Below are 566048 nucleotides of genomic sequence, written 5' to 3'. Positions count from 1 at the left end.
TACCTCTGCAAATGCTGGCTGAGAACTGACCGGTGGACCTCAGGCTGCAGAATTTGATGGTGAGCCAGTGTGACCTCACGCGGAATAGAACTCCAGCGTGATGATTCCACTCATTCTCATTCTACTGTTTGTGTTTGAACAAACACACTCAGTGCACTTATATTCTACACACTTTATTAACATGAGTGTAACAGGGCCATATTACCAAAGCATCCATTAATCAAAACATTTACAGACAGATGATACATTTAATGTTCAAACCTTCACAAGCACAACTCTGTGACCTTTGACCCCCATCAGTCAGCAGAGGAAGAAGCAGTCAGATCACTGGCTTTAATAAAAGTACTAAAACCACACCATGAAAATATGATAGAAATCCTCCAGTGCAAGTCAAAACCACCAGTTAAAAACCTTGTTAATAAAAAGTGCTCAGTGTGACTGTGCTGATATTGTTCAGTTTTATGGCCCCGAATGTGAAAACACAAAAACATGTCACACAAATATATTCTTTTATCTTCACGTGTTACAAAACAAAACAACATAACAGTAAACAGGAAGAAATAAAAAACAAAACAGTAAGTGTCTTTGTGTTTTGACCTTCAGGGCCACCGTAGAAATGCCCCCTGTCAGTGTTTTACATTATATATGCTGCTTTTGGACGAGTGTTACAGCTGCATTGATGTTTGTTGAATTTTACTGCTGTAATGTTTCAGTAGTTTCTGGCAGTGTTGTGACCAAGTCATCTTTGCTCAAGTTTAAAGCAAGTCTCATTTTTTCTTGGGCAAGTCGGGTCAAATCGAGTCCTTAGTTAAGGCAAGCCAAGTCACTTTTTTCCACCCAAGATCCGGCACTCTTACCTGTAGTATCCGGTCTTTATAAAGAGAAAACACAAGGTGTTAGCAGCTCGTCTCATAATAATATTATCGGCCAATTTATATAACCTGATCAAAAAGTCTGACAGTGAATTGTATCTGTGTTATCTTGGCACAGACGCAGCCATGATGACGGTCTGCTCTGAGACCGTGTTGAGGAGTAACGAGTACGACTGATGAGGCTTCTCTTTGGGGAAAAACATTAGGTAGCGGGGTCTTTGATGCTGCGTGTTGCCATAGCGAGGAGTTTGACTGACAGCCAATCATGACAATCACATACCTGGGAGCTTTTTGACTCGTCCAACCATGATTCCCAGTTTGCGCAGCGTACATACTTGATAGTTAGACAGAAACTTTGAATTATATAATTTTATATTATAATATTTTATAACCGCTAACATTTAAACTTATGAACACACGCAAGTCATCCGAGTCATCAGGCCTCAAGTCAAGTCACAAGTCATCAAAACAGTGTCTCGAGTCAACTCGAATCCAAGTTACCAAGTCTGAAGTCCACCTCTCTGGTTTCTGGATGGTGTTCTGTCGTTATTGAATATATTAAACAATATATATTTAAGTGTATGTTATATATATCCAGTATATAATAAGGAGAGAAGAGATGTGAGTCGAGTTTATGAATGAAAGCAGCAGAGAAGAAATGAAGCACAAATCCTCTGTAACTGTATGAAGTCGATTTTTCAGGTATCCCGACAGAACTTGAGTTTTTGTTTTTCTTTGCTTTGACCTCATTTTAACACAAATATCTGAACTTTGACCTCCTTACATTTCAAAACATGCTCATGACTTCAGCTTTAACGTATTTAAGGGGAATCAGTGATTCTTTTTATTTTGCAGCATTACACATCGCCTCTTTTTTCTTTGTCTTCTTCTTTCTCATCTTCTATTTCTTTCTCCTTTTTCTCGTCTTCTTCTTCTCTTTGTCTTATTTAAGCCTTTTTTTCTTTTCTACTTTTTCTTTCCCACTTCCTGTGTTCTTTGTCTTTGACTTCTTTTTCATCGTTTTTTTATGTTGTTTTCTTCTCCTGTTTTTTGTCCTCACCTTCTTGGTCTGCTCCGTCGTCTCTTTCTTAATCTTCCTCCTCTTTGTATTCTTCTTCTTTTTTGACTTCTTCCTGGATTTTGTCTTCCTCTACCTTTTTTTTAGAAAGTCACTTTTTCCTGATTATTCGCTCAAACTTTTACTGATGAAACATTTTGAAAGCAGGAGCTTCAGTTGTTAAAAACTCTTTTATTTCTTCTGTTAACGTTTCTAGAGGACTGCAGGACAGTTCATAATAGCCTTGTTTGATTGTGATTTAGCATCTGTACAGAAGGAACCATATAATAAAACATAAAACCTGAGGAACAAAGACACCCTGCAGTCACCTCCTGGTTCTGTCTGAAATCACAAACGTTTCGCTTTCAGGCTTCATGTGGTTTTCAGTGATCAGAGCTTCAGGTTGTAAATCAGTGAACAAACATGTCTGTGTGTCTCCATCCTTTGGATTTCCGTTTTAAATTTCAGCTTTCTGTGGCGCAAAAGGTTCTGATGAAAGACTGCAGCACCACCTGGTGGACGCCTGGTGCACTACACCAACCAAACACCTACATGAGAGGCAGCAAACGTAAACACATCATTTTAAATGTTTCAGTTATCTATTTAACAACAAAGGAAAAATCACATAAGAACATATTCAGGATCTAAGTTCACAGTTAATACTTGTAAGATTATGTTTAATATTTTATTTTGATTGAGTTAAACATGAGACTGAGCCCCTCCACAGAACAAGTATTACGGCCCATAAAAACCTTGAAACACTCTTAATGTCTGTGATAACATTCATATTCATTAATATCTTATCAAACTCATTTTTCATTATTGAACTGTAAAGATCCTGCGATTTTAAGTTTTTAAGACTTTATTTCACTTCTTTTGCACAAACAAAAATAATGAAACAAAAGTCCAAATGTCCTGAAACAAGAACGTCCTTATTAGCCGACAGTTAGCTTGTTGCTAAAACATGTCAAATTTGTGTAAAAACTACAAACGAGACAAAACCTGAATAAAAATGTTCCAGCCATAAAATGATGACGTTTGATCAGCTGAAGAGTTCACTCTTATATTCTTAACAAGTTTATTTTTTCGGGACTTTTAAACGCTTGCAATCTACGTGTAACCACTGCTCCGACATTAAACAACAGGAAGAATCTGTTGACCTTAAGACGGGGATCGTACATAAAAATAAACAATTCATAAATTTGTAGTTTACCGCCTCACCTGCCCATGTGAATGCTTTGGAGGCTCCCCACCCCCGGTCTATAATGGGTAGAGAGCTATGGCTCTCCAGGTGAAATGCACAAAGTGCAAGAGCGACGGTCCACTAGGTTGAAATCTCACAATTATGGACCTCGGTGGTGCTGTTGCGTCCTTCGGCTTCGGAGCGAGCGCCCTGTGGGCTCGTTCCAGCCTAATCTCTACATCTTCTTGCAACTCGAGCTTAGTTTTCAGAAAGTCAGACACAAATGACATCATGTCTTTCTTTTCGGCACCTTCTGGTATACCGTACAGCCTAATATTGTTGCGGCGTCTGTTTTCTATATCATCACATTTAGCAGTCAGAGTAGCCTCTCGTCTTAGCAGGTAGCCCATAGCTTTCTCCTGTCGTATGCCTCTATCCTCTGTGTCGCTTACCCTTTTCTCTGCTTCGGTTAGTCTTTTCTCCAGCCCTTCCATTTGTTGTTTCATGTCACCCATCGACGATTCCAGTCTGTTCAGGGAAAGTTTCGTGTCCCGGAAAGAGTCATTATTCTCTTGTCGAAGTTTCCTCAACTCTGTTAGCATCTCCGATTCGCCGCTAGCATCGTCATTAGGTTTCAGTGGAGTAGCTTCTGCTGATGTTAGCTGCTTCGAACCCGTTTTCATATCGTCGTTCTTTCCAGATTTTGTGTCTCTTTTTGTAGTTTTCTGACTTGAACTCATCTTTTTAGACGGTGCACCATGTAGTCGAGTGTTAATTTGTTAATTTTCATTGATTTAAAGGCTATTTTAGACATGGGTCTGGCAGAGCAGAGAAATCAAGCGTCTGCTTAGCTCATGACGTAGGCGGAAGTCGAAAAATGTCATTTTAATCCTTTTAGATCACATCCTCGGTAGTATTGTGCATCTATTTGACAATATAGGCCAAAAAAAATACAGAAAATCAATTTCTTCGTATTCTTATATCAAAATCTGATCATTTTTTCTTCCGGTAAAACTAAATTTCACGCGTGCTCACGTAAGTTAGCACCAAACTATTTCAACCAATCAATCTGCAACATTTACGCTCGGTCAGTTAGCTAGCTACTGCGCTGTGGAGAACGTCTGTCTACGCCCACTTCTCAATGATCAAATCAAATCCCTCTACTGATATGTCCCGCCTCCACGTCCCCATTCACTCGGAAATTCGTCACGATACAGAAGCTAGATACTCTTGAAATGCCGTTTCAGCTCGACTTTAACCGTTTAAATTAACCGGTTAAAATTCTTAGCGGTCGGTTAAGGGTTAACTGGTTGCAGTGCAGATCTCTAAACTTATGAATACAAAAGTGACACTTTCATTTATGTAGTCCTGCTCCCGCCGTGGTTTGTATATTCCAGCTGTGTTTCACGCCTCTTTTTATGTCACAAGTGCTGAAAAGACTTTTGCAAAGGATACACCGGTGTATCCTCTCTTCTCTCTCCTCGAGATGCATTTTATGAATTGAGACATCCTTCAAGATGGCGTGCTGAGATCGATTTCCGGGTCACAGGCAGGAGGACCGAGGAGATGACCGAGGAGGCACAAAATAGAGAAATGAGAAAGGCCTTGTGTCTGTCTCACATGCAGGTATCCTCCCTTCTTCCTTATCAGTGTCTCAGCTAATTAGCAAGAGTGGATCATTTATAGATGCTCACGTCATTAGAAAGCTCCCAGACTTTTAACATGAGGGTAATCAGCGCATTTTATACATTTTAATGTCAGCTAGGAAGTGGTTGAAATCTTATGTTAGCTTTTGTGGTTTCCAGGGAAAACAACACATTTTATAATCCTATAGGTTCTGTTAGACAACAGCTATTGTTTGCATTCAACCACTACCTAGCTTACATAACCGTTAGCTAGAAATGTGTGCCTTTTCTAACTGTTTTACCTAATCTTGATGTTAGCTAGGAAGTGGTTGTATCTCCACGTTGTCCCAATCAATCAAGTAGCAGTGAAATGATAACAATTCTTCAAATTTCCTAGAATTATGTGCATGACAATCTTAGCAACTATTAGCATGCTAACACTAGCATTGATATGAAATCATTGTATAGCTTCCCAGAGCCGCTTGAGTGTAGGCTCTGTCTTGCTATGTTTTAATCCAGGGGTCTCCAACCTTTTTTCATCTGAGAGCTACTTTGAAAAAATCACGAGCTACCTGTTGGAGACCCCTGTTTTAATCCAAGCGTAAGATTTAACTGTCCTAACAGATCCTCCAATCATTTGTGCTCGTTTGTTTGCCTTACCTCGCCCCGTAGCTCGTTCAGTGTTTGTGATACATCGATGTATTTGTGGGGGCCCATTCATGGTCGTCAGGATTGTTGTTGTCTTTTCACCTCAGAGAAAACATGCCGACTGTTGTGATAAAAGGACCTGTTGTTTAAGTTATAAGCTACACTCTTGTCTTTAGTGAGTTATTTAAATCAGGAAAAATACAACAATGAAAAATCAATAATGATGAACACTGAAGCAACATTTAATCACAAGTTATTAAAACGTAATCAACATTAAACACATAAGGCTAATTTAGGTTCTGTAAAAGATATTGATCTTGAATATTTTTGTTAACATGAAGGTTTCATCTATTATAAATCGTGTGCAGACAGGGAGATATGTCCTGATAGGAGTATTTCTTGTACACGTTTACTTTAAAGAAAAGTCATCTCATAGTTAAAATGTTGATTTTTAGCATCTGAAAAATGACATTGAGTTTTCTCTGTGTGGTCTGATCGAGATTTCTATGGTAGAATTAAAAACGCAAAGGGCTTTGATAGCTTGACTTTACTGCAGAATGCAGTAGAACCCTTTCATTTCGTTCGCTAAATTAGCCTCCACTCTCTGCAGTATGTCCTCCTGCTCTTCCAGCCTGTTCCCGTGCTCAGCTAGCTTCCTCTCCTGCTCGGCTAGCTTCTCTTCCTGCTCATACAGCTTCTGCCTCTGGTAAATATGCAGGGCTGCAGAAAGCGTCACAAAGGAATCGCTGAGACTCTTGTTCAGGTTATCGAACTCTTCTCTGTAGTCGGTGGATTTAAACATTTGATTCAATGCATGTGCGTCATTGAATCTCTTGATCAGCCCCTCAGCTGTTGTCAGAACCACGTTGAGTTTCTCCAAAGCTTCTTTCACGTCAGGAGGGAGCAGGTGTGTCTCCTCCTGTTCGATGAAAAGTGCCAGTTTCTCCAGGGCCTGGAGTCTCTGGTAAACGTGGGGGCACAGCTCTTTGTTTTTCTTCACCCTTTCGATTAGGCGGTAGATGTTCAAGACAGGTTTGTAGATCTCCATGATCAGCTGGAGGGACAAAATGCACCAGCAGTAATCAGACATAATTAAAAACAATTATTATTGTTGAGGCAATAATATAACTGAGCTGTGCCGAAAATAGTCGAAGCGGAGATGAGACAACCTGGACTTAAGACTGAACCAAAACTGTCTTTTGTACCAGGCTAAGCATGTTAAAGTTGGGCGTTTTAACATGGGTCTCTGTGAGGACTGACTCACTCTTGGAGCCAGCTTCAAGTGGACACTCAGGGAACTGCAGTTTTTGGTACTACTCAGCTCCAGAAGATGCCGTCTGTTCTCAATTAATCAGCTCCTGAGAAGACCAAGGATAGTGAAAATCTAGAGGGACATTTGGTCATATTTTAAGTCAAACGGCACCATTTGTTTTTGCTACCATACACAACTGGAAAAGTGTAAATTCCAAGCTAATGGTAATGTTAGCTAACAAATCCTAGCTAACAGTAGGCTAATGTTAGCTAGGATTTGGTTGAATGCTAAGGTCACCTGCTGTGACTGAGCACAATTAGTACATTTTCTCTTTAGATATTTATCTAATTATAACTATCTATATACACTGCTCATCGTCACCTCAAAACACCAAGTCAGTTAAACTTCAGGGATATCAATCTGTCCATTTGGGAAGCACAAGTGATTGTGAATCAATTTCACCTGCTGTGGTGCAAATTAAAGAGACAACAGGTGCAATGGAGAGGCAAAAGCAAGACAACCCCCAAAAAGGGAATGGTTTAACATGTGGTGGCCACAGACAGCTGCTCTCTGATACTTCCTGACTGATTCTTCTTTAGTTTTGTGTTCTGCTAGTGTCCTTGTCACTACTGGTAGCATGAGGCGGTACCTGCAGCCCAATCAGGTTGCACAGGTATTCCAGCTCCTCCAGGATAGCACATCCATACGTGCGGTCGCAAGACAATTTGCTGTGTCTCCCAGCACAGTCTCAAGAGCATGGAGGAGGTACCAGGAGACTGGTTGTTACACGAGGAGAGCTGGACAGGGCCGTAGCAGGGCATCAACCCAGCAGCAGGACCGATATTTGCTACTTTGTGTGAGGAGGAACAGGAGGAGCACTGCCAGGGCCCCCAAAATGACCTCCAGCAGGCGACTGGCTGGCATGTTTCTGACCAAACTGTCAGAAACAGACTCCATGAGGGCGGCATGAGGGCCCGACGTCCTCTAATGGGACCTGTGCTCACAGCCCAGCACCGTGCAGCTCTATTAGCCTTCGCCAGAGAACACCAGAATTGGCAGGTCTGCCATTGGCGCACCGTTCTCTTCCCAGATGAGAGGAGGTTCACACTGAACACATGTGACAGACGTGGAAGAGTCTGGAGATGCCGTGGTGAACGTTATGCTGCCTGTAACATCATCCAGCATGACCGGTTTGGCGGTGGGTCAGTGATGGTCTGGGGAGGCATTTCCTTGGAGGGCCGCACAGACCTCCATGTCATAGCCAATGGTACCCTGACTGCTGTTAGGTACCGGGATGAAATCCTCCAAGCACTTGTTAGACCTCATGGTGGTGCAGTGGGCCCTGGGTTCCTCCTGGTGCAGGACAATGCCCGGCCTCATGTGGCCAGAGTGTGTAGGCAGTTCCTGGATGAGGAAGGCATTGATGCCATTGACTGGCCCTCTCGTTCCCCTGACCTAAATCCAAATGAGCACCTATGGGACATCATGTATCTGTGCATCAGACGCCGCCAAGTACCGCCACAGACTGTCCAGGAGCTCACTGATGCCCTGATCCAGGTCTGGGAGGAGATCCCCCAGAACACCATCCGCCGACTCATCAGGAGCATGCCCAGACGTTGTTGGGAGTGCATGCGAGCTCGCGGGGGCCATACACACTACTGCATCACATCATGAGTTGCTATGGTGACATTACTAACGCACCATTATACTGCACCTTTTATTGTACCATATCTTAACCCTTAGACCTCACACCATACTGTATTATCTCACCTGCATACCATGTAACTTTATCCCATAACTTACTTTGTCACTTACTCCTACTTGTATGATAGTTATACCTCGTATTTTTATTTTAATTGATCTATTCTTATTTTTAAACTGTGTTTACTGACTTGCTATTTTGTCTTTGTACTGGTGCAACAACCCTCCCGAGGATCAATAAAGGATTATCTTATCTTATTCCTGGCATACATTAATCTAGGACTGTACACTTTTCCGATCATAACTTGTAAAACTGTCAAACAGTATTGTTCACAACTTGCTGACAAGTGGTAGCTGATGGGTTTTAAAATATGTTGTTTATAAATGTAAAATATGTCCAGATGTCGCTCAGGATTTTCATACCCATTGTCCTTACAGTTGCTGATGAATTTGCAAGCGAGGGGATTGATAACAAGTGACAACAAATAAACAGGCTGTAGCAACCAGAATCCCCCCTTTAAGAACAACCTTTGTTTAAGATTATTTTTCTTCTTCATGAGAAGCCTCTAACAACTGAAATGTAATCAGTGCATAAATGTCCTTGTTGAATAAAAAAATGAATGAAATCAACTCGGCTGCTTTGAACAGAAAGACTCTCAGTTAGCTCATATGTTGAAAAGAAATAATCACTTACTGTAAAGTGGATGCAGATGCAGGCTGCCTGTCTCACTGCAGATGTGTGTGTGTGTGTGTGTGTGTGTGTGTGTGTCTGTCTGTGTTTTTACTCGACTGAACGTCTGCTGATAAGTTATCCTCCTCCCCTCCTCTGGGCGTCATTTGCGTTCTGTGGTCGAACACGTCACACATTCAAACCTCTTTCAGTTCAGACCCTCCTGACACAAACAGGGTCAGGCGTGTCTCCACAGCTTCACAGGCTTCTGCTGCTGATTAGTAAAAGACCTACATGACCCCTCAGGTCTCTGCAGGTCTCTGTTGGTGACCTGTTGATGACCTTCAATTATGATCAGTTTACTGCCCAATAAAACTTTAAATATCAAAGTCAAGAGTACATCCACGCAGCACAGCTCAGACTTTGTTCACACTCCGTCTCACTGCCAAAAAGCAAAAATAGACTAATATGAAAGTCACAGTTAAGTTGTAGGTACAGTAATGTGTTTTATTCACCACTCCGTTTCACACATAGACTCCATGACAACACAAATCTGTGCCTCCCATCACATTGTGGATATTTGGATAAAGACAGAGACACGCTCTGTGTGTTGTGCACAAGAAACAAAATGACACATTTCACATATTGTTTGTTTCATTTGAGGCCTGAATGCAAGAAACAAAGAAAAAACTGAAAAACTTTTGTCAATTTGAACGACTTTTTCACTGACACAAAACAGTATTTTAACTTTTTGGGTGTTTGAAAAATAACAAATTATTACCACTTATTTAATAGTTTATTAAGTAAAATTGTCTTTTATCATTATGTTTGTTAAAAGAGTTCAGTTACTGAGCTTCTGAAGTGCCTCGACCTGGACTGACCTGGACTGACCTGGCTGGCGCGCCCTGCCCTGCGCCCATCCAAATGACGTAAGCTATCGCCTGGTGCATCAAACAAAACCACACAACTTACAGTGACTGAACGTCTGCCCTTCTGGGATCACCTGACCTACACAGGGGACTTACTACCTTTAAACCAGAGCTGCAGCACAAAAGCACCATCCCGATTCAAACTAAGAATCACACTGAAATGTTCTTCTGGCTCCTAAAACATTTATCTTAAAAATGATCTTTTTATTACAACTTTGCATGTGTCAAATAAATGAGCGTATATCTATTTAATATTTTGGTATTGCATTGTAAAATGAGGGCTGCACGGTGGTGCGGTGGTTAGCGCTGTCCCCTCAAAGCTAGAAAGCTCCCGGTTCTGATGTAGTGGGCCTTTCTGTGTGAGTCTGCATGTTCTCCCCGTGCATGCGTGGGTTCCCTCCGGGTACTCCGGCTTCCTCCCACAGTCCAAAGACATGCTCGTTAGGTGACTCTAAATTGCCTGTAGGTGTGAATGGGAGCGTGAAAGGTTGTCTGTCTCTGTGTGTCAGCCCTGTGCAGTTGTAACCCCGCCTCTTGCCCAATGACAGCTGGGATAGGCTCCAGCACCACCACCACTTACCCCCACCCCACCCTGCGCGACCCTGAACAGAATAAGCACTATATCCATATATGGATGGACTGTAAACTGAGCATCTTGTGAGTTAAACAAATCTTTACAGAAAATTGTAAAAGCAATCTGGAACAAACAGAACTTTAACTTCACCAACGATCCATGTGGACATTACAAACAAGCATATTCACATTTTAAAGAGATCCCAGAAGAGAACTGGTTTATGCTCTCTGTGTGCAAACCAAAAACAGAATGAGTGAGAGCTTCTAAGATCAAGGGTTGTGTCTGTGCAATAAAATTGTTGTTTAACATGACATCAGCCAGCTGGCAGATCATCAGTTCAACAGTTTATCAGGAATCCTCCACACCTCCTCCGCTGCACCTCCGAGGTGAGTTCTGCTTCATGGTTGAATAAATAAATCTCGGGTGTGTCATGGCAGAGGAGCTCTCGGAGCAGGGGGAAGGACTGCAACTGTGAAAGAGGAACAGGAAGTATCGAGCAGCCGAGGGAGGAGCGGACGGCTAACAGGAGTTTCATTTTCACACAGCTTTCACACACAACATTCACCTGAGCGGAGAGAGAGAGCTTTCATCCAGATACACTCATCCACTGACAGGTAAATAATCTTCATGTTTCTGATCATGTGTACACTGAAATCAGCTCTGCATGTGTCCTGCTGCTGCTGTTGACTGTGTTCAGGTTAGCCTGCTTGTAGATCAGGAGCACAGAATGAGTTTCTCTTCTCCTTTTAACAAGCTTTATTGTACAGTTGGTTTGTTCTCAAGAGCACGCTTTCACGCAGAGACCTGCCACCCTGAAGGTTGATCCGTCCCTGTGTGAACCCGGTGAATACTGACAAACACACACAGACAGGTTATTCCCTCCGGGGCATCAGAGAGCGAGAAATGCCTTCTCATCTTCCAACAGGAATATCTGAGCGGGGGCTCGTTCATCTGTGGGATCAAGGAGAAAAACTGGATTGATTAACTTAAGACAAGTTTTTACCTGCCAACAAGAACAAATCCTTGGTATATGAGTCCAAGAAGCTCAGGATTTTAAAGCCAGACGCAAAAATATGCACATTTGTTATGACCCAGCTAGTAGGGGAAAGGCAGGCAACATAAAGCCACGTGTTTAAACAAAGTTATCAACAGACTTAAATGTGGTTCTTTTAACAAAACAAGAAATAAATAGAACCAAAAGAGGACTCTTAAACTAGAGCTGCATTTAATCTTAATTACCTTCTTCAAGGAAATAAGCCCGACCTTCACTAACCAGACAAGGAGCAACTAAAACAGCACACATACATCTAGTCTAACTACTCAACTTTACCCAGGACAGGTCCCAGGCCGATAACTCTCACGTCAGCTTGTTTCACAAAATGTTACAACGGATACTTTCTCAACAATGTTTAAACCCAGCAAAGACCTCAACAACACAAAGAGGGAAACAAACTTCTTCAGCTTCCTCTCCTCTACAAAACTTTGTTTTCTGCCAAGTTTCTGCTGGAATTGGTTCAAAATCTGTTTCCCAATTATCCTTTAGGAGATTGAAGGGCTTCAAATCGTGTCCTATTCTGGTACTGATGATTTCTTTGTGTAAATATCTGCTGAAGATGTTCTTATAATGCTTTCTGAGCATTGGTCGCCTGTCTTATTGTTTTAGATGTAAGTAAATGCAGTCATTTTCTTAAGTAAGTGTTTTTCCTTTTGAACCTCATGGTGGTAGCCATGTTGTTCTGAGTGGGAGTGGCACCCGCTAATTAGGCTTCTTCTGTGGCGGCTGCTTAGTCTTCGAATGCTCTTGCAGCAGGCTGTTGGCCCTTCTACACAGTTTTGATTCTGCTTGTTACACTTTTGACCCAAGTACACCTTTTTGTCAGCAGCAGCCTCATTCTGTTTGAAATAACTGCACATTGTTATGTTGTTATGTTAGAGCTAGTCTTGTGTGTAACTATAAGCAACATGTTACGGTCCAGACTTGTGTGCAATTTAGATCAGTCCGCATAATTGGTGAGTGAGGAGTCATAGCAGTGATTCTTGTGGACTTGGTGGTTCTGTGGTTTTAGCACGCAGCCTTGTTAAGTAACACCTGTGTCATTTTCAATGCAGTAAAGTTATAGCACATTGCACTTTATTTCAATGAGTAAATAATATATTATCGTTTTAACGTAAACTTTGATGTGACATATTGTCATTAGTTCTTTTGTCTGATGGTATTACTAATTATTTATTCATTGTTTGAAGGGTGGGGGTGTTACAGCTGTATGTGCTCCCTGTTCTGTTTGTCCCTTCTCCCCTTCTGTTCTCAACTCTGCAGGTGAACCCTAATTGCAAATGAGGTGCACCTGGCCTTGGATCAGTAGCCTATTTAAGACACCAGTGCTGACATCACGAGAGGCTTCTGGAGTGGGGCTGCGGTGGTTCTGCCTCTCAGACTGGGATGTTGTGTTGTTGTGTTCTAGTTGCTTTTGTTAGCCTTCAGTTAATAATTTGGTTGTTTGATTGTCATTTAATAGATCTCCTGTATTTTAGTGTCCTAAGGTGTTCACATGGTTAAATTTGGGTCAACTGTGGATAGCTGTTAGCCCCATAGGGCCGCCTTAGGGTGGGGCGTAACAAGCAGTCCAAAAATCAGACATGTTTGCACGAGTGAACCTGGAGGCCATTTGTTACATCTTTGTTGGAAGTATAAAAGCACAGCACTGGAAGCCTTTCTATATCATTTTTCCGCTACATACCCTGGTAAATATCCACTTGAACTTGCAGTTGTGACATGAGAACATATGGGAACTTATGCAAAGCACCGTACCTCTTTGAATTTTCAGTCTTTAGGAGGTAAGAAAAGTCTGAGCAAATCCAGTTAGTCTGCTGATGTTACTCAAGTCTGAGAGCATAATTAGTGTGAACCTGTGTGTGTTATTACCTGTAAATTACCAACAGACACCCTAAAACACTTCTTCAGTCTGAATAAACACCCACAAAGTTTCACTTCCTGTTGTAGAGTGAGTTCTCTTTGGCGTTTGGCTCAAACAGCAGGTCTTGTTCTGATCTTAGTGATGGACTGTGACAGCGATATGCTACACCGTCTTCATGTCAACATGAATTGTTAATGGAGCGTCTCATCGCTCACCTGAAAGCTCGGCTCAGCATTACACGGCTCACTGATGGGATTCGTAGAGACAGTCCCGTGGGAAATCTTCTCTGCACTTAACAGCAGCTCAGTTCAGTCAGTTTATCAAAGTCATGTCAGTCGGGTTCGATACAGAGCCAGTACAGTGAACCTGTTCTTGTGCCTGTTGTGAGGTCACTGAGACGCTCCTTCTGAATCATATTGTCTGTGGTGCACTACGGTGGCTGACGGGGCCAAACCGGCTTCAATGACCTGAAAGATTTTCATTCAGGCATCTTAGCTGCAAAATTAGAAAGGCAGCCGAATCCAAATCATCTAAATGAACAGAAACATGGACCTCCCACACCAGGCAGAGTTAGCTTAACGTACCCCATTTGGTGCGGCTTCAGTGTTTCTCAGGAAGCTTTGTTTTGAAAGTCTGTCTGGACATTGTACATTTTGTGTTACTGATTTGACGGCCGAGCCAGACAGATACCCAGATTTTCATATTTCACACAACACTCCCCTGCACTTGGAGCTCCCAAACCAGGCAGGTAGCTTCACCTACCACTTGCTGCACAGCTAACTGAGCAGTTAGCTTAACAGATTATACATTAAATATGATCCAGTTGTGCCAGAACTAGAGAAGAAGTTGTTTTTGGTTTTTTTGTACATGTTAAGTTGGGTTGCTACTCCTTCACATCGAAAGGAGCCAGTTGAGGTGGTTCGGGCATCTGATTAGGATGCCTCCTGGGCGCCTCCAACTGGGAGGAGACCCCCGGGTAGACCCAGAGTTTGATGGAGGGATTATATATCCCACCTGGCCTGGGAACGCCTCAGAATCCCCCAGGAGGAGCTGGAAAATGTTGCTAGAGAAAGGGATATCTGGGCTAACTTGCTAAGCCTGTAGCCACCACAACCAGTTCAGTTTGGTTCAGGCGAGTTCCATCAACTGCAGCTCACTTACATTTGCATTTAGCTCTCATTTGTTCCCTTTAAATTCTTATATCAGGCAACTTCCTCTTTGTCTCTCCAGCTCGTCATGGACTCTGTAGAAACCATCCTGTCCCTGGCCTCGAAGATCTACGACCTGGTGCAAAATGTGCAGGCCAACAAGAAGCGCTGCGGCCGTGTCTATGAGCGAGTCAGAGCCCTGGGTGATCTGGTGAGTTCCATCAAACAGAGGAGCAAGGGACAAACCTCTGTCAACGTAGAGAAAGCTCTCCAGGAACTCTCCATCACTCTGAAATCAGCTCAGGAGCTCATTAGGAAATTTACAGTTTCCAGCTGGATGAAACGCATCCTGAACTCCGGCAGCCACGAAGATGAGTTCAACAACGTGAATGAACGGCTCAATGATGCCTTCCAGGCGCTTTCTGGAGCTCTGCAGGTGGAGCAGGGGAACAAGCTGTACCAGGTGTTTGAACTGGCCTCCAGAGAGAAAGAAGACGAGTTGGATGGGAAGGAGGACGACACAGAGCTGAAGAAATGTAAGAGAAACTGCTTTTGACTTTGACTATAAGAGTTTAAATTGTAGTTTAAATGCAATACCAAATATGGCCACTTCTCTTGCCAAAACACCAAGATGGTTACAGTGAAAACAATCTAAAATTATCTTGAAACAGATGCTAAACGGTACCTAGTAACAGACACTTAAGAGTGCCTTGAAACAGATACTTAAGGTACCTGGAAACTGAAGCTAAAGGGTACTTTAAAACAGACCCTAAAGTATGCTTGACGCATATGGGTACCTTGAAAAAGATGCTAACGGGTCCCTTGAAACATGCTCTAAAGGGTACTTGAAACAGTAGCTCAAGGAGCCTTATTACAGACACTAGGGTATCTTAAAACAGACTCTAAACCATACCTTGAAGCAGAGGCTAAAGGGTTCCTAGGAACCGACCCAAAAGGGTACTTAAAACAAGCACTAAAAAGTACTTAAAAGAGTGCTTTGGAACAGACACTAAGGGTGCTCAAAAAATACTAAAGGTGCTACAGGGTTCTTATAAAAGATGCTATAAACAGACGCTAAATGGTACCAAGGAACAGACTGTAAAGGGTAAAGAGCCTTATTACATACACTAGGGTATCTTATAACCATACCTTGAAACGGATGCCAAAGTGTCTCTTAAAACTAAACTATGCCTTAAAATAGAGGCTTAGTGGTACTTGAAACAGAAGCTAAAGGATACTTGAAACAGATGCTCTGGGAGCCTTAAAACAGAGACTATAGGGTTCCTTAAAACAGACTCTTAACCATACCTCAAAACAGATCCTACAGGGATCCTAGGAGCAGACACTAAAGGGTACTTGAAGCCAACAAACACAACAAAGATTGCTGTTCTTTAACATTTTACTTGGACAAAATCACTCTGTAACCTAACCACGTCTGGTTGGCGTTGTTTCCTCAGTACTCGACGACTACATGAAGGACCAGCAGAAGAAAATGGAACAGATGCTGAAAGACTTTGAGGAAGTCAAAATCAATGTGGAAAAGGTGGTGGAGATGTGTGAGTACCCATCAGTATGAGTTTGTAAAGTATACTTGACAAAAAACATCAGCTAGCTGCGTCAGCATTATCAGCTGCAGGTTGTAGCAGGAGCAGTTGCTGATATATTGATTGTCTGAAAGTAGTGGGTGTAGCAAGACTGTACCAATCATAATGGTATTTTTATCCAGTTATAAAGCATGTAAACATGATGTTTCATAAATGACTTTCCTCCCTGGAGCTGTCCCAGCTGTTGATCACGGACACAGTCAGTTGATTTGTTTGACGTGTCACTTTTTTCTGTTTCATCAAACTGTCTGCACAACTTCTGTCTTAGAAACAGAGTCAGAAGCCCACATAAGATTAAACTTATAAGAGCAATTGTGAACTGGGTGCTACGTTTCCATATCTTTGGGTCTAAATGACTCAAAAAGTTTTTAATTGCTCCAGCAGATTGCATGAGGCAGCAGCAGTGAAACAGGCTGTAATGGCTGCAACATAATCCTTGATGGATCAAAGGATTGTTATTCTAAGTGTGTGACAACATTACAGAAAGGATCCCTACAGAGATAGACCTTTTTGTTACAGAGGAAGATGATTGACCTCTGTTGTCACAGCTTTGATATATTAGGGTTTTTATTTGTGTGTGTGATTGTGCCTTATACAAGTATTCTGAACTAACCATTTAAAACACCAGAGTCACAAACACAAACAAACTAACCACATCAGGAAGCAGTAGACCAGAAACTCCTGTGTTCGTAGTGATAACACTACTGTTGTTCTAAATGGAGCCTTGTGGCTTTAGGAGAGAGCGATTTAATGTCTGTTTAAAGGGGAAAAAAGGATTTTAACTTGACAAAAAAAGTCTGTATCTGCTGTAATGCATCTTGTAATGTTGTCAGACGCTTAGAATAACAATCTGAGCCTGTCAGTGGAAAAAACAAAAACTTTTAGTGGACGCACTTTGATCAGGAGCGGTTGCTTCCAAGGATCACGTTGCAGCCATTGCAGCCTTGATGATGCTGCTGTCTGAAGCAATCTCCTGGAGAAAATCCCAAACTATATGTACCTATTGGTCTAAAACGCTGGTGTCGTGTGTATACTGGGTGTAAATGTAACAAAAAAATATGCGTTATTGTTAAACAAAGTTGACAAATTAGCAGCTAAAGAGCCATATAATACCGGCAGGAGGTGGTGGAGACCAAACACAGGGCTAAAAGGGAGTAAAAGCTCTGTAACTGTTGGATGTTTAAATCTGCAACTGTTTGCTGACATCAAAGAGAGGATATAACCCTGTTGTATGGAGCCGGACAGTGGTTCAGTGGTTATCACTGTCGCCTTACAGGTAGGAGGTTCCTGGTTTGAATCTCGGTTCAGATATAGCGGGCCTTTCTGTGTGGAGTCTGCACGTTCTCACCGTGCATGCGTGGGTTCCCTCCGGGTACTCCGGCTTCCTCCCACAGTCCACAGACATGCTCGTTAGGTTCACTGGTGACTCTAAATTGCCCGTAGGTGTGAATGTGAGCGTAAAAGGTTGTCTGTCTCTCTGTGTCAGCCCTGTTATTGACATGTGACCTGTCCAGGTGTAGCCCACCTCTCGCCCAATGACAGCTGGGGTAGGCTCCAGCCCCCCGCAGCCCTGAACAGGTGGTTAATAATGTGGTCATAATGGTTTATCAAACACTCGTTCGTGTCGTAGGCTCTCCCTCCTGAACCAAACCAAGGAATAACTTGTGTTTGTGTGTGTTTTTTACAGTGAACAAACCCAGCATCACTGACGAAGTCATCCGAATGATCAAACCAGAAGAGATAAAGTACGAATATCCCAAAAAGCCGTTCATGACGACGCAAACCTCCGAGGTCTACAGGGGAGAGTACCACGGCTTCGAGGTGGCCATCAAGAGATACACTGACCCCGTGAACACCAGCCCCAGGTCTGTGACACATTTCAGAACAAATCTGAATTTAAATGCAGCACATTAGTCCTGTTTGATTCTTTTCTTACCGTTATTTCTGCATGTGAAGGTTTAGAGTCCAGATTTGTTACTAACAGAAGCCCTTGTCTGGGAGAGGGATCCTTTTTCTGTTGCTCCTCTGAGCTTTCTCCTTTTTCTCCAGTTACAGTTTTGTTTCTTTGGGAGAGTTTGTGGTCTGAAGGTAGAGGGTGTTGCATGCTGTAAAGATTGGTAAACTCTACGAGGAACATTTGTGGTTTCGGGTTCATTAATAAAAGTGACTTGACCTGAACGTATCTGCTGAACTAAATAACAAACTGATTCAGCATCTGAACAGTTATTATCAACCATGTGCTGTATGCTGAAGGTGCCTCTGTGCTTCATCAGAACTGCTTGTCGGATGGTTAAATACCTTCAGATACCACTCCTCCAACACCAGACAGGTTGTTAAAGCAATACCACATCAATCTAATCTCTGTTTTAATGTGCCGTAGAAGTCAGGCGGCGTGGTGTTCAAGCACGTGAGTCCACAGCGGCTGGCAGTCGGAAGAGATGGAAGACTTTCAACAGGGAAACCTGTTTTGGTGCCTAAACCGTAAAAGCTATCATTGTTTCCAAAACATGTAATTGTTTATTTTTAATTGTAGGTAGCATATCCTCTTTTATTCCTAAACATAACATCGTCACTTTACTGCCTAAACAGAACCAAAATGCAACTTCTCACCACATTAAACAGATTAATGTTGTTGCACATCCAAAACTCATAAAATGTTTCTCAGCAAGCTTTATTTTGAAAGTCTCTCTGCACGTTGCATATTTATTTTTGCTAGAGCTAGACAGGTACCTGCACCTTCATATTTCAGAGATTAGGAGCGCTGAGCAAGCTGCCAGTTAGGAGTGAGTACCATTTCAAAAAATCTCGTTTAAGTCTGTGAATCCATCCTACTGCCGCGCCTGCTTTTTAGCCAGTTGGTATGAACAGGAAAACACACGCACAGCTGAGAGGGAAGTTAAAACCTTGCGTTTCTGACCTTTGACTCTGTAAAGTCCCCCCTTCCCAACCGGCGCTGGAAAGGTAAACGGGTATCGAACCATCCAAGAAGCAGTTCTGACGGAGAATACGAGCAGCTTTTGTCCATCAATGTTTGCAACTTTCCAGAAACGACCACCCAGACACCTGCAGGGATTTGTCCACTGAGGTGAGGTGAGAAAGTCAACAGAGTAAAGTCATCATCTTTACAGCTGCAACATCAAACTTATGAACACATTAATACATCACTAATTATGATCCTATACAATATATCTTTCTGAAAGAAAGTATTTCTACACGGCGTTATCGCTATTTTTGCATCAATAAAACAAACCAGCACTTCTTCAACCACAGCTGAGTGCTGACAGGACTGTGACCACACTAAGCTGTGTCAACTCTCTAAGGGACGACACTCCGCAACTTCCTGTTGTGACCGTCTTAATATTTGCATGTAACATTTGTGTGTAACGATAAATATGTGACGCATCAAATCTGTCCAATTATCATTGTCAACATAAACATGTCCTCCTCGTGCAGGGAGATTCGGTCTGTTTTCAACAAAGAAGTTGAAACCATGAGGCGGTTTGAGTCGCCCAACATCCTGCGAATGTTTGGCATCTGTGTCCAGAACGAGGAGGGTGAGTGAGCTGTGCCTGTGAATCACAAAACAGGATGCGCAGGGCATCATTTTTAATGATATTAATGTGGGATGCTGCGTCTGTATGACAGGACCAGACCCTCAGTTCCTCATCATCATGGAGTACTGTGAGAAGGGGAGTCTCCGGCAGGTTCTAGACTCTGATAAGTGGAAACTGTCCTGGAACAGGAAAGCTCGTATGTGTCTGGATGCAGCAAAAGGACTCTACAGGTCAGTTTATACAGATTGTTAAAACCAGTGACTGTTTATAAAGATGGACAACACGTCTATACGACGTCCTGTTGGACAAAAGTGAAGCCAGAATATGTCATCTGTATCCAGAGTGTGTGCAGTAGAGATCGGCTGTTGGAGCCGCAGTATTGATGTCCCGCCCCTTCCTCTACCCGACACACACCTTTACCTTGTGTCCTTGGTGTGTCGGAGCCCTCAGGTGTCCTTGGCGTGTTGGAGCCCTCAGGTGTCCCTGGCTTGTTGGAGCCCTCAGGTGTCCTTGGTGTGTTGGAGCCCTCAGGTGTCCTTGGCGTGTTGGAGCCCTCAGGTGTCCTTGGTGTGTTGGAGCCCTCAGGTGTCCTTGGCGTGTTGGAGCCCTCAGGTGTCCTTGGTGTGTTGGAGCCCTCAGGTGTCCTTGGCGTGTTGGAGCCCTCAGGTGTCCTTGGCGTGTTGGAGCCCTCAGGTGTCCTTGGCGTGTTGGAGTCCTCAGGTGTCCCTAGCGTGTTGGAGCCCTCAGGTGTCCTTGGCGTGTTGGAGTCCTCAGGTGTCCCTGGCGTGTTGGAGCCCTCAGGTGTCCTTGGCGTGTTGGAGCCCTCAGGTGGGCTCAGTCTGCAGCAGAACAGCTTCTTGTGTCGGTCTGAAGCAGATATTCACGCTGATGGAAAGTTCAATGACTGTAGTGTTAGTGTTAGTTACGTCTCCTCTCACTGTTCCTCCTCTACTCTGCTGCTCGGGAGCAGAACGCTGCAGGAGCCCCATTTGTCCACAGAGCTGTCAATCATGAGGCCACACCCCCTTTTTACAGCATCAAATAACTAATTAAAAGTAAACTTGTCAGAAAAATGAACACTTGGACATAAATCAGCAGGATAAGAACTAACTATAATGACATAAACCATGTTTGAGAAAAATGTATTTGACGTGTATTTTGATTTTATAGTTCATGTAGACTCATGTCCCATCTGTTAACATGGAGGAGGCGGGCTTTATGAGCTATACTGCAGCCAGTCAGCAGGGGGCGACAGAGAGGGTTTGGCTCCACTTTTAGGGAGCTGTCATGTCTTCCATCTTTATATACAGTCTGTGGTTTGGACCAACAAGTTCTCCAACACAGGGGACCACAAAGGTCATCAGAGCTGGTAGCTGACAACATGTCCTCACAGCTACACATCCATGCCACACAAACACATGAAACACATGGTTATTGTTTGGGTTTCTTCTTAGAATATCTTAAAAAGCGACCACGATGTAAAGTTTGATTCATGTCTATCATGATGATCACCCCTGTTGTTTTTTCAGACTGCACCAGACAGAAAAGAAATCAAAGGTTCATGGAAGCATCAGCAGCAGCAAGTTCCTCGTGGGTGAAGGCTTCACAGTCAAGGTACTGAGAGCAGTGCATGCTGGGATTACTGACAGCCCTTTGACAGCTGGGATTTAAGGGTTTGGGAAAAGAGAATGAAGTCTTTACGTTGTTGTCGACGTCTTATTTCCAGCTGGGAGGTTTCGAGCTCGCAAAAACGGAGACATCGCTGAAAAAGTCCACAAAGGACAAAGAGATCCGGTCTGTGTGCTACTCCTCTCCTGAGACGCTCAACAACATCAACCACGTCTACAGCAAACAGTGTGAGATGTACAGGTCAGACAGCCGCCACCATTGCATCACTTTAAATGTCCAATTATATTGGATCAATAACGAGTACAAGTATGGGTTTGGAAATTTGTAAAAACAAAACATTTTGCTCGTGTTTGTTAGATCTGTTTAGTAATAACACAGTTGTTGGCCATCAGGTTTTAAAACATCACATCAGGTGTTTTCGAGGTCTAAATGACTAAAAGGTAAAAAAAAACGTTTTGAAATTGCTCCACTGGATTGATTTAGCCTGCAGCAGTGAAACAGGCTGTAATGGCTGCAACATAATCCTTGATGGGTCAAAGGTCGTCCACTAAAAGTTCTTGTTGTTTCCACTGACAGGCTCAGATTGTTCTTCTGAGTGTGTGACAACATGACAGAAAGGATCCCTGCAGAGATAGACCTTTTTGTTACAGAGGAAGATGATTGTTTTAACCACACACAGACGTTACATCGCTCTCTGCAAACACACCAGACTCCATTGACAAAAACAGTGATTTTACCTTGCATAGCACGGGAGTTTCTGGTCTACCTCTGCTTCAATCAGTTACTTAGTCTGGGTTATTGTGTGTTACACAAATATTGTGTTGAATCTGAACTAATCATTTTAAACACCAAAATCACAAAATGACACAAACAAACTTACAGGTCAAAGCTGCAAAATATCAGCACCTCTTGTGCTCTCCAACCTAAAATCACTGTTTTTATCAATGGAGTCTGGTGTGTGTGCAGAGAGCGATGTAACGTCTGTGTGTGGTTAAAACAATCATCTTCCTCTGTAACAAAAAGGTCTATCTCTGTAGGGATCCTTTCTGTCATGTTGTCACACGCTTAGAATAACAATCTGAGCCTGTCAGTGGAAACAACAAGAACTTTTAGTGGACAGATTTTGATCACGCACAGGAATAAACACAAAACTGGGAAACCAAAAGTTCCCCTTATTGATGATTGATATAAAGAATAAAAAAGTCCTCACCATCTTGCAATTGCTGTCTTTCAGCTTTGGAATCGTCTTGTGGGAGGTGGCAACCCGTCAGAAACCTTTTCAAGGTGAGTGTCTGCAGATCACCACGATCAACATACAACCCATAACTGTTTTTAGCATCAAATACTCATCTTCTCTCGGTGGGAAAGGCAGGTGATAAAAGTTAACAGAGAACAGTTGGCTGTTTTAATTGGCTCCAAATTACATAATTTTCCATCTTTTAGTTTTATTATCCAATCTTTTAAAGAAATAAGGCGATTTTGGTATTCAGATTCAGATTCAGATTCAGATTCAGATTGAGACAATTTTATTTATCCCAAAGGGGCAATTCAGTTTTTACTGTCCACCCAGAACATACATTCATTCACAACAGCAGCATCAGGAGTATGTCAGAGACAATAAGTAGGTTAAATTCATGAATTCAGTACATAGTCAGAGGTGCAAGCTGGCACCCTCGTGTGGCCCCGTGCCTGCTGACTCACACAGTAAGTATACAGTAAACAGATAAGACGTTCTTGGATGCATTGCACATGAATGTCTAAGCTTACAGCCCTGGAGACCAGGCAAGTTAAAGCCTTATCGTGGGCTTGACACATGTACAGACCAACAAGGGTTGAGAGGCGCTATAAAGCGCCAGCCTGAGGGCATGACCCTGAATCCAGTGAACAGGATGTGGTCATGTTGGATAACAGTTCCTTTAGCTTTATCAACCACACTCTCCTCCCAGACTGAGCACAAGTCTCTCTGCTGGACTCCGATTATTTTGAAGCTGACCTTAACAACACTGTTTAGGCTGTTCCTGTCCTTCACAGACAGACCGTTAAACCAACAGGTCAAAGAAAAAGTCAAAAGACTTTCAATGAATGACATGTAAAAAGTACAAAGGATGGTGTTACAGACAGCTTCCTCATTCAATGAATTCTTTGTTGAGCACGCTTAACAATCGATTCTGTGTTGAGATCGAACTTTAAATGGGAGTCGAATACAGTTCCCAGATATTTGTAATTGTCAACAATCTGAACATCAGCAAAACATTTAAAGGCCTTTTTATAAACTACACAGTACACACTGGTTTGTTATGTGTTCTCGCTCTTTTTTCAGATTGTTCAAGTAAGGACATTTATCAGAAAGTGTGCAAGGATAAGTTTCAGGAGCCGCTGCCCGACGACTGTCCTCCAGAACTGGGAAGTCTGATCAACGCCTGTCGGGCTTTTGATAGCTTCCAGAGACCGTCTGCTGGAGGTAGAATACAAACACTTAGACATTATATCTGCTGGACTGAGAACAATGTGACTTTACAGTAAGATAGAAGAAAACAACTTTATTTAAAAATGTTTAGGCTGTTAGCACAGATCTAAAGTCTAATGCATGGACTGAATATAAGAAGTGAACGAAGCCTCTGGGTCTGAAAAGTGATGCCAATGTAAAAGATCCTTTAATCTGCATTCTTTCAAATGTCCAGCAGAGGGCGGGACCACAAGTTGAAAAAGGTTTCTAAAAGTATAGAGGTCTATGAGAAAATGGTCCTCCTCCTCTCCTGATTTATTCCCTCAGTAAACATGTTCCTAATGAGTTTATGGTCTCAGTCTCTAGTTTCAAGTCTTCTTCAACACAGCATGATGTTCATTTAGTCACTGATGCTCCATTTAGAGTCACACAGACCAGGAAGCAGGGGCGGGGCTACCTGTGATTGACGCGTCGCTACCAGGGTGAACTGAGAAGTGTTTTGTTTAAAACCAGATTTTTGCTAGCCAAAATTAGCATCCCATTTATTGTCACAGTTACCCTCAATTATGGACGCACATTGCTAACCAAGCTAGCTCTAGAGTTAGCTGTGAAACTTAAGCTCTGCCCTCACGTCCAAATATGGTCAATTCTGGCTCTGATTTTGTTTAGATACATTTATAGTTGCACCACACACAAGTGGCACAGAAACAAACAGCAATAATTCATAAGTCAAAAGAAACAATTACATTCTTTCAGTGATGTGGAAAATGTTACTAATATATTTACTATAAACATTATAATATACTAATACTTTGGTTATCTCTGTGTTCTGCAGTGATGGTGGACAAACTGTGCAGCGTGGTGGCACAGTTGGAGGAGCAGTAAAACTCAGTGACAGTGATACTCAGGGTTTGTGATCATCCTCAGGAGAAGAAGAACAACTTTCAGCTCATCAAACTGGTCTGTTAAATGCAGAAAACCTCAATATAATACACAAACAAAGTTTGCAAGGCACTGAGTTCAAGTTTACTGCAAGTCTTCAAAGCAGGGATCGGTCTCCAGAAAATGATTTGCAACTGTTTATTATTGTGGTGGGTTGTGGAACAGACTTTTTACTCTAAGCTGAATTTAATAATCTTAAACCTAGGCCATATTTTTTGGGACGTTTTTGGGACTAAGTGACTAATAGGTACAAAAAGTTTTGAAAGGCTCCAGTAGGTTGAATCCTTGAGGAGAAATGCACCGATCAAAGTGCATCCACTAAAAGTTCTTGTTGTTTCCACTGACAGGCTCAGATTGTTCTTCTAAGTGTGTGACAACATGACAGAAAGGATCCCTACAGAGATAGACCTTTTTGGCACAGAGGAAGATGATCGTTTTAACCACACACAGACGTTACATCGCTCTCTGCAGACACACCAGACTCCATTCAGAAAAACAGTGATTTAACCTTGCAGAACTAAGGAGTTGCTGGTCTACTGCTGCCGCAATCTGTGAGTTTGTTTGTGTTATTTTTTGTTTCAGAAATATTGTTTTGGATCCAAACTTTCCATTAAAAGTCTTAAATGAACATGAACAGAGTGACCGATGGATGCAGCAGTAGGGCAGCAACTCCTGTGCTCTGCGAGGTAAAATTACTGAGTTTTTCAATGGAGTCTGGTGGCTTGGAAGAGAGCGATGTAACAGCTGTTTCTTGTTAACAAAATGGTCACATTACAGCCTGTTTCACTGCTGCTTACGAAGAATCTACTGTCACAATCCCAAAACCTTTAGTCTCTATAAGACATTTAGACCCCAAGATGTAAATAACAGGACCCAGGTTTAGAAATAGAGCACCAGTGTGTAAGATTTAGGGGATCTATTGGCAGTAATGTAATATAGGGAGCCAAAGCACCTGCCATGGAGAGGGTTACTTGGGTTGTTAAAGGCTGGTAGTTCTTCATCCATAGTAGAATATGACTTTCACTCCACTTGTTACAAACACTAGCAGCAGACAGATTTACCTCCATGTCATCATAAAGAAAATGCCTCCACCTAGTGGTAAAGCTCAGTGCCTCAACAAATTCCCAGGACATTTCTCTTGCACTATACCAACTACACCTCTAGTGACAAAGCGAGTTAACTGTATCTTGTAGCTTTTTTGTGACCACATATTCTGACTGTGTACTGTGATGTTAACCTGCTTTAATATGCAGAACAAAAAAGATTAACAAACCAAGACATGTGTGTCTTTTTCACTGCAATTGATAAAAGGGAGAATTTCATGTTCAATAAAATCTGCAATAAAATGTTTCTTTTCAGCCAAAGACGCCCCGCCTGGTCTTATTCATGTTCTTTGTTAAAGTTATTTTTTCAAAGTTCTCAGTTTCGTTCGATTTGGCGGCACCTTACGGCAATAAAAGGCAGTTGCAGGCGCATTCGTCCCAGATAACCAGACGTCCACGGTCGGCTCCGGTTGTAACTCTTGATTTTCCTGGCTGACGGTCGCTTTCCTTTTCAGACTGTTTGCTTCATCTGAGCGTCGAGTTTATTTCTTCTTCTTTGGATTTTCACTTATTTTTGAAGTTGAATCTGTAGTCATCCATCTTTTCTTTGTTTGTTTGGCCATAGTAGATTACTGTTACTACTCGCAACACTCGCAGAGACTGGAAAAGCAGCCGCTTAGCTCCGCCTACCCTCTCTGGCAGACCAACCACTGCTGGCTGATGGAAAACGCATCACTAACTGTGCTCAATGCAAAGGCTTTCATCAGTGGGCCATAGGCTCAGAGATAGATAGAGACTTAACAGACATTTATTTACATGAAAATTATCTTTATTATTACTTTAATCTCCAAGTAACTTTGTGTGCAAAAGATACTTTAACCTTATCCAGACATGTAGGAATAATAAAAAAGAACCACACACACAAAAAACATGTAATATTGAACTCAATTTTATGCAGCACCCTCTGTCTACTGACTGACTACTAATATCAAAAATTCAAACCCGTCATACATGCAACATTAACAAACTGTTTACTGTACTGTTTGTTTTTAAATATTTATTTAGTACAGGCAAAAACACACGTAACAGGAACAACAGTAAGATGACGTCACAATTTAACCTCACACGAATGAGGAAGAAAACAATTTAATTAAATATTTAATAATTATATATCTATAGATATATAAAAGCAAGAAGAAAAAGAAAATTCAAACAATCTCTTCAGTAATTCAATCATTAAGAACATGTATGGCTTTCTCGGATAGTAATACTTTTGTACTTTTGACTCAAGTCACTTTTGAATGCAGGACTTTTAATTTCTATACTGTGTTGACACTATTGACACTTTTATTTACCTGAAAGGTTTTGGTTCCTTTTCCATAACTGATCATAATGAACCACAGCTCAGTTATAATAATAATATATCCGTTTACAATTTACATGGATATTGTCACTGTTCGCTTTTTATTCATAAAGCCTTATCTACTTTTTTAGCATCTCATTTATAAAGTTAATTTTACTACAAATGTGAACTTATAAATCCGGAGATATCCTGAACGAGCTTCGAGCTTCGGAAGTTAAAGGTCAGGACATGAGGCTGTACAATTAAATTTTTCGAAATGTGAGTTCCGGTTGAGACACTTGCGATTCATCTTTATTTCTTGTACGAGGGGTTCATCTTCGCAAGAAACGATCTTTGGCTCTTACGTCACGGCAGGATGGGGCGGGCAGAGTGAACTGGCGCCGGGAGATTCGAGCCCTGACCGCGGTCCTGACTGCTTTAACACTCCGGTGTGAACTGGAAGTAACCCGAACGTCAACCACAACCAGAGCTGTTTGATGTGTGTCTTTGTGAACATGTTGTTACCTGGTTTGATTTTCCTGAGCGGGATCAGCAGCTGTTAAACCTTCACGTCCACAAAGGTAGGATGTCATCGCGCTGCTGCTGCTGCTATACCCCGGGCATAGCCGAGCCAAGTGGGTTACCTAACAGGCTAACTCTGCTAACTAGCTAACCAAGCTGGCTACTCATTAACAACGCTAATTTACAGCAACAACAGCTTAGTTTAAAAAAGCGTTAGCTCATTTTGTATTAGCGTTTGTAAAAGCTTGATTCAAGTTCTTAAACGCATTTTGGCAGCCACACAACCTTGCTACTGTGGGCTCCTGTTAGCTCAACAGTCAGTGGTTACCAGGAGATCAGAACAGAGAAATCATCATGATTTACCTTTTTCTTCTGCGGAATTCTATAACGTTACTTACACTGTAAGTAGCTAAATAATGGCCACTGTAGTTTAAATTGATTTCAAGGAGCTGAGTTACTCCTAGCTGTAATTTAGCTTGAAGGCCTCGGCAACCTCCTCGGTCTCTATTTCTGTGCTTAGCCGAAGAACGCGCCGCCTGGTTCCTGGAAAGTGATATTTGCCATTACAGTTAACAGGTGGATTAATAATTAATACATCAGTTGGACTGTTTAATATCTGCAGTAATTGAGGTTAGATGGGCAAAGAATATAATAAATATAATTAGGGATGCCTGATATAGGATTTATTTTGCCGATATGCCCATATTTGCCAACCCTCTTTACCGATTGCCGATTTCGATACCGATATGTTAGGCACATGTTTTTTCCCCATCTAATTGCAGAGAACATCAAGTCTCATGGTTGTGGAACTGATGTCCCTTCTGATTGTAGTGGCCCACTGGCAGATTCAGAAATAACATAATACAGTGCTTTTTGCACTGTATGACAATGCACATATTTGATATTTTATTACAATGCACATTTTTTGTCACTTGTATTTTATGCCATACATTCTCCATGCTTCTCTGTGTCAGAGCAACCCAAATTTCCCCCCGGGGATTAATAAAGTATTTCTGATTCTGATTTTTAAAATGTTCACTGGGCAGTGTAAGAAAACTACTTAAACATAGATTATGTAAATGCCGTAATTATTGGTGTGTAACATTTTCTTTCAAATAAAACTGTAACATTCATACAACCTAGACATAGGCTTGGATGATGAGATTCCTCACGTAACCGATGCTGAGCAACCATAGCAAATAGCAACCTTGCTGTCTGTTTCAGAAACGTTGTAAAACTGCCATACCGCAGACATCTTGCACCCTTCTTCACGCTTGGCGAAAGAGGCATGGTGCATGCAGTGCGCGTGCACACTCGTGCCGTGTTAATGTCGTAGCATTACGTCAAGCTTTTTAGGGAATCATCGAGCTTTGAGGCAAAATTAAAGCATTGTTTTATCGGCGGAAAATATCGGCAGAAAAATAACTGCCAATGCTAATGTCATTTTCAAGTCATAATCTGCAGATACCGATAACATTATGCAACCCTAACTAAGACTATAATAAGTATTATATTAAACATGTTTAATCCCCCTTTCTGAACGACACACATGTTGGAGATCACATTATAACACATAAATCCTGATAAAATCACTAACTGTAATAATTGTTGCAGGGCTGGTAACGCTTTGGATCCACTTTTGTTGCAGAAATTGAAAATGTGTCTTAACTTTGATGTTTTTTTTTTTATAAGAGACATATATGTTGTGCTCTTATCAATATCATTCTACAGCAGAGACTGATTGAAGCACTAATGCTTTGCACTTACCACTTTTAATCTCTCTTTTTATATTCTTTTATACGCTCCATAAGTCTGTTTTACACCGCCAGGGCTGCAGCTGAAAGAATGAGTCTAATACTGTCATTCATAAGACTTAATATAAGGGAAAACACAGAGGATATTTCAGTCAGATCTTCTTTTGTGCTAATGACGCAGCACTGATATTATAAGCCTTTACTTACACATTCACACAGTTGGGATTTTTTTGCCATCTGTCCTTCCTGTTTGGCAGTTGCAGCTGTTTTGCTTTTAGCCTGGATTATTATGTTATTTTTCTGTCTTACAATTTGCTCTATGTTTGTACAATCTGCTGCTCTGCTCCCAGTAGTATTTGCAACTGGTCATGTGCAGCAAACTCCGCCCCTTTTTATGAGTAGATAGCCTTATTACAGTCTTAAAGATCAAACAGTGTAACACATGTTCTTTCTCACTGTGCAGATGGAAGCCATGGAGGTAGACTCCCCTGTGGAGCCACAGGGAGGAGGCAGCAGGCAGCCAGTTGTTGCTGCAGCCGAAGATGCCAACGCGCCGCATGTCATCTCAGACTCCGGCAGCAGCACGGAAGTGGACGAGGATGATGATGATGACAGTGAAGGGGGACGGACAGCAGCTCGTGCCCCACCCCGGCTTCCTGCCACCTGGGCGTTCAGTCAGAGGGCGGTGGGCGGGGCTTCCGCTACATCTTCAGCTGCTCACGGGGCGCCCATACGGAGGAGGCTCAGGTACCAAAAACTAATACACAAACAAGTTTTTTAAAAGCATATTTCATGCATTCTGTTTGGGAAAGTTAAACACCATCTTAAACAGCTTAATATAATTGCGCCGCTCTAAATTAAGCTCTGTTTGGCTGCATATTGTCAGAAAGTTCAGTTTCTTCTGTTAATCCTGTGTGTGCTCCTTCAGACAGGGCCTCAGGGTTCACTACCCCAGCCAGACTGCAGCGCCCTCCAGAGGCTTTCCAGACTTCCTGCTCCGAGCGCCGGCAGCCACTGTGGCTGAACCGGAGTCTGGCAGCACCACAGAGGTCAGTGATTCTGACGAAGAAGAGGAGGCAGAGGGGCGGGAAGAAGGCACAGCTGCTGCAGTCGACCCGGTGCCGCCTTCCAGTCCTCGCCTCAGTGCCTCCACCCAACACGCACCACAAGAAGCCGCTCCAACCAGTGAGTCTGACCAGCATTTACTTTGTGTTGTCCACTGGTTTACACAGACCAGTGCAGTCTGTGTTGCGTTCAAAGACTGTATAAAAAATGTACTGAAAAAAAGGACCACCTTTGTCTCCTCTCTTCAGACTCCAGCCCAGCTGCAGATAGTTTAAGAACAGAAGCTCCCAATCAGAACGTCCAGGTACGGTTCATCACATCCTCTCTATTACCTGTTGCTGTATAATAATCATTTTTCTTACCTGCACCTGAAGCAACACACCCTCCCTGTACTTTGAAATTTATGTTTTATGTAGTGTGATACTCTCTCATCGTGTCCACCTCTAGCCGGTCCCTGTGGCCTCAGCGTCTGTCCAGTCATCGCACACCGAGGAGACGGGCGAGGGCGACACCTGCTCCATCTGCTTTGAGCCATGGACGACAGCGGGCGACCACAGACTGTCCGCTCTGCGCTGCGGACACGTCTTCGGCTTCACCTGCATCCAGCGCTGGCTGAAAGCTCAGGGCCCGGCAGCTAAATGTCCTCAGGTCAGTGAGGAATCACAAAGCTTTAGGAGTCCCCGTTACTGCTGTCATTTCCTTATTTTACATCTGGTTTACTGCTGTTTTTCTTTAGTGCAACAAGAAAGCGAAGCGTTCCGACATCTTTCTGCTGTACACGCCGAAGCTGAGAGCGCTCGATAACTCTGAGCAAGAGAGCTTAAAGAAGTGAGTGTTTCCTCTGCTTCGCTGCCAACACAACACAACAAGTACTTTATGTTCAGCCTGATGAAACTAAAGTGAAAGAAAGTTTTTAAAGAATACTGTAGGGCAGCCCACTAAAGGTTCACGACTCAAACCTTTAGTCCAGAAGACCCTGACCAGCATTTTCTCAGTCAAATCTCTGCGCTTCTTTTTTATCTGTGTTGGTTCACAGAGCAATGAAGGAGCAACAGCACGGCTGTCTTACAGTTTATTGTTAGTGAGGTTTTTATCAGGAGCTGCAGACATCGCCTCCTCTTCAAAACAAACAGAGCTGATGGACACAGAATAAAGATGAGATATGTTTCTTTTGCAGCAGCGACAGGTTCCATTCACACTTGTTTCAGCTGATTTTTGCAGCATGTACTGAACAGCACTGAACCCCCCCCCTGCTGCAGATGTAGAGGACAGGATATGACGAGATCATGAACAGATTGTTGAGTAAACACTGCCTTCAGCTTATTAGAAAATGTATTGAACATAAGTTGCTTAAATTGTTCTTATTGTTCCAACAGTTACCACAGCATCTGTCCTATTTCCTCTAAACTACTAATTCCACCAAAGTGTTTGCTCTCTTATTAATGATGTGGTGTGTGTGTGTGTGTGTGTGTGTAGGTCTCTGGAGCAGGAGCAGTCTCTGAGGAGGAAAGCTGAACTGGAATCAGCTCAGTACAAACTGAAACTGCAGGTCGTCACAAACAAATATGGACAAGCACAACAAGAGCTGCAGGTACCAGAGAGACGACGGTTTCTTCTTTCTGTTCGTTCTGAGAAAGTTTGAAACTTCACGGCTTCAAACTTGGCAAACAGCGACCTCTTGTGGTTCACTGGAAGTTTCACAAACAGGATTAAACTCATCCAGAGTCCTTACATTTCATGATGTCCGGTGAATCCGAACATTGATTGATCCACAAGCTTTCAAATTTACTGTCAGGAGATGAGTCTCTTGTTGTCCTGGTTAAAATTGTCCCTCCTCTCTCCCCGTCTGTGCAGGAGCTGAGGGCCTTGATGGCTCAGGCTGGTCGAAGCTCACTTCCCTCCTCCTCCTCTTCCTCCTCCTCGGCGTCCTCCTCGCTCCTCGGTCTGTCTCAGCGGGCCGACGGCTCCAGGAAGGCTCATTACAGCTTCTCGAAGGCGGTGCTGGTGTCTCAGGCCGGAGGCTCCAGAGTTTTATCCTACTGTGAACCTCTGAGCTGCCTGCTGGCCTCGCAGGTCTCCCCGCACGCCACGCTGGTGCCCGGTGAGAGGACGACCCGATCTGACACGATTTCACTCTTAACTCTGATTGGATAAGGAATTATATTTGTTACCCGTAAAAGTCAGACCGCCCCCTGCTTACCTGTCTGTCTCACTCTCTTCCTGGTCGTCCGACTGTCTGTCTGTCTCGCTCTCTCCTTGGTCGTCCGTCTCTCTCGCTCTCTCCTTGGTCGTCCGTCAGTCTTGCTCTCTCCCTGTTCGTCTGTCTGTCTCGCTCTCTCCTTGGTCGTCCGTCTGTCTCGCTCTCTCCTTGGTCGTCCGTCTGTCTCGCTCTTTCCTTGGTCGTCCGTCTGTCTCGCTCTCTCCTTGGTCGTCCGTCTGTCTCGCTCTCTCCTTGGTCGTCTGTCTGTCTCGCTCTCTCCTTGGTCGTCCGTCTGTTTCACTCTCTACCTGGTCGTCCGACTGTCTGTCTGTCTCGCTCTCTCCTTGGTCGTCCGTCTCTCTCGCTCTCTCCTTGGTCGTCTGTCTGTCTCGCTCTCTCCCTGTTCGTCTGTCTGTCTCGCTCTCTCCCTGTTCGTCTGTCTGTCTCGCTCTCTCCTTGGTCGTCCGTCTGTCTCGCTCTCTCCTTGGTCGTCCGTCTGTCTCGCTCTCTCCTTGATCATCCGTCTGTTTCACTCTCTCCCTTGGTCGTCCGTCTGTCTCGCTCTCTCCTTGGTCGTCCGTCTGTCTCGCTCTCTCCTTGGTCGTCCGTCTGTCTCGCTCTCTCCTTGGTCGTCCGTCTGTCTCGCTCTCTCAGTGTTTGTCCGTCTGTCTCGCTCTCTCCTTGATCATCCGTCTGTTTCACTCTCTCCCTTGGTCGTCCGTCTGTCTCACTCTCTCCCTGTTCGTCCGTCTGTCTCGCTCTCTCCCTGTTCGTCCGTCTGTCTCGCTCTCTCCCTGTTCGTCCGTCTGTCTCGCTCTCTCCCTGTTCGTCCGTCTGTCTCCCTCTCTCCTTGATCATCCGTCTGTCTCGCTCTCTCCCTGTTCGTCCGTCTGTCTCGCTCTCTCCCTGTTCGTCCGTCTGTCTCCCTCTCTCCTTGATCATCCGTCTGTCTCACTCTCTCCCTGATCATCCGTCTGTCTGTCTGCCTCACTCTCTCCCTGTTCGTCCACCTCTCTCGCACTCTCCTAGCTCACCCATGTGTCTCACTCTCTCTTAGCTCAGCCGTTTGTCTCCCTGCTTACCTGTCTGTCTCCCTGCTCACCTGTGTGTCTCCTCCTGCAGGTTACGGGGTAAAGAAGGTGAGCGTGGTCAACATGAAGGCGAGTCAGTATGTTCCCATCCACAGCAAACAGATCAGAGGTCTGTCCTTCAACAGGCAGAACGACAGCCTGCTGCTGTCTGCTGCTCTGGACAACACCATCAAGCTGACCAGGTGAACACACACACACACACACACACACACACACACACACACACACAGTAGAAAGCATCAAACTGCTGTAAAAATCAAAGCTTCAGAGATTATGAATATTAGTTTTCATGTGATAAGAGGTGTGTGTGTGTGTGTGTGTGTGTGTGTGTGTGTGTGTGTGTGTGTGTGTGTGTGTGTGTGTGTGTGTGTGTGTGTGTGTGTGTGTGTGTGTGTGTGTGGTGCAGCCTGCTGACCAACACGGTGGTTCAGACCTACAACGCTGGCAAACCGGTGTGGAGCTGCTGCTGGTGTTTGGACAACAGTAACTACGTGTACGCAGGTCTGAACAACGGCTCCGTGCTCGTCTACGACACCAGAGACACCAGCACACACGTGCAGGAGCTGCAGCCGCTACGCTCCAGGTACATACGCACATGCGCACGCACACTCATTTGTCCCAATATCATGAGGCCAGCATTGAAGATATGTTCACTTTTATGAGTGTTTTTAGAAGGTCTTTTCAGCCTGTCCGTGGCAAACACAAGCACTTTTAATGGACGTACGGTGTTTGTGCGCGCTCGCCTGCAGGCACGTTGCTGGCTGTCACCTAAAAAGCTCTACTTTTACACTTTTACTTCGAGTACAACTTTAATAAACACCTTGTTCCTCCTTGAATGTCTAACTTGTTGAACTCCTGATGTTTCCAGGTGTCCGGTAGCATCTTTGTGCTACGTCCCGCGTGCAGCCTCCAGCTCGTTCCCCTGTGGCGGGCTGATCGCAGGCTCTCTGGAGGGCGGGTGTTTCTGGGAGCAGGTCAACGAGACCACATACAGGCCGCATGTCCTGCCGCTGGAGACCGCCGGCTGCACTGACATCCAGGTGGAGACAGAGAGCAGACACTGTCTGGTCACTTACAGGCCAGGTGAGACCCTTTCATCCTACTAAACCAATCGCTCGATGAATACCAATTTGAGAGTATTTTAGACGTTCTGAATATGCAGGACAGGAAGAGTCTGCCTTGCAGATGATCTCTTATGTTTTTATGTTGTCTGATGGCTTTTACAGTCTATTCTGTGGAACGCTAACTTGTCTCACTCAGTTTGTCACTTCATCAGTAAGAACCTTTTTTAGAAACAGCCGTTGCATTGCTGTCTGAAACAGCACCAGACCCCATTTACAAAAGCAGTCATTTTACCTCGCAGCGCACAGGAGTTGCTGATCTACGGCTTCTGTCATCAGTTGTTGTTTTTCCCAGTTAATTTATGTCACACAAATATTTTGTGGTATCTGAACTTAATATTTAAACACCAAAGTCACACAATATCACTAAAAAACTGTTGGATCAATGCAACCCAAGACCAGAATCACTGATGTTCTGTGAGGTAAAATTATTGCTTTTGTCAATGGAGTCTGGTGTGTTTGCAGAGAGCGATGTTTTGTCTGTTTGTGATTGAAGACTACATCTTCCTCTTTAACAAAAAGGTCTGTCTTTGTAGGGATCCTTTCTGTATGTTGTCAGACACTTCAAATAACAAAAGAACATGCCAAGTGAAGTACTACAAGAATTAGAGGTTACAGCCTGTTTCATGTCTGCTGGCTGAAGCAATCTACTGGAGCATTTCAAAACTTTTTGAACCTTTAACTCACTCACTTGTCTCTCCTGCAGGACGCTCCAACCCGTCTCTGCGCTGCGTCCTGATGGCTCTGAACCGGACGCCTCAGCAGGACTCGAGCCAGCTGCCCAGCTGCTCCTGCTCTCCGGTGCAGACGTTCAGCGCCGGGCCGTCCTGCAAACTGCTCACCAAGAACGCCGTTTTCAAGAGTCCAGACGGAGGCGGGACGCTGGTCTGCGCCGGGGACGAGGCCTCAAACTCCACCATAGTAAGTCCTGATCTTTTTGTGAAGTAACAAGGAGCCTAATAAAACAATTCCATTTTAAAATAATTATTTCATTTTGTAATTTTGATTAGCATATATACTCTAGGAGTTGTAAGTAATTTGATTTTAACCTTTATTATTAAATACATTTCTTTATTATTTTTATTGTAATTATTTAAATACTTTAGTTTCTTTTCCTTTTCAAAATGTGTTATAAAATAAAAAAGACAAAAGTTACTAAATAAACTTTAGTTTAAGGTTTTTCAATGTTTTGTTGTTTGAGGTTTATTCTTTTTCTGCTTTTGTGCCACTTTTTTGTCATTTTTAAGAGTCTGAAGCTGCCGAAAACTTGTTTAGATGAAATTAAGTTAAGCTAGTTTATTAAAGGAGCCCAAAGCTGCACATCAAGTTTCCTAAAAGTTTTTCATTTGAAATAGTCTCAAGTTGTCTAATCAGTTGCATCTTCCCATCCTTTCAATCTTGCTTTCCTCTTTCTTCCTCATTTCATCTTCCTCTCCCTCTGAATGTTTTTGTCTCCTTCCTCCTGCTCCTCCTCCTCAGGTGTGGGACGCAGGCAGCGGCTCCTTGCTGCAGAAGCTCCCGGCCGACCTGCCGGTGTTGGACATCAGTCCGTTCACGGTGAACGGCGAGCACTTCCTGGCCTCCCTTACTGAGAAGATGCTGAAGCTCTACAGGTGGGAGTGAATGAGAAGGACCAGAAACTTAGAGACTCACCCACAGGAGAGGAACACGTCCGTGTGGATCTGTGGGAAATAAAATGCTGCTCAACTTTTTAACTGTTCAGACACGCAAAAAACTGATGACGAGGAGTGGATCGACTTGAAGCAACATTCAACTTCAGAGTCATCATTTTCAGTTTCTTAAACCAAACAACTGTGTTACTGCATCTGGTGATTGGTGACCGGGTTCTCCTGCACATTGGTGCCATGCAAAGTCATGAGAGTGTGTTAAAATGAGTCTTACAACATGACAGAAAGGATCCAGACAGAGGCACAACCAGAAACAGCCGTTACATCTCTCTGTTCAAAGCCACCAGACTCCATTGAACAAAACAGTATTTTTACCTTGCAGAACACGCGAGTCGCTTGTTACCAGCTGCCTTGATCAGTAGTAACTTTGTTTTATTGTGTGTGACACATGTTGTATTGGATCCGAACTAAGCATTTAAAACACCCAAACTAACCGATCGAGGGTAAAATTACTGTTTTTGTGAATGGAGTTTGGTTGCTTCAAAGAGATCGATATTACAGCTGTTTCTGATAAAAAAGCCACGTTGTAAGCCTTCGCGCTCTGATTTTATTCGTCACTTCTTATATAATTTATATCATTTTCTTTGTTTTGTTTCTTTTAACTTCTCTTCCCTCTGAACCCGAAACATTAAGTGCCAAAAGACTCTGCTGTTGTAAATGCTTTCCTTGTTCTCCTTGTTCCTTGTTCTCTTTCCAAAGGAAGTTGTATATATGTATATTTGCTACCAACTGTTTGTGTACGACTTCAAAGTTAATAAAAATGATGAGTTATTTTTACCTAAATTTGCCCGAGTGGATTGTTTGATGTTGTAATTCACTGTGAAATAATCCCTTCATGTTTGTGTGTCTCTGAAAGTTGTCTTGCTCTAATACAGAGAGATCTTCAAGTCATTTAAAAACTCTGCTCCACTTTGTTCCTTGTGAAACGTCACTTTGAGGTCCAGGAAATTGTTTTGGAAAAGAAGAACAAAATGTGCAATTTCTGCTGCTTTGGTCATGTTAAGAATTTAGAATAACACCAGACCTGCTTAACAGAGCTCAGTTATTTTATGGTAGGATTAATGCGCCATTCAGACATGAATATGAATGATATGAGGGTCAGGCATTGGAAAATAAAGTACAGCAACAGCCTGGTTTTGACTCCAGTCGGAATCCTTTGCACCAAAAATACCTTTAAAAGAATATGAAGAGATTTTTGTGGGGTTTTTTGGGATTTAGAGAAAAAAAGGAAAATCACAGGAGGAAGATTTTTGAAATGTTGAAATGTTGAGAAAGTCAAACTTTCAGTATGAGTGCCAGGCGTTGGAATATAAAGAAAATGAAATGAAAGGTTTTTGTTTTGGTCTTTTTGCATGTAGACAATAAGGTTGAGTTGAAGCAGCACAATCACAGGCTGCAAACAAACCCAGCTGTCCCATCATCATGGACAGGCAGTCCAACGCCTAAGTGGGGACACTTTTGAGGAGCACAGCCTCCATTGAACCACATCTTTCAGCTTCTTTTTTAAAAATGTTTTTATTGTGCAATAACAAACCGTATACAACAACAGACAAGTGTGACATTAACACCAACTACAAGACAGGACGCTGATACAGTTAGACAAGGACATAAAGACGATACATTGCTGTGTCATTATAAAACATCGAGAATCAAAGCCAGGCGGAAAAGGGTAAACATAAGAAAATGGAATAAGAATAATAACAACAATAATAATAGTATTATAATGATATTGATAGTATTAATAATGATGGTTGTAAGGATAATAATAATAATAATGGTGGTCATAATATAACAATTGTAATAATATAACAATAGTGATAGTAATAATGATTATCATAATAATATTTGATAGCATAATAATATTTTTTTTAAGAAACATACAAATGCAGTGGGCAAAGAAAAGAAATAAAGAAGATTACCAAGTAATCAAAATAAACAGCTTGCGAGAGAAAAAATAAATAAATAAATAAAATGCTATAAAAATAAATTAATAACCGCGTTCAGCTTCTGCCTTCAGGTAGAAGGTAGAGTCTTGTGTGCGTAGATAAATATTATAAAAATCATTTGTCACAGTTTCTTTAGAATATCTTCATCAGTAAGGACACTGTAAAGTCAGCCTGCTACTTACTGCACATAGCACCTTATATTTTTATTGATCACCCCTTTAATAATCACCATTAAGAACATAGTTTCCCGCCTTTAGTGCTGCTCTATTGTATCTGATTTTTATTATGTGTTCTCGATGGTTTTAAACGCGCCACCTTGTGTAAATGTGTTTTATATGGCATGTATTTACATACGCAATAAAGTATTTTCTATTCTATTATTGTGAATACATTTGAGAGCTTGAGAATTAAGTGCAAATTTGAAGGATAAAGTCAAAATGTGAAGGATAAAGATAGATGGATGGAGTGTCAAGAACAAAGCTGGAATGTCTAAAATAAGTTTTAAAAGTCAAAATATCGAGAATAAATCCAGTATGTCAGGAACACTATAAAGTCCAGGCATTCGAAAAAAGATAGTATTGGCCTTTCTTTTTCTTTTGTTCCTTTTTAATTTTTGGTCCAAAAAAAACCTTTTTTCTGTTGACAAGCTCTAATTCTCCTCTGTCAATACTGTTAAATATTGCAGTGCTTTGGTTTCTGTTGTTAAATGAAATAAAGTTTTTTTTCTACGGAAAAGCACATTTATACACATGGGAGGTATCTGAAAATATATGACGGAGGATTAGGGCCAAATTAAAGCAAAAATAAATCTGAGATATCGAGAGTAAAGTCATAATATCACAAGAATAAAATCGGGATATAACGACAATAACGTTAAAATATTGCGACTTTAATCTCTTACAACTTTATTCTCGTGATATTATCTATGACTTTATTTTTGTAATCTAACTTTTTCCTTTAATGTGCCTCAAATACCTCCGAAGTCACAGTCACACCTTTATCAATTGATGTCAGTGTGTGCGAACTTGCATCATTCTCCTTTTCCTCAACATTACTGTTATTTATTTGCACAAACAGTTAAATAACAAGAAATACCGGGAAAATACGTTCCCATGGAGATTGTGTGATTAGATGACTCAGAGCATGAACCCACATGCGCTCATTAATTATTCATGAGAGAAAAAAATCCGTCTGCAACTTTACTCCTAGTTCCCATATTTCCGACAGCTCCTGAATGCAGCAGCAGGCTGACTGGCTCCGTGAAGATGGCGGACTGTATACGTGTTCCTCTGGTCCTGCTTTTGATGTGCATCTTGGCGTTTTTGCATCCAATTCGAGGAGAAATCAACGTTGTCGCTAAACTCGCTCCTAAAGCTGATAACCTACAGAATCCAGCCGGAGGTCCGGGGCCGGCTGAGGGGAAACCGGGAGCCGCTGAGAGGAACCCGGGAGCTGGGGCCTCGCTGTCTCGGAGGCGCTCTGCCGGCTGGAAGTTGGCTGAGGAGGCGGTGTGCAGGGAGGACCTGAGCCGGCTTTGCCCAAAACATTCCTGGAACAACAACCTGGCGGTGCTGGAGTGTCTTCAGGACAAGAAGGAGGTAAATTAGCGGGGCATACTCTTGAGGTTGCAAGGAAAAGAAGCAGGGTGTGCCTGATGAACGGACTAGCTAACGGTAGCTACAACAGTTAGCCAGCCGCTAGCCCTAGTATTGAGAAATCGTCACGCCAAATAGCAGTATGAAATCGTGCAATTTATCAGCTATAATATAATCTTCAATATGACATGCATTATAAAACAACGTGAAACACATGTACCGAGTCATAAGGGTCTGCGCTTCAATCCGGCTGGATGCATTATCACGAATGGTGCATATCTTCTTTACGACTTGCAAGTTTTTGAATCGTGTCGCTTCATATTTCTTGTCGTGAACGTTTCACCTGAATATACATTGATTAACAGAAAAACAACTGGATGACACTGAACAAATGTTAAACTGTGGATTAATTGTGAGCCGAATTTAACAGAGGACATTTTTATACAGATTAAATCCAAATGTTACTCAGATGGTTGTCAGGGATTTATAAGTGAGCTATAACAATCTAAACTGACGGATAATTATCGCAGTTCGGATTTCAGACGTCTTGCATCTAGACTAGCTAGCGGCTAAACGTGAAATTGGGCACACATCTGCCAACCTGCAGACATAACAGTCCAGTGCCACAATTCAACACAACATGTTTGTAACAGTTCATTAACTTGGTAACTTCTAAAACCCCATTAACTAACATTTAGTCAGCTATTTATATCAATGACTGTGATTTGCTAATCGTACTCTGTTAGCAAGTGTAGCATCAACAAGATGCTAGCCCAGATAACTGTTCACGCCTTTCACTGGTTGCTTTTTGCTTGTGTGTCACCGGTAATTAAAGTGTTTTGTTAAATTTTAGACCATGAAGTTACATGGTAACTAGCTTTAATTACTAATCACTGAACAGGTTATTGACTGTGTGTGGGTTCAGCTTAGTCTGTAGCTAACAGTTAGCTCACGTTAATGAGAGGCAGACAGAGCAGTTAAAATGCATTTTGTCTCCTTTCCCCTGGGAAAGGTTGTCGGTGGCCTCCCACACGGCCTGAGGCAGCACCAGGATGAGCAGTCACCGAGGTTTTAGGGCTGTAAATGTTGCCCTGACATGTAGGCAACACATTACCAGAAAATAATAGATCTGAATAGAACGGTTCTTCCCCCTTTTTAATTCCACTGCCAGTTAAATGCTTATTATATTGTAATTGAATGACTATTATTGGCATAAGCATTATTTTAAGCATTTATTACTTATTTCAAGTACACAAATGGTTGTGCAAGTATTTACTTTATGTCTTAGTGTGTACTTCTTTCCACTCCTTTTCAGATGTGTATACCGAGTCATCAAGTGTTTCACAATCTGCATTATGCTTTCTATTTGTTGATTGATCTGCTAATCGTTGTTTATAATACATAATAACATTATCGCATAAAGGTTTAAAAGTGGATGCTCTCAAAGGTCCAAAAGCCTGAAACACAAAGATATCTAAACTATATTCATATTCAATTGAAACCTTTATTTATCCCTGAGTTTCCCCTCGTTTTCAATGACCTCTATAAAAAGATTTACACATGGAGGTGAAGTGGTGTGAGACAATTGCCTTAAAGTGTTTCCAAGAAATGAGACTGTTGATCTTAAGAATGTGTTGTAAATAAGATAAGATCATCTTTTATTGATCCCAAGGAGGGGAATTCACAACTCTCCAAGTTAAAGGTAAACCCACAGGACTTGAAGCGTTAGTAGAACGTTATTAAACCGAGAAAAGCACCATGAATGTCTATGATACGTTCTGTCAGTCCACATCAATTCCACTCAAGTTGATAGGGCTGGAGGATATGGCAAAAAATATAACATGATCATTAAACAATATTGATATTCATACAATATAAAATCTAAAATGCTGCTGGTATCCAGATAATAAAGGAAACCTGAAGAAACCATCAGACTTCAAACATCAGATTATCGTTTCATGTTTTTAAGGCTGTACTTTTATCTGTTTATAACCGCAAGTAATTAAAAGGGGCTGAGTTATCCACAAAGGTCTCGTCCTCTCAAAAACAAACAAACCTGGTCATTAAACCAGTAAATAAATCGGTTTCAGGTTGAAAGTCAGTGTCTCTTTATCACTCATAAGTGAACACAGGCTGTCGCGCAGCTCGGAGCTGAGCCGCTGCTAACGTTAGCTCAGCTCGTCTCTATGATTTCAGCTTGGTTCAGGTTTGGTTCCCCTCACTGTTCATCGTTTACCGGGTTTCTTCTGGGAGCAAAATGGTCCGCAGAGGTCTCCTCTTCTACAAAACACGCAAACCTGATTATTAAGTGTCAGGTTAAAAAAATGAGTGTCTCTTTAATGCTCTTTGGCAGACACAGGATGTCTGGTTAAGGGGCTTTTGGCGAGCTGCCGCAAACCTTTTTTTTTTTTGTCTACAATAGTCTTAAGTTTTGGAGGAAAAAGCATCTTCTCTATCTTACCCATACTTTAGTCTTTTACATTGCCGTATATAACTTGCATGTCAACTTATATGCAGAGTTATGCTGTTTGATCTATCCAAACTGAATGAAAGCGCCCCACGCTGATCATCGCTCTGGACGTAAATGTTATAGAAATTGTTTAATCCCTCAGTCTCATCAATACAGTGCTTCTCTGCTCATTTATACTGTAGACCAAATTTAAGCAGTTGAAGAACATGGGCAGTTTGTTAGCTTGAGGAGAAGCTGTTTACATCTGCACATAAATTCACACACTTCCTGATGTGTATAGATCAGTTCTGCAGCAGCGGGTGGATGTGTGTTTGGACTAAATCAACAGAAAGGTGTTTATTAAAAGTGGAGGTCACGTACACACCCTCACAGAGAGAAACCGTTCCCAGGCTGGCTGCTCGTTGAACTTGTGATTTTTAGGTCACCAGGTCTCTACGCTGACTTTTAGGCTCATTCAGGTGCCGGAGGGATCAGCCCGGCAGGACTATGGCTGGGTGGCGGCTGACTGCTCACTCACTTCTTTAAGCTCATTAGCTGCCTGGCAAAAGCAGAACTGCAGCAGACTGAGAGATCTCTATACGCTACAACAGGAGCTTACAGCAGCTGAGACAATCCTCGGTTTGTGCCCATTATCAGCTTACTGAAAATCACAAGACTGCCTCCTCTCCAGTGGTAGAAACAGCTGCTGGGAAAGGCTGAGAGATAGATGTTATAGGAAGAAACACTGATGGAGGTGTGAGAGCCAGTAAAAGGTTTAATTGTGAACAATTAGTTTTAGAAATCGACCGCTGAAGATATGAAGCTTAAAAAAACGTTACACAAAGGATCTGCTTTAATATTCAACAGGATCTTCTTTGATCGGCGTCCTCCCACCAAGTTCCGGGATAACCGGGCGAGCGGTTTTTCCACAATCCTGCTGACAAACAGAGAAATAATCAACAGTTTAATCAGTAATGAAAATCATAGTTAGTTTCAGATAGACACAACATTAAATGTCACTTTTGAATGCAAATCAACCGTCAGCAGTTGTGTCCTGTGATTGTTATTTCCTCAACTTATTTTTTTGCCTTTTAAAATGCCAGCCTTTGCATAAGTCAAAAGGTGAATGAACCACATTGTTCCTTGTTTTAATGTCCTCATTGCTCAAATATCATTGGAGCAGGTTTGTGTGTGCAAACTGCTATCTGATGTGTGCCTGCTGCAGGTTTCTGGCTGATGTTTATCGAGACCTTTTCAGAGCCTCCACGAGTGACGTTTAAGATCCCCACTGATATGAGCGGAAAATGGAAACACTTTCTCATCAGATATTTTTTAGGTTTTCTTTTTGCAGAGGGCTTGGTTAAAGATGGCAGTGACGTTAATTTAAGTGTTTTGCTCTCTTTTTTTTGCCACTATAACAAGGAAGTCTTAATGTTTCTTGTGTTGGAATCATTTACCCAAAATTAACCTCCTACTTCTTGTTTTTATGGCGATGCAGACTTCTCACAGGGCAGTTCAACAAGAATACAAATTTGTTTTAATCACCTTTTTTGTTGGTAAATTTAGAAAACTATATTCCAGACTAGGGCTGCACAATTAATCAAATATTACTCCTGATCACGATTTAGTCGTCGGTGATATTGGCGTAACAAATCAAGCGCTCCCTAAACTAACAGCCGCTCCCCCATGGAGCGATGGAGAGGTTTGGGCTTCACCTTTGGGGGAGCTGGCATGTCATGTGATGAGCGCCTACCTCGCAGCGGCAGGTGAGAGTGGAAGAGTAAACAACAGAGACGGTCAGAGAAACTAAAGTCAAATGTGTGGAACAGAAGACGAAGAGCTGGTCCCCTGAAACGGCTCGTCAGCGCTTGTTTGGAGGGTTTTCAGGTTTAGGGCGAGTGAAAGACGCACTGAAATTACCCATGATGCACCAAATTCAGGTAAAGAACCTGATGTCCCTAAAAATGTCCCTAAAATGAATGAATAATCGTGATCTCAATGTTGATAAAAAATATCGTTATATTCCAGACATCGTAAAAAGCAGAATTATTTGGGGTTAAACACATTTGCTGCTTCTTCTCCTGAACCCTGAAAATCAACTGGCAGTTGTGTTTGAACATGTGTTACACAAGACAAGGAAGTGACCTTTTGTTTAAAACACATGACACATGAATTACAGTCAGTTACATGCTGTCATGTTTACTGTGCATGATGGCACAATGTCTAAGATTTCTTTCAATGTTTCACTTCTGCAAACTTAGTATTTTATATATAGATTAACAAAAGGATGAAACAATCCTGTAAAGAAGATAGAAAGTACTTCAGCTATAGTTAAAGTGATTTCTCAAACTGATACACGTATTTTAAAACAATATATCTCTTGTATATGAAGAGGTGTTTATCTTGTGCACTTTGATGTAAAAAGGGAAACCTTCGCCCGTTTCGCGCTTGTTTCCTGTGTTGTAACGGTTTGAAAAAACTGCAGCTTCAGGCCCGTGAACGCAGATTTTAGGGTGTGATGTTTCCTGTCTCCGAGCAGCTGCCCTGAAGCTCCTCCACCTTCTGCGTGGAGGCCCCCGAGCTGCCCTGCTGGCACTCTGCTGCTGCTGTTTTCTGGTTCGTGGGTGAGATTGAGAGCTACTTTTAGACTCTGAGCATTTTTGTGTGTCTCCGGCCTGCCCGCTGTCAGTCCTGCTGCTGGCTGTGGTTTTGTGTACGTGGAGTCCAGAGGGTGGAGGCTCCTAGATTGAAGGTTTCGCTTTGGTGTCGGCTTCGTGAAGCCTCCTCGTGTCTGCTTCTGTCTCACAGTCCCACTAAGTTTGATTAATGTCCATTATCCAACTGGGTAATTGTTCATTTCTGCACCTGCTGAGCAACGCACGTCACAAAGAACCATCCCCCAACCCAGGCAGTGTCCGTGCATTTATCAATACAACCATGCTTATTAAAGCTTGATGATGCGTTCAGACCGAAGTCTACTTAACTTTTCTTCAGCGTGTTTAATTCCAAGTGACTTCAAAGTCACGAGTGCATACATTAATTTTTGTCTGTCTTGCAGACAGACCTGACAAAGCATGACTTCAGCCTTTTAACAAACCTGCCTCCTGATGTAGTTCTCTCAGCATCCTGATGTAGTTCTCTCAGCATCCTCTCAGCCTGTTTATTGTCATTACATCTCAGTAACATCTGTTTGTTTTGGCTTCATAGCGCTGTAGTGAGACAGATCTCAGCCTACGTGTGACTGGTTTGACTGCATTTTTTAAATGCATGTACTCGATAAAGTCTTTCCCATGGGTGTGGTAGGGGCCACCTTTGCTGAAGTATAGGATTTTCTTACTTGTACAGCTGCAGTGAAGGCCGTCAGTCTGCGCTGTGTCCTGATGATAAGCAACAACAAAACATTTCAGCATCTCTCCAAACTCAGACCTCATAATTGAGCTTCTGCCTCTACAAGCTTATCTTTAACTCTCTTAAACAAAGAGAGGAGCTTTAGTTTGTTCAGATGAATTCACTGTGGTTCTCTGCCAAAATGAAGAATAATGTTCCTGGATGCTTAGCAACATCCCTTTGTGTCCTCCCAGCATCCAGTGCTTGTGTGACGGACCATTCAGGCTCATTGTTGACATTTATCTGAAAGAGTTCAGGTGTTTGTGGGGCTGCAGATCTTCTTCTGCTGTGTGTGTGTGTCTGGCTAACAGTGATGATCCATGTAAATAAACAACCCACTCAGACTCCTCAGTTTGGTTTAGGTAGTGTTGGCTGGGTCGCTGTGTGAATGTTCCAGATTATAACGCAGACTTTTTACTCGAGGGCTGCAGGAAAGTCCGCTCATGTCTGTATCTGCAGAGGATCGGCTCTTCGTCTGTGTTTCTTTTTATTATTCTGCTCTATTTGGGACATTTCTGGACGTCCATCGCTGAGCAGTGGTCTGGAGCTCAGCCAAAAGTCCGCAGGTCGGGACTCAATGAAAACATGGCTGTCTCTCTGCTCTGCTGTCTGTCTGCTCTCAGCAGACACTATCGGAACTTGTGCATCTGTCTGAGACGTAGAAAGGGACTTCACAAAACGTCTTCATGTGTCGTTCTGTGAGTGAGAACAGTGTTGTTGCTGTATGAGAGCTCCAGGTGTGACGGAGGGTGGAGCAGACACACACACAGTCGACTTCGGCCTATAGAAACTACACCCTGCACCGTCCTGCGGGGTTGTACAGAGGTGTAGGCGTGTTAGTAGTTTTCAGTAACCACTGTGAAACAATCGGAACATCTTCATCAGCGTCTTATTTCTCTGTTTCACTGCTTTATTTACATTAACGGCGCTCGCTCTCTTCACTTCCTGTCTTTGTCGCTCGACCACAGCTGCTCTCTCTCTTTTGCTCCCGGCAACTTTAGGTTGAGAATCTGACTGTAGATTTTCAACCCAACCCAAACTTTTGACAACCCTACATCGCTGAGAAAGCTTTTACCCGGAGCTGAATTACCAGCAGAGGTCTCCTCTCCAAAACACACAGACCTGATCCGGTTAAAATACCTGCTTCATGTGATAAGTACTTTTACAGGATGTCTCTGTGTTCCTTCAATACAGCTAACTTAAGATTAACAGTTGAAGCTCCATATCGATCGGACAAATCCAATCAGACTGACGAAACACTGACTCGGGTTCAGCCCGAGAGTATGTTTAAAAATCATACAAATGATCTTTCAGCTGATATTGATCTGACCTGTGCAGCATCCTTGACAGGAACTACTTTAATAGTCTGGTGAAAGCATGATACCAAAGGTAAATTTAATTAGTTTGAAGGATGATAAAATTGCTGCCAGAGCAAACATGAACCTGAAATTAAATACACCAATAAAGTCGTGTGTCAACAGGTGCATGTCAGGTGGATAGATAAACACTGGGATTCTTATTAAGAAGCTTTGTTTGCTGTCTGTGTGTGTCTGGACTTCACAGTTTGACGTGATGTCAACGTCAGAAGCTGTTTGCAGTGTTTTCTGTGTGTCGTCTGCTGGTGGGAACATCTGGCACACACCTGACCTGAGATCTGACCTGCCAGCTGTTTGCTAAGACAGACAGGCACACATTTTCTCTGGTTGGAGTTTAAATTAAACAGTTTGCAGAGAAACTAAACACTGACCTGAGTCAAGACAAAGTGGTTAAACAGAGGATCTTTAATGACGTGACATTTACCTGTTTACAGACTTTGTACACTCAAAGGACTAGTGCAGGATCAAACTTCTAAAACTGGATACGATTATTGTACTTTTTATTGCAAATTTAACAAAACTGATACTGATGTGTGCATTAGAGATCGGCTGGTGGAGCCGCTGTACTGATGTCCCACCCCTTCCTCTACCCGACACACACCTTGTGTCCTTGGCGTGTTGGAGCCCTCAGGTGTCCTTGGCGTGTTGGAGCCCTCAGGTGGGCTCAGTCTGCAGCAGAACAGCTTCTTGTGTCAGTCTGAAGCATATTTCACGCTGATGGAAAGTTCAATGACTGTAGTGTTAGTGTTAGTTACGTCTCCTCTCGCCGTTCCTCCTCTGCTCTGCTGCTCGGGAACAGAACGCTGCAGGAGCACGATTTTTTAATTGACTGAAAAAGCACTTTGAAGACATTATCTTAGTTTAAAACACTGCACACACGGCATTTTTCTGACATTTTATTACCTAAAGATCCAATATCAGTTATTAATGCAATAATTACTGGCTGCTGAAGGTTATCAGTAGATTAGGATTCAGCTGTTTAGGTCTTGGACGGTGATGATAAACCCAAACATGCAGCTGCTGTGCTCTCTGCTTCATGACTCAGAAGGTGTTGTTGAACAGCCGTCTTCCCTCTGGGTTCTCTCCTCTTTCTATCACTTCATGTGTCATTTTCGCTCCATCTCTCACCCTCTTCCAATTATAGCTCCCCCTCACGCCGGTTTCCCCAAGACACAGCGAGGAGAGCTGATTAGGTTTAATTTAGCTGCAGCTATTAACCGAGACAGACGTTTTCACTGTAAGCGAGTGGAGCAGAAACAACGGAAAAGAAAAGAGTCTGAATGTTTCAGTCTGACCGAAGTATGTGGATGGGTGTGTCCGGTGTGTTGGTTTTATTCCCTGCTGTTGTGTTAGATTACGGCTCTGTTGGCTGGTCACAGTGAGTCTGACACGCGTGCAAACACTTTCACCCGATTCACCTGAACAGTTGATATTCATTGCTTATTATAAGGTTTTGTTAAAGAGGAGTTCCAGTACTTTAGAAATGACTGTTAGGTAAAAGGTTTTGGAATTTCTCCAGTCGCCATGAAACCGGCTGTAACAAAAAAATATGTTCACTACAAGTTCTTGTTTTTCCCTGGACAGAATTACAATCTGAGCCTAAGTGTGTGGCAGCATTACAGAAAGGATCCCTACAGAGATGGACCTTTTTGTTACAGAGGAAGATGATTGTTTATTTCAGCCGGAAACGGCTTTTACATGGCTCTCTTATATGCCACCAGACTCCATTTATAAAAACGGTAATTTAACCTTGCAGAACGCAGGTCCACCACTGGACCACTGCTGCCTCCATCGGTTTGTTGTTTGGTGCTTTTGTGTGTTTCACAAAGGTTTTGGATCCAGACTAACACCAAAGTCAGACAATAACAAAAAAAGTCATTGATCCGTGCAGCTATAGACCCGACACATCATCTGATCTCTCATGTACAATTACTGTTTTTGTCAATGGAGTCTGGTGCCTTTTAAAGAGAGCGATGTAACGTCTGTGTGTGGTTAAAACAATCATCTTCCTCTGTAACAAAAAGGTCTATCTCTGTAGGGATCCTTTCTGTCATGTTGTCACACACTTAGAATAACAATCTGAGCCTGTCAGTGGAAACAACAAGAACTTTTAGTGGACGACCTTTGAACTGGAGCATTTGCAGCCATCATGTTGCCTGTTTCGCTGCTGCTGGCTGAAACAATCTAATTGATCTATTAGTCATTTAGACCCTGAAATATTCAAAAATCGGGACCCAAATTTACGACATTCCCCTTTAAGCCGATGCTGCAAAGAGTTGAAAAGAAAAGAGGTCTTTTGGACTTGCAGATCCCCTGACAGAATGGATGGACGCCCACATGAGTCACATTTTGCTCTGCAGTTCTGTGATGTGATGTTTGGCAGTTCAGTCCAGGAGTGGACTGAGTGTGTTTCAGGACAAAGCCCCACCTCTGCAAACAGAGAACAAAGCACATGTCCTGGTTTGCAGGGCTCCAGAAGATATTAAAGCATACAGTGATTCCCAAGCACAAGATGAGATGCACAAATGTCTTAGTATGTCCTCAATCCAAAGATGTTTGGTTTCCCGTCATAGAGGAGGACATAAATCAGAATATAGTCTCAGTTAGTCTTTCTTAAAGACTTATACAGGTAACAAAAAGCAGAGCAACACTGTGAAGAAGCAGTTTCCTCCTGAAATATTCAAAGAAGTACCAACTTAAAGAAAAAAACAACATGGTGTTGACGGGTAAATCTGGGTCACAAATCCACAACTGTTTATTTTCTTCACCCCCACCGGACCACTGAGTCAGCACAGAGCTGTTTATAACATCTGTCAGTCCTCCACCCGCTGTGCCGTCCTCCTCTTCAGTACGACCACTGAACCCCCCCATCCCCGTATCACACTGCATTTTACGCCTGTGTAAAGAGCATTGTGACACTGGTGTGTAAAGCACACTGTAAATAGAACACACACACACACACACACGCACACGCACACGCACACGCACACGACATATGAATATTCAAACACACACAGATGGTCTATTCCTGGCCCATGCTGCGGCTGCCATGTGGTTAACAGTCAGAAACTCTTCGGCCATCTGCAGAGCTGTGATTTCAAAGACACACACACACACACACACACACACACACACACACACACACACACACACACACACACACACACACACACACACACACACACACACACACACACACACACACACACAGAGTCATTCCTCCATTGGGAATGCAGCAATGATTCGGTTTCTCTGGTTAGAGGAAAGGGGTGGCTGTTGGTGTGCAGGCGTTTGGCTGCAGGTTCCAGGCAGGAAGTCAGGCGGTTCACTTCAGGTCAACGCAGCAGGAAAATAACCCACGTTGGCCCCAGAATCTGTGTCCCGAGTCAGGGGCCGCCTCACTGGAAGGAGGCCACCTACAAAGGTGTGTCCTCCTGAGAGCTAGTGGGCCAGAACTGCATCCCCTCCTTAAATATGTCTGCAGAGGTTTAAAGGGGAATTCTGCTGTTTTTTAAACCTGAGCCTCAGGTCGATTTCTCAAGCTGCCATCAGCTACATCGGTTGAAAAGTAATTATTGTTTCCACTGACAGGCTCAGATTGTTATTCTAAGTGTCTGACAACATTACAGAAAGGATCCCTGCAGAGATTTGATAAGGAAGGATCACTTTTTCTAACCAGAAGCAGCTGTTACATCGCTCTCTTCAAAGCCACCAGACTCTATTGATAAAAACAGTAATTTTACTCCACAGGCCATGTCACTTGCTGGTCTATTGCTGCTTGGATTGGTTAGTTAGTCCGTCTGGAGTCTGGTGCCTTTTTGAATAAAGTAAGATAACGTGTGTGTGGTTAAAACAATCATCTTCCTCTGTAACAAAAAGGTCTATCTCTGTAGGGATCCTTTCTGTCATGTTGTCACACACTTAGAATAACAATCTGAGCCTGTCAGTGGAAACAACAAGAACTTTTAGTGGACGACCTTTGACCCATCAAGGATTATGTTGCAGCCATTACAGCCTGTTTCACACCTGTGCGTACCTCTGAATTGACCTCATAAATACCTTTTAAAGTTTTACACTCTAACCTCTCCTTTCTCTCCTCCACTTTCAGGAAAATGAAATTGCCACCGAATGCAACCATGTAAGTCTTTGCCCTGTTCCCAGCATGCACCATGTTATCTTATAATTCTAACTGTTGTATTTTACGCATAGTTTAAACCTGTGTAGACTTGTGTTGGCATTTATATTCAGTCAATGTTTGCTGAGAAAGAAAGAAAACAAATTGGATGGTCTTCCTTATAGTGATTGTCATTTAATGGAAAACCATCCGATTTGTCTTGTTTATTTCTTTATTATGTTGCTGCCCCGTGTTTATTCTTTTCCTCATAGAGCCACAGTAGATGTTATTTGTGTTTTTATACCTACAGAAGAAACATATAAGCCACAAAATTGATCGTTTAAATACATTTGAAGGTCTTGAAAGAGAGAGGGACTTAGTTCGACTCTGCATGTACCAGAAGAATCGTTGTGTGACTCTTTGTAATCCAGAGGTTTTTCTGTATCTTCTCTCCTCCAGCTGCTCTGGAACTACAAGCTGAACCTGACCACCGACCCCAAGTTTGAGTCTGTAGCCGTGGAAGTGTGCAAGAACACCATCTCTGAGGTCAGTGGCTGACAGGGTTTCACTTTAATTTGAACATTTTTTAACTCTTGGAGAATATGCAGGATAGGCTGTTAGTGCCTCGTCACTCTGCTGGCATTTGTAGCGAGCATTAAAAGACACTCAGCTTTACTGCCAGACTTTTATTTTAGCTCCAGACAACTTTAAAGGAAGCCAGCAGGATTTCAGACGCGTGTGTGTTGGAGGGCATTGCTTGGAGTTGAAAAGGAATCCTCTTTAATCTCTTCAGTGTTTTCTCGCCTTGCTCCTCCAGCAGCCTCCTTGTTTGTTGTCAGTGCACACACAGCTGCTTACAAAAACTATCCTGCTTCTCTTCCACGGACGCTCCCAGAAACATATTGGGATTCTTCTCAGTACAAAACAACAGACTAAAGGAAAACAGTATCGACACTGTTCACTGTTTCATTTCTGCATGTTTGACTCCGATGGCGTGCTTATATGTCAAAGCATACAAGTCCCTAAATTTGGCCTAAATGTGAACTTACAAATACACAACATTAGCGCTGCACGATATTGGAAAAAACTGACATTGCAATAACTTTTTGTTCTGTGGTATTTGTTGTGATTTTAAAACATAATTGTTTATATGTAAATTAAAACTAACAATCACACTGTCGTTATTTGGGACTGAAGTCTATTTTCTTCTAACAAAACAGACCGTCTCTTACTGTTATCACATTTGGTGTCAGCGACTCTGACAGCCGCATGAAAAAGTAGAGACGGTTCAGGTGGAGCGTTTCCTTGTACAATAAAGACAAACAGACGTGTGGGCTGCAGTCGTGTTACTTATACGGTATGTCATCAACCACTTTTAACAGTGTTCAAGTGTATTTTTAATCAGCGTGATCAGCACCGTGAGCTCACCGTATCCCTCTTCCTGTGTGCGCTGCAGGTGTAGCTGCTAAAACTAAACACTCCGCAGCACGTCCGCTCTATGAACGGTCTGTTTATGTAGCCACAGCATTAACCAGCACCGAGACCAAATGACGGAATACACTGCAAAGCCACCTGGCGTACCTAAAAGCCTGCCTTGATCATCCCGCCCACATTAACTGTGACGGCAGCAACGTCGCGTGCTTGTTTACATTTTACAGGCAGGTGACACAGACTCTGCAGCTCAGCGTCTTTTCACTCTGTGCTCCAATGAAGAGCTGCACACATGTGATAGCAGACGGACTTTTCCTGTTGATTAGTGATGGGAAAGGAGAAACTGCAGAGTTTTACTTCATTAGCTTCACTATCGCACGTCCTGCAATGTGACTGTTGCACATGCGCACATCGCTTGTTCGATTGTTGAACGATACTGTACAGTATATCATTCAGCCCTAAACAACATAAAACAACATAAAACATGCTGTTTAAAGCAGCTGAACTCAGTCCTTAACTGTGACACTTCAATAAACAAAGAGACAGAATGTTGTTGAATAATGACTCATTTTCAGCTGAAAACTGAAACTTTGTTCTGCAGAGTTCTACTAAATAGCAACAGAGTAAGAAGACGCAGAGTCATGCTAATGCTACGGCTAAATAATCAGGAAGGTTTGCAGCATGGGGATACATGTAATATTTGTCATTACAGACTAACTTTTTGACAGCTTTTAAATGGCTGATTTTGTCACATCTGTGGGAAGTTAAAATATGTGTTTCTAGTGCAAACAAGATTCTAAAACACAGGAAGAATTCATGTTAACATCCGGCTGCAGAGTTTTTATCAGCCATCAAACCAGCGGTGGTTTACTTTGAGCAGAGAACATCCTCAGGAAGCTTTGTAGGTTACTCAACAACATCAGCCCAACAAGTTTTATTCATGTCAGTTAGTCAGTCCTTCGTTAACATATGAGTTTTTATAGATAATAACCTTTATCTGCTTTTAAGTAATAATCAGGCAATACGTTTCAGAAATGACTGTTACACATATTAAACCCTCTTCTCAGCTTCAAAGCAGCTTTTTCTGATCATTTAATTTCCGTTAGAGATCGTGTGATAGCGGCTGTTTCTGCTGTTTTTAAAAGAACACATTTGTGGGTTTTTTGTGCTGCCTAAGAGGTAAATGCACCTTAACAAAAACACATTTTACACTGCATTTTAAGTTCAAGTAAGTCCCCTAAGAGTGCTCTTTTTAAAGCCACCAGACTCCATTGACAAAAACAGCAATTTTTACGAAGCAGAAAAGACGAGTTGCTTCTCTTCTGCTGCCTCTATCGGTGCGTTTTATGTTATTGTGAGTTTAGTGTTTCAAATGGTTCCAGTATTTGTGAAACGCACAATAACAAACAAATTTACTGTAACAGATGCTTCTGTTTTAAAAAGAAAGAATTCACCTTAACACACATGTCTATCTCTGATCCTTTCTGTAACGTTGTCACACACTTAGAATAACAATCTGAGCCTGTCAGTGGAAACAACAAGAACTTTTAGTGGACGCACTTTGATCGGGAGCAATTGCCTCAGAGGATTAGGGTGCAGCCTTTACAACCCGTTTTACTGCTGCAGGCTGAATAAATCTACTGGAGCTTCCAACTTGTATGTACCTATTAGTCATTTGGACCCTTAAATATGTAAAAATAGGCCATGGGATCAAAATAACAGAATGAAATGTTACAGAAATGCTTACACATTTCAGCAACAAATCAACCCATGCTTATAGCTGTCGTACAAAGACATAACTCTGTCTGTGCTCTTCTTCTTTCAGATTAAAGAATGTGCAGCAGAGGAGCTGGGGAAGGGCTTCCTGGTGTCCTGCCTGGTGGATCATCGCAGCAACATCAGCGACTACCAGTGCAACCAGTACATTACCAAGATGACCACCATCATCTTCAGCGACTTCCGGCTGATCTGCGGCTTCATGGACAAGTGTCGTGAAGACATCAACACCCTGCGCTGCGGCAGCATCAGCACCGGAGAGAAGGTGAGGCTCAGACTGTTCAATTAATTTCCTGTCACACTTTAATCGGGGTTAGCAGCTGTTCAGGTCTGACTTTACGCGGTTATGCTTACAATGCACTAGAAGACTCTAAAGAGGCTAAGGTCTGACAGCCTTTTAGATCTAAAGGCATATTAGCCACAGACTGTTAGGTTTTTGTAAAGACTGGGTGTCGTGCAGGGTATCTGTTTACAACCTTCAACTGAATTCCTGCTCAGATTATTTCCCATCATGCTCTTGGGGGAAGTCTACAAGAAGAAGACAAACAGAATAGAAACTGAAGCAGCTTTTGGACACAGCTGCTCTTGTGTGTGCAGTGGGTTGTGTTGTCTGCGGTGATATGAGGTGTAACTTCAGCTGAGTTAGCATGACAAGGTAGCAGAATGCTAGCAAGACATTTTCTTCCCCCATACTCTATAATGCTCCATTTTAAGCACTTTAGTCACACAGTATCACAAAACAGCTAACCGATAGAGGCAGCAGTACGCCAGCAACTCTCAAGGTAGAATTACCGTTTTTGTCAATGGAGTCTGGTGGCTTTGACCTTTTTACCTTGCATGAAACAGGAGTTGCTGGTCTACCTCTGCTTCGATCAGTTACTTAGTTTGTGTTATTGTGTATTACACAAATATTGTGTTAAATCTGAACTGACCATTTAAATCACAAAAGTCCAGAATAACAAACAGAAACTTACAGGTTGAGGCTGCAAAAGATCAGAACCTCTCATATTCTCTAGGGTAAAATAGCTGTTTTTATGAATGGAGTCTGGTGTGTTTGCAGAGAGCGATGTAACCGTCATCTTCCTCTGTAACAAAAAGGTCTATCTCTGTAGGGATCCTTTCTGTCATGTTGTCACACACTTAGAATAACAATCTGAGCCTGTCAGTGGAAACAACAAGAACTTTTAGTGAACGCACTTTGATCGGCTTCAGGATTCTCTTGACTTCCCTATGTTGGCTATTTGTAGTGATTGCATACTTGCCAAACAGCGAAGTTTCCCTGTTTTTTGTGGCTCATATGAACTTCATCACTGCTTACATTTAATCTAATAAAAACCCAGAAACTGTGTTAGAAGTCTGACTCAGCTGGAATGAGAAAAGAGAAGTTTGACAGGCGTTTGTCAGCCAGCAGAGCGAATCGATCTGCTGTGAACGTGTTTTCCTGCTGCTGAGCCAAGCCCAAACCTCATAAACCTGTTAGACATGCGGTTATTATGGGATGTCACGTCGCCACAATTAGAACTGGGAGCAAATTATTTATTTGTCAGAGGGAACGAAGTCTGTGTCATTATCAGGAATTTGTCATGGCAGCTCATTTCAGTGTTGGAGCTGCTCGGAGTGGAGATTAGACTGACCATGTTTACTCAGGCAGAACTCGTCTCATCACACTGAAAACACGCAAGACACACTCTGACAAAATGATTTCTGCAGTGAAAGGAAACCTCGTTCTGTGGGGGATTAGTGGTGCTATAAATCTACATAGTCATTACTCTAAAATTGGGAACATTTGCATTCAAAATATTAAAAAAATTATTCCCCAAAAGACGTGTTTTCATAAGCCTTCACTTCCACCTGTATCAGGACGGGTGACTCACTTTTAAGTGTTTGTTCTCTGTGAAAGCTTTTAAGCATTAGGCAGCAGTTTCTATTGTACTAGAGAATAGTGAGAAACATTTTGACTGATAAATAATGTGTTCTTGCAAATGCCAGGTTGGCTGGCACATCTCATCTTTCCAAAGGCCACCACCAGTAATGTGTGGGAAACTGATGGTGGAGCAGCCGTCTGATTAGGAGTTACACTTCTCCAAATTAACGGGATACATTACATTCAGTCATCGATGAAAGCAGAATAAGTTGGTGTTTTAAATGGTTAGTTTTATAGATTAATCTGTAGTCAATTTTATGCTTTATGCTTAGTATTTTGCAAATTTGTCCCTCAAGTTTAAAATATGGAAGCCACCAGACTCCATTGACAAAAACAGCATTTTTAGGTTGTAGAAGAAGTGAGTTGCTGTTGTCCTGTTGCCTTAAATGGTAACGGTGTGTTTGCATTATTGTGTGACTTAAATGTTTTAAATTGTAAGTTCGGATCCAACACATTATTTGTCTAACACAAAATAACACTAAAACAAGGCAGCACGAGACCAGCAACTCCTGTGTTCGGCAACGAAAAATGACTGTTCTCGTCGGTGGAGTCTGGTGGATTTGAAGAGAACGAAACAACTGCTTTTTCGTGTTACAAAAAAGCATCTTACTCCTTGACAACATTATAGAAAGGATCCCGACAGAGAGAGACCTTTTTGTCAGACAATAACAACCTGAGCCTGTCAGTGGAATAAAGAAAGAACTTTTAGTGGAAGCACTTTGATCGGAAACATTTGCTCCAGAGGATCACAACCTCGCCCTTACAGCCCGTTTCACAGCTCTGCATGTTAAAGAGACATTTTTAACCTGATCCACATTTTTCAGATTTTAAGGTCTTAATAACAAAAAGGTACAATTATGCTACCCTTATTTTAAAGTCATGGACTCTGAGATGTGATGTTTCCTGCTCTAACTGTGTGACCTTTGCCCTCTCTGTGCAGGACGTCCACTCTCAGGGCGAGGTGATCGCCTGTCTGGAGAAGGGTTTGGTGCGGGAGGCCGAGGAGCAGCCGGGGGCGCACCCCATCAAGGACGAGTGTAAAAAGTCTATCATGAGAGTCGCCGAGCTCTCGTCGGACGATTTCCACCTGGACCGCTACCTGTACTTCGCCTGCCGCGAGGACCGAGAGCGCTTCTGTGAAAACGTGAGGATCCAATGCACACAACCATGATAAGACTTTATTTTAGGGGTCCAGAGTTATGGCTTTGTAAACATCTGACTATCACAAGTGATATTTTATAGAGCTTTTGTTCTTTTAGGTCAATGTCTGAGATTTCTTGGATTAACCTGAGAAAGTTACTGAGTGACGCATCGTCTCATTTCATATCTTTGAACCCTGTGAAACGAACCTCCTTCAGTTGGTTTAAACTGATCTTAAGTTAAAAGTAAAATAGCTAAAGCATTCATTCTTTGTGCAGTTAAAAGCTAAGGCCTCTGCGTGTATGTAGTCATGTTGTACATCACTTGATGATGTCATTATATTCAATTAGATGTGGTATAAAACGTGGCGACCATGCTGACGGGGCCAGGATGTGGCAGCAGGTGATCGTTGTTTGCATAACAATGGTTAAACGGATCTAAAAGAGAAAGCATACTTGCTTAAGTTAATAATACTTAATAATGGCATAATTATAATTGACATAACCTTTAGTTTTTATTTGATTATATTAGAGATATGAGGCATTTGAAGATACTCCAAGAAATGACATCACAATAAGCAGAAGTAAGAATGTAGGCTGTGCACATCTGTTGGAGATGAAACAATCGCTCTTCTTTTACAGAGCTGTATTTTATGGGTTTATTTTGCAAATGTGATGATAAAACATGTTAGATTTAATTTATGACACATTTACATCAATTCATTGATTATATGGAATATATATAGTATGGTTTATTGGCTTGCGTAATCTTTTAGTTTAGGTTGTGCAGATTTCTTCTGTAAAATTGTAATAAGCAAAAATCCTACTGTGAGCACTCGTGCACCTTTTCTACTGCAGACACCTCTGTTAGGGCCTGTGTCCACTAACGGCATTTTTTGCAGTAGCAGCACCTATTTTCTTTACAAAATCAATACAGTTACACACGAACCAATCAAAATCAACAAGGGGCGGGACTTCAGATATCAACTTTGTCAAAAACTATGGTGGAGGAGAAACTCGTCCTTTTGGTTTTTTCAAGGTACAATTTCCAGGTGTGGAGCTGCTGCTGACGCCCGGACGCGATTCCTTTCATTGTTTTCTTTGTGAAACTTTCATGAATAAAAGCAAATATTCAGCAAACAGAGCGATTTAAAACGGACTGAACGGTCACTACGGAGGGAAGGGGTAGGGCTTCATAGTAACTTTTGTAACCTAGCAACCTCATGGGCGCCGCCAGCACCGCCGTTAGTGGACACAGGGCCTTGAGCTTTTTCTGTTTCTGTTCATTTGCATACTGTTGTAAGGCTCACCAGGTGTCTGAAGTAAGAGACGTGGTTTTATCAGCTTTGTTACTCTAGTTTGGGTTTTATATTCATTTAAAACCCAAACTAATTAATTCATTCATATGTGGAAGATTCACACGAACACAGAATGGAAACGGAGACGTCTAGCAAACATCTGAAGTTACTGATGCAGGCACGCTTCAGCTCATCATTGATCAGTTCATGTTGTTTCAAAGTTAGGAAGGTTTGCTTTCTGTTTTAGAGCCTCCTGAAGACGAATCATGTCAAAGAGAAAGTCAGTGTCGGCAACATTTGAAGCAAAGTTTCAAACATAAATAACTTTTATTACAATCTATGGAAACACCTTTTATTTAGATACTGTCTGAAATCACAGGAGAGGACTCTGATCAGTCAGCGGTCGTCTGAATGAATACACTTCACATGATTAATCATCCTTGTGATTTTTGTTTGATGAAATTCTGGAAGGACAAAAAGGAGCTGTTCCAGGAAAATCATATTTTTGTGCTTCTGATGGATTTTTGTTGTGATTTTGTTTTCAGACTCTGGCCGGAGAAGGACGAGTTTACAAATGTCTCTTTAACCACAAGTTTGAGGAGGCGATGTCAGAGCGGGTGAGTGCTGTTCACTCTGTTTTACATCGTCTGTATTTATAAATCCTTCATTCTCTTAGTCTGACCACTGTTGTTTTCTTTCTGCTTGGGAAAAATGGTTTTGCAAGCGTTAGCTTTCTTAGTTCCTTCACTGTCTTTTTATCTGTGAAACAACAACGTTGTTTGAGAGCATTTATCTTTAACTTTGTTGTTGTTATACTCATTTTGCCCACACGAGGAAGTTTACCACAAGTTCAGAATTGGACAGTCGTGTTTACTTCTACGGTAGTTTAAATTTCTCCCTGCGCTCTGAACGCGATACCTCAGGTACAGTCTGCAAATTTTGTGTCTTCAAGTTATGTTACATTCCTATCACATCTTTTTTTTTTAGCTCGATCTAGATCTTGTGATTAAAAATGATCACATGATAGAAAACAGGAAGTTGTTTCTTTCACCTGCATAACCGTTTGTTTGTTTGTTTGTTTGTTTGTTTGTTTGTTTATTTTTGGCTGTTTTCATGAATTTAAAACAAACTAACTTAGAAACATAATCAAGTCGAAACCTGATTTCACAGATGAAAAAAAAGAACTTAAATAAATTAGCCTGTAAATTCTTCTTGAGTGATAAACACAGAAAGAAAACTGCTTAGATCAGACTTAAAAAAAGGATCAACGCATTTAATTTTCTCAGTTGCTTTAAGATGGTTTGCAGTTTTACTCTTGTAGTTAAACTCAAACGATCAAACCCTGAGTAAATCTTTTTCCTCATCGTGTTGTTCTCTGCCCCTCTGGAGTTGAACAAGGCGTCACACTTCCTAACCCGTAAGTCTTGAAACCGTGTTGTGATGCTGTTTGTCTCTGTGCGTCCTCAGTGCCGCGAGGCGTTGACCACCAGGCAGAAGCTGATTGCTCAGGACTACAAAGTGAGCTACTCGCTGGCCAAAGCCTGCAAGTCCGACCTGAAGAAATACCGCTGCAGCGCCGACGCCAACATGCCCAGAGCGAGAGAGGCTCGCCTGTCCTACCTGCTGCTGTGTCTGGAGTCTGCCGTCCACAGAGGTGAGACGCTCCGCCTCACAGTCCTCGAGTGACGGAGGCAGAGCAGCTGTTAGCTCAATTATCTGTCGCTGACTCAGCTCTTACTGATGTATTGATGTTTTAACTAGTGAATGAACTCCCACCTGTCAGTCAGCCTGGCTTTGATCTAGAGTGAAAGTTGTAACACCCTCTGACAGGACAGAGAGAGATTCCTGCTCAGACTGGGGAAAGTAGTGAAACAGTGAGGCGATGAGGCTGCGTTTAAGAGAACTGGGAAAGCGTTTGATCTTTATTTGCATATCTCAGTTTAATTTGACATAAATAGAAGAGCGAAACTTTAATTCTTTGTACAACAAAAAGCTAAGACTTCTGATTTTAGCGTCTTCACTGTGTTCATAAATTGATGACATTAATACACTATGTTATATGGGTTCCATTACACTTCCTTTACACTTTACATATTTTGTATCATATTCTTTCATATAGGTTGTTTTTAATAAAGGGTTATTTGAGAGAGAGAGGACAAGGAGCTCGGACATCCGGAGGGAGCTCGGAGTAGAGCCGTTACTCCTTTGCATCTGAAGGAGCCAGTTGAGGTGGTTCAGACATCTGGTCAGGATGCCTCCTGAGCGCCTCCCTTTGGAGGTTTTCCAGGCACGTCCAACTGGGAGAAGACCCCGGGGCAGACCCAGAGCTCGCTGGAGGGATTATATATCCGTCTGGCCTGGGAACGCCTCGGGATCCCCCAGGAGGAACTGGAAAGCGTTGCTAGGGAGAGGGTCGTCTGGAAGGAAAATAGATGGATGGATTGTTTTTTATATTTTTATTCCTTATTCTTTATTTTTATCTTGTTCTATTTAAGTTCCCTGACCGTTTGAGTTCGGCTGTTTACCAGCTCTTTACTTGTTTTTATTCGACTTGTGTTCATTGTTTTTGCACCAAAACACCAAGACAGATTCCTCGTGTGTGTAAACCAACTTGGCTATAAACCCCTCCTTCTGATTCTAGTTATGGCTGATTGACTTACATAACCCTCTAGCGTATACTTCTTTCCCACCAAATTTAATGCGTTGACGCAGGTTTTTCAGAGCTGGGAAGACCTGCTTATAGATGCCAATTGTCTCTTTTCCCATTGTCAGTGAAGTATCCTCCTGTCGGTCTCTTTTTTATGCTGCGCCACCGTCTGACGTCACAAACATGCCGGAGACAGGGTCAGTAACCAGTGAAGATGTTACGGTGGTTAGGTCTTTATTGTGTCTATCACTCATTCAGTCTGTTTATCAAACTCGGCGCTGACACATTTAGAACGATGTTCGAGCGCTGCTCCGACGGAGTCGCAGAAGTTACCGACGGAGCATAGCATCGTGCTGGAGAGGGGGCGGAGATTAGCGTGTCGACACGGGTTTTGTGTCCCATCAATGGCAATCGGAGCCAAGGCGATAGTTACCCGGGTCTACTGCAGAGTCATGTGACCCGGGTCTGAATGCCGATTGTAAACTTTCCCACTAAGCAAAAAAGCCGGATGTTAGCGTGAATTGTCAGGGTTAAAAGTTATAAAGTAAATATTTAAATTAAACTCTTTCATTAAAGTCATGTTGCATAAAAATGTGTACAAATGAAGGACTTTATGTCGTGCGTCTGTGTTTTTCAGGTCGTGTGGTGAATGGCGAGTGTCAGGGGGAGATGATGGACTACAGGCGGATGCTGATGGAGGATTTCTCTCTGAGTCCGGAGATCGTGCTGCACTGCCGCAGCGAGATCGAGGGTCACTGCTCGGGTCTGCACCGCAAAGGACGGACGCTGCACTGCCTGATGAGGGTCGGCCGAGGGGACATGGGAGCCATCGACCCCAACTGTCAGAAGGCGGTGAGTCGGCGTCAAAACAAACATCAGGAAACGTCGTTAAAGTCCGTTTAAATTGAAAATGCAAATGAGCAGCGGAGAGAGAAGCAGGGAAATCACTAAGAATATCTACAAACAACTCTTTTCATTGTTGAGCTAAATACTGGTCTAAACGAGAGAGTAAATGCAGGACTTATGTGATTATACACAAAATAACTTCTATTTACTCTAATGGGGACTGTACTTGGAGCCCGGTCTTGAGTCCCTGCAGAGGCGAGCTTCAGCTTGTGCAGCCTGTGTGTGTTTCTGTTTTGTTGATGTTGTTTGGTTTCCCGTCTTCAGCTCCAGACTCTGATCCAGGAAGCCGATCCGGGAGCCGACTACCGCATCGACCGAGCGCTCAACGAGGCCTGTGAGTCTGTCATCCAGACCGCCTGCAAACACATCCGCAACGGTGACCCCATGTAAGTCCTCCCACCTGTCTCTGACTCTGACACACTACGATTGTTTATGCTGTTGTTCTTTCTGTCCGGCTACAGGTTTGTTTCCTCTTTCTGCTCTACAGCAGAGATGAATATCTTCCTGCCATATTTCATTGATAAATCTTTCAAGTTGTAGACAAAATAAAATAGTATATATAAAAGTCAAAAAAATATATAACTGTGAATTCATTTTTCAGAAGTGTCTTTGAAGGATGATGAACACTGTATCAACTGTCTAATGCTGCTTCGTACACACGTTCTAACTGAAATCTGTTCCTCCTTCACTCCTGCTTCGTGTAAGAATATCTGTTGTAATTTCTCGTTGTACTTTACACACTGCCTGGCCCAGAAAACAAGTCACACACTCTAATATTTCATAAGACCGCCTTCAGCTTTGACTGCCGCACGCATCCGCTGTGGCATCGTTTTAAAAGCTCATGCAACGTGACAACATTTATTTCCGTCCAGAGTTGCATTCATTTTTCTCTTGTATTGATGATGGGAGAGTCGGCTGCTGCGTAAAGTCTTCTCCAGCCCATCCCGAAGATGCTCAATGGGGTGAAGGACTCTTTGGTGGCCAGTCCATGTGTGATGATGATGATGAACCGCTCTTTCACAATCTGAGCCCGATGAATCATGGCATTGTCATCCTCGAATATGCTCGTACCATCAGGGAAGAAAAAATCCATAGATGGAAAAACCTGGTCTTTCAGGTGGTCAGCTGAGCTCATGTTTTGGGCACATGACGTTGCTGAACCTCGACCTGACCAACTGAAGCAACCCCAGATCATAACACTGCCCCCACAGGCGTGTACGGCAGGCACTAGACATGGTGGGTTCATCCGCCTCTCTTCTTACCCTGATGCACCCATCACTCTGGAACAGGGTCGGTCTGGACTCATCAGACCACATGACCTTTTGTGTCCCATCTTTATGTTCCTGAGCAAACTGAAGCCTTTTCTTCCGCTTCGCCTCACTGATGAGCGGTTTTCTTAAGGCCTCACGGCTGTTTAGTCCCAGTCCCTTGAGTTCTCTTTCACTGTTAAACACCGCCGTGAGTTCGACTTTTGACTTTTTATGATTTGATTTCATCAAATGTTAAAGTGTTCTCCGATCACGATCATTCAAGATTTTTTTCCGACCACATTTCTTCCTTGAGGATGATGGTTCATCTCTATCCTTCCAGGTTTTAATAATGCGTTGGACACTTCTTAACCCAGTTTTAGTCTCAGCATCTCCTTAGTTGTTTTCCTTGCTTGATGCAGGACAATGATTTCAGCCTTCTGAAACAGAGTTGCACCTTTTCCACGACCACAAGATACGTCTTCTGACATGGTTGTTTAAGAAATGAGAAGCTCCTCACTGCATCAGTTAGGGTTAATTAACCAGCTGAAACATATTAATCACTGCAGTAGTTTTCCGATGGAAGGCTCTCACCTATTTGCTTAGTTAAATCCAGGCAGTGTATATTTTGTATACACGTGTTTATACAGCAAATGTTTGATGGCTGCTGGTTTCACTTTTCTAAGATCGTGACGGAGAACACGTTTAGGTAAAAGATGTGCTGCTCTGTATGTCGTGTATGTCTGTAACTGTCTAAATAAAGACTGAACTTTAAATCTCTGACCCCTGTATTTGTGTTCCCTGCAGGATCCTGTCGTGTCTGATGGAGCATCTGTACACTGAGAAGATGGTGGAGGACTGTGAGCACAGACTGCTGGAGCTGCAGTACTTTATCGCCAGAGACTGGAAGTAAGTGCTGCTAATCCTCCTCCCTCACAAGATAAAAAATATGCGGCTTTATTTGAATTCATTTTTACTTTGACTTCTGAAAGCTAAACATAAAACTGTGAAACTGTTTTCTGACGGAGCAGAACGTCAGTGTCAGGTCAGAAAACAGGCAGATCCAGCTGTCAATCATTCCTCCCTGTGCTGTTTCCCAGGTTGGATCCCATCATGTACAAAAAGTGTCAGGGCGACGCCGCCCGGCTCTGCCACACTCACGGCTGGAACGAGACCAGCGAGATGATGCCGCCCGGCGCCATTTTCTCTTGCCTGTACCGCCACGCCTACCGCTCTGTGGAGCAGGGGCGGAGGGTGAGTGTCTGCACCTATTAAAACGGCACACCTCCGTCCGTTCAAACACGGAGAAGTTTGATCTGATCTCTGAACTTTAAAGTAACAGTTCACTCACAGGATAAACATCATTCTTGAGAGCAGCAGCTAAATCCTCAAACTGAGAATATCATTAATAATGTACTTCAGGAGATAGTGAGTATGCAGGGATGATAAAAACTGCAGCGATGTGCAGGAAGCTTGTTATCGTGCTCACTGACCAGAGAATATCCTCGTAGCTCCCAGGTGGAGCGTCTGAAGCAGGAAACCAGGGTGTGACTGTGAGTACGTCCTGCTGCTGAGCTGATGCTGATCACCATAATCACGGGGGAACTGGGCATGCCTGCCACCGAGGCAGACTGTGATTGTGCTCTGTAATTCTCATCCTGTACCTGTGCATGTGGGAGATGATTGAAAGAGTAATTACTGCAGTGAAGTGAAGAATCCATGTGACTCTCCAATGATGACAAACTTGGTTATGCTGATGAATCAACTGAAGAAAATGTTCTTAATACAATCAGATGTTTTACATGTTTGCTGTCCTTAAAGTGATACTCCACCCGAATATGTTGTTTTAGTGATCTATGAGTTAGCACGAGAGCTAGCTCGGTTTGCAAGGTTCATCCATAATTCACAGTAACAGTGATATTAATGGGAGGCTAAATTTGGCTAGAGAAAAACAGTCATCAAACAAAAAGTATCTGCAAAAAATTAAGAGAAGATGTTTTTTGGGGTTCTGTGGTAGCAACTTGTCAATCACAGGTAGCCCCGCCCTAAACCCTCCCTTGCTTTCTGGTCTCTGTGACTCTAAATGGAGCATCAGTGACTAAATGAACATCATGCTGTGTTGAAGAAGACTTGAAACTACAGATTAAGACCACAAACTCATTAGGAACACGTTAAATAAGCTCGCCTCATTTTCTCCCAGACTTCTACACAAGCAGACGCCCCCTGCTGGCAATATGAAAGAGGGCAGGTTTAAGGCACTTTGGACCTGGAGGCTACAGTCTGTGCCCAGTAAGGAAAGGCTAGCATGTTAGCCCTTAGCTCATCAGCTGCAGGTGTATCACAACTAGCTCTGCACGTAGCTGTAGTTGCTAGTTTGTTAAACAGCATGATACTACAATTTTTGCGTCTCTCTGCAAACCTCTTTAAAAGCCGACTTTTAAAAGAAATCTGGAGTGGAGAATCAGATTTAAGGAGTGTTCTTCAACAATTAAAGTAAACGAGACTAACCCCACCTGGTCCTCCTCCTGCAGCTCTCCAGAGACTGTAAGGTGGAGGTGCAGAGGATTCTCCACCAGAGGGCGCTGGATGTGAAGCTGGACCCTGAGCTCCAGAGACGCTGTATGACCGACCTGGGGAAGTGGTGCAGCGAGAAGACGGAGGCGGGCCAGGAGCTGGAGTGTCTGCAGGACCACCTGGAGGATCTGATGTCTGACTGCAGAGACGTGGTGGGAAACCTGACGGAGCTGGAGTCAGAGGTGACCACCACACCTGCTGTGCCTGCTGCTGCTGCGGCTGCTGCTTCTACCAATAATGCAACACTCTAAGTAGTTTAGATAAAAGAGACTTCTTGTGTTCCTGTTCGGTGTAACTGAACACTTTGTGTTGTTTGTTCTGTCCTCAGGATATTCAGATCGAGGCGCTGCTGATGCGAGCCTGTGAACCCGTCATCCAGGCCCACTGCCATGTGAGTGTGCACCGAGGAATTCACTGTGTCATAGTTTTAAATCCAGTTAGAAATTATTAAGTGGAAGAATTCTTTTTAAACATTTCTTGGCTCAACTGCATCAAAACATCTGATTTAAGAAGGTCAAAAGTTTAAAAACTGGCATCCAAGAAAGATGTTTCAGAAGAAAGCAGAGAGATTTGAATGAACTGATGAAGAGTTAATACAATATTAACATAATTAAGACAGTAAGAAGCACAGAGACAGAGAGTTTAAAGAGCTGTCACTTATCTTCCTGTCTGATTTGAACTCTAATAATATTAAGAAATGTTAGAAATTAAAATAATCTATGAGGGTTTATTTTACTCAAAGAACAAAGAGCACTCTTTTATCCATAAACTGTTTCTTAATTATTGTGCATCATCAAGATATAGCTCAGAGTTACACTACATATCAGGGTTGAGGAGTTTATCCACATCGTCCACTTCTTAGTTATTTGGTCTAACATTAATTAAAAGATAAACCACCTAAACTGACCTTTTCTCTTTCTCCTGGTCCGTCCGTCAGGAGGTGGCTGATAATCAGATCGACACGGGCGACCTGATGGAGTGTTTGGTTCAGAACAAACATCAGAAGGAGATGAACGAGAAGTGTTCGGTGGGAGTGACGCACTTCCAGCTGGTGAGCAGACGGAGGATGAATGTTTTTTCATGATATTTCAGGTCAACAGGAACAAAATCAGGGCTGCAACAAACAAGCCATTTTCAGAGATTTCACTTCTTCTTCTTCACTTCAAAATAGTAATCACAAGCCTGCAGTAATAAATGCTGGTGCCATTCCTAACAGGTTTCTCTCTGTTTCTGTCCACAGATTCAGATCAAAGATTTCCGTTTCTCCTACAAGTTCAAGACGGCCTGCAAAGAGGACGTCCTCAAACTGTGTCCCAACATCAAGAAGAAGTAAGCAGGCACAGAAACGCACACAAACAACAGTGTTTATCTGCAGCTGATAATAACAACAATACCTTTCATTTTATAGAACGTTTTATAAACTAGGTTCTTTGACAGCAAAAGCAGGATACTCAGAAGACAGTATAACAACAGAAACAGCAACAATGAGGCCAAACTAAAGCAAAAGAATATCAAGTTCAGGTGATAAAGTTAAAGCTAAAAGAGAGAAATGAAAGAACAGCAGAGAGAAGATGATAATGATAAGGATAATGAATGATGAGAATGGTAAACGTATAAAAGTCAACATCACATGGAGTCACTGTTTCTGAGAGCCTCATTAGTCAGGCAGATTGCTCCAACGCTGACGGAGACGTTTAGATTTAAGGCTGGACTGGAGCAGTGAACGGATCTGAGGCCACACCCACAGCCATGTTTATGCTTCTGATCCACTTCACTACACAGTTTTAGGGTCCTTTAAACGGAGACTTTAGTAAACGCTGCTGACCCTGTGTCACTTTGAATTAGGGCTGCACGATAAATCGTTGAACAATCGCTGTTGCAGTGTGCAGATATGCATCGCAGGAGGTGCGATTGTGAAGCTGCTACTTTATTGTTGCTCAGTGCAAAATGAAAACTCCATTTTCTTGTTTTTCACAACTTATCAACAACAAAGACCCAGCTGATGTCACATCGGTGCAGCTCTTCACCAGAGCACAGAGTGAACTGACGCTGAGCTGCAGAGTCTGTGAGTCACCTGCCTGTAATCTGTAAAGTTGTACGCGTCGCTGCTGCCATCACAGACCATGTCAAGCATGATCGAGGCTTTCAGTTACACGTGGCAGCTTATAAGTGAGCCACGGTGCTCGTTAACGCTGTGCCCACATAAACGGGCTGGTAACAGAGCAGACGTGCTGCACAGTGTTTGCTTCTAGCAGCTACACCTGCAGCGCCCAAACGGTGGGTGACAGGAAGTAGGAGACGTGAGTTTTCATTTCCAAAAGCAAATGTCACGTGGCTGATCGCGCTGACAAAACACATCGTTAGAAATGGAGGATGACTTGCTGTATAAGAAACACAACTGCAGCCCACACGTCTGTTTGTATTTATTGTACAAGGGAACGCTCCACCTGAACTCTCTCTACTTCTTCATGCGGCTGTCAGAGTCGCTGACTCCAGGTGTGATAAAAGTAGGAGAGACGGTTTGTTTTGTTAGAAGATTTAAAAGTCCCAAATAATAAAAGTGTGATTGTTAATTGTATGTAAATGAAAACGCACTCATTTTATCTGGTATAATTTCCTGTATTTTTATTTATATCTCGATAAATATCACAGAATAAAAAGTTGTCACAATGTCAGTTGTGTCGTGCATCGTGCAGCCGTAGACTCGCTGTATGAGATGGAGGTCAGACCGGGTCTCTAACCTGTCGTCTTCCTGTCGCTCAGGGTCGACGTCGTGATCTGCCTCAGCACCACGGTGAGGAACGACACCCTGCAGGACGCCAAGGAGCAGCGAGTGTCCGTCAAGTGTCGCAAACAGCTGCGGGTGGAGGAGGTGGAGATGGTACGTTCACTGACACGCGGTCTTACAATTTGTGTTCCTGTTCATCTCAAAGGTGTTGGACAGGGTTGAGTGCTCGGAGCTCTACAGAAGAGCGCTTCCACACTGAACTCTAAAAAACATTTCACTCTGACAGGCTTGTTGCTAAAAACCTAAAAGAACACGTAGTTTTAATAATGATTGAATGCAGGAGCCTTTTAGATTTTCCTTGTAATCAATGCATGACGTACTCAGACACAGACTTTGAAAAGATGTAAGACTTGCAACCTCTCACATTTAAAGACACTTTAGTCGCAGCTTTAAGGTGTGTTCAGACCAGAAGCAGAAAAAAATATTTGAGCAAGTTTGAGGGTGGGATCATTTGGCTGTTCAGATCAAAAGCGAAGCAGAAATTGTCTGCAAAATAAACGCTGTCATCTCTTGGTTCATTCCATCCCCCGGAGGAGCGCCCGTTCATCTGTCTGTGCCCTCGCCCTTTTTTACTCTGCAGGTCCGCGTCAGCGGCGTAACGAAGCTCTGCCGTCATGCTGCCTTTGTCAATTTACATTGGACCAAGCAACGCCGACGTTAAGCCGCCCCACTGTGTGTTTTTACAGCGTTCCGGCGTTGTGGAATAAAAGTATACACGAGGTGTAAACAAACATCGCATGCTTCAAATACACACACGGCGCTGTTCGGCCCAGCCGGCTCTGCAGTTTACACAGACGCCATTTCGCCTCTGTTACACCCCCGATGGCGGCCCAGAGGCGGAACGACTTCGCCCCAGCGTTCAGCCTCTGTGCGTTTTACATAGAAGACAAAACGTACCAGAGGCGTAATAATCCCATCTTGAACTGGCAGTGTAAAAGGGGCTTCAGTCTCACTGTAAACAGTAAGTTACACAGAGGCTGCACTCTGGGCTTCATCCCGCTGCAGTAAGCCAAACAGAAACAGATTTTCTTGTGATCGACTTTAATTAACGGCTCTTCAGTTTGCTGAAAGAACAACATCATGATGCAGATTAGGAACAACATGAAGCTTTGTCAGGTCTGTCCTCAAGAGGAGAAGAACACTACTGTAACATGAGATCCATCGTTTTTGATGCATTCGAGGAAATCAGGAAATCTAAACGCTGGCCTTTGCGACACATATGAAGCAAATATGTTACATCATTCACACCAAAATTTGCGTCGGCTGCCACTGGTTTGGGTCTTACCCTTTACGTGTCACTTCATCATGCAAGAAATTCTGTTTGCTTTTGGTCTGAACACACCGTACGACCGCTCCGACTTCAGCTTTATGACGCGACACAATTCCAGGAAAAATGTATGATTTATTCCGACATGTGAAAATAGGTTCAACAGTAAATTTGCTTTGAAAGTTGTTCGGTTTAATGCCGCCATAAAGAGACATGTCTTAGCTACAACTGAGAAAGCTGAGACACATTCGCTTCATGCTTCAGCTGCTTTTTAACAACATCTCTGACAAACCTGACAGTTTCTCCGTTTCATAAACCAGAGGGAGTTCATAGAGGATCATCTTTAAGATCCTTTAAAGGTTCTTTGCATTTCTAAAACAAAGTCGTATTGAGAGAAAACAGAAACCGATAAACCTGTATATTTCTAGCTGTGTGTTTACATGTCATGATTACAAGAACAAGAGTGACAAAGAAGCAGAAGCTCAGACTGACTTCAGCTCATTTTTCAAACACTTGATCTGACGGCTTCTGCTCCTCTTAGCCGAGCTCTGATGTTTGTGTCTCTCTTAAGCTGCTCTGAGTTTCTTCTTCCTTCTCTGCACGGATTTAAAAGTTTCTGTAAATCCACCAAATCCTCCCTGAATCTCTGTAGTCGGAGGACATCCGCCTGGAGCCGGAGCTGTACGACTCCTGTAAGCAGGACATCAACAGGCTGTGTCAGAACGTGGCCTTTGGGAACGCACAGGTGAGCAGCTGCATGCACAAACACACGCTTTAGTTTGTTTACTTCAAAAAACCTAATTGTTTCAAAATGTTTGGCAACTCAGACTTCATGCAAGAATACATAAGGAAACATGTAAAAGTTTTAGAGTCAGTCGTAGTTTCTCTTTCTGTAAATATTTTCTGCATCACATCGCGCTTATCCTCCAATTTGTCTCTCCCTCTCTCTCTGTAGGTTACCGAGTGTCTGAAGGAGAACAAGCATCAGCTGACTCAGCGCTGCCACCAGAGGATCTTCAAGCTGCAGGAGGTGGAGATGGTGGATCCTGAACTGGACTACCAGCTGATGAGAGTCTGCAAGCACATGATCAGGGTAGGCCACAGAAACCAGAGTCACATGATCAGAATCATATCAATATTATAATCAGGATTCAAACATACTTTACATATTGCACTGTGACACCAGGGGAGCCGCAGGTCCTTCAAATGTCCCGCAATTCTTTCTTTGGGCGTTTTAATTGTTTAAATGAACGTAAAGTTCAGCTCCTGGCGCAGGTCGACTCTCCGGGTCAGCATCAGAGTTTTGTGTTTGCTCCTGGTTGTAACGTCAGTTTGGTGGGAACGTGTGTTTCAGCGTTTCTGCACCGAGTCGGAGGGAAAGAACGTTCTCCAGTGTCTGAAACAGAACAAGAACAGCGAGCTGATGGATCCCAAGTGCAAACAGATGATCACCAAGAGACAGATCACCCAGAACACAGGTACACACACACACACACACACACACACACACGCACACGCACACGCACACGCACACGCACACACACACACACTTAGAGGTCTCACACTCACTCTGTATTTTAATGTAGGAAAAAGTCAGAATGTTACAGCAGGACGACAAGTACAGCTGCTGAAAGTGTGTGTGTGTGTGTGTGTGTGCGCGTGTGTGTGTGTGTGTCCAGACTACAGGCTGAACCCGGTCCTGAGGAAAGCCTGTAAAGCCGACATCCCAAAGTTCTGTCAGCCCATCCTCAACAAGGCGACGGCCGACAGCGAGCTGGAGGGTCAGGTCATCTCCTGCCTCAAACTCAAATACGCCGACCAGGTCAGACACACTGAACTTATACACTGTAAATTACACATCCAGGAACAATGTCTGTATAAAAAAGATGGCCGATGCGTCTCCACCTCCTCTCGTTGTGCAGAACGCTGCAGGAGCCCCATTTGTCAACAGAGCTGTCAATCATGAGGCCACACCCCCTTTTCATAGCATCAAATAACTAATTAAAGTAAACTTGTTAGAAAAATGAACACTGTGACATAAATCAGCATGATAAGAACTAACTATAATGACAGAAACCATGTTTGAGAAAAATTTATCGGGCCTGTATTTTGATTTTATAGTTTGACTCATGTCCCATCTGTTAACATGGAGGAGGCGGGCTTTATGAGCTATACTGCAGCCAGACAGCAGGGGGCGATAGAGAGGGTTTGGCTGTCATGTCGGCCATCTTTTTATACAGTCTGTGTCCAGGACAAACATGGTGTTTGTTTAAAGGCTTCAACATCACATCATTTCTGTGTTGGTGTGTTGTGGCAGCGTTTGTCTCCAGACTGTGAGGATCAGATCCGGGTCATCCTGCAGGAGTCGGCGCTGGACTACAGACTGGACCCTCAGCTGCAGCTCCACTGCACTCAAGAGGTTCACACATTTCTGATTTCTTACTGAGCTACAGCTACTGTTATACTGTAAATAATGAAGTGTAAGAGTCTGTGATGTAAGAAGAAGAATCACCGTAACAACGAGTCTTTAATAATCTGGTTGTGCCAAAAGGGGGAAGGGGGGTTATTTTAGTCTGTATCTCAGTTCCTGCCTGTTGAGCGTGTAGAAAATCACTTTTGTAACATTTTTAAAAATAATATCCATCAAATCATACAAAAGTTTTGAGCATATATCAGGATGAGTCTGAAAGTGTTTCCTGTTAAAACAGCTCTTTTAGATGGCTGTTAGATAGCAGGGTAGCTGCACACTGTGGACAAAAAACCGCAGTCACTTGGAATCCTTTCACTTTAGTTGCAGTGTGGCCTTCTGGCCAGCAGAGGGCGACGATCGACTGGTTAATTAGCTGAGAAGTGGAAACAAATGCACTTTTTTTGTGGTATTTTAGGTTAAAAAAGAAATTAAAAACTTCTCTATGCACACAAATCTCCATTTGTGTCTGAAACTCAATGTGTCAGATATCAAGACATGATGAATTAACACAGACTGATCCGGATGAAGCATGAGATTCATACAGTTAATGGCAGCACATAATAATGTGTGTGTGTGTGTGTGTGTGTGTGTGTGTGTGTGTGTGTGTGTGTGTGTGTGTGTGTGTGTGTGTGTGTGTGTGTGTGTGTGTGTGTGTGTGTGTGTGTGTGTGTGTGTGTGTGTGTGTGTGTGTGTGTGTGTGTGTGTGTGTGTGTGTGTGTGTTTTCAGATTTCCTCGCTGTGTCCGGAGGAGGCAGCGGCTCAGGAGCAGACGGGGCAGGTGGAGGAGTGTCTGAAGGTGAACCTGCTGAAGATCAAACAAGAAGGATGCAAGAAGGTAAACTAACTCACTGCTGCCTTCACTGACCACTGACGGGGAGAGTAAATCCCTGCGTCGTGATGTAAAATCTGTACATCCTTTAACACGACAGCAGCTTCCTCCACTCCTTTGTTTTCCTGCTCGTATTTCAACCTTTTTAATATTTCTTCCTTTCCTCCTGCTTCTCCTCCTCCTGCAGGAGGTGTTGAACATGCTGAAGGAGAGTAAGGCGGACATCTTCGTCGACCCCGTCCTTCACACAGCCTGCGCTCTGGATATCAAACACCAGTGTGCAGCCATCCCACCTGGCAAGGGGCGCCGTGAGTCCACAAACGCACACACAAACGACATTATAAAAAGAGCTGAAACAAGTTTTATCAGGTTTTTTTTATCAGTTCATCCCCAGAGTTAAAACTATGTTATTTAAAAAATCAGACTTCATCCCTCGTCTCTAAATCATCTGTCCTCTGTGCAGCTACAAACAAACATTTAAAAACGTGTGTTTTCTGTCCTGTTTCCTCAGAGATGTCGTGCCTGATGGAGGCTCTGCAGGACAAGCGTGTTCGTCTGCAGCCGGAGTGCAAGAAGAGGCTTCAAGATCGCATCGACATGTGGAGCTACGCTGCCAAGGTACATGAACCGCAGCGTCCTCGGCCTGTCAGTGAAACCCTCTGAACACTGTGAAAACACAGCTGGAGGGGATGTGACATGCTGACACACATACGCTCTGCAGATCAGCTCCAGTCTCTGTAGGAGGTTGAGGAGTTAAGTAGGGCCCGCAATGTTTTCTAACTATATTATTTTTTACCCAAAAACCTTCACTTAACTTTAAAGTGTTTTTATGAAAACCTTTGCATTTTTTCATTTTTATTCCATGAAATAAGCTCCGTAAAATCCTGTTTAAGAAAGCTTTTACTTTGAAAGGCATGTAATTTACGGTGTTATTTAATTAATTTAGTGAATCTATTAAAAGGATGCATAAAATCATGTTTAAAGGTTTGAAGAATTGAGCAACAAAACGTTTAATTTAATTGAGCTGAGGTGGAGCTTTATTTTGAAATGTATTGATTGAGTTGCACAAAATCAATTTTAAGTTACTTTTAATTTGAAATTGTGTAAACAAGCTGTTCAAATGTTGTTTTAAGGAGCTTCTTTTTTTTACTTTCTGGAACTATGTTTTTTAAATCCATACAATTGATTTTAAACAGACCTTTAATTTGAAATCGAGTTCTAAGCTGTTTTTTTTTTTTAAACTTTATTTTTTCCAATCAATACAAAAACACAAAAATACAAGGGGGGTAAACACTACTTTGCCACATAGAGATGCCATTTTGACCATCTTACAGCATATAGCTCTGCTTTGATTCGTAAGCTGTAGGTCATTTGTTCCATTGATCGAATTTCTTCCACAATGTCCAGCCAGTGGCTCAGTCCAGGTGGGTCAGCTCTCAGCCAACTTCTTGTAATGGCTTTCTTAGCCGCCAGAGATAGGATCTTAAACAGGTATATGTCTTCTTTACCTAATACATCATCTGGTGTCAGTCCTAGATATACATACCGGGGGTCATCAGGAATATTATATCCAAAAATTTTGCCCATGGCTCTCAGAATCCCCTCCCAAAATGACCGTATTTTCATACATGACCAAAATATATGAGAGTGGTTGGCATTCAGTTGCCCACATTGTCTCCAACAGTATTGTTGTCGTCCTAATTGTTTATTTTTAATTTTTGGTGTAATAAAAAAACGTGTTAAATTTTTCCAACCAAACTCCCTCCATCTTTTAGAGCTCGTTGATGTATGTTGGGTCTTAAACATGGACTGCCAATCACTCCCAGACAACTCAATATTCAATTCTTTTTCCCATTTCACTTTTATATACACTGTATTTCTTCCCTGTTGCTTCAATTAACCCTTGTACAGTACAGAGACAATTCTTGAAGGAGTTTGCTTGTAAGCACCTGTCAACACCTCAACCACCTCATTCCCTTCCAGTGAGATTTCCTTCTTAATTTCTGTCTCATAAAAGTGTCTTAATTGAAGATATCTGTATAAATCTCCATTTTCCAGTCCAAACTCATTTTTAAGTTGTCTAAATGATTTGAAATGTTGCTTATCATGTACATCATGTACATGTAGCTGTTATTCCTTTGTCTCTCCACTTTTCAAAGGTCTTGTCTAACGTTCCTGGTCTGAACCTAGAGGTGTGAGAAGGCCAAATCAACAGCTTACAGTCCCCTGTTAACTTATATTTTTTAACCACATCATACCATATTTCAAATGTTTCTCTCATAATCGAGTTTTCACCCTTAAGATCCATATGTTCTTTTCCACTTAACCTTGACTGTGGAGGAGCCCGGCCCAGGCTCATCTCAATGTCCTTCCATCTGGCTTGATAACTCGGAGAGCACCAATATACTATGTATCTTAACTGTGCAGCATAGTAGTATTCTCTCAAATTTGGCAAAGCCAATCCTCCATTTTCTTTGTCTAGCTGAAGAGTCTTGAATCTTATCCTAGGCCTGGCTCCCCCCAGATGAACCTGGATATTAGCCTGTCCCATGCTGAGAATTGTGAATAAGGTACTCTAACTGGGAGTGATAGAAAAAGATATAACAACCTAGGCAAGAGGTTCATCTTGACCACCTCGATTCTTGAGCTGAAATCCGTTACTAATGTTGACCACTTTGCCACATCTCTTTGAATTTGATCGTTTATTAGTTTGTAGTTTGTCTCATAAATTCTGTTGAATTCTTGAGTTATTATCACTCCTAGATATTTTAATGACTTAGTATTCCAATTTAAATTATATCTCTTCCTGATTTCTTTATTTGGCTTGTAATTAAAAGTTAAAACCTGAGTTTTTGACATATCCAACTTGTAGCCCGACATCAATCCAAATTCTTCCATTATCTTTACTAATTTAATAAACGTTGTATCTGGGTCCTGAAGAAAGGTAATTATATCGTCAGCAAATAGACCTATCTTGTGTTCATCTCTTGCTCTCGTGATTCCTGTCAACTCGACTTCTTGTCTAATTAGTTGAGCAAGTGGCTCGATAAAAATCGCGAAGAGGGCGGGGCTGGCACAACAACCCTGTCGTGTCCCTCTGTACAGTTTAAAAGTGTCTGTCAGGTGCCCATTAATTTTAACTCTGGCTGATGGGTCAGTATACAATGCCTTTATGCATTTAATGAATTTATCACTGAATCCCATCCTCTCTAGTACTTTATACAAAAAATCCCAGCTGACCCTATCAAACGCTTTTTCAGCGTCTACGCTGATCAGGGCAGCGCTTGTATGGTGTTTATTGACATGGTCTGTAATATGAAGAGTGCGCCTGATGTTATCCTGTGTTTGACGTCCTTTTACAAAGCCTGTCTGGTCTTCGTGTATCAGGTCAGGCAGAAAACACTCCAGTCTTTTAGTGATAATGGATGTGAACAATTTATAATCTACATTCAGAATCGATATTGGGCGATATGACTCGCAGTATTCTTTATTTTTCCCCTCTTTGGGAATGACAGATATGACAGCGTCCCTCCAGGATGGTGGGGCTATAGCCTTCTCAAGCGTCCAATTAAAAGATTCCAATAGTACCGGGGCAAGCACTTCTTTAAATTTCTTGTACCATTCATTTGGATAGCCGTCGCTCCCAGGACTCTTATTAGTCGCCAGTCTGCCTATGGCTTTATCTAATTCGTCTTTTGTAATAGAAGCGGTCAAATGTCTATTTTGCTCTGAGCCTATTGAGGGGAGGTCCAGTGAAATCAGGAATTGTTTTATTTTATCTTCGTCAACCTTCTCAGGCTGTGAATATAAGGTCTCATAGTAGTTTTTAAAGATTCTATGAATTTCTTCCGGATCATATTTTAATGTGTTTGATAAAGGGTCCCTGATTTTGTGGATTGAATTTGTTATTTGTTGCGTCCGAAGACGCCTCGCTAATATTCGTGTCGCCCTTGGGCCTGATTCATAAAAGGTTTGCTTTATGAATCTCAATTTATTTTCTGTTTCATCGTTAGTTAAGTTTTCTATTTGTTTCCTTATATCTTTAATCTGATTCCCTATTGTATCTTTATTGTCATTTTTGGGTCGTTGTTTCTCTAATTTTTCCAATTCCTTCTCTAAATGATCATATTTTGATCTACGGATTTTCCTGAGATAAGCTGTTTGTGATATTAGCTTCCCTCGCATAACTGCTTTGACCGTGTCCCAAATAATAGTTGGGTCGACCTGGTCATCCTTATTATCATTTATACATACAGTAATTTCTTTTTTAATTTCTTCCACTGCTGATTTATTGTTTAAAAGTCCAATATTCAGCCTCCATAGGGTATTCCTTGGCTTGCTGTTTAAATGGATATTTAGATAAACAATGCTGTGGTCAGATATGTCTGCTGTTCCGATTGTGCACTCATGCACCCTGTGTCTATCTATAGTATTCATCAGGAAAAAATCCAACCTAGAGTGGACTTTGTATGTGGCTGAGTAATGGGTGAATTCCCTATCCCTTGTATGGACACTTCTCCACACATCAAATAAGCCTGCCTCTCTTATCAGAATGTTTAGGTCTTTTGATTTTGTGGATCCATGCCTGCTCGTGCTTGTTGTGTCTAGTTGGTGGTTCAAAATTGTATTCCAATCTCCTGAACAGATAAGGATTCCCTCACTCTCAGATGTAATCAGGTCGAATAATCTTTTGAAAAAAGATCTGTCCCTCTCGGGAGGAGCATAGACGTTTACAAAAGTGACCAGGACATTGTCCATCCTGCCCTTGATTATTATATATCTACTGTCATCATCTCTTTTTTCTTTAATCAGGTCAAAGTTCAATGAATTAGATATCATTATCACAACCCCTCTCTTTCTACTATTTTTACATGAACTGTAATAAGTGTTGGAGTACCCAAACTTTTTTAGTTTCTCGTGTTCCGGTTTTGACATGTGTGTCTCTTGTAGAAATATTACTTGGGATTTATCTTTCCTCATTTTCGCTAGCACCCTACTCCTCTTGACCGGGTTACTTAAGCCGTTGACATTCAGAGAAGCTATTTTCAAATTATGTGACATTATCACTCAAATATAAAAAAAAATGTGAATGGCTTTGTAATAGTGTTGTCCCCCAAATAACACAGTAGAACAAAAACAAGTCAACTGAACATAGTAAAGAACAGACCTCCAAACTGGGAGGAAGTAACTCCTCACCAAGACCCCGTTGGTGGGTCGAGGGTAGATCCTATGACTGAGATAGGGCCCTATGCATAGGATGGCTAGGCCATATGAAAACGCTAACCCTACCATCCTAAAGTCCAACGTAAGTCATTTGAACATTAAGTCGTCACTCCCAGACATTTATTAACAATAAAGCCCGTATAAAGCCTGATATTGGTCCAGCTCAATTCTTGTATTCCAGTCTCGTAGTGGCAGTAATCTTACCAGCCTGTGATGATTTTACCTCCCTTGCGCTGGGGATCATCTCTGAGCTGTACCGTGATCACTCTGGAAACTCTGAAGTTTGTTCCGCGCTCTCCGGGTGACGTCGTCCTCTGCCTCGCGATGTCCCGTTACCTTCGTCCACGACCCCAGCAGCTCTCCCAGACGTGCTCCCCAGTCTGTCTCTCCCTCGGCCGGCGTCGGCTCCTCCACTGTGATTCCGCGTCTCCTCAGCTCCACTCTCGCCTCCTTCGCGCTGTTGTAAAGTCGGGCTCCCGTCTCCCAGTGGATGCGCATGTTTACATATGGTGTTTGGAATCGAACTCCTTTCACTTTCAGAGCCTTTTTGATCCCGTTGTATTCTTTGCGTTTCTTGACCACCTCAGCAGTGTAGTCATGATCAAAATAAAGGGTCTTGTTATTCAGCTGGATCCTTTCCTTCTTGGTTTTTTCCCACGCCTCCTTTAAAACCCGTTCTTTGGTTGCGAATTCCTGGAAATTGATTATGAATGCTCTCGGGGGTTTATTGTGGTGTATCTGATCGAGCGTTCGATGCTCGACTATATTAGCCTGCGGCACTCCAGGTGCTGTGATTGATTGCTCATGCTTGTTTGGTTGTTGTTGAGCTGCCACTAAAGAAAGCACGTGAAGTTACCTCGCCTCCGTGTGTATTATTTATTAATATAGTTATAGAGACCCACGGCCCGGTCTGAGTCTGACATACAATCAGACAATATAAAGAACCACAACATTTATCCGGAGCGGGTCTCCGAGCGCCGGATCTATGTGCGCGTTGTATGTTTAACTCCATGCCGTCCGGGACCGGCAGCTTGCTCCGGATGAGCGCCTCGACAAACTCTGGCACCGAGTCTTCTCTCTCTTCGCCTTCTGCCACTCCAAAGATGCGGATGTTATTGCGTCTGGAGCGCGACTCTAGATCGTTTAGTTTGAGTTGCAGGGCTTTTTGCTGTTTCAGACAGGAGCTCAGGACCTCGGTCGTTTCGGTCGCCCAACTCTCGACTCTCTCCACCCTGGACTCTGCTTCTTCCACTCGGTCCGATAGATTGCGTACTTCTGCCCCGAGCATATCTAGTTTACCGTTGATTTCTTGTCCAAGATGAGCGATTTCTTGTCGCAGAGTATTGTTATCGCCTTTTAGATCAGTTTTAAGATCGTTAATCGCCTTAATTATGTCTACAGGCGCCATGCCGACCTGATCCGCTTTGCCGCTGCTGTCTCTGGCTGTCGTCGTGTTTTTCTGTGTCTGGGAGAGCGATCTCACCGTGCGTCTGACTACTCCATGTGCTAAACCGGAAGCCCAGTTCTAAACTGTTTTAAATCAGTTCAGAGGGACCTTTTATTTTGAAAATAATTGATTGAACTCTGTTACATCCTCTTTAAATGGGCTTTACTTCACATTTAATCAGTTTTAATTTGACTTTTAATTTGAAATGGAGTTAACAGACTGTACACAATCTATTTTAAAAGACCTTTTATTTTGGTAGTTGTTGAATGTTCTGCATAAAGTCAGTTTTTAAAAGACTGAATGAATATCTGTTAAAAGTTGTATAAAATCTGCTTTAAAAGAGTTTTTATTTTGGTAATTTTTAGATGAGCTGCATGTAGAAGAATAATGGTAACAGGAACTGAACACTTTCCCATCCTCACTTCCTGTCAGGTGGCTCCTGCTGAGGGCTTCTCAGACCTGGCCATGCAGGTGATGACATCACCGTCCAAGAACTACATCCTGACTGTGATTGGTGCAGGCGTGGCGCTGCTCTTCCTCATGGGGCTGCTCTGCGGCAGGTTCACCAAACGCGTCACTCAGGAGCTGAAGGACAGGTAGACCCCGCCCACTCCGGGGTCAGGACACACCCACAGGAGAAACGACCACGGCCGAAAAAATAACCCTCCCTCTCGCCTCCCCCCCAATTTTCCTCCCCCCTCCTCATTTACTCTCCTGGCTTATTTTCTGCCATCGCTGGAATGACATTACCCACAATCCTGCAGGAGGAAGTGGGCTTGATCAGTGACTCATCTGCTCTTCCTGTACATGAGCCCCGCCCACTCTTCTTCTTCTTCATCTTTTTTTTCTTCTTCTCTTCCTGAGCAGTCCTCCTGCAGATTTACCCCGCCACCTCGACAGATGCAGATGCAGTATCACTCCAGCTTTGGGGCAAGGGGTGAGGAGAGGAAGGGGGAAGGCTTGTAGGGTTACAGGGGTCAAAGTTCAAATAAAGGGGGAGGAGAGGGAGGTGAATTGAAACATATTAAGTGTAAATGTGTAGAAATTGGGATGGGAAATGCTCATGTATAGAGCTGTTTATTGACTCCAGTATTTTAATGACTACAGTGTGTGTGTGTGTATGTGTGTCTGTGTGTGCGAGAGAGAGAGAGAGAGTGTGTGTGCGAGTGTGTGTGTGCTCTAAATTGTCTTTCTACCACCATATTGATCTTGTTTGTCCTCCTGCTAAAGGGGTTTTTCGGGGGTTCGTTTGACTCTGGATAAGTTTGTTTTTTTTTGCTGATGTGTGTGTGTTAGATTTTATCGCCATGGGACTGCCAGGCAGGCGGTGCCAACCAGCCAACCCTCCGCATCACAAACACTCCCTAAGCTCCTCCCACAACAGGAAGTGTTTTATTATTTTCTGGAACTCTCCTCTCATGCAGTTTAAAAACAGTTTTCTCTTTTCCCAGCCCAACCTGTGCCATAAATGCACCACATTGTCTGGCATCACACTCACCATGTTGCCGTGCTCCCAGTCTGCTCCAGGACTGGGTGGAGCAGGACAGACTGGGCGAACTGGATGTTTTCGTTCACTGAGGGGCTGTTCTTATTGGCTGGTTGGTACTTAAAGCTCAGAGCAATGCAGGAGAAAAAAAACAGATTAAAGAAATGAAAAGATTCTAGATTATTATAGAGATGTGAACATTTTGTGTAAAGATGATACTGGAATCATTGCACATTTTTCGTTCTTTTTTTATATCTATAAATATATATATATTGTTTTGTCATAGCCTTATTTATTTGTTTACTAATGGTCAAAGTTTTTTTTTTTTCTATGATTTGAATGTTTCTCTCGTTGCCTTTTTCTTCATAAAGCGAGCATCCCTCCTTCCTGCAGGGGGGGAGGAGGGAGAGGGAGGGATATGGGGGAGGTTGTAGGCGGCGAAGGTCTGGCCTCCTCCGACATCAACCTGCCTCATTAGCGGGCTGATTGTATTCCATATGGCTGTGAACGCCTCTTTGGTAGGCAGATTCATAGCGAACATTTTGTGCAGCGCAGTTACAAACAAAATAAGAAACAAAGACGCCGATTATTGCAAATGAAACACATTTGCAAACAGCAAATTTTTCCAACTCCAACAAGAATTTTCTTTAAGTTTAAGTAAAAACCGTCGGCTTTGAGATTCTCCTGACATCCTGAAATCGCATCAGAAATAGTGAACCGAACTCCATTGCATCCTGATGTAGTTCTCTCAGCATCCTGATGTAGTTCTCTCAGCATCCTGATGTAGTTCTCTCAGCATCCTGATGTAGTTCTCTCAGCATCCTCTCAGCCTGTTTATTGTCATTAAATCTCAGTAACATCTGTTTGTTGTGGCTTCATAGCGCTGTAGTGAGACAGATCTCGGCCCACGTGTGACTTGCTAGATACAGTGAACCTGCCACTCAGCGGAGACAGACGGACAGGTGCTCCACAGCTGAAACAGAACGCCGGTAGTTGGTGTCCATCCAGAAATCCTGGTACTGATCCGAGCTAACAGCTCATCACACTGGGCACTGGTCAGCCTGAAGGAGCTGGAAGCAGCAGGAGAGTTCATCAGACACAGCTCAGGAGGAGGAGGGAGGTTAAGCGAGCTGAGTGTGTCTCCAGGGGTTGTTTTTAACCCCAATATGATGGCTTTTTGTTGAGTGAAATATCTGGAAGGGAGAAAATGTGCTTCTCCTTTTGTGTGATCACACCTGTAGACTGCATCGTGCAGTGTAACGGTTGTTAAACTAAAGGAGCCTGTTTTGCAATTACTGCAAAAGACGAGTGCTCCTTCTTCTTCTTCTACGTCGTCTTTTTTCTTCTTCTTCACAATGAATAAGAATCCGAAAAGGAAAGGTCGGAGTGAAAATGGGCACAAAATTTCCCCCCGATTCTTCTTGACTTGAATTTGGTTTTATAATCAAATAATAAATAAACGCGCTGTGACTTTTACTTCCTCATATGAATCCCCTGTTTCACATGATTCAGCCATCTGTGCCGTCAGTGTGCTCGCCACTTCCGCTACATAGGTAACATGGCGGCCATTAAGGGTGACAAATGTAACCGGGTGCTTATGTTGCTCTATAATATTGTCGGTGTGAATGCACTCTAAATAGCAAATATGGCAGATCTCTTAATGCAGGCACGCAGACCGTCTTCAGTGACTCGAGCTGGCTCAGGTGTTGGATTTGTGTAATCACTTTGTTGTCTCTGTCTCTGGTTGGGTGTGGTTTTGTTCGGCCTACAGGTGAATGTCGGAGGAACAAGGCGGTCGAGGTTTTCGGTTTAATCGTTCGTCGGAGAATCACGAGCTTTTTGGTCTCGGCGTGAAGCCAGAAGATGATCTCGTTTGCCCTGAAACACTTACGGAGAATCAGTCCCCTCCCCCGGCTCGATCATGTGTACTATACTGAGTGACGACATACTGTAAACTACGTACCTGTTTATTTGTTTTCTATCTGTGGAAGCTTGCTGTGGTGAGCGCTGCCCTCCTGCTTGTAAATGAGACGTCCTGATTCGTTGAAATGCCTTTTTTTTTTTTTTCATCTGACGTCATCAAAGCGTGCCTACTCGCCGTCCCACCGAGGGATCCCGCTGTACAGAACGACCGGCAGAGGAGCACGTGGGCCTCTGAGAGTGTGCGTGATTGATGATGTGTGTGTGTGTGTGCGTGTGTGTTGCCCACAGATGCTGTGCGATCTCCGCTCGGTTCCTCGCCGTTCTCGTCGTCACGCGCGATGGCGACTGGAACATTTAGGTTTTTCAGTTTGTGATGATAAAAGATCTTTTTGTAAACGATGTTTTGTGTCTGAATCATGGAGCTCCGGATCATCTGATTTTGTTTTTCACCTGTCCACTTTTCTGTTCTCTTTTTGTTGTTCTGTACAGATGAAAATTGGACAGTTTGTTAATAATAATAAAGTCTGCAAGGTTTCTATCCTGTCGTCCGGTCTGTTTTTAAAGAACATATTTCTCTTATTTTTAACGAGTCCATGAAAATAAATCCTCTTTGTGCCACAGAGCTCTATTAAATGTATTTGGACTCAATCTCGCACTGTTCTGCTGCCTCACATACTCACTAAATCACCAAATGTAGATTCATCCGCTGCTGAAAATAGTCCCCAACAGATCTACTATTTCCTTCTCCCTTGTCCTTCATAAAAACTGCAGGAAATTACACAAACAGGAAGTAAGAGAAAGTATAGAGAGGCCGACAAAAGCTACCAAAGGTGCCTGTTGGTGTCTGAAACTGGAGTCTAAAGTCCCATGACGATGAGGTACATTAGTCTGGTGAATGCTCCGAGCACTCAGCCAATCAGAAATGTTCCCTGCCTGTATTCTCAGGAAGTACTTTCGTGGAGGTGAATCAAGTCAACGGGGTACTTTTTCGACCCTGCTATCTGTTCCTCTACATTCCCTCGTCCCTGTGGAAAGTTCCTGCGGTGGAAACGCTGCTTAACGCGTCCTGTGCTTTCGGCCCAAGCCTTTTCCCCGCTCTCACACCTGCAGTGTTTGAGACATGATCCTGTGGAGTGCATGATCAGGGCCGTAATATCAAGTGCAAAGTCGTGTGGACTTTGTAACGCTAACATATATTGCCTCTTTCTTTAAGTGCACATATCTGCAGACTTTCCTGTAGGACTTGCTGATAGTTCATGGTGAGATTTGGACACGTTAAACATGGTTGTCCTGCCTCAACAACTTTTTACACAAAGCAAGAACAATGACGGACGGTGACGGGAAGAAAACAGCGAAATCTGTAAGTGCAAACATCTCTGTTCGCTACTCGTTTATTTGTTGCAGGATGGTGGAGATGTTTGTTTTTACAATCAAATGTTTGCACGTGATTTTCATATCCTTGTGGTTTTTCTGACTTTTGAATGTCTGATAAAATGTATAAACGTACACTCTTTAAGGGTTTACTTCCTCCAGGTGGATTTATTATCTTCACCTGTCTCCTCACTTCTCTCACTCTCGTCTCCTCCTCGCAAGGATGTGAGAAAGAGACACGAGGATGGACAAGCCGCAAAGGGACAAATCTGTGGTTCTGTAGCTTCAGCGACTTTAAATTGTGTGCAACGTGTGGAGCTGCAGCATTTATATATACAGACTTCAGCGTAGGATCCACCTGTGTAACGTGCTCTAACATCCCCAGGAAGCCTCCTTGTCTCCTCAGGGTGCATGTAAGGGACCAGGCGCCCCTCCATGATCTACACATGAGATGTTTATCAGACTCCACACAGCTCTCTCTGAATGCACGAAAGCCGTTTCCACACAGCTGAGCTCTAAAACTCGTCGACACATGATGTGCTGATGTGTAAAACTTTGCAGTTCCCCTTTAAGATAATGCTGTTTTTATGGAAGTGTGTTTTTGTGCAGGTGTTCCTCTTCAAAAACCCCTCTGATGATGTCACTGTGTACTGAGGTAAACTGGGGAAGCACCTGCGTCGGTTTGTTGGATTGTCCTGCTCCTTCATAAGACGACGCAGGTTGGTTCCAAATTGAAACTGTCCTGATTAAATTTCAAACCTTTCTACAAATCTTTCTCTGGTTATCTCTCTGTGTACCTGAATAACACCTGTGTGAGCATCTATAAACAAACATGTATAAATCCTCACACAGGTGTGAATATAAAGAGTGAACGGAGTCGTCGTCACAGTCTGATCACACACTGCTGTATGACTCTGTGTGTGCTCTACATGTAGACGTACACCTGTGTGTTTTCTGTCTTGTACTTGTGTGTGAGACCCGCAGTGTAAACATACATGACTGCATGCCTGCGTGTGTGTCGTCTGTGCGTGTGTGTGTTCTGTCTGCAGCGTGGAGGCTTCAGGCCGTCTGACAGAGCCGTGTTAAATTCTTCAGTCCAAACGACCGAAACAGGTCGACCTCTCAGCTTCGACAGAGCGTCTCCTGACGTGCCTCCTGGACGATTTAGAGCCTCGAACAGAACACACATTAACCTGCACATGACTCTGTGTCGGAGTAAACATGTTTATTATGTGTTGGAGAAAGTTCAGAAGCAGATAAAAAAAAAAGAACACACAGATCCTGACACATGAATAACCCTGGTCTGCGCCTCGAATGCTTCTGTTCCTTGTTTTGAAAAGACAATTAACCAAAGTCTGTGACTCGACTGTCATAGTGATGCATCAGAGGAATAATTAAATAATAAAACTTTTCCATATATCCATAAAGATTTGAGGAAGTCTGGACAACAAAAAAAAACAATGAAATGTGATTTTTGTGAACTGAGCCCGAGCCGTATGTGGAAGTGAGATTAAAATCTGTTTGTACACATGCTTCTCAGGGCGGACACGCTGGTCGCTCAAATCAGATTTGAAAAAGCAACATGTAAAATGTTCGTGAACACACCGACTTTGTCTGGTGTGACGGGCGAGTTCTGCACCCCTCCTGAATGTTTGAGCTGGTGGATCCCCCTCACTCATGTTCCTGTAAAGCAGCGTCTACAGCGTGCTACTTTCATGCCACAGAAACGTGCTCCAACAGGTCGGTGATGTATGGAAACACTAATCTGCTCTGATCACCTACAAATACCGGTGCAGTCTTAAAGATCTGTTTTAACAAACCTAAAGAAACGAAGCCTGGATAGCTCTGAGCTACTTGAAATGAGCTACATTAAATACATACAGTCAGTGAGTCACCTACTAAAAGGCTAAAGACACTCAGTGGTTTGACATCCCTCCCTCCTCTCTGTAACCCCAGGAAGACTTGCTCAGACTCGATACAACTTTATTACCGTCACCTTCTTGTTTCTCTTTCATAAGTCTGACCTGACCTTTCTTTCCTGACACCTTCTCTTAACAACAATGTTCAAATGCTTTTTCTTAAAAGAAAAGTCTGAAATTGTTGATTACAAAAGTAAGAATTTGTCTTTGAAGTTCATCTGAAAACTATTTGCATCATTTTTTATTTTTCTCAGACTAAATGCAGAACGCTGCAGTTCCTCTGGTGTCCACTTGAGGCTGTCTCCAGCAGTGAGTCAGTCCCCATAGAGCCCCATGTTAAACTTTACAGCAGAAATAAACATGTTTACAGCCTGGTACAAAAAACAGTTTGGGTCTCTATAGCTCATTTCTCTCTTCATGACAACTGTACGGGGAGAATCTTTATACAACTCACCTGTTTACATTATATTAAGGCTTACAGTGATGCATCGTTAGGGGCGTGGCCTCTCTGAGTGACAGGTGGGAGCTGCTAGGTGTCACCTCACGGCTAATTCAGTCACTGAACGGAACCTCTGGGCCGTGTTTGTGCTATTATTTGGTTAGCTTAAATTAGAAGGTATCCATCTGCTCACATTCCTGGACTGTTAGCTTGGATTGTTAGCAACCCCACTCTCCTCTCTAGCTCCACCCTCATGTCCAAATATGGTCACTTCTGGCTCCAAAAAAACAAGATGGTGACGGCTTAAAAACAGCCCCTGAGGCCCCTGTTCTTGGCACAAACAGCACAAACTGGTTTACTCTCATCACACAAGTACATGAGCCTGCCCACCCAGAGGCTCCGACACTAAAGGAGCATTTCTGAAGTTTTTACAAAGATCTTTTTTTCCTTACAATACAAAAACATATTAACAATACATTTAAAAAACACTTAAAAACTTAGTTCTTCTTAACAGGACCATTCTTATGATTTCAGTTGGCCTGTAAAAGTTTGTGAGGCTCTTTCCTTCAGTGACCCCGATGAGCCTTGAACCCGCCCCCTTCAGTCCGCTCTCTAAAACTCGTACGGAGAAACGAACAGGGTGACCTTGGTGAGGTAGCGGCCCAGCAAGTTGTTTCGCTCCAGCTCGCTCATCTCCACCTCGGCCTCCAGCGCGGCTGGACCCTTGATGGGCGTCACCAGGAGGAGGGTGCCCGTCTGCCGGCCGGAGCGCTGCACGCTGAAGTGGCCCCGCCCACGTCCTCCAGCCAGGCCGAACCGCAGCGTGTCGCCCAGCACACGAGCAGCCGACACCCTGAAGAGGACGCGGGGGGCGGACATATTGGACACCACGGACAGGAAGTGGAAGGAGATGGAGCTGGGAGCCTGAGTGCAGCCTTTGTCTCCCAGCATGCACGGGTTCCTCTCACAGCGCCTGGGGGACAAAAAGTGGGTTCATCTTTCATATGTTTCTTATACAGGCTAAGTCACTTCCTGTTTGGCCTCTTGAATCAGAGATTCGTCCATATTTTTAAAGACAATTTGGATCCAATCAGCTTTCATCTCACCAAGATGCAGCCTTTGAGAGCAACGGGCATCCGTTGTAGCAAGCGTTTATTTCGATAAAGGAAATCTGGGCGAAGACTTCTCAGCTTCGGTCTTTATTTTCAGGGCAACTAAAACACTAAATCTTGGTCTCTGTTCCGCCTCTCCTGCTCTCCTCTCTGAAGTTTTCTCCTGCATGCAACCAAAGATTTTGATTCTGATTGTTTTTTACTACTCGGACTGCAAACAGAAACCAGAAAACTGACACCAATGTCTTGTCCCTCCCCTACAGGTTCGTCCGTTCTACATTCCTACAACACCCAGCGTGCATTGTGCCCCTCCCTCTGAAAGGAACGGCCCAGCGAGAGACGCTGGAGTGAAACACTACTGTTTCGCTGCAGGCAACGGCTCAGAGCGGGACAGAATCTAAAATACAACGAGACTATACCTCTGGATCGTCTAAAACATCTTCAGGTCGAGACATGACATCGGAGGCGGCGTCCTAGATTGAGGAAGTGTAGGTTAGCGAGCTCCCACATGCATTTATCTGCTGATTTAATGTGAGTTTCCGCAACCTGCAACTGACTCCTGTCATTTAAAGCTGCACTTGCTGGTTAGCTTTGTGGCTGTGGTGTAAGTTTATGATATTTCTTAATGTATCCTCCTCCTCCTCCTCCTCCTCCTCCTCCTCCTCCTCCTCCTCGAGAATAATAGAAGCGGTTGCCTGTTGTTCTCCAGAGACTCCATGCTTGTTTTAGTCGTGAGCATAACAGAGCGATCAAGTCAAACCAAATCCCTGAGCGAATACGAACAAATCATCGTCTGTTTTAATTAAACACGACTCGAACATTTAGATTTAAAGCTCCAGAATGAGTCTGTGGGCGGATGTGTTCAGAAAGTTTGTTGGCTGCATTTAGAGCATCAGCCCGGCCTCTGTGCACACGGGCAAATGTAGAAACTATTTAATTAAAGTAAAGACTGCATTTTAATGAACCCAAAAAGGAGGCTGCTTTGACCCCATTGATCCAAACTAAAACCCTTAAACAGCTTTTAAGTGTCCCAACAGAGACCTCCTGACTGAATCTTTTTGACCCTTGTTGCACTCAGAGATGCTCTCCCCTCTCTTGCTGAAGCTAACCCTGCATGTGCTAAAGCTTCCCCCTCCTGCTGAGTCTGAACACCACAACACTGTCCTCCCTGCTCCGATGAAACATACAATTATAACTCAGCCGCAGCAATAAATCAAAACTCTAAAAACATTCATAAACAAGCCTCACGCCTCCGAGACGCCGTCAGCTGACTGGAGCCTGAAAACCTCCGCGGGGCGTCTGAAGCCAAACCTCAGTCTGACCCTCAGCCCGGCGTCTGTCAGAGGAGGGACGCTAACTGTCGGGTGGAGAGAGGAAGTGGGTGATGTGGAGGTCAAAGTCATTGTTCTCTGTCCTCTGTCACCATCACTGTCCCTGTCATTAACATCTGAGTCTCTGGAGGTGTGAAGCTCTGCGGTTCTCTTTGTCTTCCCTCTCTGCGCGCTGTGTTTGCACTTTTATTGTTATCTCGCTCTTATTATAAAGCAGCCAGTCTGTTAGCTGCTAGCGTGTTAGCTTGGCTACTGAATGAAACAAACCTTTTACATGAGTTCTGCTGACTTTCTATGGAAGACACTTTTCTCATTATGTTTCAAGTTATTTCTCTCCATGTAGAGCACGGCATCGTCTTCAAACAGTTCATAAACCCAAGACCTCGCTCATCCCAGGTTGTCAAATACGGACGCCTTGTCCTGGCCCACCTTGGATGTCTGTAGCGCCGGTCTTTAAGCTACCCTAGCAAAGATTTAAGGAGTTTTCTTCCTGTCTGAGACGTGCTAATATCTGCTGTAAGGTACATTTTGGCACCTGTTTCCTTCCTTTCTAAAATGGCTAACTTGTAACTGCCTGTTCGGTTAGCTCAGGGTCAGTGTTGCCAGATCAGATTGACAGTTTCCAGCCCAATTCAATAAAAACCAGCCATAGGATTGAACACAACTCATGTCGAACAAACGGGTAAACGATGAATGAGTGGAAACCACCCGAAGAAGCAGCCCAAAATTCATCTACCACCCCAACGCTATTGTTCCCGCCCTGAGGTCATCAAAAGAGGCGGAAACTCGCCCAATCTGGAAACACCGCTCAGGGCGAGAAAATAAAAACGCTGACTTTTTGTTTCTCACAGGACTCAAACTCCGGTCTCCTGGGAGAAGGCTCCACCTGCATGAGCCATCAACTGCTCCAGACCACAGACTGCATATAAAGATGGACGACATGACAGCTCCCTGAAAGTGAAGCCAAACCCTCTCTATCGCCCCCTGCTGACTGGCTGCAGTATAGCTCATAAAGCCCGCCTCCTCCATGTTAACAGATGGGACATGAGTCAAAAGATTGACAGCTCTGTTGACAAATCAGGCTCCTGCAGCCGATCTGTTCCAGATTAGCAGAGTGGAGGACGATCGTCGAGAGGAGACGTAACTAAAAACAATCACTACAGTCATTGAAGTTTCCATACCTGTGAACTTTAACCTCAGACCAACACAAGAAGCTGTTCTGCTGTTAAACACGCCGGCGTGCGGGATCCTTGCTGTTTTTTCGGTAAGTTAAGTGTGTGTTGGGTTAGCGGAAGTGGCAACGGCGGGGCCACCCGCCGATCTCTACTGCGCAGACTCTGGCTCTAAATGACGTCACCATCGCAAGATGGCAGCGCCTATCACAGGGGTATTTTGGCATCACTTTCGTACAATGGGAGTCATTGCTCCAGACCAACAGCTCAAGTGGAATATTTCGGTCTTTCTACTATGTCACCTCCAAACACCTCAGGTAAGACCTTCAAATTGGCTCCAATGGTGATGCACAAAATATAACACACTTCCTTTTTGTAAGTAAAAGTACAAATGATGAACTCTTGCAGAGTGACCTCGATTCATCCTGAGCATCCTGAAACCACTTTACAACCTGAAGCCTGTGATTCGCTGCAGTCAGAAGATCAAATCTGAGGTGTTGAAATGAGACCATCGGAGAAGCAGGTGAACGCAGAGTCTGAGGGGAGTCGGACTGGAAGCAATGCATAAGAGCAAGCAAACATCAGACAGTTTGCTAACCTGCTTGGTGAGTCAGCAACCAGGCAACACCAAAAACACAACCTCACCTCCCGTGCAGCACTTTGCCTTCAGTGTCTCAGGACGTTTTTTCATACATCTATATTTATCTGGTTCCCTGTTTGTGAGGAAGCGCTGTGACCTCACTGAGGTGACGACAAAGAAAGCTTTAGCAGCAGGATGGATGAGACTGAGGATATGTTGTGCTCTTACATCGGTGACGTCTTGATGTACGTTGCGTTTTTCACGTGAGGACACTCCACGGACACGCACTGGAATCCTCCGTATGTGTTCACACACACCTGCTCCGCTGTGCAGTTGTGCATCCTGCTTTCACACTCATCGACGTCTGAACACAAAGACGGACAGACGAGAGTGAGAGTTACAAACACGTCTGCAAACATTCCCCCTCAAGGTAAAGATGACCTTTGACCTCTGACCTGTGCAGCTGCGGCCGTCCATGGCCAGGCTGTATCCAGCGGGACAGAAGCAGTGGAAGCTTCCGGGTGTGTTGACGCACTGATGGACGCAGAGCCGACCGGGCTGACCCAGAGGAAACAGACGACACTCATCGATGTCTGAGACACACAGGAGCGTTAGCAGGAGTTATCGTTATTAACGATCACTTATTGATTAGACGTGTTGATCACCTGTGCAGATGTTGTTGTCGCGGCCGGATATGGTGAAGCCCACGTCACAGGTGCAGCGCGTGGAGCCCAGGAAGTGAGTGCAGTGAGACGGGCGGACGGAGGAGGAGGGGGAGGAAGACGTGGGTGATAAAGAAGAAATAGGAGGTGGTGAGGATGACGAGGAGGAGGCTGACAGAGCAGCAGAGCCGGGGAAGGAGGAGGAAGGAGCAGCAGGAGAGAAGGAGGCCAGAGAGTTCTCGCTGCTGTTGAGGCCTGAAAAGATAAAAACAGGAAGTGAGGAATCAGCGGGGACTGATCCAGGACCAGGTCTGGGTCAGTGTCAGGACTCACGTCGGCACATCGGCTGCTGGCCGCTCCACCTCAGAGAATCCAGACACACGCGGGTCCGTGGACCAATCAGCTCGTAGCCCGGCTTGCACAGGAAGTGGACCTCATGTCCGACGCCGAACACCCTGCCCAGTCTGCGGCCGTTAGGGGGGGGCTCAGGTTTGGGACAGGAAGCTGGAATCAGACACATTCATCTATTGAACTCTGAACTTAAAGGTCTTTACTGCTCTGAATGATTTCTTTTTTTGTGTTTTGATTTATATTTTCAGTGAAAACATTTCCTGAATTTCAGTCAGTGGCAAAAACAAGAACTTTTAGAACATTGTTATTGTGCGTTTCTCTCCACTATCTACCGCCCTGAAATAAAAGATAAAAGCTTCGTCCAGATAAGCTGCTGGTTCGAGCTATAACTCCACTCTTTGCAATGAAATTGCAGAAGAAGAGAGAGCAGAAAGCGGACACACATGAAGGAGCTTTTATTTCATTACACAAGTGGAGAGAAACACACATTCATTCCTGCTGTCTTACAGCCTGTGTTGCTTCTTCACACCGGTCTGACAGGGACTATTTTCTCTCCTTTCTTCAGTCATCGTCCCAGGTGAAGATATAAACTTCCAACATGCTACACCAGATTAACAGATCTTTCTCACCCCCGGCCTTAAAGATGGCCATAGTGCTGTTGTGCAGAGCACTCATCTTCTTCCTCAGCGAGCGCAGGCCCTGCTCGTATGACGCCTCGTGCACCGCCAGCATCTTCTCCACCTGCCGCAGCGAGTTCAGCAGGTCGTGGGTGGAGGGACACTCCTGTGGCTGGACGAGGAGGATGACAGGTGAGTGGACAGAGGAGAGGACTGCTGTGTATATATATTTAGAATAAACATAGATTTTTAGATTAAACCGGGATTTGAAGTTGGAACCTTCTCGCTGTGAGGCGACAGGTAGATAATCCGTAAGGTTAATAGACTTAGACTTAGACTTAGACTCAACTTTATTGATCCCTTTGGGATGACTCCCTCTGGGAAATTCAGTCTCCAGCAGCTTATACAGTACAATACAATAGGAAAGAATCAGCACACAGAGGGTAAAAAATAAAGATCAAAATATATATATCTATCGATATATATATATATATAAAAAAGTACAAAATTAGATAACAAAATATATAAAATATACACTCTTAGAAAATGTACAAGTAAACAGTGGGTAATAGTTCAATTAAACTAAATTAGGTTATTGCACTGTGGTGAGAGATTATTGCACATTGACAGATTTTTATTGCACATATGACCCTTTGAGAAATAAATAAATATTACTATTGAATAAAAGAAGTTAACTACTATTAACTTTGTGAGGTGAATTAGTGGCTACCGCTTGTGAGAGAGTCTGTCCCTGTTACCTCCTCCCCCTAAGTGAGGAGTTGTACAGCCTGATGGCGTGAGGGACAAAGGAGTTCTTTGTTCTAATGTCCTTCATGGCTTCGGTTCTGTCTGAAGCCTCCGTCTACATTCGTCCAGTTATCGAGGCGTAGAAGAAGAAGTTTACTAAGAGTCTATGTACAGTCCGTCTGCAGTCTGTAGTCTGTCTGCAGTCTGTCTGCAGTCTGTAGTCTGTCTGCAGTCTGTCTGCAGTCTGTCTGCAGTCTGTAGTCTGTCTGCAGTCTGTCTGCAGTCTGTAGTCTGTCTGCAGTCTGTCTGCAGTCTGTCTGCAGTCTGTAGTCTGTCTGCAGTCTGTCTGCAGTCTGTCTGCAGTCTGTAGTCTGTCTGCAGTCTGTCTGCAGTCTGTAGTCCGTCTGCAGTCTGTCTGCAGTCTGTAGTCCGTCTGCAGTCTGTCTGCAGTCTCTAGTCTGTCTTCACTCTGTCTGCAGTCTCTAGTCTGTCTTCACTCTGTCTGCAGTCTGTAGTCTGTCTGCAGTCTGTCTGCAGTCTGTCTGCAGTCTCTAGTCTGTCTTCACTCTGTCTGCAGTCTGTAGTCTGTCTGCAGTCTGTCTGCAGTCTGTCTGCAGTCTGTCTGCAGTCTGTAGTCTGTCTGCAGTCTGTCTGCAGTCTGTCTGCAGTCTGTAGTCTGTCTGCAGTCTGTCTGCAGTCTGTAGTCTGTCTGCAGTCTGTCTGCAGTCTGTCTGCAGTCTGTAGTCCGTCTGCAGTCTGTCTGCAGTCTGTAGTCTGTCTGCAGTCTGTCTGCAGTCTGTAGTCCGTCTGCAGTCTGTCTGCAGTCTGTAGTCCGTCTGCAGTCTGTCTGCAGTCTCTAGTCTGTCTTCACTCTGTCTGCAGTCTCTAGTCTGTCTTCACTCTGTCTGCAGTCTGTAGTCTGTCTGCAGTCTGTCTGCAGTCTGTCTGCAGTCTCTAGTCTGTCTTCACTCTGTCTGCAGTCTGTAGTCTGTCTGCAGTCTGTCTGCAGTCTGTCTGCAGTCTGTAGTCCGTCTGCAGTCTGTCTGCAGTCTGTAGTCCGTCTGCAGATTGTAGTCTGTCTGCAGTCTGCAGTCTGTAGTCCGTCTGCAGTCTGTCTGCAGTCCGTCTGCAGTCTGTCTGCAGTCTGTAGTCCGTCTGCAGTCTGCAGTCTGTCTTCACTCTGTCTGCAGTCTGCAGTCTGTCTTCACTCTGTCTGCAGTCTGTAGTCCGTCTGCAGATTGTAGGTTGTCTGCAGTCTGTCTGCAGTCTGTAGTCCGTCTGCAGTCTGCAGTCTGTCTGCAGTCTGTCTGCAGTCTGTAGTCCGTCTGCAGATTGTAGTCTGTCTGCAGTCTGTCTGCAGTCTGTAGTCCGTCTGCAGATTGTAGTCTGTCTGCAGTCTGTCTGCAGTCTGTAGTCCGTCTGCAGTCTGCAGTCTGTCTGCAGTCTGTAGTCCGTCTGCAGATTGTAGTCTGTCTGCAGTCTGTCTGCAGTCTGTAGTCCGTCTGCAGTCTGTCTGCAGTCTGTCTGCAGTCTGTAGTCCGTCTGCAGTCTGCAGTCTGTCTTCACTCTGTCTGCAGTCTGTAGTCCGTCTGCAGTCTGTCTACAGTCTTCAGTGTGCCTCAGGTGTGAGGTCTATACATAGAGGTGAGGTTTTCAGAGCCGCAGCCCCCTGCAGTCACACCTGGGTGAAAATGGAACGTGAGCCGACCGCTGACCTCTGACCTCACACTGACGGCTAAAACACGAAGCAGAGAGTAACACAACACAGCGCTGTGCCTCATAATGAACCTGTGTGTGTGTTTGGAGGCGTCAGTGTGGTTTGTTACAGACGGTGACCCGGTGAGGAGAAGAGGGAGAACCACAGCTCAACATGTTGGAGCACAAAAACATGACAAACATCCGGTAACAGAAATGTTTCTAAATGAACCTCACAGGGAAATTAAAGTTAGTTATAGATTTACTATTTATTCTTTTTTTTTGTTTTTCAACTCAAAGTTTAGTTTTTATTTTTGCTGCATTTTTCTCGAGTCGCCCTCTTCTAACTCCGGACCTCAGTGCATCACTTTGATCCCGTTCACACTGACATGTTCATGACAATAAAACCTCCTTGATCGGAGGCCAAGAAATAAAAAAAATCCTCTTTATTAAAAGCTTTTTTTTATTTGTGCAAATTAAATTAAATCAATGAAAATGCTCTTTAATTAAATCAAGTGATTTGCCAAAGTTAAAATGAGCACAGAACATATAGAGCAGTAAAATGCACACACAGCTGTGATATTAACACACACATCATTTAAGACTTAAATCTACATTTGCTTTTATACTTCCACGATGCAGGACTACTAGCTTATATATTTCTTATACTATAGTTGTAGTGGAGTATTTCCACCGTCTGGTTTCACTTATTTTCCTATAAAACGATCTGAATGTTTCTCTCAACGCTGCTCCTGTGACACAAAGTCTGTTTAAATGAAGTATATTTATTTACTCTTATCTTGTTAATCATGTTGGGAAACTTCAAACTGATCGTTTCAGCACAGCTCGGACGTGCTGCTCTCAAATGTGCATTAATCAGAAATTATTACAGGAAAAACAGCTGTTAATAAAGTTTTAGACTCTAACAAGAGTCATCTATTCTCACCTGAGCAGAAGAAAAGGACACGTGATGAAAAAACAGCATCGACATCACGACCCCGACCGTCTTCATCCTGAACAAAACCTCCATCTTCATCCTCAGACACTCTCTGCTCCGTCTCCTCACACGGCTCCTCCAAAACTAAACCACCTCCGCTGCTTCGCTTTCTTTTTCGAGGGCACTTGTCAAATTTCTCCTCCACTCACTCACTCACTCACTCACTCACTCACTCACTCACTCACTCCTCCTCTCCACATCTGGAACACACTTTCACTTTTTGATCCATCAGCATCCTCCAGAAATAGAGCCTGAAATTAGAAGTCAGCTGGCTGCTGCGTCTTTTAATCTTCCTCTGAGGACAACAAAGCAGCAATGTTTCAGTGACTATTTCAAATCAGCTGGAATGTGACTTCTGTTGCACACACAGATTATAAAGTCCCACTGGTGTTTGTTAAGTTTGAAACCTGCAGTCTCTGGGGATAATGTGGGGTGGCTGCTAAATGACAGGGGAGCCGGATCTGCTGATAGCCTCGCCTGATTATCCCCGAGCAGAGAGAGAGCTGCACGGAAAGACCCTGAAGTCTGACTCTTATAAACGCATATAGAAAGTATGTTAATGGCAGAGTAGAAACAGACTCTCTAATCTGCTATAAGACGTCTGTTTGAAGCGAGAGAAACAAATAAAAAGACACCAGTGGTGGTTTTAAATGTACAGAACAGGATCCTTTAACACTGAGGCCTCGTCAGTGAAGTCTCCTGAGTGCAGCGAGTCTGCATATATTCATGCTGTGTCCTGCGACCCGGCGTCCTCATATGGGGACGTTTAATTTAGACCTGTTGTGCTCATCTGAGGACACTTGTACTGTGTAGTACCAAAGACTGTATATACAGATGGCCGACATGACAGCTCCCTGAAAGTGAAGCCAAACCCTCTCTGTCGCCCCCTGCTGACTGGCTGCAGTATAGCTCATAAAGCCCGCCTCCTCCATGTTAACAGGTGGGACATGAGTCAAACTATAAAATCAAAATACACGTCAAATACATTTTTCTCAAACATGTTTCTGTCATTATAGTTAGTTCTTATCATGCTGATTTATGTCCAAGTGTTCATTTTTCTGACACGTTTACTTTTAATTAGTTATTTGATGCTGTAAAAATGATGATTGACAGCTATGTTGACCAATACGGCTCCGGCAGCCGATCTGTGAACGTTACCCTCAGACCAACACATGTAGCTGTTCTGCTGTTAAACACGCCGCCGTTCAGTGAGTTAAGTGTGTGTTTGGGTTAGCGGAAGTGGCTACGGTGGCGCCACCCGCCGATGTCTACTGCTCAGACTCTGGCTCCAAATGACGTCACAAACACAAGAAGGCAGCGCCTATCACAGGGACTATTTTGGCATCACTTTCATACAATGGGAGCAGATGGAGACGCGTCGTCCATCTATATACACAGTCATTGAGTTGTACAAAAAGAGGACAAATCAGTGTAAAAACAACATGGCTGCCATCTCTGCAGAGTGATTCTTCAGCTGATCTCAAAGTTCCTGTGAGGAGTTTTTAACTGCTGATGAAACAGACGAACTTTATCCTGACGCCTCTGTACGAGCTACAAACGGACCGTCAGGAAGAATACACCGGGTTGGTGTGAGGCAGGCAGATTAACTGCACGCAGAAACATAAAGATTCACAGTGGATGAAACGCCTTTGTCCACAGGGGGCGCTATGACACACACAACGTGTGTGCTTCTAACAGGAGCTTTAAGTCAAGCTCATACACTTTTTTCATAAACCTTGTCAACATTTATTGTTGAAACGTATTTATTCAAGCTTAATATCGTTTGATACTTCAGACATATTTGACATATGTTAGCATTAGCAGCAAGCTACAACACTGCTAAAAACTAAGTTCTTTTTTGAAGACATTTCAACTTTTATTTTTGTTCATGCAAAAACTCAAAGCAAAACAAAGTCTTAAAGAAACATACAACTTTAAAATAAACTGTCGAAGGAGGGAAGCCACTGAGCTTTCTTCAGGCGCACTCGCACCGAGACCAGGACGTAGTTTCAAATGCCTTTATTAAATCATAAACATCAATATTACAGGAGTAAACGCCCACCGGTTTGGACCCTCGTCGGGTCTTCCTCAGGGCGTGGCTAGGAAGAGTCATGAAACAGAATGTTCGGTGAGGTTGTTAAATGTTAAATACATGTACCACAATGGATATATAACTGGTATATAACTCAAAAATCTATGATATAGTAAACAAACAGTTTTAAATAAATGCATAAGGGCGAGTTGTGTGGACCCGGACATTTCATAGAAAAGGCCTGAAGTCGATCTCCTCATTAAGGCCTGGGTAATCATAGCATCAGATTTAAGTCTCGCGCTGAAGTAATTTATTAAGACAGTCACCACCTCTGATGGATTGTTCCACCTGCTCGATCCCTTCCACTTACAGTCGGCTGTCGTTGCTGTGGTGGCAGTACTGAAAATGGCGTGCCATGGGGTCGTCCTCATTGTGAGTTCTTGTGGCGTATTCATGTTCAGCCACTCTGTCTTTAAGGCGCCTCTTGGTGCGTCCTATGTAAAAACATTCACATGGGCAGGTGAGGCGGTAAACTACAAATTTATGAATTGTTTATTTTTATGTACGATCCCCGTCTTAAGGTCAACAGATTCTTCCTGTTGTTTAATGTCGGAGCAGTGGTTACACGTAGATTGCAAGCGTTTAAAAGTCCCGAAAAAATAAACTTGTTAAGAATATAAGAGTGAACTCTTCAGCTGATCAAACGTCATCATTTTATGGCTGGAACATTTTTATTCAGGTTTTGTCTCGTTTGTAGTTTTTACACAAATTTGACATGTTTTAGCAACAAGCTAACTGTCGGCTAATAAGGACGTTCTTGTTTCAGGACATTTGGACTTTTGTTTCATTATTTTTGTTTGTGCAAAAGAAGTGAAATAAAGTCTTAAATACTTAAAATCGCAGGATCTTTACAGTTCAATAATGAAAAATGAGTTTGATAAGATATTAATGAATATGAATGTTATCACAGACATTAAGAGTGTTTCAAGGTTTTTATGGGCCGTAATACTTGTTCTGTGGAGGGGCTCAGTCTCATGTTTAACTCAATCAAAATAAAATATTAAACATAATCTTACAAGTATTAACTGTGAACTTAGATCCTGAATATGTTCTTATGTGATTTTTCCTTTGTTGTTAAATAGATAACTGAAACATTTAAAATGATGTGTTTACGTTTGCTGCCTCTCATGTAGGTGTTTGGTTGGTGTAGTGCACCAGGCGTCCACCAGGTGGTGCTGCAGTCTTTCATCAGAACCTTTTGCGCCACAGAAAGCTGAAATTTAAAACGGAAATCCAAAGGATGGAGACACACAGACATGTTTGTTCACTGATTTACAACCTGAAGCTCTGATCACTGAAAACCACATGAAGCCTGAAAGCGAAACGTTTGTGATTTCAGACAGAACCAGGAGGTGACTGCAGGGTGTCTTTGTTCCTCAGGTTTTATGTTTTATTATATGGTTCCTTCTGTACAGATGCTAAATCACAATCAAACAAGGCTATTATGAACTGTCCTGCAGTCCTCTAGAAACGTTAACAGAAGAAATAAAAGAGTTTTTAACAACTGAAGCTCCTGCTTTCAAAATGTTTCATCAGTAAAAGTTTGAGCGAATAATCAGGAAAAAGTGACTTTCTAAAAAAAAGGTAGAGGAAGACAAAATCCAGGAAGAAGTCAAAAAAGAAGAAGAATACAAAGAGGAGGAAGATTAAGAAAGAGACGACGGAGCAGACCAAGAAGGTGAGGACAAAAAACAGGAGAAGAAAACAACATAAAAAAACGATGAAAAAGAAGTCAAAGACAAAGAACACAGGAAGTGGGAAAGAAAAAGTAGAAAAGAAAAAAAGGCTTAAATAAGACAAAGAGAAGAAGAAGACGAGAAAAAGGAGAAAGAAATAGAAGATGAGAAAGAAGAAGACAAAGAAAAAAGAGGCGATGTGTAATGCTGCAAAATAAAAAGAATCACTGATTCCCCTTAAATACGTTAAAGCTGAAGTCATGAGCATGTTTTGAAATGTAAGGAGGTCAAAGTTCAGATATTTGTGTTAAAATGAGGTCAAAGCAAAGAAAAACAAAAACTCAAGTTCTGTCGGGATACCTGAAAAATCGACTTCATACAGTTACAGAGGATTTGTGCTTCATTTCTTCTCTGCTGCTTTCATTCATAAACTCGACTCACATCTCTTCTCTCCTTATTATATACTGGATATATATAACATACACTTAAATATATATTGTTTAATATATTCAATAACGACAGAACACCATCCAGAAACCAGAGAGGTGGACTTCAGACTTGGTAACTTGGATTCGAGTCGACTCGAGACACTGTTTTGATGACTTGTGACTTGACTTGAGGCCTGATGACTCGGATGACTTGCGTGTGTTCATAAGTTTAAATGTTAGCGGTTATAAAATATTATAATATAAAATTATATAATTCAAAGTTTCTGTCTAACTATCAAGTATGTACGCTGCGCAAACTGGGAATCATGGTTGGACGAGTCAAAAAGCTCCCCGGTATGTGATTGTCATGATTGGCTGTCAGTCAAACTCCTCGCTATGGCAACACGCAGCATCAAAGACCCCGCTACCTAATGTTTTTCCCCAAAGAGAAGCCTCATCAGTCGTACTCGTTACTCCTCAACACGGTCTCAGAGCAGACCGTCATCATGGCTGCGTCTGTGCCAAGATAACACAGATACAATTCACTGTCAGACTTTTTGATCAGGTTATATAAATTGGCCGATAATATTATTATGAGACGAGCTGCTAACACCTTGTGTTTTCTCTTTATAAAGACCGGATACTACAGGTCAGAGTGCCGGATCTTGGGTGGAAAAAAGTGACTTGGCTTGCCTTAACTAAGGACTCGATTTGACCCGACTTGCCCAAGAAAAAATGAGACTTGCTTTAAACTTGAGCAAAGATGACTTGGTCACAACACTGCCAGAAACTACTGAAACATTACAGCAGTAAAATTCAACAAACATCAATGCAGCTGTAACACTCGTCCAAAAGCAGCATATATAATGTAAAACACTGACAGGGGGCATTTCTACGGTGGCCCTGAAGGTCAAAACACAAAGACACTTACTGTTTTGTTTTTTATTTCTTCCTGTTTACTGTTATGTTGTTTTGTTTTGTAACACGTGAAGATAAAAGAATATATTTGTGTGACATGTTTTTGTGTTTTCACATTCGGGGCCATAAAACTGAACAATATCAGCACAGTCACACTGAGCACTTTTTATTAACAAGGTTTTTAACTGGTGGTTTTGACTTGCACTGGAGGATTTCTATCATATTTTCATGGTGTGGTTTTAGTACTTTTATTAAAGCCAGTGATCTGACTGCTTCTTCCTCTGCTGACTGATGGGGGTCAAAGGTCACAGAGTTGTGCTTGTGAAGGTTTGAACATTAAATGTATCATCTGTCTGTAAATGTTTTGATTAATGGATGCTTTGGTAATATGGCCCTGTTACACTCATGTTAATAAAGTGTGTAGAATATAAGTGCACTGAGTGTGTTTGTTCAAACACAAACAGTAGAATGAGAATGAGTGGAATCATCACGCTGGAGTTCTATTCCGCGTGAGGTCACACTGGCTCACCATCAAATTCTGCAGCCTGAGGTCCACCGGTCAGTTCTCAGCCAGCATTTGCAGAGGTAAGACCACTTTTCACCTGCTCACAAGAAACTTTTATTTCACCTTTTCTGCTCAGTAGAACTGTGTTCTGCTGGAGGAGGAGGAGCTTTAAACTCTCTTTACGTTGTTACGTCTGATTAAGGACTTTTTTCTGAGCTTATTTTACAAATATATCAAAACTGTAAGATTTTCATCTGTTGCTTTCATCTGGAGATAAAGTCACTTTTAGTCTGGTGAAACAGTTTTAATCTGTTGTCTAAACTTCCTGTTTGCACAGCGGACTGTTTCTGTAGTTTTCTTTTGTATGAGAGGAAATTTCACATCGACTGAAATGTTTGAACTGCAGATTGTTTCAGAGTATTTGTCTTAACAAGACTCCTTTATCTTGTCGTGTTACAGAAACAAACTGAAAAATATATTTTCACTGTTTCACAGAGATTCATGTCCTGTTATTATCTGCGACAAAACTATGATCTGAAAAACATTATAATGTGTCACCTGCAGGGCCACATCTTGTGATTTTAATCAGAAACTTCATCACAGTCTTTAGTCTTTCAGTGTTTAAAAGTTTAAAAGTTCACTTATATTTCTGATGCACAGTGTTACAGAGAGATGAGAGATGCTGCTCAGATAGTTTTACTTCAGTAAAGTTTAGTTCAGTTAGAAAGTCAGTAAAGTCAGAGTAAATTTGCTGCTTGAAAAATGATTCTCAGAGATGTGACGCCTGTGTGTTTGTGTCTGCAGTTCTTTAACGTCGCAAAACCTTTGAGAAAATGTTTAAAAGCCTTTTTGGAATGAGAAGATCTGTCCAAACCCTGTCTCCCGGAGATCTGGACTCTTCCAGGCGCTGGAAGATGTTCAGAGGAAGCGGTGTGAGCCCTTCTGCTCCAGGAGACCCTCCCACCATCACGAAAGGGCCCAGACGAAGGGGTGAGAGCCCTCCGTTCTCCAATATCAACGTCCCTTTCATGATAGGTGTGAACCCAAAACGAAGGGGTGAGAGCCCTTCTGCTCCAGGAGACCCTCCCACCATCATGAAAGGGCCCAGACGAAGGGGTGAGAGCCCTTCGTTCTGCAATATCAACGTCCCTTTCATGATAGGTGAGGACCCAAAACGAAGGGGTGAGAGCCCTTCTGCTCCAGGAGACCCTCCCACCATCATGAAAGGGCCCAGACGAAGGGGTGAGAGCCCTTCTGCTCCAGGAGACCCTCCCACCATCATGAAAGGGCCCATACGAAGGGGTGAGAGCCCTTCTGCTCCAGGAGACCCTCCCACCATCATTGAAGGGCCCAGACGAAGGGGTGAGAGCCCTTCTGCTCCAGGAGACCCTCCCACCATCATTGAAGGGCCCAGACGAAGGGGTGAGAGCCCTTCTGCTCCAGGAGACCCTCCCACCATCATTGAAGGGCCCAGACGAAGGGGTGAGAGCCCTTCTGCTCCAGGAGACCCTCCCACCATCATTGAAGGGCCCAGACGAAGGGGTGAGAGCCGTTCGTTCTGTGAAATCATCCGAGGTATTATGATATGTGGGGAGTCCAAGCGGAGGGGTGTGAGCCCTCTGTTTCGTAGAACAAACAACCCTTCAACCACCAAGAAGGAGTGCGGACAGAGGGGTGAGAGCCTTTTGTCCACCAGACACATCGTCAATTCCAACAGCTCGGACGACCAGGCACGAGGGGGTGTGAGTCCCTCCTGTCTTGGAGACACCATCCCTTCCTGCAGCTGGAAGGACCAGGCACGAGGGGGTGTGAGTCCCTCCTGTCTTGGAGACACCATCCCTTCCTGCAGCTGGAAGGACCAGGCACGAGGGGGTGTGAGTCCCTCCTGTCTTGGAGACACCATCCCTTCCTGCAGCTGGAAGGACCAGGCACGAGGGGGTGTGAGTCCCTCCTGTCTTGGAGACACCATCCCTTCCTGCAGCTGGAAGGACCAGGCACGAGGGGGTGTGAGTCCCTCCTGTCTTGGAGACACCATCCCTTCCTGCAGCTGGAAGGACCAGGCACGAGGGGGTGTGAGTCCCTCCTGTCTTGGAGACACCATCCCTTCCTGCAGCTGGAAGGACCAGGCACGAGGGGGTGTGAGTCCCTCCTGTCTTGGAGACACCATCCCTTCCTGCAGCTGGAAGGACCAGGCACGAGGGGGTGTGAGTCCCTCCTGTCTTGGAGACACCATCCCTTCCTGCAGCTGGAAGGACCAGGCACGAGGGGGTGTGAGTCCCTCCTGTCTTGGAGACACCATCTCTTCCTGCAGCTGGAAGGACCAGGCACGAGGGGGTGTGAGTCCCTCCTGTCTTGGAGACACCATCCCTTCCTGCAGCTGGAAGGACCAGGCACGAGGGGGTGTGAGTCCCTCCTGTCTTGGAGACACCATCCCTTCCTGCAGCTGGAAGGACCAGGCACGAGGGGGTGTGAGTCCCTCCTGTCTTGGAGACACCATCCCTTCCTGCAGCTGGAAGGACCAGGCACGAGGGGGTGTGAGTCCCTCCTGTCTTGGAGACACCATCCCTTCCTGCAGCTGGAAGGACCAGGCACGAGGGGGTGTGAGTCCCTCCTGTCTTGGAGACACCATCCCTTCCTGCAGCTGGAAGGACCAGGCACGAGGGGGTGTGAGTCCCTCCTGTCTTGGAGACACCATCTCTTCCTGCAGCTGGAAGGACCAGGCACGAGGGGGTGTGAGTCCCTCCTGTCTTGGAGATACAATTTCTTCCAGAAGACAATCAGCTCCTTCTCCTTCTGTTCACAAGGAGGAGCATGAGAGAGATGAAGAGAGGAGAAATATCCAACTTATTGTTAACAAGTGGGGAAAAGAGGAGAAGGAGGAGAGAAAAAGACAACAAAAGGAGGCACAGGAGAAGTATAAGAGGGCAATAGAGGAGATAAAACGACAGGAGAAAGAGGCAACGGAAAACTGCAAGAGGGCAAAAGAGGAGAAAGAAAGGCAGGAGAAGGAGGAGAAAAAAAGAGTGAAAAGGGAGAACCAGGAGAGAGAGAGAGAGGAGAAGGAGGAAAAGGAAAGAGCGAAAAGGAAGAGAGAAGAAATGAAGAAGAGGGAGAAGAAGGAGAAAGAAAGGCAGGAGAAGGAGGAGAAAAAAAGAGTGAAATGGGAAAACCAGGAGAGAGAGAGAAAAGAGAAGGAGGAAAAGGAAAGATTGAAACAAGAGAAGAAGGAGAGAGAAAGAGAAGAGATAGAGAATCAAAAGAAGGAGAAGGAGGAGCGACAAAGAGAAGAAAAGGAGGCAAAGGAGAACTACAAGAGGGCAATAGAGGAGATAAAACGACAGGAGAAAGAGGCAACGGAAAACTACAAGAGGGCAACAAAGGAGATGAAATGACAGGAGAAGGAGGCAACGGAAAACTACAAGAGGGCAATAAAGGAGATAAAATGACAGGAGAAAGAGGCAACGGAAAACTACAAGAGGGCAACAAAGGAGATAAAATGACAGGAGAAGGAGGCAACGGAAAACTACAAGAGGGCAATAAAGGAGATAAAACGACAGGAGAAAGAGGCAACGGAAAACTACAAGAGGGCAATAAAGGAGATGAAATGACAGGAGAAGGAGGCAACGGAAAACTACAAGAGGGCAATAAAGGAGATGAAATGACAGGAGAAGGAGGCAACGGAAAACTACAAGAGGGCAATAAAGGAGATAAAACGACAGGAGAAAGAGGCAATGGAAAACTACAAGAGGGCAATAAAGGAGATGAAATGACAGGAGAAGGAGGCAACGGAAAACTACAAGAGGGCAATAAAGGAGATGAAATGACAGGAGAAGGAGGCAACGGAAAACTACAAGAGGGCAATAAAGGAGATGAAATGACAGGAGAAGGAGGCAAAAAAGACTTATGAGAGGGAGATGAAAGAAAGAAAAACACAGGAGAAGGAGGCAAGGAAGAATTTTGAGGAGACGAAAGAGAGAGAAAGAGAGGAGAAGGAGGAGAGAGAAAGAGTGGAGCAGGTGCGGGAGGAGAGATTGTACTACAGAGTGTGGCTCCGTTGTCTGAACATCTGTAGAAGAACTGTGGTCTTTCACATAAACAGAACCTACGAGAGGGAGAGGGCCATCAACAGCCGCAGTAAGTCTCCACTTTACACACACACACACACACACACATTTATAGATACATATTGATCGCCTCCTATAGATACACCTGTTGTTTAAACAATGTCTGATATATTTGTTCTCGTTGCAGACAATCATAAACATCCAGAAACTTCATATATTACTACATATAGCTTTAGTTACTTTGCAGGTTCAGATTATTAATACAAACATTATAATGTTCAATATTTTGAAACATAAAGCTACAAAATATTCTTTAAAATAGTTCAAACACTCCCAAACTACCTGCTGCAACATTAACGTGACGACTAAACATGAATGTTTCTGTCATTTTGGTCCAATTATGATGATGATGATGAAACGGGTCATTCCGCAGTATGAGTCCTTTTTTTGCTTCTAGTATGTTTAAATATGAATTATTAGGGACGGGGAGGGCAGCTGTTCAACGGGACTCCAGACTGAACTTTTCATTTACTCTTATTTTCAGGTCACACGGTGGAAACGGGCCCTCAACTTGAAGAGCTGAGGAGCTGGAGGAGCATTTGGTGGGATCATCTCAGCAGACTGCAACAGGAAAGAAAGGAGATCCTGGAGATGGGAGCCAAGGTAGGAGCATGGGGTACGTCTGGAGAAGGGAGAGACTGAGGAGAATAGGCGGCTACAACAACATAAAGAATACTTTGTTATAAACTTTAAAAAACAACATAAAAACCATAAGAAATTACATATAAAAAAACATAAAAAAACACAAAGAGACAAAAAAGAACAAAAGAGATTCTCAAAGCTGCAGCTTTGCCCCCATCCTGACGGAGCTGAAGTCTGTCAAATGATGAGGAGCTGGGTGGGGAGGGAGACATCTCACCAGTTTACTGTTAGTACCAGGGGTTACATCAGTCCGGGGCTGTCCAAGGCCTAACCCCAACATGTAGGCTACTGGCACACTTTCACCACAAGACGGCCTGGACCATTACGCATGACGCGGAAGAGTCTCTGTATGAGGAGCTGTTCTTGCTAACACTCCAAGGAGGAAGCTCCGTCATAAACTAGGGGTGTCAAAGATACAGCTGAGGAGTTTGTGATGCTCCAATGTTATGCTCTTAAATCCGAACACAATATTACGCACGGGCTGCCCTCACACTGAGTCTGCTGGTGGAGCCGAGAAGGGTGCTCAAACGCTTCTTTCAATTATGCACAGAGTGTGTCCAATTCACGGCACAGGAAGGAAAGCCAGAGGGAGAGTTGAAGGAGCCAGACAGGGTTACAGGTTGTAGGAGACAGGGTATGAATGAACACATTTGTGCTTGTTATTTTGTAGTGATTGGGCCACATGCTGTCGGCGGTGATAGCATCCTGGTTATCAGTGGTTCACCGGTTGGATTTTGTATGTGTGTTTTGTACTGTGTTGTGGCTTGTTTGAAACACAGTTTGAGTTGTACTGTGTTGTGGCTTGTTTGAAACACAGTTTGAGTTGTACTGTGTTGTGGCTTGTTTGAAACACAGTTTGAGTTGTACTGTGTTGTGGCTTGTTTGAAACACAGTTTGAGTTGTACTGTGTTGTGGCTTGTTTGAAACACAGTTTGAGTTGTACTGTGTTGTGGCTTGTTTGAAACACAGTTTGAGTTGTACTGTGTTGTGGCTTGTTTGAAACACAGTTTTGAGTTGTACTGTGTTGTGGCTTGTTTGAAACACAGTTTGAGTTGTACTGTGTTGTGGCTTGTTTGAAACACAGTTTGAGTTGTACTGTGTTGTGGCTTGTTTGAAACACAGTTTTGAGTTGGTTTCTGCTGCTGGCCGAGCTTGGCGTTGTTTCGGCGTGTTGATTGCTGCTGTTCAGGTTTATGTGTGCTGTGTTTGGAGCCCGGGTTGCTGCTGGCCCACGTGTGGTACGTCTCCTCGCGTTGTATGTTAACTTCATGTGCTTCATCGACCGCTGTGGCTGTGGATGTCGTTGGCTTTGCAATGGATTCTTGCTGTGATACTCGTTTATTTGTGTGTTGGAAATGAGTGTATCAAATGCTGGATCAATCGTTGGGAAATTTGAAATGGAGAAAAGGACTGTCACTCTTACTGAAAAGGCTCTGGTAAACAAAATTGAGACAATTCAGAAGAACCGTAAATAGGATGTGAACAGAATGAAGAGCCAGACATTGTCTCTCTAAGAGCTCATGAGAGAGCCCAACAAGCTGAGAGACAAGTGGCGAACAATGGCATGTGACATTCAGGGAAGACATCGGAGAAGAGCTATGTTCGTTGATACTGTGGTTTTCATTGAACATCAAGTGAAAGGAGAGAGCAAAGGCGGTTAAAGACTTGGACTTGGATAATGGCACGCAACCTGTGGAGAGAGCATTGGGGGTACGGTGGTGTGTGCAGTCTGACACCTTTAAGTTTAGCATAGCCATTCAGGAGAGACCACTGACCTGCAGAGGGATCCTTTCAAGCTATTCGAGCTATTCCTCAGGAACGAAACATGGATATCTGGTCCCCCATTCCCCATACGACCAGAGGAAGATTAGCCTGTTAACCTGGACGACTTACAAGAACTTCCACCTGGAGACCCTGAGGTCAAGTTATCTGCTGCCATTGAGGCTTCTTCGGCGCAAGATGTGGATGACGCCGTGACATCTTTGATTAAGCGCACCTCATCTTGGACACATCTCACAAGAGCAATGGGCTGGATCTTAAGGTTCAAATCCTTGCTGTTAAATCTAAAGAAAAGGACAAAGAACACTGAGCCAATCCTGCTCACTCCAAGTCGGATGAAGCTCTCACCAAGAAAACTCATGAGTTGAAGAACAAGCAAGTTGAAGCTGAAATGCAACTAATCAGGTTCTGCCAGAAGAAAAGGTTCCCAGAAGAGTTTGATTGCCTCCAAAGGGGAGACTGTGTGAAAAGAAACAGCCACATGTATATGATCAATCCCAGGCTGGAAGATGGTGTATTGAGAGTTGGAGGACGACTTAGTAAGGCTGCCATGCCCACAGAGTCCAAATATCCTGCCATACTAGCTAAGAATCTTCATATGTCTGACCAGCATGTTCATCAAGAGGTTGGTCATGGTGGTAGAAACCACAAGTTGTCAAAACTATGCCAGCGATGCTGGATCCCTGGTGTTAGTGGCTCCATTAGGAACATCTTGGCTAAGTGTGTTGTCTTTCGACTTCTGAGGAACCTCCCTTTAGTTACGTTGGAGAGGACTATTTTGGCCCGTTTGAAGTCAGGTGTGGGAGGAGCCTTGAGAAGAGATATGAAGTCATCTTCACGTGTTTGGTCCGTTTGAAGTCAGGCGTGGGAGGAGCCTTGTGAAGAGATGTGGAGTCATCTTCACGTGTTTGGTCCGTTTGAAGTCAGGCGTGGGAGGAGCCTTGTGAAGAGATATGGAGTCATCTTCACGTGTTTGGTCCGTTTGAAGTCAGGCGTGGGAGGAGCCTTGTGAAGAGATATGGAGTCATCTTCACGTGTTTGGTCCGTTTGAAGTCAGGCGTGGGAGGAGCCTTGTGAAGAGATGTGGAGTCATCTTCACGTGTTTGGTCCGTTTGAAGTCAGGCGTGGGAGGAGCCTTGAGAAGAGATGTGGAGTCATCTTCACGTGTTTGGTCCGTTTGAAGTCAGGCGTGGGAGGAGCCTTGTGAAGAGATATGGGGTCATCTTCAAGTGTTTGGCTATAAGACATGTACATCTTCAAGTTGTCTATTCGCTTGACACAGATTCATCATTAATGCCTTGAGACACTTCATCGCAAGATGCGGACAGGTCCAATGGCATCAACTTTGTCGGCGCAGAGCGAGAGTTGAAATGAGCCATTGAAGGGTGGAACCTGGAACAGATCATGATGCACTCTCATTGAAGGGAATAAAGTGGATCTTTAACCCTCCCGCTGGATCACATCATGGAGGAGCATGGGAGAGGTTAATTCGGTCGGACAGAAGATCCTCAACTCCACTTTAAGGATACCAAGTCTGGATGAGGAGGCACTCCAAACAGTGTTCTCTGAAGTGGAATCCATTCTCAACAGTAGACCCATCACCAAAGAATCAACTGATCCCAACGACTTGGAGGCATTACCTCCCAACCACCTTCTGCTTCTCAAATCAAAACCATTTTTACCACCTGGCCTGTATCAGAAGGAGGACATCTACTCACGTTGAAGGTGGAAGCAAGTACAATACATGTCTGACTTGTTCTGGAAAAGGTGGACTAAGGAGTACCTGCCACAACTACAGGAAAGACAGAAGTGGACAAATGTCAGACGCAATTTAATTCCCAGGGGCATTATGCTCATAGTGGATGATTCTGCACATCATAATTCCTGGATCATCGGAATAATCATCAGAAGAATCATCGGAAGAATCATCGGAAGAATCATCGAAGCGGTTCCAGACAGGAGAGGATTTGTACGACAAGTCTGGATCAAGACACCGACCAACCGTGTCTGCAGGCCCGTAGCAAAGATCTGCCTTCTTCAGGAGTGCATAATAAAAATCGCCAGTCTGGACTTGTAAAGGTTTCACTTACGTAATTACCTGCTTGCATAAGTTTCATCTGGAGCTTCGTAATCCACAGATGAAGTGGACACATTGTTGTGCTGGGACAGCTGGTCTCCCACAGAACCAAGAAAGAGCAAGCAAGACCTGTAACCCTGTCTGGCTCATCCAACTCTCCCTCTGGCTTTCCTTCCTGTGCCATGAATTGGACACACTCTGTGCGTAATTGAAAGAAGCGTTTGAGTACCATTTCTCGGCTCCACCAGCGGACCCCAGTGTGATGGCAGCCCGTGCGTAATATTGTGTTCGGATTTAAGAGCATCACATTGGAGTATCACAAACTCCTCAGCTGTATCTTTAACACCCCTAGTTTATGACGGAGCTTCCTCCTTGGAGTGTTAGCAAGAACAGCTCGTCATACAAACACTCTTCTGCATCATGCGTTATGGTCCAGGCCATCTTGTGGTGAAAGTGTGCCAGTAGCCTACATGTCGGGGTTAAGCCTTGGACAGCCCCGTACTGATGTAACCCCTGGTAGTGTCTTAATGACCTCACAATGAACTGGTGAGACCCCTCCCCATCCAGCTCATCATCTGTTGCCTATGTGACAGAACTGAGCTCCGTGAGGACAAGAGCGAAGCTGCAACCAATAACGTGCCGATAATATGGTGCATCCCTAAAAAAAAATGACAGAAAACAAAACAATATAAAAAAGAAAAAAAAGTAGAAAAACATAAAAAACTAAAGTTATTAAAAAAAAAAGAAAAACAGCAAAAAGGAACTAAGCTCAACTAACCGAGCCTACCCTGACCTCCAACCAGGGTTAACCCTAGCCTTATCTAAGCTAAAATAAGCCTACCCTGACCTCCAACCAGGGTTAACCCTAGCCTTATCTGATCTAAAATAACCGAGCCTACCCTGACCTCCAACCAGGGTTAACCCTAGCCTTATCTGATCTAAAATAACTGAGCCTACCCTGACCTCTAACCATGGTTAACCCAGCCTTATCTAAGCTAAAATAAGCCTACCCTGACCTCCAACCAGGGTTAACCCAGCCTTTTCTAAGCTAAAATAACCGAGCCTACCCTGACCTCCAACCAGGGTTAACCCATCCTTATCTAAGCTAAAATAACCAAGCCTACCCTGACCTCTAACCAGGGTTAACCCATCCTTTTCTAAGCTAAAATAACCGAGCCTACCCTGACCTCCAACCAGGGTTAACCCAGCCTTTTCTAAGCTAAAATAACCGAGCCTACCCTGACCTCTAACCAGGGTTAACCCATCCTTATCTAAGCTAAAATAACCAAGCCTACCCTGACCTCTAACCAGGGTTAACCCAGCCTTTTCTAAGCTAAAATAACCGAGCCTACCCTGACCTCTAACCAGGGTTAACCTATCCTTATCTAAGCTAAAATAACCAAGCCTACCCTGACCTCTAACCAGGGTTAACCCAGCCTTTTCTAAGCTAAAATAACCGAGCCTACCCTGACCTCTAACCAGGGTTAACCCATCCTTTTCTAAGCTAAAATAACCGAGCCTACCCTGACCTCTAACCAGGGTTAACCCATCCTTATCTAAGCTAAAATAACCAAGCCTACCCTGACCTCTAACCAGGGTTAACCCATCCTTTTCTAAGCTAAAATAACCAAGCCTACCCTGACCTCTAACCAGGGTTAACCCAGCCTTATCTAAGCTAAAATAACCAAGCCTACCCTGACCTCTAACCAGGGTTAACCCATCCTTATCTAAGCTAAAATAACCAAGCCTACCCTGACCTCTAACCAGGGTTAACCCAGCCTTTTCTAAGCTAAAATAACCAAGCCTACCCTGACCTCTAACAAACCTAAACTGACCTCAAAGTGAAGCCGAGCTGAGGAGAGGGAAACTAAAGCGTGAGCTGTGTTGGAGGAATAAAAGCTTCGTCCAGAACACAGTTATTATTTATCTTTTTATTCTGAAGTCAATGATGTAATAAGACCCTGAAACGAGCTGCAGACAGGACAGGGTGTGTTGGCTTTAAACTGTCAGACAGGAAGCTGTAACATTCATACAGTACTAGTAGTCGTAGTTGAAAGCTGTAGTATTTACTAAGATAATAAACTGAACCCGACTGACACACGTGCACAGAGCAGGTCGTAGCTCTGCGGGGGAATCTGCATGTGAGTCTCATGTTTCAGCTCTTCATCCTCTTCATCAGTCCAGGTCTGAAGCCTACACACAGAGGGACACACACTGATACAGTCCTCTGAGACAATAAGAGGACTGATGTGTGTCACAGCATGACATGCTTAGAAACTGGACTTTAACCAGTTCAGGAGCCTGAAGAGAGTAAAGGAGGCACTGGGGAGAATCCAGAGTCCCAGAAGGATTGATTCTGCACCGATCAGGGCCAGCTTGCTCAGACTTTCCTTAAAGCTGCTGTCGATATTTCCAGTTGTGAATATCACACATTAAAGAGGCGAGTAGGGAAGGCTAGGTCGCCTAGGACGGGTAAGATCCCCCTGACCCTCGGGACGACCTAAGACAGGCACAGTCACGAATACTCGACCTGAAGGCCACTGTGAGCAGGCACAGTGAGCAGCAGCACGTCACACGTTCTGAAACATGAACACCCGACGTGGAAATACTGCCGAGAAACTCCCACAGGGGAGAAAGATGTAGAAATACTGCCGAGAAACTCCCACAGGGGAGAAAGATGTAGAAATACTGCCGAGAAAGTCCCACAGGGGAGAAAGATGTAGAAATACTGCCGAGAAACTCCCACAGGGGAGAAAGATGTAGAAATACTGCAGAGAAACTCCCACAGGGGAGAAAGATGTAGAAATACTGCCGAGAAAGTCCCACAGGGGAGAAAGATGTAGAAATACTGCCGAGAAACTCCCACAGGGGAGAAAGATGTAGAAATACTGCCGAGAAACTCCCACAGGGGAGAAAGATGCAGTGTGAGGAGGATGCAGTTTGTGCTCCGGCCTCGAGAGGTGCAGGTTTATTGATACCTGGGACAGGGAGAGAAACCCCATCACTGCTCTCTGATACGCTCTCTTCATGCTCTGACCCCCTAATATTTAAAACACTGATAATAAATAAGAGGACCTGAGACTTTATTTGAGAATTATCGTCACAGCTCGAACACTTACATGATATTTAAAGGATGAAAAAGTGCTCTAATGTGAACACATGCAGATTCAGCCTGACAGGGTTATCCTACCATCTCAGTCTGTAACTTTATAATCACAGCTTACACTATCACTACTATTATTAACACTACTGCTGGTACACATGCATAAATAAAGACAGCTCTGGAAAATACACTATGAGCCCAAAGTAACACTCAGGGCCTCAATAGAAAGAGACAGACGACACATGTAATAAAATGTGGAGTCAGAAGGTAAAAACAGATTCAGCCTCCTTCAGCCGACACACACGAGCTCAAAGCAGTCATCTGTCACGTGTGAGGCAAACGCACACACAGCTACACACTGCAGCAGCAGAACATAAGGACTGACTGCATGAAATAAAGGCTTCCCTCATCCCTCACTTGTACGGTTAAGTTTAGGTCAGAGGTCAGAGGTCAGGATGAGATGATCGAAAAATAAAGGCAGGTCATGCTGAGGTTAAATAAAGGCCATGCCAAGGTTAAATAAAGGTCACGCTGAGGTTAAATAAAGGTCACGCTTAGGTTAAATAAAGGTCATGCTGAGGTTAAACAAAGGTCAGGCTGAGGTTAAATAAAGGTCATGTTGAGGTTAAATAAAGGTCATGTTGAGGTTAAAAGACGTGCTGTCTGGAGATGAAATGTAACTTGCAGCCTAGCCGCTGTGCACCTCCTCTAAAGTCTCTCCCTCCTCGTCCTCCTACTCCTCTCCATCGTTCAACTTTCCCTCCTTCACTGCCCACCTGTGTCTGCGGTCTGCACAAAAACCTGCCTCACATTGGTCGCTCAACTCTCACTTGAGCGACCACAGAGGTTCAGCTCCTTCTAGCCCGCTAATAAAAGTGCTGGTGATTCTCCTCTGCTGTTAAAAACCTGGACAAAGACCTCCCTCTGCTCCCTCAGTCATCTTAAAGTTTACAGAAAACCTGTTGAAGACGTCCTCAATCTCCTCCTGCACCGAACCGTCCGCCTCTGCAGCCACAGAAGTTGCTGTTCTTCAACTCAACAGTCGTCTCTGCTAAGCTAGCTGTTAAATGTCGCCAACCTCCTCCTGCATGGTGACTAAAACGTCTCCGCTGCACCCGAAAGAAACAAATCAAAGCCTCGTTGTCAACTTCTCTGTCCCTCCTGTTTGTCTCCGTCCACCTGGCAACCACAGGCGTTCCTGTCCTTCTCACTTGCTGATAAAAAAAAACAGGACAAAGCCCTCCCTCTGCTCGCTCAGTCATCTGTTTGCAAAAAAACCTCCTCGAACTCCTCCTGCACAAACCTCCTGCCCTGAACCTCTCCTTCGTCTGCTGACTCCTGATCCAATCGTCCTCTCAGCTGAGCGAGCCTTGAGACTGGCTCACTGCGACTAAATGTCCTCGACCTCCTCCAGCATTTATCTTAATCTGTCTCCCTGCTGTAAACACTGCTGATAACTTTCTATCATGCACAACATCAGTGACCTCTGACACAAAGATGGCCACAGCTTCCAATGAGTCCTCCAGCTCCATATCGCCCCCCTGATTGTATCTTCAGTCGGCTCAGCAGCTTAAAACCTGAAAAACCTCAGCTCGAGACGTCCTCAGCTCCTCCCACACCGTCCTTCTGATCCCAGCTGCCGTCCTTCTGCTCTCAAACTGCTCTCAACATTCTCCTCTGCTGAAACAGTCTGCCTGCATGAGCAACCACAAAGCATCATCACAAAGCGTCATGTCTCTGCTGCTCCTGAGACTCGACTGGTCCAAGAGATGGTCTAAAAACAGACCAGGGCCGAACCTGACAGTTGAGCTGTTCTTCTTCTCTGCTGCTGAGAACCGCCTTGAAACAGTCCTGCCTCCTGCTTCAGTCGACTAAATGTCTGTTGCCTCCTAAACATGAACCCGACCACAGCATAAGTTGAGGTCTTTCCTGGCTGCTGACATCAACCACAAAGCATCATCACAAAGCGTCATGTCTCTGCTGCTCCTGAGACTCGACTGGTCCAAGAGATGGTCTAAAAACAGACCAGGGCCGAACCTGACAGTTGATCCTGTTCTTCTTCTCTGCTGCTGAGTCTGGAAACAGTCCTGCCTCCTGCTCCTCGGGTCACTTCCTGACAGTGACGCCCTGAAAGCCTCCTGATCCCAGCAAAGTACGTGTTTCCTCTGCTACACTACAGAGTCTCATAAAACATTTCATGTTGTCCTGTCTGTGTGTCGAACTCTCCTCTGATCAGTATGTTGCTCTGCCCTCAGTGACCTCAGTGACCTCTGCCTGCTCCATCTTCAGCCCCGCTGCTCCTCCTCATGAGTGTGAGACGCTAAAAAGTCTTCATCGGGTTTGCTGACGTCACCGTGTTGATTGTCTTCATCAGCAGAGACGAGCAGACGTCCTGCAGGAGGAGATCCAGCAGCTGCACACGGGATGAACCAGAGAGCTGCAGACATGCATCCTGCACCTCCTCCTGCAGCTGAGAGAGCGTCCGGCCTCATGATGACAGTGACGACTGCAATGATTTAAAAAGATGTTTAAAACAATAAACATCAAATAAACATCAACACAAAGTGAATCCCTGTTTTATGCCCTGATCAGTATTTGAGCTGCTGTTGTTGTTGTTGTTGTTGTTGTTGTTGTTGTTGTTGTTGTTGTTGTTGTTGTTGTTGTTTCTGCACGTGTTCAACGTGTCAAACTGAGGCTATTATTGAGGCTCAAAGTGTCTGAACTGCTTCAGTTTGTTCGACTTCATCTTTATGTGTCATGTATGAAGAAAAATGAAGTTAAAAGAAAAAAGGACAGAACAAATATAAACGAGAAAACAGATCAAAGATCAGCAGCTGCAGGCGAGAAGAGACATGGAGGAGAACCTGAGAGAGCTGAGGACACACGCCCAGCACCTCCTCCTGCAGCACCTCCTCCTGCAGCTCCTCTTCTCTTCTTGATGCTGTTGGTGCAAAAACTTAAAGCTCAAAAAGTTCATATTTTTAAAAGGTAATAAATGTGTGTGCGCACTTTAACTCAGGAAACAAGGAGTGTAGAAAAGAAGAGAAGATAAACTTCCTGCGTTGAGGGAAATTCATCTGTTTCAACATGTCAGACAGTCAGAGACGGGACAAAAGGTTCATCAGTGATCAACAGAAGATGCTAACAACATCGTGCATTATCTATCCATCCATCCATTTACAGGACCTAATGTAGCTCTGTTCACCACACACAGACACAGGTCGGCTCTTTAAAAGCGGGCGTTTATTTCTTGGGCATGTTTCTTTGATGAATCCACCTTTGTAATATCATCACGCCTTCATCACGCCGTGAGAACTATAACTGAATAAACATAATACAGACGCACCACCAACTTATACAGCACATGACCTAGCATGAAACAAATCCTGGACAAAATGACATTTATAAAGATAAAACAGAGACAGAAATAGTGAAACAAAAACACCTCGTTGGCCGCTTGTCGTGGAAAGAGGTTGCAGAATCCTGAATAATCCTTAATAAGGTCCTTTTGACCGTCCGCTTTGAGTTCAGACGTAGATAAATGTGACCTCGATTTCAGTGTAGCAGAGCCTCATGTACGACACCTGCTCACGTTTTCAATGTCCGGTGCATCTACTGATTAGGTCGTAGAGGTAACAGAGAAAACTTGAGTTCCTATACAGAAACATATCAACAACGGACCAATGCACTCACTATGTTCCTGTACTGTGTGATACAAACAAATATAACCACATCAGATTCAGATTTTAACTTCACATCAAATGAATTAACTAGTCATCTATTTATTTATTTATTTAAATTGTGGTCAAATCAATTGTGAATCAATTATGAATTAATTATCATGAACATAGCTTATTATGCAACGGCATTTACACTTAATGTCCAAACTGTGAGACAGCAGAGATTCATCAAACACAAACTCACAGAAACAAACTCAGATGAGCTTTTTCTTCTCATTTCTGCAGAAACAGCTCAAACATACAGATAAAGTGTTCGTGACTCAGCTCTGATTGGAAGAACGTCTCTGTAAATGGAGCTTAGCTTTGTTACAAGAGAATGACTTGTTAGAGTCACTGATACAAAGAGAAGCTGTGGAGGTGAGTTGTGTGCGTAGCTTCTAACAAACCTGCAGACAAAAAAAGGAACAAAAATATAGAAATAAAAGCTTTAAAAGAAAGCTAACGGCTGTGACGTTAACCATCAGTGCTTCATCCCCAGGTGTGAGCAACCAGGGGTCCGTTTCAGAAAGGAGGTTCAACAAAGCCTCAGTCTAACCCCGGACTGTGGCTGGACTTACTCTGAGTTCAAATTCGCTGTTTTTTTGGTTTCAGAACAGCTGATCAGAGTTAGTTCAATCAACTCTGAGTAGGTTCAGCCGAGGTGAAGTGCGAGCACGCTGACTATAAAAAGCCAGCATTAATGGAGCCCCGATACCACGAGTCACCATGGCAACGGTACACAAAAAGAGGTCCTCCTACGTCACACCAGTGGAGCTCGAAATCATCACGCGGGCGTTCAGCGAATACGAGCACGTTTTTAGAAACATAAAGTAACACGGCTGCTGCTGCAAAAGAGAGAGAAGCGGCGTGGGAAGAAACTGCTGCTCGAGTAAATGCGCAAGTTTGAACTGGTCTATTTATTTAATACTTAATCACGACCGGAAGCTAAAATTTATATTAATTTAGGAGCAATCCAGCGGGAGAGAAAAACATACATGGAAGCAGTTAAAAATAAAATACCAGAACATCATTCAAAGGTGCTGCTCAGGCAGAACAGGCTCATGGCTGAACCTCACTTCAGTCAGATTTTAAATATCAAACAGATTAAATATTATTCAGTGGCTGTTTTAATGTGCATCAGCTTTATCCCTCACATGATGCTGACTTCACATACATTATAATTCATGTTGATTAAACTGAATGTGTTAGTTCAAAAAAAAAAATCCAATAACTTACGGCGTCTTATCTGAGCGCTCTCGGCAGTGGTGGTGGAAAATCTAGAAATGATGACTTTGACACAGATTTGTCTTTTGATTTTTTTATCATAATTATAAAAGAGTTTTGCAAAGCGGTCAGAGCAGCACAGAGACGCAACGTTTCTTCTTTTAGTTCGGTAACCGCTCAAACACGCGGGAGAGACGGACTGACTGAATGAGGAAGTCGAATGAGGGTTTTATATTCTACAGGGAGGAGACGGAGTCAAACCATCACCTCAAAACCAGTTATCCTGTGTTCAAAAGCAAACGATGTGCTCAGATCATACACACTGCAAGTAAAAATATATTCACCACAGAGCATTCGTTAAACACCACATAACATAATTTAGGACACAGCATCCAGGGCATGTAGTTAACAGAAAATGTTTATTGTAAATGCATTTAGCAAAAACATCATAGTCAAAGTGATATCTACATTTCAGCATAAAAGTATAGATCCTCCTGGTCAAATAAGACTCCAATACAAGTGAAAGTTGCGCAGACATGACTCAAGTTCAAGTACTGGAGTACTTGCTATAAAATATATTTCAGTATTCAAAGTACATATAGAAAAATCTCAAAACGTTGTTCTATTTTCACAATGCACGAGTGCAGTCAAGAATTAGCGAAGCAACAACAACGAGCAACAATCTGAAGAATCACTGGAGAGTTCACAAAAGATGCTGAGCCCGTTACCCCTCTGAGAGCTGGCATACTCTGGCAGCCTGCAGGTTCCAGCGTGTGACTGAGGAGCAGCCACTGATGGCTCCAAACGAGCTGCAGCAGAGAGAGAGAGAAACCACACCACAGCCCCGACACTAAAAATAACAGAAAAAAGAACTTCAATCCCAAAACTCACTAAAACAAAAGACAAGAAACAAAACACAAAATGTCCAACCATGACAGAAAATATTGATACCGCTCTTGTCTTTCTTTTGGTAGATTTGCTTTAGCTTAGCATAAACACTGGAAACAGAAAGGAACCATTGGTGGAAACTGATTAAGAGCATTTACTGAATTCAAAGTAGCCTACCGATAAAAATGTAAAAATTGAGTAAATAAAGTAAAAGATATTTAAAATTCTACTTTAAGTAAAAACACACAACTAATTACATCCTGTTTCTGTGCGAAAGCAACCAAAAAATTGCTTCTAGGAGAGACTGCTCAAAACTACGTGCCATTATCCCCGTTTATACATTTCATTCAAGTTTTTCATGTCTTTGTTAACCCATTAGGGTTAGCATTCGACTACTTAAGCTAACATCACAATAATAATCAGGTTTCACTATCAAACAGCGATGCTAGCTAGGAAGTGGCAGAATGTGAGAAGGAAATGTTAACCTGATGGTAGATGCATTGTAGGAGCCATATTTAAGGGTTAAGTGTTCCAGCAGGTGTCACCCTTGGGTTAAGGTAAACCACTTTATAGTTAGGAACTTTCTCTCAGGTGTTGCTAGACGGAGGAGTACACACAGTTTTTCGACCGCTACACACCAAAGGTAACGCATCTTTAAAGTGAATGTGTATGGAAACGTTTATGGAGTGTTGGAATCTTGCTTGTGACAAAAGACAAGACCATTCACGGAGAAATAAATGTTCCCTGAACAAAAGAAGATGCTGGACCTACTTCAACACACGCACAGGAGAGTTATAACGGTGAGCGTGTCAATTACTCACTGAGCCTGTCTACGTAGCCCCTCAGTGGCTTTAGGCTTAGGCTTAGCCACCATATGCATTTTTACCTTGTTAACCCTATGCAGTCAATAATCATTATATAATCAGCTACGGTTACATTGATGACACATGCATATGATTATTAGCGTTAAACAAAAAGAAGCAGAAGGTCCAAGATTACTCTGAAGTTAGCTTGGTTGAATGCTAACATTAGCCGTACAAATGAATGTATGACCAAGCCATAAGGGTTATCAACATGTTTTTCCTTCAAATATGGTAGTAGTTGAAGACACCAGTTTCAGCGATATTTTCTTATAGGGTTATTGTGGAAATGGCGGATAAAGTTGGGGTCAGTGTAGGAGAAAGGAGTGCGCGAGAAGGTGCCATATGGGTCTTGCTGCATGAATGGGTGAAACAGAGGGCCTCTACTCAGGAGACCAGGGATCAGGTCCATAAGGAAACTGATAGGAGATGGTAGGTGGGTCGCAGTTGGATCGGGGCGATTGAAGAAGGGGAAAGGGATATTGGGTCTACTTTGAGGTGGTTCCCTTCCACGAACAACGTCCAACACTATTCAGCATGTCACTCTGGTCGATCAGGAGAGCTGTAGACAGAGCAGTGTAACTTTCATCGAGCTTTTTTTCCAAATTGTAAAACTTTGTCTCGTGCCTCTCGTGGTTCAGGAATTTCACCACACGTTTGGTTTGGCAGTATTTCATCATAATGTCATTGGCAGCCTCCAGATTCCTGTAGATGTCGATCAGAGTTGTCTGCACAGCAGCTAAGATTTGACCTCTTATCAGGATGATGCAAACCAGTTGTTCCAGACCTTTGACTCTTCGGCCGAGTTCTTGGCAGCGCTTCTTGTTGGCCTTCACATTATAAGCCACATTGTAGGTGGACTGACAAAGGGAGATAATGTCACAGACCTGCGGCAAGAGACAGAGAGAGAGAGAGAGAGAGAGAGAGAGAGAGAGTTTACAAGGACACTGAAGGGCGCCACAGTTTTCAGGCCAATTTAAACATGTCCAAACCAAAATAGGTATCACCCGGGGGAAACTTGCATTGGGTAAACCATAAGGTCAAGTAAAGTCAAGTTCAACCCCAACCAAATAACACAAACCACACGTTTGCTTCAAAAGGCGATCAATACTATCGAGCAAAGAACACCCTCTGCCTTAAAACGTTTGATGTGAATCAGGAAATCCTTCCTGAAAAGAAAAAATGGAAGAGCGACAGAAGGCATCGGCCGTTACCTCCGGATTCATTTTGTCCTGATAATCTGTGACGCTGTCTCAGTGATGAGTCTTTAGAGGACGAGGACCTGCGGGTAACCGGAGAAGGCGAGGAGGAGGCTGATGTACTGCGAAGATAAGTCAGCATAAGATAAGAGAGTACTTTATTGATCCCCAGAGGGGATTATCAATGCAGTCATATAAAACAGAACATGCTCATTTCACAACATTTATTACTACCTTAGCTGTTAGACACTAGGACGTCTACAGGAAGTGATAATACTGGGATTGATTTAACATTTAGTGTTCTACTATTATTATTATTACAGCTTTGACCACCACTATATTCATGTTTATATACTTTTTTCTATCAATGATTTTTTTAACACTCTAATATTGAGTTTGAAAAGAATCTTTTCACGACAAATGGATGAATGCTTAAACCAATGTTCATATTTGCATTATATTTGTTTAAAACACAGTTATAAAACAAAATATATATTAAAAATGTTTATAGAATGTATTACTTCTTTAGCAACACAAAGCATTTAAATAAACACCTGGATTCAAAAAAGCAGGGAAACCTTGAAATGTGCATTTTTTTAACCCAAGAAAATTTGACACAGAAAGAGAGAGAGACAGACAGACAGCTGGAGAGAGATACATGCAGTCAGCAGTCAAACAGCCTAGCCAGCTAAAACAATACATTTAAGTGAGCAAAAGCTGACTTTTGAGATGTTTCTTAATTGATAAAAACAGGCTTGAACAACATTTTTGGTATGTTGCTCAAATGATAAGTGGCTATCAAATGTTATCCCAAGATTCTTTGCCACAGACGTAACATTGACAGCCAGTGACCCAGGGGAAGATTGTGTCTGATGTTTGTGATGCTCTGGACCAAAGATCAACACCTCTGTGTTATTGCTGTTGAATTGCAGGAAGTTGGCTGCCATCCAGTCCTTGACGTTTGATAAACAGGAATGCAGTGTGGTTAAATTGTTCAGGTCATGTGGTTTAAATGAGAGGTATAACTGTGTGTCATCAGCGTAGCAGTGGACCAGCATCAACCAAAATGTCTGACTTGTCTACCCTTTCATTGGCTGGATCATACCATTCACCTAATTACCGACCTAAATCACAATACCTCTAAAATATACCCCATATTTACACACACATTAGTCCACAATTAATACAATCCTAATAAATGTTTACACCCCTCATTACCTTAAATAAATACCCATAAATACCCTACTACTATATAAATATATACACACACGCACACAACGTAAAATCAAATCTGAACTTCACTCTCTGGGGTACGGCCACCACCCAGGAGTCAATCTGACACAGGCGCAGTCAATGTTTTCACCTCTCCCTTACTGTTCTCTGGGTGTGGGCGCGGATGTCTTTTGTCTAATTCCCTGAAAAAAAACGACTCTACAATCGAGGGAAGTTGCAAGCTCTTTAATAATACTACTACTGTTCAGATGTCCAACAAACTGGACTGATCAGACAACTTGAACGCACTCTACAGGAAGGGGCAAACTAGACGATGGCCAAGCTGTCGTCTCTGATGGACAACACGTCCCACCCCTTGCAGGAGACACTAACACCACTGGGTAGATCGTTCAGTGACGGGCTCGTTCACCCGCGCTGTCTCACAGAGAGATACCGCAGGTCTGTTCTTCCTGCTGTGGTCAGACGCTGTAATCAACAGTAAACACTCACACCGGCACGGACACAAGAGTGCTGCAACTCTCCATAATCTACATGTGCTGTACTTTTGCTCTTTAATTATTGTGTAATATCAATATCTCCCTTCTCAACACGTGCAATACTTGTCTTATATGATTACATCAGGTGGTACATTTGTTCATTCATTCATGCTGTACACTTGCTGACTTCCTTTGTCATTTGGTCTGTTGTGTTTTATCTTATTAGCTCTGGACATTTTTCTTTCTTTCTTAGGATTCACTGTTTTTAAGGATGCACTAATTTACTTTTTTTATGCCCTTTATTGCACTATACACTTTGCTGCTGTAACGCGGTATATTCCTGTTGTGGGGGGAATAAAGGATGATCCTATCTTACTACTGATATTTGCACCTTTCATGAATGAAACAGCTCAAAGTGCATCAGTGGAAGGAAAATACTGCATATGCTCATGACAGTGGACAGAATAAACCTCAAGACAAGGATAGAGCGGCATAAAAATACACAGAAAATAAAACCCAGTTGATAATGATAATAAAAATAACAAATAAACAAGATTAAAACAGAATTTATTACATAAGATGTCAAATTCAAACCCATTTGATTAAAACAAGAACACATGTATTGCATAATATGAGGTAAATAAGTTCAAATAAAATCAAGTAAAATACATGTTTAAAAAAGTGCAGAAGTGTAGTGCATAGAAAGGTTTTAAAAAGGTTATAGCAGTCAAAGCTAGCTTAAAGCTAAAGTTAAGAGACACGTTTTTATCTTCTTTTTAAAGTATTCAGCTGGTTTACAATCTGGGATCCCATCGGCTGCAGTCTGAGACGAAACAGCCTCTGGGGACACCGGGGAACGTGCCGGGTGGTGAGCGATAAACCACTTCCCGTCAAGACTTCCTTTCCCGCGTGCTGCATCGTTACAGAAAGAGAAACCGTTCTCTTGTTGACTTGTTATTAACGGGTCTAACCTTTGCCCACATTTCAACATCACGATGCAGATTTGTAAGAAGTAAAAATTGAAGCTTTGTCAGGTCTGTCCTCAAGAGGAGAAGAAAACTTTTAAAATGCTCGTTTGTTGAACGGAGGTCGGCTCGACCTGATGCATTCGAGGAAGTCGGGAACGCTGAACGGCTTTCGTGACACAGCGTCAAGGTAATTCATCTCAAGTTACATTCTTGATCTTGAGAATTAATAAGAAGCTGAATCATCATCAGAACACGGCGATGCGAGCCGGGTTGGCATTACGGCAGATTACGTTCCGCCTGCTCTTACTCTCTACACGGGCTGTTTTTCCTGCATACGCCGCAGTCTGCTGATACGTGATTGGTCAATATTACTGGAAACCAGAACACTTGCCTTTGTGGAAGTCCACGTCCCTGCGTCCAGATTCTACAATGTAAAACCGGTAAATAGAGATTAGCTGGTTTATAAAAAAGTGTGTAACATAGTTTTGGGGTGTAATTTAAAAAGAGTCCATATTACTGTGGACCTCCAATAAACCAGCAGCTGATGTATGCAGTGTTGTTTAAGGCCTTAAAACAATTTTAAAAGTAACAATAAGCCGATGCAAAGCAGCCGATACTCACCACTTTTTATCTAAGACACAATGAATAGTGCTCCAAATTTGTGTTTGCTTATTCTGGGGATGAGAGAAGAGAATTAGCTGATAATATTGCTGCCTCTCTTGAATTTCTTTTGGTCGATTTGATTTAGCGTGAGCATAAACCCTGGAAACAGAAGAGAACCAGCGGTGGAAAACATATAAAGAGCATTTGAGGAAGTAAAAATCCTTTTTAACAAGTTAACAAAGATATTTAAAATCCTACTTAAGGAAACATACACAACTAATTGCATCTTGTTTTTGTGCGAAAGCAACAAAATAAATATATTCTAGGATAGATTGCATATTGCACATATGTGTCATTATCCCCATTTATACATTTCAAGTTTTGTCTTGTCTTTTAGAACCATTGTGGCTAACCCATTAGCTACAGCTAACATTAGCATTCAACTACTTAAAGATGTAATCTGAAACTTTTTCATTTAAATAAATGTCTTAAATCACCGAATAAGTTAACACGTCATAACATTAGTCTAACAGTCGACTAACAAAGGCGAGAAAAAATAAAATCAAGAGATAGAACCGTGAAGAGGGAGTCAGCCGTAGACGTCTGGTTAAATTGGTCAGTGTGCAACACTGCGATTGTTTCCAGCGAGTGGCGATCAAGAGCACAAAGATGGAAATAACTTTAACTTTAACTCTTAGCTAACATCATAATTAGCTTGGAATATACGGCTTTCCTCTTGTATCAGATTACACTATTGAATGGTGATGCTAGCAAGGAAGTGGCAGAACGCTTTGATAGCATTGCATTAGCATTAGCTGTACATATGAATGTCTAACCGAGCCACATGTAATTTTTCCTTCAAATATGGCTGACCACCCTCCAGATTTCAACTATCCAGTGTCTTTTCAGTTGCTGATCAACCAAGAACGAGTGATATAATCAGATAGCCTACGTTAGCAATGCTGGCCATGAAACAGCCGTGCACATTTGCTAGATGGAGGAAGCCTGTCTGCTGGTCGCACGTCAGAACGATGTTCTTTTTAAAATGTGTTCCCCATGTTTGTCCAGACAAAAGACCTGTTAACCACAACAGTTGTTATAGCAGGGGTATTTTTTGGATAGGTCATCAGGGAAAAAGGTCTGAAGACACTTACTGGGGCCATGGTGGAGACATTTACAATTTGGGGCACTGTAGGCGGCCTGTACAAAATATTGTTGGAGAAACCGATGCCGGGCAAGGTTCCAGATAGGTTTGGCGGCATGACTTGGTTAAACACAGGATTTTTACTCAGGAGACCAGGGTTCAGGTCCAGTGAGAAACCGATCGGTCCAGGTGGGGGCATTGGGGTTATGATTGGGCTTGGAGGCCTCTTAGTTTGGGGGGTAGGAGTTGGATCGGGGGAGTTGATGATGGGAAAAGGGATTTTGGGTCTACTTTGATCTACTTCCCTTATTCGAACAGAATCCCACACCTTTTTCAGCATGTCACCCTGCTCGATCAGCAGAGCCCCAGACAGGAGGTTGAAGTTTTCAGTGAGCTTTTTGTCCAACTTGTAGAACTTTTGCTCATGGCTGCTGGACTTCAGGAAGCTCATCATACGTTTACTTTGGGAGTATTTCATCATCCAGTCCTTGGCAGCCTCCAGATTCCTGCACAGATACATCAGAGTTTCCTCCACAGTGATAGAGATTTGGCCTGGACCCCTTTGCTGGATGGTGCAAACCTGTTTCTCCAGTGATCTGACTTTTTGGGCGAGTTCTTTGCAGCGCTCCTTGTTGGCCTTCACATTCTCAGCCATCCTGTAGATGGTCTTGAAAAGGCTGAAGATGTAGTCTAAGATCTGGGGGAGCAGTGGAGACAAAGCTTAGAATGAAACTGAACTTGACTCAACTCAACCAGGCTGAAGAAACTGAGACAAACAGCTTTGAGTTGCATTAACGTTACTGACTTGAGCTGAATCGAATCAGTGACTTTAAAGTGGACTAAATCTGGTGAAGTGGAACTGAAGTGTGAGGTTTCTTGGTGTCCCGCTCATTGACTAGTTGTTTTAATATAAACCACAATTTTTATTAACCTAACCAAGTTCACTGGCCCCACCGACTGTATATAAGATGTGGACGTAGCCTTTGGTTTCAAAAGCGAAGCCAATACCTAATGCCTTGAACCTGCCATCTATCTAAGGGCCAGCAGGGGGCGACCCTACAGGTAAAAAACATATGGTCCTCCTTCTCTCCTGATTTATTCCCTCAGTAAACATGTTCCTAATGACTTTATGGTCTCAGTCTCTAGTTTCAAGTCTTCTTCAACACAGCATGATGTTCATTTAGTCACTGATGCTCCCATTTCGAGTCACATAGACCATGAAGCAGAGGAGGATTAAGGGCGGGGCTACCTGTGATTGACAAGTCACTAACACTGTTAGCTAAGATAGAGATGTAGTTACGTGTATCCATCCACGTCTGGCTCCAGAAATAAACAAAAGGCAGCAACTGCCATGCAAAACTTGAGGCTCCAAACAATGGGTACCATTACTGCGTCTACATTCACTTTGTGGACACAGTCTATGGATGGTGCCAAAACCTAGCCATACCTTTCACAACTTTAACCCCATACTGTACAATAACAGCAAAGTGAGGCAGACTGCATTATTAAGGCTGGCTCCACATTTGGTGGACTCTGACACTGGGGATGACAAAGAACTGGCCTCCCTTAGTCTCAGGGCCGTGTGTCCCAGCAGAGCTCTACCTCCCTCTGTAGGTACAAAAACTCACGACCACGTTCACCTTCGTCAATTATGTTTTCTATAAAATCTGTCTCCAAAATCTGTTTCAAAGTAGCGCCCCCTACTTTTGAATGTTCTTTTTTAATTTGCATCTGTTGTTTTCTTCTGGAACTCTTTTGCAGCATAGCTGCCCTTGTTGGCCACCGTAGTTGTGCCTCCACAACAGCACATATACGTTCTACATTGAACCGACACTGACTCACTAAAGATACTAAGAAAACATTTCTTATGTTGCTTTTTCAAGAGACTTTCAAGAGATTTCACAGTCATGTTGACCTCCCCTCATCTCGCTCATTTGGGTAACGGAAAGATCTGCTGACGTTTTGTCATCATTATGAAAATCAGTTTTTAAGCTTTTATTTTGATCAGGAAAACCTGCCTTGGAGAAACCTTGTGAAGAGCAACAAGAGATATCGACCTTACCTGCTCATTCATCTTGTTTTTTGTGAGGAAGCCACTTCTCTTTCCACTCTGCTTAACTTGACTCTTTAGAGGCTGCAGGTACCCGGGGGTGATGCGGAGGAGGCTGAGGGCCACCAGCTGATGTACTGCAAGTTGGACTGAAGCACAAAGTAGTCAACATCCTCATTCATGCAGCCATAGTTATATAACTACGGTGGCCCTGAGAGCTCAACGCACAGCAACTTGTGCGACACGTTTGTTGCTGTTGCCATAGTTTGTGACTCATTTTGGCTATTCGTCAGTGGTGTTGGAAAATGTGCTAAAATGTCAGTTTATGTTGGTTTATTTTAACATTGTGATCGCATGATTCAGACATTATTGCTAGATATCTGCTGTTAAGCTAGCGTTAGCATTTTGCTTATTATTAGCCTGCCAAGTCAAGTAATGTTATGGAATAACATTAACGTTACACCCAATTCATTGTGAAACAGGTTGGTATGTTAGCTGGCTATTGTTGCATTTTTCTATTTGTGCTCGTTTTCTAAATGCTGCGCATGTGTTGCCAAATTGATGAAGATGTTTTCTTAATTGCTTGTGTTTTGTGTATTTGCATGTGTTTTCTTAGGTTAGTGTGCGTTGAGCTCTCAGGGCCACCGTATATAACAGAACACGCTTGTTACACAACCTGTTACATCTGTTACTAGCAATGCAACATACGAGTACGCCTACAGTTAGTAATAATACTGGGACTGATTCAACATTTAGCATTTCTACTACAATAACTTTGATTGTAACTTCTACCACTATATTCATGTTTATTTACTTTTTATATACTTTCATTCACAGCTAATAAACAAATATTAACATTAATACTAGCTAAACTATTACTAACATGTACGACTGCCTTTAATGTGTTTAGAATAGTAACAACAATAATTATAAAAACTACAACAACAATGATTATTAATTCCTTTACTATCAGTTGAGTCTCAAATAAGCAAACATTAATTCAGTTCTTTACAGTCATTAGTAGCTGTTTAAAAACTCTCCCTGAAGGAAAATTAACACCTTTGTTTACCATTGTTTCTTGTCCTTTATAGATTAGTACAAATTATTGTCACCTGTCCATCATCTGCCTGTAACACCTGTTGAAACTGTTCCGACACTCATTTTGTTTTAAACACTTTAACATTGAGTTTGAAAGGCATCTCGCCCAGGTGAAACCTACGTATGGGAAACTGGTTTTTCTGCTCTGTGTGATTTCCAAGAAGTGTCAGTGTGTCAGCCCGCAGTCATAAATACTTCATGATAATCCTCATGCTTACATTTTATAAGAAGATGGGCGGAGTTTCAAGTAAACAAAACAAAAGGAATGTTTTCATGACAGATGGAGGAATGATTAAACCAGCTCCAATGTTTATATTTCCATATAAGTCTTATAAAGCTGTAAATCTATATTTAAATATGTTTATAGGAGATAAACTTCCTTAGCAACATAAACCATTTAAAACAAACATCTGGATTATTTGTAAAAATCGCTAAAAGCTGGAAACTTTGGAGAATGTGGAACAAAAACAATAAAGATCTCAAACGTGATGTTAAATGTAAAACCGGTCACAAAATCTCTCTCAAATGTTTCTTGATCGTTTGATGAAATAAAGAGCAAAATAAAAAAATAACTAAACAATCTGAGAAATGAAGTTATTGTCATCAAAACAAAAACAACAACAACAACAACAACAAAAAGTTGACGCATGATCAGAGGACATCAACATCAAATTTAGGATCTTATAAAGTCGCAGAATTTAAAAAGGAATTTAAAAGAGTTTAGTTAGAAATTTAAAAAGGTTGTTTACCTGTTGATAGGTGTCCTCTCTGAACCTCAGTGAGAGAAAGTGAAAATAACTCGGAGTATTATAATCACAATAACTTCCTCGTTCCTCTCAACAAAAACAGCTTCCGAAAAACAATCCGTTTTATCTCTGTTCGGCTTGTTTCTCCTGTTTTAGAGTGAATGAGTCACAGGATCGTTTGAGAGAGTCTGGATTTCATGTGCTGTTTGGTGAACTGAGGATTTGTTATTCAAGAAAAACAAGGGAACAACATTCAAAATAAAAGACACAAGAGTTTGATTAGTTACCAGGAAATTAATTAAGAGAGACAGAGAGAGAGAGAAGACAGACAGACGGGCAGACAGACTGACAGATAGACAGATAAAAGACAGACATACAGACTGACAGATAGACAGACAGACATACATACAGATAGACAGATAGACAGACAGACAGACATACAGACTGACAGATAGACAGACAGACATACATACAGATAGACAGATAGACAGACAGACAGACATACAGACTGACAGATAGACAGACAGACATACATACATACAGATAGACAGATAGACAGACAGACAGACATACAGACTGACAGATAGACAGACAGACATACATACAGATAGACAGATAGACAGACAGACAGACATACAGATAGACAGATAGACAGACAGACATACATACAGATAGACAGATAGACAGACAGACAGACATACAGACTGACAGATAGACAGACAGACAGACATACAGACTGACAGATAGACAGACAGACATACATACAGACTGACAGATAGACAGACAGACAGACATACAGACTGACAGATAGACAGACAGACAGACATACAGATAGACAGATAGACAGACAGACAGACATACAGACTGACAGATAGACAGACAGACAGACATACAGACTGACAGATAGACAGACAGACAGACATACAGACTGACAGATAGACAGACAGACAGACAGACAGACATACAGACTGACAGACAGACATACAGACTGACAGATAGACAGACAGACAGACATACAGACTGACAGATAGACAGTTAGATAGATTCTTTTAGAGCAGTGGTTCTCAGCTGGTCTGACCTCAGGACCCACCAGCACCTCCTTAATGACCTTAATTGTGACCCTGAAAATTTTCAACCAGTGAAAAATGGTGCAGTTTGGACCTGAGACGGACGAAACATCACAGTATGTCAACATCACAAAACAGCACAGTATAACAGTCGAGCAGAGCGACCAGCAGCGCATCAGAGGAAAATATTCCCTCTACAAAGCATTCGTTCATTAGCAGCCTTATTTTCAACAGAATAAACTCTAAGTGCAAAATCAATGCAACTACTGTCGGCTCAGGAAGTTTCCATAATGTAAATGTAGCTGTAGCTGGGATTACCCAATCAGTGGATACATGGAGTGTGGATAAACTGCACTACTGCTGCACACACGTCACAGGGTTAGGTCCATGTCCTTCAAAATAAAAGCGCAGCATAGACTTTTTGCCACAACTTGATTTTTTCCAGAACACATCCGCGACCCACTGAAAACAGCTCCACGACCCACTTATGGGTCCCGACCCACCAGTTGAGAACCACGGTTTCAGAGGAAAGCATCAGAAACCAGCCACATGATCATTTAACATTAAGTTTATTTAAACTGTGTAAAGAGACACGAGTACACAAATACACTACCAGAGAAAAAGCTCTGCCTCTTAGAGTTCTACTTCAGTATTGAGTTCCCTCATGCAGACAGATTCACGTCTTCTCACACAGATCTGTTGTTCTTTAACCTTCCTGACGGACTCTGAGTCCGTCAGCAGCGGGTCTTCTCCTCCTCCGTGCCCGTCTTGGTGATGAAGAGTCTTTTGAGGAAGAGGAGCTGCAGGTACCCGGAGGTGACGATGAGGAGGCTGAGGGCCGTCGACCACCAGCTGATGTACTGCGAGTTGGACTGAAGCAGGAAGAAGTCGGCGCTCTTCCTCATCCGGCCGAAGCTGTAGAAGCGGAAAATGTGGAAGACGTAGTTCTCCACTTTGTGACTCGAAGCCTGCAACAGCAGAACACACACAAATACAAGGTTTGTCCTCGGACTCGGCCATGTTGCACCACCTTGTTTCTACAGTAGCCCAGAGGGGACAAACCAAACCAAATAGTACCATCATTACTTTCACTGGTGTCCTGCTGTTGATTGGTGCACTGAGAGATATCAACAATAACACAGAATATAAATATGTTTGCACAGTAAATATGTGATGTAGAGTTTAGGTTTGTTAAAGATGAAAGGTGAAGTTAAAGTCTGTGCGTGTGTACCTCTATGACGCTCAGTGTGTTGTTCAGGTCTTTGCTGACTTCCTCTTTCTTCTTCTTCTCTTCCTCCTGGCGGTTGGCCGGGTCCTGGAAGCCGTCGTAGTAAACGCCGAAGCTGAGGAAGACCTGCATGACGCCAAAGCGGTTGTGGAAGTTGCTCAAACACATCTGATAGAAGCCTGCAAAGACACAGGACGAGAGAGAGAAACACTGAACACGGTGATACTCAACGGTCTCTGTGGAGGCAACAACTCTTTCCTGAAGGTCCAACTGGCGAGCTGAAGGAAGTTAACATCCATTTGTTTCTGTTTGGACACTCTCGAAGGTTTTTCATAATTTGAGGTAGTTTTATCACCTGAGTCATGTTTCGTTTCTCCTCCTTCGTCTCCTTCAGCACATCTCAGACGGAAATATTTTACTTTTAACTTGACTGTATTTGTCTGAGCTTTGTTTACTCGTCACTAGGTCGTCATAATCGCAGCGCTGTTATCTCGAGATAACGAGATGAAGAAGTCGAGATCTCGAGAGAATAACTAGAAATGACTGGTTATCACAGGGAAACGAGTAAATCAAAGTATGGATGATTGTCCGCTTAGGGCTTCCGTAGAGGAGCATTAACGGGGGACATTTTTCAACTTTGAATATTCAAACTGGATTTTTCGATCACAAACTTTAACTGAAGTAACGTTTTTAAATCAGAACTTTGTGACTCTTTGTGGTAACTATCGTTAGTGTGCAGCAGATGTCAAAAGTTTTTGCTGATTTTTTTAAATTCTGAATTCAAATCAAGATTTAAGTTAAGGAGACAGTTCAGCTTTACTCACATGAACTGAAGAGAACATTAAAAAGCAGATTTTGACTGACAGACAGACAGACAGACAGATGGACATGCAGACAGACAGGCAGACAGACAGACAGACAGACAGACAGGCAGGCAGGCAGACAGACAGATACCTGTTTCCTTGGCCTCAAAGTTGATCTGACCCGTTGCCTCATCAACAGTCGAGACCAACAGGCCGCTGGGAGCGTTGACGGTGAGAGACAGGTGTCTGTCATGGCCGACTCCCGTCACCCACTGGACCTACAGACAGACAGACAGACAGACAGACAGACAGACAGACAGACAGAGCCTTTAAATACAACACAATGTCAGATAAATTTGCATGTATGATAAACTGCAGTTTTAACATGACAAAATTCATCTGTTCTAACGTGCATTATAAGTTACTGTAAACTGTGTGAGTATAATCATCATAAATACAACTACACTGAATATAAAAATGACTTCATATTTGGGCATATATCTGAAATACTTTATATTAAATAACACAATTTAAATGTTAAATACTTAATATTAGAAGATACGCAAAATACTACAAAAACGTTCCTACTTTATATAAAGAACAAATAACATTTATATATTTTATATGAAATACAAACATACCGCTGTACTCTACATATAGAAACAACTGATTATATATCAGATCAAATGTTTACATTGTATTTTTTATATAAAAATTACACGTACATACGTCGTTCTATATAAAGTACACTTTTAGAAAAGTTTCATAGTGCTGAATACATGAAAATAACTTGTGTAATATCTTAAAGATAAAAATAACTTAGTATATCTTTTTATGTATTAAATACAACATGAAAACAATCAGATACAGTATAAAAATAAACTAATGTCAATTTATAGAAAATATTTAGCGTAGAAATAACAATAAATAGTGAAATAAAAACTAACTTATATGTGCAATTTTTTTTAATCAATATTAAATATACAAATACTATATTATATAAAAATAACTCGTGTATTTTAACCTCAATCTGCTTGCCGTAGTTTTGGTTCTTTGTAAACATTTTCAGCCAAACTTTAAAGAGTTTATTTCCCGTTAAAGATCTTAACATGTTTTTTATTTGCCTGTGAACTCCTGACAGACCAAAATAGAGATGATATGTGATGTTTGAGAGAAACTCCTGAGGATGCAAAGAACATGTTTTCATTGCTTCAAAAATAAAGGTTAAATTAATAAATGTTGTAACGTTTAGTGAAACGTGTCGAGGCCCGCGTGTTTCTCCTCACCATGAAGTTCAGGTAGAACGTCTCTCCACGGTGAGCAAAGTGCCAGAAACACTCCAGCCCGGCCGCAGGAAGCACCACGGCGAAGTCGTACTGGTCGGCTCCCCAGAACAGGTCCTGGTCTGTGATGTTGGGGTGAGGGTCCGTCAGGGGCCCGCTGTGAACCAGACCCCCAAACATAAGAACTAGAAATAAGCAGGAAATCCTCCACATGTCTGAACAGATGGAGACCTCTTTTTGAAATGAAAGGTGTAGCTACTGTAGAGTCTGAGCAGAGATCAGAAATGATTAACCGGCTCCAAAACGACGCCTGAGTCGGTGGGAAAACTGGTCTCCCTGCACAGGTGGAGTCACTGTGATAAAGAGAGGTCAGTGTTAGCCCTGCAGAGGGCCTCGATGAAGGACTGAAAGGACAGTCTGATCACACAGAGTCCAAGTTCTCAGTCTGATGACGAAGATCAGAAATACTAAAAACTAAAAGGATGAAACGAAGTTATTATAATTAATCCTGAGGGAAAGATAAATGTGTTTATTAATTTCTAGACAATCATTCAAGTATTTTACAGATTTCACACAAACGTGAACCTGACGGTGCAGAAAGAGGACAAGTAAGAGGATCCAGCTCAGTGGTATTAAACCTCCGGGGAGCGTGACTTTCTGTACCGAACTTCACAGCCATAACACTATGACCACTGACAGGTCGAGTAAATAGGAGGGTGGGATATGTGAGGCAGCAGCTGAACAGTTTGTCCTTGAAGTTGACGTGTTGGAAGCAGGAAAAATGGGTGAGCGTGAGGATGTGAGCGACTCTGACAAGGGCCAACTTGTGGTAGCTAGACGACTGGGTCATCTCCAAAACTGCAGCTCTTGTGTGGTGTACCCGGTCTGCAGCGGTCTGCAGCGGTCTGCAGCGGTCAAAAGTAGAAATAAAATGGTCGAAGGAAGGAAAACCAGTGAACCAGCGACAGGGTCATGGGCGGCCAAGGCTCACTGATGCTCATGGGGAGCGAAGGCCCCTGTGGTCCGATCCAACAGAAGAGCTACTGAAGCTTTTACATCATGTGGATGGACGGATGTGTGTGTGCGTCTCTTACCTGAAAGACATGGCACCAGGATCCACCATGGGAAGAGGGCGAGTTTATTTAGACATGAATAAAAACCAGCTGAGATTTTTTGAAGAGGTAGAGAGAACCTTGGTTTATTCTAAATGTCTGTAAAATGGAAACAGATAAACTTTGTTTGTTTGCAAGAAAACTCCACGAGGAACCTTTAAATAGATCAAAGAAAACAAGAACAATAACGAATAATATTTCACTTCATTTTGACTTTACAGCTTCATGTGGATGCACACAGTGCAGACCAACTTCGTCATACATAAAAAACATAAGTAACAGCAGCAGTTTCCAAAACTGAGAGAAACACATTTTATAATTATTTGTCAAATAATAATTTCTGTACTCTGCTTTAAGAAAATCCAGCATCTTGATGAGTAAATGTAAAAACATTCAGAGTCAGAGTCGACATCTGTTTTCAGACTGATGGATGTGAAAGATTCTCCACACGTTCAGCAGCATCAGACTCCAGATAGAACGACCGGGATGCACCAGTGCAGACGATGCTCCCCCGCCTCACAGGAAGGTTAGACGACAGACATGAGCGAGTATTCAGACCAAAAGCAAAGCCACTTTTTCACCTGATGTTACCTGCACAAGTTTCACCGCAAATTTGGTAAAACACATCCCAGAGAAATGTTTAGGATTTGTCAGAAAACCAAACACTGTCGAGTCTGGGTTCATTACATCACCTGTGTCTCATTCAGCTGGTTAACCTCCCTCCTCCTCCTGAGCTGTGTCTGATGAACTCTCCTGCTGCTTCCAGCTCCTTCAGGCTGACCAGTGCCCAGTGTGATGAGCTGTTAGCTCGGATCAGTACCAGGATTTCTCTGATGGACACCAACTACCGGCGTTCTGTTTCAGCTGTGGAGCGCCTGTCCATCTGTCTCCGCTGAGTGGCAGTTTCACTGTATCTAGCAAGTCACACGTGGGCTGAGATCTGTGTCACTACAGCGCTATGAAGCCACAACAAACAGATGTTACTGAGACTTAATGACAATAAACAGGCTGAGAGGATGCTGAGAGAACTACATCAGGATGCTGAGAGAACTACAGCAGGATGCTGAGAGAACTACATCAGGATGCTGAGAGAACTACATCAGGATGCAGGGTTGTGAAAAGGCTGAACTCATGCTCTGTCAGGTCTGTCTGCAAGACGACGAGGAAACGACTTTAAAATGTTTTTTTGAATGGGGTTTGGTGTGACTATTTCTGATCCAACCTCAGGTTATAGAATATCTCAAACCTATTCAGTCCCTTTTTTTTTTGGAACTGCCACATTCCAAACTTAAGAGAGGTGTGATGTGGCCCACCTGTGTCACACCTGTAAAGCTCAGAATTAAAATGTGTAAACAGGGCACCTTTTTATCTTTAAAGAGAAGATGTTTGTTTGAATGAACTCAATGTTGCATTTAACATTTTCTTTGCGGACTTTCGTAAATTCCCTTTGCTTCAGAAACAGACAGAACTGATATTTGTAATGATCAAAAGAGCCGAATTGATTGGGTCTTCCCTTCTGGTCTGAACACACCTTCAGAGATGGACAACGAGCATCTTGCTTCAGGGCGCTGCAGCAGAGTCTGGACCTGGTTTCTCAGACTCAGGTGAAAAAAAAACCTCTGAGCAGATGATCGCTCTGCAGCTGGACTTAAGAAAACACCTCTGTGGGTGGTTTAGACTGACAGCTCGTCACACGGAGAACTCTGCACCGCCCCTCCAGGTGCGTTTGGGGAGGAGGGTTGGCAGTTTGAGTCCAGCGAAGGGGCTGATCCACAGCAGAGACGGCTGACCCCCGAACACCAACCTCAGCCCGGCCCAGCGAGTCCGACGCTCCCACGTCGGCTTCTCGTTCTTCAGACGCTCAATCTCCTGACGCACAAAGAGACCCACAACCTCAGTACACACACAGACACACACAACCTCAGTACACTCACAGACACACACAACCTCAGTACACTCACAGACACACACAACCTCAGTACACACACAGAGATACACAACCTCATTTCACACACAGAGATACACAACCTCAGTACACTCACAGACACACACAACCTCAGTACACTCACAGACACACACAACCTCAGTACACACACAGAGATACACAACCTCATTTCACACACAGAGATACACAACCCTTATTTCACACAGAGATACACAACCTCATTACACACAGACACAAACAACCTCATTACACACGCAGAGATACACAACCCCATTACACACAAAGACACACACAAACTCGTTACACACACAGACACACACATCCTCATTACAGACAAAGACACACACACCCTCATTACACACACAGAGATAAACAACCTCATTACACACATAGACACACACAACCTCATTACACACACACAGACACACACACAGACACACACAACCTCATTACACACACACAGACATACACAACATAATTTCACACAGAGATACACAACCTCATTACACACAGCCTCATCACACACACACGAGATACACAACCTCATTACACATACAGACACACACATCCTCATTACACACACAGACACACACAACCTCATTACACACACACAGACACACACAACCTCATTACACACACACAGACATACACAACATAATTTCACACAGAGATACACAACCTCATTACACACAGCCTCATCACACACACACGAGATACACAACCTCATTACACATCCTCATTACACACACAGACACACACAACCTCATTACACACACAGACACACACAACCTCATTACACACACAGACACACACAACCTCATTACACACACAGACACACACAACCTCATTACACACACAGACACACACAACCTCGTTACACTAAGAGATACACACAGATATAGACAGCACATTAATGTGGTCCTCACCGTCTCGTCGTTGCAGATGGAGTGGAGCTGAGTGCTGAACATGACAGCGGTGAAGGTGAGGAAGAGGAGGGCCTCCATGCAGAGGAAGATCATCAGCATCATCGTCACCGGAGGAGAAAAATCACTGCACTCTGGACACAAACAACAACACAGTGAAGTTAACAAACAGCTAACACAGAAAGCTAACGTCTGTGCGTCACCGAACAAGAAGTGAGATAAAGACTTTATTTGAGCTTTGATGTCCTTCCTGAAAAGGCACAGGAGGAAGAAGAAATGATGGTTAAAGGTAAATGAGCTCACCTCTCCACTGGACTCTGATGCAGGTGATGAACTGATATCCACAGAGAGCCAGAGTGTGACTGGAGATCAGAGCGATGTACATCTGTGGACAGAAGCCAAATGTATCAGCCTGTCTGCATCTTATTTTGGTTTAACCTCTATCAATCTATCATGATTTGGAAAAACATGTTTAAATCAGTTTCAGCCTCATGATGCCAAAGGGTAAAATTGAATGGAAGTAAAGACTACAAGTTTAGCAGATAAAAAAGAAGGAGAGCCTTTGAAGGCCAGAAAGTGGGACTTGTTATAATGAAATAATGTACGTAAAAAAGGCACGTAAGGGTGATTTCAAGCACTTTCAAACCTAGGACCTGTTTTTTTTGTACATATTTTAAGCACTAAACACTTCTAACTATTATTAAAAATTCTACAACAGCACTATACACGGTCTACTCTATTAACACACAGATCTGTCACCATTGTTGCTTCTTCAGTCAGCAGATGTAGACTGAAAGGTTTCCAAGAGTCGGGATAGAACATCAAAAAAAGACAAGTATGACAGTCATTTAACAGAAAATAACCAGACAATTTAAATTCAAGTAACAAACAGCCTGTCTCTCAAATTAACATCCTCTTCTAATTGTTTTCCTTTCTCAAATCGTCTCTAAAAAACCTTAATTTCTCTAGCTTTCCAAACTATGTATACATATTCCTCTGGTCGTCCTGAGTGAAAGTCACTCTGAAGAGGAAAAAAAGACACGACAGTAAAACTTACAGTGAAGAGGACGAAGAAGCGCTGGTTTTTCTCCCCGACACAGTTATTGACCCAGGGACAGTGGTGGTCCATCTTACGGATGCAGCGCTTACAGATACTGAAGAAGAAGAAGAAGAAGAAGAAGAAGAAGAAGTGAATAATAACAGAAGAATAATAATGGGAAGAAAAACAAGTGAAAGATAGATTTTTTCTTTTAACACTTTCAATCAATCATCTTCGTTGTTTTGTTGATATCTTTAGCAGAGGAGGAAATAAAAGAAGATAAGAGCCATCAATTCGACAAAGTCTGATTTTTTGCTTATACATTGAACAACTTCGTACGATAATAAAATGTCACTTGTTTTGCTTCAGTGTGGCCAGAACTCATCTTATAAAGCTTTAAAGACTGCAGAGTTGATGATGAAACTCCCTGCAGGTTGTATAAACTCTCTGACCTGCAGTGATGAGCGCGCTCAGGTTTGATGCTGCAGCATTTGGGACATTTGTAGAGGACCTCGCCCGGCTTCAGATGCAGACTCTCCATGTACTTTTTAGTGGCATTTCCTTTAGGGACAGCTCCCTGAGGACAGGATAAAAACACGCCATAAAGAAGAGAGTTCTTATGGTTTTTAAATGCTCCTATTTTTTCTAATAAAACTAAAATGAGCCAAACTGGTCCCCCCATGTACAACCCTCGGCCTCCTCACCGGGTCAGTTAGCATGGTTCGAAGATGTGAGGAGAGTGCCAGCACAGCCAGGCTGTTGAAAACCACCCCGTTGACCACGGCATACCAGAAGCTCCTTGAGGGCAGCAGCATGACGAAGGTGACCACAAAGTCAGCGAAGAAGACCAGGGACCAGGTGATGAAGGCGCACACCATGCCGCAGCAGTCCTGGATGAACCAGAGTCGCTTTGTAGCCTCGCTGCGCAAACTGTTCGGAACCACCACATCCTCTCCGTCCAGCAGGGGGCGCTGCTGCTCCACGTCTCTCAGCCTGTGGCCTGAGGACATTCTGCACCGATGGAGGGGAAGGAGGAAATAGATAAAGTTAAAGTAACCAAAGTTTAGTAGGAAAATGTTTAGTTAGTTATTTATCAACTTGTCACTAGTTTCTAGTTAAATTAAAGTCTATCCCCTACAGTTCAACTGGCACTCTAAACACTCTTAAACACGTGTACAAGTTTTTTTTATATGAAAGGATTATTTTAAGTTTGTTGTTTCTAATAAAAGTATTTGATTGTAATTTCCTGTATTTACTGTGGGTGTCTGTGTCAGTACAGCTCAGGGATAAAGGTAGAAAGTTCATGTCTACGTCGGGTGTTTTTTGTTTTTCACCACTGTGGGGGAAGTTTGCTGTCCCTGATTAATAATCAATTCAGCCTGCAGATTGATAATGAACACAAACACAGCGAGTGGTGCAAGTCAGATCACTACTTGACGAAGCATCTCAGAAGCCTCAGTGTGAGACTGAGCTCTTTAATAGGGCTGGTAATATGGCTGTGATGCATGTCTGCAATAAAATGCCCATTTTCTGTGAGTTAAGTCGGGAATGAATACACGGTGAAGTACAGCTAATCAATGTGTTGTCAATATCTATATTATCAATTCATATTTAACCTGATAATACATATAGGTAACGATCAGAAGAAACTGTGGCACTGTATCCTGACATCCCAGTGAAGAAGCATGTAAGAGAGTCAGGATGATCAATACGTACTTGAAGTTGTCTGTAATGTTACTTCACAGCATCACCTCCTCTCCTCCAGCTGCTCCATGCTGCCACTGGGTGCTGTGCCTCCAGGTTGCATCACTGTGGACGACAGAGATATAAGTTAAAAACCCCGATCAGTTCATGCTAATAAAAACAGATAACCCTCTGTTGTACTGTTGTAAAAACACGACTTTGTTAGAGAACGCATTAGCACTCAGTATCTGCTGGAATGACTTTGATAGCTCACATTAACATTAGATCTGTGTGGTGGTGCTTTTAAATAAATCATAACACAATAACCCCACCTTAAACGTTAGCATAACAAACGTAGCAGCCACTATGCTAATCTACCTTAGATTTAGCTGAATATGTTAGCCATATTTACTCCAGTAAATTCTCCAACTTAATAAAGTATGGCTTCAAATGTAAAGATGTTGTAACACCAAAAGTACAACAGTATGACATTATTCATTTGCGTTAGCTAGCTACATGTAAGTTAGCTCACTTAGCTGGCTCATTCAGGTCAGCGTTAGCTGTCATACCTTTAGCCAACGTTACGAATTATTATGTTTAGATTATCAGTATCTGGCAGGTAAACCGACACTATAGTCTTAATAGAAGCTACAAGACGATACACGTTGTGGGTGACTACTGTTAAGAATACGGATTAAAAACAGAAATATTTGGGTTGGGTAAAAGCAACATGTTCATGTGACAAAACAGAGATATAGCTTATTGATCTCAATCTCTGGGAGATTTTTTAGCGGCACATTTTTTGTTATTTTAACCCCCACAACTCACCTTTTGAAAAGAAACTACAAATTAATTTCCCGTCAGATGTTTTTTCGTGCAAATTCATGGGATGTACTGGTCCTGTGTTTTGGGGGCTGTCTCATCCACTCAGGTCACGTGGTAGACAATTCAGGAAGTTAAAAGGAAGCATCTGAGCGTTAGTCATTAACGTAAGTTAAACAGACTAAAATGTATCAAACCAACCAGTAAGTGTATATCATTGATCTAAGTTCTCTTTAAAAGCCGAAAACTTGAAAAATGAATCACACGCGATACAGCACCAATCTCACCGTTTCGTCGCTTATTGAAGTTTTATTTAATGTTTCGAACAGACTCGTTGTTGCCCCCCTGTGGTCGTTGGGGGAATAACAGCCACTACAACTGAAATCCGCAGCCAGAAACGGCAATTATCCCTAAAAAGTAATCTAACATGTCTTAGAGAAAGCTCATTTTAAATTTGAATTGTTGGTCAAATAAAAGCAAAAAGCATGTGTGTAAAATACTATAAATAATACACACACTGTAAAATCAAATCTGTTCATGTTTAATGATATTTAAAGTGAAATAAACACAATTGATAGAGTTAGTCTCAATGACAGGTTTATTATTGGTTATTTGGGCGTGAATTAAATAAGGCACAGTCACATCATCTTTAAACATTCAACCCTGAAAATAAAAACAGTGGTACAAAAGTAATTAAGACTTCTGATTGGGTTTGACATCTTTTCGGCTTAAATTAGACACTGAAACACGGGTACGCTGCCTTCCTGAAGACTGAGTGTCCCTGTGTCATGAAGTGAATCGAAGGAGAACTGAAACACACGGTTAACAGAAAAAAAAAACTCAATGAAACACAAAGAACAGAAGGTCAAAGAGTCATCAAGGTCAGTTTAAACTGAAGCTTCATCCTCACTGAAGCTGTCAAACACACAGTAAGTGAAGTGGACATTAGAGTGAACACTGATGGTGACAGTTATACAGTACTGTAGCTGTTTCATTATGTTTTAATGTATCTGTACTACATAAGATTTAGTATCTTATCATTTTAAAAAGACCAAGCTTGTGATTTTGTACCGTTAATTTCCTCCATAAACTCCTCTTTGTTTGACATCTCTGCTGCTTTCCAAATCAATACATATTTTTAGATTAATGAACAAAAATCAAAAACACAAAAATCTAACTTGCAGTGACATGACACTTTGGATATTTTTTATCAGGGTAAATATGTTCAAACAGCTTTTTATGTCATCGCATGGTTTGTCCAGCAGAGGGCGCTCTGACTCCACAGTTAACAGTCCTCTCAGCACTGTCTGCAGCACATGTAGCAGAGTGGTCTGCACCAGAACCGTTTGACAATATCTAATAACTTTAAATATTCTATAATAAAGTTATTTGTGTATAAAGCAGCATTTGGAGCACCTTTGCTGAGTCATATGGATAAAATATAGACGCACAATCCACGCAAAGAGGGTCTACTTTTATCCCAGCTCAAACAACTCTGCTGCCACATCAGTAATCGTTGATTTTTTCCCCTTTAAAACTAAATCTACATCAGTTTTAAAACTCTTACATCCAACAGGATCTCAGTAAAACCATCAATAGTTTATTATATAAACAATTTTGAAAAACTAATTTGAAATACTAAAAAACTAAAATTTACAAAAAATATCTCCTGATGCATTCAAGGATGCTCGGAAAAATCAGCGATAGTGGGCTGTAGAAAAGCAACAAATTTGAAATGCAAAAAACGGCACAGTTTCAGACTGTTGGCAGTCAAAGATAATTATGTTGTCAGAGTGTTCTTGAACGCAGCATGATGGGCAGATTTGAGGATAGTAGAGCTGTAGCGATTTATTGTTGGCTGTTATTTAATCATATATATTTTCATTTTGTGTTTATCTGACCCTTGAGTCTTTATATTTTGTAACCTAAATGTTTTGTGTGCTGCTGCAGACTCAGGGTAAAACAGAATTTTGATATTTCCTGGTTTAATAACTAAATATATACATTTCAATATACGACTTCAATGCGGTAACAATCGACCTCTCCTGAAAAACAATAGATACTGCCTGCGATGGATTATGGTTCTGCAGCATTTCAAGTCTCTGCAAGTTGATTTTCACTGATAAAAAAACTAAAATCAACAGATGAAAGGAAGAGAAACCGTCTGAAATCTGTTGGTGAGATTTTCAAAATAAGTTGCAGTGATGTGAAATTAAAATATGTAAAAGCAGCCGTCTTTAACTCGATCTATGTCCGGAGAAAACACACTTTCTACCATTAAGCTGCCCCTCCCTACATACACAACACACTAACATCAACAAGGTTCACGAATAGAATAAAATATTCTAACTAAATATAAATGGATGTTAAACAAACTGTGAATCATTTTTTATCACAAAAACTAACTTTAGTATTCAAGTAAAACAAACAAAAACACCCCGATTTTCAAATGAAGTCTGGTGCTAAAATCAGAGCTACAGTCTGGTGATGTAAAACTAAACTAAAGCTACGACATTGATACAGCAGTGAACTAAAACAACATCAGTTTGCATCCCTTTTTACTTCTGTGAAAGAGTGAAAGTGCTTCAAACTCAGGTGAGAGGAGAAAGAGGAGGAGGAGGAGGAGGAGGAGGAGGAGGAGGAGGAGGAGGAGGAGGAGGAGGAGACTGACTGCTGGCTTGAATCTGTTTCGTTTTGTGTCACGTCAGATTCAGGCTGAATATGGAGGTCAAAAATGTGAGGATATGAGGGCTCCACTTCAGCACCATTGACCTTTAAAATCTGCAGCTTGGGCCATTGGATGGTGGATTTTTCCGTGTTGTGATCTTGATAATATTTCGGTGTATTGTGCAGCCCGAGTGCAATGTCTACAAATAAAACGAAGGTTTAAGAACATTTGTGCAGAATTGTGCTCAATTTCCTCAGCTGCAATGGATTTGATTTTAGCTTTGACTATTCGTTCTTTTATTTCAGATAGCACCACACCAACTCCTCCGTCGGCCTTCACCAGCCTCGTGTTTTACCGGCAAGAAGCACGTTGATCAGAGTTTTCCAAAAGCTTCCCCGTCAGTCGGACATTCCCAACATTTCCAGGAAATGACTTTTGTCCTTTAACTTTATCATTTAACCGAATTAAAATTTTAGTAAGCTAGTGAGCTAAAGTTAAAGACAGCTCAGCTCGTAGTCCTCAGAGCCCCACTTCAAGCCTGGTGTGACCCAGATTTTTAACTTTTTTTTTTTTTTTTAATTAAGTGTTTTTATGGTTTAATAGCCTTTTTTGGGATCATTTGACTGGTAATAAACACTGTGCACGCTGAAGGACACCGTAGCTAGCAGCCGCTCAGCCTGCAGCCTCTCCTGACGTCCTTTTTCCACCAGAGAGCATCAAAGAGATCCAGCTTACAACTTGACACTGTGTTTTTAACCGTTTGAATCACTGGTTCTGTTTGTTCTGCAGAGGAGGAGGCCTCGCGGATCATTCGGCCGCTTGTAAAAAGCTTGTGAACAATGAAAGCTCCTGCATCACTCTGTGAACTGACAGAGCTAAAAAACACAAGCGCAGAGATTTGACTGAAAAAAACTCCAGGTTTTGTTAATGGATTATTTCAGTCGTCTACTTTAAAGGTCAAGCTGAGTTGAAAATGACATTTTGAAATGTGACTTTTTCAGTGTGTGATCGTTACAAACTTTAATTCACCTGCTGTGAAATGCAGCGTTCACAGAAATCTGACTCTCCTTCATACAACAGCAGACTCCAGTCTGCAGGTCGAACACTGAATCACATCAGGAAGTGTCCTTTCCTCTCTCCTTCTGTCCACACGCCTTCGTCTCTTCGTCTCTTATCAGGAAGTTGATTTAATGACGGTAACAGCAGCGTGCCAAAGCCGAGGTCAATGAGCCCTGTCTGCATGTGACCAGAGATAATGTTTCGCCTTCATGTTTTAACTAAAAACTGTTGAAACGGTAGAAATCTCTCTGTGAGCGAGAGAACTGTGACGTCACTGTGTGTTTCTCCTTTAGGCAAACAGAGAGTTTTAGGGCCATGTAGAAGTGAAGGGGAAGATCTTCTGTCTACTTTGCAGTTCAGGAAAAAAGTGAAAATGTTGAGAATGAAGTAAAAATGTCAAAACTAAAGATCAAATGTCGAGAGAAGATCAACATCCTGTAAATAAGGTTGAAGTGTTAAGAGTCAAACCTTCAGTCAATATGTTCCAAATATTAAGTTAAAATGTCGACAACACATTTGAAAAGTTTAAATTGTAGAAAATAGAGTTAAATTTCAACATTAAAGAAATATTTAAAAAGAAATTATGTGTTGAAGATAAAACACAGAAATGTTGAGAATAGAGTCAAACCTTCAGTCAAAATGTTATTTCAACACAAAAGTCCAAAAGATGAAATTTAGAGAACAAATTTCAAACAAAAGGTTGAAACGAAAGTTTAAATGTCAGAAATAAAGACATCAGAGTCGAAATCCTTCAATTAAAGTGGAAATGTCTAAAAAAAACTGAAAAGTCATAAAAAAAAGAAATAAAAAAATTGATGATGTTGAAATATTGAAATTAAAAGTTTTGTATGAAGTCTAAATATTGAAAATAAAGTTGACATATTAAGAACAAATCGTAAATGTCTGGTGTCAAGTCAAAATGTAGAGAACAAATTCAAATGTTAAAATGTCGAGTTTAGTCGAGTTTAAATTTTGGGATCTTTTTGGAAACAAAGTCGAAAATTGTTGAAAAAAAAAGTTCAAAAATGTTGCTCTCGATTTATTTCCTCACAGCTGGCACCAACACTGACAGGCTGACTTTATCATTGATGCTAAATGTAAAAAAGTATTTCTCCTCTGTTTTCATTTTCTTGTGCCTGGAACCAAAACTCTCCGGTGTTTGGTGTTGATGTGGTGTCTGACGCTGAGGGAAGGAGACGCCTCGGTCTGTTTCAGTTCAGAGTCCTTGATAATCTCTGCACGGCTCCTCACAACATCTCCATCTCCGTGGAGCCTCCGTAGTTTGTCTCCCCCGCTTGGTCGGCGTCTCTCTGGTGACCTTCGTCAGTCTGGATTGTGGAGCTGGAGTCTCCCTCCTCGCTCTCGGACTGAAAAGCCTCGTTTTCTGTGCCAGTCTGGTCTTCGGGTGATTCTAACTTCCCGTTCAGAGGGCGGAGGCTCGGGCTGTAGGCTTCAGGCGGCTCGGAGTCGTCGTGTGAAGCGGAGTGATCAGTGGACGTGTGTGCGGGGAAGGATTCAGGTGAGTGTGAGGGTGCGTTAGAGGACGACGAAGGTGAGGTCTCGCTGCAGTTAGAGTCAGAGGAGTGGGTTTCACTGCTGTCAGGCTGTGCTTTACATCTGTGCGTCTGAACACTGCTTGTTTTGGAAGTGTGTGTGGGCCCAGGCTCCTCCGGTGTGTGTTCACCTGAGTCCAGGGTGTGCCAGCGAACCAGGTGGTGTTCCCTCAGTCGGGGTCCCGCTACCTGGCTCGCAGAGGGGCTGCTGACCTCCACTGTGTCCCCTCGCCTCAGCCTCCTCCTGTCCGGATTCACCTGGGGAAGAAAAAAAAGATCAAGTTAAAGTGATGCAGCATTAGGGGCGTGGCCTCTTTGAGTGACAGCTGGGAGCTGCTAGCTGTCTGCTAGGTGTCCCCTCAGCTAACTCAGTCACTGAACGTAACCTCTGGGCCGTGTTTGTGCTGTTGGAGCCTTTTGGAGATTTGTTCATGTAAATATCAGACAGATAATCTGTGTGTGTGCTTTATTGGACGAACAGACCGTCCAACACGTCTCACACACTGTTCTTACACTCACTAACTCACATTTCTATTTTAGGACATCGAGAGAGAAGCTGCCAAAAGCGTACCTGGTTCATGTTTGCTGAACACCTGGGGGGAGGACCAGAAGAACCTTTCTTCATCTGCTGCACCCTGAATCAAAGGAAACACAGTTAAGACCTCACTCTAACAGGATCTCATTTGTTTTATCTTCAGTTCTCTGACTGTCAGAGCTTGCTGAGAGTTTACCTGCTGATGGACTGAGCTAGCTTCTGTCTCCTGCCGTTAGCGTGATCCTGTAGCCTCAGGCGCTGGACGAACGAGTGGGCTGCAGAGACGACAGCAGAAATGATTGAAGCAACATGATTATGGACCTATTTGTTCGACAGCGCCAAATGTTTTTCTCACGATTAATGAACTGATTATGATGCAAGTTACCCAGAGCTCCTTTGGGCACAGAGAGGAGTTTGATCGGTTCAGCATCAGGAGAAAGTCCGGACGCTTTCTGCAGAGCTCTCAGGATCTCTGTGTTCTGCAGGATGACAGCAGTTCAAAAAGCTGATCAAAAGGGAACAACATGTCTGAACAACATAACCTTACCCTTCAGAGCGTTGTATTCCTGTAACCAAACCTGACAGGAAATTTACTCAGATTTGAGTTAACTGCACAAACATTCAGCCTTTTGTTTCAGCGTAATGAAAGCCACTTCTATATGCTAAGGTGTGAATTCCTGAGATTTGATCTTTAATATAAACAACAAAAGTTCTTGTTGTTTCCACTGACAGGCTCAGATTGTTATTAAAGTGTGTGACAACATTACAGAAAGGATCCTACAGAGATAGACCTTTTTGTTACAGAGGACGATGTTCTTTTGAAACCAGAAACAGCTGTTACATCGCTCTCTTCAAAGCCCCCAGACTCCATTGATGAAAACAGTGATTTTACTTCTGCAGAACACAGGAGCTGCTGGTCTGCTGTTGCCATGATTGGTTACTTTATTTGTGTTGTTGTGTGACTTGGGTGTTTCAAAAGGTTAGTTTGGAAAAACACAACATGATACCACCAGAAAAAACTAACCAATCAAGGCAGAGGTAGATCAGCAACTCTCCTGTTCTGTGATGTAAAATTACTGTTTTTGTCAGTGGAGTCTGGTGGCTTTGAAGAGAGCGCTGTAACAGCAGTTTCTGGTTCCCCTGTAACAAAAAGGTCCTAGACTTTGACTTTAGGGAAACTGATGAGCAAAATTAACTTTGTGATATAAACAATAAATCTTGAAAATAATCAGCCGCTTTTTCGAAAATTAAAAATCTGTTATCTGTTTGTTTGAGTTCCTGCATGACGCCCAGTGTGCCTCCATAATCTGCCCCCTGACCGACCCTCATTTTCAGCCTCTTTAATGCCACAAACCCTTCGAAAAGTCGTGTCCATTATGGAATACAAGTTGTGCTCAATACACAGAAAAGGTATTGACAGGTTGTTAAAGGTTCTTAGTAGTCTTCAGTGACCCTGCTGTGTGTTCACTCCCACCTTGCCGCCCAGTTCGTAGGCGCAGTCCAGCGGCGTCCTCTGCCTCTTGTTCCTGATGCCGGGCGAGGCTCCGCCCCTCAGCAGCAGCTCCACCAGCGCCTGGTGTCCGCCCCGCACCGCCTCATGGAGGGCCGTGTTCCCCTGAAGGTTCACCACGTTCACCAGAGCATTACTCTGCACAGACAGGACAAACACGAGGTATATTTAATTTACTTACATCTTACAAATATCTTGATTTTGAATGTTTGTGACGATTAAAAATGCTGCAATCAGACGAGCGTCATGTGGAGTGTTTACCTGCAGCAGCGTGGTGGCTGTCTCCACGTTCCCACAGAGACAGGCGTGTATCAGAGGCGTGTTTCCGTAGTGGTCCTTCTTGTTCAGTTTGGCGTTGCACTCAAGCAGAATCCTCACCACCTAAACACGCACACACACACACACACACACGCACGCACGCACGCACGCACACGCACACACACACACACACACACACACACACACACACACACACACACAAATAAATGACTGATGAGGAGTGATTTCTCGACTGAGATCAAGCTGAGGTCAGTTTAAAGTTTCCACTAGAAACTGTTCAGTCAGATTTTTGTTCTGACTCTTGATAGTCAATGAAATTAATTTATTTATTATCAAAAATTGTTTAAATCAATCCCTCAAAACTTCCTGACTTCCTTCTCTGAGACTTCAAGCTCATTGGTTCCTGATGCAGAAGAAAAACTCTAATAGCAGCTCACAGATTTATAGTTTAATTGTTAAAACGTGGTGAGTATTTCAGAGGAGATAATGCATTTGTTTAGGACTACTTTCCGCGGCGGATGAATCCACTTGTGAAGCTCTAGAGAGTGTTTGTGGCAGCAGGTCGGTGCCTGTTAGATTGCGACTTCATTCAATCTAATTCATTCAGACTTACTACCCTAAACTTTTTTTTGCACTGCTGCCTTTTGGCCACCAGATGGCGCCAGTTAGCCGTGCAACAGCATCAACACAAACTTCTTAATTCAGAGAGCAATCAGGGTTTTAGTTGACCAACTTCTACATAATGGGCAGCTGTAAATGTTTTTATTTTCTAATCACGAGCGTGACACGAAAATGTGTTTGGTCAGAGTACAGTCAGAAAGCTCCGAGGCTGCTTCTGCACACATTCATCGAACTCTTTTCATGAGGATTTAAAGGCTTAATTAAATCAATTAAAAACAGTTAGTTTAGTATAGCTAGGATTATTTAAATCATTATTATGTAGATAAGGTAACAAGTAATTAGACTGTAATAGTGGTTCAGAGACAGGCAGATGCTGTCAAGTGCACTTTTTAATTCATTACATTTTATTTCAAAGTTTAGTTTAAATGACTTTAAACATTTTTAAAACTTTAAATAAAAGTAGGGTGATGATCTACTTGACAGCATCTTATTTCCTTATTTGTACCCTCCTCTCTCCGCTCCCCTCCTACCTGGATGTGGCTGTTCTGCGTGGCCAGGTGCAGCGGGGTGGCGCTCTGGTTGGTGCGGGCGTTGACGTTGGCTCCGTGTCGTATCAGCAGGCCGGTCAGCCCAGCGTGGCCGTGCAGGGCGGCGACGTGGAGCGGCGTGAAACCGTCAACGTTACAGCTGTTAACGCTGAGACCTCCGGCCTGCAGGACACACAGCTGCAACACATGCACGCACACAAACGGACACACACACACACAAACACACACAGACACACACAGAGTCAGATCGTATTGTTTTTAAGGTGCGTCTGTGAAACATTTCTGCCTGGGCAGCTGTCAGACCTGTTGAGTGGGAGCGCAGTTCGGACACTGACACAGCGGGTGGCAGAGCAGAACCTCAGACCGAAGCTCTCCTTCATCCTCCTCCTCCTCATCCATCCACTCCAACAGGTAACGCACCTGAACACACACACAGAGCACAGCAATGATGAAGAGAGGGTGGATCTGAAGAGGAGCGAGAGGACGCATATGCTAAGTTATGAGCTAATGCTAGCACAAGCTTCCATAATAAGCAATTTGGATGCTAAATTTGGCTAGCAATAACTAGGCTCGAAACATAATGTACTTCCTGAAACCGAGCGCTCAGAGTGTCTTTAAGCACAACATGAAACTTTTTGGATTGCAATCCCAGGTAGCTCCGCCCTAAATCCTCCCCTGCTTTAAGGTTTGTGTGACTCTAGGCACTTCTGCATTACCACTCCTCACAGTCTTTAGCTCAGATGGAGAGAAAACGTGACGTTGTTCTTACCATCTCTACGTCACCATCTGCCACGGCACGCAGCAGCTTCTCCACCTGTCAATCACAAACACACACACACACACACACACACACACACACACACACACACACAAAGTGTCAGATTACTAAAGTGCGTCTGCTTCAGTATCAGAACTACAGGACTACTTTGAAAGGGGCTCCTTTATGAGCCGCACTTTCTTGAAGTTGTGTTAGTAAATTAGGAGGCGTGGAGCTCAGTGTGTCCTGTAGGGTGAGGTTGTTGTGTCACCTCTCTGTGTCGGACCCGCTCTGTCTCTGGTTTGACCTCGGAGCTCAGAGAGGAGGTGCTGGAGATGGAGGAGCGGCGGCTGCTGCAGTCGGAGGCCTGAGGGGAGCGAGAGGGAGACTGCGAGGAGGAGGAGAGAGAGGAAAGGAAAAATGCATCTGTACAGGGCTTTTGTTGAGACTCCAAACACAACATGTACAAGTGCAGAAATGTCTTTCTATAGGTATGTGAAGTATTTTTAATTCTGAGGAACAGAGACGTGAATTCATCTGAACTTTGCCTGTACATGCACTCACTCGTGGTTTCATAGGCCAATATTACTTTGAAAGATCCTATGCAGTGTTTGACAAGTGAGTGCCCCTGATCCTTCACAAAAAAAGCACAATGAACCTTTTGGTAATGAGCCTGCTGTCTGGTTGAAGTTGTTAAATAAACCATGTGTAGGACAAGAGAGCAGATCAGACTCACATCGAGCCCGCTGCCGCTGCGCTGGTGGCCGTTCTGAGTCGACTGCAGCAACATGAGGATCTACAAAAGGTAAAGCACAGAAAATACATCAGCACACAGAGCACGCGGCTGCTGGAGGTGTTTCAGCTGATTCTCTGCAGCCTGAATGCTGCCCAAGACAATCAGCCTGTTGTGTTCCCACGACCTGAACACCAAGCCCCCCTCAGCTCCTGAAACAGCAGCTGATCAGATTAGAGAAAAAATTATTTATTTGAAACATTCCTTTGATTTCGTCATCGGTGATCAGCAGCTTGAAGTAACTCGCTCTGTCAGATGGTATAACAGTTAAATATTCATGCTTAAATAAGCAGCAGGGGATGAAGTACTTAGATGTTTTAATCTAATGGATGCAACATAATCTTTGGTGGCAGCTGCTCCAGATCAAAGTCTGTGCATTTAAAGTTCTTGTTGTTTCCACTGACAGGCTCAGATTGTTCTTCTAAGTGTGTGACAACATGACAGAAAGGATCCCTACAGAGATAGACCTTTTTGTTACAGAGGAAGATGATTGTTTTAACCACACACAGACGTTACATCGCTCTCTGCAAACACACCAGACTCCATTCATAAAAACAGCCATTTTATCTGGAGGAACACAGTAGCTGCCTGTCGACTGCTGCCTTCGTAAGATGTTTTTGTGTTGGATCAGAAAAAAACACTTAAACCCAAAACACCACAAAAAAACCCAACCGATTCAGGCAGCAGTAGTTCAGAAACTCACGTGTTCTGCAAAGTAATTTTAGTTTGGTGGCTTTAAAGAGCGCAATGTAACGTCACTTTCCAGCTGCAAAAAAGCATCTTCCTCTTGAACACAAAGGTCCAGCATCTGCACAAAGAACCAGTTTGATTTTTCCTTGAACTCAAAATCAGCATCCGACTTCCTTCTGAGGCTCAAGAACCATCTGAGAAGTGAAATGAATTCACGTACAACCATGTTACAGAGCATCCTCTGACCTTGGAGTTGAGCGCACACTGCAGCGGCGAGTCTTTGTTCTTGTTGAGGATGTCCGTGCTCGCTCCGTTCTCCAGCAGCACCTGGATGATTCCCTCGTAGCCCCAGCGAGCCGCCATGTGCAGCGCCGTGTCGCCTTTATCGTTCTGCAGGTCCAGCCGGCACGTTTGGAGGTCGTAGTACACCAAGGCCTTCACACACTGACACACAACACGGACGCCATCAGAGCCGAGCAGCATCTCAAAATCGTTTTTAAAGTGTGAGTATTCCCTGAATACTAACTTTTAATTAAAGTAAAGAGAAATAACATGAATAGTTACGAACGTGTGGGAATGTTCCCCTGCTTATTGTGATCATTAAGGACGTGTGCTGAGAAGTGGGTATAATGAAGACAGAGTGAGAGTTTGACGTACGTCCTCGTGTCCGTACATGCAGGCGAGGTTCAGCGGTGTGTTGCCGTTGTTGTCCTGAGCCTCTGTGTTGGCCTTGTAGTGCAGCAGTAGCAGCTGGAGGACAGAAAGCTGATCAGTGATTAAAGTATGATATTTATATTGTATAAACTTTTAATGTTTCATCGTCTGTAAATATCTTCATTCAAATGCTGAGAATCTGCTCTGTTTTATAAAACGTAGTCACTGATTTTTGGCCACTTGGAGGCAGCAGAACTTTGACGTTATCATCATCTTCTAAGTTTTTATGTTAAACTTGAAGGCAAAAACATTTAGTTATTGCCAGGGGACCCCCTAAAAACACAGTGTTTTAGCCTCACATCCTGCGTTGTGCGCCTGAAGCTCGTTCTGGACGGCTCACATCGCTTCATCTCGTCAGTTTTGGGATAATTAAGAAAAACTGCAACCTAAAAAGTAGTTAATGAACTGATCTTTTTGCCAGAGCTCACGCCTGATTGTGACTGGACGATTTTATGTTCATTTGTCATCATGAAGATCCTCTTAGACTTTTGCTCCTTGTAACTTTTCTGCTGGAACGGCTGCAGCCGTGACGAGACTTCCTGCAAATGACATTTACCTGACTGTAGATGCATCTTCAAATTTACCAGCTAGTCTCTAACTGTTTCAGGCTGCTGTATGCCGCTGAGCAGGTAGTGTTGAGTGAGTTATTAAAGTGGCACAATAAGAGCTGTGAGACTGAGACAGAACAGTAAAATGATGAAAGCTAACCAATGAAAGTTCAACGCTACAAACTCACCCTTTCATTCTTTCTTTTCAGAAATTATTTAAACCAAAGCTGCTTCAAAACATGTTTCTGTAAATTTAAAGTGTGTGTTCTCACGGTGACTCCCTGGTATCCCCGCTGGCAGGCCAGATGCAGCGGTGTGAGGGCGTGGTAGTCTGTGGCGTTCACTGGAGCTCCTTTACACACCAGCAGGTCGATCAGCTGGGACTGACCTGAAACACACACACACACACACACACACACACACACTTTACCATGTAAGTCAGGGTTTAAATCCTCCGAGAATATTTCAATTCTTTTATGTGTGTGTGTGTGTGTGTGTGTGTGTGTGTGTGTGTGTGTGGGACCAGCTACTCACCACAGGTGGCAGCGACGTGCAGCGGCGTGTAACCGCGGTCGTCTCTGGAGAACGGAGTGACGATGGACGGGTCGTTCAGCCGCCTGCAGCAGGAAACAAACAAGCGCAGCAGCAGTGAGACACAGAGCCGACGTGTGTTGTCAGACACACGTCGGCTCTGTGTCTCATCATGAATCGTCTTTAATGATCCATCTCTGTAAAACTTCGGAGCAACTGAGAATAACTGAGCTCTGTGTCAAATGTTGTTCATGCTCTTTAAAGGTGTAAAATCACACCCAGCTCACAGTTCTCTCAGAGTGGTGTCAAGTATTCACATGCAAAATAGACTTATGTCCCCTGTGGGCCACCGTAGATTATTCATAATAGTTAACAGACATAAAAAGGAAGTACAAGCTGCTTAAATTTCACAAATTGAAATGTTAATGAAACTTAGAAAACGAACAATGTTTCAAAATTCAACAGCAGTCACAGTTCACCCATTGTACAGTATGCGTGTGTCTGTGTTTAAGTGGGAAGTGAAAGAGCAAACTTCTCCTTGTTCTTAATTAAAAGCTCTGATGTAACAAAGAAAAGAGAAAAAAGGGAAATGAGTTTGAGTTAAAAATGAAAACAGAAGTGAGAGTTTCAGTAACACACCTGGACAGTGTCTGCATGACGAGTAAAGCAGTGTTGTACAACCAGAGAAAGTCCCTCTCTGTGTTTCTCTGCAGAGCCAGCAGACTCTTACACCTCAGCAGAACAACCACCACTTCATCATTTCAGTGATGAGCTCCTGTCGCTGCTTGAAAGGAGCTCGTTTGACATTTTATCAGTTGGTCCTGTTTTCTGGATCTCATTTGTTGTAGCCATGTTTTTATCCAGAGCAAGTCTTTCACAATCAAACCAATTCATAGTTTTTTTTATGGCATTGTCAGACTGATCGGTCCTACCTGTACTGCTTACCTCGGCATGCCTTCAGCCTGCTAACCTCAGCTAAGCTGTGTGTTACTGCAGGATACCTCTAGAGGGCGCACCATAGAGCTCAGGCTGTATGCAACTACTGTATGTGCAGGATGTAAACAACAGACATGGAGACACTCGAGGAGGTGACTGTTATGATCATTCTGAGATCACAGCAGAAACAGTGACAGCTTTTGGCTCCGCCTCTCCAACATGTTCCTCCGTGCACGGACGAAACGCTCCCATTTAGTTTTGCAGGTTTCCACGTTGACGTCTTATCTGTAAAGGTCTGTGTCGACCCTGTCACATCCCCTCTGCCTCTACCCTGCCCCTACTGCTCATGTGCAGACTGCAGCTCGCGTACGCGTAGCGTTAATCTTTGAGGACGTGCACAGACGACGGTCCTAACAGATGAAGGGAACGCATAGCAGCCATCATGCGTATATGTAAAAGCAAGTATTTCTCTGGCTCAAGTAGAAGGATCAAGAAACACCTATTTGTGTTGAGCTGGGAATCAAGCTACACCAGTCGCCAAGAGCTGGATCACAGCAGCCAGGCCAGTTTGGGTCCGTTGCTGGCAGTCTTCCTGGTTTCCTACTATGGATGCTACTATGTAAACAACGGAGTCATTCTGCACAAATCAACACAGATGTTTTTTTCTGATTTCTGCATTACCTCTGCATCATCTCACTAGTCTGAGGACATTCAGTTGTCAGACTGACGGACAGACAACCTGAAGACATAATGTCTCAGGCCACGGCTGTCGACAGTCTGAAGCCCTCTACTGAAACCGCTCTTTTTTCTGCGGAGGCTAAAGTCTTCTGATGTTTTAGAAGTTGGTAAGTTTAATGCTGCGGTCTGCTGGGGAGGCAGCCTGACAGACGAGGACACCAGGCAGCTGGAGACAAAGGCTGGCTCAGCGCTTTATAGGAGGCTGGACTCAGTGGGGACTGTGGTGCAGAGACGCACACAGAGAAAGCTCTATGTGATGCTCTTTACTGGCTCTTATTCAAGTCTTTGCTTGTAAATGACATGTCTGAGTGAACATCCGTTACTGGATACCTGAACAATCTGTGGGCCATCAGAACGATTCATAAAGCTTTTATTATAAGCTAAAATAGTAGAATAATGTTGATTAAAGCAGCTTCATCTATACATTTTATTTCCTGTGTATATATATGTGTGTGTGTGTGTGTGTGTGTGTGTGTGTGTGTGTATTTGAACACTGACCCAGACAGCTGGAGGTCACAGAGGTCACAGGAGCAGAGGGGATGACACATCCTGGCGTCCTCGTTGCTTTCTCCTTCACTCAGCAGACGCTCAACCTCTGCTTCGTTTCCATTCGCTATGTGCTACACACACACACACACACACACACACACACACACACATATTAATGAACATTGATTACACTTGATTGCAAGTTTAGACCCCTAAAATGAGTGCTGAGTCACTCGTAGGACCCCAGATCAGGTTCTGACACATATCAGGAAACATCAACACCCTTCTGAAAACGTCTACAATAAACTCAGTGGGACTAAATTATTATAAATTAACTTCATCATTCGGTGCTATTGATTACTGTTAAGTACCTTTTGACTCCTGCTTTTTATCTCTGAATGCATAACCTGACGTCTGAAGGGAAATTTAGTTTCCTGATCTCACCTCAAACAGACAGTGGATGGGCGTGGCGGAGCTCTGAGACAGCAGACTCATCCTCTCCTTGAACATGGCCTTGTCATTCAGCTCACCTGAACCCTGAGGGACACAAACAGGAAGCAATGGACTAAACACCATGAAACACTGGAGCGACAGGGTACAAGTCTTCTTCCTGAATGTGTGTGACTCACATGGTGCGTGTCCTGCAGCTTCCCCAGGTTGATGTACTCCACTGCAGCCTCGAAGGTGCTCAGGCAGTAGCTGAGTTCATCTTTGCTGGAGTGGCTGAAGCAGAAGTTCCTGATGTAGCTCAGGTTGGCCATCCTGAGGACAAATAAGTCACACACAAAAAACAACGTTATCCCCGTTGATTAAACTCATGTCTACCAAACAACAAGTGGTAACAGGGAAATGATGTTATTTTTAAACCTGGGCACTTTTTAAAAACATGTTTCGGTGTCTTAATGACTAATAGGTAAAAAAAAGTTTAGGAATTGCTCCGTTAGATTTCTTCAGCCTGCAGCAGTGAAACAGGCTGTAATAGCTGCGATGTAATCCTTGAGGACTAACGCACCAGATCAAAGGTTCTTATTTTAAGTGTCTGACAACATTACAGAAAAGATCCCTACAGAGATAGACCTTTTTGTTAAACCAGAAATAGCTGTTACTGCACTTCCTTCAAAGCCACCAGACTCCATTGACAAAAGCTGTAATTTTACCTCACACATCAGGAGAGTTCTTGGTCTACTGCTGCCTCGTTCAGTTGGATTTTTGTGCCAGTGTGTGTAATGCAAAAATTGTGCTGACAATTTAAAACACCAAAGTCACCTAATAACACAAACAAATGAACCGATCAAGGCAGCGGCAGACCAGAAAGTCCTGTGTTCAGTTAGTTTTTAAACCCACAGAAAACCAGAGGTGTTGGTCTCTCCCTAACTTGATCATTATGCTTGTTTGTGTTCTTGTGTATGTTGGATCTGAACAAAGTATTTAAAAAACACGATAATTAAAACAAAGAAGCTGATCAAGGCTGCGGTTACTAATGGATGGATTTCTGTAAAATTCGATCCATTCATTCATTCATTCACTTCAATTCATTTTCCCCCCATGATGTTCTGCAATAACTGCTGACTTCACTAGCGCCATCATCGGGTCAAAACCAAACAGTAACCTTTGAAAAATGAAGCCAACATGGAAGTGTAAAAGCTGCAGTTCCTCTGGTGTCCACTTGAGGCTGTCTCCAGCAGTGAGTCAGTCCCCATAGAGCCCCATGTTAAACTTTACAGCAGAAATAAACATGTTTACAGCCTGGTACAAAAAACAGTTTGGGTCTCTATAGCTCATTTCTCTCTTCATGACAACTGTACGGGGAGAATCTTTATACAGCTCACCTGTTTACATTATATCAAGGCTTAAAGTGATGCAGCATTAGGGGCGTGGCCTCTCTGAGTGACAGGTGGGAGCTGCTCGCTGTCAATTTCAGTCACTAAATTTGACCTCTGTCCCTCTCTTCTGACACTTCTGACACTACTGTATGTTTACATACTCCAAAAATGACAGATCAGCTTCTTTGTTTCCTCCACACAAGCCACAGGGTCAAAGGTCACAGTAAGTCCCCTTCCCCGCTTACCAGTTTGGGATTTCCGTCTTCACCAGCAGATAGAGGATGACAGACAGCAGGTCGTCCGCACACACGGCCTCTATACTGACTGTGGAAGGAGACACACAGTTAGGAGAAACACTGAAGACACAAGAAACACACTCTGCCTGTCCAAACCAAATGACCAAATTATTCTCTTGACAAACACTAATTAGGAGTGGATCGTACCACTCTGCAGACTGACAGCGGGGATGTTGTTGTGTGTGTGTATGTTTAGATTTCCAAAGCAAACTGGACACACACATTAGAGGCGGACAGTGCGGGTATTGTCCTGAGTGCTGATCTGATTACAGACAGCGAGAGGAGGCTCAGAGATCGCGTGGAGTTCAGTTTGCCGGTTCACAGAGGTGACTCACACCGAATAAGTCACACTTCCTCTCTGATGAGGTCAATCTAAGGAAGAGCCCTTAATGGGAATTTTAACCTGGGCTCTTTTTACACATAATTCACCATCTAAATGACTAATAGCTTCAGAAATGTTTGGAATTGCTTCATTAGATTGCTTTAACGGCTGCGACATCGAAGTCTGTCCGCTAAAGGTTCTTGTTGTTTCCACTGACAGGCTCAGATTGATATTCTAAGTGTCTGACAACATCACAGAAAGGATCCCTAATTTAATAAGATCCCTTTATTTTTAACCAGAAACAGCTGTTACATCACTCTCTTCAAAGACACCAGACTCCATTAAAAAAAACAGTAATATTACCTCACAGATCTGGGGAGTTATCGGTCTACTGCTGCCTCGATCTGTTAGTTTTTTTGTGTCAGGATTGCTATGCACATATTGTGCTGCATCTAAACTAACAATTTAAAACCCCAGAGTCACCCAATAACACAAACAGACTTACCAATCGAGGCAGCAGTAGACCAGTAACTCCCGAGGTAAAATCACTGTTTTTGTCAATGGAGTCTGGTGTGTGTGCAGAGAGCGATGTAACGTCTGTGTGTGGTTAAAACAATCATCTTCCTCTGTAACAAAAAGGTCTATCTCTGCAGGGATCCTTTCTGTCATGTCGTCACACACTTAGAATAACAATCTTGAAAACAAGAACTTTTAGTGGATGGGCAAATTTCCTTGAAGGATTATGTTGCAGCCATTACAGTCTGTTTTACTGCTGCAGTCTGAAGCCATCTACTGCAGCGACTCCAAAACTTTTTTCACCGACAAGTCATTTAAACCTCCAAAATATGTAAAAATATTGCCCAAATAAAAACACCAGAATGATAAAAAAGGAAATATAAAGTTCAGATTGTTTTTAGGAAACTAACGCTCCTCTGAATAAACAACGGCTAAAACCCTGAACTCAGAGCTGTCCAAAGACCTATATCTTGACTGACGTCTTTTATTCTGAGCCTTATAATGAGGTTTAACAGACATTAATTCACACGTACCTGTGCGTCTGGGGGTCTGTGTGGCGGTCAGGGCGACTCTGCGCAGGCAGAGCAGTTTGAGGAGGGGGGAGGTCTGCTGGTTGAGCTGACTGAGCTCTCTCTTTGCTCGAGACAAGTTTATACTGCAGAAACACAAAAACAGCAGTGGACAACTATAAATCAGGCTTTAATCTGGGGATGAGAGAGAAAGAGAGGAGTAAAAATATGTCACAGTGGATCATGAATGATAACGTAATTACAGAGTTCGATGAAAACAACTTATCACAAGGTCTGATTTCATGCTTCAACTCGCGATAACAATTAAACCATCAGAAAAACGCTGGAAAACATGTTGCTAATGTTTTGTTCAATGTTTACTCAGAGAGATCCAGACATCTACACATAATATCTGACATTTAAACACCTGAAGGATAATATCAGCTGTTCATGTTTAGACATTTAATTACAAATGACTTTTGTTTTACGTCATAGTCGACCTTTCTTTAAAGAATTTAACACTTTTTGAACACCAGTTTTTCTCCAGGCAAACATCTGTTGAGCTCCTTCGAGGACATTTGACCTTTTATTTTAATTTCAACTTTCCTTTTAGGTTTATTTGATTTCTTTTCAAATGTTATTCATTTTCTATTTTTGCCTACAATGTGTTTTTATCTATCTGCTAAAACCTGACGATTTGTCTGCCGTTTTTTTCTGCATTGGATGTCTTCATCTGTTTTAATGTGACGTTATCACATAGTTAAGTGGTGTTGTGTTCACTGTCACTCTTAAATCCGACGTTTGAGAGACAGAACTACAAACTGCTTTTTTGCAGATGCATAAGCCCTTCTTCAACGTGCGAGTACAGCTGAATGCAGCACTGACGTAAAACACAAGCTAACAGGTTATAGCCCGAGTTATAAAGCCTGCAGCATTTGTAGTATTCTGTGGTATTAAGAACTTGTTGTCGAGTTTAAATACTGGAAAAAATCCCTGGTGGGATTAATCCTCCAGCAGCGGTCAGTCGGAGAATGAAGGCAAAGCGGTGTTGAAGGAATTTTGACAAAAACATATTAGTGTGAAGTAAATCACGTAACCCGAGTGAAGATTATATATTCTGTGTGAAAAGCATGTATTCTGTTAACAGGGTGTTTAAAAGCATAATGAATGGTCTGAGTCAGGCTCCTGTTTAGTCAGCCACAGTCAGATAGGTGCGTCTCTATTAGAGTACAAAAGAAGGAAGAAATCATCCCACTCACACTCAGAGATGAGCAGAGCACATGCCGATTACAACACGAGGTGTAACAGAGTGTAAGAAGCTCCACAGAACGCGGGGCCACCACAGAGAATATAAGGCCAGAGCTCTGCACAGTGCGCGCAGTTACACCTTGGTGGAGCTCTGAGCTTGTTGCTGTATTTGACCATCTGTACACAATAAACTTGTGTTGCATCAGATCCTGCTCTTTCTCAGAGCCTGTTTTATAGAGCTTTCTCTGTTCTCTGCTTAGCTGTGAGTGAACGGTGACTTTGACAGAACAAAGGAAGAAAAGATGAATAAATACAGACGCTGGAATGGAAAAAAAACTAATTCCATGTTCAGAGGAAAACCAGTGAAAACCTTCAATGAGAACGATGTTTGAGGTCCAAAAAAACACCTGTCCTTTGTAGCAGCCAATCAGCTGAACTGACCTGAACTCAGGTTTGACTCCCAGGTCCTTCTGCTGCAGCTCCTGCAGACTCCGGCTGGTTTTGTTGAAGGCAGCATCCTGTTGATGAGCAGACATGAGATCAGCTGTTCGACGCTGTTATCACATCACTGCAAACACTCTACATACACACACGATACATTAAGATTTGTTTGTTCTAGAAAGTAGTGGGACGTTGTGGAAATGGTTTTATATTGTAACATAACAAAGCTGTAAGACACTGACGTAACGGCCTGTGTCCACTAACGGTGTTTTTATCGCGGCAGTGCCCACGACTTTCAGTACGCTTCTTATCAGCGCTTACTGTTGCTAGGTTACGTTGTCTTCTGCTTCCCTCAGTAGTGACGGTTAAGTCTGTTTTAAATCGCTCTGCATGCTTCACATTTGTTTTTCTATTTCACAAAGAAACGTAAAAACAATGAAGGGAGAATCGTGTCCTGACGTTAGCAGCTCTACGTCCGGAGATTGTACCCTTGAAAAAACGAAAGGACTAGCTTCTCCCCCGCCATTGTTGTTGACAAAGTTAATTTCCTAAGTCCCGCCCCTTCTTGATTTCTGATCGGTCAGTGAGGGAGAAGTGAGAAGTGGTTTGTTCCAAACTGCCACAAAAGCAAGCTGAAGCCAAGGACGTTTTTGCGCCGAGGATCCTGAGCGCTGAAAACGCTGAACTGCATTGATTTATATAGAAACCAGTGGACACAGGCACTAAAACAACATTCACTTCCATTGTATTCTGGTGGAGACAGTAATCTGAAAAGCTGACAAGTAAAAGCAAAACTGTGATAAAAGGAAAGAGAGATGAGGAGACGTAAGTAATGAGAACATGTTTAGCAGAGCAGCAGAGCAGAGAGAGCTCAGACGCACCTGGCTGGCTTCAAGAGTTCCCACAAAGTTAAAAATTAAATCATGGATACCATGATGAACATACATCTGTGAAGAGACGAAAAACACACAAGACATTTTAGTTTGCAGCAGCTGTGAGAAAATCAAGTCAAAAAACTGGATTCATGTTCGTAGCAGAACAATTCTTTCATTTGACAACAACAAATAAAATACATACAGAACTCAATACATCGATTATTGTGGGCGTAAAACCTTTAACTGCGTATAAGTGCCCCAAAAAACTTGAATCACAATAAAAAGGTCCAAACTGAAAAGAATGAGTAATTTTAGAAGAATAATTTAAACTTCTTTACAAACAGATCCAAAGAAAACCCGCAGCATGCAGACGGTTTCACCTCTTTACCTTCTGGCAGCATTGTTTTTGAGCGTGCCATCGGTCCTGACATATGTGCACGCTGATTAACATGTGGATTGTTTGAAACGTAGTTTTAAAAGCATTGATTTAAATTAACAGTTTTAAATGCTGGAATTGTTTTAAACACAAGAAAACTGCGACTACAGCGCTGAGCGGAGGAGAGGTATGCATGTTCAGGGAGCCGTTCAAACACGTGTCAGAGAGATATCGCTGAGAGTCCATGATGAAGACACTTCTGTGCATGTCACACAGCAGTTACAACTTAATGCATCGGTGCAACCAGACCTCATGGAATCAAAGTGTGCATGTTACTGCAGCTCGTGAGAGACGTTACCTCCACCGCCTGTTTGAGAAGAGTCATCTGAAGCTCCTGCTTCGCCAGAAGTTTCTGCAGCACAAAAAAACAAACAAATCCAAGTTAATTTCCAGGTTAATCAGAGCAGTGCATGCAGAGGAATGCATGTGTCACTGTACAGGAAGTGATGTGACTGCTCCTGTTACTGTGACGAGGCCGAACGAGGAGACGAGGGAGAGCCTGTGTGATTAGATTAGATGTGATGACATTAGACTCCAGAGACATAACAAGACATTCTCATGTGGTGACGTTACTGATCCTCATGTTGTTTGTGCTTCAGGCCAGGGGTCAGAGGTCAGATCATTTAGAGGAGAAGCAGAAGTTCATGAAGGCCTGTCATTTAGAATATCCAACTTCAAACGGCTTCTGACGTGAGATCAGACGTCCTGATTCCTGCCGCTCTCAGCGCTCATAAAGCAGCGCCGGGTTTAACAGCAGCATGTGATGGACAACGACGCCAACTGTGTGACGAATCCACATCACTTCTGTTTGTAACGTCCTGTGATGAAAACTTGATCTAATTAAAGGGTAATTTCACAGTTTTCTGTCTTCTGGTCCATAATGGCTTAAAGGCGACGACAGAGTTCAGTTTATGTGACACGATGGAGAACTCCAGAGCAGCGTCCAACTCTAAGGCGCGGGATCGTATTTGTCACCTGCTGGTCAAGAATGAACCTTCAATCTTAAGATCCTCTAGATGACACAAATGTAAAATAACCTTTAGACTGCTGATCATCAGATACGAAGGGGTGCAGACTGAAACACAGCCACTCCCTACAAAAGAAAAGCTGCACGTGGGGCACATGTTGGGGACTACGTTTGTCATAATGACTGCATAAAGTCAGGTCACCAGGGATCCTGCACCCAGGAGGAGGAGTCATCTAGTTAGGACCTGGTTGGTGCAGATATTTGGGTTAGGGCTTTTTATAAGAGCCAAGTGTCATATTACTTTCACCATCTTGTGCATTATAACTTCATATAAGTGTCATGTACAGTTTGTTTCTATATGCACTGTGTTTACAGTCATCGTGTGCAATACGAGTTTCTTTATTACTTCCTGTTATCTCTGCAAATACGCCCACTTTATACTTGTCAACATCTTATTGTAATATTTCTGTTATAATAGGCACTGTGTGTTTGCATATAACCCTCACACACCTGACTTGTTACAGTACATCATGCACATTATTTGGACTGTAACACTGAAGCAATCTGGCACTAGATTTTCCTTCAGGATTATTAAAGGTGTATGTGTTAATATATTGATGAACATTATCTGGTGATGAGAGGAGTTTAGAGATCCCAACTTAAACCTGTTTGATATTCAGGATGTGAAATCTGGATGATTATATCTGAACTTTCCGGGATGGACCTCAATAACCTTTGAGAGACAGAAGAAGAGGAGCTCCAACAATGAGCCTTCTGCTTTTGTTTTTTTTCTCACTGCAGAGCATCACGACAGTCTGTGATGCAACTATAAAACAGGTAAGGACTTCAGGTGAGGTCAGGTTCTACTTACCAGGCGAGAGTCTCTCAGCAGACACTGAAGACACTTAGTATACAGACCGTTCACCGAGTCCTGAGAGGAGAGAGGAGGAGGAGAGGCCTGTGAGTCTCTCTGCTGACTCATTTAAAATTCAACATAATACTTCTGATTGTAGTAGGAACAGATTTCCTTCAGACGTAATTACTTTGTGTGCAGGAGCAAAAACGGTTCAATGATAAGTGTAAGTTTACTTTAAGCGTAAATGACGACAAAAGCAAAAGAAAAGAAGGTGAAGAGGAGGAAGGAACATGACTCAGGAACGAGCTGGAAGACGAGTGAAGATAAAAAAGAGCGAAGAGAAGAAGAGAGTTTGTCCTACGATGTGGTGTCGGAGCCCCTTCCTCTCCTGCTCTTTGAAGGCCAGACAGAAGCCGATGATGAACTTGTCCAGTTTCTGGGCGTGGCGGCCCAGGAACTCCCGGACGTCCTCCAGGCTCTTCAGGCAGTAGGGGGGCGGCGGGCTGAGCTCGGCCGGGCTGGGGTTCACCTCCACGGGCCTGGAGATGCACAGGATGCTGTAGCTCTGCTCCTGGTCGTTGTAGAAGGTTTCCTCAAACAGGATGGGGACGGACACCGGAGCGGGGAAGCCGGATCCCAGCAGGACCTGCCTGTCCTGGATCCTGACCTCCTGAAACACACAAGAAGATCAACAATAAGGTTTCTGCTTTCCCTTAAATCAGCTTAGAAAGTCGGAGAAAAAATTTAAGATGAGATAAGATCATCCTTTATTGATCCCCAGGGGGACATTCAGGAATCAATCAAATGTGTGTTTTCAGTTCGACCTCAGGGGCTGCAAGGTGAGCTGATGCTAACTTTAGCTGATGCTAACATGAGCTCATTAGCGCACTGACATCTTTCATCTCGTTAAAAAATACATCAATACCCCTCCCACCTAAATTTAGCGCGTTGACGCAGGTTGTATAGATGCCGATTGTCTCTTTTCCCATTGCCAGTGAAGTATCGTCCTGTCGTTCTCTGTCTGACGTCACAAACCCGCCGGAGACAGGGTTAGTAACCAGTGAAGATGTTACGCTGGTTAGGTCTTTATTGTATCTGTTACTCATCTCGTCTGTTTATCAAACTCGGTGCCGACACATTTGGAACGATGTTCGAGCGCTGCTCGGACGCAGACGGGCGGAGTTTGTAGCTGCGATGACGAGGAGTCGCAGAAGTTACCGAAGGAGCATAGCATCGCGCCGGAAAGGGGGCGGAGATTAGCATGTCGACACGGGTTTTGTGTTCCCATCATTGGTGATCGGGGCCGAGGTGATAATTACCCGGGTCTACTGCAGAGTCATGTGACCCGGGTCTGAATGCTGATTGTGACCTTTCACACTAAACAAAAAAGCCGCGTGTTAGCGGGTTTTTTGACCAGTAGGAAAGACGCTTATTAAGAACATTCGTGTGGCTAGAAAAACTCAGAGTCAGCTGGAAATCTTTTTAAAACCGAGAACAACTTCTGAGCAAATAAAAAGATGCTCTTGTTTTGCATCTAGACTCTGAGACAGCCAATAGGATGAAAAACCTTTTGTTTACAAGACAAACTCTGGAACAAGATGAACCCGTTTCCACATTTAACGTTTCATCTCAGGACAAAGTCAACATGTTTGTCTGCTCTGTTGTCTCGTGTTCTGTCAGAGGGCTAATTTTTCCAAATATTTCTTGGACTCTTGTTTCAGTGACGGAGCGGATGTTGATGAAGAGAAGCTTTGTGTGAGACGAGACAAACCTTTCCATCTGCAGTCTGGTATCCGTCCTCCGCAGGCTGCAGCACATAGCTGTCAAAGTGAGAGTCAGTGTAGCTGCTGGCGTTCAAACTTCCACAACACGGCACCAGAACCTGCAGGGGGGCAGAAACATGGGGCAAAACAAGTTTGCATTAGATTTATTAAGCACTCAGCTCGCATTCAAACAGACCTTTCAGACTAAATCTAATCTCAGCAGATCAGGGTGAACTCAGAGTCATGACCCATGAAAGAGCAACAAACTGTCTCTGCGGTTCCAGCTTTGACTGAGAACCACGGGAGGATCAGACACTGAAGCTGTCCGCTTTGACTGACGGTCCCGGTGTCAGCAGGCAGAGAGGAGGAGACGCACACAGGTAAGCTACAGGTAACTAAAGTTAAAGTTATTTTAGGTTGCGTAACATACACACCAATACTGATAGAATCATGCTCGGCCCTGGAGCTGCACAATTAACTGAATATTAATCCTGATCATGATTTTAAATCAACATGATTGACGGTGACACCCGTAGAAAACTCTGCTGCACATCAAATCAAGCGCTCCTTAAATTAACAGCCCCTCCCCCAGGGGGCGATGGAGAGGTTTGGGCTTCTCTTTTGGGGGAGCTGGCAGGTCACATGATGAGCGCCGACCTCGCAGCGGCAGTTAAGAGAGGAAGAGGAAACAACAGAGACGGTCGGGGAAACTAAAGTCAAACGTCTGAACAGAAGACGAAGAGCTGGTCCCCTGAAGCGGCTCGTCAGCGCTTGTTTGGAGGTGTTTCAGGTTTAAGTGATGTGAAGAAGAAACAATAATCAGCAGAGAGGTCATGACCCCTGCGTCTGCGCCGCAAAGCAACACGACTAACTTGTTGAAGCAGCTGAAAGAACAAAGTGCAGCATGATGAGTGTGTGAAGGCTGAGAGGAAGAACGAGCTGCTCCCCGTCCTCCAGCGTCACGTCAGACATCAGGAACAGAGACGCTGCACAGAGACACCCTATCACCCAACTCCCACAGACACACTGAAATTACCCATGATGCACCACATTCAGGTAAAGAACCTGATTTTAAGTCTTTAAGTTTGATGCTAAATTGTACCTGAGCCTGAATGCAGCACAAAATGAATGTAACTTAGAGTGTTGCTCTGTTTATTTAAATGTGAACGTACACAGAAAATGACCCTGTTGTTGGATCAAAACGTTTATGTTAACTTATCGGCAGATAATATCGGCTGACAGAGTCATCGATTAGGCTCCAATGTAACTTCTAATCTCTTACGTACCCTACGAGCCTGATCATACGCGACCAGGTAACAAGTGTGCTGGTGAAGGACACTCGCTTCATGTAATAAAAAAAGATGCTTTATGGTCATGTCAAAACATCTGAGAGGAAAGTGCCTCTAAAGATCGTCAGAGAAATATATATCGGTCGGGCTCCACATAAAACCTCCTCGACATTAGCATGTAACATTGTCCTTGTTAGCATGTTAGCAGGGCCTTAATTCAGCCTCACAACATGGCTCAAAGGTTAAACACTCATTTTATCTGCAGGAGGATTTAAGGATCTAAGAATGAGGTCAGAAGCCAGAAAGGACGTTCACGTTGTGAAAGGAGGAAGTGCATAACAATCTGTAGGACTGTAAAACTTCTTTTATGTTGCGTCTCGTAACTGACCTTCCAGCTCAGCCGTCTGCTGTGCGACGCCTGTTAGAAGCCCTAATCCAGTTAGATGCATTTTGACAGCGTCAGATCTGCTGCTCGTCTCTGTTCAAACATCTGACTCTCGTCTGCTGAGGGCTCGGGTGTCTTGAAAAGCGAGCGGGCGATTGTGCAGACGTGTGGGTTATTTGATATTTGTGGGTTCTCTCAGCAGATGCATTTTTGCAGGATGGGCTTTAAAAGTTTGACATCACTGAGCTTACTGAGCAAAGTCATCATCAAAGCATGCTATTAACACCTGATTTCACTTAACTTAACACCTTGTGTGGGCTGTCAGTGCTGAAACCACCAGAAACAGTTTGTTTGAGTTGCAGCTGATCTGAAATCAAAACAGGAAGTGGTCTGAAATGAAGCTTTACTTTGGAAATAAGTCCGTAGGAACTTCAGGAGAGTCAGACAGGCTCTGGTGTACATAATAAGAGTGAAGAACTTTCAGTGGACGCACTTTGGACGCGTTTATTTGCACTGATTAATTACGTTGCAGTCATTAAAGCCTGTTTCACAGCTGCCAGCTTTAACAATCTACTATCGACAGTTAGCGTAAACAACTTTTCTCCTGGTCAAATCAAATCTTCTCTTTCAGGTCTTTTATTTGCAGAAAATATCGACTGGTTAAGAAAAGCAAAGGATGTTTTTCAGAGCTGGAATAAAGCAAAGAAAACAACTTCCTGTTTAAACAGAACACTGATGTTTTAACTCAGGAAGAGTTCACAGATCAACACACAGCGGTCGTGCATCTCGGCACGCTCTCCACCAGTCTGTCACAGTGCTGCTCGGCAGGACAGACGTGGGGGAGCGATGAGGACACGAGAACACGGAGCGCTTTGAAGTGTTCAGGAGATGGAGCTGACCGATCTGTGGAACAGAGCCGGTTAAAAGTATTAAAAACTCAGACACCAAAAGATTAAAGTCTGATCGTGTTGAGTGCGATCGATCAGTGTGCTCTCTCGCTTTGTTTATTTCAGGGAGTTTTCCCACGTGGAAATTCTGACCAATCAGAGAGCAGCTTCCCAGCACATCAAAACTGTGGGCCGCTGGTGAAAGCTGCCGTGTGAACACAAACCGAACTCGAGGCTAAACTTTGTAACAATTTGATCTTTGATTCAAACAAACAGACTTCAGGTGTGAACGCAGCCTGAGACGAAAATGTTTTAGTCACATTATTGTCATTTTTACACTTTCGAGTTTTGGTTGACGACGAGTCAAAACATTTTAGTCAATATTTTCTCTCTTGAGAAAACCGTGGCTGAAAGAATCAGTCAAAAAGCGGTCATACAGGTCCTAAGAGCAGCACACACATCGACTGGTGTCCTCATCATAAAGCATTGTCCTGCCTTTGGCAGCTGTGTTGCTTTCAGCCTTGATTATGTCTTTAACTTCTCCCTACTTTCCGACTATTACAGTATTTTCTCTGGTGAAGAATTCAATGTTTGGGATTGGTCCTATGCTCCAAACTCCGCCCCTTTTATGTGAGCATGTGCGAGGCGAGATTGAGGAACCATGGGACGACTACGGTGCACAAAGGCAGCCATTTGTTGCCTGTTGCAGACAGATAATCTTTATCAACATTCAGACGTGTTTGTATTGTAACACGTGATAACACGGCAAAGAGAAGAAACACATTGTGAAGCTCTTACAACAAAAGTTTCAAAGACAGCAGAGATACATGTTATGTGCTTTAAATGACTACGTTCATTAATGCCTCGTTTCTTCAGCCACGGAATCTCAAGTATCTCACATCGTCCTTCAGGCACATGTTTTCTTCATACAGGTTTTTAACAACATAAAGGAGACGCCAGGTGTGACTCACGATGCCGTGGAGCTCGGCCACTCGGCTGCAGAGGTCGGGTCTCTGCTTCTCTAAGGCCACGTAGAAAGGATTCTTCAGGATGTTCTCATCATACACAGCCATAAGGAGCTGCAGGTCTGGATCCTGAGGAGGGGAAGGGAGGAAGGGAGTGATTAAACAAACCATGCATTGTTTACAGTCCAGTCAGCAGCTCGAGCAGCGACCGTGTGTTCAGATCAAAGGTACATTCTCCCTCCAGATGTGTCTGCTAAATAAAGCTGTCATCTCTCAGTTCGTCCCATCCCCCGGAGGAGCGCCCGTTCATCTGTCTGTGCTGAGTCTCAGTCTCACTGTAAACAGGAAGTTACACAGAGGCTGCATGAATTTACGTCCCAAACACGAAGATCCATCAGTAAGTTGTTGAGACGATCAAAACCACAGACACCGACCTGCAGGTGGCGCAGTAGGAAAAGTCAGAGCCTCATCATCACTGAATCATCCTGATGAAGGATGAACGTCTGAACTCGTTGAGTAAAAGTTTCAACCTTTTGCTACGACCCGGCCTAGACATGAAATGTGAGACTCCCCTCTTCCAGCTCCCAACAACCACCAGCAGCAGAGACAGTGCAGCCCTGAACAAGGTGTGTTTACAGTTATAACTTCAGCGTGGCTAACAGCAAAATATGACACAAAAGGAAACGAAGGTGAACCTCAGCTTACCTGATCCAATGAGTCAAACACAATGCACTAACCTAACTTACCGAAGAAGAGTTCAACATAAATGCTTCCCCTGCACAGTCAGGCCTCCAGCATGGCTAACATGGCAACACAACAAACATCAGCTATTAACTATAATGAGATTAAAAAATTAATAAATACAGAGACTAACGCTCATCAGATCAAAAGCATGCGCCGTTATTTGATATTTGACAAGAGCTGAGTTACAGCGCGTTATTCATGTTTGAGAAGACATGCTCTCAAATGAATCCATTACATAAATATAATAATAAATAATAATATCAGTTGTTATTGTATGAACCAGTTTATTAGAATCATCCGCTGAGTTGGATGCTTGCAGACAGACAGGCTCTTTCAGAGTTGTGACGAGAGGATCTTCGTCCATGTTTTTCTGCCCAATCTTTGACTCGCTGCGGTCCATCACCTGCAGTGCCTCAAGCAACCAGCAGGGGTCACTCGTGTGGTAAAAATGGATCTCGTTAACAAACATCTGTTGTTAAACCGAGCATACGAACATTTATGAGTAAATCCAGACTTCATCAACATGTTTTCTCTCCTGAAGAAAGAATACATTATGTTCCGACTTTAGACATCTTTTTTCTAAATGCATGGATTATTAAAACCACTTAGCAAAACAACAAGATAAAACACAAGGGACCTTTTTTTGTGCTTTTATTAAAACATTTTATTCTTTGAAATGTCTGAAATCGCCTCTAAAATCAAATCATGAGTTGTTTCTGTAAGCTGCAGTTAAACATATAAAACGCGTTCCTCTTGTTCGCAGAGACCTGAATTAATCTAATTAAAATTGTATCATCAGAATGTTTATAGCAGCAAACATCATATTGTGGCCCAAACAATCCATATAATATCATGTGATGAAACTACTCCCCTATGATAACCTCTAATCAAACATAACGGGGGCTTGTCAGTCTGCTGCCTGACTCCCTCACATGCACATGGCGGTAAGAGCAAAATTGGCTCATCTGCTCAACTGACATTAAACCAAACATATTTTGTTTGTGCACAGAGAACAACACGTCTATGCACACGTTCGGGATGAGAAGTTCTGCCATCACAGACTTATCTTGCAGCTTCTTCTTTAGGAAAGTAGAGAAGATGCACACATCCTCAGGGTGTAAATCCTGGTGTGAAAATCAGCCCCGTAGTTTTTCTGTAATCCTGTTCCACAAAGAAAGCACCCACAACATGACCTAGTTAGCAGAAGTTCAACCGCTCAGACCGCCTTAGAGCATCAATCAAAACAGATCTGATCTCAGCCTCAAACTGCTTCACAGCTCTCCTTTGGCTGCTCCTGTGTCAGTCCATGATCCTCCACCAGAGTCCACTTCCTCTACAGGTTTAAAACTCACCTCATCCCTCTGCTCTGAGACCAGCGTCATCCTCGCTCTGCTCCAGTGGAGACAGGGAACCAGCAGACACACACTCCCTACACCAGATGCCTCCTGATGGCTGCTCAGCTGAGATGAAACTGAGGACTGAGTCACGTGACCCCGTGTGACCTTACAAGCTTAAAGCTAACAGGGTATTCAGCGTAGCAGAGGAATGTCTGCCTCCTCCGGCACACCACGCCGTTATATTACTCATGTCACTCAGGCTGAGGCGTAGACAGTGTGAGGGCAGGAAATACTTCAGCAGCAGGAGCTGAACAGCCCAAAGAGACAAGATTAAAGTTTGATTTTTAAATAACCAGACGTACTAATCAATAGCACACTTCCTGGTGATAGATGCAGACAATGTCATCACAAGGTACAAATCCAGGTTGTGATCTTTGCTGGAATCCACAAAAATGCGCAGAAGAAGCTGGAAGCTCCCTAACTTGAGATCTTGTGTTTGCCAAACAGCGTCTGAGAAATGCAGATTTTTTGCATTCCACTGCGTGAATCAATGTTTTAAATGGTTCTAATCACCGGCTCTGTTTGTTTAGAAGAGGTGGACACATCTGCGGATACTTCAACTCACATTAAACACCTTGTGAGATTTAACAAAATGCAGAAGATATTTATTCACAAAGAAAAGCAACTCATGCACACAGGAGTAGTGTAACCTAAGCATGTGGCCTGTCTGTAATTCCTTAAGTCAGAATTACAGCTCAGTTATCTATGGCTGTGTAGTGGTAAAAATCAGGAGGTTTCTTAAATTAAAATGGAGACGGACTTACAGAAAGAAAGAAAAGGAAGACAATTATATCATTATAATAAAATGACTGTTTTTCTCAATGGAGTCTGGTGGCTTTGAAGAAAGGGATGCAACAGCTGTTTCACGTCATTGTTGTGTTTGATTTTTGAAACGTTTTTTCAGTGTAGCGATTCCTCCACAGATCATCAAGTCAAGAAAGACAGAAAAAATAAGCAGGGAGGTAAAGAAAGAAAACAGGAGCCGAATGAGCTAAAACCAGCACAAAGAGGTTTTACAGCCTGAACGTGACCATCACATCGTTCTCAGGGCTGCACACATGATGCAGCCGGAACACACACACACACACACACACACACACACACACACACACACACACACACACACACACACAGTACCTCCAGACCTCTCCTCAGGACTGATTACTAAAAGAAAACTAGAAGCATAACTAAACAACAAAAATTGACCTATAAAGGTCATTAAAAAATAATTCATACAATCACAAGACCTCAATCTGAAAGCAAAAGTAAACTGACAGCGCTAACAAGGGCATTTCCATGTGCATTTTAAAATACAATCTATTCTACTAGTGCTAAAACTCATGTTTATTATATGTATTATGATACAGACTACCTAAAGTGCTACACATAAACGGAAATTGTTCTTCTAACTGAATTTAGAATAAATAAAATCTCAATGGCCTTCGCTTAATACATCACTCGGTCTCCCCATCCTTTAGGTACTAAAATATAAGTGAAGGTGAACCAGTTCTTTGTGTTAGCCATTTGTTTACATTGAAATGTCTGGTAGTATATTTGTAAAGTCGTTTATCACGTCCTGAAAGTACACATCTCGTTGAGATACAACGTTAAATCACAGTTTTCGAATGGAGTTTGGCTTGACGTGTTAACTCAGAGCTTGGTCTTTGTGATTAGCTGTGTAGTTGATGGTATGGCTGTAGCAGGTTCCATATCACACATCACATGCTACAGGAAAGATTTAGGGCTATTTTGCTAAATTAACTGCTAACTAACCTTATTGTTTTAGAATTTTATATTTAGACTTCTGACATGATTCAGCCTCTCAGATACAAGAACCGGATGTTTTACAATTAGCCTTAAAGCTACAAACAACAGCCTCCTTTGAACCAGCCAACAACGTAAACCGTAGAAGAAGAGCTACCTAGCATTAGCTCTGCTAAACATAGCGGTCCGCTCTAGGATATCTAATGTTAGCGTTAGCTTTTAACGAGTCAACGAGTAATCCAACCAGGACTATCAGCAAACAGAAGCGATAGATGGTAGAATTTGTGTTTTACCTGTTATCAATGATCCCTCAGGTCATCCAGGCTTGAGCATGGCAGTCACAAACACCCACAGTAGCCTGTCAGAAGCTGTTTACTGTGATCAGCTGGTTAGCCAGCAGCAGGACCTTAGCCTTTGGGTGCGGGTTGCCAGACATCAGAGAGAAAACACGTAAAATAAGCCTTCAAAGGAGCCGCCTTTCAGTCGAGTCTTTAAGGTTTTGCTGAAGAAATCCTGTATGTTCACATTTATAACTCTTATAAAACGGGTAAAGTAGTCACTACAGGGAGTATAACAATAATTAAGGCTTTGTTTTAACTCTAGTAAGTGTTTAACTTTAACTGACCTACAGGTTCTTCTAAAACACTTACAGTCCACACTGCCCCCTACTGTCCAGTCTGCTGTATTTCAATAGAAAGACACTGGTGGTAAATCAATTATTTTAATAAAAAGGGAACTCCACTAGTTTTACACGTAAGGTGACTTTATTTTAAGAAGCACTCAGTCTGTAAAAATATGATACTCAAAAAATTAAGATGCATTTTTTTTTTTTAATTGCACACCTGCTGTGGAATAACAGTCAGATTATGTGAAGTTGGACGATGTTTTCTGTATGAACTGTGATTGGTTGATATATCCTGTCTGACACTGACCAATTTTGGTAATAAAAGCATATGCTTTTGTTTTTAGTTCATGTCCTCTGTGACTTTGCTTTATGGGAAATGTAAGATAACTGCTGCTTTCATTTGAACTAATTTTACTTCTTAACTATTTTAACTTATTTAATTTTACTTGAATACAATTCTGAGGTGCTTAAATTTAATTTTCTCATCTTTATGTAACTTTATGCCTCTACTTGACTTACCACATGCATGCATTCTAAATGTCACTTTAGTAAAAGCACAAAAGGACACACAGTCGACACATTGTGATTAACTGAACAAAAAATGTATTTTATTGGATTCAACATTTCAAAATATAATTTCAAAAGAACACGCAGCGAGCAAAGAACTGTTAAATTAGGCACATTAAAAACAACTCTGGTGGATGCTCTGAACATTTTTGCAAATTACTTTTGCTGAAAATACAAAATTGACTTGCAGTTCTTTGAAGTTTCCAAGGACAAAGACAACACTGTCATACTCCTCAGAAAGTAAAAAACTAGTTTCATTGACAGACATCTTGTGCTTTCACAAATCTTCACAGGAAGTGCTTTTTTTTTTTACATCAAAATAAACTCTTCTCAGCACCTAACAGTGTCTGGATTTACACTGAACACAAATACAACAGATAGAATGAAAACTGTACGACTGGATATCCATTCAAAACTCTACCCCACTTTAGAAATAAAACTATAAATAAAACATTAAAACTTCCAAATGAAAAGTTAAAGTTTTGAGCATCTTAAAGCACAGCGGATTACCTGACCAGAAGAAAACTAGAAAAAGGAAGACTCGTTAAGTTAAAGAGGAAACTAATTATTAGTATTTACATCCCCATTTCTTCTGCCAGGTATTAAAAGTAAGGCACCTGTAACAACAGGTTTATAACTCAGACTCATTTAAAAAGGAAATAATAGCAATAATAACTAGGGAGCGCTGTGGAGCCATTTTCATGAACTAATGCCCGGGACCTGTAAAATATCAAATTTTTCACCAGACCTGATGCGTGTGCAAAAATCGGTGAGTTTTCGTGCATGGTGAAGCCTCCTGCAATTCTTTGGATCCCGAAACAAGAATAATAATAATAATTCCTTCAATTTCAATTGGTGCTCATGCCCCATTTAAGGCTGCAGTTATGTTCATTGCCTGTAGGTGGCGATCAACATGTTTTCATCTGCAGGTCAACTCTGGCTATGCTTTCCGACAGTGAGGGGAGGAAATGAGCTGCTCTTCTGCAACGAATAAGTAGTTTTACAAACTCGGATCCCATTAGCTAAAGTCTGATGACATATAGCATCTGGGGACAACGGTGAACGTGCCGGGCGTGTAGCCAGCGGTTAGCAGACTTACTTTTCTGTGTGCTGTATTGGATACAGATGTCTGTTTATAGAGATTAATAAGAAGCTAAATCATCGTCAGATGAAGCTGATAGGAGCCGGGATGTCATTACAGATGACATTCCTGCATACGCCGCAGCATGCTGATACGCGATTGGTCAATACTACTCGACCTACAAGCGTCCTACAGACAGAAACCAGAACACTTGCTGTCACTAAAATCCACGACCTGTCTGCAGAGTCTCGTTTGCATGTAGAATCTGTAAATAGAGATTAGTACTTTTATAACTAGACAACCTGTGTAGTAATGACGGACGTCTGGTCTTGTTGCTAACTTTCATTGTTCGTGGTGGAGGGGCAGCTGGGTCAGTCATTTTTTTAAACGTAGGTTTCAACAAAAAAGGGCCTCTGTCTGTTGGGGCCTTATTATAGAATACTTTTTCTGTAGGTCTCGCCCACAGACTGTATAAAAAGATGGACGACATGACAGCTCCCTAAAAGTGAAGCCAAACCCTCTCTATCGCCCCCTGCTGACTGGCTGCAGTATAGCTCATAAAGCCCGCCTCCTCCATGTTAACAGATGGGACATGAGTCAAACTATAAAATCAAAATACACGCCCGATACATTTTTCTCAAACATGGTTTCTGTCATCATAGTTAGTTCTTATCCTGCTGATTTATGTCCAAGTGTTCATTTTTCTGACAAGTTTACTTTTAATTAGTTATTTGATGCTGTCAAAATGATGATTGACAGCTCTGTTGACAAATTTGGCTCCTGCAGCCAATCAGTTCCGGGTGAGCAGAGCGGAGGACGATCCACGAGTAGAAACGTAACTAAAACAGTCACAGTCATTGAAGTTTCCATACCTGTGAACTTTAACCTCAGACCAACACAAGAAGCTGTTCTGCTGTTAAACACGCCGGCGTGCGGGATCCTTGCTGTTTGTTCAGTAAGTTAAGTGTGTGTTTGGGTTAGCGGAAGTGGCTACGGCCGCTTCACTCGCCGATCTCCACTGTGCAGACTCTGGCTCCGTATGACGTCACCATCGCACGATGGCAGCGCCTATCGCAGGGGCTATTTTGGCATCAATTACGTACAATGGGAGCAGATGGAGACACGTTGTCTATCTATATATACAGTCATTGGTCTCGCCCCTGACAAGTATCCCATATTACAAAAAACTAAACTAATAAAACCTAAATTAAACCAGCATTAAAATCGAATTAAAACTGAACTGAAACCGCACTGCAATGGACTTAGAGTTGAGATACGACGTCTAAGAGCGAAATGTTAGCTGCACCTACATGCAGAAAATACATAAACCGCTGTTGAGCGCCGTTAGGAGCCGGGAAGGTGTTACGGTGGATTGTGTTCTGCCTGCTTTTGCTCTCCACACGGACTGGTTTTCCTGCAATACCACTCGGACTACTGCTAAACAACAGAGCACAACACTTCCCGTATCAAAATACCATCTTTTATCTGCAGAATCTGTTAATAGAGATGTTCCAGTACGCTCGGAGACATTGTGATGTGCGTGTGTTTTATAAATGAATATGAGCAGGAGGCATTCTTTCTGTCTGTTCTGCATCTTTAATAGAAGAACACCCGGTTTCCCCACAGTCAAAGACAGAAAGACATTACAGACTAAATAGGACCTGAACCCTCATTGACCTGGATGCTCGTTTGAATTTAAACTTGAACTACACCGATCGGCCAGAACATTATGACCTCTGACAGGTGAAGTGAATAACATTATCACGTTAGAACGGCCCCTGTCAGTGGGTGGGACATGTTAGGCAGCACGTGAACATTTTGTCCTTGAAGTTTGTGTGTTGGAAGCAGGAAAGTGGCCAAGTGTAAGGATGTGAGTGACTTTGACGAGGGCCAGATTGGATGCATGTCCACTTAGGGCTTCCTTAGCCATGTGCATAAGGCTCTCATGAATAATGTCTGCCATATGTTGCCAGAGCAGAATTTAAGTCCAAGTTGATCTAGTTTATTATGCTGACTTTTTGTTTGAGTGGAGCCGAGTCACGCACAGGTTTTGCTCTTTTCAGGGTCCCTTCTACGTCTTTGCAGGCCCCCAGGTTTGTTTCATTCATCAACCTAAAAATTAATAATAAATAAAAATGACTCTTTCAAAATAAAAGTTTTGTTAAAGCTGCAGTAGGCCAAATTATTTTTTTTTATATATTTATAGTTTGAAAAAAGGATTTTGGACAAACGCTAACACTAACACAAACTAATTAAAGGGTTCTTAGTAATGTGGCTGCTCGGACTCAATAACCAATCGGGGTTAGCTAGCACCTAACCAGCCAATCACAGTGTAACACCAGCACTTACCGTAAAATTGGACTTTACTGTGATTGGACAGTTACAGGCTAGTGAACTCTGATTGGTTGTTGTTGTTTTCTTAGCCATGCATTAAGAATAAATGCAGCTGTGGCCTGGTCTGGTAAAGATTTATTGATATACTTTGTGCTGCATAAGAAGGCCTACTTTAACCAGGAGAGGCGGCACCACAATCATTTACAGACGTCTCCGTTTCCTCTCAGAGCATAGAAGCACTGAATAATAATAATTTGACAAAGTTTTGACTTGAAAATGATTCAATTGATTTGAAACCTCCTTAAGCCTGTGTGCTGAGCGGTTATAACACATGAAACTGAATATGTCCACTGATGATGACGTAAGACAAGCGGAGCGGGGCCGCAGGAATCAACACAACACCGGATTGAGGGTTTCTGTCTCGTCACGTTTCCATTCACCGTCTTTAAACGCCGTCGTATCGCACACCGTGTTCATTTTCCAAATCCATTGATCTCTCTGTCGAAGCCTTCGGCGTTTTGTGTCCGACAACCTTGAACCAAAGCACCAAACTTGGAATGCTGCAATTGACCAATCAGAAGTGAGTATTCATCACAGCTGTGTAATATTTCTGTATAGCAGACCGCTGCTATGAAGAACTGACCGATACTAGGGCTGCAAACCTGATCAGAGACAGAGGAGGACTCACTCATACCAATCTGCAGAAAGTGGCGACGATTAAAGATGGTGAATGGAAAAGAAAATGTCAACAGACTCCGACACTTGACAGAGAGAGAGAGAGAGAGAGAGAGAGAGCGAGAGAGAGAGAGCGAGAGAGACAGAGAGCGAGAGAGAGAGAGAGAGAGAGACAGAGAGCGAGAGAGCGAGAGAGAGAGAGACAGAGAGAGAGAGACAGAGAGAGAGAGAGACAGAGAGAGAGAGAGAGCGAGAGAGAGAGAGCGAGAGAGACAGAGAGCGAGAGAGAGAGAGAGAGAGAGACAGAGAGCGAGAGAGCGAGAGACAGAGAGAGAGAGAGAGAGACAGAGAGAGAGAGACAGAGAGAGAGAGAGACAGAGAGAGAGAGAGAGCGAGAGAGACAGAGAGCGAGAGAGACAGAGAGAGAGAGAGAGCGAGAGAGACAGAGAGCGAGAGAGAGAGAGAGAGAGACAGAGAGCGAGAGAGACAGAGAGAGAGAGAGAGACAGAGAGCGAGAGAGAGAGAGAGAGACAGAGAGAGAGAGAGACAGAGAGAGAGAGAGAGCGAGAGAGACAGAGAGCGAGAGAGAGAGAGAGAGAGACAGAGAGCGAGAGAGACAGAGAGAGAGAGAGAGACAGAGAGCGAGAGAGAGAGAGCGAGAGTGAGAGAGCGAGAGAGCGAGAGAGAGAGAGACAGAGAGCGAGAGAGACAGAGAGCGAGAGAGAGAGAGGGAGAGAGAGAGGGCCTCTAGCCCACCCCTCCTGTATATGCATTGATTGAGGTGCGACATCTCCTGTTTAATGTAAACCTTCCTTCATTCCACGCTGGTTTCGATCGTTTCCGTACCCTACGTCTTTAACAACGAGCCTCCTCCTCACTCTGAAAACTGAATCACAGGTGAAAGATTTCAAGTTGAGTTTTTGGGGCGATGCTGCTGATGAAGACATTCAGCAAAGCAGAGAGAGGAGGCACAGCTGTATATGGCCAGTTTAAAGCGGGACAGTTATGCCTCCGTTACGCCTCGTCTTTAATTTAAAACACACGTAGGGAAATGGTGAGGCGAAGTCGAGTGTGAAGCACGCGCTGGTTGTTTACACGTCGCTCACCTTTTGCTTCCGGTGCGAACACACACACTGAGGCGGCTCGACTCCGGCTTGGTTCAATGTGAGATGGTAAAGGTGGCGTAACGCTGTGTTAAAAGGACTTATGTGTGAGTTTGGGGAGAACGGGGAATTAAAGGGAAGCGAGATGAGCAGGTTAGAGACGTCTGTGAAATAACACATAGAGACAGTTAGGTTCACTAGAGTCACCGATGAACCTAACGAGCATGTCTTTGGACTGTGGGAGGAAGCCGGAGTACCCGGAGGGAACCCACGCATGCACGGGGAGAACATGCAGACTGCACACAGAAAGGCCCACTACATGCAGCAAGGAACCCTGCCAGTAAGTGTTGTCAATGATATTCAATGTTTAAAGTGAGTTATTTCAAGCAAAATTAAACTGAAGTCATTTTTCTACTGCAGCTTTAAGTGTTTCAAGATGAGTAAAGAAAGACGGTGTTTGAGGGAGTTTCAGACACTCTCCTCTGGCTGACGACTGATCCCTTTAAACGTACGTCTGACTGACGGCCATCAGTTGGTGCAAATCTTAACATGCAACAGTAAAAAGGTGAGAACAATACCTTCTGTTTTCTTCTGTCTGTAAATAAATCCCTGTAGCCAGTTTCAAAGCATGTCTCTGATCCCTACACTTCAATCTTTAATATTATAGAGGTCAAAGGTCAGAGCACCAGTGCAACAGGCGTATCGTATTCTTGTGCCCCTCAGAGGTGTTTCTGGTTTCTTATCCTTTATCTTCCGTCGCTGTCACTGTCGCTCTCTGGGTTCACGTACCAGTTATCCTCTCCTGTGTTCTCCACAAACCACACACCTGAAGACCAACACACAGACAACCCGACAGACATGAGTTCAAAGTGTCTTTACAGCAGGTACTAAACATTTGACTTCACATTATGTAACAGTATCACTAATCACAGAAGAATGTCGGCTCTGTCAGGTGATCAGTGCCCATGGTTCTCACCGTTTGGGGTTCTGTCTTCATCGTCTTCAAAGTGCTCCATGTCGTAACTCACAAAAATATTCTGTAAAGAAAACCTTGTTAATGTTTATCTTCTCTTGCAAAGCAGCAACAACAAGAACAAAGAACTGCTCCTGACCTTGTCCCTGAGGAGGTGTTCCCAGTGTCCCTGCTGTTGTTTGACCAGTTTGAGGACCGGCTCGTTGGACTTCATTTCCCAGCAGCAGCGGTCTGCAGCGATGTTGCCATGAAGTTGCAGGTCGGCTCTGTAGGTCCGAGCGTTCACTCTGCCACTGAACACAATCAACACAGAGGTAGAGTCAACCTGAGGAAACATCACGATTGTTTTCTTCACTTCACAGAGATCTGGTTTACTGTCACAACACCGAAGTCCCTTTCAAATGAACCAGGCTGCATCAGGCTGCAGGCACACCTCAGTCTGTCTTCAGCCGGGTCCATGACAGAGTGATGGGGCATTCTTAAATTGTTATTGCTCAATTGGACAAACAAGCCAGTACTGGGCATCGGGTCCAGGAAGGCTGAGAATTTTTAACCTCTGTAGTTTGTTCATAAGCTGAAAAACGTTCAAAACAATACTAAATGTGTTTGTGCAGGAAAACTTGCTGAATTGAGACAATAGGAACCTAGAGCTAGCGCCTCTGCCAACCAAACAAGTTGCAATTTACATCCATCAGTGTTTCCCAGAGAGTGAGGAAGAGGGAAGCGGTATCCCAGAGAACGTCTCTCTCTGTGTTCCTCTGCAGAGCATGTGATAGTTAGAAGATCCTTCTCACCACAGCAGAACAAACCCGTATCCAAGGAGGAGAAAGAGGTCCACTAATCAATCATGGATGGTATCATTCTCGGGCAAATACAAAATAATATCAACCCCCCAGGCATTGCTGAACTTTGACTTTCAGGAGAGTAAGCAGGACGTGAGGGACGTCGGTTCCTAACGTCTCCTGTCCTATCTAGCAAGTCACACGTGGGCTGAGATCTGTCTCACTACAGCGCTATGAAGCCAACATGAACAGATGTTACTGAGATTTAATGACAATAAACAGGCTGACAGGATGCTGTAATCGGGGGAAAAACTGATTTTAAAACATTTCTTTGCAGACTGAAGAAGCTTTTGCCCGAACAAAGCTGAAGAGTGACGACAGAGAGGTCTGCAGGTACTAACTGTAAAGTGTCACTGCAGCAGAGCAGCAGCAGGAACTACCAGCCATGTCGTTCTGGATGAACTCAAAGTATTCTCTAACTTAGTCTCTTTCTGTGCGCACATTCTGTCCCACAGTCATTTGATAGAACTTGAAGCAGTTAAACAGCTCCAGTGTTCAAACAGCGGATTACAGAGAAACGTTGAAAATGAAGGAACTGAATGGACTTTGTGACTGAGGTTACCTGGATATATTCACACCTTTGTATTTGATGTTTGACCAGAAGGCCGGGACGCTTGTGTGCGTTTAATTCACACAAAGGCTAGCCATGCTAAACATGTACCCACTTCCACCGGTGTAAAGTGCTCCACTAAATGTTGGACCTGTAGACGACTCTGTCGGGGTGGAAATCACAGCGCTGACTCTCCGGGTTCATCAGCTTCACCGTTACAGTCACAAAGTGGGACGTCTGGTACCAGCGGACCTGAGGGTGGAAACTGAAACACAACCACAATCTTTACTTCAGATTCAAGTGTTGCTTTTGTTCCAGAGGCACTTCATATTTGTAGTTCCTGTTGTACGGTCTGGATCATCTGCCAGCGCCTTTAAAAGGGAAGATTTCTGTTTCCTTTAAACGTCCGCTCTCACATCACTAAATGACTAATAAGCACATAAAGGTTTGTAATGCTTCAGCCAAGGCCTTTATGGCTGCAATGTAATTCTTACAGTACATCCACTAAAGGTTTGTTTTAGCCACTGACAGACTCATGTTATTAGGAACATGAAGATAAAGCATCTGGTACCTTTTCGTGGAGTCATCACAGTGTCTCTCATTTGTAGTGACGACGTGCTGGCTGTTGTTTTGATTGTCACCGGCAGGCCCACCTGCACACACACAGTTATTGACATCACAACATGACATGTCGATGCTTCCTCGTGTCTGTTAGCATGTTTACTGAAGTTTAGACTTCGTAAAGATGGAATCTTTAATTTTTTACCGGGGTTAAGATGAGAAGCCGGGCTGGTCATGGGGCAAAGATGTCGCCCATATCCGATCCTGTGGATCAAAATCATAAAACTTCATGACTTTAAGTTCCCCGTGTCTTTTGTTATCGAGTACGACAGCCGGTCAGGACTGAAAAAGAACATTAATGAATAAATCATGGAATAAAAAACTTTCCTTTGGACATCTCTCTCTTGTCTACTGAAGTTCATCGGAAAGTCAGATTTTACATGTAAAGCTGCTTTTTTCAGTGATAATAACAGAGTGTTTGTTTAGGAGAGAAGGAGACATCTGTGGATATTTCAGCCAGTGGTAAAAACCTCTTTAACGAACATCAAAGGAGCCCTGATCTAAAAACAAGCGTAGCACTGAGAAACGAGCTAAAAAGCTAGCCACAGCTCAGCTCACAGCGCCTCCAGACGTGCTGTCTGCACGGGGGAAGAAACAGACTCCTAACCTGAAACAGCTTTATTCAGTGTATCTCTGATGTTACACTCTCCTCTGACACGTGTTACTTTTTAAAGTCATTAAGTAAATCTGAAATCATCCCTTCTTTGCTGCTCTAAAGCAGTTGCCGGTTGCAGCCATATTACATCCATGGCAGCTGAATTGTGCAACACGAGGTGTCGGCTGAAGGTCGACTTTTTGGGGCTACTTAAACATTGTATTGTATCAGTGCATAGACGGGTTATTGGATATATTTTAAGCTGTATCAGACTCTTTTCCAATATTTGTCAAAGTTTCAGAACAACTTGACAAACAGGTTAAATAGTTGTTTCAACATGTTTGTGACTCAGAATAAAGAGGACCTGATTGTTCCTCAGAAAAGACACAGACCTCATCATCTGCTCAGCTGACTTCAGATCAGCAGCGTGGGTGTTTCTCTCTCCAGCAGCTGCCGGGCGAGTCAGCAGGGATGTCTGATCACACACTGGAATCAGGTTCTGTTCAGCTGCTGGTGGTGCTTGTGGTACTTGCGGTGCGGGGACCAGGGACTGGATCATTGGAGACACCGGACTCAGTGTCTCGCATGGTTCGAGCTGAGGTGGGTCAGTGAGCCGACTGACTTTGGCTGCTCTGAAGGCTTCAGCCAGAACTTCCTCCTCAGCTTTGTTCCTGACCTCCAGAGATGCGAGACCATCCCCCGACCTGCAAACAAAACTCTGCTTTATTTATGGTAGTGACATCGGCTGATATATTCAAACAAGGACCCACCACTTAGTCCACGACCACGACTAGTGCCTCCTTACCCAGACATGAAGCCCGCGTCCTTGCCGCTGTGGGTCTTGCTCTCCTTGCAGAGCGCCTTCAGGAGGTCCAGATGCTCCGGGTTGCTAGCTCCCATCCCAGTGTTCAGGATCTCTGACTGCACGTTGTATTCATTGATCACAGTTTTCATACCTGGCACCTGAATCACACGGACCTACAAAAACAACAAACAGAACACAAGAAGTTCACTGGTGCTGACGGCTGGTTTACAAATACCAGAATTGCCCTTTAAACTATAAAAAAAAAACCTACCATGCGATCAACAAAAACCGTGTTTCCCAGACTGAAAACTGCTCTGGCTCGGTGCTGCAGGCCTCGGATCTTCTGGCTGATCGCTCTGGTGACCTGTGAGCCATAAAACAATCACATGACCACCAAACGACTGCTTGTTTACCACAGGAAGGACTGATTCTGCTCAAGAGCACTAATCTGATCCCTAATACCTACAGGTTTCAAACTGTCTGTAAGTTTAATCAATGACTCAGATGAACGACACAGCCACAACACAGGTGGCACACACACTAGTGGTCATGTTTTTGTGTGTTTAAGTATAGAGTGAGAAAGTTAGCAGGAAACCTTGGGGTGCCAGTCGGTCTCTTCGTCGACGGGTTTGACTCTGCAGACGATGATCTCCACGGCCTGACCTGGCAGAGACTGAAACTGCTCCGGGAGCTGGAGGAGCTGATACCATTTGACCTCCTCCTCCTTTCCCACGTCAATAAAGCGAACAAGGAGGCTGAAAAAGAGCCGGTCGCCTCTGTTGGGGACAGACAGGATCTTCACCCTGCCACAAGGAGCACAGATGCACTATAAACATGCAGCTGGGTGCCTTGATCGAGATTGTGCTGATGTCACAGGTAAAATAGGCTTCAATTCAATTTATTCATCCAAAGAAAACCAGCTGGTAGCCTTCTAGCTGCCTACTACAGGCTTACTACCAGAGCTTATCAAGAGCTTATCAAACTTTTGTGCTTTGAGTGTTTACAACATAATCGATGTTTGAATCTGCAAAGATGTTCTTTAGTTTTCATGTCTGACCTGTGGAAAAGCTCGTCCTCCTGCACGGCGTACAAGCTTCCCTCCAGCAGCTCCTTGGCTCCAGGTTTCTTGTCGGCATAGTAAGAAGTCATGTCAGACAGCAGGCTCTGGAAGCCTCCCTCCTCCTCCCTGACAATATAGCCACAGAAGACTGATGCTGTCTTGATGTAGAGAGGCACAACCTGCGAGACATGACACAGGGCAGAATTTACACCAATGGTCCTTGTGAACAAACGCTGTAGTTCTGCTTCACATCGAGGAAACTAAAATGAAAGGACATCATGAGGCCGAGTTCTGATGGTTAAAGATGTAAGCATCCTCACTTCTATCACTCCAGAGGCAGGAAGCGCTGACCGATCCAGCTGAGTCATAAACCTGTGTCGGTCAGGACACGCACTGCTGTGTCTGCAAAACACAATCACACAGAGTCAGATTCTTTTTTCTGATCTGTAATGAACAAGAGAGCGACATGTTACCAAACTGAATCTACAGTTTACAGCAACGCGTGCCATGAAAACAATCCTCTGTTAGTGTTAACAAGGTGAACCAATGAGTCCGAAATGGCATAAACCAGCTGGGTCCTGCCATGCACAGATTACACTAAGCAGCTAAATACATACAGTCAACTTGTTGTACTTGCTGTCCATGTTAAAGATAAAAGATAACAAAGAAGGGAGCAATCAAAAGAGAAGTTTATCATTAGTTGAAGACACGGGACAGCTGACCTGCAGACGCCAAAGCTCTTTATGTGGCTGCACAGAGGCCTGTTTATCTTCTGGTCCTCTCGAGCCACTTGGACCCCCTGTGCGAAGGACCGAAGCTCAGGGGGCAGCAGGGCGCTGGTTCGCATAAGGTAGCGCAGAACCCCGACTATATGACGGGTGTTGCTCTCAGAGATCAGTAGAACCGACCTGGTGAGAGGACGGCTGCTCTCTGACTGATTGAGGGAGGAAACCTTGGAAGGAAATCACAGAAAAAAAGAGTTTCAGAATCAATGTTTGCAGCTAAAAGTTCCCGCAATTATTTTGAGGTTTAATTTCTGAGTATATTTGAATGGAACGATTCTTTAGAACAGCAGTGTGTTTGTTCTCACTCGTTCGGAAAGGTTCCTGAAGTTCTCCGCCATACAGAAGAGTCGGCTGCCGAACACTTTGGGAGAAGTGGGGAAGCCGTAGTGGACGACACAAGTGGCATCTCTGATTTCCAGACACTTCAGACACTCTGTGGTGGTCACTGCAGGTTAAAGGTCACACACAGCAGAAATGAATAAAGACAGCAGCATGTTAATGTTCAGAGCGGAAACTCAGTGAATGTCTATACAGTTTAGAAACGTCTTCAGGTTGTTTTTAAAAGGTCTCCAGAACCTGTTTACCCAGAATAATATGAGTGCCGGAGCCGATGTCTTTCCTCCACTGCTGGACGACAAAGTCAAACTGGTGAGTTAACCCCTCGTGGGTCCTGAGGCAGAACGCTGACCTGGTGGTTAAAGCCTAAATTTGAAAGAGACACTGGTTACTTTCAGGAAAAACGCCCCTTTGGTCTGTTTTTCTACTGTCAGATAAAAGGTGGAAAATAATCTTCTATTTGAACATCATGCTCGTGGAGGGAGAGGGGAGGTGACAACAAGTGTTTCCAACATGCCAATTACAGACTGTAACCTAACACAGGACTTGCCCCTTCTTGTTGCTACATCTCATTCTGGTATTTTGAGGTTACAATGAGGCAGATTGGTACCTCACATTAGAACAGGTTCAAATGTCAGTCTCCAGGATTTCACAGCTTCTTTCTGCAAGCCAGAAATTCCTGATTTCGCAGCAGCTTTTTAAAATAGTTCCAATGCAACGTGCACCGTTTTTTTTTTATATCACCCACCCTGTCATGCCTGCCCGTTAGGTGAAGTTTTCTTTTATTTTTGTCTCATGTGTCTTGTCTGGTACTTCCTGTTTTATTTTGAAATCACTCACCCCTGTCTCTGTTTCAGGTCTGTGTCCTGCCCCTCCCCCGGTGTGTGCTCACCTGCTCCTGATTGTGCTCTCCCCGGCTGTGTCTCATCACCCTCATTACCTCAGGTATTTTACCCCCTGTCTTCCCATGTCTCGTTGCCAGTTCGTTTGTATCCTTGTGTCGCGTTCCAGCATCTTGTTCCTAGCTCTCGTGTATGACCTCTGACTCTGACCCTGTTTGCCTTTTGACCTTGCCTTTTGCCTCACGTCTGTTGGATACCTTAGCCTGATTGTTGACTGCCTTTTTGTGTACCGAACCTTGCCCGGCATTAAAACTCTGAAAATCTGTCCCCTGGTCTGAGTTTGCATTTGAGTCTTTCATTCTTGGTCCCGGGTTCATGACACGTCCTCTGTGAGCGACTGGGACAAACGCTCCAAAAGAGCCACCTATTGGCTGAGCGAGCCGTTTGTCACCTGACATCACTTCAGGTCGATTTCTGCGTCTGGACTCCAAATAAAATGTGTATAAACTGAATAATGCTAAAGTCAATAGGCATGAAATGCACTGCACATGCATATTGTAATGCTATCCATTAGTGCAAAGGAAAATCTACACATCAATTAACATTACTGCTGTTCTACCCTTTGTTTTTGGCTGCTGCGGTTTAAAAGCATTGATGAGAGCTTTGTTTGTCTGTCGCAGGCGGAGCATCACGAGTCGCTGGAGTTGGGAGTGCATCGAGGGGGGTAGACTCTGCTGGATTCGTCCTCAACATCCTCAAGTTTCAAAAGGACAAGTTTTCCAACAGTTGATGGCAACACACCGACAGCAGCAGGACGCTTCGTCCTCAGTCTCCAATTTGTGATTAGTGATTTTGTATAGACTGTTAGCACTAGTTTTTATTACACCTGTAGTTTTTGTTTTTGAATAATTCATCGATTTAAGAGTTGAGCAGTCGAGGCAGGAAGTTAGCAAGTTTTAAAAAGGAGATAGACTTTTTTGTTTGTAGTTTTGGCCTTAGGCTCACACTGAGCGAAGTTATTGTTATTATTGCCTTTTGGTTGATTGTAAATTGTTTCCGTCAATTGGAAATTAACTTTCCGCCTTTTGATTTGGGAACCGTACATTTTGTGCACTTTTATGTTGCTCATCTACAATGTTTGAAATCAGCGCTGACACAGTAAAAGGTGCCCTCTGATGTTTATTCATTACAGACCTCAGGGAATCAATATTCTGAAGATCACAGAAGTGAGTTTGGTGACGTAAATTAATTCACGTGGAGGGAAACAGGATGATTGGTCAAATTTGCAGAAAAGTTGCAACAATTGGTCGAGTTTGCTTGAATCCACAGAAGCGCAACTTTGCAACTTCCTGGAGGGACTGAAATTAGTTTTAAAAATCGGCCCTACATTTTCAAGATTTCAAAGACTCAAATCGCAGGAATTTAAAGAACAACCGTATCCGTCGTTTCACCTTGAACACGTCTTCAACCTCCTGAGCAGAGTTTGCAACGATCAGAGTCTTCTGGCCGACATCGGGGTTGAAATCCAACGCACTCAGCAGGACTGAGACCTTATTGCTCTCTAGAGTCATGAGGATGATCTGAAGGAAGAGAATTATTTACTGAAAATGTGATCAGACACGAGAACGTTACCTTGAAAAAAGGAAAAGTTCTTATTTTGTTGACCAAATATTTCACGGTTTAATAAATAATTGAAGGGAAAAATGATTCAATTGAACCTTCACAAACTTGTTTCCTAAAACTAAGACTGACCTGCTGAACGTTACCATACAGGGCCACCTCCTCAGGGACGGTCATGACAATGTTGGGGTATGGCATGTGATTGGCTAAGAACCCCTCCATGTGACTGGTCCATCTTTTGGCTACAGCAACAAGCTGCTGGGGACAGGAAGCGTTCTGCTCGCTGCAGGTCACCTTCTGGAAATGCTGCAAGATGGTCGCCATCTAGCAGGAGAAAACTCATGTTCAGATTAGAGTCGCCGCCATGCGCTTGTCTGCCTCCACCAACTAGTCAGGTTGAAGTTACATTTCTGTCTGTGTAGACTCGAGATGTTGGAGTTATCAAACAAACGGTATTAAGTGAATGTTTTGGTGACATGAAGTTAATACTATGGTGGCATGTTTGATTCCAGTGAATAGTTTCCAGTGAGAAATCTGCTGCCCTCACTTAGAGACTATTTTTCCAGAGACGGACAGAGTATTGATAAAGAGCTTCAACACATGATGGAATTATCATCACCTGAAGTTCAACATTAGCAGATCAAAGAGCTCGTTGTGGATTAGCAGAGGAACAGGAGGCCTCCTGTCCTGGTGTCACCCAGTGAGAGGAGGTGAAGAGGGTGGATTCATACACGTACCTTTGGGTCTAAATCAGTAAGAACTGGATTGGAGTGACAATATGAAGCATTATGCTGTCACAGTGAAGTTGACCTTTCACCTTTTGGGTATTAAATGTCATCACATCATTTTAAACCTATTAGAAATGTGTGTGAAATTTTGTCATAATTAGCGCATGAATTGTGTGTTTTGTGAGGTCACAGTAACCTTGACCTTTGACCACCAAAATCGAATTAGTTCATCCTTGAGCCGAAGTGGAGAATTGTGCTAAATTTGAAGAAATTCCCTCAAGGCGTGTTTGAGATATTGCGTTCACAAGAATGGGACGGACAGACGGACGGACGGACGGACAGCCCAAAAACATGACACCACCGGACACAGCTGTCGCCGGCACGGAGACATAAACACTGAAACAACTTCCTGGAGATACCCCGGAAACAATCTCGGAACACATCTGATGACAGTTTGACCTCTTGGGGCGACAACCAACGTTTTGGTGCTTTGGTGTAGGATATCTGTTTAAGTGACATCAGATGATTCTTCTTTATGGTCTGAAAAGCAACTTGAGACATGAGAATGGAGTTGAAGTTGATGGACAACTTCTATGACTGGATATTTACCTGCACTCATATGCAGATATCAGTTTATAGAGACTAATAAAAAGTAAACTAGGCGTCACAAGAAAGCCAAAGGGTTCAAAGGTTACATTTCTGCCAATGTGTTCCACCTCTTTTGCTCTTCACACAATTTGTTTTCCTGTATAGAACCGAAGCTCACTCAAAAGTGATGAGTGTGTGAAATACATAAACCAGAACGAGGACTGTCTAATTGTGGAAAGTATAGTGCCGACCACATCACGTTATCTCCAGGTAGCCTGTTAGAAGCCACTGCTCAGTGTGTATGATGAGCGGACTGTCACCTGGTCAGGAGCGAGAGTGAAGAGCTGGTCGGCCTCGTCCAGCACCAGGTGATACAGACGCATGAACAGGAAGCAGTGGCAGGACAGCAGACGGACCAGACTGAAGGGCGTGGTCACTAACAGAAGGCCTGGTGGGAGAAGAATGTGTAATATAACACATGATTAGTTTGAAATAATCCCACAATAAACCACAATTTCCTATAAACACTTCACAACTTAAAGGTCAAAAACTGACTGAGATTGTGCTCACATTTTTTGGGGATCTTGACGTCCTTGGCCTCGTCCTTGCCGACGCCGAGCAGCACGACGGCAGGGTGGAGGGTTTGTGTGACCTTCATCTCCTCCAGCAGGTCATGCACGGCCTGGACCTTCTCCCAGCCTGGACACAGCAGCACCGCTATGGGCTGGACACAAACACACCAGCACACAAAGGGGAGATCTGAAGGTTAGAACAGCCTCCTCTGAAAGGAACCCTTACAAAACTAAACAGTGAAATGATGGCACTGTAAAAGAGGAGATGGAAAAGAAAGAAAAACATGTGCTCTACTTTTACATATTTCAAGATCTAAATGAATAAGTAAAAAAGTTTTGGAATCACAACAGTGCATTGTTTAACCCTGCTGTCTTGAAATCGTTACTTGCTGCAAAGAAATCCTAACAGGAAAATGTGCCCGTGGACAAAAACAGGACTTTTGCTTAACAAGGGAACTGCTGGTCTGCCGCTGCCTCGATCAGCAACGTCAAGTGTTGCAACAATTAGGTTGTTGATGTAATTGTTTGACTTTGGTGTTTGACATTGTTAGTTGTGATCCATCCATCATCTACACCGCTTATCCTGTTCAGGGTCGCGGGGGCGCTGGAGCCTATTCCAACTGTCATTGGGTGAGAGGCGGGGTTACACCTGGACAGGTCAACAGTCAATCACCGGGCTGACACAAAGAGACAGACAACCTGTCACACTCACACGTGAAGTGAGAGATTTGGACTGTTTCTGGTTTCTGTTTCCTCTGTAATAAAAAGGTCTGTCTCTGTAGGGATCCTTTCTGTCATGTTGTCAAGACATTAAGAATAAAATCTGAGCCTGTTAGAATAGAAACAGGAGGACGTATTTTGAAACATTTGCCCCAAAGGATTACATTACAGCTCTTTCAGTCTGCTGGAGCAATTCCAAAACTTTTTGTACCCATTATTTACTAGGATCCCAAACTACGTAAAAATAGGCCCCAGGTGAAAAAAGCCCTTTTGTACATGTAATAAATGCCTGATGTTGATGACTCACGCCTGAGCTGGAGGTCAGGGAGGTGAAGATGGAGTTGAGCAGGATGTGGGTGAGGAGCGGGGCGAGGTAGCCGAGCGGCTGGTCAGCGTTGGGGGAGACGATGAAAGTGTGGCATCCTCGAGCCACAGCTGGCCAGCTGTAGCGGTCAGCCGGAGACAGACTGTACAGCTTCCTCTGGTACACCTGCAGGCAGACGGGTGGCTATGTGAGTCCCCTGATGAAGAATGTCACAGACTATTCCACCCTACTTTCTAAAGGTCTGACTTTATTATCAGACTTAAATCTATCAGTAATCAGCCAGGACTGTCACTGACACTGCCACCCAATCAAGATCTTCCTGATACCTGGAGAGTGGCTAGCACCTGAAACTGTTTCAGCTGTAGTTGGAGGAAAATCCACCGAGCTGTGGACAGGCTGTGGTGGCTGCATTATTTACCATCATCATGTTTTTCAGCTTCCACATGAGTCAAACATACGTGGGTAGTATCTATGCCTTTCTTGCTGAACAGTTTTGAATGTTCCAAGTCAGGTGGTGATAAAAAAAAATACTTGTAATTCCAACAAATCCTTATTTTAATGGCTCAAGTAAGTAAATAACATGTACTCATGAGCAGAAAGTAGAACCGTCTAACTTTAGCACCCTGACAGGACAGTGCAAACAGCTAAACATTACACTCTGTGTTGTTCTGTTTGCAAGATGCTTTTCTATAACATAAACTCTGTGACATTCCTCAATATTCAACCATGCAGTCTGATTCAGTATAACACTAGTGTAAACTTTCCTTTGACTTCAAAAGTGCCATAAAAATAAAGTTTGCATACTTCACAAAAACCTTGTTAGTAACTCACACCACATATGACATCAGTCACAAACTTAAACTTACAAACACAAACTTATTTACATTTTTTAACACCAATGTTGGAACATTTTTATGAATACAATTTTAGTAACAACTTTCAAAAATAATATGTACTGTGACGCATTACTGAAGTCTCCTATAATCTCGTTCTTATTTCAGCTTTTTGTAATTTTATGACTGTGTCCCAGTCCAGCGGCTGCAGCCTTCGAAGGACGTATTTGAAGGCCGATGGCGTCACAGCGTCGGTCAAAGGCTGTCCCAATTCGGAGGCTCCTTCAGATGCAGCCGACAAACTTTTCCCGGGCCATGAAGGATCCATCCAGTGCATCCTTCAGCCCAACGTGTCCCAAGATTCATAGTGCGCCAACTCAAACGAGATGGAGGACTCTTAGACGGCCAAGGAATACACTTTAAAATATAAAAGTTGTTGGTTTCAACTCAATCGAACAGCTAGAGATACAAATGTTAACAAAAACAAAACAAATTATCTTTAAAATAATAGGTTGAGCCTAGGAAATCCTCCTTGGATTAGACCGTCTCAGTTCAGTTTCGGCTTGAGCGTCTACACGGGCTACAGATGACGGTGCCTTCGTAGACCGCCTCCTTCGGAGGCTGCAGCTCCTGAATTGGGACACAGCTTAATAGCTTCAAACTCAGAGCATGTTCTTGTTTACCCGGCGGAGAGTGTCGGTGACGGGGGCATCATCCAGGCTGGAGCAGGGCTCTACTGGATCGGTGGAATGAACCAGAATCCCACTCCTCCTGGGATCACTGGGAACAAACTGAGGACCAGCAGGCAGCAGGAGAAACAAACAGGAACGAGTCAGCAAATATGGTGAGAATCATCCTAACATCTACATCCGCTGCAGTGCATTCAGGCATCACGAGACACATTTAACAAAGCAAAAGCCACACTTTTCTTTCTCCTTAAATGTTGCCTTGCATGACCGACACATCACCAAAGATAGGATCAATGCACCTCAATGGGAAAAGAAATCATGAAACTTCAGGGAACAGAAGAAGAAAAGGTGCTTTTTGTCCCGGTATCAATAAATGCTTTTTAGACCATCATCTACGAACTAAACTGACGTGTATTTACAGAGAGCCAACATGACGGAGAATAAACAGTCCTGGGTTGCCTTAACCACAGCCACCAACAACTTTTACACCACAACTCTGAGCAGATGCTTCTGCAAGTTGAGAAGGAACATGGAGAACACACCTGATTGTCTGCAGCGTCTGGATCGCAGCTCAGACGCTCTGGGTTCAACCACTCCAAAAGTCTGCAGGGGACGAAACCGTTTTAAGACCCAGTTTAAAGTGCCGACATTTTTTCTTTCACAATGAAGTCTTAGGCTGAGATTTGTGTAAACCTGACAAACCACCAGATGTTTAAGTTAGTGTACTTGTTAGGAGACAAACACTCCTGTCCTCTTTCATCTTTCCTGAATCTGATGCATTGACAACATATCACTCTGTTTGTTTGTGATTGTTTGGTCTCACCGTGAACAGGCCCAGTCCTCTTCACTCCTCCACGTCTTCTCTGCTCCTCCGGACTCTACTGATTTACTCAAACTGAGCAGACCGGGTGGAGACATCGACTCAGACACATAAATGAAATGTCCACATTATCAGAGTGCGTCTGTTTTGCACACTTCATCATATCTACTTGGATTCATGTTGAACCTGATATTTAATGGGATATTTATAGTACCTTGTTTCTTCATCTGCAAGATATTCAGCGTACACTTCCTGTCCTGTGCAGGTGCTGGAGGCTGCAGTCGTCTCTTCAGGTCCACAGTCCGTTAGCTCCTCGTGCTGACTGACCTGTGAAACAAAACAAAACAGCTTTTGGTTTTGGATTTGTTCCTCAGGACAGACTGACTGAACTGTGCAGGTACGCACAACAATAAAGTGGGCAGAAAAGAAACACAACAGACTGTGGGTGTGACCAAAGAGAGGGTCAAAAAATGATGTTAGAAAATGTTGAAATATTATGATAGCTTCAATACTCAAAATGTTTCCCTTTAGCTTGACAAACACTTCCTGTGCTGTCTGGTACTCACAGCTGGAGCCTGCTGGTGGCTGCTGCCAGGATTCAGGAACTTCTGGAACCTGTAGAGTACAGGAAGTGTGCCGTCAGTATCAACTGGTGATATTAAAAACACGTTATGTGTATTGTTGGTTTCAGCTGTTCACATCGGAGGTACTGTACGTGATAAAGGTCAACGCTACCTGAACAGGCGGAGTTCTTGAATCAGAGCTGCAGCCAGAGACGAGTCTGTCTCCTCTGACGAGTCACTGAGCACGAGAGAAGCTCAGTTAACTTTACAATTAAAGAACTACATATATTATAAGCAACAGATGCTGCAGCTGTTCTGAATGAGACGAAGCTCACCTCTCTGCAGCAGCGGCGTCTGAGCCGCTGTTTGATTGGCTGACAGGAGACAGTTGTTCTTCTGTGACCTTTGACCTGCTGCCGTCCTCACAGGTCTTCAGCTCATGATGTCTCTGAAGGAGTTCAGACATCTGAGGTGAGAGCGTGTGAGAGTTTACTGCAGTACCGACAGTAAAACAGTGAGCAGAGCTGCTGACCTGAAGTGGAAAGGGAGCTGTCAGCCAATCACCTGCTCCGCCTGCAGCCAGACCTTGTGACATCACTGAGGGAAAAACCATGTAAGAATGGCGCAGATGTTTATCAGAACACAGTTTCACTTCTGACTGACAGATAACTGTTAGAGTCCAAACTGCTGCGTCTCAAACAGTTCACGATGTTTGATAGAAAAGAGTTACTTGACTTAAAATGGAGGACGGAGAATAACAACGTTAACACAAATCAATTATTCCATACAGTCAAAGGCTTTTGTACATGTTACATGTTAGGTGCTCAAAAATATGGAAATGTAAGCATCTGCTAGTACATGACAGTAAAGGATAACTCCACAGGAAACACCATCAAAGGGACCAAGTCAGAATCATTACAATCCTGATGAGCCGGTGGTTTATGTCATCAAGGTGTGCCTGTAGCCTAAAATCAGGTACACACTTTCTATTGTTACTTTTCCAGACTTCTTTGTCGACTTTTAAGCATATTTCAGAGTACACATAGCAAAGTGTTTATTATGTAAATACAAGGTCCTAAAATCCAACTCTGATGTTTGACATGTCGAATGATGTTACACAAAGTTTGAGCCTAGCTTACTTTTCCTGCCTGGCATCCTGGCAAAAAGTATATCTATTATATCTATAATCATCCAGTCCTGGATATTTCTGAAAATCTGATTTCATACTTTTCCTTACTGACTCTGGACCCTGTAAAATGGATAAATATACAGAAGGTTCAGATGCAGACCTTTTTCCTTTAATGTTTACATATGCAGACACCCAGCGTAAACTAGCAGTGACTGCTGCGCTGTCCTTGTATGTGCTGAGACATGTGACTGCCTGTGTGTTTACCAGGAGGCGGTTGTGCCTGTGCTGTGGGCTTGATTGCAGCTGTAAAGAGGGTCCATGGAGGGTTGCGCTGGGTTAAGATGTCAGGGTGCAGCATGATAGGGCATGGATCCACCTCGTCCACTTGGCTGCCATCTGCTGACTCTCTGATGAAAAACGCAAACTTCTTGACCACCAGGTCGTGGTTCACACAGACCTGAAAAGACATAAAAACCCTGGTGATTCGTTTCTAGTCATTTAAAGATAAAAGCTCTGATAGACTGCACACGGAAATGAAAGTTAAGACGAAACACAACTTACATTAAATGTCTTAATAGGAGACTGAATTATGAAAAAAGGAGCAGATCTTTTGCAAGTATTTATGCATGTATTTTAACTCTTTTTCTGAACCAATGTGATTGGAGTCAAAGTTCACCTTGATGGGTCCTACAGTGAGGTAGAGCTCGACGGAGGTAGAGTCTGACTCCAATCCAAGCACCACAGCCTCTGTCTGAGTAGAAACTGGTGGAAGAGAGGAAAGTTTGAAAATGACTCCTCGAGACTGAAATTAAGGTTTCACTGCACCTGCTGTGTATCTGACTGTGCTACAGCGGTTCAGTATAAAAAGCCGCTGTTGTTGTTGTTGGGATCTCTGTATATAAATGTATACTGAAGTGAGAGCCCCCTCAGCAGGCTGAGCTAATGGTTCTATTTCCTAATAACTACAGCATCTGTTTCTGCACTATGCTGTATAAACAGAGCTGTCACAATGGCAATAATGCAAAACTATTGACGAGCCATCACCAGGGGATGTCAAGCCAACTCCAAAACTGCAGTTTTCATGCTTTTTTATGGGGCTCTGCCTTTCTAATTTTACATTTCAATATACATTAAATGATTAAAAAAATTCAGAATAAAAACAATTATTAAGAGTGTAATTTCCTGCACCGCCTCACAAGCACAGATTACACTGCACACCACATTGCTGTAGCACCATAAATCACAGCAGGGGAAAATCCTTCACCGCGACAGCCCCATCATACAGGTCAATATCAACATGTAAACCGATACTCGTATATACAATCAAACTGTCACAGGATACTATCGGCTTCCCGAGTTTAAGGCAAATCAAATCTACAGGAAAAAAAAGAAAACTGCCATGTTGGTCACCTCGCAGCAGGCTGTGCAGGTAGAGTGTAGCAGAGCTGTCCCACCGAGTGGATGAACTGCAGAGGAAAAAAATTAAACATCAAGTTTAAATATCACAGCACAAAGATCTGTTACCTTCACAACACACAAACAAGGTGTTGTGAGGAGATAAAGATTTGTAAACCACTTCGTAAAGATTTTTGTCTTTTACATTTTTAAGGCCTAAATAAACACTTCACAAATCCTTAAACATTTCTGTGGTAAAGAGTGAGCTTGTCCTACACGAGCGCTGCCTTCCCCTCGACGATGGGCACTCGCAGTGTCGCTGGTCTGATTCCCGCCAGGTGGAACCTCCTCACCCAGAAAGGAAGCTGGAGGAAGTTCTGCTCAGCGACTCGGATCCTGATAAACGATCACAGACAAACATCATCTATCAGGTGAAAGTTCTTTGATGTGATCTTGGTTTATTGCTCTCAGAGTAAATTTCATGCCCCCACAAAAATGTACATCGACAAAAACTGCCTACCAATAAAAGAAAAGTCTCCCTATCAAATTCAAGTCAAATGAGAGTAGTTCAGTGTTGCGGAGGACGACAGGTTCTGGGCTTACTGGTGTGAGGGGACGACGAGTCGTTCTCCGTGGTCTACCAGGAGGCAGCGGACATGACTGGACACCGAGTCCATAATGATGGACTCTACCACAGCCCGACACCACCACTTCATGACCGGCCAGTACACCACACACACCTGAGAGGATAAAGGGCAGCCCATAAGGCAGGGTGATAAACAAGGGGGATTTTGACAGGGGATAAAATGTATGTCAAACTTTGGGCAGGTAGTCAGCCTGCAGTGCTAAGCTTGCATGTCAAATGTTCTCTGCAAATGCTAGACATTGAACATTTTTAACACGACTGATTTTGCACTTTGTCAGCCACATTGAATAATTGCGCTCCCGCTGCAAACTTTGTAAACAATGAACAGAAAAAGAAACATCTCAAAAATGCAGTGTTCCCAAAACAAGCTGAGTGAAGGGGGGCAAAAAAGAACACAGACTTTAAAATGTGATGTTGACAACTTTGGAGTTTGATAAAAAAAAATTTAAAAAAATTAATTAAACCAATGAGCCGTCTGGTTTCTTCTAGCCTCCTTCATTGGTCCTTCTCCGAGCTCCACTGCCAGGATCAGGTGTGTAAAAACCTTGGTGAAGGAAGAATGCAGGTGTTGCTTTACCTGTCCCTCCTCTATTGACCTGGGCTTCAGCTTGCGCAGGTCTTGAGTAACGTCGTGGTAGAAAAGGTTCATCTGAGCGAGCAGAAGGTCGTACTTCTCTGCCATCTCTGAATAACCACCAGGACCATGGACAACACGGCCCCAGAGGCATGATGGGTTATCAACCTGCAAAGGCCAGAAGACATGTTTTACAGAGGCACCACCAGAACGGGGTCAAATGCAGATTCACTCTCTGGTCATATAATTTTCAGTCCTATAATATTTGTTTTGTTCCATTCTAACCTTTTACAGCAATATGGGGGAAATGGAACGCCTCCCCAAAAGATGAGAGGCTGTTAGAGAAGTATATTAATGCCGTTAACAGCTGTTTGGCTACATCACTCTCTTTAAAGTCCCTTTGACAAAAACATCATTTTACCTACTAGAAAAATGAGTTGTTGGTCCATCAAAGCCTCTATCAGTGAGTCTTTTGTGTTTACACAAACATTTTGTTGAAGCAGAGACAAACCAAACAGTAAAGTCACACAATAACTAACACAAACCAACGAGGCAGCTCCACGCAACGGTTTTTTTTTTTTGGCACTGACTGGTAACATTCGCTTTAATTAACGTATCAACCGTTAACGTTCGCTAATGTTCGTGAGGAGTTATGGAAAAGCTCACTTACCTTCAGAACTGATATTGTCAGAACCATTGTTCGTCGATCCATTCTACAACATACATGTTAGAAAAAAGAAATTAACTGACTCTATTGCAGCTCCGATTAACAGCTAAAAGACACATAAGGAGCCACAGTGAGAGTGAAGCAGACATTTGCACTTGTGACCGCCGCATGTCAGCTAGCTAGCTACCGCTAACGTTCGCTAACCGGCGATATGATACACAATACTCGCTTTAGTTAATGAAAAACTGACATTTAAAAGTACCTAGATGAAACGGAATTTTAATTTCTCTTAACAATTTGTGTGAGTTACCTTTGCTTCATTTACATACAATTCTATCTGTAAAGTAGCTGTTGCAAGCTTCTGGATCGGAGCGGTTGGTAAATCAGAAATGCTGGTGCACTTCACGTTCTGACCGATAGAGGTCACTATGGAGACACCGGGTACTCCCGAGGTCAGGGGCAGGCTCTGCTGCTACCCCCCAACCCCCCCTCCCTTTTTTTTTTTTTTTTTTTTTTTTTTTTTAAATCTAATTTATAATATTTTATATAATAGTTATAGTAATCTTAAAGAGATTATAGAGACTGCCATGATATTCTTAAAGGCCCAAGTTACAGAAAGACTATGCCTAATTTGGCCTTCATTTAATGCTGTTACACTGAAATCATAGCTAAGCATTCGTTTTTCGTGGTAGAAACAGCGTGTCATACAGCGGGAAGTGCTGTTTTCATTTTATTACTTTAGAGTAGAACAGGAGAGAGGCTTTCATATAATGGCATGAGGCTGTTCTCTATTTTCCCTTTCTCACAAAAGTATTAAGATATATCAGGCAGGTAAAAAGTGTTTTCATATTAACTACATCACTGGTGGTCAATGAATACATAAACGTTACGTGTTTACGGGGTAAATAATTTTGCCAAAGTGACTTAATACCCATCTTTACCCATCATGTGGAGGATGTGCTTTACCTCCGACCCAACAGGGGGCGACAAAATGGCCTCTTCTCCTTCACAGCAACAAAAAACAAAAAGCGTATAAGAGATTTAGCCGTTTTGGAGGCAGCAAAACTAAGCATTTGTCGGTGTTATGAACTCTGCTGCATGGCAGCAGTTACCAGTCTATATAAACTATCCCAAGAGTTTAAAATATTTGTTTTAAAACACATTAGGACGGTGGGGCACTTTTCTTTTTGACTTCATGGAGACCAAACCGCCCGTTCTGCTGAACGCTATTCCTCCTTACGGACATTTATTCGCCAGCGAGAAATGGAGAAACTCTTCCCTCATTCAAAGCTTAAAGGGTAATTCAATTGTTGTTACATCTGAGTAGCCCAATACCAAGCTTTTTAGTCAGTAGTTATCGCTAGCTAACAACTGTACCTTTATTTTCATACAAACAAATTAATTGTTCCAAAGGCCACTTGGACACAGAGCTTATTTCTCTCAAGAGCTAACAAATAGATCCTTTATAATACAAATGTGCACGTTTTCCATCCAAAAACTTGCAATCTTTAATTCGGCTCAGTTGTCATTCTAAAAATTTTCTATTTAGTGTAATTAAACACTTTTTTCATTCACGATACGCAGATCAGCGATGCTGTCAGCAGGGCTTGACACTTTTACAGATATCAGCTCTTTTCCGTGGATTTTGTCATTGTGCAAGTCCGATTTGGTGGCTAAAGCTTCAAAAGAATGCCCTTAATCATATTTTTTGCACAGTATCATTGTCATATGACCGTTTCATTTGTGTTTGTTTATATTTCTGAGTGGGGTTCTGTGTGGATAAAGCCGCCCAGCTCAGGATTCATAATCTGCTTGATGATACAAAAATGCAGTTTCTACTACCCTTTATGTAAACCCCGAGGTTAAATAAAGTATATATATATATATATATATATATATATAGTTGTAATGAATTTTACGTCTGGCATTACTACATGCACATTTGTTGAAATTATAAATCACTAATCAACAAGTTATTAATCAAAATAATAGTGAACTGCCGCTCTCTCTCATTGTACGTTACATTATTTAATATTTGTTTTATGTGGCCTCAAGTGTTTGATTTCTTTATCTTGCGTTGTTCATAAAAAACACAATTTCTAATAGTACTACTAGTAATAGCCAAACATAGGAAATCCAAGTGCTTAGCAATAAGGAAATTAGTAACAGTAAAATAGAATAAGATGGAAATAAAGCACATTTGATGAAGATAGGTTTTTTAAAATAAAAATGGAATTAATAGATTAATTACATAAGATGCTACAGGAAATCAACCACAGAAGAAAACCGCTATAGGTAAAAAAGATAATACGTATAATGCATAAATTAAAACATATTTAAGACATGTAATAGACATCAATATGGTCTGTCTGCTGCAGAATGCACCAGTTTTATAGTCCATTTATAAATTAAATGTTCTCATATACAAGCTGTACCTCTGCTGCAGGTGCAGGTGTGAAAATCCTCTTTGAGAATGAGCTCGGTGTTGCAGATTTCCACCTGCCAAACAAAAGCTGCGTCCTGTATGTGTCGGAGTGTGACATCATAGCAGGAAACAGCTACAAGAGGAAACTTGTCCGCTACAGAAACGTGAGTTTGATGCACTGATGAAGCCGTTTTGCAAAAAGCTTCTCAGCGTTGACTTGAACTGTGTCTGTCCCATTGCACAGAGCAGCAGCAGCTTCCAGGAGCTGGTGCTGGTGGAGAACACCAGACTCAGTGAGCAGTACTTCCCTGCTGTGCAGAAGTTTGTAGTGTTTGACCTCGGCCTGACTCTCCTGCCGGTCAGCGGGCAGACTGAGGCCTCGCAGCTCATCGCTCAGATGGTAAGTAGTGAAGACAAACCGTAGACCTGCAACAGATCTGGTAGTTTCTTAGGAAATGTCCTGTTATCAGTGTTCAATCTTATTTTTTTGGAAAGCTGTGGAAGACTGCACACGGCCGGGTTCCTGCTGCTGAGGGGAAATATAAAGAGTGTATGTGTCAGAGCCTGCAGCTTTGGAGTTGATGATAATAACTCGGTCATGTCATCAAGCTCTCTTGCTCTGAACCTCTCCAGGTTCACGGGGAGGGCAGGGAGAACCCCTTCAGGAGGAGGAGTTCATCTCGCCTGTTGGACCCGCTTGTCCTGGCTCTGGTGCAGCAGGTCCCCGGGGTCGGCAGGGTCAAAGCTCTGGCCCTGCTGCAGCACTTCTCCAGCATCCGCCAGCTCTGCAATGCCGCCCCCGCCGAGCTGGAGCCCATCGTGGGTCACGCTGCAGCTCAGCAGATCCACAGCTTCTTCCACAAACCCTCTAGTGCCGGAAGCTGAAGGCTCTACCCTGGGTCTGCATTTGACCAGGAAGGTTTGGGTTCAGTGATGATACAGGCACACCCGGGCTCACATGATTCTTTGTTTGAAAGATTGCATCGTTGAATAATCTACCTTGGCAGTGTCTCTACAAGCGTACAAACTGGACTGTGTGGGCAGCCATGGTTTAAGGAAATCTGAGTCGGGACCAAACTGGAGGACCAACACACCGACAGAGAGCAACGCTGCTAACATGGCTGATAGAAGAGAATAACTAACTATAATAAATAAGTACTGAATAACTGATGTAGGTCAGTGGATTTAGCTTCTTGTTTTTCTGTTCTGCACTTTTGCTACTACAATAAATAAAAATCATTATTCGTTCATCATCACTTTTTACATCGTTTGTGTTCCTGGTGCTCCCGTTTTAAAGAGACCGCAGCCCTGTTCATATCAGCTTCTCAAACACATCTCGGAACTGAAAGAACATCACATTATTTTAACTACCCACTATCACTATGTTTCATAGCTCGTCAGTTCGAGTCACGTCTGAGAACAGCTGATGGTGCCGAGTTGTCAGTTGTCTCTTCTCATGTGCTTAATGTCAGCCTCTGTTGCCCCCAGCTTTCCCTCGTGTTCTTCTTCCAGAGGAACAACATCATGTGACTTGTGGTCTGAAACACTTCTGGTCTGTCTTACTGTACGCGCTACAGTTGTAGTAGTACGAAGCAATGTGACACGTCAAGCTTTTACTGAATAAGGACAGTCAGGATAAGAAAAAAACAACAATGTACACACATTTTTACACACAATTTACACAATATCACAAATGATATCAGGGCTGCACAGTGGTGCAGTGGTTAGCTCTGTCACGTCACAGCTAGAAGGTTCCTGGTTTGAATCCCGGTTCAGACGTAGTGGGCCTTTCTGTGTGGAGTCTGCATGTTCTCCCCGTGCATGCATGGGTTCCCTCCGGGTACTCCGGCTTCCTCCCACAGTCCAAAGACATGCTCGTTAGGTTCATTGGTGACTCTAAATTGCCCGCAGATGTGAGTGTGAGTGTGAAAGGTTGTCTGTCTCTGTGCGTCAGCCCTGTGGTTTACAGGTGATCTGTCCAGGTGTAGCCCCGCCTCTTGCCCAATGACAGCTGGGATAGGTTCCAGCCCCCCCTGCGACCTTGAACAGGATAACAGTATAGATAATAAATGGATGGATAGAAATGATATCAATTATAAAATCAACTGGTTGATTGAGTCAGTGTGATTGACAGGAGAGATGATCAGAGGAGCAGAGTTTTTACCATCCTCATTAGTGTCTGGAGACAAGATTGGGTAGAGTTTCTCGGTAAAGGACCAGCCAGTGAAGGAGTGCATAAGAGTTGCAGCATCAACGTCATAAAATGAGACCAGACCCTCCTCATAATCCACAAACACCCCCACCTTCTCAGGCTGAGACTTCAGAGAGAGACCCACCAGAGGGAAATCTAGAGCGCAGCATGCCCCATTAGATATGAAGCCAATGATGCAGGCTTTAGTCTGAGGACCCAGTTCTTGTTCTTCCTTCCTGTTGATCGACTCTCGGACGATTCCTAAAGCCCACAGATTCTTTCCTTTGACCTGAACCTCAAAGTAAAATCTACCTGAAGAGAAACTCTGCTTTGCTAAAACAGCAGGACCAAAACGAAACCTCTCTGGATTATCTGGGAGATTCTTCTTTACATCACCACGTTTAACTTGTTTGCCATCATCAGACAGGATGAGCCAGGGACTCGCTGTATCAGGATCGAGTGTTAAATCCACAGCATACTGCTTGGCGATTCTCAGCCCGGCCTTCTGCATCTGTTTACTGAATGTGTCCTCGAGCCCATTCAAAGCTTTCCTCACATTACCTTCATATAGAGGCGGGCAGACGCTGACTTCTGTCCAGTCCTTGGTGGGTGGAGCAGCGTTAAGGGACGTGAAGCTTTGCAGGAGGTGGAGGTGGTCTTCAGAGCGTGAGAGCTGCTCCACCTCAGAGCTTCTCTTCTCCAGCTCAGAGATTTCCTGTTCCAGCTCTTTGATGAAGCCTTCAGCCTGTTTCTCTGTCTTTCTCAGCTCCTCTTTGATCGTGTCGACGAGCTCGGCCTGACTTCTCTCTACAGATTCCATCAGAGCGGTGAAGACCTGAACACCTTCTGCTATCTCTCTGTCTGCATTCTGATTACTGAGCTCCACTGAGCGTTTGATCTCTTGAATCTTCAGTCGTCTCTTCTGGATCATTTCTTGAGTTTCAGCCTCTGTCTTCCCCAGCTCGGCCTTCTTTCCTTCATATTCTTCTTTCAGAGGAACAGCATCATGTGTCTTGTGGTCTAAAACTGAGCACAGCACGCAGACACACATCTGGTCGGTCTTACAGAACAGCTCCAGCTGTTTATCGTGCTTCTCACACATCCTGCCTTCCAGGTTCTCCACAGGGTCGATCAGCTGATGTCTTTTCAGGCCTGACATTGTCAGATGAGGCTCCAGGTGAGTCTCACAGTAGGAGGCCAGACACACCAGGCAGGACTTCAGGGCCTTCAGTTTGGTTCCTGTGCAGACGTCACAGGGAACTTCTCCTGGTTTGGACACTTGTTGCTCTGAGCTGCTGCTGCTGGCTTTCTGTTGAGCTGACTGTCTGAACTGAGCAGCCACCTCAGAGATGAAAGTGTTGACCTGCAGCTCAGGTCTGGTGTTGAAAACCTTTTGACAGTTGGGACACTGACAGGAGACATTAACATCCCAGTGTTGAGTGATGCAGGTTTTACAGAAGTTGTGTCCACATGAGGTGGTGACTGGATCAGTGAACACATCCAGACAGATGGAGCACAGGAACTGATCTTCATTCAACTGAAAGTTGGCAGCAGACATGTCGAATCTGTGAGGACAAAGAAAGTGGAAAAAAACAGAACAAATTACGTATCTTTTTATGAAGTTATTATAAAGTTATACATTTCCCTCGGGATCCCTAAAGTATCTGTCTGTCTAACGATTTTATGAAACACTAAAAACAGGATGAGTCGAATATAAGTAAGTAAGAACAAAGCTGTATGCATCCACTCTCTGCTTCTGTTACAGTATTCAGATATTGTGATCATTATTAACAGGCTAATTGTCTTTATATTCTTGTTAATTGGTTTTATATTATTTTACTTATTGACTTTATTGACTTCGGCTCTGGCTACATGTAATTCAGTTAAACCTGCTGATGTTAGTATCCCTCACACTGAAACACTGGGGGCTGACTTTGGGATTCTCCATTAATAACTTCTTAAATGACCCAACGCTGACCTTTGTCTCCTTCATGCTAACTTGACATTTCTTCATTCTGCCTGATTTTCTCTGTTTCTGACTCTCCTGCTTTTGCAGCCACTCACACTCTGAGCTTTTGAGGCTGACTATCTAAGTGTGTAAAGTAAGATAAGTTGTAAAACATCAATTTTATGCCTTTATGTGTTGAAACAAGATACTCTACTCTGTACTTTGGACGATTCAAAGGGCATCTGAACTAGGCTAGTTAGCCTTTAGCAAAACTAATGTGTTTTTAATATTGTTGTGTTGAGCCGCTGCCTTCTATGTGATTGTGGTATAAAATACTCAAGAAGTAGCCGAAGATGAAACTGAAATACATTTTTCTATTAGAGGAAACAGGTTGAAACATTGAGTAAATTAGTAAATTAGCTTAAGCTAAGGCTAGCTGTGACTGCATTCAGCCTTAAATATACTAGCCAAAGTGTAGCCGCTGTGGTTGACTTTTTTCCTCTTTTGTGTCGTTCCTGCAAAATGTTTTTGTTTTAATCAAGAAAGACACGTTTCTATGGTATAATGGTTCTTATAAAGTAAAACTACGGTGACCAACAATCAGTGCAACGGCCCAAACACTACAAGAAACAGGCTGAATCGCTGTTGTGCGATTGCCCTTGTTAGCCGATTTATTAAACAGATGTTACAGAAGTCAATATTATATTAAAGATTGACCAAATAGTTCACACATTTTTGTTTACTCACCAGTGATTGGCAGAAAAACCTGATGGATTCAGTTGAACTTGTCTTCAGAGAGAAACAGAGACTCGTCTCGGCTGCGGCTCAGACAAACTTTCACTTTTCTTGCAGGTAGCGTGATGCTGCAGCTTCAGCGTTGCTCCTCCTCTCACTGTAGCTCTCCACGGGACGTTTTATTGCTCTCTTAGGGAAAACTGGAACGAGATGAGCCTCCACTTCTGATTCTTTTTTCTGTTATTGAATTATACATCACAGAAGATCACACAGTTACACATAGAAAGCATGAGAAGAGGTCAGTGACAGATATTCCAGAACATACTGTGTCTTTGCACCAACAGGCTCCAACCCTCCTTTTATAGCCTCCTTACAATCGCACTCCAAGGTTCAGCTCACCGTTTATAACCTGTTATTTATCTTTTCTGCTGCTCCCAGTCTGTTAGCCATCTTTCCTTTGTGTGACAGATTTCTGACTGATGACATTACAGCAGAACAAAAAACAAGCTCATTTTACAGGTTTCTACGGAAGCCCTAAGCGGACATGCATCCATACATTTACTCCGTTTCCCCGTGATAACGAGTCATTATTGATCGACTTATTTATCTCGAGGTAACAGCGCTGCTCCACTGTAACGACAGAAAATGATCCCGATATCTCGAGATAAATAAGTCTCCCATCCTCCTTCTTTCTCTAAAACTTTCTTTGTTCCACATTGGTTAACTCGAGCTCAGCCTCGCGCCCCCCTTCCAGCCTTGGTGCACATTGCCTACAATCTCTGATTTGAGACCAAATTACTAACATTACCATGTCTTTGCTTCCTGATTGCAACATCTCTGTCCTGACCTTTGCACACTTAAACTCCTCTGTTAAGCTAGTTGTTGGTAGCTGGAGTATGCCTTTCCCATACTTCCCCACACTACGAAGACAACAAGGAACTCCAAGCCATTTCCTTATATACAAATTTACCAACCTCCCTAGCCTTTCTACCTTTGATATTGGTATTTCATAAACTGACAGGGGCCACATCAGCTGAGGGAATAGTCCAAACTGCAAACACCATAACTTCATCCCTGACTTCTCTATCCTTCCTATCCCCTCCGAAACATCTTTGCTGTTGCTCTATCTGTTCACTGTCGTCATCTTCCTCATTTACATAAAACTTCCTCTCTATTACCTTCCCTCTGGACACTGAGATACATGAAAAGTGATAAATGAAAGTGAATCTTCCTGTATGAAATCAAATGTTTGCTCTCTGAAAGTGATTGACGGGAGAGAAGATATGAGGGGCAGAGTTTTAACCCTTTTAGATCACGTCCTCGGTAACATTGCGCATCTATTTGACAATATAGGCCAAAAAAAATACAGAAAATCCATTTCTTCGTATTCTTATATCAAAATCAGATTATTTTTTCTTCCTGTAAAAAAAAATATCCTGTGTGCTTACGTAAGTTAGCACCAACCAATTTCAACCAATCAATCTGCAACATTTAGCCGCAGAGCACCAAGAACGCTCGGTCAGTTAGCTAGCTACTGCGCTGTGGAGAACGTCTGTCGAAGCCCACTTCACCTCCGTCCCGCCTGCACGTCCTGTTTCACTCAGAAATACGTCACGATACGGAAGCTAGATACTCTCTAAATACTGTTTCAGCTCGATTTTAAGATCAGGACTAAAGAATGGGTAGGTGTCAGCTGAAGCGATTAACTGCACGCTGCCTTTGTTTACATTATCCAGGACAAACATTTAAAGTGAGTGATACATGTCACCGTTGAAGAAAGCAGGATGAGATTTTATGTGACAAAGCACCACTTAAGCATGAACAGGACAAAATGAGCAAAGAGATAAGAGGTACAGCTTTGTCCACAGGGGGCGCCAACATCAACACAAACTGAAAGTTCCTCACAGCAGCTTTAAGGAAAAACCAAAAATACACAGAACAATAACACAGACAAGGACACAGTTGATCACAACATCCTCCTTCACCGTCTGAAATACACCATTGGACTCTCTGACAATGTACAAAACTGGTTCACTTCATATCTGACCGACAGAACCGAATACGTCGCCCTGGGCAAAGCAAGGTCACACACCCAAAATGTCACCTGCGGTGTCCCTCAGGGCTCGGTGCTGGGCCCCACCCTCTTCACCCTCTATCTGCTCCCCCTGGGCAATCTCATCAGCAGGCATGGGGTTTCTTACCATTGCTATGCTGATGATACACAGCTCTACCTAAGGACAACCCCCACTTCCCCTTCTCCCCTGTCAACATCCACACTCACCACCTGCCTGGAGGAGATAGAGGCGTGGATGAAGCTCAACTTTCTTCAGCTGAACAGGTCCAAAACAGAGGCCGTCCTACTTGGCACACCACATCAGCTCCGCTCTTCCACCATCACCAGTATCACCTTCTCCGGCCAAAGCATCCCCCTTTCCACATCTGTCACCAACCTGGGTGTTAAAATGGACCCCCAACTCACTTTTGACATCCACATCAAACACCTCTGTAAAACATCATTCTACCACCTCCGGAACATCGCCAAACTCCGTCCAATACTCACCCTGGCAGATGCAGAGAAGCTTGTTCACGCCTTTGTCTCCTCCAGGCTCGACTACTGTAATGCACTCCTAACCGGCATCTCTGGAAAGAGCATCCAGAGGCTGCAATACATACAGAACAGCGCTGCAAGGATCTTGTTGAGGGTCCGCAAATATGACCACATCACCCCCTTTCTAAAATCCCTTCACTGGCTCCCTGTCCCACTCAGAATTGAGTACAAGGTCTCCCTCCTCACTCATCAGTGCATTCACGGACATGCCCCCCAATACCTGAAGGAACTCCTCACCCTCCAGACCTCCTCATGCACCCGCTGTTCTGCATCCAGGAACACCCTCCAAGTCCCCAGAACCAAGCTCCGCACTATGGGTGATCGGGCCTTTTCCTCTGCAGCTCCGAGGCTGTGGAACACCCTCCCCGACCACCTGAGGGTCCCACAGACTGCAGATGTTTTTAAACGGGACCTAAAAACTTCTTTTTAAGAAAGCTTTTTGCTAGGTGCCTTTTATAGGCTCTCATTTTAACACATTAAAATTGTCTTGTTTTATTTTTCTTCTCTGTAGCACTTTGAGATTGCTTAAATATAAAGTGCAATACAAATAAAATTTATTAATTTATTATTAATAAATAAACATCCTGCATTTGAATCCTACTGTGGTAAAAGTGCAAAAGTGTTGGAATGAAAATATACTTTAAAGTGTTTGTCATGCACAATCGTCCATTTCAGAAGTATACATATTTTATTATCAGGTTATGATTAATTATACATTTCTCTGTTTGTGGCAAAGGACGACCTCTGCAGGCAATGCTGAACTAGCTGACTGAGCAGCAGCCAATCAAAATGCACGCAGCTCCACTCGCGGATGAAGACGCCTGATGCTGAGTCTGTGATCTTGAGTGTGTTTGCTGTGCTCCGTTCCAAGTTCCTTATTAGACTGTGCGTTCATAAACCCAACCACACACACACACACACACACACACACACGCTCAACTGCTGTATTTAATAAATACATTAAAGGAACATCTTGTCTGGAGTGCATTCTAACCGATGCCCCTGGCAGCCACACGCGTTAACAACCAGCTAGTCCTTTACCATCATTAAAACACTGTTTGTCCCTTTAATGTTGCAGCTCGTTAAGCTGGAGCTCATCTTTTCCTTTATAAGCTGCTCTGATAAGTAACGTCCTCAGCTATAATAATGCATCATCAATATTTCCCTCTGAAATATTGTGGAATACATTTTATAAATACTCAAATAAGTAATAAAATAAGTACCTCATTAAATGTACCTGGTTTCTGTACACAACTGTGACAATCAGCATAACACACATACGATAACTTAACTAAACTTAAAACATCGATTTTGTTTTGAGAGCGTAAAGTCTGATCCATTCAAACCTTAAGAACCTGAGATTTCATATTTATGTTTTATCTGCTCTTCATCAAAGTAGAACAACAACTCTGAAATGTCTTCTTATATTTGATTCGTTTTTTATAGACGATGATTCTGTCATGTTATTCATTTCATATTTTAAAACGGTTGTATTTCGCTGACATAACTTAAGTATTGTATTTTTATTCATCTGATTATGCTGCATTTGAAATCAGAGCAGGTTTGTTCCTCCCGGCGTCCCTGAACGCATCATGGTGAGTCCAGGGTATTTAACATTCTACCCTGGACAGCGGCAGGTTGTTGCGCAAGCGCAGCCCATTCAGTGTGCATGAATACGGAGCGAGGAGAGGACAGGAGCACTGGGAGCTCTGGGACTGGGAGGACACAGCGGACTGGACGGACCGGACCGGACCCGGGCAGGCGGACATGGAGGGACAGAACGGCAGCAGCAGCATCCGCTCCCGGCCGCAGGGCAGCGCGACGGACGGCAAGAAGAAGAAGAAGAAAATCCCCGACAGAGTGACTCTGAAGAAGGAGATCGGGCTGCTGAGCGCGTGCACCATCATCATAGGTGAGGCAGGAAAACAAGTGAGCTGATGCTTGGAGCAGTTGTGCCTTATTTCTGCAGAACTTTTAAAAACAAGTTCGAGTCGTTTTCCCTCCTGAAAGAGTCCTGCAGGGCTGATAAAACTACAAAGAGGTGTTTAAATGAAGCTTCACTTCCCTCTGGGCTGCTAATTAAGTGTCTGATTAGGATGATGATAGTTCAGTGGCTTTACGAAATGAGGGACTCCATGTTTGTTTGCATGTGTGCTCACTTCAAACTGACTTGTAGTGCTTACGTGGCTGAAATATCTGAAGTCCAGGAGCAGGCTGGTGGTCGAGCAGAAGAACATTGTCCGCTGAAGCAGAACGAACAGCAGGGACCTTTAAACACACCTAAGCACAGTAAATATGAGCAGCAGCGTGCATGCAGGCTGGAGGGATGGATGGTGAGGAGGGGGGAGCAGGCCTGCAGGGGGGTCAGGCTGCATGCAGAGGGCCCACTGCACCACTCTGCTCCTGGAAATCACTTTTAGTTTTAATATTGTCAGTTTGCAGTGCAGGAGGGTTATCATTTTAAAAAGACACATTTAAACTGGTTCTGATTCCTGAAACTCTCTGACACAGAACCTCTGGGGCACAAAGTGGTGGAAAGTTACTAAAACATACTCAAGGAATGTGAAAAGTCAGAATACTTGAGGATTTGTGATACTTTACACTTCTACTCCACTGAAATTCAGAGGAAGATGTACTTTTTACTGCACTCCTTCTTTCTGAGATGTTGCATTACAAAACATGAGGAGCTTAAAAATATGACACATTTTAAACATTGAGTCAGTTGATTTCTACTGTTTCGTTTCTCTTTATTGCTCTTTTTTTTATCTTTGTGACCTCTCCTGTCACCTCTCTGAGTGGTCAGCAGTTCGTCAGAGACATTTCACCTCTAAACGTCTCACCTGGTTTCATATAATCTGATACTTTTAGTCCAAGCAGATAAAAATGTCCAAAGTATTACACAAAAACAAAGAATAGTCAGAATTTAGTTTTGTCTTCTTTCCTCCATCTTTAATTAAGTGCTGACCCTTTGGAGGGGCACGACCCGTATACGTTTGGATAAACCAGCTCCACCTGCAGCAGCTCCAACAGTGAAATGCTGCTTTAGCGTTGATGCTTCAGAATGAACAATTAATGATGTGATAATGTCGAGTCGAATCTAAAGAAGAGGATTAGAGCCACATGTGAAAATAATTATCTGAGTTCTAACTTTAAAGGCAGAAAATGTCCTTTTTTAATAATTCTGTCTTCATTCTCAGGTGTCTTCCTCTTTCCCTCAGACGTCAGACTTTAAGATCAGAAAGCTGACTTTATGTCCAAGTGTCTTTAAACTCTGATTTTAAAAGTGGGACTATAAACTCATAATTCTGTCTGTTTGTTCTCACATTTCTGACTTTGAAGTCAATATTCTAATTTTTTCCTAAGAATTTCAATTTTAAACTCTAAAGTCGGACTTTAAATCATTGGCTGCACATAAAGATGGACGACGCGTCTCCATCTCCTCACATTGTACAATAATGAAGCCTAACTCCCCCGGAGCGGGCACTGCCATCTTGCTCATCTGTATCCAGAGCGTGTGCAGGAGAGATCGGCTGGTTGAGCCGCAGTATTGACGTTCCCTCCCTTCCTCTCTCAAACACACACCTTTACCTTGTGTCCTTGTCGTGTTGGAGCCCTCATGTGTCCTTGGCGTGTCGGAGCCCTCAGGTGTCCCTGGCGTGTTGGAGCCCTCAGGTGTCCTTGGCGTGTTGGAGCCCTCAGGTGTCCTTGCCGTGTTGGAGCCCTCAGGTGTCCCTGGCGTGTTGGAGCCCTCAGGTGTCCTTGTCGTGTTGGAGCCCTCAGGTGTCCTTGGCGTGTTGGAGCCCTCAGGTGTCCTTGGCGTGTTGGAGCCCTCAGGTGTCCTTGTCGTGTTGGAGCCCTCAGGTGTCCTTGGCATGTTGGAGCCCTCAGGTGTCCTTGGCGTGTCGGAGCCCTCAGGTGTCCTTGCCGTGTTGGAGCCCTCAGGTGTCCTTGGCGTGTTGGAGCCCTCAGGTGTCCTTGCCGTGTTGGAGCCCTCAGGTGTCCTTGGCGTGTTGGAGCCCTCAGGTGTCCCTGGCGTGTTGGAGCCCTCAGGTGTCCTTGGCGTGTCGGAGCCCTCAGGTGTCCTTGGCGTGTTGGAGCCCTCAGGTGTCCTTGGCGTGTTGGAGCCCTCAGGTGTCCTTGGCGTGTTGGAGCCCTCAGGTGTCCTTGGCGTGTTGGAGCCCTCAGGTGGGCTCAGTCTGCAGCAGAACAGCTTCTTGTGTCGGTCTGAAGCAGATATTCACGCTGATGGAAAGTTCAATGACTGTAGTGTTAGTGTTAGTTACGTCTCCTCTCGCCGTTCCTCCTCTACTCTGCTGCTCGGGAACAGAACGCTGCAGGAGCCCCATTTGTCCACAGAGCTGTCAATCATGAGGCCACGCCCCCTTTTTACAGCATCAAATAACTAATTAAAAGTAAACTTGTCAGAAAAATGAACACTTGGACATAAATCAGCATGATAAGAACTAACTATAATGACAGAAACCATGTTTGAGAAAAATGTATTTGACGTGTGTTTTGATTTTATAGTTTGACTCATGTCCCATCTGTTAACATGGAGGAGGCGGGCTGTATGAGCTATACTGCAGCCAGTCAGCAGGGGGCGATAGAGAGGGTTTATATTACAAATACTGTATGAAGAGGATGATGAGGATAATACATGAGCTAAAATAAATCACAGCCATATCTCCCACAGGGGAATCGTACATATAAGGAGAGGGGAGGGGGCATGAAGTTTATAGAAATAAACACATATATTGATGGTCACATATAATCTATTACTAGGTGTTTATGTGTAATTATAACAACATGACAGTAGGAGATACAGGTTCATATTAGACCCTGTTGCATTAACAGACTTTTAGTGTGGTCGACGTTCACCTCATCAGCACTGAATGCATCAGGAGAGGAGATCAGGATACAGCTTAAGGGTTTTTAGCAGTTGCATGTTACAGAGGATTGACCTTGGTTATTGGTGCAGGCTTTGGCGAGCTGGACTTCGGCTAAGCAGCTCAAGGTGGACTCTTTTTGTAAAAGTCCTGCTGTAGAACAAGAGAAAGGTCCAGCTTGCAGAAAGCTGAAGCACCTTTGCATTCAGAGTGAGCGCAGAGAGGCCGAGCTGGCTGCTACAGATCAAACTGAGCTGAACTGAACACGACTACACTCTGTCTTTCTCTCCTGTGTGTCACTTTCAGGAAGCTGCAGAAGGTGAGTCGGTCACTTCCCACCTCTGCAGCCGGAGTGGATAATTTATGTCGGCTTATGTAACGGCTGTCTGTGCCACTTGGCTGCCTTCTGCTGTGCTACTGGTAGCGCTGTAGTCTGAATGTGTGCGATCTGCTGGTACTCTACACTGCATACTGAGGCTGTGGGCAGGAGGGACTGTCCCGGCCTGAGTGATGGCGTTTACCTCCTCCTCTAACTCACTCGGTTATAGAGCTCTTTGTCTTTTAATGCCCTCTGTATAAACTCAGAGGGGGGACAGTGAACATGTGGAAGAATCTCACACAGTCTCTGGGGTTTTTAAGGTGCAGGAGAAGAATTGTGTTGTCTGCAGTGTGTGTGTACCCTGTGCAAACCCTTGGAACAAGTCACATGTGAGAAGCACAGGTGACATTGTTTTTGCTCTATTGATAATAAACCTGCCAGTATCTTATGTCCTGTTCCTCTGTCCTCAGGGAACATCATCGGCTCTGGGATCTTCATCTCTCCAAAGGGGGTCCTGGAGCACTCGGGCTCAGTGGGTCTGGCGTTGGTGGTCTGGGTACTGGGAGGCTGCATCGCTGCGTTGGGCTCCCTGTGCTACGCTGAGCTGGGCGTCACCATCCCAAAATCTGGAGGAGATTACTCCTACGTCACAGAGATCTTTGGAGGTCTGATGGGGTGAGGAAACAAAGAACCTCTTATCAACATTTTCGTAGTCAAATGCAACAAAATCAGCAATTTTTTACATGCAAATCAGAAGCACATTATACAATTCTTAAACTATGATGTGCATAATCTGCAGTTGCAGGTGTTACATTTTGACGGTGGCTGTCTTGTTTCGGCTGCTGATTTTCACATCCAGCGGTGTCGATAAAAACATGATCTGAAACTCTTACAAAGGCTGGAGAAATAATCTTTACAGCATCACCTCCTTTTTGGGATTTGATAGTTTAAAGGTTTGTTTTTAGTCAGATTTTTTGTGGAGGCTTAATGAGACTCAACGTTGATTTAGTTTAGTTGTGTTGTGCACAGAGGCCGTGCACAACACAACTGTTGGACCAGAGTTAGCTATAGAGCTAATTAACATCTGTGATCCCTGTGCAGGAAGATCTAAAAAACACACAGTTAAAATATACAAATGAACAAACAACATACATTTCCTTCTCTCCATATTGGAGGATGGTTCCATGCAAAGGTTCAAATCAGTGATCACATGACTGGTTTGCCTTCAGCCATGTTTTAAGTTTTGTTTCAAACATACTGAAGCTTGTGCGGTCTCTGATTCTCTTACTGAAAATTACCAAAAGCATCTTTCTTACATGAACAGTCCCTCCTCCTCCTATTGTTCGTGCAGAGCGACACACATTGTTTAAGTGGTGGGGGTGAAGTCATAAATGCATTTGTAAGACAAATTTCCAGATGCTTCAAGACAAAAATCTTTGCATATTAGCATGCTGTCAAGCTTTGTTTACTTTACTTCAAGTTAAATGAGGTGCAATCTCTGAACCCATCCGCTGTAGTCTGAAGATGATATATCCTCTCAGAGCAGCAGCAACACGTCTATCAAGCGTTCAGTGACAAACGACTTCCAGCCCAGACGTCCTCCTCCGTGTGCTGCTTTGTTTACAGTCCAGTTAGCAGCTTGAGAGCTACCGTGTGTTCAGATCAAAGGTAAATTCTCCCTCCAGATGTGTCTGCTAAATAAACGCTGTCATCTCTTGGTTCGTCCCATCCCCCGGAGGAGCGCCCGTTCATCTGTCTGTGCTGAGTCTCAGTCTCACTGTAAACAGGAAGTTACACAGAGGCTGCACTCTGGCTTACTGCAGCGGGATGAAGCCCAAACAGAAACAGATTTTCTTGTGATCGACTTTAATTAACGGCTCTTCAGTTTGCTGAAAGAACAACATCATGATGCAGATTAGGAACAACATGAAGCTTTGTCAGGTCTGTCCTCAAGAGGAGAAGGACACTACTGTAACATGAGACGGAGGGCGGAGCCATCATTTATGATGCATTCAAGGAAGTCGGGAAATCTAAACGCTGAAAGGCTTTCGTGGCACAGCGTCTGGGAATTTGTCTCAAGTTGAATGTTTGATCTAGAACAGAACAGTTAGCTGTTAGCTGTTAGCATGCAGATGTCTGTTTATAGAGATTAATAAGAAGCCAAATCATCGTCAGATGACGCCGATGCTCTCCTCACAGACTGTTTTTCCTGCATGCACCAAAGCCTGCTGATACGTGATTGGCCAATATTAGACTACATAGACTACAAACAGAACCAGAAACACTTCCTGTACTTAAATCTGGTCTCACGCCTACAGATACAGATAACATGAGGTGTGACACAATTAGGTCTCCTTTGGACGTTTTGAGCTCCCTGGGATCAAGGTGGAAGCCCCGAAGAAATATTTCAAATACAATAAAAATGATTTCCATCTGTTTTCTCTTCAGTGAAGTTCATGTAATCTGTCTCACAGCACTGAACGTGTCTCTCTTCTCCAGGTTCCTCCTGTTATGGAGCGCCGTCCTCATCATGTACCCGACCACGCTGGCCGTCATCGCCCTCACCTTCTCCAGCTACGTCCTGCAGCCCGTCTTCCCCAACTGTGTCCCTCCGTACATGGCCACACGGATGCTGTCCGCCACCTGTCTCTGTAAGTCGTTCATTTCAGACCGTATTATACACACAGAAGAGATACATACATTAAAAGTAAGATGCATCTTTTACCTCGCCTTTTTACATCACTCAGGGAACCTTCTCACTACTTGGTTTAAGTTGTACAACTCCTCTGTGCTACTTTAGTTCTGAAATGATTAATTTATCTCCTAATGCTGATTATAATCCAGCTCATCAATAAACTACAGCTCCGCTCCTTCGGCACGAGCGCCAGAGAGGAAGTGGTCACGTGTAAAATCTCTCTTATGTAACTTCTGCCTGAAGGCTTTTAAAAAGCTCTTTTATGGCTGTAGTAAATAATGCACAGCATCGCTTTAACAGGGAGGAGAGGAGGGAGGAGAGGAGGAGAGGAGAGGAGAGGAGGAGAGGAGAGGGGAGGGAAGAGAGAAGGGAGGAGAGCAGGGAGGAGTGGAGGGAGGAGAGGGAAGAGAGCAGGGAGGAGAGGAGGGAGGAGAGGAGGGAGGAGAGGAGAGGAGAGGAGGGAGAGGAGAGGAGAGGAGAGGAGAGGAGAGGAGAGGAGAGGAGAGGAGAGGAGAGAAGGGAGGAGTGGAGGGAGGAGAGGGAAGAGAGCAGGGAGGAGAGCAGGGAGGAGTGGAGGGAGGAGAGGGAAGAGAGCAGGGAGGAGAGGAGGGAGGAGAGGAGGGAGGAGAGGAGAGGAGAGGAGGGAGAGGAGAGGAGGGAGGAGAGAGGGGAAGAGGAGAGGGAAGAGAGCAGGGAGGAGAGGAGGGAGGAGAGAGGGGAGGAGAGGAGGGAGGAGAGCAGGGAGGAGAGAAGGAAAGAGGAGAGGGAAGAGAGCAGGGAGGAGAGGAGGGAGGAGAGAGGGGAGGAGAGGAGGGAGGAGAGCAGCTAAAGTCTGGATGAACCTCGAGGAGATGGAGATGCTGAATCTTTTCTGCAAACTCCCAAAGGAGAAAGAAAAGGATGCTTCTTGTTTCAGGGCTTCTCAGTTTTAATCAGCATATTTGAAGTGTTTCATACCTTTTCTAACTGTCGTTTAATCATGGATGATCATGTAGCACTCCTGGTATAGCGGGCGGCCCGTCCGTCCTGCAGCTCTGGGTTTGATTAAAATGAGGGCCCTTTGCTGCCTCCACCTTTCCCCACCTGACCTGCTTCTCAGTTCCTTAAATAAAGAATAATTAAATTAAATAAAGAGAAAAACTCTTTGACAGAAGGAGTCCTCATGAGGTCTGTAACTCCTGGATCTATAGATCTGCAGTTATTTTGCAGCCAGGTTCCGACCTTCCATCCATCCATCATCTTTACCACTTATCCTGTTCAGGGTCGCTGGGGGGGGCTGGAGCCTATCCCAGCTGTCATTGGGCGCGAGGCGGGGTTACACCTGGACAGGCCACCTGTCAATCACAGGGCTGACACAAATTCTCCTTTCCCACCTACATTTTGCGTGTTGATGCTGTTGTTGATGTTTTTCAGACCTGGGAAGACCTGCTAATAAATGCAGATTGTCTCTTTTCCCATTGCCAGTGAAGTATCCTCCTGTCGGTCTCTTTTCTGCTGCGTCACCGTCTGACGTCACAAACGCGCCGGAGACAGGGTTAGTAACCAGTGAAGATGTGACGCTGGTTAGCTCTTTATTGTATCTATAACTCATTCAGTCTGTTTATCAAACTCGGCGCCGACACATTTGCTACAAATTCTGCCCGTCTCTGTTCGAGCGCCAGAATTTGTAGCTTAGATGACGGGGAGTCGCAGAAGTTACAGACGGAGCATAGCATCGTGCCGAGAAGGGGGCGGAGATTAGCGTGTTGACACGGGTTTTGTGTTCCCATCAATGCCGATCGGAGCCGAGGTGATAATTAGGGATGATGTTATCAGAACGTTATCGGTATCTGCAGATTAAGGCTTGAAAATGACATATCGGTATCAGCAGATATGTTATTTTTCTGCCGATATTTTCCGCCAATAAACAAGGCTTTAATTCTGCCTAAATGCTCGAAGATTCCCTAAAAAAGCTTGACGTAATGCTTCAACATCAACTCAGCGCGAGTGCACTGCGTCCACCACGCCTCTTCCGTCAAGGGTGAAGAAGGATGTGAGATGTCTGCGCTATGGCCGCTTTTTAAAGTTCCTGAGACGGACAGTGAGGTTGTGCTCAGCATCAGTCATGTGAGGAGGTGGAAAAAAACATGTGCCTAATATATCTGTATCGAAATCGGCAATCGGCAAAAAGGGTTGGAAAATATCGGCACATCGGATATCAGCAAAAAAGCCAATATTGTGCATCCCTAATAATTGCTCGGGTCTACTGCAGAGTCCTCTGAGGTCTGAATGCAGATCGTTCTCACTTAGCAAAAAAGACGGGTGTTAGCGGGTTTGGACCAGTGGGAAAGGGGCTACAGACACAGACAACCTGTCACGCTCACATTTACACCTACGGGCAGTGTAGAGTCACCACTGAACCTAACGAGCATGTCTTTGGACTGTGGGAGAACATACAAACTCCACACAGTTGTTACACAATGAGTCCAGCTTTTAACTGCCTACGGATCAAAGTGGAAGCATTTATTTGCATCTTCATCTTTATCTGCGTAAAAATGTAGAACCTGAAAACCTGCTGAAAATATGAAAACATCTCAAAACATCACAAAAATGAGGAGAGGATGGGAAAGTTGGTTAGTCAGTAAAAGTCTGTGACCGACAAAAACAACACTTTAACATTGCTTAATCTTCCACATAAGGAAACATGCATGTCATCTTCAGTTGTGTTTTCTGACTGAGTTTGATTGATTGACTCCTTAATGATGTCATCTTGTTGCACGGCACCCTGCTGTTCATCTTCCTCCTGATACTCACGTTGCTAATGGAAGACTTTTTGGGACAGTCTCTTCTCTTGGTGCTGCTTTTAGTGGCTCACAGAAAAAGGAAGGACCTGTGCCAAGTTCTAAAAAGGTTCAGCTTTAGAGAGAAGCGCATACTCTGCCTACTTTCACACCTTCACACACCTGACCAGACGAAACCAGACGACGTCATTAAACCTGAAGTTTCTGCAGATGTTAGAAGGCATTCTGTTGGGTTTTTGGAGGAGCAGCAGAGAGCTTCCGTCCTCCTCAAACATTTAAATGTTCCCATCAAATATTGATCATATGAAAGAGGAATGCTGTGTGAGGAGCACTAACAGAGTCTGTGACAGGACGAGCCGAGTGTTTTACAGCCCCGAGCTGATGAACAGGAGTCAGTGTGGACCTGTCAGGCTGCCTAATTGCTTGGAGTTTTGCCTGAGAGTACCTGCACTGATGTCCATTAATCCACAGAGCCGCTTTGTCTTATCAAAGAGTAAATAACGTCTGGCCTGAAATCCCGTCTGCGAGGTGAAACAGCGGGACTTGAGCGTGTGATTCCTCGCCTCTGACGCAATCATTCACTCGTGTTTTTGGAGGAGGATTGATGCTAAAACGTGAGCTCTGCACGGCCTCCTCAGGGAGGTTGGTGTGTGTGTGTGTGTGTGTGTGTGTGTGTGTGTGCTGGGGGGTCCTTGCCACGTTTTGTTTGCTCTTTGCAGCGGAAGTGGTTTGTTTTGTGGCGCTGACAGCTCGTCTTTGTGCCGGAGAGTGAGGCCACCATGAGAGAGAGCGGGCCGAGCCGGTGACAGTGATGGACGAGGTGAAACAATCGTGCCCTCCCTCACTCGCCTCTTTCCCACATTCCTGCCTCCCATGGCAACTGGCTGCTGCCGCCCACCACTGGCAGGAACCCCAGCACCGGTACCCCCATGCAGGAACTTTATATGGATACTGGTTCTGTTAAAGGAGCAGTCCACCAGTTGGACAAGTCAGAGTCAGTACCGCTCAGCCTGTGAAGGTAGCTGCATAAAGTCACCTGAGGCTTTTAGCGTCAAATGGAACATTATGATGTCATACTTTAGTGATGTCATCAGAGTAATGTCAGTGAGAAACCTGCTTCACAAACTAAAGATGTGGCCTTATGTATGAAATATCAGTTCATCCCTTGGCGGTCAGAGAGGGATCATCAGACATCATGTGCACATTGATTTTTACCTCATTTCTGATTGGTGCAATTTGACTTTTCACAATTGCCCCTGGTCTCCCCTATTCTCAGAAGCCTGTCTTCACCTCTGTGTATTCCCCCCCTCAGTGCTGCTGACCTGGGTGAACTGCTCCAGCGTTCGTATGGCCACCAGGATCCAGGACGTCTTCACGGTGGGGAAGCTGATGGCTCTGGGCCTCATCATTGTGGTCGGCCTGGTGCAGATCTGCAACGGTAACCTCCTCAGTCTTTAAAGCTTCACTGCTCCCTTAAATAAAAAGCAAACTCAGATGTCAGATTTACCTTGCAGGGAACTACGAGGCTCTGACCCCTCAGGTGGCCTTTTCCCTGGAGAGGACGCCGTCAGTCGGGCAGATCGCTCTGGCCTTCCTGCAGGCCTCCTTCGCCTTCAGCGGCTGGAACTTCCTCAACTACGTCACGGAGGAGGTGGTTGAACCCAGACGGTAAATAATAAAGCCTCTCATCGCCTTCTCAACATCTTCCAGTGCTGTAACACTGCAAAACTTCAGCTTCCGTCTCAGCTGGATTCTCTGTGTTGCTTGTTCAGCAGCAAGCAGTTTTTGTCTCAGTCTTAAAGGAACGGTTTGACCTTTGACATTGTGTTTGTTGTTGTCTAAAGCACCAAGGCTGCTTAGCTTATTGGGTTCCAGCAGAGCGTCGCGATATTTTCTGCAGTACTGATCTTTAATCCTGTGAGCTATCAGGGTAATATTACTGCTCTAAGTTAAACATTTTGGTACTAGAATGATAAAACTCTCTGCCTGTTGAGGTCAGCAGAGGTCAGAGGTCACAGTCAGAAAGATTCGAAGGATGTTGGTTGAAAGAAGGATGGATATTTAATTATTTAAAAGTAAATTACTTTTAGTTGCTGAAGGCTGCCCAGCTTATTTATGAAAGTTGTATCAGTACAAACCCTGCAGAGGTTCAGTCCACACGCATGAGCAGAGTTCAGAGTTCAGTTTGTCAGTTGCATGCAACACAAGTTTTTCTTTAAGGACATCATTTGCAGTTATTATCGAGTGGTTTTCCACGTTATACAGGCGGATCATGCTTCGTTTTTAAGTTTCTTTAATTGGTTACCATGACCAGATTTAAAATGGAACTGTAGTATTTCGATAGAGATAAAGTTTTGACCTTTCAAAACTCCCCGTAGTTTAAAATCTGACATTAGAAAACTTTTTTTACTGTCAGAATAGAACAACACGTCCTGTCAAACATACTGTCCGCGTCTTGTTGCTGCAGAAAATGAAAATCCATCTGAAATAAGGCTGTTAAAAAAAGTAAAGAAATATTGAGTGTTACATGTCAGTTATTGGAGAGGTGAGTTTTGTGAACTCGCCTGCTTTTGGGTCTGAAGAAGCTCCACATAAATATCTGACATTTCATTTTTTTGTTTCTCTTGCCTTCGATCAGTTTTCATGCACGTTGACTTGACTTTTCTTTTGACTGTATCATGTGTGCATGCCATTGGCTCGGTCAGGAATCTACCTCGTGCCATCTACATCTCCATACCATTGGTGACCTTTGTGTACACGCTCACCAACATCGCCTACTTCTCCTCCATGTCACCCGAGGAGCTGCTGTCATCCAATGCCGTGGCTGTAGTGAGTAAAGTGGATCCATGAGGATCAGTGGAAACAGTCTGTGTCACAGTTATTATAATCTATCAGGAAACGTAATCAGCGGTGGATAAGGATTTCTAGATCACGAAAAACAAGCTACGATGAAAGATACTGATGATAGACTGTGTATAAAAAGTGTCTCAGTTCAGGGGCTGCATCCTTCGAAGGACGCAGGCTACAGAGGATGAGTCATTCGTAGCCTGCATACTCGATTGAGTTTAAACCAGAAACTTTTACATTTAAAGTGTATTCCTCGGCCGCTTGAGAGTCCGCCTTGTTTGAATTACCGCACAATGAATCTCAGGACACGTTGGGCCGCAAAGGATGCACCCGATGGATGCTTCGTGGCCCGGGAAAAGGAGGAAGCATTTGTCTGCTGCAGCTGAAGGAGCCTTTGAAACGGGACAGCCTTCGACACGCCGCTCTGACGCAATCCGCCTTGCAATATGTCCTTCAAAGGATGCAGTCCCTGAATTGGGACAGAGTTTATGTTACTGGCCTAGTAATAAGGAGAAGGGCAGATTTTTCATACCTTACTGCAGGTGTGTCTAAAAGCGTGCCTCATTAAGACGAGCTTTAAACAGACTATCGTCTCGTTTCTGATGAGGCATGTTCAGATGAAACCACCCAACATGTTTACGTCTGTGGGTCTGAACACATGAGTGAGTCTGTCTGTTGTTCTGCTGTTCAGACGTTTGGAGAGAAGCTGCTGGGAATGTTCTCCGTCATCATGCCGATCTCCGTGGCTCTGTCCACCTTCGGAGGGATCAACGGATACCTGTTTACCTCCTCCAGGTGAGACCCGCAGCTCTGACTGCTCCTTCATACTCTTTACTCCACTTTAGTGTGGCTGCTGACGTGCTGTGTGATGTGTCTGCCTGCAGGTTGTGTTTCTCTGGAGCCAGAGAGGGTCACCTGCCCAGCCTGCTGGCCATGATCCATTATAAGAACTGCACGCCCATCCCCGCCCTGCTGGTCTGCGTACGTATGACCTCACTCTGATATGACACTGATCTCTGTTAGATGATGCATACTGTAGATATATCCCGACTGTGCCAGTTGTCTGTGTTGTAAATGTGTTTATGCTTTTTTTAACCACAAACAGCGATTACGTCGCTTTCTTTAAAGCCACCAGACTTCATTGACAAAAACATTTTACCTCACAGAATGCAAACACAGCTGATCAGCCGCTGCATTGCTTTATTAGGCTTTGCTGTGTTATTGTGTGTTACACAAATATTGTGTTGGATCTGAATTAAACACGTGAGAGTCACAAAATAACACAAACAAACCAACCAACCAAGGCAGGAGTAGAGCAGCAGCTCCTGTGTTCTGTGAGGTAAAATTACTGTTTTATTCAATGGAGTCTGGTGGCTTTGATGTAACGTCTGTGTGTGGTTAAAACAATCATCTTCCTCTGTAACAAAAAGGTCTATCTCTGTAGGGATCCTTTCTGTCATGTTGTCACACACTTAGAAGAACAATCTGAGCCTGTCAGTGGAAACAACAAGAACTGTTAGTGGACATTAGAAAAATTCATCACTGATTTCCCTCCCTGCTGCGTTTTTCAGTGTGCTGCCACCATTGTTATTCTCTGCATCGGAGAGACACACAACCTGATCAACTACGTGTCCTTCATCAACTACCTGTCGTACGGCGTCACCATCGCAGGCCTGCTGTACTACCGCTGGAAGAAACCCAACCTGTACCGACCCATCAAGGTAGCAACTAAGAACATTAAGTACTGTGATTATCTAGCTTTACCTTTGAGTTATTGAAATCATTTGCAGGTATTTGTTATTATTTAGAGGTTTGGACTGTTTGTCAATGACATAAAAAGCATGTGAAGGTGTCACTTTGGGCACTATTTTTTATTTATTTAATCATTGATAAAAGTAATAGTTCTTTTTCAATATTTTGGGGTCTACATGACTAATAGGTACAAAAAGGTTTGGAGTTGCTCCAGTAGATGTGTTCATCTAGTGCGTCCACTAAAAGTTCTTGTTGTTTCCACTGACAGGCTCAGATTGTTATTCTAAGTGTGTGACAACATGACAGAAAGGATCCCTACAGAGATAGACCTTTTTGTTACAGAGGAAGATGATTGTTTTAACCACACACAGACGTTACATCGCTCTCTGCACACACACCAGACTCCATTGACATAAACAGGAATTCTACCTCATAGAACATGGACATAGCTGGTCATCCACTGCACTAATTGGTTCAGGTTTTTTGTGTTACTGTGTGTAAGATAAATATTGTGTTGGATCCAAACATAACATTAAAAACACCAAGACACACAGTAACACAAAACAAACTAACCATCAAGGCAGCAGTAGAACAGCAACTGACATGTTCTACACGATAAAATGACTGTTTTTATCAATGGAGTCTGGTGTGTTTGCAGAGAGCGATGTAACGTCTGTTTCTGGTTAAAAAAAGGTCTATCTCTGTAGGGATCCTTTCTGTCATGTTGTCACACACTTAGAATAACAATCTGAGCCTGTCAGTGGAAACAACAAGAACTTTTAGTGGATGACCTTTGACCCATCAAGGATTATGTTGCAGCCGTTATAGCCCCATTCACGACTGCTGGCTGAAGCAATTCCCAAACTTTTTGTACCATTTGTAATTTAGACCTCAAAATATCCAAAAATAGCACCCAGGTTTAAAAGCACTGGAAAAAACCTTCTAAAGAGACAATGTGAAAACTTTTTGTTCATTTCTGACCACACCTTTTCTTCAGGTGAACCTGTTGGTGCCTGTGTGCTACCTGATGTTCTGGGCGGTGCTGCTGGGTTTCAGTCTCTACTCAGAGCCGGTGGTCTGTGGCGTCGGTTTGGTCATCATGCTCACCGGCGTACCCGTCTACTTCCTGGGCGTCCATTGGAAGGAAAAACCAAAGTGCATCTACAACTTCATCGGTAAGATTCTGACCTGAGGTCTGATTAAAGGCTTGCAGTCAGTGTGCTGTTGCTGACATAAAGTCTTGTGTTCTTCTGCAGAGAGGGCGACGTACGTGGGCCAGAGGTTGTGTTATGTGGTCTTTCCTCAGTTTGACCCCATCGAGATCGCCAGTCCCTCAGAATGGACTGACCGCTCATCAGGCAGGAGCAGTTTGTCTGCCAATTCTTAAAACTTTCTGAATATAGGAAGCTCTTTTTTGTTTTTTCTTCTTGTTTTTATTCCGTCACTGTGTAAGTCCAGACACTTCTTCCTGGAACGGGAGCTTCCTGTCTGACCTTTGACCCTCTCAGACTCTGGATTCTTTCAGTCGAGTGGAAACGCCTTTTCTCCTGCGCGGGCTGCTCGCACTTTTTATTTCCTCCTCTTTTCTACTAAGTCGTCAAGTACAACAAGCTAATGCCAACAGTGTCACACTGTGAAAGAGACTTTTATTCCCATTTTGGACCCTTTTGCTCCTTTTTCTGTAACCGGACAGAACTCCGACCATGACGGTTATTTCTCCTGAATGTTGTTGGTCTTTTATCGTGCCTTCAGGCCTTTCTTACACCAAGTCCCACACATGACATGCACGGAAAGAAATCTCTGAAAATTCCTGCAACTGTTTTGTTTTTCGGTCTGTTTTTTGTGTCATGTAAACCCTTCCTCCCCCGATATACAAATTTATGAGGTTGCCAGACACTTTCATCCTGTTCTGTTGGAAAATCAGGGACGTTTTTCTGTGACCGATCACCAACATATCCGTCAAAATCTAACGTGAATTTAGGACGACCCTAAAACCATGCCACCATACTGGTTTTTACCAGAGTTAAATGAGGAAGGATGCAAAGTAAAGCCAAACTATGTATCAGGATGTGTTAAAAAGAGATGATGCTTGATGTAAAATAAGCACCTGTCTCATCTAAACTGCCTCCCAAAGGCTAACCACAATAACTTTGATATCTTTATTTTGTTCCATTTTGTTTCATTTTAGAGAAAGAAATCAGAAAAATAATTTCCACATCTGACCATAAACCACACTAGTAGATTGTAGTATGTGTAGTTAATGTGGTCTACTTTGGGTTATATGTTTTGTCCTTCACATCACAAAGGGTTGGAAAAAAATATTAAACTCCAAATACAAGTTATCCTCAGAAAATCCTGCCGCCATGAGACGTCCAAAATGACACTTCCAGGCTTCAAACAGTAGTCCACAGAGCGATGGGTGGCATCACAGTGGCTACGTTCACTTCCTGTAAACAGTCTGTGATGTAAAAAAAGTTGAATGTCGTTTCAAATGTCTTTTTCAGCTGCCCTCACAAACACCAATGTTTTTTAACATACATACTTCTGTGTGTTTTTGAGACTTGGTGTGAAAAAGACTTTCCTTGGGAAAATGTATATTCAGATATTGTTTATTATTAACTGATTCACTATATTAGATTTTAATATATTTTTTGCCAGTGCCTTCACTTTGTGTATTGCATTTCATTATTTGAGAAGCACTTTGGTCTTCCATTCATCGTCTGTTGTTGACAAAGTAGTCGTGTTCACTTTACCTGCTGCTGCTCTCACATCGATCCGCATCACGCCAGTTTGTCTGACTTAAACTGTGATTGTAATCAGATGTGGAAAAGCTATAACAGCCCAACGTATGACTGAGACAAAACTGGTCCTTTTTTACAAACATTGTGCCACGTCTTCTTGGTAAGGAATTAATCATTTTCTTAAGTTGTTTTCAATAACTTCTGACCCTGTGTGGTCACTTATTTAATGATTTAATATGGCACGTAATACTTTGGAAGTGTTCTCACTGAGATATCTTCTGTTTTTGTTTTATGTTTTATTTTGTATTGTCTTACAGTAAACTGTTATGTTTAAACCTGGGTCCTATTTTTTTCACACATTTTTGGGTTTAAATTGCATAAAAACAGTTTTGGAAATGATCCTGTAGATCCCATCATCCTGCAGCAGTGAAACAGGCTGTAACGGCTGCAACATGATCCTTGATGGGTCAAAGGTCGTCCACTAAAAGTTCTTGTTGTTTCCACTGACAGGCTCAGATTGTTATTCTAAGTGTGTGACAACATTACAGAAAGGATCCTACAGAGATAGACCTTTTTGTTACAGAGGAAGATGATTGTTTTAACCACACACAGATCTTTCGCTTCAAAGACACCAGACTCCATTGACAAAGACAGTAATTTTACCCACTGTAACATGGGAGTTTTGACTCTACCGCTGCCTCGACTGGTTAGTTTGTTTGTGTTATTTTGTGACTTTGGTATTTTAAATGATTAGCTCAGCTCCAACACAATATTTATGTAACACAACAAAACTTAACAAATCAAGGCGATGTTAGACCGGCTATGTTTGTGTTCTGTGAGGTAAAACCACTGTTTTATGAATGGAGTCTGGTGTGTGTGCAGAGAGCGATGTAACGTCTGTTTGTGGTTAAAACAATCATCTTCCTCTGTAACAAAAAGGTCTATCTCTGTAGGGATCCTTTCTGTCATGTTATCACACACTTAGAATAACAATCTGAGCCTGTCAGTGGAAACAACAAGAACTTTTAGTGGACGACCTTTGACCCATCAAGGATTATGTTGCAGCCATTACAGCCTGTTTCACTGCTGCCACCTGAAGCAATTTTAAAATGTTCTGGCATAAGTCATTTAGACTCCAAAATGTGTATAACATGTCCCAGGTTTAAAACTGCTGGTATGCTACTCAATAGCAGAGTTTATGTTTTTTCAACAAAAGAAGCATGCAGTTTGTACAGTCGCACAAAGGTTTCCAAGCAACATTGCTGCATGTTAGCTTAAGATGACGTAGAAGTATATTGCCAATACTTAAAAAAGTGCTAATCCTGCTGTTACCTAGTAAATGTGCAAAATTCCTTAAATATCCCTTTTTACAATCTATATCTCTTAGTTTATGACTTAAATAGTTGTTTGTAGTGGTTTTGAATGCAGGCTAGCTGTTTAGCCTCAAGCTGTGCCCCACTGCCAAACAGCTGCCATGTAGCTGAAGAGGAATACCAGTTAACCGTATACATGTTTTAAAAGCATTGGGTTTAAACTGCATTTAAGGTTGTTTGTTTACAATCACTTGGGTTTAATTTAAAAACTAACAGAACATAAATGCAACTGTATTTTGTCTCAGAATTTCCAGCCATGTTATTCTGAATATATCAATGTGATTTTAAAAAATGTACAAAATGTACAGTTTCCAATAACAAGACGTACTCATTCTAGTATTGGTTTTCTAGGATGTTGGCCTCCTCTGATTGTGGAAACCGTATTTTTACATAGTCTCATCAGTATTTTTATTCCTTTCTAGACTAGAAGAGGATCCATTCTGTTAATAGATAATGTGTAAAAACATGAAATCCAGGACAGCACAGGATCTCTAGCAGCTGGTGTCTTCACCTGTCTCGTGTTCTCTTCACATACAGACACTTTTACCCTGTAAATTATTTGTAAAGCATCCACTGTTTACAACGGGATCATTACATGGAATGTTAACTTGGATGTATTTTAGTGCACTTTTTGTAAAAATGAGTAAATAACTATAGTAGCACAATAAATCGAGAATGAATTGGACTGAGTTTATTTTTCTGAGCCCTGCTGGTTTCATGAAGCACTTAGAATATCAAAGAAACTGATCAATGACTTTATTGCTATATATATATCCGGCTCTACGTCAGACTAGAAGACTAAAAGAGTATATACATATATATATTGCTAGGCACAAACACGTACACAACATGAAGAGCTGATAATACATAGTATATAAAAATGAAAAATAATTGTTGTAATAATTTGAAAATAAATACGTAAATTAATAAAAAATAATAATAATAGATGAATCTAATCTTCTTAATAAGATATAAAAATTACAGAATAGTACGGAGATTTGTTTCTATTTGTCATCGTGCTGATCTACATTTTTAGGATCTGCAGCGTATTGATGACGTAGACGTCTAAACAGGAAGTTTAAACAGCACGCTTTATTTTTTCCCCACATGACCGCACGTTACAGCTGCTGTCGTCAACGTTAGACGACATAAATGCCGGTGAGTAATTAAATTCAACCTATCATATATAAGCAGTTATTTAACTAAAAGCGTCGGTCCCGTATTAATGTCTATTTTCACAAACGTTATGTTAAAACATAGAGTGTTGACGGAGCAGCTACAATGTTAGCATGACATAGCTCTAATCGATCGGTTCCGCCGCCAAACTACATTCAGAAAAGTCACAATATAATGTTTGCTGCCTTGTTTGTATGAGGGCACACCTGACACAGCAGACTTTTCATCTATTTACGTATCATTATCAATCTGTAGATATTTCGGCATAGTTTTGATTCGTAAATTGCACTTAAACCTAAATAAAATGTCTTAAATTTAAGTTCTTACTACTTGATATCTACCTGCCGACCTGTGGGAGTAGCTTGATGAAAGTAGTGGTTAAAGTTGATATTGTTTGTTTTAAGTGTTGTCTATTTTGCCAACTGTTTACTCGGTCGAAGAATAAATAGTACATATTCAGATCTTGATTTTAAGTACTTGAAGTTGTGTGCACTTTGGTTTGAACCAACACCGCTTTAAATCAACTGATTTTTGACAGGAGTTCGGCGTGATGGTGTCGTGACTGACAACGATGCTTTTCACGCGCGAAATGAGCCAATACACACCTAGCCTTCATAGAGAGATGAGTTAATAAATTAATGTTACCACCTCTGTGTTGTTTGCAGGAAGACTGAGCCGCCATAATGGCATCAGGCAGGCTGAGCTTCAGCAACATCATCGCCCTAGCTCCGATGGTCCGGGTGGGGACTCTGCCCATGAGGCTGCTGGCTCTGGACTACGGAGCTGACGTGGTTTACTGTGAGGTAAGGATGGAGGCTTTGACAGGGTAATAGATGTAAAATAAAATGAGTCTTGGTAACTCTTTCCTATCTCTTTTAGGAGTTGATTGACATTAAAATGGCCCTGTGTAAGAGGGTGGTGAACGGTAAGAATCTGTCAGTGTACGTTCTCCATCACATCTCAGGCTGGAAGAGAATGATTTACACACTTAAGTATGTTTTTCTGTTTGTCAGAGGTGCTTCAGACGGTGGATTTCGTCGCCCCCGATGACCGAGTGATGTTCAGGACCTGTGAACGGGAGAAGGACAGAGTCGTCTTCCAGATGGTGCGACAGGAAACATTTGGAGCAGATGACATGTATATAGTCCTAAATATTTTTCTGTTGATTCACAGTTTTCTCTTCCTTGGATTTTTAGGGAACTGCTGACCCCGACAGAGCGCTGACCGTGGCCCGGCTTGTGTAAGTTTACAGCACAAACGAACCCCTGAAGTTTTAGCTAAACTCTAAGAACCCACTTCAAAAAAGGATGGGAAATATAAAAAATACTCAATATTAAATACATAGACTTTTAGTGAATGAGGCATTTGGTTTCCCATGATGCATTGCTGAACCTGACTCTTGTCATGCAGGGAGAAGGATGTGGCTGCAATCGATGTGAATATGGGCTGTCCAAAAGAATACTCCACCAAGGTGAGTTTCCTCTCAGTGAACAACCTGCTGTTACCTCTGCTCTGATCTCTGACCTCTGGCTGATCTTTGACCTCTTGCAGGGCGGGATGGGAGCTGCTCTTCTGTCAGATCCTGACAAGATTGAAGCAGTGAGTAATTCAGCATCAGGATGTGTCTCCAGTGGTAGAAAACGTTTTCAGATATTTGGTGTAAAAATACTAATAATGTATTCAAGTTTCAGAAATGTAAAAATAAAAGCAAAGTCAGAGTACCTCAAAAATACTTAAATAAATGTACCTGGGTACTTTGAACCTGAAATCTGGAACTGTTCTCCTGGGAAAATGTTTTATACACTTAACTGAAATTTTGTCTAAACACAATGTTTTATTATATATTAATCCTATTGATTTATTATATATTAATCCTATTGATTTATTATATATTAATCCCATTGACCTGTAAGAACTGGTATAAATTCCCTTGTAGATCTTGAAGAAGCTTGTCACCGGAGTTTCCATCCCTGTCACGTGTAAGATCAGGATCCTGCCTACGGTGAGATGTGAAAATTCATCATTTTCAGTGTATGACTGGTCACATATATGATATTATATTTTAATTTTGCGCATTAATTTCAGAGGTCATTTGAGGTCTTTTATTGTACGACATCTGATGTGAGTAATAAAAGGCATTTCCTCTCGCCCATTAGTCTTCCACTGCTGCTTCAGGCTCTGAAGTTATTTCACATTTGTCGGTGTAGAAGCTTTCAACATCATAATGTTCAACACAGTTTTGAAATTACAGATATCACTTTTATGGCCAGTTCAGACCAAAGATTTGCGATGAAGTTTGAGGAAGTTACAGAGAGAAGTTGCAGCAGTGTGAACGTGTCTCATCTCAGCTGATGCCGGCCGACGGCGTAGGATGAGGCTCAGCTTTTCAAGGCTCCAGTGATCGGTTTCATGACATTGGGCAGTCGCCTTTTTAACAGCCAATCGGCTTCTGTCAAAGTGAACTGATAAAATCTGTCAGCTGGTTTAAAGAGTTTCGGTCAGAAGAAAAAGAGATCTCCGTATCAATTTGTGTAAGGACCATCCTCGTCTGTCTGACACAAGCTTTAGTTAATACTTGAATAAGATAAATGAACAAACAGGTAAACCTCATTTATGCAGCCCTGTGTCGTAGCAGATATGGTACAACAGTGGTTTATGTTTTTATCATAGTTTCTTGGTGAAATGCTTTGTCATAAAACTAGTGTTTCCTCTGCGTGGACCAGCAACTCCTGTGGTCACCAGACTCCATTGACAAAAACAGCAATTTTACCTCGTAGATCACAGGAGTTGCTGGTCTATTGCTGCCTCGAATTGTAAGTTTGTTTGCATTGTTATGCCACTAATACTGGTGTATTTAATGGTTTGGAGCCAACACAATATTTGTGTAAAACTAAAAGCATTAACTGATCAAGGGAGCAGCAGGCCAGCAGCACCTCTCTACTGCCAGCTAAAATTAATGTTTTACCAATGGAGTCTGGTGGCTTTAAAGAGAGCGACGTAACGACTGTTTCTGCTTTAAAAAGTTTCTAATTACAAAACCTTTTGTAGCTTTTAGTCATTCACACCCCAAATATGTAAGAATATGGCCCAGTGTCCCCGCTAACATCTCCTGGAACTGGTCCATGTTCCTTTCTGGTTTCAGGTGGATGACACGGTCCGACTGGTCCAGAGGATCGAGAAGACGGGCGTCGCTGCTGTCGCTGTTCACGGCAGGTAACTTCATCTATTTTAACAAGAGCTCAGACACATCAGCACAATGCAATGTTAGTGTGACTTTAATATATATATCTGTGTCTGTTTTTTTCTTTATATGACCTGAATAATGAATTAATACATATAGTGTTGAACTTATTACTTTTTTGTTCCACATAATTAAGAGCTCATTTCGTGCACCCTCATATGTTATAGTTCATGTTTTCTTGTTGGGTTTATCTGCAACATTTCCGTGTTGCTCTGCTGGTTGTTGTGTTGCTCAGGTTTAAGGATGAGCGTCCCAGACACCCCGTCCACTGTGATTACATCCAGGCGGTCGCTCGGGCTGCTTCCATCCCCGTCATCGCCAAGTAAGCCTCCTGAAACATTTCCTCCAACAAAAAACAAAAAACTTTGAACATGTTTCAGTTTATTTAAGTGCAATGAAATAAACATATAAATTGTAAGGAGCAGCATTAAACTCAGCCTGTGTCCGTCTCTTCTGCAGCGGAGGTTCTCTGGATCTGGTGAAGACGAACGCAGACATCGAGGAGTTCAGGAAGGTGACGGGCGCCTCGTCGGTCATGTTGGCCCGCTCCGCCATGTGGAACGCATCTGTGTTCACCAAGGAGGGACCACTTCCTGTGGAGAGGGTCATGGAGGAGTACCTCAAATATGTGAGTGTCTGCACAAGCACAGAACCATGCTTTATACGTTTTAAGTTGTCTTCAGTTCAATTATTAGAGGTTTTTCCACCATGTGAATGAAAGATGGCGGTCTTGTGTTTCCCAGGCGATCCGGTACAACAACAATGCCTTCAACACAAAGTACTGTCTGTGTCAGATGCTCAGAGACAAGGTGGAGTCTCCTCTGGGGAAGCAGGTGCAGGCGGCTCAGACCAGCGCTGAGCTCAGGTACTGGATTTTTTTTACTCCACGTCGGTCTGTTGGGGTATGTGTCAGGCGTCCACTGATGGGTGATGTCTTGTTATGTTGTTGTGTTATAGCGAGGCGTATGGGCTGCAGGAGTTTTACCAGCAGATCCAGGAGCAGCTGCAGACCAGGAGGGACGCCCTGCAGAGCAGCACACAGCCGGACCGACCCGTGATGGACGGAGACGTCACCACCATGGCTGTGAAGTTTGAGCGGTCAGTTTTCAGGCTCCACAGTCTCATTCAGAATTTACAAACACATAAAATAATTAGAATAACATCTTTTATTGGTATTTTTCCAGAAGAAATGTTTATGATCTTGACTTGGACGTTTTGCTTTCAGGAGGGAGTATCCTCCTCACATCACTCCAAAGATGTTCCTGCTGGAGTGGAGCCGCAAGGAGAAACTGGAGCAGCCTCTTTATGAGATGGTGAGAGACAGGGAAACTAAAGTCTGCCCTGTGGGCTTCTACAGATGTGAACCTGACTCTGGATCATGTGCTCCAAATCCTGAGTCTCACTGAGTATCCTAATAACTGCTTGGGTTGTTTATGGGAAGACCAAAACCTGAGCAGGTAATAAGCTACTTAAAAACTTTATCCCTCAGAGTTTAGCCAGATTCTGCACACGACTACACGAGCAACGTCAGGATGACGGAGAGGCATGTTTGAAAGTTTCTACCTGCACTTCTTCATCTTCCCCATTATTTGTCTTCTTTGAGTTCTTCTTGTTCTGCTGGGACCTCTTCGTTGTTTTCTTCTTCTTTCTCTTCTTCTGTATTTTTCTGTCTTTTTTTTCTTCCTATTCATTCTCTTCTTCTTCTGCTTGGGCATCTTCAATGTTTTCTTCTTCTGCTTGTTCTTGTTTCTTCTTGTTTATCCTTCTTCTTCTTCTTCATCCTCTGTGTTCTTCTCCCTCCTCTTCTTCTTTCTTCATCTTCTCATTATTATCATTATTACTGTTAAAATACTTATTAAGACAGTATGACTAAGAGCTCTTGATTGTTGGAAGATCAGCTGCTTGAGCCTGAACCAGAGGTCAGTCAGCAGAGGGTTGTTTTTGTTCAACCAGATAAACAGCAGATAAATTGATCAGCTTCATCGGTAAGTTGTGTAACCGATCAGCAGAAATAACTCCTCTGTGTAACAAAGGTGTCAGTTAAAAGTGACACACCAAAGTTTATCCTGCATCTGACTGATCTGACTGCAGAGTTTGAACCACATCTCAAGGCTGTGTTTGAACACGAGTGTCTGCTTTGTTTTCAGGTGCAGCGCTCTCAGGATCGATCCTTCCAGGCCACCGTCACTGTAGCAGACAAAAAGTACAGATCGTCCCTGTGGTCAGTACACACAAAAACACTCTCACACACTTACAGAGACAACTTTCCATGTTATAAATACGAGGCACAGAGGGCTCTCATGGTAAATTGTCTTATCTTTTTTAGGGAGAAGTCCAAAAAATTTGCCGAACAAGCTGCCGCCATCGTCTGCCTGCGAATTCTGGGAATACCCGAGGGTCGTATCGGCGAGGAAGACTCCGGCCTGGTCTGCAAGAGGAAGAGGGAGGGGAAACTGAACGGCACCACAGAGGAAGAGGGGGGCAAAAAACGACTTGTAGTCGATATCAAAAAGAACATGGACGACTCAAAGACCAACGGGGACCATCACAAACCCGACACGCCTCCAGAACAACCGTAGAGTTTCTAAAGAGTTTGTCAGAACAGTGAAAAAATCTTCAAACGGGAGGACGAGAAGCTTCTTGAACTAAAGACGGACGTTTGTGGGAAGCAGAAGAACAAATCAAAGAGTTTACAGAGGCAGCTTTTATTGCTGATTTTGGTTTCCCTGCTCTCCACAGCTCATCCTTTTTCCCTCTTTAAACGTTTTTGATCTTCCTTAAAATAAGATTTACGTTACGGTTATTTGTTCTCAAACAGCAGCTGCTCAAATCTGCCTTTATATTCTTGACCTTTTATTTTTTACTGATAATGTTCCTGTCAACACTGATTTTACACTTTTAAACTGGGATCTGCCCAGTGAATGTACAGTCTTCCTCTGGGTCTTCATAGTTCCCTCCACCTGATTTTCCATTAACTAAGAATTATACTTTTTTTTTTTTTAGTATAACTTATGTTTTTCAACCTGCAGTTCCAGATGTGGATTTGCAGCCAGTAGGGGGCAGGCTTCATCACTTCAGATATTTAAGAACATTTTAACCTCTGTGCCTTACATAGGAACTTTCGTTTTGTCCTGATTTAGCATGGGCCTTAAACTCATCATTTGTTGTCTGTTTACATCCTTTAGTTTCTGTTTCAGGCCACTGATGTTGGATTAAATGAGTCTAACTGAACTGTTATCGTCATCCGAATGCAATCGATTGGATAGAAGGTGCCATATGTTTCTGTTTGTACTTGTGTCCACCTCTGGTTCTTATTTATTTTAAGTTTTTAGGCATGTGTTGTTAATACTTGTTATTTTCTACAAATTCAGTGAACAGGCCAAAGCTAGTTTTAACGTTTTTCTACTTTAAAAAAAATGATAAATTAGCTTAAAAAAAATAAAGAGGAGGAAGATTTTGTTCTTTATTTTGATATTCGAGAAATCTGTCAGTGTTGAGAATACAAGGAAGTCATTTCTAAATTCATATGTTCATATTTAAGTCAAAATAACTTCAGTCAAAATACAAGACATAAGTCCACCTGTTAGACCTGTTTTTTGTTGTTGAGTATATGAGGTTGTAATGTAATGAATACTAGGTTGAAATTACTCGGCCATTTGTTCAGACAAATTGTCAAGAACAAAGTTTAAGTTTTAAGTTTTTTGCCAGAAAAACTAAATAGGAGGAGTAGAATTTTTATTCAGAACAAATTTAAAAATAATAGTCTAAATATTCAATAATCTTCCTCTTGTTTATTTTTTCTTACACCGGGCACCTCGTTGTCAGAATAAAAGAAGTCAAACCCCATGAAACAGTCAAACTGTGGCGTTTAGGTGATGAAAAGATAAAACAACACCGAGCTTATCATTCAATTTACACGCAGCTTTCGGGCCTCTGATTAAAAGTCCTGATTTGAACCTGAGAGATGTTGACACCCAGCCACTGACGTCATCACCGGGCTTGCTAATGGTACCTTCAGGGGAACTGGGAGATATGATAATTACAATCCATTGGATCCCTCAGGAACTGACACAACTGTATTGCAGCACTGTACTTAAAATGCCACCATCTACATCTCAGAATTATACAAAGTCAGTTAGAATTTAATGAAATAGACAAGAAATTAAAATCCTTATTAAATCCTATATAGTGTTAGTGACCAGTTTTTAAGTTAGTTTACAACTTTTGTGTTGCAATCTTTACAATCTACAATTACAAATTGATTGAAATAAAATACTGTTAATGTGCAAACATTATATATTATATATTCCACTGGCACACGCCTGGTTCTGTATGACAAGAAGCACCTATAACAGAAGTACAATGTACAGAATAAAAATACATACAATTGTGTATAAAAATGTAATTATCGCGACTATGGAAGGGAAAAAAGTTTTTGAAGTAATAAATCTGCGTAACAAACAGTTAACACTTATAGAAACAGGGACACTTACACTTTACAACTAAAAATTACATGTTCTGGAGAATAATCTTGTAAATTAAGACAATTTTATTAAGCTTAACCTTAAAGTAATAAAAGATTTAAGTTCGACAGTGTGCGTAAAAAGGTCCAAATACACACTCTTCTATTTTTAAAATTGCAATACGAAATACCTACAGCAGTTACAACACTAACAGTTTTTGTTACTGTTTTTGTCGTTTCCTGCATCGTTGTATTAAGTAACGTAGAGTTTACGTGAAGACCGTGAAGGCAGCATAAGGATCAACCTGGAGGAGAGTTAAAACTCGTTGCAACCGAACAGAAACACCCAACACAACAAGTTCTCACAATAATGGGACTTTTACGCTATTATTACAGAGTACGGAGGCGCGCTTATTGATCGTGTCGACGCCGGTTAACAACTTTTATTCGGGGAATTGTTCGACGTGTTGCTGGCGCTCCAGTTGAAACAAGAGTTCTGCTTTCAGTCGGATGGAAGTGAGTGAGACAGGTCAGTTTTAGAGACAGACAGGTCGGTTTAACGGCTGCCTTAGAGGACATTCAACGTGTCTCCAGTTCAATGTCCACGTTAAACTGCGCGGAGGAGCTGGACTTCAGACTCATCTTTGAGGAAGACAGCAGACAGACAGCAGGTACGTGTCATTTTGGCGACGTTAGTTAGCTATTTGTCAACTTAAGTAAGCTAGCAAGAACAAGCCGGAGTGTCACCGGATGTTGGCACTAGCCTACAAAATAAAATCAGAATCCGGGTTTATTGCCAAGTAGGTTTACCGAAGAAGGAATTTGTTTTGGTGATTTTGGTGCAGAAAAATTAACACAGAACTAGAATAAAAATAAGGAAAATACTGAAATAGAATAAGAGTAAAAAAAGGCAATGAAAATATGAAAGCAATACGTATAATACAAAGTATGTGCAACAGGTGTAATTAAAAACTGTACAGATGTGCAGGATATTAGTGAGTGCAAATCAATGACTGATTACAACGGTCAAAAGAAAGTCCAGATCAGTTAAATTGCCAGGTAAGTTTTTCAAAAATGATTATACAGAAAAACTACACTGTCCTTGATCTATATGGAGTCATAGGAGTGCCATAATGACGAAATCTCTAAGAAATAAAATAAAAAGATTAATGTAGATATTTAAAAAGAAATATGTAAAGACTAATTTCGAGAAGTATGTGTTAATATAGAGACAAATAAATAGATAAAATCTCTCTCTCTCTCTCTCTCTCTCTCTCTCTCTCTCTGTCTCTCATATTAAACATATTCTTGTCATTTCACTATGATTTATTTACAGATTTTGATTGGGCGCAATCACATATCTCGGCTGTCAGCTAAAGCAGTCTGCAGCCATTCCAAACTATTTATCCTATTTGTCATTAGGCCCTGAGAAAAAAAAAAAAAAAGAATAAAGAAATAGGGACTAAGGTTGAAAACACTGGAATTCCTGTTTAATAGTTAATTCAAATATCACCGGTTGGTTTGTGATTATACCTTTTTTTCTATCCATAATATTAACAATCAACTTATTGTGGTCAATTATTTTTGTAAAATAGATCACTTTAACATTGGTCCCTACAGGTTTGCGTTGTTTGGCGTAGGGGATTTTACTTTGAAATTTGTAACCGGACGTTTTGTTGTCTGATTTCCGTAAATGTGACACTTCCAGCTGTCTGTTGATATATTTAGGTGAATTTGAAAATGTGGATCAGGAGGTGACGAAGTGACTTAATTAGGCTCATTATAAAACCATTGAAGTCTACAGAGAGTGTTTACTTTATTGATTGATATTATTGATTAGTTTTAACGTACTAATCAGCTGTTGTAGAAGTTGCTGTAATAATTTAGTATCGGCTAATGTTGTTCATGTTTTGAACTGATGCAACTCATGAAGCAGGTTTCAGATTAGTTTTAGAGACGACACCTAAACTAACTAAACTAAACCTAAACACCTAAACTGACGGCACAAGATGTTGCTTACAAACATTATTATAGTGATACAATAATTAGCATAGCTAGTTAAGCCTGTTATATAGTACTTGCTATGCTTAGCCTAATTGTTTAGCCTTTTAATGGCAATATTCTACAAAGTAATATTAATCTGATGGCAGCTCTTTGAGATTGCCTCCTGCAGGAATAGGAACATTTTTGACAACAGTCCAAAACTCCAAAGATATGTATTTTGATTTCATAGAGAACTCAGAAAACTGGAGGATAATCAAAATGTTGACGTTTGAAACAACAGTTTGTTGGTTATTTAGGTCATTAATTTTCTAAGTAATTTATCAAACCAAACAAGCTTATAATCATTGAAAATCTTTTTGGTTTTAGTCGGCTGCTCTGGAAAAATTAGAAGACGCCATTATTTTCTGATATTTTAAAAAACTCTGCAAATAAATGAATAATGATAATAATAATAATAATAATAATAATAATAATGTGGTCTTAATTGAAATCAGGGAATATTCAGCTTCTCTGCTTAAAAAATAAGTCAGGATTAAAAAGTGTATAGTGGTGGCAGTATTTTCTGCATAGTGAAGAATCAGTTAATTGATTAATCCTTTTAGCTCTACGCTGATTCAGTTACAGTAATTTGTGCCTCAGAGGATTGTGTAGTTTTGGTTAATTGGATTAATGAGTCTGTCTTTGAAAATAACTTCTTACACATGCAGTAAACGAACTGGAGTCTTTAAATGTTTGGTACGTGTGAGCTGTCTGCAGAAATGTTGCCCTCTGAAGGTCAAGGAGCTGAATATGAAGACGTGAAATCAGTGATGGATGGGGCGGTGGTCTAAATTAAATGAACTGATCTGAAAAGTCAGTTTGCAGCAGCACAGAATTGAAAATACAAGCGTCATTGTGATTATGTTTCTGGTGACTGATTGCTTCATTATAGTTTTTAATATGGGTCCTTTTTTTCTTCATATGTTGGGGTCCAAATTAATCATAGTAATAATAATTTCTTCACATAGATTGTTTCAGCTGGCTGCAGAGAAACGTGCTGTAACGGCTCCAACGGGACAACGAGCCCAATCAAAACACGTCCACTAAAAGTTCTTGTTGTTTCCACTGACAGGCTCAGATTGTTCTTCTAAGTGTGTGACAACATGACAGAAAGGATCCCTACAGAGATAGACCTTTTTGTTACAGAGGAAGATGATTGTTTTAACCACACACAGACGTTACATCGCTCTCTGCACACACACCAGACTCCATTCAGAAAAACACATTTGACCACGTAGATTAGAACACTGAAGTTGCTGGTCTACCTCTGTCTCGATCTGTTTGTTTGCACTGTTGTTTGACTTTGTTGTGTTAAATGGTTATGATACAACACAATATTTCAGTAACACACATTAACCCCAAAAAATGATGAAGGGGGCAATAACCCAGCAACACCAATGTTCTGCAGTAAAATTACTGTTTTTGTGAATGGAGTCTGGTGGCTTTTAAGAGAGCGATGTAACGTCTGTTTGTAGTTAAATAAAACATCTTCCTCTGTAACAAAAAGGTCTATCTCTGTAGGGATCCTTTCTGTCATGTTGTCACACACGTAGAAGAACAATCTGAGTCTTGATATGTGTCTGTTTGAAAAAGATCAATTCCCTGCTAAACTACACGACATCGACCAGCGAATGAAAAAGATGAGCTGAAGAAGTACTGAAGCGTGAAGGTGATGAAGTCTTAAAGAAAAACACAACCAGCTTATTCTCTTTCGACATTAAACAGCTGAGACAGATCATAGATACATAGATGGATCTGTAGCTAGATAGATTGACACATGAGGCTGCGTGTGTTTCTGACAGCATGACACACAGCCTGTCTGCCTGCAGGTTTTACTTCCTGGTTTTCTCACCGCTCTGTGGCACCCAGCTGGTGGCAGGCAGCCTCCTCCCCCTCTTTCTGGCCCAGAGGGTGGGAGGGCAACTGTGGCATCAGGTCTCATTTATCTCTCTCCAGCACACTGAGGCTTATTATTTGCACAGAAGCAGCAAGTGGAGCTGTTGAAGCAGATCACAGTTGCTGCTTTGACGCCTTTTTTTGCATACAGCATGCAAGGTGTGTGAGAGAGCGAGAAGGGGTGTATTATTAGTCGTGTTGCGGCGAGGAGTGTGTGTGCAGCTGTGTGAATGAACTCACTGAACTGTTGCAGATAATCTGTCACTACAATTAGTTCAGTATGAACTGTTAACTGCTGCTCTTACAGTTGCTGTCCTGCTGCTCCTGCCAGTTTAACATCCGAGCAGACACATTACTGTACATTACTGTGAGTGTCTAATAGAATACGTAATACAAACACTGTGGGGAACTCTGTGATGTTTTTCTTGTCATCATTTTATGAGAAGTCTGCTGGTGATATGAATATTAACTGTCAGGTGCAGAGCTCAGACTGCTGCGACAGGCAGTGAAAGAAAAGAGCGTTTGCAATGCAAATGATCCCTCACCTGATTTACATGTTTGTTAATCTCTTTCACCTCACAGGTCCAGATCTAAATGTGAGGACATCTTCCACCTCCACTCAGGCTCTGGCCGAGCAGCCTGTAATCCAGGAGCTGCAAAGTCACCCTCCATGTTTCCCCTCCGCAGGCCACTACCCGCATGTCGGCTACCTTTCCCAGGGTCCCCAATACGGAGCCCAGGGGAACCCCAGAGCCTTTGACTGCCCGAGTATCCAGATCACCTCCATAGCTACTAACAACCATGTGGAGTTGGCCAGTAGCCAGGAAGGTTTGGTGGGGGTTGGGGCAGAGGGGTGTTACTCTGAGGCGTCCTGGTCCAGAGGTCAGCTCTACCTGCCCCTGGACCCCTGCTACCGAGACCAGGCGCTCTGCCCGAGCCCCTGCAGCAGCCTGTCCTCCAGGAGCTGGATGTCCGACCTCTCCTCCTGCGAGTCCTTCTCCCATGTCTACGACGATGTTGAGGGGGAGCTGCGTGACGCCGCCCGCCTCGCCCTGGGATCCCCCGCTGGGTCGCCTATGGGGTCCCCGGGCTGCGGGGGCGGGGCCTTCGGGGTGGAACTGTGGCAGCAGAAGTACCAGCATCCTCTGGCCTTCAGTCCGGTGCTGTCGCCTCATCAGTCACCCCGTCAGTCGCCTTGCCACTCTCCACGCACCAGTGTCACCGAGGAGAGCTGGCTGAACCGCCGGCCCACCTCCAGGTACATGTCAACATGCTTTTTGAATAATGCTTGGGCCCCAAATGCTGAATATGCGTCTTGAATTGATTTAACAATTAAACCTTTAAAATCCTGCTAATCCTGAGCCGACTTCTCTCTTAGGCCGTCATCAAGACCGACCTCCCCCTGCGGGAAGAGACGCCACTCCAGCGCTGACCCCCACGCCCGCTCGCCCTCCCCTCACCACTCCCCCAGCCCTACGCCGGGCGCCTCTCCGCGAGGCAGTATAACTGATGACACCTGGGTGGGAAGCCCGGCCGGTACCCTTGGACCCCTCCTGATGTCCAGCTACCAGGAGCTGGACGTACCCTCAAAGACAAGGAGGACATCGGGGAGCCAGCTGGGCCTCCTCCCCGGTCAGGGTGACTCGGGGCTGGAGTCCTTCCAGGATTCCCCCGGGGAGGAGGGACGTGAACAGGACGGGCTGGCTGAGCTCTTCCTTCAGGTGCCCTCCCACTTCAGCTGGAACAAACCCAAACCTGGAAACCCTCCTCTGTTCAGGTTGGCTCCATTTTACTGACGTTATCATCACTTCTGAATTTGCGTTGTTTTGAAAATGTATCCTCTTGCTTTATTAAAAAGGTCTATCTCTGTAGGGATCCTCTCTGTAATGTTATCACACACGTAGAATAACAATCTGAGCCTGTCAGTGGAAACAACAAGAACGTTTAGTGGACATTCTTAGATCGGCCGCATGTCTCTGCAGATATAAGCTGGAGTTCCTCTTCAAAGGAAAAGTTAAGGATACGTTTTTACACTTTCATACCTGCCCGTCAAATAAACAGCAGTCCTGCAGCCGTTTAGCTTAGCTTAGCATCAAGTCTAAAAAAGGGGAGATCTCTAGCGTGACTCTGTCCTAAAGGAAAAAGATTCTCTTACCGTTACCTCCAAAGCTTGCTTATTAACATATGATTTATTTGTTTAGTTCATACTAAGACTACAGTGTAAAGACAACGATTTGCAGTTTTACATTGGGCTTTAAAGAAGACTTCTGTTTTGCTTATATGCCTGTTGTTTCTGCCTCTAGGGCCTCATCGCCTCCACCTCTGGACTGGCCTCTGCCCAACCAGTTTGACCAGTGTGAGCTAAAGCTGGAGGTCCAGCCCAGATCCTACCACAGGGCGCATTACGAGACGGAGGGCAGCAGAGGCTCCATTAAGGCAGCTACTGCAGGACATCCTGTCATCAAGGTGAGTCCTCACCTCTGAGTTTGACACTCGGTTTCACTTCACTCTGAATTTTACATTCTTTTTTCCTCTGCAAATTCCAATAACAATCTGAATCTGATCCTTCTGGGAAAATAATTGTGTACTAACAGGCCGTAAGTTTGGGAAACAAATGAGTAACGAACACAGGTATTAAAGCGACCTGTGCTCTGCTACAGTTTCCTTCTAAAACAGATTTTAGATCAGAAATAATCCTCATCCAAAGAAGCACTTCAGATCGAATCTCTGTCCAGACTAACGTGCCTGAAAATGCAAATCAGAAGACCATTCACCTGTGCGGGGCACGTTTTGTGCCTGTGTGAACATGCATATACAAAACAGGAACTGCTGCTCGTGCTCCATGTGGAAATCATGTTATTAGTTCATGTAGTAAGAACCGCCGGGGTCAGCACTACGCATGGGTCTGTGTGAGTGAGCGAGTGAGTGAGTGAGTGAGTGAGTGAGTGAGTGCCAGCGTGCGTGCGTGCGTGCCAGCGTGCGTGTGTGCGTGCGTGCGTGAGTGCGTGCGTGCGTGCGTGCGTGCGTGAGCGAGTGACGGTGCTTTCAGAGCCAAATAAAGTAGATAAAAACATTGACCTGATGCAGTCAGCCACATGCTATGGTTTGACCTGGTCTTGTACAAAATAAAACATCCTTTAATAAAGCTTTATTATATATTGTTTAATTTGAACCAATAAGATGAAATAGAACTTTATTGATCCCAAAGGAAAAATGTGTTCATGTGTTTGGTATTATCAGAGAGAACTGAAATGATCAAAAGAAAACTAATCGGTAACATTTCTGATAATGGATTATATAAGTTATATGTGTCGAACATTTTCTAAATATCTTCGTCTCCATCTGTTGAATGTAAAGATTTAAAACTGTAACAATTATGGATTTGGACAAATAGATACATTTTAAAGATGGCGTCCAATTTTCTGGGAAATTATGAACAAAATTGTTGTTTATTTTATTATAAATGACTAAAATGAGTTCCTTAAACTCCATAGAGACTCTTAACGGTACGCCGTGATGATCCCGCAGGGATGGGTTTAAGAGCGAGGTTGTGGTGTGTTGTTGTGAACAGCCTCGTGGATCCTCTGGATCAGAGAGCCGAGGCAGGCCGAGGCAAGTAAAGCTCCATCAAGGCCTCGTATGTAACGGATACCGGCAGGGCTATTCTGGGTGTCACATTCTCAGGCCGCTGCTAAAGCCAGATGAGCTTCCTGCTGCAAGATGTGTAAAAAGTCACAGTGCTGCTGGGTTACACAGGAAACACACAGTCATGCTGAGGACTGCAGGGTGAAGAGGGTTTTTTTGAGTGTGAAATCCTCAAAGGACAGCAGAACAGAGGATCAGACCTGATGTCAGAACAGAAAAGTGAAATCCAAAGATCAGCCATCAAAGACTGTTCAGCTCAAATACAACATCTCCTGGAGCAAAACGTTTTGTGACTTTTCTTGTCATATAGACCCAAAAAAAATGCTTTAAAATGTTAGAATCACCCTGAAATGTTCACACAGGCTGATCCAGATCTGAACATACTGACGGGAGATGTTCTTACGTTGACCAGTCAGGCCGCTCAGCGTTTGGAAAGACCAGAACATGCTGTGAACCATGAACTCGCCTCACAGATTCTCTCAGATTTCACACTTCAGTTTCACATTCAACCTTTTAATTGTCTCACCCTGCAGACAGTTTTTCACACGTGGAGACGTATGAAGAGGCATCATCTGTTCCAGTTTCAACAAGTCCGAGTGACATGACGGCTGAGATGTTAGCTGTTCGTCACATGTTATTGATTTTGTGTCTTTAGTTGACGGGATACAGCGAGCAGCCGGTCAGCCTGGTGTTGTTCATCGGCACCGCGGACGACCGCTTCCTCCGGCCCCATTCCTTCTACCAGGTCCACCGAGTGACGGGGAAGATGGTCACCACCAACTGCCAGGAGAAGATTATGGGTGGCACCAAAGTCCTGGAGATCCCTCTGCTTCCAGAAAACAGCATGACGGCCAGGTAACAGGGAACAACATAAGACCTCGATTTAATACAAGAACTGATTTTTTATTCTGATACCGGGATCCACATTGTCCTTTCTGTGATCCTACCCAAAGATCATTTACAGCCTTTCTGTTCTAAGCAGCTTTAAGCACATTTCTTAATCACTTTTTATTTTCAAACTCTTGGAAATGACTTCTTATCGGTTGATTTAAAGGTTATTTTAGTTGTGGCGTACCTCAGGGCGTGATTCTTGGCCCCTTTTGGTATAAATTCGACCAGATAGTCATAATATGTTTTTTCCATTCCATGCTGATTGTCTGCTGCTTTATGTATCATGAACTCTCGATGATACCAGGCTGACCATGAAACCAAAACCATTTTCAGATTTAAGACAACATTACAGATATGTTTCATAGGCGAAAGTAAAAAGTTTGGCTCACATTCAAAAGCGACTAAAGCTCCACAGGAAACTTTTAATGTTAGACATTTTAATACACAGAAAGTCTTTTGGTTTTCTCCACAGCATCGACTGTGCCGGCATCTTGAAGCTGCGCAACGCCGACATCGAGCTGAAGAAAGGAGAGACGGACATCGGACGGAAGAACACGAGGGTGCGAGTTGTGTTCAGGGTCGCCATCCCTCAGCCGGACGGCCGGATGCTGTGGCTGCAGACGACATCTGTTCCTGTGGAGTGCTGTGAGTCACCTGTGATATTGATACATTCATTTTGGCAGCATGCAAAAAAGAAAACGTCCAGGTGGCTGCCAGTTGAGCTGCTGCCAGCGTAGCTCTGCTTCTTTAGGAGCTCATCTTGTTTCAGGATTCCTTCAATTTTCATTGTTTACAAGGATTTTATCAGGAGATGAATTTCACACGAGGTCTCCTCCTCTCCAGAGCTTACAGACCGAAGCAGTTTAACGTAAAGAGAAAATCCCTGTTTCTCAAACAGGATGTCAGGAGAGGCTGCGAGCCGAGCTGCTGCTAACATTAGCTCAGCTTGTTTCTCTTATAACTTAACATCCAGACGTCTGATGACTGAAATCCTCCACCCGGTGAAAAATAAAGTTACAAATGTCCAAAGTTTTCATCCTCGTATTTAAAACAAACAGGGGAGGAATTAAAGGGATGTGAGGTTCGGCTTATATAGATATAGATCATAAACAAAACACCAACTGTGTAATTTCAGCCCAGCGCTCGGGTCAGGAGCTTCCTCAGGTGGACAGCTTCAGTCCGGCCAGCTGCTCTGTGGACGGAGGGGAGGAGCTGCTCATCACCGGGTCCAACATCTCCACACAGTCCAGGGTTATTTTCACCGAGAAGGGGCCTGGTGAGATCAGTTCACATGAACACAAGTTCAGTCCAAGTTTACATCAGATTATGATCATGTTTAACATCCTGTTAAACACAACACTTTGTTTTTGTCCGCTCAGATGGAAGATCTCTGTGGGAGATGGACGCCAGAGTTCTGACAGAAAAAAGCAGAGGAGTAAGTAAAAACATTATTTAAAAAACTTCTGTGACAGCAGGAATAACAGACACAGCAAAGGACGTACGGCAGGGCTGGAAAAGATATATAACTTTAATATATAAAAGATATCTTCAACAAATCAGAAACGAATTGTCCCTGTCAGACCCACAACAACATGATACTGATTTGAACGTAAGCAGGTCATCAGTTTATCATTACCCTCTCAGTTTGCTGCCTCAGCCCGTTAGCTTGACCAGCTAGCTAGCTGACTTTAATCTTTAGAGGATTGCTGCAAGAGGAAGTACAAAGAGGAAGTCAAAGAGAACACACAAAGAGTCTGAGGGAGGAGAGGGAGACGGAGCTGAAGTCACTAAAACATCACTGAATATACAGTTGGACATTTGTAGTAGACTTTCTTGGATTGAAGTTTGATTACTTGTTCCGTTTAAGAGTCAGCGCAATGAAAAGTGTATTTTGTCTTCTTTTGTAATTTGGTGAACTTTGCAGCACCTGCTTTGTCTGTAGGTGTGAAGTTTGGTATCCGTTTAAGAGAAGCTTATCTGAAAGTGCTGCAGTTTGAGCTGAGCAACACAGACCGAAAACTAAATGCTTGTTTTTTCACACCACATCAGATTGTTATCTGTATAATTCAGCTGATGTTTGCAGCTTTTAAGCAGATGTTTTTGAGCTGCAGCTGTGAGTCGTTCACTTACTGCACGCTTCTGTTTGACATGCTGGAATAAAGTGCTCCTGCTTTTAGTTTCCACTTTAGACAATCTCTGAAGAGGTTAGTGGTTTGCTCAAAGTCAGAAGCTGCAAAACTGAACAAGTCTGTGTTTCTGTCTTTCAGTGCAGCGTCGTGGTGGAGGTCCCTCCCTACAATAAGAAGACAAAGGATCCGGTCCAGGTCCAGTTCTACGTCTCAAACGGGAAGAGAAGAAGAAGTGTAACACAGAGCTTCACCTTCCTGCCCGCAGTCGGGCGTCACCTCCTCCCCGCTGCTGCTGCTGCAGTCAAACAGGAGAGCTGGGAGACGGACTGCATCTCCCACAATCCACCTGGCTTCCACCCCACCTCCTGCCAGGTGCCCGCCCGTGGCCGAAGCCCAGATTTGGTTTATTATGATTCCTGCGACATCCCCGTGCATTGTGGTCCTCCTTCCCAGAATGCACCTAGTTTTAATCATCCCACTCCCTCCGTTATGTTTCCTCACAGCTCCTCCATCCCTCTTCACACCTCCTCCTCCTCCTCCATCTCAGTCCCCCATCAGAGCTTTATTCCTCCTCAGACCTTCAGCCTCCCCCCTCAGACCTCCTCCCTCCCTCTTAAAACCTCCTCAATCCCTCCTCAAATCCCAGCGATGCCTCCTCAGACCTTCACCGTCCCACCTCACACCTCCTCAGTCCCTCCTCGAGTATCCTCGATGCCTCCTCAGGCCTCCTCTGTGCCCTTTCAGACCTTCACTGCCCCCCCTCTCGGGTCCTCGGGTGGACCTCAGAGGCAGCACTCTCCCTCTCTGAGTTCCAGAAGAGCCTTTGTGACTCCTGCAGACCCCCAGAAGCACGCTGTGCTCCCCAGCCCAGGAGAGGTGCTCGGAATAAAGCAGGAACCAGAAGAACAGTCCAACCTGGGGTCCTTGGGCCTCCAGGAGATCACACTGGATGATGGTAGGACACTTGATGTGTATATATAAATTACTAATCCTACTGGAGGCTTAAAAAGTGGCTCCGAATAATTTGTAGCTCACTTCTAATGAAGGGCCGTGGCTTCGATTCAGAGCAGTTACAGATTTAAAGATTCTCAACAAAAGAGAAAAAACAATTCAAGAAACGTCCATAAAAACTGCAGCTGGCCTCCCGAGGTGTGTGCGTGCGTGCGTGCGTGCGTGTGTCTACATTTGCCCTGTGATGTCGGTTATTTATATATCGGGGTCCTCTGTGTGTGTGTGAATACTGTGTTTCCCTCTGATCTGTGTTAATAATAGCTGCCTCTGTGTGTTGCTGCTCTGAATGATGCAGATGGGGGTTAAATCTGTTGCTTTGCCTCTGCTGGCGGGCAGCAGCTGTCGTCAGGCTCTCCTCTCCTTTCAGCCCGACTTTGACCTCAGAAATGTCAGCCTCTTCACACACACAGTTACAGGATTAAAACACCTGCAGGAGCACTGTGCCTGCAGCAGGTTTAATGATTATTACTGATTACCAGTGATTGATTTGTAGACTTGAAGGTCAAAGGATGTCTAGGCTTTTAGGTCAGGTTCTAAAGCCTTTGAGTTTCTGACCCCTCGCAGAAGGTTGTGTCCAGTCCAACCAATAATTGTTTTATTTGATTTATTTATCTGAGTCCTGAAGAGATAAAACTATCCAAAAAGTCACAAGCAAAAAGAAGATATATAAAAAAGTCTGCAATAGAGCTCCTGGGATATTTGAGTTACAGATATGAGCAGAAATGTTCTCAGAAGGCTGCTTCATTAAGCAAACGACTTAAAGAAGTGATATTATTATAGACTGTCGACCAACTCTCGTTTGGATGCACCTCTGTTCAGCTGTGATGCTCTGCTACATGAGCTGCAGACAGTGCTGAGAGGACTGTAGGATCCATCAGAGCGCCCTCTGCTGGACGATCTACATGATGACACCACTTGTAAATCACCCCGAGCATTGTTTTCTGCATCAGAGTATATTAACCTGTCAGTCTTTGAGGCTCAGGTGTTTGGTCCTAGAAAGGGAAGAAGAATCAGTGTTTCTGTCTGGATCCATACATGCAGATGAAGTCTACCAGGCAGCGTGTTGGCGCTGAGTGTTGTTGCTTCATGAGGTTCAGGTTTCTGAGCAGAGCTATGTTTAGACTGAATGGAGCGCAGATGAAGCCGCCTGCTGCCGTGCAAATAAAACTCAGCAGAGCAGCTTTACTGCTGCTGCTGCTGCTGCTGATAACAACAAACAACAACAACAACAACAAACACAATTATTTCTCATCTGCACTGAGAAGCCCATAAACTAAAGTAGTAGTTTATGATGTTGAATCAGGTCATAGTTGTTAATTGATGAAGAATGACACTCAGTTGATCTCCTTCACCACGATACAAACCTGTGGAGGTGATTGAGTCGGGGATGTGCATCATCCCACGTTGTTCGCAGTGAATAAAAGTTTTAATAACATGTTTGCGTTCAGCTGCTTCCTCCTGTGGCCACACAGCAAACTAAAATACACAATCTGCATCTGCACCAACACCAAAGTCACTGTCACTGGCAAACACAAGAACTTTTGGTGGACGACCTTTGATCGGGCTGATTTGCCCCAAAGGATTACTTGCAGCCACTCACAGCCTTCAGTGACAAACTTTGGTGCCCAGGTATCGACCATTACAAAGGGTCTCTGAACATCACTCCACTGGTTTAATGAAATGAAATAATTCCTCTTGTCCTGCTTCTGTTTTTGTTGCAGTGAACGAGATCATCGACAGAGACATCAGCAGTCTGAGCAGCAGAGCACAGCCTGACCAGTTTGACCAGTACCACCAGTACGACTGGGAGCACAAGTCCAGCGACGCGGCCTTACCATTCTGTGGAGGCCCTCAGTAGTCGCACAGGAAGTGACCGTAACTCTTCTTCTGCTGTTTGCTTTCTGGATAAAACCAAACGGACGGTCACGTTTGCACAAAGTGCATCAGACTGAACCTTAAGTGCCTGAGAACCAATCAGCCGCCTCCGACGGGTCCGACGGCTCGTCTCATCAGGGTATCACATTACTGTTTCCTCGTCTGTCTCAGGAATGTTTTTAAAAGACAAACCAAATCATTTTCAGCTTTCATGACTGAATTTGAAGGAACTGTAGAACACAACCAAAGGGCTTTAAAGTCACAACCACGACAACCACTCACGTCATTTCAGAGGAGCTAAAGTCGCACAATAATGAAACGATCCTTTCATTATTTATCGGCCAATTAATTAAGAAATGTATTTTTGATACTCTACAGTCCTTCTGCTCATTTACACTTTTATAGCTTGGTTTTACTCTGTCTGGTTTACATTTCCCTCTGAATGATATTAACGCCGTTCAACCTGAACTGTTTTGGTGTGACGCTTCAGACACTGAATTCTAGAAATGTATCAAAGGTTGAAGTAAAAAGGAACGAAAACATTTAATGTTTTGTGTTTTGATAAAAATTTAATGAACGATGACTCTGAGTTGTAAAATACTTTATTACTTTATGTAAACTGTCTCCATAAAGGATTTTACAACCATCGTGTGGAGTCAAACACATTTCAAACAGTCCTCATGTCATGCAGCAAGACATCTAAGGCACGTTGACCTTTGACCTCCCGGAGAGAAGTGTTACAGCTCGGAGAACTACGAGCTGTGTGAATGAGGATTAGAGCCACATGTGAAAAGTTTCATAATTCTGATGTTTCTTCTCTGACTTTAATCTCACAACTCAAATACATTTTGCATGTGGCCCTCCTCCTCTTCCATAGAGGAGCTATATTAACTACCCACAGCAATGTTATTAAAGGGTTAATCCACACTAAATCACACAAGGAGGGAGCTGCTGCTGCTGCACTCCTCTACCCTGGCACAAGTTATTCGTTTTTAAAGATTTTTTTCTTTGATGAGAGTGGAAAGCTGGAGAGAGACAGGACATGTGGGCAGAGAGAGTCAGGATGACATGCAGCAAAGGGCCAACGGGGGGGGGTAACAGATTTAAGTTAAGGTGACAACATGCATCATGTTTTCTACATAACTGCTCTTCCTGCAGAGAACTTCACCTGCAAACTGTTGCATGAACATGCCTCTGTTGTTTATCAGGCCTCATTTGAATTAAACACAAGACACTGCCCTAGAGTCTATTTTGGATACCTATTCTATAACGAGAACAATAACCAGAAGATGTACCTGTGAAGAGTCTTTCTGCAGCTGGCTGTTAGAGGATCGAATCATGTCACAACCTGTTTTACCCGAATAGTTCATTCTCTCATGCAACTCATCTCAACTTCCTCATTTCTAAGGTGTCACATTTAGGCGTTTTCAGCCCTTTCCTCCCTAGTAAAAAGTTTCAGGCCTTGATCACCTGTGATCTCAGTAATGCCACAGTGTTCTGGAGTACACCTGTACATCACCTCAAGGTGAGGTAATAAGTCACGGACTCAAAGGTTTCTATGGTCTCTTCAGAACACAGGAATAACTGGTCATCACCAGCGTTCTGGTAAGCATCGTAAACCCGTTTTCCTTTTTTAATAATGTTTTGCTTCGATGGTCGGATCACAATGAGGATCCTTAAACCTGTGGAGTCATTTAAAGAGCTGCTGGTCTGGGTCTGCCTGAACAAAGCAGAACTCCTCCACAGCTGATCCCGATCCAGCCGCCCAGCAGCTGTTTGTGCAGGTGTAAACCAGCGCTGTCCCAAACTCCAGCTCTGCCTCCGCACCGCCGTCCCTCTGCAGCAGACTGACCAGAGCCGGCATCAGCTGCAGCTCAAACGTCCTGGATCCTCCACATGTGGCACACACAGACACCAGCTGAGCCATGTTGGACGGCGGCTCTGAAATGAAGAGCGGTTTCCCTCCTCGACAGTACCTCAGGATCTGCTGAGGACACAGCGAGATCTTCTTCATGAACCTGGAGAAGACAGCGTCTCCGTGTCGAGCTCTTGTCTTCTCGTACCTCTCCTCCCCTCTACCGCCGCAGGCCTCATCGCCATCCAGCTCTCCCACCGCCACCCCTTCTCTCCTCTCGTACTCCTTCAGCAGCTGCTGAGCGTGCTGCAGGTCATCTTTCTCTCCACCCAGATCTGACTCCTCCACCACGCTGATGAAGAATGGGCGGAGGATAGGAGCATCATCTTGAGGTTCTCCCAAACTTAGATCCTGAAGACAGGTACTGACATCAATCTCAGAGGCTGCTGGGAAGAAAAAAATATCAAAATAACCACAAGAAGCTTCTCAGACAGATAAACATTTCAGTTTCTATTAGATAAGAAAAAAATATGTTCAGCTGGTGTCCATGTCAGTAAACTTGTTTCATAATTAATGTATTAAATTAATGTCTGAAAAGTTCCAGTTATAACATACATTGTACTGTACTTTTATACAGGAATTTCTAAGTCATATACAGTGCTTATAAGTGGAGTCAGAAATGTTCAGTTCATTTTAACTTAATATTAAAAATGATTATATATAGCTCTGTAGATATTTTTAAGGATACACTTGTTTACTTACTCTTTCTTATATGCCCTTTATCGTAATGTTGCACTTTCCACTTTGCTGCTGTAACACTGTACATTTCCCCGATTATCTTATCTTAAAAAATCCCACTTTTCTCAATACAAACTTTGTAATTAGGTATCTTTAACATATTTACCCTGTGCTTTAGGAGTTTCTGTCTCCTTTTGAACCTTGCTCTCCTCCTTCACACCTCCTCCCCAACCATCCTCCTCCTCCATCCCCCAGTCATCAGCGGTGTCACACCAGTCAGTGGCCGCCAAAGGAGCATCCTGGGCCGGGACAGGCCGGCTGGGTGTCTGCGCTGCCTCCACCTCTAAACACTGAGAGCGGAGCACCCTCCAACTTTCTGACCTGCCGCTGCACTCGGCACCTGGACACGCGAACAGGTGGAGGGTTCTGTGGTAGGGGGAGGCCTCCAGGGGGCAGTACACCTGCACCACATGGGCTAACGGGGCTCCGCAGCTACCACAGCGGGGAGACAACCGGGAGATGGCCGGCATCCAGTCCGGCTGACCCCCGACTTTGTTTGTCAGGTATGAGGACTGGTACCGTTTAGGGTCCAGCCCTCCGTCACACAGACCGATCAGAGTTAACTCCTGAGCGGGTGAAGCCATCGCTCACATGTTGAAAATACCGACCGGAAGTGAACATTGACGTCAGGGGTTCGCCATCAAAATATTACCGCCAGCTGGTTTGAATTTTAAGTTATCAAAATAGACTTACACTATTGTTAATATGGTTTATAATAGCAGCAAAATATATTGAATATATTAATAGAATTTACTATAAACATGACACGTTGGTAGATAATATAAAGCTTGTACTTTAATTGTGTAGCTACATTGAGAAAAGTTCCTACCGGTACTCAACATTAAGCTAGATACAGTAACGGAAGAAAAATCTAATTTTTTTAATGTGATTTTGTGATTAAAATAAAAAATAATCATGCTATGTTGTGTTTAAATAACGGCCATCTTACAATGAATTTAGACAAACATATATAGTATATATATTTTTTAATTAAACTTTCACTAGCATTCGGATCTGCCCTTTAAAAGTACAGTGTGAATTTGGATACTCTACCCATTTATTATGGTTTGAGAATTTGATGTTCGGTTTTGTAAAAGGATAGTCATTTATGTTTTTTAAAAGCCTTGTTCTTGTTTACACATCTCCTCAGTTAATGGACGTTTTATTCTGAAAAAGAAAATTTCTAAACCAAGCAACCGGAAGTGCTACGTGGGTTGCTTCCGGTACTTGATGTCTGGCTGTGTCAAACGGAGCCAAGCTATCAGTACCTGTTCTGTTAAGCGACACTTAATAAGCTTAGTGCTTATAAATAATTACAGGAATGACAGATACGTTTATGAAAAATAGTTAAGTCTTGTCTTTACTGTGACTAAAATGAGCTAACGTTACTACTCCTTACAGTAACGTTAGCGTTGAATGTCCACAGCTAACTGAACGGATATGTTAGAGAAGGAGAAAAAAGGAAGACACTTTCACACCTAATTATCAGTTATAATTTATTCAACTAGCTACCACTTTTAGCTGCACAGGAGTTCTACAGCACCAGAATGTGACGGTTCATTACTGGACACAAAGCGTTGTTGATGTTATGTAACAGTATTAACCTCCGTGATCAGTGTTAACCCGGACTGCACTTGACCACCATCATGCCTTTCGTGTTCCTGGAGCGATTACCCTGGCCCAGTTTACAGGCGTACACTGCACTCAGCGCTGCCTTGCTGGTCGGGACCGTCCTGACCGTCTGCTCCTCAGACTCCCGCCCACAGTCCAGCCCGGAGGAGACCCTCAGCGACCCGGTCCACAGCTCCAGGATCAGCCGCTACTTCAGGGATGGTGATCAGTTTGTGAGTGCTGGTTATGCAGATGTGGCCGCAGATGTCCTGCTGTACCTGCTGACTGACAGTGTCTTTGTGTGGGTAAGTGCAGACACTAATATTTGTGTGTTCAAACCAAAGACTGTTACCTGTCGGCTGTGGTTTGAGATTTGCTGCTTTTCTGTGTTTGATGTCATTTAATCTTCATTACTTTAGCTTTTTGACTGTTGGTCAGACAAAATAAGCAAATGGAAGATGCAACTCTTTTGGCAATGTGGCAACTTGTAATTAGAGCCTGACAGATAGATCTTTTGACTGATAATATTGGGCCTATCACAGCTGGATTAATAGTGTTTTCTATAATGCAGAGAAAGAAAATAGGTGATTGATGGAGGTGCCATCACATAGGTTGTCTTGTACAAAACGGTAATTTTATTTTGCAGAACACAGGAGTTGCTTGTCTACCGCCCTCTCAATCACATGGGCGTTTTAAAGGGCATCTCTGATCCAACACAAACACACTAACCGATGGAGGCAGCTGTCGATAAGCAACTCCTGTGTTCTAAAAGGTCTAAATTATTGTTTTTGTCAACGCCTGGTGCCTGGTGCCTTTGAAGAGACTGATGTAACAGCTGTTTCCATTGAAATACACTTTTGATTACGCTGCTTCCTTAATGTCCCATTTTGTGGCTGGTGGATGAAGCAGTCTCCTGGGGAAATTTCAAAACGTTTGGTTAAGTTGGACCCACTTTTTAAAATACCAAAATGTCCCTTCATGAGGCCCAAGTAACTCGATCTCTCACTCTGAGCGATAGCTGACAAAGCAGCAGCTCTTCCCATACATGAGGCTCTAAACCAGAGACTGTTGGGTTATCTGGTCCTCTGATTTATTTGATTGGTGCTGACACAACTTTATTGATTATGAAAAGGACCTGATTTTTAAACCTGAGGGAAAAATAGAAACACAACCATCGTTGAAATCATCTTTCGGCTTCAAGAATAATCCAGCAATCCGTTTAGATATTCCATTACATTATATATTTTTATCCTGTCCATCCTTCTTGCTTATTCTAATTTTAATGATCATGGCACATTAAACTTGTTTTGGAAAGCTGGTATATTAATGTCTCTCTCTGAGTGCAGGTGATGGTGAACACAGCCTGCTGTGTCTTGCTGCTGATCGCCAAACTCATCCAGTGTGTCGTGTTCGGGCCGCTCCGTGTCAGCGAGAAACAGGTCAGTGTTTCTGTTACTGCTGCTCCCGTCACTTTCATATGACGTCACATTCAGATCCAGATTCATCTATTCTATTGGCCTTTTAAGAGGGAAATACTTTTATGTCCACCCAGATAGAAACACTTGTCAATAAGTAGAATTACTAAAACAGAAACAAATACAAACTCAAACACAGCGGTAATTAAATCTGTGTAATATAAAACCAAGTATCCACATACCATAAACCAAACAAAGGGCTCTGTACAAAAGAGAAACTTTTCCTTTGTCACAAACCGGCTCTTTGTTTTCCTCTGCAGCACTTAAAGGACAAGTTCTGGAACTTCATCTTCTACAAGTTCATCTTTGTGTTTGGCGTCCTGAATGTTCAGACGGTGGACGAGGTGGTGATGTGGTGGCTCTGGTTCTCTGTCCTGGTCTTCCTCCATCTCCTGGTTCAGCTCTGCAAGGACCGCTTTGAATATGTAACGTTTGCTAAATCATACACAAGTAGCTCAACATGATTGTGTTTATAATTATGGATGTTCATGTAGAGCTAAGTCCAAAAAAACACAATGTTCTTAAAACATGCTCTGAGTATTTATTGGAGAGTAAGAGTCTGAAAAGTTAATTGCAATGTTGAATCGTTCAAGTGTTTGACAGCCTGACAGGAAGGATCCCTCAGAGAACCTTGTGTGTGTGTTCCTGCAGCTGTCCTTCTCTCCGACCACTCCTCTGTCCAGCCATGCGCGGGTGCTGCTGCTGCTGGTGGTGCTTCTGTTGTGCTGCGGTGGTCTGGCGACTCTCTGCAGCCGGCTGGCTCGCAGTCAAGGCCGTCACACCGCCGCTTTCATGGCAACAGAGGTGAGAAACTAAACAACTAAGTTCAGTGTTTCAATGTATGTGGAAGGGCGATTGTTGTTCTCATCACCTGTATAAAAAAATCTTTGCGTATGAAGACTCGGCTGTCTAACCCCCACAGACATGTGAACGTCTCCCCGTTCTGACCTGATCTGCCTGGTCTTTGTTTCAGTGTATGTTGGTGACTATCAGGACCACACACGTCATGTTTCGGTACGTGGCATAAAGATTTCCTCACTTCCTGTTTGTAGATCAGACAGAAGCCTTGATGTTGTTTCCTGTTTCCTGCAGGTACTCCATCCACCTGTGGGACGTGAACCAGGAGGGCAGCTGGGACAATAAATCCTCCTACGTTTACTACACCGACCTGCTGATGGAGCTGCTGTTACTGGGCCTCGACCTGCTGCATCACTTCCACATGCTGGTCAGTTCAATGTGAATCTATTTTAATTCTGCTTCTCTCATGAGTTTTATTCCACAGAATGAGATTTGTCCAAGACATCCGGGCGCCGGTTCTCCCAGAGGATGATTTTTAAATGTCAGTCGTTTTGAAGTTGTGATGTGTAATTCTCCTCTTCTCGTCTCTCTCAGCTCTTCAGTAACATCTGGCTGTCCATGGCGAGTCTGGTGATCATCATGCAGCTTCGTTTCCTTGTTCAGGAGGTTCAGAAGAGAATCTGCCGACACCACAACTACCTGCGAGTCCTCCGCAACATGGAGACCAGGTCAGCGTCTGAGCAGAGTCTCAGTAACTTTCTTTTCCCCTAATTTAGACATATTTTTGTCATGTTGTGTCATTAGAAAGAAGCCTGCCTTAAACCCTCCCCTGCTTTATGGTCTGTGTGACTCTCAATGGGAGCATCAGTGACTAAATGAACATCATGCTGTGTTGAAGAAGACTTGAAACTAGAGACTGAGACCATAAACTCATTAGGAACATGTTTACTAAGGGAATAAATCAAAAACTTCTATACAAACTGACTTTGCAACCAGTGGAGTCGCCCCCTGCTGGCCATCAGACAGAATGCAGGTTTAAGGCACTTTTTCATCGACACCCGTTGTCTTTCCAGGTTTTCTGTGGCGACTGCAGATGAACTGGCGGCCAATAACGACGACTGTGCGATCTGCTGGGATGTGATGAGTTCAGCTCGGAAGCTGCCCTGCGGTCACCTCTTCCACAGGTCGGTGTAAGAGATTGGGTTTAAACAACTGCGGGCTCAGATTGTTCTACTAAGTGTGTGACAACATGACAGAAAGGATCCCTACAGAGATAGACCTTTTTGTTACAGAGGAAGATGATTGTTTTAACCACACACAGACGTTACATCGCTCTCTGCACACACACCAGACTCCATTCAGAAAAACACTGATTTAACCTTGCAGAACACAGGAGCTGTTGGTCTAATGCTGCCTTTATTTGTGTTAGTTGTGTGACTGTTTTTTATTGCTTTGGATGCAAACTTAGCATATGAAACACCAAAGTCACACAATAACACAAAGAAACTCACCATCAAGGCAGCAGTGAAACAAAAACTCCTGAAGTAAAATGACGTTTTTGTCAATGGAGTCTGGTGTGTTTGCAGAGAGCGACTTCACAGCTATTTCTGGTCTATCTCTGTAGGGATCCTTTCTGTAACGTTGTCACACACTTAGAATAACAATCTGAGCCTGTCAGTGGAAACAACAAGAACTTTTAGTGGACGACCTTTAATGGAGGTCATTTGTTTACATTGTTGTCAGTACAGCCTGTTTCCCGGCTGCAGGCTGAAGCAATCTTTTGGAGCAACTCTTAATTTATCCACCAAAATAATTATAAATAGGGCCCAGGTTTAAAAATACCAAGTTGACCCTTTAACAAAGAGCTAAATGCTTTTTGGAACCATTAGTTTTATGGGACTGGCTAATGAGTAAATAAAACAGGGGACGACTGCAGTGACTGATTGGAAACACAATAACGAGATATAACGAAGGGAAATGAGCTTTGTGGTCCATGCATGAGTCACTGAGTGTTTGTGTGTCCTCAGCTCGTGTCTGCGCTCCTGGCTGGAACAGGACACGTCATGTCCAACATGCCGCATGTCCCTGAACATCGGTGAAGGAGGAGAAGGACACACGGAGAGGGAGAACAGGGACGCTGCTGCTGAAAACATGGCCGCCGGCCCCGGAGCCGACGCTCGGCCGCATCTCAGCCAGCTCAACCACTTCTTCCACTTTGATGGTGAGAGAGGGAGTCAGTGGGTCACTCAGTACATTTAAACATTTAACATTTTAAATTTAAGGGAACTTTAGTCTTTGCTTTCTATGCTCTTGAACTTGTACTCCACTGCATTCATCTGACTGCTTCAGGTACTTTACAGTTTTAGATTTTTGTGCCAAAAACATACAAATATTTTATAAAATATGATGTTTTGTGACAAGTTAAAATACTCAACAGTTCATACGAGAAACAACAAGTCGATTTATGAATTAATTGGTGACTTTTGATGTTCCAGCCTCTCAAATGTGAAGATGTTCTGCTTCCCCTCTGAATAATCTGAATGTGTGAGTAACAGTTTAGAAGTTTGGACTGATGGTCGGAGAAAACAAGCGACTTGATCATCTAGAAAAGTCACTGAACTTTGTTGTTGCTCAATCAAGTGAAAAGTTTGACGACACTGCCGTCACCTGTGTTAGTGTGGAGGAGCAGTGGTGCAGGGATCAGGGAACAGGCTGTGTACAGACGTAACCACATGAGTGTTTAAAATATATCAGAATATCTTAGGACACATAAATATATGTTATATATATATATATATATATATTTTGCCTGTTTAAACAGGTGGAGTTTTGACGGAAGGAAGACATTTAACCGATACTTCAATTATTTTGAAGCAGCTTTACAGAGAAACAAGCCCAATGTTGATTTCTGAGAAGTGAACTTGGTTGTCCTCCCTAGCTTCTGTTTTTACAGTTAAACAGGTAAACGTGCTGCCTGTTTGAGGTGTCCAGAGTTTAACTCTAAAAATAAGTCTCTTGTTTCTGTTCGCGTGTTTGATAAGAGTCTCAGTGTCCTGTCTTCCGTTACTTTCTTCCCAGGAATATTTTTTTTGACCTCTTGACCTTTCATGCCTTTAATGACAGTGGATAGTGTTGGAAACAGGGCAACAGAGTGTTGGGATGACACGCAGCAGAGGGCCGAGGTTGGGAGGAAATGGGACACAGGCTTTAACCACTGAGCTAAACCGGCCCCTCTTAATCATGTTTAATACTCCTTACATCCTCTTTATTCACCTGTGCTCTGAGGCTCTGACCTTTGACCTCATTGTGTTCCCAGGTTCTCGTATTGCCAGCTGGTTGCCCAGTTTCTCAGTGGAAGTTATGGCCACCACCAACTTTTTGGGCGTCACACCACCCAACCCGTCTCAGATCAACCCCATGGTGAGTGACCAGAGCGCAGCGTGGCGTCCTGAAGCGACAGCAGCCGACATGTTGTTACAGAGAAGCTTCTGTTTCTGTCACAGGCTCAGCAGGTCCACGAGATGTTCCCTCAGGTTCCCCTCCAGCTGATCCAGCAGGACCTGGAGATCACTCGGTCCCTCGAGGTCACCACAGACAACATCCTGGAGGGACGGATCCAGACCGCCGCCCCGACACTGGTCAGTCTCACAGAATGGATCACCGAATTCTTTTATCATCATCATCCTGTACATCACGGATGCAGTTAGAATTTGTTCATTTATTTATTCATTAAAATGTAGCTTTATTCATGTGACATTCCCTCTCGTCAGGTGTTCGAACACCCCCTCATACAGGTGACTCCTCCACCCGAGGACGAGGGCGGAGCCAGCAGTGGGTCAGAACAGGAAGAGGATGAGGAAACGGAGGACGAGGAGGAAGACGAGGAGGAAGAAGAGGCAGAGGAAGAGGATAAAGTGGAGGAGGAGGAGGAGGAGGAGGAGAAGGTGGACGTTCAGTTTTGTACGTCAGCAGAGCGGCGCCAGAAGCTGCTGCTGCAGAGGAAGGAGGAGCTGCTGCAGCGAGCGCGCAGGTACTATAAAATATCACTGCTTAACCTCAGATATTTCAACAAACTGCAGCTTTTATTCTTTTATTATAATTATATTTTATTTATTAAACAAAATTCCACAACAAGGACTTAAACGCCAAGGTGATTGAGCTGTAAAAGAGCTCCGTCTGCTGTCTCTGCATAAGTTAAGTTAAAATAAGTCTCCTCCTACGTCGACCTCTTTCCCTCTGGGCTGCGTTAAAAAGTCTTCCTTTGGTTTCTCACTTGTAACTTCCTCTCTGCTGCCGAGTTCACAGCTGCAGCCGCTCATTAACTCAAACACTGATGAGCCTCTGAGCTGCGGCTCCATTAGTTAAACCACAGCGGCGTTTTTAAGTGACACACCAGAGATTTTGCACATTTAAGCCCAATTTACTTCACATCACCTGCGCTTTACATCGCCGCTGAGTGTCTTTCAATCATGGCAGCAGTTTGTAGATTCAGCTCGTGTTTCTCAGGCAGCTGGTGGGTTCAGTTCACATCAGATCCTCTCACAGAGACACGAGAGTCTGCAGATAGATGATACATCACCGTGAACATGCTGCTCTGTCACAGTTACCTCACTTTAATGCTTCTTTTATGTCTGCCAGCAGTTTCAGACCTCTCCTCAGAATCCATTTTTATAGACCATCTTTCCCAAACATACATTCACTTTTTATTTCTTTTATTGTATTCACACCTTAATGTCCTCTCACTGCTTTATGTCTTCATATTTGTCACAATATTGCAGTTTTATTGTTTTATATTGTTGTTTTTATGGGTTCCTGTAAAGAGCATCCCTCACTCGTTGTTTATAAAGTAGTCTAGAAATTAACTTGATCTATTTTTATCATCACTGTTACACTGTAATAGTAAAACAGAGCATTTAAAGGTTTACAGCTTCAACAATCAAGACTTTGTTTCAGCTGCCGAACATCCCTACTTACAGGCCTCATGCTGTCAGAGGACGAACAGGGATGTTAGCGCTCTGTCTGGAGTCAAACTCTGAAGACATGGATGTCAAAGTTTGCCACTAAAACATTGTTTCATTGTGAAATATTTTCAAAGAATGATGGAAACAAATCTCTGACAGAAATATCACTTTTTTCCCTCAGGCAGGGTTTTTTTTTTTTAATGAGAAACAGCTGTTACATCGCTCTCTTCAAAGCCACCAAACTCCATTGACAAAAACTGTAATTTTACTTTGCAGAAAACAGGAGTTGCTGGTCTATCGCTGCATCGTTCAGTTAGTTTGTTTGTGTTATTGTGGGACTTTAGTGTTTTAAACGGTTAGTTTGCATCCAACACATTATTTGTCCAACACAGTAACACAACTCAGCTAACAGATTAATGAATACAACCTCTGTGTTCTGCAACTTAAAATCAGTGTTTTTATGAATGGAGTCTGGTGTGTCTGCAGAGAGCGATGTAACGTCTGTGTGTGGTTAAAACAATCATCTTCCTCTGTAACAAAAAGGTCTATCTCTGTAGGGATCCTTTCTGTCATGTTGTCACACACTTAGAAGAACAATCTGAGCCTGTCAGTGGAAACAACAAGAACTTTTAGAACCTATTTTCCGGCTGCACCAATCTCCTTGAGCAATTCCAAAACCTTTGTACCTTTTATATTCATCATTTAGATCCTGAAAATATTTAATTTAAAATGACAGGAATCCCACCTCTGTCAGGGACCCAAATGGAATAACCGCTAATGTTTGTAGGCTTTTATTTTGAAATGTCTGCAGGAAGATCTGAGCTTTCTTGACAGTGGCATAACGATGATTTGGTTTTCAATTGAAACACGGGAAATTCAAAGATGTTCTCTCCTCTGCAGGGACTATCTAACCAGGAGCACCAGGTCCAACACAGGAAACGTGGACTCCTTGGACAGCGACGCTTTGACCTTTGACACTGTGACCCTGCGACGAGAGACATTAGCGGCAGCAGCCGAACGGCGTCTACATAGACAGCCTGACTCCGCCCTCTGAGCAGAGACAGGAAGCTGGTGTAGTTTTACTGGTGAGGAGTTTTTTCACTGTCTGTGGCTGCCTCATAAAGAGTACTGGTCCCTTCCGTCTCCGTTTGGTCCCCTGGCTGAGAAATGAAAACACTTTTGTTAAATGACAGCTTTAAAACCGCCACGAAGAAGAGCCAAACTGCATATTTAAAAAGCTTCAGACCATCATCCAGATACTAAATTGATCACTGAAGACGAAACGCTGTCGATCAGCTAAAAGCAGCTCGCCCGTATGTCGGTAGAAACAGAAGAAAAAGTATTCTATTGGGGCATTGATGGAGATTTCAGCTGGTATGTGGGAGGAATTAACCTATTTTATTCTCATACGGTAGCTTCATGTAGCATCGCTTCCTCAACATAATATTCAGCTTTATTTACTTCTAGTTCAGCCGTGTATATTTAGAAACTTTGGCGTGTGTTGCTAAATGAACACCGAGTCATGAAACGTTTGCTTCCAGCAGATTTCTGTCTTGTCCTGACTGCAGTATGTTTTTAGTGTTGGTACAGAGACCCTGTTAGGTGTCACCCGCCCTCCTGCTCTGCAGCTGCACCAGGTTCTGGTCTGGTCTCTCTCATCCGTCCAAGTGTTACACATCAGGACAGATGATCAGTGTGTTATTGATCAGCTGATGTTTAATGTTCACCTGTATTCAAAGCTTCCCTGCAGGTGCTTTTGTTCATGTGGATGTTGATGTTATTTATTTTGTGTTCTGAAAGGTGACAGTATTTAAAAGAGAGTCTGTTGTTTGTGTGTTAAAGCTTCTGATCTGTTTAAAACTTAATATTCTATTATTCAGGTTCCCAGAAGAGTCATTTTTTAAACTCAGAGAAACAGTATTTAAGAGACACGTCAGTTATTGGAGATGTTTCTGATTTCGAGCAGTATTGGTTTAGAAGAAGAGAAGACGTGAGAACTTTTAACTTTTCAGTTTTTCTGAAATTTATTTTTTCTCAGAACTTTGATTTTATTCTCAAAAGTTTGTTTTTCATTAAACTACAAGTCCTGACTTTAGTCCCAGGACTTTATTCTCGGACTTCTGACTTTTTAAACTTTTTTTACCTTCTGTTTTTTCTTTCTTTAATTTGGGAATAATGTCCTGATTCTCACTTTAACCCAGAATTCTGACTATATTTGCCAAACGGCAGAGATCTGACTTTAAAACTATTTTTTACTTAGATTTTTAATTGAGTTTAAAATCTGAATTCTGACTTTATTCTCGACTCTTGTGTCTGACCGCATCAGGTCAATGTGCGCTATTGTGGGCGCGAGGACTGTCACGTCAGTGGAGGTCCAATATGCTCCATGATCCACCATTGCGATGTTGCCACTCTGTCTCTCTACGGCTGTGAAAGTACCGTCACTCAGTCAGTCAGTCACATACAGCCCCGTGTGTTGGGCTGACCCCGGCGAATCACATTTTAAGCACACAGTGCAGACTGTTGTACGACGGCATATTCGGGCCATCCGGAGCCGGAGGAGAAGAGTGATATCTCAAGAAACAACTACAAAATTCCAACATTAAAGTCTTTTTCTCGCTTTTTCTACCAGAAAGAAATGCAAATTTAGAGAATAAACTAGCAAAATTTTTTGAGAGGAAATACTTTGATTTATATCACAAGTATTTCCTTATTGTTAAATCCAACTGAATAATTAGTAAAGTATAATTTGATGAGGTTGTGCACAGTTGGCATCATGCACGGCGAGCAGCGGCGTCTGATGTGCGATCGTGAGAATAAATGTGGTTCCCTGACAAAACTTCCAGATTTTTTTCTCAAAAATGTTCGACTTTAAAATCTCAAACATTTCCGGGGGTTTTTTTCGTGTCAAATTTAATCTCAGAACTTTGTCAGAATATTTCTCGTCACCTCCGGCCTCGTTTAGGTTTTTCACTATGGCCCTAAGAAGCCGTCGTACTTTTTCGTAGTCAGAACTCAAACACATTTTTCACATGCAGCTTAAATCTTCTTCCCCTTTGATCCTTGATGCTTTGTTTTCCTAAAATCTGCCCTCATTCTTTGTGTCCTGTGGAGTTCATTCTAGCAGGTTGATCAGTAACAGATCAGTAGCAGTCATGGGAATCAGATTAAACATTTTGTTATGTCTGGTTTTATAGACGCTTCTTATTATTCAGAATGATCCATAAAGTGTAGATTAAACTGTTTCCTGATGTGTTGTTGGAATATGTCTGCATGAAGAGTCGGCCTCTCTTCAGACCTCCGTCCGTCCTCCGTCCGTCCTCGGTTTACTGTTTCTGGTTTTGCACGTCGGCACCTTCAGACGGACGTTCAGCTCTTTCCGTGTGTTCGTTCTTCCTCATCTGAACTCTGCTCCGGTTTACAGATTGTATAAATACTTTTACATTTTAGAAAAAATATTACAGTCTCAAATTTTGTAAAGAGATTTAAAAAAAGAAACGTTTTTGTAAATAAAAGATGATGCTGTCATACAGTCTGAAACAATAAAATGATTACCATGACGTTTTATTTTTATCCGTGTGTTTCTTCTTCCTGGTGAATTTTGTGATGCTAATGTGACAAATACATGTTGATCAAAGATTCATTAATTAATAAAACACACACAGAGATGTACGTAAGAGAGTGGCTGTTGTTGTACCTCTTGTTTAAACTCGCTGGTGAGAGATACAGAACCTAAACAGCAGAGAAAGACATCAGACTCTTCAAAGACACCAGACTCCATTGAAAAATACAGCAATTTAACCTTGCAGAACACGAGAGTTGCTGGTCTACTGCTGCCTACACCAGTTATCTGTGATATTTTGTGCTACACAATTATTGTGTTGGATCCAAGCTAACTGTTTAAATCAACATAATAACACAAACAAACCAACCGATTGAAGCAGCAGTAGACCAGCAACTATTATGTTCTATGAGGTCAAATTTCTGTTTTTGTCAATGGAGTCTGGTGTCTCTGAAGTGAGCGTGTGACAACGTCACAAAAAGGATCCCTACAGAGATAGACCTTTTAGTTAAAGAGGAAGATGTTAGACGTTACATCGCTCTCTGCAAACACACCAGACTCCATTGAAATAACAAAAGTTGCTGGTCTTCTGCCGTCTCAGATAGTTTGTGTTATTGTGTGTTACATTTTGTGTTGGATCTAAATTAATAATAATAATAATAATCACTGAATCAAAGTGTTTACTTACGGAGTTGGTGGAAGCTTAACGCCTTCCTCGAGGACGTCGTCAGCACTGCAGAGGGAAGTTAAATCCATCGCTGCTAATAAATTATAAACACATCTATTATGTTAATCTTGATTTTTTTTTGCTGTTTGTGATTTATTTTCTCCTTCTGTCTTCTCTCAAGTTGAAGTTGTTCTGAAGTTGAACATACAGTTTGTCCTCCAGCCAGCAGGGGGCAGTCACACCTCACTGTTTCACTGCAGCTCCTCGTGTTCCCTGTTAAAACAAGCTGCTGAAATGTTAATATTTGTGTGATGGCAGAGACGAGTGATGTTTTTGTTCAGCGTCTGTCAGTCGTCTCGGCTCCCAGAAGAATCTCTCAGATTAAAGTCGCTGCAGGGACTCCACATTCAAACTTCTAATTACTATAATTATTATTACAGACGCTTCAGGGGGAGAAATCTTTATCTTGTTCATGTGTGGCTGTCACATTCTGCACAGAGACAATCAGACTAACAGCACAATTAAAGAAACGGGGAATGAAGCCTTCAGGGGGAAACTCTGGTACAATATGTCACTTGTATCTGATTTAGCACATTTTACAGGCTGTGCGACATTACAACAAAACTACTCAACGCACGCAGGCATCAGACAGACATGAGCAATGTCTGATTGGAAGAGATAACTTACATGTTACAGGTTAAACAGCTACAGAATGTATGGAGGCCCTGCATTAGGATTTAGATTAAACAGATGATCAAGAAAAGCAACTAATTAAAAGAAAATTGTGTTTAAAGCTGGTAGATTTCTCCTCTAAATACTTTGATTTTGTAGCAATGCAATTTTAATATGTTCCATTTTGTATGGATTATTTTCTGTTGGAACAGGAGGAGCATTTTTTTTCTTTGTTTTGGGCCAATACAGCAAGTTTATTCCTGTGTTATGTATTGTTTCAATGTAAAGTGGCTGTTTTTTATGGGTTTAAAAATTGTAATTAAAGGTTGTCTGGGAACAAATGTAAATGATGCACTGTATAAGAATATTTAAGGAGTGAAAAGTGACCAGAAGAAATTAAATGCGATGTTTATTTAAGGTTTAGTTTAACATTACAATAAGGTTCGTCCAGCCTAAAAACAAGCAGCAACCTCTGAGGAAGAAACCAACACCCACACTGAAGTGACAAAAGCTGCAGTTCCTCTGGTGTCCACTTGAGGCTGTCTCCAGCAGTGAGTCAGTCCTCATAGAGCCCCATGTTAAACTTTACAGCAGAAATAAACATGTTTACAGCCTGGTACAAAAAACAGTTTGGGTCTCTATAGCTCATTTCTCTCCATGACAACTGTACGGGGAGAATCTTTATACAGCTCACCTGTTTACATTATATTAAGGCTTACAGTGATGCAGCATTAGGGGCGTGGCCTCTTTGAGTGACAGCTGGGAGCTGCTAGCTGTCTGCTAGGTGTCCCCTCAGCTAACTCAGTCACTGAACGTAACCTCTGGGCCGTGTTTGTGCTGTTGGAGCCTTTTGGAGATTTGTTCATGTAAATATCAGACAGATAATCTGTGTGTGCGCTTTGTTGGACGAACAGACCGTCCAACACGTCTCACACACTGTTTCTACACTCAGTATTTTATTTATATTTTAGCACTGATTAGCAGCTATCTGTGTCTGTACTCACCATACCTGCTTGTTAGCTCGTTCACTGTTTGTCATCCAATGATTTAATGTGGCGGCAGCTAGCACCACAAGTAGAATGACAAGTAGACTTGTTGTTAATTAGCTAAGTAGCCAGCTAATGAGTTAGCATTTGGCATCAAACCGAATAAAGTTATCCAGCTACTCTCCAACTCTGACCTCTCTTAGAAGTTTAGTCTCTTTTTCTGTGTGAAACAGATACTTTGATACCAAACTGTAAGAAGAACATGTTGACCTTCCTTTATAGTGACATTTCTGGTCATATTTTCTTATATATTAGTTTTATATTTGCAATATTACCCAAAATAATGGCGTGTTAAACACCTCAACTCAGCCTGTTTCCTGCCATCATACAAGGATGCTAATGTTTCAGGTGGTGGGACACGACAGGTGTGAACTTTCCCATGCCCGTCTGCTTATTATGTTTGCGGGAACATCACTGACCAGCGAGTCCAGATCTGTGCAGGGTTTATCAGACTACAGGTAGCAGACTTCAGAGGTAAAAAGACCAGCTGAAGGTGGAGAATCATGGACTCGCTGATCTGAGCGACTCAGGGAGATTAGAGGCGAGCCGGAGGGTTCGTGTGTTGTCTTTGCCCTCGACTCGTTGGTTTCAGCGCTCCATAAAACGCACTTTGTTCTGCCTCTTCTGACTCTGAGATTCATGAGTCATGCAGCGGTGTTTTAGGATTCGGCCTGATGGTGGGCAGCGAGGTTCAAAGTAAAGAGCTGTGGGTGTTTGAGCTGAATTGAATAAAGCATTCTCTGAAGCTGAACATACATTCATGGAAGGATTCATTTGGACTGAATTAATGTTTTCTTACAGCTCTGGGCTCATTGTGTGTCTGAGAGAGGTTCAGTTTCACAAAGTAAACCTTTACTGTCACCTCAGAGTAAAGGCCCCCAAAGGCTGCACATACATGAGAATGTACAGAGAAACGTTGTGTATTTAACCCTAACCACCACCGTTTTTCCAAACTTAACCAAGTTTAATTTCTGTCTGGTTGGAAAGATAACTTCAGTCTGTAACTAACAGAAGAATTTGTTTTTTATCTAAACCTGACCAAACAGTTTGTGATGCACGCAACGTAATGTTCGTATTTCAGTTATTTTAACCCTAACCACCATCTTTTCATCCAAACTCAAACTCACTGAGCCGATGGAACCGCTGATGAAAGCCTTTGCATCTGCAGTATATAGTATTATTATGGGCTGGGCGTCTGTGGCGGCGCCCAGTTAGTGTTTTCCATCAGCCAGCAGTGGTTGGTCTGCCAGAGAGGGTAGGCGGAGCTAAGCGGCTGCTTCTCCGCTCTCTGCAAGTGTTGCGAGTAAACAGTAATCTACTATGGCTGAACAAACAAAGAAAAGATGGATGACTACAGATACAACTTCAACAAGAAGTGAAAATCCAAAGAAGAAGAAACAAACTCGACGCTCAGATGAAGCAAACAGTCTGAAAAGGAAAGCGACCGTCAGCCAGGAAAATCAAGAGTTACAGCCGGAGCCGACCGTGGACGTCTGGTTAAACTGGGACGTACGCGCCCACGATACCTTTTTATCGCCAGATAGAATGAAACTGAGAACTTGGAGATTTTATCTTGAACCTTTCAAAAGAGTTTGTTGTGATTCACGTTTTTCAAAACTTCACCAATTTTACTTTTAGTCAGGTCGGTAACATCACTTGCACATAAAACTTTACTGACTTGTTTTGACCCAAACCATGATATTGTTTTTCTTACTAACCAAGTCGTTTTTTAGAAGCTCTGAATGTAATATACGTATTTCCCTTTCCTGATGTAAGACGTATTTTAATCCTAACTGTGCTCCTTCCTTCCAAACTTAAGTTCATTATTGTCAGGTAGATACCAACAGTACTTGTTTTGACCCAAACCTAAAACCGAAAGCTTTCTGACTAGTTTTTGTGCCTAAACCTTTCCTGCCTAAACAAATACTTCAACATCAAACGCGTTGCAAATACAGGAACGATGCAAAGTCAAAAACGCACATCGTTTCTGACTTTGCAGCTCGTTTCTTCTAACTGACATCGTTTGAGCTGCGTTTGGCCTTGTTGGCCACCGTACACGTCCCTCAGCTTTCTGTTAAACCTCTAAATCAGCTCACAATCACAGGAGTTAAAAACAAATGACAGCCACTGGTTTTTGAATACAAACAGTGAATGTGAATCCAGCCAGAGCAAGAGAAGAGATGAAAACAGCAGATGCAAAGTGAATGTTTGAGTGATTGCACTCTGAAGCTGTCTTTGTTTCCACCTGCAGCTCGTCTCTGCGTGCGAGCAGACGCCCTGAGGGAAACACAAACATGATATGAGACGTGTCAGCCAGCAGCACACGCCACATTTCTTAATTACCCTATATAACCTTCCACAAATTGCCTGTTGTTGCTTCTGGTGCTGCAGATAGCCCAGGTCGGAGCGGTGGTCCCTCAGCAGGGGGAGGGGGCGTCTGTTAGAGGGGGAGTTGTTGTAATACAGAGCATCTGAACGTTTAACAGCTTATCAGCTCTGCCATGCCATCGCTCTCTCAGCAGGACTTTGAGCGGCTGAATTGAGTTTTTTAATTGGTTGTGCAGCGTACAGGAGGCTCTGCAGGAGAGTCATGTCGGCTTCATTTAGAGAAGCAGCCTGTCGGGGGGCTCGGCGGGCTGACACTGTGACACCCAGCGGAGAGGTTCGATAGCTGGGTGCTTTTAGCTGCCACAGGCTTGGTTTGGGGGGCAGACTCATAAAGAAGTCATGCAGCTACAGGCGGGAAGGAATTTATTATTAACTGGGGATTAAGATTAATACTTCGTCTATAATATTTCTTTCACTGTTATGGAGAGAAAGATGCAGGTTGGGGCAAGTGTGGATTTTTCACCTGTGATTTCAAGGCTCTTTAAATCCAGACAGAATAAATACGAATCTCTGCACACCAAAAACACGACCATACATTTTGTCTGTGTACCACCAATATAAAAGTCAGAGTTCTGGGAGGAAAATCTACGGAAGCCCTAAGCGGACATGCATCCATACATTTTCTTTACTCATTTTTCCTGTGATAACGAGTCATTTCCGGTGGTTTTCTCCAGAACTCAGCTTATCTATCTCGTTATCTCGTTATCTCGATGTACGGATGTCCGCTCAGGGCTTCTGTAAAAATCAGAGTTGTGAGATTAATTAAAGATAATAATTATTCTCAGGAAAAACTAAAAATTAAAATTCTTCATGTGATTTACATGATGTGTATTTTATGTAAAGTACATTAGGTGTATCTTGTGCTGATACCAAGTAATCAGCGGATTTCTTCCCCCTATAAAATCAATATTGGTGTTGTCTCTAAAATCCATCATGGCTCTGGCAGTAGTACTTTTACTTCAGTGAAACCTTTAATGTAGAACTTTATCAGGTATTTGTGGTATTGCCTCTTTGTTTTTTCATCATTGAGTATATCAGAGCTAATCCTGTTTCTAACTCCTGAACAGCCGATAAACACCAACAGCAAACTCATAAAATAGATTAAAACTAATGAATCCAGAGAGCAGAAGGAAGCACACCAAGATGCATCTGTAGTAAGAACAGTAAAATACATCGAGTCCTGTAACAGTTAGTCAATAGAAATGAGTCTTCAGATGAGGAGGATCTGCGCGCCTCGGCTCCTCATGCAGGTCGCGTCTTTGTGGACATAAAAGTCTTTTTTCAGCTTCTAACAAATCTTTCATCTGAGCCGCCTCTGTGACCTCCTCGCTCCACCTCCTCGCTCCTCTCCATCCTCTGAAGGGCTCAGCTGAGAGGCCCAAGGCTAAACACACACCCAACACTTCCTCTTTATGTGTGTGTGTGTGTGTGTGTGTGTGTGTGTGTGTGCCTCACTTGTCAGATGATAGGAGTTATCAGAATCTATAATGAAGACATAAGATGCCTCCCCGGGGAGGAGTCGGTTCAGGAGCTGCTGACCTGCATCTCTAAGCAGCAGCTCGGTCGCCATCTTGCCCCGACGCTTCATGAGTCAGTTATCTCTGAGGGCCGGACAGGGCCCCCCGGAGGCTCTGGGGCCTGGGAACAAACAACACAGACTCTCCTCCTGACACAGAAAATGTTAACCATCACATGTGTGATTGTTTCTGCTGAACAGTCAAAGTTAGCTCCTGTCCATCACCTCAGTGTTCTAGTTTTAACTTATTTTTCACATTTTGTTCCCAAAACTTAATCCAGTGCATCATATTAACTAACTGAAAATCACAGTGAGGAATTAAAGAGGTGGTTGTGTTCTGAAATAGCAAGCTAAGTGGTTAGCTAGGAGCTACTTTGGCTAGCTTGTTAACTAGTTTCCACTGCTAGCAAGTTAGCTCGTATTCTAGCATTCCCTTTCTAATGTGCCACCGCCCACCAAGAGTGCCCTTCTCCTTACTGATGGAATTTAATGGGTAAGAATTAATACACCATGTATGCTAATGACATCATGTTAGGGTTCACTTGAATTATAATTTAATCAGCATTAAAATGTAAACGAGGATTTAACAAAACAGGTAACAAGCTAGCTCTGCGCAGCGTTAACTGTTAACTAGCTTATGAGCTCTTATTATGTTAGCTTTGGATTTCAGGTTTGGAAGGCGGGGTACTTCTTCTTTTATATGCCCTTAATTAATCATCAACACACTGTGGAGGTCAGACACAGTTTCCCAGCTGCTGACTGATGAAAAGGTCAAAGTGACATCTCATTTAAGATTAGCACCCTGGAGCGCTTGTTTTTGAACTTCCCCGCTGTGAGGGGAGATAAATGAGAGTAACTCCACCTGGAAGAGACTTTGTACTCGCAGACGGTTTGCTGAAGGACACCAGCAGCTAACAGACGCCTCGGATGCTATCGGGACTGTTTGATGGTGAGAAGGAAGCAGAAGGGAGAGAACTGTCACCTGTAGTAAGGTGTAACATCCAGGGCACGTCACAGAGACGCACACGTTTATGAGCCAGCTATATATATTTAATCATCAAGGTGAGATATGCGTTTCATTATCTCCCTGTGATATTATATTTTGGCTTACAACTTATGGAGGCTGTGTAAGAAGACTTTATGTAATTAGAGACGATTTATTCAAGGCGGACGTTGTGCAGATATGGATCTCTGAACCTTAATTCAACATGGCTGCTAATACTGCCACTTTAATGTTATTACTGAAGGCTTTAAAGTCCAATATGGGGCAATTTCTTTCTCTTTCATTTGCTTTATCTCACCAGACGGTGACATCGGGAGATAATGAACTTTAATTTGTGTCACAGCCCGGGAATAAAAAAAACGTTATCAGGGAACTTTTAAAAAATATTTTGAAACGATTCAAGAAAAGCTCATCAGCTGTTATCTCTCTGAACCAATATTTTTTCATTGACAAAGCATAATGTGCCAAAAAGGATTGGCCATGGTTCTGTCTGAGGAGCTGACGGGGATGAGACGTATCACAGCCGCACGTAGAGAAGCTTAGAAACTGCTGGGAGCGCATGGAGAGACAATGCAGCACTTTTATCTCACTTTGTTACATCACGTTAAACTGCTACTGCTGAACCTCCTCCTTAACTCATGACCTCTGACCCCAGCCTCAAGAACCATCCAGAGCAATGCTGAAATCATTTTCTTTCCTCTCCAACCAAGAAAAAAGGTGGAAAATGACCAACTACAACTACGAGTCATTTTTCTTAATTCTTTGATGCCTGAAGGATTTCATCTGCACATTTCTGCACACGGACTCACATGCACGTCCTCTCAATGTGTAGGATTCTGGGCTAACCCGTGTTGGGCCTCTGTGGAATACAGGGACACATTTTGCTGGTTAGGAATCCCATCTGGGTCCAGCTTGGACGTGTTGGAGGAGGCTGTAGCAGCCGGCTACAAACTGATTACAACTTGTCAGCAACTTGACAATAAAGGCCCAAAGATGGTTTTAGAAAGATCACTCCTTCAAACATGTGGGGAGGCCCATTGAATTAAAATTGAGATACAGATTTTTATGACTCTGGCTGGTTAAAAAAACATGGCCGCCATCAATCAAATCATCGCTACAAAGGGTGGGGCTTGGACAGAATTGGCCGTAACTTATTGATGCTCGTCCAGTCATAAAACTCCGCCCCAGGTGGCCATCCCATTCTGAGTCCATCCCATAGGTGTAACCAAGGCTACCAAACACATGCACGTCATTAACCCGCTGGTAATCCAACAAACTGGGTGCAGATGCTGCGGGGGCAGTTTCATATTGATTGGTGCATAATCAGTGCAAAGCTAACAAGCGGACCAATCACAAGGTGTGTCGTTACATTTCAGGGTGGTGCACGTCAGGCAACAGTGAAGCTACAGCATTGATTCAGCGCAGAATTATTAACCCCGCTTTACTGCACCACACATAGAAAACCTACTTGATCATTCTTGACAGAAATGTAAACTTATACTTTCCTATTTCTTGGAACGCATCAGCTCACGTCTGACAACGACATTTCCTCTCCAACTTCTCGGGGTTCCGGTGCAGCCAGCGTTTAGCGTTCAAGGACTTCCAGCCGAGACTCCCTTTTCCATGTGCTTCTTCTTTACAGTCCGACTGGCAACTTGAGAATGGAGGATGGAGATGTCTACCTGCAGATGTCTGTTTAATGAGGTTAATGACAGCTATGTCGCGGCGGATGACCGCCGATTACAGCCAGGATTGCATTACAGCCAATGCATTCCGCCTCCTTTTTGTGCCTAAATGATCCGTTTATAGAGATTATACGTAATCTAATCTAATCTGTATTCAAACTGTATTTTTAATAATTGTTCAAGAGGCTGTATGGACGAACACTTAGTGCACACATGTAGGTCTGCTTAACTTCCTCACTGCCCATAATTAATGAATAATTCACCTGTCAAAGAATTTGTGACACAGGCACGTCTTGCTTTGCAGGAATACACACATTTGTTTCTCCCGCTGTTTCAGCAGTTATCTGTTCTGGTTGGGACGAGACAGAGCATGAGGGACGTTTGTAAGAACATGCTAACACATCAGTGGTAAACATCATGTTACGGTGCCTCTGTCTAAGAATCATAGAGTCTTTATAAAGCCGCCATTTTACCCAGAAATCATGCAGTAACATATTTAGTGATGAGACACAGAGAGCAGTTACAGCCACAGATGAAGCACAGAGACCAGAATGACACGAGGGTCGGTCATGTTGGAGCAGCTCTCACATTTTCTACTCAAGTCAATGTTTCTGTTTGTCTCAGTCTCACGAGCTCACAGTCGAATCCAGATATTGACTCTGCTGCTGCGGGTGTTTGAAGCACTCTTTAAGTGAAGGAGAAACAGAAGAGGCAGTCTGAGGGAAGAATTCAACTTTAGTTTTTAAATAACTTCCAGTCTTCTAAATGTCCCGAGGACATGCAATTAAAAACTTCAGAACCAAACAACTAAACTTTGTGCAGCTGCACACAACTTGTGATAAGTTATTGTTCTAATCTCACTGTGGATGTTTTGGTCATTTAGGAGTCCTCTTAAATCTGCTGAGTCGGCCTAATAATGGGCTGTAATTAGTAAATCTTCTCTTGATTGTGGCTGATGGTTTGTTAAGTTGCTTTTGTGTTAAAGCTTTTCTTAAGTGCTAAGCAATTATTGTTATCATTAAGAGGGTAATGACACAGCACCACGAGAAGAAAACCTCCTGTTACAAAAGGAGAAGGTCGTCATCAGCTCTGAGTCAGTCTAATCCAGACTTTAACACATGCAGAGTGTTTGGCCTCAGCCCGACACTGAAGTAATGAGTCACCGGAAAACTCTCGTCCTCCGATGCCTGACTCAGAGGTGTGAACAGGGAAGGCCTCTTCTGCTCGAGTGCCTGCTGACAGCAATGAATAAGTAATTATAGATTTATTTATTCATTAGAAATGGAGGAAACACTTAAAAATAAAATAAAAGCAGGAGACATTTACCATCAGCTCCACTTGCATAGATTAACTAAAACTACGGTGGCAGACTAGGACAAATGAAATTCAGAAACGATGCAAATTCAGAAACACAAATACAGAAACGTTGCTGCCAATGAAGAAAAAGTGCCTAAAAGAGCATCAAATACATAAACATCTAACCAGTGCAAAGTCAAAAACCCACGGAACAAGTGCCGAAGAAAAACATTGCAGATGCAGTCATCACAGTGAAAGAGCTCCAGGCCTGTAGGTGGCGCTGAACTGTTTTCTACTGACTCAACATGTCGAGCATTGTGCATGCATTCATGGCTTTTTGATGGTCTTGAGTGCCTCACCACTCTTTAGCTTGTAGCTGAGAAATGGAGTCGCTAACATCAACAATGGCCGACATCCACAACAACACGGAGTCCACGTTCAGACAAAACTTAACACCAGCAGGATGTTTGGTTAAGAGACTGACCTTTGTTTGTTTTATTGTTCCAGCGTAAGATGCTAACTCGGACACATTTCTGGCAAGCTAACGTAGAATAATAATGTTTAAAGCTAAGTGCATGATGCAGCTAATTCATCCAGCATCCAGGGCTGAAATGGCTGCTGAAATGGCTAGTCAGTTGCTCCTGCTAGCATAATGTGCATGTTAGATGTTTAGCTTTCCACATGACTTCACTGGCTGATGATGGTACTTATGACCAGCACTGTTAAACATGATGTTATGGTACAAAGCTAGCTTGTTGATGGTCAGGTAATTTTAAATACCTCCAAACTGTAGGCTATCCTCTCAGCTCACCCGGGCTGAGGGTGAACTTGTGATGGCTTTTTACTTATTACAACATTTTACTGTGGCTCTTTGTATCAATAACACAATGACATATTAGAAATATGGGGTTGTGTGTTAGCTTATGTTTGCAGCATGAAGCTTTGTGCTCAGGTCAGGCATCTTTCATCATCTCTCTTTCTGTTTCTTTCAGTGCTAATCGTCTGCATGTATGCGTCAGCTGCAAGGTGCAGTTGATTTGACGCGACTGTAAAACCTCTGTAGGGGCCGGCAGAGAGCTTCTTCTTTATATAAATGTAGTGATTATTTTTTGCCTTTAAACTTGAGCCGCTGCCTCTGGACCGATTATTTAGTCTTCAGAGTGAGGTCTTTGACATCAGCAGGTTGATTCAGTCGGAGGAGCATCGAGTTGCTGCTGTTTCTCCCCCGGGCTCAGCAGGCGAAGGTTAATTTCCGTGGCTCTCTAACACGTATCAGCCAAGCCCTGTTTAATACCCATCACAGGGCAGGATGAAACGCCTTCATACACAGAGCTCGAGGGCTCAGCCACTCGCAGGCTAAGTGAAGGCCCAAGTGCAGCGCTGACCCTGCACGCTGCTCCGATTAGCATAATTGCATTTCAAACTGGTCAAGATCGCCGCGAGAGAGGAGCAATCAAACAGTCAAATGAGCCGTGAGGGTTTATAGACGGCTCCCAGATTACATCCAGAGAAACCTGGTGCAGGGCAGCAACGGGGCACGCTGCTGTAATATGCATGAGCACATGACATTGATACGGGGATACATTTTACATCCAGATGATTGGTTTGATTCTTCTCCCAGTGACGCTCGAGCAGGGATCATCTCGTGATGGTATCTTCAGAATAATGTGCGGTCATGAAGGCTGTCAGTTTAACACCGACTGAAGGAGACGAATCAGCAGTAAAATGTAGATTTCAGCTGTAAAGTCTGATTGAGGTGGATTGTCCCTGAGAATGAAACTCATGTTAACATGTGGTTTAATGAATGTTCACATTAAATCTGGATTTACCGCTCTGACAGAATTCATTGATTTAAATATCGGGTCAGCTTCAAACTTCAGGCTCACTGACAGAGTTCAAATGTGAGAGAGCCGCACATGAGGACAGGTGACGACAGTCTAGTTCCTGTAGTGTGGAGAGCAACGCTATGACCCAAACAGCACCACACACTAACACATTCATTCACCAACAACCAGAGTCCGACTCTCGCAGCTGGAAATCTCACTAAATCTCTGGCGCTCAAACGAGACTTTTCTACTGAAAATTCAGGAAGAAAAAAGAACAAACTGTGGATGAAGTGGTGGAGACGGCGTGAACACGTGCTGTACTTTAAACTGCACATTTGCTTTGGTTGCCATGGCTGCGGTTGTTGTGCTTCCTGCTTCAGTCAGCTCGTTTCCTGATTGGCTGTTGTTTAGTTCCACGTGACGATCCACAGGGAGCGTGCTCGGCTGTCCTCGGGGTTCCCCCCCACACGACAGGATATCAGATTGTAAATATTGAACATGCTTAATATTTTAAATCGATGCGAACACGACGTTCTTCTGAGCAGATCGGGGGAAGTAAAATCACTCTAACATCCTCACAGCAGGAACACCTGAGAGATCATCTTAAGAACCATCAGGACATCAGGACTCTGTTACTTTAGTCTGAAGGAGGGAATCAGACCCGAAATCAGCTCCATTTTCTTGTAGTGTGTACCCCCGGATTACACCACACAATCAAGATGAGGGGAGTGCAACAACTCTGCAGCAGTAGAATGAATATATTCCAACACTTAAAATTGTCGGCCACAAAACAAAACCAAGGAAGCAGCCTCGTGTCAGCGCGGCACACACTTCCCTTCCTGTCGACGCGATCCTGCACGTCTGAACAAGGCCGCATCTCGCTGCAGTGACACCGGTGTCCTGCCAGCAGCTGCAGCGGGCAGAACAGAAGCTCAGAGAGAGAGTGATGAGCCCTCTCAGCTCTCTGTAAATAAAGTTAATGCAGGATGTAAAGAACTATAAGATGTGCAAACACAAGCTCAGTCAGAGCTGAGGAGTTTAATTCCCAATGCACAGACAGACACAGCTTAATAACCTCAAACATAAACCTTAAATGTCAGAGTCAGTCGGCACAGAAACGCACATCACGCTTCAGTGACTCATTATGCAGATGTGAGTGTGCTGATTCCTCAGTGGGAGGGTTGAGTACACCTGCATTTAGCCCCACTTGTGCCTTGCAGGGTCCCACTACGCCGTGACACAGCTGTTAGCATCGCAGAATCAACAGCTACACTAAAGTGCTCCCTCAGTCTGATTTATGCAAATGAGCGACGCGCCTCTTAAAGACGGAGCTGCTCAGCTGTTTGAGAGGCAGGAGGAGTCAGCTGTTCTGTCTTTGTGCTTTCTGTCTCAATAAGACTTCAGATGACCCGGCGGATGTGGGAGGAGAAAACGATCATGGGATCTGTGTGAACGACCAGCAGCCCTCTGCTCAGAGCTGACAGCAGCAGACGCACAAACAAAAGCACAGTGAGAATAGATTGGACGTGTTTTATTCCATCACAAAGGAAAATAATTGGATTCATGAGTGCACTCGAGAGGTCACAACTCGGAGGTCGTGCTGAGAGAGCAGACGTGAACGAGGCTTTACTAAAAAACAAAGATAAAGAGGAAGACGGCTCAGGTCTTTGATACATTTGTGTGACTTTTACAGGTGATACAATCAGAAGAGCTCCGTGTGAGTCCAACTCTGGATGCTGCTTTGTTTAGGCGACTCTGAGCACGTGTTAACGGCTCAGATAGATTTTTATTTTTGGTTAATTACTAAAAAAGGCAAAAGTTTAATTTCTCTTTTAATCAATAAGTTTCCAGAAGCTGTATTGGTGGATTTGTTACCTTTGGACAGATGTTTCCTCCCGTTTCCAGTCTGTTTGAGAAGCTAACTTTAGCTAGCTTGAAGAGCACATAGCTGCACAATTCTCTAGTGAAGTTTTCTCAGATTTTGTGCAAACTGAAGACTTTTGGCAGTGAGTGGAAGTTTTAGGAGAGAAACGTCATTTTAGGCTAAAATTGAAGCCAGTTTTCAACACACGAGTGTGACATCGTTCTTCACACTGAAGTGCTAACAAAAGGTTTCCTATAGAAACGTGTGACGTGTAAATCAAAGTTTTAACAAATAATCGACTTCTGTTCTCTGTCCATGGTGCTGAAACATGAGGCATTATGAGTCTGCAGAGGGATCTACACAGATCTTTAGTTCGTCAGCCATTACTTTCAGTATGATAAAGAAAACTGTCCACACAGGGATGGCACATGTTCAAAAAGCAGAGTAATATTGTTTATTTATTCATTCTGGTTTTAGAGACCTTTAATACCATTTCCCACAAGCCCACCTGGATTAAAGGAAAGCCGCTCAGTCGTCTGAACGAGAGGAAACGAGAGAGATTACAGATAATAAGTTGGAAAGATGACATTTGGATGAGGAACAAACAGATTCACAGAACGTGCTGGAAAAACTTCATGGATGCTTTTTCTTTAATGCTGTCCAAATACTCAGAACGTCACTTCATCAAGGTCTGAAGTAGATCTGTAGTTATTGGAATATATAGAGGAACACTTCTCCAGCACAAAAGTAATCCTCAATAAAAACAACACAAGACTTTCAGTTTGCAAAGAAACAAAACCCAAGACAGCAGAAAGTCATCACATGACGGAAGGCGAACCAGAGAAGATCTGGTGTTTGTGCTTCAGAAATGATCTGAACTGTTGATAGCTGTCAAAATGTGCCATTAGTTTTAGATCTAGGGCGGAACATAAACTCTGTGTGTGGCTTAAAAACCTGCAAAACTCGTATGTTGTCTCTTTTGTTCACGTCACGGTGACGATGATCAAAGCACAAAAACAGAAATAGAACAAGAATCAGAGAACTTCTGCTTCCTGCATGTTGAACACTGAGGTGAGGTTTGAATGTATTCACACAGCTGCGTTCAAGGCTCTCCTCCCATTGGACACCTTGTTTCAGTCTTATAAAAAACAGTGTGTGTATCTGCGACTCATCCCTCCTCTTCCTCCGTGTCCAGCGGTCCTCGGTTCGGGGGGAGAGACGCTTTGATTTGCTGCCAGCGGTTTGGGGGCCAGATGATGTGAGAGGCCCGACCGTGAAGCAGCCCCACAGACACCTGGGAAGAAAAACACCACGAATGACACACGAGGAAGAACAACAAGGTGTCGGTCAGCTCAGTAACCCAACCACTTATGTTCATTTGGCTCCAAGAAATGAAGCGATGTTGGGATCTCACCATGTGGTTAAACAAAGCCTGAACAAAGGAAACCACCAGAACCCATCGAGCTCTGCAGCTCTCACCTAAGCTTGAACTCAGACTCTCTCCATGTGTTGGAGGAGACCTGCAGGAACCCCGGGGAGCCTCCCGTACAAAGCCACGACGTCACTTGGGATATAAAAGTCAGCACACGTCAGCCCTCCTCGCCTCTCTCTGTAGTGCTGCTTTTGTTTGCAGTCCCAAAGTCGCTACCCGAGCACAGACTGTTTCTTTGTTTTCCTACTTTTTTTCAAGTCCCTGAACGTGTCCAGAAAAGGCCGCTGCATAAACAAGTCTCACTTTTCCTGCAGAAGCAGAAAGATAACTTCTACAGCCAGTCGACTGCTCGACCCCTGACACAATCGACGAGTGTTTCAAGCCCTTTTTTTCTTCTTTAACTTGAGCAGAAACGTTGTTCTTCCCAGACAAACTGTGAGACCAGTGATTAGCACTTCTGAATTATTAGTATTTGGTCCATCTGCATTTATTGGAGCTTCAAAGTGAGGATTAGATATGCTGAAGAGCCTCACGATGAGCAGAGAAATGCTTATTCGGGAGGATTTTAACACGTCTGCTTTACAGTCACACTCGGGTCCGGAGAATTACAGACATCAACAGCAGAGATAATTAAAACTGGCAGGCTGACAGCTGAAGATCTGCTCGCTCACTGTTGTCCTACATCGTCCTCGCTGCATCAATTAGAGCTGCTTTGCATCAGGTTACACACACACACACACACACACACACACACACACAGCAGCAAATGTCAAACGCTTTTAATGACGCCTGTTATCGCTGATCGGCTGGCGTCTAGATTAAAAAGCCTCAGCGCCGCCTTCGTCTCCGTCTTCAGAGTAACCTTTAGACTGCCCGTGTGCTGCGGCTCGCCGGGCGGTGCGAGGCCGTACGAGGCTGCAGTCAGACGTGGAAGTGTTCGTTTGACTTCTACGGTGTCCTGGTGGCTCAGGCGGGGCTGAAGTCTGAGCAACAGCTGCAGGTCGAGATTTAGCAACAGGAAGTGATGAAGCAGCAGATTAATATTCATCCACAGAAGTTAAAAGGCAGCTCGGCGGGATGTTACAGAGGCGAGACGGCAACACATGAAAAATATTGAATCTAGTTCTGCTGGTCTAGAGGTCGCTCGTCTGTTTTGATTCACAGCTGACGTGTTTCTCACGTCATCTTTACTTTCCCTGTTAACTTCATGTAGCTTCATCGGTTGCTTCCTTCCTGTGTTAACGTCCACATCAGGATTACATATGGAGCTCTGAGGAGCAGAAGCCTCAGCAGCCGGCTGACTCGCTGGTATTGATCAACAGTCCCCATCAGCCCCTCTGCAGACGTATGTGCTCGTTATGAGCTGCGGCTCAGTAAAAACTTTATCATTGCACATTTAAAGCCTTTAATAGGCCGCACGTCCCACAGATCCACTCGCCACAGTTTTTCTTTATTTTATAATTTTCAAAGATTTGAAAGATTTTCTCCAACAAAGAAGAACTTTAAAAGAAGTTAGAAAAGTAAGACTCAGTCTGCATGTTGAGCCTACACTGTACGCTGCATCTGGAGATTGTGGGAGGTTTATTTGTTTGTTTTGGACTTTTTCTGATCGACCCATAGGCTGAGGCATTTGTGGGAGCGGATGTTTTCCTGAGTGAAAGCAGTGTGCGGTGGGAGGCAGAATGACTGCTGGCTGGATCTGAAAAGAATCCGGACTTCCTCTTGGATGAGAAATATCCTGAACATACTGATTTAGCTGTTTTTAGTCATGTTCTTCCTGTATGAATATTAGTTGGTGACATTAAACTGTCGATGTGTTCACGTGTTCTGTGTTTGATATCTGAGGGGATTTCTTATAACGCCTCCTCTCAGCCCGAGATCCTGGCCGTCTGTTTGGCCTGTAATGTGCTGTCCATAGCAAACAGCACCTTCTCTGCTGCAAGTTTCATACAGCTGCATCCGAGAGGAGCAAACTACAAACAGCACGCAGAGAGGAGGAGTCAATATGAGGATGTTAATAATGTTTGTGTGCCGGAGAGACGAGGCCGAGACGCAGCGTTGATGAAATCTTAATGTTTGGAGGAGAAGCAGAAGCAGCTTCAGTCAGGACGCACAAACAAAGAGAAACATCGAACACACTCATGCTCTACACAGACCTCAGCCAACACACTGAAACACGCACACGCACACACACACGCACGCACGCACGCACGCACGCACGCACGCACGCACGCACGCACGCACGCACGCACGCACACACACACACACACACACACACACACACACACACACACACACACACACACGCACGCACACACACACACACACACACGCACACACACACACACACACGCATCATCTATCTCTTCAGCTTCACTCAGATTACTGTAAAGCTGGCTCCAGCAGAAGCGGACGCAGGTAAACCGGGTCTCAGCATCAGATCGGACAGGTAATACCCTGACCTGCGACATGAAGCACACAAACACTCACGTTTATATATCTGGGATTTTCTCTAAGCCTCTTGTTCTTTTCAGGCCGTCTCCACGGTTCAAACATTGTTTTCCATCAGAGCTAAAAGAGGCAGCTTTGGCGTTTAAAGGGTAATCCCGGTATTTTAAACTGGACCATATTTTTAGACTCATATAACTGTCTACATGTGGGATAGGTCCACTAAAAGTTGTTGTTTCCACTGACAGGCTCAGATTGTTCTTCTAAGTGTGTGACAACATGACAGAAAGGATCCCTACAGAGATAGACCTTTTTGTTACAGAGGAAGATGATTGTTTTAACCACACACAGACGTTACATCGCTCTCTGCACACACACCAGACTCCATTCCAGACTCCTGTGAAAGCTGGCGTTCACAGCAGCCTGCAGACTGAGCTGAGGAGCCTGGGGAAACAGCACAATACCCCCTCTTTGAAAAACGACACAAAACTTTACAGGAAGAAATTAAATATATTTTGATGTCATGTTTTTGAGACCACGAAGTCTCTCGTCTCTTTGGGCAGAAGCATGTTTCTTCCATTCCTTTACATTTTATAAACACTATGTACATATTTATAGTTATTTATCTTTGATTCACACTACAGGGAGGATAATGTGCTTGAATAGTCAGGTATAATAATAAGAACTTGTATTGGATGTAACGTGGATAGTTTTATGGACTGTGCTGGTTTTGTGTATCAGCAGTGGGTTCGGGTCTCACCGGTCCGAAGCTGTTGCTGTCCAGACTGTGTCCGTGATGATCGCCCTCGATCCAGAAGTGACCGTCAGGGACTCGAACGTATCTGTTCTTGTAGCCCAGAGTCCTGCAGACAGAAGAGATTCAGATTTAATCCATCTTTTGTGAGCGAATCCTCCAGGCAGTGAAATCTATTGATGGTAAAACATCTGAGGGATTTTGTTCAAAGATTTCCTTTTAGTGCCGTCGGCGTACCGGGATGACAAAACGTCCTCTCATCTCACCGAGCGTGGAGTTTCACAATATCAATAATGAACTGAAAGATGATTTTAAATTCTCCCTGGAAAGCCTTCAGAACTGTTTGCTTTAAAACCTGTGTAAAGCAGGAAGGTGTGTTTGGGTCTGTGAGGAGGGACTAAATGCTAACACCAGTGTGTGCACTCAAATACTGTAAATGCAGTTTTTACTTCAACTTTCATCCGTTAACTGTTTCTCTATATTATAATGGAAGCAAACATTGAACTACGTCTGAACAGGGATTCGAACCAGGACCCTATTAGCTCTGAGGCGACATCGCTAACCACTGCACCACTGTACCGCCCTAACTTAAAAATGTGCATAAATAACCGAGGCACCGGTCAGGCACTCAGACTAGCTCAGGCGTTAATGAGACGGACAGAAGAAGGCACAAAGCTGTCCATCCATCAATCAATAGCTACATAAAAGTTTTATAACCAAAACAACTGTTTGTAGAAATGCATCCAAAAACATATCTGAAGTAGAATATTTCACCAAGATATGCAGACAAATATAAATAAACAAGGCGGATGCATGTAATTGTTCGATTAGTGTATTTGCACCTTTTAGGCCAAATTCAGGCCCTGACGAAGAGGGTCTGCACACAGCCTCACTTTAGCACATTAGCATGCTAACATTTTCTAACTCACTGCCCCGCTGAACTGAAGCAAGAAAAAGGTTTAAACTTTCCAGACAGGTGGATTAATAATTGCTTCAGTTCCTCTGATAAAGAACGAAACGATCGAGATCGAGGGGAAAACTGCCTTTGAGGTGCTGTTGGAGGATTAAATCTCCGGCACAATTATCAGTTTCATTTCATTATCGTTAATCATCAGGCTCTAAATCATCCCCGCGGCGTCGCTTCCTGTTGCCGCCTTATCGCTCCAACAAAGATCTGATCCGAGGACACTTTGGGACTAATAAACGTGGAGGGGGAGGGGGTGTTTGTCGTCCTGTGGCTGCTTCTCTCAGGTCATCATGTTTATGAGGAGAAGGTCCGACGCCCTTCATCATCCTGCGGACTGTTATAGGCCTGTTCCAGCCCTGATTTATCTCTTAGCAGGGGAACATTGTGAGTTATAGTCTCAGCCACTTTTTAAATGGAAATTTGTCTGCAATTCTTAATGCGTGTGTGTGCGCCGGTGCGGGAGGCCGGCTGACCGAAGAGGCCTTGGATACATAAATATTGATTCAGCCGCAGCAGCTGAATTTACTGACTCGCAAAGAAGAAACAAGCTGGGACCTTTTTGCAGGAATAAAAAAGGTTACAGGCTGTATGACACCGACTCTGTGATATGTTTGAACAGTGAAGTCTTTACAGGCTGAAGGACGATCGACTGGATTTCAGCTTTTATTTAAGCAGGTTTTGTCAGCTGAAATGAAAAATCAGAGCTGACTGTTACTCATCAATCTGTGGGTTTTAAATTCAGCCCAGAAGTTACCGTCAGATAAAGTGCAACGCTTTAATGAACCTTTTCTCCATTAGCCTGCCGCGCTAACTTCTACCTTAGTGAGTGATTCTATACGTGTGTCAGAGTAAAGGTGTGTGACCTTGATGTTAGTTACCACGGAGGAGTTAGAGGAAGGATCAACACGCGCTCACTTCCTTCTTCTGTCTCGTGTAGAAGAAGTGGAGGTAGCTACCCGTCTGATTGTTGACGACCATTTAGAAACTTTAAGTTTGGCATTTTTCCATCGCCATCACCAGAAGAGAGGATGGTTCACACGTGTCAGGGCGGGGTCACTTGATTGACAGGTGGATCCTGCTGGCTGTCTGCTGGACGTCAACACAGACCCGCAGTCACTGAGCTGAACGTCACCTGTTTGTGTTGGTGGAGCCTTTAGAGGACAAATCATCTGTCTCTCTCTCTCTGTGGGTTCTAAGTTCTAGTGTTATTGTTGGCCTGTTGATCGCACTGAGCAGGTATACTCTGCTCGTCCTCGTACCTGGCTTGTTAGTCTGTTTATTCGACGGCCTGTAAATAGGAGGAGACAGAAGTTGTTGGCTTTCCCTGAAGAGATCACGGCGGATCGTAGTGATGAGTTTTACGTGTCCTCCAGCGTCACACACAGAATCTCCTCTGTGGGAAACACAAAGGTAAACCAGCTCATTCAGCAGCTGGTGGATCAGCCACAGCCTGTTTCGCTTTGATAGCTTGATGTTTGCTAACCCCTCACTCCTCTGCAGCACCACCCTCTCATCCAATGACTCCAGGAAACCAAGATGGCGGCGGCCGTATCCGGAATTCAAGGCTTCATTTACGCAGTCAAGAAACCAACGGGTGACGTCACAGTGGCTACTTCCATTATTTATACAGTCTGTGCATTTTGTATTTATTCATTTGACAGGGAGAGAGCATATTAATAACATTTCTGAAAATATGCCCGAGTTAGCCCGAAGGCTAATTTCCCCCAGGCAGGCAACAGTTAAACAGCACAAACATTTAGAGCATGGAGATATGCAGATACGAACAGAGCCTGCACTACAGAGGATCAAGGAGGAGCTGTTAGGACACACAACTAAGCAAAACAATGACAAACAAGACATGAAACATCTCCAACACCTCACTGTTCTCGTGGTCGCACGTCTGATTACTTATAAAGCAAGCTTTAGTGCCGTGGAGGAGGAATGGTAGTTCACACAGTTTCTTATGTGTTGTTCCCATCCTGACAGGAAGAGCCGATTGGCCAAAACTACTTTGCCTTCTCGGAGTAAGACTCTAGTTGTTGCTCTCGTAGTTCGGCTGGTTTTGCATGCGATGTAAGTACCGAGTGCAGCCGAATCCTCACCGAACTTCTGCACAACCCTGCAGAAAGAAGCAGGACGTTTAGTCAAACCACGCTTCATCCTGCCGGCTGTTTGTGGCCTCGTGGCCTCCCCGAGACAGAGACAGCGATGTCAGCTGGTCGCTACTTTTTTGTTACGTTGTTAAATCCTGATCTGACATAGATCGTGGCACCGAACGCTGCAGGTCGATGTCCGCACACAGCAGAATTATAAATCCAGGCAGAGGGACTCTCTGCAGATACAGACACAGCAAACTCACTGAAGGGAGAGGGATTATTTTAGGATGAGTCACTGTTTTTAAGACGACTCATTATGCTTTTATAGAACGCAGCAGTATGAGAAAAACTGTGAACAAAGAAAGGCAGGTAATCCATTCATGTGGTCTGCTTTGAATAAAATGTGGATGCATCTATTACTTTAGTAAAAGAGGGAATAAAAAGAGTGGATCAAAACACCTCGAAGTCTAAAAAGCACAGACGTATTTGCAGCTCCATGTGACTCCTATATGTTCTTTTCTTTTACATTCACGTTAGAAAGTCGTCAGTGAGTCTCACTCACTCAGACTGACCTGAGTCAGACTCGTGTTACTGCAGCAGACACACTACAGACCACACTGAGACGCTTCGATGAGCGTCCAGATGCTACAGACCGCCTCGTCATCGCCGCCTGACGACCACAGCGTGTTGTCACTGAATCTGAGCAGCGGATGAGAGCAGAGTTCTTCTCCGAGATGATGGAGAGGATGTCTCACTAAGACGAGTTAAACACACACACACACACACACACACACACACACACACACACACACACACACACACACACACACCTCCTTACACACACCGGATTAAGACTGTGGTGTTTGACTGACGCGTTCCTGAAGGCTGAAGCTCATTATGATGTTTTATCGAAGCTGTCAATCACACTCACTCTTTAATATTTCTGGATTTTGTCTCTTTTCATGCGAAGAAATTCAAAATCCTTCAGTTTTCAGCTCGATTTCAGTTTCAACAGGATGAAGGTGTGTCTCACCTGGCACACACGGCTCAGTGTAACAGGATGAAAATATGTCAATATCGAGGTTAAAGCTGACTGGAGTTTAACATGCAAGGATTTCAGCACAGCCCAGTGCAGATTAAAAAGCCCGGGTCAAAGTGTCAGAGGTTCTGTTCAGTCTTAGAGATATATAAGAAAACTAATCACATGTGCTCTCTCACAAAGTAGTAAACATTTTCTCTGACTTTTTACCGTCTGCTCAGAAACCTGTAAAAAACACTCGTACTAATAAACGTACTCATACTTGTAAGAACTTAAATATCTGAAAAACAGTTTAGAGCCAGTTTAGACTCAGATATAACATGTTTATTTGTTTTTAAACCAGAAACAGCTCTTACGCTCCTCTCTCTTCAAACACACCAGACTACATTAACAAAACCAGTCATTTTACCTCACAGAACACAGGAGCAGCTGGTCGACTGCTGCCTTGATCGGTTAGTTTGTCTGTGTTATTGTGCGACTTTGGTACTTTATGAATGATTAGTTTGAATCCAACAAAGTGTTTGAGTCACACACAATAACACAAAACACTTGTCGATGGAGGCAGCTGTAGACCAGCAGCTCCTGTGTTCTATGAGGGAAATGTGTGTTTTTCTGAATGGAGTCTGGTGTGTGTGCAGAGAGCGATGTAACGTCTGTGTGTGGTTAAAACAATCATCTTCCTCTGTAACAAAAAGGTCTATCTCTGTAGGGATCCTTTCTGTCATGTTGTCACACACTTAGAAGAACAATCTGAGCCTGTCAGTGGAAACAACAAGAACTTTTAGTGGACGACCTTTGACCCATCAAGGATTATGTTGCAGCCATTACAGCCTGTTTCACTGCTGCAGGATGAACACATCTACAGGAGCAAATCTATAACTTTGTGTATCGATCATTTGGACCCTAAAACATGTTTAAAATAAGACCCCTGTTTAAAAACACCAGAATCAACCTTTAAAATTTATCTCCAAACCCCGATGAAGTCGTTTCTTTGCTGTTCTTTGTGTTCAGCTCCTTTAGAGAGAATATTTATGTGTTTTGTTTGCATCACTGTGTTTGAGTAGGAGTGACTTTTGGTGTCAGTGGTGTCTGCCTCCTGCTGGACGGGGACCTGTTTAATGGTTTAACAGACAAATAAACTTTATTTATGTGTTACCATTAGTTCATTGCGGGCTGCATCCCCCACTCGGCTCCCTCCGGCCTGACACTGACGATGGGAGATTTACGTGCGGAGTAGGCCTCTCTGTTTGGAGATGAATCTGTAAAACAATCCTCTCTCTGCGCCGGCTGACGGTTATGTGGCAGGCAGACGCTCTGGCCTGTGCAGCTGAATTAAAACAGTAGCTGTGATTTATGCCGACCTGGCCCGTGTAAGACAACGCGGGCTGACAGCCGGCGTCGTCAGCGCCGCCTCCGCCAGAGAACCATCACAGACCTGTTAATTATTCATCCCCTCCCCAGACGGTGACCTGTAATCTGCTCGGTGGCACTGACACAAACAGCTGCGGGGATGAATCACATGACGATGGTGTGTTGTGATACTGTGCACACGCCTCTGTGGGTCTGACTCTGACACGTCCTCGCAGCCTCCCCACACGCTGCTGCAGATCTGAGCCCTGATGTGTTCACTGGGAGGCTCCTGCTGGGAATGTGCTCTCTCTGGGAGCCACCTATGGGAATGCTCTGTTTTGATGCATCATGTTTTGCTGCACCCATGATGTTCATAGCTGCATCACGTGCTGCAGAGCTTACATGCTCTATTTAATCCAAGGAAATCCAACATCTCCCTGTTTTTAGAGAAAGATTTGAATGAGTACGCCTACACGTTTGTACAAGCAGCTTTTAGTTTGTATCTGTGTCTGTATAATCTCTCTACACCGTTCTCTTTGTTATATTATCGACAGAGACCCAACATGAATCCACCATGAGCAAGAAAAACGTCCTCTAACAGAGCAGAACCAGACTCACGGTGAACACACATCTGCTGAGACTTGACTGTTCAGAGGAAGAAGCAGCAGAGTGCATTGGACAAATATGATGCTGACAGAGCTGTAGTTTTGTTTAATCATCAGTCAGAAGTTTCAGTCTGTGCAGAAGTTCAGTGTTCTGATTAAAAGGTAGAAATCAGAGAGAGCTGCTTTGCTAATGGGCAGAGAGTCGGACCGGGGACGCCATGCTCTCCAACCATCCGACAATCAGACGGTGAGTTTTTAGAGGAGCTGCTGTTTCAGAGCAGCGCGGCCCGATCTGCTCTCCTGCTGCGCCTCATTATCTGAACTGTGGAGCTCATTTCCTCACGAGAACGGCGTGTAACCGAGCTGGGAACAGCTCCCACCTCCTCCTGAAGGAAACCCAGGGAAGAGACGCACACACGCACACACGCACACACGCACACACGCACACACTGAGATTAAAAATAGCTCTCTGCAGCCTAACCTTAATGTGTTCTTAATGCCGGTTCAAAAGCAATTCAAGACCAATTTCAAGCCGACATTAAGCTTAAAGAGTGAAAATACTCGAGTGAAGTCGGCTTCAGTAACACACGTCTCACAGGGAAACTACAAGAAGCTTCACTTTCAGACTTTGGAAACACTTTCTGCTCTCAAACGCAGCTTTAACGCGGTGCAAGAAAGTTTATGTCAACTTTTTATTATTCAGCCCTGAACAGGCGACTGTACAAGGTGACGCAGGTCTCGTCTCAGCCTGAGGGGATTCATTCGGTCTTTACGGCCCTGCTCGCTGTACATGATCCTGCTTATCGTACGGCTTCTAAAGAACCAAAATATTGATTCGGCCATTATTTTATGGATTTATATATATTTATATATAGCTAGTGTTCAGTATACATGTAGCTTGCTGTTTTCAGCCCGACGTCCTCCTCCGTGTGCTGCTTTGTTTACAGTCCAGTCAGCAGCTCGAGCAGCGACCGAGTGTTCAGATCAAAGGTAAATTCTCCGTCCAGATGTGTCTGCTAAATAAACGCTGTCATCTCTCGGTTCGTCCCATCCCCCGGAGGAGCGCCCGTTCATCTGTCTGTGCTGAGTCTCAGTCTCACTGTAAACAGGAAGTTACACAGAGGCTGCACTCTGGCTGACTGCAGCGGGATGAAGCCCAAACAGAAACAGATTCTCTTGTGATCGACTTTAATTAACGGATACAAATCCTGATTCTGGGTTCACGATACAATTTTCTCATAGTTATAGAGAAATATGAATTTAAATAATCATTTTAATTTTGAGGTTTAATAGTGTATTTATTGTAATGTGAAAAAAAAACAGGAAATTATAGCCTACATGATAAATGCAGTGTGCCATAATGCCCATATATACAATCAACAAGAAAAAATACGTCCTATTCAGCACTCACGGTGTGTGTGCCGTGGACGGTCCGTTTATGTGACCACAGCGTTAACCAACACGACGGCGACGTATCGCTGATAACGGGAATACACTCACTGAAAAGCTGCAGATGCAAAAGACGTGGTGACCTCGAACGAGAGAAGCCAGATGCAGACAGCGCCCTCTGCTGTTTAAAAAAATAGTATTGCGATTAATGTCTTCATGTTATCGATTTGACTCGCCACTTATATGTATCGATTCGTAATGCGAGGTATCGTTATATCCCTGGCATACAACAAAGCCAGATGATACGTGATTGGTCGATACTACTCGGACTGCAAACCTACTCCAAACAGAAACCAGAACACTCTGCCCTGAAACACAGTCCGGCCTACACACTGTGTTGTTTTGTTACAGAACCTGTAAACAGTGATTGATCGTAAACAGACGTTACAAAACGAGGATGAAGACTTCCATATTTACATTTACATTAAACATTGGTACAAAACAAGCAGACTGTATGTTCTGATTTGTAAAGAGAAAAGGCAAAATACTGGTAATATGCAAACTGAGTCACACTGAGTGTTCACTGTGTTACATAACATATTTGGTGCTTCGGCTGCTTCACAGTGCTCCCATGTTCAGCTCGAGCCTTTGAGGCCACCAGCTGTGTTTTATTTGTGGCGACTGGCTTCACCTCTGATTAGTTCCTATACGATTCCTTTGTTGTAATTCTGTCTCAGTTTTAGCTTCAGGCTGCACCACAACTTGTTTCGAGTTCGGAGCGTGAAAAAAGAAAAGGGAAAGAATAAAGTCAGCGTTCTTAGAAACGTGGTCTCATGCTGTGCTGCCCCAAAATCCTTTCTGTAATTTGTTCAAACACAACACACACTGTGCACGCTGTGATTGGTCAATTATCCAGTCCAGAGGAATCCAGTCTGATCAGCCATGCAGAGAAGCCACAGTAACAGGACAGAGTCAACCATCCTGCACACGACGACCTGACAAAGTTTTCTTTCTTTAAACACAAAGTCTTTATCTAAAAGAGGTGTCAGACCGATGACGGACACTGCTGATGAACTTGTGATATCAACTTCTTACTCCACAGACTCTTCTCCCTCAAAATCCATTGACCTACATTTCCCACAATGCATTTGGCCGAGTAATGGCAAACTAATTTCTTTTAAACTCCACACCAAGACAGTTGTTTCATTTTCAAACTTGTAATCATCAACTTCCACCTAGCAGCAACCTCCAGAGCTGAAGGCAACACAGAAGCGCCAGAAACTGCAGTTCCTCTGGTGTCCACTTGAGGCTGTCTCCAGCAGTGAGTCAGTCCCCATAGAGCCCCATGTTAAACTTTACAGCAGAAATAAACATGTTTACAGCCTGGTTACAAAAAACAGTTTGGGTCTCTATAGCTCATTTCTCTCTTCATGACAACTGTACGGGGAGAATCTTTATACAGCTCACCTGTTTACATTATATTAAGGCTTAAAGTGATGCAGCATTAAGGGCGTGGCCTCTTTGAGTGACAGCTGGGAGCTGCTAGCTGTCACTTAACTTGACCCTCGTCATTTCAGGCTCCAAAAAACAAGATGGGGACCATCAAAGAGCCGAAATGTAGTCCAGAAACCAATGTGTGATGTCACGGTGGCGACGTTCCCTTCACATACAGACACCGACTCAAGTGACATCACTTAAGGTCATTTATCAAGAGGAAGTGAAAGGCTTTATGCCTCTTTAATAGATCTCCCCAACACCTGGAGACACATACATCTATGCAGTTCCTCTTTAATCTCAATCTGACGGATGATTCTGATTTAAGGATGTAACTGATGGACTCCTGTCAATCAAACACGAGCCACTCTGATTGGCTGGACAGAATCTGTTGTCACTCAGTCTCCTTCAGTGTCTCATCACAGTGACTTTAACGCCCCTGAAGCTGACAGAGAACCAACAACCAGGAGGAAATAACCGTCACTTACATCTTGGAAGCGATGATGACTCTGACAGAGAGAGCCACGAGTGATGGAGGAGGCTGTAAATTTATATGAGCGACGCTGATGAGGCGGAACACTTTGATTGGTTCATCAATAAATCCTTTTTACTGGTTGCTTGTTAAGGATGGGTCACAGTATGGAGGACAACTGGTACCAAAATAAGACTTTTTATTTCCTAATACTAAAATTATAAGTTGCTACACAAACAAATAACTGAGTTTCCAATAAAGTGTAAATTGATACGTTTTGGATTTTAATGATAATTTTTCCATTACTTTAAAAAGGACAGATACAATCTTGTTTTGCTCCTTTCAGATGTAATTATGGGACTTTTTTGGGGTGTTTTTTCAGCTGTGGAGCGCCTGTCCATCTGTCTGCGCTGAGTGGCAGTTTCACTGTATCTAGCAAGTCTCACGTGTGCTGAAAACTGTCTCACTACAGCGCTATGAAGCCACAACAAACAGATGTTACTGAGATTTAATGACAATAAACAGGCTGAGAGGATGCTGAGAGAACTACATCAGGATGCTGAGAGAACTACATCAGGATGCTGAGAGAACTACATCAGGATGCAGGTTTGGAAAGAGGCTGAGCTCAGGCTTTGTCAGGTCTGTCTGAGAGACGACAAGAACACTACTTTAAAATGGCTGTTTTTTTGAATGGAGTTTGGTTAACTTCTTGTGATGCAACATCACTTTTAGGCTCTAATGACACAAGGTCGAGCTTATTTCTCACTCAAGTTGAAGACATTAAATTGTCCGGAGTGACACGAGTTCTCTTGATCCATGTTGCATGATGCTGTTCTCCTCTGAACACACCTTTAAAGTGACGTGCAAAAACACCACCAGGAATTACCGCTTATTGTCAAAGGTGCTGCAAAAGAATGAAACAGAGGCTGCGTTCAGAAGCACACACTATACAAGCAGTACGTACGGATTTGGCTAAAAGGTAGTAAACAAAGAAAAGCAACATGTGCAGTATACCAAAAATACCCGGATCGTCGTCCTGATTCTGAAAGAACCTCCAGTATGCATCGGACCAGTCTACCTCGCCTACTGTATCCCAGAATGCAAAGCGCTGAAACGTCACAACGGCAGTTGAAATGGCAAACAGCAGCAGAAGAGCAGAAGGGGGCGCTATAGCTAAAGAAGCAGCTTTTTGCTCGTGGCAGGCTGTTGTTTACTTCCGCTTTCCCAAACCGGAGACTGGCACCTGGCGTAGCATACGGCAAAATACATCTGAGCAGCTCCGTACTGCAGGCTACCGCCGCACGCAGTATGAAGTATGTAGTACTGCGTATATGGTATGTAATATATAGTGTCCGATTTTGAACACAGCATGAGCTTTAAGTGTGCAAAATGTTGAAATAATTGCAAAACAGCTACAATTTTAAAGGATAGAACTCTTTCACCTTTGTTTACTGTACTTCTGCTACACTTCAAATATAACAGGTAGGACACCTCCTTGTGTTACCAAACATATAAAGTGCTAAATCCTCCATGTTTGTCCCCTCAGTGAGTTTTCAGCGTCGGCTCAGCAGCCGAGCAGTGATTTATTTTTGCCACCAGGTGATGCCAGTTAATCTGATTAGACATCAGCGTGATGGAGTGAACCTCTTGACTGCAGACTGATACGATTAGACGTGAGACGGCTCTGACTAACAGGCTGCTGTTTCACTGCTACCTCAGGATACCTCAGGTTTATTACAATAAAGCTGAGATATAAAACATATGAGCTCCTTTATCAGTGTTAGTGCGAGAGGCTCAGGGGGAGGAGGAGGAGGGGGGGCTGCTTCCTACCTGATGAAGTCTCCCTCCAGGCCAATGACCCGCTTGATGATCTTCTGCTGGGGGTTCCTGGGGGACCTGAGGGGACAATAAACATATAAAAGGCAATGAGCATAAAACGCAAACAGGAAAACACAGCCGAATAAAAATCATACAAGCGTGATGTCGTTATCTGTGGGAGCAGCTCTGTTCAGGGAGACGCCGTCTGTGCACCCAGGTCTGCTTCAGTCTGAGGCCTGAATGCATGTATCGTTTGAGAGATTAGATTCTCGTAGAAAGTCTTGTTTCGGGTCTCAAAACGACCTCGTTGATTAAAGCCTCCGACTCCTGTTGCATAAACGACATGTGCAACATGACCTGCACAACGTAAACACCCACGTGGACTCTTATTTTGAAGCTTTAAATTGCCATTTCTGCCGTCACCATCTTCGTTTTTTGGGGAGTAAAAATGTCCCATATTTAGACGAGACACAGGTAGCCCCGCCCCAAATCCACCCCTGCTTGAAACTAGAGATTGAGAACATAAACTGTTTACTGAGGGAGTAAAGCAAGAGAGAAGTAGGACCATTTTCTCATAGACTTCTATATAACCGGACCAGTGGAGTCGCCCCCTGCTGGACATGAGAAAGAATGCAGGTTTAAAGCCCTTCTGTACTGGCTTTACTGTTGAAGCCAAAGCTGTGTCCAAATTCAGGGGCTGCATCCTTTGAAGGATGTATTTAAAGGCCGATTGCGTCACAGCGGCGCCTCAAAGGCTGTCCCATTTCGAAGGCTCCTCCTTTTCCCAGGTCACGAAGGATCCATCAGGTGGGTCATGGGTCAAACTATAACATCAAAATACACCCCCGATAAATTGTTCTCAAACATGGACGTAAATCAGCATGAGAAGAACTAACTATAATGACAGAAACCAAGTGTTCATTTTTCTGACAAGTTGTTAATTAGTTATTTGATGCTGTCAAAATGATGATTGACAGCTCTGTTGACAATAAGTTTCAGGTGAGCAGAGCTGAGGACGAACGGCGAGAGGAGACGTAACTAAAACTATCAAGTTTTCCATACCCGTGAACTTTAACCTCAGACCAACACAAGAAGCTGTTCTGCTGTTAAACACGCCGGCGTGCGGGATCCTTGCTGTTTTTGTCGGCAAGTTAAGTGTGTGTTTGGATTAGTGGAAGTGGCTACGGCGGCGCCACCCGCCGATCTCTACTGCGTTGACTCTGGCTCCAAATGACGTCATCATCGCAAGATGGCAGCGCCTATCACAGGGGTATTTTGGCATCACTTTCGTGCAGTGGGAGCAGATGGAGACGCGTCGTCCATCTTTATATACAGTCATTGGGGCTGACTCACTGCTGGAGACAGCCTCTAGTGGACAGGAGAGGAACTGCAGGTGTTGGCAGCGTCCGTGTTTTTTCTTCATCGCAACTCAGAGTTAGTGAACACAACAACGTAGAAGACCAACTTTTCCTCAATGATTCACAAGTATTCATCTTCATCTTGAACCACTTCCTCCTCCTCCTCCTCCTCCTCCTCCTACTAATTCTGCCTCCCCCCTGACACACCACCCCCTCCTCGGTTGCTGTGGGGATACAGGGGAATCATGTCTGAGTGACAACTCGCTCAGCCAATAGGATTCACACACAGCCGCAGAGCTGAGCACTCATTGGCCGCTCTCTGGGGAACTGGAACGCAGGAACGTATCAATGTGTGTATTACTGTGTGTGTGTGTGTGTGTGTGTGTGTGTGTGTAGTGTATTTGTACCGTGTGATGTGTGTGTGTGTGTGTGTGTGTGTGTGTGTGTGTGTGTGTGTGTGTGTGTGTGTGTGTGTAATGGTGTGATGGATGATCTCTCCAACAGCAGAGGAGAGAGAGGAGGGATGGAGGAACGACAAACACAACCTATCACTCACTCTCAGTGTCTCTCTCCCCTCTCTCCTTTTAATTCCACATCTCTCTCTCTCTCTCTCTCTCTCTCTCTCTCGCTCCCCCTCCTCTCTCTCCCTCTCTCTCTCCTCACATCTCTCTGTAGCTGCTGAGAGGAAAAGAGAGAGGACGTTGGTTCTTGGAGATACTCGAGGAAAAACAGGACAAATAGCTGCTGCTGCTGCTTCTGCTGGATGTTAACATGCATCGCTGCGTGCTTTAAATAAAACACACACACACACCAACACACTCACAGACACACAAACACAAAGAAACACACACACACGCGCTCTGTGCTGCTGCAGCCATGCCCGGAATACCTGCTGAATATCTGCTGCTGCATGGGACGTGATGGATGCAGCCTCTACTGGTGAGTGTTTCATCGCTGTGTGACTTATGTGCGTGTGTAGGAGTGTGTGTGGGAGTGTGTGTGTGTGTTGGGAGGACTGCGGTAGTCCTTGAGTGTCTGTGGCGGCTCAGCCTGCGGTTCTGACAGCTGAGGGGAATAGGAAAACAGGGCTGGGGGATTTTTTTGTCGCAGGTTTTAACGCTGCAGCTCCTCGCTGACAATCGTCGAGTCGTTCTGCAGCTCGAGTCTCTTCGTAGCTTTGTCACTTCAGCTGCTGCTGAGAGAGGAAATGGTGCTGGAGTCAGTGTCACTCCACAGGTTCATCCCCTGAAGTCAGAGAGAGGCAGAATGTGCAACAAGACCGGATGCAGCAGGAAGAGGGAGGGAAAAGGGGGGATTTTAAGGCATTTTATTGTGAAGAAATGAAGGAGAGAGTCAATGATGATGAAGGGGAAAAGTGTAGGGCGGCTTTAAATCGAGGAGGGGGGTCAAATTAGCAGGCGACATGTCCCTGAGGACACAGAGCCACCGCCATGGCTGCTTCCGGAGCGCTAACGAGGTGAAAGTGTCCGAGCTTCGTCAGCTCTGGTTGGAGCAGGTGTGAACAGACGGCGTATGCTGCTGGTGTGTGATGTGGCATCATGAGTCAGAGAGAGAGCAGCGATGTTTATATCCAGGCGGGTGCAGCCAGAGTTTAGCAGGATTTGGCTGCAGGGCGATCTGCTCTAACAGGAGGACAGACGTTCCCACCACTGCCTGCCTAATTTACCAGAACCCCCGTCTCCCTCCTCCCTCGCTCCTGCTGTGATTCATTCTCGCTCATAATTAACAGCCGTGCACTAGAAGGAATCTGTAAGTGTCTACGTTTAAATTCATCACATTTGCAGACCCGGCTAAACGGGGGTCAAGTAAAAACGGGTCAAAGCCTCCAAACAAACGCTCGGATTTCCTCACGTCAACATGCAGCAGCGCCAGAGACTTTAGAGACGCAGCTCCACAAGTCATACGTCAATGTTCATCCTCGCACAAGTGATGTCAAGAGGATAAAGAAATGTGTTCTGTTACAAGAAAGGAGCACAAATGAGACCCAAGAGAATTTCAGCTTCAGTCAAGATAAAAACCTCGACTGTATGAGGCCTGCAGGCTGTTTTTGCCACAAACTACTTCCTGTTTTTAACCATGTCTATTTGCTACTCATGCTCAGATCAGATCTCTCTTTTTTTCTGCACAGAGAATTAATTTGCATTGTAAAACGTACACTGAATTTTTAGCAGAGCTTTGAGCTGCAGAAAATCATTTTTAACACGAGTTGAAAAGTTCAACCAGCAGTGACAGAAAACACACGCACCGAAGCACTCTACTGGATTACAACTGATGTATTTATATTTAATGCTACTTCACACTTCTGTTCTGCAACATAAATAAATTCCTGCAGAATTAAAGTGCATCAACTTAAAGGGGAATTCCATCATTCTCAAGTCTGAGCCCTGTTGTGAATAAATGACTAACATGTCAAAAGTTTTGGAATCGATCCTGTAGATCCCGTCAGCCTGCAGCAGTGAAACAGGCTGTGATGGCTGCAACATAATCCTTGATGGGTCAAAGGTCATCCACTAAAAGTTCTTGTTGTTTCCACTGACAGGCTCAGATTGTTATTCTAAGTGTGTGACAACATGACAGAAAGGATCCCTACAGAGATAGACCTTTTTGTTACAGAGGAAGATGATTGTTTTAACCACACACAGACGTTACATCGCTCTCTGCACACACACCAGACTCCATTCATAAAAACACTGATTTTACCTCACAGGACACAGGAGTTGTTGAACTACCACCGTTTAGATTGGTCAGTTTTTTATGTTAATGTTTTTGTGCTACACAATTATTGTGTTGGATCCGAACTAATAATTAAAAACACCAAATTCACACAATAACACAATCAAACTAAATGAGGCAGCCATAGACCAACAACTCCTGTGTTATGCAAAATTACTGATTTTGTCAATGGAGTCTGGTGGAGAAGAGGAGAGCAATCGAACGTCTGTTTCGGTTTGAAACAAAGGGACCTCACTGCTTTCATCTTTAACGAAAAAGTTTTGTCATTGCACTTACCCTTTTTTGTCACGTCATCTGCTGCTTTTGATTCCAAGCATCAATACAAAATATTGATTAAGTTAGATTTTGATGATTAAGTAAACATTTGTATGCATAGCTCTTGTAATGGTCTTTACTTGTGTATCTAATTATACTGCCAAAAAGGTCTTTTACTACTTAAAAATATGTAAATTCACCTGTCTCATATTATTTACATATTCATTACCATTGAAAACAGTTTTATGTTCTATGTAGGATTTTTTGTTTTATTACATGATGTTCCTCTGCTCTGCCACGGTCGGCCTAAAACTGTCACATTTAAGGGACATTAAGTCAATAAAACACAACTAACACCAACCCTTTGAAAAAGCTCAAATGTAAAAAGTAGCATGCAGATTACGTCTCCAGAGTGTCCTGGGAGAGTACAGACAGCGTGACCTTTGTGTCCTACAAACACAAAGCGTCCTGATCGTGTCTCCGGTCTGCAGTCAGCACTAAACAAGCTCTGCTGGATGTCTGTGGAGTCGACTGTATGAGATTCATGACTTATTTTATTAAACTGTTATATTTCCTTTTCTCCGCTGGAAGCTTGAGGGAGAATTTCTTGGAAACAAATTCAGTCTGTAATAAATAGTGATAGAAACTAATTTCTCACATAAATTATGATGCATGCTCGGCTCCATCTCGCAAACAGATTCAGACCTCCTAAAAGATCCATCCCGATGTATTTCTGCAGCCACCTCCAGAAAGAACAAGTGCATAAAATATCATCATACTTAGCTAAACACCAACAGCAGCTTGCAGCAAACTCAACACATTTGAGAGCTCTTGTTAGATATTGTTTGTTCTTCATTTAGAAATCAGGAGGATTTTGCGTTTCCTGGACTGAAACAGAGTTAAAGTGCTGCTGCAAGTGAAAAGTGGTGGAGTTGTTTCTGACAGATAAAATGAGTCTTTAATAATCAGAGGTCAGTAATAAAGTTTGTGCTCGCCTTTGTTTCCCTTCTGGTTCAGGTTCACCTTGAGAACCTAAATTGGATTTGATTGCAACCGTTCAGAACCTCCTGTTCGCCTGCAGCTCTTACCCCAAACACCACAGTAGTAAAACCTCGCCTGCAGAACAGCTGTGTCCGATATTTGTAGGTGTTGGGAAGCTGAGAAGAAAAATCCTGGAGTTCTGTTTGCGGCTGCAGCACATTATTTAGCATGTTTTATCTCTAATGCAGGCGGTGACCTTTTAGACAGCGGTCCAGTGGGTCAAATGTACCTCATGATCTACGTCCATTAGCAGGATGTAGTGTGCCTTTTAATCAGGGTGGTGTAAAGTAAGAGCTCCAGTTTGTGGATTGGTGTGTAGCCAATAAACTATGTTTATATATTATGTTTATTATGTTATAATAATGTTTTTTTAGACCATAAACTACAGGTGAAGAAATATCTGTCGCTTCCTTAATTTTTTTGTTTTTGTGTTTTTACGGAAGCCCTAAGCGGACATGCATCCATACATTTTATTTCCTCTGTTTTCCTGTGATGACGAGTAATTTCCGGTTGTTTTCTCAAGATCTCGACTTATTTATGTCATTATCTCGAATATTCTCAAAGCACTACATACCCCTACAGCGATAGACCTTTTTGTTAAAGAGGAAGAAGATTATCGAACCAGAAACAGACGTTACATTGCTCTCTTCAAAGACACCAGACTCCATTGAAAGAAACAGTAATTTTACCTAGCACTAGTTTCTTGTCTCCCGCTGTTTTTTTGTGTTATTGTGTCACACAAATATTGTGTTTGATCCAAGCTAACCAATTTAAAATACAAGAGTCACAAAATAACACAAACAAACTAGACGATTAAGGCAGAGGTAGAGCAGCAACTCTCATGTTTTGCGATGTAAAATGACTGTTTTTATGAGTGGAGTCTGGTGTGTTTGCAGAGAGCGATGTAACGTCTGTTTGTGGTTAAAACAATCATCTTCCTCTGTAACAAAAAGGTCTATTTCTGTAGGGATCCTTTCTGTCATGTTGTCACACACTTAGAATAACAATCTGAGCCTGTCAGTGGAAACAACAAGAACTTTTGATCGGGAACATTTGCCCCAAAAGATTGCGTTGCAGCCATTACAGCTTGCTGCTAAGTTGAGTTATGTTTTGTTCTCTTGTGTCCGTTTTAAGTATTTGTCGAAGCTGTCCCTGTCAGCGGTAGCTTCTAGTTCTGCCCACACATTCTGCAGATGTAACGCAGCACCAGTTCGACCTGTCAGTGCGGATATAAAACCCCATCTGCTGCTGCCTCCTCCACACCGAACACACAGGTGACTGCAGCTCTACACATGTACCACCGTGAACCAACAAACAGAGGTCAAACTGTGTGTGTGTGTATGTGTATGTGCTGGAAGAGTGTGTGTCTGTGAGGCTAATTAACAGTAGACATGCGGCTGATTAAAGAGAGGAGTGCAACTCATGGGAGAGGAGGCTAAGTGTGAGTTTCTGATGCTGGCGATGCTAACGAGGAGCGCGTGTTGTGGGAGGAGGAGGGAACAAACTGGTGGACGGGGCTCACGAGGGTATGGTTTAATGGGAAATCAATGGTGGATGGAAGGAGGAGACGAGGAGGGAGGGAAGGAGAGACTTAGTGTAGAAATGTTGATCTTATCAGCATGCCGTCAGTTTTATGCCAATAAAAACTGGTGAAATCAATTAAAGAAGGAAGAGAGGGAGGAAACGGGCAGCAGAGAGACGGAGCGGGTACAAGTTCTGTTTATGTGTCGGAGGAAACAGGAGCTGATTATTCAAACCTGGACCCTATGTTTATGTGTTTTTAGGGTCTACATGACTAATAGGTACAAAAGCTTTGAAATGGCTCCAGTAGATTGTATTACTCGGATGTGGTGAAACAGGCTGTAATGGCTGCAGTGAAATCTGTCGAATGCATCTGATTTAATTCCATCCACTAAAAGTTCTTGTTGTTTCCACTGACAGGCTCAGATTGTTATTCTAAGTGTGTGACAACATGACAGAAAGGATCCCTACAGAGATAGACCTTTTTGTTACAGAGGAAGATGATTGTTTTAACCACAAACTGACGATACATCGCTCTCTGCACACACACCAGACTCCATTCATAAAAACACTGATTTTAGCTCACAGAACTCAGGAGCTGCTGCTCTGCTGCTGCCTCAATCAGCCCTTTTCTTGTGTTTCTGTAGAGTTGAAATGGTTAACCTGAATCCGACACCATATCTTTGTGACACAGAGTTACACACAATCAAACACTCATCGAGGCAGTGGACCAGCGACTCTTAAAATGACTGTTTTCGTCTGTGGAATTTGGTGTCTTTAAAGAGAACAATATAACGGCTTTATCTCATCATCTCACAAACTTTAGAACAAGAGGCGCTTCATTTTTTATTAAAGTAAACATCCATAGCAAAGTTTTCTTTCATGCATTTTCTGACAGTTGAGCCGTTTGTTCTCACAGAGCACGCTGTCAGATTCAATCTACAAAAGCAGCCATAGTAAAAATAGCTCCACCTTTACCTGCTGCAGCAGAAGAGTTATGTTATTTTGCTCACTAATGCATGCCGTCTCCTACCAACTGTAAACACTAGTCTCAATTTAACACAATTAAAGTGCTGTCTAAACTTAACCTGACCTTAACAACAGAGGTGGCAGATCAGTGTTTCTATGATTAAACCCACAGACTTATTTTGTAGCGACACTTTGTGGCGATTAATTTCTAATAAAAGAAGCCAGCTAACAATTATTTTCATTATGTATAATTATGTACAATATCATATCATATCGTTTTGTATTCACCGTATTGTATCGTATCGTTTTGTATCGCACCGCATCATATTGATCGTATCATATCATTTTGTATTGTTTCGTATTCACCGTATTGATAGTATCATATTGTTTCGTATTGATAGTATCGTATCGTATCGTATCGTTTTGTCTCGTATTGATAGTATCGTATCGTATCGTATCGTTTTGTCTCGTATTGATAGTATCGTATCGTATCGTATCGCTTTGTCTCGTATTGTATCATATCATTTTGTATTGTTTCGTATTCACCGTATTAATAGTATCATATTGTTTCGTATTGATAGTATCGTATTGTTTCGTATTGATAGTATCGTATCGTATCGTATCGTTTTGTCTCGTATTGATAGTATCGTATCGTATCGTATCGTTTTGTCTCGTATTGATAGTATCGTATCGTATCGTATCGCTTTGTCTCGTATTGTATCGTATTGTTTTGTACCTTACCTTTTCGCATTTTATCATATCGTATCGTTTCGTATCGTCTCATATCGTTTTGTCTCGTATCGTATCGTATCTTTTTGTACCGTACCTTTTCGTGTTTTATCATATTGTACCGTGCCTTATCGTATCGTATTGTTTCGTATCGTATCAAACCATACCACATTGTACCGTACCGTACGTTGCAGCCAGAGAAGCTTGTTTGTGGCTCCCCACTGAAGCAATCTACTGAAGCAAAACTTTCAGCTCCCGTTATTCAAGGCTCCAGAACACGTAGAAAAAGGGCCCAGGTTTAAAAATACCTGAATCGCACTACAAGATCTTTTATCGACCACGTCACTGCTGACTACTTAATTAAAAAGCGTGAACTCGCTCTTGCTTCTGATATAAAGGAACAGAAAACATCTCTGCCGTCCTCCTGCCTCCCTCTCATGTGTAATTATACAGTTCTGTGTGTTCAGAGATGAAAACCATCTGTGTGTTGATGACTGAGCTTTGACGTCATCCAGCTCCACATCCACTCTCAGACTGAGACTCTGAAGTGAAGATGTTCTGAGCTCTCAGCAGAGCAGGTGGAGAAGATAATCCTCCTCCTCTGCTCGTGAGCTTGTTCCTGTTTTCTTTCTTTGTTTGAATTTGCACGTCCTCTCTCAGGAGCAGGACAGGAAGCTCTGCTCGTTTGCAGCCCCGGGAGGTAATTAAAGGAACTCTTCAGCATATGGAGGGCCAAAGCTGACTGACGTTCAAAAATATATCAGAGAGAGTTACAAGAAACCGAACACATAAAATCTGTATCTATAAATGTTTATTGATCAATTCTATATCTGTATCTGTTGCAGCGCGACCGTCCGTCAATATGAATGTTTGCTTATATTTCCTCTGAACTACCATTTATCTATCAGGAAGTTAAAAGCTTAGTGTGTTTGGGGGATTACAGAGACTCGATTTGATGGTGTCACTTCCTGTCGAGGCTCTCGCTGCTTTCGTGTGCTGTTAGAATAATCGTAAAAAATAAAATTTGGACGGGGAAAAATGCATCAAACAAACCAAGAAACTGCTAAGAAACGTTTTTTTAAGATACGTAATGCATTCATATTTTGCTTTGTAACTTTAATGATGTTAAGTTGTAACGGTTTGTTTCCGTCCATGTAGATTGACCTAGATTATTTCTGAGCAATAAGATACAACACACCTTCACTGCAGCGGCCATGTTGTTTCCACATTATAACCTAAAGCTCCTGAACACTACTGTAAATAAAAGTGTAGTCCGCCTGTTCTGGTTACGGTTCAGGATTAAACAGAGAGAATACCTGGCTAAGATGAAGGTGAAGCAAAGACTGCGGTCACAGAAAAAAAGAGAAAGAAATCCCTCCAGAGTTCACACCGACAGCAGAAACTAATTTGGACAAATGGAGAACACTGACTTTGTGCAGACGCTCTCTGCAGATAAAAAGGATGAATTTTTACTTCAGAATCTGGTTGGAGCGGCTCCGAGAGCGCTTTAGGAATAAATTGGATTGAAGTTGAGATCTGCTGCATGAGATGTCCTTGAGCACTAAAAGCACATGAGCTTATTTCATGATTTTTCTCTGCACTGCGGAGGAGACATTCAGTTTCTTCTTGCCTGCGGGGAGGTCAGAGGTCCGAGATGAAGGTCAGAAGAGCAAACACAGAGCCGGGGGTCGTCCAGTATGTGGCTCAGAGGCGGTTCTTTATTAGGTCGAGGAGTTAAAGGTCTGCAGCTCGCTGCTCGGGGTCAAACTGAGATTTCCAACTGACTCGACGGAAGAAAACTCAGCAGCTGATAAGAATATCTGTTGGTTATTTCATCGTCCGACTGCAGCTTCCACATCAGACTCGTCACAAACAGCAGCTCGGTCTGTGATGCTTCGAGATGTGATGCTGTAGGTTCCCCTCTACGGTCATTTCTGAATGTGTCCTTCGGCCTATTGCCTTGATGGAGCTATGAAGTCAGGTGATGTTGTTTAGTGATAGCAAAAGGGTGGCGATCAGGGGTGATGGAGGGATCAAACAAACGTGGGACATTCAGCCAGGACAGAGTTACATTATGTAAGATTAAAATGAAGGTCAGCATCAACCTCTGTGAAGTACGAGATATGTACTTATGGTACTAACTTCACTGATGTAGGTTCTTTAACTAATGATCCTTGTCCTAAACGTAGCCAGGTAGTAAATATTGTTGCACAACTGAAAACCTTATTTTGAATGTCTTATTGATGGTTTCTTAATTACTTGATGTCTTTGTTTTAAAGTCTAACCAGATTTTGCACATTTATTGACGCTTGCTGGAGTCTTCCACGGGATCGAATACATTACGTACCTTACATGTCTAAAATATAAACGTAAACTTGAAGAAGTCAACATGTCTCTTGGTGGGAAAGGAACCCCGGTCTCCATGATGAAACTTCCTTGTTTGTTTGACCCATCTAACCAGGTCACCTGACCTTAACAGCACATCAGAACAACAGGCCAGAGGACTGCGTACATAAATGACCCTCGAGGGGAACCGTAGTTGTCTTATTTTGAAGGGCAGGGCTGCTGAATTAGCCGAGCTGAGACTGAAAAGGAGCTGATGGTTTTCAGAGGGAGCGTTCAGGCGCATCAGATCCATGAACACAAACTTTAAGGCCTGTTACACATCACATTAAGGAGGTATGGGATCTGTAACTTTGTGCTCTATTGCTGCTTAAAGGTGGAAAAACTTTAGCTCAGAAAATGCCATCTCCTCTGGAACTATTTGATGAAAAATTTATGGCGACATTTTCGTTTTTTAAAGAGATTTAGCGTCTCCAGAGGCCGGGAAGTTTTCTGTTAAAATAAAAGCCTGACAATGATCTAAAGATCTCAGCCTGGTGGTGTCAGCTGAAGACAGTTGTGTAGAGTGTGAGCGTCCGGGTGTGTGCGGCGCTGTGTATCACTGAGCACTGAATAAAACATGGCGGAGTGGGACCACTTTATGAGACGTCTGCCACATTAGGACGGCAGCGCCCTGAGAGCTCGGCCCTCGTCCCCTCTCTCTCTCTGCTGTATAAGAAATACATAAATATTTTACATTTGTGCTGCTTTAATCCTCTCGCAGAATGTCAATACTCAGCACTTAAAAAAGCGCTCAGGCTGGCAGGCCTGCCGGGTTAAACAGGGCTGCTGCTCTCTGGTCTGTATGCGGGACGTATTATGCATTACTAAATACTTCTATCAACAACAGGACATTCATTCGTCTCTCGGTGTTGGAGTGTTTCTGAGTGCCGCATCGGCAGAGTGAAAAGCTTAACCCACGGCCCGATCGAGTGGACTGTCCCCTCAGCAGAAACCTCTTCTTCTTCTGGCACTGAAATAAATGCAGAGCCTTAAACCTGTGACCTCTGATGTCAGGAGAGCTTTGTGTGGTGCTGCGTGGGTCAGGATGTCAAGTGGGCGGGATGGCGAGTAGAGCGTGGATAAAATCCTGCTGAAATGGTCTTTCTTAAAGGGATTGGGCCATATCTTTACATATTTATACTCCAAATCGTTTCTTTGAATTGCTCCTGTTGAATTTCTTCAGCCGGAAACTATGAAAGGCTGTAATGGCTGCAACATAATCCTTGATGGGTCAAAGGTCGTCCACTAAAAGTTCTTGTTGTTTCCACTGACAGGCTCAGATTGTTCTTCTAAGTGTGTGACAACATGACAGAAAGGATCCCTACAGAGATAGACCTTTTTGTTACAGAGGAAGATGATTGTTTTAACCACAAACTGACGTTACATCGCTCTCTGCACACACACCAGACTCTATTCATAAAAACACTGATTTTACCTGACAGAACTCAGGAGCTGCTGGTCTGCTGCTGCCTCAATCAGTTAGTTTCTCTGTTATTTTTGTGTTACACAAATATTGTGCTGGATCAGAAACGAACACCAAAGTTACAAATAACAAAAACAGGCTAACAGGTCGAGGCAGCGGCAGAGCGGTAACATCCATGTTCTAAGAGGTAAAATTACTGTTTTTTTAAATGGAGTCTGGTGTCTTTGAAGAGAGCAATGTAACAGCTGTTTTTGGTCTTTATCAATTAAGTATTTCAACATAGCATTAAAAAGAAGTAAAAATATTAGCATTAATAGAAGAGCAAATGAATAGCAGAGAAACTACAGACGTCTTCCAGGACTTATTGCTCCTGTCGCTGTTCTGCTTATGAATCCGTGCTGCCAATGATGCTACATTTGTCACTGTCTAAAGGAATATTCAGTTATCATTAAATTTAGATACAAATCTGAATCTCATTTACATAAAATACACTTCTGAGTAAAAGGAAAAACATTTCAATCTTGGAGAAGCCGACAGAGAATCACCACATTTGCCATTTTTCCTCATCCAACGTACACCCATAACAGTAACTTCATATTCATAGGCACCACTCTGATCCGTGTGTGTGTGTGTGTGCGTGTGTGTGTGCATGATGGAGGGAATAAGGGAAGTCACTGCAGGCTCTTATTGTTAAGTAATAAGAGGGAAATGAGTGTGCGAGCATCGCGGAAGTAAACAGGAGAAATTAAATTAGCGTACGGCGCCGTCTCCCGAGAGCACACTCTCCAACCCAAAGAGGAAACATCCACTATTAAACACCCCATTTAACATTCAAAGCATGCGCGCTTCATTAGCATAGAAGTTGTTTTTGTTGTTACCTAAATACTGTACATAAATGTGCTCCCATCTCTGTGGAGAGCATTTACATAATACTGTAACGTTAGATACCGTACAGCAGCCTCCTCTCTATCTGCCTGATGGAGATAGATGCCTGCAGGCCTTTTTATGGGTTGCATAAGAACAAAACAAAGACGACCAAGGAACGGCTGCAAATTGGAGCGAGCCATGTAAGGATAATGAGACGCAAATGTGAAGAAAAAACACACACACAAACTATCCAATATCGCCTAATTATATATTGACTGAATGAAGAGTTCTGTGTTGTTAAGAAAGATTGATTTGTTCTAACGTCGTTGTCACCGAGCAGCTTGGATGTGAGTGTGTGTGGTGTTCACACAGATGGCTGAGGAGAGAGAGCGGGGCGTTGGAAGTGTTTAAAATCTCAGCAGAAGAAAACAAGTTGTAATTCCCAAATGAAAAATGTTCAATTATAAGTCTTGCATTTTAAATTATATGTAATTAAAAGTAATAAACAGGAATAAGGGTTTGGGGTAATGGGTAATTTTTGTTAGACAACTGTCTGCTAACAAGTCCTCATAACCTCCATCATGACAAAACATCTTGTTTGTCACCGCCTTCCAATAGCTACCTGTAGAACAACTATACCGATTAGAAATGAAGAACCATAAAACATGAACGTAGGTTTAAAAATACCAAAACTCTAAAATCCATCCTCCCAAAGAGGTTCTGATGAACTTTACAATGTCAGGCTTCCTCTGCTGTACCTTTTCTCCATAAGCCAGCTGTAAGAGCTTCATTATCACAAGATATGAAGACAAGTAAATGAATGAATATTAAACATACAAAAAATAATTGTCAATCCCATCTTGCATTTAAAATGATAGTTAATGAGGTCCGTCGTATTTGTCCAAGTGAGTATTAACATCTGACGTTGATTTGAGGACACCAGGTCACATGACATGGAAGCTATTGAAAACAAACATATTTTTATCTACAAATATTAAATGGAAAATGTTCTCCCCTGTAAGAGCCCGATCACACAGAGCGCGTTTTCAGGCTGTAAAAGGCGAGGCGCACCAAACTGCCTTTTTTGCTGAAGCCTACGGTTAAAAAAAAGAGCATCTTTTTTTCTACTGTTGTTAGGGCAACCACCGAATCATAGCTGTCATTAACCTAACCGTTATATTGTCTACGGACAGAAGCCCCGCCTCTCCTTTCATCCGATTGGACAATGAGAAAAACCGCCAATGACGTCGGGCGCTTTTCTGCTTTGAGTTTAATTTTTTCAACTCGAGGCGCTCCGAGCGGGAAAACACGAGGCGCTCTGCAACGCAAAAGCAGCGCGCAAAAAGCTTCTCATTGAAAACAATGACAAAAAGCCCCCAGCTGCTAAAACATTCTGTCTGATCGGACCCTGAGGGGTCCCTGGCCCCAAAACGTTTGAGAACCCCTGACTGAAATGATCGTCTGGTTATATATTTTAATATTGTTAATAATGTGCATAATGACTTTCACACCAACAACAAATGTATCCTCTGAGGAGGATCAAAGCCTGACACATCTCCTCCCTCTGTGCAAAAACTATTAATACCACATCAGTGATCACACTGTTGCACTGGAACACACAAACAATGGCGACTGTAATTTATTTTTAGTCGATCCCTGATACATCGTCCTGCTGTCAGGAACACAAACGTGCCAAATGTGGATTCAGTCTGAGCTGAAAATAGTCCACATGTCCTCCTGTCTGAGGAATGTTTGATGAAAGCTACAGTGTCGAGTGTTTAGGAAACTGATCAGTTTTTCTTAAAGATGAAGAAATATATGTTTCAGAGATTTACCCTAAAAAGAACTAATGGAAATAGAAGAAAGAAAGAGAGACAGAGTGGGGACTAAAGTGAGAGAGGAACTCTTTCAGGTTTGCAAACCTGTACACACAGTCTGCCATAAACAAGCTAATATATGCATGAAGTGTCAAGGCTCGTCCTCATCAGCAGCCGGCGGCTCCAGACTTTACCGACAGCTTCATCTACTGTCGTACACTCGGCTGTGGCTTCTGCACTCAAGGTCACAAATTAATCAAAACATCAATATGTGCAGTCGACATAGGCAAAGCCCACCGTAGACCTGTCACCTGTACCAACAACATTGATTCAGTGCCTCATGAATTATGCAAAAAAGCAGCCGAGGCGTCGCAGCGAACGGCCTGCGGCAAGCTCGTTCGACAGACATTTTTTGGGTGGATGTACAACTCCTCCAGGTTGTGTGTTTCAGCCGTGTCTGCGTGTTGTGTTGTGTGGCTGATTTGACGAGAGCGTGCAGGTGCATTGTTCACAACAGAAGAGAGGTTCAGGCGGGGGTGAAGCTTTGTTAATTACAACGCTGGGGAAAACACGGGGACTTGAAATGTTCTGCCTCTTGAATCAACATACTTTTTCTGAGCATCCTCTCAGAGCGACAACTTTTCTGCGTCACTTTTATTTCACTGCTTCGACTGAAAATCATCTGACAGAGTCCTCTTGCCCTTCAGCGATATATAAAAATGCTCAAAAACTACCTTCTTTGAGTTTCACACCTGTCAAATCGTATACATAAGGTCAAGTTAATCATGACTTACAATTCTGATGGTGCGAGGAAAGCAATAAAATCAAATGAGGCTGAAAAGACGTAATAACTCTCAATATTCCTAAAAGTCAGTATGCCTTCATTTCTCAACAGCACCGAGTTATATTGGCCCCTTTTTCTCTCCTTTCTCCCCAGATGGAAACTGACACCGGTGACAGCGACGGAGGATAATAATGATGGAAGGTGGAGTGATTCGTCCCCAGCCGGAGCCACAGCATTCCTCAACCGCCCCTGTGCAGCGCAGCGCTGCTCCCTGAAGGATACATCGACCTTGACATATCGCAGCGTGCGTGACAACCTGGCACACACCGAACTGAAAGGTTGCCTGTCTGTGCCAAGAGCTGGAAGACAACGCGGCCAAAGCTTCGGGGACCAGGAGTCAGCAGAAATTCACTCTGTCTTACCGCAGTAACAAATGAGCTTTTATTTGTGAAGTTAACAGTGCTAACAGCTGACTCCGTAAGGGCCAATTACCAGCTGAAGGGAATACAGGGCCAAGATGAAGGAGACAGCAGTTGTGGCTTGTTTGCTGGCTGAGCTGTCTCTAGCTGCTTTTGTTCTGGCCTCTGAGGGGGCCGCTCATTGCCCTGCATTGTGTCGATGTGAGATACGACCCTGGTTCTCACCCAGCTCTATTTACAGCGAGGCGGCCACTGTGGACTGTAATGACTTGGGCCTCTCAGCGCTACCGGAGAGACTCCCCTCAGAAACACAGGTACTGCTGCTACAGACAAACAACATCGTTAATGTGGAGAAAACTTTGGATTACTTGGCCAACATCACAGAGATCGACTTGTCTCAGAATAACATTTCCTCTGTGAGCGATGTTTGTCTGGGGTCGCTCCCCCAGCTGCTGTCACTCCACATCGAGGAGAACTGGATTCAGGAGTTATCCGACAGCTGCCTCTCCTCCCTGCCCAACCTCCAGGAGTTCTACATCAACCACAACCAAATTTTCTCCATCAGCCCCAAAGCCTTCCAGGGTCTGAGCAGGTTATTAAGGCTTCATCTCAATTCCAATCGACTCGCAGGCGTCAACAGCCAGTGGTTCCAGCATCTTCCTAGCCTGGAAATATTAATGCTGGGAGAAAACCCCATACTCGAGCTGTCGGACATGAACTTTAAACCACTCGCTAACCTCCAAAGCCTCGTGCTCGCCAAGATGAACTTGACAGAAATTCCAGATAATGCTCTGGTTGGCCTTGAGAATTTGGAGAGCATCTCATTTTTTGATAACTTGCTCAATCGCGTCCCCCGGGCTGCATTAACAAGAGCACAGAACCTGAAGTTTCTGGATTTGAATAAGAACCCGATTGAGAGAATCCAGAGAGGCGACTTCATGGACATGATGCATCTCAAGGAGCTCGGCATCAACAGCATGCCTGAGCTCATCTCCATCGACAGTTTTGCCCTGAACGACTTGCCGGAGTTGACAAAAATCGAGGCCACCAACAATCCCAGGCTGTCTTACATCCACCCCAGAGCTTTTCACAAGCTGCCCAGGCTGGAGACTCTGATGCTGAACAGCAACGCTCTGAGCGCGCTCCATCGCAGCACTGTGGAGTCCCTGCCCAACTTGCGAGAGGTCAGTCTGCACAGCAACCCCATCCGCTGCGACTGCGTCATTCGCTGGGTCAACATGAACAGGACGGCTGTTCGCTTCATGGAGCCTGACTCGTTGTTCTGTGTGGAGCCTCCAGAGTATCAAGGCCAGCACGTCCGACAGGTACATTTCAGGGAGATGACAGAGATCTGCCTTCCTCTGATCTCACCTGGGAGCCTACCTGATCGGGTCGGAGTTGTTAAAGGGAGCTCTGTGTCGATGCACTGTCGGGCGTTTGGAGAACCGGAACCTGAGATCTACTGGGTAACGCCATCGGGCGACAGGGTCCTACCTGGGAGTGTTTCTGATAAGTACTACATGCACCCTGAGGGAACATTCGACATCTACGACGCCACCGAGGAGGAAGCTGGATCATATACCTGCATCGCCCACAATCTTGTCGGGGCAGACCTGAAGTCTGTGATGGTTACGGTGGACGGATACGTTTCACAGCCTTCAAACCAACCTTTACATGTATATATCACATCTGTCCAAGCTCATTCTGTCATGGTGTCCTGGGAGAGCACAGGTGGTTTGGTGTCACAACTAAAGTGGTCCATTTTGGCTGACGGCAGCCGCCTTTTGATGCCATTCAAAGCCAGGCTTCCTGCTGATGTCAAAGAGTACCGCATCAAACAGCTCAAGCCTTCCACGAGCTACCAGGTTTGTGTTGAGGTCACTGCAGCACAGCCCAGATCCAGCAGGGACTGTGTCAACGTGACCACAAAGGATGCAACTATCCTGAGGGAGAAAACTGAGAACTGGGACAGTTTGGTGATGGCTTCCTGTGCCGTGTTTTTTATCGTGGTTGCCGTGGCTTGCTCTGTCATCTATACGTCTCTGTATAGCCAAGTGTTTTACAGGAAACTGATAGCAGACCCGGCTGAAGCGCTGCTGCTTCCCAGCACTCGATCGGCCTCTTCTTCTTCTTTCCTGGAATTTGGTGCGTCTGGGGTCAAGGTGAGGGCGACTGTAATAGACTTACAGGGAGACTCCATGTAAGGAACGTCCTCGTCTGTGAAGGCACTTTGGGATTAAGCGAATAAGAAGAGTGACGGACACTGGACAATGTAATTTACGTGCCCTCTTTTCACGACTTTTGATGGGACATTTTGCACTGGAACTCAGCTGGGCGGCGTCAGAGGAAATCTCATATAGATTTACATAACCAGCTAAAAGCAGAGACTGTTTTGTATTCCAAACTTGTGTCATTATAACAAGCTTAACCAGGCAGATATCTGGACTATAATCTACGTGGCTACTGGTCATTCATGCAGTGCAACCAGAGCAAAGCACAGCACAGGAACTGTTCTGTCTTAAATTCCTTGTTGAGACGGCTTTAATGTCTGCAAAAAGCGTTTTCTTTGCTGTGTTACATTAAACGGTGCAGGGCAGACATAGTTTATAACGGCAGAAGATAACTTGTTAGTCTAGTGTACAATAAAACCGACTATAATGTAAACAATTTTATGAACAAATACATTTTTCATTAAACCTGTGTGGTGTCTTATAACTCGATCTTTTCTTCTTAAATTCTGACATTTTTTTACAACAAAAAAAGTCCATTTCCACAAAAACAGAGTATGCATTTGTAAATATTAAGTGGTATGGATGAGGCTCATAAATCTCGTTGTGTCTGTGCGCTTCATGAAGCAGCAGAAGTGTGAGATCTGCTGTAGACAAACACAATTACAGCAGCTGCCCTTCAAAGCAGACGCTCTAACACTGTTAGGGAAGTGCAATCCAATCTCAAACAGCACGGCCAGCATGTGCGATGTTTGTGTGTGTGTGTGTGTATGTACATAATGGGTTTGTGCGTGTGTGTGTGTGGAAAGTACGAAGACATTGGCAAACCCATTGACTTTGAATTGCATTATATTCTCTTTCATTAAAAATCCAATATGGATTCCCAACACAAACCTGAGCGAGGTGATGAATCGGCGTCACGCTCAAACTGATGGGAGGCATTTATCAGCGGGACTCAGTCATAGATCAACCCAGTTTCAGCACCTTGGACAGGGCTTTTAGAGCGCGGCCATTTGTCACCGCCACAGGAGCTAAAATATGACCCATTAGAGGCAGGTAGTGAATAGGTCAGCAAGAACGTGGCGCACCAAGCCATCCTCTTCCTCGTGTGACCCTGGAGAGACACCGCCACCATCGCAGGAACAGCTCAGCAACTACTGGGCTCGTTTGTTAAACGCTGAGAGCAAGGAGGGAAGACAAATGGACCACGAAACCAGGACAAAGTAGTTTCAGGCCCAAGCAGGACAGAGGACGACAGCGCCTGACGCCTCACAGAGCTGACGTTACTGATGTGCTGTGCTCTCCTGTACAAGATAACCAGGCTGGGTTCATTACAGAGTCTGCTGTACTGCATGGTGAAAAGCATTCTGGGTATGAAGGGGAGCAGCTGCAGAGGGAAGGATTATATAAAGATGACAAGTCGCTTCAGAGGCTTTTCCTTTTTCCTTTGCTTCCTCACCTGGAGTTCAACTGTGGTTCATCCCCGCTGAGAGGAGCGAGGGATATGTCAAAGTGTAATCCTCGCAGCAACACAAAACAAGAACAGAAGTATCTCATTCATTTTTTAAACATGTCAAAACAGACAAAATAAAAGAACACAATCACAAGAAGTAAGGGCTCCTCCACGTGAGTAATTGCTCAGATTCAGGGGGTGATGTCTAAAAGAGGAAGATTTTTCAAAGCAGCGCCCACACAAACTGTTAGTTTCTATTAAATTCATACAGGTAGATCGAAACCAGGAGTCACACCTGCCTCGTCGATTTCCATGTCGAGTTTACAATCCTGCTAGCTACCGCTGCGTTAGCCGAGCTCAGCCTACGGTAACGTTAGTTGTTGCGAGGGTGGCGGCTGCACTGGCGATCATGACAGCGCGTGTCTGTGATGAAGCTTAAGTTTATAGCGCCATCGTCTGGGTAAAATACCGACACACAATAAAATACCTCTCTGGTATAAAAGTTTGTCTTATACAGCGAATGTTACGGTAAATCAATAAATGTGGAAACTATGAGACGAAATAAAAGAATACATTTATCTGGAAATAAAGAGACAACTTGCATATTAAAGTAAAATGATAAAGTACAGTATGTCTCAGAGTGATGAAGGAACGCCCTTCATGACTCCTCAAGACTTAAATACAGTTAAATAATAAACAACTCATGTTATTACTTTTTACATTTATTGGTTAATTTTTGTGAATATATTTATTAAAATATTTCAAAAATATATTTTTACTTCATGCATTGAAACAAATATATTTAAAATATATATTTTTATCTTGTTAAATATTTCTTTCATTATTTATTTTTAATATCTCCATTAAAATAATTTAAATTATTCTTCTTTATGTTTTAACATTTTTATAATTAACTTTATATTTTATATTATATATATATTTTTTAATTTCTCCTAAAAAAATGTTTTTCTAATGATTTAAAAATGCATATATATGTTTTTGACCCTCCTAAGACTCCGTACAGATCTCTTGTATCTGTAAATCCAATAAACTCCAAAATTACAAAGTCTGTAATTTCGCCGATCTCAGATTGTGACACAGGAAGCGGTTAATATCCCGACCACACACCTCCATTCATCACGGAGCCACACGCAGTAAATGAGATGCTGCTCCACAGAACGGATGATGTTAATAAAGATTGTGGGTGTTTGTGTTGGATCCCGGCGTCCTTCAGCGACAGCCAATCAGAGGAGGGCGTTTCTCTGCTGCAGACATGATTAACTCACTGATGGTTTTCATCACAGAAACACGCCTGCTCGTTAATCCAGAGCATGACGAGCCAACAGATATCATCTACTGTGAAACTGTATGATGATGCATGTGAGCAGATCATACTGAATAATCAGTCACCTATTATTACCAAATATGTATTATTCAAAAGACGGGACATGAGGCTTCAAACCTTTGACACTTTATTTGGGCCCAGACTTCAGACCTTGATCTGTGTCTGCTGCAGTTTCAGTAAACACTGAGGGTAACAAAGGAAAGGACTTAAAACAAGTTTAAAATCTACAGTGAAAAAGGTGAACAGGCTGCTTTCAGTTTCACTTTTGCGTGGCGTCTCTGCAAGTGTCAACATTAGTTAACTACCCACAATGCACTGTGTTTGCTTCCTGCATTAGGCCCCATCTTTTCTGGCGGACCATGGTTCGGTGGTTTGGTCCGCACCAGAGTTCAAATGCGTGTTCTCACCTGTCCAAACGAGCGACCCAAGCTGTCAGGTGTGAAAGCACCCTTCATTACAGCTGCTGGAGGGATCTGTCTCTTATGTATGAAATCATTTCAATTCTTTTTACTTTTCTGACAAACTTTCCTTCTCTGGTGCTTTATTTTATCTTATTCTTATTTTTAGTGCTTTTGTGTGTTCAACACATTTCTCGTGGTATTCAAACTAACCACCAAAAAAAATAGAGATCAAAGTCACACAAAGAAACCTACTAATCCAAGCAGCAGCAGAGCAGCAGCTCCCTACAAGGTACAATGATGTTTCTGTCTGGTGGCTTTGAAGCGAGCGGTGTGACAGCTGTGCTCACAAAATGCATCTCGCTTTAAACAAACAGAAGAAACTCTGAATGGATCTTTTCCATCAACTTGTCTGGAACAATTCTTAAACTTTTCGTACCAATGAGTCATTTAGATCCTTTAATAACGTAACCTTTGTTAAAAATACTGGAACTGTAATAAAACTGGTGTAAAGAACGGATTCAAACACGCTCTCTACTTTCAGTCGTTGCCTTTAAGGTTGTGAGTTAACGAGCCGGCTCGATGTGCTTTCTGTAGCAGCAGGATTCAGGCCCTGAGCTTCTGCATCAGCGTGACCCCTCGCTCTTTCAACAGCTACTCGATGGTGCACATTTAAAGGTCCGCAGCTACCGCAGAATCACTGCTCTCAGATAATCTGCAGTTTGTTTGAGGAACACAACAGAAGGTAGAGTTTGTGAGGCAGGGACGGACGTCTTTGTGATTTGGTCGATGTTGTAAAAGAGGAAGATCAAAAACTCATCAGAGGCTGAGGAACAAACAGGAGTTCTGCAGGAGGCTCGACGCTCGGCATGCTGCAAATACAATCGCTAAAATGAAGCCCAGCAGCCGAGCTTAACGAGCTCTGACTGCCCGTTTAGTCCCTGCAGAATCTGTACTGTTATATACACTTACATTAGCAGAGTTTACTCGCCGCGCTCCCTCCATAATCCATGAAAACAGCCAGAGGATGGCGTTTGTAGTGCGCTACAAGCTCTCATTACATCGCCCTGTTTCTCTCCTATGTTTTAAAAACAGTTAAAGAAACTCGATGAGCGAGCAGAACTACTTCCTCGTGAGTTATTACCCCATTACAAACATTTGGTATTTCAGCCGGCCTGCAGCCTGATGCTCGGGGTGAGTAAAACTAGAGACCGCCTCACATCCATCCAGCTCTCCTCATGCAGAACCTCCCGGGCTTTAGGTAATTATTCTGGAGCTCAGCGGCCCATTAGGCTAAAACAACACGGCTGACTTTGGCTGATCTTGGAGCTGTTTGAGCTTTTATTATTGTTTGATGATGGAGAGACACACACTTAACCTCTGCTGATAAACTGACAGTCGCTGAGAAGACAAGGTTGTTTCAGAAGCGCTCAGAAAGATTAATGACGTCCTCCTACTTATTTTTCTATCCTCCTTAGCTCGGCTTTTTTCATCTTTTCCAGGAAGCACTGAGTCAGGACATCGTGTTTCACACTCGCACGGACACACACAGAGGAGACGGTCAGTCCTCTGATGGTCGCTGAGCAGCTGGAACAAACTCCTCAGGGGTTCAGTGCTTTGCTCAAGAGAGCTCAACCACTTCAGCTTTCCTGTTTCTTTAACTGACCTGGATCTTTATGTGTAATTCAACTGGTGGTTTCAGAGCTGTCTCCTCCTACAGGAGAGCATTAGGACCCGGTGTGAGAGATAAACTGAAGGTGGAAGATAATTCTTACTCTGCACTTCAGAAATAAAAGTCAAGATGTCATGAGACAGTTGGACTTTAGTTATTAGTGCCAGACGATGAAAACAAATCAGGAGGAAGTCCGACATGTTGAGACTAAAGGTTACCTTGCAGCCATCACAGCAGGTTTGCAGCTGCAGGCTGAAGGAATCCAAAACCTTCTAGAGCCCAAAATATGTAAAACAGGACAAAGGTTAAAAAATATCGGACATTCCTTTTGATAATGATTTGTAGTAAAACTAAAACTTCAATCAAGTTAAACATGTCCCAATGTCCGAACCCATGGCTACCGCCTGAGACCAGCAGCCTCTGGGAGCGACGGTGAACATGTCGTGACCGGTTCAGCCAGCGTTTAACGATAAACGACTTCCAGCTCAGACGTCCTCCTCCGTGCGCTGCATCGTTTACAGTCCAGTCAGCAGCTCGAGCAGCGACCGTGTGTTCAGATCAAAGGTAAATTCTCCCTCCAGATGTGTCTGCTAAATAAACGCTGTCATCTCTCGGTTCGTCCCATCCCCCGGAGGAGCGCCCGTTCATCTGTCTGTGCTGAGTCTCAGTCTCACTGTAAACAGGAAGTTACACAGAGGCTGCACTCTGGCTGACTGCAGCGGGATGAAGCCCAAACAGAAACAGATTTTCTTGTGATCGACTTTAATTAACGGCTCTTCAGTTTGCTGAAAGAACAACATCATGATGCAGATTAGGAACAACATGAAGCTTTGTCAGGTCTGTCCTCAAGAGGAGAAGAACACTACTTTAACATGAGACGGAGGGCGGAGCCATCATTTATGATGCATTCAGGGAAGTCAGGAAATCTAAACGCTGAACGGCTTTTGAGAGACAGCGACAAGCAGCTTCTGTTCTTATTCAGTTCAGCAAAGCTTCCAAAGTCACTGCCCCGACTCGACTCTCTGTAGAAAACAACGCTGCGCTCCAAAACACACGAGAACCACAACAAGGAGGGGCCGACACTCGCGCTTTACTTTGTTAAAGAAAGTGATCGCTGCTCTGGTCGTGTATGGCTTTCACTTCGTTTGGACTCGGGGGGGAATCAGAGAGTCTTCTGGGCCACACCTGAGCCCGACAGCAGCTTTCACTCCTCACTCAGCTCACAGCGGAAACAGAAACTGAAAAACATTCTGCATAGAGAAGTCTCCCTGACCCCCTGTGCACACGGGGCGACCGCCTGCGGGGATGTGACTTCAGAAACGGAGCTAACGACTCCCCACAGAGCGCCGCTGGGATCAGTCGAGCCTCAGAGGATGAAAACAGCACGCAGAAACCCGAACGTGTGAGTTATTCTTCACATCATTAACAGAGAGAGTCCTGATGTGAGGAGGAAGAGTTCACAGCTCCAGCTAACGAGCTGCTGTCAGGCCCGCGCTTTATCACCTGTGGATTCACCGCTGCTCCCTCACCTCTCTGCGGCTCCTTTCATCTCTCTGCTTCCTCCCGGCCGCCGTCGATGGCGGAGGGAGGGGTGTGGTCTCGCTCCGGGAGAGCGGGCCCTGAATTCCCTCATCTCCAGCAAAGGCTGCTCTATGATTACACGTTCTGTAATGAATAATTTACCTTTCCCTAATCACCCAGTAAGCGGCTTCATTTAAGTGCTGGCTTCCTCCTCGTGCAGTGATTAGAGCGGGGAGCCAAGGTGAGGGAGGGAGATTAGAGGAAAATTAAGACCGGGCTGTTGTGAGCGGCGCCGTCCTGCAGGATGGCGCTGCTCCGTTAGCTCTGCTCATTACTGCGCGGCCAAAATGTCACCGCCACGCCTGACAGACGTGTGCTGAAAAAACGGGAGCCCTAATGGAGACAAAAAAGTCCACTTTCAAGCTTCAAAGTCAGCTCAACTTTAAGATCTGTGAACACTGAAGTGTAAGAGAAATTCTGCAGCTCTCAGTGAGTCACAGTGATGCTCAGGCACAGTTTGCTGCAGGGCCTCTCCTGTGAGAATAATCGCTTCCTTTATGGATGTTTTGAGGTCTGAAGCAGAGCTTTTAAGAGTCAGCGATGCAGGAATGTAAACATGCATCTGGACATGAAAGCTTTTTAAAAGCACAGATCTGACTCAGACAGACCTCAGCAGCACTTTCCTCCAGCGCAGCCTTCACTCTGAGGACGCTCAGCCTCACAGGAGAGTGCTTCAGTCTGAATTATTCCTCAGTGGAGCTGCTGGGTGGACGGTAAATACTGAGAAACTCTGACCACTGACTGAACACTGCTTATAACTGAGAGATTGGCAGGTGGAGACGGCTGCAGCAGCTGGATGAGTGTGAAGAAGTGCAGGCTGAGAGAGTTCTCAGGATGACTAACTGTTCACAAAGAGTCTGAGATGACGGCTTGTGGTGCAAGTTAGGAGATTAAATATAAACCAGGAAGTTAAGATGATAAAACTCAGCAGCCTCTGATGTCATGAAACTGGATCACTTTGACAGTTATTTAATCCTCCGTCTGAAAGAGTAACTTTAGTGTGTTTAAACCGTTTCAGCCCGGAGACCTGGGCGTGACCGCAGGCTTCACTGATGTCTTCTGTATGTCTCTAAACAGATGAACCGACTGTGAGCATGCAGCGCGCAGAACAGGAAGTCCTTTACCACTAACGGCTGGCTACACCGGAGGCCCTGAATAAATGTCACTTATCATGTTATCGCTGAACGTCCAGAAGTCACAAAATGTTATTTTATTTTCTCAGCGAGTTTTATTTTGAAAGAATAACTATAGTCCATATTTATTATTGCTAACTTGACCATGAAGCCCTGTAAGACGCTCGAGGGGAACGTACATCAGGGCCTCTGACCGAGCTGCTGTATTTAACCAGCTGGGACATTTTGTCTTCAGCCTAACACACACACACACACACACACACACACACACACACACACACACACACACAGACAATGTTGGAAATCTGCAACATTGACCTTTAACCTGTTTGGTTTGGTTTGGGCTGGAGAAGTTGAGTTGAGCCAAGTTGAACTTTTACTGCTGGACGACCGTCAGCGCCTCAGAGAGCGGCAGTGAGCTCCATCGTACATAAAGCAGTGCTGGTGTTCCGTCTCGTTCTTCCTAAAGTTCAGGATTTCATATTTTATAGACTTTCACAAAAAAAAACAGAGATCATAAATAATGGATCGGCTCTGTTGGTCCTTTATGCTCCTGTGGATCACACATTTCAGGTTCCTGCTGCTAAAGACGAAGTTCAGCAGAGGACACTCGACTTTAAGAAGTTACGGATGGAACCGCTTCGCTAAGTGGATGGATACGTCAACACACATGTGCTGAAGAAGCTGGTGCAGCTGAAAAAGCAGGTAAGAGGAGCGTGAAATGTCTCGTCAAATCATTTAGATGATCTACAGAGTGTACGTACTGGAGGTTTAAAGATGCTGCATGCACTGATACAAGAGTCACATATTCTGCCTCACTCGTAGAATCAAAGAGCTGAACTCTGGATCCATGTCTAGAATAAATTCAAACATGGCCACTCGTCCTGACTCTGAGAGACGAGCACGTGCAGCTCGGCCTGACGTCTTCACACTGCAGCAGCTGGACAAACAACAAGGTGGTTCCTGCTCTCTGATACGACCTGCGGCAGCGCTTCCTAAAGTAGTCTTTAACTAAGTAAATTTACTTCATAACAACATATAATAACCACCTTAAAGCAAGGCCTAAAAACACATCCTGCATTCATCAGAGCAAACTTACAGCTCAAAGAATAACCAGCACACATGCTGCTGTGAATCTGAAACAGCCCAAAACTGAGCAAATCATACAAACAAAACTGCCCCATAAAAATAATCAGTGAGCGGAAGCTGAAGCTCAGAGATAAGCATCCGAAAGGTGACTTCACTGTCACAGTCTGAGAGATCAAACATCCCAATTATATCCACTTAAATCCCCAAACTATTAGGTAAGAGTGTGACTAAAAATAGAAACAAGTGAAAGCGAGCCGTCTCTTTGTGAGCACGCAGCAGCATTACTGAGTCTGACATTCAGACAGGAGCAGCAGCTCTGCAAAAACAGCCAGGACAACAAGCGGCCGTTATATTTGTATCAAAGCTCAGAAAACTTTAGCAGCAAACAAAGACCAGAGATCTGCTCTCCGTTTCTCTGCTGCTTGGCTGCAGCTGTTGGTCCACCTGGAGACGCAGGCTGATGCATCGACACGCCGGAGGCTGCTCTGAGCGCCACAACAGAGTCAGGCCGAACATGCAGCCAGCTGGGAAGGAAACTCTGAGTCGTGTGCTCAGAAACTTCCAGCAAAGCCAGAGAGTGGACGCGGTGATGATGATGAACACGGTTTGGTGAGAGGGATGAGAGGTGTAAGATGGGCTGAGAGGGGGGCGCTCAAAGTAACGATTAGTCCAGACTGTCGGTGAAATTGAAGCCAAAATGAGTTGCCAATGAATTTAAAGCTCCTGTGAGGAGTTTTTCTCTGGTTATGAAACAGCTGAAATTAATTCGGATGACTCTATGTGAGCTACAAAAGCAGACAGACCATCAGAGACGAGACGGATTATTTCATACAGTTACTTTCAACAGCTGGCGGGGGGGGGTAGGTGTGGCACGATGCGATTACCTGCACGCTGCCTTTGTTTACATGTTACAGGGCAAACATTTAAAGTGAGTGATACATGAGACTGTTAAAGAAAGCAGGAGGAGATGTTTAATAAAAACCACCACTTCAGCAAGAACAGGACAAAATCAGCAAAGAGACAAGAGGCACGGCTTCGTCCACAGGGGGCGCCAACATCAACACAGTCGTAACCGTCATCATGCTTGGTTTTCATGCTGTGCGTGGACATGACATCGTCTCCCGGAGCCAAGGTGCTGAGGGGTGAGCATCCTTTGTCTCTGCTGAGAGTTGCTCATGCTAAACAGTGACCAGGAAGCGACAGCTAAACTAAAATGTCAGCGGCCGGTGAAACACCATCACATCCTAAAACTTGTAAAGTCTGGGAGCATTTCAGCGTCGACGCTGCAGAGAGAAGGATCGCCTGCACGATCTGTGCAGCGGACCTTGTTTATCAGCGGAGCGAGCATCTGACGAGAAGGCACGATAGACTCGCACAGATCATTAGCTTCTCAGCTAGCTAACATTAGCTAACATTAGAAGGAGTTGTGTTGGCGTTTAGCATTAATAAAACGTTGGTGTGTTATAGAAAGAAGCTGACACAGCTCTCGTTTAATCAGCTGTGACATTAGTTACATCCACGCTGTGTGATTCTCATCCTTGCTCTCCTTCTCATCGCTTGTTCTTCCTCCTTTTATTTCTCGTCTGTATCAGTCGGAGCCGAATCAGCAGCAGGTTATTGTCTTTATTGTCGGTGAGCACACGCTTAAAAGAACCTCCAACTACATTCAAAGCTGAGCTTTTGTGCAATTCATTATCTGATTAATCGTTTCAGTACTCGATGACGAGTCGGCTATCAACATGGTCGTTCGCTGCAGCCCTCCCTCGGGCCTCTCAAACACTACGGCCTGCCCTGCTGAATGCATGTGTGTTTTATCTCTGCTCACTGTTGGTGGTTTGGTTCAGACCAGTTGTTGGGTACTCTGACATTCATGATCCGAGATGTGATTCTTCCTGTGAGTAGCTAAAAGCACTTCTTAGACATCCAGCCGAAAGTGTCCCTGGAGCCCCGGACACACTGCTGAGGATGTGTGTGCACTGTTCCAGACTGCAGGACGCCTCGGCCGCAGCTTGAACAATTCATCACCTTACATAACCGCAGGTCGGTGTGATCAATGTGAGAGTCTGGACTGTAGTGAATTCTGCCCAGTGGCTAAATGCTTCAGGGATCGATGACATAATGACCGGCCTGAGTTCATCTGCTCCGAGGTGTACGTCTGTAGGCCGAATAGTCATTTCCTTCCCTGCCATCGAGTGGAGCGTACTGTAGCTGGAGCAGCTCTCACCCCGACAGATAGTCTTTACACCTCGCGGACTGGTGATGCAAAAAGAAAATAGATCCATCAATCTCCTCTTAATGCTGAAAACCTGATGAGAAAACATCGGTCGGACATCGAGCGGGAGGGTAACAGCTGCCGACCTGAGGAGGAAATGACCTGAATTCATCACCGGACGGATCTACTCGCAGAGGAACTCTGCAGATCTCGGCCCGGGCTGCCGTTGTCAATAAGTGTTTAAGGCTACGCTGCGAGGTGTTAGAAAAAGCTAATTTAAACCTAAAGAAAGTCCACAAGAGGGTGATTCATCTCAGCATTGAGCTGGTGGAGCGTTCAGAGAGGGAGCAGCATCCAGAGAGTACATGAAGCTATAAAGCTGAGCTGTTGGGCAGCATCTCCTCGGCCTCCTCAACACAGGAATAAAAACACTCCTGTGTTACCTTCCTCAACTCGAACGGCCGTTTTTTTAGTAATGAGATTAAAGATTAATTTTATGGATTTAAAACTGACTCAGCAGCTTCTGAGCACCTCTGAGGAGCATTTAGAGCTGATTTAGGACGACTGGAAACTCACCGTGGCTGTTCAATGCTTTCCTCCTGTATTTTTTATGGTTCATTTTAGAGTCATAGCAGCAGCAGCAGCAGCGGCGGCCGCAGCAGCAGCAGAGCCTTTATTGGAGATGAACTGTGTGATATAAAAGTCCTGTCAGCTGAAGTGTGAAGGGGGAATTCTGGGTCCTACTTTTACATATTTTGGTCTTTAATTGACTAAAAGGTTCAAATTGTTTTTGGAATGTCTCCAGTAGATGTGCTCATCCTGCAGCAGTGAAACAGGCTGTAATGGCTGCAACATAATCCTTGATGGGTCAAAGGTCGTCCACTAAAAGTTCTTGTTGTTTCCACTGACAGGCTCAGATTGTTCTTCTAAGTGTGTGACAACATGACAGAAAGGATCCCTACAGAGATAGACCTTTTTGTTACAGAGGAAGATGATTGTTTTAACCACACACTGACGTTACGTCGCTCTCTGCACACACACCAGACTCCATTCATAAAAACACTGATTTTACCTCACAGCACACAGGAGTATTTTGCTCGACTGCTGCCTCGATCGGTTATGTTTGTGTGACTTTAGTATTTTTAATCGTTTGTTCCGCTCCAGCACAAAACATCTGTAACACTCAAAAACATAAACTAACCAATCGAGGCAGCGACAGCAAATCCCCGCTCTTCTGCAAGGATGTTCCTTAAAATGACTGTTTTTACAATGGAGTCTGGTGGCTATGATAACACAATGAAAAGCTGTCTCTGGTAGAGAAACAAACAAAACAAAATCTGCCTAATGTGGATTTATCTGCCCCTAAAAACAGCCCAGAACTGATGCAGTGAATTAAAGAACTTATCTGATCTTTTTCTCAAACATTAAACTGTTTATTTTTTTAGGGGTTTCAAAGATTGATGTCTTCAGTATAAATCAATAAGCTTGGAGCTGAGAGCTACAGACAGGAAGTCAGAAAGTAATGTAAATCGATAAGTGATTTTATCCAGAGAATTTCTGATCGAGCCATTAAATAAATCAATGAGCAGCTTCGATAAGGATTCTGTGTGGTTCGGTCAGACGGTAGCTTTCACATGTAAAAACATTTTAACAGGAAAGTTAAAGAGAAAAATATAAAGTTGATCAGGTTCTAAAGTCGACCCGCTGAGTCGAGTCTGACCCCCCACCAGCTGCTGTCAGGCCTCAGTCTGTCTGAGTGGCAGCAGCTCCACACAGGACGAGCTCCACGGCACACGGCCTGATGAAACCAACATGTTTAAAACATGCTGTCTGAGGAGACGGGACACTGACTGTCACCGTAAAGCCACCTGTGGTTCAGGCTCGTATTTGACTGACATATTAAGGAATTAGAAGTCTTTTTAGTCTGCTCGTACATTTGTAAGGTTTAACTTCGGCTATAATTAAAGTCCACGTGTGATTTAAAGGGATTAAAGCAGCCGTCAAGATGTTACAGCATTTATATTTTTATTCATGTAATGAAATGAATGAAACAGATATTATAGAGGGTCACATGATCATGTGATGATGCTCTGACTGGTTTGTAGCAAAAGAAGGAGGAAGAGGAAGAGGAGGAGAAGAAGAAGGAGAAGGAGAAAGAGAAGAAGAATAAGATGATGAAGGAGGAGGAGGAGGAGGAGGAGCAGGAGAAGAAGAAGAAGAAGAAGAAGCGGGAGAAGGAGGAGAAGAAGAATAAGATGATGATGAAGGAGGAAGAGGAGAAGGAGGAGCAGAAGTAGAAGAAGGAGGAGGATGAGGAGGAGAAGGAGAAAAAGGAGCAGAAGAAGAAGAAGAAGGAGGAGGAGGAGGAGGAGAAGTAGAAAAATAAGTCGATGAAGAAAGAGGAGAAGACTTAGGAGAGGTAAAGGGAGGTGTTGAGGGAGAAGAAAGAGAAGAAGACGGAAAATAAGACGGGGGAGGAGAGGAGGGGGAGATGATTCAGAGAAGAGATGAAGAACAAGAAGAAGTAGAAGGAAAATGAGACAAAGAATTAGAAGGACATAGGTGAGAGGAAGGGGAGATGAAGAAGGAGAAGGAGGAAAAGAAGAAGAAGAGGAACAGAAGGCGTTACATGAGACTTCATTTAACTGAAATGTTGACGTCTGAAGTAAACCTGTTCTGTGATGATCACGTTGTTTTATATTCCAGTGATCTGCTTGTTGCTGCAGTGAAGCTCAGCCGCCCTGCAGGATGCTGAGAGAGGGAATGAAATATTAAGTGGGCCATATTGGAAGATGGAGCTGCCTCTGAAGGAGCAGGAGGGAGGAGAGGCAGCAATAAAAGGGAGTTAACAGTGAGATGGGGGGTCAGAGGGCAGCGCGACCTCACAGGAGAATAAAAACGAGGTGGAGATAAATCACCGCTGGCTGCGGGTCTGACGCCCGCCGTCCCCTCCAGATGGCCACTACACATCCAACACACTCCTCATCTTCAGAGTAACAGACACACACAACGTTCCTGACACAACCTTGGAGCTGAAAACTTCTGGCATGTTTCAAGCGAAGAGGGATTTGAAACTGCACAACTACCAGAGAGGAGCCCCGGGCTGAGCAGTAAGTAGGCTGACGGGAGCGCAGCCAACACTGCCAACAGCACACATACGTTCTGACATGCTAATGAAAGATTAATCCACATGACTTTACCATGTGTGCGCTGAATTATGCACGAAAAAATGCAACTACTTTATTATTAACGTGCTGTGCTTCCATTTTCAGTTGAGAGATGCTTCAAAGGTTAAAGAAGGAGAATCAGACTTCTACTGATTAAAGATGTTTAAAGGTTCATCAGTGCTTTGATTTATATCACACATACATGATGCAGTAGATTGTTATTCTAAGTGTGTGACAACATGATCCCTACAGAGATAGACCTTTTTGTTACAGAGGAAGATGATTGTTTTAACCACAAACAGACGTTACATCGCTCTCTGCAGACACACCAGACTCCATTCATAAAACAGTGATTTTACCTCACAGAACACAGGCAATGCTGCTCTTCTGCTCCTTTGGTCAGTTAGTTTTATGTGTTATTGTGTGTTAAACTTATATTGTGTTGACTACAAACTCACCATTTAAAACACCAAAGTCACACAATAACACAAACTAGCAGATCAAGCCAGAGGTGAACCTGTGAGCTAAAATCCCTGTTTTTCTGAATGGAGTCTGGTGTGTCTGCAGAGAGCGATGTAACGTCTGTGTGTGGTTAAAACAATCATCTTCCTCTGTAACAAAAAGGTCTATCTCTGTAGGGATCCTTTCTGTCATGTTGTCACACACTTAGAATAACAATCTGAGCCTGTCAGTGGAAACAACAAGAACTCTTAGTGGACGACCTTTGACCCATCAAGGATTATGTTGCAGCCATTACAGCCTGTTTCACTGCTGCAGGATGAACACATCTACTGGAGACATTTAAAACGTTTTGTACCTTTTAGTCATTTAGATAACAGAATATGTAAAAATAGGGCCCAGATTTAAATAACATAATTCCTCTATCCAACATTTGTTGAGATATTTCCGCCTGGACCAAACAGCAAGGACGGCAAACTATTGGACTCTGCCCGGAGTCTGTGTGAGTGTTTGCTAGTTTCCATTTCTGCTGAGAAGCATCATGATTAATATTCTGATCGTCTCCATCACCTCTATCTGCGTACAGTCGACTGTGGCAGGAAATGAAGAAAAGAGTGATCAATTATCTCTCAGCGAGTGATTGACAGGTCGCAGAGACATGAAATCGATGTTATTAATACTATCAGACAGAGAATAATGAACCCAGCACCTCCTCCTCCTCCTCCTCCACCCTCGGTAAGTGCCTCTTTGATGTGTAGTCAGAGCGCTGCTGGTGGTGTGGCTGACATTTCCTGGTCAACATGCTGTTCTCAACCTTCTCAGTAAAGTACATACAGTATATATATAAATGTGTGTGTGGGCGGAGAGACGAGAGCGTTGATTTTGATCACAGCCATTATCTCCAGTTGCACTAAAGTGCCCTTCAGGAACATCAGATAACCATAACAATTAACTCTACAGATCAATAGTTCCCCTGCGTCTGTGCCGAGCGGCCGGCTGGCCTTCATGCTGCAGGTTACTGAGGTGAAAACACCACAACACCAGACAGATATCTGCTAAAAGTCAGGTTTACAGTCGACAGAAAGCTCCCGCCAATATTTACCTTTCATCCCAACCGCAGGCTGGCTGCCTCATGATGTCTCTTTTTCGTGCAACCAAGCGTTTCAGATTTAGAAGGAAAAAAACTGGAAAATATTTGTGTTGTCTTCAGTAAACATCTAAACTTTCATTGATTTGAAGACTTTTTAAGAAACTGGCAAACAAAACAGCTTCAAAGGTTCCAGCGGTTTGTAAATCTAAATTAATTTATAGGGACGCCCATTACAACCACAGACTGTATATAAAGATGGCCGACATGACAGCTCCCTAAAGTGAAGCCAAACCCTCTCTGTCGCCCCCTGCTGACTGGCTGCTGTATAGCTCATAAAGCCCGCCTCCTCCATGTTAACAGATGGGACATGAGTCAAACTATAAAATCAAAACACACATCAAATACATTTTTCTCAAACATGGTTTCTGTCATTATAGTTAGTTCTTATCCTGCTGATTTATGTGTAAGTGTTCATTTTTCTGACAAGTTTACTTTTAATTAGTTATTTGATGCTGTAAAAAGGGGGTGTGGCCTCATGATTGACAGCTCTGTGGACAAATGGGGCTCCTGCAGCGTTCTGTTCCCGTAGCAGAGTAGAGGAGGAACGGCGAGAGGAGACGTAACTAACACTAACACTACAGTCATTGAACTTTCCATCAGCGTGAATATCTGCTTCAGACCGACACAAGAAGCTGTTCTGCTGCAGACTGAGCCCACCTGAGGGCTCCAACACGTCAAGGACACCTGAGGGCTCCAACACGCCAAGGACACCTGAGGGCTCCAACACGCCAAGGACACCTGAGGGCTCCAACACGCCAAGGACACATGAGGGCTCCGACACGCCAAGGACACCTGAGGGCTCCGACACGCCAAGGACACAAGGTAAAGGTGTGTGTCGGGTAGAGGAAGAGGCGGGGCGTCGATACTGCGGCTCCACCAGCCGATCTCTACTGCACACACTCTGGACACATCCAGGGGGGATGTAAACTTCACTTTGGTACAACGAGAGGAGGTGAAGACGCGTCGTCCATCTTTATATACAGTCGATGGTTACGAATCATATTGAAGTCTGTGGTTAGGCAGCGACCTCTAGTGGCGTAATTAAAACATAAGAAGTAACCAGGATATCTTATTGCAACTTAACCAAGACGTTTTGGTGCCAAACTGGTGCTTTAGTAATGTTTATTACTGTTTATTAATGTTTATTAATGCTCCAGATCTTGTATTTAAAACCTTTAACATTCACCTGTAAGGGCTGGAAACAACTGGGACTCAAGTGTGACCTTAACTTGTCTTGTTTTACAGACGTTAAAATGAGATCGGCTTAAACGGCCTCAGACGAACTTTGGGTTCAGCCACAGAGACGACACAAACAGGCTGGAGACGCGTGGAGGTGTCGGGCACATCATGAAAACTAGTTGCACACGTGTCCTCATTTTCCTCTCGGGGTTAAAGACTTAAGAGAAAAATCTCTACACTCTATCCCTCTGTTAAACCAGGTGATGATGATTCCCTCCAGAGAAGAGCTTAGTGCCTCTTTAAAGGTGTGACTGTGGAAACCGTCCTCACACCATCTGTCAGCCTCCAACGATCGCTCTGAAGGTCCCATCAAACTCAGCTACCCTCCCAGACCAGTTCAGCTGTTGGAGGCGACTTCTGAGGACCAACTTTCTCTCTCTGGCTGCTTTAAGCAGTTTGTTTATAACTGTCGAATGTCGATCAGAAACTGATCTGAATATTGTCACGTTTTCTGTCAGATCCTCAGAATCAAAGAGCACGAGCTTCGGTCTGGAGCCGCAGTTTTGTGCCGACATTCAGCCCAACAGGGAGGAATCCATCTCCCACAGGACCAGAATGCATTGCAGCTACAAGGCAGGTTGTGGTTTGAGTCTCACTAGGAGTATCTCAGAGCCGAGGTTATGCCTTGTGCATAAAGTCAGAGCAAAAAGGAACACACCCCCTGCCCTTGGAGCACAAAAAAGGTGTGAAACAAAGATGAATCGAGCTTTGGGATTAAACCTGATGTGGTCCATCATGGGAGGACATCACAGGTTGATTATTTTACCCATGCCGCCTTTTTTCCTCAAAAGAGTTCCCGAACATGGAGCATGTTTCCTTTCATGTCCTGTCACAAGTTAGAAAACATCAGACCCGCTCCTCGTCCTCCCAGGGGTGACGGCTTATTTATTCAGAGAGGCTCTTTACAGGCCTCTGCACGCTGCTCGACATGGCAGAGCTGTGAATTCATAAATGGGAAATAGCTTCTAACTGTCAACCCTGCTGCCCGGAGGGGAGTCAGGCAGCTGCCCCGCTGCTCAGTCGGTCCACACTTTATTCAGGAAACAGGAGCAGAGCGTGTAGACGGTAAAGATGGAGTCAGTTTGCTCTGAATCGGAGGAGAGTCTCCTGGGAGCTTCATTAGGAGATCTGCAGCCTGGTTTAAGACCGTGTTTAAAGCAGTCATAACAGCAAAGATTCACGGGCACATTCAGCCGCTGCTTTAGCTCCAACAGGCCGCTGCAGTCTCCAGGAGGACGTCTGATTCATCTTCAGTCCGACCAAAGAGATGTGACGTCATGGTTCAACAAAGATCATGAAGAAACACGGAGCAGACGAGTTGTAAACGTTAAACTCTCAATAAGAGCAGCAGGTCAGGTGTATATTTCCTTAGTGAAATAGAGAACTGTTGACTGTTGAAATTGACTGTAAATAAAGATGGCCGACGTGTCTCCACCTCTTCTTGGTGTTCAAAACTAAACCCAACTAACCCCCCCGGAGCGGACGCTGCCATCTTTTGTATCCAGAGCGTGTGCAGCAGAGATCAGCTGGTGGAGCCGCAGTATCGACGCCCCGCCCCTTCCTCTACCCGACACACACCTTTACCTTGTGTCCTTGGCGTGTTGGAGCCCTCAGGTGGGCTCAGTCTGCAGCAGAACAGCTTCTTGTGTCGGTCTGAAGCAGATATTCACGCTGATGGAAAGTTCAATGACTGTAGTGTTAGTGTTAGTTACGTCTCCTCTCGCCGTTCCTCCTCTACTCTGCTGCTCGGGAACAGAATGCTGCAGGAGCCCCATTTGTCAACAGAGCTGTCAATCATGAGGTCACGCCCCCTTTTTACAGCATCAAATAACTAATTAAAAGTAAACTTGTCAGAAAAATGAACACGTGGACATAAATCAGCATGATAAGAACTAACTATAATGACAGAAACCAAGTTTGAGAAAAATGTATTTGACGTGTATTTTGATTTTATAGTTTGACTCATGTCCCATCTGTTAACATGGAGGAGGCGGGCTTTATGAGCTATACTGCAGCCAGTCAGCAGGGGGCGACAGAGAGGGTTTGAGCTGTCATGTCGACCATCTTTTCATACAGTCTATGTTTATCAGAAACAAATACGCTGACACGTTCTGTCATTAAAAGTTCGATGTTAGTTGCATAATTCCTGCAGACATCAGTCGAGCGTTTTCACCTCTTTTTGACTGCATTTTGTGACTTTGTGTCTCCTCTTTGAATGACTGTGTCTGCAGTCATGCGTAAAAAAGGGCACAAAAAGTTTGTTTTAAATGAGTTTTATAGAATGAATAAACAAAGTGAGACGTGGCGTTCTGTGTAGCACTGAAAACAAAGCAGATCATCTGACGTCTGTAACCAGGATTAGTTCGGCTAAACTGGCGACGCTTCGGCGATCAGACTTATAATCTGCTTTGTCTCAGAACATCTGGTATCGGACCTTCTGACAGAAAACCAAACATCTCTGAGGAATGTCTCTTTTCTCTGCAGACAGACGCCCTTCAGTGGGAATCGCTCAGCAGAGAGCTGACGGCGTCTGATGTCCCGATCAAAGAGTCTGGTGCTGACTCTGACCTCGTGAGGCATGAAAGCCTGTCAGAGTGTGTCGCTGCAGAGCCCACGCCTCCTGTTTGAACATCACAGTCACCTCCTCTGATCAACACTCAGGGAACTTGTTTCCCATTTTAATGAAATTATCCTCCGTTTAAAAAATGCATTTGAATGTTTTTCCGTGGCTGAGCTGCAGCTGGTGACGGTTTGGTGTGAAACTGCCAGCTGGGCTGAAAATCACAGATTAACAAATTCAGAATCAGACTCAGAGTCCAGGTGCAGTGACCATGATTCAAGTTCAGAGGCTGAGTGGCTCCATGACCCCCGTCGACCTGCACCACAGAGGTCACATGACCTGCAGCTGCCTGAATTGATATCGGTGTTCAGTCAGTTAACACTCATTGATCTGTACCTGACTGACTGAGGCAACGGAACAGACAGAGGGATGCTACCTGAGCTGCTACTGGGACTAAATACGACTGCTGTAACTACCACATGTAACTACCGCATATAACTACTATAACTACCACATATAACTACTATAACAACCACATATAACTACCACATATAACTACTATAACTACCACATATAACTACTATAACAACCACATATAACTACTACATATAACTACTATAACAACCACATATAACTACCACATATAACTACTATAACAACCACATATAACTACTATAACTACTACATATAACTACTATAACAACCACATATAACTACCACATATAACTACTATAACTACTACATATAACTACTATAACAACCACATATAACTACCACATATAACTACTATAACAACCACATATAACTACCACATATAACTACTATAACTATTACATATAACTACTATAACAACCACATATAACTACCACATATAACTACTATAACTACTACATATAACTACTATAACAACCACATATAACTACCACATATAACTACTATAACTACCACATATAACTACCACATATAACTACTATAACTACTACATATAACTACTATAACAACCACATATAACTACCACATCTAACTACTATAACAACCACATATAACTACCACATATAACTACTATAACTACTACATATAACTACTATAACAACCACATATAACTACCACATATAACTACTATAACAACCACATATAACTACCACATATAACTACTATAACTACTACATATAACTACTATAACTACTACATATAACTACCACATATAACTACTATAACTACCACATATAACTACTATAACTACTACATATAACTACTATAACAAGAAAATTGAAGGAGAAGAAGAAGGAGAAGAGCGAGCTGATAAAGATTTAGACTTTTCCTTTGATCAGCATTAAAGCTCGTCTCACTGTCATGTCATCAAACATGGCAGCTGGGTTTGTGGCCCTCTGCTTCAAAATATGAAGCTGTATGCGGTTGTTTTGCTTCCCTCTTCAGTCAGCTCGCTTCCTGATTGGCTATCGTTTGGTTCTGACAATCCACAGAGAGCGTGCTCGGCTGTCCTCTGGGTTCCGCCCCACACAACAGGAGATCAGATTGTAGATACTGTAAATTGAGACCGTCCCCAACTTCCTCCATCGGCCCTAACAAGCTGTGGGCTGACCAACACAAAGTACACACAAGAATAAAAAACAACAATAAGTTCTATCTAGTGAAGCCCGTCTGATCAAACAGGAAGTGACCGACGTCAGGGGGAAAACTAGAGTCAACATCGGCAGGGCATGGGAATCATGGAGACCTTCGATTGGTTTTGGGGATCAAAACAGACCCACAACTTATTGTTGTCATAGAAACCAAACCCGCGTGCAGCGTTCTCTCACCACGTGCAGCGTTTTTTCTCTCACAGCACAAGAGCTTCATCCCAGCTCTCTGCAGCCGCCCTGCCCCGCCTGGCTGATGTTCGCTGATGCTTGTGATGATTTGCTGGTTCACCGGCGTGACTTGCTGTTTGGTTATAAAACACAATGACAGAGTCATGCAGTGTATTTATGTTAGAGCTAGTTGCTTACCTTAGCATGCTCGCTAACGTTATGACAACCAAAATACTACCTGAGTGTGTGTCAGTGTTGTCAGTCTAGCCTGACAAATAACTTCTCCAGCTAACATGATGCTAACTGAGGTATGACGACAAACAGTGTTGATTTTGGACAACATGATGCCGCTCAATGAACACGACTCGTCCGTGAAAAGTAAACAGAGCCGGTGAGTTCAGAGACTGAGCATGCTCAGTTTCGTGTGTCTTCAGAAAAAACCCCAGATGCTCGTTCGTGCGGGCGAGTGTCCGTGCGAGCGCGTACAAGAAGGTCGACTGCAGTTCTCTCAACGGCCGACCGTGTCGCTGGGAATGAGGACGTTGTGAAAGTTACATATAGCACCTTTAAATGCCGTCCACAGAAGTAAAACTGTCATTACAAATGAAAAGTCCTGTTTGAAAAGAAGCAGAAATGGGAAGTAACCAGAACACATAAAAGACGTGAGTTCCTAAAAAGAGGACACAGGACTTCAGAGCAGATCTGTACTGCTGCAGCAAAGTGATGTTTAATTCAATTTGAGCCTTCAGCGAGGAAATCTGAACGCCATTTAGTACTTTAGATCTGATACTTGATTTCAGTAAAAGGAAAAGAAAAGGAGGATAAAAACAGAGAGACAATAAGAAGAAGAAATAAGACTGTTGCAGAGGATGACGAAGAGGAGGAGGAGGAGGAGGAGGAGGAGGAGGCCCTGGCACCATCAGAACCACTCTGCTTCTTCTTCACTGATGATTTCTCTCTGGGTTTAATTACTGCCCAGCGCACACACACATACACGTACACACACACGCACACACATAGGCCTACAGAGTCTTCAGCCTTGTTTCCAGTCTTTCACCCGCACACAGAGCCGTCTGTGAAAGTCTATCTGGCAGGAAATGAGAGAGTTTGTTTGAGAACACGACGGAGAGGAAGTTAAAACACATCCAGAACTTTTGTAATCATTTGGTGCTACGTAAAAATTAATTTGACGTATATTTGGATTTTATAGTTTGACTCATGTCCCATCTGTTAAGAAGAAGGAGGCGGGCTTTATGAGCTATACTGCAGCCGGTCAGCAGGGGGCGACAGAGAGGGTTTGGCAGTAAAAAGCTTTTTCCTACATCCACAATATTTCATTTAACTTTAATTCAATTTAAAATAAAAAGAGCTGGACAGAGTAATTGATGGTGACGCAGACAGAGGGATTTCACTGAGACAACAACAGAAAATCCACAGAATGGAAGCAGAGATCCATCAGCGTTCAGACAGCAGATGAAACTTTATTGATCTCTGAGAGGAAATTGAGCCTCAGCTGCAGCAAACAGAAACAAGGAAAAGTGATAAGAAAAATAAAGAAGAACAGAGAGTCAAACTCTCACACACCTGACGATGACAACAGGTCGACAGGGAGCGGACTCACAGAGAGGGGGCAGAGCTGGAACATGGAACAGAGAGGCTTCTCATTGCTCTGTAATTAGCTCAGATTTAAAGCGCCACTTATTTGCAGAATAAACACACAAAACAAACTGATACAGAATAATTATCTCTGTCCGTATCTATCTTATTCTTTTCATCTGCAACAGACAAACAGCCTCTACATGGGTATTTTGACTTACATACATTTGATCTTACATGCTTCATATTAGGGATGCACGATATTATCGGCATCGGCAGATATGTCAGATGTTATTTTTCTGCCAATATTTCCCGCCTATGAAACAACGCTTTAATTCTGCCTAAATGTTTGATGAGTCCCTAAAACAGCTTGACGTAATGCTACGTCATTAGTGTGTGCGCACTGCCTGCACAAAGTTATCAACAATATACAAATAAAGACTAAACAGTCACAGAAACTCGAGACGATGAACAGAAGTTAAACACCTTTCACAGCTCTTAACTAGCTCACAGTCAGCTCACATTCTCCCCATTTTACCGACTTAACATCAAACACGCCGAACATACACGCGCGGCCAAAGCCGACGCGAACAGAGAGTAACATAAACATCAGAGCAAAACTGACTCACATATTCACGGACGCACACACGATAAAAAGAGCCCATCTGCGATCACTGATGTCTCCGTAGTAGCTGCAGTAAACAAGTCCGGGCATGTCTCCCTCACTGCTGTGTTTTGGGGGGATGCTGCATTCAGGTGCGCTCAGAAACGTGAGTGATCAGACACGTGACCTTTTATACAAAGCCTCTTCCGTCAAGCGTGAAGTAGGGTGCACGATGTCTGCAGTTATGGCAGTTTTTGGATAACAATAAGAGCAGGCATGATATCAACTCCACTACAGAGGAGACTTGATGTTCTCTGCAGTTAGCTGGAAAAAAACATGTGCCTGATATATCGGTATCTTCCATCGGTATGCATCCATAGGAGGAGGTGACGTAATCAGTCAATTAAGTCAGGTCAAGACACTTTACATAAAGAGCTGGTCTAGCCCGTACTCTTTGTAATATTATAAAAGTAATGACATCATCATTTACTGACAACATGACGACGTGAAAGAAGGAAGACTCTGGCCGGATGATGGTGCGTGTGCACGATGGCTGCACGATGAAGACGGTGTGTTCTGTCCACCATGAGCTCAGGATGAACATCACAGTAACCTCCTCGAGTGTCTCCATGTCTGTTGTTGACATCCCGCACATACAGTAGCTGCATACAGCCTGAGCTCTCTGGTGCGCCCTCTAGAGGTATCCTCCAGTAACACACGTAGTGCAGAGACGAGTATGTGAACAATTACATTCATGACGCAGACGGTCGTGTAGATGAACGCAAAGTTAAAAAGCAAGAATATCTCTGGCCTAAGTGTTTTTGTTACAAGAAGCATGAAGACTCTACATGTCATAGTTTTTATTTGAGATCATTTCAAACTGGATAATGAAGTTATCTCATACTTAAAGTTAAGTGATGATATCGAAGACACGACACACAGCCACAGATGGAAGTCTGTAGCTTCTGGCTGCAGAGAGAATAAAGTATATGAAAGTGTTGATCTTGGCTCAATTTAAACTGCATGATGTAAAAAGATGTATTTTTCAGCCGACTGCACTTTGTTTTGCTCTTTTTTACTGCACATAATGTAAAAACGTCTTCATCGATGGAAACAAGACAAGTCTCAGCTTCTGGCTGCAAAAAGAATAAAGTGCAGCTGTTAAAGTTTGTAGATCAATGTACTCAGGTTGGTTCAGATGAGAGCGCTGCAGCGCTGCTCCGTTCTCACAGGATGCAAGAAATGTAACATAAAACACGTGATGTATGTGTGCGAGCTCACAACGAGCTGCACGAGGACAATGTAAAAACAGCCTGTGATAACGACACACACACACACACACACACACACACACACACAGAGTGTAGGGACGTGGGCAGCACAATGGAAACAGCCTTGGACACCGCCGTTGCCGTGGCAACTGCTCGCAACCAGAGACCACACACCAAAACATGAACACATTTCAAAACAACCTCACACACATACACACACACGCACACACAGAGTGCACTTACTGACTCACATCACACTCACACAGGTTGACCCATAATGCTTTGCAAAAAATCCCCACCTGAGGGAATCGAACGCTCGGCTGTCCGTGTGTTTTCCTGCCACACTGTACGCTCAGCGTCTCTGCGTGTCTGAGTCACTTTGAACAGACAAACATGGACACGTGTGTGTGTGTGTGTGTGTGTGAGAGAAGCAGCATCGACTCTGGTGGCCCAGACGTTCCTCCACCGTGCCTCCTGAACAGATGAGACCGCCTCACTTTGAATTCTGTACGTTTCTGAAAGACCACATGAATTATCGGAGCACATTTAACGTCCTGCAGTTTTTCCTGTAACATGAAAAGCTCCTTCAAATTGTAACTCTCAGTCTGGGATTGAACCACAAACTTTTCAATTGAAAGACAGCCAACTCCACCACTGAGCCACAGCCGCCCCGTAGGTGATGCTGCTGCATCCAGACGAGCTGCAGGTTAATGAGAGCGAGCTGTGCCTGTAGAGACGACAGTAACACTGCGGAGGATCTCTGTCCAATTAGATCTGACTAATTACCTGCACACACACGCAGCATCACTAACTGTTTCAAACACTAATAAGAACCTCTGTGACAGGGACATTACTTTATATCCCACTATGACAGAATGTGTGCTATGTGGGCTGACAGGAAATAAAACCAGGAAGCTGAAGGCCGTTAAACAGGCGGGAGTCTTAATGAGCGATGTTATTATAGCTGAGAAAACAGGCCTCAGTCAAAGGGACACGCTCTGTAATCCTGCACTGTAATGCAGACAGGAATGTGAGATATCTGTAGACTGTCAGGTGTCTGGTGAGGTATTCATGAGTCAGTGTGTGGTCAGTGAACATCAGGAGGGATCATGTCGGGTCATCGATCACCTTCAGGAGAAAGGTTTAACTGCTCGTGTCTCAGCTGCCGTATGGACTCACAGTTTGAGTCCACAGGAAGTGATTGTTCAGATTTACCTTTTAGACTTCTGGTGTCCATGAAGGAAAAGATGGCGATCAATAAGATGTCGAGGCGATTTAGAATATCAGTAATCATCATTTATCAGCATTTACGAGCTGAATGTGGAGGCTCAGACATTTTGACCATCGTCAAACACATCGTCTCGATCGCTTGGTGTCAGTCTGAGCCGTCTTCAGTTAAACATGTTTCATATCATAATAGTTTTAGACCAATAGGAGCGCTCCCTCCAGCACCTAACAGGAAGCAGCACACCAGGTAGAAAGTAAACATGGCGGGGACATGAAAGGGGTGCTGTCACCGTGTCCTTACCGAAGGTCACGCTATATTTGGACGCTTGCTCGCTGTTAGCACACGAGGTTAGGGAGGAAGGAAATACCTCGCTAGCTACATGTTAGCTCGTAATGCTAACCAAGCTAATGTCACAGCTTCAATCATCACAGATTGCTGCACATAAAGAGCGGCTGTGGCCTAAAAGCTATCGTTTTTGTATGTTGTATGTTTTTCTTCTTCCAGGTGCATGATGGGAAATAATCTCAGCAGGAATCTAGTGGTAGTTTTGCAAATAGTGACCCTGCAAGATATCCAGTCTAAAATGCTTCATGCTTTGGTTTGTAGGACTCGTAGTGTTTGGTGGCCATGAAACGCTCGATGAGAAAGCTGCAAAGGAGAAGCAGAATCCATTTTCTATTTCAAATGAAGAAAAAATGAACTGATGTTGGTTTCAAATCAAGTATCTTTGCTAGCTTCAACGCTAAATTCTTCCAATAAGCTACCACTTGGTACTGACCCAACTGAACGCTGATACTTAAGTCTTCACTCTGTAAAATTAAAGCAATTCTGTGAGTAAAATCACAATAAGAGGAAGACAAGAGGAAGGTTTTTGGACATCCATCAGAAACTCTGCATGAACCTACGCAGTTATAAATACATCTGAAGAGCGATTAAAGCTTTTAAACTTCACACCGAGCCGGACCAGCGAGAGTTTGAACACGAGCACAGACGCCAGGTCCTGCAGAGAAGTGGCCTGATTCATGCGGAGCGTCCGCAGCTCAGAGAGCTTCAAACTTCAAGCTTCATGTGTGCTCAAGCTGTTTCCGCACGTCTATTCTTAGCTGACGCTCACAGAGACACTTCGACTGCGACTTCAGAGCGTCCAGGACAGATTCACAAAAACAGCTCCGGTCTGACAGCCAGCTGATCTGCAGGGTATTTATAGAAGACCTCTGCCTTCAGCACCGAACACGACACATCCGGCAGCTTCATGATGTGTGTGACATCTCTGCACACATCATGAAGTCCTGGACGCCTGGCATGTTTGAGCCCATCCTCAGGTCTGCACATTGAGTCTCTTTCATCCGACTTCTGAGGCAAACACGGCGCTCATTAACACACACGTGACAGCATGTTAATTCATGGAGAGAGGCGTCTATAGAAGTCCTCTCCCGATCACTGATCATCCTCAGGGGAGGAGCGGCTCGGCAGCGACACCAAAGTCACATCTGATGTTTAATGCAAAGGGACGATGATTCCACATCGGACACTTTCATTCTCTGCCCATCTGCAGCCTCAGACTCCAGCAGGCCGGCCCGCTTCAAGCACACCGACAGTTTGACTATCACACACGTCTGATCCCAGACCTCGTTAGCATAGACACAACTCACGCCCCATCTACAGAGAGAGAAGGACAGGGGTTAAGGTAAGTTTAGCGTCCATTGTGCCCCAATCTAGGGACCCATCGGCTATCGACCACAACGATATATCCTCTGGGAGCAACAACGAACATTTGGGCTCTCCCGTTTAGCCAGCATTTAGCGATTAACGGCTTCCAGCCCAGACTTCCTTCTCCGTGCGCTGCATTGTTTACGGTGATCAAGAAGATATCCTAAGCTATAAAAAGTCGTCATTCTAACCCGACGCCTGACCTGTCTGTTTTCTGTATTTACCAAACTAAACCCTCTCCATGTTTATCAGCAGGCACAGACGAATGATGCCGACGTGTCGGATCAGCAGCACGTGTCCTCCCTGAGGCGTCTGACGAACTAGATTTGTTCTGTCAGATGAATAGATTCATGTACACTGCGATAACTCCTTCTGACCTTCTGTCTGCAGCTTAAAGCACACCTGTTGCCACAGCCGTTCAGACACATCACACTTACTGTTCCCCCGCCATCACCTCAGGACCAACTACAACTTGCTCAGTAATTATTTCTTTCTGAGGATCAAAGCCCTGCATGAATGTGTGTTTCAGTCCGCAGCTGCTATCATGTTCTTGCACCGCAGACGAGAGGGATTGGTGCTCTGGTTAAACGTCCCGTGGTGGGGCTTTAGAGTTGTTGCCCCATGGAAGTGAGGGAGAGAGGAGGCAAATACTTAATCTGCTCCTGCAGGGAACAACTCGGTCCAGATGCCTGAACAGCAGGACCGACTTCACCAGCACCAGCACCATCCTCTACACAAGACTGTGTGTGTGTGTCGGCGAGAACATCAGGTCCTACTGGAGGAGCTGCTGCTGACTCATAACACTCAGAAAAGCATATAAAGAGAAACATACACACACATGCAAAGAGACGTTATGTTTCCATGTTGATGTTGCACAGATTTAAAGCTTATTTAAGAGTGTGTGTCTGTCCCTCAGACGGAGCGGTGTGAAGATCCTCCAGAGGACACGAAGGGATTACATAATGAAGAGAGCGACAGCACGTCTGCTCCGTCCATCAGGACGTTTCATTACTGCTTCACACCTCAGATGGCGTTTATGGACTTTCAATGAATGGATTGTTCTGCTCACTCGGAACAACAACACTGAGTGTGTGCATGTGTGTGTGTGTGTGTGTGTGTGTGTGTTTTTGTCTGCTGCTCCTGTATATTGTTTTCTTAAGTGAAAGGAAGAGAAGAGTAAGATGCTGAGCTGTGTCTGAAGCTCATTTTAGCCATGCCTTGTTTACTAACGTTGATTAAATAAAACTTAAATATTCACCTTCCAGAGACGCCTAAACACACCAAACATGGTCGTCTCTGTGTTCCTAACGTCTCCTGTCCTCTCTCACACCTGGTTAACCTCCCTCCTCCTCCTGAACTGTGTCTGATGAACTCTCCTGCTGCTTCCAGCTCCTTCAGGCTGACCAGTGCCCAGTGTGATGAGCTGTTAGCTCGGATCAGTACCAGGATTTCTCTGATGGACACCAACTACCGGCATTCTGTTTCAGCTGTGGAGCGCCTGTCCGTCTGTCTCTGCTGAGTGGCAGTTTCACTGTATCTAGCAAGTCACACGTGGGCTGAGATCTGTCTCACTACAGCGCTATGAAGCCACAACAAACAGATGTTACTGAGATTTAATGACAGGCTGAGAGGATGCTGAGAGAACTACATCAGGATGCTGAGAGAACTACATCGGGATGCTGAGAGAACTACATCAGGATGCTGAGAGAACTACATCAGGATGCTGAGAGAACTACATCAGGATGCAGGTTTGTAAAGAGGCTGAGTTCATGCTCTGTCAGGTCTGTCTGTGAGACGAGAAGCAGACAAGTCTTAAAATGATTGTTTTTTGAATGGAGTTTGGTTTGACTTTTTCTGTTACGAGGCAGGACGTCAGGAGCATCTGCGTTTCCTTCTGCGTTTGTTGAACGATTTCAACAAACAAACAAAGATCAAACAAACACCTCTCAGGTACCTGTCTCCACCTGCCCATGTTTATCGTCACCTGGTGCCCACACTGTCACATAACTTTAACAAAATAACAAATAAATCAATGACTAAATGTTAAACACACATCTTTTCACTGAATCTGCTGTTATCTCACTCAGCTGTTTGATCTCTTCTGTTCCAGTATTTTTACACCTTTAAACACCTCTTCAGCTTTAATCACCACATCACGCTCTCTGAAGAAGAGGATAATTACCTCGACACGCTGCATGCTGGCCTGGCCGCAGCAGTAACAGTTCCTTAGTGCGTCTAATGTCAGAGTTCTCAGGTGAGAAGATTTTGGTCAAAGTTCATTTTATTATCTGTTACCTGTTGTAAGTGGATGATGGAGGCAGCGGTAGAAGAAGTATTAAGATCTTTACACAAGTAAAACTACTGATAAGAGAATAAAGGATCATTTTATACCAGTAAAAGTTTTAAAGTTTGTACTTCAGTAAAGGTTCAGACTCATTATTAGCAAAGACTGGTCTGTTTTAGTTTCATACATGTTTCACACAGATCCTTAAAAAGTCTTTTTACTTCTAGATCTCAGTTTCGTTCTCTTTGGCGGCACCTGTGGCGATAATCAGTAACTGCAGGAGCACACTTCAGATATCCACACAGTGCTGCATGTGTGACGTCCACGGTCGGCTCCGGCTGTAACTCTTGATTTTCCTGGCTGACGGTCGCTTTCCTTTTCAGACTGTTTGCTTCATCTGAGCGTCGAGTTTGTTTCTTCTTCTTTGGATTTTCACTTCTTGTTGAAGTTGTATCTGTAGTCATCCATCTTTTCTTTCTTTGTTCAGCCATAGTAGATTACTGTTTACTCGCAACACTTGCAGAGAGCGGAAAAGCAGCCGCTTAGCTCCGCCTACCCTCTCTGGCAGACCAACCACTGCTGGCTGATGGAAAACGCGTCACTAACTGGGCGCCGCCACAGACACCCAGCCCATAATAATACTATATACTGCAGATGCAAAGGCTTTCATCAGTGGGCCATAGGCTCAGTCAGCATGTGTTACCTCATTCAGAGAGAGAGAGAGACTTACAGACATTTATTTACATGAACATCTTCATGATTATCACTTGTATTACTCGTCATGTACTTTGACTGAGACATGTCTGAACACTTCAAATCTATTTAATATGATTTTAGATTTTTATCTGTTGTGGATTTGCTTGTTCACGGGAGAGGTCACAGCATTGACAGCAGCAGGTCGGCAGCTTGAAGAGTCTTCCATGTCTGCTGTAACTCTAAGCTGAACCCAAAAGGCAGCTGGACTTGGTTGAAGTTCTTGAAGACGTTTCACGTCTCATTCGAAAGGCGTCTTCAGTGGTATATGTTGGAGCCCAGCTGCTGCTGCAGGGATGAAACTGTTAATCTGATGAGAATAAATGAAGCGTTCAGTTTCACTCGTCTCCGCTGCTCTTCAGAATGTTCCTGATAAAGATAAAGATCCCGTCAGTCATCAGGAGAGAAGAAAAATGTACCTCTGCTGTCTTTGACTTTCTGTTGACATTCAGATTCTTTATTTGGACTAAATTTAGTCCCAACGTCCTCGTTTGAATAAAGAAATGTGTCGACATTCACGACAGGTGAAGGTTGGAATACGGTCATTGTTTCTGAGGGAGTTTATTGAGGTGGCTTTCTCTGATGGAAATCTTCTCCATGGTTGTATTTACAATTCCAATCACTGATCAATCAAACTGATTACTTTTCTAAATAACACTTTCATCTCCTCAGGAGACATTTTAATGTCTAATTTGTCTTCTTTCCTCCAACATGGCTGCATACTTCATGAAACCTTCTTCTGCATTTTCACCACAGAAGAAGAAGGATCCTGCGCCGCCCCCTTCGTCGCCTTCCTCCTGTGTTAATATCCCAACATGGCTGACGGGATGTTTTATCAGCACTCGGCTCTGATTCATGCTTTTAATGAGGAAGGATCCTGGCAGTAAACGGAGGGATAATTATGTAATGGGACGTGATTAGCGAGTGATGCAGTGTGGCTGTCATCCTGCTGCCCTCCGCTCACAGCTGGGACGTCAGGACGCAGATTAAGAAGGCTCTCTGCAGGCTTACAGTAAGCAGATTTAAAGAGGCCGGGGGCGCTGACACGGGGGCAAATACAGTCACTCAGGAGGGCATTTATTTCTTATCAACACAAACATGACAAATTAGAAGATTTAAGCCTTCATATTACTCTGACAAGCTTCTGCAGGCGTTTAGCTGCACGGGACAACATCCACTGCGATACAAGCGTGATGTGCTCCTCATGTTCCTCCTGCAGAAACCGCTAACCAGTGCTAACCTGTCAGGTAAGCAGGAGGAGGACCCTTCAGTGTCTGTTTTTACTCAACTTAAGTTGGGTTTAAGTCAAGTCTTTTCAAAGTACCATATCGTGGCTGTTCAGTCACTTTTAATGCACCCTCTAACCTTTAACCTCTTTAAAGCTACTGTTTTATGGCACCGTCAGAATCCTTCTTTAAAAGAGGATAACTTAAAGTTTACAGATGAATGTTGGATACGTTTTCAGCACATGAAGGAGTTTAAAAAAGGAGACACGTCTTGGTGTGCCTTAAAGCCACTGACTGTAAATAAAGATGGCCTGTTAGTTACGTCTCCTCTCGCCGTTCCTCCTCTACTCTGCAACTCGGGAACAGAACGCTGCAGGAGCCCCATTTGTCAACAGAGCTGTCAATCATGAGGCCACACCCCCTTTTTACAGCATCAAATAACTAATTAAAAGTGTCAGACAAATGAACACTTGGACATAAATCAGCAGGATAAGAACTAACTATAATGACAGAAACCATGTTGGAGAAAAATGTATTTGACGTGTGATTTGATTTTATAGTTTGACTCATGTCCCATCTGTTAACATGGAGGAGGTGGGCTTTATGAGCTATACTGCAGCCAGTCAGCAGGGGGCGACAGAGAGGGTTTGGCTGTCATGTCGGCCATCTAGGCCACCTGACTTTCTACATGCTTGACAGCAGGAGCAGGTGCTCAGAGCTCATTTGTTGAAGTTAATTTGAGAATCTTTTTATCAGTCTCTTATCAGATCGTTTGAACCGCCTCATCATTGGATGATTGTGGCCTTCACCTGTGGAGCATGTTGGGGTGTGAACCCAGGTGTTTTACCTGTTTGAACTCTACTGAAGTTCCCTGACAGACAGAAATCAGGGTAACATTCATCATTTCAGTTTTGTGGACTTAATTTGTTCCCATCATGCTCTCTGTCCTCGCACATCCAAACTGTGTTTATCAGCCTCATCTGCTGCAAATAATGACTTTAAATTGCAGGTGCCGCGCATCGACTGTGCTGCATGTCTAACATAGCTGCCTGTAATACTCCTCGATCTCCTCGTTAGCCTGCCAATTACACCAGGAGGCCTAATTTCAATTAATGATGTTTCCCCATTAAAACAGACGCAGCTGAAAGCCTCACCGAGCCCTTAACGTGGAGGCATTTCAGGAAGAAGGTTACGTGGAATCCACACGGCATTAAATCTGAAACGTTACATCCGCTGCATCAGGCTGAACGCAGGAAATACAAGAAGCTGCTTGTTTCCTCCCGTCCTGGCCGCTGAGACGAAGCACAGGCCGATCAAACACGCGGATTTAAACACGCTCGATGGCTGAACTCGTGTACGTGACTAAACAGAGAGGCTTTGAAACGCTTTCACAGACTCCTAATAACAATCTGTGCAGCTGCTTCAGTCGATACATACAGAGGAGAGAGCTGAGACACACGCAGGCTGACAACAAGAGCTCAGTACAGTCAGAACATCCACACCTGTCACTCCACATTTCATTCAGCAAACACACTTCAGAGTCACTGATGGGACAGGAAACCGACCGAGCAGAGGCAGGAACACAGCAGATCACTTCCTGCTTCTCTCCCAGCTTAAAGAACACTCATCATTCACACGTCGACCACTAGAGGGCGCTGGCATTAACACGTACACAGATGTTATTTAAGGGTGTAATCAGAGTCTCCACAGAGCCACCAAATATCCACAAGCTGGAAGTTCTTCCAACATAAACGTGTTCGTGAGCTTTAAGTCGTGATGTGAAACAACACAGAGCAGTGTTAAGTAACACGTTACAAAGTAATCCATTAGAGTACTCTGATTACTTCTTAGTTGGAACGAGTAACGTAACGCGTTAGTTCTGCAAATCAAGTAATCTGTTATTTAGTTACTTCTTCATAAGCAGTAATCTGTTACTGGAAAATAAATCACCGTATTTCTCTTCACTTTTTGTCGCCATAGAAACAGAAACTCCCTGAAGGTCTGTTTCTGCTCCTCTCCTGCTTCTTGGCAGGTCGCTGCGTACCTGCAGAAGGTAAACACAGCGCTGTCAGTGCGCATGTGTAGCTAGCTAACTCAGCTTTGGGCGAAAGGGACGAGAACAACATGACGGTGAAATGTAAGCTGTGTCTGGAGGAGAAGTGCTCGTCAGCTGTGAAGAGCTCGACTTCAAACGTGAAGAAGCATCTGCAGCTAAACACAGCTCCACAACACTGGTGGGACTAAGAGCCTGTGTTGTGTTGTTGTCATGGAAACAGCTGTGCCTAATACTGTGTAGCTGTGTCCCAGCCCGGGGGCTGCAGCCTTCGAAGGCCGTATTTGAAGGCCGATTGCGTCACAGAATCGCGTCGAAGCGCTGTCCCAATTCGAAGGCTCCTTCAGATCCGGCCCACATATGTGTCCTCCGCTTCCTCAGATGCATTACACGGCAGTTCAAACGAGATGGCAGACTTTTACGCGGCCGTGGAAAACACTTTAAAATGTAAAAGTTTTTGGTTCAACTCAATCGAATAGCTGCAATACACATGTTTCATCTGTGTGTGAGAGTGACAACTCCTCAATCTCTTTCTCACATTGATCTTTCATAATAATATATTTTTTCACAATTCAAGACACAAGATTAAAAAGCAACACAGTTATAAGTATGTGGTGATATTAGATGTCGTAGTTTTTCTGTAGTTCTGAGAAAGCAGACGTGTTATCGTAGTAAACGTGTTTGTAGCTTCACACGGTGTGTCGGATTGTTGAGGAAGACTCCTGTTATCAATGTTTTCAGTGTGTTTTCCTGTTACAGGAACACAAACAGGATCTAATGAGCTCCTCCAGAGACACACACACACACACACACACACACACACCTCCCACACAGAGCCAGTACAAGGCCACAACATAAAACCACAGATATATAGTCCTATTCACTGGAGAGATGAGAGATGGAAAGCGTGTGTGTGTGTGTGTGTGTGTGTGTGTGTACATGTGTGTGTGCGTGTGTGTTTATGGGGATGAATTAAAGCCTTTGGCGGCTCTGTTTGTCCTCTACGTGGCCCCATCCTTCATCAGCAGAGCCGGACACCGCCGAGCGCACAGATTTTCGAGGATGAATCTCTGTGATGCAGAACACTGACCCTCCTCCGTGTGCAGACTCTGACAGTGACAGCAGGTCCGACACCAACATCGACCTGCAGCACACGCGCTCACGTGTTATCACTGCAGTGCTGACGGATCAGTCTGCTGATATCATGTATGTGTCTCATGGTCAACAAACACCAGCGCTGAGCGTGTCCATGATCACAGCTCGATGTATCTGTTAGGTACCATGCTCCTTCATCACCAAGAACACACTGTAGGTTATTTAACACAATAACACACACACACACACACACACACACACACACACACACACACACACACACACACATACACACACACACACACACACACACACACACACACACACACACACACACACACACACACCGTCCTGCTGCCACTAACACTCATTACAGCACCAAATGTGGATTCATCCGCCGCTGAAAATAGGCCCCAAAAAACACAATGTCTTCCTGTTTTAGAGGTGCACTGTATGGGCTTCAATTATTATGATTTTTTTTTATTAGATCAAATTCACATTTTACATTTTATGTATTTATATTTCGTCTTCTCAGCAGCCGCCGGTTTACAGGTCTACAGCATGAGTCGTGTTGATAATCTGAAGCGTGTTGTTACCTCCGTGTTGAGGACGTCATATCTCCTGTTTTAATGAGTTTCTTTTTAAGGTATTTAATTAAAGATTGTGTGTTATTCCAGAGAGCAGGCAGCCTTCTTTGTACGAGTGCTTTTAAATGATGTATTGCCTCTGTGTTGCCTCTGAATCAGACGGGAGATCGAATGAAAAACTTATAACAAACACAAAAAAACAACAGAGAAGAAGAGCGATGCATTCTGAGGGAAGCAGTGGACTTAGGGACGAGAGCTGCAAACACAGAGTCAGGAAAACAGACTCGCGTTGTTTGTTTTGGTGTTTTTTATCGGGTTTGTTGACTATAAGAAAAACATAGAATCTCCAGCTTTGTTCCAGCAGAGCTCCACGCCGCGTGCTTCCTGCTGGCTCAGCACGCAGCACAGGGACTAATAACAGCTGGTTCCTGCTCCACTACGCTCAGCCAGGCCTCTTCTATCCACAACACCATCAACACCTCCTCCTCCTCCTCCTCTTCCTCTCTGCTGGTTATTATCAAAAACCTACAAACCATCTCTCTCCTTCATCGCCGGCTGCTCCTCTCCTCTGCTCTTTGTCTTGTTTAATTAAAAGTGTGACAGGACACAGTGACAAAAAAGTGGAGCTGTAATTTATAACGGTGACATATCTTCCTGACGGAGCCCTTGTTTTCAGCAGACCGAGCACTCAACATAATCAAAACTCTCTATGGGAGGGCGGCGGCCGTCTCAAAGATGGATGAGCCGACGTGACTGCAGCCATCAGCCGGCTGTCAGAGGGAAGCGCCTCCACCTGCCTCCATCCAGCTGTTTCCTCTGAGGCTGTGGAGACTGTACGGGTGACAGTCGGTGATGGGGAGTTACAGTTCCTACTTTCAGAGGACAAAAACCCGAGACAGCCGGATTGTCAAGGCAGGAAAGGTTCACATGGTTCTGAATTCTTCCCTGGAAAGACTCTGACATGATTCACTGGGACAAACCGAGCCCTGTCAGTGTGAACTTCAGCTCCTCATGGAAACAACAAGAGACCTTTCTCAGTGATCATAGAGAACCTTGTGGTTCATAGTAACAGCAGAGGAGCATCACGAGTCAGACTTCAAAACAAATAAGACACATGAGGTACACAAAGTTTGCTTCATCCTGCAGCAGTGAAACAGGCTGTAATGGCTGCAACATAATCTTTGATGGGTCAAAGGTCGTCCACTAAAAGTTTGTCTGTGCTGTCATTTGTTACACAAATATTGTGTTTGATCCAAACTGACCTAAAACCCCGACAATAACACAAACAAACTAAAGGATGGAGGCAGTGGTCCTCCTCCACCTCTACAAGGTAAAATAGCTGTTTTTGTCAATGGGGTCTGGTGTCTCTGAAGAGAGCGATGCAACGTCCGTTTGTGGTTAAAAAAAGGATCTTCCTCTCCAACAGAAAGGTTGATCTCCTTTTTGTGACGTTGTCAGACGCTCAGATTAGTATTTGTTTTTGTTTATGACACAAATCCAATACTTTCATCAATAATTACGGAGCTACGCTTCAGCTGTGATTCCTGACATATGAAACATGTTAAGATACTCCAAGAAGTTGTCTGTGAAGGTTCTCAGTCATCCAGGTCAAAGGTGATTCAAAGGTTTAATCTAAAAGGAAACTGGACAACATGCAACTAATGTAGGCACCATTTGTGTTGCAGAGCTGTAAGGGTTAACAGATTCACCTTTAACCTCACACACTGATGCTCATACAATCATTTTGGGGATTTTTGGGAAGGTTTGATATTTACCATTTTTGTCTACCCACAATGCCTCTCTCTCTGCAGTTAGCTTCCACTCCAGTTGGTGATTTCTTACATTTCCTAGAATACATTTGAACAAACCCTCAGGGGAAACATGAAGATGTGAGTGTCCTGCAGCAGCTCGAGTCTGGTCTTCTGCTGATCACGTTTGGATGTGGAAGCTGGGCTCTCTAGTTCTTCCTTTCTACAGATTTTCCCCCTGAATAACTGCTTTTACAAGATTTCCTGTTAAAGGGAAAAATGCTGTTTGATGGAGGCTCAGAGTCGTGGACGGAGGCAGACATCTGACAGAGACAGATGGCCTTCAGAGGAGAGCTCCTTCATCCAGACGTTTAAAGAGACATTACAGCACCTCCACCCGGCTCTCAGGAGAGACCTCCCCTCCCTGCTTATCCTGTTGTGACCGTTACACCGGCTGTGATGGATGATCCTGTGCCAAGCTGTTGGCGTTTCATCTCCACCAGTACAGCAGAGAGCTCACCAGTAAAGCTTCCAGTAAAACACAGACAGACAGTCAAACTCCCAGCAGAGCGCGAGGAGCTGCCGGGGAGAAGATCAGTCCTGACAGGATATAAACAAAGAGTCCTGTCTGGGTGGAAAGGAGCCGAACTAAAGAACGGTGTCAGACATATTTCTTTCTTATACGTAATATTAGATTCATCTGTACGTTTACAGCAGCTTCATACACGGGCAGCAGCTTAAAGTGCTTTAAAATCAAACACAAACTGCTTCATATTTGACGTTTCAGATGCATCTGCTGGCTCGACAGAGTTCATTTGAAAGTGTTCATTTACTTCTTTCTTATTTTGATCAATGTCTGAGTGGGACTCTTCCAACAAGTCCTCCAACTGATACACCCACAAAGATGGGTTGTTCCTACGCTCTCATACGACCCTCTGAAGTGTTTCCTAACGTACGATGATAAAGTACAAACACACAAGTGGTTAACGTTATTGAACCGTTGCAGTCTGGTTAGTTTTAGTCATCAAAACTACTCGATTAATCCATCCATCCATTAACCAACTGGGGACCACAATTACCTATGAGGCCCTCTCAGGCAGGTGATAGGTCGTGGCTTTGAATCGAGCTCTGAATGAAATGATATGTTTAAAATGTTTGTGGCTCTCCTCCCGCTGGTTTACAGAACCCAAACAGGCAAAGCTCACAAGGTTTGAAAAAGTACCAAACAGTTGGAGTCCACCTTGTTGCCAACATGCCAGCGTGTTCTCCTCCCAGGCTGTCAAATAACGACACTTTCCTGTCACATACAGACGCACATCCTAGCGTCTGTTCGCTGCCCGTGTTCTTATCTAACAAAAGTTTAAAGTGAATTGATCAGTTTGGTTTTGGAAACTCATCATGTTGCGGGTTAAATCAATCCTTCATTGTTGGCTCTTCGGTTCACACGGGACTCGAACCCCAGACTCCTGAGAGAAGTTCAACTTCTACCACAAAACACTACGACTTCTTTGTCACCGGACTTCCCACATGCTGGATGGCCGGAGCATCTCCTCGGAGCGAACAACCTGGATAACAACAATTGTTTAAAACTGCAGGATCCCTTTCTCCTGCGGCTCCACACCTGGTGTTTGGACTCCCTAAATCGACACTACGCTCATACGTTTGTTTTGTTCTGGAGCTGGAAAAACACTGAATTTCTAACAACCCCAGCCGAGGGGCCGAGGAGGCTGTGGGAGGAACAGAATCAGTCCTGATCTGAAACCACACAGGACACGGAGCATAAACAGAGCTTCCTGCTCCAGTTTTAACTGCTGAGCTGAATCTCTGTGGGCGCCACTTGGTTTCTGAGAGCTGGTCAGAAAGTGAAAAAAAGCAAAGGGAAGAAGAAGAAATGCCAAATCAAAAGGCTGTTCACTAAAAAGAGTGTTGTTCAGTCGGTCAGGGAGTGGGGGGCAAGCAGTTAAATTATAGAGTCGAATTCCATCGAAAGAAGCCAAAAAAACACAGTCAGGCGTTCGGTGTCCTGCAGAGAAGCCTCCACAGCAATCTGCTGCCACAGTCTCCACCATCAAGATTCAGAGACGCCCTGCTGTCCGGCTCAGATGAGCTCCCCGTCGGAGCAGAAATAAGAACAGCATAAATCAGTCGCCTGGGAACCTCGACATGCTTAAACATGAGCCCCGGCCGAACGTGAGGCTCAGGAGGAGCTGGGACAGCCGCTCAGACGCGACTCTATGAATAGAAATCCATCGACCATCTATCGTAACACACATGAGGATCCAGACATGCAGCGTCTTTAATGGCTTCATGCCTCTGCAGTGGTTCCTGCTGAGTACTAAGGAGTCACACAGATCTGTGTTAGCGGTGGATGCTAAACTGTTACATGTCAATTAGACTTTATGCTGATGATACTCAGCTGTACATCTCTGTCACACCACATGACCACAGTGCGCTCTCACTGCGTGTCTCACTGCCATTAATGTACTAATAGTTAAAACTTTTATAAAACTAAATGAGAAAAGAAACGGACCCAAAGCAGCCGGAGGAGTTTAAACACGGAGATTAAAACATCAGAAGCTAATTTTACTACATTTACTTTAAACTGTTCCTGGATGTCGTTAGAATAAGTTAGCATCACAAAATAATGAGAACAGTTTTGATGTTGTGATTCTAACTTATTTTGAGAACGCTTCACATTACTTTAAAGTTCTTACAAAGGGAACTTTTTTTCGTTACTTTGAGATACTACCTCAATGTTTTGAGACACGCGGGGCTTCTGTCCAGCGTTTTTTTGTGCTCGCAGCACCCAAAAGTTGTCTGGCGGCACGTCCGCTTCCCTAGATAGTGACCATTGAGTCTGTTTTAAATCCCTCTGTATTCTTTATATTTATTTTTATTGAATGAAATTTAACAAAGAAACATAAAACAATGAAATGAAGCGTGTCCTGACGTAGCAGCAGCTCTACACCAGGAAACTATACACTCGAAAAAACTACAGGATTGGCTTCTTCTCTAATATTGTTGTTGACAAAGTTTAAAGTTGAAGTCCCGCCCCTTCTTGATTTTGATTGGCCAGAGAGGGAGAAGTGACTTCAGCCCTTTTTGAACTGCAGTTCTGCTTGTAAACAAACAGCTAGTGCTTCTAATACTCACACACACTGCACTGTTCCACCCTGCCGACTCTGCAGTTACTACCTCTGTTACTACCTCTGTGATGCCTCTGTTACTACCTCTGTGATGCCTCTGTGATGCCTCTGTTACTACCTCTGTTATGCCTCTGTTATGCCTCTGTTACGCCTCTGTTACTGCCTCTGTTACTACCTCTGTTATGCCTCTGTTATGCCTCTGTTACGCCTCTGTTACTACCTCTGTTACTACCTCTGTTATGCCTCTGTTATGCCTCTGTTATGCCTCTGTTACGCCTCTGTTACTACCTCTGTTACGCCTCTGTTATGCCTCTGTTATGCCTCTGTTACGCCTCTGTTACGCCTCTGTTACTACCTCTGTTACTACCTCTGTTATGCCTCTGTTACTACCTCTGTTACTACCTCTGTTATGCCTCTGTTACTACCTCTGTGATGCCTCTGTTACGCCTCTGTTACTGCCTCTATTACTACCTCTGTTATGCCTCTGTTATGCCTCTGTTACTACCTCTGTGATGCCTCTGTTACTACCTCTGTGATGCCTCTGTTACGCCTCTGTTACTGCCTCTATTACTACCTCTGTTACTACCTCTGTTATGCCTCTGTTATGCCTCTGTTACTACCTCTGTGATGCCTCTGTTACTACCTCTGTGATGCCTCTGTTACGCCTCTGTTACTGCCTCTATTACTACCTCTGTTACTACCTCTGTTATGCCTCTGTTATGCCTCTGTTACTACCTCTGTGATGCCTCTGTTACGCCTCTGTTACTACCTCTGATGCCGGCTCAGGCGTAATAGTCCCGCGGTGGTGTTCCAAAAGTTGAACTACTGACGCTGAGGCTTTTGTAGCAGACAGGCGCTGCCAGCACAAAAAACGCTGTTAGTGGACACAGACTCTTATTTTGTTTTTTTAATGATAAGCCATCATTTTTACTTTCTAAATATTTTGAGATACTAAATCATTATTTGGAGATAGACACTCACAGGAACCTTCTTTCATTAGATTTGGGAAAACTGGCAAAGATATCGTCCAGAATCTTGGAAAACTAAAATGGATCACAAAACCCCCGTACTCAAGACACTGCACTGACTTCCTGTTTGGTTTGGACTGATTTTAAAATCCCTTCTTCTGTTTTTATGCCCTTAAACTTCAAAACATGTGGCAACATCTCTGTGTTTTTCAAAGCAACAGAAGACCTTATTTATTCATTTAGTCATATTTTACTTATTTTTATTGATGATTTCTTACATTACATTGTTTCATTGTTGTAAATCTATTATTGTTGATTTTTGTTCTTATTTTCCGTCTGTGTTTTCATTTCGCTGTGAAGCACTTTCGGCTGCACGTCTGTATGAAAGGAGCTGTATAAGTAAAGTTGAGCTTAACAGTCAGGCGGCGCCGAGCGCCTGCTCAGCCCACCTCCGCACACGCTGACAGCTGTGACACTGATACAAACCCACGCAGCTCTCCAGCTAATGAGGCCAGCATGGACACGGAGGCTCAGGTGAGTCTGCAGCCGGGGCCTGTCACTGCGAGCTCTCAGACCAGAGGCAGGAATACACACAGCGCTGTCCTGACACCAGCTACTGTACGCTGCAGGAAGCCACATAATGACCTGTCAGCAGGGAGCCCAAACAGGAAGCAGAATAAAGATAAACAATAAAACAACACAGGGAAATTCAAATGACCCGTTCACAGAGCGACAGATTGGAGCGTTTCCTCCAGCAGCGTCCTTTCTGCTTAACGCCTGTTTAGAGATGATGACCCCAAATTGTTTCCTTTTTTTCATTTTTAGGGCAATTTTCTCTTGTGCAGGAAGAGGACGTGACAGCGGGAAAGAAAGTTCTCCAGACTTTCTGCACCAACTTCACCCCGAGTCATCGGCTGTGACAGCAGGTAGCGGCTAAGCTCCTCCTTTAGCGGCTAATTGCCGTCATTACCTCCTGCAAGCTAACGTCAGACTCAGCAAACGAGTTCACTGTTGCAAAACATTTTCCGATGTTGGAATATTAAACTCAGTCTGAGGTAGGTTTGGGCTGATTGCTAATGCCATCATCCATCACCACTGGCAGACAGTCATCGACTATGGAGCCCTCATCCATGTCCTGGTAACCACCGCCTGGTTCAGTAGCGTTTAAGCTAACTCCACTGAGACTTTGTTTTGAGATCAGGCCTTGATGTTGCCCTTCAGCGCTCTGTTTCCAATGATGCAGCTTAAATAACAAAACTGTCCCAGCCCAAAAAAATACAAATAAATTGTTGGTCACAACGTTTCACTTTGGACATCACCCAACCCAAGTCCAAGCTGTCTGAAGCCTTTCCTTTTCGCGTTGTGACCTTCAATTAAAATCCATCCCTTTTAATCTGTTCGATACATTAAATGTTGTTAAACTTCACTAACCAATAGGAGCGCTCTCTGCAGCAGCAAACAGGAAGCAGCAAACCGGGAAGGAAGTCATCCTGGAGGGGATTTTGGGGAGGGCTGCTGTCATCGTGATGCTCTCTTTTTGATAGCACACAGTGTTAGCGCGGTGTTAGCTCCTCTAAACTGCTGCCATTTTAAAGTATGCACAGCTAGCTAGCGGCATGCTAGCTTGTAATGCTAACCCAGCTAATGAGACCGGCTCAATCAGTGAAGGGAACACAAACATTTGCACACTTACGAGCAGCTGTGGATAAAAGCTGCTTCTGTTTCTGCTCTAGTGCTCGTTCTTCTTTTTAACTTCCTCCAGGTGCATGATGGGAAATAATCTCAACAGGTAGTTGTAGTCTTGTAAAAGGTGGCCCTGCGAGACACCCAGACTGTGACAAAAATGTCTGTAGATGTGAGAGGGTGTCAGAGTAATGCTCTTTCTAGTGTGTGTTAGGCATGAAAGTCTCCTTCAGCGGCGAATTGCTAATGATGGCAATTAGCTGCCCCAGGAGGGTGGGGGTGGCGGTGAGGGTGGTGTTTCTTTGCTGATAAAACAACAGGCGTAATTAGCAGCGTAATGACAGCAGCTCAAATGCTTCTTAAATGCTTGAAAAGGCCAAGGTCACCCGGCTCAGCCGCTCTGATGCCACCAATCACCGCCTCCCCGCTCGCCATCGATCCTCGCCCGCTCTGCCCGGCCTTCACACAGACGCCTCCAGCTCAGAGCCGGTGTTTTATGCTGCTACTTCCCATTGATTTGGGGAAAGTATCCAAAGATTTAATTACACGAGTAACACATAAACTGTCCTGTGCCGATAGTGGTTACAGGCGGGGAGAAATACAGCCGCGCACTGTTAAAGTAATGGCCGGGGCTGGATTTGTGGGACAGTTGTGGAGTTTATGGGAGGAAAGATTTTTGTACTGGTGCATTAGCTCCATTAGCTCCATTAGCTCCATTAGCATCGTCCACACAGCTCACTATGGAGGGAATCAAAATGGGGCTGCCCATCAGTCTGGTTTTAAGTCTGTTGAAGGTGCATCTTTGAAACAAGATGTTTTACAGTTTGTTTTTAATTCAACTCTCCGTCCTCGATTCGGTTCCAGTCGGTCGCCGGGTTCCACGACTCACATGTGACATGATGTTACCAGTTCAAGCTTTACGACAGCTGCAGGGAGACTTGACCTTGTGAAGAAGAAAACCTCACTCTAATAAACGTGAGTATGTTCATTATTAACCATGAGAAGTCAAACGAGCTGTTCTGTTCTCAGGATGAAACAAAGGCTGCTCCTCCAGGGCGGTCACGACCACAGCCGACCACAGAGACGTTTATCTGGCACAAAGTTAGAACAACTTTTAATCAGTTGGAGCAGCTCCTGAATTTGACAAGATCATCACACAGGAGGGTGATATGAAGAAAACAGAGCTCCGTCAGAATCAGAGAGTTCTGGGAAACTGAGCGATCTCCGAGCAGACGATCCATCAGCTGACTCATTAAATAAATGGAGTGTAAAGAAAAGAGTTCATCCATCCCTCCTCCATCCTGATTTAAATGATGGCCTTCAAGGTGCATTCTCCTAATTGTATTACTCAACCCTCGTAAATCCTGCAGCCTCTCTTCTCATCTCGCGTAACGTCGGCTTGTTGACTCGACTCTGCAGCGAAGACTCAGCGAACAGGAAGCACAGGTGGAGAGTTTCCCAACAAAAACATCCTGACCTCCAACTTCAGGACTGGAAATTCACACCCACACCTACAGGTGAGCGGGGAAGCAGACTGCCAGTCAACCCCACCCAGGAGAAATCACACCAATTGCCATTTGGAGAATTAATTCAGTGACCTATGGTAATTTTAAGATTCATTTGCTCAGTGTTGGCTGTGCTCGAACTACGAATGAGACCTGCTCTCGTCTCCCCTCACTCATGCAAAATTCATTTTGGATAATTATCTCCCCAAAAAAGACAAAAAAAGGAAGCATCTAATGATCACATCTCCCCGTTTGGAACGTGATAATTAAGATCAAACATTTGATCAGGAGGTAAATTGAGTTTCTGTGGCGGAGCGATGCAGAGATAAATCTATCTACAGTATCTGCAGCGGAGAGCGAGCGAGCTGTGGCCTTTTTCAGACACGCCCGGAGCGATCCTCTAATCTGGCTGGCTGACTTCTCTGTTCAAGGTCGACGCCGCTCGCTACGGACCGAAGTCATCAAAGTGTCAGCCGAAGAAGCACTTCCTGTTTCTCTCTGAGAGGCAGAAGTTGGAGGGTGACGGCAGGGATCGGCTTGTCTGGTCGGCAGATGTTATGTTACATGTCTCCTCAGATTCTCATGTTACAGTTACACTAATTGTCCTGATGGGGGCGCTACAATCAAAGGTCAACCCTTCTGGACATTGAAAGGCCGTGACTGCTCTGAGACTGGATCATCAGAACGTTCTGGAGGCCTCTGGGTGCTTTGTTCTGCTATTTAAACAGATTACACAGGACCGACCTCAGACTGATTGAGGGCGTGATGATTAGTGATGACATTTGTAAAGGATGAGTCAGAGACATTCCTGATGAGGAGATGAATAAAAGCTTTTTTATGCCTTTATTATGATAGGAGGACAGCGGTGGTGGAAACAGGGGGAGAGAGAGTGGGGGACGCCACGCAGCAAAGGGCCGAGGGTTGAACACGGGGCCGCCGCATGGTCTGTAGCCTCTTAACCGCTGAGCTAAACCGGTGCCCAGGAAGAAGTGTAAAGCCTGTAACTGTAGACGGGCATTTCTGAACCCATCTGCGTCCTCTGGAAGCGACGGGCAAGTTTTTGGGGTAGGCAGCGGTTAGCAATCAGGACTTCCAGCCGAGACTTCCTTTTCCGAGCGCTGCATTATTTACAGTCAGACAGAAACTCCAGAAGGGAAGTTGGAGTTGAGAGACGACGTCTCAGAACAGATTGTTCGCTGAACTTGCAATCAGATGTTTACAGAGATAAATCTTTGGATGGCCGCTGCTGGGGGACAGGATGCGACTGTGGTGACTGCATTCTGCCTCTTTTGCTCTCGACAGAGTATTTTCCTGCACACAATCAAAGCCTGCTGAAACGCTAATGAAGGATGTGACTCAGACTGAAAACCGCTGATGCCCTGTCGCTTGCCTAGTTGCTGCATCTTTATGCAGCCTGTGAACGAAGAAAACCTCTGAATAAAATCATCTTTATAATCTGTTTTGTTTGTTTTAAGACACAAATGGAGTTAAAGAACATTTGTGTTAAAGAGTTAAACAGTTTGACAGACCAGTGACACATCGTCTGAGGGAACTTTGACACACAGATCTCAGAACTGACAGCAAACTGTCCTGACCACGATGATCGCTGCGCTCGTAGAGAGCCACAGAGTGACACATCGAGGAAGTGATCACGTCATGTCGTTTTATTTAATCCTTCTGGACCGAACTAAAGACTGCTGCACAAAGTTTACACACAGCTATCTGCTCCACAAAGACAGGCAGGTGACTTACACCGTGCATTTTCATGTCTCAACTCAAATGTTACATTTCAATCACTGCTGACCTGACTTTGACAGAACCTGCAGACAGGAAGTGCTCTCTGTTTTGACAGGTGGGTCAGGAGCTCAGTGACCTCTGCTTGGCTCCTGGCTGCTCTCTGTCTCTCAGTGATTCACCTCCCGATCAGCTCGGAGTCTGACATGAACAACACGTCACACGTTTTATTCTTCTTTAAAAACGTACACAAGAGACAGAAAGCAAAAGCTTCAGTTGGATGTTTCCGAATCATGTTCTGCTGGCATGTAGCCGTGAGGCAAACATAACTGATGATGAAGCTGCTGGAGGTCGAGGTCGGACTGACCCAGCGGGGTCTCTGAGAGGATCTGCAGCTGCTCATGTTTTCTCTTCTTACACTGTTTCATGAGAATTTTACTAAATGTACGTAACTTAAGCTTTGGTACCTAAATCTTTACAAAATGTCACCTGTTAGAAAGGTCTGATGTTCTCCCACGTGCTTCAGTAAAAGTCCCAGGAACATTTCATCAAGATCAATATTGAGATCACGATTATTAAAGATGTTATCTCGCAGATTTCAGTTTCGTTCTCTTTGGCGGCACCTGTGGCGATAATCAGTAACTGCAGGAGCACACTTCAGATATCCAGACAGTGCTGCATGTGTGACGTCCACGGTCGGCTCCGGTTGTAACTCTTGATTTTCCTGGCTGACGGTCGCTTTCCTTTTAAGACTGTTTGCTTCATCTGAGCGTCGAGTTTGTTTCTTCTTCTTTGGATTTTCACTTCTTGTTGAAGTTGTATCTGTAGTCATCCATCTTTTCTTTCTTTGTTCAGCCATAGTAGATTACTGTTTACTCGCAACACTTGCAGAGAGCGGAAAAGCAGCCGCTTAGCTCCGCCTACCCTCTCTGGCAGACCAACCACTGCTGGCTGATGGAAAACGCGTCACTAACTGGGCGCCGCCACAGACGCCCAGCCCATAATAATACTATATACTGCAGATGCAAAGGCTTTCATCAGTGGGCCATAGGCTCAGTCAGCATGTGTTACCTCATTCAGAGAGAGAGAGAGACTTACAGACATTTATTTACATGAACATCTTCATGATTATCACTTTAATTATGATTATTTATCAATTTTAGGGACTTTTTTTATCGTACCTTCACATTTAATTAAACAGAGCGACGATTTCAGTAACAGCTTTCAGGCTCATGTACAAATTTAAAATCAGCTTCTTTACCTGAGTGTGGTGCATCATGGGTGATGTCAGTGTGTCTGTGGGAGCTGGGTGGATCGGGTGTCTCTGTGCAGCGTCTCTGTTCTGGATGTCTGGCGTGACGCTGGAGGACGGGGAGCAGCTCGTTCTTCCTCTCGGCCTTCACACACTCATCATGCTGCACTTTGTTCTTTCAGCTGCTTCAACAAGTTAGTCGTGTTGCTTTGCGGCGCAGACGCAGGGGTCATGACCTCTCTGCTGATTATTGTTTCTTCTTCACATCACTTAAACCTGAAACACCTCCAAACAAGTGCTGACGAGCCGCTTCAGGGGACCAGCTCTTCGTCTTCTGTTCAGACGTTTGACTTTAGTTTCTCCGACCGTCTCTGTTGTTTCCTCTTCCTCTCTTAACTGCCGCTGCGAGGCAGGGTTAGGTAAAAGTGAAGCCCAAACCTCTCCATCGCCCCCTGGTGGAGGGGCTGTTGGATAGATTTGATATGCAGCAGAGTTTTCTACGGGCGGAGCATTTTAAACGTCACTCATGTTTATTTAATCGTGAGAAGACAAACTCACGATCAGGGTTTATGTTGGATTAACTGTGCCGCCCTTTCCGTCCTTTCCGTCTCATATGAAAACCATCTCTCATGAAACAGATGAAATCAGCCCTGTCAGATAAAAGGGCAGGACTCATGATTATTTCTAACACACCAGCAGCATGAAAGCCTCCGTCCTGCCAGATATCATAAAATCCACTTTCCAATATGTTCCACAACAGTTCAGAGTCGCAGAGAGATGTGAGGCAGGTAAACAGCCGGCGCACTGACAGCAGCGGCGTGACGAGGACGCACACAGGAGGGATTTATCAGGAGGAAGCATCTCTGAGAGGAAAAATAAAAGCTCAACAGTCTCTGTGAGAGCCGGGCGTCCTGTCAAAACAAGAGCTCACACTTTTTATTACTGTCAGCTTTACTCTGAAACATAAAGAGAAAATTCTCTGGTTTTTTCTTCTTTTTGGTTTGCAGGAAAACATCCCACGGCTAATGATGGCGGCTCAGCGTTTGATATCATCTGGGAGGCTGAGGGGGAAACTGACGGGCTTCTGTGGCGGTGGACGGTTGTTCATTACCTCTGAGACTCACACACACAAATACAGACACACACAAACGCTGCAGAGATAAAAACAACAACACGAAGGCACGAAACGACCACACACCCACACACACAAACAAACAAACTCACACAAGCAGCCTCACATGTGAACGCTCACAGACGCAGGACGAGGTCTGAGCCACGACGGAGCTCCTCTCAGGAGAGATTCACGCTGCCGGACAATGAAGGCTTTCACTCTGCTGCAGTTTGTTTGCTAAAAATAGTCAAAAACAAACGTCAAAGCTGCAGATTGTTAGAGGAAAATGTGGTGGAAACTTAGCAACATGCACCAAGTCGGCTCTCTTACGCCGGGAACACACCGGACGCCGAAGCGCCGCGAATAGCCGCGGAGCGGAGCCCGTTTCCTTTCGGCGCCCATGTTAACCGATTGTGTCGTTCACACCAGACGCGCTGCGGCGCGCACCTCCGCGGCCGGCTCGCGCCCTGCAGCGATCGTTTCGGTGTCTGGTCTTTTTTTGGCGCGAGCCGCGAGCGATCGCGTCAATCCTGGCAGGAAGTCAAACATGAAACAACGAGAGAATCCGGTCAATTTTCAAAATTAAAACAATTTTCGAAATTAAAACACCGCGATTGACAAATGCGATGTTATATTTGTGCTTTTATATATTTGTCAGTATCTAAACAGAGCGCGAGAGAGATGAAGATACACACACACACACACACACACACACACACACACACACACACACACACACACACACACACATACACACACACACACACACAAGAAAGAGAGAGACACAAAGTGGACTGGCTATAGGGGGTGCGGGCGGGGTGTCAAAACACACACGCAAACAGAGAGAAAGAGCATGATTAAAAAACAGCTCCAAATGTGAGTAAACGACAGCTGAGGAGCAGAAAAATGCGCGTCTGGTGTGAACGGAAGTGCTCCGGCTCACGCGCGATTTTCGTTGCGCGGCGCTTCGCAGCGCTTCGGCATCCAGTGTGTTCCCGGCGTTATATCCAGGGCCAAAGCAGCTCAGGTACATATAGTCCATGCAAAAACTTAACAGGACCTGTGGACACCTGTAGTCGCCACAGTGAGCCACAGGCCACAGCAGTGATTTGAAGCGGTGTGCTCAAAGACGCTGCTGCACAAACAGGCGAGCCATCAGAGTTCAGTTGATGTGATAAAAACGGGGATCAGTGCCGTGCAGGAAATCACAACTTCACTGTAGCTGCAGCAGAGAGTCTGATTTATCACACTGAAGAACAACATGCTCTCTCACTCTTCCATTGCACCTGTTGGCGGGAGCCCTGGGGTTAATGGCCGTGCCTTCACACCATGTGGATGCGATGAAGCTAAAGCTAGCTATCGTCTCCCCTCGGCTGAACTGGTGTCACTTCAGTGGTGATTAAAAAAAGCTTTTTGTTTTGTTGTTGGATTCAGGAGGAACGTGTTACACACACGGTTCCTGTGTAAAACATGCAGAACAGCAGACAGACATAGAACAGTCCCTCCAGGATATCGCTGCTGTTCTGTGAGGAACGTCTCATTTACAGCAGCTCCTTTAAACCATTTGAGGCTTTAAGGGGGCTTTCACATCAGGGACCCGGCCCGGAACCCCAAAGTCCAGTTCGTTTGATTCGTGTGAACACTGTGTACCGTACGTGGGCACAGTTCGTTGATCCATACCCGGGTCCACTTGAAAAGGTGGTCTCGAGTACGCTACATGTGTAGCCTACTTGGGTTCGGTACGCATCAGGTGTGAAAGCTACAAAATCCACGTATGCACGCAGCACCGCCGATCTCATCCTCTGAGCTGCAGGGGGCTGTTACCGCGGGAATGTAGGTGAGAGGGTCGTTCTGGAGATTTTCTCTGAACATGAAGAACAGCGGGCCGACCCTGCTGGAAACGTTTTGTTCTAAGAACGTTCTGAGAATGTTGCGTGCGACGTTCTGGTGATGTTTCGAGCGGGAAGCTTTTATTTGGTTCCCAGAACGTTTCTTTTAATAACAGGAGAACGTTCTCTGAACTCCGACTTATTGTCATGGAATCAACATCTCCTTAAACACTCTGTAGTCGGAGGCCGGATTGGGAAGCTCATGACAGTGAGCCTGTTAGCACAGATCAGCTGTCTGCTTCACAGCAAAACAAAGAACATCTCCAGCAGACAGCGTTTCAAACCTGTTGAAGAAACAGTGCAAGACGCCCTCTGATATCTGTGCAACACTGCAGACCTCAGGGACCATTACTTTGACGCGCTCGGGAAACAAGAGCTTTGGTCTAACTTGCTGAAAAGTTGCAGATATTTGCGTGAACACAACATCGCAACTTCCTGGAGGGACTGACAGAAGCTAAGAGCTAACACGCACTCTTTAATATGTGTCCATTTATCGCACTTCATATCGTTATCACAATACAGAACCACACATGGCGGAGCTCTCTCACACTGGGCAGGGCTAACAGGGATGCTGCTGCTGTGGCAGAGACAGAACAACAGGCGTGGAGGAGACCTAACAGCAGTGAGGGAAGAGAGACCGTCTCTGTGACTCTGTTGGTTAAAACTTCATCAAACTTCCTCACAGCTCTGTGAAACTCATCTACATAATAACACTTCTTTACTGAACAGCAAGAGTTTAATTTCACACCTTTGTACCTCAGCGTATTCCTCCACGTCTCCGCTGCTTACAGCAGAACGTTTGGAATCATCTCGTCTCTGTGATGTTTTACTCCGACGAGCTTCTCTGCACTTTCATTCTCGTCTGGCCGTTGGTTGAGTTGGCGTTTGTTCTGACACTTTTCAAAGCTTTTGTTTTTCTGCCAGATGATTTATAACTTCAGCCAAGAACACTGCGTCTGTGATCCTGTTTGTTTGCTCAGCAGGATTTCTGCTAAACTTGTTAACAGAATTAAATGTCGTGAGAGCGAGGGCCAGAGATCACGTGCACGCGCTTTGGTGCAGATCCCAGATCTGAACAACTGAATACATAAATGTATGAATTAAAACTAAATGTGAATTAGTTTATTATTAAACTTTGAAACCATCAGTCTGAATTTATATGATTATAAGTCCTCTCTTTGAAACATGTGGAGCCTTTAATCATTTCAAGTATTGCATTAACAGCTTACAGTGTCCACAAAGACAGAAGTAAAAGTTTGTATTATTTTAGATGCAAAATGTCATAAAATGTATTTTTAAACCTGGGCCAAGTCTTGAGATATTTCAGGGTCTAAATAAGTGACGGGTACGAAACAGGCTGTAATGGCTGCAACATAATCCTTGATGGGTCAAAGGTCGTCCACTAAAAGTTCTTGTTGTTTCACTGACAGGCTCAGATTGTTATTCTAAGTGTGTGACAACAATCACTTCTCTCTCTGCAGGGATCCTTTCTGTGATGACGCTGAGATGAACAATCTGAGTGTCAGTGGACTCAAATATTTGATTTGATTTGGCCGAGGTTTAAATCTTCCTGAAAGACTGCTGACATTGGACGCCAATCTTTTAAGGTCCAAACTTTTTGCTTTAAACTTTTCTTGGACCACGTGACTGAACGTTGTAACTTTATTTTGAACGATGCCACATGGATAAAGTTATTGCCTTTTACTTTACGTCAAAGTGTCACACAGTTGAACAGCCTCTGCATCCATCTGTATTTGTCCTAAACTCACAAGCGCGCAGAATCCCCCCTAAGAAGCGCCCCGCTGCTGCTCCTGCAGCCGCTCGCTGTCAATAAAGATAAATGTTTGTGAGACCTCTCAGCTTCTGCCTGTGACACGACAAACCCTAACCTCCCCGCCTCGCCGCCGGGGTGTGTGTTCCGGGGTTTGTGTGTGCCGGGGTGTGGTCCTCACTCCTCAGAAAGCTGGACTCAGTCATGTGATGAGGCGGCCTCAGAGCACTGTGCGTGAAGCCTCCTGCTGTTATCTCTCCTCCGAGCCGGACAGCGGGGAGTTTGGAGGCGATGCACCTCTTAAACTATGAAATATGACCAGGACTCTGTGGCTGGTCGACCCCCTCCCAACAACAAACTCTGCCTCCCTCGACAGCCCCGCTTTAAACATGACAAATGACAAAGGCACAGTGAGGGCAGCCCGAGCATCAGCCGAGGAATTATCCCGCTAATCTCTGAGAGGAGGCTTCACGCAGGCCTCCGCTGTCTGTGTTTAAATTCCACCTACGCTGTGAAACTTTAATGCAGCATCTGACTGGGATCACCCGCAGTTTGAGAACTCCTAGCATCAAATATTCTCCTCAGTGAGCTCACAGCGCGGGCGTGTAAACAGGAATAATCCATATGAAGCAGATCAGGGCTTGTCATGTCCAATCTCACAGCCGCCGTCTCTGAGCTGCTTTCTTCTCGCTGCTCTCTTGGCGCAAACTGCCACTTCCACTCTCTCTCTGCGCTCTGCACCAGTTCTGTCAATCATGACACCCTTGCCGCATCCAGACAACCTGCCTTCCTCTCCTCCTCCTCCTCCTCCTCCTCCTCCTCCTCCTCCTCCTCCTCCTCCTCCTCTCTGTGTGTAGCTTCACTAAGCTGCCGAGGCAACAGGCGGATGCTGCTCTATCACTCATCTCTGCCTCCTCTGCTGGTGGCTTTGAGCCGCTTCCTGCCGCTGAAGGACAGGCCGCACTGAACACAACTTGTAATTTAAGATGATTCAGAAGCTGACATTTCAATGAGAGAGCAGATGGATGAGAGGAGGAAGAGCGTTAGCCTTAAAACACATTGTTGAGCAGCACAGAGCATCAGTGTCACAGCTCTTCCTGTGAGGATGACGAGGCGTTTATCTGATTACAGAACATTCATTCACCTCCGGGATCTTTAAACTGTCTGAACGATCTCAGGTCACTCTGTGTGGTTTTTAACCCCTTGAACACGGACCTAACTTGTTCTATGTTCATGTTTATGTTTCATGCATGTTTAAAAATAGAAACTATACGAGCGCAGGCCGGTCAGACTGGTCTCTCCTGCAGCGCTCAAAGGGTTAAACAGACTTCCTGTGTGTGTGTTCTGTTTGGAGCTGGATCCTCCTCAGCTGCTCTGACAGTGGTGTTTGTTTCCCCTCGAGAAGCCTGCGTCCTTGTTCCTCATCCATCAGCTGCTGCAGGTGTGACTGGCATTACTACCTGCTCTCATTTGAAAGCCAATGATTTCCTGTTCCTCGCTCATTGATTTTCATTTGCATTGTTGATGGATGTGAAGCTGCTCGCTGTGCACGGAGACGCCACAGTTTAAAACCATCAACACTTTCTCAGCTGTGATTTTGCATTTTACCCTCATCATCAGTTTCACGTCTCTGTTCTGAAGCGTTTGTGTTTCATGTGTCACCGATGTTTACTGTGAATAGTTGTTGTGTTGATAATTATCAAACTCAAACCGTGAAGTGTTTGCTCTAAACCTCGACAAACACCTAAAGCTTCACTAAGTTCACCTCCTGATAATATCGCTGCGCTCCAAAACACGTGACATGTTTCTCCAGAAGCTTTATTTTGAAAGTCTAACAAGCTTATTGATTATTGGTGACTACACTGCTGTATGTGTAGAGTCTTGTTTTATTTTTCTTCTCTGTAGCACTTTGAGATTACTTAAATATGAAGTGCAATACAAATAAAATGTATTATTATTTTATTATTATTATACGTTGCTGATGTATTATTCCTACGCTGACCATTTTATTTTGAAAGTGTTGTTGTTGCATATTTGTTATTGGCTTAATTTTTTAATGCTAATTTAATTTTTCATATTTTATATCACTAACTTGCCTGTTTTATTTTGAAAGTCTAACCTTATGTTGCATATTTTATATCGCTAACTGGCCTGTTTTATTTTGAAAGTCTAACCTTATGTTGCATATTTTATATCACTAACTTGCCTGCTTTATTTTGAAAGTCTAACCTTATGTTGCATATTTTATATCGCTAACTTGCCTGTTTTATTTTGAAAGTCTAACCTTATGTTGCATATTTTATATCGCTAACTGGCCTGTTTTATTTTGAAAGTCTAACCTTATGTTGCATATTTTATATCGCTAACTGGCCTGTTTTATTTTGAAAGTCTAACCTTATGCTGTGTATATATTATTGCTAACCGGCTGCAGAGCGCTGCAGGTAATGAAGGGCCGTGTCCCCCAGTTAAACTGTGGCTCAGTGATGTGTTGTTGTTTATTGTGGACACAAATGGAGCTCAGAGGACGACTATAAGAGGATACAGATGTTTGTGAAAACACTCAGTGTTTGTTTATGTTTTCTAAAGGGAATTAAATAAGTTAGACTATCAGAAGCCTTATAATTTAAAATGACAGGATGGAAGGAGGTGAGATAGAGGACGTGTTCGGTCCTGGACCAAACCACCAAAATATAAACATCTGAGACAGACAGAGAAACACACAGACAGACAGTGAGCCTATTTTCAGACCGCCGTCATGCAGCTGACGTCCTGAAGGATTAATCATCCATCTCAGACCGTGTTTTTCTTTTACCATAAAACTTCTGTCTGCATGAGCAACCAAATATACAAAACCCTGCTGTACGCTGCAGGTCCATCGATCACAGTCAACATGGAGGCCAAACTCAGAGTCAGACCTGGACACTCACAGGGAGCAGGGTGCAGTACAAAACCAGAGAAGGTGTAGTTCTTTAGGACTCCACCTGTCGAAAGCACCACCTGCCGTTAGTCTGTAGTCTGTTCATCTGACGAGTCAAGGTCAAATAACATGACAGGAATGCTTTTTGTTTCTGCAGCGTGCTGTTAATCTGACGCTTACACACATTAAACATAAATATAAAGTAATAATCAGTCTTCTTCCTGATGCTCTGTTTGCTTTTGTGGATCATAACCAGATAGAAAGTCCTCACGGGCGCTTTAACCTCTGAGCAAACAACATACAGTCGGCAAAAAGTGCCTGGAAATGTTCATCTGTGTTTTAACCTACTTAAGCATTTATGGGGGAAGTTGCGAACATCAGGCTGTAAGCTGATTACTAAAAGTAATCAGAGCTGTGGTGAGCGTGGAACCTCCTCCAGCAGCCGCAGAGGAAGAGCTCAGAGCTGACAGGGAAATATTCAGTGAGCAGTCCTTTAGGTCCATGTCATCTTAATCTGTCATCATTACCTTGAAAATGAACCAGTAAGTGGAGATTTAGGGGGCCGGTGTTATGCAGTGTATTGTATTGCAGTAAATTTGCAGCCTCTATAAAACCATGTATTGATTTAGCTGTAAAATTTCTCTGAAAATCCCAGTTCTTGTTTTTATGACTCACAGATAAAGAAAGAAACTCCGCAGCTAATTCTTCATGACGGATCGGAGGGCAAAAAGAGCGATCAGTCTGAGGGACGTTTAACAGCAGGGATTCTCAACAGGTCTGCAGTGTGTCGCCTCTTCCTGCTTAATTCTTCACTCTGGTTTTAATGCCGAGCCACCGCAGGACCGATTAACATAACCGTGTTAAAACATCGGTGACACAAAGCCTGCTGGGAGCTCGCGGTCCGGAGGAAAGCCTCCCAGCAGCAGCAGAATTAGCCCGGATCAAAGCTCATTTCCAGCGCCGGGTTGGAGGACGAGGAGCAGCTGGGACTTCCAGCTCAGCTCCACACATAGAAATGAAACCTGTTTACACATTCAGATCCACTGATGCCGTCTGGTTTCATGTGTCTGTTCACACAGGGAGAGCACAGGGAGGGCTGCAGGGCGAGGCTGCGGGGCGAGGCTGCGGGGCGAGGCTGTGGGGCGAGGCTGCGGGGCGATGCTGCGGGGCGAGGCTGTGGGGCGAGGCTGTGGGGCGAGGCTGCAGGGCGATGCTGCGGGGCGAGGCTGTGGGGCGAGGCTGTGGGGCGAGGCTGCAGGGCGATGCTGCGGGGCGAGGCTGCGGGGCGAGGCTGCGGGGCGAGGCTGCAGGGCGAGGCTGAAGGGGGAGGCTGCAGGGCGAGGCTGAAGGGCGAGGCGGCGGGGTGAGGCGGCAGGGCGAGGCTGAAGGGCGAGGCTGCGGGGTGAGGCGGCAGGGCGAGGCTGCGGGGCGAGGCTGCGGGGCGAGGCTGCGGGGCGAGGCTGCAGGGCGAGGCTGAAGGGGGAGGCTGCAGGGCGAGGCTGAAGGGCGAGGCGGCGGGGTGAGGCGGCAGGGCGAGGCTGAAGGGCGAGGCTGCGGGGTGAGGCGGCAGGGCAAGGCTGCAGGGCGAGGCTGCGGGGCGAGGCTGCGGGGTGATGCTGCAGGGGGAGGCGGCAGGGCGAGGCTGCAGGGCGAGGCTGCGGGGTGATGCTGCAGGGGGAGGCGGCAGGGCGAGGCTGCAGGGCGATGCTGCAGGGCGATGCTGCAGGGGGAGGCTGCGGGGTGAGGCTGCAGGGCGAGGCTGCAAAGTGCTTCACTCACCATGACTCTAGAGTGTAAACTGTGTACGGCTCTTTCACTAATGTGAACTTTCACACGTGACCCGTTCGTGCCCCTGCCTGGTCGACTCCTCTCCGGCTCACTTCCTGCCGTTCTCCATGATTAAATCAGAAAAAGCTCTCATGCAAACCTCCCAATGACTCTGCCTGAGCAACGAATCCTCAACCAATAGTTCGTATGATATTCTACAATATGTTAAGCACAATTTTAGTGCGTATTTTTTCTATTAGTGACAAACTGTCGAGGCCCATACAGACGCACACAGTAGCAGCTGTTTGACGTCTGTTCTAAGGTCTGTGTTCTTACCTTACTTGTGAAATGATGCGTCCTCAGTGTCTGACCTTATATTTCTGACATCGCAACTTCTGTTTATTGTTCACAGTCTGACTTGCGACTCGAGACAAGACTGGAGGTATTTATATCAGAGAAGATTATATAATTATATTATTATTATATTATTATGAATCGACTAATTGATAATGACTTTCACAGTGACTGAATGTCTCTTATTTAGCTCTCAGCTTTAAATGTAGCTTTGAGGTTCTTTTAATCATGTGCTCACTCACAATCAAGACAAGAAATATTTAAAGAGTTCTTCAATAAAAATATGTCTTTAATAAACGTTGCTGCTGATTTGGTTCCTACTGATACAGAAGAGGAATAACAAATCCAACATCACGTTTTTGTCTGTTTAAAACCAACGACAGACGAAGAGCTGATCGAACAAATACATCAGCTGCTCCTGTAAAGTGAGCTTTACTATCCTGCAGGCGATCCTTCTCTAGACAAGTTTCAGGACGCGATGGTGTCGCATCAGCCGCCGACATTTTGCTATGTTTTGTTCACCTGTCGCTTCCCGGTCGTTTGGCGTGAGCAGCTCTCACACATCTGTTTCCAGAGATGATTAGAGCAGCACAGTTTTGTCCGTTAGTAGTCGGTGGTTTCTGGGCTTGCATGCTGGCTGATGTGTTCCACCACCTTAGCTTCTGACATGGAGCGTTTTCCTGCCTACAACCAACGCAGCTCAATGCAGCCGTCATCAAAACTACTTCAACTATGAACGGAAACCAGAACCGTCCCTCTCGTCCCTCACTTACAGACAGACTGCTGATAGACTGTGCAGCCACTTTTCACAGAGGTTTTGAGCAGTGCTAACATGCACGCTGTAATGCAGCTGTCAATGATTAAGCTAACTAGCTAATAGAATAATGTTACATTACACAGCACTTCATCACAAACGTGGCGGATGGTCGAGTCTTTCTCCACGTCTCCGTTTTGTAATCAGGCTGTTGTCGTACTCGATGTCTAATACGTCAAATCTAAATCATGTTAAGATGACCTGATGAATGATCCTTCATCAGTGACTGCAGGCTGCTGTCTAACATCTGCACTGTGCTGCTGTCAGCGGGCAGCAGGCAGCAGCAGACACGGAGCGGCTGCCGCAGTTGTGGCCATAAGATGGCGCTACACACAAATTGGTCGGCGGATTAATCTATACAGATTGCAATAGTGTTTGACTACATTACAGGAACTACTTCTATATAACGCAGCAGCAGCAGCAACGATTAAAAGCTCTACACTTATGTTAAAGTTATAACAACATCTCTTTAGCAGAGTTTCTGCAGAACCATCATTACTCTCAAGTAGGCTGCATCTATAGTAACAATGACTGTAGCTGTGCTCTTTGTATTGTGATCATCAAGTTTTCTCTGAATAATCAGAAATTCATTGAACAACAAACAAAAAGCATGCAAACGAAAGCTGTGTGCACGCTGGAACATGAAACTGCTCTCTGTTCCCTCTTCTCTCCACCTGCTGCCTTTCAGCGTGTCACTCCCTCCAGCTTAACGTACAGCTTTCACTGCGCCCTCAATATGTCATCCGACTAACGGCGTTGGGAGGAAGGGATCTGCCGCCGCTAAACGGACAGACGAGGAAATATTACGCCTGGAGGTAAGTCCCTGCTCGCTCGGGGAGGAGATGTGTGTGAGAGGCAGACTGTCTGCTTTGATGTTGGAATGAGGGAGAAGAAGGCGGCACATCCCCGGAAGGGAACAACATCCACCGTGCTCGAACATCACCAACACACTTCCTGTCCCCCAGCATGCATCACAGCAGAGAGGAGGAAATGACTTCAGCTCCTTTATCAAACATGTGTTTTATCTTTGTGTTCACTTTGATGTAAGAGTGCATAATGTTAGCATGTTATAAAAATGCTATATGACTAAGCATATATTTGAATGGGAAGTCTTGCAGGGAAATTTGCTTCAGATGCTCAAATATAATTGTAATGTTTTTCGCCTTAAGTTACGCTTTGTGCCTTGTGCTAATTACCTGATGTTAGCATGCAAACACACTGAAATAAGATGGTAAGATGACACAGTAAACATTACAGCTGCCAAACACAGGCAAGTTAGCTTGCTGATGTTAGCATGTAACCGCTCGGCCTTAAGACAGCCTCACAGAGCAACTTGACTCGTGTAGAAACAACTGTGTGAAAGCTGGCGTTCACAGCAGCCTGCAGACCGAGCGGAGAAGCCTGGGATTACTCCAACATACTTTACCCACGTATACTTCACCCAACATGCTTCCCCCACGTTACGTCTGAAAATCAAACACTGTCACATTATATATATATGTCTAGAAACAGCACAATACTCCCTCTTTAAAATAGACACTAAAGGGTACCTCAAAACAGACTAGTTAGGGGTGCCTTTGGAGATTTAATCATGAAGATGTTCATGTAAATAAATGTCTGTAAGTCTCTCTCTATCTCTGAATGAGGTAACACATGGTGACTGAGCCTATGGCCCACTGATGAAAGCCTTTGCATTTGCAGTATATAGTATTATTATGGGCTGGGTGTCTGTGGCGGCGCCCAGTTAGTGACGCGTTTTCCATCAGCCAGCAGTGGTTGGTCTGCCAGAGAGGGTAGGCGGAGCTAAGCGGCTGCTTTTCCGCTCTCTGCAAGTGTTGCGAGTAAACAGTAATCTACTATGGCTGAACAAAGAAAGAAAAGATGGATGACTACAGATACAACTTCAACAAGAAGTGAAAATCCAAAGAAGAAGAAACAAACTCGACGCTCAGATGAAGCAAACAGTCTGAAAAGGAAAGCGACCGTCAGCCAGGAAAATCATCTGCATCATCTAACAAGGCGTCTTTGTGGAATAACCGCATGATTATTGGTCCTTAGGAGAAGGAACGATTACACGACAAGCTTTCACGGCTCTCACAAAAGGCTAATATCACTGAATAAGTCAAAGTATTAAGTGGACATATACATTTAAAACAATTTATTTAAAAGTAGGATAATTGACTGAAATCAAATATATACTCCGGTGTGGTGCTCCCAGTTTAACCAGAGAACAGCCCAGTGTATCTCCCTCACAGAGATACCTGTGCTGGGCGAGCTGCTGGAGGTGGACTGTGTTTTTCCTTCGTTAAGACCGAGGCCTCTGTGGGACTCTTTAATTAGCGAGGCTTTAATACCAACTTAATGGAAATTAGCTTCAGATCCCCGCATGAATTCCACGTTATTCTTATAGATTAGAGACTCCAGCTATTCTCCTCCATCTGGGCTATAATTACAGTTTGTATTAAGAGATATAATGGACTCTGATTTGTTAATATACGGCTTCAAGTGGAGTGTAAACAAATGTTTCTGTTTTCTGTGTTCAGCTGTAGATTTCCTGATGATTGTGTTTTCAGATCATTACATTTAATAACCGTCCAAATAAACCCATCTGCTGTGAGAATGCACTTCCTCATCGGCGCCTGATCCAAACTCTCTTTCCCATAATTCCATTTTAAACAATGTGATTAACATATTGACATTTTCAGCTCTTGCATTTCTATCTATTCTTTTAAAAGCGCCCTGCTGCTGATTTCAAACGGGACTGCAGCAGTTCTTTCAAAGTGTACATTAGTTTAGGAAGTTAAGTTAGTTAGCTGTGTAGTGTAAACGCTGAAAGCAGTGCAGTTAGTTTTAGTGTAAGTGCTGATATTAGTGCCAAAGACCATAAAGAACTTTTTTTTTTTTTTTTTTTACACAAGACAAAGTTAAGCTAGTCTTTAATGACCACTGACCGACATGTCCTCCTAAAGCAGAACGGTCCTCCTTTGATGGCTCAGATGGAATTGGGTCCCAATAAAGATAGCAAAACGTGTACACACACACACACACACACACACACACACACACACACACACACCGACTCTTAAAACAGTCACTTGTAGAGAAGAATCCATTAATTCTGACTGTCGAGCTGGTAAACAACCGTGATAAGGTCCCTCTCCTCTCTCTGCTCTACTGTAGTACACCCGATTATTTACTAGCTAATTAGCATTAGCGCTGAGGCTGTAAATCTTCACTGTAAGAAGACGTGAATACTTCATTTCCTGCTCTGCTGAACAGGAATCTGACCAGATGTAAATATAGAACAGGAGCAGCTGAGCAGCGAGACGCCTCAGCTCGTTATGTTGAGGGAGGCGGCCGCCGTCTGACGCACGACAGCAGATTAAACCCGGTGAGATTCTGCTGTCGCTCACTTCCTTTGTGTTTTTTGAATTTGTGTTGCAGCTTTTGCACTTGTGTTTCTTAAAGTTCCTTTGAAACCTCTCGGCCACCGTACTTAAGGCAGCTGACCAAAGTGCCATATTTGATGGCACATAGGAAGAGGATATATCAGGTAGTGACTCACAAATAAAACACTTATTTGTGGATACATTCACCGCTTGCTTTCGTCCTCTGATGGGAATTGAATGAGGAAAATGAAAAATATCAGAAGCCTTATTTTTCTAAATGTTAGCAGAATAACAGGATGGACGGCAGGAGGGGAGATTGAGGACATTTTCTTTCCTAAATTGGACCGAATCACCAAAATAAAAATGTCCCAGACAGACAGAAAACACAGAGACAGTCAGGCAGCTGCATAATGGCCGTCTAAAAAAAGTCCTGAAGGATTAATCATCCGCCTCCTGACGTGTTTGGACTAAAAACCTCTTGACAAGGGACAAACAATTTGTAAGAGTTCACCTTCTTCTTTAATGCAACAAATATGTCCGTCATTTTTTCAGCTCATAGACGTAAAGACAAAGAAGACATCATAACTTCATTACCAAACATGCACCTTCTTTCCTGATGCCTGAAACACGCAGCTCATTTATTCGCCTGCCTTCCTCTCCTTGTTATTTCTGCATTGTTGTTTTTTCCTCTTGTTGGTCTCGTTTGTCGTCTCGTTCAGGATGAGATGTTTTTAGAAACCCCACAGGCTTTTAATATTTCCTCACCTGAACAGTTTGTACTTTATTTCCTCTCTGTTTATCCCCAGTGTCTTTTAGCATTTTTGAAAAAACGGCTGGAAAAAATTAAGTGTGAGTTTTTGGCGTCTGTCTTGATCTCTGGAGACTTTGGAGGAGAAGACGAACAGAGGAAAGAATAACAGGAAGGGAGTCTCTGAAATGACACCTTATTAAAGTTAAGTGTCACAGGGATGTTAGCATGCTAACAGGGATGTTAGCATGCTAACAGGGATGCTAAATGAATTCAGAACCATAAAACTGTTTGTTCTTATCTGTTGAAGATTATACAGATGCGACTGAAGCCTCAAACAGTCAAGCATACATTTTCTCCTCTTACATCCATTGATCCTCTTTATATGTGACATTTATTTTTATAGATTTATTTATGATTTCATATCGTTCAGGAAGCCAAAGCATTTTGACATCTATCATTTTGTAAACGAAAGCTCACCGTCTCCTACTTCCTGCACACACAACCTCACATAGCGTGCGCTGCAGGTGAAGCCACTAACAGTAAACACTCCGCGGCACGCCCGCTCCGTGAACGACCCGTTTATGTGGCCACAGCGTAAACCGGCCGAGGACGAGGTGCCGCTGATAACAGGAATACACGCACTTCATCTACAGCGTCGCATGCTCGGCTGCAGGTGACACAGACTCTGCAGCTCAGCAGTCACTCTGTGCTCTTGTGAAGAGCTGCACCAAAGTGATATCAGAGAAACTGGTGAGCTTTCGTTTTGCACCAAGCAGCGAAAAAGTAGCAGCATGATGTATTTACTTCATTAGCTTCACTATCGCACATCCTGAGATGTGACTTTTGCACGTGTGCACATCACAGTGACGATGGTTAAACGAGTCATCACTCAGCCCTGACACATGATGGGGTGCATTTGGCTGGTAGGATGATGTTGCAGCCATTACAGCCTGTTTCACTGCTCCAGGCCACGAGAGACATCTGCTAGAGACATTCACACACTTTTTGCATCAGGTCATTTAGACTCTAAAATATGTGAAAAAAAGAGGCCAGGTTTAAAAATACTTTCTGACTGTTGGAACTACAGTTCAATGTTAAGTTACTGAATGCATTTGTCACATAAAGGCCTGACACAGACCAGGTAGTAGTTTTCCTCAGTGTCCGCTCTCCCACATTTTCCCAGTCCTACAGTCTTCGCAGTGTTCGTGCCTTCCTCCGCTCACTGAGCAGAGCGTCGGCATCTGTCCAAGAACGAGCCAACAGCAGCTCGGAGCTTCAGACGCTCGTCGGCTGTCACTGAGATCCTCGACTCAAAGCAAACATGCGACAGGCCGTCGACGCAGAGGGATGAAGCTCGCCGCTTTTGAAGGTTTCCATGCCGGCTGAGTTTCTGATGAATATTCATAGACTGTGAAACTTCAACACAACTCCCCTGCTGATCCAAGATGGCTGTCATCAAACCCTTCAACGTAAACAAGAAGAGAGCGAGCCAGGAGCCGGGGCTCGATTCATCTCTCGTGATGCCGATTCATAACCGGCGGGACACATTTCCTCCCCGTCCTGGAGAAAATGATGTTTTGTAGAAACCAGTTGTGAGGCCGCTCAAAGGCAAATGTTTCTGTTCACAGCCGAACATAAAATCAATCAGGTTTGTAATGGTCTGCACGGAGAGCATGACAAACAGCCATGGCAGCGCTCAGAAACACATCAACACAATCATTTCCCTCTGGAAACGAGGCATCCTGTAAATAAGATATTACTCTATAGGCTTCAACTCCTTCCTTTTAAAATGAGGGTCAATTAGAAGCAGCGTCTGCCTGCCCCGCAGTGTAGCTGTCGCACATTTGAAATTTAAATATTCTTGGCGGATGATGGCTGTGGCTTTATGAGGGATTGTGAGTTAATCCCCAGCGATGAGGCGAGCCGATGCCGATCTGTTTCACGTGTGGAAGAGGGAACTATCTTTGAGGATCCTTTGAGCTGCCAGGTAAACAGGTGGTGTTAAGATGTGAAGACAAACAGGAACAGAGGGGAGGCAGGGTGAGGAGCACGGGGCTGATAAAGCCACCAGGGCACAGAGTCTAAATGTCACTGTTTCTGCATCTGAACTTTACAGAAACCCTTTTTTAGCTCTATATGCTAAGTGTCTGTCCATCTGCTCGGTGTTTACCTCCACAAAGACGAAGGAGAAGTCGTCTTCGAATGTGAGCAGCTCTCAGCGTCAGATCAGGTCAAAGAAGTGTCCAGAGCTGCTCTCCTGCTCACTGCCAGGAATAGACTCTCAGAAATACACAACAAAAAACACAAAGTCCCCGAGAGAGAGGGGCTGAAAGCTACGGAGGCAGAGGAGGGACATAAATGTCATCTGTAAAAAAATTAAATAAATAACCCTGGTGGGATAAATAAGAAGAATAAATCTGAGAGTTAGTAAGTTCATAGAAACGTAGAGACAGAGTTGATTACTCAGCCTGGGCAGGAAGACCCGCCCACAGCTTGTTGATTGACAGCTTTGCCCTTCAAGTAGTTACAAAAGCAATAAGGAAATGAATAATAAAAATTGTAGGTAAAAAAAATAAATAATTACATACAACTAGAAGTAAATTTATAAATGATAAAAGACAAAAATACTGATTTAAAAAAATATATCTGCAAATTTAAAAATTAATACTTTTACATTTTATAAAAGTATTTCATAAATATTTTAATATTTTGTTTCAATTTACCAATTCATTTAAAAAAAAATATTTCTCAATATATTTCAACAGTTTTAAATTCACTTATTTATTATTTTTTATAATTTTTTAAATGTACTTATTTTTTATTTATTTCACTTTATATTTCAAAAGTTTTACATTTAACTTGTCATTATATCTTTCTCTTTATATTTGAATTTTTTAATGACATTTGCAATTACATTTTTATTTCTATTTTTCAGTTCCATTTATTTAATTTACTTATTTATAACTTTTTTCTCTTTGTATTTTTTACATTTTTTATTCTTCATTCATCTTTCATTTTTTTTCTCTTAATATATCTTTTTTTTTTAAATTTATTTATCCCCCATATATTTTCACATAGTTTTTCTTTTGTATCTATTCCTTCAATTTATTTCAGTTGTCAGATTTATTGTTGTTTTGGCCCTCCTAAGCCTCCGTAGCCACTGAGATGTAATAATAGAAGCCGGTTTGTCCTCTTGACAGTTCTCTTTAAGCTGCACAGCAAACACCTCAGATGAAAACCTGACAGCATTGTCCTCACGTATCAAACAGCAGTCGAATCGGTTTCCTCGTGTGAAATCTCACTTCTGCAGCCTGCAGGGACGTCTGAGAGGCTTCAGCGCCGCGTTCAGGCGGAAAAACATGCAGAAAATCTCGGGCGAGGTTTGCCTAATGAGCGGTGACGGCTGCACAGAGTCCACGATGTTGGTGTGTTTGACAGGACGACGTTGTACCTGCTTGTATCCCTCTCTTTTATGTTTGATGCACAGCTGGTGTCGGTTCAGGTGCACCGGAAGCATGTTCGCGACATAAAGTTTGATGACATGAGCTCACTTTTTAAGGCTCCTGCTGCACCGCTGCACAGGAACGTGATGGGAATGTAAATCCTATCCGTAGTTTGTCACAGTAGGAGCAGTGCCGCTGCTTCATAATGACAGAATTAACCAAACTATCAAGTCCCACGTCACACCTGGGCTTCAGGCTGGAAACTCAGACATTCTTCTTCCAAAGTGTAAACGAGTAAAGACAAGTAGAAAAGAGATATTTTTAATCTTACAAAGCACCTGTACTGGATGATAACAGAATGCAAACAATCACAACGTCCATTTCCTCGCCTGATATCCTCGTCCATCTTTAACAGACGGTTTTAGTCTCTCGTACTTTCTTTCGTTGTGTTTTCTCCCATATTGCTGAATAATCCACCACACGAAGGATAATCCATGATTATTCCATCTTTATGTTCTCTCATGCAGCAAAGTGGACACAGGAAGTGACATTTACCTCCTTCGTGTAGCATTCAAAACACCAAGAATCACGGGCAAGCCAGCCAGTCGGGACAAGTAACTAGCCCTAAAATAGCACAAAAGCCAGAGTGACAGATTGTTTGTCCAATTTTTCATGAAGAAATCCTCTAAAGGCTCCAACAACACAAACACGGCAAAGTTAAAGTCAGTGTCTGTGTCTGTGTAGACGTCTAGCAGACAGCCAGCAGTGTCCACCTGTCACTCAAGTGACCCCGCCCCTATAAATTAAGGCTCAATATAATTCAAACAGGTGAGTTATATAATAATTAACCCCAATCAGTTATCTTGATTAGTTAAGTTAGCTATCTATGACCAAACAGTTTTTTGTACCAGGCTGTAAACATGTTTATTTCTGCTGTAAAAACAGGCGTTTTCCCATCTGCTGTAATGTTATTTCTTGGCTTCTTGAGCCTCAAGTGGCCACTCAAGGAACTGCAGTTTTTTGCACTTCCACATTGGCTTCATTTATCCACACCAGAGGCTGCTGTGTGGTCATGTATCAGTGATCAATATAAACAAATATGCACGTGTTTGTGGTACAGAGTTAAAGCTGGTAGACGAATGTGCAGCTTTTCTGCTGCTGCTGATCTGTGCGTCCCCGTGCTGGGTGCTTTTAAAACAGGTACTGAGGTAGACTCAGATCAGTGAGTTACTTTCATTTCCATCTGTACGTCCGTGAACCAGGTCGGCTCGAATATCATCCACAGACAAAGGAGACGTCCACCAGCCGACTGCAGCAAAGACGCAGACGCACACAGTGTTTTAGGCCTTTTAAAAGCCATTCAATAATGTAGTGATGTCGTGTTGCGTTGTGTTTTGTAACGCTAACAGTTCGTGTTGTTTTTTTTTACTCACAGGACGGAGACGATGTCGCCGCGTTGGACCTGGTAGTTCCTCACACTCCAACGGTTCAGCAGCACGACGTCACACTCCGACCCCCCCTCTGGGTTCAGGAAGGGCTGCTCACACACAAAAACACAAACAATATGAGACACACACACACTCTGATAGAACATGAAATCATCACTTCTCTGGATGAAGAAAAGGATAAAGACACACGAGGGGGGAGCAGCTGCTTAATGAGTCATACAGCAGAACCAAACAGGCTGAATACACTTAATATAACTCATAAGACTGAACTTGATCCTGTACGTGAAGGAGAATTGTTGTATTTTTTAAAGCTGGGACCAAATGACCAATCAGAACAAGCAGTGTGTGAGTGTCTCCAGTAGATGTGTTCATCCTGCAGCAGTGAAACAGGCTGTAATGGCTGCAACATAATCCTTGATGGGTCAAAGGTCGTCCACTAAAAGTTCTTGTTGTTTCACTGACAGGCTCAGATTGTTATTCTGAGCGTGTGACAACATGACAGAGATAGACCTCATTAAATCCAGCAGGCTCTAATGCTTCGTAGTTAAATTGTTTGTTAATTATTTAAAACAGAAAAAGGAGCAAAAACACCGTTTTCCTTTTTAAACCGGAGCCTCAGAGTCAGCGTGGACGTTTACTGCAGAACTGCTGTGATTGGTCGTTCGTCTCTCTTTAAAGCAGACGTCTCCCTCCTTTAGTGGTAACATGATTTATATCAAATATCACTGTTGTGTTAAATAAAACTCCAAACAGCCATGTCCTCCATGACAGCTCTATCACACGCTTGTCTGAGATGCCCCCACTTCCTCCCTCAGCAACAACGATGATGATAAAAATCATTATTCCTACGACTCGTTTTGTGTCACTTTTCGGAGGATCCACGCGTGACGAAGCGAGCGACACGACGACGGTTTCATTAAACAGGACGAGCTCGGGCCATTTCATGCTCCACGAGGTAATTGACAGGAAATCTCTCCTCTGTCGTCCCCTAAAATAAATATCCCTGTGAGAGCTGCCAGCCTGCGAGTTTATCAGTTCGAGTTTGATACTTCATCAGTTCCCTCATATTTCCATCAGCTGGATGCGTCTGAAGCTGCTGCTGCAGTGAGTCTGCATCTACAGGAGTGTGACAGGTCGGCTGCAGCAGCACTTTGTCTGATCATTCATTTAGCTTCTAAAGAGATGATGCAAACAAAACTTTGAGTATTAAAGTTTATGCAGAAGTTAAGTCTGAAATAATGACAATAATTTCAGTGTTGTGACCTTTTTAATAGTGAAAATTAACCTCTGCACCCTGAAAGACCCACCTGTGGATTTCTAATTAGAAATGCATGAAGCAAACCGTCGTTCAACCCCACGTCATGCGTTTAAAACAAACATCTAAAAGTCATTCAGTTAAACAACTTGAAGTTATTTTGACCAGCAGCGGCCATTTTTAATAATCGCCTTTTAAATGTGATGTGGATTGATCCGCTGAACCGTTCAGCTGTCAATCAAATTGCTTTGATATGGAGTCAAAAAAAGAATAAATCTGTTAAAGAGAATAAATGTGATAAAAAGAGAAAAATCTTCAAGACTAAAATATGTAAATCAAAAAATGTGGAGATATGCAGGAGAGTTACTGAAGCTGGAGAAATTACTTTTAACTACGCGCTCGTGTGCACATGACGGCTGCCCCGTGCTCCCTGCGTCTGCGTGGAGCGTCGGCTGTGCACGTCCTCAAAAATGAACGCTACACGTACGCGAGCTGCAGTCTGCACATGAGCAGTAGGGGAAGTCAACTGTGAACAATTACGTTCCAGCCGCTTGTGTACGCGAGCACAAGGTCAAAGAGCAAGTATATCTCTGTCCTCAGAATAAAAACATTTATGAAATGTGGATATAAGAAAAGGAATAAATAAAATATGAAGATATAAAAAATGTAATATATAAACATATAACAGAACTAATTATTTGATATATTTTAGACCCATTTTTATGCTTCAAATAGAAAAATATATTCATAAAATATGTACAGAAGTAAAAGAGCAAAAGTATATGAACATAATAAATGCTAACGTCCAGATTTATTTATTATTTATTTAATGTAATGTTTTTACAGATTTAAACATGTGTCGGCCGCTTCATGACTCCATAATTTATGCTGTCATTTATTTATTTGTTGTGTGCTGAAAATGTAACCCGTCTGTCTGTGATGTTTGTTGTTGGTTTAAGTTGATTTGATGGCAAACGGAGAATTAATGAAGCTGAATAATTAACATTAAGGTTCTGACTTTTTTAAATGATGTGACGATGCAGCAACAACAAGCTCAGTGAGCTTCACACATGTAGCTTCAGTTTACGGTCAGAAAAGGCCGATAAGAGGAGGAGCGTGAAAGAACTGAAGATGACTGAAGATACTGAAATCATCTTCAGGAGTTCATCAGATAATCAGAGGAGTAATAGAATAATAAAATGATTCATTTAAATGTATGAAACTCTGAGTTAATCTCGAGTGTGATCGCCTTCTTCCTGACATAAATTAAAAACTCCATCAGTGCATATTCATCACCATCCGTTACTCTGGAGCTCAGAAAACACTGTTTCCAAGACAACCAACCAAGCACTGCACAAAGGACGAGGGAACGCGCGCGCACACACACACACACACACACACACACACACACACTCAGTGTTTCTGTGTCTTCGCTCTCTTGCTGCTCTGTGATGAACCTGCTGCTCCAAACAATGAACGTCTGACTTCAGGAAAACGACTTCTGCAGAAAAACAACCGCATGTGACATGTGAGACAGACACCATCGTGGCCTGACGACACCTCAAACTCTGTAAACTCTGAAAACTTATTATCACCACTGCAGAAACTCTTTGCCAATAACACGATGTACCAAAATGTCAGAAAGCTTCAAGATGAGACCGAAACTACGGTTGAGTTTGCACGGAAATTGTGAAGCTACAGCCAGCAGACATTTAGCTTAGCTTAGCACAAACACTAAAAAGATCGAAATCAGCAATTCTGATTGTCAAGAGGTAACTCACCCACGACCTAGCACCTGTAAAATGCACTGTGGCTCGTGGTTAGTTTGATTAGCGCATTAGTGCTATTAGCAGACAGCAGACTCTGCTTGTTGCCAGCTCCCAACTTTGGTATGCACATAAAGATCTACGACGGCCAACAAGGGCAGACATGCTGCAGCAGGCCAAAAGATTTTCATCAGGACACGCTGCAAAGTCAAAACCACATCATTAAAACAAACATGCAGCAAACACAGAAACAATCAGAAACAATCAGAAACAAACGCAACAGGGTTTTGAATTTGCATCACACAGAGTGTTTTTCCCATACGCCGCAGCCTGCTGGTACGTGACTCTTATATCAAAGTCCGATCCTGCCTGCAAAGATTCTACAGTTTTATGTAGAATCTGTGAACAGAGACGAGTGTGAGCACGAGGCAAAATGCATTCTGGTTTCTGTCTAAACATGGAGGTAAAAGCTGAAGCAGTCAGTGAACCAGTGAAATCATTTCAAAGCTCATATTTAAGGTAAAGTAGTTTAGCATTATGTTGCTTTGACCTCTCATAAACATCGTTTACTGCACACAGGAGAAGCCTCGAACAAAACACACTAGTTTTTAGGATAAAGTCACCAATCATCAGCCAGAAAATCAGAGTCAAAGACCTTTAACCCAATGCACTGGCAGATTGCATTATGGGAATATTTAATGGCGAGCAAGATAGCAGCCACGACTCCCTGCTACTGTTGGGGTCCTTCATCTTTAAATACCAGCAACTTACTGTTCCGTCACACAAAGGGTAAAGACCTCGATGGGACTCTGACACTCTTCCTCTCTGCAGACGACAAGATTGTTTAAAGACTTAATAAAGACGAAGCTTCACATAAACAGATTATCAAACTTTAACCAGAGTGAAGCCGGGAGCGGTGGTACAGAGGCGCTGCCCGTCACATGTCAGAGATTCACAGAATAACAGTGTCCTCCTTCAGAAACAGCCGCTCTGCACTCGTTTAATTAGTGACTTCACGAGATCTGATTAAAGCCTCGGATTCTTCAGAAGCTCTCGTTTTGGTCGGCTTCATGACCCGAGATACACGGCGACATGAATATACAACACGAACCAAAGAGCAACATGCACTTTTAATATTCACGCTCATTAAAAATAGACAGCAGATTGTTTTATGCATAATGCAGAACACGTCGGGGATGATAAGCAGCACGACAGGAAAGCAACTCGGTCAAAACCCAACAAGCACTTTTTCCTTTTCTTTCAACGTCTCTGAAACGAGGCGCGCTCAGGTTGTTCACTGCTGGGGTGAGAATAAAAGAGGGTTTGTGGAGCTACAACAAAAAGATTCTTTTCTGTTGAATGTCTAAGTAGATGTGTTCATCCTGCAGCAGTGAAACAGGCTGTAATGGCTGCAACATAATCCTTGATGGGTCAAAGGTCATCCACTAAAAGTTCTTGTTGTTTCCACTGACAGGCTCAGATTGTTATTCTAAGTGTGTGACAACATCACAGAAAGGATCCCTACAGAGATAGACCTTTGTGTTACAGAGGAAGAGGATTGTTTTAACCACACACAGACGTTACATCGCTCTCTGCACACACACCAGACTCCATTCAGAAAAACACTGATTTAACCTCCTAAAACACAGGAGCTGCTGCTCTGCTGCTGCCTTGACTTGAAAGATGGCACACCTTCTCAGCCTCTTTTCTGTGCTTTGTATCTCGCAAAATCACCGCAAAGCAGGATGCTGTGACCTCTGACCTCCTCATTATCAGCTGTCTGTAAAGTAAGAGGTCTAGAAACAGCAGCCTGCTCTCCTGTGGACCGCGGGAGCGTCTCTGAAGACAGGCAGCAGGAGGCTTTCTCTCTCACTCTGATTGTCAGCCTTGTGTAACTTCTCACCTGCATCGACGCTCCCTCCACTCGCGCCACGTAGGCGAATCGATCGAGGACGGTGACCGTGACAGGAACAGCGACAAAGAAGCCGCTAACGAACGCCCGCAGGTAGTGCCGCCCCTTCGTCGCCCGCTGAGCCATCACCTGGAGAGTAAACAACAAAAAGCACAAACAAAAGGAAAGCATCAGAAGCGAGACGACACACAGGAAACTAAGCAGCACTAAAGTCAGATTAGACTTCAATAGATTAAACTTTATTGATCTCTGTGGGGAGAGCAGGTCGATGCAGCAGCAGGAGAGTAATAGAAAACTACACAGGAAGCAGATCAGAGCGAACATGGGGGAAAGACGTGTACGTGCACTTCAATTGGATTGTATCGGACGCACCACAGAGCGAGTTTTTTCAGCCTTTTCTGGCTGAGCTTTTGCAGCCAAAGACTTTAATGAACCCAGATTTTACATTTAATGTGACGGCTGTATTTATGGTTGGAAACGTGAGCCAGAGTTCTGAGTGCAGGATGAAGATGGGCGATGAGTCTGACACAGGTGGGAAGGTTGTTCCTCTTCTGACAAATGATGAAAACATGGGTCCTTGAACTCACCACTGCAGCCTGTAATGACTGAACATAAAACAATGCACGGGGGCAAAGCACAGGGCGTGTAGAATAACATCACCATCTTCATCTTCAACATCATTACGTGCGGAGGTGTTGATGAGAGAGCTGGGTCTCGAGCTTAAAGGTGAAAAGTTTGGTAGCTCGTTCCACCACCGGGGGGCGACAGAGGAGAAGAGTCTAGTTAGAGACTTAGGGCCCTGTTGTGATGGGAGCACCAGGTGCCTTTCATTGGGCGGGAGGGAGTGTAGACCTGGATGAGCGTGTTCAGGTGTAACAGTCAGTAGCTGTTGTATTACTGCAGTACTAAACAGCGCCACAAGGCGGCGCCCCCTTTTGTTTTGGTTTTGTGCTAGTGAAGCGCGACGCACTCAGAGAGCCCGTGTTGCGTGCTCCGGCCAGGTGAAGACTCTCATCAGTAACGAGTCGGTGCAGGTTATGTGTCTACGTTCCACTGCTCAGGTGTAATTAGTGAAAGAGACCTGGCATTGTGTGGTCCATGTTAAGTAGAATGAAGTGTGGAAATCCTCTCTCTGTTATCTGTCAGCTCCCTGAGCTAACCAGCTATCTGCTTCTGCTAACTGCTGCACGCCGCGAGCCCTCTCCCCCTACATCAGCCACGTTACAGCAGGCAGGAGACGTTTGTGTGGCTGTTTTGTAAGCGAGCCACAGCAGGCGGCGTGGAGCCAGCATCCATATTTTAAGTGGGATAGAAACTCGACAGCACGATGGGTCCTCCGAAGTCATGCATATTGCAAAGAGACGGACTGTTAAACTTTGGGATCGTCAGAGGCTTCAGGCCTAAAACTGTTTACACAAATATGTTCAAAAACGTTTGAAAGGTTTGTTATATTTTAAAATAATAGCTGCAGTATTATAGTTTATACTTCCTGCATGGCAGGGGAGGAGGATCCGATTATAGAAGAACTATAAAACCTGCAGCTCTTGGGTGATGCAACCTTTTCCACAAAGACGGCCTGACTCATCCTGAAATGAATCTGGATGAGTTTTATAGGACTAAAAAGAGATGAACAGTGTCAGTCAGTTAGAGAATGATAATGTAGATCAGTTATGCCCCTCTCCTTACGCGGCTGTGAGAACTATAACAAGTTATGGAGAAGTTTCCACCCGTCTGCAGTAAAACTGCCCGTTCTGTTTTATTGATGAGATTTAAAAGAAGAAGACAGCACGTGCAGTTTGGGGGCGTCTTGCTGTTAAAGCAGAACATCACGATGTGGACATTGAGCTTACAAGGTGAGAAGGATGTTTCATTTCCACTTTGATGTGGGACCTGCTGAGTCAGCCGCATGGTGTAAACGAGCCGACAGCAAGCTCCAGGAAACGAGGTCGTGCGAGTGCAGCGCTCCGGGCTGCGAGGTGCCGGCGCGGGAACGGCTCGACTGGAAAGCCGAGCGGAAACCTTGAAGCTCCTCTGATGATACACTTGTTCTCCGTGAGGGGGAATTACGCGCTGGGCTGTATGGAAGTGTAATGGCAATATGTTCATGTCAGGATGGATTGTTATGCTAGAACAGATTCTCTGCTCGGGCGCTGGAGTTTCCTCTCTGCAGCACACGGTGGGAGCGGATGTCTTACAAAGCCCGGCGGAGGCAGATCAGCGTGTTTAATAGGACGTAACGCACACTGAGGCCGGGGACACTGCACTGTGTTAGAGGAGCATGTGTGGCTCTGTGTGTGTGTGTGTGTGTGTGTGACGTCTGAAGCCGAGGTGTTTTTCTGTTAGACACGGGTTTCTGCTTATTCCAGACACAGCGTCTTGTTGGTGTCTACTGAACAGCTGCAGGTTCACAGTTTGACGCAGTTTGAACTTCAGGATTTCAGGTTCACAAAAAAGTTTAGACGAGATGTGATGTGTGGGACAGAGGCTTCGGCAGAGACAGACCAAAGAAACTAAAAATACACAAACTGCAGACTTTGAAGCAAATTATACTGAGATAAACCCTCCTATACTCCACCTATAACTTAACGTTCTGCAGGATTCCTGTGGTGCAAAATGGCAAGGAAGTATTAAAAACTTTGACGGGATGAGGTTAGCCGACAGGAACAAGTGCAGCTTCTTTTGCTGCTATCAAGTTAGCACGTTAGCATCTGCAAACTACTTCAAACAACTACAGTACAGGCAGTTTCTTCTCGGGGCCGAGATGCTACTTGTGCAAAGAAAGTCTTCATCCATGTTTGGATCATGCCAACTAATCTTTCAATGCAGCGGTGGTGAGCTGCAGAGATGTGGAACAACTTCTCTGACTGTCAGGCAGGCTGGTTTCAAGAGCGTAAGAGCGTCCATGCAGGCTACCAAATGTAAAACACATTTAAACTGCACAACTAATCAATCGAGTAAGCGGTTGACCAGCAACCAACATCCTGCATGTTTTTTCTGAATGGAGTCTGGTGTGTGTGCAGAGAGCGATGTAACGTCTGTGTGTGGTTAAAACAATCATCTTCCTCTGTAACAAAAAGGTCTATCTCTGTAGGGATCCTTTCTGTCATGTTGTCACACACTTAGAATAACAATCTGAGCCTGTCAGTGGAAACAACAAGAACGTCTAGTGGACGCACCGGGTAAGAAATCCGTTTTCTGATGGGAAGAAGATTTCTCTCATCTCGTGCGACCACAGAGGAAACTTTGACCTCCATGTAAACACTAACTGTTCACTCACTTACTAATGGGCCCGGTAAACAAAGGAACCTCATCACGAGACAGTTCAAATGTGACAGTCCTTCATACTCCCCTCAAAACAGTTCTGGTCTGCACTGAAGCTCATCCAGCTGCAGACGGGTTAAGCGTTGAGAGAGTACAGTGTGCTTTTGATGATGTTCCATTTGAAGCCTTGTGATGTGGAGGTAATAGCTGTAGCAGATCTCCAGAGTGCGCACGCTGGATGTCCAGACGAGGCTGATAGCTGTGTGCTGGAGGCAGCGGTGCATGGCTGCCGCCGCTGCCGCCGGCTGGTCAGTCATTTCACGCCTGTCTGGGCTTCCTGGAGCGCGCTGTGAAAAGCAGAGGGGATGAAAAACTGCGGCGCGGGAGGACGGGCTCAGCGTGATGTGTTTTCAGTGTCCGACCGACAAACCTGCGAGGGAAACTGACAGGAGGAGGACTGCTTCATGAGCTCTTACACGATGAAGGCTCATGTTGTGATTAAGCTCCAACTTCACAAGAGATACAGATTCTAATGCAGCATCGCAGGATGGCGACGTGAATATGCAGAGAAGGTGACAGGAAAGTAAGAGACAACTTACTTAATTTACTACAAGGAACTTTGTCTTGTATCACAGGATCCTCTCAGGAAACGTTCCTCGCTGTCAAAGAAGTGTTGATGTTCAACTTAGAATTTGTTCCTCCATAAAACTTGCAGGACTCGTGTCTGTGTTCTGTGAGAAACTCTGACCTTGAAAACTGCTCCCTGAAATGAACACAATTCAAAGGCAACAATCCTCTGTTGGAAAGCAGGGTAAAAACAGACGGCATAAACATCCAGCGTGCGTCTGTCTGAGGTCTGAGAGCGAGTGGGACATTCATAGAATCACACACTGAAAACTGACACCAGCCCAAGTGTAGGTCAAGGAGACTTTGCTACAAAGGGTTGAGGACAGTCGATGACTGGAAGGCGCCGTGTGATGAAGGGAATGTCAATCAGTCACAAACAGTCGGCTTGGTTGTTTTTACTGTCTGCAACAATAAAAGATTTCACTGTCCATAACTATCTGTCCTCCATCTGTCCTCCATCTGTCCTCCATCTGTCCTCCATCTGCTCTCTATCTGTCCTCTAACGTTCCTGGTTCGAGTCCCGGTTCAGACGTAGTGGGCCTTTCTGTGTGGAGTCTGCATGTTCTCCCCGTGCATGGTGCTTGGCTTCCTCCCACAGTCCAAACACATGCTCGGTTTATTGGAGACTCTAAAGTGCCTGTAGGTGTGTGAGTGAGCGTGAAAGATTGTCTGTCTCCATGTATCAGCCCTGTGACTGACAGGCGACCTGTCCAGGTGTAACCCCGCCTCTCGCCCAGTGACAGCTGGGATAGGCTCCAGCCCCCCCGCAGCCCTGAACAGGATAAGTGGTATAGATGATGGATGGATGGATGAATGGATGGAGGGAGGGATGGAGGGAGGGATGGAGGGAGGGATGGATGGATGGATGGATGGATGGATGAATGGATGGAGGGATGGAGGGAGGGAGGGAGGGAGGGAGGGAGGGAGGGATGGATGGATGGAGGGAGGGATGGATGGATGGATGGATGGATGGATGGATGAACAGCACCTCTTCCCGCCTGATATCAGAGCCACATCAGCTCAGTCTTTCGTGCACCGTCAGCACGTCGGATCTGCAGGACATCTGTGTGGATATGAAATGATACCTGCACGTCCTCCGTGAAATATCTCAGATGTGATTTACCTGGATGCTGGTTGTCCAAGTAGATGTGAGAAACAGGTGCATCAGGTTTAATTAACCCCTGAGTAGCAGCCGCCTGTCTTACAGTAGCTTGAGCACAGCGGCGTCTGACCCTCCTCTTCCTCTGTGCCACAGCTCTCGCCCTCCTGAGTCTCCATCTAAACGTATTTGTAGGTCAGGCCTTTTATCCGCTCCCCGTCTGCACAGCGCAGAACTGCTGCCAGGGCACAAGTGGAGCTGGTTCGGGGGGAGATCTCGCAGCGGCTGCCTGTAATCAGCGTCCCCGCTGCCTCGCTGCATCCTCCCCTGTGGATTTATCGGTCTGGAAAAGCTTTGGAACGCCAACATTAGTCACCGGCTGAGATGGAGTCCAGCACAGAGAGCCAGAAATTCAATTCCAGCAATGGGAGCAGAAGCACAGCACAAAGTCGGGGCCTGATGGCGGCTGATACGCTGACCTGAGATCTGCTCCGGGCTCTGCGCTCTCTGAATTTGATATTTATTCCCTCTGTATCGCGCTCATCTGAATAAAGTGGAAATGGTTAGTAGAATTGGGTTTGTTGAACTTGTGACAGATCTCTGAGGAGCTGCTTTAGGACTTAAAGAGGCCGACACGGACCCTGCTCTTTAACTCTCACGTGCTGATAGAAAGCAGGAGCTCTGTCGCGCTCCAAGTGTTTGTTTATGATAACCTGTCGAGTCCGTCGCCGCCGCTTGTTACAGAGCTGCTGCTGCTCATTGGGCCCCGGCATGAATAACAATGTCGAGAGGGAGACGTGCTGCATTAACTCGTTTGTCACCGTGTCGACACTATTAATGTCTTTTCTGCAGACTTGATAAAGACGTTCCCCCGGCGGAGCTCACGTTAATGTGCCGGAGTGCAGCTGTCAGCGCGTCATAAACAAAAGCTCAGAGGGGCCGAGAGCTCGTGCAGAAGCAGAGTCACAACCTGCAGCCAGAGCGGAGGGAGCTGGGAGCTCGAGCATCCACAGAGGTCATCTCCATCTGAAGCCAAACAGAGCTGATGAAAACACTGAGTGCAGCAGTTTCACGTTAAACGTCAGTGTGTCGTGGCGGAGCAGAGCCGGAGTCCGAGCTTCAGCAGCCCGGGCTCGGCTCTTACCCCCGGCCCTGCGCTGCACGTCGGCCCTACTCCTGTCTCTCTCTCACAGACAGATGCCATACAAATAATCTTTATAGAAACATCAGTGTCTTCGGGAGCAGTGAGTTGAGCTTTAGCTCAGCTCATTTGGTTAAATGATACAGGTATTCATCTCAACACGAGGACAGTTATTTAGACAAAAGCTTGAAAACAACAGGAAGCGAGTCTCTCAGTCAAAGTGTCCTTTAAAGAGCCTCATGTTCAGGAGGATGTAAAGGCCAGAGCTGCAGGACGTTCAGTAAATGTCACAGTCTGACCGAGACCCACAGTTCACCTCCACCTGCCTCGATAAGTGCGTGGAGCTCACTGAAATGGACTTTCCTTTTCTATCAGTGAGACTCTTCCTGCAGATTACCCATAATCACCAGCAGGACGGTGCGAACTCGCCGCTTCCTCTGCAGAGCTTTTATCGGGTGGAAAGACTCGACAACATCACAGCGAACTCAACGACTTCCAGGTAACCAAGTCACCTGCGCACCCCCCGCGTTCCTCTGCCCAGCGACTCGACCGGTGCTCTCATTACAGGATCAAATCTTCCATATGAAGGAGACGTTTGTTTCTCCGCTGAAGGCCCACAGGCAGCAGAGTGTCTGCTCCTGACGAGTGCTTCATAGAAGACGAGAGGCTGCAGATGGAGAGGTGACGGCTCGGTGGAGCGCCCCCTAGAGGCTGCAGGGATCATCATACTGCTATATTTCAACGCTTTGGATAGAACAAACAGCATGCTGATGATTTAACTGCTCTTAGAGTTACAGTTCATCCTGACGGTTGTGACAGAGGAAAGAACACCAACATGAGCTGGATTTATTTAGATAAAAAACCTGCACGTCTTATTTTTCTTTCACCGTGAACAAACTTTCTGCTGATGACTTTTTCATTCCTATTTTTCAGCTGCTGCTGTCAGGCTCATCTCTGCGGTGAGAGCCTGTTAGACTCATCCAGAGAGCAAACATATATCAAGTTTATCATCGTTACAAACACACATCGTAACAGACTTCTTCTGCACACAATGTCTCATCACCCGGCCCTGGTTAGTAGCACACAGCAGGAAACGCACCGGCTGTTGGTGTCGGAGGAGCGGTACCTTTAGGGAGCATGAACGTGCACGTCAGACTGCCTGGTTGTTGCAGAGTTTGTGCTCTGCAACAAAGTGTTGGACAAACCTCACGTCTCCATCCTCTGAGAGGGAGACAAACTCTCTCTCTCTCTCTCTTTCCCTCTCTCTCTCTCTCTCTCTCTCTCTCTCTCTCTCTTTCCCTCTCTCTCTCTCTCTCTCTCTCTCCCTCTCTCTCTCCCTCTCTCTCTCTCTGACATTTGGCCTGACTTTGCATTCGGTACTTATATGAAATAAGTCATTCGCCGGATAATCTCTTTAACCTTATCACCAAATATTTATTCTTCTCCAGGCCGCCGTGCGATGCCGGCCATGACCGTGCTCGCTCAGCCTAAACTAAGGTGATTATTGGGCGGGTGTCAGCGCTGACTGTAAGCCGGGAGGATCCGGGCCCTCTGCCGCGGACACAAATGGGATTTGTCTCTCATGCAGAACATCAGACGTGGCTTTTTAGGCCGCGGCAGCAGGGAAAACTCGACAAAAATCCCTGCTCCCGCTCACCTCGGGGGCCTATTGGGCAGTTTGTGCCGCCGGTGTGAGAGTCATTAGCTCAGGCTGCCACTCAGGGACAGGAAACAAGCTGAAAGCCACTTGACAGCTCAGAAATCAAAGCTCCAGATGTCAACAGACGTGACAGCCAAATCACAAATGATTGCACCGAGAAATAAATCTATAGGAAGCGAAGGAGGACACGCTCCTGAGATGTTTCTGAACATACTGCGATTCAGATGTAAACGTCCTCATCCAGAGAGCTGCAGCTTCCTCCCTCCTCAGGTTGTTTAGCTTTCAAGCTACACAGAGAAGCATGAAGCACACAGACACAACCAGGTCCAACACATCACAACACAGAGCTGCTTTCTGGCTCATGTCCAGGTTTCATCTGTCATTCAGACTTTGTGGAAAGTTAACGACCAAAAAGTGTAAAAAAGTATGTTTAAGAACTTCATATATTTTATCCGTTTGGCTGAAGGAGTCGTTGAGGTTTCAGGAAGGACCTGCAGAACAGAAGAAACTGCTTTTGACTTGATATCACTAAATGACAGCGATTGACCAGCCGTGTGAGGAACCAGGGTTTGATCAAAGAGCGTCTAAGAAGAGGACGATTGGTTCGTGAGCTGCAGTTTTGGCATTTTGGCCGTCACCATTTTGGTTTTCTAGAGCCAGAATTGACCATATTTGGACGACAGGAAGGAGCTGGAAAGCAGCGAGGGTTTAACTACCTCAGTTAGCAAGAGGCATCTGTTGTTCCTGGTAAGTATGTCACAGACAGGGGCGCTTTAAACGAACTCCTCAGAGCATCTTAGAGTGCTTAACACGACATTTGTGCGGTTGCCATGATTGTCACAGGTGCACAGGTAGCCCCGCCCTAACCCCCCCCCCCTCCTCCTCCTGGTCTGTGTGACTCTCAGTGGGAGCATCAGTGACTGAATGAACATCATGCTGTGTTGAAGAAGACTTGAAACTAGAGACTGAGACCATAAAGTCATTAGGAACATGTTTACTGAGGGAATACATCAGGAGAGGAGGAGGAGCAGGATCAGACATGAAACCCAGTAATCTTGACAATGTGACTTTTACCTGTCACAGGTGACGAAGGCTGGGACGAATGTGTTCATTCACTTCAACTATGAATAAAGACGGGTGCTTGAAAATGGAGCACATAAACACATCACACAGGTGTACAAGGAATAGGATCAATGATTATCCTCCTGTTTTTGTGTCTATATATTTCTGTTATCCATGTTTGTATGATAAAAGTAATAATGTCATCGGGCCTCATGAGTCCACAACAAAGAGGTAATCTGATGCTCCTGAGGAGGAGGACAGCCGCTCGGCTGATTTCATCTGGAACGTCTGACATTTAATCAAGTCTGCAGCTCAAACCGCCTTTCAGCAACATGACAGCGAAACATCATTATCTGCATGGTGGGAGTGTTGCTGCAGCTCCTTGTGCTGAACGAAAACATATCTGGAGTTACAAATCAAATGCTTATTACTGAAACATAACAAAGGCACCGAGGTCACAGGAGCAGGAATATGTCCTCCTCATGTTTGAGAAGCTTGAAGCAGAAAATGTTTTAGTTTGATAAATCTCTTTAAACAAGATTATCTGGAGAGTAAGTTTACTGTTCATTTCAGCACAAGCATCCAATCAGACAACAGGCTCATAAAGTTGCAGGTATGAGGCTAAAATCTCTCAAATATTTCGACCATAATTTACATAATTGTGTTGAAAATAAGCATTGCATCAGTGTAAACTCTGTATTCACATTCAGCCGAATAAAACAGTAAACCTGGGTCAAACAATAAACAAAGGCTGTAGTTTGTGGTGCTGTCGGCTCTGTACATGTTATACTGAGAGGCGTTCCTGATATTCTGTCCACCTGAAAGCTACTCATGAGAGCCAACTCTCTGTGTGGAGACAATGAGATATTTAATGCTAGACTCTGGAGAACCTGGCAAATCCGGGATTATTAAGAAAAGAACATAATGTATCCGGTGGTCAGGACCAACAACAAATTAATGTTAATTTCATCTATAATCAAACAATAATTTCATTTTTAATGCCACTTAAAGGATCGGATGATACAGGATTTATATTTCTATATTTATTTTTTGTTTTTTTTGCAAAAGAAAAGACTGAACAATTCTGTGAAAACAAATTAAACAGATCAGAATCCTGAGATTAAAGTCAGAACTCAATTATCCTCTTCCATGAATGTTATAAAATGGAACGGAAAACTGTAACTATTCATTTTTTGTCACTTTTGATTGAAAAGTATCCTACGTTCACCATCACAATGAAAAACTTCATCAAGCGAGTTGTTCTTTCAGCTGAAGTGAATATAGTGAGAGAAAAGGTAGAAGCTTTCACTAAAAAATGTGGAACATAATTACAAAATTACACGTACAGCACGTGGTTGCACAAAAAAAACAGTACAAGAACTTTAAAACTGTACATAGAACACTACTTCAGACCGAGAACACTGCCTGTTTGTTGATGTCAGTCATTGATTCACAGCAACAACAAACTTTCTTCACACAGACAGAAAAGACTGTGAACATCTGAACAGAGTGAAACAGAAACAGGCGAACATCTCCTCGCTTCCACCTTAACAACATTCATCCTGAAACAACCTCCGTTTTCCACCTTACGGCAATTTAAACCCTGCTGCTGTCAGTCCCTCTGCTCCTGCTGTCAGTGTGACCTGTGTGTGTGCTAACCATGCTAACAGCTTAGCCGCTTCTGCTGACCGGCGGGCTAACGTTTAAAACACGGACGATGATAAAACAACATGTCGCTAACAGCGGGTCAGTGAAGCATGCAGGGAAGAGGCTGGAAATCTTTCTACTACGACTTAAATCACAACATTAGCTGAGAAACTTAAGCTAAAGCTACAGAAGCTAACTGAACACACCTACCAGCAACGTGAGTTCCGTCTTCCTGTTGTTGTCATACGTCACGCGTCGCCCCCGGGTCCTAAAGCCTGTCGGGTTATCAGCGCACCGGCTTTTTCAACAGCTTGTACTATTGCTACTCAGATTTTTAAAAATCTAATTAAAAAATAACTAAATAATGATTTAAAAAAATACTTTAACTTTAAAACCGGTACCTTAGATATATTACAGATTAAAAAGTTAAATAAGAAATATAAAATATATAACTTCTAACTATGGGGATGTTGCCACCAATCCAACTCTTTTCCTCTTTTACCAAATGAAAGTAGTGCCTCCCTTTTTTTAACACTTCAGACTGAATTTAAAAGATGAAAATTATTAAGTAAACCTGAACCTTATTTTTTCATTCATCTAATTGTCAATGACCCTAAAGATTGAAAAAGCCGGACATATTATATATCACTGTTATTGTCAACAATTCCCACAGACCAAGTCCAGTCAGGGCATCAATAATACAAATCAAATGACATCACAGTGATTTCTACGATTCTATCGTGACTCAGCTGCTGTCCTGTTTTATAGTCAGCAGAAAAACACAAACTGCCTCTGGTCCAGATTATACTCAAGAGAAACGGGTTAAAAGGCGACAACAGCTCTGTCGGAGGGAAGCTGATGGACTCAGTGAAGACTGGTAAAGATCAAACACAGCACCAGTACAAACAGTTCGCCTGAGAGAAGAAGAGTAGTGGTGGAGCTGGAGATGAAGGGGAAGTGCAGTTTGAAGCACGAACTCGTACCAAACTGAGTTTAAAGGAGGCGTAGCTCTTTAATGATAAGGAGTCCGGTTTCTCCTGCAGGGCTTAATTAAAAGTGAAATGTAGAAACTATTATCAGTCCAGTAGCCTGCAGTCCTCACACAAGCGTCTCGAAAACTCCACAGTATTTGCTGAGGAACCACAAATGAGACGCTATCAGATATAACTGATGAGGGCCAGTTACAGGGCGCGTTCTGGTTAAAGGGTGCATCCGGTGTTTTCAAAAGCAGGCCCGATTTTTATACATTTAGGCTTCTAGAGGTACAAAACGTTTTGGTTGCTACAGCCAGCAGAAGCAAAACAGGTTGTTATATCTGCAATGGGATCTATGCATGGGAAGGGTTATTCTAAGTGTTTGACAGCGTTACAGAAAGGTTCCCCACAGAGGTAGACCTTTTTGTAAACAAGAAACAGGATGTAAATACAGTCAGACAAAAAGGGGTGAGATAAACAAAACGGACTGTCAATCATCTGTAATGTGTAAATGAACACGCACGCCGCTGTCAGAGTCAATGTGAAGCACAAAATCGAATCTGTGACCTGTGGAAATGTGGATCTTAAAGACGAGAAAGAAACATATTTTCAAGCCTCGGCGCATGTTGACACATTTTGTAAAATAAGTGACTAATACGTCTAAAAGTTTTGGAGTTGTTCCAGTAGATGTGTTCATCCTGCAGCAGTGAAACAGGCTGTAACGGCTGCAACATAATCCTTGATGGGTCAAAGGTCGTCCACTAAAAGTTCTTGTTGTTTCCACTGACAGGCTCAGATTGTTATTCTAAGTGTGTGACAACATGACAGAAAGGATCCCTACAGAGATAGACCTTTTTGTTACAGAGGAAGATGATTGTTTTAACCACACACAGACGTTACATCGCTCTCTGCAGACACACCAGACTCCATTGAGAAAAACACTGTTTTAAGCTCACAGAACATGGAAGTTACCGGTCTACTCACTGCATCGATGGGTTAGTTATTTTGTGACTTTAATCTGTTAACGGGTAAGTTTGGAGCCAACAGTTTTTTCATGCAACAGATATAACTGATGAGGGCCAGTCACAGGGCGCGTTCTGGTTAAAGGGTGCATCCGGTGTTTTCAAAAGCAGGCCCGATTTTTATACATTTAGGCTTCTAGAGGTACAAAACGTTTTGGTTGCTACAGCCAGCAGAAGCAAAACAGGTTGTTATATCTGCAATGGGATCTATGCATGGGAAGGGTTATTCTAAGTGTTTGACAGCGTTACAGAAAGGATCCCCACAGAGGTAGACCTTTTTGTTAACAAGAAACAGCTGTTATGTTACTCTCCTCAAAGCCACCAGACACCATGGGGGAAAAAAACAGTAATTTAACATTACAGAACAGGCGGTTGCTTATCTATCGCTGCCTCCATCAGTTAGTTATTTTGTGTTGTTGTCTGATTAGGGTGTTTTAAACATTTAATTCAGAAAACAATAACCTAAAAAACTAACAGGTTGAGGCAGCAGTAGACCAGCAACTCCTGTTTCCTGCAGGGTAAAATGAGTGTTTCTGTCAGTGGAGTCTGGTGGCTCTGAAGAGAGCCATGTAACAGCTCTTTGTGGTTAAAAACATGGATCTCACTCTTTCAGAGGACTTCTTCTAATGGGCACATTTGTCCCGAAGGATCACATTGCAGCTGTAACAGCCTGTAACAGGAAATCTACTGGAGCAATTCCAAATCTTTTGGTCTGTTTTCTCCTCTCTGACATTAGTTAGGTGTTTTTTAGCACCCTTTTCTTCCTCTCTAACATGTGCTAATAGTAAAACAATCTGTTTGGTGTTTGGGGACAACATATTGGTGTTAAATAAAATGTAATGGCCTTTTCAGTCTTACTGTTTTGTGTGTTTTTGGTGCCACTCAAATCTGAGTTCACTCAGAATCAGTTTGTTGTTTGTCTTGTGCAACACCTCCAACCTTTCTGTCTTTCCTGCAGTCATGTTCTGTATTTTCTCCTCATTACTACTATATAGAGAACAGTGTTCAGAGTACAGTCAAGGTTTACCATAATTAACTCTGTTTTTATTGTACTTCAGTGGTGTACAGCTGCAGTGTGTGTGTGTGTGTGTGTGTGTGTGTGTGTGTATGTGTGTGTGTGTGCGTGTGTGTGTGTGTGTGTGTGTGTGTGTGTGTGTGTACAGTAGACTGACAGAGACGGTGAGAGCAGGAGAATAAGAGCCCTCTTGGCTATTGGCTGACATTGACCCATGTGGGCGCCTCTGCCCACATAATGACATCTTCTGAGGTTCCCCGGCTCCAAACAGGAGGAGCACTGTAGGTGCTGAGCCGGCAGTTGCTATGCAACAGTTCGTTGCCGGCAGCATCCAGGTTGGACCTGAGCGGAGAGCAGCAGTCAGGCGGAGGAGGAGGTTTGAATGTGTGTTTGGAAAGCTGGAGGTTCAGCTGTGTTTCTGCAGACGAGCTGTCAGAGGATGTGATTATTTAAAGGCTTAATGAGGTCAGTGCAGCATCATGAAGAACAGTACAGATACAATCAAAGAAGCACAGGATGTAAATACAGTCAGACAAAAAGGGGTGAGATAAACAAACCGAACTGTCAATCATCTGTAATGTGTAAATGAACACGCACGCCGCTGTCAGAGTCAATGTGAAGCACAAAATCGAATCTGTGACCTGTGGAAATGTGGATCTTAAAGACGAGAAAGAAACATATTTTCAAGCCTCGCGCATGTTGCCACATTTTGTAAAATAAGTGACTAATACGTCTAAAAGTTTTGGAGTTGTTCCAGTAGATGTGTTCATCCTGCAGCAGTGAAACAGGCTGTAACGGCTGCAACATAATCCTTGATGGGTCAAAGGTCATCCACTAAAAGTTCTTGTTGTTTCCACTGACAGGCTCAGATTGTTCTTCTAAGTGTGTGACAACATGACAGAAAGGATCCCTACAGAGATAGACCTTTTTGTTACAGAGGAAGATGATTGTTTTAACCACACACAGACGTTACATCGCTCTCTGCACACACACCAGACTCCATTCAGAAAAACACTGATTTAAGCTCACAGAACATGGAAGTTACCGGTCTACTCACTGCATCGATGGGTTAGTTATTTTGTGACTTTAATCTGTTAACGGGTAAGTTTGGAGCCAACAGTTTTTTCATGCAACACACAATAACACAAAAAGATTGGTAAATGAAGCAGTTTGTGCAGGCTGGGTTACTGTTATGTCATTTACAGAGTTTGCACAGTTACAGCAGGGTTTCAAACTGGACATCATGACTCAGACATGCTGTTGTTGATGTAACACTCATCTATGTTTCCGTGGGACGCTGTTGGAGCTTGAGTGTAAAGTTTTAAACACAAAAACTCTCTCTGCATGTTTCGAGCTGTAAAGTGATCTCAGCTCATCTGAGAGTTTCGGTCTGAATCAGAAATCCACATCATATCCCGCCTGTGTGTCTGCGGCTGCCTCCGCCCGCCTCTCTCCAGGGTTTAATTAGTGCAGCTGAGCTCAGAGTGAATAATGCAGCACCTGAGCTCACCTGAGCGGGCCGAACAAGCAGAACCTACAACCACAGGGAGGCCGAGAGAGAGCACCGCCTACAGAGAGAGAGGGAGAGAGGGAGGGAGGGAGGGAGGGAGATGACTTCAGTGACATTAAAGCTTTTAATCTAAACACAAAGAGAAAAAAACACTTCAGTATGTGTGTAATGGGAATTGGACAACATGTATAATGTATGTAATATTCTAAAACATGAAAGTAGCTACTGTCAATGTTATAATTCCAGGGGAATGAAGGTATAAAGAGAGTACTTAATTTAACTTATTTTCTTTCTGCCTCTGGATTCATGAGAATCTTTTGTCTGTAGTTATGGCCGACGTCTTCTGTGTAACTGAGGGCTTCTTGATCTTCTGCAACATCAGTTTCTTTTCTCTCATCTGTTGTTTTTCTATTTGTATAACTGAAAATAAAAACATCTAGAAACATGAATGGAACTGTGGATGTTTTTTTAGTATTTCAGAGCATTAATTATGAAGTTGATTGAAGAAAAGCAAAACACTATCTGACAATTTACACGAGAAGAAAAGCAACAAGCGAGGACAAAATATTCTGACTGCAGGAAGATAAAGGCTGGGCTGTTACTGCCACCTTGTGGTCATTTTGTGGAACATATAAACCTCAGTTTGTACATGAACAGAATCCCTCAATCATCATCTGTGCAAAATGGGCAGATGCCTTCTTCTAGATCTCAAGGAAGAAAAACAATTTTCAGTTAACTGTGATTCAATAAGTTGATGTAATAGCCTTTTCATTCACTGAATATTTGGTTTGGAACAAACCACATGTCAGCCGTCCTTTTCCTCTAGAATAGATATTGGTTTAATATGTGGAAATGAATGACAAAGCAAAAGGCAAAACATTGATTTATGTTGTTAGTGTACCTCATGAAAATACTGTTTTAATGATATTTATGTAGGTTCCGTTCCGTGTATTTTATATTTATCTAAGTATAAATGTTTCTGCTGTTACTCTTTCAAATAGTTGTTTGACATCAAATCTTTTTTCTGACGCATAATCCTCCAAAACCCACCGTATTTTGACAGTGGTTTTGAACACTTGAATGCACCGTGTCGTTTCTGCGTTTACGTGAAGACCTTGAAGGCAGCATGAGAACATTTGCCAACCTCTGATTGGATCTTTAGCCGCTGTTTTGACCACGTGACACCGGAGATGGCCGCCAGCAGCGGAAGTAAAGATGGTATGTTAGCTATTTTTAACGTGTCAGTGGGTTTAATAAAGCTGTTTTGTGCTCTGAATAGATTCTGACATTGTAAATAAAAGTCAGAGTCTGTCAGAGAGAAAAAACAGAAAACGACTCAGCGTTTCATTTCATAATAGTTAGTTAAACAGCTAGCAGCTAGCCGCCTGTGCTAACAGGCTAACCCGCAACCTGCATGTTCGCTGTGTATGAGGTCGTTTACTGTAGTTAAGTTACCTGCTGGCTTTAAGCTACAAGTTCTAACACCTTTCATATCAAAGACATCTTCATCAATAATACAGTCAGCCATACTTGATCTTATACCAATCTTTATCAAACTCATTGTTAAGTGCGGAAAACGAAGGAAAAACCTTATTTTTATTTTAGCATTCCAGGATCCATTTTATTTAAAGCTGAATGAGTCTCTTTGTTTTCCCGTTTCTTTTTTACCTTTATTTTTATTTTCTTACACTCGCGCATTGTTTTTTTTACTTGTTTATTGTATTATTAAGCGCCCCGTCTTGTAACTTTGCGTCACATGAGATTCATAATCAAGAGTAGATGTAGATGTTCGATACCCAGCTTTAGGAAAGATAACGAACATCAGACAAACTAAAGGAGATTTTAATTTAGTGATTTGTTCCTTGTAGATAAACTTGTCACCTGGCAGACTTAGATGGAGTGTGTGTGTCAGTTTACCATAAGTTGTATTCCTCTCTCAGGTCAGGACAGTATCCTGGAGCCGCTGTGTTTTCCAGAGCCGCCTGCTGATGACACCAGTGCTCCCAGTCTGCAGTGCCCCAGTACAGAGCTGCTGGTGTGTCTGTTCTGCCCCGAGTCCGTCCCTCTGCAGCAGAAAGACGGCCTCCTCAAACACCTGCTGCTGGAGCACAAGCTGGTCATCGCCGACGTTAAGCTCATCGCAGACCTGCCAAAGTATGAACCCCCTGTCTCACGCTGTCTGCAGCTGGTCATCATGTTTAAAACTATCCAAGTGTATTAGAGGGAAATTCCAGTTTTCTCAAATCAGTAACCTTTGTTCTCATGGAATGTTTTAGCCACTGACAGGCTCAGAGTGTTATTCTAAGTGTCTGACAACATCACACAAAGGATCACACAAAGTTTCCTGTCCTCCATCAGGTACATGTTGTATTGGAAGGGCAGATTCCTGGAGCAACCGGTCACAGATTTCTGCAGCGTGATCAAGACAAACTCCACCGGGCCGATCGGTGAGTAGATTCTTACGTGAAGGGAATTGTGCTGTTTAAATTGTAATAAATCCACCAACAAATCTGTAAAACTGTGGCTCAACCATTTACAATGGGTAAAAAGTTATCCCCTAAAACATGCAGAGATACTGTAAATCTGAACAGAGCAAACAAACAGACAGCTACTGTTCCTGTAAGCGTTGTTCTGGTCGTTCTTCCAGAGAAGCAGGAGGACTACTTCCTTCTGTGTGACGTCCTTCCAGAGGACCGAATCCTCCGAGAGAGGCTGCAGCAGAAACGACTGGTGAGGATCTGACACCAGAACAAACATCGAACTCATCTCAGAACCGAAAACGTTTCACATTTCTGTTAATAAACACTTTTTCTCATATAAACATGTTCTGTGTGGAGACATGGTCCTACGGTGATTTCTGTCTTTAAGATCAGATTTTCTCTTCACTAAAACCAGAGACGGTGGTTCTCTCCATCCATGTGTCTTTTTTCCGCCTGTTTGTTGTATATGATATCACACCCCCGATAGGAGGTGGTGGTGGTGCTATTCTTCTTCTGTGGTATTTCCCTGACACTGTTGGTCCTCCACAGGAGGAGGTTCTGGAGCAGCAGCAGAAGGAGAGAGACGACAGCAGCTTCCATCGTCTCTGTATGTTCTGCAGCGAAGAGTTCTCTGGAAACAGGTAACTAACACATGATGTGAATCTGCATCTCCATCAGCTGGTGAGAGGCTGCAGGTGTTGGTCATATCTAAGCACTTTAAGAAGTTAGATGGCCCACATTTTAAAGTTTAAAACGTTTTATTGTAATGCTGAAAAATGTTTTGTTTACACTGAAACTTAACGTCAGAAATACTCAGCTCAGTCTCAGCTTTAAGCCCGTTGGTTCCTTCTTACATGTGTTACTATAACAAATGCTGACAGCATCGTGTTTTCAGGTCGTCTCTGCTGAACCACATGGCTCGAGAACATTCCTTCAGCATCGGCCTGCCGGACAACATCGTCTACTGCAACCAGTTTCTGGACACTCTGCAGAACAAACTGGACAAGTAAGACCTGACGCGGTGACAACAGATGAAATGTTTAGCTGAGTTTGAGATTTTAAGGCGAGTAAAGTGACTAAAAGTTTTAGAAATTGCTCCAGTATATCACCAGAAATAACGGTTACATCGCTCTCTTCAAAGCCACCAGACTCCATTGACAAAAACAGCCATTTAACCCTTGAGAAGACAGGAGTTGGTGGTCCACAGCTGCCTCAACCAGTTAGTTTGTTTGTGCAATTGTGTGACTTTGGAGTATAAAATGGTTAGTTTGCATCCAACACATTATTTGTGAAACACTCAATAATATGAAAACTAACTAACCGATAGATGCAGCAGTAGATAACCTCCTCCTGAGTTAAATGACTGTTTTTGTCAATGGAGTCTGGTGATTTGGACAAGAGCGACGTAGCAGCCTCTTCTGGTTAGAAAAGCATCTTTCTCTTTGACAACATTTCAGAAAGGATCCACACAGATGTAAACCCTGTCGTTAGACACTAAGAAAAACAATCTGGACCTGCTTCAGTCGGACTCATTTGCCCCCAATGATTTTGTTTCACGGCTGCCGGCTGAAGAAATCTACTGGAGAAGTTTCATACTTTTTGTAGCTGTTTAAAAGTAGGGCCCAGATACAGGAAGTTCCCTTTAACGCTGACTGTGTTATGATGTCTGCCTGTCAGTCTGCAGTGTTTGTACTGTGAGAAAACCTTCAGAGATAAAACCACACTGAAGGATCACATGAGGAAGAAAGCTCACCGCCGCATCAACGCCACCAACCGAGAATACGACCGCTTCTACGTCATCAACTACCTGGTAACACCTCCACACACTTAGCTCAAGTCAGAATATGTGTTGATAGTTTGAATGGCAAGTCACATATACATCAGATCACTGCAGAAACAGCAGATACGTTCAGCACCTATCATCAGTCTCACATGTCGTTTCTGCATTAATACATGTTGGGTGGAGTCTCCTGTAGTGATGGATGTCTCTGCCGTCTCTCCTTCAGGAGCTGGGGAAGACCTGGGAGGAGGTGCAGAGTGAGGACGACCGTGAGCTGGTGGACGACGAGGACGAGTAAGTGTCTTTGGGAGGGACATCAGTCTACGTGACGTCCTCAGAGGAAGCTTTGAGTTTAAAGTGACCCCACTTAATACCTGCTGTGATTCTCATCAGCCGTCTGACACCTCTGTTTGGTCCACAGCGATTGGTCGGACTGGCAGGCTCATCCCGTCTCTGCGGTGTGTCTGTTCTGTGATCATCAGTCAGAGACGATGGAGCAGATCTACACACACCTGAAGGTACAGCAGCAGAAAGCTTCTGCTTAATGTGCCTGAATGAATTATGATGTACCACAGAGCTGCTGAGAAGGTTAACAGCTACAGGCCCGGATTAGACTGACAGCATGGAGATAATTCATCTTGTTTATTTATTGTCCTACCTGTTTTTTAGGACATTCATGGCTTTGATCTCCATAAACTGAGGACAGAGCTCAGTAAGTAAAACCACAAATACAAACATCCAGCTGCATCATCTTTAGAAACATCACAGACATCAAACGAATCTGGAGTCACGATACGTATAAAGATAACGTCCCGCTCTGCTCAGATCTCAGGTTCTACCAGCAGGTCAAACTGGTGAACTTCATCCGCCGTCAGATCCACCAGAGCCGCTGCTACGGCTGCCAGGAGAAGTTCCAGTCCAGAGACGACGTCCTGCGTCACATCGAGGCCGAAGGTCACGTGATGCAGCTGCCGGACATGTCGACCTGGAACCAGCCGCAGTGAGTTCAGCAGCTGAGCTTTTCATCTTCATGCTTGTGTTTTATTCTGGGTAGCAGCACCTTTGGTCACACTTTTCATGAGGCATAAGTGACAGTTTGTGTGAGTGGGACACCAGTGAGGGATAACCTTCTCTCAGCGTGCATTGCTGCCTGGTGTGAAGAAAAAGCTGCCACTAGGGGGCAGTGCTAACATGTAGCTTTAAGCTCTTGGTTTAACCCCTGACCTCGATCTCTCATCAGGTATTACTTCCCCACGTATGAGAACGACGCCCTCCTCTGTACGCTGTCTGACAGCGACGGAGATGACAGTGACGAGGCATTTCACGGCGAGGACGTCCCGGTTATCGCAGAGGACATCTCAAACCTCAGAGCGCTGAAACAGACGAGCGTCCTCAACCAGCTGCTGAAGAACAGAAGCTCCTGCAGCTAGGACCGTGCATGGTTGTTGGACAGTCCTCTGAACAGACAGTTAAAATCTGAGCGGGCTGAACGAAGCTGACTAAAGATGATCCTGAGATATTTGCTGGATCTGTCAGATGGAATCAAGATGAACTTTATAGCACTTAAGCCCCCCTCTGCGAAAAGCAAACAGTAACACCAATAATGCTCCCTGAACATGAACTCTACAAGCCGTGCAGACTCAGCAGCTCAGATGATCCTAATTTCCATCCAAAGAATAAAGATTCACTCACACACGTTGCTCTGGATTATAAAGTTTATTTCTTAAAGTAAAAATTGTTTTTTTTTGGTAAATTCAGAAGTTTTGCTCAATGAAAGAAGAAAAGCCTGAGCTGTGACACGTCACACGAGAGACACAGAAGGTTAAAGGTCAAAAATCATCTTCCAGTTTGTCTGTTAAACCTGTTAAACCTGACCTGAACACAGAATGCCTCATGGCTACAAATCAGGCCAATGACTTCTGGAGAAACAGTAAAAGTAACTGCACTGCACCGCCAGTCCAGTAGGTGGCGGTAACGCACCTTTAAGCTGGTTTGCGAGCCGCCATTGAAACTCAAAGAAGAAGAAGGTATCGTCTCTGTAGGGATCCTTTCTGTACACTTAGAATAACAATCTGAGCCTGTCAGTGGAAACAACAAGAACTTTAGTGGACGACCTTTTTGCGTTACATAAGTACATTGCAGCCATGACAGCCTGTGTCATGGCTGCCGGCTGAAGCAGTCTGCTGGAGCAATAACAAACCTTTTTGTACCTGTTAGTCATTCAGACCCTGAATGTGGGCCCAGGTTTAGATAAGCGTTTGTGTTGCAGCTGACGGGATCCACCTCCACTTTAAAGTCTACTTTGCTGTCTTGTTGTTCTTCGCCGGTCCGATGTTCTGCGTTGCTTTTCCGAGTGAAACCTGCCGTATGGTGGAGCCGAACTGCAGCGTGCTCAGCGTCTCCGCCTCGTCCTTACAGTCTGGACTCACGTTCACAAACACGCAGCACTGCAGAGAAACCAGGTAACTGTGTTCATTAGAAGGATCTGTGGAGCTTACACGCAGCTTGTACCTGGTTTCACTTGTTAATGAACAGACAGAAAGGTCGCACAGCGTCTCGAAAGGTTCCTCTGTTGTAAAAGAAACTCACTGTTAGCTTTTGAACACACTGGTTTAGGTGCTTACCTTAGCGTCTCCGCTGAGGCAGGGCTGCAGGAGGTGGGTGAGTTTAGAGTTCCTGAACGGGATGTGGAGGGCGTTACACTTCAGAGCGCTGAACACCTGAAGGAGAGACAACAGCGGCCTTCAGTCGCAGTCTATGGTCTGAGGACTACCTGCAGTGTCACCATTATAATGACACGTTTTCAGACTATAAGGTATCTGACACTTAAGAGTAAGAACAGCTCTGGTAACAGACCAGGTGAGCCCTCGGTGTGTCTCTGTACCTGTCCGAGTGCAGTCAGAGATTTGTTGATGGCGGCGGCCTCCACCAGCCTCTGACCTTCCGCTTCCGTCTTGGAGATTCGTTCAGATCCGGCGAGATCACACAGCGTCAGAGTACCTCGAGACGTCTGTCCTGACACCCCGTCTGAGCCCTCCACCTCCAGCGCCACCACCAGGTGAGAGCGAGAGCTGAGGAGGAAGAAGATGACACCATATCACTCCAAATTTGGTCAATATTTAATTAGTAAAATTTCTTTAGCATGACTGTAAATAAAGATGGCCGACGCGTCTCCACCTCAATCCCCCCGGCGCGGGCGCTGCAGACTTTATACAGTCTGTGGCGAGCACTGGAGCTGTACCTCTGCGTGTTCATCTTGGTCGAGGCGATCTTGCGGTTCTTTTCTCCCGTCTCCATGACGTTGAGGATGTCTGACTCGGTCTGGACCTGGATCTGGGTCAGTCCTGGGACGGACACAGACTTCCCCTGGACTCTGATGTCCAGAGAGGCGCCGGGGCTTTTTGTCAACAGGTCGTTCAAAGTGTCGTTATAAATCTCCAACATGGAAATCTGAAAATGATTCATTGGATCGCTCGGTTTTATTATTGTTTCTTCACTTCATTATGAAGCACTTTGAGCTATTCTACCTGTGTGAAAGGTGTTCTATACTTTACTTTTATTACAGGAGAGAAACACAGGTAAATATAAATAAGTCTATCTTGGTCTGGAGTGCACCTGTAATAATATTATAGGATTATTGTGTCTTTCCTGCAGCTTCAACTGGAATCTAACAAACCTTCAGAGTGTAGGAGACCTTCTCTTTGTCAGCACAGATGCGTAGCAGTTCTCTGATAGACCTGAAAAACACACACACACACACACACACACACACACACACACACACACACACACACACACACACACGTTACAGTCAGTATGTAACTTTGTAAGCAGCGTTTATGTAACAGGAGACGTGTTGTTGTTCGTGTCTCTGACAGGAAACTGGAGCTCTCTGTGTAAACTGACTCTCTCTGTCCGTGTCTTCGTCTCATCACATATTGATGGACGGTTGTCAGGTGACACCTCTCATAACGACACGCAGTTAGTCTCATTTGGCCCCTGACAGCAGGGCATTGTTCCAGGGAGGTAACAACCTGCTGAGGGATCAGAGAGGTCGATAAAAGCTCCGACCTCTACACAGACTGAACCCCTCAGAGGTAACTCACCACATGAAGACATGAACGTTCATGTTGGCTCTGTTCATGCCGATACATCCGAGGACCCCCTCTCACACCTACAGATTGTACAATGACTGAGTATCTCTCAGGGTCACATCTAGATCCTGTTGGGATGATTTCCCATCATGCTGCTGGTGGAAATGTACAAGACGAAGAACAAACAATGGAGCAGAAACTGCTCCTCTGTGTGTGCAGAGGTTTGTGCTTTCTGCGAGGATTAGGTGGGTTAGCACAGGGGTCTCCAACAGGTAGCTCAAGAGCTACAGGTAGCTCGCAGCGATGTGATGCAGGTAGCAGACCCCTGGGTTAGCATTTTGTGTAGCAGGCAGCTAGCTTCCTCCCTGCTTCAAACTTTCACAGGAGCTAAACAACATCACGCTAACATCATATGCTAACAACAAGCGAGCATCCAACTCTGGCGTCACATTCGGTGAGGACACGGTGACAGCAGCCGTCCCTGGAGTCTCCTCCATGTTGTCCACCAGGTGTTGTCCACTTCTACCCACCTCTCTCTCTCTCTCTCTCTCTCTCTCTCTCTCTCTCTCTCTCTCTCTCTCTCTCTCTCTCTCTCTCTCTCTCTCTCCCCCTCTTTCTTTCTCTCCCCGTCCCACCTCACTACGAGTCTGGTTCTGCTCGAGGTTTCCGTAGTTTTCTTGCTCATGGTGGATTCATGTTGGGTCTCTGTAAATACTGGGACAGATTTTTATGACCACCTTACACCAAAGGATCAGGTCGACTTGAGGGTCAAAACTCTCCTGGTTTGATTCCAATATTCACCAGAAATGCCCCAAAACACCATCATGAATTTATGACAGACAGGAGCAGCTAATCTTTTGCATTCAGCGGATGTGTACGGAAGCAGGGAGCAGAATGAGTTTCCTGTAGCTCAACCACAAAACTATTGTGAGTGCATTTAATGATTCAGTGTACAATCTAGTCTGTGTTTCTTCTTCTCTGGTGCGAAATGGTGCGAGTAGAAAGAAGAAGGAACTTTACATTCTTGCTCTGTGTTTGAATGAGCGCAGGGTTTCCCCATAACACGAGTCACCTGAAGTGTCTCACCTGAAAATGGCGGCCTTGAGATGATGACTGCTTAAAATATCTGTCACTCTCAAATGTGAGGACTGAACAGCTCTGACCTGATGTTGACTCCGGGGTTCTCCTTGCTGCCCATCATGGTGTACGTCTTCCCCGAGCCTGTTTGCCCGTAGGCCAATATGCAGACGTTATATCCATCCACACAGGAAGTTATCACGGGCAGAGTTCCTGCGAACACGTCGTCCTGCAGAGAGAGGACGAAGACGAGGAGATTTAAGTGTTCTTCCGTTCTTATTGGTGCTCTTATTTAATGTCGTACACACTTCCTGATCCTGACAGAGGCTCAGGAGGATCCCAGCACAACGTGTTGCTTAGATAACATGAGGCATTATGTGTAATTAAATAAGGTTAAACAAATACATTAAAAACCAATCAGGTTAAATAGACGGCTGCTCTGTGAAGGCCCAGAGCTCGTTAGGATCTGCAGCTCATTAAGGGCCAACAGCTCGTTAAGACCGTCCCTGCAGGCTCGTTCAAACACATTGACTTAATAACACAGTGTGATGTATTCCTGCATGCTGTTAAACACCTGAGCAGACACCTGGTTCACCTTGTAGAGTCATATCTCAGATAGTGAACAGTGCGCCTGCTGCCTCCACTGTTAATGCTAAGCTAGGCTAATTATATCTTACCAATGGCTCGATTACAGAGACGACATTACGAGTGTAAATCATTATCGCACTAAGAAGAGTTTCTAACCTCGATCTGAGGAGGTCATAGCACGGTGAACATGTGCAGGGTTATAATATAAGCTAATATGATACATCATGCTAGCAGCTCTGTGAGGCTGCACCTACACCTGTCTGTGCTCTGAGCTACATGCTAACATTAGCATTTACTGTGACAACTTTTGTTTGTCAGGTACGATGTTTACAATCTTAGCCTGTTAGCATGCTAACATTAGCTAATTCAGGCAAAGAACAGCTGCAGGAATGTGGACAGCTTTGCAGGTATGACACGTGTGCACCACACTTCAAAGCAATCCATCCAATAGTTGTTGAGATGTTTCACTTAAAACCACACGCTAAGTTCATCCTGTGGTGCTCAAAGAAAAGTCAAAGGTGCCCCAACGTGGGATTCGTCCACTGATCATAAAGTTTGTACAAGTTGAATGGCAGTCCACATAGTCACAGTCAACATATTTTGGGCATCTGGACTTCCTCAAGATGGCAGCATAGGTTTTCCAGCCGCACAGCAGCCAGGTAACCTTTTGACGAGGAGTGAAAGAGCCCGCCGTTCAATGTGTAAAAGTCCACTTGGCTTATTGTTGTAGCCCAAACATTGTCCCACATCTCACCATGTAGCTGCGGTGCCTGATCTTAACCAAGTATGTGGTTGATGTTGTGAAATGGTCACGGTTCTGTTAGGTGTAAGCACCTTCACTTATTGGTTATGTTAAGGTAAAGACCTGCTTTTGCTGGAACAGAAGTCCGTGTGGACGGTTATACTGCATGCAGAAAGCAGCTCCCTGTCAGAGAGCCGACAAACTGTGAGGCAACGTGTACCTGCCAATCACAGTCAATCAACAGATTCCTAAATGTTGAACAGCTCCAGGTGGGTCCTTACCTGTGTGCTGCTCTGAGGGTAGACCTTGTCAAACTGGAACTTCTTCCTGCTCCCCTTCTGGACGACCACCACCTCCTGGTCGTCCGTTTTCTCCAGACAGGATGTGTTGGTGGAGCTCTTCCTGCAGCGACAGAACACCCGGATGTTCCCCTGCAGCTCCAGCAGCTTGTTGTACAGGCTCTTCCTCTCCACCGCCTCCTTCCTGTAGAGGGATCTCAGCTCCTCCACCTCCCCGGCTGCCTCCTGCTCCCCCTGGGCCAGCTTACCCATCGCGCCCTTCAGCTGCTCCAGCTGGTTCTTCATGTCGGCCAGCGCCTGGCGCACCGTGGAGCGAAGCTGCTTGTTGGAGACGTTGAGCTCACGGGTCAGCTGGCTCACCTGGCGGAGCAGGTCTGGTTCCACGGCGGGCTTGGTGATGGTTTTGGCAGGCGGGACAGCGGGAGCTCGGCAGTGCAGGAGGGATCGGATCTTCTCTCGTGCTTCCTGCTGGTCTGCCTCCAGCTCGGCCAGCTTCTGGTTCAGGTGCTGGACGACTTCAGTGAGGTAGCGCACTTCCCTCGCCAGGTAGCTGTTCCTCTGGAAAAGATTGTCCACCTCCTTCTCTTTGGTCTGAAGCTTCTGCCTCAGATCCTCGATGACCCGGTCCCGCTCCAGGAGGGCTCTGCAGGGTTAAAGGGAGACGTTTTGTGATGAGTTTAATGGAGCAGCTCCTGCTTTTAAGAGAGGGAGCTCATGATGGGTGACCTGTGCACAACCTGGACCCACTGAGGGGTTTTGGATGAACTGTTTCTCACTGAGCGTTAAAAGCTGAAGCTCAGCTCCAGACCTCTGAGTCACCACATATGAAAAGGTTGTGTTGTGTTCAATCAAGGCTACATGCATGGAAAGAGAGATGACCTGACTCAGCTTGATATATACTCTTTGTAAAGATCGAAGAACATTAAAGTTGTTTTTCATGAAACTGGTCTCTCATGGTTGTACTTTGCGTCCTGCTGGAATCAGTTTGATTCTAATCGTGTGTTAGCTGCAGACCTGAAGGAGTTGAGGTCGGTGTAGTTGTGATCTCCACCCGGAGGAGCCTGCAGGAGGATTTCTCCAAACATGGTGAGGTAGAGGGAGATGACCTCGTCAGGGTCGTAGTTACACTGCCGGAGTGCTGCCGTGATCTCCTTCTGGTCCACCAGGCCGGGCAGGGTGGACTGAAACACAATCAAACATGAAGTCCAATATTTTAAACCTGAATATTTTGGGTTCTAAATTATCAGCAGGTTGAAACAGTTTTGGAACTGCTCCAGCAGACTACTTTAGTCTTAAGTTCATCCACTGAAAGTTCTTGTTTCTGACAGGCTCAGATGTTATTCTAAGAGTCTGATCATCCCGAGGAAGACGCACAGAGTCTTCCTCAGAGTCTTCCTCACCATCACTCTTTGGACTCGATCTTTGACAAACTCGACATTTATCTCCCACTGCAGCGGCAGCAGCAGCCAGAGACCCGAGTGAGGATCCCAGAACCTGCAGACGTTCACCCTCTCCTGGAAAACAGCAGAACAAGAAGAGAGAGCAGAACTATTGTAAGAAATGAGTGTTAGAAAACAGTCAGCATGTTGTTCCTGCAGAGCCACCAGCTCTTCTCACCTCGAACATGTAGGTCATGACGGTCCCTTTGCCCTGGATGTAGATGCTGCCTGTGCGGTCGTCCTCCCTGACCGCCGGCTGGCTGCTGGCTGGAGTCTGCAGCTGACTGTAGCCCTGAGGGAGGAAACACAGATCACTGATTGTGATGCACGGCAGCTGGATTGTACTCTGCAGTGAAAGTTTAATCCGACAGACCTCATTGTTAGCGCAGATGAAATGTCCCTGACTGTACCACTCCTTTGGAAACGGCTGCAGTTTCTGGTGAAGACGAACAAAACTGACTTCATCCAGAAAAACACAAACAGAAGTTTGATCTCAGAGCAGCTGATCTTACCTGCGCCTCGTCGACATACACTCTGTTCCCGTGGTGGTTGAAGCAGCTGTAGAGCGTCCCGTTGTTGTGGAGGAAACTCTCGAAATCCAAAGACACTTCTTCACTTTCTGCCACAGTTTCCTGACGACAGTTTACAGAACAGGCGCCGTTAGAGCTGAACCCCGTCTTCAGATGTTTACACTTTCCTTTTTAGTAACCGGGGTCATTTTTAAAGCTCTGGTGCAGATTTTCTTCCAGCTAAATATTCCGTTCTATGCTGAATTTGTTCATAGACTGGGCCATCTTGTTTTTTTTAAAGCAGAAGTGACCACAACAGGACGAGAGTGGAGGCGGACAGGAGCGAGGTAACGTAATGCTAGCTTGGTTAGCAAGACATTTAGTAATTCAAGATAAAAGCAACTGTGATATTGAATGTGGTGTTTTTTTGTGAGTAAACAACAGCTGACTCGTCAGAGTGTCTTTTAGTGCAACCAAACACAGAAGACATTTTTCTTGTTGTCGTCGCTGTGGTAGCGACTTGTCAATCACAGGTAGCCCCGCCCTAAATCCTCCCCTGTTTTCTGGTCTACTTGACTCTAATGTCCGCCGGTCCTGCCTTGGTAAACACTAAAATGTCTTAATCATTGTTTGAATTGTCACAAAAGGTGTCTCAGACCATGAGCTATGGTGGCCCTGAAGGTCAAAACAAAACCACATTTCAGAAGCACGTGAAATGTTTTGTTTTATCAAATGTTGAATTTTGACCTTCAGGGCCACCATACTTAACTGTATTTAATGAGTCGACAATCATTTTACAGCCATGAGATTTATTTGATTTTGTCTTTCTCTTGTTATTTATGACCCAGAAGTAACCATGTGACCATATTTGGACTTAAAGGTGGAGCTAGAGAGGAGTGAAGTTTCAGCAAACGCTAAGTTATCAAAGTCTACACTCAAGGCTAATTCATTAGCTGGCTAATTAGCTAATTAGCAACAGTGTTTCCCACGTGACGGTCTATTTGGTCGCTGACGTAAGTTGTTAATTCATAATTTTCAATATCTTTTATAATCATCTGGTGAGAGGGTGGAGCTGGACAGGAGCAACGGGTTATCAGCTAATGCTAGGGCTAGCTTGGTTAGCAAGGTGGATCCAGAATTCCAGGTAACTGATATATTTTAAAAAGAAAGCAAGAAAACAGGATTTAAACTTCCTGTAGAGTACAGCTGACTGCTCAAAGGGTCTCTTTGTACAACCAAAGATATCTTTCAGGTCACCATGTTAGCGTCCATCACAGGTGGCCCCGCCCTAAAGCATCACCTGCTTTACTTATTCATACTGAAATGCAAAATAAGCATTAACATAGTAATATGACAGATATGAATACTTGTTGACAGACTTGGATGATAGCTGTAATATAAGCAGCTTTGTTACGATGAAACGATTCATTATCGATGTTTTAAAAAGCTGCTCACAGAAACAAGAGCTGGACTCAGGACCGTCTGTGTTGTTTCTTCTTCCTCCTCCTCTTCTTTTTCCTTTTCTTTTCCTTTTCCTTTTTCTTTTTCTTTGTCTTCTTCTTTTTCTTTGTCTTCTTCTCTTACTTTGTCTTCTCCCTCCTCTGTCTGTGTGTTGATCTCTTCACTCTTTACAGACTGAATTTCCAAAGTGTGACTTTCGGGCTTCGCTGCTTCGTCCTCGGCCTGAAACACAAAAGAGACGTCATCATAGGTTTGACTCCTGTAAAAGCAGCAGGACTGCACTGTAACATAGTGTTACAGGCGAACGTCTTGCACTCAGTTATAAGCATCAAAATATACTTAAAGTGCAGATAAAAGTTCTGATTCTGCAGAATAATAATGTTTATTATATTTGATTGTTTTATTATTATTGATGCATCGATGTGTTCACCACTTTGATGTTTGCAGCCTGTAAAGGTTGAGCTTATTAAAGGTGAAGCTGCTCAGCTGAAAATGTAACAAGTGATCATTTATCAGTTGGTTTATTTTTTGTATTTGTAATCTGAACGTGCAAAGTAACAAGTCAAGGAGAAGGTACAATACAATGTGACTGATAATGATATGAATGATAATATGAGAAACTAAAAGATCTTCTTCTTCATGTTTCATATAAAATAAACACTCACCTGCAGGGTGGTGTCGCTCCGCCCCGCAGGTGTGGAGGCCCTGGGGGCTTCACGCTCAGCCTCCCCGGCTTCCTGCCTCTCTGGCCGGGGTACTTCAGTGACGGACGCCCCGCTGCCCATCCTGACATCTGCAGACAGACACACACAGAGAAACCTGCAGAGAGAGAGAGAGAAGGACAGGCCCGGCAGTGACGTCAGTGAGACAGGTGAGAACAGGTGCAATTTGACACACCTGTCAGCGTGACAAAGAGGCTGTTATGTCACGGCAACAACAATTACACAGTAAAACACTACGAATGAAACACGTGAATAAACTGAATGATCTGAAGGTGGTGTTAATGGTTTATTTGTAAATAAAGTTTTATAACAGATCACAGACAAACCTGATACATCATCACAAATAACCTGAGTCCTCTCCAACGTTTAAAAAATCCTGATAACTTTTAACCCAATTAAAAATAAAGCTAAAACTTAAAACTGAATGTGTCTCATTTAAGGTGTGACAAGTTAGAGTTAGATTTATTTAACTGAAGTGCAGAGAAAATGATCAGTGTCACATAAATTACATGTAACGGTCACACTTTTCATTTTTCCCACTGCACCTGAAGGCAGCAGGTGCAGAAAATGTACCTTTGCACAGTTTTTAAACGAAACGATCTGTGATAATATGTAAAATATCAGTGAGCCTTTAGAGCAGCGTGCCTGCACTGCTTCAACTCCTCACTAGAGGGCAGCATCAGTTTATTCATGTTATTGGGAGCAGAGTTGACATGCGGCGTGTTCACTCAGAGCGGTGAAAACATTGGGCCTGTTCACATTAAGTATCATGCACGTGTCCGACGTGATCAAGTGGACGGCTCTAAGCACAGCTGGTCACATCAACGAGCCTGTCCGTCTCCTGTGAGCGCGTGTGATCAGAGGGGGTGATCACGGACTCGTCATCTTTAAGTGCCTTCCAACAGTGTGAAATTGGGGATGTAATGAGTACTGCAGTCAGTAGGGGGCGCTCTCAGGGCTTCAGTCTTGTTAGAAAGGAATCATCTTTATTGCCTGTTAAAGTTTTTATATTTGCTGCTTTAAACGGTCTCTGGCTCAGTGTGCAGTGATTCCACCCGTCCTCATCCAAATGTCTGCGTTTTCTCATGAAATCTGAAGTCAGAGCAGCTGGTGGAACCCTGCAGATATATAACATCCTGGTGTGTCTGTGCCATGAAGCAGTAAAGTCCTCACTGATTGCCTCTTTTAAATGGATGGACTTTTTTTTTTTCTTCTTGGAGGAGCTGCTGGCGTTTCTGGCAGCCGAGCGGCGGTCGAGTGTCGGGTGAATATCAGCGGGACTCACTCTGCTCCGGCTCCACAGCCGGCCAGATTAGAAACGAGGGGCAATAAAAGAGGAGAGGAAACGAGTTTCCCCGGAGAACAATCCGGAAAATGACTCTATTCACACAGACAGGGAGAATATTGACACACTCTCTCAGCCAATCAGCTTTTAGTTGCTGTTTTATCAGAGTGGTCTCAGAACATCTGCTGCTTTCTGTCTGTCTGATTGTCTGTCTGTCCCTCCGTCCGTCTGCTCACTGTCTCATTGCCAAGTCTTGGATTAATCCAGATTTGGCAGGAAGAGCTCCTCAAACACAACAATAGCTCCCTGTGTGTGTGTGTGTGTGTGTGTGTGTGTGTGTGTGTGCAGGTGTGTGTGTTTAAACCTTTATGACTGTAACACTGTTGTTTCAGATCCTGATCACACACTAACACAATCACACAGTGTGTTAGTGTGTTGTTTCTTCCCTTCCCAGCAGAAACTCGCCTCCACGATGAATCCTGGTGAGCCTCTAATGAAGGGCTGAATAAAGGTGTGAATGTGGGGGGAAACAAAACTTATGCATGACGTGTTTCATGCTCTTGCGGTGTTAATCCATGCTAACTCGTTAGCCAAACAATTCCATGTTAAACAATTTGTTTTTTCCCCACGCTCGCTGCATGCCTCTGGGGATGGCAACGTCTGTTGTTCCAACACTGAACTATCTTCATCGTTGTATGAAGTGTCATTGAAGGTGTCTTAAACATGAACTATGGTGGCCCTGAAGGTCAAAACAAACACATAAGACAACGACATGGCAGAAAACTGTCTGTGAAATGTGTTATTTCATGAAATGTCTGAAATTGTTGGGTTTTGACCTTCAGGGCCACCGTACTTTGTCCTGTAGTTGGACTTAAAGGTGGAGCTAGAAAGGAGCGAGGTTTTAGCAAACACTAAGTTACAATATACACTTGCTTATTAGCAACAGTGTCTCCCACATGTGATTCGGTGGCTGACGTAGTGAATCATTTTCACTGTCTTTTATAATCATCTGGACGAGAGGGTGGAGCTGGAGACGAGTGGTGGGTTAGCAAACACGTTATCAGATGACGCTAGGGCTAGCTTTGTTAGCAAGGTGCATCAGGACTTCCAGGTAAGTGAAATGAAGATGCTAATTTAAGCTAGCAAGAAACAAGGTTTAAACTAGAATGAACAGTCGACTCCTCAGAGGGTCATTCGGTACAACATAAGCATTTTTTTCAGGTTGCTTTGGTAGCGACCTGTCAATCACAGGTAGCCCCGCCCTTAACCCTCCCCTCTTCCTGGTCTGTGTGACTCTCAGTGGGAGCATCAGTGACTAAATGAACATCATGCTGGTGTTGAAGAAGACTTGAAACTAGAGACTGAGACCATAAACTCATTAGGAACATGTTTACTGAGGGAATATATCACAACCATTTTCTCATAGACTTCTATAGGATCAGACTTCTTCTTGCAACCAGTGAGAAACTAGTGTTTTAAATGTTTAGTTCGGATTCAACACAATGTTTGTGTAACCCACAAAGAAACAGTAACTGTCCTCTGAACCGTAAAATCAGTGTTTTTCTGAATGGAGTCTGGTGTGTGTGCAGAGAGCGATGTAACGTCTGTGTGTGGTTAAAACAATCATCTTCCTCTGTAACAAAAAGGTCTATCTCTGTAGGGATCCTTTCTGTCATGTTGTCACACACTTAGAATAACAACCTGAGCCTGTCACAGGATTTTAAATCAGATCAAATGATACAAAAAGCTGCCACATCAGAGGCTGCTGTATAAGAAATCATTTATTTACACGCAGGTTGAACAGTAATCAGGCTGTTTGAACATGTAAACAGGCTGACTGACTGATCCACCTGAACAAACACATCATGAACAAATGAACCAGAATAATTCAGGCTTCACGACCTGCTCAGAGCTCTCATCGTCAGCAGGAACAACCGCACAAAAGGTTCGTTTCATCTTTTTCACACGTCACACGTTTAGTTTCATCAGTTAGGGATGAACTGTGGCTGCAGCTGCCTTCAAATAACAAAGTAAGCGTGACACAGAGTTCATTTGACATATTTACAGTTATTTACAGACCTGACACAGTTAAAGGAGACTCTCATATCTGTCCTTAGTCACTGTTCAAAGGTGTTTTTCATGCTGCGGACACAGAAGGAGGGCGAGACTGAGCAGAGAGGGAAGCTGACCTGACAGCAGCTCAGACAGATGTTCACATTCATGTCTGCACATTTCTGTTCGTTCAGTCTGTTCATGTTTTCATTACAGCTTCTTCAGGTATGATGAACCGCTGATGTCCTCTCAGCAACAAAGTGAAGAAGCTTTTCCCCAGAACATTTCTCCTTACTGAATCACAGGAGACACAACGATAGAGACAGGCCTGTAGTTGTGCACAAACAGGTAGAAATGAAATGTTTTTGTAAGGTGTTCAGTGTGAAGGAAAGGGCGCTGAGCGGGGAGCCACAGACAGGAAGTCAGACAGTGTTGGGAGACCGATGAACATGGTGTTGGTTCAGATCTGTACATGTGCTGTCAATAATATTAAAGACATCAGGACTCAGCCGTCAGCCCTCCTCCTCCTCCTCCTCCTCCTCCTCCTCCTCCTCCTCCTCCTCCTCCTCAGCTGAAGAAGTCTTTAGAGATGGCCTCCACAAAGTTTGGAGCCGACATGAGGATGCCGATGGTGCAGAGGATGGTGAAGAGCGAGAACGCCACCAGACACAGCCGGTCGATCACCGCTGCAGCGAACTTCCACTCGTTGCACACCGTCTCCTCCTCGTCCTGCCCGCGGAAACGCCGGGCGATGTACCTCACCTCCTCCAGGATCAGGTTAAGCTCCGCCTCCAGGGTCGATCCCCCTACTACTCCTCCTCTTCCTCCAGCTCCGACCCCCGCTCTCAGCATGTCCTCCTCCCCGCCCACCCCGCCTCCCACCAGGCGCGAACAGAGGAGCTCGGGTTCAGCCGAGGAGGCGTAGTGCAGCCCCTCCATCCCCCTGAAGCCCACGTACAGCAGGTTTCCGTTAGTTACGGGCGGGTGGTGTCGCAGAGAGCCCTGACTGACGCTCAGCTCCAGGCTCGACATGCTGCCGCGCTGACGCTTAGAGGCATTGTGGCACGCCAGGCGGACCTTCGCCTCGCCAGGACGCCGCATCCGCAGGAACCAGGCGCACCAGTTCAACAGAATCACACGAGTCTGAAGAAGAAGAAGAAGAAGAGGTAAAGGAAGAAGAAGGTCACGAAGGAGAAGAAAAACAGGAAGAAAAGGGGAAGCAGAAAAAGATGAAGACATGGAAAGAGAAGAAGAGGATGAACAAGAAGAAAGGAGAAGACGAGGAAGAAAGGAAGGAGAGAACAGAATAAAAAGTAGAAATGAAAGTAGATAAAGAAGAGGAGGAGAAAGAAAACAGGATAAAAAAAGAAGAGAAGCAGGAAGAAGAAGAAGAAGAAGAAGAAGAAGAAGAAGAAGAAGAAGAAGAAGAAGAAGAAGTTCTAATCTGAAAGTTGAGTCAGAAATATAAACATAAAAAAAGTTAATTAAAATTCATTTATGCACAAACGTGTTTATGCAGAACAAAATGTGCATGTTTACATTAGAGAGATATGAGTCAGTGTGTGTGTGTGTGTGTGTGTGTGTGTGTGTGTGTGTAATCAAAGTAGAGCATGATAAAGTGGATGTTGCTGCTCGCTCTCTCAGTGAGTCTTCTCTGCAGTCCGATCGTTCACACTCTGATCGTTACATATTAAATATTTATCTTCACGTCGGACAAACAGGTGGAGTTCAACACGTTCACACTTTCTGTTCTTTATAGTAGATTTGGAAACTTTTCTTTTGTGTACTTAACTTTCCTTTAATTCTATTTCTTCCCTTCTCCTGTCCTTCCTTCTCTTTTTAGTGTTCTTCCTTTTACTTCCTTTCCCCTCCCTTGTAAACGTTGGTCTTTCCTTCGCTTCCCTTTCTGTTCCTCCTTTCTCATGTAAGTTCTCTTGTACTTTGTCTTCCCTCTCTCCTCTTGTGTACTTAGCTTAGGTTTCCTTTCTTTATTTCCATCCTTTCAGTTATTTCCCCTTCTTTCTTTTTCCGTGTGTCCTCTTAGCTTTTAGGTTTAGCCTCTCAGCTTAGGCTCTCTTTCCATTTCACCACTTTTCTATCCTTTCCTTATCTTTTCTTTCCTGTCCCCTTGTCTTTAATTTATTGTATAGTGTATATACGTGTGTTTCCATCACTTCCTTCCTCCCTTCCTCCCTTCCTTCCTTCCTTCCTCTTACATTTTCTAATTGTTTCTGTTTTTGTTCTTTGTGGACGTCTGATGATTAAAGCATGAAGCTGCTGTGAGGCTGACTGAGACAGATTCATCCTTTCACCTTCACAGCTCAACAGTCAGCCCTCGTCTGCATCAGAGGGGACATTCACATTCAGGACACACGTCAGAGAGGGGCAGCCACCTCCCCACCTGTACCCTGACACACACACACACGCACACACGCACACACACACACACACACACGCGTGCGCGGCTGAGGTAAGAGCCCTGACCTTCAAACTAAACTTCACTATAATGGAATTTCTCCTGTTCAGATTCCCACAGGGCGAGAGAGAGAGAGAGAGAGAGAGAGAGAGAGAGAGAGAGTGTGTGTGTGTGTGTGTGTGTGTGTGTGTGTGACTGACCACAGCTGTATTTGTTAAACACTTTCCTCCAAACTTCACTTTGCTGTAAATTAAATAAATTGGGATGAACACATTAACGTCCAATCAGCGCTCAAATTGCAGACCTACAGAGCTCGTTAAGGAACTCGTTAAGGACCTGAATCTCGTTAAGAACCTCAAAGTGTCACAGAGAGGAAGAGGAGGAGGAAGAGAGGGAGGTGGAGGAGGAGGGACTAACCCATCGAGGCATGTGTCCTCCGTCGGGGTCGTGGTGATGATACTGCAGCACCAGAACTGTAGCGATGACCGACAGGCCCACGATCACCATGGTGGTGGCAAAGTACTGAGCTGAAACACAAAGGTCAAAGGTCAGAGGGATGAAGGAGGAGGAGGATAAAGGGATGGACCTCTATAAGGAAGGGAGGGGCTCACCTATGAGAGGGACAGAGTCAGAGGTGGCCGGCATGATCTCAGCCACCAGCAGCATGAAGACAGTCAGAGAGAGCAGCACGGTGATACCTGCAGAGAGACAACAGGAGGGTTTACACCTTCAGGATTTAAAGGGACAGTACGGGTTTCTTTAAAGTCGGGTTGTAGGAGGGACAGACTTTTAACTACAGTAAACAGTGGTCGTAACGGCCCCTGTTTGGAGGAGCCGACTGTAATAACCACACAGAAGACAGAAAGTCAGAAAGACATGATACAAGAAAAAACAAAAAAAACATTCATCATTACAGCTCACAGTTTGCTTCCCCTCAGCGCTGAGTCCTGCAGGGCTTCTTGTGTGAGCTGGATGTTCTCTGGCAGCAGAGACTGAGCAGCTGCTGAGCTCAGGTTTGAGTAAATTTGGACGAGACATCAACGAAAAAAAAAGATATGAGATAAAAGGATGTTTACTCGGTAATGAAAGGATGAATTCCCTGGACTGAACATGATGATTTGAATCTGTGTTGTGCTGCCAAATCAAAGTAGAAGTTATAGAGGAGGAGATTTTATGGGCGAGAATCTACCAAACCACAAAAAGGGAATACTGGTATTTTTAAACATGAGCCCGTCCACTAAAAGTTCTTGTTGTTTCCACTGACAGGCTCAGATTGTTATTCTAAGTGTGTGACAACATGACAGAAAGGATCCCTGCAGAGATAGACCTTTTTGTTACAGAGGAAGATGATTGTTTTAACCACACACAGACGTTACATCGCTCTCTGCACACACACCAGACTCCATTCAGAAAAACTGTGATTTTACCTCAGGCAGACAGGAGTTGCTGACCTACTGCCTCCTTGATTAGTTAGTTTATGTTATTGTCTGACTTTGGTGTTTGAATCGTTAGTTCAGATGGAACACAATATTTGTATAACACACAATAACCAAAACAAACTCACCAATCGAGGCAGCAGCAGAGCAGCAACTCCAATCTTCTGTGAGCTTAAATCAGTGTTTTAATGAATGGAGTCTGGTGTGTTTGCAGAGAGCGATGTAACGTCTGTTTGTGATTAAAACAATCAAGAACTTTTAGTGGACGACCTTTGACCCATCAAGGATTATGTTGCAGCCATTACAGCCTGTTTCACTGCTGCAGGATGAGCACATCTACTGGAGACATTCACACACTTTTTGTACCTACTTTTCATTTACACCTTAAAATATGTAAAACTAAAGCTGGGGTTTAAAATACTTGGGTGCATTAGAAGTGTGCACTGTGCAGCTGTATTACAGAGGGAAGTAAAAGTATTGGATGGAGACCTGGAATCTGCAAATCCTCCGTTTTCAGTTGAGGATGACGGCGATAAAAACACTTCATTTCGAACATTTCTTGTATAAAATGTTTTGTTTTGTGATTTAATGGTCACCAGCACTATAACCTTCTGTAATCACCAACATTTAGCGCACCTGTGAGGGGGTAAAGAGGTCAAAGGTCAGATTTAAGCACCACTTCTCTGCCTCGTAAAGCTTCCTAATAAAACAAACTGATCAATGGAAATGACAAAACCTCATCAACACACACATGCGCACACAAAGAGAAGCTTAATGAGCATCAGCTTTAAAAGTGTCATAAAACCTTTTATTGACTTGCTATTGTTTAAGTTATTTCATCTTATTTAAATGTTCTTTTAGCAGATATTAAAAACACGTCTGATCCTTTGTCTCCTCCTGAAACAACTCATCCTATACTGCAAAATGTCCTGGAGCATCTTTGGGCTCATTACCAGTGTCTGAGCTGAACCTGGACAACAGAAGACAGACATCGCCGCTGACATTCAGCTCTGACTGAGCGTGTAAATTAAATGTGCAGTGAAAGACGGTGTATCTGATCTCAGCAGCTGGAAGCCTCCTGACAGCTTTAACTTCCTGTTTCAGGATGTTTTATGGCTGACGAGTATCGACTCAGAGCCATCAGTCATCTGACGGCTCACAGAGGAAACAGCCGGCTGAGAGGGGCCTCCTGCAGAAACACTGTGTCATGTAAACCAGCTGGTTTAAAGTAAATACACATTTTTTCTGACATGTTTCATGTCATGCAGATAGTTTTAGTTTTAGCACCACAAACTGTGTGAACTGGTAAGTGTGTGAATGTCTCCAGTAGATGTGTTCATCCTGCAGCAGTGAAAGAGGCTGTAATGGCTGCAACATAATCCTTGATGGGTCAAAGGTCGTCCACTAACAGTTCTTGTTGTTTCCACTGACAGGCTCAGATTGTTATTCTAAGTGTGTGACAACATGACAGAAAGGATCCCTACAGAGATAGACCTTTTTGTTACAGAGGAAGATGATTGTTTTAACCACACACAGACGTTACATCGCTCTCTGCACACACACCAGACTCCATTCAGAAAAACACTGATTTTAGCTCACAGAAGATTGGAGTTGCTGCTCTGCTGCTGCCTCGATTGGTGAGTTTGTTTTGGTTATTGTGTGTTATACAAATATTGTGTTCCATCTGAACTAACGATTCAAACACCAAAGTCAAACAATAACACAATCAAACTAACTAATCAAGGAGGCAGTAGGTCAGCAACTCCTGTCTGCTTGAGGTAAAATCACTGTTTTTGTTAATGGAGTCTGGTGTGTTTGAAGGGAGCGATGTAACGTCTGTTTGAGGTTAGAAAAATCATCTCTTAGAATAACAGTCTGAGCCCGTCAGTGGAAACAACTAGAACTTGTAGTGGACAGCCTTTGATCTGGTGCAGGGTTTACCTCGCAGCCATTTATATGTAAAAAAAAATCTGAATTACAATTTAATGTGAAGTGATTTGATCTGTGAAGATCTGGCAGCTACAAACTTTTGAACTTTCTTACATTGAGGACGTTATCCAGCTAGAATTGTGAGCGCTAGTCAGCGAGGTCGTTCACACACATGCGCACACACACACACACACACACACACACACACACACACGCACGCACACACACACACAGAGCTGAGTTCTCACCCAGAGAGATCTTCTCTCCGGAGTCGGCCGGCAGCAGGAAGACGAGGAGAGCGAGGGTGGAGATGAGGACGCAGGGGATGAGGAGGTTGAGTCCGTAGTAGAGCGTCCTCCTCCTCATGACCACGGTGAAGGTCACGTCGGGGTACGGCTCCTTACAGCAGTCGTAGAAACGCTCGTTCCTGCGCCCAGGAACCTCTGCAAACAAAACACGGGGACAAATGATCTCCGGACTGAATCTGATGACAGAAAACACTTCCAATTCCTGTGAGGAGGAAAAGTAGAAACCTTGGAGTGAAAACTGTCAAGCTGGTGTGTGAGACGTGCAACAGTAATCCAAACCACTGACTGTATATGAGAAGTGAAAGTAGCCTCCAGGTCTGTAAAGTGAAGCCAATTAAAGTGCTTGCATTCTTTCTAATGTCCTGCAGGGGGCGAAAGCAGTGGGATTGTATAGAAGTCTATGAGAAAATGAGCTGACTTCTCTCTTGGTTTATTCCCTCAGTAAACATGTTTTAAGTCAGCAGGATCTCATCCCTCTCAAGGCCTCATACTTTAATTAGCAAGTGTTGTCAGTTAAATAGTTTTCATCCAGTTATTATACCGTTTATTATTAACACAGCTGAATAACTGATATGAAACACACACTGTCTAATGTCGAGTGAGGCTCTCGACTGTGTAGATCCTGGTACATTTGTCTGTGTGCTCGTTTTCTCACAGTGGATATGTGTCATTTATTTCTCTTTGTGGTCATTTCAATGTTTTCCTGTTTGTTTTTGACCACAACAGTTGTTTCCATGTCTTTGTCGCTACTTTGTTTTGTTCTAGTTGTTTTTATCTTCCTGTAGTCGTCTTTGTTTATCTGTGGTTGTTTTTTTGTGTCTTTGTAGCTTTTTGTGTCTGTGGTGTAGTTCTGTGGTGTAGTGCTGTGGTGTAGTTCTGTGGTGTAGTTCTGTGGTGTAGTGCTGTGGTGTAGTTCTGTGGTGTAGTGCTGTGGTGTAGTTCTGTGGTGTAGTTCTGTGGTGTAGTTCTGTAGTTCTTTCATGTCTTTGGCCTTTCTGTCTTCGTCTCTTTGCAGCTGTCTTTGTCCTTTATGTTGTTGATGTCTTTTTGTAGCTGTTTGTTATCTCTTTGTGGCTCTGTTTGTCTTTATGTAGCTGTTTGTTATCTCTTTGTGGCTCTGTTTGTCTTTTTGTAGCTGTTTGTTATCTCTTTGTGGCTCTGTTTGTCTTTTTGTAGCTGTTTGTTATCTCTTTGTGGCTCTGTTTGTCTTTATGTAGCTGTTTGTGTATTTTGCAGCTCTTCTGTGTCTTTGTGGATGTTTTTGTTTTGTCTGTACTTGTTTTTTGTCTGTTCTGTTTGAACTCCTCAAACTGTGATCGCTGCTGTTCAGTGTTTTTGGTCTGGTCCTCAGTGAGTCCTCTCCTCTCCTTTACTTCCTCTTTACTTTCTTCCCGGACATGTTACTGAAGGATTAGTGGAGAAAGTGGCAGATAACAAACTTCTTCTTTAATCCTCCTGTATAAGAGCGCAGTGTGCCTGGCTGCCTCTCATTTGCCTTTACATTGCTACCCTGCTCACTACATTGGTTTTAATCTCCGCTATAGGTGCTGGAGGGGAGGGGTGAAGGGCTAAATGGAGAACATGCTGCTGAGATTTTCAATTAAGTTCCCTGTGAACGGCCCATTGGCCGAGCAGCGTCTCTGGAGGAGGCTCGCTTTCTTTCTCCGCTATCTTCTCTTTCCATTTCATACTCTCTTTCATCGGCCGCTGCGAACAGAAGAGCTCCAGCTCCCCCGAGACCGAGGACAGCGGCGGACTCATCATTAGTGTCTAACAGCAGCTCTGAGCGTGTCCTCTGCAGGGACGCTGATCTGCAGGCTGCTGAAGGGCCTGCACAGGCTTCCTATTCTGTTCTCTGCGGCACGAAGCAGCAAGCTTTAAGATTCACAGATATCAACTGCTGACATGCACACATGTACAGAGGAAACAAACATGAGCTCGCTCTCTTTCCAAGAGTTGAACAAGAGGATTATTTTCAACATCATCCTCGTGTGTTAAGTATGAAGCTTTGATTAGCTTAGCTTAGCATACAGACTGGAAGCACTGGCAAACAGCTAGCCTGACATTTAAGAAATACATTTAAAAAACTTTATTGAGAACAGGAGCCCCAACGAAACGTTCGACAACAGACGAACACTGTGGTCGTTCTGGTTGGAGGACTTCTTCTGTAATAAACACAGAAACACATAAAGCTCACCAGGAAATATGTGGGCGTCAGCGTGTTTGGTTCAGGATCAAACCCACAGGACCGACTCACATCGTGACATCACATCGTGACTCGCATTACAGAAACTGAGTCAGACTTTGATAAGCAGTTGGAGCAAGAAGATCGTTAACACAAGACTGAGTTTAGTTTACGTCTGTTAGATCAAACCCCCTGACGTCCACACTTATGAGACAGTGGGATCACAGGGCCTCTCCACCTGCTTTGTTGGAGACATCATGTGGATGTTTCTGTGGGGTCACTTTGCATCACTTTGTTGTTGATTTGAGTCCATTTATAGATGTTTGTTTGTCTGTTTGGAGATGTTTTGGATCTCCTTATAGTTCCTCAGTGTCTCTTTGTAGTTGTTTTTGTCTCTCTGGTAATTTTGTAGTTGCTTAGTGTCTGTTTGCAGTTGTTTGTCGTCTCTTCCTGGTTGTTTGTGTGTCTTTGTAATTGTGTTTTCTCCTTGTAGTTACTTGTTTGTCCTTATAGTCGTTTTCAACACTTTGTGGTCATTTGCATCTGAGTTGTTTTGAGTCTCTTTGCAGTTGTTTGACCTTTCACCTCAGCTACCTCTTTAGCTCTTCATCTCTTCATCAGTGTTTGTGTCTTTATAGTCGTTTTTTATCTTTTCTGTGGTAATTTTGCATTTCATTGTAGTTTTTTGTGTCTCTTTAAAGTTGTTTGTCTATTTAATTATCTGTATTCTTTGTTGGTGTTTGTGTGTCTGTGTGCTCATTCCATCCCTTCATAGTTGCTTAATGTCTCTTTGTAGTTGTTTCACTTCACTGTGTGTCTTTTTGCTTCTCTTTGTAGATGTTTGTGTCTCTTTGTAGATGTTTGTGTCTCTTTGTTGTTGTTTTTGTCTCTTTGTAGATGTTTGTGTCTCTTTGTTGTTGTTTTTGTCTCTTTGTAGATGTTTGTGTCTCTTTGTTGTTGTTTGTGTCTCTTTGTAGATGTTTGTGTCTCTTTGTTGTTGTTTTTGTCTCTTTGTTGTTGTTTTTGTCTCTTTGAAGATGTTTGTGTCTCTTTGTTGTTGTTTGTGTCTCTTTGTAGATGTTTGTGTCTCTTTGTAGATGTTTGTGTCTCTTTGTTGTTGTTTTTGTCTCTTTGTTGTTGTTTTTGTCTCTTTGAAGATGTTTGTGTCTCTTTGTTGTTGTTTGTGACTCTTTGTAGATGTTTGTGTCTCTTTGTAGATGTTTGTTTCTCTTTGAAGATGTTTGTGTCTCTTTGTAGATGTTTGTTTCTCTTTGAAGATGTTTGTGTCTCTTTGTTGTTGTTTTTGACTCTTTGTAGATGTTTGTTTCTCTTTGAAGATGTTTGTGTCTCTTTGTTGTTGTTTGTGACTCTTTGTAGATGTTTGTTTCTCTTTGTAGATGTTTGTGTCTCTTTGTTGTTGTTTTTGTCTCTTTGTAGATGTTTGTGTCTCTTTGTTGTTGTTTGTTTCTCTTTGTAGATGTTTGTGTCTCTTTGTTGTTGTTTTTGTCTCTTTGTAGATGTTTGTGTCTCTTTGTTGTTGTTTTTGTCTCTTTGTAGATGTTTGTGTCTCTTTGTTGTTGTTTTTGTCTCTTTGTAGATGTTTGTGTCTCTTTGTTGTTGTTTTTGTCTCTTTGTAGATGTTTGTGTCTCTTTGTTGTTGTTTTTGTCTCTTTGTAGATGTTTGTTTCTCTTTGAAGATGTTTGTGTCTCTTTGTTGTTGTTTGTGTCTCTTTGTAGATGTTTGTTTCTCTTTGTAGATGTTTGTGTCTCTTGGTCAGCTGCATCTCTCTGTTGTTGCTCAGAATCTTTTGTGATTCTTTGATTCTTTGTGATTGTCTATGTGGTCGTTTAGGATCTCTTAGTCGTCATTTGTGTCTCTCTGTGGTCATTTCCCAGCTCGTTGTCGTAGCTGAGTGTCTCTTTGTAGTTGCTCTTGATAGTCTTGTTTGTACTTGACACACCGTGCTTTCTAGCATTTTGATTTGATTCAGTTTAATGGAGATAAAGATGCACGAGAAGAAAAACAATGAGCTGTGAATCTCCTGACCTTCTCCTGTAATCCTGTGAGAACACACTGGTGCATGAACAGTAAACATGCAGTCGGCGTGTGCGTGATCAGACAGCTTCATGCCTTTATTAAAACGTGTGTTCTGTTCAGGGGGCCACAGGTCTAGGTAAACACACAGTGCTAAAACACATCAGAGCTGACTGACACTCACTCAGTGGTCGCGCTTTGTTGCGTGATCTGGCATGTGTCAGCGTGGACGGTATAAACACGGCCTGCAGCGCTCCATCAGCCTCGGGTTCAGCTGCTCGCTCTGCAGCACCAGGACGATTTAATTAGCAGCAGGTTAATGCTGGAAGGAAGCGCTGATATGAAACCTCAGCAGACAGACGGACCTCTGAGCTGCATCGAGGTTTTACGCACGAGCGAAACTTCGGGAACACCAGCTGGTTTGTTTAGCTGGGAGTCTGCTGCACGCTCACAGAACACACGAGCTGCTTTAATCTGTTTGTTTGTTATTGTGTGACTTTAGTGTTCATTGGTTAGTCTGGATCCAACACAACATATGTTTAAAACACAACAACACAACAGATCGAGGCTGCAGTAGAAGAATCAGTGTTTTTCTGAATGGAGTCTGGTGTGTCTGCAGAGAGCGATGTAAAAAAACCAATCATCTTCCTCTGTAACAAAAAGGTCTATCTCTGTAGGGATCCTTTCTGTCATGTTGTCACACACTTAGAATAACAATCTGAGCCTGTCAGTGGAAACAACAAGAACTTTTAGTGGACGACCTTTGACCCATCAAGGATTATGTTGCAGCCATTACAGCCTGTCTCACTGCTGCCCATTAAAGCAATCTACTGCACTAATGAATAATCAATTGTCAGACTTTAGTGTGTCAAAATCCAGATCCAACACTGTATTTGTCAAACATGCAATAACAGAAAGTTCACCGATCAAGGTTTGTTGTTCCCATGAATATAAAGAGAAACAGATTAAAGTTCAAACTCAGATTTCTTTCTCGTCTCTCTGGGAAACACTTTGAAAACTGTCGGTGAGTGTTCAGCTGCAGGTTTCAGAAAGCTTCAAAACTCGTCAGATTCTCACCCCCGCAATCTGAGCGCTGAAGAGGTGTCAGGGGAGGCTCTTTGAACGCTGTTTGATCATTTGACATCACTTCTGATGGAGCGCGCTGATGCTTTAGTGCTCCTGTGGATGAATGGGAGCAAATCACTGCAGCCAGGTTTCACAATATTGACGCAAACCTTTTCAAAAGCTCGAGGCTGCTATCGCTGCGGATAGACACCCATGGTTTTCTTTTTTAATCACATATTTCACACCCCATATGAGGGCAACGGGTCCTCATGCTTTCGCCTTTGTTTCAAACTGCGTCAGGCCCAGGTGATAAACCAAACAAAAACACAACATTCATTCATTCTGATAAGTTTTCTTACCCACGAGGTCCCACTCCCCGTTAGCGATGTATCCGGTCACGTCCGCCTCGATCATCTGCAGGTCCAGAGACCAGCCGCCGTACGTCCACGAGCCAAACTTCAGGTCGCAGCGCTGCACATCGAACGGGAACCAGCGGACGTCGATGTAACAGGTGCTTTTAAATATTCCTGGAAGAAAGAGTGGAAGAGAGGGAAAAATTAACAAGGAAATAAAGCCGGAAGCAGGAGGTAAAGAAAGAAGAAGTAATTTACTGTGGAGGGAAAAAAACCTGCAGGAGATGAATAACCAATAAAACATGCACAAAGTAATTGGAAACAGAGCTGAGGGGTACAAGAGAAAAATGACCAGGAGAAGTTCATGAAAAAGTTAAAGCACCAAAAGTGGAAAGAAAACAAATTACAGCCAACAAAGTGAAAGAAGATTTGAGCGGCAGAAACAGCAGGACTCTCAGATATCGCCCTGAAGAGGACAAACAGTTACAGACAGCGAGGGACGAAGTCGAGAGCAAAGTGTTCTGAAAGTGCGTTTCTTCTCCAGGTAAACAAGAAAACATGTCTGCTCTGCTCAGGGAAGCCATCAGTCTGCTCGGGACCACCGTGTTTGAGGTTTTTATTGACTTTGCTGATTTGGGATGAGATTGAATTTCCCAGCTGATTCGTACAAACGCCTGCTGTCGCCAAAAAAGATGAAAGTTTAATGATCCCGCAGGAGAAACGAGGACGCTGCTGCAGCACACACAGGAAACAGCAGGGAGACATGCAGATATTAATAGAATAAGCAAACACAGAGAACTGTTTAGACAAACGTAAGGAGAAAGTGGTGAACTGAATTAATATGGAGTTTTATTAGAAGCAGTTAGAGCCGAATAAATGTTAAATGTTAAATGAAGATAGTGTCCTCTGTGGCTTGTTCTGCTTTAATGCACATAAAAGAAGTTTCATATCCTTCAGCGTCTGTTTTGAGGCCTGTTTCCTTCCTCTGTAACACATCGACTGTTTCAAGGAACCATTATGAGTCGAGCAGCTTTTTCAAATATTAACATCTGTTTAAATGTCTGCTGTCTTCCTCTTCAGCACGGTCAGGGCTGTGAACAAGTGGCTTCAAACATCTCTTATGAGGTTCACGTAAGCGTCTAGCATGTTGCAAGTTACCCTGAAGGAACCATTTCTATCGTTCTAAGACGAGGTTAACATGAAGGTTCTGTTTGCTCTAAAATAACTCGAACATAATAACCCTGTTCTCATGGGTGAAAATCCTGCATTGTGACCATAGACTGTATAAGAAGATGCTTCAGACCAACACAAGAAGCTGTTCTGCTGCAGACTGAGGGCTCCGACACGGCAAGGACACCTGAGGGCTCCGACACGCCAAGGACACCTGAGGGCTCCGACACGCCAAGGACACCTGAGGGCTCCGACACGGCAAGGACACCCGAGGGCTCCGACACGCCAAGGACACAAGGTAAAGGTGTGTGTCGGGTAGAGGAAGGGGCGGGACGTCAATACTGCGGCTCAACCAGCCGATCTCTACTGCACACACTCTGGATACAGATGAGCAAGATGGCAGCGCCCGCTCCGGGCGAGATTAGGCTTCACTTTTAGTACAACGAGAGGAGGCGGAGACGCGTCGGCCGTATGGTGGTGACCAAAAACCCGAACCAGATCTGGATTGTGTTGAGCAGCGATTTGAGTAAGAATCTGTTTTAGTCTGAGTCTTTAGATGAGGATGTGCAGAGCTTCCTTTGTAGCTGACTCTGCGCTCTGTGATTCTGCATCTTCAGCCTTCATGCTCTGAGCTCTTTAATAGTTCATCTCTGCAGCATTCATCCTTTCTTTCAGCTGATGTGTCGAACTGAGAACAAAGATGCTTCTATTGTTTTCACATTGTATTCCTATCTAATCATATTTTCTGACACTTAAAGTTTGAGATGGTCTCTGTCATCTCCGCGCTCCCCACCTCACACTGATCAATAGCAGCTGTCAGTGGTAATAGAGCTGTTAGGACTTTTATTAGTTATTGATTTCTAATCAGCTGATGGGTTTCCCTCATCGTCCTGACGCATGAGGCTGAAGCCATCAGTGGCTGCTCGCTCAGCACGTTTACACTGTTCTGTTTCCTTCTGTAAGTTTGAACACAATCTGATGTCATCGCTCGTGCTGTTTGAGTCCAGGTTAATAAAAGTTACAGAGATTATCGCTGAGTGTTAAACAGTCATGATGAGTCTCAGTGAATCAGGACCATAACTCCTCCTGACCTCCTCCTGTTGACCCCTCGACCTTGTGTTGACCCCTCCCCCCCTCCATGAAGCAGCAGTCTGTAGGATATATTTCTGTCAGGGTTTGATGGAGTCGTTAACTCCTCCCAAAGAGTTCAGGCTTTTTATTGGCTGTTGTAACGACTCCTGAGGACAAACAGTTTGTCTCAATTATCGTCTTATCGTCGTTATTCTCGTCTTTGCGCACAGCTCCAAGTCACCGTTTCACTCTGAAGACCGACATGTTGTTGATGAACCGGCTTTACTTTAACGTTTTACATCTTTGGTCAGAATCATTAATGAGATTTCCAGTTAAGAAAAGCAGAGGTGGGGACTCGAGTCACATGACTTGACTCGAGTCAGACTCCAGTCACAGTTTTGAGCACTTGAGACTTGCTTGGCTAACATTGATAAAAGACTCGACTTGACTTTGACTTTTTGAAAAACACAGTCGGGGGACTGACTCGGGGCCATATCACCAGGTAAACTAACGTTATTGTGAGCATGTTGCTATGGCTACAGAGCTACATGCTCACTCATGGCTAAATGGTTACAGGTGAAATGTTAACGCGAGTCCTCTCGTGACATGCCACGCCCCTTTCTCATGACCGCTGAACTTAATTATTTAGATAATCAGAATTTCATATGACTCGACTTGTGACTTGTTTGTTCCTTGTGACTTGCTTGTGACTTGAAGGTTAAGACTTGTGACTTGCACATGTATGACTTGCTCCCACCTCTGAACGAAAGCATGCCAGCATACCTCACCGTCTTACATTAGCCTGTTAGCATGCTAACAGTTACTAATAAGCATTGTTGGGCCATAAACAAAAGTACATAAGGGGCCTACAGGGGCTGGTTAGTCAGTCTAGCAGTGGGCGGGGCCTACAGGGGCTGGTTAGTCAGTCTAGCAGTGGGCGGGGCCTGTGGGTGTTTACCTGGAGGCAGATACTGACAGTATCCGGTGGAGTTGACCAGGATGTTGGTGTGGAAGGAGGCATCAAACCGTTCATCAGCACTGTGGAGGAAGATTAACATCAGTGAACATCCAACATGTTAAAACAGAAGTGGGAAGCAACAAAGTACAAACACTGTGTTAGCGTACTTAAGAAGAGTTTACTTTGTCCTTTTACCCCCGTAATATCTGTACTCTCTCCTCCTTACATGTTCACAACAGGCTCGTAGCTCGTGGCTACTTAGCTTTAATGCATTTAAGGGGGATTTAGCATCCTTGCTAGATGCCTTCCCAACATCCAGACCAGTTTTAACCTAAATGAAATAATAATAACTGATGGAAAAGCTGCTTCCTCTGTGTCTCCATCAGGTCACATCACACAGGACAGACGTCACATGAGGAGAAGGAGGAAACAGACGAGTGAAGACAACCAGAGAGGGAAACTGGAGCGTGGAGGAGAGGCGTCTCGTGAATCTGATGTCTGTGAGCGACAGGGAGAACTCGGAGCCACGTGGATGAAAGAGAAGCAGCCAACATGGCCGACGAGCAGCAGCAACTGATTTACACACTGGAGCAAAGTTAATGTTCATTATTTTCACTGTGTTGTTTTTGATCTGAAGTTCACATGATTTCATTTTAATAGTCTCCAAATATGAGGTTAGCTTCAGTTAGCTTAGCATAGAAACAGCTGCTAGAAATGTCCTTTATCCTGAGAGGCCGTTTCACAGCCTGGACGCTGCACTGATGCTGCTGTTCACTCGAGTAAAGATTGTGTTTTTGCTTCCTCAGGTTTGCTGTGTATCATCCAAACGTTGGCGCTTCACAGACTGTAAAAAGAAGTAAACTCTGAAGTACACAGAATTTACTGTAAAAGTGCCCAATAATAATTCACAGTCAGACTGTGATCCCGCTCATTGACCCCCTCTCATTAAAGCCAGCCGGGTCAATATTCCCTCTGACAGTCTGCCCTCCCTCTTCACCTCCCACCAGGATCAAACTTTGCTCCTGAACGCTGCTCGCTTAATGAGCTGAGACGCTCGTCAGCATCCAGCGGAGAGCCTCCCACAGCCGCCAGAGACGATGTGTTAACAGAGAGGTACACGTCCCGACAGGGGGAGAGACCATCTTTAGCGCTGACAACAGGAGGGAATTAGCTGAACTAGCTTGTTTACTGAGTCAGAACTGAGGGAATAAACCGCGTTGTCTCAGCGAGAACTGAAACGTTCTCAGTCCACAGGAGACAAATTGATCCGGTTGTTCCTTTTTTTTTTTCTGGGAATGTGGCCAAGAGGAGTGGAGGGTTATTGGGATGCAACAATCATCCACCTCTGAAAATGAACCCTCAGGTCACTCAGAGCCACACAGGTGAAGGTAAAGGTGCGAAAAGTGCTGCAGCAAACACAACACCCCCCTGAGGTTTCTTCTTATCCGTCTACTTATTAATTACTGCTGTGCTGAGAAAGAAGTCCTTCAAAGTTCTCTGTGCATTTAATGAATACGGTGCCGTCTCATACTGCTAAGTGTTGCTGCCATTACCCTTACATGTCACTTTGTCCCATACCATGTCTGATGTCCCTCATGTCTCTTCTGTGTACCAGTTAAACCTCTTATTTATTTATTTCTTTTGATCAGTTTCTCTCTGTGCTTGCCTTCTTGCTACTTGTCTTGTGCTGTTGCAACAACCAGATTTCCCGTCTGGGGATCAACACAGTTCTTATCTTCAAAACCTGACGTATCTCATCTTAAGTTATGAACTATAAAGAATAACAAGCGCAGAGTTCAGTCAAAGTTCTGAACACACAGCTGGGAGTCACGAGGAACGTCTCGGCTGTTTCCAGCTGCTACCTGTGAGCTGGCGTACCTGTTGTACAGCAGGATGTCCGGCCTCCAGATCTGGCTGTCGGGAAATCTGACGTTGGTCACTCCTGGATAGTCGGACATGTTCCACTGCAGGTAGAAATCTGTCCAGTACTGAGAACACAAGAACACACAGAGAATGCTTGTTTACATTATAACCCTGTACTGGTCGTGCACGTTGATACATTTGCTTTAAAGGTAAAATCTGGAAGATGTTCATGTAAATAAATATGTGTAAGTCTCTGTCTCTCTCTGAATGAGGTAACACATGCTGACTGAGGCTGTGGCCCGCTGATGAAAGGCTGCGGTTTGGTTAAGTTTCTGCATCGAGCTGACGTACCAATGTGTCTGACTTCTAAACAACAAGCTAGAGGAGCCTTCAGCCCTCTGACAGAGCTGCTGCACTGAGAACAGTCTGAGAGAATAGATTTCATACGTTTGGTCTCAGTAATCACTGTAAGAACAGACACATGTCGGTGTCTTGTGTCTGAAACGAGCTGATAAGCAGAACTTCATCTTCCCTCGACCTCCATATTTGAGCCTCTTGTAATCTGGATTAAACTGACGTCCCTTCTGTATCAGCGCTTGTTGTTTTCCCTCTCTGTGTTTGTCTGAAGCTGTGAGCGAGCCGAGCCTGCTGCCGCCACACATCAGGACTGAGCTGATGTCTCATTTGCATTCACAGCTCTTGTGGCCGGCTCGGCCCTCGTCACATCAGAGGCTCTCTGAGCTCTTTGCTCCGTCGATGGTTTGAGGCAGTGAAGGTCACACACGTCTCCTTCAGTCTTGTTTACTTCCTGTCACTGAGCTGAAATGTTTTCCTCCGAGGATTCTGTTGGAAGCAGCAGAGTCGCAGCGGCTGCACAGATTCAGCCGAACACGTCTGAAGACTTCTGGGTACAAACTTCTGAGAAATGTTTCAGAAATCTGTTTCATGTTTCCAGATTAAAAATGTATAAAAAAATGTGATAAACAAGTTTCAATTACGTGACATGAAGAAACCTACGATGATTTTAGAAGAGAGGCTTATTTGTGTTTCCTTGTGTGACACAGAAACAGTGATACAAGTACGCATACAACCAAATGGATCGTTTGTTGCTACACTCTTGTGCAGCCCAATGGATCCATCCATCCGTCCGTCCGTCCATTTTCCCCCGCAACGTGTTCCAGTTCCTCCTGGAGGATCCCGAGGCGTTCCCAGGCCAGGTGGGATATATGATCCCTCCAGCGAGCTCTGGGTCTGCCCCGGGAGTCTCGGGTGTGTCTGCCTCAACCGAAGGAGTTCAAGTATCTCGGGGTCTTGTTCACAGTGAGGGTAAAATGGATCGTGAGATTGACAGGTGGATCGGTGCAGCATCAGCAGTAATGTGGCGTTGTACCAGACCGTCGTGGTGAAGAGGGAGCTGAGCCTGAAGGCAAAGCTCTCGGTTTACCAGTCGATCTACGTTATCATGAGCTTTGGGTAGTGACCCAAAGAATTAGATCGCGGATACAAGGAACCAAAATGAGTCTCCTCTGCAGGGTGCACCGGAGAGAGGGTAAGGAGCTCAGACATCCAGAGGGAGCTCGGAGGAGAGCCGCTACTCCTCCACATGGAAAGGAGCCAGTTAAGGTGGCTCGGACATCTGAATGGGATGCCTCCTGGGCGCCTCCCTTTGGAGGTTTATCGGGCACTTCAACTTAGGAAGAGACCGCTGGAGGGATCATATATCCCGCCTGGCCTGGGAACCAGGAGGAGCTGGAAAACGTTGCTAGGGAGCGGGACGTCTGGGTCAACTTGCTTAGCCTGCTGCCACCGCGACCCGACCCCGGATAAGCGGAAGACAGTGGATGGATGGTCATTTAACTTGTTGAATAAAAATATGATTTTACAGTTTATACTTTTGCTAATTTCACTAACCTTACACGATGATATCATCCGATTTCCATGCTAAATGTGTATCACTTATTTAATCTGTTGTAGTTCTTTTTTACCAGTATATATTAAGGTTTAATGTCTGTCTGCAAACTGATGCTGACAACTCATAGAAAGACTGTTTATCCAATAAATAACATCACTGCCTTCCAATTACACTGGAACCACCAGTAACCAAGCACACACAGAGAAACAGTCCAGACATCAGGAGGAGATCAGCTTCACATGTATATTTAACGAGCAGGTGGGATGTTTGCGCTTTAAAAGGTTCAAAGGCTCAAAGAGTCAGAGAAGGACGAGAGACACAAAGAACGCTGCACAGCGGACAGGAAAGAAACGAGCTGACGCAATAAGAAGAAAAGCAAAATGCACTTTACAGTGAGACTCTGCAGGAGCTCACAAACCTGTCCAGATTCTTCCAGATTAAACTTCATATGCAGATTTATCTTGTTCCTTATTAAAGTCAGATTTGGTCTGATGCTGGAGCGTCTAACAGGATTATCCTCCCTGACAGAGTTCAGGGTTATTTCTGGATCTCTGAGGACATTTTAATTCTTCCTGAACATTTAAAGACCGACTGATAGGAGAGGAACCAACACTGAGGATTTAGATTCCTTTGGGATTCACTCGGAGATAAAAGTGCATTCTGGGTCCTGAGGCTGAGGGGAAATCAGACGTGCCACTAAAATTCAACTTGCAAAAATAAAAAGGGAGAAGCTGAAAGAACAAAGTGCAGCACGATGAGTGTGTGAAGGCCGAGAGGAAGAACGAGCTGCTCCCCGTCCTCCAGCGCCGAGTCAGACATCCAGAACAGAGACGCTGCACAGAGACACCCTATCCACCCAGCTCCCACAGACACACTGACATTACCCATGATGCACCACATTCAGGTAAAGAAGCTGATTTTAAGTCTTAGTTCGATGCTAAATTTGCACATGAGCTGAGGATCCAACAGGTTTAGCCACCACAGCAATGTAAACCCCGGTATTACTTGGTTTGTTCAAACTGAAATATCTTACAAACGATTGGATGGATTGCCATAAAGTTTGTTTTATCTCGTCCCACCATCTAATTAATTGATCCAATACTGAGTTTTTACTTCTGTCTTTCATGAGCTGTGTGTTTCAAGTGTTGGAACCTGTATCCTGCTTCTCTTTTGTCCTTCTGTTCTGTTTCTGATCTCTGAGCGAATCCAAGAGTCAGGAGCTGCAGTTACTCTCCCACACAGCTTCAGCTCCACGTTTCCTCTCGCTCACACACTTTCATCCCCTTTTACAAAAAAACTGACTCCAGCAGAAGAAGGAAACGAGGAGGAGGAGGAGGAGCAGGAGAGGTAACAACCAAATTGAATTAAGCTAAAAGACCAGTTGGTCCTGGGAGGTGCTGCGGTGAGGAAGTGCAGAGCCTCTGGGGAGGAACCAACCTTTCCATCTGAGAGGAGCAGATTAGACCGGATTAGTGCATCACCACTTCACAAACACACCCTCCTCGGGACCTGATATGAAACCTAATTACATTTGGACAGCTGCATGAAATAGGTTTAGGAAGCTCTGGTAATGAATTCTACGCTCTCCATTAGCTCTGACATTCACACCAGAGTCAGCCCCGATCGACAGCGGGGGAGAGAAGCAGCTTTTTATAGACCCAGGTGAAGTTAGAGCGAACAAAGGAGAAGCAGGAGCTGATATCAGAAAGGTGAGGAGCAGGAGGAGTCAGGTGTGAGGCAGAACAGAAGATGAAGTATTTGTGGAAACAGAAAAAGAAGTTCTCTGTTCGCTGCCAGGCGGATGAAGTTTTCCTCCATCACACACAAACTTATCTGGGTCAAGTAGCAGAGCTGGAGTCTCTCTGGAAGCCGAGCTGCAGGAAGGAGGGGATGATGTGTCTGCAGGCTTCCATTTATTATCAATGTTTACTCAGTTTCTTTCCTGCAGACTCAGTTTACACACCGTCCCCGGCGGCCTGAGCGCCACAGATAGACTCATCTGTAACGGCTGGAAGTGACACTGGTTTGATTTTCTGTAATGGAAGTGTCGTCCCAATGACAGCAGGGGGATTCTGGATGAAGGTCCCGCAGAGATTCACACTCGCTGATGATTCATTACATGCTGTTTTTTAAACTGGGCCGTATTTTCATGTATATTTTTGCATAAATGACTCTAAAACTAAATGTTTGGGAATGTCTCCAGTAGGTTGCTTCAGCTGTTGCAGTAAAACAGGCTGCAATGTGTCAGATCAAAGGTCGTCCACTAAAAGTTCTTGTTGTTTCCACTGACAGTGGATCGGTGCGAACACGACGTTCTTCTGAGCAGATCGGGGGAAGTAAAATCACAATAACATCGCTCACACCAGGAACATCTGAGAGATCATCTTTAGAACCATCAGAACATCAGGACTTACTTTAGACTGAAGGAGGGAATCAGACCCAAAATCAGCTGATCATCTTGTAGTTCCACTCCCGCCTAAAGACGCTTTTTTCACTCAAATGAACACATGGCAAACACAGCGGCACAAACTGATGTATGTTGGTTACAGATGCTACAAAGACAGTTTTTAGAACAACCAAAAGTTGTCCTCATACTTCTTGAAACAATCATTCATGAACTGATGAGGAAAGTTGAAACCTGATGCTGTAGAGGAAACTCACCAGCTGCAGCCAGATGTTGGTGGTCAGCACCTGATTCTTCTCATCCTACAACAGAAAACAACAGAAAGCAGATGAGCTGAAGCTGCTCTGCAGCTGTGGTCAACAGTCTGTCCACTCTGTTTGTTTCATCCCTTTAAATTCATCTTGAACATGGCGGCGTGCCAGCAGAGGGGGGGGGGGGGTGAATATAAGTAGTTTCAGTTTGATGAATGTCCGGCCTGCTAATAGATTCTCAGGTAGCCGAGCGTACAGAGGGAATTAAAGACGGGGGTTTGTAAGCAAGCGGCCGCCCTGCAGGACGAGGAGGATGAATCCAACACAGGAAACAATGCAGAGCCAGAGATCAACACAGCACGAAGAGCTGTGGACACAAGGACCTGGTCAGTGACACGGATTTACCTGCTTTTTAAGTCAGTCGATATTTCAAACTCATTCATGTCTGTTGAAATCTATTTAATGCCTGTAAGCCTTCAGGACGTCTGGTGATGTAGCGTCAGGAGGCAGAAAGTCCACCGGGTCTGTTTTTGGGGGCGATGGATGGGTCAAACACAATCAGGAGACTTTCGCCCTGCACAGTTTGTGCCCTGTTTGAAACTGTCAGACAAGTTCAAATACTTTTATTTGAATACGTTAGGTAGCATACTTAACCTGACTCGACTTCCTTCTTTTGTCTTTCCTTGATGAACCATTTTTTAACCAAACACATCTTTTTCTAAACCCAGCCAGGCAGTCTCTGCGATTCAACATGACCGAACTACGACCTTTCTTTGTTGGGTTTCGGGACTTAAACAACTTTGCACAGGAGCGTTCATGGTTCTGATTAAATAATGCATCTGTGTGAAACTCTGGTGTCACACAGGACACAAGTCAAAGTAAAAGATAGAAAGGGTTCCAGCAGAACGTCCTGGAAGCTGCCGGGGTCTTCATTCGACTCACGGCTATTTGATGCACGTAAACGCACACTGACATAAGGAGAGAGAGAGAGACTGATGTAGTTCACAGCTCTGTTGGTTTTATGTCGCTCTCATGTGACAGAGTTGTTGGAGACTTATGATATGCTAGTTTTACCTTTCAAACTTTGCACGTGACCTCCTTTTGGTTTCTTTTTCCCACACAGAACTCTTTGACAGCTGCAGAAGTCTCTGCCATTCTCTCCGGTTCTGAATCTCACAGCGCCACACCCGCCTTACCGGCACCTGGCACTAATGCTTTCTTCTTCTCTTGTTATTTATTTAACAGCTTTCAGGTGCACTAAAGCCAACGTGTGGTGAAAGTACCGCATTACAACCAGGCGCCGGTAAAACAATGAAGAAATATATGTTAAAGATGAGACAGTCGCATGAACGTTTTGACTTTTTTATAAATGAACGATTACTCAAATATTCGAGAATCACGACCCATCTCTAACTGCAACGTGATGCCGGAGTGCTGACTGACACAGGTACAGGTACAGGTGTGTTGCAGGTACAAAACATACTTCTATTAGAACTACACTGGTTTGAAAATCATAGAAACACTACAAGGACATTACCTTTGTGTCCTTGTCGACAACTCTTCATATCAGATGTCATGAAAGTTTCACAAACGGTCTTGAGACTCGGTTGGATGTGAGAGACTCTCTAGAAGGTTCCATTTTTGTTGTAACACGTTTGCAGCGCAGTGGTTTATGAAAATGAAAACATTGACCTCCCAAGCAGAGTCAATGTGTACTTTGGATAAAACATGACCGTGTATTTTTACTGAAGCAGCGCTCTCATTGGACCGTGATGCTGATCAGTTTCCTGCTGCTGAAATCAGATGACTTCACACTCTACAGAAATGGTACTATAAATTATTTCCAGCAGAGGCTTTAAAGTCTGCAGGGACGTTCGATCAAAGTCACGATGTGTTTGTAAAGCCTATCGTCCTCGGATACAGAAAGCAGAGATCAGTCTGATCAACCTCAACCTCACCGGGGAGACACAGACCGAACCTGACCGACCTGCAGAAAGAAAAACCTCCTGTCTGCATAAAAAACTCAATGATGCACAGAAAGCAGCAGCTGTGAAACGTTGCTCAGCAACTGAAATAATAAGAGACGATAACTGTCACACTCAGCTCACAGCCTCCTGTCAGGCTGCTGCTGCACAGCGAGTGACGATCACAGAGTTTAAAGTCACAATGAAAAGAACAAACACTTAGATGAGGTGTGAGCCAACAGAGCCAAATCAATGACTGTATATAAAGATGGACGCGTCTCCTCCTCCGCTCACTGTACAAAAATTAAGCCAGCTCCTGCGAGGTTAAATTACTGTTTTTGTCAATGGAGTCTGGTGTGTTTGAAGAGAGTGATGTAACGTCTGTTTGTGGTTATATTTATTTATTTATTTCACCAGGAAAAGTGGCATAAACGCAGCAACAAGTCTTCTTTTTGCAGCAAAAGAAAAACATGATTCGTTTCTGAAACAGAAGCCGCAGCTTCAACTTCTTTACGAGTTGCTGAATATGAAGCTTAAAAGATAGCGAATCATCAGATAAGAATCCCAGGTATTTAAGATAAGATAAGATGAAGATAAGATACAGACTCACATTGAAATGTAACAATAGATGGCAGGTTCAGAGGCTTTGTCTTTGAGTCTGTTAACATCATGAGTTTAGTTTTATCTGAATTTAACTCATGAGAAGTGTGTTGCACGGTATCAAAGGCATCTTGTACTGTGTTGGAGCGGAGCAGTAAATAACGGTATCATCCGCATACAAGTGAAAACTTGCTTTGGGAACATTATGACCGATACTGTTGATATAAATGTAAATAACAGTGGCCCTAAGACTGAGCCCTGGGGCACACCATTTATTATTTCAAGAGACCTCGAGGTGATGCCTTCAGCCTGCACACACTGTTCAATTTATAAATCCTCTTCCTCTGTAACAAAAAGGTCTATCTCTGTAGGGATCCTTTCTGTCATGTTGTCACACACTTTGAATAACAAGCTGAGCCTGTCAGTGGAAACAACAAGAACTGTCAGTGGACGACCTTTGACCCATCAAGGATTATGTTGCAGCCGTTACAGCCTGTTTCACTGCTGCAGGATGAACACATCGCCCACTTTTTGTACCGTTCTGTCATTTAAGAACATGAATAACCCTTTAATCTGCAGTTTTAAGAGATTAAATTCATCACATTTCCTGAGATAAAATAAAACATGCCTGTATAGTTACATAACTTTGTGCGTGCTGTCTGCTGTGCTGGGGCGCTCTGGACGCTTTCAAATGTGGGAACTAAATGAGGTTTAATGTTAAATTAAGTGTGGAGGAAACTCCCCCGAGATGAAGTTTTCCACAGCCTTCAGAAGACTCCTTTAACAAAGCCTGCAGCTCGCAGACTGAGGCAGACGTACTTACATAAGTCAGGCTGCGTTTAATAAACTGCAGGAGGAGATTCTGTACCTATAATTCACCTGAGATTGGAAAATAAACCCTGACAACAGCAATCTGAGAGACGAGCTACGGAGGAGAAAAAGCTGCGTCTGTACTTAATATGAATCTGTGTCATTATCTGATATTAATAAGTCATGAAATACGAGCCGAGTAGAGAAGGAGGACTCAGACACTGTGATGAAGAAAGGAAATATGAAATAGATGAAGCCCAGAAAGATGAAGTTGTTCAGAACTGATCCAAATTAACCAAACGAGAAACATGGCGAGATCAGATAACGAAGACAGCAGTTACAGATATATAATTGTTTTATAATTGATGAGGAGCAATTCAAAGGAAACAGATGACATGGGCTGTAAGTCTGACTGTAGCTGGCATTCAATCTAATAAAGGATGTGATAAAGGCATGAGGAGAGGTGGTGCTAAATGAACGATGAGATAAGATAAAGTTATAATTAATTAAGATGAATTGATTTATATAAAACCTCTTTGTGTAGAATTTTCTTCTGGTTACACGTTTCAATGTTTTTCTCATCTCCTAATTTCACAACACAACAAAACAAAAAATGTGTCGAAGCATGTTTAGTAGATTACTTTAAAATATCACATCAAAGATTTTTTTATCAAAATGTTTCTTTCTTTCTCACAAAGGTCGTCCACTGACAGTTCTGGTTGTTTCCGCTGACAGGCTCAGATTGTTATTCTAAGTGTGTGACACATTTGTTTTGGTTATCGTGTGTTATACAAATATTCTGTTCCATCTGAACTAACAATTCAAACACTAAAGTCAAACAATAACACAAACTCACTAACTAATCAAGGAGGAAGTAGGTCAGCAACTCCTGTCTTCATGAGGTAAAATCACTGTTTTTGTTAATGGAGTCTGGTGTGTTTGAAGAGAGCGATGTAACGTCTGTTTGTGGTTAAAAAAATCTTCTCCTCCACTTAGAATAACAATCTGAGCTGTCAGTGGAAACAAGAACTTGTAGTGGACACACCAGACTCCATCGATAAAAACAGTGATTTTACCTCACAGAATGCAGGAGCTGCTGGTCCCCGCTGCCTCGATTGGTCAGCTTGTTTGTGTTATTCAGGGACTTTGAAGTTTAAAAATACAAGTTCAACTTAAAATGACAAAAAAAACCAACTGATCGAGGCAGCGGCAGACAAACAGCCCCTGTGTTCTATGAGGTCAAATTACCGATTTTGTCAATGGAGTCTGGTGGCTTTTAGGAGAGCGATGGTATAGCTGTTTCTAGATTCCAAAAAGCGTCTCTGTAGGTCTTCTTCCTTTAGCAGCAATCTACTGGAGCAATTCCAAAACACCCATTAGTCTTTTTAATCCCCAAATATCTACCACATTTAATTATTTAGTATTTAACTAAATGTAACTGAAAAACATGAAACACTCGAGTAAAAGTAGAGTAAAGTTTGTAAAAGCTGAACTCTCAGCACTCAGCTGAGCTCAGGCTGACTCACAGTTTATTGATCAAACTCTATTGAGCCCCCACAAAATATATTATGTTTATTTTGTGCTGTGGAACATTGAGAGTCTTTAATTACCTCATTAACTCATTAGGCTTTCCTCGGGTTCTGTATCTTCTATTCAACAGTGTTTCCTATTGCCCCAGGCTTATGACTGAAGAAGTACACACTGTAAGATCTGATATCAAGAGACAACCTGCATGTCAACAACTTCTCCTTCAGCTGAGAAACAGTCAGAAATATTTGGTGTGATAAAGGCTGGAAGGGATTAAACCTGAGAGTTAGATGAGACACAGTGAGATGGGAAATATGACGTTAGTGTGGGTTTTATGCATCAATGTGAGGGAGGTTACAGTCTCCTCATCTCTCTGCACAGGCTTGATTATTATTCGGCTCTGCACTTGAACCTTGTTGGTAAAGTAAAAGGACAGATTGATGTGAAAATGTTTCTGCTTCTTCTTTCTCAGCTCTGGAACTCAAACCTTTTTCTAATGCCCCAAAAAATATCAGAAACACACAACGACAAGCCAGCAAGGAAAGTCTTTGTGTAGGTGTCCCTTTAAGAACTTGACGATGCGTTCACTGTCACATTTTAGAATCTGACCTTTTGTCTTTGAGACCACGAATATAAAACAGTCCACACTCACCGAGTAACATCCAGCTGTGCTGCTGTTTCACACTGAATTCTTCTACGGTTAGGAGCTGCACAACCACCAGCTGGGTCAAACTGTGTGTGTGTGTGTGTGTGTGTGTGTGTGTGTGTGTGTGATGAGATGAGATGAGATGAGAGAAGCAGAGCTCTCCTGCAGAGAATCAGAGCTGTGCTGAGGCTGAGGTTTTAACCTTACAGAACACAGGAGCTGCTTGGATCGGTTATCCTGCTTTTCTTCTGCTTTGGTGTTTTAAACGTTTCGTTTGGATCCAACACAATATTTGTGTAACACCTACTAACCCTAACAAACTCACCTATTGAGGCAGCAGTAGATTAAACCATTACATTGCTCTCTCGAGGCTACCAGACTCCATTGTGTGTGTGTGTGTGTGTGTGTGTGTGTATGTGTGTGTGTGTGTGCGTGTGTGTGTGTGTGTGTGTTCGTACCACGTCCATGATCTGCAGCAGGCTGAAGCTGAAGTGGACGGTCAGGCTGTGGGAGTCATTGCTGACCGGTCGCTCTAACGGGTTGTAGTTCCTCATCAGCTCCTTGTAGAGGCGCCGCTGATGCACACCCTGCAGGGAGCCTGGAGACACACACACAGCATATAGAACATAAATATAACACACACAGGGAAGCGCTGAGAAGTAAGTGAATACAATGTTCTAGTGATCCATTTTCAAAGTGATGTAATGTCTGTAATGCGACTGGGTGGTTTGTAGAAGAGACAGTTGAGTCGTGAGATTTCTGACTGTCTGAAGACTCTTTTGTTGAGCGCACGTGTCACACATCGATCTCGGGGCCGTTGTTTTGATTTTGACGATCAAAGATTTTTCAATTCTCTCACGATTGTCAGCTTTCATCTCACACAGCCCAAAATCGCACCACTACAGGGGCCTTAAAGGCTTTATGGACGCTGGTTTCATCAGCCTCAGAGAGGATGAGAGCTCATCGGGATGACGGAGGGGATGAGACCCGAGTTCACTGAGGGGGAGGAGGCGGACACCAACAATACACCTGTGTCCCTGCTCAGGTCACAGTTAGTGTTTCCATTTTAAACCACACCCGGCCTGCTGTGGTATTATCTCATTTTACTGGTGTGTCTTTGTTTTAAAAACAGTAAACTCCATCACAATGTCTCCTCTGGTTGTGATGATGTCATAGTGCTGTCATTAGCCGGTGTTTTAAACAGAAGTTCTGTAGTTTGAAAGCAGTAAAGCCGTCGGTTTAAAGTGTCCTGCTGTCTGCTCCCTCAGCTTCAGATCTATATTTCACACCAACTTTTTCAAACTGCAAAAAGTGCATCATTATTATTACTTTTGTTTCAAGCTGGAAATCAGAACAGGTCTTTTAAATGTAAAAATATATAAACAGCATCAATCTTCATATGACGGTGATCAGGACCACTGTAAGAGGGGGGGGAAAGGAGCTGGAGGAGGAGAGAGATATCCAGAGAAAAAACGAAACATTTCTGAGATTAAACTCGGAAAATTCTCGAGAATAAACTTAATTTATGAGATTATAAAGTCAAAAACTAGTGAAATCGTGTTTATAGGAACCTGTTTGAAACAGTAGGTTAGGGTTCACGGCCCCCTTCACGGCCCCCTCCCTCACCTGTGTCTGTTCTCTGCCTGTTGGCTCTGCTGCTCACACAGGCGCTCATGGCACGGAGCTCGGAGCGGATTTATTTTCTCGGCACAGAGAAAGAAGAAGAAGCAGACTTCATAGAGGAGAAAGACTGAGCGACCCTCTGCTGCAGAAACACACGTTTCTACCCTCCCCGTTTGCACGGTGGTGCAGTGGTTAGCACTGTCGCCTCACAGCTAGAAGGATCCTGGTTTGAATCCCAGTTCAGACGTAGTGGGCCTTTCTGTGTGGAGTCTGCATGTTCTCCCTGTGCATGCGTGGGTTCCCTCCAGGTACTCCGGCTTCTTCCCACAGTCCAAACACATGCTTGTTAGGTTCATTGGTGACTCTAAATTGCCCGTAGGTGTGAGTGTGAGCGTGAAAGGTTGTCTGTGATTGACTGGTGATCAGTCCAGGGTGTAAGCCCGCCTCTCGCCCAATGACAGCTGAAACAGGCTCCAGCCCCCTGACCCTGAACAGGATAAGAGGTACAGATGATGGACGGACTCATGACGGACACTGAAAGCAAACAAACCTGCATCACAGACAGAAAACATCCGAAACGACTTTAGAACAGTGTTTCAGTCGTTTAGTTGTTACTTAGACAACAACCAACCGGCCCCCGTCTGTGGCTGTCGACTGTGTTAGGTGCATTATGCGCTCGGTGGGTGATCAGAGAAGATTCGTGTGCAGATGTATGACTTTATTATCTCTCTTTTTTTTTAAACAAATTTACGACTTTAATCTCAAAATATTTGAGTTTTTTCTCTGAATATTCTTCGTCTCCTTCGGCTCCGTTTTCTTTAAAAGAGAGCAGAATTATTCCTGCATCGTGTCTAATGTTGATTTCAGGGTTTGAAGTTAGTTACAGATTGAAGAGTTCATTTAGATACGTTTGAAATACTAATGATAGCCTCCAAAAACCTATTCAACATGATATATATTTGTAATAATTAACATTATTATTTCACTGATGCTATAAAACTCAGTCTGCCAGTCGACAGTCTGTCTGCACAGCTTTCAAGTGTCAGTCTGTTTAAATGAACACATTAAAGCTTCAACGCATGAGGCTCGTTCCACTTCAGTTACAAAGTTGAGTTTCATGTGAAAATGGAGGCAGAGCCTCTTTAGAGTACAGTGTGTGTGTGTGTGTGTGTGTGTGTGTGTGTGTGTGTGTTTGAGTCTGAGCAGGAGAGATAAGGACACAGCTGACTTCGAGCTTAAATATTCAAACGTACAAATATTAAAGTCAGAGGTGAGAAAATGTGTGTTTAAAGTTTGTCTCTTCTCTAAGACGACATGTTGAACACTGATTCCCTGCACACAGAACAGTGTGCAGCCTGAAGCAGGTCAGACTGCAGACGTCTGCATCCTCAGACAGATCTCACCTCAGGCTGTGACACCTTTCAGCCTTCAGCTATGAGGGGCCGTTAGGGACATTATTCAGAATGACCATGCATACACACAACTGAAACACTCTCACATAAACAAGTGAAACATTATACGCTCACACACTCACCTGTTGTTTGCCACCTAGATGTCTGCAATGGAATACTATGAATACAACAGTAATACAGCCTCGAGATTATGTCATGAGAGGCTTGTTGCATTTGAAATACATCTTGTCAAGCGTTAACAGTAAATATGTGTCATAGTTTAATCAAATGAAGAACGTTATATCATTTAAAGTGTTATTTCTGATGAGATGAACAAGCAGCGCTCCGTTTAAGAGAAAATACTACCGTCTGCAGAGAGCTGGTGGGAACTGGTAACTGCAGCACAGCAAGGACCGCCACGCTCTGAGGTTACACTGATCATGACGACGATTCCACCTTTTAGGTGACCAGAAATGCATTTGTCAGCATGTCAGTACTATGTGTTCGTGTGAGAGCATTTCAGTAGTGTGTGTGAGCGTATAATGTTTCAGTTGTTTATGTGAGAGTGTTTCAGTTGTGTGTATGCATGGTCATTCTGAATAATGTCCCTAACGGCCCCTCATATTCAGCAGCTGCACACCTAAGAGCAGCTTGAGACGAACACGTTCTTACATCTCGTCTGTGTGAAGAGAAACTGAACTTCAGACAGTTTGACCTTTAACAGGAGGAGACGGGACCTCAGCAGCGTCTCTGTACCTGAATGTTTCCTAACCAGATAATATGAGGGAGTGAGATGGAGGGAGGAAAAGAGAGAGAGCGAGAGATGGATAGAGACAGACGGGAAGACAGGAAGACGTGCACACTAAAGACGGCAATTAAGAATGTTTTTGTACCGTTAGCCGTCCCTCGTTAGCCGCCCCTCGTTAGCCGCTCATTTACCGTTAACTGAAATCAACACATTTCTGGACAGACTCTCGACAAAACTACGGAGATGATTGTCCACTTCAGGAGGTCACAGCCAGAGCACACACCCCTCCCACCCACATTGGCAGCGCCAAGGTAGAGAGAGCGGAGATCTCAGACAATCTCACCTGGTCTTGAACACCACTGGGATTATTAAACGAGCATCAGAGACCGAGGAAACGGAAACAAGCATCACTCCCCACCAACATCCTCAGGACCTTCTACAGGGGCACTGTTGAGTCTGCGCTCACATACTGCATCTCCACCTGGAACTGCAACTGCAATACCACACACCTTGCAGAGGGTGGTGAGGGGAGCAGAGAACATCAGTGGTGTCTCCCTACCTTGCCATCAGGCAAGAGATCCCGCAGCATCAGGACCACAGGACTGCTGAACAGCTTCCTCCTACAGGCTGGGAGGCTGCTAAACGGTCACATGACCTGATTCTCATGACGTTTACCCGCACTATTCGTCTGTTAAGTCTCTCTCTCTCTCTCTCTCTCTCTCTCTCTCTCTCTCTCTCTGAATGAGGTAACACATAGTGACTGAGCCTATGGCCCACTGATGAAAGCCTTTGCATTTGCAGTATATAGTATTATTATGGGCTGGGTGTCTGTGGCGGCGCCCAGTTAGCTCTCTGCAAGTGTTACGAGTAAACAGTAATCTACTATGGCTGAACAAACAAAGGAAAGATGGATGACTACAGATACAACTTCAACAAGAAGTGAAAATCCAAAGAAGAAGAAACAAACTCGACGCTCAGATGAAGCAAACAGTCTGAAAAGGAAAGCGACCGTCAGCCAGGAAAATCAAGAGTCACAACCGGAGCCGACCGTGGACGTCTGGTCAAACTGGGACGTGCGCTCCCATACTTACTGATTATCGTTTGAGATCGTCACTTTAACTGGTTTTAAACACCTCATAGAAGATGCGAGCACCTTTCACAGTTTTATATGGTGTCCTGTACAACTGTTACCCTGCAAAATGATAAAGTTTGATTTGATTTGAATATAACAAATATTGTTGTATTTTTACACGAACTACAAGAAAGTCATTGAACATATTTTTAAAATACATGACTCTATTTATAGGTCATATACACTTTCACTGTTTTAATTCTGCTTCATTCTCTTATTTTAGTTCTTATTTCACAAACGACTTTAATGTCCAACAGACAGGTGCAGGTGTTTCTATGATCGCAGGGTTTCATGGTTTCCCTGCAGGTTTAAAGGCCACAGAAGCTGCACCGTCCCTCTCATAGCTTTATTTTCCTGTGTGGCTTTTCTTTTTTTAACACCATTGTCCAATAAGGAGAAGAAGAGAAATAATCAGTGTTCTTCTCCTTATTTTGATGCTGTAGCTTCAGTAACACACAGGCGGTTACAAACAGCCAAAAGAAACATAAACACGTCCAACTAAGATGTTAAATATAAAGGATATAAACTGTGCTAAGTGCAAAGCTAACAGACATGAAAGATTGAAGGCTCTTCCCCTCCTGACCTCAAGCGGAGTTTGTCTCAGTAATAACAACATGTAGCTCTCTTCACTGCAGACGCCTGCACGTCATAAATCTTTACTTTAACTCAATTATCTAAACCACTGATCTGCAGAAGAGGAGTGACAGTTATCACCCCAAGTATCTGCTCCAAACATCCATCACATTTACTGTCACCGAATGACTTCCTGTTTAACCAGCGCGGGAGGAAGTCCTCAGACCTTTGACAGACAAAGTAGTTTATTATTTATCTTAGAAGAGATTATTGGAGCTCCTCTCTGACGATAAGATGGAATAAAAAGCTCAATTATTATTTATTTATTATGATTATTTTAAGGATTCACAGGTGTTCGTATTCTGTCCCTGTCACGCAATATAAATAAAGATTCTCAAAATAAAAGTGGAGTTTTTAACGGATTCCTTTTTCTAAGCTTTTATTTTGAAACATTTTTCATTCTCAGACTTTCTTATTCTCATTTCTGAACAGTTTGTTTGATTGCATTATATGTGTCCTCCTGCACTGATCAGATATCAGAGTTATTAAAGCTGCCGTTTGACATTTAAATAAAGTTTGACCTCTCGTGGCTTTTTGCTTTCTGTACCTTTAGAGAACTTTACAGAGGAAAACCATTTTTCTATTTTTCTCTCATTAAAATCTGTTTGCAAAAGAGAGAAGACAACCCAGCAAATAGAGTACTGACATGCAGACAGGCTGAGGTGTGTGTGTGTGTGTGTGTGTGTGTGTGTGTGTGTAAAGCCTACCGTGTATGAGGCAGCAGAGCGTCAGCACGTGCAGGGTGAAGATCCGAGCGTCCATCCTCAGCAGCTGAGACACACAGAGACGAGACACTGAGCGGAGTTCCTCCTGAACCGGCAGAGAGAGAGAGTGAGAGGGAGGGAGAGAGAGAGAGAGAGGGAGAGAGAGAGGGAGAGAGAGAGAGAGAGGGAGAGTGAGAGTGAGAGTGAGAGAGAGAGAGAGAGAGGGAGAGAGAGAGGGAGAGAGAGAGAGAGAGAGGGAGAGTGAGAGTGAGAGTGAGAGAGAGAGAGAGAGAGGGAGAGGGAGAGGGAGAGAGAGAGGGAGAGAGAGAGAGAGAGAGAGAGAGAGAGAGGATCAATTGTAACAATGGGGGAGAGACGGGGATGCTCCTCCCCCCAAAAACATCTGAAGGAGAAGATTGGGCAGCTGGAGACTCTGAGGAGGAGGATGCTGTGTGTGCGTGTGTGTGTGTGTGTGTGTGTGTGTGTGTGTGTGTGTGTTTGAGCTGATGATTTATTTGTGGTCTCTTCGGAGGTTTTAAAGCTCAGCACTGATACCTGCAGCTTTGTGTTGAAGCACCCAATAATATCCTGATTATTCATACAGGACTACAACCAATCAGAGAGCTCATAGTCCTAAACATTCATCACTTCTAAAGTCTGCATATTAGAAATTAAGTCATGCCAAAGTGCCTTAAACCTGCATTCTTTCTAATGTCCAGCAGGGGGCGACGACACTGGTTGCAAAAAGACGTTTGAGCGTCCTCCTCCTCTCCTGATGTATTATGTATGTATTATATCCCCTCAGTAAACATGTTCCTCATGAGTTTATGGTCTCAGTCTCTAGTTTCAAGTCTTCTTCAGCATGATGTTCATTTAGTCACTGATGCTCCATTGAGAGTCACACAGAGCAGGAAGAGGGGCGGGGTTAGGGCGGGGCTACCTGTGACTGACAGGTCACTTCAACTGCAAGCTAAAAAATGTCTTGAATAGTTGAAAAAATATTTTCAACTATTTAAGATGTTAGAAAAACTTCTAATCTTAATAAAAATATTTTATACTTGTACTTTTGTTTGTCACATCTGTCCTCAGGTGGACGGAGCACAGGTAGATTCAGCCTGTCAGCTTCTGTTTAGATTCCACCTCACTGAGTATGTTTTATTTAAAATTCACATTTTTACTTCAGAAGTTCTATTAAACATCAGAATTAAAACACTTATTTAAAGGCTTTGAGTCTTTATGTATCAGGTTACCAGTTCTGTTCACGCATACAGAACTCCTTCAAAATAAGGCAGGGAAAAGAAATATATATATATGTTACTTTGTGATTTACTATTTAAAACCTGAAGTGGATGGACATGTGAAAAAGGTCAAACTTAACGTAGACAAAGACTATAAGTCACCGATCACCTGCTCCATGAAGGTAAAAGTCTTACAATCAACACAATAATATCTTACATTACATCTCTTCCTGTAAACGAGGGGAAGCTCTCTAAACAGCATACATCTTGGAGCACCGGTTCGTTCTTATCTTTGAGCTGTGGACTGAAACAGGACATGTCCTCACCTTATCTTGTGTCGCCGCCCGATTCAACATGAAGTTTTCACACTTCAGCAGACGAAAGTGTCGGGTCAGGAGGAACCTCTGCAGTGGATCCAGGTGTGAAAACACCTTCAGACCTTATTTAGAGCGACTGCACTGCTGCTGTTCAAAGGCACACTGACAGCACACTGTAAGAAACCAAACACACACACAGCCACAGCGTTACGTTTACGTCTCCTGTTTTTCACATAGACCGTTTCTTTTCAGGTTCTTCACCAGCGCTGCCTCAAAGATGTTAAAGAAATATTTTTACATGATGTTAAATATTTAAACGAGGGAAAACTTCTGAAGCTTGTTTTTAACTCTCTAACGTCGTACAGACGTGTTTCCTCGCTGCAGCCCACAGAGATTAGGGACGTGGGGGTGCCGACAATTTAAAGAAGGGGGTTGTGATCATTTCTGTACAGTCCTTAGAAACACTCGACTTATATGTAGATATTACATTTTATTTTATTTAGTTGGTTATTAGTGCTTTTTATATATAGACCATTTAACGTTCATTCTGTAAAAAGAGGTTTACAAACCATGAAATCTTAGGACTGGTGATGAACTATGTCTCGTGCTTTGATACAAACACTGCTCCTCACTGTTTTTAATCCACATTTATTTCCTTCTCCATCGACTTCACCTGAACATTTCTTCTTCCCAAGTTATGTTGCAGAGCTGTATCTAATTAGACGTGTTGACATCCGCTGGTTTCTCCTCATTTCTGCAGGAGTATTTCAAGCAGGAGACGTCTGGTGTGAATCTCAGGCGGCTGACAGGAAACACGCTGCGGCTCTGACATGAAAACAAACACTAGGAGAAAGAAAGCAGGATAAAACTTTGTGCTTCACTGTGATGGATTCTCTCTTCAGCTGGGTTGAAAGTTTATTTTCATTCCAACAAGAGCGCGAACAGATTCTTCAGAGGAGGGAAAACAAACCCTGATATTTTTAGCTGCTCTGTGTGCAGGAGAAAAGAGGAAACCTGCACTGCTGATTTTATATTCAAAACAATGTTGAGCTCTTTTATGTGCTCATGTTCATGTGGTTCTGTTGGAGATCAAAGCTTCCTTCAGAGATGATGAAAATAAAGTCTCAATATTCAACTTTGTCTTCAATATTGAAGGTCAAAAGGTCGTGATGTAACTGTCTGTCATCACAGTGAGTAAAGAACTGTTTATAACCTTCAGCATGTTAACATAAATCCTCCTTTAGCCTATTAACAGAATTCATTTAACAGTTTAGCATGTTAAAATTATCAGGCTAACTCTAAAGTATTTAACATGCTAACCATTAGCACAGAATTCAATAGTTAGCATTTTAATAGTAGCATGTGAACAGGCAAATTCTAAACATCTCAACGTGCCAAACAGAAGCATGTAAACATGTTACCCTTTAGCTTGTAAGAGTTACATGACATCGTATTTAGCGTGGTAATATTAGCATGTTCACAGGCGAACTGTACATATGTTTACATGCTTATTAACTTCAGCCTGTTAATATGAATTAAGATAAGATTAGTTACAATTTCCCTTTATCGCCGTTAGATGCCGCCAAAGAAAACCAAACTGAAATCTTCGAGATTATCATTTAGAGCTTATAAGCAGCAAAACTTGGAATAAACTTTGAATAAATGAGTAAATGTGAGCCGAGTCTCCAGTGTGAAGGCTTTCATCTGCTCCTCTGAGCATGAAATAAACTCCTGATTAATTTGCTAATTAGAGCTGAATAATGAGATCGTTTTCTTAATGACTTTCTCCATTAAGACGTTTCTGCTGATAAACAGGCGGCTGCAGGAGAGAGAGGAACATTTACAGCTGCTGCAAAATTCAGTCATCAGCGAGTGCGTTTCTGAAAACGGTAATAATATCTGTAATAATGCACGAAAAATATCATGTGTGTTTACCTGGTGGCAGTAGTATTAGCACGTGCAGCCTACCATGGTCCAGAGACTGATGGGTTTAATATCAGGATGTTTCCCAGCATCCTCTGCTCAGCACATCTCTGCCCACTCTGCGGATTATTACCTGCACGGCCTGCAGCGAAGTGCGTGAAAATCAAATATAAAAGTAGAGCATGTGCAAGTTTCTGCAAGTTCAAACCAACTTCAGTTATTGGCTTATGGCCATTTTAGAAAAGTTGATGCAGTAAAAATCTGAAATCCTTCACCTGCTGGGATCTCACCTGAGACAATCAAACTTTTGAAGACTGCAGCAGCTGTAAGACGTTAATTAAGACTCAATCATTTATAATGGTTATGAAATGAATGAGGGAGTGCTGGGACTTAACATGGACTGCCATCTAGTGGGGAAACACACAACTGCATCTTACCGTCAGTTTGAATCCCAACAGCAGATATTGATTAGCTAAATAAAAATGTCACAAGGGGATTAAAGGGGCATTTAATCACTGATGATAAGGGTTACCTTAAAGGGTGTTTCTGGTATTTTTAAACCTATTTATTATATATTTTGAGGTTAAATTGTTCTTCTAAGTGTGTGACAACATGACAGAAAGGATCCCTACAGAGATAGACCTTTTTGTTACAGAGGAAGATTATTGTTTTAACCACAAACAGACGTTACATCGCTCTCTGCAAACACACCAGACTCCATTCATAAAAACACTGATTTTAGCTCGCAGAACACAGCAGCTGCGGGTCAGTATCCAATTCTCTGTCGCAGCAACTAGTAGACTGAAACTCCTCCTTCAGCATCTGTCACAACAAACACACTTTTACTTTATAGGTTAGTTAATACTTTTAATGTAAAAGACTTAACACCGTCTAAGGCCTGACCTTCTTTACCTTTTAGGATCTGCCTGGGTAAAACCAAATAAAGTACCTTGTTCCAGGCACGTCGGGTTGAGCCGCACAATGTCATGAAAAAGAGAAATAAAATATAAGAAAAATACAATCACAAAACTTCTGATCTGCAGTCTGTGATGACAGCAGAAGCTAAACATCTGAAAGACGCACACAAAACCTCTAGATAGAGTCTTTAATGTGATTTTTACAGTCATTTGATCATTTTGGAGCGTTACAATAGAAATGGATTTTGAAGGAATTTTGTATAATATATAATAATTACTGTCTACGTGATTTTAGTTCATCTCCACAGAAGATGAGACAGAAACGTTTTTCTATAAAGAACTTTCAACATGGACAGAATTTCAGTTTTTGCTTCTGTTGTCCTCGTGAAGAGAAAGAAGAACAAACAGCCAGTCAGTCATCCAGTCAGTAAAGCAGTCGGTCAGCTGATCAGCTGGCCAGCCTGTCGTTCAGGTAGCTGGACGTCTTGGCGTCCTGCAGCAGTGTTTTGGTGACATCGAAAAGCTTCTTCTGGTAGGCGAGCCTGTAGCGGCTGTACACGTCGTCACAGTGAGTCAGCAGGCGCTTTATGTTGGCGGTGACGCTGCTGGGAGCGCCGTCGAGCCTGAGGACAACACACACACACACACACACACACACACACACACACACACACACACAGGTGAGACTCTCAGCTGCTTTCAGGCTGGTTCCTGGATGTTGTTACTTCCTTTACTTACTTTTTGAAAATGTCCTCAAACAGGCTGGAGGTCAGAGGTCGGTGGCGTTTGAGCTCCTCCAGGTAAACAAAGTCTCCTTTCAGAATCACCTTCTGGTACAGGATCTCCGCCCAGTCTGGACTGTAGCTGTACGCCTCGGACACCACGAACACCTGACGGACAGAAACGCTCGATATAACCTGTGTGTGTGTCTGTGCAGGTCTGTGGCTCTGCATCACTCAGAATGTGCTCCTTACTTCCTCATGTAGAAAGAGAAATAATACAGAAGCAAAATGTGAGCTCCGAACTCAAAGAATAAACTGAACTTTACATCTTCTTAAAGCTTTCTTCATAAAGTCTTTCACCTTTCGCTAACAGTGGCTATGGTTTCTGACCTTGACCTGACCTTAGACAGCAATGACTGTTAAAGCACTGTGAGTCTGTAACAGGCCTACATTTGGTGTCAACACAAACAGACCTGGTAGCATCGTGGCAGCGCTATGACGGTGTTCAGCAGCTCTGCAGGTCGCAGGTTGATGACACGCAGGTCTAATCCCTGACTCAGGAAGTGCAGCTGGAGAGCAACAAGCTTGGCTGTGCGCACACAGCGAGTGGCCTGACGCACACACGAGTCCTGGAAACACACACACAGTTAACATGTCTCTTTACAGTGTTAAAGAAACGACAACATGCAGAGACGTTCAGGAACCTTTGAGAAGCTCTCTGCAGCGTCCTTCAGCAGGCCCAACACTTTGACCAGCAAGCTCTTCAGGTCAGGAGTCACCACTGTGTAGAGACGAGTCAGCAAACTTTGATATGAAAAACAACTCTGATCCAAGGAGGTAAAGAAGATTCTTTTATCTCTGTGTTGTTGTAGCCGTTAGCATTGAGCTAGCTCACCCCAGGCCTGAGACTCGATGATCTTCAGCTGCGTTCTTGCAGCCATCTCGTGGTTTTCTCCGATCTCCCTCCTCATGCTGAAACACAGCGCCACCATGTTGTGTTTCTCGCTGTCTGCAGGCAGGCAGCGCTTTATGTAGTCCAGCAGAGCCGTCTTCAGGCTGGAGCTCTGAGAGGAGACGCAAAACTTTACTTGTTTTTATCTTGTCTGATCTGCTGTATTATAACCATCATCGGCATCAAACAAAGGCTTTCTATTATCTGACAAGCAACTGCAGTTTGATGCACATTACATCCGATATGAAGACTGTGTGTGTGTGTGTGTGTGTGTGTGTGTGTGTGTGTGTGTCCACCTGTCCTCTGTCCGTGTCCACTTTCTTCCTCAGCAGCATCTCAAAGCGATGGTTCTGATGCAGCAGGTCGAAAACGTACGTCATGTCGTTATACCTGCCGATACCTGTCAGCAGACGCACCTACACACACACACACACACACACACACACACACACACACACACACACACACACACACACACACACACACACACACACACACACACACACACACACACACACACACAGAAAAGGTTCGATACTTTATCATCATTTGACTTTTGCACGGTGGATCCCTTTTTAGCGTAATATCAAACTTCTGTCTGAACTTAAGTACTCTGCAGAAGGAGGAGGGTTTGTGGGTGAGTGGGCGGAGCTTACCAGCAGGCTGTAGTGCTCTCCCGGGGCGAGGTGGGTGTGGCTGAGATGACGGGCGGCTTGGAGCACTCGGACGATCCCCTCCATGTTACAGGTGAGACTGAAACAGTCGTGAGCCACGATCAGCAGCTCTACGACTGCAGGACAGGGAGAAGAAAAGACTTAATGCAAATATTAAATAATAATGTGCCTTTAAATCCTGCCTGAGTGTTTGTGTGTCGTACTGCAGCTCAGGTCTCGCAGAGGAACAGTGCTGAGGTTCTCCAGCAGTTGGAGTCCAACCAGGTTCGGATCCTCACACAGTTTGATGAGCTGGACGAGCGAGTCTCGCCCCTCAGACGGCCTGAATACCTGCCTCTCTGCTGGGTCACACATGCACACAGGGGTTTGTTTTAGGGAACAAGTTAAAAATACCAAGAAGGATCAGAAGCAAGATTTGCTGAACAAATCAGAGTCTTCGGATAAAACAATCAAAACATCTTCTCCCCTCACCCGGCTGCAGCTCCTGGGCGGAGGCCAGCAGCGCCTGCACCACAGCAGAGGACACCAGCTGGGCCACAGAGTCTGCAGACAGACCCTGAGCTTTGATGAAGGCCTGAGCCTTCCTGAAGCGCTCCGGCTGCTCCGACAGCAGCAGCTTCTCCAGCACTGAGCGAGGCTCCTCCCCGCAGATCTGACTGAAGGAGCACTGCAGCTCCTGGAAGGAACACAGCGACACACATCACAACACGGATTAAAGGGGAATTCAGGAATGCTTAAATTTGGGGCCTACTGTTTCCCCATGTTGGGTCTAAATGATAAATGGGTCCTCAGAGTTTTAGAATGTCTCCAGTAGATGTGTTCATCCTGCAGCAGTGAAACAGGCTGTAACGGCTGCAACATAATCCTTGAAGGGTCAAAGGTCGTCCACTAAAAGTTCTTGTTGTTTCCACTGACAGGCTCAGATTGTTATTCTAAGTGTGTGACAACATGACAGAAAGGATCCCTACAGAGATAGACCTTTTTGTTACAGAGGAAGATGATTGTTTTAACCACACACAGACGTTACAACGCTCTCTGCACACACACCAGACTCCATTCAGAAAAACACTGATTTTACCTCAAAGAACATGGAAGTTACCGGTCTTCTCGCTGCATCGATGGGATAGTTTGTTTGTGTTATTGCATGACTTTTGTGTTTTAAACAGGTAGTTCAGATCCAGTTTAAATTTAGATTAACTCCCAATTACACAAAATATTGCCTGATTAATGATGCAGCGTTAGACTTAATGCAAGATAAAATCCCTGTTTTTATCAATGGAGTCTGGTGTGTTTGCAGAGAGCTGAGAATATTTAAATTGTTTTTTAAGAAGTTTCCGAAATCACAACATTGAATCTGGACAGGAACACTTCATTCTTACAGTGCAGGACAGTGTCGACTGGGCGGTACCTTGGAGAGCTGGTAGAGGCTGAGGACTTGTTTACAGTAGTTATTTCCGTGTCGACACTGATTCACGAGTTTCTGCAGCTGCAGGGCGACCTCGTCTTCAGGGAGCGGGAGAACCACGAAAGACGACAAGCTGTTGATGGAGGCAGCTGGAGGAGAAGAAATGAAGCTGAACATATTTTTCATGGATAGTTCACATGTATTTGTGTCAAAGGATCGTGCACTAACACGGCATCTCTTTAAAACCTCTGGTCAACCAGAACGTTTGTGGTTGCAGCAGGTGTTAGAGGAGTTCCTCAGGGTTCGACTTTAGATCCATTTTTTTAGTTTGTGTAATTTTTGTTCTCTCCTCTCGAGCTGAGAATAGAGACCTTTGAAATTTATGGGAGGTTCCGAATTTAAAGTCAGAATTTCAACTCGAAGAAGATAAAAAAAAGTCTGAATTTACCTTCATTTAAAAAAAAAGAGAGAGATTTGAGATTATTAGGTGTATCTACAAGAATATGGTAATAACAGCTGTTTAAAGTGTTTCTTTATATAATGTGGAGGTCAAAGTGTATCTTACAGCTGGGAATGGTGGTCCTTGGCAGAGCCTCTGATGCTTCTTCTTGTGGCTCAGCGTTCGGCTCTCCAGAGGCCAGACCTCTGCAGCGCAGCACCACCCACATGTCGGGGTGATGCATGGAGAAGTAACGGCAGACCCGACTGGCTTCATGGATACTTCCTTCATCTAACAACTGACCAATCAGAGCAGCCAGGACACTCCTCTCCTCTGGGCCGAGCGCCGGGTCGATGTCCCGCTTCTCCTGCTCCTCAGAGGGACCCGGAAGTCCCTCCAGACTCAGACGCTTCTCCGTGTTCAGGCCTGATATGTTGGAGAAGGAGAACTCCTTCATGAGGACTGCGTACGTGTTCATTTCTGGCGTGATGGCGGGCGGCGGCAGGTTGAAGACGCTCTCCTTCTCAATGGAGACGGTGAGGACGTGGCGTCTGACCCGGCTGATCCACAGCTTCTTCTCCAGACTCTCCAGTTTGTCCACAGGAGGCGGGCAGAGCAGGGAGAGCCAGTGAGCGGCGAGGCAGAGCAGCAGGCAGCGCTCCTGGACGTCCATCAGCTCGCTCTGGGCCTCTGCAGCCTCCGACAGGTCTGCAGGCTCAGATTCAGCCTGAGACAGGAAGAAGTGGGAGGCGGATTCTGGATCAGTGCTGTCAGCCTTCAGCTGATCGTGACATTTCCTCCAGAAACTGACTCGTGTCTCCAGCCGTCTCCACTGCCGCTTGGACTTCTGGGAGCTCACCTCCTGCAGGAGCTGCAGGGGAGACAGAAAGATCAACAACGGCCTGATATTTGCTCTTTGTTTTATTTACATTAAATCATGACATAAACAAGTTAGATCAATTTTCCTTCATTTGATAAGAATTGTGACCGAGACATGAAGTCAAGCTGGTGACCTTGCTTGTTTGTTCTCTGCGTGTTAGCTATTCTGTCCTGTCGTGTCGTGTATTTGTGGACACAGTGCCAGCTATGTTAGTCATAAAAAGTGTGCTGAGTTCAGCATCAGACCTGGCTGAGCAGCAGGCGGTGGACGGGCAGTCCGGCCAACAGAGCGACCTGTCGGGCCTGGCTGTAGCGCCCCCTGGCCTGCAGAGCGTCCACTGCAGCCTGGAACTCCTCCTGCTGGACGGAGGGAGAACTGCACTGCAGCAGCCTGGGAGACACGCTGACCTCTGACCCCTGCAGCAGCTGACTCAGTTGACTGAGCTTCCTGAAGTCTGGACCTAAACACACATGCAAAATTCACTTTTACAAGTTTTAGTAAACCTCAGCAGAAAAACGGACACATCAGATCATGACGAGCTTTTAGGAAGAACGACAGCAGCTGGAAAATGAACTGGTTTACAATGTTGGTAATAAAACCTGCGGAGGTACATGCAACAAATCCTGAGCTGCATGTGACAAATCTTTAAAGGTTTCAAGATCAGTTCACGATGGACTCTCTGATCTCACCGTTGGATTTGAGGAGTTTGTCGACGTCTGCGAGGAGCTGCAGCAGCCGGGGGAGGTCGTACTGGGAGGAGCAGCGCTGCAGCATGGTGAGGAGCAGCACGGAGGCCTGGCTCTCCACCCACTGCAGGGGGAGTCCACCGGAGGGCGCTGGGCCGCCGTTTCTCAGCTGCACATGACAATGACAATAAGCTGTGTTATCAGACAATAAGAAGCATGTGAAGCAGGTTAAAAGTCTCTGCAGGCGGATCATCAGTCATATGATGGTGAATATTGGTTATTGTGGGCGGGACTTACAGCGATGAGTGTCCTCTGGAAGTCCAACAGCTTGGCTTTGGCCTCAGAGAAGTTCCTGTAGTCACAACACAACTCAAACATCCTCAGCACCAACACCAGAGGGGAGTCCTGAGGGAGGCAAGCAGAATATTTATCTGTAGATTTGTTTTCTTTTGTTTGTTTTTTAACATATTTTGGGGATTAAGTGACCAACAGGTACAGACAGATCCGACCTCCTCCAACAGATTGCTTTAAGAAGGACCTGCAAACAAGAACTACTCGTTTAATAAAGTGTTTAAACCTTCAGGAGAGAAACACACTGCAGAGTCCTCTGTGATGTTTTCAGATCTCTGATCACGAAACATCTCATCTTGTAATTTCTGACTCGTTTTTTTACCCTCTGGAAGAGCTGGAAGCCTCGTAGGAGGGGCCTGACGTGGCCCCGCCCCAGCAGCGTCTTCCAGATGATTGACAGGTCATGCAGGGTCCACTCATGGTGCTGGGGGGCTTCCACCAGGTGGGAGGTGGCTTCCTCAGCTGTGACATCATCGACCGAGGTTAGCACCCACACACATAGGCACGGCAGCAGCCCCGCCCCCTGTCAATCAACCAGGTTTGGCAGTTATACAGAGCACAAAGATAGCGTATGATAAGATAAGTCTACATAATATTTTAAAGACAACTTAAAGAAGTCATTGACACAATTTTCTGCACCAAGTTAAGAAAATAAAACATATATGACTCCTGTCCCCAAGAGAAGTGCGCCATCATCTGTGTGTGTGACAGTTTCATGTATTCAGCTCCTTTGTGCATCATGTTTGGGTTACTTTGTACTAGCAGTGGTCTTTAGGTGTATTTTGTGTGGTTACCTGTTGACAGGCAGCCAGTACAGCCAGTGTCGGGCAGCGTTGCACCAGCGCCTCCTGCAGCAGGTACCTGCACTGCGCCTCCTCCTCCTGACTCTGCAGGAGGACCTGGAACAGCTCCCTGGGGTTCTCCAGGTCCCCAAAGGCCCTGTCTGTGCTCGGAGACCCTGACTGCTGCTCCTCAGAGCCCCCGCTCCTCCTCTGACTGTACACCTGCAGGTCCTGGAAGGCCAGACTCAGGTGGGCCTGCAGGGCGGAGCCAAACTGAGCTGCCAATGACCTCACCTGCAGAAAGGACCAAATACGGTCAGAGGAAGGAGTTTGATATAAAACATTAGATTCATACTTTAATCCAGAAAATGGCAAAGCATTTTGGGATGTTGTGGAGGTGTGTGTTCACCTGCTGAGGCGGGAAGCTGTGCAGCTGCACAAACAACAGGAAGTGGATGAACTGTCCGTCAGCGGCACAGTGGGCGGGGTAAACAGAGCTGAGCTTCAGACTGTGGAGCTGACAGAACTGAACAGGCAACGCCCACTCCTGAGCCGCCTCGTAGGACGACCTGCACACACACACACACACACACACACACACACACACACGAATGTGTTAGAGAGTTTAAGACCTCTTAGCTGACAGATTGAATTACATATCCACACATGTTTATGACACTGACTGACAAAGGTAAGTTATAGAGATGAATGTCTGAATAACGCGAGCGTGACATCTTCAAAGAGTCAGAGAAAAGATCATGATGAGTGTTTACCTGCTGGTGCCCTTCTGCTCCATGCTGTGAGTCACTGCAGCCTCCAGGTAGCCAATCAGCTCCTCTGCTGCTTCAGGCTCCGCCTCCGCCAGCTTTACACCTGTAGACAGTAAAAGACAGAAAATCAGTGTGTTTACTCAGAGTGTGAAATTTCCCTTTTGTTTTTCCTTTAGATTTTAAAAAGTGCTCAATAAATAAAGAGTACTGTTATTTATAGTGTGTGTGTGTGTGTGTGTGTGTGTGTGTGTGTGTGTGTGTGGGGATGTGTGTGTGTGTGTGTGTGTGTGTGTGTGTGTGGATGTGTGTGTGTGTGTGTGTGTGGATGTGTGTGTGTGGATGTGTGTGTGTGTGTGTGTGTGTGTGGATGTGTGTGTGTGTGTGTGTGTGTGTGGATGTGAATGGATGTGTGTGTGTGTGTGTGTGTGTGTGTGTGTGTGTGTGTGTGTGTGTGTGTGTGGATGTCTGTGTGTGTGTGTGTGTGTGTGTGTGTGTGTGTGTGTGTGTGTGTGTGTGTGTGTGGATGTGTGTGTGTGTGTGTGTGTGTGTGTGTGTGGATGTGAATGGATGTGTGTGTGTGTGTGTGTGTGTGTGTGTGTGTGTGTGTGTGTGTGTGGATGTCTGTGTGTGTGTGTGTGTGTGTGTGTGTGTGTGTGTGTGTGTGTGTGTGTGGATGTCTGTGTGTGTGTGTGTGTGTGTGTGTGTGTGTGTGTGTGTGTGTGTGTGTGTGTGTGTGTGTTGTGTTCACCCAGAGTGTGTAGACTCTGTGCGGTAGCAGAGTGTGTGTTGTTCTGGTTCCAGTGCTGCAGGATGGTGTTCATGGCTCTGATGTCGACCCTCAGCTTGAGGCTGCAGACGCCCAGCAGCTCACAGAAACAGACGCTCGCCGACGTCACAGACGGGACATCGAAGCACTGCAGGGCCAGCCGGTACACCTGCTGCAGGGCCTGCTGCAGCCTGAGACACACACACCTGTTTAGAACAATGTGTCTGCTTCTGACCTACAGGAGTTTAAGGTGTCGTACTCACAGGAGCGTGACGTCACTGCAGCCGCTCAGCTGCTGGACGAGGAAGGTGGCGTACGCAAAAGATGGGCGGCCATGACGCAGGTAATACAGGAAGTCCAGGTTCTCCACCAGAGCGAACCTGTTGACCAGGTGAGGGCTGGAGAAATGAGGCAGCTCTGACGTCTCTGAGGGGGAAATCCCAACAATGTTAATGCACAAGTTTACCTGTAGAGCATTGGCCCTTTGTGCTCTGTGTTCATGCTCGTATCTCCAACGCAACAATATCTACAGACTTAGCTAAATGCTAACACCAGTATGCTAGCGTGCTACCCAGTAGCTGCTGTGATACTTGAGTTTCGAGCGAGTATGATGACCGCCATAAGAGCCACAAAGCTAACATGGCTAAAAACTATTCCAATAAAGTGCTCTGGGTCATTACAGGGGTCATGACCTTGCAGTGACCTTGAAGCAGGTTGTCAGAGCTCACCTGTGGAGTTGAGGGTGTTTGCTGCCTGCCAGCCGAACAGCCTGCTCGGGTCCAGAGGATGGAGCGACTGGAAAACAAAGCAACTCAGTACTCTGCTTATACTCACCACATGCACACAACCTCCTGTAAGGTGAGTGTTTGAATGAGCACCAGGTGTGACAGGTGTGAGAGCGTACCTGCAGCAGGTGGTAGACGGAGATGTCAGAGGACGAGCTGTTTCCTCGGGGCCCGGCAGGGAACAGGGCGGCCCTCAGTTTCGGGTAGGGGGCCAGAGCCATCTTTAGGAGCTGGGGGTCAACCGTCCTCTCTGATCTGCCCGACCTTTCACCCTGAACGACCACCTGCACAGGAAGCAGCACAAAAAAACATGACGTTATCCTTGGGGACACATTTATTGAACCAGAAGCAGCTGTGACGTCGTTCTCTCCAAAGACAGCAGACTACATCATCACTTGGTTTAAGCCTGCTGTTTGCACTGTGCATTGCTGCACATGATGCTCAGGAATACGATCGTGTTTATACTGCAGCACAGCCTCTTCTCAAACACATGCAGGAGTAACAAGTAAACACGAAACAGAGAAACTTTTCACCTGGCTTCACACTGAAGCTGGGATCAGAGGTGACGTTTACCTGGTCGATTCCCCCGGGGGCGAACATGACAGCAGCCAGAGCGAGCAGACTGTGTCCCTCCAACAGCAGGCTGCTCAGAGACGGCTGGCTGCCAGGTAACAACACCTGAGCACTGGTTAGACTGGCCTGGAACACCAGTGCTGGATCTGGAACAGACAGAGACAGTTAACGTGGACGCACAAGTCACCACGAACTTAAGCAGCTAAAATCAGTCGAATCTAATTATCTAATTATTGCTTTTACAACCAATTTCTCTGCTGATTGAATTTAAACGCTCGACTGTTTGTTTAAAGAAGAGAATCATTATAAATGTCATTATCTATCTGATTCTGCAGCGACGCCACACCTACATTTGGTAAATTACAAATGTGGAAGTGACGTGAAACTGTAAGAAATTGTTTTAATGTCCATCTGACAGCTGGAGCTTATGGAAAACTGTCAGGGAGTCAGGGAACAGCCTCAGTTCAAAGAGATTGCCGTCCTGTTGGGAGGCGGTGCTGCAGCAGTCTGCTACCTGACAGATCTCTGGTGATCTCCTGGATCTTCACCAGCATCTCAAACCAGGGCTGGCTCCCTGACACGCTCTGATTGGTCAACAGGGGACAGTTTCTGGGTGTCAACCTGCAGAGGACGGACACAGAATTAACTAGCCGCTCATCACGGTCTGATCATTTTCCATGAGAGAGACACAATCAAAGAAATGTGTTACAAAGATCAAAGTATGTCACACCTGTAGTGCTCCAGGTAGGAGTAGAGCAGGTACTGCAGGCTGTGCTCCAGGCAGAAGGTGATGAAGAGGCCGTGCAGGTCGAGGCCGAGGGGGGAGCGGTACTGAGGGACGGGAGGGGAGGAGGCCATCACCCCCCCGCCCTGAGCCAGCCTCCACAGCAGCTGCTCCAGGTCAGCCAGCTCCTCAGGGATGAACAGGCCTCTCCTGAGGAAGAAACACAGACGTGAACGATCCCAGCAGAAAGGTTCACACTTCTATGATTGGGAGGGTGCTGTTCCCCACCCACATGATCCCCGGACACACCTGAGGTCTTTACTCTACGAGTTGGGACATTGATTATGTCTCCAAAGCCCATTTAATAGCTGTGTACTAGTGGCTGAGTGCGAGTGCTGAACGTGGCTGCTGTACCTGGCCAGCAGGTCCAGGATGTTCTCCCTCATGTAGCTGCTGCACACCGTGTTGTTGTTGACCAGCTCCGGGGTTAACTCCGGCCACTGGGAGGCGCTGGAGGACTTGTTGTCCTGGATCCAGTCGACCACCCGGAGCTGGTCGTGCAGGGCTGTCAGGTAACGCCACAACACGGCCGAGTCACAGGAAGTCAACTCTGATAAACAAAAACACAGAAGAAGAAGTTTAAAGAACCCGTCAGATCTTTGACGTGTGACGTTTCTCTGAGATGTTTCACCTGTGTGTCTGAGTCTGGACAGGAGGACGGCCGTCTGGCAGCTCTGGTCCCAGTTCCTCACCCAGTCCAGTCTGAGGTTCCTCCAGAGCCCCCCCCCCTCCTCCTCAGACCTCCTGTCTCTCACCAGCTCACTCAGAACCGCCTCACCACCACCTGCTTCCCTTTGGACCATCTGAACCGTCCTGAAAACAAGGAGCAGAGAGAAGAGAGGCAGGTAAGAAGGAGGAGAGTGTTTTTACTCTGAAGCTCAAACCGAGAGTTCACTTCTACCCAGGACAGAAAGTCAGCTGAGACACCGAGAAGATCCAGGAGAAGACGAACAGAGGACGATAACAGCAGACACAGAGGTGCTTTTAAAAGGAGGAAGTCTTTACATGCACAAAGGACTGACAGAAACCAGGCAGCAGGTAATCCAGTACATCTTATCACCACTGTTTCCTGTTGACTCTCTTTAAGGAAACATTCCTTTATTATTAAACCTGAGTCATATTTTTTAAACATATTTTGGGATCTGAAAGAGTCAAAAGGCACAAAAAGGTTTGAAGGATGATTTTTATTTTTCACCACAAACAGACGTCACATCGCTCTCTTCACAGACACCAGACTCCATTCATAAAAACACTCATTTTACCTCTGTGATGTGGTTTTTGCAGGGCAGCGGGATGCAGGCAGTGATCCCAACTTCTCCATCTCCCTTATGAACTCCACACTCTGCATCTCCTCCTCTGGGAAATAACTCCGCCCTGACAGCTCCTCCACCTGACCAATCAACCAGTCAGAGAGAACACAGACTGTACCTGATGTTTTAAAACTCCTGACAGGTCAAATCTGTCAGCAGCAAAGACAAATCAAAATAATGTCTGTGAAACGTCGACTCACCACAAACTCCCTGAGGTCTTTGTCGTCGGTGTAGAGGCAGATACTGTGGAGCTGCTTCTTCACACTGAAACCCTGAAGACACAGAACGACGCACTTTAACATTAAAGTTTAACTACATAAGCAGAGAGCCCAATTCTGTTCTGACAAGACAGAAAATGGATTTCGATCTTCCTAATTGGAACCTTGTCATTGAACTGTTTCTTTAAGACACACGTGCTGAGTTTGAACATTGTAAACAGCGTGCTAATATGCGTCTAGTTTATTTGCTTCCTATAGCGAGCCGCTCTGACCATGTTGGTGAGCAGCGTGTTGGCGGTCTGCAGGTCTCGGTGCTGCAGGCAGGAGAACACCAGACGCAGACCCTCCAACCTCAGAGCCGACAGACGCTGCTCCGGACGGCTCCGCCTCCGCAGGACGGCCTGGGCTCTGGGGATCTGATTGGTCAGGATGGACTCGCGGACCACTTCCTGCAGCACACGCAAAATAAACACGGTAATGTTTAGAATTTAATCTTTTCTAATTATTGTCATGTTTTATGTTTACAAACTTCCTGTCAGCAGATTAAAGGATATTAAATTAAAAAGAAAAAGAAAAAGAACATCTTATGTCACCTCTGTCGGTAGCTCCTCCCACTCGTCCCTCTGAGCCTCCTCCTGAGACGGATCAGCAGAATTGGTGCTGGAGGTGTCGCCCCCTGCAGGCCAGGGGAATCTCTTCATGTAGCTCCTCAGTTCTGTGACGTATCGATCAAGAACATCCACGCAGCTCCGCACGCCTGCGTCCTCGTCTGCACACACACCAGAGCAGATTCAACTCTCAGAAACGTAACAGACGTGTGGACGTAGACTCTGTGTCTGACATGGGAAGCATGTGCAGAAGGAACTGTCCCCTGACCCCTCGCTACTCAACAGCTCCACCCTCTCATCTGAATATGGTCACTTCTGCCTCCAGAAAAAACAAGATGGGGACGCCAAAATGCAAATATGGAGGCTTCAGAAGAGTCGCTCTGATCACTTCTTATATACAGTCTGTGCCAGGGACATATGAGAGTGTGTGTGTGTTTCCTTACAGTGTGTGTTGGACAGGACGGAGCGGATCTGTGTGTTGACGAAGCTCATGGTGATGTTGAGCAGCTGCTCAGAGAACTGCCGGCTCTGAGCTTCACTGTTCGAGTCTCTGACGGCCGAACACAGCAGGTCCAACGCAGGACACAACTCCTGCACACCTGCACGCACAAAGCCTCCATGTTAACAGTCTGTATGTGACTACGTAGAAACATTAGCATTAAATAAGAAGTGTGTAGACATACAGGCAGTCAGGCTGAGTGTGGAGGCGGCCGGCTGATCGGCTGCAGGGTTCAGGATGTTTTCTTTACTCTTCAGGTAGAAATCCACCGTGTCCAGCTGACGGTTCTTCAGTCCGGCCTGAAAAACACAAACACAGACTGATTTGATCCGAGCAGCATCTTAAAGTTTCATCTTTGTACATTTCTAATCATCTTCTCTGGAAAGTGAAGGTGGATGCTTCTCTCAGCGTGTTGTCTCCGACCTGCAGGGCGTGGATGGGGATGGAGCAGCGCCCCCAGCTGTTCAGGTGACAGACTGCGTCTACTGTTGCTGCACTGCCGAACAACATCAACCTGCTGAGCAAGTCCTGCTGGGAAACCGAGAACAAGACCAGGAACACGCCGGCCTCTGCAGACGGACAGAAAATACAGGCTTTAAATATTCTTTCAATCAGTCAACACTCGGTACGCTGACAAGAGCAGCCTGAAGTCGGATCCAAGCAAGTCGAGATGCCTCTTTTATTTCTGCACAGTGTGAAAACAGATCTTTATGTCTGTGCATAAGAGGGAAAAGATGGACTCAATTCTTTATTCTTATCCTCTAGTCGTCACGGTTAAGAGACCATTCGTCTCTCACAGCTGGTTAACCTCCCTCCTCCTCCTGAGCTGTGTCTGATGAACTCTCCTGCTGCTTCCAGCTCCTTCAGGCTGACCAGTGCCCAGTGTGATGAGCTGTTAGCTCGGATCAGTACCAGGATTTCTCTGATGGACACCAACTACCGGCGTTCTGTTTCAGCTGTGGAGCGCCTGTCCATCTGTCTCCGCTGAGTGGCAGTTTCACTGTATCTGAGATCTGTCTCACTACAGCGCTATGAAGCCACAACAAACAGTTACTGAGATTTAATTGACATGATTCTATTTTGAATCCAGTTTGGATCGACCGTTTGTGATGCAAACTCAGGAGCCAGGAGAATCTAAAGGCTAACAGGTTTCATGAGACAGCATCGTGACTCTCATTGCAGCAATTATATTTGTGTCTTTGCATAAACTTAGTCTGTAATCGTACCCTTTTTTGTCATCTCTGACTCCTTCAAAATAAAATGCTCTGTTGGACAGGTAGAGCAGCCCTCTGGTGTCACAGCAGCAGTCTCAGCAGATGTTGCTAAGTGTAACTGTGTGTCAGTGGTTGTCTTACTCTTCAGCAGCAGTCGCTGTTGTCTCTCTCCGCAGCGCTGGACCGGAGCGGCCTCGCCCTCCGCCTCGTGGTAACTCACACTGCCGGACTCTAAATCCCATAAGGCCACTGTGGTCTGTCTGTTGCCGGGTGAGACGAAGGTCAGCTGGGCGGAGAACTCGGACACAGTCAGCAGAGACGGAGTGGACGTCTCGGTGACGGAGAAATCAACTGTCACCCCGCCATGAGGCACTCTGCTGTGGGCCGTGGACAGAGCCAGGTGGGACTCCAGGTGGGGGAGGGCGGAGGACCAGGAGGAGAAGGAGGAAGAGGAAGGAGCTGCAGTCTGCTGGGCTCTGCTGTACATGGAGGCCAGACGAGCTTCCCAGGAGCTTAAGTTCAGGGTCAAAGGTCAAGATTAAAGGTTAATGTTGAGTGATATTTTAACGATTTGGAAGTGATGTTGACTATTGTTGTTGAGTGAAATACAAAATGTAATGGCTGCAATAATTTAAATTTATTGCTGCTCAACATCAACATGCTAACATTATATCTGTGTGCATGTTAGCATGCTGATGTTAGCATTTAGCTCAGGATTAGCCAGAGCTTCTCGCATGGCTATAGGCTCTAATCGTAGCACCTCTCCTTTTATGTTCGGTCATTTAAAACAGTGAGAATCATCTGTGTTGAAACATTTCAGATCCTACAAATGTGCCTCAAAATGTTTGACTTGTTGTGTCTCTCTCATCATCAAGCCTCCACATGGATCAAAGCAGAGGCTGTTGGTCTTTACCGGTCGGTACTAAAGGTCGATCCCAGAGCGCTGAGGCTGCAGTCGGAACTCGGCAGGCTGTCCTGGTCCCTCGGGTGCTGGGGTCGGAGTGGAGGGTGAGAGGGGGGATCAGCACACAGTAGGTGGTCCGGATACATCCTGCAAGACACAAGTTTGTTTTGTTTTCGCTCTTTGGTTCATGAGAAACTTTCAGACGAGTCTCTGTGGGAGGCAGCAGAACGGGCTGATCTGACGTGCTTCTTCTGACTAAGCACGTTATTTTTCCTCCAGCTGAGTGAGAAACATTCACATCAGACCACATTAGTTCAGATCAGAGACAAACAGGCAGAGCGCCTCGCTCAGATCAGGATTACAATCGTTCAGTGGGCAGAAAAATCTATTCTTGCACAAACTGCTTGCAGCCTCATTTTGAGAGGTTTCTGTGTGATTTATTGTTTCTGTTACGATTGTGATCAACAGGAGACGACAACAAAATCTAAACGTGGTAAAAATGATGAAAAAAAGCCGTAAAACTAAGAAGTTTCATGCTAATATTCCTGCTGCTGTACCTGAAGTAGTGGTTGAGGTCGACAGCGATGGCCATGTGAGACTGAGTGACGGCTACAGCTGTGCTGAGATCAGCTGACACCTGGAGGAGGCAGAACGGGGAAGAGGAGGAGAAGAAGGAAGAGGAGGAGATCAGGTCGTCCTCAGCCAGGCCAGAGCTCAGGTAGGCAGGGAGGTCAACTGTGGCCAGCAGGCTGCCATCAGAGGTGTTAAACACAGCTGGGGGTCACAGTTAAAGAAGAGACTGCAGCGGTACAAAGACACTACATCAGGTTAGGGTTAGGGTTGAATCAGACTCCTTTCAGCTGGAAGGCCTCGCTCAGCTAAGGATACATATGAGCCCAGTGCTGCTGAGGATGAACATGGTTCCTCTGCAGACACAGTGATGGATGGCCGTGTGTGTGTTGTTGTCAGTCAGCTGGATTCTGCAGCATGATAACGTCTGCAGCTCCTCCTCCGTCTGATGACTCTGCAGCTGCAGCAGCCAATCACAGTTCAGCAGCAGGCAGCAGCGGCCGGCAGCAAACGACAACACCTGCAGCGTCTGCAGCTCACACACACCTGAAAACAGACCACATTAGTATTATAATATTAATGCATCAAAGAATACATGCAGTGTCCGCACTCTGTGACTGTACGCGGGTGTGATGATGGAGGTCTTTGAACTCACCCTGGTCCTGCTCTGTGACAGTCTGCAGCAGGCGGTCAGCAGGACGTTCAGACACACAGAGCAGAGAGGTGGAGGCCGATCGTTCTGCCTCCACCTCCAGCAGCTTCAGCTCACACTGAGACCCCACAGCCAGCAGTCTGAAGCTGCTGGCCCCACGGCTGTGGACGCTCACCTCCTCCCAGCAGAAGCTGGAAATAAAAGAACATTTGTACAGTTTAATGTATTTCTTTGATTTGACTGTTGGAGGGAAAGTATCGTCTAAAATGAATATTATGACTTAAAGAAGCCCAACTGGGAAAGAGTCCAACTTCCTTTAGAGAATTCACTTCCTTCTTTATGGCTCAAGACATATTTTACCTTCTTTATTATTTGATCTTTCACTTATCGAATATTTTACTTGTTACTTTTATCCCTTTATTTAATCTTACTTGGAAATATTTGATTTGTTGACTTTTCTTTTAATATTTGTCTTTGCAATTAAAGCATTTAGTAGTTTGGAAAACTGCTCTATAAGTTATTTTTAATGTTATCACAAATATTATTATCTTAGACTGTTTAAAAGACCGGTCAGAGAAAACAAGAATTGTAATACATATTTTGGGGTTTGGGTTAAAGCGTTGAGTCAAAGGAGGATGTGATCTGACCTGCAGTAACCATGAAGACTGAAGCACTTCGCTCTACACGTGCTAAAGTACTATTTTGAGGTACTTGCACTTTGAGTATTTCCATGTTTTTGCTACTTCATACTTCTACATCACTATATTTAATTTCTTTATGATTTGGACTTTCCAATTCTTTAAGGAGACATACTGTCTTTTGTGAAATGAAACAGATGAACTCTTCAAACAGGAAGGCTGGGTTGAACTCAGTGGGACTCACTCTGTGTAGCAGCCGTCCACTGCGGCCGGAGGAGCCTCCTTGTCGGCCGGGTCCCACACCACCAGCCGCCCCTGAACCTCCAGACATCCGAGCAGGGAGCCCCCAGGAGCCAGCTCAGCTTTGAGGATGTCCGCGACCTGTCCACAGTGCTGGTTCTCCGGGATCACACACACCTCTATGGAGTTACTCTCCATGCGCGGAGCCGCCTCCAACATCTTCACACGTCAGATGGAGAGCTAATCAAACAGGCTGAGAGCTTAATGTTCGCTAAGGAGACATTTTAATAAAAAACAGCCATTTAAACGCTTCCAAACAACCAGACCCGAATCTGTCATGTAAACAGCAGCTGAGTCCCGGCAGTCACATGCTCGCTGTCAGCTGACCAAGTTTGACCAATAGAGGTAAAGGTACAAAAGGCCACTTAATCAAATGACGAAGTGCAAGTAAGAAATATTTGAAAAGAGCACTCAAAATCTTTTTTTCTTAATTGTATGTACTTTAATCAAATTCAGCAACAAAAAGCATATTTTCTGTTTACATAAATAAATGTGAAACCGTTTATATCTATTTATGACATTTTTATGAGATATTATAAATCAATATGCTACACGATTGATCAATTGCAATAGTAAATATTTAAAATTAATTATTTAATAAATATTTAAAATTAATCATTTAATAAATATTTGAAATTAAATGTTTAAAAAATAATCAAGTATTTCACATTAAAGCAATACACTTTGTTTGCAAATGAACAAACGCATAGTATTTGATATTTTAAAATAAGTTAATTAAATGTAGCTTTCTTTTCATAAACACATTTTCAAATGATACTTATAACAACACAGTTATTATATCACAGTTTGAACATTTAAATAACCTTCCGTAAGTTTTACTAAAACAGTGTAAAATGGCATCTCATTCATCTCTACCATCATAGCTTGATCTTTCATCGATTGCTTTTCCCTGAAAACAGAAGCGGAAGTTAGGCAGATTTGCTGATTGGCTGCTACAGAACTGTTGATCTGTATACATTTCTACGCTCGCACTTTATGATAAAACTGTTCACATGTAGATAGAGATCTCTTGAAGCTGCGCGCTGCTGTTCACTTTCAGCAGTGTTTCTGTTTTCCTGTCAAAGTCACTACAGTCCGTCCTCTTTGTAACTATGGCGTTTTATAAAAAATGGAAATAGTGTTCAGCCTTGTGTCGTTAACTGTCACCAAGGTTTTACAGTTTTCTGGACTCGCGGACAACAGGAATGCCCTGAAGACCAAAAAGATGGAGGAGAAAGCGTTAGAAGTGTACGGTGAGTGGAGCTCGAACAGGCCTGTTAACGTTACTGCTGTGTAACTACTGTTAGCAAAGTTAGGTGAACTGTAAGGTCCAAAAATTTTTAATGTTGGATGAGATAATGCTCAAGAGACTTTCATAGTCACGCTGTGTTTGCCGTGGCCCTCGATCGGGTTCACGTATATTAGAAAACGAGTATATTCACCAGACAAAAGTAGTTTTAAATGTCCTTCCTTGAGTGTCAGGCTTAAGACGTCCGTAGAGCACTGCTGTGGCACAATATAACTGATAACTGACACTGATAAACAAACGGCGCCAAATTGTAATGAAATTCACATTATTGTCAACAAACTCACTGTAAGTTGCGGATAGGTCAATAAATTATGCCCCGAACTTTTGTTATATAAATATTATGCGCGTAAGAGAAGTTTCATGAAGTAGCTGTAATGACAGGTAGCCATCATTTAAGGCAAGTTTAAAATATACTACTTTTTTGAATGGAGTTTGGTTTGTTTGATGTTAACATAATTGTAGCGATTAGTGCTGAACGGAACTAAATGTGTTTTTTAAACCAGTTTGGTTGGATTGAAGGGATTGGCATATTCTGGGGCTTAATGCTTAGTACTGGCATATAACCTTTTTTGAATACAGTTTGGTGTACAGTAGTAAACAGCATACATTCAAATTTCCTCTGGATTAAAACCTAAATTCATGTTTTTTTGACTGGACTTTGGTGTGGTTGGAATGAGGAAAAAGAATCCTGGCACTGGACAGAACTGAAATTATTTTTCTGCTGTAGTTAAATAAAGGCATTCAGGACATTAATTCCCATGACATACAGTTAATCTGAAACATTAAACTGTACCATAGAGGATGTAGTTTAGTCATTGTTTGGGTTTTGTAGGTTCAAAGTTTATATTATACAGTGAATCAGATCCATCGAACCATCACTATTATAAGCTTTTATTTATTATCTTTTTCACTTGCAAAATCAATTTTATTTTTATTACAACCTATTTTTGCATATATGTTTAGTTTACATTAGGTTATATTAAATTTTAGCAGCACAAAGCGCTCGTTTGAAGCTCAGTTGTATTTTATCTGAATGTTTCTTACTTTATATCAGTTTCAGGGTTTCAGAAACTTGCTTGTTAGTTTTAGTAAACAACGCCTCATCTGGTTTTCTCCTCCTCTATCAGATGTGATCCGATCGATCCGGGATCCGGAGAAGCCCAACACCCTGGAGGAGCTGGACGTGGTGACGGAGAAATGTGTGGAGGTCCAGGAGCTCGGCGAGGACGAGTACCTCATCATCATCAAGTTCTCTCCCACCGTCCCTCACTGCTCGCTGGCTACTCTGATCGGTGAGTCCGCAGACAAGAAGGAGAGAGCAGTTTGTGTTTGTGATACAAATCAAGATCAGGGGGTACGACTCACGACATGCACGACTTATCGTGCAGTCTGAGTGAAGGAATTTACATCGGCCTATTTAAGTTAAAGACATTAAGTAATTGAAGTAAACTATTAATTTACAATATAAACAATGCTATTAAGAATCCATACAGTATCATAAAATCTTAGTATACCTATAAAGTGCATGTCGATATTGTCTTTTGATTGATGTCGGGGGAGATGTTCTGTTCACATCTGTCTGTTTAAATGCTTATTCAGGCCTAATGATGTTCGGGTTCTGAAAATGATCCGTCTGTTTCCTACAAACCTCAGAAAAGAAAAGAAAGAAAAGGTGTTGAAACCGACCCCGTGTGACGGCACTAATGCTCCTCTTTCAGCAGGTGAACCCTCCTCCTGCAGAGTAATACTTTAATCACAGCAGTAAGCCCTCTGTCAGAGTTAACGAGGAATGGAGGGACTGAAGCTGCAGCTCTGGCAGCTCTCACATGTGGAAGAAGAAGAAAGCGTTTCCCCAATAACAAGATGAAGCTAGGATAAAACTGTGTGTTGGAAACCTTCTTTAAAACCTTTTACATGACAGAGAGCCACTTCATATAAAGCTAATACCATAGCACCACCTAAGTGAGATTCAGTTCACACACAGACAGACAGACGATGTCAGCTCTAACAGGACTCCTGACCCCTGAGCTCACAGCTTTATTGATTCTTCTCACATCAGATCCCTCTGCCCACACTGGTATTTGAAATGAGGACATGCTGTTTATCTTTGTGTGCAGAACTGTATATTAAAGGAGGAGGAGCCACCGTGACGTCATCCCTCTGTTTCTGGACCGTTTTGAAGCCCAAAGTTGGCACTTCTCTGAGAGAGACTTTTTCCAGGAATTGTTTATAATTGAATTGTTTGAGAAAGGCACATCACATTTTCCCCTCAGATGAACTGTTCTGCTTGTTAGAGTTTGACCTTTGACCTCATCCCTGTTTCTAGCTGATGAGCAATCTAATCTTTGAGCAGCAGAAATAACAAGACTGTGAATCTGTTAGGTTACCGACTCAGACTCATCCGAACATGAAGAAAACAACATTTCTATGCATACTGATGTCTCCTTGATATTCATGTATTCATATCTGTGCGCAGCTTCTCGTGTATTATCCGTGTGAGACGTCTTTACATCGCTTTGGGAGCGAAGCTAATTTCCCTCGGGGACGTTTCTCTCCGAGCAATTTCCCCGAGCAGCCGTCTGTAGGAGGAGAATATAAACCTGAATTCATATACGCTCACAGTGAGTGGATCCACGAGCCCATTAGAGACAGTAAGTGCAGCTTGTGCAGACAGGCTCTGCTTAATGGACTGTTTTATCCTCTGTGTTCAGACTCACAGCAGGACGACTCACACACATTATTCTCTTCTCACTCAGCTCTTAGATATTCAAATAACTTTTCACTCATTCATTTATAGTTTAAAGTCGATCTCTATCTGTTTTCAACACGTTACATACAAATTACCTCATAGATTTCTTCCGGGCCTCAGATGTTGCCTTTTAATAATGACTTTAGATTTACACTGAATTTATTTTTACATTGTCTATTGCCTAAAGTAAAAGTTTACATCCATCCGTCCGTTTATCCGGGGTCGGGTCGCGGTGGCAGCAGGTGAAGCAAGTGAACCAAGGCGTCCCTCTCCCCGGCATGTTTCCCAGCTCCTCCTCCTGGGGGATTCCGAGGCGTTCCCAGGCCAGGTAGGATATATAATCCCTCCAGTGAGCTCTGGGTCTGCCCCGGGGTCTCCTCCCAGTTGTACGTGCCCGGAAAACCTCCACAGGGAGGCGCCCAGGAGGCATCCTGACCAGATGCCTGAACCACCTCAGCTGGCTCCTTTCGATGTGAAGGAGGAGCGGCTCTACTCCGAGCTCCTTCACCCCTCTCTCTAAGGCTGAGCCCAGACGCCCTGCAGAGGAGACTCTTTTCAGTCGTTTGTGTCTGCGGTCTCATTCTTTCGGTCACTACCCACAGCTCGTGACCACAGGTGAGGGCTGGAGCGTAGATCAACCGGTAAATGGAAAGCACGCATTACTGCTGATGCTGCACCGATCCACCTGTCAGTCTCACCATCCATTCTACCCTCATCGTGAACAAGACCCTGAGATACTTAACCTCCTTCCCTTGAAGCAGAGACTCACTCCCCACCTGTTGTCCAGCAGAGAGCCGTGTCCTCACACTGCTGCTGACACTGTGTGACACTACGATAGTGAAGATAAAAGAGTTGATAAAAGTTAACATGAAGCAGAAAATTCATAATGAAAGAAGATATCCGTGCGGCGTTTAAACAAATTATTTTATTTTATTTTCAACAGAATTTTCCTGCTAAATTTAAATTCTGTATGTTTTAAACCTTCAACCTACTTTTACATTTTTGGGGTCTAAATGACAAAAAGGAGAACAAGTTGAGTCAGTCCACGTTCAGCCTGCAGCAGTGAAACAGGCTGCAGTCCACGTTCAGCCTGCAGCAGTGAAACAGGCTGCACCGGCTGCACTGAAAGCTTCTGAGCGAATGTGTCTGATCAGAGAACGTCCACTGAAAGTTGCTTTCATTTCTCAGCAGTAGCGTCTCACATGATCTTCTCTGATCTGCTGGATGTTTTCTCTGCATGCAGAAACGGTCTGTGTCTGATGGGATGTTCTTTGTGTCTGCAGGTCTGTGCTTACAGGTGAAGCTGCAGAGGTGTTTGCCTTTTAAACACAAGGTGAGTGCCGGAGTCGTGATGTGTTATTAAAGGATCAGTGCACTGAAAAGATTCCTCTCTTACACCTCATGCTTCAAGCCATGCAGAAACCTGGTGTTTATCATGAACACAGTTCTGACCTCATGTTCAGACCAAGTGGAGCCGACGCGAGCAGAACATGATGAAACTCATCAAACTCTCCGACTGACAAAGCCAAGAAAGAGAACAATGCTTAGAAACAGAGGCAGCACTCTGTGAACACACAATTAGCTGTTAGCAGATTCAGAGGTCAAGGGTCACGGGGAGAGGAGTTCTTGGACGCTCATCAAACAGGCAGCGGTGTGCGGAGGCAGGTGGAGAGCAGCGAGCATCCTGCAGCATTAAAGCGGCTTCATAAACAGGATGAGGAGCCTCTCATCAGACGAGTGTTTTTATCAGAGCTGCTCGATGCAAACGTGATGCAGCTTCAGTCTGACGTCCGGAGGGAGGAGGGAGGAGGGAGTAGGGAGGGAGGGAGGGAGGGAGGACGGAGGAGGGAGGAGAGAGGAGGGAGGACGGAGGAGGGAGGAGAGAGGAGGGAGGACGGAGGACGAGTACAGGTCATTTAATAAGGGTCCTCCTCCTGACAGGAAACACAAACTGTTTACTCAAAGCTGGAAGAACACCGATTCATTTCTTCTCTTTGCAGCAGGATTTACTCTCTCTGTTTTTCATTATCGATGGCCTTTGTTCTCTGAGCTGCAGGCGACACGTTTCTCTGTCACCATCTTTTCAATCCAAACGGCCTCATTTAAATTGTTTCTTTCTTTTGTGACCCCAAAGTAACTCAGAGTCCTGAATCCTGTTAACATCATTGTTTTTCTTTCTCTTCTCAGTTGGAAATTTACATTTCAGAAGGAACCCATTCGACAGAGGAGGACAGTAAGTCTGTTTTATTTATTGTTCATTAAAAAGAGCCAATAGCTTCTTTAGACGAAACTGGAGGACGTTTGAGGGAACATTTAGTCTTTATTGTGTTTTCTATCAACATTTCACATCCTTACCTGAGTGTTCAGACCAAATGTGAAGCAGCAACAAAGTCGATGCAAAGACGCAAATCAGCATCGAGATTCTCCTGACACGCCCCGGAAACGGTCAAACCAAACCCCATTCAAAAAACATGAACTCACACTTTTCACAAACCTGCATCCTGATGTAGTTCTCTCAGCATCCTGATGTAGTTCTCTCAGCATCCTGATGTAGTTCTCTCAGCATCCTGATGTAGTTCTCTCAGCATCCTCTCAGCCTGTTTATTGTCATTAAATCTCAGTAACATCTGTTTGTTGTGGCTTCATAGCGCTGTAGTGAGACAGATCTCAGCCCACGTGTGACTTGCTAGATACAGTGAACCTGCCACTCAGCGGAGACAGATGGACAGGCGCTCCACAGCTGAAACAGGACGCCGGTAGTTGGTGTCCATCAGAGAAATCCTGGTACTGATCCGAGCTAACAGCTCATCACACTGGGCACTGGTCAGCCTGAAGGAGCTGGAAGCAGCAGGAGAGTTCATCAGACACAGCTCAGGAGGAGGGAGGTTAACCAGCTGTGAGAGGACAGGAGACGTTAGGAACACAGACAGGACAACATGTGGTTCAATCTTGTGTAACATGATGCAAAACTTAGCTTCACTTTTGGTCTGAACACAGCTTACATGTGGACCAGCTGACCCACTTTGTCACTCTAAAGCTTCTAGCAGGAAGTGACACAATAAATTTAAACTGCAAAAGATGGAAGAAATAACTGACACAGCAGTGAGACAGAGGAGCTGCTGTCCGGTTGAAGTCACCACTCTCTTTGTGTTCTTGTTTCCAGTTAACAAGCAGATCAACGATAAGGAGCGAGTAGCAGCCGCCATGGAGAACCCCAACCTGAGGGAAATCGTGGAGCAGTGTGTGACCGAGCCGGACGACTGACGGAGGAAAGAGAAACACCTTTGAGCCGCAGTGTGTGTTTCTATGTGAGTGTGTGTGAGGACATTAATCAGGAGTCTGGAGGCAGAGGGTTGTGTCGCCTCGGGGGACTCTGGAGGATATTTTCTGCAGCGTCTCCAGAGAAAGGATGCATACTGAGGAGGGAAGAGAAGCCAGGATGGAAGCTGGAATAAAGCAAAGACGTGTGTTTCAGATCATTCCCTGCTGGATGGATCTTTGCTGTCGTCTGATGAGTGCTGCTTCAGACGCTGTAAAGAGAAACCGGAGACGCCTTCCCGCCTGCCTACATCTCTTCCCCCTCCGTCTGTGTTCTCTGTTTTTCCACCTTCAGTCGCTCCGCGGGGAGGAGAGGGTCTGTCACTGTTTGCTCTCTGTGCAAAACTGTAGGAAGTCTGTTCCTCTTTGTAAATGATGAAACACTTAAAGTCTGATTTAAGAAAATACGATTTTTTTATAGAGGTGATTATTTAAAAAAAAAAAAAAAGATGTTCAAAGAATCTGAAATTAAAACGTCAACGAGAAGCAGCGTCCGAGTGGTGTTTGACGGACAGGAAGGTGTCTCTGAATCAGGAGTCAGTCACACGGAGCAGATTACAAAGTTTCACACACAGCTTATTAAAATCTCACACAACACCTTCCTCCTCCTCGTCCTTCAGCGGGCGCTGCAGCGTTGCTTCTTACAGCAGACGGTGAATCCTTTTAGTTTTTAAACGTTGCTTCTGTTTAAATCAGGCGTCTAACTCGTTTTTTTCTCCATTTGAGAAACTGTAATTAGAAATGTGCATCACGTGGGAAGAAAATGTCGGGGGACACGGTCACTCGGTTTTGTGGTTGTCAGAGTTCAGAGTTTAATCTTACAGTCTGACAGCTCTCAGGGATCACAGCTCTGCTTTGTTGTCGTAACGACAGAGCTTCACCTGTTGGAGGCGCTGTTGCTCTGAACCAAAGATCCTCAGAGGAATAAAGTTGAATTAAAGCAAGTTATAATGTGAGGCTGTTAAATACACCAGAACAGGCAGATTCATGTCTGTATAAAGCTGTGAATTTAACATATAAAAAGTGCATCAATGAACTCTGAAAGCTTTGAAGTCTGCTCAACATGAAGACGCCTACATGAAACACTCAAACCAGCTGATGCTCTGCTTTGCTGGAGAGCTACAGATGACAGAGACACAACAGAGACGCAGGTTTACGACCTGCAGAGGGATTTATAGTCTCCTCACAGTCACACCTGACTCGCATCAAAACTGTGAACGTATAAACAACAACTCTCTTTAGACGCAGAGAAGGTGGAAGTCAGGTGGAGGGGAACACCTGTTCGACCCAGTGTCATGGGTCATGAAATGACATCATAAAGACGTGTGCACAGGAACATGTGTTTCCCTTTAGTCGTGTGAGTCAGCACACATTTATAACTCACTGATGCGTTGCTACGAGCCGTCCGGCCTCTGTATTAAGTGAGAGCTTCATCCGCATCCTCGGCACAAAGTCAGACACGTTCCGGTGCGTGTCGGGCTCCGTCGGGGTTTTCCGCGTCACCGATGCTGTTTGTGATTTTCATGGACAGGATCTCAAGGCACAGCTGGGGGAGGAGGGTTTCCAGTTTGGGGACCTCAGAATTTCATCTCTGCTTTTTGCAGATGATGTGGTCCTGTTGGCTTCATCAAGCTGGGACCTCCAGCAGGCACCGGGGCGGTTTGCAGCCGAGTGTGACGTGGTTGGGGTGAGAGTCAGCACCTCCAAGTCTGAGGCCGTGGTTCTCTGCCCGAAAACGGTGGTTATACCTGGACACATCATCTTTTCATAAACCCGACCAAGAATTAGAAACGGTTACAGTTTGGTTTTGTTTGGTCAGCACAGCGACTCGGTGAGGTTTAGAAAAACACTGGTACATCAAGTGCTGCATTTAAAAGGAGAGGTTAATTAACACTGATTATAATCTAACTCACTTCCTGCACAGGACATGAACTTGGACATGCTGTTCTCGCTGCTGTGCTTGGCTCGTTCCTCTGCTTGTTTTTTGACGTTAATCGTTTCGAGCATTTTTACTCACAAATAAGCGACTGATTAAAGTGTCTTGTTTTCTCTCCTCTATGAAGTTTCTTTGAGCCTTTCATCGCCCCATAGAGCTGAACTTCTCTACTCTGTATTTCACATGCTAAAAGCTTTTGTTGTGCAGCCATGTAATATACTCCCACTTAGAATACATTTATCTGAAATTTGTGCTGACTGACAGGAACAAACAGCAAATCTACTTCCATGTACACGTCTCTGTTTATCATCAATTCTATTTGACAAACTGCTGAGAGAGCACGATGACTTGTCCCGCCCCTGCAAACAGCCTGGAGTGCTTCTGTTCTGTTTTGTGACAGAGGGAGCAGAGAGTAATGCAGACTACAAACCGCCTCGTCTGTGATCAAAGCCACAGTTCAACAACGCGGCCTGACATCAGTGACACATCCAGACGCTCAGGGTGTCGCGGAGCGAGAGTGTGTGAATTATCGGCTCGTCTGACGGGAGAGGCGGAGAGTGCTGCAGGAGAGCGTCTGATTACAGGAGGAGGAGAGGATTTACATTCACTGTTAGCACTCGAGTCAGGAAACAGAGGGGCGGCGAGCAGACACAGTGTGTTTTAGTACGCTCGCTGTCACGTTGTCTTTCATACTACATACACTGTTCAAACACCAGTCTGATTATTCTGCGCTGTGAGGCTACAATTAGCATTTTGCACCAGGCTGTGAATTAGCAAAGCTGTAATTACACGTAATGTGTAACATAACAGAGTGATGTCAGAGCTCCTAATGTTTCCAGCTTTGACATTTAAATAGAAGCGGAACAGCAGTTAGTTTATTCCATCAAAAAAATAATCTGTGGTCCAAAAGACTAATAGGTTTAAAAAGTGTGTGAATGTCTCCAGCAGATGTGTTCATCCTGCAGCAGTGAAACAGGCTGTGATGGCTGCAACATAATCCTTGATGGGTCAAAGGTCGTCCACTAAAAGTTGTTGTTTCCACTGACAGGCTCAGATTGTTATTCTAAGTGTGTGACAACATGACAGAAAGGATCCCTACAGAGATAGACCTTTTTGTTACAGAGGAAGATGATTGTTTTAACCACACACTGACGTTACATCGCTCTCTGCACACACACCAGACTCCATTCATAAAAACACTGATTTAAGCTCACAGGACAGGAGCTGCTGGTCTAACTGCTGCCTCGATCGGCTGCTTTGTTTTTGTTCTTTTTGTCACGTTGGTGTTTTAAATGTTTCATTGGATCCAACATCATATTTGTGTAACAATAAATAATGCAAATAAACGAGCAACTCCAGAGTTCTGGGAGGTAAAAATGGAGTCTGGTGGCTTTGAACAAAGATGTCATACGATCCTACAAAGAATCATGTATACACTACAATAAACACTCCTTTAATACCTGCACACAATCTGATCACAAGCTGGGACACAATGAACCATCGTCTCATTAAGTATGGAGATCAATACTTTCAAACACAGCTAATTATAAACATAAGAAAATCATGCATTTGCGGGACTATTTTCAGCGGCGGATTAATCCACATTTTGTACAAACCATGATACACACGTTGCTTGTAAGTAGATGCATTCAGTGTGGGGTTGACTCTGCACAGGGGATTTGTTCGCAGTTAGAAACTTCATCTAAAAGATTCATTAGCAGAGAGTGAGATGCAGTCAGGCATGTTCCATATATTAGCACATTTCCTTCCTTCTCGCCTTTAGAGACCTCTGATCCACCTACACCTCCAGCTCAGGCCTCCTGCAGGGTCCCTGCATGAGCTGCAGAGTGAGAGCGCTGAGATATTTCTGCATATCAATTATTGTTCATGCTGGAACAACATTTCTCCAAGTGTTGACAAACTGAAGAAAATATAGGTGCTTCAGTGTCTGCAGCCAAACAGGAAGACAAGATGCACAAACAACTTTCTGCCCTGTTTCAGCGAGATGAAAACGTCCTGTGTTGTAATAAGCTGCTCTCAATGGATTCTGCTCGATTTCCTGGAGGCCGTTCAGTCGACAGGAAATGGAAACGTTATTTTAGAGGGAAACAGGTAAAGAAAAACACCTTGGCTCTGTCCAAAGATTATAAAGTGCACACACAAACACCTGGAGGTGGACACATTCTCATCTGGATACGCTTCATAATACAACGCTGAAGGAAGATTACATTCTAGTTTCTCTTCAGCATTTAAAGGACTCGGCCAGCAGTAAGAGAAGATCGTTCTTCATTGATCCCAGAGGGGAGATTCAGGTGTCGCGACAGCACAGAGACAAAGTAGCAGGAAGGTAAATATAATAAATAATATGATAATAAAGTATACTTGCTACGAGAAGTTAGACTTTCAAAATAAAGTGCTCAAGTTTGAAGTAATAAACATGCAATGCCTAGTAAGACAAGTCATTCCATATACAAGCACGTTTGTGTGACTTTTATCTTCTGCTTTTGAAGGTTTTGAATCTTTTCGCGTCTCTGAATCACAAATAAACAAACTGTAAATCGAATGTTAAAACTGCATTTATACATTTTTCCACTAGGAGGCTGTGCTGGCCACAGCCCCACAGTGAAAGGTTGTCACACACACACACACACACACACACACACACACACACACACACACACACACACACACACACACACACACACACACACACACACACACACACACACACACACACACACACACACACACACACACACACACACACACACACACACACACACACACATCATTATTACATGTTAACTTAATCTTTATTTTTCATTTGCAGTCAGTTACACATAAAAACACCCTCAAATTATTTGGTTAAGAATTTGGTTAATAGCATTCTATATATTACATGGGTTCTTTATTAAGTAAACACAAAATTTACAAAGCTTTGTTATTGGTTTGATTAAGTTATACTAATTCATTTTTCCTTTCTTTGAGTTACCTGGCTGCTGGGTCTCCTTCCTGGTTTGGCCAAAAGATGTGTCTGTGGGTGGAGTCTGGCTTTATGGAGGAGGACCATACCAAGTCATGAGACAGCATGGGGGGGAATAGGGTTTCGTTGTATTCAGGTTTAGTTATGTTGTATGTTGTCCTCCCCTGCACGTTTTGTCTTGGTTTGGTCAGCTTGTATAAATGTCCCACTCAGTTCGCATTTCGTTAGGTCTGTTAGTTGAGTTCACATCTAGTTTAGTTATTTTTCAGTAGAGTTCTGTTCTGTTGACCTCTTTGCTTGTTTAAGCAATATTGCTTTTGTTAAACCCTTTGGAATAAAAATCCTGATTTTTGAGTTGCAAACCTGTGTTCCTTTGTGCCTTGAATGTTTGGTCCACGACAGAGGCAAAAAAACTCAACATTGAGCTTTGAAATATAATTAACTGCTTTTTATGGCTGATGTAGATGCTTATATTCAGATCCAGTATTCTCTCTCTTTGACTTCTGTTTTTGGTCTCCACCTCCTGCTCGTCTCTGAGTGTGTCTGCTGTTTGCAGGTAATGCACAGGTGGATTACCTGAGCCTGCCTGACCCAGACACGAAACATGCTGCACAACCAAAACTCTGACTGAAGGGGTTCAGGAGTTCAGTGTTCTGTGGACACCCGGGGATGTTACTGTGTGAGAAGTAGAACAGCTCCCAGCACGAGGCGGACCCTCTCTGTCACCAGCTCCTCCGTCACATCTGCTCGGCGGAGTCGGTGACGTTTGTGTGTTGACTCGTCTTGATCTGAGAGCTGAAGCTTGAGCCCACACACATGGTGGCTTAGAGGCTGTCACAGTTTCCAGGACATGCTAAGCTCCCCCAGCTGTTCACTGCACTACAGGTTTGGTATACATGTATAATTATACACCTGTTTTTCACCTGCATACATTTCCCAGTTGAGGAGGTTGAATCAAGAGAGAAGTAGGACCATGTTCTCATAGACTTCTATATAATCTTGTTCTTGCTTTATAAGACGGAGGCTAACGTCGCTCCCTGAGTTGATCAGCTCTCCTGGAGTCCTTCTGCTCGTGTCTGCAGTAGCTGCTTATCTGACAGCAGCAGCGTGTGGCCGTGTTCACTTCTTTATCCTGTCGAGACCAAATGTCAAGTCAAATGTCAGCTCTGCACAACACACGTGCAGACACACATAACCATCGACCATGATCGGCCGGTGGCTCAGCAGACACAGATCCTTCAGTAAAGCGGTGGTGACAGGTGAAGGTGCTGATGACATCACAGTTACACCGACACAAGCAGCACGTCAGCTCCGATCAGACCTCCTTTGTGTTGTGACATTTCCCTGACGTCTGCATGTTGTGTTCTCTCAGGTGGAGGTGAACACAGACTGACGGCGGGTCAGAGGCGGTGAATAAAAACATGGACGCCTCATCTGAAGGCTGACAGTTTAATCTCACAGAGTGAAGGAGGAGAAATGGAACAAGAGTTTCAGGTTGGCACAAAGACAGGAGCGATGTAATGAGAGAGCTCGTTTTACTTTTGGCAGTAATAATAATCTCAAAGAAAAGTTTTCTTGGATGTATAATCACGCAGCCACAGTCAGCCATGGGACGCCTTCACTGACCCGGTGTCGTGTGTCTGATGTGGGTCATCTCGTCACTGTGAGCTGAAGGTCTTTAATGAAGCTGACCTTTGTGCTCACCTGCAGAGTAAAGCTGCAGGAGAGCTCGGCCTGTAACACAGAGATGAGTTTGTGTTTGTTTGGGATCATCGACTTCCTGCTGATTTTCAAGTGACTGTCGATCGGTTCTCAAATTGACCATCACAACGTTCTGCTGGAAATATGATCAACTAAATAGAGCTGAAATATATAGACAGTACATGGTCTGTAACAGTCACAGCTTGGTCGTGTTTCAGAGAAGATTTAAAAGTCAAAATGACAAACAGCTTGCTTAGACAGTCTCAGAGCTCGGCCAAGTGTGCACTGCTATATACTGCAAAACAGGTCCTTCTTGGGTAACCACATCTGTTCCCATGTGGATTTATTTATTTTTAAAGATTATTTTTGGGGCTTTTAATGCGTTTATTTACGAGAGAGGACAGTGGATAGTAGCAGAGATGGGGGAAAAGAGAGTGGGGACGACACGTGGCGAGGGGCCGAGGGCGGGAGTTAAGCCCGGGGCCGCCACATCGAGGACTACAGCCTCTGTCGATGGTCGCCGATTCAACCACTGAGCCAAACCAGCGCCCCATGCTGGATATTTCATCGGATGCTCATAATAATAACATGATCACCGATATCAGCTGCTTAGATAAAATCATCTGACGGCAGAGACTGTCTGAGGAGTTTATCTTAAAGAAGACGAAAAGCTGAGTTATGGGAGTATGAAAGATTGTAGATTACTACAGTAGCACAAATACTACCTCACACGGTGTCCAGTGGTGATCGTAGGAGTGTCCGATGTGATGGAGGAAAACACTGTGAGAGTATAGGACTGATGGAGCTGTGAGCTCCTCGGCTCAAGACTTCTGTGCAGTTCAGAACATTTTACATTGTTTCCTTTAAAACAATCAAACCTGCCAAATGTTCTCACTCTGAACGAGCAGCCTGGTCAGTGCTCTTCAAAATACGATGATGTCAGTACACCAGCATCAGTTTAGCGTGTGACTTCTGGACGTTCAGCTATAATTCATATTTGGTTAAAGCAGTTTACAGGTTGTATTTTGGTCGTTCTACGACCTTAAAGCGACTTCGATACGTTCAGGAGAAGGACCGAAAACTGACAACAACTTCTTACTTTGACTTTTGGCTTCACTCGGGACTCGACCCCGCTTGTCCTGGATCCCGGCTCATCTCCTCTTACCACCACCTGAGTCTTCTGTGCTCTTAATAAAGGAGCTCCTCCAGCTTTATATTTTAAAGCACCGGGCCGCTGACGATGAGTCACGTATGGATCACATTTATAGTCCAGACTCTGAAGGCTCCTCAGTCTCATGTTCACATCAGCATCTGTGTGATGAAGATGAATTACGTCATTTGAGTCTCGTGGCCAAAACTAAAATATAAATCCTTCTTTACTTTCAGTCCTGATTGTTATTTAGGCTCTGAACAACTCTGAATGACGAGCTCATGAAAACAGAACTATTATTTATGATTTCACAGGTAATAACAGAAGAATTAAATCTACTCAGTAAGCAAACGCACACCACAGACTCTTCAGGATATCTGTCAGCCTCCCTCTGTGCTGTGTGAATAAACTCTAATTTAATGTAAAGTGTCCCTTTACTTGCTGACTCACTGTTTCTGATACTTTGAGCTGCGGGTCTTTAAACACGACTACAAACAGCTGCAGGAGCTTTCTCGGGAGGTTTGCCCCTCGGAGCAGCTCTTAACTCTGAGCTGCAGAAACAAACATTCAAATATGTATTATATTCATTCAGCCTCAAAGTGCTGCAGCTTAATCCTTAACCTTGATTCTGAAAGCAGCAGCTTCTCCCTCTTCAGCTGAATGCCGGTCGTCCCCTCAGGGCTGCTCCTTCTGGCTGTTTCAAATGTAAGATTATTAGCACGTCTGGTTTCCTGTCACTTCCTGTTTATCTCCTCCTCGCTCTCGCGCCTGCAAACAAACAGACTAATGTGTCTGTGTGTCGTAGCTCAGCTCCCTGTGGCTTCATACCCCACATGAATGAATGAATGAATGCAGTTTAGTGGCATGCTGTCCTTTATTGTTTAGTAGTTGTCTTTGTCTCATCAGCATGAGGAACAGCAGCCGGAGGACAGAAATGATTTCTCCTCTCTGATCTCTTAACGCTTCTATCATCAGACCAAAAGCATCCATATATCTTCACATATTTCAAACACCTGCTCGTCTTCCTGTTAACTGCACAGGGTCAATGCATGACAGAATGTTTACATGTTCTCCTTAAAATTGACTTTGAGTGACGTAAAAGACGACTTTCATCCATCAGTTAAGCTTAATGAATAACATCAACAATAAAGAATACTCAGGGGAGCTTGACTTCTGAATGAGAAGGCAGATTTGTAAAATACTTCATCAAACCACATCACAGACTGCACAGTACTTTTGTAATGACCTCTGCTTCACTTTCAGCTCCACAGAAACAACGCCGATGGAAAGAAGAAGGCGTCCTTGTAGCTCTGGAAACATTTAGCCCACTTGTTGGGCTGTTGAGCCACTGCTCCGATAAAACGCTAACTAGCCACAAGCATGATTCATTAGTGCTTCAAAGTGATTCAAACATTTAAGCCTACTTGTGGGGATGGTGAGCAAACAACTGTAGCCAGTGTGTTAGCGGGGAAATTACTTGCTAGCCACAAAAATGCTAGATTCATTTGTTCGCGCTTGTGAAATAGCGCTGAAACATTTAGCCCAACCTAAACTTATTTATTCTGGGACCCACTCTGCTGATGGTACACAAGGAGGCAGCTGGCAACATGCTAGCTAGACAAAAACATACCAGATTTACTGGTGAGTGAGATCGATCAGGAAACACTGAGAAAACTGCTTTGACCGGTGAGCAAGCTACTAATGAGCTCAACAGTCAAGCGCTATCTAGCTGCAAACATGCTATCATTTGTGAGAGAAATAGCGCTGGAAACATTTAACCAACTTATTGGACAGTTTAGCAACCTACTGTAGCTGGTGAACAAATTTCTAGCTAGCCACAAACATGCTATGATCATTTATGATCCCTGAGGAAACAGTGCTGGAAACATTTAGCCAACTTATGGGGCAGATTAGCAAGCCAGCTACTGTGGCTAGGGAGTTGGCTGGTTAAACGCTAGCTAGCCATAAACATGCTAGATTCAGTGTGTCCTTGGAAGTGCTGGAAACATTTTAGTCTACTTATGGGGCTTGTGAGCAAGCTACTGGTTAGCCAGTAAAACACTAGATAGCCAGAAACAAAATAGATGTATGAATCCTTCTGAAATATTACTGTAAAACATTTAGCCCTGTTGTGGGGCTGGTAATTACTGTATGTAGCACCTGGACCAGTAAATGCTAGCTAGCAACAAACAAACATGCTGCATCCATTTGTCTGTCCTTGTGAAAAAGTGCTGGAATGATTTATCCTCTATGTGGGGCTGGTGAGGAAGCTACTGGCGAGCTAACCAGCTAAATGCTAGCACTAGTCCTTGAGGTCTTGGACAGATGCTTCTTCGTCATAATTATCCCTAAAGCTACTGTGGGTCAGAGTTTAAACACAGTTTTGTTGCCGCTCCACTGTTTACTTCAGGGTACAGCCTCAGTGTTTTCTCTCCCCTCTACAGCCTCTGTCTCTCTGCGTGTCTCGTCCAGGTGAGGGTTCTCCTGTAATCTGAGCATCGTCTCCGTTCCTGCACAGCGAGGCTGCAGGTGAGGCAGAAATATGCAATCAATCACCTCCATGCCTGTCAGGGATTCTGTGAGAGGTTTTCAGCTCCTAATGTCCAAAACTCAATTACATTTATGATTGATTACTCTCATCCAATTCTCGGTCACACCTGACACACTCGTGTGACCACGGAGGAGAGCTGACTTCTGCTCTGACAGCAGACTGAAGGAGACGTGCTGGAAGCCAGAACAGCAGCAGGTTATTACGATGAGGAGGATTTACTGTCAGGAGGTCAGTGCTGCAGGGTTCCCAACAGGTGGGTGGAGGCCACGAACAGGACACCAGAAACACTTTGGGTGGATCTCAGGTGGATTGTGGGTGGGTGTCAGTCTGCTTTGGTAAATTACCACAAAATGAATGAGCAATATGATCGGCTAATCAATTATTGTCGCCTGCTGATTGAATCAATCCGGATGCATCTCATCATTCAGTCATTGTTCAGCCCGGGGTTTTGTCTTCCATTTCTTCTGATTACATTTGGGTCACAGAGCAAAGCTTTCTTTGATTTCTAAAATATTCACACCCCAGAAGTTGTCTAACATCACCTACCATATTTACAGAGTAACCTAGCAACCAGCCTTCTCATCTCTATGACCCAATCACTTTCTAAATCTCTGAATGACAAACACTGACAGTGTGTGAGACATCTCCAAAAGGCTCCAACAGCACAAACACGGCCCAGAGGTTACGTTCAGTGACTGAGTTAGCTGAGGGGACACCTAGCAGACAGCTAGCAGCTCCCACCTGTCACTCAAAGAGGCCACGCCCCTAATGCTGCATCACTTTAAGCCTTAATATAATGTAAACAGGTGAGCTGTATCTGTGTTAGCGTGTGTGTGTGTGTGTGTATGTGTGTGTGTGAGTGTGTGTGTGTGTGTGTGTGTGTGTGTGTGTGTGTGTGTGTGTGTGTGTGAAGAGATTAGAGCAGCAGAAAGACAACTGAAAAACATGTTTACCTTAACGCACACATTCGCTTCCTGTATCACTCCGTGCCTGCAGACTGTTTTATTCAGAGGTTCAGCATCAACACTTCGCTCACCGCTCACACACACACACACACACACACACACACACACACACACACACACACACACACACACACACACATTGAGACAAAAACACACGAAGAAAAATAAAATTATGTAAAATATACAGACAATGTCCTCATGGAGATCAGGCTGTGTGGTAGGCAGGAGGAGAGCAAACAAGGAGGCTGCAGGAGGGACTTTCTCCTCCTTCCTTCCTTTGTGTCCTCTTCCCTGTCTTTATTTTCCTTTAATCTTCTCCTCCCTCTTGTTTCCTTTCCTCCCCCTTCAACTTTCTCTTTATTTCTTCTTCTCATCTTTTTTCTTTGTCCTTTCTTCTCTCCTCCTCTTATCCATCCTCGTCATTTCTTCTTATCCCGTCCTTCCTATGTCTTACTCTTATTTCCTCTCCTTCCTTTGTTTTCCTTGTTGTTGTCTTTGCTTTGTTACTGTTTTTATCCCTTTTCTCAGCTAACATCTTTCATCTCTTTGTGTTTCTTCCTTTGCTAATCCCTCTGTTCTTCCTGTTTCCTTTCCTCTTATCCTCCTTTCCTTCCTCTCTTATCCTTCTAGTCTCCTCTCATGTCCTCTCTATCCTGATCTTCTTCTCTTCTCTTCTTTCCTTACTTCTCTCCTTTCCTCCTCCTCGTTCCCTTCCTCCTATCCCCTTTTTCTCCTCTCCGGATTAAAAAACCTGTTAAAACGTTCCCTCAGTCGTTTCCTGAGGAAGGATTCAGTTTACCCGACAACGCTGTAAAAACAAAGAGTTTAACTCTGACAGATGTCCGTCTGATGACGACGCTCTCCTTCGTTAATGTTCTGCAGCTCATTTGCATTTTTATTCCACTTCAACAAAAGCTCTCAAGTCCTGAAGAGAAAACAGCTGCTTTGATTTATCATCCTTTATTAGATATCTAAAAATAGTTCACGATCAAATCAGTTTAAAAGTTTGCGGTCAGTGACTTCACACAGAAGCTCTGACTCCTCCCGACCAATGGGCCCCGTGCCTGTGGACCTGGTCAGTAACTGTCAACACCTTATTCCTCTGACTCTGCAGGTAACCTAGTTTCATTTTCACAGCAAGTAGCAACAACAAATACGCAACATCGGTTAGACTTTCAAATAATCCTCTGCATAATAATGGCACTGGGATGGATGATGCTGTCATCTACTTCAGAGATCACTCTCACACCTGGAGGGGGCGGGGCCACTGTGAGGAACATGTTTAATTTCTCCGCCCACTCTGACGTTGTCGGCCTCATCCCCAGAGGGGGGGGCAGGGAGCACAGAGAACTGACCCGGGACTTTGCAGTCTGGTGCCAGAGAAACCACCTCCAGCTCAACACAGGGAAGACCAAGGACGCAAGCTTTCTCCCCCCACACCAGCGAACACCCAGGGAACAGACATGGAGATTGTGTGGGTTCCCTCCGGGTACTCCGGCTTCCTCCCACAGTCCAAAGACACGCTCGTTAGGTTCACTGGTGGCTCTAGATCACCCGTATGTGTGAGTGTGAGCGTGAAAAGTTGTCTGCCTCTGTGTGTCAGCCCTGTGATTGACAGGTGACCTGTCCAGGTGTCACCAGCTGGGATAGGCTCCAGCACCCCTGTGACTCTGAACAGGATCAAACGTGGAGCAGACTTTCTCACTATGCAGAGAGGATGCTGACGGAGGACCTGCAGCTTCATACTGTGAAGCTTTGGGAGACGGACCGAGCTGCTGAGTTTGAAGAGAGAAAAGACTGAAGGACAGAACACAGGTCAACTTCTTCATGCAGCTTCAGCTCAGCAGGTATCAGCTGTCTGAACATTCCTTTGCTATGCCTGAGCCTGCACACCTCCACCTGTGAGCTGCTGCTCCTAATGACTGTAAATAATGAAGATGGAGAAAATAACAGGGGGGAAAAGAGTTTGCAGCTTGTTTGGGTGCTATTTTCTCTGCAGGTAATGATGAGACTCAGTGAGGCTGCAGCTGAATGAACGTCACACAAACCTCCTGAACCCCCCCCAGGGACCTTCTCTGCAGCGAGCACGAGAGCGGCACGAGTCCTGCTGTGCTGCGTGTGAGACTGTGACGCCAAATAACAAGGGAGAGATAAAGAAGAGCTTGTGGGAGGTTGTTATAGCTGTGTGTGTGTGTGTGTGTGTGTGTGTGTGTGTGTGTGTGTGTGTGCGTGTGTGTGTAGGGTGGGGACACGGGGGGGGGGGGGCATAATTGAAGTCTCAGTCTCGTGTTTAAATCAGTCAGAGATAATTTCTGTCCATATGTTACAAAATAATTATGATGACAGCACATCGAGCCCAGCTTTGATTAAGTGTGTGTGTGTGTGTGTGTGTGTGTGTGTGTGTGTGTTCTGCGCAGTGTACGTACATTAAGCCTTCACATGGTTCCGTGTTATGGAACATAAAGATGTCCTACTTTCTCTCTGCAGGAGGGAACATTATGTTTCACAGTTTAGTGCTGAACTAAGTTTCTTCTTGTCCTCGCAGGCGGAGGCGTCATCCATTCTTATGAAACAGAACTCATAATGTATTGTGACGTCTTTCTCTATAATAATAGATACAAATAGTAAACTCATTGTGTGACTGATTATTTTCATAGAGCTGTGTACGGCAGCCTGCAGGGACACTTTCACATGCAGCCATGATGGGCAGACACTGCCTTAGAAAGAGACACACCAGCTCAGCCCCGAGAGACACTGACGGGGCAGAGGCTGAGTCCAGCGGCTTCGGTGAGAATGTCACATTCACAGCTGTGACGCTAGCGGCGATCTCGGTCCTGGTCAGTCCTGGTCAGTCCCAGCCCCTGCGAGACGCCTGGAGCTCATGGCCTGGATGATTTCCATGGAGGCGTGTTGCATTCACTTACTTAAAAACATCTGCTCTGTTTTTCCGAGTTAACAAGACACTTGAAAACGCTGCGAGAGGCTCTCACATGCACACGGAGGTGCTGCTGCTGATCAGCCTCACTAACAACAATGTCATGTATATTTTGGGGCTGAAACTCAACAGACGGGACGTGTTTTCTTTAATAAAATCGATCTTTCGTGTAATGAGAGCTACTAGCAGGATTTTGAGGTAAATCTTTAAGTCAGAAACACAGGGCATGATGTCCAATGCCCCGGCGATCTGGCCCCAAGCAGCCAGGGCTTCCTGTCTGTCCCTGACGAATCATTGGCAACACTGATCAGGCCTTACTGTCCGCATCCGTCTAAGCGTCCGCGGCTCGAGTATCACAGGAAGCTGTGTTTGGTTTTTGTCTCTGAGGAAAGTGTGGTGAACAAAGAGAGCTGCTGGATGATCTCTGACTTTGTGTTTTTGTTCTTTATGGTTTACAAACATTTATCATGAGCAGCAGATGAGGCTCTGTCAATGTCCCTGCACGTCCAGGAAACAGACAGTGACTGAGGCCAGCGCTGCATACAGCTACACCTGCAGCTCCAGATAAAGATGGAGGAGCAGCTGCAGGCGAGTCTTTCTGAATGAAACACGTTTCTCACTGTGGCATCCTGTTTTGTTGCTGTTTATTGATTTTTGAAATGTGACAAATTGCTTCTGGAGGCTGAATAATGGGTGGGAGAAGATTCCTCACAGAGTGTTACATAATGCTTCTCGTACCTCCTCCTCCTCCTCCTGCTGCTCCTGCTCCTGCTCCTCCTGCTCCTCCTCCTCCTCCTCCTCCTCCTCCTCCTCCTCCTCCTCCTGCTCCTGCTCCTGCTCCTCCTCCTCCTCCTGCTCCTCCTCCTCCTCCTGTTGCTGCTGCTGTGATGGAAAATCATTGTATAACCACTGGATTATATGACAGCAGCATTCTCTACACAAAGTTTATTATAAGGACTTAAATGGTTAATATATAATTTAGGATGTTTGCATGTTGGTGTTATTTGTGAAACCAGGCAGACACAGGGAGGCACCCAGTCTGTTCTTATCTGCTGTTGGTACCTACACCCACAAAGTGATGCACTTTCACTCACACATAAGTTACATAGTTATAAGAACATTTGGATCCATGCGAGGAGATTTCACTCAGCAGCTCCGACCTTCCATCATGTAGGAAGTGAGGTGACGTAGAAGTCTGCTGAACAACGCAGACTTTCATCCAGGTGAGGTTTGAGACCAGGTGAGACAAACAGTCATCAGTGAGTATTTTCAGCTAAACCAGGATGTGTTTGCTGAACCTGCTCAAACGGTGTGAAGGAAGAAAACAGGCGTTAACACGATGCTGAAAGGTGCCGACAAGCAGATAGTAAAGTGTAACTCCAAGCAGAGCCTCGAGGGTTCATTAAGACGGATGATCAAGTGTTCAAACAGACACTAAAGGATGCTCAGGAGAACTTTCTAACATATACTACAGAGCTCCTTGAAACTAATCGCTATTTACAGGTTCTACATAAAAGTGTAGCATCTGTAGGCGCAGGATCACAGTCTATTTTTAGCGCTGCAGCAGCACGAGGAAGCGGGCGGTAGAACATGTGAACATGTGAACATACGCTGAAAACAGATTCACTAATTCACTGTGGTTCGTCTGGTGTGTGATGTGAGTCCCGTCTTTAGCAGGCCGTGGTCCGAGGGTTGGGTCTGCATGAGTTTGAGTGCGTGTTCTCACCTGTCCAAACGAACCGGACTTTCAGAGTGAAGTCAGAAAGTCTGGAACAAAGCTGTCAGGTGTGAAAGAACCTCAGTGCCTCGACCAACACGCAGCGTCCAGCGGGCAGTCAAGTTGCTGGTCGGACTGTGAACAATGAAGCACACAGAACAGCAAAACCAAAGGGCTTCAGAGCGAGTCCCAGGGGAGCAGCTGAGACACCAACATATCACACAGGTGAGAAGGTCCAGGACAACGTGTGAAAACACAGGTGGAGCCACAAAGGGAACATCTCAACGACGAGCGAGGGGAGACGAAAACACAGTGACACAGAAACAGGAAGACAGATACAGTGGGGAGGAGAGGAATCAGGCACAGGTGAGGCTAACGAGACACACGTGACAACAATAAGGGCAGGTAAAGATAAATAAATAAGATCAGCAGAGTTCTGCTTTGACTGAGAAAGTCACTAAAGAGGAAAGTTTGAGTTAAGAGAGTTAAGCAGCTTATAAGCTACAGAGGAAACCGTCACCAGCGAATACACTCATTACATCCTGACTGTTTATATTAATTACACGTCACATCATCCAGCAGCAACGAACTCATTCAACCTGACAATCACCTGCTCAGAGAAGAGGCTCTGCTGGAGCGAGCGTCACCTTCAAGCAGCAGAGACGCTCACAGGTCACGAGTCTGAAGACGAGTGTCATTCTGTCCTACGATGCAGGACTTACAGATACACACCCGCAGACTGAACCCTCTTTAATTACAGTGTGTGTGTGTGTGTGTGTGTGTGTGTGTGTGTGTGTGCGTGCGTGTCGACTCTGATAATCTTATTTCAGCAGAGACAGAGCAAACAAATGTTCAGACTGTACAGACGATTGCAGCGTGGGAGGAGACACAGCAGGGCCGAGCCGACAGGAAGCACTTTGTTCCAAAACATCCACTTTCCTCTAATCAGAGTCGCTGATTTTCTGCTCACACAGTCACAGTGTGCTCTCCAACACGGCTGTCAATCAAACCTTGCTGCTGCTGCTGCACTGATTGTTTCGTGTACCTGTCGACTCTGCTCCCCTGATAAAGCTCAGCCTGAAGCACCACAGAGACGACAATGACTCGTTTGTGTTTGTGCTTTTGGGACAATAAAAATCATTTTATTACCTGTTTTAAACCAGAAAATGACCCCTGAGCAGTTTTAATCATAGGCGCTATAAAATGATTAACGACACGTCCCTGTACAACACCCTGTACACCTCGGACTTCTGTCACAACTCAGAGCTGTGTCACATACAGAAGTACGCCGATGACACAGCCATCGTTGGATGCATCAGGGACGACAGAGAGGAGGAGTATCGGAGTCTGGTGGGGGACTTTGCTGCTTGGTGCCGCACAAACCACCTAGAGCTCAACACCTCTAAGACAAAGGAGCTGGTCATAGACTTTGGGAGGTCCAGACCGAAGCCGAGACCAGTCCTACTAGAGGGAGCTGAGGTGGAGAGTGTGGACTCCTACAAATACCTCGGGCTGTGTCTGGACAACAAACTGGACTGGTCAACACACACCAGCCACCTGTACGGGAAGACACAAGGCAGGATGTACTTCCTAAGGAGACTGCGGTCTTTTAACATCTGCAGCAAACTGCTGCGGATGTTTTACCAGTCTGTGGTTGCCAGTGTCCTCTTTTACACTGTAGTGTGCTGGGGAGGCAGCACATCCAAGAAGGACACATCCAGACTGGATAAACTGATCAGGCGAGCCGGCTCTGTGATCGGCATGAAGCTGGACCCTCTGGTGACGGTGGCAGAGACAATGCCAGCCACCCTCTGCACACCGTCATCAGCAACCAGAGGAGCCTGTTCAGTGAGAGACTGCTCCTTCCAAAGTGCAGGACTAACCGACTGAAGAACTCCTTTGTCCCTCATGCCATCAGGCTGTACAACTCCTCACTTAGGGGGAGGAGGTAACAGGGACAGACTCTCTCACAAGCGGTAGCCACTAATTCAGCTCACAAAGTTAATAGTAGTTACCTTCTTTTATTCAATAGTAATATTTATTTATTTCTCAAAGGGTCATATGTGCAATAAAAATCTGTCAATGTGCAATAATCTCTCACCACAGTGCAATAACCTAATTTAGTTTAATTGAACTATTACCCACTGTTTACTTGTACATTTTCTAAGAGTGTATATTTTATATATTTTGTTATCTAATTTTGTACTTTTTTATATATATATATATATATCGATAGATATATATATTTTGACCTTTATTTTTTACCCTCTGTGTGCTGATTCTTTCCTATTGTATTGTACTGTATAAGCTGCTGGAGACTGAATTTCCCAGAGGGAGTCATCCCAAAGGGATCAATAAAGTTGAGTCTAAGTCTAAGTCTAAGTCTAAGTCTCCTCCTCCTATCGTACTAAAAGTGAAGCCTAAACCCCCCCCCGAACGGGCGCTGCCATCCTGCTCATGTGTATCCAGAGTGTGTGCAGCAGAGACCGGCTGGTGGAGCCGCAGTATCGACGTCCCGCCTCTTCTTCTACCTGACACACACCTTTACCTTGTGTCCTTGGCGTGTTGGAGCCCTCAGGTGTCCTTGGCGTGTTGGAGCCCTCAGGTGTCCTTGGAGTGTTGGAGCCCTCAGGTGGCCATGTTTGAAAAAATGTATTTGACGTGTATTTTGATTTTGTAGTTTGACTCATGTCCCATCCGTTAACATGGAGGAGGCGGGCTTTATGAGCTATACTGCAGCCAGTCAGCAGGGGGCGATAGAGAGGGTTTGGCTTCGCCTAGCAACAGGTAGCTAGCGGGCTAACTAGCTAGCAGAACTGACGTAGAGTAAGTTAATCTCTTATTTTAAAGATGATTTGCTTCCCTTTCGTTTTTTAAACATGTGTGACGCAGCTATTCGATTGAGCTGAAACCAAAAACGTTGACATGTTAAAGTGTATTCCTCGCCAGCGTAAAAGTCCACCATTTCGTTTGAATTGGCGCACAATGCGTCTCGGGATACATTGGGCCACGAAGGATCCATCGGGTACATCCCAGGAAACAGGACGTATCTGTCGGCTGCATCTTAAGGAGCCTTTGAAGTCGGACAGCCCTCGGCGCGCTGCTGTGACGCAATCTGCCTTCGAAGGATGAAGCCCCCGGATTGGGACACAGCTCATATTCACATGGCGGCCATTTTCCTCTGACATCACCCTCAGGGTGGGAAGCATACAGGTCAAATACATGTAACTGTTTTTGGTAACTCTGACTAACCGTGATTTTTAGTCTTAGATTTAAACTTTCAGCCCGCTTCCTTGGAGGGATTGCGAGAAAATGTTTGGACAAACCAGGAACAGAGACCGAGAACATGTCTGAAAGGAGGATACGTACATGTCGTCCCCGAGTTAAAGAAGACGAACTGGACTGTTCCTGAACATGCGGTACATTGGGGCGGCGGGCGGCTCCATCAGGTTAGGGAGAGGAAAACAAAACAATCAAAGCTGCTTCCTGTTCATATTCACAGAGTGAGCTATCGGCCTCCGAGCTGCTGCCGTGATGATGAGGCTGAGGTGAATCATTATCAGCCTTTTAGTTCAATGAAATTATCTCTCAGCTTTTTATAACAGGAAAAGAGGACATGAGCTTTCAGCTCTCAGAAATGCGTCATGTGCTGATGCTTTCATGTGTCCATCGTAAGCAGCAGTCAGCTCCTCAGTGATGACCAGGGCATCATTCTGTCCTTTAGCTTGTTTTATGACTCTTATAGTTTAACGTCTGTGCTGCTATTAAAGTCTGAACCACCAGCAACAAGAGGAAGTGTCAGACTGAAGGTGTTTTATAGTTGAGTTCATCAGTGATGAAGCAAACCGGCTCACTGACACTGAGGCGTCTCCTGCAGCAGCGCAGGCTCTCCTTCAGGTTGGATGCTGAGGATCAGCTGGTTCTGACATGATGTCTGCAGCAGTCTGTTTTCTGTGTGTCATGTATGAACAAAGTTGTCAGCAGAGCTTTAACACATCAAACAAAAAGCTGCACGAGCAAGTAGGTCAGGATCAGACAGCTGAGGTGTTTCATGTATGTTCTGCTCTGTGCAGCACGACATGTCTTTGCTGCGCTGCAGGCTGTCGTCAGTGAGAGTCTGACACTACGATGCAAGCGTCTGTGTGAGTGTCTTCATCTCAACCTCTGAGGAGGAGGGAAGGAGGAACGTTTAAACAAAGGTCGTCTCCACAGCCCGGACAAGGATTTACTAAACACCCATCAGAGGCTCATCAGGCAGCACGCCTTGAACGCGACAGATGTTTTAAAGGTGGTTATATCAATGACTTCTAGCACTGCTGCTCGTCTCTCACTGTCTCAGACGACCGTGCTCTCGATAAGAGGAGGAACGGAGCAGAGGGAAGTGAAGTAAGAAGGAAACGATGGTTGTAATATCCTGAACAAACACAGGGACATTCTGAGTGCATGGCTCTGCATCATCATGTTTGAAGCTTTAAATCAAACTGTAAATCTGAGCTGCACATTCTGTATGTGGATCAACGTTTCAGAGCCTCTTTCAAAGCAGCAGGGCTCTGTGTTTGATACTGAGGAGCTGAGGACTTCTCACATTATCGAGCAGCTCCTCCCTCTCGTGTGTGTGTGTGTGTGTGTGTCTGCACAGTAACCTCAGGGGGATCAGACACAGCCTCCAGTCTGCGCTGATAACAACATCTTTGAGGTTTACAGCTTCCAGTCCCAGACGTGCTACTCCACGTTGATTCAGGGCGAAGAATGGGGACGCGTCTCTCCTCTCTTCCTGAGATCATAGCACTTTCTGCTGTTAGTTTTAGGACAAACGGCAGCACAGAGATGTCGGCAGCTCTCCTCTCAGTGTTGTTGCTGGTTTGGCTCCCAGGCTGGCGATGATTTGGTGCATGTCATCCCCCACTCTCCCCTCCCCTCACTTCCTGTCTCTCTTCAGCTGCAAAAGCCCAAAACATAATCATAATAATCGAATGACTCTGCAGTAGACCCGGCTCCGATCGGCATTGATGGGAACACAAACCCGTCTCGACATGTTAATCTCCGCCCCTTTCCGGCGCCATGCTATGCTCCATCGGTAACTTCTGCGACTCCTCGTCATCTCAGCTACAAACTCCGCCCGTCTCCGTCCGAGCAGCGCTCGAACATCGTTACAAATTTGTCTGAATTTAAATTTGAATTTGTCTGATAAACAGACTGAAGAGTAACAGACACAATAAAGACCTAACCACCGTAACATCTTCACGGGTTACTAACCCTGTCTCTGGCACGTTTGTGACGTCAGACGGTGACGCAGCAGAAAAGAGACCGACAGGAGGATACTTCACTGGCAACGGGAAAAGAGACAATCAGCATCTATTAGCGGGTCGTCTGAAAAACCTGCGTCAATACGTTAAATTCAGTGGGAATGAGGTATTATTGGCAGCACAAGAATCTGATCAAACTCAGAGAACCTCATAAGTATGCTTTCCCTGACTCTCGTCCTCCAGACTTATCTGGTCGAGGCAGAGAGGTGCATTGTGGGACAGACATGAGAGGACATTAAAATGATAGCAGGGCAGAGCTGAGGATGCAGTCGTCCCTGAGCTGCTGCAGCTCCGGTCTCTGACTCACCATCTCTCTGCGCAGCACTCGGGCTGAAGGTTAAGAGCACAAACAGACATGTCGACAGTAAATGTCTTTAAATGCACCATCTGACAGTAATGTCCCAGCAGTGGGGCTGAGTGTGCCGGCGAGCCTCGGGCCAAACAGACAAAGATCGCTGCTGCTTTTCACACAGGAGCAAAACACAGAGCTAACAAGAAGCGTGCTGCCTGTGGAGCTCCGCTCTGCCTCTGAGGATACACTTTAATATCTGCAGCAGGTTCTTCTGTTTAATCCTGACAGTCTGAGGCCTGAAGTGGAGACAGCTTACTGTTTGATTGTTTCAGTCGATGTGTTCATCCTGCAGCAGTGAAACAGGCTGTAATGGCTGCAACATAATCCTTGATGGGTCAAAGGTCGTCCACTAAAAGTTCTTGTTGTTTCCACTGACAGGCTCAGATTGTTCTTCTAAGTGTGTGACAACATGACAGAAAGGATCCCTACAGAGATAGACCTTTTTGTTACAGAGGAAGATGATTGTTTTAACCACACACAGACGTTACATCGCTCTCTGCACACACACCAGACTCCATTCAGAAAAACACTGATTTAACTCACAGGAGACAGAAGGAGCTGCTGCTCTGCTGCTGCATCGATCGGTCAGTGTGTTTGTGTTATTTTTGTGACTGTGATGTTTGAAATGTTTAGATGTTTGTGAGGAAGGTTTCCGTGTCTCTGTTCATGGACAAACGGCGTGAACAACAGAGGTACTGAACCGTCATCCCCGCACACGATGGAGAGATGTGCCGTCATCGTGAGTTTATTTTCCCTCCCTCGCTCTAACCTCACACTCACTCAACAATTTCCAAATCTCATGTTTGACTAGAAGTGACAGAAAGTCGCTCCCATGTGAGGCTGCAGCCTGATGTGCTGACAGGAAATGGTCTTCCATGGATGCAGCTGACAGCCGAACCATTCACAGCCGGAGTGCGGGACGAGAGTGGGATGAAAGAGGTCGGCCTCTGTGGACCTCCTCCCTCTCTCCTCCTCGTTTCTCCCCTGCTGCTCCTCTGAAGATGCCAGCCTCGTTTTCCAGCGTGGTGGGGATGTGGACGGTCTCGTCCTCCGCAGAAACACCAGCAGGGAGTCCAGAGTCCTTTATGTGTGTGCCAGTGGGAAACATGAGCACAGAGAGTTCTGTAAATGTTTTTCTGCATCAGGATGAAATTTAAAACATTACTGAAGGAAAACAAGAGCTCAGTAAGCAGCTGCTGATCTCACGTCATGACTGCTCGCTGCTTCAGCGTGGGCTCGTCTCTCGTCGAGATACGTTTAAAACTGAACAGACATCGGCATCATCGGCATCTCAGCCAGACACACACACGCACACACGCACACACACCTACACACACACACACACACACACACACACACACACACACACGATCTGTGTCCTTTCATCCATCACCGTCACATTCAGCCACAGAGCGTCACATCAGACGGCGGTGGGTTTCTGACGTCCCTCTCTGCCCCCCCGGTCTAACCCTCCTCACCTCGGGGTGCCCGTCAGCGGCCGGGCGGGGGGCTCAGACCGACGCTCTCAGGTCTGGACAGCGAATCAAAGCCAGGTGAATAATCTGTGATCCCTCACATCAAAGTGTGCTCCTCGACCCCCACGATGACTGATGTTCTCTGTCAGGCGTCCGTTTGAGTCGGCGGTGACGGAGGTGACTCAGATGTGACACGGTGAGGGGAGGCTGTTATCTTCCTGTTAGTCAGGCTGTGATGTGAGACGGCTTCCTGGACCGAATCTGACCTGTTCAAAGGACCGACAGGCTCTTCAACCTTTGTCACAAACCCCCTCCAGGAGGCACCTACCCTCCCAACAGAGAGCCTACGTCTCACCTCCTCCCTCCCTGCTCCTTCCTGCAGCAGCTGCACCATCAGAGGAGATAATCACTTGGATCCAACGTTAATGGCTGGAGTCTTCAGTCCTGAGGAATTACTGAAGAAGCACAGTTTCATAAATTTCCCTAACAAGCCTTCAAAGATGAAGGAGGTGAAATCGTGTCTCCTCTGCAGGAGACGATTAAACCGAGGAGACACGAGAGGGAACGGCTGACGACTTTCTCTACAGATATCTAAGTTATTATGACAACATTTTAAGTATTCATCAATCGAGCACATACATCCTCCTCCATATCCCTGTCCTCCGTCTGCACACACACACACACACACACACACAAGCACACGCACACGCACACACGCGTGCGCACACACACACACGCACGCACGCACGCACACACACACACACACACACACACACACAATGACGCTTATTATTTCAGGCATCATGTGATCTCTTTCCCTCTTTTTTAACCTTTTCGAGCCCTCGTGGACTTTAACTCTGCACACCTGACGTCAGTGCCGTCTGTGAGGCTTCAGTGTGACGCCTCAGGTCGGACTCAGTGTGTGTTCGGATCGTACCCCGCGGTCTCCTCCCACTCAGAGGATTTGGGAGGATTCCTGACAGGATGCTCAGATCACCTCGGCTGCATGTTCGGAGCTCAGAGGAGCAGGAGGTCTCCTCCGAGCCAGAGAGAGAGAGAGAGTGCATCTGCTTCTTAAAATCACTTTCATTCTGACACAGCAGCTGTCTCACATTCAGTCTGTCTGTCTGTCTGTCTTCATGTCTGTCTGTCTGTCATGGCTGACATAGTGAATCTCTTACCCGTCTGTGCACACAGAGGTGTGTTGGTTTTCAGGTTTGGTCCAGCGTGTTGTTGCTGCCTTCCTGTCTCTGCTCATTCACAGACACTTGTCTTCAGTCTGTGTTTTTCTGCTATTTAAAGTCTTTATTCTTTAAGATGCATCCACACAGACAGGGACACACATCAATGCAGTAAACCTTCTGTTAAACATCAGAGCGTTTCTAATGGAGGGAGGACACAGAGCTAAGCTCAGCGTCCTCCCTCCTCACATCACTCAGCCTCTCCAGAAGACGAGGACACGCTCAGCGCCGCTCGGTCGCTGTGTCTGCGGATTTAAATAACGCAGTCACACCGCTGTGCTCATGAACGCACACATCGTCTCTCTTAATGTGGAGACGATCGTTTCTGCTGCGGTGGGATCTCTGCAGCAGATTTACCCTCAGTCTGTGCATCACCGTGTTTCATACAGTGTCCTGTGTGTGTGCTCTGTGTGTACAGGGGCACAGTGGAAGGATGGAAAGCCCCAAACACACCTATGATCAATTAAGAGACTTAATACAACCTCTCCACGCCCTAAGCCTTACTAATCATCCAGTTCATGCAGCGTTTCACAGTGTGGGCACACACCCCTGAATGCACTTGCATCAGTCGCTTAAAGCCATGCACTGTAGAGCGTTTAAACAGGGCCACAGAACATGTGTGTTTGCTGTGTGTCTCTGCAGCCCTGAGTCCTGCCTGCAGTCTCTCTCACTGCTGAAACTCCTCCGATAACCTGTGTGGAGCCTGAGAGGCAGAACCTGGGGCAAAAGAAGCCCTAAAGCTTCTTCGCAGACAGCAGAAGGTGATGAGTTAAAGTGACGTAAAGGAGCTGACTGACAGTCGAACAGATTAAACTTGAAATGTTTGCACGACTTCATGCTTGATGTGATGCACCTGTTTTGTGTCACCTTCATGTCTGACCTGCAGCTGCTGAAAAAAACACATCTCAGGGTTTTGTAATTTTCCTGCCTCCGTTTGCGGCGCCGATCAAACCTCATTTCATCTGTGATGAAGCTGCAGCTGCAGAAACTGTTGCACAAACACTCGTAGCGCTGAAGCTAATTAGCGAGCGTCTGTTTCATCTCAGCTGGATGCAGATGTTCCTGCTGCGCTTTGGATTCGACGCACTGAAGATGTATCCCTCGTGTGAGTGTGATCATGGAGCTGACAGTGAGCGGCGTCTCATGCAGAGCAGTCAGCGCTGTACCTTTAAATAACACGCTCCCTTATTCCCTCACAGCAGCCCGAGGAGACAAAACTAAACTGTTTTTCTTGGAGTCACAGGATCTGACGCGGCGTCGTGTGAAGCCGCAGTGACTCACAGATAAATCACAATGACTCACGGCTAACGAGCTAATTGGCTGAGCTCTGCGGCGTGTGATCCCACGCGCCTCAGTCGTACCTGTCAATTACGCTGCTGGATGAGAGGCTTCCTGTGAAACTATTCTGGGGCGTAATGAAGTGGTTGATGTTTGATAAGAGAGGAGGTACAGATGCACTGATAGGCGAGATGAAAGCGACGGCAGCTGAGATCATCTTTAATCTCTTCTGACAGCTCGGAAATGGTTTTTACGTTTGCTGGAATCTGATTGGCTGAAACGTTGGAGGGTTAAGAGCCTCCTGACCTGAAGGCGGCTGCTTCTGTACTGTTCTGGCTCTGGTTAAATATTACAATTACAATAGAACTGGTGCTGTACCAGACTTCAGGCCTGATTTGACTTGTCAATATGAAGCTTTGAGTCATTCGTTCAGTTTTGTCGAACACCGACCGTCGACAGAACGTTTTCAGCTGGAGAAGTTTTAACGTCCCGACTCTTTTGTTTTATCATCTGACGTGAGATTTCAGTCATGTGACGTCTGCAAACAGAGAAACAAGCTAAGCTAAAGTTAGCGTCAGCTTGGCAGGAAGCCCCAAAGCCACCATGAGGAGCAGTGGAAAGGCGCTGGTTTTGAACCGTCTCTGTGCAACAGCGCGGCTCAAACACTAAACACGGGTATAACACGAGTCCCTTCAGGGCGACTTTTACGCTAAACTTGACCAAACTGCAGCAGCTTCACAACGTTGACTGCGTACGCGACATGCTCGTCCTGTCGGGTGATTGCCCTATGTTTTCCTCATTGCGTTCCTCCCACAGGTAGAACACTTTGAACTGTACCATAAATACCTGATGATATCCGAGGCGATGTGGAGCAGCAGAGCGACCTGAACATTTAGCCTCAAATAAATGAGTCAAGTTAGTCGTACACTTCCAAACACTGCCTTTCACACAGCTTTATCCGTGTGTATAACTCGAGAGAAGCTGGCACAGGTCAGTATCGTTACAGGGAGGTTTGCTCAGCTCTTAAAGGGCACAAAGAGCGACACCAACAAGAGCCTGATGTACTGACTGATGTCCTCTGTAACAATCAGGGTGAGCTAATATGATAGTGGAGGGTTCATGTGAGGTAACAGGAGGTGTGAAGCAGTCTCTGTGGACAGGAAGTGTTTATTTCCTCTGCAGCTCGACAGTAATTACCTGTCAGTGAGGGTCGGACGTGCACCATCATTTACCCTGTTAATTAACACTGTAGTCCTCAGTGAGATACAGTGACGAGCACCAGCAGCTGATCGTTTTCTTTGGAGTAAAATGCACCCGATGTTGTTTCACTGACAGGCTCAGATTGTTGTTAAAGTGTGTGACAACATCACAGAAAGGATCCCTGCAGAGATAGACCTTTATGTCACAGAGGTCAGAGTCGAGCCTGGGGCAGAAAGGCCCACAACGTCTGAACCGGGACTTGAACCGGGAACCTTCACCGTGCTTCGTGTGACTCATGAGTTTACAGTCTAACTAGCTCTGTCAGGCTCTTCTTTGTGCACAGCGACGCGTTGAGCTTAATGGTAACACATCTTAGCTCAGCATGTTAGCATGCATCACTTACCTGATTAGCACCAAACATAACGTACAGCTACGACTGTAGTTCAGTCAGACCACAGTTTGTGATCGTCTGAAATGTTTACAGCAGCAGCAGAGCAGAGCTTGTGTTTGGCACGCTACAAGCGGCGGCCGCACTGCACTGTCACTCCAAAGCTGTAGAAAACATGGCGGCTCTAGGATCTGTTGACAAGAAGCTCGTGCGAGAAGGCAGCCTGAGGGGAATGATGGTGAATGGCGATTGGTCGGTTTCAGCCAAAGCAACGTTCTACGTAGAAATCTGCAGCTGTTTTACGGAATTATGCAGTTTTCACTTTTCCACTGTGAACAAGAAACACCCAAACATGTGAAACACATGAACATATGAGAAGGACACCACAACGGTCAGAGAGCTGTAATGAGTCGGCTGCTTCCCTGAGCCGGACCGACCTCTGACCTCTGATGTCACCGTTTGATCATTGATCAAAACTTATTTTATGAAACCAGTTAACAAAACTGTTTTATGCATCATTAGAAGAGTCGACGGGAGCCGGCCTGTTCAAGGTCGACAGAGGAGAATCTCTCGCCTTAATCAGGACTAAAATCAGAATACATCAGAACATCTCCTGTCCTCTCACAGCTGGTGAACCTCCCCTCCTCCTCCTGAGCTGTGTCTGATGAACTCTCCTGCTGCTTCCAGCTCCTTGAGGCTGACCAGCGCTCAGTGTGATGAGCTGTGAGCTCGGATCAGTACCAGGATAGTTTGAGCTGTGGAGCGCCTGTCATCTTTCATGACAATAAACAGGCTGAGAGGATGCTGAAATAGCGACATCATGATGCAGGTCATGCTTCGACAGGTCTGTCTGCATGACGAGAAGAAAACAGCTCTTAAAACGATTGTTTTTTGAATGGAGTTTGGTTTGACCGTTTCTGTTGCAACGTCGACGGTCAGGAGAATTAAAACGCTGACAGGCTTTTGTGACAAAACTTTTACAAATTTGCGAGTTCTGAAACGTTTTCAGGTCCTTTGATCCGGATGATTTCACTGTGCTGGAGTGTAAAGAACATTGCAGCTTTGAAGGGTTGAAGAGGACGATGGCTTCAGACCTCCTTGAGCATGAAGCCTTCCCTCTCTGTAAAGCGTCACAGTGGTTCTGAGAGGTGAGCAGTCACAGGATGATGAGGCGGCCTCTCCTGACTCGGGGCTCTCGCTCTTTGATCCTTCACCAAAGTATTTTTAGGGACTCCTCTCACAGATGTACGATGTTAAAGAGGCCTGTGAAAGCACTTTGATCCTTTCTCTGTAATCTTCACAGGGGTTCAGATTTTCCTGCATCCGCGTTGGTGGTTCTTTGTGTGGGTTTGATGACGCACTGAACAGCATCTCCCATATATTTACCACTGACCTTAAATAACCCTGTGTTCTTAAGGAACATAACCGGTGCTTATTGTTTTATTTCGAGCTCTGATCCTTCCTACACTCATTTAGACGTCGTACCAGAAGTAGAAAACAGGCCACATATTGCAGTCAGGCTCTGAAATGCAGGTAGAAATGAAAAAGTTCACCTCAGGGTTCCTTTGCTTTCAAAATAAACATTTTTCAGACATTGTTGTGCAACTTGCTCGCTAGCTGGAGCTTGTGGAAGAGAGAGAGTGTGGGCAGGTAGACAGGAAGGAAAGCGATGAGTTGGGACTCATTACAGTCTGACGGTGGCTGACGGGATGTAAAGAGTATTTAAATATAAAAGGATTAAAAATAAGTTCCAAGGGAAACATTTACAGAGGACATGACCTCGTGACATTTCAGGTGTGTTCGCTGGAGCCGGGTCTTTCTGCAGGGGTCAGACACGGGGGGGTGACCTTCTCACAGGTGGAGTCGAGGTTCGGTGACATGTTTGTTCTGACTCGAGTCCCTCGGGGAGCTCAGCTTTCTGTCGGCGCTGCTCGACCTCGGGCTCTGACAGCCGGACCTCCTCAAACTGCTTCATGTGATGTGAATGAAAAACACTGACTCAGCAGCGAGGGCAGACACCCACACTCACAGACACTTACGTCTTTAATTAAGCAATAAGTCTGCTATGAATGTGAACCATATGTTTTGACAGATGCACTGAAGCTCGTCCGACCGCAGCAGAGTGTTCGCTCGCTGATTAAAGCGTAAAGTAAAAGCAAAACAAACGAGCTGTTCGGTCGTCTGTAATCGCTCCTCTGCACTCCTGCAGGCCGTCTGCAGCAGCACGACAAACTCAGGACTCATCAAAGTAATTAGCTTACTGGATATTCATCAGGCTGCAAAGGAAATACAGAGCACAGGTACGCTGAACACACAGCGGAGCCGTCCCTCATTAAGTTCCTGTCTGTCTGAGCTGCTGGCAGGTCGGAGGCCTTCAGTTTGTTCATTTGAATAAAAGATGAGGGTCTCAGGAGGAGTGTGGAGGAGGTGGAGGGGAGCTCTAAACGGGTCCAACCTCACTTTAAAGCGCTGCTTTGTTTTGTTTCACACCTGGCTGTTACAAAGATTCACATGACAGTCTGAACCCAGAGAGTAGCTGTAACCGAACTGTAACATCCAGAGAGACAAACATCTTTATATAAACGCAGTCAGGTTTGTCTCACAGTCCAAAGTCAAACTCTGTCAGGATGTAGCAGATTTATTGTTGGGCCAATGTGTTCACTGCGTCACAATAGAAATATCTGGAGAAGAGAACATGTAGAGATCTCAATCTGCCTGCGCAGCGTAAAGATGGATGATCCCAGCCTTACAGAGGGCCCTAAATCTGCACGTCTTTTCACAAGTAGTTCCAGAGTACAGAAGGAACAAACACCTGAAACTGGATTTAAAAGTAGGTAAAAATAAAGACATGACAAACTAATGTTTCTAGTTTGTGCCGAGCCACCTTAAGCACACTACAACATAAGTACGGGGGTACGTAGGGGTAGGGGTCAAACTACAAGATGATCAGCTGATTTCGGGTCTGATTCCCTCCTTCAGACTAAAGTAACAGAGTCCTGATGTTCTGATGGTTCTAAAGATGATCTCTCAGATGTTCCTGGTGTGAGCGATGTTAGAGTGATTTAACTTCCCCCGATCTGCTCAGAAGAACGTCGTGGTCACTCTGATTTCAAATATTAAACATGTTCAATATTTACGATCAGAGGACAGCCGAGCAGAGAACCAGACGATAGCCAATCAGGAACAGGTGCAGCCCGTGTGCACGCCGTCTCCACCACTTCATCCACAGTTTGTTCTATCATCACCAGTTCTTCCTGCCCGTCGGCCGCTATCTTTGTTTACTCTGAAGTCTCGTTTGAGCGCCAGAGATTCTGTGAGATTTCCAGCTGTGATGGTCGGACTCTGGTTGTTGGTGGATGAGCGTGTTAGTGTGTGGTGCTGTTTGGGTCAGATCGTTGCTCTGCACACTGCAGGAACTAAACTGTTCGATCCGTCAGTATCTGTCGTCACGTGTGGCTCTCTCACATTTTACACATCTGTCAGTGTGGGCCAGACTTTAGAGTGAGCTGCTGTTGCTGATGTAACAGTGTCGGTTTGTTCCATAAGCGTTAGTTAAAAGAAAGGTGAAGCTGTTTAGACACCGTTATGTGGAATCACAAGAGGAAGCATGTCTTTGTTGTAGCCTTCCTTTAGACGAATCATTCATTGCAGGATATTTATTGATACGTTCCTGGCCCAGATGTTTGCAGAGGCTGTAGATATTTGTCATTTCGGCTGCTATATTGTGAAGGTAAGCTTCCATCAGATTTTAAGAGCAGGGGACCAGGGTCAGTTGGCAGAAGAAGAAGGCGGTCAGTGAACTTGGATTAAACTGAGTCTCTGCTGCTTCATGTTGAGGTCCATGCTCAATCAGCCACCACTGAGGAGAGGTTTTATTTAATCAGCCCCCCTCTGGGACTCCAGCACTTCATATTTTAATGTGTGATTTGGTCACAGAGTGGGCCATATATATAGCCAGTTTTAATCACATTATGCCGTGCCACGCTGTGATTACATGCATTACTGCTGCAGCCTCACAGCAGGGATCAACTTCATCTGACAATCATGTTTCAGTTTTATTCAAAGCAACCTGAATTCTTTCCAACAGGTGAGCAGGTCACTCGCAGTTTCAGTTCGCTGCGTCCAATGACAAAGACATTTAGCAGACATCATATCGCTCCTTTCATCTGCAGATCTAAAAAGCATTGTCTGTTTTTTCTCCCATTTTCAACCTCAGTCCTATCATGCTGTTATGGGAGCTAATGCCATTATGGTAGAAAAGAATGCGCAATCCGCTTCTCCAATGGGCCCTGGAAAACCTCCACCAGATGGCACGTTTCATGTAGCCTGTCTGAGGTTCTCGAGGGCCCAGGGAGCTTGCTAAACTACACTTCCTCAATCTAGGACGTCTCAGAGAAAGGGCGTCTACCCCGACAGGGTGTGTCCACAAGGCTGCCGACCTGTCCTTCCCTGCTCCTTATTTTGTTTTGGTCAGAAAAAGCTACTACACAAAGGCTGAATATTGACAGTCAATGTATGAAGACACTTTTTAATGTGTTGTTTTTGAGTCCGAGATCCAGGGCTACCTATTCAAGCCGGAATAGAGCGCCGCGGAAATGCTGCTCATGGAAGAGGAAGAGGCTGAGGCAGCAGCCCTGCCGGTCAGCGAGGACAGCCCAGCAGAAGAGTTGAGAGCCGGCAGTGACTGGTGGTGTTTATGTGGCAGTTGTTTGCCAATGGAGACAGATTCAGAGTCATTGTGTTGCCATGAATTTCACCGTGCACAGTTTCGTGTTGGATGAGATGGCGGATGGCGGCGAAGAAGGAACAATATTATATGTGGCTACCCACGAAAGCTTTGCGGAACATATGGACAGAGGTGTGCTACAAACTTTTTTCAGGATCCTAAAATCAACTGGAACAAAACAACCTAAGCCAGTCTAACCTAAGAAGTCACGCAAAATGAGCAGGACAGTCGAAAATAAAGGGGGCCGAGGACTGCACCCTGAGGTACTCCACAAAGCAACGATTCTATTTCAAAGTAGATTTGGTGCCTAAATCCAACCAATCTGTGAAAGTTTCACAACTTCAACTGCGTGTTCCTGATTTTTGGATGTGTTGGAGGATGTTTTGCCTGCTATTGGTCAGGATGATAATTGAGGGAATGCTAGAAATAAACTTGTTTGGGGTCACTTTATTCCATACATAACAACCAACCTTGGTCAGTCTCCTCTCTCACACTAAAACTGTGCATTTGTTCACAATCACAACTTTGAATTCTTTCTGCATTCACGGAATAATCAATTTCACGTTATAAGACACCAACCGTCCGAACTAACTCCTGCACACTTTGTTAATGCAGCAAAAGGAGCAGCAAGATGGAGCCACAAGTTAGTGGATAAAAAGTTTGTTTCAGGAGTGAATGTTTTGCAGATTGCACAGAAATTGGCAGATTTTATCCCGAGTGGCCGGTCAGTCTTTTACTTTCTTTTATTGGACTTGGTAGTCGGTCCATTACTGCTGCGGGACCAGAGGGCGACATCGATGTCCTGAATAAAGAAACTAATAAGAACAAAGAGGAGCTTATTGGATTTTTCATTTAAAGCCTGCTCTCTAATGGGAGAAAGTTCAAGGTGAATAAAATTCTCTTTAACCTGCACTGCAGCGCTGATCCAGCCGAGCAGGAGAGCTGAGCTTTGGATTACTGACCGCGGATTCTTGTTCTGTTATTTTCTTCTGTGTTTTATAATCTGTTTAATTTCCCTACAGTTGTATTGACATAAATCAGCCTTGATATCTGTGTGTGGCCTCCTGCTTTGGCTGCACTCGATCACGACTCCTTTATGGTTCATCATTTTTAATACAAACTTTCCAAGGAGTTCTCACATCTTACAGCCCTCCTTATGTCGCCTACATTGTTTTTTATTTACAGTTTTACATTTCATGACCCAAGAATATAAAAATCAACCAGCCTACAGGTCGACATGTGATGCTGTGGGTGTGAAGCTTGCTGAGAAAATTAGAGCAGTGCTTGTTCTGACAATTCTGAGTTTATGTGAGCACATGTTGAGCTCAGAGGGGGGTTAAAGTTTTGATAGAAGCACAGTGTGTGTGAGAAAAAGACGAAAAGTGCTTTAGTGATTAAAGCCTTTTTTAAAAGCATCAATCGGGCTGACAACAGCTCGACTGCCTGAGACTCAGAGAGACGAGAGCCTGGCATAACTGAGAGACTAAAACAGGAAAAAACACACTGGAGACAGATCGACCGCCATGACGGTCTCTCACACCTCTCAGAAAAGGTGTGTGTGGGTGCGCGTTACATCTGAGTCCTCTCCCGAGTTTCACATGAGTCTGATCATCATGATGTATCCAAAATGTTTTCACTGTATGTAACTGATCTGTCTCTTGTCACATTACAGGCGGAAACCGTCACTGTATCTGTAACAGCCTGCAATTTAAATGGTGTCCATCAGGAGGGTGTATTTATAACCTGATGGTTCACAGGTGCAAACAATGTCGCAATCACACAGGTGCAAGTAATGAGCTATAACGAGCAGCGGGAGACTCAGAGGAAGAAAACAAACCCAGCAACAGCAGCAGGATAATAAGGAATGAACAGGCTGATAGCTGAGTGAGTCGTGCTGAATACACAGAAATGCCGCAGGGAACACGAACAACACATCTGCCGGTTTGCAAACATCCCAGGCTGCCATTAAAGGGAGTGAACATGGATAATGTTCTCAGAGAATCAATCGCAGCCCGGTTCACGACTCACGAGTTCTTGAAAGTTCAGTCTTGCATCAAAATGTCCATTACATCTTTTTAAAACACTCTGCAGACGATTACAGCTGTCCACCACGGATCCATATGTTAGTCTCTAAAAGAAATCTCCTTTGGTTTATTAACAGACACTTCGAGCTGTTGTTTACTTCCCTGTCTGTGGCTCAAAATAAAAAATAATTGTAAAGAAACAAGAAAGAGATTTGCACCCAAAGTTGTGCCGAGAAGTTTGCAGATGTTTTCCCTCCTCACCTGTCTCACCTGCAGGCTCCCTTTTCTGCTGCAGGTTAAAACTCCACTAATCAGTGGCTGTCCGTCTGAAAGGCAAAAAAAGGAATGCAAATAACTCCACGCTTTTAATGCTGTATACGCCTAGATTAATAAATTATGGATATAAAATATGAATGCATATTTCTTTATTTTATTAGCTCATCTCTTCCCTGGGAGCTTTTAACATGCACATGTTTGAGTTACGCTTTTACCAAAGCAGCAGAGCAACTTTTATATCCAGGAAATAATAAGAGTTTCATGATGCTTGACTTCAGTATGAGGTCATTCCTCTCTGACATGCAGGTTTGAATCTGATGGATTATGTTCTCCTGCCGTTTCCTGTTTAATTTAAGAATATTGTTGTTTGGACATGTTTGTTACATGTTATTAGGACTTTGTGTAACGGGTATGGTGAGGACCCAAAAGCAGCACAGGCAGACGGGATATCAGTCGGTAATGACCTTTATTTATCACTGCAGTCTTTAACAGTTTATACAGTGGCAGGGTGGAAAGTCTTGGCTCACAGTGATCTTCTGCGAGATCTGAGAAGGAGTGAGCCTGGTGTCGCTGACTGAAGGCAAAGCCAACAACAGGTGGATTACCTAGCTGGCAGACAGGTCCAGTGGTGAGCTGTGTAGCCACAGAGCCGAGCAGGTGTGTAACCAGGAGGGAATAGGCGAAACTCGTGGTCGAAGACAGAAGGCTGAGGTAATATCCAGGGCAGAGACGAGGCAGGCAGGTCGGGGACAGACGAGGTCGGCAACAGGTGATCAGTCCGGGGAAAAACGCTGGAAAGTCAGGCATAGTACAAGAACAATCTGGCACTGAAGCAGAGACAGGAGCAGGCTTAAATGCAGCCAGGGCTATCACAGGTGTGGAGAGTTGGCCTGATGAGGAGGCGTGGCTGACAGGTAGAGTGGAGCAGAGACAGGTGTAGGGAGTTGGTCTGATGAGGAGGTGTGGCAGACTGGCAGAGTGGAGCAGACTGTGACACTTTGTCCATAATTTGAATATGTTGCCATGACTAAAGCAACCTTATCACTTTCACCACAATCTTCACTGTGAGAGACATTTTCCAATACTGTCCAGCCTCCAATCAGATTTCAAAGTTTCTTCTGCATGTGGAAAAGTGTCACTATTATATTTCTCTGTTTAGTAATTTGATGAGATTCACACAAGTCGACCTAAAGGGGCAGTTTCTGTTTCGGTGGTTTCTGCGTGTGCAAGAGAAAAATAAATCACATTTTCTCCACTTGGAGTATAAAATCCTCCAGGGTAATAATATCTTTAAGTGACTGTGAATTTGGAAAACAGCCAGCTGGGGCTATTTGAGCTGTAATAGTGGTTGACTCTGGCTGCATTAATAGCTCCATCCTGGAATGACTTTCTCTCCCTGGAGCCCATAAAAAGATTTTGGATGCTTCTTCTCTCCTGGGAGGTAAACGTTCCGGATTCAAATCTAAGTGCTGTCGTGCCGAGAGGACAAAAACTGAACTTTAGGTGAAAACTGTCCCTAAAGAGGAGCATGGGTCTGTCAACTTGATGAAATCCTCATTTTTCAAAGCTATCTTTAAACTGCTGGACCCCTGATAAGATAGTTAGCTAAAAGTAATGGATAAACAGATGACACAGTTAGCGATAAACAGATGACACAGTTAGCTAAAAGTAATGAACAAACAGATGACACAGTTAGCTAAAAGTAATGAACAAACAGATGACACAGTTAGCTAAAAGTAATGAATAAACAGATGACACAGTTAGCTAAAAGTAATGAATAAACAGATGACACAGTTAGCTAAAAGTAATTGATAAACAGATGACACAGTTAGCTAAAAGTAATGAACAAACAGATGACACAGTTAGCTAAAAGTAATGAATAAACAGATGACACAGTTAGCTAAAAATAATGAACAAACAGATGACACAGTTAGCTAAAAGTAATGAACAAACAGATGACACAGTTAGCTAAAGCTTACATGTGACATAATTAGCTAAACAGACATTTACTCATTCACTTTACAGCCACCTGTGAGACCTTGTGAGGGAGATAATGACTCAACAGAGATAAGAAAACCCAGCTGTGCCGCTAACACAAACAACAAAGATTATGTTGTAAGAGTCAGAAAAGAAAAGATTGATTTTGGCTTCTTACATGAGATCAATTTCACCAGAGTAAAAAAATACAATACAATACAAAACAGAAGATATATTATAAATGATCGAGCTGTTTGCTTAAGCGCTCCGAAGTGACAGCATTAAAATGAAATCTGACCACGGAGGATTAAATTGGACTTCACTGTGCTTTAATTAATTTCCTGTGAAGCAGAAGGAAGGCATGAGGACGCAGAGCTGATAACTTCCTGCAGGACATTAGCGTCAGTTATGACAGCAGGATGATCAGAGTATAAACACCACACGACCAGTGTCCACAGAGGCTGATAAGCAAAGCAATTTTCAGAACTCCTCCAGTTAGCTCAGAGGATTCTGGGCAAACTCACTGCTACCCATTTATTTATGTATTTATCTGGCGGCAGTGCTGAGCGTCCCTCACCGGGTTAATTAACAAACACAGATAAGGAAAAGAGCGGGCGAGTTAACACCTGCCATCGGAAAATGCTGCTATCAGTTGTGTGTTTGGGTGAGTCACAGATAGACCCTGTGCCGGAGAGAGTGTATCAGAGATGAGAGGAGTTAACACACGCCGCTCCATAAAAGATTGAGAGCAAATTATCCCCTCAAACCAAACGCAATAAAGAAATGAGGAAGAAGAGGTGGCCCACTGGCGGTATTACAGCAAAGGATGCTGGTCCGTCAGGAAATTCCTTTCAAGGACGTGAAAGCAACAGGAAATATTTTATTAATCATTCCTTCAATATGCAGATTCAGTCACTTGATAAACTCTATCTTCTTCCCCTCAATACAGTTATTTATCCCAGCTATGACCTTGAATTACTCTATCAAACATTTAGTTATTTTAGCATGCAGAGCACGGGAGCTGCTGGTCCACAGCTCCCCCAGTTTGTGTGTGTGCAGAGAGCGATGTAACGTCTGTGTGTGGTTAAAACAATCATCTTCCTCTGTAACAAAAAGGTCTATCTCTGTAGGGATCCTTTCTGTCATGTTGTCACACATTTAGAAGAACAATCTGAGCCTGTCAGTGGAAACAACATGCATCCATCCATTCTTTTTACTCTTTTCTCTACGTATTTCTCTCATTATCTCAAGATCTCGAGAACAAAGCTGGTTTTCTCGTGATAACTGGATAATTTTCTGTCGATGTAGAAACAGAACAACAGGCTGCCGACTGTGATGTTACAGAGCAGGACATGCTGCCATCGCCCACACTGATGAGGTCAGTTTAGCCTGTTCCTATGTTACGTTGGTGCTTTTGCAGCTCTGGGGATACGAGTTATGATCATCTGAGGTTACGGTGGTGCAGCGCTCGAGATAACGAGATAAATAAGTCGAGATCTCGAGAATTACTTGATTTATTGAACGTGTTGAGACAGAAAAACACAGATTTGTCTTTTTCAAAATGTCACAAAATTCATAACACAATGGAAAAAAGTGAACTAGTGTTCTTATTGCATTTGCTGTCTTCTCTGTGACATGTACACATGGACTGTAACTGGGACACTCACATTCCCACAGCATTAGCTGCTCTGACGTACTGTACGTGATGTGCCAAAGACATAATCTCATTATACAACATGTGTGTGATTCCACATCCTGTCACATTGTTGAGTTAATATGCGGATTAATGAGTGAATGGCATGTTGAGTCTTTTTAACATCAGCCAGCAATATAAAAGTCATCTGTTTATCCCTCCTGCTAACCGTCGTGCTGAATGACGAGTCCCAGGAGATTCACGGCGTGTCATGTCGAATCGTCTGGATTTGATGAAATGCAAACGGCACCCGGAGGGAAGATGCATGAAATTGTCCACAGGTCTGGCAGCCCTGGCTCTGCTCCTGCCTGGCAACATAAGATGGGAAGAAGCAACCATCCGTCTAGTGCAGCAGCCTCAGGCTTGGGTCCAACCTGGCAACCCGAGAGCAGGCTGATGGATGTTTGGAGACAGGCCGTAGTGGACTGGCTTCAGAATGGCCACACACACACACACACACACACACACAGACACACACACACACACACACACACACATCCATCTGCACCAGAACATTTTCATCCCACTAACAGGAGGCTGAAATTGGATGAATTAACGCATGTAAAGAACTCGTGATAATACAGGATCTGCTAATCCAGCTGTTGCTAAATGCACATCTCTCTTTTATGCAAAAGAGCCAAACAGTGAAAATAAAAGGTTTATATAAACTGTGAAGCTTCCTGCCCACGCACCAATCCTGTAGGTGCATGAGAGACACTTTGATGCTGTTTGAGTTCGAGCTGTGAAATTAAAACATCAAATTAAATCTGAACCTGTGTTTAGTTTGAATCTAACCCTCAAATGTCACTGACTTACTCAGTAAAACAGAGAGGTGAGATCACACACACATATTCATCTTTCTAACCATGTGGGGACCCTCACTCAAATTCACCAATGAATTCCAGGACTGAACAATCACAGCTCAGTGCCGACCCCCGACACTTAACCTCCGAAATCTAAACCTCAACCTTTCAAAGTCTGAACTTAGAAACAGTCCCTTGAAGAAGTGATGACCAAAGGTCCTCACGAGGCAGTAAGGTCCTCGTACAGACTGTTCGTCCACCTTAACGTCATCCATTTGTTTCTAAATCCTCCTTTCGAAGCCTCAGGTTTAATTTACCAGAAGTGACCAAGACAAGAGGGTGTTATTTTATTTCCTGATCCTGGTTAGAAAGCTATCTAGTTAGCTACTTAGCAATCACAGGTAGCCTTGCCTCGCGACTGATTCCATTAACTCATTAGGAAAATGTTTACTCGGGTAATAAATCAAATTTGAAGGCCTACTTCTTCATAAACGTCCTAACAATCAGAAACTTTCACACCCTGCTGGCCACTAGAGAGAATCACGTCCAATTCTTTTCTTCGGATCATTTGTGGCAGACTGGTTTTAATCTCTGCAGAGTCTCTTTCCTCTCTCTCTCTCTTCCTCCGATCCAGAGTTCTGATCCAAAGCGACTCTGAACTTCAAAAACTGCACAGCTTGGCCCTGCTGCTGTAAAATCCGTTTTGTGTGTGAAGGCTGGCGATTGGCTGTGGGGTTGATCTGTTGGAATCCTCCAGCCTTAAGGCACAGAGTCAGGCTGGGCTGACCAGTTATTTTCCACTGGCTGAGATCTCGGCTTGAGGGCAATGGCAGAGAAGAACCAACAAACAGCCCGGGACTCAAAGGAGTTAAAAAGTTACACACGTAATGACAGAGACTTTAGCTTTAATGTTAAATATTAATATGAACAAAATATTCTCTAGTTAAAGTTTGGCGTCTGTGTTGCACCACTGCCAGAAACAGCTGCTGAAGTAAATCAGCAGTAAACCATCAGGTGTGTTTGTGTACCTGCAGCTCATCATAACGACCTCCTGCAATCAGCTCTGTTATCTCCACACGACCACATTTTCATTTGATTATCACACTCAGGTAAACTGCAAGAGCCAATATTTAGAGAAGGCACACTTAAAACCTCGTATCAGCCAGAGTACACAGAAACACAGCCAAACACAGCTGTAACCCAGGAGCTCCACAGAGAGCACGATACGGCCGGAGCAGGATGTATCGATCACAGAGTCCAGCTGTAGGCGTGGTTTGATTCAAACATGATGTCCAGTAATTATGTTTGTACATTTAATCAGCCAAATGCTTTATGAAACGTCAGCGCTGACTGGATCATGTCAAGTTTCAGTCCAGGGGGTGCTGTGAGACTTGGTGAAGCTGAAAGGATGAGGGAACATTCTGGACAAATAATCAGTTATTTTTATGTATGCCGTTTATTTTATTTTATTTTTGCTTTTTATGCCTTTATTTCAGAGAGAGGACAGTGGACAGTGGCAGAAATGTGGGAAGAGAGAGCGGGAACAACACCCGGCAAAGGGCCGAGGGCGGGAGCCGAACCCGAGACCATGGCCTCCGCACACGGTCACCGATCCAACCGCTGAGCCAAACCGGCACCTATATATACAGTTTTATGTCGGTTGTGAATTGTGGTGGCAACTTCTGATGGTGAGATCAATAAAGTTCTTTGAGAAACCAAGATGCCTTTTGATGTCTTTAATCGAAGAATAATAGAAGAAGAGTAAAAGCAGTTCACAGCTCGAGCGTGGGTCAGACCAGTACGTTCTGTGTATGTTTAACATTACAGAAGGGACTCACTTCTCACAGAGACAAAGCAAGGTGTTATTGTTAGGACTGAGGTGCCTGAGTATCCAGGGTTTACTCCTTACTTTGGAGCTCTTCACCCAAGACAAGGCCACCAACTATTTCTCTCTCAGACAGAAGGAGCAACAGTAAATCATGCACAAGACCCTGGAGACGAACGTGTCTAAAATAATCATATGCCTGCGTCATTAAAATAACCTTAGCGGATTAGACAATGATTATTGACTATATAATATTAAAGAAGTTAAAATATGATCGAACAGGTTAACATAAACATTTCAGAGTTTTGTGGAAAATAAAATAATAATAAAACAACTGAAGAAGTTTCACACTTAACGACACAACACACATTGCAGAGCGAACCTTCCTCTCTGTGGAACGTGTAGTAATGCTGTGAACAGTATAAGGAGTTAAATGTGTCCCTGTAACTCCACTGTGTGTTTGTGTTTCAGCAGTTCGTCAGAAGCTTTTGGCTCCACAGTCACAGCACTGATTTGTTGTTCACTGCGGAGGGATAATGATGAAGAATGATGTTTGCAGCTCGAGACGGATGTGATTTGAATTCTCCAAGAAGGTGGAAGTTGATGTGATTAGCTTCTATCTATTCCTCACTCCAAAAACAAATCTGATCTTACTTTACATTTTATCTCCTGGCTTTTAATTTGTCTCCGGAGGCTGCTCTGTTATTTCTCTCTGAGTCTGCAGAGGGACACAGACAGAATATTGATGAGGTGTTCCTTTGTGTGTAACAGCATTTTGCTGCCCTGTTGGTGTGTGTTTAAGCTGTTTGATGCTTGTTTGTTTACTTCCTGCAAATATCAAATGAGGCCGGGCAGCTTTTCTTCATCTGACTGACATTTTCCTAATTACTAACATGTCTGACTCTTTATTGTCATTTGTTCAAAGTGCTGACTCATTAAACTTCAGTCTGGATCGTAAGATTGGGCTGAAACTTTATGAAAGAGAAATTCTGGTGTTTGAAACCACCAAAAAAATGATGTGGGGTTGAAATGTGAAACATGACAGGCTCAGATTGTTATTCTAAGTGTCTGACAGCATCACAGAAAGGATCCCTACAGAGGTAGACCTTTTTGTTAACCCAGGAACAGCTGCGATCTTCAAAGCCACCAGACTCCACTGACAAAACCACTCATTTTACCTTGCAGCTCACAGGAGTTGCTGGTCTATCTGCCTGGAATCATTGTTTGTGTGTTTTTTGAGTAACTCAAATTTTGCAGGATGTAGACCTACCATCTGAAACAAAACATAACAATAACACAGACAAACTCACACATGGAGGCAGTGGTACGACAGAAACTCCTGTGTCCTGTGAGCTTAAATCAGTGTTTTTCTGAATGGAGTCTGGTGTGTGTGCAGAGAGCGATGTAACGTCTGTCTGTGGTTAAAACAATCATCTTCCTCTGTAACAAAAAGGTCTATCTCTGTAGGGATCCTTTCTGTCATGTTGTCACACACTTAGAATAACAATCTGAGCCTGTCAGTGGAAACAACAAGAACTTTAGGTGGACGACCTTTGACCCATCAAGGATTATGTTGCAGCCATTACAGCCTGTTTCACTGCTGCAGGATGAACACATCTACTGGAGACATTCACACACTTTTTTGACCTGTGAGTCATTCAGACCAAAAATAGAGCCCTTGTTTCAGACACTGGATTTTCTCTTTAATCTTAAGTATAGGACTAAATTAAGGTTAATATAGAGATGCAGATGGAACACAAGCTGGAGAAGGTGTGGAGTTCATCTGAGGCCAAAGAAAGTGTTGTGTCTTTCATTACAACAGCAGAGACTGTTGGTGACCTTTGAGTCTCTGTGTCTGTGTGGTGGCCATCGATCTCCCCAGACTCATTGTGATTCATGCACAGCGCTGATATAAGTTACAGACAGAGTGAGAGTTTTGTTGTCTTCTCGGGGCGAGCAGAGATGGAAAACCTGGGAGAGTACGGAGGACCGTGATAAACGTTCAGGGGAAAATAACACTTTGACTGCGCTCGTTTTTCGTGTCCGGAGCAGAAGCCTCTGATCTGGATTCTGCTCAGCTTTTATATCGCTGACAAACAGCCACTCACAGGCCCAGGACCCAGACGGTGATGAGACTATGATTGGTATCGACTGTTCTTGTGACAAAGAGGAGGAGAAAGACAGATAAAATGCTGACGCCTCATTAAGATACGAGTGAAACGGTGAGTAATGACTTCATTATCTTTTAATCGCCTGTCCTCACAGAGGTTTTCTCGGCGTGAACGTGAATGAATGTAGGACACATTTATACGACATAAAAACCTGACAAAAATTATTCACATTCATTATGGTTGGATAAGCGGTTAGCAGATAGCAGATCATCATTACATTTATATGCTTTATCATGATTCTGCAGCGATCACTACAAACAGCAGGTAAACTGTTGTCCCTGATATTCATTTCTTTTTACTGTCTTGCTTTAGTCCGGATGATTTAAGAACAATATGCTGCTTTCTCTGTGAATTCTTGAGTTCATAGTTTTATGGTAAGATGATTAAAATATCTCAGTTCTTTGGCTACAGATGTTTTCCAAGCGGCAACCTCAGGTGTTGAAAAATGAAGCCAATGCAGACCCTGCAGTTCCTCTGGTGTCCACTTGAGGCTGCCTCCAGCAGTGAGTCAGTCCCCATAGAGCCCCATGTTAAACTTTACAGCAGAAATAAACATGTTTACAGCCTGGTACAAAAAACAGTTTGGGTCTCTATAGCTCATTTCTCTCTTCATGACAACTGTACGGGGAGAATCTTTATACAGCTCACCTGTTTACATTATATTAAGGCTTACAGTGATGCAGCATTAGGGGCGTGGCCTCTTTGAGTGACAAGTGGGAGCTGCTAGCTGTCTGCTAGGTGTCCCCTCAGCTAACTCAGTCACTGAACGTAACCTCTGGGCCGTGTTTGTGCTGTTGGAGCCTTTTGGAGATTTGTTCATGTAAATATCAGACAGATAATCTGTGTGTGCGCTTTATTGGACGAACAGACCGTCCAACACCTCTCACACACTGTTTCTACACTCAGTATTTATTTAGATGTTAGCTCTGATTAGCAGCTATCTGTGTCTGTGGTTATGGTGGACCTGAGAAGTTTCCCAGTAGGTGTTGTTCACCAGCCACTCTGTCACTGTAGTGAGTCTGATAAACAACGTCAACAAAAAGAACGTCATTCAGTGGGAAACAAAGTTAAACTAGTTTATTGACCAGCTGATCAATCAACCACAGGCGCAGACTGTTTAGCTTTGATATCTTAGTGTCTCCTCTGCAGCTCCGCCCCCTCTCGCCCAAATATGGTCAAAGCAGCGGCCAAATTCCAAACTACAGGCTTTATTTACCAAGAAAGCAGTGGTTGACGTCCATTATTTATACATCATCGTCATATTTTCACTTATATAACAAATATTGTTAGTACGTAACATTTAGCCTTTTTTCCTTGTTTCTGAGAGCTGACTTTTCAAAGCTCGTTTGATTCTCAATCATCAGTCACTCTTCTGACGGGCGAGCCCTCTGTCAGAGATTACATAAGCTTCTTGTTGAGCCGTCATGTCAGATTTGAGTCTTGAAGGAGCTACAAAGGGTTCATCAGAATTTCAAGCAGATTTACAGATGAAGAGAGCAGACGAAAGAGTACAGATCATATTTATGTTCTGTATCTGTTGATTCAAAGAGTTTTGAAGGATGTCGTTGAGGAGGAAATCAGACTGAAGGAGGAGTTGTTAATCTGGTTCATCTCCAAGCTCCTTCTTTAGAACTTCTCTGTGTGACAGCCACCAACACGGTCCTGACTGAGAGAAGAGGCTAACAAACGTTTCAAATGTACCTCCTGCTGCTGAGAAGATAAACATCAGAGGTGTGATAAATGTTCTTGTCTCAGACTGAGAGGTGAACTTCCTCCGAGGCTGTCAGCCTTCATCGACGCCGTGACACATCAGCGTCGGCCGGTTACCTGCCCTCAGAGCAACGCCTCCAGCCTGCAGCGATGTTCCTCTATCGGCATGAAGATGACTAATTATAATTAGTCAAGTTAATTTAAAGTAATGAGGAACAGCAGGGCTGCACAGATAGATTAGATGTCACTGGCGCTGTCGTCACCTGATCAGCAGGTAATCAGAGAGGACGTCCTCTCACTGAGCTGAGGTCTCCACGCGCAGCTCTGTGTGTCAGTGTGTGTGCGCAGCTTTAAAAGATGACCGACAGGTACGTCTGTCACCGGCTCTGACAGTCACACTCACTTCATTCCAGGACGAGAGACGTCTGAGGAGGTCTCCGTCTGTTAATGGAGGAATCAAAGCGTCGGAGAGGACACGAGTCAGATCTAATCCCACTCTCAGCCCCCCGTGTGACAGCGCCCGTCCTCCTCAGGAGCAGACTGACACAAGGGAAATGGAGCTGAATGCAGAGCCGCTCTTCTTCTCTCACCGGGCGCCCTGATGCCTGACAGAGTTTGTCTCCTCCGTCTCTCCGGGGGACAAGTCCATCCCACTGCAACTCCATCAAACACATTCAAACTGAAGAGGGCGTCTGAAGAGTTTGGAGCGTCCTTTCATGGAGGAGAGGGACTGACCTCAGCTGAGATCCATTTGGGCTTTTTTCAGGTGAAGCCTCGGTGTGAATGGGATCTTCTGGTACCAGAAGTTTTGGAAAGTCTCTGTAGATTATTTCAGCCGGCAGCAGTAACACAGGCTGTAATGGCTGCAGCATAATCCTTGGGGGCAAACAATCCGTCACTGAAGAGGTAATAGGACAGATCATTTAAAACTCTCGTTCTCTGTTTGCAGGAGTGAGAGATCGCAGCTGTCAGTGAGGATCTTTGACAGACCTCAGGCGATGTAGACGTGCAAAAATAAACCTTAAAAGTGAGAGAAGAGGAGCAATGATGGATGTCGGACGACAAAGAAACACTTTGAGTCAGCTGACTTACATCGCGGTCGTCAAAGAGACCAGACTCCATTTAAAAAAACTTCTTCTACTACTTCTGCCTCGATCGGTTGTTTGCTTTATTATGTGCCTCCACACGCTTCTAACACTAGACTGTGTATGTTGGCATATCTATGACCCTTCTTCTTCTTCAAACACACCTGCCGGGTTCCAGAGACACACTGTCAGCACCCCTCGAACATGCTGAGGACATACAGCCTACAAACCTGAGGAGACGACACAGGAGAAGAGGAAGGAGAGGAGGAAACAGACGGAGAGGCAACAGGCTGCCTTCACCGTGCATCATGCTCAGCAATGTGAGCTCACTAAGGAAGCCTGTTGGGAGTCATCTCTCCGGGATATTCCCGATTCTTTGTGCAAGATGGAGTTTTTGTTTTTCTAAATTCCCCCTGACAGGATTTAAACGTCTGAGACTGTTTGTAACCCTGATGTAGAACTGAGGCGCTTCAGTATTTATATGAGGAGTTTGTCATCCTCTGCACTGCCCACTTGTTCTGGCGTACTAAACATAATGGAAGAGTATTGGAATGCACCCTCAGAGACGTCAGCTTATAAAAGAAATCACTTTATATTCACAGTCCACCTGTTTTCTTTTCAGACTCTACTGGATGAACACACGCTTCACGTCCAGGTGGCCGAACACATGATACTTTGAAATCTGTGCATCGAGTGCGTTTCTTCTTCACAGCGTCACAACCCACCAAAGCCCCCTTAGATCTGATCCAGCCCCCATTCACACCATCGTCTCAGCGTGGGGACGTCGCCAGCAGGGTGGAGGTTCATCCGCTCAGAACAGAAGACTGAACAGAAACAGGAGGTCAGGTGACGTCTGGCCCACACTGACAGATGTGTAGATGTGAGAGAGCCACACATGACGACAGATCATGATCGAGTGAACAGTGTTGTTCCTGTAGAGAGCAACGATCTGACCCACACAGCACACCACACACTAACACATTCACTCACCAACAACCAGAGTCAGACAAGACTTCAGAGGAAACAAACATGGCGGCCGACGGGCAGGAAGAACTGTTGATGATAGTTATTGGAAGAAAAAAGAACAAACTGTGGATGAAGTGGTGGAGACGGCGTGAACACGGGCTGCACGTGTTACTTTATGCTGCATGTTTGCTTTGGTCGCCATGGCTGCGGCTGTTGTGCTTCCTGCTTCAGTCAGCTCGCTTCCTGATTGGCTATCGTTTGGTTCCACATGACGATCCACAGAGAGCGTGCTCGGCTGTCCTCGCAGCACAGGAACGTCTAGAGAGATCATCTTTAGAACCATCAGGACTCTGTTACTTTAGTCTGACTCAGGCCCAACAGTAGCAGTGTGTAGTAGTGAACCCCGCATGAGCAAAAAGAACTGTGTGTTTCTTAATGGTGTCGATTGGAGCTAACTCCCCCGCTGCCGGGGTTTCCCCTCAGAAGAGTCTCCAGCAGCTCTCTGCGATGCTTGTTTTGTGCTTCTTAATAGATGACACCCTGAGAGTGGCCGTGCATATTAAGGTGGAGTAATGAGCTGTTTATGAAGGCGTAGCTGATCTCAATAAACCTTTACCGTCAGAGGGGGGGGGGTTCTCCCTCCAGCAGAGCGTTAAAACACGATGATAAGACCACAGAGTGTTACTGGACCACATTAGCATTATTCTAACTTTATATTGATTTAACACAGACAGAGAAGAGAGTGTCAGTGTGCTCCCTGCAGTCGTGTGATGTTCACTCGCTCGCCAGCAAAAGCACGTCCCAGATTGACTCTCGTCCTCCTCTGAGTCTGTTTTTCTCTTCCTCTGTCAGTGCCAATTTAAAACCTTCACACTGAACGGCTCACAGACTCTGACGCGTTCTCGATAAGTGTCCCGTGAGGCCTTTTCCGTGAGTCGGCACATCTGCAGACTTTACTGTTGGACCAAAGTTAGAGTGGCTGAGTGCAAACACGCTGCTGTGGTCCAACAGACATCTGTCAGGAGAAACAAACACAAAGTCCAAACCAAATGAGACGACGGAAACACGCTGCAAAATGCAAACAAAGGCATTCACCACCAACGTGCAGCAAAAAACTATCAAACAGAAAAACGCTGCACATCATCCCCACAGAAGAGCTCCAGGCCTGCAGGGGGCGCTAAGTGGACCTGGATTCTGGTGAAATGTGTTTGAAGATGAAAATACAAAGATGATTGTGGCCGCCAGGAGCACGAGGTTCTCTGGCCTGCGGGGGGAGACAGAGTCGGGCCGGTACCAACACAGCCGCCCGAGATCCAGGGGCGTTAGCTTGAGGAAAGGGAACACAGCAGGAGGTGGTCTTCATCCCGAGGCTGCCCCATCTGAACCTCCGCTCAGGTCTTCAGTGTCCACCACCGTCTCACTCCTCTCCGGTCCCCATCATGTCTTCGTCATCCTCAGAGTCAGAGGCGAGCTCTGATTCGTGTCCATCTTCTGGCTGCAGTGATTGCTCCCTGCCGTCCCCCTGGGCCTCCGAGCCTCTGGGTCTGCAGCTCCTGTGTTCTTATCACCTGAAAACAGAGCTTAAAAAGACAAGGCGTGGCGCTGACACGCACGGTGACATCATCTGTCCTCTGGACAGTCCTGAGGTTTAAAGAAACTCGACCTGGCTTTATAGTGAGGGGTAAATGAGATCTTGATACCTCAGGGTAAATTGCCCCCTTGAGCAGATCTATCAGCAGTGTTTCGTCGGTGTGGAGGAGCAGCTCTCTAAAACCTCGAGGTTTCATGTCTGCTGCTCTTTGAGACTTCATTAGATAAAGTGTTGCCTTCAAGGTCACTTCAGTCAGGAGGGTAAACGTCTGATTCCACCTGCAGGCTGTGATAATGCAGACCACAAGTCCACCTGCTTCACACTTTCTACATTCTTTGTTCCCAGGGTTTTTCCTCCTGCATGCACACACACACACATGCACGCACACACACACACACACACACACACACACACACACACACACACACACACACACACACACACACACACAGACTTTATAAATGACAGGATCAGACCGTGTGTGCGTTTTCCTGTTAGTGTAAACACAGATTTACACACATCATCCTCGTCCCCTCTCGTCTCATGAGTCTAAATGTTTCCTGGACGTTCACGTTTTTTCTAATAAAACTTAAAACCTTTACTGAAAACTTCTTCAAATTGTATCTAATTTTCTTTCCCAGAATGCATTTCACAGCTCATTCCGAGAAGGTTAAAGTTCATGTTCTCAGATGTGGGATTTGAGAGCTTTCCTTGAAAAGAGAAACGAGCCTCGTGCAGGAAGTTTCACGTTTTTGAAAACGTCACCAGGTTTGTTTGTGTGAGCGTTTCCTGTTTACGAGGACAAACGACTGAATCGACCCTAATAATCTAAAGTCCGTCAGCAGGGATGCTTCCGGCTCCAGGTACCCTCCTCAAGTATTTCTCCTTTCAGCACAGTGAGAGCGAGCGACGGCTGAGGTCTGATTTTAAAACAACCTGAAAGCAGATGAACCGGAACATTGTTCCCAAGAAGTTCTCAAATCTTTCCTGAAAGTACAAAAAGCCGTCTTTAGCTGGCTCTCTGTCCAACGTGCTCTCATCCCAGGCAGTGAAATAACAATGCTTGTTTCTCCCGGAGCGGGATCCAGAGACTGTCAGCAGACATGGGCTGGTTTGTTTCCTCTTTAGCAGAGAGGTGCGTCTCTGCAGGGCTCACGTTTTAAAGGGTGATTCCCCCTTTTTTCAGTTTTCCAGCCCACTTAATGGACTCGGAAGTCGAAGTCGAACACCTGAATCGACCGTGTCAGAGTTGGATGGATTTATTCTGTTTATCCGTCTGACTGCAGGAAACGTGGATCAGCAGAAGCTTTGTGTGACGGCTCCAGTAAAGATCTTGACATTTGCACCGTGCTGGAGGATAAATGTGGGTTTTTAATAGATTAAAGTGCATCCAGACTTCCGCTCAATTCCTTTCATCCGCTCAAATAGCTTCTTCTTATCTGCTGATTAGAACCTTCAGGCTGAACCCTCCTGCAGAAAGGTCACGTCCACGACCTTTCCCACCTCTATAGACGTGGAGACCCCCTGTCAGTCGTGACATTCATGTGGAGGAAACTATCTCCTGCTGCTAAGATCGGAAACTACCGATATATAACTTTTATATTCACACTGAACATTTACAGCTGTCTCCATCAGCTTCTCCATCAAACACAGCTCGTCTGGTCACAGTCACACCTGGCGGCTGGTGAAGCTGCTGTCTGTCGAGTTGGGAGTAAGAACGACTCCAGCACGCTCAGACTGCCTCAACAGTTACTTCCTGTCTGATAGCAAAGTATAAATAACTGTGCATCAGCACTTAGAGACATAAAGAGTAACATTAACTGAAAGTGATGCGTTTAAGGAGGCATAGAGAGGGAATTATGGGTAATAAGTATTTAAATCATATGAGAAGACTTCAGAGGCAGCAGTTGCAGCGCTCGCCGTCATCGCGCCACCACGGAGGCGGCGAGTTGGACAGAAGTAGAGCGCGTCAGGGTTAAAGTTGGACCGGAGGAAACTGTCGAGCTCCAGGAGAACGAGCAGCGCCGGCAGCCTGATGTCGCCTCGCCAGCTTCAGCTCTTCATCCTCACACAGGAAACACTCGACTCCTCGAGGTGCTGCTGTTCCTGGATCTGTTCCCGTCGCTGGCACCAACATCCAAACCTCTAAATACAATCAATATTTAATAAGAGCCTCAGCTGGTAGTTGGTGGGATGTCACTCAAGTCATTGAGCAGATTTGATGCCAAACAGAAAGAAGAGCGAAATCATCCTCCAATTATAATTACTCAGAATGTATCACTATGAATAATCAGATTTACATATTAACCACCACGACGGAGGAAACGCTCAGATGCAGACGAGCTCTCAGATAAATGTTTCAAAGTCAAAGATTCAGCAGGAAACTCTGTCATATAACACATTGTTAGAGCTGAGCATCGGTGATCGAGCAGACAGGAGGAGCTGCTCCAGGTGACTAATGACCACTTTAAAAAGTGAAGCCAAACCCTCCCTATCGCCCCCTGCTGACTGGCTGCAGTATAGCTCATAAAGCCCGCCTCCTCCATGTTAACAGGTGGGACATGAGTCAAACTATAAAATCAAAATACACGTCAAATACATTTTTCTCAAACATGGTTTCTGTCATTATAGTTAGTTCTTATCCTGCTGATTTATGTCCAAGTGTTCATTTTTCTGACAAGTTTACTTTTAATTAGTTATTTGATGCTATAAAAAGGGGGCGTGGCCTCATGATTGACAGCTCTGTGGACAAATGGGGCTCCTGCAGCGTTCTGTTCCCGAGTAGCAGAGTAGAGGAGGAACGGCGAGAGGAGACGTAACTAACACCAACACTACAGTCATTGAACTTTCCATCAGCGTGAATATCTGCTTCAGACTGACACAAGAAGCTGTTCTGCTGCAGACTGAGCCCACCTGAGGGCTCCAACACGCCAAGGACACCTGAGGGCTCCGACACGCCAAGGACACCTGAGGGCTCCAACACGCCAAGGACACCTGAGGGCTCCAACACGCCAAGGACACCTGAGGGCTCCAACACGCCAAGGACACCTGAGGGCTCCGACACGCCAAGGACACCTGAGGGCTTCAACACGCCAGGGACACCTGAGGGCTCCAACACGCCAAGGACACCTGAGGGCTCCAACACGCCAAGGACACCTGAGGGCTCCAACACGCCAAGGACACCTGAGGGCTCCGACACGCCAAGGACACCTGAGGGCTTCAACACGCCAGGGACACCTGAGGGCTCCAACACGCCAAGGACACCTGAGGGCTCCAACACGCCAAGGACACCTGAGGGCTTCAACACGCCAGGGACACCTGAGGGCTCCAACACGCCAAGGACACCTGAGGGCTCCAACACGCCAAGGACACCTGAGGGCTCCAACACGCCAAGGACACAATGTGAAGGTGTGTGTCGCGTAGAGGAAGGGGCGGGACGTCAGCGCTGCGGCTCCACCAGATGATCTCTACTGCACACGCTCTGGATAAGTCAGTGTAATCACAGCTGGACTCGGTCTATGTTCAGAGAGGTGACAGAGGATCATTAAAGTCAGCGAGCATCAGAGACATTTTCATAATGAAAAGAATATTTGGTTTAATGGGAGCGCAGCATTTTAATCTCAGACTCTGCTCCGCTAGTGAAGAGGATGATTCATGCACCTGGGGATCAGAGGGATTGGAAACACGGAGCTGTAATGTTTCATAGAGAGTGAGATATGAGCGAGTGTCCTGTGGAGCAGCACCAGAGGGCGCACAGCACTTTAAAAGGTCATTAACAGGCTCGATCAATCAGTGATGGTCTGATTAAGAACTCATTTACTCCAGTGTGCGTCGTGTTTCAGGAGCCTCCTCCTCTCTCGTACAGACTTTAACAACCTGTGCCGTCACATTCAAAAGGCTCGAGCAGATTTATGAAGATTTGCTGCATTTTCCTGCAAATATTAACTTTTTATCATCTTCACCTGCTCACTGCCTCTGCCCTTCACTAACTTGCATCATTTAAGACCCTTGCATACCTCCTGCCCTGCGCTTACCCTTGATCCTTCACATCACGCTGTGGCCCGTGTGATCAATAATCAGTCGCGTTTTCTTTCAGGCTGCTCCTCTCTTTTCTCACCATCCTGTAAAAACAGTCTCACAGTGGAAACATTACAATCCAAGAAGCGTCGAGTCCCTATCATCGTCATCCTCCTCGACGGTCAGGAGCTGGGTCACAGGATCTGAATCTGTATGAACCCTCCAGCTGCAGAAAGGAGATAAACAGGATCGACACTCAGAACCGGTGGTCGCCAATACTTTACGAACGGACAGGGCTGAAGCTGGGTGTGGATAGCAGGATGGCGTCCGTGTCCAAATGATCCGTCTCACTGAAAACAGCCTGAACTCACATCAATAATAAAAGATGGAAATGCAAAGAAAGCCTTTGAACGTGTAAATCATCATGTCTGCTTCATTTAATGGGAACATATCTGCACTAATCTGTACACGCCTGCAGATCTGAACATCGTAACACTGTTCCTGTGACAATCTGAGTGATTCACTCTGTGTTCTGTGACGGCCAAGAATTAAACTTAAGCACATTCATGCTGCAGCGCTCTCGTCCAAAAACAGAGCCAGTGATTTTTGATTGTGCAGATGGAGACGCAGACGTGAGCCATGAGCTGAACTTTATCATCCATCAGGGAAGCAGCTGAACTATCTGCGTTCTTCTGGCGGGCAGATACAGACGTAATGAGAGCATGAGGAAGTGACAGGAGAGCTCAAACACCCCACGACAGTTCAGAATGTCAGCACATGCAGAGTTCAGAGGTCACGTGTCGTGTGTTTCCTCTCAGTCTGCTTCTGTCTTCTCTCGCAGTCCTGCACAAACGGTTTCCTGCAGAGCAAACATGTCGCCTCGTTATGAGTCTGGGTCACATGATCTGAATCTGCATGTTGTCTGAGACCTGGTGCAGAAGTCTCTCCATAACATGAAGATCTTCTCCACCGTGTTTCATGACAAATGTCTCTGTTGGACTCTCTGAGAAGCGGGAGCTTTGGACTCAGAGATTAATTCTCAGTCTTGATTGAGTCTGCTGCAGTTTCACTTCATTGATGATCATGAACCAGCACATGCAGGGTGTTAGAAACACCTCATCTGTTTGCTCTTCCTGCCAGCTGAGCTCTCTGAGCTGCTGAGACGACGATGAACACTGGAGGTCCTGAGACTGATGTTAAAGCAGGACACGGCTGCTGGAGAGCAGCTTTATAGTGCTGAGTTATTTTAAACTGTCAGTTAAAGACAAACAGGACATTATGTTCAGCAGTGAGAGGAGCAGAGGCCCATGTTCTCCACACAGACACTAATGGAGTATCCGGTCCCGACATTACGTGTGCTCTCTAATGTTTTCTATCTAATTAAATGAAACCTGCAGGACATGAAGCAGATACCTGCTGCCTCGGAGATCCACGGTGCACCTCTGCTGCAGCCGTGAAGGAGCTACAAACAGCAGGTAGGAATCAAGGTATAACTAAAGTGAACTGCAGGAGGAAGATGTGATGCTTTAAGACAACAGCAGCCCACATCCGGAGGAACGCAGACTGACAGGTGGACACTCGTGTTTAAATCCAATATCTTCACAGAGAGCGACATGTGACGCCCCGGCCTCAGGCGAGGGCAGCCGCTGTAGGCAGAGCTGAAATCGTCCGTCTCCCCCTGGGCCAACATTTCATCGATCTCCTCAGACTGTAAACATCATCAGACAGCAAACATTCCTTTGAAGATGCAATCTGCTGCCTGACAGCAGGTCAGACCTCGACCAGGGAACGACTGGCTGCAGGGCAATGTGAGAGAAATGTTCCAGCCGCCTGTGGTCACACGGTTTCCTCTCGCTTGTTGATTCCTCCTCGTTCACACACATTTAAAATAATAGCTGCAGTCAAATCATCATTTATTAACTAACGAGCAACGACCAAGTAACGATCCATAAATCAGCCAATCAACAGACAGATGAACCATCAGCCTTGTCTGCAGAGAGGACGGACAACGAGCTGCTGCAGGATGATGTGCCGTACCTGGAGGCTGCGGCCCTGTAAACCTGCTCCTGCAGCGCACCGTATCACATCAGCTGTTTGTGTCAGCGGTTTGTAGAAGAGATGACAGATAACAGAAAAACAATATTATGGAAACAACGACGTGTTGTCGATTCAAACCATGCAGAGTGACTGCACGATATCTGGCTGCAGAGACGGAGCTAAAGAGGAGCAGACCTGAAGAGCGTTGAATGTTGAACCCGTGCTTTTATTTTGAAAGCATGAAGACAAAGTGAAGAGATGAAATGCCACTTGTTCCCTTTAACCCGGGTTCAAAGGCCTCTCTATGTCAACAGGCCAGATTCCTCCTCATTAATGAGGAACGACCTGCTGAATAACAAAGAGTTTTCATGTGCTCATATTCATGCTGTGCAGCTCGTTTGTGGCATCAAAGCTGCTCTGCATGAATCAAAGATCTTTGTCTCTGAGCTCTTTGATCGAACCTTTGGTGACTTTCTCCTCAAGTTCAAACAATGACAAACATGTGATGCCATCACTGAGCCGTGGTCTGTAAAGATTCCCTGCTGCACTTTAAAAAGACATCGTTAAAGTCTTTCTGACGCGGCGTCACCGCTCTGCCGTCTCGTTTCTGGGCTGAGAAACATCAGAGACTGTGGAGCCGTGCATGCTGCTGTTCCAACACAACGTTATTTCTGCTTGATTTCAGGTCAACTGTGAGCGCCGAGGAGGGTCCTGCAGGTCGGCCGCTGTGCTTCCACCCCTGTAATCACCATCCTCCCACTCGGGGTCATTATTTCCCTCCAGGGCAGCAGAATCCATTCCACACCATTATCCTCAAACGCGCTGCAGCATAATGACACAAATGTTAGCGTGGAGCCCTCGCAGCAGACGGGGGTGAAGTCTGTTTCCTGCCGCAGGTTCAGAAGTGATTTCCATTTATACGACATGAACCAAATGACATGTCACAGCTTCTATACACCCTCTGCTCACCACACATTTAAACACACAGCCGAACAACATCCGTCCATGTTAATAACACAGAGAAGTTATTCTCTTCGTCATCTCCATCCTGAATAAAGACCATTAGCAGCTTCCTTCAGGCTGCAGGAGGTTTCATCACGTGTTGATATGTGTCGTCTGCAGAGGTCAGAAAGTTCCTCTGACTCAGATTGTTTGTGTCAGTAAAGACTGCGGGGATGTCGAGGTCAGAGCTGCTGCACAGTCTTCAACCAGAGGAAGCGAACAGCTCTGAGGCCGGGCTCAGAGCACGGCAGCTTTAAGGGAGAAACTTCACAACATGCTGTACAGGCTGTGACACTACTGCTGCATCACTCACTACAGGATCACATTAAGACTGTCGGGCCTGCAAAGGGAGCAACATACCTCTGCGAGATCACGTGAGATCACACGAGATCTCGTGAGGAAGCAGATGTGTTCACAGTGTGGATGAAAATATGTTCGTAAAGATGCCGTCGACACAGGTCTTCAGTGAGACTTAGACTGTTAGCTTTCTGTCAACAGTAGCATGTTAGCTAATGTATAGCATAAGAGTATACATATATATACATATATATATATATATATATATATATATATATATAAGAGTAAATATATTGCGCATTAACTTGCACAACAAGAACTTGACCTTTAGTGTAGTTGATTAAATCCTTTGTGAGGTTTGCTCAGAAATATCAGCAGAGCAGTGAAGTGTGTCAAACAGTCATTACGGCTCCATCAGAACCAAACGGGACACATTCAGTAAACAGGAAACGTTTCAGCAGCATCTGTTCGCCGCTCTGCAGAGAGTCAGCAGCTCTGCAGAGAGTCAGCGTCTACAACAACACTCTTTAATACCACATGTTCCACCACAGCAGCCCTCTGATGTTCCTGCTGCTGTTCTCCTGTTAGTCTGCAAAGTTTTGGTGTTTTTCTCACTTTTGTTTGGATCAGTAAATATAGACAGAGTTTCATTTAGTGACGTTTAGCCGTGACAGCAACATAGCTTTAGGGATAGCATTGTTGTTCTGTCTGTCACAGGTGACGCAGCTGGATGATGATCCTCTGACTTTTCATCTAGCGCCATCATCAGGTCAAAGTTTTAATGTGTCCAATACTTTGGACAGAACTTGATATTCAGACTTTGCTGGACTTCGTATGAACCGCTAACTATGCTATGTTAGCATTCTAACACGCTAAACTAATGTCGCGTTCACATGGATTCAGGCAGACGGTAAACAGCAGACGGACAACACCTTTTGGACGGCACGGGGAAAGCAAACAAACACTTCAATGAAACGACAGGACGGCAAAACGCAACATGCATGACGAGGTGTTGCTACGGTGATGTTGAATATAATCAATACATTTATTTCCTGTTTCATTTGATGTAATTATTCTAATATTCGGAGCTATAAATGCAGCTTTCTCTTGATATTCTGTTGCAAATGTAAATTTTTTGTTAGATTTCCCTCATTAACAACATGGAGATGAAAGGAGAGCTGCTCTCGGTGTCGTGTGATGTCTCTGATTTTAATCGCTGCTCATAAAGTTTGGGGTGTTGCACCAAAATGAGAAGCTTCTCGCTGTCCAGGTCGGCCATGTTCTCTTGTTGTGTGATGGAGGTGCGGAACGTCCAGGTGTAAATTCTGCTGCAGAGGACGGCCAAAAGTAATTTCTTTTTTCACTTTGCTCTCGTCCACTAAGATGATGTCCGGTTTGCCGTCTGCCTGACTCCACGTGAACGCATGCGTCGCTGCATGTGGTATAAACATTACATGTGCTTGTTTGCAGGTAATTTTGGGGACGTTAGCATGCTAGTGTTCAGCTCAAAGCACACTTTCAGAGTAGATGGATTTGAGCGGCCAGACTGACGTGCAGCTGCAGAAACTCTGAACGTGTCTCGGCTCTGATTGTCACCCAAACTTTCTCACTTCATGTGAAACAATGTGAACGAACAAAAAGGCGTCTGAGGCTTTAATCTAGCTGCTCATTATTTTACTGTGCTGCTGCAAAACGTTTCCAAAGCTCAGACGAGTCATCATGTTTTGTAGTTTGCTCTTTAAAGCACACTCGGCGATAAAAACATGAAATGCTGTTTCCTGTTAGCGGTCGACTAAACCGTAGACGTGACGTTCTCTGTGACGTCTGATGATCTTAAATCTCTTTTTGTTTTCACCGTTTTTATCACCGAAATTAAACAAATCTTTTTTAATGAATATTATAATTCGGATGTTTTTGGCAAAATAACATGTTGTCAGATTTCCAAAGTCCGTCATGACTCGCCTGTTCATGAAGCCGAGTCACTTCAGACCTGCTGTCACATCAGATAACTGCACCTGTCATCCAGCCCCTCCAGCACCTGTGTTCAGGTAGCTCAGCTGGATGGAGCACCTCACTCTGACTGGGATTAATGATGTCACGTTTGCAGAGCGTGACCAGGAGTGTGTGATTCATGCTAACAAACCTGACTGAATGCAGTTCATGAAGAGGACATGAGGATCACTCTGCTGACTGAACAACAGACCGGTGCATGACAGAGGCTGCTGAAATGTAGACGAGCACGTCACAGGAGCACAACGACAACCAGGAGGTGACTCTGAAGACTTAAGGGACGAGAGAGGAACATTCGTTCTGCTTTATTTTTAGATTGATAATAACTTGAATAAAGTTCATCCTCCAGTTTGAGCTTCGTCTCCTCTGAAAAGTTCTTTTCAGTCTGTTTAGACGTCTGGCTGTTTTTCACATCGTCTCCTGAATGTGTCTGCTTCATTAGAAAACCCTGGGAGGAAAATTAGCTAAAAATCTGAATGACAAAAGACGAGTAAATCCAGAAATTTAGACGATGAGTCACACATGATGAAAGATGAAGGCTGCTGCTGCAAAGAGGACAAAGATGCTGTAAACAGAACTGAGACGAGCTGAGAGAAAACGGTGGGATTGTGAAATGTGCACAAGCAGCCTGGGACTGTAAGCTGCAGTGAAGAGGGGCTTTAGAGGAGACGTGGAGCTTTTTGGTCCATTCAATGCCAGATGCTGAAACCACAGACGAGGCGAGCTGCATGAGACGTCGGGCTGCGAGGAAACTCAGAATGTCTAAATGAGTCATAACAGCCGATTTACACAAGCAGGGAAGAGGTTCAAGTCGGCAGAGACAGAAGGCGTCCTTTGTTTTTGGACTGTGCTAACTTTTCTTTGCTTTATTACTGGAACAAGTAATCGAGCTAATAACCTGCTCTGTGTAACGTGAGTGAACACAGCTCACAGAGTTTCTCCTGCAGCTTCCTGTCTGGGTGCGAGCGGGCAGGAATCATTAACAACAGTGTGTAATTGGTGCTGCCAGCTGCCAGCTGGGAGGCTGAGAAAGCACCGAGCTGCTGAGCTTCTCTGGATCGTGCTGAACAGGAGCAGAGCCGGCGGAGGATTAATGGAAGTGTTTCCTGTCTGAAGGCAGCCGGCTTCAGCAGAGTCTCACTTTAATTACTGCTCTGTTGTTTGTCTCTCTGCCCCCACATTCTGCTTCTTTCCATTGCTCTGTTTATATTTGAGTTTCAACAAAAAAGTTATGAGAGGAAATTTTATATTAGTGTGCTCTAAAAAAAACCAACATTATACAGTGGAAGAGTAAAGAGGAGGTTGGCAAAGAGGTGTAAACGACTACAAAGGCACAAGAGTGTGAATGTCTCCTGTAGATGTGTTCATCCTGCAGCAGTGAAACAGGCTGTAATGGCTGCAACATAATCCTTATCACACACACATCCATCTTTGTTTCAAACAGCTGGTCAGTTCCCAGTTTGAGGGCGCAGAGGGACTACTTTCTGTTACGCCGTCGCCTCACTGAGTCTATTTAAAGCCTGTGTTCACGAGGCCTCTGAACGATCCCTGTCAGGATCCGCCGACAGACTCTCAGCACATTTCACAAGCAGCACTCGCTCTCAATCTGCTTCACAATTAAAGGCCTCTGAGTGTCTGATCAGACGTATCGGAGGGTTTACGGACATGACAGGATGGTTCTGATTGTTGGGGAGGAGCGGGGTCGTCTTTCCTCTGGTGTCAGACTCGATCCAAACTCTGCATGTGTGTGTCGCTGCTGTTGGAGAAGCTACTTTAAAGCTACCAAAAGCCCATCATATCCATTCATCTGTCTGTCTACGGCTCATGTAAATACCCTGATGGGTCAAAGGTCATCCACTAAAAGTTCTTGTTGTTTCCACTGACAGGCTCAGATTGTTATTCTAAGTGTGTGACAACATGACAGAAAGGATCCCTACAGAGAGAGACCTTTGTGTTACAGAGGAAGATGATTGTTTTTTTACATCGCTCTCTGCACACACACCAGACTCCATTGAGAAAAACAGGGATTTTAGAGTTTCTCTTCAGCTGCCTCAATCTGTGTCATTTATGTGATGGTTTTGTGTGTGTGTTGTGTTTTAAACATATGCTGTGTGACTTTGGTGTTTTGAATGGTTCGTCTGGATCCAACACAAGGCTACAAACCAACAGATTAAGGCAGCAGGAGCTCAGGAGCTCCAATCCTCAGCAAGGTAAAATGACTTGTGTCTTTGAAGTGAGCGATGTAACGCCTGTTTGTGGTCCTCTTCCTCTTATTTCTTAACAAGGCTTTTATTGTGAAACATTTTCAGAAGCGTGTAACATTCAGTGACTTGCACAGATACAGTATTTCAGTTGTAGCTACGTCCACCTTGTGGCTCTTATAAGATACTACACATTACAGGTTAGCTGAGACATTAGCACTAGCACTTACTGATATAAGACATTAACACTTTAGATAACTTACCAAGAACAGCCAAGAGATAAAATAAAATTATATTGTTGAGTTTATTAAATTTGACTGATGGAAATTAATACAATGCATACTTTGCATTATCCACCTGTTTCCCTGACGTGTTTTTGGGACGAGGCTTCCTGAAGCAGTTGACAAACCAGTGGCGGACTTTATGATGGTTACGTGCATCATTTATCATCTTTGGTTTGTAACCAGCACAGATCTTGAATCAGAGCACACCACTGGCTTTCTGACTGCTCTGTTTCAGCCTCTCGGTCACTTCCTGCTCACAGGAGGCGTTCACTGTCAGCAGCAGCTCTGTCCTGTCAGGCCTCATTAACGCACTCACCTGGCTCAGATCGATCTACAAGCTCAGGCACGTTGCACCTCACAGAAGGACTTTGGTGTCGACCAATCAGGACATTTTCACAGACAAAATGGTGTCACTGTGATGGCAGGAAACCTCAACGTTATCATTGCATCTACAGAAGTATGAGGCCTAAACGTAGCCGTCATAAAGGTGAGTCTTTCTGTTCTGGCTGCTGGCTGTGACACATGGTCAGGAGGCCTCAGTGGACAGAAATGAGAGTAAATCCCTCTCTGGATGTCATTAGTATTACCAAGGGAGCTCTGCAGGATGATGTCCTCCTGTATGCAGGTTATTTCAGTCAGCCATCCGGACGAGGTTGTAATTTCCTGCGAGCTGTGATAAACCAAAGACCTGCTGCTTTTTGTCGCCCACAGAGCTCAACACACACGAGGATCCAAAGCCGCCGTGTCCTCTCTCTCTCCTCCGGCTGCTTCTCATCCCGTCTGCCTCGCTCAGGGTTCGCCTTGTTGTTCGACTGTGTTTTCTGATTTGTACTTTTTTTGTTCTGGAGGTTAAAACCACCTTCATGTTTCACTGCTCCGGTTTTCATCAAGTCTTCATGAGTCCACTCGAGGATGAAAATATAATAAGACACTATATTTCAAGATAATCCAACATATACAATAACCTTAGCTACCATGACACCAGGTAATGTTAGCCTAATGTTAGCCTAACCACTTCCAAGTTCACATAACCAGTGCTGAATGGGCTGTTGGACACTGAAGCTAACGCTGGGAACAAAAAAGGCTACGATGACTCTGCCTTCACTGTTCTCCAGAACCCAAAGTGACCCCTTCACAATGTTTGTTTGTCCATCCAGCAGTCCAAACATCTAAATTATTCAAATACAATCAAAGAGTATAAATAATTCAAAGGCAGGTCAGCAAATACAGAACTTGTGAGAAGCATGAAACCATGAAATGCTTCTCTTGTTGCCTGCTCCAAACTCTCTTCTGGGTCATGTTGTTGTTCTGGGGGAACTAGGACTCATATGTATTTTAACTTCCTGTCTACAGCCCGGCGCTGACCTGCATGTTCAGATTTATTGATGAGTTTGGCTGTGGTCTGCGTTAATAAGACAGCAAGGAAGAAACAACTTGGCTGGATGTCTGACGCTGCAGGATGTTGTTCCTCCAGCTGAGCAGACGGAGAAGTCTCTGTCATCCTCGTCCAGGGTCAGGCGGCTTTGATGCTCAGCTGGCCCTCCTACGGCTCTCACTTCACCACACCACACAGGTGTATGAGTAAGAACTGTAACTACTCCAGGTGACGCAGGAGCTATGTGGTGATGCTGATGTGGGAGAAGCTTTTCCAGGTGAGTCTTCCTTTGACTGCTGGAGGAGCTGTGGGAGGATGCAAACTGTTTCCCAGTTTCACAACACGAGACAACACAAGCTGTGAAATGGACATGGATAATGTTAACGAATGACCGGCACCCACAACAACACCAACACAAACTACACACAAGAATAAAAAACAACAATAAGTTCTATCTAGTGAAGCCCGTCTGACCAAACAGGAAGTGACCGACGTCAGGGGGAAAACTAGAGTCAACATCGGCAGAGCATGCGGATCATGGAGACCTTCGATTGCTTTTGGGGATCAAAACAGACCCACGACTTATTATTGTCATAGAAACCAAACCCGCGTGCAGCGTTCTCTCACCACGTGCAGCGTTTTTTCTCTCACAGCACAAGAGCTTCATCCCAGCTCTCTGCAGCCGCCCTGCCCCGCCTGGCTGATGTTCGCTGATGCTTGTGATGATTTGCTGGTTCACCGGCGTGACTTGCTGTTTGGTTACAAAACACAATGACAGAGTCATGCAGTGTATTTATGTTAGAGCTAGTTGCTTACCTTAGCATGCTCGCTAACGTTATGACAACCAAAATACTACCTGAGTGTGTGTCAGTGTTGTCAGTCTAGCCTGACAAATAACTTCTCCAGCTAACATGATGCTAACTGAGGTATGACGACAAACAGTGTTGATTTTGGACAACATGATGCCGCTCAATGAACACGACTCGTCAGTGAAAAGTAAACAGAGCCGGTGAGTTCAGAGACTGAGCATGCTCAGTTTCGTGTGTCTTCAGAAAAAACCCCGGATGCTCGTTCGTGCGGGCGAGTGTCCGTGCGAGCGCGTACAAGAAGGTCGACTGCAGTTCTCTCAACGGCCGACCGTGTCGCTGGGAATGAGGACGTTGTGAAAGTTACATATAGCACCTTTAAATGCCGTTCGTTGCACTCTTAAAAAAACTGCAATATTTGAATGGAGTTTGGTTACAGCGACATCAGAGGAAAATGGCTGCTGTGTATTGAAAATGAATCTTACATAAAGTAATACTTTCTGCCCTATATTCCAAGAACTGTTATAAAAGGGATGTAGTTGTTTATTTGTCATGTAAAAAAAAAAAAAGGAAAAAAAAGGAAACTATTTTTTTTTAATGAGTTTGGTCGTTTTTCTTAATGCAGTGCAAACAAGTCAAGCTTTATTTATTTTAACAAGTGTATTATTTGAGTGAAGTTTGGTTGGAGGGACACAAAAGAGTCATATTTGACTGCAGATTGGATGCAGTGGATATATTCATTTCTCAGGGTCAAATCCAGGTTATTAAATTCAGTCCACTAGTGGTTGTTGTTGTTTCCACTGACAGACAGAACATTACAGAAAGGATCCCAGAGAGACGAACCACAAACACACGTTGCTTACACTCTTTTTAAAGCCACCAGACCCCATTGACAAAAACAGTAATTGTACCTCAGAGACCACGGGAGCTGCTGCCTTGAGTTGATCATATTTTGTCAGGAGTTTGGTGGCCAATAGGAGGAGAATGAGTGTTTTCATGTTGTGTAACGGCAGCAGCTAAACATACGTGTGAAGAGCCCCTTTTTTAAAGACTCTGGACACACATCGCAGCCGTGTGTCACATTTCAACCTGTGCTTTCTATACTGAGCTTAAACAGTTTGAGATAACGCTGTTTGTTTTTCCATTCTTGCTTTTCTTTGCTGCTGTGAGTCACAGTGAGTTCTTCGCGGCAGCTGTTGGAGTCGTGCTGGTTCTCAGCTACGTGGCAGCTACGCTCAGTGGAGTCACAAACCTGATGAGTCAGGAGGCCTCACTGCTCCGAGGAGAGCATGGAAGTAGAGAGGTATTTAGTTTAAAAGAAATAGCTACGGTTCTTTGGAGGCGTGTCACTGTCACCAGCCTGGATGAGAATAATGAAATGAAATCAATAAAAAGTCGGACTGAGGACTGAAAATGATTCTTCTTTGCTGCAGCAAACTCATCCTCACTCTGAGGAGACAAACGAGTTCTAGTTGAAAACTTATTTTCTTGATCGAGCTGGCAGAAGTTTGCAGTGCAGCGCTCTTTAACGCTAACTTTAGTAACTAGCATACACTGTAGGCAGACTGCACACAAACGTACACGCGGCCTGGGTGAGGCAGAGGCGTCTTCAATAAAAACAATACAAACATTACATTTGTTAGAACTATTGAACAGCATGCGATGTGATCAGAAAGTAATAAAGATATCTGAGATGTGTACATTTAATTTAATCCGCTGTGCTATATTCTAAGGTCAAAGGTCGGGGTCGGCTGTGGCGCAAGTGGGGGCTAATCAATGAGGAATCCAAGATAAAGATTTTTTTCCATTCTCAGTCACATTATGGATCGACTGTAGTTATTGTTAATGTGTGTGATGCTGCTGTTGGCGCTGTTGGCGCGGTGTGTGTTTTCTCTGTGCTGTGTTGCAGGTGGCTGTTGGTGATTGGAGGAGACTTTGCCCCGCCTCCTTCCTTCACTCCCAACCCGAGCGTGGTGTTTAAGCGACGTTGACAGTCGTGGATGATCGCATCAGCAGGTTCTGTACATTTGTAAATATTGTGAATAGATGTGAAATGTTAAACGCAGCCCTGGTAGTGTTAGGGGACAGTGGCCTTTTCTTTTGATCCGTCCGTCTTCTCCTGTATTTTCTTTCTTTGCTGAGGTAAGATTGTAAGGTAAGTTAGTAAGGTAAGATAGTAAGGTAAGTTAGTAAGGTAAGGTAAGGTAAGGTAAGGTAAGGTAAGGTAAGGTAAGGTAAGGTAAGGTAAGGTAAGGTAAGATAGTTTGCTTTTATCTTTGGCTGCAACGAGTTGGAGCGTCGGCCTGAGCTAATGCTAGCTCGCTGGGATAGGGATGTTTGTGGAGGGATAACACGCGTTGGCAAAGACTCACAGTAATAAAAATGGTAGGGAGCATCTACATCTGAAACGTGGTGACCACAGAGGGCAATGATTTATGTTGAACCCTGACACTTGGTTAAAGACGTCCTTACACCTGTCAGTGGCAGATTCCATCAGCTGACAGTCTCAGCCTGCAGCTCCTCTTCTCATTCAACACTGTGCATCACTGAAGAAACAAAAACAGCGATTGATAGAAAGTTCTCATACCTTAATACCACAGTGAGGGGGGCGTCTTGTTATCGGACATAAAAATGCAGCTCATTGGTGCCACAAATATATTCATGCTCAAATCAGCAGAAACGAGGAGAGACCCAGATCGCGGCTCGTGTTCCCATTTTCAATTTATATGAAATTCAATGTTGCGTAAGAATACATGAATATTTTAGCACACACAAAGGAAGTGTGTTCAGTCTGTTCAGGGAGTGCAAATCAACATCGGTGTCACCCTTCACTGGCTGCTGGAAGATTCTGACTCTGACTCTACTCAGAGCTCATCCATCGAGGACGAAGAGGAGCAGCACGTCGTGTTCAGCAAGGTAAAATCACTGCTTTTGTTAATGGAGTCTGGTGTGTTTGAGGAGAGCGATGTGACAAAACATTAACATTTAAAACACAAAAACTTCCCAATAACACAAACTGACTGATCAATGCAGCAGTGGAGCAACGACTCCTGCGTTCTGTGAGGTAATAAAGGACAGAGTGACGGACTGGCGACATGTGAGCGTCCCTGCTTTCATGTCTCAGGGTCACTTTGATGTGAAGCGACAGGCGAGCGTTTGAGGGGGAAAGAAAGCAGGACTTACAGAGAGATGAGATTCTTCATTATGTACAGAACTGATCATTAATGTGATCACTTTGATCAGAGACGCCCCCGCTGCGCCGGCCAGCAGCAGACTGCAGGCTGAACACACTAATAAGAGGGAGGGAGACACACACACACACACACACACACAGATTCATCGGGAAAGGAAGGACGGGCGTGTAGAGACATGGATCCAAACTAAACATTTAAAACAAAGAAGTCACACCATAATAAGACCGTCGAGACCAGCAGCAGTGTTTTTATCAATGGAGTCTGGTGTGTGTGCAGAGAGCGATGTAACGTCTGTGTGTGGTTAAAACAATCATCTTCCTCTGTAACTAAAAGGTCTATCTCTGTAGGGATCCTTTCTGTCATGTTGTCACACACTTAGAAGAACAATCTGAGCCTGTCAGTGGAAACAACAAGAACTTTAGGTGGACGACCTTTGACCCATCAAGGTATTTACATGAGACAGAGACAGATGACTGGTTGCTTTAAAGTAGCTTCTCCAACAGCAGCGACACACACATGCAGAGTTTGGATCGAGTCTGACACCAGAGGAAAGACGACCCCGCTCCTCCCCAACAATCAGAACCATCCTGTCATGTCCGTAAACCCTCCGATACGTCTGATCAGACACTCAGAGGCCTTTAATTGTGAAGCAGATTGAGAGCGAGTGCTGCTTGTGAAATGTGCTGAGAGTCTGTCAGCGGATCCTGACAGACTTCGTGAACACAGGCTTTAAATAGACTCAGTGAGGCGACGGCGCAACAGAAAGTAGTCCCTCAGCTGTTGAAACAAAGATGGCTGTCAGCACATTCAGCAGCAGATAATTAAGAACCTAATTACTGGTTCCTGCTTGGTCGCACAGACCATCAAACCTCTGAGCTCGATATTCACTGCTACACCGTACATTGTTCAATTCTAAAACTTTACAGATTAAAGCGTCCCTGTTTGATTAAAGTTTGAATTTATAATCCCGCCTTGTGTTTAAATACTTTATCCTTCAGTGAGTTTTTAACGCAGCAAAGATCAAAGGTTTCATCTTGTCTCAGATTAAAGAAGTTACTCTCGAGCCGCGATCATAGCTGCATATTAATCATCTGTTAGATATGAAACCAGATCTTTAGGGGGTAAAGCTTGATGAGGAGAAAAAAGACTGAACGATCCAAATCAGCTGTGATCAGTGATGCATAAAAAGGACTAAAGATGGCCGACGTGTCTCCGCCTCCTGTCGTTGTACCAAAGTGAAGCCCAATCCCCCCGGAGCGGGCGCTGCCATCGTATCATCATCTGTATCCAGAGTGTGTGCAGCAGAGATCGGCTGGTGGCCGCAGTACTGTCGTCCCGCCCCTTCCTCTACCCGACACACACCTTTACCTGGTGTCCTTGGCGTGTTGGAGCCCTCAGGTGTCCTTGGCGTGTCGGAGCCCTCAGGTGTCCTTGGCGTGTCGGAGCCCTCAGGTGTCCTTGGCGTGTCGGAGCCCTCAGGTGTCCTTGGCGTGTTGGAGCCCTCAGGTGTCCTTGGCGTGTTGGAGCCCTCAGGTGGGCTCAGTCTGCAGCAGAACAGCTTCTTGTGTCGGTCTGAAGCAGATATTCACGCTGATGGAAAGTTCAATGACTGTAGTGTTAGTGTTAGTTACGTCTCCTCTCGCCGTTCCTCCTCTACTCTGCTGCTCGGGAACAGAACGCTGCAGGAGCCCCATTTGTCCACAGAGCTGTCAATCATGAGGTCACGCCCCCTTTTTATAACAAATAACTAATTAAAAATAAACTTGTCAGAAAAATGAACACTTGGACTCAGCATGATAAGAACTAACTATAATGACAGAAACCATGTTTGAGAAAAATGTATTTGATGTGTATTTTGATTTTATAGTTTGACTCATGTCCCATCTGTTAACATGGAGGAGGCGGGCTTTATGAGCTATACTGCAGCCAGTCAGCAGGGGGCGACAGAGAGGGTTTGGACTCACTGTTAGGGAGCTGTCATGTCGGCCATCTTTTTATACAGTCTGGTCTTAAGTGTCAAATGTGGAGTTTTGTCGCCATCTTGGGTTTTTTTTAAACTAGCAGAGAGCATATTTGGAGTTATCAGCTAACTCTAGTGCTAACTTGATTAGCAACAGAGCTGTCAATCATGATGCCACACCCCCTTTTTGTATTAAAATATGTTACAGAAGTGAACAAAGGAAAGACAACTCTACTGAAATGTAAAGTCAGTTGATGTTCTTACAGATTCCCGAGACGTCGCACAGCTGTCGTTTGTTCTTTCAGATGAAAAAGTTAAATTGTCTCTTTGTCTCATGAACTGATGTAGAAAAGCTGCTCTTAGAATAATGAATGTTCTGTGTTTGGCAGAAACATCAGAACACCAAAGCAGGTTTATGAAAGTGATTTTCTTAAAACACTGAAACGTTTACTGTCCTCAGAGGATTGTCAGGAGCCTTTAATCCGTGTTGTTCTCACGTGTGACCTTGACATGTGGTGTTTATCTCTGCTGCTGTCGGAGGGTTAAGTGTCCCTCTGAGGTATAAAACCCCCATCATCAGTGCTCTGTGATGGAGCTGCCTTCAGACGCAGCAGAGGGAAGCACTTAACCCTGCAGCCACTCGAGTGTGCCCGCTGGAAGCCTCTGTCACAGCCGGGGTCACTCGAGTTTTTCAACACCTGCTGGTTTTTACCGACCGCTCGACGATTTCTGTTCTCAGGAATCAGACGAAGCTGCTCCCTGCACCACCTCACAGGAGCACAGTCCTCTGTGCAGCTCTGCTGCAGGGAGCATTGATGATTTACATGAAAGGTCATGTGTTTGACCTGCGTGTTCATCAGTCCCTGTGGAAACAAGAATTATTTCCTTTCTTTAGATCTCTCCATCAAGAGAAGCAAACAGCTTCGACAGAAACAGCTGATGAATTACAGAAGCGACAACACTTTAGTTCCTGCAGTGTGCAGAGCAGCGATCTGACCCAAACAGCACCACACACTGACACACTCATCCACCAGCAGCCAGAGTCCGACCATCACAGCTGGAAATCTCACTAAATCTCAAACGAGACCTCAGAGTAAACAAACATGGCGGCAGAGCTGTCAATCATGAGGCCACACCCCCTTTTTATAGCATCAAATAACTAATAGCTAGGGATCTCTGTAGAGCCAGCGCAGATAGAATCAAACATTTAGCGTTACATTAAGTGTCTTTGTAAAAGTGCACATTTAAACATGAAGCTCAACATAAACAGGCTCCTTCCACTTGTTTCATGTGAGCATGAACTTCCTGCTGAGGAGCCTCAGGTTCACTCACACCTGAGCCTGCTCGTCTTTAATCCGTCACCTTCACGCAGAGAGGAGCTGAAGCTCTGTGACAGGCGGGCACGGCTCTTTAAACAGATCGTGTGTGTGTGTGTGTGTGTGTGTGTGTGTGTAGGAGGAGGGCTGATTAAATAAGAAAAGTGAACATTAACTTAATGACCTTCTGTAATAACAGGAATGTTTTCAGTGAACCTCTGAAGGAACCTTTCTCGTCTCGTTGAACTCCAGGTGAGGGGGCATCGATTCCACCTGATTCAAGCTGGCACTGATTACAGAGCTCGTCCCTGATTGGTCCAAGGAGCAGAGGACTGTGTGTGCTCATATCTCTGCATCATTGTGTCTGACGTGTTTGACATCAGAGGAAGTCTGAGCACAGGTTTCACACAGGTGATCTCGTCCTCTGTCGCCCCCGCAGAGAGTCTGCAGCTGTGAACTCTCCGCGGGGGGGGGCTGTCGTGAGTGAGGTACACACACGTGAACTTTATCACCTCAGTCTGAGACCTGGACCCAGGTGAGCGAAGCCCCCAGTGATGGAAACTGAGCCAGAGAGACAGATGGTGTATGGCAGCTCCGTGCCCCCTGTGAAGCCACACACACAGGTGCTGCCCTTTCCCCCCCACAGGGAGCGTCAACCAGTGGAGTCCTGAGTGTGTGATGAATCCTACCTGCAGCCTACCTGGAGCCACCTTTCTGACATGAACTGACTTCTAAACTGAACAAAAACTTTGATTCCAAAAACAGATTCTTTGTTCTCGTGCAGGTTATTAAAAACTTTAAGAAGAACTTAAAGCTGCTGAGCAGATTTTGATCGAGGCCGGGCATTTGGACCAAATGAATCATGAAACCTTTCAGTCAGGTGACTGATTTTGGGCCTGATTCCCTCCTTCAGACTAAAGTAACAGAGTCCTGATGTTCTGATGGTTCTAAAGATGATCTCTCAGATGTTCCTGGTGTGAGCGATGTTGGAGTGATTCAACTTACCCCGATCTGCTCAGAAGAACGTCGTGTTCACACCAATATCAAAGAAATGTTCAATATCTACGATCTGATATCCTGTTGTGTGGGGGGGAACCCCGAGGACAGCCGAGCACGCTCTCTGTGGATCCTCATGTGGAACCAAACGATAGCCAATCAGGAAGCACAACAACCGCAGCCATGGCGACCAAAGCAAACGTGCAGCATAAAGTAACACGTGCAGCCCGTGTGCACGCCGTCTCCACCTCTTCATCCACAGTTTGTTCTATCATCACCAGTTCTTCCTGCCCGTCGTCCGCCATCTTTGTTTCCTCTGAAGTCTCGTTTGAGCACCAGAGATTCTGTGAGATTTCCAGCTGTGAGAGTCGGACTCTGGTTGTTGGTGGATGAGTGTGTTAGTGTGTGGTGCTGTTTGGGTCAGATCGCTGCTCTGCACAGTACAGGAACAACACTGTTCTGTCGTCACATGCGGCTCTCTCACATTTTAACATCTGTTAAGACTTTAAACATCTGTCGGTGAAGCAGCCGGGACATAAAGCTGAGTTGATGTTGTGAATACGTCCAAACACACAACAGGCGTCATTAAGGCTGAACTCTCTGAACACTGTTTGGTTTCAGAGTTTTTCCAGGAGGTGATTTATTCTGAATGACATGACAAACAGCTTTGTCTTTAACCTCTCACACTACAGGATCCTTTAGGAAGATGTTCAGCTCCGCCTGGAGTTCACGTCTGTGAACAGAGCTGAGAGAAAACAGTTGAATCCTAATTGCTTCCTCCGCTGGTGTAACACGACGGAGGCTCTCACTTTGAGCTTCCCACAAGCTAATACGGCCAATTATGTTTGTCTGAAGGCACGACTCAGACCTCTCTGTCATCCACGAGGTTTATATTTCACAGAGCTGCAGGAAGGTTCAGCTGAGCCCACGTGTGTGACCTCAGCATGTTTATAAAGACACGTTTCTGTGAAACATTAAGAAACTAATTACACATCATTAAAACACACTTAACAAACTGATGGTGGTTTGATGAGAGCTCTGCAGGCAGGCAGCAGGAATCATCAGAAACTCACAGAAAGGTTTTTGGTACAGCTGTTTTCATCTTCCTCTGTTGGACGTTCTGCCGGGCGAAGTGACGACATCCACGAGCTGAGATGATTGGAACATTGACAAAAAGAATCAACTAACTTTGAGCTTCAGGCAGGAATTGTTTGATCCCCGACCAGCAGCCCAAGCACACCTTTCTCTCCTGATACAATGTCACCTGACAGCACATCAACACGGTCAGCGGGAGGATGACGCCCAGAAATGAAGCCAGAAGAGAACCTACGGCGTCCTACTTTAACGCACGTGGACACAAACCAAAGTGTTGTTCAGTCAGGAACACTCTCGTCGTAGATTCAAGCGTTGATTGCGCTGGTGGCTCCACTCTGACGTTGCTCCCTGGATTAGCCGAGCAGCATGCGACGGCTTTCCAGGGAGCGCGATGCAAAACGCCCCAGCAGCAGTGTGTGAGCAGCGTTAGTGCAGCACGGATGAGTGAGAAGCAAGTTGCATTTAAAGCGGCTGTGATTGGTGTGTCACTGATTAGAAACAATCATCCAATCAGCAGGCTCGGACTCACACGCAGCTTCATGTAATCACCAAACAAGCCTCAAAGCTCATCTGCTTTCTTCACTGCAGCCTTCAATCAGTGATCTATTGGCTGAGCCAGCTGTCCGTCTTCTGACATCACTTCTGGTTCGAGTCAGGAGGGAAAATAAATGTGTGTGAAGGAGAATCTCCTGAAGCTGCTCTTTGTTTCGGGTGAAGTATAAAGCCTTTGATGTAAGACGGGGGGTGACCCGGTGTTCTCTCACTGCACAGACAATCAGACATTTTGCATCTCGTCGTGTTAAGACGAGAAGTGAACAGACGATCTGAAGCATCGTCAGTGTTAGAAACACAGGAGTGATAGTATCTTCTGCTAACAGACGAGCTTTCTTCACGGCTGTACTGGTGATCATATCAGACGTTCACTTTCTCCCAGAGAATAAAGTTCATATTTATATCTGACTTTAAAACCTTTCTTTGATAATCCAGCAGATTAAGGTTTTATATGATCATCAGGAAGGCAGGATGATGAACACGTCGCTCTGAGACGTCTGGAGGGATGAAACAAGGTTTCCCCTCCGCACATGTCTTATTACTGCTACAGCGATGCAGAGATTACGTCTGACATTAAAACTGAAGCTCCTGATATTCATGTTTGACTGATGGATGAAGACGTGAATAAAGACGTGAATAAAGACTAAATGATGGAAAACTGGGAACAATATTTTGACCGTATATATATAGATAGATATATAGATATAAATAGAGGACGTAACCTGTGTGACATCACAGCAGCTGTTTGAAGCTTTCACTTTGACACTTTGTCAAACAGCATGTTGTTGTTTGGAGGGAGGAGCTGGAGAGGAGCGAGAGGTGAGCAAACAGCCTGTGTCTGTGGTTCATTCAGGGGACGGTGAGCAGTTAACCAGCCGGTTTACACAGAGCGAGATGCTCTTTGTGGGGGGAGCAGACCACACTTCTTTTCTTGCTCTGGAGCGAGCAGCAAGGAAACAGCAAGAAGCACGTTCTCTCATCATCGCAGCTCTTCTGTTCTGCAGGAAAGAGCCAACAACAGTCCTGACAAACAGTGAACGAGCCAACAGGCAGGTACTGTGAGCACAGACAGGTAGCTGCTAATCAGAGCTAACATATAAATACAATACTGAGTGTAGAAACAGTGTGTGAGACGTGTTGGACGGTCTGTTCGTCCAATAAAGCGCACACACAGATTATCTGTCTGATATTTACATGAACAAACCTCCAAAAGGCTCCAACAGCACAAACACGGCCCAGAGGTTACGTTCAGTGACTGAGTTAGCTGAGGGGACACCTAGCAGACAGCTAGCAGCTCCCAGCTGTCACTCAAAGAGGCCACGCCCCTAATGCTGCATCACTTTAAGCCTTAATATAATGTAAACAGGTGAGCTGTATAAAGATTCTCCCCGTACAGTTGTCATGAAGAGAGAAATGAGCTATAGAGACCCAAACTGTTTTTTGTACCAGGCTGTAAACATGTTTATTTCTGCTGTAAACTTTAACATGGGGCTCTATGGGGACTGACTCACTGCTGGAGGCAGCCTCAAGTGGACACCAGAGGAACTGCAGCTTTGACACTTGTTGGCTTCATCTCTGAAAGTGATGAACTTATATAAACTGAAATATTAAGATAGCTGAAAACTCACAGAGTGCCTGTAGGTTTGGTGTGTTCGTCTGTTGTGTGTAGGAGTTATACATCCTACACGTCCGTCCGCTCTCACCCCCCCCCGGATCAGGTCCCCCTGCTGGGAGTTAGAGCTGTGGAGATCAGTGAAACCTGTTGGCACAGAGCAGCTGTATCAGAGAGGATGATGGGAAAATGTTGCTGTGGGCCATCTGGCAGCTGGACTGATGTCTCTGTGTGGCTCCATCAACTGAGTGAACCTGCGTCAGGTAACTAATTCACTTATGTTCACTTCCTGAGTTAATGCTGTTAAAGTACGGAGCTTGTGTTGGTGCACCGCTCGGTGCAGCTGGAGTTACCGGGCTGAGCTGAGAGAGTTCGTTCTGTCAGAATGTTTCTGTTTATAAACTTTTAGATTCATTTCAGGATTTGAATCATTTGTGATGTCGATGTAACAGATTCTACAGAACACTGAGTTATTTACTGTACGTGACTTTTATTCTGCATGAATTATCACTTGTAATTAAAGACATGTTGAAACACTGTTCATGTAAATGTTCCTTTGACACGTCAGGCTGCAGGTGTGAAGGGAACACAGGTGCACATGTAGGTGCAGTGTGGAGGGGCTTTGGTTCCCCTCAGACCCTGATGTCTCCGGCTCCGGCCCTCCCCTCTGTCACTCGGTCCTCTGAGCCTTTCTGTTGTTCCGTCTTGAGATGACACCAGCCCCCTCTCGGCCACGCGCCTCCTCGGGCACCAGCAGCAGATAAAGTGAGCTGCGCGCGCGCGGTGCTCAGCAGTGAAGCTGTATCAGTGGTGTGAGAGCAGCTCCCGTGAGTTCAGAGCTTCATAACGCGGGATGAACATGAGCAGCGGGGACTGTGCGCACCTGGAAGCTTCTCTTCTCCGGGAGCGCACGCGGTGATGCGCTCTGCGGGACTCGGCTCGGGTCTCTTACCGGACAGAATGGCGGAGCTGTGGAACCACAACACCACGTCCTCCTGGAACCGGTCAACCGCGGGGCCGGACAGGTTCAGCAGCCTGGACGACATCGACTTCCCGGCGGACGGCTCCCCGACGCTGCGCATCCTCATCTCCATCGTGTACTCGGTGGTGTGCGCCGCGGGGCTGGTCGGCAACCTGCTGGTCTTCTTCCTGATGAAGGTGCGCTGCAGCAGGAAGAAGCGCTCCAGCATCAACCTGTTCATCCTCAACCTGGCCGTCACGGACTTCCAGTTCGTGCTGACGCTGCCGTTCTGGGCGGTGGACACCGCTCTGGACTTCAGCTGGCCGTTTGGAAACGCCATGTGTAAGATCATCCTGTCGGTGACGGTCATGAACATGTACGCCAGCGTCTTCTTCCTCACCGCCATGAGCGTCACGCGCTACTGGTCGGTGGCCTCTGCCCTGAAAGACCGGACCCGGCGGCGGGTGTGTCCGGTGCGCTGGGTGATCGCGGGGCTGTGGGTGTCCGCCACGGTGGCCTCTCTGCCCACCGCCATCTTCTCCACGGTGAAGAGCGTGGCCGGGGAGCGGCTGTGCCTGCTGGGCTTCCCGGACGGACAGTCGTGGCTCGCGCTGTATCACCTCCAGAAGATCCTGGTGGCCTTCGTGTTCCCTATGCTGATCGTCACCGTGTGCTACCTGCTGCTGCTGCGCTTCGTGCGCCTGCGCAGCATGAACAACAACCAGGTAAAGCGCAGGTCGAGGGTCACGCGCTCCGTCACCATCGTGGTGCTCTCCTTCTTCATCTGCTGGATGCCCAACCACGCCATCACCTTCTGGGGCGTGCTGGTGAAGTTTAACGTGGTTAATTGGGACAAGGCGTACTACATGGTGCACACGTACGTGCACCCGGTGACCGTGTGCCTCGCGCACACCAACAGCTGCCTGAACCCGGTGCTGTACTGCCTCATGCGCCGGGAGTTCCGGAAGAAGATGAAGGACCTGTTCTGGAGGATTTCCTCCCCCGCAGGGACGAACAGCTGCCCGCTGCGGCCGTTCTCCGGGACGGTGAGAGCGGAGCCGGACGACACGCTGAACAACGCGGACCCGCTGAACAATGTGGAGACGGAGAACTGCCGGCTGTCTGTGCTGACGGACCAGTGCGACACGGACGCGCTGCAGACATGAACTCTCAGCTCTCTGCGTCTTAAAGAAAACGGTTTACACCAACGCGTGACTGACGCGTGATGAATCAGTGAATCCTGAGATCTGTCGGAGCTATACTCACACTTTAAGCGCTGCTGGAGTTTCTACTTTTAACTAAACACATGTGGGCTTATTCTTTTGGAGAGCGCCGCGCAGACTGTGCCAAATCCAAGACATTGAAGTGCCATCACAGCTACACGCGGGGTTCAGATGTTTTCTGACTTTTCAACAAAAGGATTTTATATATTTGATCAGTTTTAATGTGTGAAACAGAAAAAGAAGGACGGGACAGGCGCGCGTAAATTACGCACCAGGAGCAGCCGTGCGTAAAACCACCGCGCTGCTTTTCTGCTCCACCTGACTGCGCTGAGTGAGACTGGGATCTCACACCAGATAAACGCTGATGTTGTACTTTAGGTTTGGAAAACGGATTCTTTATTTCCTTCAGTGTGAACGGAGTCCAGCTCGGTGTCTGCAGAACCCGGTCACGTGCAGGAGGACTCAGCCTGCTGCTGCTTCATCAGTCTGTGGAGTATTTTTCACTTTCTTTGTAGCTGGTGTGTAAAATGTCAAAGCTTGAGTCAGTGAATGTAAAAAAAAAAAAAAGCCAATTTAACCTTAAAAAATGTTTGGAGAATAAAATATCTGCTTTGTGTTGACAACGACTCGAGTGTTCAGGTCTCTGTTTGGATGTGTGGGAGCAGGAAGCAGATTCACGCGCTGAAGAAAAGCAGATGAAGTCGAGTGTTTACATGGCAGCGTCCTCAGAGAAGCGCAGTCCGCGCGTGACTCCCGCTGCTGTGAGACAGACAGAGACGACTTTATGTGACACGACGTGATTGTGTTTGGAACAGTTTAAAGACACGTTTCTGTTGGCAGCACTGAGAGGATCGAGTTCCTGCAGCTGCATCCGTCCTGTGTTTCTTTAGACATCAAAGATGTTTAATTTGGATAGTTTATTGGTTAGAAGCTACGGAAGACAATCAGGGCCAAACTTAAGAGTAACAAGAGGATTATTTCTGTTCTGATTTTGTGAATGAAGGTGAAATGTTGAAAATAAAGTCAAACTTAATAAGAAAAAGGAAAATCAGAGGAGGAGATTTATTTTCGGTTGAAGTTGACGTGTCAATGATTCAGTTTAAATGTCAAACGTAAAGATGAAATACAAAAATATTTCTCAACACTCAAAATATTAATTATAATTTCGATAACATTCATAACGTTTAAATGTTGAGTATAAAGTCAAATTACAGAATAAAGTTGGTAGGCAAAGAATACGTTGGAATATGGAGGATAATGCTGGAAAAAAATAAATAAGAAGAATAAAGTGAAAATATGAAATTAAGTGGAAATGTTGAGATTAAATTCAAACGTCAGGTACAAAGTGGTAATCCCATAAAATAAAGTTTAAACTTTGAGATCAAAATCAAAATATTGACAATAAAGTGGAAATATTGTTAATAAAGTCCAACTTTCGAGATGAAATAAAGTAAAGACGAATGAAGAGGAAAATAGAGAATAAATATTTGTAAGAATAAAGTAAACTGTAAACATGCAGAACAAAGTCAGAATATTCAGAAACGTGTGGAGGAGAAACAGGAAGTAAAGTCAAAACAACTTTTACTCTAACTCGTCAGTTTACTCAAAGTTCACTGTGAATGTTGTGATTACTCAAAGGTCAAAAGGTCATGAAGATAATCGTTTCTGTCTTTTGGAACACGTAAGCTCTTGAACGTTTCTCGCTAACAAAACTTTTGCAGCTGATCTCCATTTTCTCTCTGGTCCACCTCCACCCGAGGACTGACGGGAGGTAAACCTGTGTGTGTGAGAGAGTCAGCTGAGTGACACCTGAGTTAATCACTGCAGATGATACTTTTATCTAAAGCTGCCTTTTTGTTCACTTTGAGATGCAAACTGAAACTAACCAGGACTTTAGGGTTCTCATGATTTTTTTGAAAGGACAAAGTAGCACATCTATTCAGAACATGAAATATATGTTTGTGTTTGTAAGAGCTTTAACTATCGAGCGCTCAGTGCCAGAAGGCCGGAGTTATTCCTGCTTGTTAACCTTGTGTTCGCGTCACAGCCAGCTGCGTTATGAACGTTATTGTTCACATACGTGTCTCTGCACGACGCGTGCTACTAGAGGATACCTCTAGAGGGCGCACAGAGAGCTCAGGCCGTATGCAGCTACCGTATGTGCAGGATGTAAACAACAGACATGGAGACGCTTGACGAGGTTACTGTGATGTTCACTTTGAATTCTCATTGGCTCGGTGACTGACCGTAGAACACACCGTCTGCTCCGTCCCCGCTCCGTCTCTCCAGCATGTTCCTCCGTGCACGGACGTAACGCTCCCGGACTTGTTCCTATCGGTCTATCAGCTCTTCTTCAGAACTTTCTGCCCTTGTTGTCCCTGCTGCTGTGTTGACCCTGTCACACCCCCTCTGCCTCTACACTGCCCCTACTGCTCACGTGCAGACTGCAGCCCGCGCAGGCGCACAGCCGACGCTCCAAACAGACGCAGGGAATGCAGGGCAGCCATCACACGCACAAGAACTCTTAGTCAAGTATATCTCCGCCTTTGAACCACAATACAGTACAAGACTGGAAATCCAATAAAACACACCCACAATAAACACACACATACAATACGCTGAAGTGTGTGCAGCTCTGGGTTGATTTTATCCAGCACTTAAACTTGTTATAAAACATTTTCTGGGTGGAATTAATTGGATTTATTTGGTGAAGTGATGCAGAGAGGAAGCTTAATGCACAAAGTTAGACAGACTTTTATTTTACAGTCGCTTCCAGTTTCATGTAATCTTGTTTCACAGTGTGATCGTGGAAATGTCTGCAGGGACTCAGATGTGTGGAGAGAAATCAAGACGATATAAGTCATGTGACTCTGTGACTCCAGGTTAAAACTTCTGCTCGTCGCCTCGTTTGGCTCACATAACCGAGGGAAGCGTTTGTATCATGGCCAAAGGAGCCAGCAGGTGCAGGCATCATGATTATTACCTGCAGAGCTGCAGGTAATAAAAAGAAACGAGCAGAACAAAGAGCACGTTACGCAAAGACAGCCTGTAAACTCTGAGCTGAACTTTGACCCTCTGTTAACGAGGCTGCATCAGTCTGTCTCCACATGGAGCTGCAGAAACAAGGAAGCAGGTCTGTGAACGTACTGCTGCACATTATCACACACACACACACACACACACACACACACACACACAGTTCAGAGCTGTGTGTTTAATGAGCTCTCTTTCACTGTAACAGTCTGAACAGGAGCTTCGACGAGTGTCCGTACAGTTACAGTCTGTGTACGTCTTCAGCCCCTCAGCTCACAGTCAGACACACATAATGAGACACTTTGACCTTCAAGTTTTTGACACTGTAACTTTAAAAACGTGCAGGAATTGAGCCGCTGCTCAGACGAACAGAGACGAGCTCCAACAGGAGTAAAAGGTCAAAGAGCTCCTCTAACATCCCCTCAGGTGAGCTACGTTCAAGACACCTTTGTCTGATTCTGCTGTAGTTTAGCATTTAGTTACAGCTCACATCAAACGTTTCAGGAAGTTAACGCTCCATGTACAGACACACAAACTGACAAACTGCACTTGAAACAAGGACAGGTCAGACAGAGTCACAGAGGCAGATGAAGCTCTGACGCCTCCCTGATGTTTCAAAGGAATGTGTCAGAAGGAGCGATGTCATGTGACTGATGGCGTTCGAAGCTTCAGAAAGAGTTCAGAGCTGTGTGGTTGATAAGAAGGAAGCACTGCACATAACAAGGACATCAACATTTCCACATAAAACAGTAATAATGTCATAAAATGGATCAATTTGTCTCTTTAATATCAATCAAGAAGTTAAGAAAGGCGTGTAGCGAGTACTGGACATCGTCAATAAATTCGATGACAAAATTATGAGTTTCCACCTAATTTAATTGTGGATAATTAGTCGGTTACGCCATCGAGCGTTCTTCAATCTGTGCGTTGACATTACGTCATTTTCCGGAGCACATCCTTACTATCTCTGCTGAGAGCTCAGTGGCGGCTGGTGGAAAATATTCTAGGTGTGGCTGTGCTGGGCCATACTCAGTTTTTAACAACCATCCCACTATGACAGTTTTAAAAAGTAAACACGGGAAGCAAAAAAGTGCATTTACACGGCTACATCCTGCTAGCTAAGCCTTTCTGGTGTACCAGTGTCCTCTGGTGTAGGTTTTACCTTTTTCACTCGCTTGTTGGTTGATTTTATTATCTGGCTGATCCGGTCCAGTTTCTTTAATCCCTAATTTTTCACTTAAACTTCTCCTCTCGAAAGGATTTACACGGAGGAGCGTACGGAGTTGTTTGCGGTGTCAGCGTCCATCATTGTCATTTCCATCACTCAGAGACTGATTAGACTTCAACCCCCGAGACTAACTGAATTTATCACAGCAAAATGGAGGCAGACGATGCAACACCATCGCGTCCTCAGACTCCTAAAGTCTGGGAGCATTTCATCCTCGACGCTGCAGAGAGAAGGATTGCCTGCAGAGGGAAGGATCGCCTGCAGAGGGAAGGATCGCCTGCAGAGAGAAGGATCGCCTGCAGAGGGAAGGATCGCCTGCAGAGAGAAGGATCGCCTGCAGAGAGAAGGATCGCTTGCAGAGGGAAGGATCGCCTGCAGAGAGAAGGATCGCCTGCAGAGGGAAGGATCGCCTGCAGGATCTGCGAAGAGGAGCTTGCAGAGAGAAGGATCGCCTGCAGAGGGAAGGATCGCCTGCAGAGAGAAGGATCGCCTGCAGAGGGAAGGATCGCCTGCAGAGAGAAGGATCGCCTGCAGAGGGAAGGATCGCCTGCAGGATCTGCGAAGAGGAGCTTGCAGAGAGAAGGATCGCCTGCAGAGAGAAGGATCGCCTGCAGAGGGAAGGATCGCCTGCAGAGAGAAGGATCGCCTGCAGAGGGAAGGATCGCCTGCAGAGGGAAGGATCGCCTGCAGAGGGAAGGATCGCCTGCAGGATCTGCGAAGAGGAGCTTGTTTGTCACCGGAGCACATCGTTTATTGTCTTTATTGTTAGTTAGCACAAGCTAAAAAATCTCCACCTATATTTAAAGCTGAGAGCTGAATATAGACATAAAGTCATTGTGCAGTTCATTACCTGATTAGTTGATTAATCGCTTCAATAGCCAATCAGAAACATGAGCCAAAGCAGCACAAACTGCAGCACACAGGTTCATGAATGTGTTAATATGTTTCACACTGTAAGCCTCTTTTATAATAACGATAATATCTATCTGTACGGAGTTCTTCTTGGACTTTGGTTGCTCATGTGAGAGCGAGGTGTGGTGCTGCCCGTCATTAAGAGGCTGCTGTTTGTTTTACAGCCACCAGATGTCGCTGTGTCTGCAGAGTTTGACACCCTGAAGCTTTGAATCTTTTACAGCACGAACAGAAAGAACGCTTCAGCGAGTTTCAGTTTTCACTTCATGAAGCTGCAGGTTTACACGTTACAGTCACTTGTTTCAGACGTACCTGTGTTCGTTCCTCTGCTCACACACACCTGCTGCTAGAGAAAGGCCGACCCGGCATTTCCTGTATTTTATAGTGTTGTCATCTCTGACATCACCGGGTTGTACCATGTGTAGGGGTTATTCTTCTCTACAGCATGTTTCTTACTGTTGATTTAATTCATCCTGGAGTTCTGTGAGAGAAATGCTTCCCTGTTAGACGTCTATTTAGTGAAGTCAACGAGCTAATGCTGACGCCCGGGTGTGTTTGGATCTCCTTGTCTTAGAGATTGGAAAGAAGTCCACCTTCTTGTGTTTTGGTGCAGTCTGCAGCAGTCCTGAGTTCATTGAGCTCCCTATAAAGACCGTGTGAGTTTGCTCCTGCAGAGGTTTGACGATGAGACGGTGACGAGCAGAGAGCAACGTCTGAAGTGTTTCAGAAAGTAGAAACAATGAACCGGAGAAAGTGGATCTTTCTCTTTTAAAGAGGACGAAGGAATTTAGTTGGACAGTAGGAAGACTGAAACCTGAAGGTGGCAGAGATGCTGCTACATGCTGACTGCTGTAAAACACCAACGAAGAAGAAGCTCTTGCAGAGGAGACAGGTGAGTCTGTGCTGACCTTTTGCACCTTTTGTTGGCTTTAATTGATGAATTGAATTAATGAGTTAACTCTAATCATTTTCTTTGATATTTGGTTGTTTTGTGGAGAGTTCCATGTGTTGAAGATATCAGTTACTTCTCATCTCTGGGAAACCAAGACGTCAGCGGAGGCTGCCTGCTGACCAGCTTCCTGCTCCCTCAGATCAGACTGGTCTACAGCAGTCATGTAGTCATTTTTAGCACCTGAAGGAGGCGCTACACTAAAGGTACTGACTGGTCCGAGTAAAGAAAATACCAGCAAAGATCAGCATGTTAGCTAGCTGCAGCTATGGTTTGAGCTAAATGCTAAGTATAGCCGCGTAGAGCTGCTAGCATAGCTGCAGACTTTTCAAACATTTTACTGCCACAGAACATTTCTCCATGTCAGACTAAAATCAGGGGTAGAGACGCTACAATTATGCAAATATTTAACATGGTCAACAGCCAATAGGAGCGCTCTCTGCCGCACCAAACAGGAAGTGGACCACCTGGTAGATAAACATGGAGGGGTCACGGGGGAGAGCTGCTGTCAACATGCACAAACTGAATGTGACACCATAGTTGGTCGCTTGTTTTGTGTTAGCACACGGTGTTAGCGCAGCAGTTAGCTTCGCTGACAGTTTGAAGTAGGAAGAAACTCAACGTTTCTCCAGAATCATCAGCAGCGGTGGGAGTAATGATTTAAACAATCATCAACACGGCGCTTTATGGGCTGTGTGATGTGAACAAGAAGGTTCAGAACATCAGGGACAGTTTTGAACATCAGGAACAGAAGAAGACTGAGCATGCTCAGGTACTTTGGCTGTGCCGCTCTGACTGTAACAGCCCCTGGATGCTGACGGACATTAATACCTTTTTAAACGTCTTACTGCTCACATACATGTTGTTCGCAGTGACGGCTCTAAGCCCGGTCTGGAGCAGGCGAGCTGCACAGAACAAATCTCCATAAAAAGCAGCCATCACAAAGTCTCTCTCGGTCTCAGAGTGTCGGTGAGCTCCTCTGGCTTCAGGCCGAATGGTGTCATCAGATGATGGAGAGCAGGCTCATTTACTTTATTCTCTATTAAAGAGTCCTGCAGTCACACGTCCATTATTTACAGGGCCTCACTTATTCTGTTATTCATCCTTAAATATGAGAGCAGCCAAGGACAGCTGAACTCTGCTCCTCAAAAACTGGTCCAAACTCGCCAAAGTGTCCTGGAGCTGCTGAGACCCGAGGAGCCGCTCAGAGAACCTCAGACTTTGGTGAGACATGAAGTCCAGA

General features: G+C 44.3%; 23 protein-coding genes across 25 annotated transcripts; 12 read left to right on the top strand and 11 right to left on the bottom strand.

The window, feature by feature from the left end:
- Window positions 1-11039: 11039 nt before the first annotated feature.
- On the top strand, window positions 11040-26103 carry LOC138612931 (mixed lineage kinase domain-like protein). Of its 2 annotated transcripts, none has more exons than XM_069686462.1 (11): window positions 11040-11125; window positions 14657-15110; window positions 16032-16130; window positions 17866-18043; window positions 19632-19732; window positions 19824-19962; window positions 21262-21346; window positions 21459-21588; window positions 22596-22645; window positions 23682-23822; window positions 24643-26103. In XM_069686462.1, exons 2-10 carry the CDS (start codon window positions 14663-14665, stop codon window positions 23772-23774), a joined length of 1323 nt encoding a protein of 440 aa, XP_069542563.1. In that variant the 5' UTR covers window positions 11040-11125; window positions 14657-14662; the 3' UTR covers window positions 23775-23822; window positions 24643-26103. The 2 variants fall into 2 exon arrangements, with proteins under 2 accessions (XP_069542563.1, XP_069542562.1); XM_069686461.1 differs by having other exon boundaries at window positions 21459-21601.
- A 1448-nt stretch (window positions 26104-27551) lies between these two features.
- On the top strand, window positions 27552-37310 carry rfwd3 (ring finger and WD repeat domain 3). The gene is made up of 13 exons (XM_069686662.1): window positions 27552-27715; window positions 29874-30157; window positions 30339-30595; window positions 30724-30779; window positions 30923-31123; window positions 31212-31303; window positions 31952-32066; window positions 32330-32576; window positions 33798-33948; window positions 34173-34349; window positions 34635-34849; window positions 35594-35808; window positions 36367-37310. The coding sequence occupies exons 2-13, from the start codon at window positions 29874-29876 to the stop codon at window positions 36508-36510; spliced, it is 2154 nt and encodes a 717-aa protein (XP_069542763.1). The 5' UTR covers window positions 27552-27715; the 3' UTR covers window positions 36511-37310.
- Window positions 37311-39778: 2468 nt separating this feature from the next.
- Window positions 39779-84355, top strand: glg1a (golgi glycoprotein 1a). The gene is made up of 25 exons (XM_069686137.1): window positions 39779-40119; window positions 51437-51466; window positions 51902-51988; window positions 54699-54914; window positions 57514-57717; window positions 59556-59627; window positions 60478-60664; window positions 62295-62509; window positions 62828-62949; window positions 64618-64719; window positions 64911-65064; window positions 66342-66566; window positions 66713-66775; window positions 67322-67435; window positions 67625-67713; window positions 69148-69265; window positions 71092-71184; window positions 71395-71532; window positions 71794-71917; window positions 72119-72261; window positions 72757-72858; window positions 73637-73744; window positions 73926-74046; window positions 74250-74356; window positions 80841-84355. The coding sequence occupies exons 1-25, from the start codon at window positions 39787-39789 to the stop codon at window positions 81006-81008; spliced, it is 3435 nt and encodes a 1144-aa protein (XP_069542238.1). The 5' UTR covers window positions 39779-39786; the 3' UTR covers window positions 81009-84355.
- Window positions 84356-124356: 40001 nt separating this feature from the next.
- LOC138613078 (uncharacterized) lies at window positions 124357-130380 on the bottom strand. The gene is made up of 3 exons (XM_069686656.1): window positions 130366-130380; window positions 128531-128667; window positions 124357-127165 (listed from the first exon to the last, which is right to left on the bottom strand). Exons 2-3 carry the CDS (start codon window positions 128540-128542, stop codon window positions 126365-126367), a joined length of 813 nt encoding a protein of 270 aa, XP_069542757.1. The 5' UTR covers window positions 128543-128667; window positions 130366-130380; the 3' UTR covers window positions 124357-126364.
- A 1683-nt stretch (window positions 130381-132063) lies between these two features.
- On the bottom strand, window positions 132064-134956 carry tmed6 (transmembrane p24 trafficking protein 6). The gene is made up of 4 exons (XM_069685979.1): window positions 134747-134956; window positions 133612-133738; window positions 132661-132836; window positions 132064-132397 (listed from the first exon to the last, which is right to left on the bottom strand). The coding sequence occupies exons 1-4, from the start codon at window positions 134954-134956 to the stop codon at window positions 132164-132166; spliced, it is 747 nt and encodes a 248-aa protein (XP_069542080.1). The 3' UTR covers window positions 132064-132163.
- A 903-nt stretch (window positions 134957-135859) lies between these two features.
- LOC138612842 (palmitoyltransferase ZDHHC7-like) lies at window positions 135860-142356 on the bottom strand. The gene is made up of 8 exons (XM_069686320.1): window positions 142274-142356; window positions 141479-141571; window positions 140467-140773; window positions 140215-140339; window positions 139781-139877; window positions 139027-139108; window positions 138727-138857; window positions 135860-137724 (listed from the first exon to the last, which is right to left on the bottom strand). Exons 3-8 carry the CDS (start codon window positions 140770-140772, stop codon window positions 137545-137547), a joined length of 921 nt encoding a protein of 306 aa, XP_069542421.1. The 5' UTR covers window position 140773; window positions 141479-141571; window positions 142274-142356; the 3' UTR covers window positions 135860-137544.
- Window positions 142357-146823: 4467 nt separating this feature from the next.
- On the bottom strand, window positions 146824-175082 carry ankrd27 (ankyrin repeat domain 27 (VPS9 domain)). The gene is made up of 28 exons (XM_069686431.1): window positions 175013-175082; window positions 170821-170943; window positions 167297-167407; window positions 165887-166195; window positions 165541-165600; window positions 164001-164054; window positions 163273-163338; window positions 162392-162468; window positions 160727-160848; window positions 159305-159383; window positions 157866-157998; window positions 157681-157773; window positions 157246-157367; window positions 155077-155159; window positions 154815-154930; window positions 153938-154030; window positions 153527-153724; window positions 152534-152593; window positions 152069-152185; window positions 151810-151854; window positions 151344-151460; window positions 151023-151217; window positions 149854-149973; window positions 149557-149730; window positions 148468-148561; window positions 148279-148357; window positions 148119-148182; window positions 146824-147805 (listed from the first exon to the last, which is right to left on the bottom strand). The coding sequence occupies exons 2-28, from the start codon at window positions 170920-170922 to the stop codon at window positions 147242-147244; spliced, it is 3447 nt and encodes a 1148-aa protein (XP_069542532.1). The 5' UTR covers window positions 170923-170943; window positions 175013-175082; the 3' UTR covers window positions 146824-147241.
- Window positions 175083-181850: 6768 nt separating this feature from the next.
- tdrd12 (tudor domain containing 12) lies at window positions 181851-200412 on the bottom strand. Its single transcript, XM_069685978.1, has 35 exons — window positions 200386-200412; window positions 199719-199883; window positions 199099-199235; window positions 198772-198891; window positions 198511-198566; window positions 197777-197862; window positions 197365-197557; window positions 197213-197220; window positions 196307-196419; window positions 196144-196209; window positions 195975-196023; window positions 195623-195735; window positions 195412-195483; window positions 195131-195191; window positions 194583-194690; window positions 193049-193231; window positions 192020-192173; window positions 191770-191897; window positions 190266-190457; window positions 189965-190093; window positions 187920-188037; window positions 187641-187780; window positions 187273-187502; window positions 186871-186952; window positions 186548-186729; window positions 186086-186293; window positions 185762-185854; window positions 185491-185663; window positions 185078-185389; window positions 184236-184294; window positions 184041-184122; window positions 183621-183734; window positions 182217-182370; window positions 182081-182141; window positions 181851-181930 (listed from the first exon to the last, which is right to left on the bottom strand). The coding sequence occupies exons 1-35, from the start codon at window positions 200410-200412 to the stop codon at window positions 181851-181853; spliced, it is 4248 nt and encodes a 1415-aa protein (XP_069542079.1).
- Window positions 200413-201459: 1047 nt separating this feature from the next.
- Window positions 201460-204060, top strand: faap24 (FA core complex associated protein 24). The gene is made up of 4 exons (XM_069687098.1): window positions 201460-201680; window positions 202829-202971; window positions 203052-203207; window positions 203441-204060. The coding sequence occupies exons 1-4, from the start codon at window positions 201578-201580 to the stop codon at window positions 203690-203692; spliced, it is 654 nt and encodes a 217-aa protein (XP_069543199.1). The 5' UTR covers window positions 201460-201577; the 3' UTR covers window positions 203693-204060.
- An 840-nt stretch (window positions 204061-204900) lies between these two features.
- LOC138612616 (E3 ubiquitin-protein ligase TRIM21-like) lies at window positions 204901-206556 on the bottom strand. Its single transcript, XM_069685977.1, has one exon. It carries the CDS (start codon window positions 206554-206556, stop codon window positions 204901-204903), a length of 1656 nt encoding a protein of 551 aa, XP_069542078.1.
- A 5500-nt stretch (window positions 206557-212056) lies between these two features.
- Window positions 212057-227004, top strand: slc7a10b (solute carrier family 7 member 10b). The gene is made up of 11 exons (XM_069685972.1): window positions 212057-212201; window positions 215965-216169; window positions 217994-218145; window positions 222282-222407; window positions 222484-222637; window positions 223675-223798; window positions 224508-224611; window positions 224701-224797; window positions 225388-225537; window positions 226566-226743; window positions 226825-227004. Exons 1-11 carry the CDS (start codon window positions 212057-212059, stop codon window positions 226953-226955), a joined length of 1566 nt encoding a protein of 521 aa, XP_069542073.1. The 3' UTR covers window positions 226956-227004.
- A 3754-nt stretch (window positions 227005-230758) lies between these two features.
- Window positions 230759-237473, top strand: dus2 (dihydrouridine synthase 2). Its single transcript, XM_069686755.1, has 16 exons — window positions 230759-230840; window positions 231524-231661; window positions 231738-231783; window positions 231872-231963; window positions 232055-232098; window positions 232269-232329; window positions 232410-232457; window positions 232795-232860; window positions 234001-234071; window positions 234335-234421; window positions 234559-234727; window positions 234843-234964; window positions 235057-235197; window positions 235325-235412; window positions 236247-236320; window positions 236426-237473. Exons 2-16 carry the CDS (start codon window positions 231542-231544, stop codon window positions 236676-236678), a joined length of 1482 nt encoding a protein of 493 aa, XP_069542856.1. The 5' UTR covers window positions 230759-230840; window positions 231524-231541; the 3' UTR covers window positions 236679-237473.
- Window positions 237474-238867: 1394 nt separating this feature from the next.
- On the top strand, window positions 238868-252773 carry LOC138612941 (nuclear factor of activated T-cells, cytoplasmic 3-like). The gene is made up of 10 exons (XM_069686477.1): window positions 238868-239232; window positions 243083-243758; window positions 243879-244277; window positions 244804-244966; window positions 246801-247000; window positions 247509-247681; window positions 248172-248312; window positions 248416-248471; window positions 249304-250120; window positions 251898-252773. Exons 1-10 carry the CDS (start codon window positions 239160-239162, stop codon window positions 252032-252034), a joined length of 2835 nt encoding a protein of 944 aa, XP_069542578.1. The 5' UTR covers window positions 238868-239159; the 3' UTR covers window positions 252035-252773.
- Window positions 252679-255295, bottom strand: pdcd2l (programmed cell death 2-like). Its single transcript, XM_069686478.1, has 2 exons — window positions 254811-255295; window positions 252679-254352 (listed from the first exon to the last, which is right to left on the bottom strand). The coding sequence occupies exons 1-2, from the start codon at window positions 255286-255288 to the stop codon at window positions 253742-253744; spliced, it is 1089 nt and encodes a 362-aa protein (XP_069542579.1). The 5' UTR covers window positions 255289-255295; the 3' UTR covers window positions 252679-253741.
- A 653-nt stretch (window positions 255296-255948) lies between these two features.
- amfra (autocrine motility factor receptor a) lies at window positions 255949-267090 on the top strand. Its single transcript, XM_069686172.1, has 13 exons — window positions 255949-256620; window positions 257662-257754; window positions 258051-258215; window positions 258442-258594; window positions 258764-258804; window positions 258883-259015; window positions 259183-259316; window positions 259662-259772; window positions 260616-260809; window positions 261905-262008; window positions 262092-262226; window positions 262359-262618; window positions 264450-267090. Exons 1-13 carry the CDS (start codon window positions 256351-256353, stop codon window positions 264601-264603), a joined length of 1947 nt encoding a protein of 648 aa, XP_069542273.1. The 5' UTR covers window positions 255949-256350; the 3' UTR covers window positions 264604-267090.
- Window positions 267091-281518: 14428 nt separating this feature from the next.
- immp2l (inner mitochondrial membrane peptidase subunit 2) lies at window positions 281519-387913 on the bottom strand. Its single transcript, XM_069687003.1, has 5 exons — window positions 387779-387913; window positions 382840-382943; window positions 296951-297016; window positions 285715-285817; window positions 281519-282368 (listed from the first exon to the last, which is right to left on the bottom strand). Exons 1-5 carry the CDS (start codon window positions 387911-387913, stop codon window positions 282243-282245), a joined length of 534 nt encoding a protein of 177 aa, XP_069543104.1. The 3' UTR covers window positions 281519-282242.
- Window positions 299026-315975, top strand: lrrn3a (leucine rich repeat neuronal 3a). The gene is made up of 2 exons (XM_069687002.1): window positions 299026-299235; window positions 312995-315975. The coding sequence occupies exon 2, from the start codon at window positions 313359-313361 to the stop codon at window positions 315462-315464; it is 2106 nt and encodes a 701-aa protein (XP_069543103.1). The 5' UTR covers window positions 299026-299235; window positions 312995-313358; the 3' UTR covers window positions 315465-315975.
- A 16072-nt stretch (window positions 387914-403985) lies between the features above and the next one.
- Window positions 403986-408756, top strand: znf277 (zinc finger protein 277). 2 transcript variants are annotated; one of them, XM_069686824.1, is made up of 12 exons: window positions 403986-404023; window positions 404746-404959; window positions 405164-405252; window positions 405453-405535; window positions 405835-405926; window positions 406181-406291; window positions 406963-407095; window positions 407292-407359; window positions 407487-407583; window positions 407735-407777; window positions 407891-408065; window positions 408306-408756. In XM_069686824.1, exons 1-12 carry the CDS (start codon window positions 403996-403998, stop codon window positions 408493-408495), a joined length of 1323 nt encoding a protein of 440 aa, XP_069542925.1. In that variant the 5' UTR covers window positions 403986-403995; the 3' UTR covers window positions 408496-408756. The 2 variants fall into 2 exon arrangements, with proteins under 2 accessions (XP_069542925.1, XP_069542926.1); XM_069686825.1 differs by having other exon boundaries at window positions 407911-408065; window positions 408306-408407.
- Window positions 408757-409362: 606 nt separating this feature from the next.
- On the bottom strand, window positions 409363-418059 carry LOC138612615 (uncharacterized). Its single transcript, XM_069685976.1, has 13 exons — window positions 417940-418059; window positions 417398-417496; window positions 415817-415936; window positions 415483-415596; window positions 415266-415379; window positions 414880-415046; window positions 413848-414508; window positions 412323-412465; window positions 410742-410802; window positions 410307-410515; window positions 409950-410136; window positions 409690-409785; window positions 409363-409512 (listed from the first exon to the last, which is right to left on the bottom strand). The coding sequence occupies exons 1-13, from the start codon at window positions 418057-418059 to the stop codon at window positions 409363-409365; spliced, it is 2241 nt and encodes a 746-aa protein (XP_069542077.1).
- Window positions 418060-421900: 3841 nt separating this feature from the next.
- On the bottom strand, window positions 421901-454525 carry LOC138613011 (neuronal acetylcholine receptor subunit alpha-7). Its single transcript, XM_069686570.1, has 10 exons — window positions 454471-454525; window positions 448695-448834; window positions 442696-442740; window positions 438138-438247; window positions 436260-436339; window positions 433067-433234; window positions 427363-427557; window positions 424361-424447; window positions 424167-424276; window positions 421901-422476 (listed from the first exon to the last, which is right to left on the bottom strand). Exons 1-10 carry the CDS (start codon window positions 454523-454525, stop codon window positions 421901-421903), a joined length of 1566 nt encoding a protein of 521 aa, XP_069542671.1.
- Window positions 454526-459054: 4529 nt separating this feature from the next.
- spg11 (SPG11 vesicle trafficking associated, spatacsin) lies at window positions 459055-476537 on the bottom strand. The gene is made up of 40 exons (XM_069686907.1): window positions 476289-476537; window positions 475410-475597; window positions 475073-475300; window positions 474742-474958; window positions 474194-474331; window positions 473422-473792; window positions 472490-472635; window positions 472251-472365; window positions 472011-472166; window positions 471553-471728; window positions 471232-471408; window positions 470942-471013; window positions 470694-470821; window positions 470063-470244; window positions 469786-469981; window positions 469378-469581; window positions 469162-469268; window positions 468648-468793; window positions 468194-468358; window positions 468018-468084; window positions 467553-467715; window positions 467272-467480; window positions 466527-466626; window positions 466163-466322; window positions 465766-466047; window positions 465294-465494; window positions 464918-465025; window positions 464624-464789; window positions 464180-464394; window positions 463181-463925; window positions 462619-462764; window positions 461682-461886; window positions 461414-461548; window positions 461193-461326; window positions 460833-460952; window positions 460480-460648; window positions 460289-460365; window positions 460058-460213; window positions 459601-459752; window positions 459055-459485 (listed from the first exon to the last, which is right to left on the bottom strand). Exons 1-40 carry the CDS (start codon window positions 476501-476503, stop codon window positions 459311-459313), a joined length of 7212 nt encoding a protein of 2403 aa, XP_069543008.1. The 5' UTR covers window positions 476504-476537; the 3' UTR covers window positions 459055-459310.
- An 836-nt stretch (window positions 476538-477373) lies between these two features.
- ciao2a (cytosolic iron-sulfur assembly component 2A) lies at window positions 477374-484299 on the top strand. Its single transcript, XM_069686645.1, has 5 exons — window positions 477374-477597; window positions 478781-478945; window positions 481686-481735; window positions 482590-482635; window positions 483566-484299. Exons 1-5 carry the CDS (start codon window positions 477474-477476, stop codon window positions 483664-483666), a joined length of 486 nt encoding a protein of 161 aa, XP_069542746.1. The 5' UTR covers window positions 477374-477473; the 3' UTR covers window positions 483667-484299.
- A 73118-nt stretch (window positions 484300-557417) lies between these two features.
- On the top strand, window positions 557418-559273 carry rxfp3.3b (relaxin family peptide receptor 3.3b). The gene has a single exon (XM_069686860.1). The coding sequence runs from the start codon at window positions 557418-557420 to the stop codon at window positions 558624-558626; it is 1209 nt and encodes a 402-aa protein (XP_069542961.1). The 3' UTR covers window positions 558627-559273.
- Window positions 559274-566048: the final 6775 nt, after the last annotated feature.

The sequence above is a fragment of the Semicossyphus pulcher genome, unplaced genomic scaffold (genome assembly GCF_022749685.1).
Source record: "Semicossyphus pulcher isolate SPU_LCO1_2020_fin unplaced genomic scaffold, fSemPul1.0.p SCAF_8, whole genome shotgun sequence".
Lineage (NCBI taxonomy): Eukaryota > Metazoa > Chordata > Actinopteri > Labriformes > Labridae > Semicossyphus > Semicossyphus pulcher.
Note: the sequence above shows the minus strand (reverse complement) of the source record. Positions and strands in the feature narration are given on the sequence as shown.

Bases quoted from the DNA above. Each gene is read 5' to 3' on its own strand.
- LOC138612931 (XM_069686461.1), top strand. From the start codon at position 14,663: ATGGACTCTGTAGAAACCATCCTGTCCCTGGCCTCGAAGATCTACGAC. The intron at 15,111-16,031 runs GTAAGAGAAACT...TTGTTTCCTCAG, and splicing joins CGACACAGAGCTGAAGAAAT to TACTCGACGACTACATGAAG. The intron at 18,044-19,631 runs GTCTGTGACACA...CTCCTCGTGCAG, and splicing joins CCCGTGAACACCAGCCCCAG to GGAGATTCGGTCTGTTTTCA.
- rfwd3 (XM_069686662.1), top strand. From the start codon at position 29,874: ATGGAAGCCATGGAGGTAGACTCCCCTGTGGAGCCACAGGGAGGAGGC. The intron at 33,949-34,172 runs GTGAACACACAC...TGTGTGGTGCAG, and splicing joins AACACCATCAAGCTGACCAG to CCTGCTGACCAACACGGTGG. The intron at 34,350-34,634 runs GTACATACGCAC...TGATGTTTCCAG, and splicing joins CTGCAGCCGCTACGCTCCAG to GTGTCCGGTAGCATCTTTGT.
- glg1a (XM_069686137.1), top strand. From the start codon at position 39,787: ATGGCGGACTGTATACGTGTTCCTCTGGTCCTGCTTTTGATGTGCATC. The intron at 57,718-59,555 runs GTGAGGATCCAA...TTTTGTTTTCAG, and splicing joins GAGAGCGCTTCTGTGAAAAC to ACTCTGGCCGGAGAAGGACG. The intron at 66,776-67,321 runs GTGAGTGTGCAC...TCCGTCCGTCAG, and splicing joins TCATCCAGGCCCACTGCCAT to GAGGTGGCTGATAATCAGAT.
- tmed6 (XM_069685979.1), bottom strand. From the start codon at position 134,956: ATGTGGAGGATTTCCTGCTTATTTCTAGTTCTTATGTTTGGGGGTCTG. The intron at 132,837-133,611 runs GTATCTGTCTGT...GTGTCTTTGCAG, and splicing joins CTTTGAGGCCAAGGAAACAG to GCTTCTATCAGATGTGTTTG. The intron at 132,398-132,660 runs GTACACACGCAC...CTGCTGTTGCAG, and splicing joins ACACACTGAGCGTCATAGAG to GCTTCGAGTCACAAAGTGGA.
- LOC138612842 (XM_069686320.1), bottom strand. From the start codon at position 140,772: ATGTCCTCAGGCCACAGGCTGAGAGACGTGGAGCAGCAGCGCCCCCTG. The intron at 138,858-139,026 runs GTGAGCTCATTT...GTTTGTGTCCAG, and splicing joins CATCAGAGTCCAGTGGAGAG to AGTGCAGTGATTTTTCTCCT. The intron at 137,725-138,726 runs GTGAGGACCACA...TTTGTGCGTCAG, and splicing joins CCATCTGCAACGACGAGACG to GAGATTGAGCGTCTGAAGAA.
- ankrd27 (XM_069686431.1), bottom strand. From the start codon at position 170,922: ATGGCTGTGTATGATGAGAACATCCTGAAGAATCCTTTCTACGTGGCC. The intron at 151,855-152,068 runs GTGACACAACAA...TGTGATTGACAG, and splicing joins AGCGGGTCCGACACAGAGAG to GTGGAGAAGCTGCTGCGTGC. The intron at 148,562-149,556 runs GTGGGAGTGAAC...GTCATCCTGCAG, and splicing joins CCTACGAACTGGGCGGCAAG to AACACAGAGATCCTGAGAGC.
- tdrd12 (XM_069685978.1), bottom strand. From the start codon at position 200,412: ATGGTTCTGACAATATCAGTTCTGAAG. The intron at 195,192-195,411 runs GTGAGACCAAAC...CGTCCCCTGCAG, and splicing joins GAGGACTGGGCCTGTTCACG to ACTTTTGGAGTGGTTGAACC. The intron at 184,295-185,077 runs GTCTGTGTCTTT...TTTGATCCACAG, and splicing joins TCAGCTGAGCAGATGATGAG to GATCGGATATGGGCGACATC.
- faap24 (XM_069687098.1), top strand. From the start codon at position 201,578: ATGGAGACCAAACCGCCCGTTCTGCTGAACGCTATTCCTCCTTACGGA. The intron at 202,972-203,051 runs GTGAGTTTGATG...CCCATTGCACAG, and splicing joins AACTTGTCCGCTACAGAAAC to AGCAGCAGCAGCTTCCAGGA. The intron at 203,208-203,440 runs GTAAGTAGTGAA...GAACCTCTCCAG, and splicing joins CGCAGCTCATCGCTCAGATG to GTTCACGGGGAGGGCAGGGA.
- LOC138612616 (XM_069685977.1), bottom strand. From the start codon at position 206,556: ATGTCTGCTGCCAACTTTCAGTTGAATGAAGATCAGTTCCTGTGCTCC.
- slc7a10b (XM_069685972.1), top strand. From the start codon at position 212,057: ATGGAGGGACAGAACGGCAGCAGCAGCATCCGCTCCCGGCCGCAGGGC. The intron at 218,146-222,281 runs GTAAGTCGTTCA...TCCCCCCCTCAG, and splicing joins GCTGTCCGCCACCTGTCTCT to TGCTGCTGACCTGGGTGAAC. The intron at 224,798-225,387 runs GTACGTATGACC...TGCGTTTTTCAG, and splicing joins TCCCCGCCCTGCTGGTCTGC to TGTGCTGCCACCATTGTTAT.
- dus2 (XM_069686755.1), top strand. From the start codon at position 231,542: ATGGCATCAGGCAGGCTGAGCTTCAGCAACATCATCGCCCTAGCTCCG. The intron at 232,861-234,000 runs GTGAGATGTGAA...TTCTGGTTTCAG, and splicing joins AGATCAGGATCCTGCCTACG to GTGGATGACACGGTCCGACT. The intron at 236,321-236,425 runs GTCAGTACACAC...TATCTTTTTTAG, and splicing joins AAGTACAGATCGTCCCTGTG to GGAGAAGTCCAAAAAATTTG.
- LOC138612941 (XM_069686477.1), top strand. From the start codon at position 239,160: ATGTCCACGTTAAACTGCGCGGAGGAGCTGGACTTCAGACTCATCTTT. The intron at 243,759-243,878 runs GTACATGTCAAC...CTTCTCTCTTAG, and splicing joins AACCGCCGGCCCACCTCCAG to GCCGTCATCAAGACCGACCT. The intron at 244,278-244,803 runs GTTGGCTCCATT...TTCTGCCTCTAG, and splicing joins GGAAACCCTCCTCTGTTCAG to GGCCTCATCGCCTCCACCTC.
- pdcd2l (XM_069686478.1), bottom strand. From the start codon at position 255,288: ATGGCTTCACCCGCTCAGGAGTTAACTCTGATCGGTCTGTGTGACGGA. The intron at 254,353-254,810 runs GTAAATATGTTA...TTTTCTTCCCAG, and splicing joins AGAAACTCCTAAAGCACAGG to CAGCCTCTGAGATTGATGTC.
- amfra (XM_069686172.1), top strand. From the start codon at position 256,351: ATGCCTTTCGTGTTCCTGGAGCGATTACCCTGGCCCAGTTTACAGGCG. The intron at 258,216-258,441 runs GTAACGTTTGCT...GTGTTCCTGCAG, and splicing joins GCAAGGACCGCTTTGAATAT to CTGTCCTTCTCTCCGACCAC. The intron at 262,009-262,091 runs GTGAGTGACCAG...TTTCTGTCACAG, and splicing joins CGTCTCAGATCAACCCCATG to GCTCAGCAGGTCCACGAGAT.
- lrrn3a (XM_069687002.1), top strand. From the start codon at position 313,359: ATGAAGGAGACAGCAGTTGTGGCTTGTTTGCTGGCTGAGCTGTCTCTA.
- immp2l (XM_069687003.1), bottom strand. From the start codon at position 387,913: ATGGCTCAGCGGGCGACGAAGGGGCGGCACTACCTGCGGGCGTTCGTT. The intron at 382,944-387,778 runs GTGAGAAGTTAC...GTGTGTGAGCAG, and splicing joins TGGAGGGAGCGTCGATGCAG to CCCTTCCTGAACCCAGAGGG. The intron at 297,017-382,839 runs GTGAGTAAAAAA...TTGTCCCCTCAG, and splicing joins GGCGACATCGTCTCCGTCCT to GTCCCCCAGGAACCCCCAGC.
- znf277 (XM_069686824.1), top strand. From the start codon at position 403,996: ATGGCCGCCAGCAGCGGAAGTAAAGATG. The intron at 407,360-407,486 runs GTAAGTGTCTTT...TTTGGTCCACAG, and splicing joins CTGGTGGACGACGAGGACGA to CGATTGGTCGGACTGGCAGG. The intron at 408,066-408,305 runs GTGAGTTCAGCA...ATCTCTCATCAG, and splicing joins TCGACCTGGAACCAGCCGCA to GTATTACTTCCCCACGTATG.
- LOC138612615 (XM_069685976.1), bottom strand. From the start codon at position 418,059: ATGGGCAGCGGGGCGTCCGTCACTGAAGTACCCCGGCCAGAGAGGCAG. The intron at 410,803-412,322 runs GTCAGAGCTGTT...TGTGTTTTTCAG, and splicing joins AACCCCGGAGTCAACATCAG to GTCTATCAGAGAACTGCTAC. The intron at 410,137-410,306 runs GTACAGCTCCAG...CTTCCTCCTCAG, and splicing joins ACCAAGATGAACACGCAGAG to CTCTCGCTCTCACCTGGTGG.
- LOC138613011 (XM_069686570.1), bottom strand. From the start codon at position 454,525: ATGGACGCTCGGATCTTCACCCTGCACGTGCTGACGCTCTGCTGCCTC. The intron at 438,248-442,695 runs GTGAGTTTCCTC...TTGTGTTCTCAG, and splicing joins CCAACATCTGGCTGCAGCTG to TACTGGACAGATTTCTACCT. The intron at 433,235-436,259 runs GTAAACACCCAC...TCTTTCTTCCAG, and splicing joins CTGTCAGTATCTGCCTCCAG to GAATATTTAAAAGCACCTGT.
- spg11 (XM_069686907.1), bottom strand. From the start codon at position 476,503: ATGTTGGAGGCGGCTCCGCGCATGGAGAGTAACTCCATAGAGGTGTGT. The intron at 475,301-475,409 runs GTGAGTTCAAAG...GTCTGTTTTCAG, and splicing joins TGTCACAGAGCAGGACCAGG to GTGTGTGTGAGCTGCAGACG. The intron at 472,167-472,250 runs GTATGTCTACAC...TTGTGCGTGCAG, and splicing joins CACACTCAGCCTGACTGCCT to GTGTGCAGGAGTTGTGTCCT.
- ciao2a (XM_069686645.1), top strand. From the start codon at position 477,474: ATGGAAATAGTGTTCAGCCTTGTGTCGTTAACTGTCACCAAGGTTTTA. The intron at 478,946-481,685 runs GTGAGTCCGCAG...TTGTGTCTGCAG, and splicing joins CTCGCTGGCTACTCTGATCG to GTCTGTGCTTACAGGTGAAG. The intron at 482,636-483,565 runs GTAAGTCTGTTT...TCTTGTTTCCAG, and splicing joins CCATTCGACAGAGGAGGACA to TTAACAAGCAGATCAACGAT.
- rxfp3.3b (XM_069686860.1), top strand. From the start codon at position 557,418: ATGCGCTCTGCGGGACTCGGCTCGGGTCTCTTACCGGACAGAATGGCG.